This window comes from Rissa tridactyla, chromosome 1 (genome assembly GCF_028500815.1).
Source record: "Rissa tridactyla isolate bRisTri1 chromosome 1, bRisTri1.patW.cur.20221130, whole genome shotgun sequence".
Classification (NCBI taxonomy): Eukaryota; Metazoa; Chordata; class Aves; order Charadriiformes; family Laridae; genus Rissa; species Rissa tridactyla.
This window is the reverse complement of record NC_071466.1, coordinates 47,618,369-48,195,084: the sequence shown is the minus strand read 5'-3', so window position 1 is coordinate 48,195,084 and position 576,716 is coordinate 47,618,369. Positions and strand designations below refer to the sequence as shown.

Sequence of the window (576,716 nt, the reverse complement as noted above, 5' to 3'; positions counted from 1 at the left end):
ACAATGCAGTCCCAGACTTGAAAGGATATAGCATGTATGCTCCATCCTAACCTGACCCAAAATTAGAAGATAAGTCAACTGTGGTACCACAGCTGAAATGTAAGGCATTTTCGCTATTGAAAAAGGCTTAGTATTTGAAAATGAGGGTGCTTGAAAATGACTATTTTTGTTTATTTAACTGCACCTAGTATAAAAAAAAAAGAAAAAAAATAAAGAAAACAAAAATTAAACAAGCTAGGGCTGTGCAGTGACTCCTCAATTGCTACTGGTAGGTCTTCGGAAAGACAGCCCTCAGGCCCTTTTTTCCTGTTGTGAATTAAACTGGTGAACTCGTCTTCAGGATGCAATGGATCTTTTCATAAGATGAAATGGCCAAGAGGTAAGGTTGAGGAATAAAAATCATGACGGTACCATTGGCCATGGAGATAACATTTGTGGCTCATCCATGACGGATGTCGGTATACTGCTGGAGTCTGGGGCAACGTATCAGCGAGAATCACTATGAGTTGCCTGGTTTAGCCTCTGAGATAGACCGCTGTTGGAGACAGAGTATGGGGTCACAAGGACCTTTGATTGTGGCCATTCTTGTGCTCTTGAGGAAGTAATTATTTTGTACAGAATGAGCACCGTACTTGCAAACATGAGCTATTTGTAGATGGTCATCAGCCTGCATAAAGAGAAAAAGAGGAAATGCTATTTGAAATCTTTGACAGATTTGCTCTCCAGTAATGAAACAACGTTTGCCTGGCTGCTAGGCAAACAAGTAAAAGCAATTTCCAGCAAACTGAGTGAGCATCAGAAATGAACTAGGTTGTCACACAGGAAACACAAAGTCAAAGAACTTTGGCTTTTCTTCCACAACGAAGAAAATGTGGGGGTTTTGTCAGAAAGGAATGAGAGAAAATCTGCATGAGTCTACCTCAGAAAAGAAAAGTTATGTTTGACATCTTCAGACTTTAGAAAATAAAATCCTTTGTTAGCAAAAATCCTTCTGTTTATAAAAAACTTTGGATCTACAGCAAATTTACTGTTTTTTATCTAAACCTACATTGTTTTTAAGAAGAGTCTCTATGTGTTTCTGAAGACATAATTAAAGAATTATTTTCATTCCCAAAGGGCACAGTTGAAATTATTCATGAAGAAAAAGAATGATAATTTCAGGTAATTGTAGGAAGAACACCCCATGTTTGACGAGGGAAGGAAATTGAGATATATAATTTAAATAATCAAATTTAAATCAGTGGACATTATAAAAATCATTGCACACTTACTTAAAATGTGAACCCTACGTACAACAGACTAATAGAGAACAGAAGGCTAACAGAAAGATTGAAATTAATCCCAAGAAAATTATCCAAAGTAACGTTTCACAGAAAGCTGAAAAATGTCAGTCAAATAGAACTGAATATAATTTTCATTAAATTGGAGAGACAATCAAGTTCACCACACTTGGAGTTAATAATAAGCAACATGAGGAGGTTTTATTGTAGTTAGTGATGGTTATACAAGAAAAGAATGACACTGATAAAGAAATAAGTGAAGAAATTAGTTTCCTGACATCGATAAGAAAGAATTACTTCCAATAAAGCAAAATATGCAATCAATCAACTCAAGCAAGGACATTCTCATGGGAAAGATGGAAAGACCATAGCAGGAGTTATACTATAGTTAATGACCTAGAGCAAAGTGTAGGTCACAGGATAAATATTTAAACAAACTTTATGAGAACTCAGCGTCTACTGGTGAAGGAACAATGGTTCAACAGAATAAAGCGCCACTGTTTAGGACATGCCATTCAGGCCTTGCAAATGGCACGATGGAGCATAGGTGGAGGAGACGTGCCATCCTAAAAGTTTGCTTTTCAAAAAAAAAAAAAAGAAATCATGCCTGAGTGCATAAATGTAAGTCTTCAGTAGTGATTTTACAGGGAGATTTTATAGCAGTTGAAGATCAGGCTGACTAGCTTCAAGTTAATTTTCTTTCAGCAGGGAGGGATACACAGATTGATGCAGCCTCTTTTTTTTTTTTATTATTGTCTTGAAGCTATTTTATCCCGTCATAAAATAGGCTGAATTAAAATGAAATAAGGAATGTCTGTAGCTTGCCACAAAAAATTTAATAGCCAAAACCCTTATGCGGTTTCAAACTTTTCCCCTAACCCCTAAATCCACTGCTTTTTTAAAAAAGAACAGAAAGCTTGGAGGTTCTCCTGTCAGTGAAATGGGGTCATTTTGGACAATAATTTACAGATAAGATGGACAATAATGGTCCACATTATGGAGGTAGTAGTTGCAACCTTCACCTCATCTCTGATGTTTACATCAGGTGAAAGCACCCATAGCGGAACCAAGAGGCTCCTTGGTGGATGCAGAGTGTGCCTGGCCCCGCGCAGTGAGAATGTTGTGCCGAAGCGGAGTCATTTCCCCGGTGTGCAGACACCAATATACAGACAGAGTAGAGGTATTATGTATTTATTTCATTTCTGCAGAGGTGGGTGCTCAGTGGTAATCCACAGAGCTAGCATGCCAGCCTAAAAACTCTGAGGAATATTTATACTGTTCAAAACACAGAAATGCACACCTGTAATTATAATTATTGGTTAGTACCTTACCTTAATAACTTCTATTGGTTATTACAGTATCTCGCTTTCATTTAAAGTTACAAGGTCCTTTAATTGATGTGCGCATGCTCCAGCACCATGGCAGGGGGGGTAGTCCAATTCAGTCTCCAGTCGAGTTGGTGGTCCTGATCTCCCACTGCCACCTTTACCTTTCCCCAGTTACGGCAAATTTTTGTTGACTTTATGCTTTATTCAGCAGCTGTCTGGTTTTCAGATGGTTTTGGCACCTTCTGTGGTGGGATGTTCCTTGTTATCAGTTTTCTGTTCTTCTTCAAGGGTATATTCATTAGCAAAGCATTTGTTGTTTATACCAAGTGTCTGGTTTCACAGGGCCTTGTGGCCTTTTTACAGCTCTTTGTTCTTACTTAGTGAGAGATTCTACCTTCTAAAATATATTTTACCTTTTTAAAAGTACATTCTACCTTAAACTACATCAAGAACGGTAGCCCTCCTGCACACTGCTGCAACACCCTGCCCCAGCCCTTAGGGTTTCTAGCCAGGGTCATTAGGTAGTCTACACAACTGAGGCGATTCACATATTTATACAGGGTGTGCAGTCTTTCCACCTATATTTATTAGATACCACAGATATATAAACTGGCAATATTTTCGGGTAGTTCTTACCAAAACAAGAATAATCAAAAAGTAGCAGCATCTTCATGGGCTGTTTCTTCAAAACAACTGATGTCCATCAAAAATCCCTACTGCACCGTAACCTGCATCTTTTGCTTTCTCTCCTTGTAGCCCAGTTGAGAGTCTGTGTCACTGGGCCATTATCCTGCTCGGGTGGATATTGCACAAATGGTGATTTTTCCCCCTCTACCTCAAATGTTCTTCGAGATTCATCTTGTTTAGGCAATTAGTAGCGTTAAGCAATTGCTGTTATACACTCCACATTTTTCTACTTTCCAGTGAAGATTGTAATGCTAATAATTCCTATAATGTGAAATGTTTTGGAATCATAAGGATAAGAGATGATATTAGGTAAGAAAGAGTGGTGATGGTAACAATGGTGGAATTACTTTTCCAGATTCTGCATTCTAGCCTCCTTAAACCTTTCTTCTTTTCACGGTTCTTCCCAGAACGTTTACACAAGAGGAGAAGCACAAAATACTATGACCACTGAGACAGAAACTAATGAACTGGTTCATGTATCAGAGACTGACACAATGGTATAAGCACTGCAAGATAGGTAACAAAGTGTTATGTATATTTTTGAGTATGTTTGTATGTTTTCCATATAATTGGTATCGATATTATATGTCTGAATATGTATATACACATATATAAATGCATTGTCATATATGCTGAATTCAGCATCAGACAGCTCTCTTATACTTTAGGACTTGAAGACATTTTAGTCCAGATAAAGACCATGGGTATTCATAACAAAGTCCTAGGATTAAAAGATATTTTATTGGATTGAGTTTTTGCTATTATTTACTGGAGCATTTTATGGTTTCTACTAAGAGCTGGGGATTTCAATTTAACCAGTTAGATATGAGCATAAAATTTCATAAAATTAATCAAAGGCAGCTAGGACAATTCCAAGTGTGTAACAATCAGGAATTTTGATAAGACGTACCAGCATAATAAAAAAGTTATAACCAAGGACTCTTCTGTCTCTGCTTTTAAGTTTGTTACAAGCAAAGCTTTGATTATACGTGTCCATCCTCTCTTATTACATTATATTTTACACCAAAATTAAGACAGAACCTCACCTGGAGTAATTTCTGCTTAAGCCATATCTGTGAAAGAGTATTCATGCATGTCAGCTGAAGATTTCATCTCCCTACTTCTCCCCTCTCCCTGTCCAATGTCCATACTTTACTAGAGGTTTGTTCTTGATTAATATTTTAAGTATCTGAAAAGATCAAACAGTTTTATTACTTTACATTTTTAAAGGCCCTCCAATTTGGCAAGAAGCTCATGATCTCAGTGGAAGCTTAATGCAAAGAGAATGAATTATCTTTGAAAGCAAAATATTAAAAATGCCATTTTCACGTTTGTAGCCTTCGGACCTGCTGTGTCTTAAAATGAAGCACTGATTATTTGACGTGAAAAGATATTCCTTGTAGCAGATGGGTTTTTGTTGTTGGTCCAAGTAATCAATGTTGCAACATCATTTCTCTGAAGAGGTGGTAGAGTGCTATGCATAGTTAAAAATATTTAATAGCCAGAGGGTTTTGCCCTTCAACTATATCTCCTGGCTGCATAAAATGACCATACGAGAGAAAGTTATGCTTCAGCAGCGCGTGTGAGTAACTCTGCTTCTTTATACCTGAGTAGTTCTTTAAAATGGTCGGTCTCCAGACAGATGGAGAAAAAAAAAAGCTGAAGACAAATGATTACCTCAAGCAGTCTGAGCTAGTCATCCATAGGTGGAAACATTTACCTTCCTAAATACAACCCTTATGATCCAAATGAGGTAGAGGACTTAGGGGAGTCACAGCAATGCACAAATTATGTCATGAAACACAGAATCACCACTACATCATGGGAGATGGGAAAAATTATTGAATGTTAGTAGCTTTTCCATTTGAAAGGATAATTTTACTTTTTGGTTGTCAAAAATAAGTACTACCATGAAATATATTAATTAATACTATATTCTAGCCGTGTAGCAATTTTAATTTCCTTTTTCTTCAAATTCTTGGCAGTTTAAGGACCAGTGGTGGGTACGACACGTAGGTTTCAGTGAGAATGGGTATTTGGATAAAAGGACTTGAGTCTTGTGATCAAAGAAAAAATATTACAATAAAAAACATATTTTTAATTCCATGACAACTTTTAAGTGCATTCAATTGGTCACAGAGCAGCCGTATTCTTATTTTATCTGCTTAGATGTTAACTGGTAAAAAACCTCATAAAGTCATTGGCGTTACTTCAGTGTAAAATTGTTGTTAAGGAGATAGATCAGGTTCATAATTTTATCTAAATTGTTTTTATTTGTAATGGAACCATGTGACCCACAGAAATATGCGCACTTATCGTGGATCATTTAACACAGCCATGTCTACCTTTCTTAAGAATGAAACTTTCATTACAGTGTGACTTTTGTTCAGGATATCAATCTGGTTATTATGCCTTGGCTTAATTCACTCTCACAATAAAATCGTACTTGCACTTGGCAGATGAAATAAGGAATAATGAGGTCCTTACAGAAATTAGATTTCTACATTATAACATAATCAGATTTTAATGAAACAAGTAATATATACCATTCATACCATTTTGATTTGTGATAAACCTCACTGGATTAACACAAGATTTGTTTGGTCACCAGGAAGAACTGAAAAGATTTATTCTTTGAGGTAAAATGTTGCCTTATCTGCGTAAAATCTATTCTGGCATTATATACGGCCTTTATTATTTCTCTCCTATTGGATAATTGGAGGTCTACAGTATTATTTAAAGTGATGAAGTAGCAACCTTAGCTCATTTTACACTTTTCAATTTCATGCTTGTCTTCTGTAAAATCTTTTCCATAAATTAAAGTTCAACAGAACATGGATGCGGCACAAAGTATAAAACTTAAATATGTATTGATTAAAATTGTATCCAGAGTCAATGAAACTTCTGGTGAATGGGTGTTACCAATCAGTGTAAACTTTGCTTATGAAGCACGTATTCTAACAACTGTGAACTTAATCAAGCCAATTTAGAAATAGGAAAGCCAGCAATATCAAGATAAGTAGCAGAATGTTTACAATAGTGACTGTGAGTTTACTTGTCATGATTAAGTCTATGTTACCTTCAAAACACCCTTGACCTACATCCTCTTTTCTTTCACAGAAATATAACAAAGAAAAGAAGTTAACACGAACACTCAAGTCTTAATGTGAGGTTTTGCTGAAGAACTTCAGGAACTTAACTGCATCCTACATCTAAAGGTGAGCCGTTGTAGCCTATCCTGTAATTAATGCTCTGAAACACATCTCCAGAGGGAAAATCAGATCTTAGATGTGTTTCCTAGAGGTGCCATCTCTCTTTAATGATTTAATCCTATGAATAAGCCCGTGACTCAGGTACTGCAGAAAAATGCATTATATTACCACAACGAAAATGACCCCAAGTGTCTGTAGTTCAAACATTTTCCCAGTATAGATGTATACAACAAAGTACGGACCTGGAAGAGAAAAAAGCTTAGAAAGTCTCTATAGAAGCAGGCACTTTTCTCACCAAGACAGAGAACTGTTAGCCATATAAATGGAAAGGCCAATTACTGGGCTTAAGAGCAAACGAATTTTTGGAAGCTGCAAAAATCACTTAACATCTGATGCTCCCTCCCAGATTTATAGTCTTCTACTCTCCTAGTCCTTTTTTGTTATTATAGCCTGGTGATTTGAAGGATCCGTGCCTCCTTACCTAAGTGGATATTTTTGTTACACTCTTTACAGGAACCGATATTGATTCTAAGTTGTTCAAATTGTTATTCTTATTGTTACTGATTTAAGCAGTACTTCATATTCCGCCAAACTTCAGTTAAACTACTACCGCTGTCCTTTTAGTAACCTTCCCAGTGGAGCTGTATATTTGCAGCTTGGATGGGGTGAAAATATCATTTTAGAGAGACAACATATTTTCTTTATATTTCTCATTTTCTTATGCTCTGGCAGAGTTACATGGGAAGATTCTTCATTTGGCTTCTTTTGCATTATAAATATAACTTATTTTCTGAGTACTTCAGTGTTTCTTTCACACTTAGGCCCAAGGGTCACTTGCAGATTTAAGTCCACAAGAAGTGGCTTTGTCATCCTAACATCTGTAAACCAGTACTTTGTATAAATTCTAGGTGAAGGTTAATTGACTTATGAGTCAGTACTCATAAAATCACAGCTAGTAATGATACATTTTAAAATTTAATTTTACATTTTGCATAAGCATGCAGAAGGATGTACACTGTCAAGTATTTGGAACAAAGATTTTTGAAAAGCACATGGAAAATTCCCAAACGTGACTAGGGGCTCACTAAACGCCCTGTCAGGGAGTAAGTGGCATACTGTGTAGAGTATCACAAAAAAAAAACCTCTACAGGAGACTTGTTTATGGTGTATAAGTACTATAAAAAGTAGACCCCCTTCCCCCCTCCACCAAAACCCAGTTACTTTGCAAACAATTAATGTCTCTGAGGGAAAAATAATGAGAGTCAAAGACTGCAGATCAAAACCACACAAATATATAATGGAAACAGATTTTACAGTAAAAATAATTAACCTGCGGAAATCTGAAGGGAAGAAATGGTTTCCACTGGTGACATCACTGGTGATCAAGTGTGTAAATGTCCATTAATGCCACTTTGCTGCTGTATTTTGCCCGTCTTTTTATAGCTCGGCCCTCTAACTTCCCTATTTAAGCAAAACTAGTGAATACAGGAAGACAACACTAAGCGAATTCACTGACAGCTGCTTTTAAAATTATTTTATATCAGGTTTGGTTAAACTGATTTTTTTTTTAATTTGTGCAAATCAATTCTTCAATTACTTACAGGAAAATATCTTATCTATCTTTTTTTTTTTTTCCCTAGCAGCCCACACTGACATTTTTCTTCTTTTGTATAAAAGAAGACTTCTCTCTCTTTTCAGTCTTACCACAAATAATTCCCACATTAACATTTTACTTTGAAACATTCCCTCCTGGTTTCTTTATTCTGTCTATTAAGCTATGTCTATTTGCATTGAACTTTGTCTGCCAATTATAAATCTAAATTGACAAACCTAAATTATGTGACTCTTTTGTAATAATGAGTCCATTTTTTAATATCAAGCTTTAATCTCTGCTTTACTTGAATTTAAATAAATCATCAAGTCAAGCCATTAAATAAGTCATTGCAGAAACAGTCATTATACGTTTCAATATTTATTGGCAGTGTTGTTCAAAGGATTTTTTTTTTAAGGTACACCTGTATATCATTAAAGGGGGAAAGGACAGAGAAAGGAAATGGAAGAATAAAAAAACTGTGTAAGAAATCATATTTAGAGGTGTCCAATTTAATATCTTCATTTCTGCCCTGTTTTCATATTAACAGAACAGGAAAAGTAACTGAACACAAGGAAACACTTTTTCACTGTGAGGGTGACCAAGCCCTGGCACAGGTTGCCCAGAGAGGCTGTGCAGTCTCCCTCCTTGGAGATATTCAAAAGCCCTCTGGACATGGTCCTGGGCAACTGGCCCTCGGTGGCCTTGCTTGAGCAGGGGGCTTGGACCAGATGACCTCCAGAGGTCCCTTCCAACCTCAGCCATTTTGTGACTCTATGACTTTATGCCATTGTTTTACAGCTCAACTGAAGCAACACGGCAATTTGCGGTTTTTCTTAGTGAGTACACTGGAGAACATATAGCAAAAGAAAATATTTTGTGGCTTGGGCTGGGCTGGCCCCTAAACGAATGACAGATGCTCTCTTTAATCTCTCCCCCTTCAGAGGGAGAGAGAATAAGAGAGACAGACTTATGGGTTGAAATGAGAACTAAAACTACTTTAAGGAAAAATTAATAATAAAAAGGAAAGATACAAGTATCGATAAGAAAATGATGAAATATGTACAATATACACAAAATCATATCTAGCTCCCAGGATGACGATCACGTCACCATCAGGCACTGTGAAAGTCCCAGACTGGACTCAGTGACAGATGGGAGCTGGATTCCTGATCTGGAGTCAGGAACGCACAGATTGGGACCACAGACAGAAGAACAGACAGAGTCCTTCTCAGGCACTGGCCACTGAAGAAAGAGGCTGAGCCCTTTGATCCCTCAGCTTTTGTACTGAGCATGATGCAGGTGGGATGGAATACCCTGTTGGTTGGATTTGGGTCACCTGTCCTGTCCGCTCCTCCCCACATGTGCATCCCCGCAAAGGTCAGGGGTAGTGTTCAAAGAACTCTGTGAGCCAGAGCAGATGAGACAGGCAGAAAAAGCTGTAGTCAAGTCAACACAATCTGCTATTGCAGAAACTTCCTTAACAGTGACAAAAGAGATCAGTAATGATCCCTGCAGCCCATGTGTCAAATGTAGCTTCAGTTAATGCAGTATGTTTTGCAGCTGTTTACATTGGTTGGGGTTTGGGAGACAGGCTACATATGCTACTCATTCTAAGGCTTCCCACAAAAGAGCATCTGAGAAGGTGAATAGCTTCATTCATCTCCCCTGTGTTTAGCTTTTGCCAACAAGGACGACCCCTGCAGCTGTAAAACAAGCTCTGATACTGGATAAAATGAGAGCAGGTTGTGACAGCAACTATACAAATGCAAGGTATTACTGACGTGCATGAATGAGAGACAATAAGTTTGAAATCAAACAGCGTTACAAAGCAAAATATGTAGTGTAGCTACTTTTTGACAAGTGGCATAAAGCTGTAGCTAAAGTAACACAACAGTGGAAAGGTGATGATTTGGGTTGGTGCCACTGGAGATGAAAGTACCCAAGCACGCATATTATTAGAAACTACATTGCTTCAGCCTCCTTTAAAGACTGCCACAAGATCAGCTTTCTCAGTTCTTAGTCGACTCACAAATGTTAACTGCTGCTGAAGGATCCAGCTAGGATTGAAGGATTGGGATAGGAAATTCATGGGTTTTTGTCACAAGTGTTGCAGTATACACAAATTGAGGATAAGATTACCTATGAAAGACCTGGCCATGGAATTGAACCAGTCAACACATCAGCTAGTCAGCACAATGCTCCACTGCGTTAAGATTTGGCCTTCGACATAATTTCAACGACACGTGCTAGGGCAGTGGTATTGCATTTTTTGCCAAACTAGTCCATGGGGATACACCACCACGAGATACAAGGATGCCCTAAGCTTCCTCATGGTCAGTCTTCTGGGTATGTCTTGTAAATTCCAGGCTTCTTTGACAGTTACGTGGCACTCTAGCAGTTGATCTTTATAAAGCATATCAGAAATTTAAGCTGCTTTAGTGAATTATTTTTTTTAGCAGAGCTTGTAAGATAAAGCCTACCTTGAATTCTGTGCGTTTCAGAACAGAGGTTCATAGAGTATATTTAAAAAGTTAATGTTATGTTAGGAATACTGGCCTGTGATTTGTCAATGACCTTGGTTTTCATTAAATACCAAGTTACATTATAGACAGGCCATACACCACAATGGAGAAATTGCAAGGCTCGACCAGACCAGAGCAGAACAACGAGCTTTCCATATTCAATATATATTCTGTACTTTATATGCCATATGACTCAGAGTAAGGTGCAACTAAAAAGGCAGATGTTGACTAGAAAATTTCTTTCTAACCCCTATAAATACAGATTTATTTATGTTCTGAAAAATGGAAATTTAGATTCCTTTCAAAATCTTGCCTTTCTACATATTTTTATTAGTCACACAGTTGTTATTATGAAAGTATTTGACACTTTTTATGACAACAACATGTTTTGGCTACATTGTCTTGTAAGGGACTAAGTTTCCTGGTCCAACTGTGTGTTCTAAATAGCCCATTTTCCCTTTGGGTTTCATATGAGATGATTATTTCTCAGCTTCTCATTATTCTCACCCTCATCTTTGAGCCCCATCTCTTTCTCTATTATCCTCTCAGAGCTGAAATGAAATCTACTGAATAAAATATGCCAGTGCAGGGCATGCTTTTGACTTTATATGATTGTTTTAAAATATTGTAATATTGTTCTTTATGATTATACTGTTTTTTTAGTTGATCAGCACATACTGAGCAGAGGTCTTCAATGTGTTGTTCACAACAGAATGCAGTTTTAGTTTCCAGATCCTGGTATCTCTCTGCTATCGAGTTACTAAAACTGCTATTGAAACAGTTTTCTATTATTTCCTCTATATACTTTAGTGTACAGAGCATTATTCAGATTCATTTTCTTCCATGCCAAAGTGTTTCTGATCTACTTGTTAACAGTTCCAATGTTATCTGTGTTTTCTAATTCTTTGTCTATTCCTTGTCTATTATGCCTCTGATTTTGATCCCTAGTTTAAGTAAATCTCCACCTCCATTCCTTAAATGAATCCAAAGTGTTTATTTAATGTCTAATGCTATTCTTTTTAATCCATTGCCTCCAATTTCCCACTATCATGCTTAAGAGGATAAACTGTTTCTTCCTCCTCTGCCTATTGCTTAGTCTCTTCAGGAAACTGCTATTATTCTCCCTTGGTCCACTAATTATTTTTTTACTTGCTACAGTGCTTGCTTTCTTCAATCCATTGAATTTTCTACTGTTCACACTCTTTAATTATCGTAAATGTGTTGCATTTACCCTTGCTGCTGTTCTCTTTACATCTTTATTTTAACTGCATTAGTTTCTGCCACTTCTGGATATTAAGATTTAGTAAAGCACTTCTGTGAGTAAACAGAGAGTATTTGTATTTTACAGTGAAGGGAATTTTCTGGATTTTGGTGTACAGAACAGATTAATATTGCACTTCTGAAGATATAACACGTTGCCAGGTACTTACATTACATGGCAGATAAACGATGATGATACCAGTTTTCCACTTTTCTGGTTGTACTATTGATCTTGTTTATCAGCGCTACCATAAAATACCTAGCTATTCTGTATGTTATCTCCCCCAATTAGGTGAATCTCATTAATCCCATCTTGTATGTTATCTGTCTCTGAACTTGTAATATTTGGATTCCGTCTTGGAAAATTTTTCACAGCGATTGAACAAGATAGTGAAACAGTGAAAACAAGCTAGTATTCTCTGTTTCAAAATCTTATGTAGAATCTTCTTTTTTCCTTTCTCCTAGAGGCAACTGTTGGCTTTGTAGCATTCCTAGCACTGTTATCATTGCCACGGCAAGAAACCAAAGGAAACTCTACCTTTCTTTCTAAGATTAAGTATGACTAATTTCCTTTTTTTCCGAACCCAGCAGAACTGCTCTTTCTCTATCCAGATACAAATGAACCTCCCTTAACATTTCAGGGAGGGACATGTATTCATATTTGAATCTATTTCTCATCCATAATTGAATATTCTCAAGAATGTGATTTCTGAAATAATTAGAGCCAACCTGTAATCAGGGAATCTGAGGAAAAGGAACAAGACCCCCTCCCATTAAACAATGTTTAACAGTGCTGAACGCTGGTCTGCTGTGTTTCAAATCCAAGAGACTGTGTTTTGCCTGTGTCATTCCTAATATTCCTCATGTAGAAAGTCAGTTATCTACAAACAATCAATTTGACAATGCTAATTATTTGAAAAGAAACTAAATTCCTTCCTCTCTAGTCATGATTTCTGCATCCTATTTGTGTTTTTAGTGTGGACTGGGTGCGTGACTTAAAGCTAAACCCTCTCTGTGCCTCAATTTATTCCTCACAAAAAGAGGATTAATGGGGCATAATGAGGAGAGAGTACACTGCAATGGGTGCCTGTAACAGATGTTATGGAAGTGCAAGACTTTTGTGATTACTAAAGAAATATAAGAACTTGACTCTTGTGCTGCCAACATGTCACTAAAAGTTTTGCTTATCTGATTCAACAGCCCTTGAGGGCACACAGGGCCGGAATGGTGTGTGAAGACCCCCTTCCCAGCAGAGGCTGCTCCAGAGGTGGATTAAACGGACACAAAATCCCATCTCCTCCGTCATCTTCTCCTGGAGACTGGGAAGCATTACTTGCTCTCTTCCCTAAGAACACCACAATTTTTCTTGATCCTAACAGGGGATTCCTCAGAAGAACAGGGAGGGCTCAGCCAATCTGTCTGCTCATGCATCAGACCAAACTGAGCTCCTGAATTCTTATGGAATATGTTGCTTTTCCATGCAAGATGCAACATCCATTACAGTTATATCTTTTCTCCTCCCCTTGATTTTTAATGCAAAATTTAAAAGGAAAATAAGGAAAATAGCCACTTAACAGTTCATTTTGCACATGGATGGTTTTCGTTGGACAGAGATGAAGCTTAGCATTTTTAATTAGTTTCATTAAGGATTTCATTGCAATTAGCACAACTTCTATTTCAAATAAAGTTGGAATTTACTGCACAGTGAAAGAGTTTTGAATGATGTGACACTATATTTCTGTATTTTTTATCAAAACATTTAACTGCACGTTAAAAATGCATTACATTTGAAAGACACAAAATAAACTCTGGAGAAGAAACATGCAATTTGTATTATGTATCTTAAAGAAACGTAGAGCATGACTCCGAAACATTTGTTTCATCTTGTGAAGGGATGGGGAAACTTACTTTAGTTTCGCAGCTGCCTCTATAGAATAATATTGTGATGATTTTGGTGGGTGTGAGGGGTGGCATTCAGGCTGCCTTCTCCTGTTGTGGGGATCCCACATAGCCGAGGGTTTAAAGCCCCCTCTGGCACTTGAAATACTTGTCTCTGAGTGTAAGGCTATGTCTGTGCTGTTAACTAAAACAGGGCGAGGGAACATTTTTGTGTCCTGAGGACAAGGAGCACTGCCTGGCTGCTGGCCAGTCTTTGCGGCGCTGGGCCATGGGTCTCCCCTAGGCCCCATGTGGTATACATCTGGACCCAGCACATAATTATTTGTTTTTATGTATATTTTTCAGTTCAAATAATATAAGAGGCTACAGTAATATAAGGGCTATGTTGTGGCTCGTTAGAACAACATTTAAATATCATGAAATTGAGGACATGTGTTGCATATCCTGTGATGTGATGTGAAGGTACCAAGGGAGACTTGAGGATGTACAATCTTCTGGAATAGCTTGGGAAAACTAGCTGAGAAGGAGGGAACCAAACCTGGTTTGGTCCTCTCCTGACACAGAGAATGGCCCTGGCATGTTGCACCCTTATTTGGTACCAAAACCATGCCAAGAAGCATGCAACAGTTCAGCCCTGTGGATAGTCAGCAACACAGTGCTTACTCCAAGGTCCAATTTTGTTAAGCAGGCATAAAGAAAGTCAGCTTAATATAGATTTTGGTCTTCTTCCCTGAAGTGTTCTTACTTCTGTTATATAGACATGCCCATTTGGGTTCAGTAATAGTACTATAAAATGGCTCAATATCGGCGGAGATAGTCTTGTACACCAAGGGGAAAAGATACACTGATCTAACCGTGTCCATATTACGGGCACAGTTCTGCTTTAACTGCTTTATCAGCATATTTTAAGAGACATAACAATGTTGCCACTAAGGCTTGTAGCAAGGTAACTTTAATGGCAAAAAAGTCAAATGTTTACTAGATAATAGTCAGTAGAACTTTGCTGGTGCTGTGCACGCTTGCTGCTTGTGAAGTCTTGTGTGCTAAGTTAGTCCCTGGTGCAGCAACAGACTTTGGCCTATTAGGTCTGGCCTCTTTGGTCTATCAGCCTTCTCTCCGGTGGACAAAAACTTATCTGGAGCTATGGAACCACCTGGTTTCCACAGTGGCCTCCTGACACAGAAAAGAGGTGCTTCATCTTACTTGAGGGGATAGTGGCACAAAATATTTATCTTCAAATTTGCTGAAGCCAAATGTATGTCTCAACTTCCCACAGAGTGGAGTCTCTACTATAGGCCTGTGAATCTTTTCTCCTCGATCTCAGGGCTTCTGCATGTTTCCACCATAGAAAAAAGCATATATTCACAAACTCAAGCAACACGGCACATTATGCTACTTTCATTTATGTCCCTAGCAAAAGTTGAAGCACGTACCAGAGCAAACCTACTTTTCAGACCCCTCTCCCTTCCCTTAAAGAAAGTTTTAATGGTCAACATTAATACATTACACTGTTTTAAATAACTGTAAATAGACTTCAGTAAGATTTTTTACATGTGAGAATCTGTGAAACAATGCATTGATTTTAAAAATATTTTCTGACCTCAGAGGAAACCCCCTCAGACCGTTACAGAGTCTCTTCTCAGTCAGATGCTGGGAGTTAGCCCAGGCTTTAAACAATTTTAAGGTGTGTGTTTCATGCAAACATGCTCTCAAAAGTGACACCTAATGCTTCTCCTTTTTGTCAACAAAAAATTGCAGATGCCTGAAAGAAATCAGAGCTCTAAACAAGATTTTATCCTGTCAAAAACAGTCACCCCAGATATAAAATGACAAATTTTTATTGCTTTTTATGAAAAGAATCTTTTCTCTGAGACTAGTGGGTGCTCCATGAAGCAGCAGGAGCTTCAAGGGAGAATGACAGGTACTTTGATTTGAACAAGAAAAATGAAAGATCTTAATGACTTCAGACACGGTAGGGTCCTTACCTCATAAATATGTCTGATTCATATTCATTGCTTTCAGCAGAGCTGAATCGTTTCAAGCAAAATTATAGCAGGAAAAAAACCCCTGTTTTTTCTCTTGACTGTTGAGTGGCATCACTCATTCTTGAAATCACTTTTGTGTGAGTAAAAAAATTTTCCAGGAGACCTGTGGCGTTGTGGGCGTGGTTCTCCAAATCATTCACTGATGACGCAAGGGCTCTGCACATGGACTGTATTGCAGAATTGAGATCTGAGGAGTTTTAGTAAATCCTTAATTTCCACTAATGTCATTGAAAGCATATCATTTCCTGGGGAAGGATTTGTCGGGTCCAGTATAAACCCTGCTTACCAGACATTGTCCTGAGATTTTCAGAAGACTTTTTTCCTCTGTCCATTTATTCCAGCTCTGTGGAATCATCCACAATACTTACTTTAAAAGTTATTTTAATGGATATAGTTATTCTAATATTCTAATATAGTTATTCTAATATTCTTTGGATGTACATTGGATGCACATTCTTGCCTAGTTTGTAAAAAAAATCAAATTTTTTAGAGGAAAATGCTTATTTAATTCAGAATTTTATGGCTGAAAATTGCATTGAGGCTCACATCTTTGATCGGGAAGATCCTCATAACACTTTGTCTCTCTGACAACAATTCTGGGGGCTTTTTGTCTTTTATCATTGAATCAGAAAGTCTTAGAAATGCTGTTTTCCAAGAAGATCCAGAATTTGGGGATGCTTAGTTGTTTTTAAATCATAGTATTTAATTGCTTTGTGTGAGGTCCTTATTAAGCAATACTTCTCAATTTTTCTCATCATTTGAACATTAAAAGGGTCAAAGTGGACCCTTTAGGGTTGATGAGCCTCCCTTTACTAACAATTCCAAAGCATGAGAAGTTAATAGCTAGTATAATAAAATCCGTTATCTAGGTCTCTTTTGTGCCAGATCTTTGACATACCACTTTTCCTTCCTTCATGTTTGGAGATTTTTTAGGGAGATCCATATTACTTGAGCAGAAATAAATATTTAATATGTATTATTGTACTTAAGGTTGCTTTTCTCAAACATTATTGATCCCGCAGTAGAATCCATTACAGCTTAAGGCAATAATTCATATATCCACACTTAAAGCTCTGGGCCTGCTTAAAACCCATGTGGCCTTACTGGACTGCATTTTATTCGTAATTATATCCAAGCTAAATTAGAGCAACTCTGTTTAAGTCAAATGAGAATAGAATCTGGATTTCTGTCACCTGTATTCAGGAATTTTCCTCATTAATTTTTGTCCTTTTCCTTAATGTCAGAGTTCCTTCCTCCTCCCCCAATATATTTAAGAAATGTTCACTTATCTTTCTCTGGATTATTCATTGGAACAAAGTTTATCAAAGTGTCACATTGCAACTTGGATTACTATTCATCTGTTGCCAATTCTGTAATTTTTTTTTATTGCTGAGTGTAACATTTCCTAATAATTAAGGAGAATGTTGCTGCCAGACAGAAGTGTAAGGACCCTTCTTTGGCCATAACAGATCTTTTCCCATTCCATTCAGAAAAGATCATTTTTCCAGGTGACTAGTAAGGTCATACCGTTTCCTGCCTTCATGGCTTCCTAGTTTATACTGCAGCAAAAATAAAATAATTTGTCTCTCCTTTAAAGAGCCCACATGACCTAACTTCATCCACCTTGCCACTTCTATCTCCTTCACACTATTGTGAGATAATCTACCCCTGCTAATCAGCCAAGTTTGCTAGACTTCATCATTTGGTTGTTCTCTTTTTCTGAAATACCCTAAGAAAACCCTCAGTGCTAAGACTGCTATCTTGTTAAGAAGATGATTGGTAAAACTACCCAGATTTGTCTCTTTGGTTCCTTAAACTCCCTTTGTACGTTGTTGTTTTCTCTCCTCGACGCTTAGATGATAAGCCATTTGAAATGGGGATGTTGCTGAAGCAAAGACTCTGGTCCCTGGCTAGATCAATCATTTACTAACTCCAGCAGAAGGAGAAGTTGAGCAATATAGTATAGATAATACGTTGTAAAAGCTACACATTTTATTTAAAAATAGGTCCTTTTTAGTGTATTCTTTTGATTTCTCTATTAACAATTGTAGAGGAAAATAACTGAAGTCTCTGTTTTCCTAAGCAATTTTTTCATACTGGCTGATTACCACTGTGCTTCATGCTGACCATTTATATAATGTATCCTCAAGAACAGTTGCTCACATCACTACATCATTTGTAATTGCTTAGCCTTGCATTTAGTTTGAGCAAAGCTTCCAAGAGACTGCAGAGCAGCGGTGCCAAGGAATTTCAGAAGAGCCAGGCTGAAATGCATCAGGATCTGATCTGGCTAATCTGAGCACCAAACTGAACGGACAAATAATTTAACAAGGGGTGAAGGATGTGTAGGTCAAGGTGGAATCAGTCCAGTAAGAAATGAAGTCCAGCAGATCCAAACAAAAGATGAAAGACTTCCTAAAGGCAACAAAGCTCAAATGGATGAAGCCAAAAACAATACGCAGATCTTCAAATAAGAGATGATGGAGCTACCTCACAAAGTCTGGCAAGAAGGGAATTGCATGATTCTTTTGAAGAAGTGAAAAGTGCCCATGATAAGTAGAGCAGAAGGGAAGAGAGTCAGCAGAGGTCCTGTGTTCATAATGAACTACTGTAGCAGGCAGCTGTACTTGAAACTGTGTGGGGAATCATCAACAATGATATTGGGATGAGAAATGATAATTACAACTGAACAGCCTCCTGGTTTGGCAGAAATCCCAGGACAAAGCGGTGGCACTTGGGCTGCAGATGCAATATTTTATACAACCCCTGCTGTTAAAAATGCTATAGTTTCCTCATTTTCATATATTGGTTACAGAGGAAGTGAAAACAGATTTTGTTTCTTTCAGATAGAATCTCGTGTTTTTATAGTGATTACAGTAGCAGGCTGGTGGTCAAAAGTGTGTTTTCTGTCTTCTCTGGAGCTTAGAAAATTTAGCTGCTATTAAACACCAAGTGTACTACCAAGGTGAAAGTCAATTCAGTGATTATCATACTGGGACCATGGTAGATACAAATGTCTTCACTAATTTATTGGAGAAAATTTATTACTGTACAGAATTTGTAAGTAGCTTCTAAAGGCAATTATGCCCTGAGCAAGAAAGTTACAGATCAGTAGACGTGAGACACAGAGCCATGTCTGTGCCTGAGGAGTACACTCAGAGTTCCCACGGAGGCTTGATGACTTGCAAACGGGACAGGCTGCCACCATGGTTTCAGTGGCACAATGTATTGCTCCATGACTTACTTCACATTTTGTAAAGGGCACACTGGAACACTTTCCTTGCGGAATGTGAACGTATTTGGCAAAGTGCCAGTAGAAACATCAGCTGGGTGGGAAGTACCTATCCTCTGTGAAGTTCATCAAGATTTTAAAAACTTTCAGGTTCCCCATCAGGATTTAGCAAGACTTTGAGAATCAAGGAGGCATGTTTTCTAGAACTGTCTAGAGTCCTTGGGAACTGCATATTCACAATGGCGACTTTGGCGAATTTAAAACACAGAAGTTTTATTTGATTGTTTGGTTGGTTTGTTTGTTGGTTTTGGTTTTGGTTTTGGTTTTTTTTCAGTGTAGACCTGTGTTCCCTCTCTTATCAAGGGAGCATACCCTAACTCATTCTCAAGCTCTACCTCATTTTCTCAGTAGTATGTTCCATTTGTAAAGATAAAAGCTCCTTAAAGAGGTTGGTGATGAAATCAAGAACTTGCTGCAGTATGTGATATGGAGCTATGCAGTTAATAATTAGTGTTAGCAGTTTGGGTCAGACTTAAGTTTCTCTCTCCTCATGTCTTAGAAAGGCTTTCCTTCAGTATTACATTAACCTACCTGCTTTATCATTAAAATTTCATTGTACTGAAAAACTTGTCTTCAAATTTCTCCTAAATAATCATCAAGGAATGCAACACCGTTAGAGCTATTCCACTCTCTATAGAATTAAATTAAACATTTATTAATGTGGAAGACAGACTGATGACCTTAACTGAATGGCTGGGCAATCACCTTGCTGGGGGAGACCAGGTTCAAATGACTTCATAATTTATTAATGTGGGCATCACTCAATGTATTGGAACAATATCAATTGAAGCACTGAGGTAACTAAAACTCTAAGAACATAATTTTTTATGTCACTAAAGCTCTGTGCCAACAGATCTGAAGAGAGACAAATACTTCCAGGATTAGAAAAGGACACCTCAGTTGAACGAGGTTGCCCCATAACTTCATCTTTTCCAAAACCTATACTAGAATAAATGTACCAGAATAGAAATGTAGCACAACAGTAAGAAAACAGAGGTTTTAAGAAAAGTAGTGGAAGATAGCAAAAGGAAAGAATGTATTATAGGAAAACGAAAAAGTACTCAATAGCGCCAAGATTTGAGTTAGTAATTTATTTGCCTGTGCAGTTAATTTAAATTGAATAATGTCATCAGTATTTCATTAACTATGGAAGTGAGCGTGATATTTTAACTGTCCACATTTGTTATGAATTTTGTATTTTGCAGAATTCTTCATTCACTTTTAGGAAGTAATTTCCTGCTCTTCAAGTGCTGTTCCCTAACTGATTCCCTTATGTTTCTCTTTCCCGTCCTTCATATTAACTTTTCTATGCCAACAACCATGATCAAGCAAACAATGCCATAGCAAAGGCAAAAAAAAAAACCCTCTCTGAGGCAAATAATGTAGAGTCTTTTTGGTCTGTGAAACGGCATTACAGCCAGTTCTCAGATCATTCCCAGATTACCAGCTGGCTGACTGGCACAGAGCAACTGGGAAGGGCTCAGCTGTTGCAGAGCTTGCCAGTAAATTTGTTGCTGTATTAGTGGAGTTGCTGGCTAGGGTTTAAAAGGTGGAGGACAATAAAAAGGCAAGAATGAGGTGGGGAACAATCAATATCAGCCAGGTGGTTGTAACGGTGCTAGCCAGGAATAACAGTTCATGAACACTGGTTGATACTAGTTATTATATTGCTCTTGCTCCTCTAAATTACTTTACAGTGGATACCTCTCAGTCATGGGCCTTGATTTACAGTGTAAGTGCCTAATGTGGAATATGAATAACTGTCCTTGACAGTAAGAACCATTAGAGAACCTAAGCAGAAAGGTTTGTCACATTAGGAGCCATGGATGAAAGATAGCTGTGAAGATTTGCGTGTACATGATTTTTGTCTTATGTAAACTTTATACAGTTTCTATGGTATTTTTCTACTCAAACATTACAGAGTAATAGAAGTCAGCTTATAAAAACTGAGAAAGTTTTGTATAAACACATGAAGTACATTTGAATGATGTGATCAGAATCATCATGCTGATGCCATTTGCAGCTGGAGCAATTAAGGGTTATTTTTAGAGGGCTTAAGAGAGAGTGTGGTGGGAGATACTAACATATTTTTGGTATTGTGGTTATTTGAGCATAAGTTTTGTACATTGACTTAGCTAAAAAAATTGTCTGTTTGCTACCTTCTGTGGCAAATTAACTGACGCCTGTGAGGATGACCCTTAGACATGCTGATCAGGACAGTTTGCTTCTTGACCTATTCCAGGCCGTGGGGAGAGCACACATAGCCATAAGATTGAATCTAAGTTATCTGATGTCACATTATGCTTAATTTTAGTCATTAGTCTCAACAGCTTTAAAAGCACCAGTCTCTTTTCATTGTTTCTGTGCAGGAGCTGTAGGCACTTGCTTAATGACATCTTATTCACTAAGTCACTCTCAAGTTGGATGAAAATTAGTTACCGAAGTTAGATGCAATGCGACCTTATGTCATTCCGTACCATACTAAGTATCACATCTACTACAGATAGTTCTTCAATGATATAAAAGCACAAGTGGGCATTTACAACATGAAGATTATGTTCTGATTTTTGCCTTGTGTTAAAACGTCAATCAGATTGGAACTACTTCATTTTAAACAAGATTGAGATTATAAAATAAGTGTGATTGATAGAAGTTAGATGAAACTGTGGATTCTGGGACAAGCCTATCATTCACAATGGTTTAAGATGAGGCATAAAAGATATATTTCCTTTTACCCGAAACAACAGGATCCCTACCCAAAAACACAGACCAAGTGGAAGACTAAAGGGGGAATGGGTACTAGAAATCTACTGGGTATCATTTGATGGAAGTGTGTTTCAGGAACATCCGAAAAAATCTTCAAAAACAGAGAAAAAGAAGCAGCCGAAAGACAACAAGCAGAAATAAGAATCATACATTTAGGAGGTGGGAGAATTCTATGTAGAATGCACCTTGAAACTTTGGGCAAAGAAATAGCCTTTCATTGTTTAACTGTTATGGTGTCTAAGGAAATAGAATTTTGTGTGCATTCTTTGTAAATAAATAGGACTGTATCAAAGAAATATCTGACTACATCACCAAACTCCTCCTTGGTGTTGAAATATTTTGGAAGACCCATGTACTGGCTAACTGCAAATGTCAAAAGAACTTAAGATGTCATGATTGTTCTATCCCACTTGTTAAATAGCTCATTTTTAACAAGAAAAAACAAATAACAAAACACACAAAAACATTCAGATACCTTGACAAGGTATCACTTCAGAGCTTGAGTTCAGTTTCTTGGACTACCTTGTATTCCCAAGGAAATACCTAGAATTTGTTTCTACTTGACATGCAATTAAGATTAATTGAAAACAAATATATCTCTTTAACCCTGGCTTTGAACTAAGCCACAATTCCACTTTAAATCTCTTAGCCTTTGTTTTATTTCAGGCACTTTGGGTAAGAGAACATGCTTCGGGACAAGATGTGCTGAAACGTGGACTGTTTCTGGGATAGACGTGATACCTTAGAAACAGATGAACGGTAATTGGGATGAATGCTACTGAGGACCTTTTGAAAACTTAATAGCTAAATTAAGAGAAAAGATGGATAAATTGTAATATTTGTGTTCTAAATTTTGAACAAGGTGATTCTATGAATGGCTACACAGCTGTCCATATTGAGAGACACAAAGAGTGACTTTGTAATTAAAAACGAAGCAGTTAGTGCTGTTGCTGGGGATGCTCTGGAGCTGTGATAAAACTAATTCATGTGAGTGACAAACTCACACGTGTGTGAGGCAATTTCTTCTGACACCTTTATCAGCACCAGAGCAGCCACTGAATAAAGAAACAAAGCTGTCAGAGACGGACAGATTGCAGGATCGTTTGGTGCTCCAATATCACCCACCAAACCACATATGTAATGTTTTGAGGAAGAAATTTGAGTCACATATACTATACAAAGTGTACTGTTAACCCGGTCAACAAAAACGAGGACTGGTGTCACCTAGCCTAAAAATCAGTGAAGAGAGACCATTTAGTTTATGAATAGGGTCTTAGTAAAGTTTTGTATTGCTAGAATAGTAAGTTCAGCTATGATCTTGACCACATTCTGAAGATCTCTGTTGCTGCATGGAATAGAGAGGAAACATAAAAAAATGACTAGGTTACTAAAAATTTAAACATGTATAGTTAAATTAGCTAGTTAAGGCCTTGGCACCAGGAGAAAGGAGACAAGTGTACCTATCTGAAAGGAGAGAGGGTCTATCTGTCAGCCTGGGGAAGAAAAGAGGCTGAAGAGACGGAATCAAAATTGTATTAATTTTCCACCCTTGCAAAATACAAGGGAAAAGGGTGCATACTTTCATAATTCAGTGAGAACTGGTGAAAAAGTCTCTCTGGCCCAAAACGGAGGGCAAATGAAAAGGGTACTCAGCATCATTCTAGACAAGAGAGGAAAAGCCACAGTGCAGAAGAGAGTTTGGGAATACTGTGAAAAGCCTGTGTTACAAAATATAGGAAATCGCTCTAGAAGTATCCAAAGTATCACAAAGCTACATTCAGACTATTCTGAGGTGAAAATTGCTTTACCAAGTTTTCAGCATCAGAATACAAGCAGACTTGGCTGTCATTGCAGTGCAGCCGTGCTTTTACTATTTTTTAAAATAACTTTAATACAAAGCTGTAAGATTTCAACCTGTTGAGTGGCACTTCAAATCAAGCTGTCTTTCTTTCCCAAGATACAAATATTTTCTTCACAGAGACAAGGTAATACAGGACTTCTACATTTCCCTGGACTCAGGGCTTTAAGAAACATACACTTCACTGCCATGTCTGAACAGCATAGGTGCCAGACACTGTCAGACGTTCAGCAAGGGTGCAGAGATGGTTAGCGGGGAAGTAACACAACAGGTTATTTTTCAAAACCTCTTCTAGTAATCTGGCTCAGAACACTGTAAGGGTTTTCAATTATTAATGGCCAGAATGCCTGGAAGAAAGTTCCATTTATTGCTTTTCTCCCCAGTGCTATGGTTGTTTTTTCATCTTTCTCAGAAATTGACAATAGAATCTCCACTCCAACCAGCAGCATTCAGAAAGGGATTTTATTACAAAATTGCTGTACATAAAAGATCTATATTAATTGCATAATACTATAAGCTGAAACAAGATGTTATGTGCATAAAACTAATGATCAGAGATATTCTGTAACTTTCCCAGTCTAACATAACTTTAATATTCCTTAGGGAAAATATTTGGTTTTTAAATACATATTATTAATCTGATGGGCACGACAGATTTTTTTCTCTGAAGCAGTATGTGTAAAAGATGACTTCCACAGGGAAAGGTCTGTTTGCAATTTAGAGACAGCGCAGCACAGTCTTTGTGCGCAGCATTGGCGTTCAGCGAACTTGCATTGTATTCCCAAGGCTGGTGTCTCATCACTGATTGGTCTTTGAACACAATTTTTTACAAAGAAAATGATCACTATGCAGTAATTACATATTAAAATGTATGCACTTGGTTTTGCTATCAATGTTTACGTTTTGAATCATGTTAATCCAATCAAATACCATAACCCGTCATTATGTGGTTAAGCAACATTTGAGATCAAACCATAGGGTTTTTTACAATATTTAGAACACGTTCTTATTAGGGACTGTATTACTCTCATCAGTTAAATGGGGAAGATGTTGGTACATAAATTTGTAAAGTGCTCTGAGTTCTATGCAGAGATCACTACTAGCGATTACTATAAATCCAGCTCTGATAAGTATAGCATTAGGAAAGTATCTTCCTCTGTTCACAGTGACTTCTCACTACAATAACTACAGATGCATGTACTAAACATACCAGATAGCTAGTTCTTATTTCTTGTCCTCTACAGAAACATAGAAAGCCTTAGAATACTGTATTATCATTACATCTATTGCAAACTCAAGATTTAGAGTACCACAAGGAATAAAGGAGAAATGCAGTGACTCACACTGGCTTAAAATTAATCTTTATGATGTACTGCATTAGTGTACAGGCTTTAAAATATGCAGCCTTAATATTTTATGCTGTGTTTAGCATTATTTTCAAGCAACAGCCTCTGCCTACCCCTTTAAATAAAACCTGACATGTGCTATAGTTGGTAGAGTTGGAGTATTTCCTAAATTACTTAATTTTAGTTAATTTCTGCATGACACTTAGATATAAAATGCTATAAAATTATATAATTAATGATTAGGTATTTTATTAACTTGCTTAGTAACCAAACCCTGAATTGAGAAACAGAACCATTTGAAAAACTCTTGCCTTTGATTCAGCGCAATGCCAAGTCTCCCCATTCACAGCTTTGTTCATATTCTACTGTGGCGTAGTAATAATGATGTCTGAACCTGATCATTGTGTTTCCCTTGCAAGTTAAATGCAGCCCTCTGTTTCAGCTATTCTATTGTGACCAAAATCCCTCACCTGGGAAGGGTGATGATGAGATGCCTGACAAAAGTACACGTTACAGGGATACTTTTTCATTGAAAGCCGAGTGCATAGCTGATTCAGAGTCCTATTACTCTCACCACTGTGAGCATTGTATAACTAGGCACATGGGATGCTCACTGATAATTTGGTGCAGCAAATGGAAAAATGGCAGTATTTCAATGGCAAGCTGAAAATAAGCTGGAAGACCAGACTCTTCTGAAAAATACCCCTTTAGAAATGTTGTTTGAAGTGTTATCCGGTTTAACCACTTTATATCACTACCAAGTTATGTAAATCCAATTACTCACTCATAAAAAAACCATTCCTTTAAAGAAGTGAATGTCTTTTATGTGAAGAAGAACATAAAAGTTGCAGGCCTTTGTCCAGAGCCAACACATTTTTAATCGTATGGATTTCAGGCCCCTTTAACTTACTCAGAAGCTGTGTTTATACTGCCTCATAGTTACTGGAGTGAATAAGGTTTGGAGAACATGCATTTAATGAATGCTGTTATTTAGGAAAATGTTTTAGGTAGAGACTATTAAAATAGGCAACTATTTTAGTCCACCAGGTTGCACATCTATAAAATAACATGCTGCAGATGCACAAAGGCACATAAATCCAAACATAAAATCTCAAAAGCAACTACTTTAGCAGTCATTGAGTCCTGCAAGCTCCCCTGCCTGGCCCAAAATTTCTCGTGCCAACAGGTCTGGAAAGCTCATCTCTCCCTTGCACCTAACCAACAGAGGAACAAAAGCGGTAGTAATGTTTCCAAAGTGACATGCTCAGATATGAGTTCAAACATACCTACCAACCTGAGAGGCTTTGTGCCTTGACATAGTGCAGTTGGAAGTGCTTTTTCCCTCTAAAAAGGCATTAGAAAAGCGTTGATTTGTCTTTTATACGGCAACTTTACGCAGAGCTACTGTCCTGAATGTGGGAGATTCCCCAATTCAAAGGCATCCAAACTTATCTCTGGAAAGCAACATTATTACAAGGCTGAAGGGTATTTTTCAGAGTTGTCTCTCCTGTTCCTTAAGCTGGGTCACTGGACTGGTAGTTTCCGGGATCAGAAGAAGAGCTAAAAGGAAAGATAGAGATGGTATAACTTGGTGATGAGAACACTCACTGGAGCTGGCTATGACAATACACTGAACCAGAGTATGGATCTGGTGCTTGTCAAATTTGGTTGAGACTGGATTCAGTCTCAGTTCAACGTTAGTGGAGTCTACTGACAAACATAAAGATCGTATATCCCTTGTTTCTCTAGAAATCAAGCTAAACTCAACAAGATCAATTGCACATATAATCAATTTGGAGCTTTTTTTTTAAGATGGTGTTTTTAAGATTCTCAATTAGACATTGGCATTTGATGCTGTTTGAGAAGCAAGACTGAGAAAAAAATCTTTCCTGCACTGGAGTGTCAAATTTGAATAGTTTATCATATGCTAATATATTCTGCACATTGTTTATAATCCTTTTATCAACATTTTATCTGCTATTATATTCTTTCCTTAGAATTTATCTTTTATGGTGATTGCTGAATTCTAGTTTACCTAAATGATGCAAAATTCCTTCTGTTGTTAACAATGGTTTTTGTTCTTACAGGTGTCAGCTTGTTTATTTCTTCAGTTTTGACATCTTATTCCCATAGATATCTTAAATTATTTATGTTTGTTCCTTGTCATACAAAGTGGGTTTTCATTCAAAATCTAAGGCTTACTGGCATCTTCAACGTATAACTGAATAGATATTAAGACATTGAACACTCGTTAAAAAAATATAGACCAATATAACATCCATAAGAAAAGGGTCAACAGATTACACAAAGCTGGTGGGAAGGGGAATGTAATGCCCACTGTCATTACCAGTCCCAGTGGAAAGAAAAATTTCTTGGTATATATAATGGACAACGGAAAGGGACTGCAGTTGTGAAGTCATACAATACATAAAGAACATGGAAATCTTGGAAACATACTTTCAAAGATGTAAATATTTTTACCAAAAGTTTGTAAGATACTGGCTATGAAATAAAAATATCTACAATTGGATGTCTCAATTATCTTGATATATAGAACAATAATTGAGAAACACTCTCAAAAGAAAGACTTATTGCTGCACCTCCTGCATTATAAAAAAAGGAACTGATTTATCTAGACACTTTATCTGAAATAAGACCAACCTTCAACCCCAAACATGCTTGATCAACCTCACAATCTCCTACAATTAAATTATTTGCTTTGAGGAAAGAGCAGTGGATATTGCCTAACTAGACTTCATCAAGACTTTTGACACTGTCTCCAATAAGATCCTCGTAGAAAAACCGATAAAGCACGGGCTGGATGAGCAGACAGTGAGGTGAAAACTGGCTAAACTCTGGGCCCAGAGTGTGGTGATCAGCAGTGCAAAGTCTAGTTGGAGGCCACAAACCATTGGTCAGTACGGGGTCCAATCCTATTCAACATCTTCATTAATGGTGTGGAAGATGGAGCAGAGTGCACCCCCAGCAAGTTTGCTGATGACACCAAACTGGGAGGAGTGGTTGGTACATCAGAGCTGTGCTGCCACCCAGAGAGACCTTGACAGGTTGGAGAAATGGGCTGACAGGAATCTCATGAAGTTCAACAAGGGGAATTACAAAGTCCTGCACCTGGGGGGAAACAATCCTATGCACCAGTATATACTGGGGGCTGACCAGCTGGAAAGCAGTTTTGCAGAAAAGGACCTGGAGGTCCACATGAGCCAGCAGTGTACCCTTGCCGCAAAGAAAGGTAATGGTATTATGGGCTCCACTAAGCAAAGTATTGCCAGCAGGCGTAGGGAGGTGATCCTTCCCCTCTACTCAGCACTGGTGAGGCCATACTGTGAGTGCTGTGTCCAGTTCTGGTGTTCTTAGTGCAAGAGAGACATGGGCATCCTGGAGAGACTCCAACAAAGGGCCACTTGGATGATGAAGGGACTGGAGCATCTCTCCTATGAGGAAAGGCTGAGAGACCTGGGACTGTTTAGCCTCAAGAAGAGAAGGCTCGGGGGGATCTGATCAATGTATATAAATACCTGAAGGGAGGGTGCAAAGAGGATGGAGCCAGATTCTTTTCACTGGTGTCCAGTGACCAGACAATAGGCACAAACTGAAACACAGGAGGTTCCGTCTGAACATCAGGAAACTTTTTTACTGTGAGGGTGACTGAGAACTAGCACAGATTGCCTAGAGAGGTGCCCAGATATTTTTTAAATTAAAATTGAATATCAGGAGGGTCAGTTCCTATAGGAAAAAGGAAAGAAGGCAAATGATACTTTAAACCCAATGGTATGTATGATCTTAGCCCACAAATCCAGACAGGTTTAAAACTCAGGATATTGGTTCTTTGTAGTCTCATCTGTAGGCTGGGTGCTATAGTATCAGAGGGAATAAAAAGCCTTTTGGTTTATTTGTATAGATCAATTAATAGAGCCTGTTCACAGTCCTTCGCTAGTAAATTGGTTTGTATTTAACTAGAAACCACAATATGATTTTCATGAAAATTGACTTGAAAAATGCAGCAGCCCTTCTGATGATTTCAAGTAATAGCAAAAGCATTCCTCACACCTGAACCTGGTATATTCATAAGTAATTGTAAAGATGCCAAATCTCCAGCCGACTGATTGTTGCTTATTTGTTAGCCTGGCGTTTTTTGTGTGGATCAGAAGCCCAGCCAATGCCAGGAATAAACAAAATGGGCAGCTGCACAGAGTGAGTGGAAAGACAGGTATCAAGTAGTCTCCTTTTCTTTCCATTGTTTCCTTTTGTGCTGTTGCCCCACAACGAGAAGCTGGGAGGTGTACCCATCCCAACATGTGTACCATGTGTACCCACCTTGCACTGTAGAGGTGGGTTGTTAGTCCAGTCTGGTGGGAAGAGAAAGTCTAGCACTACAGGGAGCTCTTTTGCCTGGCCTTAGTATCTGCAGCAACCTCTTCTTTATTTTCTCAGCAGGGTGGTAGGCAAGGAGGTTTCACTGGGGCACTATAGGAGAGGTAAATATTTATCTAAAGGGCGTGTTTGGAGATAACTATCCATGGAGAAGGGAAAAGGGCCGGAAGCTGTGGTACCTAGATGAATGTGGGGAAAGGAGGGAATGTCAGTTAATGGGCTATAGGAGAGAAACAAAGTCACGAAGCCCTCACTGAGCTTTGCCATTTTTCTCCTGCCCCAGTACTCCCATTACGGGAACTTTCTCACCCTTTTTCTTTTGTCAATTCACCTCTGGATACCACCCTGCCATGACTACCACAGTATTTTGTAATCTGAAGAAGACGTCTAATGTCTACATTGATTTTTTTTTTTCCCATTCTCCTGAGAAATCTAAATCTGTCTGTCATCAGTTCTGGCATAGAGAAATTTAAATTGCTAGTAATGGCTTTGGCTAGATCTAACCATACTTTTTTTTTTTTAGCTCTTGAGGTCAAATTGCACTATGCAGAATATATGCTGAAAAGCCTGTATGTATTATACATACATCTGATGAGATTATTAGCAATCTACAAGGTGTCCAGTTTTCTAGGCTCACTTTAACAACTAGAAAAATATATACCTCCACAGTTTGATTCAGCCAGTTGGTGTGACAAGCAGAAGAAAAATCATCACACTGTACTGCTCATCCCTTCTCTCAAGGCCAAGCCATGCTCATTTGGTCATTGTAACTTTGCCCTGAGGATAGGAAGGGTCTTCTGGCTCGGTTCTCTGTTGCCTGTTATCTTGGCCGAATGTCTGTAATCTGATTCAGATTTTTTTGCCTTGATCACCGAAGCTGTAAGTCATTGTACAAAAGTAAAAAAAAAAACAACAGGCAAGGGAGTCCTAGGAATGGGCAAAGGACCAATTGTTTATTACTTAACATCTGTGGAGAATAACTGGCAAATGCATTTTGATTTGTTTGCATTTTCCACCCTTTGTGCTGAAAGGATCAAGGTCTGCAATTACCTATTCATGTGTTCAGCTTTAAGAGTACAAACATTATGATGCTTTAGCAGGGGAGTTGGACTAGATGATCTCTAGAGGTCCCTTCCAACTCTGAAGATTCTGTGATTCTGTGATGGGGTATCTCAGAGTATGTTTACTGCTTTCTTAGTACACTTTGGTGTACTTGGGAGGAAAAACCAAAACCACCAAACATGGACACAGCTTGATAAATGAATCACAACTCAGGAAGCAATTATTAAGCAATTGTTAGCATATATGAAGACAAAAGTCATTGTACCATAGCTTATTCTGCACCTACTCCAATGATCTCAGATGTAAAGTAGAGCAAAATCTGATTCAATGTTGCCCAGTAACATTTTCATCCTTATTAAAGAACTTCCTTATTATTCTCCCAGTAATAGATTAAAATAGCTCATCATGGCATACCCAGAAAGAACGCAGGTTTCAGCTGGTCCATGTTAAGTGCCTTTATATTTAAAAAGCACAGAAAGGGGATTTTTCAGACCTCACAACCCACTGGTCTCATTTGCTTTCACTGTCATTTGCAGGAGAGAGGACTAAGTCTGCTGGGACTAAACAAGCGTGTCAGCAAAAGTCGCCTCAAACCCATGGTTCAGAAGAACATAAAACAATACCTTAAGTGAAGTGGATTATCCAGTGCAGCTTGCAGGGTCTGCTTGTCCATTTTCAATGTTCTTCAATGTTGACATAATATTTACTGCATATGGTTGCGAAGGAAGACCAATAACCTTGCATTTTTCTCGAGTTTTAAAGTGGCGCCTCATTCGTACTAGCATAGCCAAGAGTCACACTGTTGTAATTGCAACCAGCCCTTTTTATTACTCCCTGACACTACACTCATGTCGATCCAGCTTTTTAACTTACTATGCAGAGATGTAAAATATGTCTCCACGAGTCAATGGTGGCATCATAAATAGTCTATTATGGGATATTAATGAAAGGGACTGCCAAGGTACCCATCATACTAGCATAGCAGAGGGCCCATAAAAAGCCAATAAATCAAATAATCTTAACAGCCCATCTACAATAAGCAACATATAAAAATGTGGTCTTTGTCAGATATATTGCTCTGGGTTCTCTTAGTCCTGGAGTTTGCTGACACATATAACAAAAATAGCCAGTATAATGACCTTATCAAGTGTTACCAACCTCTGTTTATATACTACAGGTCCCTGCATGCACAGTACATTGTAGGCATCATAAAGGCACATCTGTTAGCTGAGTAATGCCACCTACCATATGCTCCGTGAAAAGATATATAGAGGGAGAAGTTAGCAGTGGGGGTTGCTAAAACAGACTGGAGAAACTGCAAGTCCCTGGAAACCTGAAGAAACATGCTGCAGAAACACCAACCTCCAGCAGCTCAAGGACTGCTTACATGTATTTCCAAGTATGAGCCATGGTTTCTAAACATAGCAGCCACTTGTAATGTCTTTTATAATAAAGACGATTTTCTGGGGCAATTATTTATTTTTGTACATGCAGATCCAGACAGTGGATGTTGACCATACCAAGCACAGAGAATCTGTCTCTCATACTGCAAAAATTCTTATTCTATGAGAAGTAGGTTTGTTCAGACCACCAAAAACTCTTTGAGAGTGTGTAACTTCAGAAAAGTTGAATATGGCTTTTAACATGGCATAATTTTATAGTATAGCTGTGACAACTGCGTGAAATGTAGAAGATAATTGCATTGCATAAAACTGAAACTACATTGATAACATGATGTAATCTTCAGAGAACAGGAGGGGTCTTCTTGGTTCATTTAATTTCAAAATCTAGAATATTTTATTTAAAATAGAAATCCCTATCTATCCAGAATCTAATGAGGTGAATTTTCCTACTAATTGTATACACAGATTCCTTAGCTATATGTTCCTCGTGTCTTAGACTTGGACTAAGATGTTCTGCTATGTAAGAAAAAGACCTCTCCTGTTTTTTCTTAATCTTGAGATAAACTCTATCCTTTACGACAGAGGAATATATTTTGACTTTCATCGCAACTATTTACTGGACTGAAAATGAAACGGAAAAGAGGAGCAATACTGACTGATATGTTAAAACATTGCAAGGCTGAACAACTTACATTTTCTAATTCATCAAAACGCAGACTAGAATAAACATCCACATTTAGGAGATGGGAAAAGACGTCTTTATCTTTCAGGAAAAATACAATCTTTGGAAAGTAACCCTACTACTTTCTAGAAAGAACATAGGCTAAAATACCACTTTTGTGCTTCTCTATATTCAATCTTTTAAGCTGGTTCTGCTATTATTAAAAATGGCCCAACTTTCCCAAAATACAAGCCATGTTGCTTCTGAAGTTTAAAAAAGATGCTCTGGAACATTTATATTTATTCCAGTTGCTCTACTTTCAAGATTTCAATTTTTAATTTCTGTTTTACATTTTTTCTTGAATTTAAAATGTTTCCTAATTTAAAGGAGTGGAAACACCTAAAACTTAGACTTTTTGTGCTTTCTGCATTTTTTAGTTGCAATGAGGAAAAAACACCAATCCTTTTAAGCAATAACGATTCCCTCTATCTATTTTTTTGATTAAGACATCAAATCTATTGGTTAATAAATGAGTAAGATGTGGATATATTCTAATTGAAGTTCACTTCATAGATTGAGAATGTCTATATTTTTATTGGGAAAGATTGTGCTCATATATGCATGATGTGGCATGGAGGTTCAACTCGTGGCAAAGACTGGGGGCTAACGCAGCATCATTGCCAAGGACGCAAGAGAATTAAGCTTGCCAGATATTGTTAATGCAAAGCACAGATTGGTTTTCATGCAGTATTTATGGTGTGCTCATATCTAATACATATATCTCTAAGAAGAAAGGAAAGTAACGAATGAATAATCAACTTGCTCCACCTGAATAAAGACAAAAAATTCAGACAGAGTTACTCTCCAGTTTTGAGGATTAAGGGTAATTTAATTTTTTCTTACATTTACTATCTTTACCGTAGACACTAAGATCCTGCTTCTGCTCTCATTTACATGTTGGGTTGACTAAAGGATGTCAGTATCTGAAGCTGATCAGAACAATACAAGTAGTACCAAATTTAGGGTTTCAAGGTCAGTTATGCTCTTATGACTAGTTGCTATAACGTCAAAACCAATTCTTATCAGCATTAGCATCTGCATTAATTTAACTGCAGACATTTCAAGAGTTCCGCAGATAACTAAAAGTCATGTGAAAAACTGCCTTGTTTTGTTTGCCTTGAATTTGTTACCTCCTATTTTCAATTAGTGCTCCTACAGTTGGTAGAAAACAACAGCTAACAGTCAAGATTTAGTCACCTTTTCTATGTTATGTATGATAATGAAGACCTGCAGTATTTCCTCCCTTAGTTATCTTTTTTCTATGATGAAGACTCCTAGGTACACAGACTCTTTTGACTCTTCCTTTCTTAGTAATTCAAATGCTTTTTTGAAAATATCAAGGACTGTTTGAGCTGGAACTGGTGGGTTTCTGCCTTTTGACCACTGCTAAAGACTGAATGGAGGCTTTAATTGAATAATCTATTATAACCCCAGGGTCTCAATCCTAAATATTAAAGAATCTATTACTATATATGCAAAGCTCAGATAAAGGTTTTTTTCCTGCCTGTGTATGTTGTTTTACATTTATCTACATTGATTTTCATCCTTTTAACATTCATTTGCTAAGCGTCATGGAATATGTTTCTGCAGGTTTTCAGTGGAATTGTTCTCCCTTTATTTCTTTAAATAATTTAGCATGGTCAGCAAACTCATCTCCTCACTATTCACCCTAGCTTCAAGACACTTCAACACTTATGAGTGTGTCGAACGAGGTGGTCCCAGCACAGATCTCTGAAAAACTCCTCTGTTGATTTTCCTCCACTGCGACAGCTGTTATTTGCTCCCGTCCTCTGGTTTCTACTCTCCAACAGTTTTGAGGCATGATTTAGCTTCACAAAATCCATGCTGATTCTCCCTCTATCTCTTGTATGTACCCACTACCTTGACAATACAGGACCTTTCACACTGAAAAAGCTTTTCAGGTTCTGTCTCTGAGGGGGGGTCTCTGACTTTGTAACGTGCCGGCCAAAACAGGAGAAAGTGACTCTCCTTGGTTGCCATGTTTTATTAGCCAAACCATGTCTTCCCTTTGGCCATCCTTGAGCTGCCCATGGAAGAATGGGTCTTTCAGGTTCACTGCTATGAAGGGGATGCACAAGCCCAGTCAGAAGCTGGATGGATAGCTTTATGCTGCCACAGGGAGTCTTTCCTCAGAGGCTATCATCAGTTTTTACCTTGACAGAGCTTTTAAGGGAAGGAGGAGAAGTACACATAGTATATGAAGGTACAAAAATGTGTGACATCAAGTACAGACATTTTATTCTTTTTCAGCTACACTCAACTGTTTTGTAATGTTTATATATGTTATAAATGTTATATAGGCCATATGCTAGAATTACCTAGTAATTTTTCATCCTTCTCTAAAATTGTATTTAGTGTGTTCAACTTAAGGCAGTCACTTCTCCTCTTACCTTCATTTCACCCATGGAAAATAGTAAGGAAGGAAAAAAATGAATTGAGACATCCCTGAATGTCAAGAAAATCCCAAATGTTACTACTTTGCACTGCAAGCAGAATTTTTCAGTCTCGGAAATACGTCAAGTGCAGACCTTTGGTGCACAGGTGAACATCAACGTGTAAAAGGTCCCCAAAGGGTTAACTGTTTAATTATTGTTCTCACTATCTGAGGTTTCCTGAACACACTAACTTTGTCAGGTGTCTTCTGTGACTAAATAAATTGTCCTTAAAGAAGGCAGCTAGCTCTTCTCTGCGCATGCCTGGAAAACAAACAGGGATGAATGAGGATAATCTAAGCACGTTTACAGTACATTTAAGATTATAGGATTACATCCTTCAGGCTGTGTATTTTGTCACAGTTCTGCGGTATGTCTCCATAGCTTAGCTATTAGTAACAAAAAAATAGTAAGCATTGTAGCTTTTTTACTGTGAAGATTTATTTGCTACTTAGTATTTGGTGTTCTTGGTCTCCTAAATCTTAGAAGTTTGAGAACAGCACTGTTATTTATGAAAGTGCTGGCATTTGGTGCAATGTTGGTTCTTTAAATTCAGGCTCTGATGGGTTGTTTTTTTCTGCACACCTGAAAAAAATCCCAAACCCAAAACATTACCACCATTCTTGATAAATCCAGAAAACTAGTAATGCAAGTCGTTTGAGACCTTTCACATCCCCACATCCTTTCACATACATTTCTCATTAGGGGAAAAAAATGCAAGCCATTCACTTATTCTTCTTTATTTTGCATAGTAAGCGTTTTCGCAAATTTGAGAGCAAAGCAGCATTTCTCTTGCATCTCTGTTTCTGGATAGGTTAGTAGCTACAAAAGTTCAATGTCCTCTGCTGGGTGTTCAGCCTTTTAGAGTGACCAAGCAGGTCGCTTGTAACATATAACATAGCTCATAACTGTTGCTTACATGAAGCTTATAGCATCATCTGCAATCATTATTTGAAGGCTCTATTCAGAGGCATGCAGGCAGATACCCAGCACATGTTTTTATTCCAAAAGGGAACATGCATATGTAGCAGTGTTAGCAGGAAAAATAACTAATGAATCAAGTTTGCCGTGGCAAATGCTCATTTGGTTCCAACTTTTGTGTTGCTAAAATCATACGCAGGAATCATGGTGGAATTACAAGAAAAGTAAGCCACAGCCCGCCACACTTCTTAAATTTCAAATAAAAAGTTGTATTAAGGAGGACAGAACTAGCAATCAAATAAAAATACTCTTTGCCCAGGACGAAAAGGACTGGAAAGAGGAGTAATGGAGCAATTTACTTATAGAATGATTTGAACAAGAAAGCTTACTTTACAGCCGTGGGAAGACCAAAGGTGAAACAGCTGAAACCTGAGCTCCTGTACACTGAGAACAAGATTTTGTTTAAGCAGGGCCTGACAAATGGTAGGTAACGAGTGTAATGCCAGGGTGATCTCTAGAGAAATCTTGTTTGCTAACGACAGGACCGCTGTGACCTGAAACAAAAATTACCCCCGCAATATCTTCTTTGTGTTACAAGGGAAGTTACATTTAGCAAAGTAGAAATATTCAAAAATATTCCTTTCGCTCCCTCCTCCTGCCCAGCGAGGTGCGGATGGGGAAAAGACAGAGCAGGAAGGAGCCACAGTAGTCCCCTTGCTGGTGAAGGCTGTCCTAGCACTTGTGAACACTTTCACCCAACTGATTTCCTGGGTCATTTCTATTACACTCATGATTTAAGCCTCTAGGCTACGTCAAGGCCAATACGCCCCATCCCAAAGCCTGCCAGAAGACCTAGTTACAAGAGCTTGTAATCTTTTTGAGAGCAAGTCTGTGCCAGGCCTGCACGCCTGTAAAATCAAATACAAGGTTCTCACATACCCAGAATTGCTCTTTCAGGCAGGGTTTATTGGAAGCAAAATTCCCTCTTTTGCTTCTAGTGATGCATTTGTGAGGCTTGAGCACTCGTTCCCTCCTCCTCCTTCTTTTCACCCTCCTCCTCCTTCTTTTCACCCTCCTCCTCCTCCTCCTCCTCCTCCGGGCAGGCCACCCCACCAGCCAGCCTCCCTGCAGCTTTCTCCTCCACCTCTCTTTCTCTCCTCACCACCCACCCCCAGAGCTGCCTTGTGGCTTTCCAGGCACCCTGTGGGGGCCCAGGTGGGCATTGCCCAGCCAGCAGCGCCAGCTCCCCAACCAAGGTCGGCAATGCCGGGGCCATTTGTCTGAGCGGCTCTGGCCGCCGGCCTCCTGCAGCAGGGTGAGGGGACGGCGGTGCCCCAAACAGGGAGGCTACACTGCAGCCCTGGCCCTGGCGAGGCTGCTGAGCAGGACCTGCCATGGCAGTGGGGAGACGGGGAGGTCTGAGGACCAGGAGAGACTGGCTTCCCAATGGCCTGGCCCTGTGGTGATCGAAACTGTCAGGGTGCCATTTGCAGAGTTCACAACGGGGTGAGAGACCTGGACAGGGAGCCCCCGGGATGTGGGGACAAAGCTTCCTTGTCTGGCCAGTGGGTGGGTTTCTGGGAGCCACCGCCTGTGTGTGGATTTGGGGGCTATCAGGCAGGTTTATCCCCCTGCTGGCTGATGTGGGGCTGGGGAAGGGGGGAACAGCTCCCAGCTGGGAACTCCCCTGGCCACGGACATGGCTGTCTGGACAGCTCTGGGCCCAAGTGTCATATTCCTTCCAAAATCTTTCAGCAGCAGTTCAGGAGGTGGACGTGGCCAGGAGCCATCCCTTGTCAAGAGGGTCACTACCTTCTGGAGGACGAGAGAGCTCAGTAATACAGATGTGCCCCACTCCACAGCATGTGTCAGAGACAGGGTACGTTTGTTTTTATTAATAAAAAGGCAGCTTTTCTCTTGGTGGGAGTGGTGAAGGTGCTGTGCTGGCCTCTGGCCTTTGCTGATGTCTTCAGTAGTTGTCTGAGTGATGATGAAGGGAAATGCTTGCTCCTGTCCATAGTTACTTCCCTGGGGTTTCTCACCTCCAGCTACTGCTCCAGGAAGATGCTAGACACCTTCTTTTAAGAAGCAGAACCCATCCCTTAAGGACAAGCCTAAGAATTGCTTTAAAATGGTCTGCCCATTTGAATAGTCACTTGAAAAATATTAATGAGCAGTATTTGCTCATTCAGTAACAGCAGCAAAATCTAACCAAGTACCTCTTTTGTTTTAGTTTGGCTCAACTAAAAAAAGCAAATAAGCTTTCTGTCACACAAACCCGACACTTCACTGTCATAATCATTTCAGTCCAGAAGAGACAAAACAGATATCAGAGATTCCTTTTCAGGAAATCAATTTAAATTCTTAAGCACGCTTTTTATCAGTAAGGTCTTTAATTTATATCTGTATTCATAAACTGTACTCATTAATTATATATGTTACATCATGCTAGGTATACTGGGTGCATTGTTTGATTAGATCACTCACAGCTCTGTTCTAGTACAACTAGTTATGCAACATTTTCCTACGTTAACTCCACAAACATGTAAAATACAGTTGGGTTAATTAACATCTAAAGATGGTTGGGGCAAAACTGCCCTTATTGCTTGGACTGCAAACATTTAAGTAGAACATATAAATTTACTACATGGCTAATTGCTCTTATTATTCCTTTTATGGAACCATGTAACCTTTTCATATTAAGGTAAGCTATTTTATACTTATTTTACTTTTATGTCAAATGTTCAAACACAATTATGTCTATTAAAGACACGAACAAGCATCTAGTGTCTTTCCAAAGCCTTAATTGATTTTTATTTGCATATACATTGCTGCAAAAATAACACATAGCTTTGTACAGTCAACATTTCTTTTTATTTGAATGAGCTACTGGTACTCCAGTGTATTCTGTATTACTTCCTGATGGTGATAATCACGGCTAGCTTGCACACAAATGTACACAGAGACACCTTGTGCTGGCAAGGGGAGAATTCCTGGAGATGGGTATGGACATCCATATGTCAGAAGATGATCACCCCCTCCTCTTCCTCGGCATGCTGCGACATTGATTATGTTTCTCTACAGTAAAGTTGCAAAAGATATACCACAGACAGAGGGAACCCAAACAATCAAGGACATTTCTAGAATGCAGAAATCTCTGGGCAATTTAATGATCACTAGTCATTTCGAAGGGGCCAGAGAGAAGAAAGTTTTATAGCCTTATTCTGACAAACTTTGCACTAAACTGATACATGACTTCTACTATACTTGGGCTAGGCCTAATCTCATCTGGTTGATGCTAGTCCAGGTGTTTCTATGATGTACAGTGTTACGCTGTGTAGATGTACTGCTACCACTTACTGCTTTTCAATGCAACCATCAGAAGTTATATTTACATAAGCTGTAGTTATGTAGGTGAGTAGCAGTATTACCTCTCTTGTTTAGATGGGAAAACAGAGGGGAAGAGAGATACAAAGAAGCACACAACAAGTCAGAAGTTGTGTCTGGGTACCCTCTCAACCATTTCATTTTCAGTCTCCAGTCATCACAAAATGTAATAATAGCTGCGTGCTAAAATAACAGCGTAATCAGGATAGTCAGATTGAATGTAACAGAGCTGCATTTAAGTGGAAAAGTTTCAATTAGTTTTTAAAAATCCTCTCCCTTTTGAAATTATATAAAAAGTCCCACCATGGATAACATTTTCTTTCCCACAAGCATTCTTATCCTTTAAATGTTTTGTGTTATTTTAGCATCAAGCATGGTGAAGCAGATGAAGAACTTGAATATAACATTCAGTCTACCTCTAATGATTCTGTGTCAGCTAACCTCTAACTAAAAGTGAATTGCACCTTTAATAAAGATCATGTTAAAAGAATAGAAAAAAAGGATGTGTGAGAAAGAATAGTACAGTGAGAGTTAAATCACTGAAGTCTGTGGGAATTTCCCAACACTCTGCTTGCCTGCCTTGTTTTTGACCCTCAGCTTTTCCTAGACATCATTTAGGGATTTTCATCTCAACTCTAACCGCAAATAAGTTTCATCTAATGTCTGTCAGTGGTACCAACACTTTAGATAAGAGCGCAGGAAACCCATCTGTAGGCACGGGTGGGATAATCTGTTTCTCTAATAGTTAGAGATGGGTGTAGGCTCTGCAGCTATAGATGTAATATCCTTTCCGTAATTTTTGTCCTCATTAAATAAGATTCCTCTGAATATCATTGATAGCAGAGAAATACAAATCCTTTTTGCATCCTTTTCATTTCAGAAACTTATGTCAGCAACAGCTTCTACATTTCAAAGACAAATTTTGTGGAAAAAAACCAAGAAACTTGCAGTTACTTGTAAGTAAAATAAGAAAAAGTATAAAAACATTTAAATGCAGATTTTTCTTATATCAATGAATGGGTTTTGATTTTAGCTATTCCAGAATACTCCTTTTACCTGAAAAAAGCCTTACATTAGGTTCTAATAATATTGGTATATGTGGGAAGATGATCCTCACTAAAGATGATTGTGCTGTTAAGGAAGCATATGGTGTGCAACATATTAGAAACATCTTGATGATGGAGGTACATAAATTGTGAAAAATACACGAAACTGTAAAATATGTATGTCCTACATTCAGTAAATATTTTTTAACTTCTAGATTTGGAATCTGAGGTAGCCTTTTAAAAAAGTAATCAGACAAATAAGAACATTTAGACCTGTGGCCACTTCAAACACAGTCAGCTTCATGTTTCTCTTCAGGCAGGTCCTTTAGCTGCAGATACCTGGTGCACTAGAAGAGAAACCTGTGATAGATCCATATGAGTCCAAGAGAACCTATTAACCCAGCTCCTGCAACACAGGAACGTGGTATTTACTGCTTGCAGTACCAAATAATCTGTAAGCTGTTTAACTGGTTTTTGGTTGGGGTTTTTGTGTGCTACAGACCAAGCACATGGCCTCTGCTGCACAAATCGTGGGTCTCTTTACAACATTCCCAGAACAGGACCACCTGGATGCACAGTCCAGAAATGTGAGAACTACTCACAGCCCATTTGGGCCTAATACACCTCTGCCAGAGAAGATGAGTTTCCATGAATGAAGAGTCAGGTGTTTCTGTATGTTACCCAGGTTCTAGGAGATCTTATGGAGTCATGGACACATGAACACTCACAGTAAAATTTTTTCCTTGAAACTGGTGCAACAACAGTTCTGACAGTTGGCTGTCAGAACAGTTTTGGCTCTCTGTGGAGTTAGCTTGATAGGAACTGCAGTAAGCTATTAATAAACTTAGCTGAATCGAAGGCAATTACAGATACAGACACTATAGAGTACAACACTGCTCAAGTTGTACATAGTCTCTTTCAGGCATGTTTCTTTATTAGTCATTTTGACTGTATTTTTTTTTTTTTTAATGGTACAAAAGGGATGTGGCTTTCATGACGTACCATTGAAGTATAACCAAAGGACTGCCAAAGAAAGGAAGTATGGCTACATAATAGAAGAAACCATGAGAAGGAAGAAAAACTCTGTATTACTTTTAGGACTCTAGCTTAAAAGTTGCTTAAAAACAGTAAGCAAACAGATTATGATAAATAAAAATGCTTGGGTTTACAGCCTGTAACAACATGTGTAATAATTTCTAATCCTGTATCTGAAAAAGTGAACTGTAAGCCCGTAAACCAAGGTGGAAGTCACTTAATAGACATGCTTAAGATGATGAGTCTGCTTCCATCACCGGCTCTTGTCTCCTTGCTGAGCTGAGCACTGGGTTGGAGGCTTTGAAGGCTAAACATGAATTGAAAGCCTGGAAGTCCTCACCCCCGTTTTTTAGGCAACTGTGTCTTCTACCCAGTCTTTACTCAAGCTTGGACTACTCTCTGTGCTTGAGTGGTAGAAGTAATCTTGGCTAGATAATGGGCCCATGCCTAAGTTTAGGACCAAGATGCTTGGCCACAGTCCTCAATATGCTAGCCAAAGGTGAATACACCCTTCCATCATGCCCTGGGGATGGAATCCAGAAGCCACTAGATTTTTTCTCTCTTCAAGATGTGACAGGCCTTGTGTTAGACTGGGAAGAGACTTTAGACACAGTAAGAAGAAACCCCGTGTTTTCTGGGGAGAGTAAGTACCAAAAAGGTGACTCATACTGCTGGATTAACCCCTACACAGATATAGCAGGACAGCTAGGATGTGAAAGAAATAGTAGTAGAAAAATTATTTAGGTCAGAAAATGTGCCAGGAAATGGGTTGGAAAGACCCAGATGAGAACTGAGAAGGCAACAAAGTTGCTGCGAATATGGTGGGATAAACTTGCACTCGGTCAGTTCCTTCCTTCTGGTGCTTCTCCCTCACTCTGTTTGTGACAGAATGACAATGAAGGAACAAGTTTTGTCTGCAACACTGTATGCAGTTTGGTTTTTGTTCAGCTCAAGACTCGTTTCACAAAAGCAATGGTAGTTTAAGACCACGTTCTCAATCAAAATGTGACAGACTTTTAAGAATCAAATACAAAGATTCTGTATCCATATTCATTGCAAATGATTGGCATGCCTTACTACATTGCTAAACTTTTTTTTTAAACAGTGTTGCAGCGTTAGGACTAAATAGTGTATAGTTTTGAGATTCAGGAAAATGAATCTCAATGACGTATCTCCCAGAGTATTCCTATGACAAATAATTGAAACCAGCTTGATTATAAACACCTTAAATTGAAGAAAAGTCTGGGTGATGGTAGACAAAGGTCAGTGACAAACAGAAATTCATTACATAGAAGGGGCTGTCCAGCATGACCTCTGGGGATTAGTGATTCATCTGGCCCCTACTAAGATCTCCATTAGTGCTGCAAAAGAGAGAACAATGAAGATGTTAATGATGTTTGCGTATGGTATTTCCTATATAGAACAATGTATTTCAGATATATAGTGAAGTGAAAGACTAATGGAAGATCTAGAGAGGTGATAGGTAAGGCATTAATAAGATCAGGAAGAAAAAGTAAAATCCTTTCACATATTGCCCGAGGAATTAGCTAGCATGATAGAAAATGGAATTCCTTTGTAACCAAAGCTCAGCTTTCGGTGGAAGGGTAGGAATCTAAATAAAATAATCCACAAAGACAATTTGTCTTTTGCAGGGATTATTGGGTAGCAAAGATAGGAAAAAGGGAAGTATCACACTAATTTCACATTTGCTCTTAATAACTTTTCCTTGCTTCCCCTAAAGAAATGGATTTGTTCAGAGCTTAAGATTTGATAAACATTGACTATTGGGTAATCAGAAATTTGGCCTGATAGATGCATTTTTTGTATTGAACAAAATTAGTTAAAGATTCTATGTAGTAATATTGTTACGATTGCAAAAGGAAAGTGGGAATATTGTTATGACAACATAACTACAAGATAACAAAGATGAGAGTACAAAGTCACATTGAACAAGTGCGATATAACCCTTGAATAGATTGCCACTACTGCTATTGCTATATTTACATGTTCACAAGTAGTAATCACATATCAGGGCCAAGTGCACTAGTGAAAGCACGGGCTTTAGATGATGTGTGAAACAAGATCTTTACAATAGCATCAGATGCTGCCTTATTTAAGCTAGTGCTTTCATTATTATTGCCACCAGTAAGGCTGAAATGTTGGTGGCAACAGCTGGAGCAAAAGTTCCAAGTAGAGGGAAAAAACTCCACTCACGGTGTTCTTAGATAAGCCACCTGAACTTTCTGTCCTTTACTTAGTCAACCCAGCTGCAGTGCAAGCACAAGAAATCAAGTACAAAAACATAGCATGCATAGATCAGTGGGTATGTTGGTACACAAAACCACAGCAAATAAATTCATGTTATTTCTATTTACACCAATGTAGACCATCCCTTGAAATGAACCGTCACAGTCATTCTTGATGAGGATGTCATGCATGAAATGCAAATTATAAACTAGTTACAAACAGCAAAAACGTAAACCCACGCATCGCAATAGAAGGAAATAGTATTATTGAAATTTCTCTCATTGAGAGCAATTCTAACATTTTCCATCTAATGGTGCAAATTAGTCAAGCAACTTATATTTAATTTAATTTTATGGTTGTTTTCTTTTTGAAATCAGTACTGAATAAGATAACTCTTGACTAAGTTTCTTATTCATAGATGCGTATTTGAATGCTCCCATAAGCAAACAGCTTATGAATGTGAAGGAAAATATTTGTGTACTCTATGTCAATATTTTAGCAGTAGCAGATTTTTTCTTTGGGTGAATGGTACATAAAATACTCTGGAAGTCTGTTCAGTTCCAGTAAAGGATTGCAGGGCTTTTTTTTCTGTGTTCTTTAATAATGTTTAAAATGTGTGATTAAAAAACAACTTTTTGTTAACTTTGCATTGTTTACACGGTAATGGAGTTATGGTATAAAATTCTCCACAATAATGTAATCACTTCATTATTAGTTATGCCAGATCAACAATACGTGCCATAAAGAACAGGAAAACTGAAGGAAATTGTGTAACACTGCAGCAGTTATTTGGGAGTCCAGAGAGATGCTATTGACAGAGTAAAATAAGTAGGTTCAGTATTATCTCATCTTGGTTCAAAATCAGCAGCTTTAATCTGAAATGTTATCATTTCCCCTCTTTTCCCGAACAGTAATTCCCTCATCAAGTTTTAAAAGGAAGTAATAATAAGCTACCAGAAAGAGACGCTGGAATTCCTGGAGGTGGCTAGCACGTGGGCACGGGGAAAGGGGCTGGGAATCCCAGGCTGGTGTTTCTCTATGAATCATTCTCATACAAACTCTCCTTTCCTCACTCCAATATTTGCTGTAAGGTAAACAGAGACAGAATACTGTGGAGAAATATTAAATCATTTTGTGTTGAGAGTGGTAATGTGCCACAGGGTTTGTGTATTTCTACTGATAGTCTCAGGTTTGCTCTGTGTAGTCATTTTTCACTTTATTTATTGATCTGACAGCTGGACTAAGACAAATCAAGACACTTATACATGCCTATTATGTCAATTCTACATTGCCATGACCTCTGCTCCTGATTAATGTAGCAATAGAGGGGCTTCCCTTCCCTGTATTTTCTGAGGAGAGGGGGAGACACAGGAATATCCGTGCCCACCTGTACTAGATAGCTCGTCCTGGCTCCCTTTGTTTCTCCTTTTTTTTCAGCAGCTCATTTGGCGATACTGTGAAGATGTAGTGAGCTACTTTAAACCTTCTCCCTGCACAGTACAATGGGACGAGTAGTCAGGAGCTGGTAATTTCACCATGCAATGTCAGCCTCAGACATCAGGACAAAATCACAACTTAATTTCTTGCACATCTTCCCAGAACCTTTGGGTTTAGAGGAGCTGTAGAAACATACTCTGAAGTCTATTCCCTACACAACAGCAGTGAAGCTGCTGAACATCAGCAATATGAAGAAGCACCCTATGTAGAAGGATCTGCATCCAGAGCAGTAAGATTTCGTCAACTTCTTGTAGTTCAGAATGTTTAAAGAAGTCTCAGTAGCAAACTACACTTTACCCAAGGTTCAAGGGAACACTTAAACCAGCAGGAAGTTCTCTGTGCACTCTTCAGTCAAATATATAGTACACAAAGCAGGGGGTGTTATTTATGGGCCGTCTCTCCAGAGAAGGGAGAGATTGGTTGCCTCCCTCACGTTACCTTTTGGTTGTGTTTGGTAGCCCTCTTTCATGCAGCAGTCCAGTGTGCAGGCTTTAGAGGAGAAGTCACTTGCTCTCACTGGTTCTGACATCTCTCCTTACTTCTGGCTGGCAAAGACAGCTAAAGACAGGCTTTAAAGGAGGGAGGTGATCTCAGGGATCCAGATGCAAAACAGCAAAGCAAACCCTTGGAGGGGATGCCTTCTTTGTGTTTTGCCTGGGAATAAAACTTTCCTTTCTTCACACCAATTTCCTAACAGAGCATTGGGAGCTCACTACATTTCAGAGGGCAACAACTAACATCCCAGGCATTGGCTTGGAGGTGCTGACCATCATGTTCCGGTTATGGGATGTGGGGTTATTCCCAGCACGGCGTGTCAAAGTTAGCATTTTGCACTGGGAAGTTCTACACTGCTTTGGTTATTCCAGACCTGAAGGACAGGAAGACCATGCCTGTTGGTGTCAGTGTCTTTCCTCAAGAGTAGGGCACAGAAGTAGAGAGCGCTGGCCTCAGGCAGCAGGGTTGCTCTGTGATTTTCATTTTTAGAGAACCTTAAAAATGTCCCAATATCTAAATGAAAATGTAACAACCTCCTGAAGTTCTACTTCCATATTGGCATTATAAACAGTTTCATTTTGAATAAAAAAAAAAAAAAAGTGCTATGGTGTTGTATAAAAACATGTGGTATTTTACAAAAGCAAAACAAAGTACTGGTATTCAGCCAACTGTTCCAATAATGTTATCTTTAGCAAAATATGTAGCATCTTCCTTTGATTTTACACTTAGTTGCCACTTGAATAAAATTAATTAATTGGCTCTTCTAATTGCCAATGAAAAGAATGTATCTTTTGTTGTAAAGGATAGGGAGAAAATAATCCTTTCCAAAATTCTGAGAAAAAGGTCTTATGTTGGATTTATGAAAAATTCCAGCTGTGAGAGGTTGAGACTATATAGCCCAAAGCCAATGCCTGTCATTTTATGATATGTGAGCACAACAAAGACTCCAGCTGGCTGCTATCAGGGCTAATAGAGGCATTTTGTCTCATCTACCTGGTAGAGCATTTGTCAGGATGTCACTTGTCTGTCCTTACCTTGAAGCCTGTTTGGTTCTTTTATTTTTCAATGTTTTCATTTTGTTATACTGAATTAGACCAAATGTCTATCCAAATTGAATGCCCTAAAATCAACAGGATGCCTGTTAAAATCTATGAAGAGTTAAGTTGGGGGTAACAGAAGGGGCAGCATTTTTCTCCCTCCTACATGCATTCTCCCAACGCCTGGGGGCTATTAAGATTCAGAAGTACAAGACATTATAAGATTTTTATTAGCTGGTGGCAGTGAAATGGAAACTTGATGTTAGTGGGTGTACAGCATGTCTCTGCTGACTCACTAATGTTCTAAACTATTATGTCAGCTTTCAGATTAAGTTTGAGAACATTTCTGCTAAGAAGAGCACTCCATCTTAAAATGCTTTAAAAAAATCTATTTTTAAACATATTCATAGCTACAACATGTATCATTGTATAGTTTTGTTAGGTAAATAAATATTTATATTTCTTTTCCTGAGACATAGTCATAAACGTAATCAGATTTACAGTTATGACACCAACAGATTAACATTAGCTGTCAGGATCTTTATAATGTCATGAAGATCATTGACAAGTACTTATTTCTCTGCTATGTGTTCATGTGTGATTGAGCTGTACCAGTTCGAAAGCAGTGATATTAGCACAATCTGTGCTTGAAATTGAGATGCTCTGCCACCTTTAAACTTCCTTGATTGTGATGATGAGATGGCATCACAACTGACTTAAAGCATTCCAGGAGTTATTCTAACTACAGATGATTAAAGCATTGCACACGTGACTGAGTGTGTCCTCTTGCCCTACTCTACCTACCTTGTGAATGCCAGAAGAGGATCACTTAATTAAAGAAAAAAGCCAAATAATTTCATTAGACCATTTATCCATATCTTTTCAGCGCTACCATGAGTGGGGCCAAAGCTAGGAACAGAATCTATGCTGTCTATATTTTAAGTACAATCAGCTTTAAATTCTGCTGTTAATAGACCTTGTACCACAGCTTCTTACCTAGGACATAAACCAAACAGACATTTGCAAAGGAAATCGGATGATCCCACTTTGGATATGGTGAGGGAAGACCAAAATAAAATACAAAGGGAATCTGATATGAATAGATGAATGAATGAACGAATGAGTAGGAGTGACATGTAAGAACGGGATAACACAAGAGCTGTCTTCTTAATGAGAACAGCTCCCAAGAACAGCCTATTCTTCTCTCAACTTTCTCAATTACTTTCCGAATAACTATCTTCTTGCAAATAGATAATTGCAGGGATCAATATTGCATGTTTATACTCTTCCTTTTTTTTTAAGTAACTGCAGTTGTACATGTGACATTGGCCTGAAGATCTTCATTTTATAGCAGTAAGTGGGGAATCACCGAATGAATCAGTCGTTTTTCCTAGGGTAGAAAAGCTGAGCTATCCCTCACAGATTGCTAAATGCTTGCAAATTAGAGAATAGAATTCAGCTAATTATCTGTCATCAAGGAAATCCAATGGAGCAAGAAAGTGAGGTCTTGAAGGTACCGAAAGAAGAGGATTGCTATCAGAATAATTACCCAAGAAACCAAGACAGTCCAGTGTGAAAGTGACACAGTTCTAACTATTATCTAAGCATACAGTTCTCTCTAGAAACCTACATCATCACGGGCAGAAAGGGGTCATATGCTCAGATACCTCAATGATAATTTTGTGTGGAAACATTAGGTGCTGTAACCCGAATACATTTGCCCCACTGTGCTAAGCCTCCACTGAGGCTATAAAGGAAACTTCCTGACTATAAAGGAAACCAAGAGAACTGTCTCAGATACAGACCCCTAGGCTGTGGTCCTCCAAAGTTAGGTGAGATGAGTCCCACAGTCCTGAATTTGTAAAAGGGTAAAGGGTATTAAGGGATAATAGCAATGAGGAAGGTGTTAAAGGAAGCATGATTCCCAGGCGATGTGCTTAAGACACCAGCTCATAGATTTTTCACCTTTCAGTTCTAGAACTATCAAAATACTTGAGGCGAGGCGAAGAGCAGTTTAACAGCTGATTTCATCAAAAGGCAGATTTTAAAATGGAAGGGCAGTAAGAAAAGGAAAGAGGCTGTGTAAATAGTAAATGATTTGTTTCTTGAATGAAAAGATGGTGTCACCTATAACAATGCTGTACAGCTGTACAGCTGAAATAATCGTTAGAGGAGTTGTGTTGGAGAACTTCAGTATCATCGGTGTTTATAGGTTTCCATTGATAAATCCTGTAAAAAAAGTATCTCTCATGTCTTACATCACATCTGAACAATAAACAAGCGGTTGTTATCCTGAATCCCTCAATTTAATTAAATGTTGATTCTATAAATCTTAACGTGCTTGTGCTAGGTAACTTTAAGGAAATGGAACAACTTCATTTAGACATAGTGATATAGATAAGATTACTTAAGAGAAATGTATCATTATAGGAAAGCTAAGGATAAGTCATGGTGATACATGAAAACTGATAACACGCTTATCACAGCAGGAGAGGTTTTTTGTCATGCTTCACTGAAGGGGCGGATGCATTGTGGTTGTCTTTTGCAGACGACAAAGCACGTGTTTGGAACGACCTGTCCTTTTAGGTCAAATAAAAAGACAGCAAAGCAAAATGGTCTAATCTATGGCTTTTGTCTCCAAGTACCTTTAAGAGACCAAAGGGAAGCTACAAAATATTTTAACACCTTTTCTCCTATTTCGGAAGGCATGACATTTAGGGCCAAGCTTTCTGAACTCTCAGTGTGTCCTGCAGGAATGTGAATGCTTTCTTGGGCACTTTTGTTGTGATAGCACATGACTTCTTTGTAAACTAAATTCCTGAACTCTGCTATAGCACTTTGATAACAGAAATTCATAGCTAATAGAATCACAGTCCTCATATTCCTGTTGAAAATCAGAGCTGAGAGATCTACAGAGAAATGAAGTCCAACATCAGGGTGTTCTCACACATGGTTCCCCAAAGTACTCCTGGAGAGCATGAGGCTTAGATTTGGATGAATATCCAACTCTAATGGCACCATTCTGTAGAATATTACAACAAAAGCTCAAAAGCTGCCTGTAGAAAACAGGTGAGAGGTGAGGCACTGAATAAAGCAGTACTGTGAATTGAGTCAATTTAACCTGCAGTCCCTCTGAATATGTATTACATGAGTTTTCAAGATGAGGTGCTTTGTCAGTTAAGTCTTTTCCACAGCCAAAATGGGAAAGCTATTTTTGGCTAAAAATTTTCAGCTAATTGCAGGAGGATTAGTAGAAGCTAAGGGAAATTTCACGTTGCTGTTTGTTTATTTCTAGGCCAATGAAACATAACAATGACCTGCATTGTTTATTTAAGAAGGGTTTCCTGGCCACATGATTGTCTCTGGTCTGAACCAGGGGAATGCTTTCCTCTCTCCTCTAACCCAACACCCTCACATGCCTCCTTGGTTTTGTACTTAAATCCTAAATCTCTTCTTTGATTAGACGCAGAACCATGACAATTCTGCAGAATACTGCAGGGGTCATGTAAGTAACATGTAACTATTTTTAACAGCATAGAAATCTGAAGTGTTCAACCTGGCGGCTGCGTTGACAGCTTTTTTAGTGTTGGCTCAGGCTTTATATTCCATTGTTACTTTGCACAAGAGTCAGCTATGATGTGATTTCTATTGATTTTCTAGGACTCTAAATTAATCCTGCAAGAAAACTTCGATCAAATTAATATCAATATTTTTTTAACACACAGTTCAGTTAGCAGTAAAGCAATTTGTACTAAAGAGGGAAGAAAAGTGTACGTGTTTTGGGCAGTTTTTAAAGGCCTTATTAAAAATAATGTCTAAGATTCTGTGCGATCCCCTCACCTGAAAAGCAAATAACTGTTTTGTGAAACATTGAGAGAGGTAAAAAGACAAATGATTGATTGTTGTGTAGCTTTGTTGAGTTCAACAAAAAAGCCAGTGCATATGGACTAAATATAAAACGTAACTGGAGATGCATATGGTTCTAGTATATAAGGGAGAGATTTCTTTTCAAAACTTGCCAGTTCGGCAAGCACTGAACCTAGAGAGTAGGTTTTGCTGACTCACTTTGGCTAGCGTTGGCTTTATTTGTTTGGAGGGCAGATTTTTCAGAGACAGCCAAGGTCTGAAATGCTTATGAGCTTGGCTTGGCAAACACCGTGGAACAAGCAATGCTACAGCAGAAACTTAAGCTCCTGGGTGCTGGTGGTAGCGTTTCAAATATATCAGTTACACAGATACACATCTATGATGGAACTCCATCTGTCTGCACTTTTGTTTTGTCCTTATTTAAAATTATTAAAAGAATATCACATTTGGCATCTCAGGTAGTGCTGCCTACAAGGAAGACACTTTAGCAGACTAAACGCGCCTAATGCATGCTGGAATATCCTGTCTCTGTCTGTTTTAGCAGTTGAAATCCTCTCTTGGCATAGCAACCACATGAAACCACTGCACCTCTTAAATCACCCAAAGACCTCCAAGGCAGAAATAGCTTCAGCGCAAATGTGGGAACAGGTCTCTGCAGCTGTGTGGCTGCACCTGCTTTACGTGATGTGACCTGCAGAGGATGCACTGAATTTGCTAGTGCTAAGGACTGCTCCTCCAGGTTCCTTCCATGCTGGCATCCATCTGTTCTGTAGCCCTTTCCTCTGGCCAATTCGCACCTCGCAGAATAAAACAAAAACTCACTAAAATGCATGTAAGCCCGTGTGCTTTGATTGTGTTTCCAAATATAAGCTGTGTTAACAGTCATCACAACCTAACTAGCTCTTTATTAAGAGCAGTATAAGACTAATCAGTAGTATTTACAAAGTCTCCCGTTGCCAAGCCACATTAATGTCTAAAGACAAAGCATTATTTTTCCAGATGCTGTAAATGGGAGTAATTTCTCAGTGTTTTAGTAGAGATGTATCGATTTACACTGATTATGGATCTGGCTCAACATATCTACCTGTTACCGTTTTAACAATATTTCTGAATAAAAACATTGGCTGGCAGCAGATGATGAAATCCACAGGATTCATATTGGACTCTTCTCTTTCAAAATGAATTGCAGAAGCTAAATTTCTTGTGATTCACATCCCAATCCTCCGAGTTCTCTGTGTCATTACAAGGCTTTCAGTGCATAACATTTTGTGAAGCAAGTGCTTTTCACAGGGAAAAGTCTACCTTTTCTCTATAATTTTCTCTTAAAATATTAAACTCGCTTTTCATCTCTGCAGCACAAAGACAAAAATTCAAGGCTGTTAAACAGCCTTTGTTGCACCAGTCTCTGCAGCTCCGTCTAAATTCGCCTGGATTTGAAAGAATGTCTGGGAACAAAGACCTTCATGTTGGCTTTGGTAACGCTCTTGTACAAGCAGCTTGCTTTGGACACATGTCAGAAAATGAAACCCTATAGCAGCAACTTTAACACTGACTGTGGCTGCTCTTTTAGGAGCTGTTGGGAAGAATTCTAGGCTCTGAGGGTTTAATCCTGCAATGTTATGAGTATCTCTCCATGTGGCTGAGTGCCATCCTTTCACATAGCATCCAGTGAGAACAGAGGGTGTTGGTACTTCCAAGAGATGTAAATACCTTGGAGGATTGGGCTCTAATCCTTAGTCAAGACAAATCACCAATGGAATTTAATGTGAGTTTGGCCTGAGCAAATCCATGGGGTGGGGTAGGGACGTATTAATCTAGCTGCTAGATTTAATAAAATAAACCAAACCAGATTTTTCTGGTTTATTCTTCTTTGTGCTTCTCAAGCACTACAGAGCAGATTTTAAAATCAGTGACCAATTTGCAGCTCTCCTAAATTTCCTACTCTATGGTATTGTGCAAAGACTCATGTTTGGAAAAATACCTTGTACCACTCACTTTGCCGAGAGCACTAGGCAGCTAATAATGGGCTTGTCAGTGAGAACACTTTGGTGCAGAATGATGTCTGAGTGTCAAGAGTATACCACAATTATTTTGTGAGAATGAGAGGAGGAGATGGGGACGTTTTTGAAAACTTTGAAGTAGGTAAAATGTTCATCTACCTGACTTGCAGCAGAAAAGACTGGGATGTGGCCAAGTCACGAGCAGCATAGTCTGGTAGTTACACTGGGTTTCAGGGTTGAAGAGTGGATGACATATGAATTTTATTTACTTTGAAACATATGTAGAATAAAAGCTGAGGATGTTATTTTCGACTTGTTTTCTCTCTGCCTTGTGGGCTGGCACTGCATTGCAGACCTAAACATCTGGTGTTTGCTTCGTGGCATGTATGGGAGAAAAAAAGAAAGCAGAGACAGAGTTTTAGTGTAATCCAGGGCTGTCGTTCAGAGAGCTGGAAGATGTTTCCCAGTCCTTTCTCTCCAATCACTGCAGAAGTATCTATCATCACCAGACCAGGACAGATCTCAACAGCCATGAGCAGCAGTATCCAGACATAAAAGAAGCCTTTGCAGAGGTATGTAAATCACAGACTGCAATTTCGCATAATCCTCCCTAATTCACAATGAATAGCAAATCCCTCAAAAAGCATCAGGAATGAGGTTTTCGTGTCTTAGTGGTTGCATAAGAACCAGTATGCCCCTAAAAAGATGACAGGAAATGTATGTGCAATGGATAACGCAGACTTCAGTTCACAATGTGACCCAGAAGCCAAAGGCTGGTCTTTTTTCAAGGCAGTAAGACACTTCAGAAGGCCCAACAGCCGGGGCTGCCAAGCGTGCAGGGAGAGAGTGCTGGTGCAGTCTGAGGTCAAGCACACCAGAGCAGAACAGCCTGTTGTGATGTTTCCGACTGCGTGGTCGCATAGTTCACCCATACCTTCTCTGAGCAATTCTGTGTTCCCTGCACAGTGTGTAACTGGCCTCACACACTGCACATGCAACACAGGGCTGTTGTGGGCCATTTCTCTGACCAGGAAGGTACAGCCCTCCCAAGGAGCTCTGTGTTCCAGCCCTCCAAATTCTTAAGACGGCCTAGCATCTTGCCTTATATGGAAATACAAGAGGGACAGTTTCCTAATTTCATTTTCCCTTCCAAATCTCACTGGATTTCTTTATTTATGCCTCTGATTCTTCTCAAAACTCAAAAAAAAAAAAAGGCGCATGTATGTCGAGAGATTAAAATATGTCTTAATAAGCATTATGAAAATTACCTTGGTTGAGAATTTGATCAATAACAATTACTACAGAAATACAAACAAAAAATTGACTTAATACAGTGTCAATATCCTGAAGCAGTTTGGGAGCCCTCTGCCCCCAAACAGTCATTTTCTTCGCACAGCCCTTCTGATTCAGCCATCTCACTGGTGTCCTTATGTACACAGTGGGCTACCAAAACAACTAAAGGTTGCTTAGGAGAGATGAATTATTGGCACAAAACAATTTCTTGGCTGAAAAGATTACAAATTCCTGGGAATCACTTGTCCAGAAGAAATTGGCAGTTGGTAAATGACAATCTGTGATTTTTGGCTTTTATAATTTTATATTTATAAGAGTGTACAAAAATGTTTTCCATATTATCAACTCTTATTTTCAATTTAAAGAACAGGATACTTTTCAAATTACAAATGTTTGAGCAATAAGATCTTGCTAAAGAACACATCTCTTCCATCATTTTTAAATTATAAGTTTCTTAAATTTTAGATTTTAATCAAAAACAAAAAAGGGAATGTTTAGACAGACATTTCTTTCATCTTCTTTCAGCCTGGAACAAAATCGTGACTGAATCATAGATCCATGAAAGTACAAATTTACAATGAAAAGACTGAAACCATTTGCATACAGTTGCTATAAAAGACTAGGTTGAGTGTAGATGTTGAACAAGGGTCATCAAGATGAAGATTCAAGAAATGTAACTTTAGACGTGTAAAAGTTCACCATGTAGGACTCAATTCAGTTGCACACCCATAGACATCTATTGCCATCTGAGTTGTCCTAGGACATCCAGACACGTGGATTGGCTGGCAGATATGGCACAGGACCTAAAATAGACATTGTATGTGGCAGCTGGAGAATAGGTAGGATACTTTTGTTGAGGACATCTTGAAGGGCATTAGATACCCATGTATGGCCAAGTGAATTGAGCCCTTGCAAAGTTACACTTTAGTACCAGTTTCTAAAATGTGGACTAAAGAACTGTAATAGGGGAGAGGACTGGAGCAATTAATTTTCTTAGCCACTATTGCTACTGATTTTCTTGTTGATGGTTACCAATTCACTGCAGCTACCCAAGGTACACAAATTGTACATGGGATTCATCTCCTGAGCTGCCTAAATAAAAGTGATAATGCATGAAATAAATGTCTAAGTCAAGACCTCAGAGTCAATGGAGAGGTATTCAGTTGCCTAAGTGTAGACATCAGGTTTCATTTTGGATTCCATAGGGTATCTTGTCTAGCCTGCAGGTGACCTAGGATTGCCAAGATATCTGCATGAGGCTAGTAAGTTTGATACATTACTGCCAACTGACCTACGCCTTTCTGAAGTAGCATATGAAAATTTGGCAGGGTACTCTGAGGTGCCTAAAGTGACTTTTGATGTTCTGTTTAGTCACCCATATCTCAACTACCAAATCTGGCTTCCAGCTGCTCCTTCAGAAAGACAGAAAGTCTTCACTGTCATATCTGCCAGCCTTGTGAGTTTGTCTTGAACGCTAATGTTGCACCAGATGGCTATGTTTGAGCAACTGAAACAAACTACAGATATTTGCTGACTCTAACGGGAACTTAAACAACTAAATCATGTGTAAACACCTACACCGAGATGCCTAAATGGAGCTGAATGCAGTCTGCAGCTGACTCCCAGTCTGTACCTTCAGTGAGTTGCCCACGCATGGATATCTAGACCTATTTGACAAGTCTTAAGGTATCTGAGACTCTGCACAGAATTAGAAGGTAAGACACAGGGCTCATGGAAGAGCCATCTCCTTCTGCAGAGGCAGCTGGGGGACAGGACACTAAGGCATCAACTATTGTATTGGGTTGAATTCACTCTGTGTGAGTGTACTCTCTGTGAGTAAACAACAGATAAGTTACCAGTACAGTGAACAACTTTACCTGGCATTTTGCTCTTTGTAGCTGATCTGGCAACAGCATTGCAACTGTTAATGTGCCTGCATCACCTCAGAAAGCTAAAAAGGCAGAGTAAACAGAAGTCCTGGACTCCCCCAAAGAAATCTGCTGGAGTACTAGGAAAGAGAGAGCCCTCAGGCACAGATTTGTTTATGTCTGAAGCGCACCAGATGTTGTGGTTATGTCTTTTCATTAGAGCTGTCCATTTATCCCATTTAGTCAAATCAAGACCTTTCTTATATTGAGTAAGAGCACGTTTGTTAGGAGAGGAGTTAAAACACCGCCATACAGCTTCTTTTCATATGTAGAGAATCAGAGTCAATACTAAAGAGCAGGTCATTCAGAACTGCATCAGTAAGTGACTGAAGCCATTTTGTGTTCTGGGAAAAGGTAAGTGAAAGAAAGTGTCAGAGAATCTTGGTGTTGCATAAAGGAAGGTGACTCTATGTTACCACACTTTGGTTCATGAGACGTAGTGGTGACAAATCTACACATTTGTATAAGTGAGAAATATGGGTTTAGTCTTTTTTTTCTGTCCTGGATTCGACATTAACGACAGAAAACAAAAAATAGCCAGGTTCTGAGCAATCAGCATGTTGAGTTGGCAGAAATGTTCATCATGCAGAAAATGCCTTAAAGAGGCCATAGGCAGAGTGCTGATTGGGAGGCATGGCAGTCCTGGACAGATAAAAGCTCACCTACACAGTTCTGCACATGTGCAAAAAATGACCTTACATCAATGTTTGTTGAGTCTTGCTTTGTATGTGGGGCACAAAATCAGACTATGTAGGCACAGTCAGCTGGGCATGTCAGGATTAGTGGCCATGGCAGATCAATGGCATAACACATGCACCATAAACATGACATCTGTGACACCTCCTGCAGTGCTCCTATTGCATGTGTGCAATTCATCAGCACCCATTTAGGGACTATTTTTTTCCCAGCGGTCCAAGGATCCTGGGGAAGCAGCTGGCAGCTGCAAAAATATGGTAAAAGAAGAGTCCCACATATTTTTCTTCTGCCTTATTGTATAGGAATGGTTCATGAATGGGACATGAACTCAACAACCTTACCTATTTATGAACAAGGAATATTTTATCTGTTTACCTACTACATGCATCTTAGGATATCTGTAGCATATAAAAAAGTGAGTGAAAGCTAGATACGTTCCATGTAGTGCATCATGAGCTCTTCCTCAAAATTAGGCTTGTTAGGTATAAATATATGCGCAGCAAGTCATAGACAGATACAGATGTTGTCTTTAAAAAATATGAAGTCTTTTGTATCAAAATAGTAATGTTATTTAATATAAGAGTTATGTAATTTAGCTCAATGTCTAAGCTGATATGAATTAGTAGGAACAGAAAGTCTATTTTGATTAACTACAACTAACAGTAGAACAGTTCAGCTTCTTTGTGGTAGAATTCAACATGAACCCTAGCATAGTCAGGTGTAATATCCTGTCATTTTGTATTTATCATTGGCAAAAATTTTAGTCTTCTATTAATTTGTAATAGTTTCTACTCCTCCATGTCCATGTAAAAATCTGTATTTTCCTATTCTTTTTAAACCCTACACAATAATATTTGAGCGCACTGCATGTTGTTTGCCTTTGGTATTGTACCAAAATCTATCCCTCTCTGCAGTGTTTTGCATCTATAGCAGTTACACCTGTCTGCAGTGTTCCAGATCCATCAGATTGATATGAGCCAGAGCAAAAAGGCCCTTGGATACATTGACTAGGCAGCAGTAGCAGCAAACCACAAACAGGCTGGCTTTCACTCTCCCTAACTGTTTCTAGTTCTTCTTTGTAACCTAACAGCTGTGTATAGCATGGCAAATTTGAATAGGACACGATGTATATAGAACAAAACTGTTCTAATAGAAGTGAAGCGCTCTTGCAGCTTGAAATCAAATCCAGGGTCCCAGCCTGTATGACCTAGGTAATTAACTTGAATCCGTCTTAGAACAAGAGGGAATGGGTTCAAGCTGCAGCAGGGTAGGTTTAGGCTGGACATTAGGAAAAAATTCTTCACAGAAAGAGTGGTCAGACGCTGGAATAGACTGCCCAGGGAGGTGGTGGAGTCACCATCTCTGAATGTGTTTAAGACTCGTTTAGATGTGGTGTTAAGGGATATGGTGTAAGGGAGAACTTTGTAGAGTGGGGTTGATGGTTGGACTTGGTGATCCCAAGGGCCTTTTCCAACCTAAATGATTCTATGATTCTATATATCAGGTCTCACATGAAATGATCCTGCTTAAAGTAGGGTGTTATTCCATCTAAACATTATCCAAACCACACTAACTGACTAGATTCCTTCTATTCTCCAAGCATGAAGGGAAGTGGTAAGGAAAGACAAAACCTATCTAACTTGAATCTGCTGAGGGACCTTAAGGGCAAAAAGTCAGGAAAAGGAAGCGTAGGGAAAATGTGGGACTGCTGCTGAATGGGGCAGGGTATCTGGTGACAAAGGACATGTAAAAGGCTGAGGCAAGAATGTCTTATTCACCTCAGTCTTTACTGTTAACACTGACCTTCAGGAATCCCTGGCCTCTGAGACAAGATCCACAGCCTGGAGCAAGGAAGACTTTCCCTCAGTGGAGAAACATGAGGTGAGGGAACACAGAAATTAATTAGGCATACACAAGTGACTTCCTGGGAGGCACCCACGAGTGCAAAGGGAGCTGATTGATGTCACCCTGAGGCCAGTCTCTATTATTTTGGAAAGGCCATGGTGATTAGGAGGACTTCTTGAGGACTGGAAGAAAGCAGTCACTCCTATTCCTTGCCCTAGAAGGGCAAGGAGTAGAATCCTGGGAATTACAGGCTGACTAGCCTCACCTTGATTACTGGAAAAGTGATGAAGTAACAAATCCTGGAAACCATTTCCAGGCACATGAAGGACAGGAAGGTGATTGGGAGTAGTCAGCATGGATTTATGAAGGGGAAATCATGCTTGACCAAGATGGTTGCTTTCTATGATGAGATGACTGGCTTGGAGGCTGAGGGGTGAGCAGTTGGTATTGTTTGTCTTGACTTAGTAAGCCTTTCAAGACCACCCTTCATAACATCCTCATAGACAAACTGACAAAGTCAGGCTAGATAAATGGACAGGGATGTTGACCGAAAACTAGCTGCACTGCTGGGTGCAAAGGGTTGTGATCAGCAGCACAAATTCCAGCCGGAGGCCAATCACTAGCGGAATACCCTGGGTTAGTACTGGGTCCAGTACTATTTAATACCTTCATTAATGACTGAGGTGATAGGACCGAGGTGATCAGGAATTTTACAGACACTGAGAGACTGGGAGGAGCAGCTGATACGCCAGGTTGTTGCACTGTCATTCAGAGGGACTTTGACAGGCTGGAGAAAGGGGCTGACAGAAATCCCATGCAGTTGAAGACAGGGAAGAGTGAAGTCCTACATCTGGGGAAGAATGACCCCATGAACCAGTACATGCCGGGGGACTGACCAGTTGGAAGGCAGCTTTGCAGTAAAAGATCTGTGGTTCTGCTACTAAATACGTTGGACACAAGCCAGCCATGGGCCTTCATGGCAGAGGGACAGCAGTATCTTGGATGACATTAGAAAGAGCATCATCAGCAGTTCAAGGCAGATGATCCTTCCCCTTTACTCAGCCGTAGTAAGACCACATCTGGACTGATGGATCCAGTTTTGGCCACCCCAGTACAAGAGAGACATGGAGATACTGGAGCAAGGTCAGCAAAGGGTCACAAAGATGATTAAGGGATTGGAGCATTTGACATGTGAGGAGAGGCTGAAAGGGCTGGCATCATTTGGCCTAGAAAAGAGAAGGCTCAGGCTAAATCTTATCAATGTATATAAGTATCTGAAGGAGGGTTTTAGAGAAGATGGAGCCAGACTCTTCTCAGTGGTATCTAGTGATAGGACAGGATGTAATGGGCAAAAGTTGAAATACAAGATTTTATGTTTAAACTCGAGAAAAACCTTTTGTGCTATAAAGATGATCGAACACTGGAATAAATTGCCCAGAGAACTGTGAGTCTCCATCCTTGGAGATATTCAAAACCCGACTAGACATGATCCTGGGAAACTTGCTGCAGCTGACCCTGCTCTGAGCATGGGGGTTGGACTAGGGGATCTCCTGAGGCACCTTCCAAGCTCAGCTATTCTGTGAATCTGTAATTCTATAGTAAGTGTGAAGTGACACCTCCAAAAAAGTATACACCCCAGCCTACAAGGCAGGATGAATTGCCCTTTGGAGGTGCTTGTCCTTCTCCAAAGGCTATAGCAAACTCCAAAGCTATAGCTATAGTTTAAATAAGAGGCAGGATTTATTTTCAGAATTCAGACATTGGAATTCAGTAGTCTACAACATAAGTATTAATGTGTGAACTAAGTATCTGGGCTTAAAGAGTTTTAAAAGCCTCCTCCTCTAGCTAATCTGTCCCTTAGAGAGCAAGAAATCATAGTGAAAGATGAAAGCTGAGGAGACATTGAGCTCTGTGTTCAGACAACTAACTTTATATGACTACAATATGGTTTTAGCTCCCAGTATAGTGAGTGAAGGCATAGCACTCAATTTGTTTGATTTACCTGCTCTAGGTGAACCTGCTCTGGCAGGGGGGTTGGACTAGATGATCTCCAGAGGTCTCTTCCAACCCCTGCCATTCTGTGATTCTGTGATTCTGTGAAACAGAAACCATTTGATTCTCTAAGGTATCTCTCCTAATCTATAGTGGCCACTTGAGAAAGGCAAGGGTTGCTTGTAAGCCAGCCCCATGAGGATGAGGATGTCTGAGGTAGCCTGGGGCACCTCAGACAGCAGTAGATACTTGTCTAGTTGCCCGAATCAAACCTTAGATCTCCACTGATTACTATAGAGCTTAGACATCTACATCACATGAAAGGAGTGATTCAGTCACCTAAACACGACCACCTAGTGCCATTTGCAATACTGTAAGATCTGTCAGTGGCCTGGTTTCTAACTGCTGTTCCAAAAGGGTGCAGATTTCCCACAGGTCATGTGTCTCATCTGCCATGTCCATGCAGTTGTCCTGATTAGGCTAAGCCATCTCAAATAGCAGTAGCTACTGAACTCTGGAGCTGAATCCAACTTTTAAAGTCCTGTAGATGGTTACGGTCTTTAGATAGTTAAACTTAGGATGGATACATCCAGATTTAAATGCATTTATTCACTGCTTATTTAATAGAGATAGACAAGTAACTAGAGGCTTCTAAGGACCTGAAGTGCTTTCTGCCTAAATGTAGGTTTCTAAGGCACCTAGTTCTCTCCAGTGACTATACTGTGAATGTAGGCATCAGTTTTAGGTAGGGGCTTCAATTAAATAACTACCTTAAAGTTCACTGGATTCTTCTCCTAGTTACGCACATATAGGCATGTAGGAGCAATCGAGATGCTCCAGGGTATGCCATCTGGCATCCAGGTCTCATTCCAGAATGGCACTTCTGTATCTGTTGTTGTGGCTGCCAGCCCCATCTGAACGCCCCAGGTATCCTAGAGCACTTCAAATGGCACTAAGTGGCATTTAGGCAACTGAATTGACTTCCTACTGTTCTTTTGGTGTTTAATCACAGAGAGATTAAAAAACTACCATTTAATAGGAGGCTTATGAACAAAATAAAAGGCACTTTAATGTATATAAGTGAATATAACAAAATATTACCTTGTAGAAACACAGCAATTGAAGCCATAAGGTGGTTGCTGGAACTGTATAATGTGATGCTGATGTCCTCTTCTCACTAGATTTTTAGCACGTATATATGATAATGCCATAGATGCATACATACTTCTAAGTATACATAAGGTTGGCATGAATCCCCCCCTTTTTTTTATCAATCCAAAAATAACAGTGAAGTCTCGTTTCAACATGAAGACTGAGAAAGCAGACAGGCAAATGACTCCCACTGTTGTAATGAGCTATAATTGTGTGCACATTTAAAGTATTTCCCAGTACGGCATACTGAAAATGTTCCTCCAGGGGGTCTATCTCTGAACTGAAATATGCTGAGAAATTAAAAGCCAAAGGTAAGACAGCTCTCAATCCTGCCTGACTATTACAAGAATCTCTAAGTGTTACAACTTTTTATGTAACTTGCTGCAAATGAGGCAATATCTTAACGTAGCAAAGGCAGAAAGATGGAAAAGGTGGAAAAGGGTAGAGTTGTAGCCCTCAATCATAATTTTTGTCCTTTTGTTGGACCTACTAGAACATTGCGGTTGGGACAGGGTAGTAGCTTAAAATGTTAGATCCCATAAAGCAGTGTCATTTTGAAATGAAATTGTATTAATACCTAGATATTTCAAAGTCTGCAATGTTTAATGAGGCTATCAATGACCTATAAGTAGTGTCATAGAAAGTTATATTTTTAAGGACAGAGCTGGGAAAAGAAGCAACGGACATTTGTCGAGGTATTCTGGTAAAACACTATAAAGCAGAGTTCCCTCACATGACAATGCATATGTCTCTCTTTAAACAGTCTTCTAATTTCACAAATTTCACAAATTCCCCAATAGTTATTGACTTTACCCAAAATTTTGGAACACTAATTTAATGTAGGTAGTTTGGACAGTTGCAAAGCACCTGAAGTGTAAATAAAACCTAAAAATCAACCAAACACATAAGCAACTAAACAACCAAACAAAAAAAAACCCAGTTCTGATCTCTACAGCAAGTAGCTGAAGAGAAGTTCTAAATAAACTCATACATACTGTTTAATCTATCTATTGCATCCCAATGTCCTTTGCTGAGCCTGCATCTCCTAGGGCAACATAGTCTGTTTGAGGGACTACTGCTGTGCAACTGGAATAATCCCATAGAATTCAATATGGAAGAGACAAAAATATATATAACCCTCTGGGGAAGCTCTTCTTTAGTTTCTGGATTAGGGACAAAAGGCCTTTGCAGTCCTCAGTGACCAGAAAAGTTTGAAATCTCAATCAACCTCTTTTCTGCTCACTGCCTCTCACTGTGGCAACATTTCCCCCCCCTTTTTGGATGATCCCTATTTCAGGTCTGTAAGTTGCAGCAGTTTCCAGCTGCTGGCTCTTGCCCAACTGACTAGCAATCATGAAACAACCTGTTCACTTTCTTGCAGTTTGGGGAGATCTCTGAGGAGTGAGACACAGACATTTTTCCTGCTAGTTTGATTAGCCATCTCCAGGGAAGAAAGCCAGCCTCATTAGCAAAGGTAATTCCAAGAAGAAAATCTACATTTTTCCAGTGTTTAGTGGGTCCCAGAATCCTTGTGGAACTTCTCCAGGCTAGAAATTACAGTGCCTGGCTCTACCGAATACATCTGAAACTGTTTAATGGAGATTTAAGGCAGGATATTTTAGAACTCCATCAGTTTGAAGAGAAACTGATCCAATTAATTCTCAACTGTTCTTCCACTGGTGAAAATACAGGGAATAATGTTAGTTCCACTTCATTTATAATTTAAATGATTATTTGACTGTTTAAATAAAGCTTTATTTTATTTTTGAAAGGGCTTTATTGTCAAGTTAATTGACACTTTAGAATCTGCTGCAAATCCTGGGAAAAATGCTATAAAATAAATGGTTTATTAAAATTTAAATAAACCCTACTTCATAGGAAATTCAACCACACCATATACGTCAGGGGAAAAATTCAAATCTGAGTGGTTTCAGGCATGAAATAGGGATGGGGCTCTTTAGCCCAGCCACAAGGGTTGGCAGGTCTAGAAAGACTGTTCACAGAAATCTAGGAACCTACAGAAATCTATTGCTGAAACATAGCTATTTGCAGCCTTTCAGGCACCTAGAAAACTTGTGAGGTTTATGGCCAGACCTTAGTATCAAAGTTTTCTCTTAACAGGAACACAGACATATTGAGTGTAGACCACAGCTTAGGTCAACAGACAGCAAGTGATGGCAAACTTTGTAGCTTGCCTCTGTTCTAGTTGGAACAGCTCATCCCAACATCCTGTCTACACAGCCTTTGCCTCTTGTTCTTTCTATTACAGTATAAAAAGACATAGGAATGAGAGATGGGATACTCCAGTTGAAGCAGGAGCAACAAGCTTTGCTGTCTGCAGTTTTTTCTGGCTTTTCTCATCCTTTAGCCTGGAACAAGATTAGGAATGCATGGACTAGGGAGAGGGGTCATAAATGGAAGTAGGGGATCTAGCCTGAAGATTTCAAGGAGGTTTCAAGAAAGAAGAAGTTTGAGGGACTGGCAGGGAAATGATCCTAGGGAATGAAAGGAAAGTAGGCTAGAAGAAAAGAAAGAGAAAAGGGTGCCACTGCAGCAAATGTAAGTCACAAACTATATCCTGAGATGCTTATGACTTTACCATTAGCGTGGCTCCCCACTCAGTATCCACTTGAGGCTCTCACAACAACTATTACATACTCATATCATTTAACAGAAAGGTTTGGTCCCTACTTTGTTCACACAGAAGGTGAAACACACCAAGATGTTCACACTGACTCCGATGATCATGCTTACAATATTGTGATATCTTACACACTCATGTAGAGGAAGCTGCAAAATACAAGAACAACAGTCTTAAAGCTGTAAGGCATATGGATTTCCTGTTTACATGCCCCAAAATTGAGAAAGGCAATTCCTGCCAGGCCAGGGAAGCTCTGCCTCACCAGGTCTTGTGAGAGTTCTTCAGTAATTCACAGGGAGACTCTCCTTTTACAAATTTAACCTCATGTTCCAGCTTATTCTGTTCCAGTATTGAAAAATACCATTTCTATACTTTTCACCTTTTTTCCCCCCTTTTGGTTAGTGAGTTAATTAGTCACCACTATCTGTCCTACATAAATACTAGAAGGGACCTCACCTGGTTCAAAATTTCTCTCCCCTAAGGCACCTATATAAAGAAAGGCACACTCCTGTACACCTTGGATATTAAAAGAAAGGTTGCTAATGATTGTGTAGTTCTTGGGCATAACTCCCCAAGAAGTAACTGGGAACTCAGAACAGAGACTGCAGCTTGTGGGCTTTAGTTCCTTTAATTTATCTTCGCAAGTGATATTTTCATTTTAGCTGCCCTTCTTTAAACCTGCCTATCTTTTCAGTATCTAAATGTAGTGTGAAGTGCAGGTGCAAGGGAACTGTTATTGCTGATTAAGTGACTGATAGGTCTGAGGAGTAGGAAAGATGCAGAGAAAAATTATCTACAGCCTTCATTTCCCATGGTTCTTGCTTAGACAATGGTCAGGGATGTCTTTTCCTAGATGCTGAGAACTATATTCTGTGTTGCTCTAGATTAAAGCATGGCCCTGCTATCCTACGAAGGAAGTAAAGACTTTTGACTAAGTCACTAGAAAGCAGTTCAGTTGGTATTTTCTTAAAAAGCTCAAGATACACAGACATTAGGATTATGTGGCTAAAGGATTCTTGGGTATTACCACACTGCAATTAAACTTTTGATTTCTATGTGTTAGTATGATCTGAGAATGAAAACATCTGTTTTCAGAAATGGATACTGTTTTGTTTTATGAAGTTGTAGTAACAACCCAGTATAACTCCAATATCTGAAAGCTCAAGACATAACCTCTGAGAGATAATAAAGGAAAGGTGTTATTAATTTCTTTTAATGAATTATCACTTGTAAAAAAATCATTTTATTCCTGAAAACCTTGACATAAAAGTTTACTCCTTGCCTTCCCCTTTTAAACTGAAATAGCTTTTTTCTGATCTACCTGAAAAGATTTTTCTGTCAAGAAAAAATCAAACTGCCTCAAATTTACATACTTCAGCAGATATATCTTGTGCTCAGCACATGAAAAATAAGAAGTAGACTTCAGGAACAACCTAGTGATGCAAACATTTGGAGACATATAGAAATTGTTTTGTAAAGCCTAGAAAAAGGAATAATCACTCTACATCTAGCTATACATGACTACATCCAGGATTTTCAAAAGTTCCTGGTGGTTTGGAGAAAGATCATTTATTAAGTGGCAGACCAGACATACTTTTAAAAGACTTGATTTTCAATAAAGCATTGAGCAACCATCCTTTTATAAACAAGTCTTATAAGGGAATTTGAAGTTAGATTGCCAAGAACTATTTTTTTTTATTTCCTTTAGACAGTAGAGGAGATTAATTACACCTTTTCAAAGCAGTAATTTAATCCAGTGATATTATGATTTTGATGAGACCTACATGTGGCTCACCAAAACCATTTGGCTATTGAATGCAGACTGCAACTCCCAGACAATTCATTGGACCAAAACTTGTTCCTTGTCCACTCCTCAATTGTTCTGAGAGAGAAGGCATATGTAGTAGATCACATGCACTCACATAGTTGGACATAAAGACACCTTTTCACAGAATCACAGAATGGTTGAGGTTGGAAGGTCACCTGGAGGTCACCTGGTCCAACCTCCCCTGCTCAAGCTGGGGTTTTGCCACTTTCTTTCTCATGAGGACTTCGCTGATACTTACTTTCCACACAAATACTCTGGAGTTCACAGACGGTAAACCAAAAGGCTACTAGGCAGGCACTGTTAGGCATATTGTGGATGTGATACTTTGCATAGTCGTTCACCTGTATGGGCACACTTGCTCCAGTCATGCATCAGCCAAGGGAAACATAGCACAGCCTCTGGTACCCCTAGAAGGAACTATGGTCATTTCTTCATTCAGCTGGTAAGGGTGTGCACTTGGGTTTAGTCCATTAAATTTAAGGGCTGAAGTAAGATTGTGGTGCCTCGTGTTTGTTTACTGCTTATCTTTAAGATAGCTTTGCGCTGTGTACCAGTGTGAGGTATATTCACTTACAATAGTCAGAAAAGTTGACAATTAAGGCATCAGTTTATCTAAGTAGAATACATGATTTTCTTGCTTTCCCTTACAGTAAGATAAAAGTCACCCTCCTCTAGCTCAATCCAGCCAAGACTCTGTTCCACTTACTCCCCAGTCCTTCACATCCATTGTTTGAGAAACCAAGCCACTTCCTTGTCATCCATCTGTTTAACACATTTGACTCACTCTGGCTAAATTCCTTGAGGCAGTCTTGTGGTGCTCCACAGAGAGAAGAAATAAGTTTTTATGTTAGACAATACGCCACAAATAAGTGAAATTGAGGGGAAAAAAGTAAAAGGATCCTATGAGACATGAAATCACTGGAATTTTAATCTTCAAATAAAAGGACTCTGTTTTGGTGTTTTCTTTTACTCTCAGGGCAGGCACTAGTAATAATGAAAAATCTTGTAACCCTTCCATCTCTTTAAATCAGATGGTCTTTTTCAGAGCTATGGAATTGAGGTAACCATTTTTCTACAACTTGTGGAACTATTCTCTGTTATGTATTCCCAGTTTATTTCTTTAGCTTCACTTTTTTTTCATTTACACCAATAATATACCAGGAGTAAATATGCCAAAAGCCAAACCCACAATTGAGGTGGGACCTCAGCTGTCTGTATATTTAAAGTACATGTGATTACAATTGGATAAACTCTACCATGAAACAAGGACGATGGGGTTAACAGCAAGCAGCTAGCTCCCCAGCTGCGGCTCGGTGACTGACTCACAACTGTTGGGATAAAAGGTTGCAGACCAGGCAAAGTGGGGTGATTGCCAGAGTGGTTAGGACTTACCTTAAGGAGACTGTCTAGCTGCAGTTTTGTAGATAAATGCTTTGGGGAAAAAAAGCCTTAGGTTAGCTGGCTGAAGAGCATCAGTCTTTTAAAGCTTTTGTTGTGAGTCACTGGAGGATATCTGATGTGGTCATCATGCCAGGAAGCTAGGGTTTCTGCAGGCTGAATATCCTTCCTTACTTCTGGAGTAGGCTTGGGGATATTGAACTATTTGGGTACTGCCTATGTTCTTCTGGGCCTTCTTGTAAAAGAAAATAGTGCTTAAAAAGGAAAGTACCAGACAGAGGAAGGATTTCAAGTAACGCTAACAAACTACATAGGGTACCATATCATTGGAAAGTAGCAAGTGAAGGGTCTGTATTCAAAGAAAGTGAAATGATCTGGGCATCTGTGGGCTTATGAGCCTGATCCAAATAGGAAGGAATAAGAAGGGACATCTAAGCAGACAGATAAATGCTAAGCATGCATTCACCTAAGGTGGATGTGGCAACTTGAGCTGACTTGGAAAAAGAGAATGGATTTTTATAGACAGAAGAAATGCAGAGCATCTGCATGACTCCAGCAAAGCAGTTGATATCAAGACTGATGAAAAAATTACACGGTGGATCAAGTGTGCTTCAAGAAGAAACCAAAATAACCTGTACTGACAGGAAATTATTAGTGTTCTGTGAGGTTCATCGTGTTTACTACAGTCATTTACTGGTCTTGGCACACAAAATGTGTATGCGGTAGAAGGGTAGGAGACAACAATAACATGAAAGAGTATTGTGCAAGAAGAATTAGAATGGAGTATCAGAAATGGAATGTTTTTCTATACATTCCAAGTGCAAGGATATAGCTGAGTGGAATCTGTGCTGCTGAGGGAACTGGAAGAGAAACTAGTGGGAGCTCACCACCAGGAGACTGGGGAATGGAGAGGGTTGGTTGTTTAACGTCTAAGTGTTGTCAAAGGGTGGCTGAGATACACTTGTGAAAAAGGTATACAATTCTGGTGAGATCTTCTTAGTAAAAAGCATGGAAATATTACCGATGTATAAAAGACATTAATTAGACCTCATCTTGAATACTGTCTACAGTACTGATTGCCCAGCTTCAAGAGAAATTAAACCAGTAAAGGGATTACTAGAATGGCTGTGGAAATGGAAAGCAATCTTATGAGAGGAGACTAAAAAAGATGTGTTTAGTCTAGCAAAGCAAGACTGAATTGAGAAGGGATGTGATTGCTCTCTATAAATACATCAGGGAGGTTAAAGAACTATTTAAGATGAAGTGCAGTGCTGGCACAAGAGCAAACGGGTATAAAGTAGCCTTGAATAAATTCAGGTTGGAATTAAACAGGAGTTTAAACCATCAGAGATAAGAGCTTCTGAAACTGAATTTCTATAGGAGAATTGGGAGTTAAATTTAATTGATTTTAAAATGAAACTGGTTCGTTTCAAGAAGATGTCATACCACATAATGCTTATGATTGCTTGGGGCTGCGTTCCCTTGATAACCAAGAAGATGCCTTGCAGCATCACAAGGTTCCTAAGAATCCCTGGTGTTTGAATGCATTCCCACATTGTGACTCTGCCATACCAATAATTTGGGGGTGGGGGAGAGGAAGGAGTGGGGAGAAATACTGATCACCATAATTGGCCTGTGTACTGATTTAATGCTACTTTTTCTAATTCTGCAAATGTAACTTAACTATTCACAACTATAAAGAACTGTAGCTCTAACAATCAGCTATAACTTCCACTGCGAATAGCAGTTTAGGAAAAGCAGTATTTTCAGGGCACAGAAAACTAGAAAACTAAAGGCGGAGTTTGTTTTTGTGCTATTTGTAGTCCAGCTTATGCTCTGAAGAGTCCACTCTGTTATCCACCCACCCACCCACCCATCCATCCATCCAACTGTCCGTCAGCCACTTTCAAACTGCTTTGCTCCAGAGAAGCCTGTTTCCACTTTGTATTTGGTTTACTTTCAAATTTAACTTCTTTGACTGTTGATAAAGCAACAAAATGCACTGATTTATGGTTCTTATAAGCCCTTTGAAATAAGCACAGCTACAGCACTTGTAAATCAAGAAAGCACTTAGCCATCTTGCCCATTGTGGTACATGTGAATTTCTTGTACCCTGCTTGATGAACGTCTGGAATACATAATATGCCTTATTTCTGACAGAAGAGTGTGATTGCTCATGCTTCCCATGCTGTTTGCAGTACTTAGCAATGGCCAGGACTGTATGTATTACGGTGTAACTGCAGACAAAAGAGAAAATTGTGCTACGACCACTTGCTCCCACATATTTTGTGGAAAATAAGGGTTCAAACTGCTGTGTAGCACAGCCCTACCCTACCAGAAAAAGGTGCTTCTGGTATTGCAAGTAGGGTAGCTGAGGCAGACCCTTCCTGAAGGGCTGTCCTCCTGCCCCAATTGTCTCAGGGACTGGGACCAAGGTCTTGTAAAACTACACTATATATATGTTATCCTGAAGACTTCAGTATGGTGTAAACTAAGAAAACTGGCATGACATTACTGGGTAAGTAGTCTCCCTATAGTGTCTGGGGATAGCATGATTACTGTACAATTAATACTCGCCTTTGTGGTTTGTCTTCCTGATAAATCACACACTTAGTTTTTTTCTTAGCTATTTCTTCCTCCTCATAACGCACTTCCTTCTGAACTCTTTGGGATCATTAACAATGTAGATTGATGCAGACAGCCTGCACTGCAAATGGAAAAGGCTGATTAAGTTATCATGCGATGCTTCTGTTAAGCAAGGATTATCCTCTTGAGCTATTCTAGAGCACTTTGTAATAACATAGTTTTAAATAGATATGGGCCCAAGTGACAAAATTCAGATGAGGATGATACAAAGCTTTTCTTCCTGCAGTTTGCAGCATTCAGAGCCAGGTTTTCTTCAGGGTCACAGTAAGGCAACCAAGGACATTCATCGCACCAGGTCACAAGGGCCTCACTCTGACTCTTTTTACACAATGGTGACTTTAGCCCTGCTTGAAAGAAAGGGCTGAAAAGGATCCCTTCTCTGTTGTTAGGGACAAAACGTAGGAGCATGATGATGGGAGGCAGAAAACACCTCAGGAGGAAATACTGAGTCCACTTCCCAGCGGTGGTGCCCAAAGCAATTTCCAGCATTTAGTTTCAAAATATAAATGTTATTTTTAAACCATATATGAATTTATATCGTTACATATTCCACATGACTTTTTGTGTATTTACTTTGTTTTATTTGGGACACTACTCAGGCTGTTCTCACTCATTAATTCTAATCACTCCCAGCCTGAACTTCTCAAACTAGTCTAAAAACCCATAAAGGTACTTAAAAATAAAAATGTACTGTCATAACAAAAATTCTTATTTGCATAAGAAAAATGTATCCCTTCCATAAGTAATATTGCTATGGAAGGAACAAATTATAGAGTATTAACAGACTAAAGAGACGTGCTAAACAGTATTGTTAATTAGTTTGCTTAGTCATACTTGTGTATCTTTAGCAATAGTTAACCACATTACATTACTGTAAAACTGTAGTAGTATTTGTAATGTCATTATAGATTTTTATTTCAGAAGGGAGCTTCATGTCTTCCAATTGCCTAATGTAAAATAATTCCTAATTAATAATTCCTTTGGAGTAATTATAATTAGCAATATGAATGTGGGGAAACCAATGAATTAGCAAGAAAACTTACATTTTTGTGTTTGGATCTGTATGCTAGAATGATTTACAGGTTTTTTTGCTTACTCTGGTAAAGGCCATAATTTAATTATGACAGCTTCAAGGAATGCTCCCTTTCCATCTCACTGAATCTATTTTTCCTGCAGCTGTCATTGCATTTACTCGTAGAGATTGAGTTACGAAAAAAGAAAGCTGCAAGAGGTTATGAGAGAAAGGCAGTTAGTTGTTTCACCTTCTGCAACGGAGCCTATACTGAAGAGCTAACTTCAGTGGAGCGGTCTCTGCAAGATACACCGTGAACTGCTCATAATGAACTTTGCCTCCGCTGCCCCTCCTTCCTACAATGTTTTAGTGTGCTGATCTGTACAGTAATTCATTCATTGGACTGTATTTCCCAAAAAGACCTGAAGGACAGACAGAGGAGCTCATCATCCGTTTCAAGGGTCTGGTTCTCAGCATTGGAAAACGGACAACAAGCTCTTCTTCAAAGCCACTATCCTGGGACACCTTTGCCTCACCCAGCCATTATTTCCCATGCCCTCAGGTGTGTCTTAAAAATGCCTTCACTGGAATAGGATAACATGACCCTGAAGACTTTGTACCTTTCTTTGAAGACATATAAACTTTTGCTTTGAATTTTATTAAAATTGTTGTTGTAGAATGATGGTCATACCTATGCAATGGCTTGGCTAGAAACTGGATACCAAAAGTGTCTTAATTTAGGTAAATCCACACATTTAAAAAAAAAAAAATTTAGTCAGTCCTGGAGATCTATTTCAGGGAATACACAGGCACTGCTCAAAACTGGTACTCTCTAAACAGCAACAGAAAGAATAGTCAGGTTGTGAATCCTGGGCAGATCGCCTGATCACACTTTGTTTCTGTGAAAGGCAGACAGGTTGATAGCTGCTACCATGCCGCTTTTGGAGCCAGTGCTTGAAAATACTAAAATTTCACATTACCTCAATGCACGTCCTGCTAAATGCTGAATTTTTAATTTTTTTTTAATTTTTTTTTTTTGCAAATGGTCTCTGATTTTTTAATAATGTGTGTGTACGTGATCTCTTCTACTTTGAAAAGTCTCCAGTTTACTGTGGAGATAGAAGAGCTAATGAAAGTGGCTGTTGTCACTATACTACCACCTGTGATCTGGACAGACCAAATACAGAGTAAGATGTAAGGTTTGGATGCCAGTTTTGCTGTGCTTGGTCCTAGAGTTAGTACTGAAAGGCATCTGTGCAGAAATAGTTACTGATGTCATCCAGGTGACATGTGACACTCATTAGGAGTACAAACAGCATCTAAACACATTATGCTCTCTTCTTAGAGAAGAAATACACTACAAAGCCTCGGGAAACCAGTAACTCAATCCTTTTAAAGAACTGAATTACTCCTATGCGACAGTGACCACTCAGCTACCATATCAGCTGCTCTTAACTGATTTTTTTTATTTTAGCCAAGATGTTGTCTGAGTGGTGCTCAGCACAGGACAGCAGAAGATGTAGGACAGGGCAAGGGGAAGCCAAGTGGACTCGGTGTGATTATGTTTGCCATCTTGTTCCTGGGGCTGCAAGTTGATTTGATCCTTCAGGCTGCCTCAGAGTTGCTCAGTGTGGCACTTAGATTCCCATGTCTGCAAGGAGTCTTCCAGCACACCGCCAGATCATCTTAAAAGGGACAGAGTAGTTGCCAGGATCCCTGAATTTAAAATGAGTTTAAAGATCACTAGCACTTTTCATAGCATATTGGAGAATGCCTACTGTATTTTACTTTCTGACTGCTGAAATATCCTATGTTGGCATTGATGAACTTCAAAAAATTTGTCTTGTCGTTTGTTTTACAGTTTTTAAAACAGTGTTTCCTTTCAGCACGGCTATTCTCATCTTTAAATGTATTATTTCTGCTGAGACATCAGTTTTGATTAGAGTTGGCTTCCTAGCCAAAGGCTCTGAAAAAGCAGTCTGGACTTCCATCGAGGCTGTGATCAGATGTTGTTCTGTCCTACTAGCTACCTTACAGTGTGTCTTTTTGTATTTATCATCAGCTTCTAAATCTCAAAGAACATGTTTTTCATATATATCTCCTCAGTAAATAGACGAATAACATAAGCCTAAAGTGTATTCACTTTGGTCATCCTGTTATGTTTCCAAATGACTATTAGAACAGAAAACAGTAGTAATCCTGAATTGATGGAGTATTATTCATTTGCCTTCTCTCCTCCATGACCCTCACCTATCTAACCTGACTGACACTAGATAGAAAATTAAACACTTTTTTAATCCCTGGGGATTCCACATTTCGTCCCCTTTTTAAAATCAGAGTAATACCTGCTACTTTATTGTCAGCATGGGAAGTTTCTTCTCCAGTTCTTACAGTAGGACTGGTGGACATTCACCTGGGAATATCTGGGAGGCAGTATGGAGCCTAACTGGCAGGTCTGGAGAGGCAGAAGCTGCAGGGTGCCCTGTTTGGAGGAGGCTATGAGTCGTCCTGTGATGGTTACAGCTGGGTCCAGCCAGCTCCAACACCAACCAGAGAGTGCATCTCATCATGACTGAAAGCTGCAGCCAGGCAAGGGAGCCCCCAGTGCGAAACAGAAGGAATGTGTGGAAGGGGAAATGTGATGGCACAGCTACAGATGCACTCTTGGAAGAAGGTGACTCACCTCAGAGACTACAGGCCATAGAGGAAGCCCAAGCAAAGGAAACCAATTAAGAAGCAAGAAGAAACAGATGGAAAATATACTCACACAACCCCAACTTCTTGCACCTCCCATCACCTCACCAAATGAATTGGGAGGGATGAGTGTATTGAACAGCAAAACCAAGGTCAATCAAGGCTAGGAAGTGGGGAGAAGAGGTATTTGACTCAAATGGAGACTGTTTTGCTTTTGATGGAAGCAAGACTTTTCACCAATCTTATTGGGAAGGAAAAAAAGGTTCGTTTCTCTTAGCACTACTTTTATTTTCACTTATTCCCAAAGCCTTTGTCCACTAATAAGGATCCCGCAAGGGCAAAAACTAAATTGCATTCTTTGCATTCTTACCAAGGAATCCCATCAGAGATACTGGTAAAGGTGACACACTTTTGGTTAAGGAATCTAGTTCATGGAACAGAAGAGGGTAACAAGGCACAAAAATCTTGTGGATTTTGGGAAAAGTCTTATTTCATTAGAAAAATCCTATGCATTTTTTTTCTGCTGTGTGAAAACCAGATAAGTAATTTCAATAAAAGATTAGATTTTCACAATTTATTCATTTCCAAGTGGGAAACAGTCAATCAGTCATGCTTGGAAGTCTCACTCCAGACGGTTTATAGAGAATACTAATTAGAGACCCTCCCCAAAGAAGCTCTATGGGAAACCAGACAAGGTTCTCTTAGGAATAAAGATGCGGTGGTAAGGAAGGAGAATTAAGTAGTCTATGATAGACTCCCTCCCTCCCCTCCAGATGGAAGGATGGAAGGTACAGAGGGCTGAGAAAACCACTTTCATAGGTGGGCTGATTCTGTATTTACTCAAAGCAAGATGAGAGTTTGGATAAAAGGCTAAGATATTATTATATCTCAGCACGGACAGTATTTGATACCAGTTTGGACTGAATAAAATAAGTCTTTCGTAAGCAAGGGGAATCACTCCGGACACCGCTTGGTTTTTGTACTCTTCCGTGTGGTTTAGGTGGGACACCCTTAAGATAATGTTCTGAAAAAAAGGAGGTCAATAGAAAAAATAATGTACCATATATTAGACATGCAAGAATAGTTTCTCGCTACAGTGGCTTAATTTCTATTACTTCTCTCAGAACTCTGAGTTTATAAGCATAGTAGTCACAGAGAACACATTCAATTTCTAGTCCAGATTCTCAAGAGGACTTGCAGAAAGACTACCCTTTCAGGAAAGCGTCCAGATCTTAAAAATTACTTGGGATCCAGTAGCATATGTTAAGCTGCACAGGAGCATCTCAGAGCTGAGTGTTTTCCACTTCAAAATTCACCTATGTGGGAGCTTTTGAAAATTTAGTCATTATTTAAGGGAATGAACAGGCCAATCTAGTTGTTACAATTCTGAGAACCTGGCTTTTCTGCTAGGACTTTTTAAGCTCTCAAACTCCATGTGTTTTGGTAGTAGTATAATCTGAAAATGAAATGAAACGTCTGAGTAGACATTTCTTCAGACTCTTTCCAATATATTATGCCTCAGATACATTATAACTAAGTGTGCCATATCTCATAATGTTTCACAGTAATTCAATAACCGCAAAATTAAGTTCATGACTGAAGTACTTAAAGCCCCTCTGGTCTCATTGTATTTTCAGAACCTAAAAATACTGTCACAAGTGAAGTTTACATTGTAATTTGAGGTCTTCTTTTTGAAATCTGCCTGTTATAAATACGTCCCTAATTGGGATGGTTTTTTCTTCTCCCTGAAGATTTGGTAATAGATCCAGGTATTTTTAGAAGCAAAGAGTATTCAAATATATTTTAGTCTCCTGTTACAAAGCACAAGTACTACTCACATGATTATGCACCTTCGGCAATGTCAACTTTCTTTTTCTTGGCAGCTTCAACATATTGCCATGAAATAGAAATTTATAAATAGCTGTTTAAAACTCCCCCCTCCTTGATTTCTTCTGGGTTTTTCTCTCTCAATTCTTCTTGACGGACAGTTTAAACTCAGATTTTAAGATACCCGTGGGAGCAGATTTGTGCTGACCAGTGAGAATTTTAGGTACTTGTCTAAGAAAGGGAACTTTATAAAAAGTCTGTTATGGCTTGAGGAACCCACAACAATTTATTGTCATTTAGAAAATTATTCTGTTGCCTGGTAACCCCTCCTTACCCAGGAACTGGAACCAGGAAAAAACAAGGAAACCCAAGGGTTGAAATATAAACAGATTTAATAGAATAAGACTAGATAATTAGCATTACTAACACTAAAGAACCAATATTGATACTAATACCAATATAAGATACACAAATATCATACTCAGCCAATTCTATCAGGAGGAAGCTGTGCATTCCTAGCAGTGAACAGTAAATGTCGGACACTGGAGTGCTATGGCTTCGGGAGGAAGGGAAGGGCTCAGGGGTCCAGCACTGGGGCAAGAAGTTCTCACGATTACAGCCATGAGGGGAGAGAGAACTCCTCAGCGAACTTTCTAATTTATTTTGAATGTGACGTTCATGGTATGAAATAATCCTGCTAGCTAGCTTGGGTCAAGTGCCTGGGTCTCACTCCTCCTCGTCCCTGCACCTGGCTAGCGCAAAACTATTGAGACCTTAAAACCTGCATACCATAGCTGGCTATAAAGTAAATATTTTCACAAATTCAGACACTGGAGTCTTCTAAAAGTGCAGTTTTCCCAAGCATTAGAAGACATCTTACTGAAAAGTAAAATTACTGAAAGAGAAATTAATCCTGTGTCACTCAAACCAGGACGAAGTCATACAAATAGCAATCAAAAAAAGCAGCTGGCATCCATTTCTGTGCTTTCCTAATGTCCTCAAGAGGTGACATAAAAATATGAGTGAAGTAGAATGCATTTTAAAACGATGCCTAACTAACCAAAGGAGCTTACTGCTGTTGAATGTTGTTAAGGTTAAAAGACTTAGTACGAACTCTCAAAGGCATTAGCTACTTATTGGACTAAACAGGCTTCTCAGGCTCAGTCTGAGAAGAGCGAAGTGCCCAGCTGCCGTGACAGCGTTGGGTGGGCACCTTTGGTCAGTGCATTGGCTGGGGCTTTGGGGGCGTCCCTTTTTGCACGGGGGCATCGTTAACACTTTAAACAGAAGCTAGGACTGAAACTTGTATTTGTTTGTCTGAGTAAGCAAATAAGACAGTTGTAAATAAGTAACGGTGGCAGTAAGAGGTGGAACAGTATGAGATAAGCTTCTACTTAACAAATAGAGCGGTACTCTTTATGGGCAGTGACGAGCATATGTCCTCCTTCCACTGTGATAAAGGGGTTTAATTTAATTATTGTTTTTTCGAAGACACTGTACAGGGTGTGGGTGCCCAGGGGCTGGCAGTGGGTGGGCCACAGGGCGGTCTCTGTGAGGAGAGGCCGGGGCTGCCCCGAGCTGGATGCAGCCAGTTCCGGCCGGCTCCAACCGACCCACCGCAGGGCAACGGCCCAGCCCCGCAGCCAAAACGGCGGCGCCTCAGGGAAAGCGTATTTAGGAAGGGACAAAAATGCTGCATGGCAGTGAGGAGTGAGGGAAAAAAGTGTGAGGAACATCCCTGCAGATACCAAGGTGAGGGAAGAAGGAGGTGTTCCAGGTGCCGGAGCAGAGATTCCCTTGCAGCCCATGGAGAAGACCACACTGCAGCAGGTATTTCCCTGCAGCCCATGGAGAGGGCCAAGCCGGAGCAGATATCCACATTACAGACCATGGAGGACCTCACGCTGTTGCCTAGCTTTACTTGCCATGAGTAGCTAGATTTGCTGAAGCCTTTAGTCCTCAGTGGAGTTAGTTTTCTTAGTAATTTTCTAGCTGCTGGTACAGCACTGTGTTTAGCCTTTTAGTATGAGGAAAATTTTGATAACACACTGATGTTTAGTAGTGTTTTCAGTTCCCCATGTTCTGACAGGGAGCACAGGTACACAGGAAGTGTAAACCAGAAGATAAGGAGGTTGCAACCATCAGCAGAGACTGCAAATCAACAAGATAAGAGCGGTCAGTGGCCTGCCTGCTTAGACACACAGAGAGAATCCAATAAGGTATTAGAAGACCCCAGACCAAAAATCACTATTGAACTGAAAGATGTGTGAACAGCAATTGAAGAACGCATGAGGAGCGGGTGTATAGATCACAAGGGTATAACAGCCCAGGGATTTCTTTGTTTGACATCCCACTCTGGAGGCACCCAGCTAGCTGACCCTGCTGCTGTACCTTTCAAATATATTATTTAATTGAACTGAGACTCTGCAGCAGGAAACCTAGCTGTATCGAGCCTGAAGGTCTTGAGCCTGAAGGAGGAGGAAGCAAGCCCAAGACTAAATGTGTGTATGGAGTTGCCTGCTGCAAAGAGACTCTGGTCCAAGCAGTTAAAGACTTGGGTGGTGTGTGTGAGACTTCTTGAATGGTGTGTGAATGATCAGGCAGCAGCCTCTTCTTTAACAGCCCTGAAGGACCTGCAACCCATAGAGAGGACCCATGCCAGAGCAGGGAATAAGTGTGTGGAGGAAGGAGCAGCAAAAAGGACGTGTTATGGATTGACCATGGCCCCCATCTCCATGTACTGCTCAGAGGGAGGAAGAGGAGTCTGGAGTGAAGAAATGAAGTTGAATCTGGGAAAGCAGAGAGGACAGGTGTTGTATTAATTTGTCTTTGCTTCTCGCTACCCAAATCTATTTTAACTGACAATAAATTAAATTAATTTTCCCCAAGTCCAGTCCATTTTTCCTGTAACAGTAGTTGGTAAGTGATCTCCATCTTTACCTTGACCCATGAGCTTTTTCATCTTATTTTCTCCCCCTGTCCTGCTAAGGAGCAGCTGGGTGGACATCTGGCAGCCAGCCAAGGTCAATCTACTCACGCATGTAACAAATTGCTTAGTAGATTAACTGCCGTGGTGGAATTTTAAAAAGTTTACATACCACAGTCCAGGCTTACAAGATGTCAGTATTTGGTTGTGATGTTATACCTGAACTCCTTAAGAAGAAATGCTCAAATTTTCGCTGAGAAGGGATACATAGTAGCTTGGATTGGCTTTCCCACTGCTGTAGAAGCTTATTGTTTTAATATATGAGGCCAAGTTCAGAGTCAGTGTAGGGAGATGATGATGCCAACTTGGCCTATTAAAATTCTCTTTAAAAGGTTTTGGCATGTCTTTGAAACAATAATAAGCCTGATGATCTAATACAACAGCCTACAATAAAAGTGCTGGAAGACTGTCTTAGGGAAATATTACTTCAGCATTTGCAATATTTTCTGGTCTTCTGTAATGTATATTTCCCACGAAGTGGTGAGTAATACTACTTAATACAAGTCAATTAGCCTAATGGTCTGTATTTCATATTTTTTTAATTTATTTCCCATCAGGGATACAATTTGCTTATCTTCATTATTTCTCATTCTGTACATTTGATTTCTACAGAATTTTAACTTTCTATTACCTCTGTTACCTTAGGCAGTGAGCTGAAGTCTGCATTGGGGGAAACGTGCACAGGAACAATTCTGATTTTAGCAAGACCTGAAAAATTAACCTTCCACTCAAAAAACGTAGGGAAATATGAGTTCTGCATTCACAGTCTTCATGAAAGAAAATTATTGAGCTGTTCCTCCAGTCACAGCCTATAACTGGAGCCATAGAGAGGAAGAGACGTCAGTTAAGAACATGATGGTTCAGGAACTGTAGCCAAATCTCTCATGCATTTGACTTCTGTGGGACTTATGCTTAAATTAAAAATATTCTTAATTGCTTATGTTAACATTTTCTTTAGTCAAAACCTACGGAACAGGGCAGAAAAATAAGACAGTGTCAGGGTGAGTTACTACATTTCTAGCCTATGTGTTTGCCCTAGGAAGGGTGGATTATCAATCCAAAAGCTAATTCAGAGAGTGAAGGGGCAAAATGGGTGAAGAAAGCGGGGCAAAGCTATAAGAGACTCTTTACAGGAAAGCAAGGTGGATGACAGCAAAGACTGACGGTGACAAAGGGAAATGGCTTCTGTTCACAGACCAGCTAATCATGCTGGAGGACCTCTTGATAGCTCACAAAGACCTATCATTTGCTTGGTGCTTTTTAAATTAATCCAGTGGTAAACTAGTACTGCACAATGAATTAGCTGCCATCAGGCATTTTGCTACAGGCACAACATGTTGCTTTCAGCATGTTAATTTACCAGACATTATCTGTGAAACTCACTCTGGTATTAAAGGAGAGACAGAGTAACAGGTGGAGCTGTGTATTTACTGTTTGATAACTAATTTTAAAATGTATCTTTACTTCAGCAGATGTCTTGTATTATTTAGGAATGTCATATAGTAATATAAATTCTTAAATAACAAGTGTTTATTAGCAATTAACAAACACATTAACAATTAGCAATTAACACACACACATCCTTTTTTAAAATGTCAAAAACTTGTTTAAATAAGTACTTCACATTGTTTTTCTTGAAGCTTGCAGAATTGGGATGGTTAGAACAAAAAACAGAAAAAAAAAGAGAGTCCTTTAGCCTCAATATTTGTTCTGAACTGCACAAGCTACAAAAAATGTATGGAGAATCCACCCACTAGGTCTCATCTCTGAGGATACAAGACATAAACCTCCTTGGTAGATGAGGGAACTAAAACTAGGGTGGGTTTTGTCTCAATCTAACTTCTGCATCTATATTCGGACTAGATGTCCACACAGCCGTTACAGTGGGTAGAAACGAAATGCTTGATGCAGTAGCCTACCCCTGGGCATCAACTGGGTATGATCTGACATTCTATAGGTACATCCTCTGGCCTCCAGCTGTCACCTCAGAATGGCAGGACTGTTCATAGATCCTCTGTCATATCTGCTGGGCTCTAGGTGCTAGTTACATTAGGGCATCATAAATGGTATTAAGGTGGTTGTGTGTAGGGAATACAGTCAGTTAAGTCTAAAGGTGTGCTAAAGATGTCTACCTTAGGACAGCATGAATGACTTTTTACTCCATTAACTATAATGGTATCTTAGCTAATTTTTAATATAAATGACTGCAATTTAGCAGGAGCTAAAGCACGGCCGGGGCATCTTCTGTTTTATCTGTTTTCTGCCTTTGCTGACTTCCTTCCTTCCTTCCTTCCTTCCTTCCTTCCTTCCTTCCTTCCTTCCTTCCTTCCTTCCTTCCTCCCTCCCTCCCTCCCTCCCTCCCTTCCCCCTTTCCTCCCCCCCTCCCTCCTTCCTTATTTCCTTCCTTCTTTCCTTCCCTCTGTCCCTCCTTCCCTCCCTCTCTTCCTTCCTTCCTTCTTCCTATCCCTGCCTCCCTCCCTCCCTCCCTCCCTTCCCCCTCCCCAAACTGCACACAACAGCACAGAAGCTTTTTAGCTTCTCCTGACATAGCTTCATACCTTTGGAGCCAAAGAGATAACAAGGCTGGCTCGAGCAGGTGGGAGGACTGCTTTCTTCCCTCTGCCCACCGGGCAGGACGTGTCTGCGAGTCCCTGGGCTCCACTCTTGTGCTCTGCTCTGCTTCTTGGAGCTTTCCCTCCATGTTTTAGAGGCTGGGGTCTACAAGAGAGTGCCAGCTACCAGCTTTTACCCAGACATTTTGGGAAGAGCAAAGTTGGTGTCAATGTTGGAGTTAGGGAAAAAAGACAAAGGCGGAGTTCACTCCCTCTCTGGACTCTGGCGCCAGGGTGCATCCTCTTCCTCCCTGCCCCATAACAAGAGGCAGCCTTTCCACCTGGACCCCTGCTTTGACTGGAGGAAACATGCCCTTCTCACCCTCACGGCAGTGGCGCAGCCAGACCTGCAGCAAGAGGGTAGGATGGACTGCGGATGGCAGCGGTATGGGCACAAAGCCTCCCGGAGACAGATGCACACATACTTGTGACCAAAACCAGCTTGGCAAAGCTGAAAACTTGAAAGAAGGTTGTAGAGAAGTGGGTGTCGACCTCTTCTCCCAGGAAACAAGCCACAGGACAAGAGGAAATGGGCTCAAGTTACGCCAGGAGAGATTTAGATCGGATCTTTGGGAAAACTTCTTCACCAAAAGGGGTATCAAACATTGGAACTGGCTGCCTAGGGAAGTGGTGGAATCACCATGGCTGGAGGTATTTAAAAGATGGGTAGGCGTGGTGCTTAGGGACACGGTTTAGCAGTGGTTTGGGCAGTGCTAGGTTGATCATAGAATCATAGAATCATAGAATCATAGGGTTGGAAGGGACCTCTGGAGATCATCTAGTCCAACCCCCCTGCCAGAGCAGGGTCATCCAGAGCAGGTTACACAGGAACACGTCCAGGTGGGTTTTGAATGTCTCCAGAGTTGGAGACTCCACCACCTCTCTGGGCAGCCTGTTCCAGTGCTCTGCCACCCTCAGGGTAAAGAAGTTCCTCCTCACGTTTAGGTGGAACTTCCTATGCTCAAGTTTGTGCCCATTGCCTCTTGTCCTGTCCCCGGGCACCACTGAAAAGAGCCTGGCCCCATCCTCCTGACACCCACCCTTTAAGTATTTATAAGTGTTGATAAGGTCACCCCTCAGACGTCTTTTTTCCAGACTGAAGAGACCCAAATCCCTCAGCCTTTCCTCATAAGAGAGGTGTTCCAGTCCCCTAATCATCTTTGTAGCTCTCTGCTGCACCCTCTCCAGCAGTTCCCTGTCCCTCTTGAACCGGGGAGCCCAGAACTGGACACAGTACTCCAGGTGCGGCCTCACCAAGGCAGAGTAGAGGGGAAGGATGACCTCCCTCAACCTGCTGGCCACACTCTTCTTGATGCACCCCAGGATGCCATTGGCCTTCTTGGCCACAAGGGCACATTGCTGACTCATGGTCATCCTGTTGTCCACCAGGACTCCCAGGTCTCTTTCCACAGAGCTGCTCTCCAGCAGGTCAGCACCCAACCTGTACTGGTGCATGGGGTTGTTCCTCCCCAGGTGCAGCACCCTACACTTGCCCTTGTTGAACTTCATAAGGTTTCTCTCTGCCCAGCTCTCCAGCCTGTCCAGGTCTCTCTGTATGGTGGCACAGCCTTCCGGTGTGTCAGCCACCCCACCCAGCTTGGTGTCATCAGCAAACTTCCTGAGGGTGCACTCTATCCCCTCATCCAGGTCATTGATGAATATATTGAAGAGGACTGGACCCAGTACTGACCCCTGGGGAACACCACTCGTCACTGGTCTCCAACTAGACTCTTTGCCCCTAATCACAACCCTCTGAGCTCTATCTTTCAACCAGTTTTCTATCCACCCCACTGTCCATTCATCTAACCCACACTTCCTAAGCTTCCCTATGAGGATGCTGTGGGAGACCGTGTCAAACGCCTTGCTTAAGTCAAGGTAGACCACATCTACCGCCCTCCCCTCATCTATCCATCTAGTCATGCCATCGTAGAAGGCTATCAGATTAGTCAGACATGATTTCCCCTTGGTGAATCCATGCTGAGTACTTCTGATAGCTTTCCTTTCCTCCACGTGCCTTGAGATGACACCCAGAACGAGCTGTTCCATCATCTTTCCAGGGATGGAGGTGACGCTGACCGGCCTGTAGTTCCCCGGCTCTTCCTTTTTGCCTTTCTTGAAGACTGGAGTGACATTGGCTTTCCTCCAGTCCCCAGGCACCTCGCCTGTTCTCCAGGACTTTTCAAAGATGATGGAGAGCGGCCCAGCAATGATTTCTGCCAGCTCCCTCAGCACTCTCGGGTGCATCCCATCAAGGCCCATGGACTTGTGAATATCTAGATGATCTAATTGGTCCCTCACTCGCTCCTCCTCAACCCAAGGGAAGTCGTCTTCTTTCCCTGTTACTTTATTCAATGCCTGGGACTCCTGAGGGCTGGGCCGAGCAGAAAAGACCGAAGCAAAGAAGGCATTCAGTAACTCTGCCTTCTCCACATCCTCTGTCACCATGACTCCTGCCTCATTCAGCAGTGGGCCTGCAACTTCTCTGGTCTTCCTTTTGCTTCCAATATACTTGTAGAAGCTCTTTTTGTTGTGCTTGATGTCCCTAGCCAGGTCTAATTCCAAGGCGGCCTTGGCTTTCCTTGTTTCATCCCTGCACGCTCTGGTGGCATTCTTGTAATCCTCCCAAGGGGTCAGTCCCTTCTTCCACTTATTATAAACTTCCTTCTTCCACTTGAGCTTTTTCTGAAGCTCCCTGCTCAACCATGCAGGTCTCCTGCGTCCCTTGGCTGATTTCTTTCTCTTAGGGATGCACCGATCCTGAGCTTGGAGGAAGTGGTCTTTGAATATCAACCAGCTTTCTTGAGCCCCTTTGCCTTCCAGAGCCCTAGCCCACGGGATCTCTCCAAGCAGTTTCTTGAAGAGGTCAAAGTTAGCCCTCCTGAAATCCAAGGTTGTAATTTTACTTCTTGTTGGTTGGACTCGATGATCTTAAAGGTCCCGTCCAACCTAGACGATTGCATGAGCCTATGATTCTGTAAAGGTGCTGGAAAGCAGCGTGGCAGAGAAGGTCCCAGGGGCCCTGGTGGACACCAAAAGTTGAGCAGCAGCCAGCAAGGCGTCCCTGCCCAAAGGCAGTGGCGAGTGGTACCCTGGGCTGCACTGGGCAGAGCCTTGCCAGCAACTGGAGGGAGGGGAGCCTTCCCCTCTGCTCAGCGCTGGCCAGGCCGTGCCTGCAGTGCTGTGCCCGGATCTGGGCTCCCCAGGACTGGGGAGAAGTGGGCATCCTGGGGAGAGCCCCCCGCTGCCCCTCCCCAACCACCCCCCGCTCTTCTGCCATTGATGCCATCACAATGGTGGACCCAGCGCCTGCAGTGCCGTTGCTGTGCCAGCACAGAGCGGCACTGGGGAGAGTCCAGTCCAGTTCTCGCCCAGTGTACTTGTGAGAGTGCTTGTCGGCACCAGGAAGCCCCTTGGAAGCCTCGTGTGGGCCAGCTGGGCACTCTTGTGATCACCACAGCTGTGTCCCACGTGAGGATCCTCCTGAAGTCATTGAGATGGGACAGGTGAACTGCTGCCACGGCTGCAGGTGAGCTCCTGCCATGGCTCGGGGACACGCCGGCACAGCCGGGCCCCGCAGCAGCTGCCTTGCTCATCATGCCCAATGCCGTCTGCTCCGCAGGGACGACCCGGAGCCCGTGCAGCAGGGCCTGCCTGCCGGAGCAGCACCCGAGCCGCTGCAGCGGCAGCGCGTGCGGGTGACCCAGGGCTGGCGCACAAGGACCAGGGACCTCCTCCTCTTCTGGGACTCACTGACCATCGCCAAGGCCAAGTAAGTCTGGCAGAGCCCAGCTGCCTTTCCTCCCAAGCCCTGGCCCTGGCCACAGAGCAGGGACACCCAAGCAGCAGCCCCGGGCCCCCAGTGCCCTGCTGCTGGATGCACCCATGGCCGCAGGCGCAGGCTCCAGGGGAGCCACCGGGCTCGGCCACCTCCAGCTCACTCCAGCTCCTCTCTGCAGACGTGGCAGCACCCCGCGCCCGCAGCTCTGCCTGGCCCTGGCCACGCTGCAGGTGCTCAGCAGCGGGAAGGGGGCAGCTGGCGATGTCGCCCAGGAGGAGGAAGGCAAGGACACCAAGTCCCTTGTCCTGCTCTGGCCCTGCGGCTCCTGCGTGGTCACTTTCCAGTGAGTGTCGGTGCCAAGGCTCTGCGCCTCTCTCCTGCCCCACGGGCTCTCTCCTGCCTCTGTGGCCGTCCCCACGGGGCAGGGCTGTGCCGCAGCCCGCAGCTCTGCCCGCAGCCTGGCGAGCAGCGGGCACTCAGGCTCCTTCTCCTCTCTTGCTGCAGCTCCCGGCTGGTGAAGGAGCTCTGGCTCAGCGCCCTGCTTGGGTAAGCCCTGCCTGGCCGTGCCGCCTGGGGAACCCGGGCTCACAGCACGGGGGGATGCTCCAGGCGCAGCCGGACCGTGCCGAAACACCGCTGCCCAGCTGGGGAGAGGTGCCCCCACGGCTGCGGGCACCTCTCCAGCGGGCACAGCTGGCGCAGCTGCTTCGCCCAGCTGTGTCCAGCCAACGCCTGCCCAGCCCCGGCCTCACCACTGCCCCTGCTCTCCGCTCCACCGCCGCACGCTCCCCGGCTGCTTCGGGGCAGCTTGGGAGTGCTCCCCGGGCGGGCAGGAGAGGGACAAGGCGGCTTGGGTCTCACACAGCTCTTTCTCTGCCCTTTCCCCGCGCACAGGCCACCAGAAGGAGTGGAGGGAGCCCGCGTCACCCTGCTGCCCTCCCTCAAGCTCCTGCTGAAGGAGCTGAGACGCCGCAATCCTGTGAGTGTCCCTCCCGTTCCCGCTCTGCCCCCACAGCCTGCTCCAGCCCAGCAGCAGCTGCATGGCTTCTCACCTTCCGCTCTTTGCCCCTTGCCCAGGCGACGACAGTCCGTGCCAGCAGCCTGGAGAGGCTGGTCCAGGGCCAGGCAGAGGTGAGGATCGCCCGGGCTGCAGTCTCGGCCGTCTCCACCTCTCACACACGTCCAGGGCTGATGCAGCTCGCCGGGGGCCCTGTCTGCTGTGGGGCTGCCCGCTGAGTGCAGCGCATCTCTTGCAGGCTGGTCCCAAGCAGCAGCCACCTCCCGTCCCCTCTGGCCACCAAGGTGGACTTGGCCACGCAGCTGGTGAGTTTGGAGAAGCCAGCGACAGGACGGCCCTTCTCCTCTCGCAGGCGGCCACTCGTGCTGCACCGGGGCTGCTGCTGCTTTGCCGCCGGGCACGTCCATCCCCATGGCTCTGTGGCAGGAGAGAGCTGAGCCCTCAGGGCCCCTCCTTCCCAAAAGATGCCTCTCCCTTGATTTTGGCAGTCGGGGGACAGCATTGAGAGGGTGCGGGACCGCTTGCCTGGCACATCTCCTCCATGTCTCTTTGCTCTCTTTTCCTTGACAGCAGGTGGGACCCGCGGGAGGTGGAGGATGCGTCTGCCGTGGCCCTTTGCCCAGAGAGGGACCTCGGCGGCTGCAGAGGAGCCCAAGCCATCGGGCTCTGGCGGCAGCGGGGCTCTCTTTGGCCGGCCCCTGGCAGCTCTCTGCAGCCAGGACGGCACCCTGCCCCAGCCCATCCAGGTAAGCATGCCTGGCCAAAGGGTGCCCATCCCTCTGGCTCCTCCACAGAGGCACTGGCCCAAGCAGAGGGAGCCCAAGTGGGACTCGGGGACAAAGCCAGTTCCTCCCCATGTCCCCATGGTTCCTTTCCCAATGAGAGCTGCAGAGCTGCCCACGCTTGCTCCAGCCCCTAGGGTAGGTTCACCTGCCCCGGGGCCTGTCTCCAGCCAAGCAACTCTCCTCCTCTGTGCCCCACAGGACCTGCTGGCTCTTCTGCGTAAGCACGGGCCATCCACAGAGGGCATCTTCCGGCTGGCGGCCAGCGAGTGTGCCTCCCGGGAGCTCAGGGAGGCCCTCGACAGCGGGGCGGAGGTCCATCTTGAAAGCCAGCCCGCGGAACTGCTGGCCGTCATCTTGAAGATAAACCCTGCTGACCTGGGGCTCGGCACCTCCCGGCTCTCTCGCTGCCCATGGGCACCTGCGAGAGCAGCAGACAAAACACGGCTGCCTGCTCGTGAGCCAGAGTGCCGGGGATGCTGCCTGTGCTCCCCGCGGGAGTGCTCAAAGCCTCACCCACAGCCCTTGCCATTGCAGGACTTCCTCCGGAAGATGCCCTCCAAGCTCCCGGAGGCACAGCTCTACGAGCAGTGGATGAGCGCCCTGCAGATGACCAGCAGGCAGGAGAAGCTGGCGGCACTGAAAGAGTAAGTGGCCGGCAGCCTGCCTGCTGCGCAGGGACTGGCAGAGGCCGGCACTTGCCTGCAAAGCAATGGCCTCCTTGAAAAGGCCGTGTTCTGTGCCAGCCACCCCTGGCTGCTGTGGGGTCGGGTTTTGGGGGAAAGTGGCACAGCAAAGCCTTTCTCTCCTTGGAGCACTTTGGGCAGGCATTGGGGGTTGCTCCATGGAGGGACTCTAGCCAGGAGGGCAGGGAGGGAGGGACGGAGGTGGCCGTACCTCAGGGAAGGCAGTCCTTCTGCTGTAGACCAGGCATTGCCAGGGAGCCTTCCCTTGGCTGGGCTTGGGGGAGATCAGCCTGGGCTACCTGTGTTGACAACATCTCCTTTATGACCGTTGTGTTCCTCTTCCCTCAGGGTGGCCAGCAAGTTGCCCCAAGCCAACCTCCTCCTCCTCAAACACCTGCTGTCCCTGCTGCAAGACATCAGCAGGAACGAGGCCACCAGCAAGATGACGGCCCACAACCTGGCCATCTGCATGGGCACAAACCTCCTCAGCCCACCCGAGGAGCACACGCTGCCCCTGGACAGGCTGGTCCAGGTGACGCAGAAGGTATGCTCTGGTTACCAGCTGCCCACAGCCTTCCGGACCCACCCGAGCTTTGCTGCTCACAGGGACCTGGCTGCCTCCTCTCTTGGGCAAACGCTGGTGGACGGGAAGAGGTGCCGGGAAGAGCAGCGCTGCGCACAGCTGCAGTTTTGTGCGCAGAAGCAAGGGTCTGCAGTGGGGGAGGCTGTTTGACCCCTTTTCAGGCACCTAGGTGGAAACCAATGGTTTGCTGTGTGCAGGTGACGCAGCTGGTGGAGTTCCTCATCAACCACCATGGGGAACTCTTTGAGGAGGAGGAGGCTGGCCTTGCCGGGGCATCAGGGGAGGAGTCGCCAGCACAACGGGCGGAAGCAGAAACAGCAGAGGTATGTCAGGGCCACAAACAGCATGACAACAAATGCCTCCCCCCTCAGAAGGTGGGACTGCTGCCACCGCAGGGACAAGCAAGGTCATGCAGCAGCCTGCAGCGCTGCAAAAGCGCGGAGGAAGGCTGATGTGGGTTGGCCATGGTGCTTTGTGCAGTGATCCCAACAGAACCGCCTCAGCTGAGCTGCGCAAACCCATGCGAGGGATCTGCCTTTCCGAGCTGAGGGAGCAATGGGGCAGGTAGGTCCTTGCCACCGCTTAACTGCCACATTTCCATGGCAGGTGCCTCCAGTCACGCCAGAAAGCGAACGCCTGCAGAGCTCGTCCCAGGAGAGCAGGTAACATGAGATAGCTTTGGTTAAGAGCAGAATTGGTTCAAGTTTGTCATGGCTTTACCTGCCTAACAATACTCTTGAATGGAAAGGTTGCCCGGCTCCTCACAAGAAAACAGAAAGAGAAAAGCATCACAGGAAGAGGGGAGCGATGGGCAACGCGAGAGAAAGAGGAGAAAGTGTGAGTGAGCTCTCAGGGACGGGCAACTGAGCACATCCAAGCAGGCGAGAACGAGGAGCCCAGGTGCATAGCAGACTCTGCTGTCCGTCTTTCAAAGCTCTGAACGCCGCTCTGAGCAGGGGAAATACTCCCGAGGTGCAGAGAGGTGGCCTCAGAGAGGAAGCATGCACCTGCCCTTGGGAGAACATGCACGTCAGGAGAAACACGCCACTCCAGCCTCGGCAGTTCTCGCTTGTCACTCATTGAAGCTTTGTTTGTGTGAGGCTGAGCAGATCCCCCAGCCAGGTCACAAGACTTTGACCCGCTACCTACAGAAAGAGGCCAAGTCCCACTTTTCCATTCATGTCAGCTGGCAATCTTAGCACAGGCTGCTGGTGTCTGAATCCCAAAGACACAGCAAAGAGTTGTGCCAGGCAGCTGTGGATGCTGAGGTACTGGCACTTCTTAAAAAGCTCCCATTTCACCCGAGATAACCAAAGGAAGAAAAAAACAAACAAACAATCCCAAAGAAGCGTGTGTTGCCTTCAGACCTGGCTTTCTAGCAAGGGACAGGGAGGGATGCTGCTGCTCACGTTTTGGAAAGGGCCACACCACAGCTCCTCGCGGGCTCCCTGCCCTGCCCTACTGCCCGGCAAAGGGGCACCACGCATCTCTGCCAACTTGCCGTGCCCTCAGGGTGTCGCACGTGTTGAGAAGGGGCCAAAGCATCACCGTAGGCGCCACCAGTAAGGGCCCTCTCTCCTGTGCCAGGAACTACCCCTTTTGCATGGGACTTCCCAAAGAACGGGAGACAAAGCCATGCTTGTTCCCCCTCCATGGTTTCATCAGCGCTTCTGACTCTGTCCTTGCAGGTGCCGATTTAGTTTGGCTGCTTGGATTCCCTGGATGAGCTCTGATGCCTGGCCTTCAGCACCACCTCGGCGGGCGCGAGGAGAGAGGCACCCGTGCCCTTCTGCTCTGGCCGGCACATCTCGCTTATGTACCACTGTCGCGGTTTGGGCTGGGCTGGCCACTAAACCAAACAACAGATGTCGTCTTTAACCTCTCTCCCCTTCCAAGAAGGAGGGAGAGAAGAGAAAGAAAGAGAGATTCAGGAGTTGTAAAGAAACTCAACAACTTTAATGACATATTAATAAAAAAATGATAGAAAGAAAAGATAATAGTTTTGATAATGATATATATACAACATACACGACCCATCTCAACCTCCCAGGGTGACGATCACGTCACCGTCAGGCACTGGGAAAGTCCCAGACTGGACTTAGTGATGGACGGGAACTGGATTCCGGATCTGGAGTCAGGAACGCACAGATCGGGATCAAAGGCAGACGAACAGACAAGAGTCCTCCTCTTTGGACACCGGCCCTTAAAGAAAGGCCGAGCCCTTTGATCCCTCAGCTTTTAGACCCAGCACGATCGATGCAGGTGGGATGGAACACCCTGTTGGCCAGGTTTGGGTCACCTGTCCTGTCCGCTCCTCCCCACACGTGCAACCCTGCTACGCTCTTCCGCTTCCGACCCCCCAGCTCCGTGCAGAACAAAGTGAGCCGGCCTGGGTTGTTCTAGCAAGAAGGATAAGCCGAAGCCTCGCTGCAGACTGTTCCTTGGTATTCACTGGAAACGGCAGACCTTATCTGCTAGAAGCACACACTGTCTGAAAAATATGCCCTTAATTTCAGAGAGGGAATGAGTCCGAAGAGGCTTAGCTGCAGAGTAAAACTATTGAAGAGAAAACGGGTTCTGTTTTACCTCAGAGCAGGACAACCACCAAGTGGGAGCAGCTCTGTAGCCTGTCTCCAGCTCTCTCTGGACTGATGCAAATGCACCCCTTTCTGCCTGTTATAACAGAGTTTTGAAACCGGCTTTTCCCAAAGCTCCAAACACTTCCACAGCCTCTACAGTTCTTTGAGGTCTGTATGATGTCTAATGGGGTCGAGGTCCTCTCAGAAGGGAAAACACAAGTGTCAGCCGCAACAGGGGAAAGAAATTGCCCGGCTGAGCTGCAGGTCTTGCAATGATTGTGCCTGAGTCAGCAGAGCGTGGCAAGGCAGGTGCAACTCTCCTAGCTGGCATCTGAAGCGTTGCAGGGACAATGCTGTCTTTTCTTCATGGGCAAGGCCTCCTTTGATACCCTCAGTAATCGCTGCCTTAAGTAATTACACTCCCAACTTCCAGGAGCTCTACACTATGGCAGAACTGAAGGATTTTAGAAAAAAAATAAAATCCCTAAATCATTTTGCAAAAATAAAATAAAATTAAAAAAAAAAAATCCCTGTGCACTCAAAAGGAAGAAACATCAGATCTCTGGGTGTTTCTTACTGTTTCCCTGCCATTCCTTTCCCTGCCTCTGTGGTTGATTGAGAACTGCAGACCAACATTTGCTCCGGAATTACTCATTGGAGTCGATGCTGCTGTTGTACATTCAGTTTTCTGAGGCGAGAATGTAAATTTAGCAATCTTTTGTTAAGAGTAGAATTGATTCATGTTTATCATGGCTTTACCTGTCTAACAATGGAAAGGGTGAATGGAAAGGTTGACAGGCTAGTCACAGGAAAAAGAGAAACAATGCACCAGAAAGAGAAAACTAAGCTGTGAAGAGGAGAGTGATGGCCAGCCAGGGAATAGTAAGTGAAAGCTGAAAACAGGGATCACGGGAATGGGTAACTAAGAAAACCCAGGGAGGGCGAGAAGAATGAGGAGCCCAGGTGTGTAACAGACCTTGCTGTTTATCTTTCAGATTTTAATGCTACTCTGTGTAGCGGAAATATTTCCGATGTGTACTGAGATGGCCCCAGAGAGGAAGCATGCACCTGCCCTTGGGAGAACGTGTATGTCAGGAGAAGAACACCACTCTGGCTTTGGCAGTTTGCTTTTTGCATTTGTTAGTGGATATCTCTCTCAATCATCTACCAAAGCTCTTGAGAATCCGGAGAGTTCCCCACTGACTGGAAGCTTACCAGCATTGCTCCTATTTACAGGAAGGGTTTTAGGGAAGGCCCAGGGAGATACAGACATATTAGTCTGACCTCAGTACCTGGAAAAATTAATATCATACTGGTTACTATTGAAAGGCATATAGCATGAAATTTAACTAAAACTAATGCCAGATTCTGCACTTGGGAACACGTAATTTTGAACAAAAGTACACATAGGAAGAGGAGTGGCTGGAGAGCAGCCCGGCAGAAAGGGATCTGGGGGTGCTGGTTGACAGCAGGCTCAATAGGAGTCAGCAGTGTGCCCTGGCAGCCAAGTGGGCAAACCACATCCAGGTGTGCATCACAGTATAACCAGCCAGTCAAAAGAGGTGATTATCCTGCTGCATTTAGCATTGCATCCTCAACTTGAGTGCTGCATGCAGTCCTGGGCCTCACAGTGTAAAGGTACCTGAGTGCATCCAGAGGAGGGGAACAAAGCTGGTGAAAGGACTGGAAGGAATGTCCTACAAGGAGCGGCTAAGGACTGTGGGTTTGTCTAGTTTGGAAAGAACGAGTCTGAGGGGCAACCTCGTTGCTTTCTACAGCTTCCTGAGGAGGCGAAGTGGAGAGGGAGGTGCTGAGCTCTGCTTCCTGGGATCCAGTGAGGGAACAGTTCAACACTGCATCAGAAGATGTTCAGACTAGATATTAGGAACCATTTATTTACTGAGAGGGTGATCAAACAAGAACAGGCTTCCTAGAGAGGTGGTCAATGCCCCATGCCTGTTAGTGTTTAAGGGGCATTTGGACAATGCCCTTGATATGCTTTAACTTTTGGTCAGCTCTGAAGTGGTCAGGCAGTTGGACTAGATGATCATTGTAGGTCGCTTTCAGCTGAAATATTCTCTTTCTTCTCTTCTCTTCTCTTCTCTTCTCTTCTCTTCTCTTCTCTTCTCTTTTCTCTTCTCTTTTCTCTTCTCTTTTCTCTTCTCTTTTCTCTTCTCTTTTCTCTTCTCTTTTCTCTTCTCTCTTCTCTTTTCTTTTCTCTTCTCTTCTCTTCTCTTCTCTTCTCTTCTCTTCTCTTCTCTTCTCTTCTCTTCTCTTCTCTTCTCTTCTCTTCTCTTCTCTTCTCTTCTCTTCTCTTCTCTTCTCTTCTCTTCTCTCTGGATTCACAGAGGCTATCACTGCCACACTAGACCACAGTGACACAATATCTCCAGTAATACATGGACAGTGGAGGAGGCAGTAATGAAAGCAATTACAGTAGATGCAGTTAGATTTGAGAATGGCTTTATCTTTAACTGTATTTTGAATCAAACATTTTGTAGAAAGACAGAGGGAACAAAATCTTGTGTAGCAATTGCTGTAAGAGTGACTATTTATTAAGGGGAAGAAACCCCATTGCTTTGAGGAGTAAAGGTCCTAATGATGGAAAAGAATATTGCAAGTGAATCAAAAATGTGAGGTTAGCCAGAAGATTCATTTCGGGTCATCTTTCAGTTCTTTTTAGCCCAAAGTGTATACAGCTCTTTCTATATTTTTTACTGTTTTTTCACATGCCAATAAAGCCAAAGTTCTTGTCAAAATGATTTGAATTTGTAATAAATAAATATATGCATTTTGCTATTCCATCAGAATTTACAGTGAGAGAACTTATTCACAGGAGCTATTTAGTGCAGAATTGCTCCTATGGAAAGGTGAATATGTAAAGTGATGAAGGCAAATTTTCTATATATCAGTTTAAATAAGGAGTTTCTTGTGAAGATAGTACCGATGTGTTAGGCTGAGATTAGAATTAGCCCTATTAGAATGAATCAAACAGGACACTTTGGATACGCTGCCTGAGCAATCAATTGTGCTGACTACATTGAAGAAGAGTTGGAGAGTTCTTTAATCTTCTCAAATGGAAAAATCCAAACTGTCCAGATTTGTTAATAGAGTCTTTATAATTGAAAAAGGAAGTATGATAGCAGTTGCCACAAGATGTCACAAAAATACCAATTTTTTCTATCCTGCAGACATCTTTGGTACCGCTGGTTACCAGTATGAGTTGGGCATTGTGTCAGTCTGGTCTGGGAAGGAAGGAAAACAAAATTTCTGACTTGTTTTTCTCACTGTTAGTGCCACTACAAATATATTAGATGTCCTCTGAATATATTTCACTATTTTATTTCATTCCAAAGGCAGCACTTCAGGATAAATCCTTCTCGGTGAAGGATGCTGTTGTCACATCTTTTGGGAAAAGTCCACACTAGATGCCAAATCTCTTCTTTTTAGAGAGTCTGTAATCTAGAGATTTGAGCATAAAGAACAATTTTTTATCACCTTTATTTGTGTGAACGGTTCCCTATTTTCAATCTTGTTTGGCATCAATGGGAGAAAACCATCTAGTCCACATGCTTTGTTTTGCTTCTTTTCTTCCAGAGTAAGTAAAAAAGATTTTCCAAGTATGTCATTAACATTTATATAATTTTGCAAAGAAGAAAACAGACCAGGGGATAAGCAACTTGTTCAAGGTTATAGAGAATGTAGGGGGAAACTGTGGAGTTAGACCCAGACTTCCTGATTCTCTTTCTCACTCCCTATTAGAAACCCTGTAGACATATGTGTGGCTTCCTGTTTTCCTCATGGTTCCCTGCTGGAGTTTTGTCTCTGATAATGGCAGACTGCTAACTTTCAAGGTTTGTGAATAAAATTTGAACACAGGAAACATCACAGGAAGAGAAAATACATCTCTTCCCAACCCGCTTGCCCTGCCTAGGTTTCTCTTAACCCTGCCTTTCTTTTTACCAGCATTCCCATGCTGCCCCGTATTTTGAAACTTATTTCAGTGTAAATTTTGGCATAGGGTTGAAGAACCTTTGACACTATTATATGTGCTAATAGGGAGGATTGCTGTTGTTTACCTCCTGTATCCAATGCATTCCCGGGACAATTTTTTTCTCTACAAGCAGGATACTATTGCTTTTCTTGCATTTTTGCAATTTTTGCTATGAGAGAATTTTTGATGGTTTTAATTTTGTGATAAAACCATGTGCAAGCCATACCCTTCTTTCAATGAACCAATGAACCAGACAACAGAGAAAGGAACATTTAATTATGAGACACTCTAAAGGTATTAGGGATGAAAGAAAGCAATAGGAATAATATTCTGTATGTGGAGTCTGTCCACGTGCACATTGTATACAGCCTGGGTGACTATACATCTACCCTGAATTCTTTCGCACTGTGCTTCCAAAAAGAGAATTGATAGATTCTATAGGTTAAATTAAACAAATGACCAGTTGGTCCTCTGTATAATGACCTACAGAATAATCCTACTGGTATGAACCAGTTCGTCCTTTCCTTACAGCTTTCGTTTAGGTAATAAAATGTCATAGTTTCACTAATTTTGTGAGCACAAATATATGTAACAAATTCTGTTGGTATGCAGGAAAGAAAAACAAACAATAGGGGTACTGGAAACTACATTCAGCCTTGAACCTCTGTTCTAGATACACCAAAAAACAGTAATCGCTGTCTCATCCACAATAAATGACTAATTCTTTTTTTCTGTTTGTGAACTCTGTAAGCAGCAGATAGTGTCTTCATACTCGTTCATCCACTGCAGTTCTTGTCTTAACAGTGTGGTTTAGTGACTTGTGCTTGGACTGGTAATCTTGGGGATGAGAGGGAGATGTTCACTGCCAATATTTGGAATGTGAGTGGAGGTATTTGAACCAGGCTGTTCATTTTTTACTGTAAGTGCTGTGTGTTTCTGATCTTTGTTCATTTTCTACATTTAGAAATTTCCTTCTTTGATATATTACCCAAACTTACTGTTCAAATGGATGTCCTTGTAATGAAATAATATTTGCTAGAATACTCAGAGAAATGGTGATGATAGGGGAACAAAAGCAACTGCAGCGAATTTTGGTCCCCACAATATATGTCTAGCCAAGTGCATTATTTTTGTTTAATATGCCCATTTCAGAAGGCATAACACGGAAAATTAAAACGACTACTACCTGAACACACAGAGAAACACCTAGAAGGAGGTGTACATACACAGGAAACAATGACAAATGATTATTTGGGCCCCTGTTCTCATTCTGTCATAGCTACCGTTGATTTTAACATGAGCAAGATTTGACTGTGAATTTTGGCTTGGCAGAATAAATCATTCCCTAGGAGTCCAAACCAAGCCATTCAGCCATGTTAGGGTGCTCTCACGCTCACTCTGCCTCTCTGCAGCTGCCACTGAAGGATAAAGAAGGATTTTGAATGCAGAAATAGTTTTGTGGTCAGATTTTGGTGTGGGAATGTCTCTTAACATTAAGGAAATCTTTGGCATATTGTAAAAACTTCACCATTTTCAGTAAGAAGTTGTTTCTGTGGTTTGTAGGCACTTGTTGATTTCTATTGTTAGGCTTTTCTTTGCTTTACTCATGTTCAGTTTTACCCTCCATTCTTACTGCAGCTGTATCCAGGCCTGGCCCTTTAAGCATAGACTGTAGACAGCAGTTGAGTCAAAAGCCCTTGTGTTCACTGAAGCCTCCCCAAACTTCCACAATCTGAAGATTTGAAGAGATTACTGAAGAAATGTCTCATATTGGACCTGATTCTTGTATGCCTTAATGGCTCATCAGACTACTCTTCCGAGGAAAGAAACGTTCTGTCAACTGAAAACCTACCGCATCCTCGTGTTGTCACCCTTTTTACTCAGCTGGATGGTCTAGAGGAGCTTCAGAGAAACGAGATCACAACTCATTATTTTTCCAGAACATTCACCAGCACAATATGAAGTCCAATGAATAATACATGCTATAACTGTCAAAATAACTGAACAAAGGACACTTGAGGGGTTTTAATGCATTTTTTTCACATACCAATTTGCAACTTTCAAAAATCTACAATGGGTTTTTCAGCCAATAGGGACAATTAGTGAGTTTCTACTGTAAGTAACTATGTACTGAATAGAGGAGGTCAATATGATGTAATGTGCTGTCACTCACAAACTAGTTGAAGTATAATCTAACCATTCATGACATCAGTGGGACTTCGGAGGAGTGATATCCTTGAATTAACTAACTCACTCATTTTCTTCTAGGGTGTGGTAGGACTGCTGTGGTGTTTTCTTCAAAAGGTTCTCAGAATTTGCATCATCAGGGGCATTTTGATTGTAGCAGATGGACGTTGTGCTGTCAGTTAGAGACTGAACAGAAGCTGCGTTTCTCCAAGATGTTTCCCTTTTCCTTTTAAACAGTATGTAAACACACAATCTGTAGGAAGCTGAGACACTTTCCCCCAAAAGCTTAGAATCATTTTTAATGTTAACAAGTTACTGTATTGACAAGTATTGGTAGAGATGACCTAAGATATCTTGTGTACATCCTTTCAAAAGCAGTCATTATATATTCTGGCTATCTTTGAATACCCTTTTCTCATTTGACATGAAAAATACTCTAGAGCCACGTATCACTTTCGAGCTGCAGATCGAGTGACTTGTGATCCAGCAAGCTGGAAGTAGCGGTGCCTCTGTATTTATGCTCGCTGTCATTGGCAAGAATTATGCCAACCGCATTATGTGACACTCTGCAAACACACCTTTTCCCAAGCTGTCAGCCAGCTGCAACTGGTTTATTCCAAACCCTGGTGTGCTGTCACTACCAAGAGCCTAACATTGATTAAAAAGGCTCCTGTCACTGCACTTTTACTGTTACCCAGTAAACACAGGCTGTAAAGGCACGTATTTATTTGCAAGGATTTCCTGTAAATACATAGGTAGTAAAATGGACTGCATTGATCTGAAGCTATTTTCTCCACATTGGAGAAAACTGATAGCAAACACTGAGATGATTTCCATGCTGCATTAACATACAAGCATATGGATGGGGTCATACATCACTATTGAAAAGCTGAGCCTTTGTGCCTATCCTACTACAGTAGAAAGAATGCGTATATGTAGCTTGATCACACAGGCAAGCCGTGAGGTTTTCCCTGTTTTACCAGATAGGTATTCTGGAATGATGATACACCTATTACGTGTTAACTATATTGCAATATCACTCCTCAGACCGACAGTGCTCAAAAGCAATTCGCTTTGAGCCCTACAAAAAAAAAAAAAAAAAAACCAAACTCAAACAAACAACAAAACCAACAACAGCAATAAAAATCATAAAATCTGAAGTCCTGAAGAGCCTCCAAGGTAAACTCATACAGGTTTTAATGGAAGATAAGAACAAGGAAATGAAGGCAGTGAACAGTCTGTAACGCAGTTTACATAAATATGACAGTTACACAGAAAAACCTTGTATTACATTGGTGGTTTTCATGTAAAAACAGGTATGTAATATAGAGAAACATGCTTTATCATAGCATGAAAATATTTAATATAAAAGGTTGTTTATGTGAAAAAGTGAGATTCATCACATTAAACTGTGTCGCTTTCTACGTTCAAGGTGTCAGAGTAACTGGAGGAAATTCGTGTTTTGCCTTCTAGTATCTTGGAGCACAGTCATTCAGGCTTCTACAGGGAAAGCTACAGAAGTTATAGGCAGGCCTTCTGATTTAAAAGGCGTCAGCAGAGGATTACAAAGCGTTGTTTTGCTACTAGAGGCACCTCCAGGAGTTTGTTACAGACATCCTAAAAGTTCTGAATGCAGACTCAGTGACCAGTGACTCTCCCTTGCTGCATAAGTTCACTCATTCAAAAGGAAGTAAACCTTCCTTGCTGGCTGGCTGTCTTGCCTTCTGTCTCTTTCTCTGTCTCTCTCTTTTAAAATAATCATGTATTAGGGAGTGTTATAATAGGACACAGGGTAACAGCCTCAAGTTGAGAGAGGGGAGATTTAGACTGGATATCAGGAAGAAATTCTTTACTGTGAGAGTGGTGAGGCACTGGCACAGGCTGCCCAGAGAAGTTGTGGATGCCCCATCCCTGGAAGTGTTCAAGGCCAGGCTGGATGGGGCTTTGAGCAGCCTGGTCTAGTGGGAGGTGTCCCTGCCCATGGCAGGGGGGTTGGAACTGGATGATCTTTAAGGTCCCTTCCAACCCAAACCATTCTGTGATTCTGTGATTCTATGATTCTGTGATTCTGTGATTCTGTGATGTATAGATCAACAGAGGTAACACTCTCCTTAAGCAAGGCTGAGATTTTAGCTGATAAGTAACGCTTATTGTTAAGCGACAAGAACTAATTGTCCACATGGTCCCCAACATGAGACATAATCCAGTGCTGTTTCCCCCTGTGTCGTAGAACAGCATTCATATCATCTGACCTTCACTACCAACAAATTAATTGTTCACATGTAAGACAGTCGTCCAAACTCTCTTTATGATCAATGATGAAAGACAGTCACACCGAGGGCAATCCAGCTTTCCTATACTGCTAGGATGAGATGAAACACCCTTTGACGGTACCAGTCTTTCTTCAGTGCCTATACAGAGAGTGTTTATATGGCTCTGTATTCAAGTAAGATTTAAAATGGTTAAAGATAAGTGATATAGAACAACACTCTTAGTCATTCTACTACCAGATCACACAAATGAATACTACCACACAATAGTGTTTATGGAAGCTAGTTTTATTACAACATTTTCAATACATGTTCTGAAAGGCGAGCTTGTAATTTTTAAGGGAAACCATCTGATAAAAATTAAACAATCCCACTATTAGAACAATGCAGATGCCTTTAATTTAATTTATAAAACCAGTATACTTCTTAGTCTCTTAGGATTGAAACTGTTTAAAAGTGACGTATTTAGTTACATTTTAAACTGGAATGAAGACGACCATAACCCAAAATGTCAGAAGAGTAGAAAGTTAACATTTGGAGGAAGATATACTCTGTATTGTATTATGGGTGTGTATTTCTCAATACATTCAACTGCAGGATATAGCAAGGCAGTGACGCATCCACGCTGCGGGAGGTTTTGAGTACACGTATTCTTTTATGCTTTTATTATAGGTAAGGATGGTTAGTTATGCAACTTCGTTATTCTTTACTGCATTGTCAGCCCTTTATGTCTAATAAAGCCCAATACTAGTTAAAGAAGGTAAGCAGCCAGCCTACTAACCATGTCCCCCAGCTGAGCAGGGCTCTCAGCCGGCCTTGTCCTTCTAACCTGCTGCTCTTAGGGAGGTTGGAGGACACAATTCTTATGTATGGGGGTCTCTGAGACTCCATGTGAGTATTTTGAAAAAAACTCACTGTCTGCTTCTTCAGTCGGTTGGTTCCTGCTTTGACTTACCTCCTAAAGGGAAAAAAAAGCTTTAATTGACTACAGGATAGCCTGGTGGTCCTAAACTAAACTTAGCTATTGCAAGTGCTCTCCTGTACATGTCCTCTTCTGGTGCAAGGAATACGCTTACCCAGGGGAAGCTGTGGGTAGAACCTCATTCTGAGTAAGTGCAGATGTGTGCCGCAAGAAGAGGCAAACTGAAATAATTGAGGTTTAAAACCAGCATCTTATGGCCACTGCTGTGAAGTAATTCCATTTCTGGCACAGTCTAATGCTTTAATCTGTGTTAGTGTTGGTCTTTCTTCAGTGTAATATATACAGTATGGACTAGGGAGCATAAATGCCAGAAGTATCGGGAGTGTGACATAGGCTAATTTTAAATTAGTAAGCACCTATTTTCATATTGGAGTATCTATGCACAAGCACTCAGAGTGAAACCCAAAGGAATGCAGGGCAAAGATAACCATTTTTGTCTCACGCAAACTGGGAATGTATTTATTAATATATGTTATAAGCATTTCCATTTTAAACATCTCCTTGTACTGGTGAACGTTGCAACCTTTTTGGAGGTAAACAATGAAAAGTAGAAGTGTGTAACAAGTGGAATTGCTTTTACATTATTCATCCCAAGCTATTTGCACATCTGCAGAGTAACTGAAAGGAGGGAGTACACATAGATTGTCCTTTGGCCCTTTAGAACCCAGAGTACATTATCCCACAGGAGTCCTTCACTCCATGAAAGAAAAGTGGAGGAAAACAGAAAGGATCAGAGGAAGGAAGGGCTCACTGAGGTCTTGCTGAAGATCAGAATCAATAAATCTTTAGTACAAACCTGAAGAACCTTGTAGAAACTTCAAAGCTAAGGGAGCATTGCTTTACTTTATGTTCACGCACAACCTTTTGCTAGTATGATTCAGTCAATACGCCAATTACTGACATAAACTTGGGTGGCTTTCATGTAACACTAGCTGTTGTTGTTTGTGTTCCATGATTGTTCCACCTGATTTGTGTTGCATCGGTACATCGTGCCTTTTTCATACAGCAGACTTTACTCTTTCTGGCATGCATGCCCTTGGTCTGTCCCAAGGGGCTGGTTGTATGCTTCTGATACCATAAAAACTGAGGTGAGGCATCAGACATGCAAGATGGGCAGTGTTAGAGATTGAAGCTGGTCCTTACCTGGCATACTTTGAAATAGGCATTATTTCACCAAAACCAGCTGCCAGTTACTAGCTCTGCTCCCCACATAGTGCTCTGCCACAGTGGGAAACTTATTTCCTTGACTTCTGTATTTCACCATGTTCTGCCAGTGGAGGGTTTGGATTTCCTTGAAAAGGTGTATCTCTTCTAGTTAACCCCTTGCAACTGATCACATTTCATGATTCTTGTTTCCCTTTGATTTCTCTTTTTTTTTTCTCTGACTGAATCAAGTCCAGAGGAATGGGATACAGAGCTGAAATCGTGTTATTCTCCTGAAATCTCAGCTAGGCAGAGGGTAAAATCAAGCTACATAGGGAGGCCAAGCCCTTCCCTTTCATGACTCAAGTATAATTTCTAAATGAGAAATAAAAACTCTTGGCTCTTGCCTGACATGTCAGATCCTGCTTCTCTTTACTATCTCGTGCAGTGGAAGCACGTGTTGGCATGGGTATTCTCAGCAGCTGCCATTTATTACCATAACCTTCTGACAGTAGACACAGGACGCTTGTGGTCTTCAAACTCCGAGTTTCTCAACAGGCCAGCAGCTTCAGGGAGAACTGGGATGTGAAAGCATCAGTAAGAAGGCTGCAAAGTTCAGAGCAGTGGAGGTTCTGTGGGCGACAGAATGACGAGTACAAGCAAGTGCAGGGGAAGGATGCAGGGCAGGAATTCTGCCTTCCTCAGTTTGACTGGAACACGGGCTAAACTCCCAGGTCCAAGAGACACGGGAGTACATCTGGATCTCACCCTGGTTGTTCAAAAAAACCCCGTTTTGTTTCTTGCGGCCATTGGGGAATGCTTTGAAAATGGGACTTAAGTTTGATCAGTGCTAACCATAGTCCACAAAATCATAGTTCTGATAGATAACATTATCTCTGTTCTTTTTAACTCTGCTTAATGTTCATCTAAGGAAACTCAGGATTGCCACCTCAGGCTGCAGTCTGGTCTGTTACTCCCACATCATTAAAGCTTCACTAAAGTTGTAGTGTTTAACAGATGCTGCTCTCTTAATTTCTGGCCAGGTTTCTGAAGAGAGTTTCCTTTCCTTAGAAACTCCCACACAGAGTCAAGGAAAGCATATTGAGAGGGAGAAACATTTCTTCTTCCAAAAGTAAAAAAAAAAAAAAAAGATCCTACAGTCAGCATAGCAGAAAGCTGTTACATGTAATGAATGCTCACTTCCCTGTCACCTCAAGGATGGAGAGCCCCACGGTTTGCTTAGTGCCCCACATATATTAATCTAAATCTGGCTTTTTTTCATGACATATGTTGAGACTTTTTGCTGCAGTAGAGTTTGGGAAGTTTTGAGTTGTACCCTGAACCACAAACACTGCACTTTGAGCTTTCAAAAATGAAGTGGCAATACCTATGAGTATTTTTGTACCCATTTAATGAGGATCAAAAGCCTCACTTGTTGTTAGTGGCGCTTTATGAGTAGTACACTGACCTCAGTCTCTCTTGGTGGACCATTCAGTTTAATAGCACTTCTCAAGCTGACCTAGTTTGAAGATGAGCCCCTGGGGGTGGGACCCATTGGACTTAATTTGAGAAGTCTAGCGGTTCAGCATCAAAGTCTGAACTAGTCACCCTAAGCTTCCTAGCAGAGAAATAGGTACCTCCAGAGGATGATTCATCTGGCCTATTTTAGGACGAAATGAATCACTACCTAGCAGTACCTGTTTTTCTCTTTTATATTATAAAGGAAGCCCACGATGACAAGCTTTAGACCTAAATGTCAGACTTCTAAATGCTTAAAATAGGAATTTACACCTTGTCTTGGATATCATCATGATCAGTGAAATAGAGAAGCTTAGAGAGAATGGAAGTAATAAAGTAGAAGTAAATGGATAAACTCTTTTTTTTTTACTAACAAATAATGGAAACACTTTATGTTTAAAAACCCTTTAAGGTAAACTTGATCCCTTTTTAAAGACAACTGATTTTCAGTGGCTTTGCCTTGTTAATGAAAGTTACCAATCTCTGCTCCAACAGGGCCATTTTTTTTTTGGTCACTTTTTTACCAATTTTTTTTTGCACAAAGGTGATTAAGTTTCTTAAAAATTTTAAAGAGTTTCTGGCGCTTACCTAAGTACATCCAGCCATAAATTTCTGCTCAGGCAATTAAAGTGAATTTGACTTTCTGCAAAACTGAGGTGGCAGAAACTTCCAGATATGAGTAATCAAAACATTTATGTGGAGCTGATGTTAGAGGAAACAGATCAGTCACTGATACATGAAAAAGTTTTTATTAATCAAAGGTGGTTTTAGATCCTTTGCTCTCTGCTGGATGTTTCTATGCACTTAACTGCTCTAAATGCTAATAAACTGTTCACTTCATCAAGCTTCACGGCCTAAAATTTTCTTGTGGATAGAGGGAGAGAGAGGGATGATCAGTTCTTTACAGGTTTCCTTTTCAGACTGATTTTTTCTCTGTACTAACCCGACAAAATCAACAACACAAGGCTTTGAATGTCCAACTCCAGCCTATAAAGGTTAAAATGTCTTCTCATTTCCTGGGTTTATCAAATAGCTGTCAGGGATCAGGTACTGAAAAGCAGGATGGTGTATCGGTTCAGCTTTCAGGAATATTTGGATCCTGAGTGAAAACTCACTGAAATCAATGGAAAAAGATCCAGCAACGGCAATGGGCTATCTATTACAGCATTTAACCCGCGTTCTGTATCCCCATTCTGTAAAGAAAGAACTAGAGTTTAATAAACACTACCAGGATTTGCTTTTATTTATTTTGATCATTTGCTGCATTGCTTCCGAACAAGGTGTTATATATGAAGCAAATCAGTTGAGCATCTCTTAAGCTCCCCATTTCTCCAATTAAAATCATTTGAGGCACCTCATTTGTTTTCCACGCTGTTAATACCCTGTTAGTGACTGACGAGAAAGAGGTAAAGCTAACAGCTAGCAGCCTGCTGCCCATACGCGATCAGCTAATGATTCATACATGGTGTTTTAAGAAATTCTCTTTTATACAGATGTAGTTTCCAAAGTTTATGTTCAGATTGTGAGGAATTACACTTTTGCTGAAGGATGCCCGCTTTTTTGTGCTATTCCCTCTCACCCCATGACTCCATTCAGCTAGGATCATTAAGAAAGATAGCAGAGCACTAGAAAGAATTTTGTTGCAGTATTTTCGTATGCACTCTGATTCTTTTTTCAGTGCCTTACAGTACATTATTAAACTACCTTTCAGTGCCTTATAGTACAATAGTAAAGAAGGAATAAAGGAGTAAAATACTTTAATGCCACCTTCCACATACGTAGTCATTTTCTAGCCCTTTAGGAGAGAACTAAATAATCAATAAAGTGGATTAATTAATGTTTGCGCAGCATTTTGAAGAGTCAAAAGACCCTTTCAAGGAAGAGGTATTGCTAACAAAAGATATGAATATTTGCAATATTATGGTGATCCGCTGAGTTAAATCCAATGCAGAAAATGACATGACCTCTCAGACAAAAACCTAGACCTGAATATGAAAACATTGGAAGGTCCTCAGGCAGGGCAGGTATTTTGCTATTCACAGTGCTGCAGGCTGAGCACACATGCTGCTTGGGGTTTTTTTGAGGGTTTTTTTTATAAGAATTAAACTACACTAAGTAGTTGATTGCAGTTATAACCAGTTAAGCTTTTCCTCTAGTCCCAGAATGATATCTGATTGTCTGCGATGGACAAACACAAATAATTTAATGTTTTTGTCCCCTCATTCCCTAGAGAAATGTTTGCCATTGGGCTGGTTGATTACCGCTTGCGGGTTTTTTGCACTTACATGACTCTGGATCTTGGTAACAGTGCCTCACACCTGCACTGTTGAATCCCAGCTTACAGGGAGCTACAAACACACCAGCTTGACACAATCCTTAAGTAACCACACTTTCAGGCTCTCAGAAAAGCAGAAATATAGCTTAGTCATAGAATAAAACTGTGCCAGTGGACTACATTTCTACAGGACATGCAAGCCTGAAGGATGGTCTTGTTACACTTTCTCTGTGATCCATCCCTGTACAGGGGGCATGTTTATGAATCTTCAGAATTCATCCTGGCCATCATGAAATAATTGATTGTCTCTGTAGAAAGGTGGTAAGAACACTTTTTTTTTTTTTTTTTAACAAGCTTAATGTGATTTTAACAAAATGTCTTCAATTTACTTGTGGATAGAAAGCATTTGTAATTATTTTTTTGTTTGTTTTTTTGAGATTTTTGCAGCGGGAATCCAGAGACATCTGTATTCCTAGAAGGGTGATTTATTGTGTGACATAATCTGGGAAAAATAATTCGGTGGAAATTAAAGTATGAAATAGTTGTCCACTAGTCCCTTCCTTGACCAAAGATTCCCATGGAATTTAATAGATGATACCTTCCTAGTGATCGTATTTTGTTTAATAATTTTTATCAGCAAATTCTGATAATATTTCAAGAGAAAAAACATGGACAATACACAACTCTCCGTTGCATTTATAAGTGGTGAATGGTCGTTCCTACACATCTTTTTCTAGTTTCTAGTACTCCACTAGTTTCAACTGTCTAACATACACCTGGTTGAACTCTTCCATAAGGGCTGCCTGATCAGTCCCAAAGATGACATAAAAAAGAAGGAGGAGCAGTCTTCCAAGCCTTCAAGACGAGCCACAGGGACAACAAGCTCAATGTAGTGGGTTCCCAAGGGACGTAGCCATTCTCCAACCCATAATATGTCTTTTCTAAGCGCTTTCCCAGCTCGCTGGTACGTCGACAGTGTCTGAAATGTATTTGCACCTCTCTCTTCCCCACAAAGCACCACCACTGCCTACCAGCAGTCAGGTGGCTACCAGTATATAATACTTTGTGCTAGGCACGGTGTAAGCAAATCCTTAAAAAAGCTTCCTAAAGCAGCCACGCTCCCCTTCATCTAGTTTGGCTTCCTCACCCCTCCTTAGAGGGTAAGGATGGTGGTAGGGTGGCTGTGGGGGTGCAGAAGAGGATGGTGGGTTTCCTAAGCAGCCTTTTAGCTCTGATTACCGTGGGCTGCTCTTTCAGCTACAGAGAGGAAGCAAAGGCCGGGCTGCATCGTCTACCACCGTCAGAGACTTTTATTCGATAGCTGTGGTGGCGGAGGATGTAAGTAGCTATTTTTGTCTTAGAATTGATCCAGCTGCAGTATCCGTGCTGTGCCACAGCGACGCCGCATCTACTGCCCTACCCCTCCTCTCCTCATTTAGGCACCAAAGGGTTCGTTACAGCTATCAGCTATATCTTTCTCTTTTCCCCTTTCCCCCGCCACCTCCCTTTGACTCCGTAGGCAGCTCAGCCGAGCTTCATCCTCCACAGTGTCACCTGCCGCACACCGATAGTGACAGGAGCAGATACCACCGCAGGCAGTGACATCCCTCTGTGTCAGGCGGAATCTCCTAATCAGTGCACACAGCCCTGTGCAGTGCAGCCGCCTAATTGTTTACCTTCCAATTTTTCCTGCCCTGGGGAGACAATGCTCTGAAGAACAGCCCATCCGTTGAAGCCCTCAAGACCTGGAAACTTGCTGTATGCATCCGACCTGACTGCTGGTCCAGGGGCTGAGGCACAGCTGCTGAGAGAAGCAGCTGCTGAGCTCTTAATCTCTCTTCCCTTTGTTTGCTGGTTTGTGGTTATTCTTTGACATTGCCCTCCTAAAGTGCAGCGCTGGAACAGCTGATGTTAAGAACAGCAACAACAATACTTTGCAGTAATCCTTTGCATTTCTAGAGCCTTTTCCATCTATGAAGTTCAAATGCCTTCAGAAAGATTGTTAATGTCAGTATCGTCATTGTACAGGTCAGAGCGCTGCAAAACAGACTAGAGAATAGCTTCTCATCTCCCTTCAGTTCATTTAAGTCGTTTTAAAAGCAAGAAAGCACAGAAGAAAGAGTGTGTGTGTGAGAGAGAGAGAGAGAGAGGAAGGAAGGAAGGAAGGAAGGAAGGAAGGAAGGGAGGAAGGAAGGGAGGGAGGAAGGGAGGGAGGGAGGGAGGAAGGAAGGAAGGAAGGAAGGAAGGAAGGAAGGAAGGAAGGAAGGGAGGAAGGAAGGAAGGGAGGAAGGAAGGAAGGGAGGAAGGAAGGGAGGAAGGAAGGGAGGAAGGGAGGGAGGAAGGGAGGGAGGAAGGAAGGGAGGGAGGGAGGAAGGGAGGAAGGAAGGAAGGAAGGAAGGAAGGAAGGAAGGGAGGAAGGAAGGGAGGGAGGGAGGGAGGAAGGGAGGAAGGGAGGAAGGAAGGGAGGAAGGGAGGAAGGAAGGGAGGGAGGAGGGAGGGCAGGAAGAAGGGCAGGAAGAGAGGGAGGGAAGGTGACAAGAGGAGGGAAAACAAGAAACGGGGGAAAGAAGAAAGACGGATGAAGCTCAGCCCTGTCATTAGGGCTTCAGTACCAGGGAAAAGTAATGGAATGATATCAAGCCCAGGAAATCAAGTTTTAAAAGACAGTAATGCAATTAATGTTGATCCACATAGATTGATGGTAAGGAATTGTTGTCAACTAACCTGATACATACTTTTTTTTATGAAGTTAGAACTTTGGCTGATAAAGGTAATTATATTTGCATTGGCTTCTCTGGGGCATTTGATTTGATGGTGTACAACCTTATTACTAAAAATTAAAACAACAGAAAATCAGGACAATGGATGTTAAATGAACCAAATGCTAGGAAATTGATCTTTCAAAATATGCAAGTGAGAAGTCATCACTAAGCAAGTGTCACACAAAAGGTCCTGAGTGTATCTGTTCTTGGGCTTTACAGTACTTTTTATCAGTACAGCAATTTTATCAGTGTTCTGAAATGAAAATTAGCCCCTACTGATTACACCTGTAGATGATCTGAAGATTATTGAAGCAGCTAATAATGAAAGTGATGGATAGGTGAGATTGGGCTGTCTTAACGTACTGGCAAATTAGGCGCAAGTAAAAACATTCTGTTCTTAATAGAAGTGATTGTGATAACATGCATATAGGAAGACAGAAAGTAGACTGCAATTACCAGATTGTACACGGACCGTGTGTAGCTGCCCTGTGGGGAGATGGAGGTGAAGATTAACTTGAGTTGAAGGTTAACTCGGGATGGACTGCCCAGTGGCCTGAAGGAATAAGCGTGGGGAAAGGGACTTGAGTAAGAATACAGTCCAAGGCTCAGTGCTGGTTCCCAGAAAATCTGAAGATGATCTGCAGCTATTTCACAAGCATATTTAAAAACTTAAACACACACATTCCCAAACACAGATGGAAATGAGAAAATCAGCAAAATGAGGAAATGAAGAAAAAGCCAGTGACAAACACACATTCAAAGCTTAGTTTAATTTCTAGTTTTTGTGAACTCACAGAATTCCTGAAGATTTTTTTTCCCCCAGAAATCTTTGGCAATTACTCAGTTGAGAAGGGCTGAGATACTCAAGTTAATATCTCTTTTGTTCTTTTATCACTGTTGTTTGAATACTGAGCCCAGTTCATTTGTAAACTCCTCGGGAAGACTGTTGAGAAATCAAAAAAGACCCGGGAGAATAATATAAGGGTTTGAAAATATGCCTTATAATGAGAGACTCAAGGGCCTTAGTCAATTTAACATCCTGAAGATGGGTAAGTTATGATTTGATCAGTCTATAAGTCACCCATTGAAATTCTGATCAACGAGGGCTGTCAATACAGCTGTCTACAATCCAGTAATGGGACATTTGGCTTATATAAATCCAGGCTAGACAAGAGATAAAAATAGTTAATGGTGCAGGGCAAATGATGCCTGGAGCACATTCCCAAGGGTTATGGGTACATTTCCCAACTATGGAGATTTTTCAATCTGTATATGATGGTTTTCTAAAACACATACTCCCTACTTCATCTTTGGCTGCTAGATCTGAAATGGGAGTTAGTTTGATGGAAATCCTAGGAACGGAATATTAAAGGAATACCTTGTGTGACATCATTTAAAAACCATGATAGCTGACTAGGCCTCTGTTGAGCAAGTGACTTCTCAACCTGAGTGAACATAAGTGAAGGTGGGTGGCCCCAAGGGGCTCATCCAAGCCCACAACAGGACAGGCAGAGCTGGAACTTCGGTATCCAGAACTGCAGTGGCTTATCCTTGGGCCACTGTATCTCAGCTATACCGTTACTGTCAGTGTTTCCTTACCTAAGGACCTAAAGCAGCCCCATTTCAAATATCATTGCCAACTGCTGCAGTGGGAACTGAGCTGGGTATTGAAGCAACAAGAAGCAACTCCCATTTCTGCCACATTTCTTCTTTTCTAATAAATGTTGTGTCTCTTTATTACACCTAGAATTTCAAACACCTGTCTCTCTGAGCATTCTTAAGGCTCTACCAAAATAAGTTTAAAAATAATAACCTCATAAAGCAAACACAAGATGAAGAAGTAGTAAAGAATTACAAAAATGAATGTTATAAAAAGTTAAACCAATCCCCCGAGCACGAGAGGACTTCATTTTTCAAAAGTATGTCTGACTACACTAAAGAATTTGCAGTTTTAAATCCCTTCATGGCAGTCACTTTGCCAACAGACAATAAAACTGCAGTTTAAACCTGCATTCATCTTCTGCAAAAGGCAGCAGAGAGCTTTCAGTGTGTTTTTAACACTATTCTTTTTCTTGTAGTACCAACTACTCCATGGGGGGTGGGGAAAATGCCGTTAAAACTTTCAGTTATCAGGATGTGGCCAATAAACCTTTTTTTTCCATCCTACCCCATCACTTCTTGTTTTTTCTTCTGGTCTCTAAGGGTATACCTGCATATTTGTTCACCCTTCTCTTGTTGCTTCAGCTATAGTAATGCACCTAGATGTCTTCCAGACCCAAGATAGCTCTCCACAGCCATGTCCCAGCCTGAGCAGAGGGATGCCTGTCTGTCCATGTAATAGATGTATCTCAGTTCAGTTTGTTTATGCCTTGTCTTTTTAGATGCTAAAGTCTCTAAAGAAAGGACTTATCTTGCTTTTGTGTATGAGCAAAAAGCTCCTTGTATCTCACATCATATGTCCTATCAGAAACTTACGAATGTCCTGAATGTTACAGTAGGGAGTTGTTTAAAAAGAAGTTTAAAAAAAAAAAAAAAAAAGAAAAAAAAAAGAAAAAATAAAGAGTAGTAGACCAGGAAAGTATTGGAGGGGAAATACCCAAGATAGGAAAAAAGATCTTTGATTAGGTGCCGTTAAGGTTAAGAAACATACATGTTCCTCCTTGTGCTGTCCTACATGTGATTGAGGTGTGGGATTGTCACACTTGGATGAAATTAGTCATTTAAGGATTAAGAAGTCTATCTATCTATATTCTATAGTTGTTGTTATCGCAGCTGCTCAGTGCCTTACAGACCGTAATGTATTTATCCTCAGAATAACTCTGTGAGTTACGTAGATCTTCTGCCACTTTTTTTTTTTTCACAGCCAAGTTTAATCTCTCATAGAGTTAAAAAAATAGTTTGACAATAAAGAGGAGATCGTTTGACCTTTCAGTAATTAACTTTTTGGTACTTTCTCCCAGTTACTCACTCTACTTTCCGTCATTTTCAATAGCCCCTTGATCAGAAGCACAAAGAAGAGGCCGTCTTGCCTGGGGCAGGAAAAATCCTGCTTCACTGAGCAGAATATTAGGATTGGATAAAAAAAACCAACCAAGGTGATTCATCACAGCTCAAGATGTCTGATTCTCTTAATCCTCCTGGAGGTGGTGTACAGGCAAGGCAGCATTACTAGAGCCTTAATGACAAGCCTCTCAAAGGTGTGATTTTTAATTTTGCTGGAAAAGAAGCAAGAGCAACAAATGCATTGTTTTCCTAATGTAATTATTATCTGACGATACTCAAGCCTGTTTTCCTCCATGCATCGCTGGTTTCCCCTTGTGTAGGCACCGAGGACATGCAAAGTAACAGCCAGTTGGAAAACTACAGAACAGAAAAACCCCTGTGCACTTAGGGTTTCTGCCTGATATTAGAAGATTGTTGCATAGTGATGCATCTCAGTAAAGGCAAGCAAAAGGCATGGACACCTGTTAAATATTCAGTATCATGATTAAGTTCCTGGAAAACAAACAACCCAAATTCCTAAGTGGCCCATTTTTTTCAGAGTATGAGTGCCCAGCCATTTCTGAGGAACAGCATCTTCGGAGAGATCTCACTTGGTAGTCGCTAAAATATGCTAAGTCTTTAGTTTATTGCGAAAACGCAGGCAACAATGGTAACCATGTTTCCTTCGGGTGTTTATAGTAAATTAGACAAGTAATGACAACATGTGGAATCTTATAGACGGCAAAAAGGATAAAAAGACAATTTCTATTATTTTGGTTGTCAAGCCATGAAGGGGATACACCTGTGCCTGTTTCTTGGCAGGAAGGAAGATGTACTGGTTCTTTAGTTAAGGAGACTTTTGCATTTTCTTTATGTTAGTGCATTTGGTCCTTCAAAGGTAATTCAATAAAGTAATTTTGATCCTTTTCCGTGCATAAGGAAAAAAAATCTTAGAGTTTACAGATTTTCCTCTTCAGCATGATCCACCTTCTTACTGTTAAACTTTACTGGTAGACGGAAGGCTTGGGGGCTCATCTATACAGCTTACACAAACAGACCTGAACTTCCATTTGTGCTAATTGCAAAAGCAAGATTGTGGGAACAGTTATGACAGACAGCATCTACAGTGCTTTGTTATGAATTCACATGAATGTACTCATGGACCAATGAGCCCTGCAGAGACATGGAGCTAAGCAATTGGGATGATCTGGGCCAGGCAATCAAACTAAATTTCATCCAGAGGAGAGCTTAAAGGTGGTGTGACACTATCTGGATGGGATATTTTCTGGATGAACATCTTCACAATGTACATAGTTTGGTATTATAAACTTCTACATCCAGTGCAGTCACAAAAGCCTAGGATCTGAAAAGTGGAAACGGACATAGTGGGATGGCATGGCCTGTTTTCAATCAGACTGTTTAAACCCCTTGTATATATATTCATTTTACTAACAATTTAATTTAAATATAACACAGGCATTCAGAAGGAAATACATGATTCATACATCGCCGTTCTTGGGTTTTTTTCATTCTGTTCATCAGAGAAGATAACACATGGGTATCTCAATAGCTGTCTAAAGCCAAAAGGAGCCTGAAAGTCCTTATGAGGAAAGTAAAGTAGTCAGAAATAAAACTTCTTTTTTCAACTCTAATAAACAGCTTCTGTCCTACATAGAATCATAGAATGGCCTAGGTTGGAAGGGACCTTTCAGGTCATCCAGTCCAACCATCAACCTAACACTGACAAAAATCATCTCTAAGCACTATGTCTACCCGTCTATAAAATACCTCCAGGGATGGTGCCCCAACCACTTCCCTGGTCAGCCTGTTCCAATGCTTAGTAACCCTTGCACTTGCTAGATATAGTCAGACAAAATACACTTCCTGGCACTATACGTGACAGGAACTTAGCAAACAGCTAAGCTGAACTTCTGGGAGCCAGTAGATTGCAGCTAAAATTGTACCAAGGTGAGGTGGATTTGCTTTTCAGCTCACAGAGGTTCTGTTCATTGTCGCCTTCCATATCCAAATAAATTTGGAAAATCAAAATAAAGCTGCCAAGTTTTGCCTGGTTTCCAGTCAAAACAGTAAATGCCTGAATTTTTCTTGAAATCTTATGTTAGATTGACATAGAAAGCTTATGAACTAGAGCTCTATCTCAAGCTTGCAAAGTAGCCACAGAGGGGACATGAATGACGTCTGATAAAGATTTCCATTAAAACTCATTAACATGCTTCTAGTTACATCATGTGCTAGAAAACTGGTGAGAAAGGCTGAACACACAGCAATAGTGGACAAGTATCCAAATTTCTACACACGCAATACTTGCCAAGAAAATCAAAAGTCTCCTAAATAAAGCATATGTGTATGTTTTACTGCAACCTTATACAGCAATCCTATGTTGTTCTTAATAGGTAGAAACATTCTGGAGAATAACTAAGATCCTTGCTTGAGTGTTAATAATTTAATATCAGAAGACCACGGTTGTGATTCCTGAGGCTGAAAAAGCTCAAAGCTTTCTCAGTTTTAGCAGGCAAGTTGGCCACTACAGCGAAATACTGCCATTCCCCCAGAACAGCCTCTGAGCGAGGCTCTAAATGACCCAGTAACACGGTTTATCTTTGCTTTAGTATTTATATAGCTTCATCATACTCCTATCTGAACAGCTGATTGATCTTTACAACTCTCTCTGAGCTGGGAAAATAGCATTTCTTCAGATACATACATGGAGATGAGACACAGATGCACTACAGATCCAAAAAAGAACTTTGCTGTCACGCTCCCATGTACTACACGGTCTGTAATATTGGTGCCTGGGAGTGCCGAATGCCTGGCGTTACACTGAGGGGTCTGGGGAGAACTACAGACACCAGACAGGATAACCAAAACATCCTTCCTGCATCCACCAGACATGAGGACATACAGACACTAAAGCTGGCCCCTAGGAAAATGCTGAGGAGAAAGGTGTGCTATAAACCCCACAACTACCCAGGATTTTAAAATTACAGTTACACCTGTGGGGACATCACTTGTATTTTTTTTTAGATTGGTGTAATCCTCCTCTAATTCAAAATATCCTGATGCTGGAATCTGAGTTGGGTTCATCTCCCTGTGTGAATGTTTGGCTTACCAAGCTTCAGACTGTGCAGAGAACTTAAGAAAATAAGGATAATTAAGGGTAATGAGGGTAAAAATTAGAGAGTAATACATAACTAAGAGTTTGGAGAAAACAGCTTGCCACGGTGCAGTTCTAAGCCTTATTCAAAGAGTACTTACTTTATCCAAAGATTACTCTATTAGAGTAGGCAGAAAAATCCAATTCTGTGGACATTCGTCTGAAAACATTTCTGCACAAAGGATGAAAGAGAAATACAACCCCCGGTCTTGTGGAAGTTTGCAGAACTGCAGTGCTGCACAAACCCATGGAACTCTTCGTCCCAGTGACGCTCATAGGGTCATGAAAATCGAGATCAAAATAGGAACTTAAGCCATGCCTCCAAAAATTGTGGCTAGCACCATAATGATGACCATATATTACAGTTTTTCAGCTTAATCCTGCGTGTGCCTATCCACATGTTTGGCCCTACCCATCGTCTCGGTTGCATGTCATCTTATTTACACATCATTCCAGTCTCACTCAGTTGATGATTTTGGAATACGTTTAGGAACAAGGCTATTAATATGTGTAAGTATTAACGGGATTGGGCTGAGAACTGTCCACGTAAAAGCCCAACTAATAGTCTAAAACGGACAGATGGATATGATATGCTTTTGGCAGGCTTTTGCATTTCCCCCCTCAAACAGGTCAAAACTGCTTATAAAACAGGGTTTTACTGCAGCATTCGCTTATATGATTTATTTTTCCTATGCTTAGAGTTTATAACTCATTTGCTCCATTTCCTGTCAGTATTTTCTTCCCTCTATTTATCCCCAATTTGTTTATATGTGTACATATATTCCTTTGCATAAATAAATACAAAAATTCTCTCCCAGATACTTATGTTTTCCTGTGAACAGTTTATGTTCTTTTTCTTGTATCAAACTATTTAGATAAAAATTAATAAGTTATTAAATTTTAGGTGATCTGATTGCATTCTGTCATGGAGATTGCATTCTGTCTTATTACACTATGCTGAATATTGTGAGCAAAGAATGATGACAGCAGGTAAAGTCAGAATGTGTAATATTTATTACATACTTACATTACAAATTTGGGAAGAAATATTAGACAGAGGAGATAAAAACAGGTCAGAGACAGATTTGTTCTTGTTCCAAAATATTTTTTTTATTTTATATAGAGAAGGATCATGGCACGGGGCCTTTTCTTGAATATGACCGCCTGGTTCTGATTATGGATCTGAGGAGATCCCACGTAACTCAGGGAACCCCCTCTGCCACTCACACTATACCAGTGTGAGAACTGGTGCAGTAGCGAAGCTCTGTGCCAATGCAAAGTTAGAAATCATTTGGATCTCATCTTCTCTCCTTCAGCTCACCTGAATAAATCCTACAGAATTTGCAGGAAATTAGCACGATTTTGTTGAACCATCCAGCTGTAAGTCATTATTCTTTTTGCAACAGCTCCACTGATTTTCTACAGCAACTAATGGTTGCACCATTCTAACTTTGGGAGTCCTCTTCTACGAATAGATGGGCATTATCAGCCATGATTTTGTCTCAGGTGATCAGCGGTAGCAGAACAACTCAATCCTTTAAGGAAGGATTTTAAAAACATGTTTTAGTAGAGCAGGTTTGAGTACAGAATTGTGAGCCAGGTATCTTTATTGCTAAAGTCAATAAAGGGCCTCCCATTAATCTCACTGGGAAGCGGATCAGGCCTTACATGCACTCCTGTGCTCTTGGAAAGGCTGTTTCCTGCACAGTGATTCCCACCTTTAAGATGAGACGGAACAGAGGGAAGGGATGTCAAGGCATTTTCCCCCACTTAGGAATTTGCAGTACGCCAAGCCCTTGCAAGTTCTGCTTCAATGCAAAAGCTTTTCTGTAGGCCTAATGTCTTGATGAAAACACCCATGCAAGCAGCCTTACTTCATGCCATTAATACTGAATGTTAGCTTTTAAAAAATTGCCTGGAAAAATTCCTACCACCTGCATCTGGTTCTGCATTAAAGTAAAGAAAATGAGACTGGCCCATGGAAGCGGTTGTAGTGTTTGACAGCATTGTTTTTCATAAAATAACAGTTCCACATCCCTTCAATACTCTAAGGCACCAGATGGCTTAGTTTCTTGCCTCTCTTCTTAAAGACATATCTATATATTCAAAATACCCAAGTATACTCAAAAAGATCCCTTTTCTCCAATACATGAGAATTCATTCAAATTGCTGCAGAAATCTGCTTCTGTTTGTCCATGTGGCAGAATAACACCTCTGTAAAAGGTGTCAAGGCAAGTTTTGGTTGCTCCAAGTGGCTGCTTAATAGATTAAAAAATAAACTTTCCTTGCAGCTTGCATCAAACTGGAGACTATTAGTAGCTTTTCTGAAATGAATTCAGTAGACCCAGGACAGTAAAGTATAAATCGCACAGAAAATAGCAACAGCAGCATAAGTGGAATTAGCTAACAGGCTTGTTTCTCTTCAAAGAGCTCTGCGGGTATAGAGGTGTGCTGGTGACCCGTTTCCTTTGTATTGGTGACCCCAGACAAACGACAGGATGCTGCGGGGAAACTTGCATTGCCATATTCTACCTCTTCTGAGGACAAACAGCATCAGTTTTCAAGACTGTCTTTATGACACAGCAAAAGCAGAACAATAGATGAAGTACTAACCGCACAGTACTGCTACGTGAGTAACCAATTTTTCAATTTTCTGGCAGTGCTGAATTTGTTCTAAGTTGACCTATAAAGTAATCTGTCATACGGAGTATTCAGCTAGCTAAAAGCAAAAGGAAAAACAATTCCAGCACTGAATGATGCATTTCTTCAAAACAGTTGGTGTTTCTTTGCATAGCTTAAATAAATTTTTAAATGAAATTTGAATTTTTCAAAAAGTTTTATTTTTGGAAAATTTTAAAGCAGAATTTTTTTGTTTTTTTCAGACGTTTAAAGATTTTTGAAACAATTGGGTTTAAGCATGTTCGTCCATCAAAATGTAGAAAAAATAATGAGATTCTACTGGGAAAAAAATTATTATTATATCATCCACAGCGTCATCAAGCAGTTTTAGTTAGAGGACCGTATCTTCATCAGAACTGATCACATTAGTGTCACCTTCAAAGCAGCTGTGACTGCATGGTTTGCAACATATCCAGTGTCCTTTCAATGCCCCATTTGCTCAGCGTCCCTGTAGTAACTACAAGAATTGCTAACATCAGAAGAGACCGGGTCCCCAGTGCAGGTTGCCATTATACATCTGGGATCTTCTTATCTGTCTGAATGAATGAATGGAAAGAAGAAGGAACCAGCATCGAGTGATCTTCCAGCTTTGCATGATATTCCCACTGCAAACGGCTCAAAGGCTGTATATAGGGAATTGTGCTATTTCCAGCTTTGTAGTGTTAAACACAGAAAAGTAGCTTTCCGGTTCAGCTTATTTGGTAATCCTTTCTTAATTATGGGAATATATATGAATCTAAAATGAAAGCCTATGCTCTTTCAACTTCCCATTTTTCTGAGCACACGTTCCTCTTTAGCCAAAGCAACACCAAGAGCGGGATACATCTCACCTGATCTCACAAGAGTGAAAAATAGGAACCTAATTCAAAGCGAGTCTCCATAGGCTTCCTTTATAATTAATAGAACGACATAGGTACCTTTACAGAAGGATTCATTTCAGATGAATTGTTCTGATGCCTACATTAGGACGAGATGAATAGCCTTCTGAAGGTGCCTATCTTTTTCCATTGATTTAAAAGGGACCCTAGTGTGACTTAGATGCCTGAGGTAAGTGAGATTAATTCCTACCTTGGACCTAAAGGGACAGTACGGTTTGGTTTCTGTAAATGTACATGGACTTCAAGAAGACGGAGGAAATTTCCATTACAGATCAATAATTTCCTATACTACCTATTTTCTGAAGAACATGTTTATAAACATTTGCTTAAGGTATTTCTTAGTGGCTATCATATATGAGAAAATAAAAGAACAGGACCTTCCTCTTTCCCACCCTGTCCTCAACAGGATGCTTTTGAGTATCTGCATTTACATTTTGCTTGACTGACTGAGCCAGTTACTGGTATGCAGAAAAGCAGTGCTGAACTTCAAGGCGGGGGGGTAGGATCATCCAAAAAGAATGTCACTAGTTCCTATAAAAGGAAAAATGACGACTTTATTAATACACTTCTGTAGCCAGACTAGGATGCCAGGGTGAACGAATGAATGCCACTTTTGAAAGTCTGCGCGTGTATCCTGACCCGGGAAGTGTCTAACAATAGGTGCAATTATCTTTTCCATGATGGCATTAACATTAGTTTTCACTTTAATTGTCACACCCGTCACTTGACAAAGATTTATTTGATGTCTAATACTACAAGCCAAGCTCTGGAAACACTTGTGAATCAGAAAGAATTTTACCTTTTCAGGGACAAGGACTGCTGGATCTCTATGCCAAGGTTTAATTACACACAGATTTACAGTATATTGCTACTTCTGAGAGATTGTGAAGTAGCTAAACGTGAATTTCTGAGTGGGAATGGCAAACAAAGAACAAATCCCTGAGCTGTCTTTTTTCAAAGATAGTGGGAGAGGGGAAACGATGTCTAAGTACTGCCAGAAAACCTAAAATAAATGCAAACTGATAATTATACTGTACACAGATTGACTTTTTTTTTTTTTATAGTCAGGATGTTTGTACTAGCAAAATGTAAATGCAGCGGTGTCGATGCAGTCAAGCTCTTCCTCATTGTTCCAACTTCTCCCAGCAGCTGGGGTCAGCAGTAAGGACATGGAGCCCATGAAGTATGGTTGGCCACAGCAAGACCCAGATGCTAAGCTGGAGATGATATCTTTTCAGTAGCTGCATCTGGCTCGTTGGCAGGCTCCACAGGCGGATCTGCTGGCAGGCCTTGGATTTGCCTCTGGGTCTGTCATCTGTCATGCTATTACGCTGTTGATGGGCTGTCTCTCCTGCCTTGCCCTCCCCAGAACCGCGTCTGCCTTGCAACCACTTCTGCTGCTGAGGATTACGCTGCTGTTCCAGCCTTTAAGGGCAAGGGGATGGCAGTACACCGCCAAGACGTGTAGTTCAGAGTGTAAGATCAGGACGGCATTCTCAGAGTCAGAAATATGCTTGGCACACGCTCGTTAGTGCATGTGTTAAAAAAAAAAACAACCAAATCAGCCCTGCAGATCTGGAATTCGCTTGCAGCCTATTTGTTATGCTTTGCTGCTAGTTAGTAATTCAGGGCTCCGATGACTCATGCACCTTTGTTTTTAATTATGACACTTTCATTTCAGCATATACCTGATGATGACATATACAATTGTTGATTAGCAAAGCAGAAGCCTTAATGAGCACGGGGTAGCTTAGTGAGCTGGCTGTAAAATAAATATGAAATGTACCACAGATTTCTCCATTCTCTGCTGCATGGCACATAATAACTTGAAGAAAACAGTTAAAATAAAATATTAACGGGCTAGCAGAGCTGGGAAAACATCTCACTGTTAACATGCCCAGTAGTAAGAGAAAATTACAGGTTTCATTGTGTATGCTGCACCATCTGCCTACACAGAGAGCCTAAGCCGTAGGCTCTCCCGAGGGAAATAGCTGTGGATAAGTTATTCAATTAGAACAGCATTATTGGCCAGCTACCTTGGAGAATTGGGTTGATGATGTTGTGATTATCCTGCTCTACATTCCTTCATGTCCCAGGCAGGCTGCATTGCTTTGCAACTTCCTTAAGTGTTCACTCAACTGTACAGTAGGTGAGCAATTGAAACCGGGAATATCAGGGATGGCTGAGAGAAAATCAATTTTGAATGAACTTTCTCTGTTTAGCCTCAGCCTACATATTCTGAGTCATATTGTATTTTTGTGGAGTTCAGTGGAGTAAATGACAGAACCAGCAGTGGGAGGAAAGAGAATTTCATTTTGTGCATTTAACCTGTGGCTGGGCACCAGACTTCATATGGTAGGTTACAAAACAGTACAAGGCTCCTTCAGGTGTGACAGTCTTATTAGTGACACAGAAGCTTTCAAAGACTACAGCAAGACATGTTTCGAAAAACTGCTTTGGCTCTTTGTCACCAAAGTTCCAAAATGTTTTTTCTCTTCTTTGAAACATTTTTTTTTTTCCAAAACAGAACAAATTAGGGTTGGATCCCAATCTTGCAAACCCATTTTTTTGCTGACCTGCTGCTGAAGTCAATGACATCTACGAAGCACCATCACATTCCCAAAATAGAACTCAGTCTCACTGTGCTACCTGCATAGGAACACGGAGAAACCTGCTTTTTTATTTTTTTTTTAAATAAGCAATGCTGCACCTTAAATTTTTGATTTAATTTTAAAAAATAAAATTATAAATCACCACCCTTTTATGTCCCCTAGTCTTGCTTTAGATGTCTTGTATCACACAGGCTGTAGAATTTTTAATACCATTAAATGAATTGATGCTCCTTTTAACTAAGCAGCAAAGGTTTATGGTTTTCCCATCAACACTGAAAAAAATCATTTTTTTAATTGTTTCTATGCACAAAATTGTAGTCATATTTCCTTCCTGGTGTGTCACGCACCGATCTTGTCTGGAAAAATCTAACAGGGAATATTACAAGGGGAATTCTTAGGAAAGGCACATTTTTTAACTGTGCTTTAATCAGAGCTGAGCTCTCCTGGAAAGGTGACTTATGCCTGCTCTGGGTTCACATCACTATCAGTAATCTTTTCCTCCTTCTTCAAAGCTGGATGTCTTGTTAAACAAAGATGTACATCATCCACAAGGTCCACAGGAGGGAGGCATTTGCGAAGTGACAAATGAGGTCATTGGCTTTGCAGCTGAAGAGCCCTCAGATGAGTTCAGAAAGGTCCAATCTCTGAAAACAGCAGTGATGCCGCATGACTGATAACACCGGGTCGGTTCATTTCTTTGCTATTTATTTTTCGTTGTGTATCATGGGGTGCAGGTGGGCAGCAGGGAGAGAGCCTGCCTGTTCATCTTGTCCTTGCTGCAGTGCTTTTCTCGGGGAAAGAGGAAACACAATCCGCCATCCCAAATGCCCGGAGCAGGGAAGGCCCCGAAGGAAGGAGAGGAAGGACTCTGAGGCTGTGGGAACTCTTGTGCTTCAGGAAAATTTGGATCCCAATAGCGACTTCTCGTGTAAAGTGCCTTGAAGGGACAGGCTAAAAAACAATGTCAAGGGATGAAGTAATACTATTCATTAATGTCTGCTTGCATCAACTGTTTTGAATCCTTTTCTGCAAATCCTCTTCACGCTGCATTTTACGTGACTTATCTCCCAAATACCATCCTCCCTTTTGTCTGAACAGCTGATGCCTCCAGAGGGCATCTGCTGACCAGGGTGACTTGCACTACCACATCTGTGTGACTTTTAGATGGTGGGGCGGTGGCTTTAAACTTTATGCTCGCAGGGCACCAGCACACAAAGCATGAATATTGATGAAGTGCTGCTGTGCCACGTGTGCTCATGCTGCTAATGATAAATATGATAATAATGGGAGTCCCTGCTCCTAGCAAGAAAATCCAGTTCCCTCTATGCGCAGCCTCACTGAGTGCCTCCGGAAAGGACAGAATTCGTCTGTCAGATCCTTGTAGGGCCATAAAATATATTGACTTTTAAACTTCTTACACTCCATGGAACCACTTTTTTTGCATGCAGACTATGACACGGAGATTCATATGGGTCTCCTGGGATATGCACACCACTGACTGAAGGGAGTGCCATTTTCCTTTTATACTACCACTGGAGAAAATAGTGCCAGCTGGACCCATCTGCTCACCTACTGATGAATGTGAGGCTCCTGGCTGGGTCTTCATTCAGAGCTTTCCTGTCCATTTTTTTTGGTATTGCTATTTGGCACTGTAATTTGAAACTGAGATACCTGTAATAGTATATGGTATTAGATATCCTACTTGCAAGACTGTGTTATAATCTTTAAAGTAATGATGTTTTGTATGAAAATTGAAAGCCTTCTTTTGGAAGAAAGGTTCCAAAAAATGCGTGTTTCCTTAAAAAGTTTTTATCAGGTAGGTACATTTCCACATTGTTGATGCCTAACAGAACAAGAATTATACCTGTTGCATAACTTGAGCGAAGTGCTGGCTGGGTGTTGGGAGTTTTGCCTTGGGGGTTTGTCATGTGAGTTTTGTCCCTGAGCTCAGCAAGGCCATGCTTGTCCATCACGTCTTCATTCCTCATGAGGTTTATTCTCTTTCCCCTCTTTCCCTAAATATGCACTTACAATTTAACAAACTCATTAAATGACATTTAAAAAATATTTATTGAAATAAATATAGGGTAATACTACATAGATAGATAAAGCTACTATGCCTCTAAATAATAGCAGTGAGAGAACCAGGTACTGTGCCTTTATATCTACATTAGCAAGAGCTGCAGCAATGATACAGTAAGGAGTGAGGCAGCTACAGCAGTGGCATTCGACTTGTCTTTGCATGCACTTCAAGAAGCCCACAATTAAACACAGTTCATAAGTCATCAACTTTTACTTGTCATTCATTGTTAGCATTGCTGCAGGTACGGCTGATATATTTTAAAGTTGTATTGCTCTACGTTTTTAACTTTGTTCTTCCTTGTAGAAGAGACAAAACCGTGGTCCTGCTTCTACACCATGTTCTGCTGCTCACAGTTTCCAAAATCACAGGAGAAGCCCATGCTCTGTTTCGGTGGAGCATGCGTGAACTGCCCTTAAGACGTGGCTCACCACCTGAGCAGAGAAACCTGGAAGAGCAGCCCTGGATTTGGCCAGAGGCTGCGGCTGGAGCACAAGGCTGGAGCTCTGCACACCATTCCTGTTTTCATAATGTGTTTTAGTGTGATACTACACCATTTGGACGCAGCTGGACCTTCCTGGACAAGCTGTCCATGGTTACGGGTGTTTCCACAGGCCGCCTGGGAAACCCGTGAGATGAGTGAACACACAAGCACCCTGCTCCGCCTGCGCCGCCACTTGCTCCCGAGGCCGTGCCTGGGAGGGATGCAGCTCAGTCACAAGCAGTCAGCCACTGAAGTGACACAAAACACAACCTGGCCCTAAGAGATGGAGCTTGCATCTTTAAAGCCAATGGAAATTTTTCAGCTGACTTGAGTGGGGACAGGATTAAACCTTCTGGAAGTGTCACCAGACTGTGCTGCCTCCTGCGGATGGCCTCCAAGAAGTTTGGGACCTTCCTCAGCTCAGAAATAGGAAAGATGAGTTGGGTCAGAGAGACACCTCATTGAAAGCTGTGGTTTTTAATTTCAGTTTGCTCAATATTTGTTTAAGTTTCAAGTACTGAGTGTGAGAATTGATTATCTTTATTGTCTAAAGAAGAGCTCAGGGACTCAGCAAGTGATCATGATGAGGGCACAAAAAATAAATGAAGCCTGAAGTATGAATCTTGGGTCCAGTGAAGTAAAGAAAGGGAAAAAATGCTTGGTTAGACAGATGTCTAATTGTTCTGTTTTGCTCTGGCTTCCCTCATCCAGGCATGAAAAACTGAACTTTTCCATTAGCCTGGATACATGGACTTCCTGAAGAGACCTGACCCTAGGAGGACTTACAGAAGGAAAACCATATTCCTAGTAAAGACACCCTGCATAGCAGTGACAAAGAGCTGGTTGTACTGACGGCAGAATTTTTCCATGGCAGAGTCAGGCAAATCAAGCTAATCTGCTTGCATGGTCCTGACCTCGCCAGTGCTGGAGTGAGCTGTGTCAAAAAGTTGGGCCTATGTCTGAGAAAAAGGTAAGGCTGGAAAGTCCTGAAAAGGTCAGTGGCTGAGCTCCTCTTCTTGAGCAACTCCAGTTTTATTATAAATGAGGGTGCAGGTGGGTAACGTTCAGGCTGCCACTTGTCAGTTCCATATATCAAATCCTCCTGGGGGCTATCACAAGTCAAATTAGGCACGTGACTGGGAAAAGCCAGCACAGATTCACCAAGGGCAAATCGAGATTGACAAACTGATTGCCTTCTACAACAAAGTAACCTGCCTGGTTGATGTGGGGCAAGCGGTGGACATTGTCTACCTGGATTTCTCCAATGCTTTTGATACGGTTCCCCACAGCCTCCTCCTGGAGAAACTGACGTGTTATGGTCTAGACTAGTGGTGTGTGTGGTGGGCGGGGGACTGTCTGACAGAGAGTGGTGGTAAATAGCTCTTTTTCAAACTCGCAACCTGTCACAAGTGGGGTCCCCCAGGGATCGATACTGGGCGCAGCACTGTTTAATATCTTCATAAGTGATCTGGATGATGGGATCAAGTGTACCCTGACAAAGTTTGCCAATGATACCAAACTGAGTGAGGAAGCGGACATTTCATAAGGGAGAGCCACCCTGCAGGAAAGCCTGGATAGGCTGGAAGAGTAGGCTAACAAGAACCTTATGAAGTTCAACAAGGGCAAGTGTAAGGTCTTGCACCTGGGAAAACATAATCCAGCAGCATAGACTGGGACCTACCTATGTGGGGAGCAGACCTGTGGAAAGAGACCTATGGGTCCTGGTGGACAACAAGCTCAATATGAGTGAACAGTGTGCTGCTGCAGCAAAGAAAGCCAACAGGATGCTGGGTTGCATCAACAAGGGCATCACCAGCAGAGATAAAGAAGTCACTATCCCACTCTACTCAGCGCTTGTCAGGCCACACCTGGAATACTGTGTTCAGTTCTGGTCCTTTTTTTTACAATAAAGATGTGGACAGTCTGGAGAGGATCCAGAGAAGAGCCACAAAGATCAAAGGACTGGGAAGCCTGCCATATGAGGAAAGGCTGAGAGAATCGGGTTTGCTCAGTCTTGAGAAAAGAAGGCTAAGGGAAGACTTTATCACCATGTTCCAATATTTAAAGGGTGGCTACAAAGAAGATGGAGGCTCCCTTTTTACAAGGAGTCAATGGAAAAGATTAAGGGTAATGGGTACAAGTTACTCCTGGAGAGATTCCGGTTGGACACAAGAGGAAAATTTTCACAATGGGAACAATCAGCCATTGGAATAGTCTCCCCAGGGAAGTGGTGGATTCCCCAACATTGGACACTTTTAAGATTCAGTTGGACAGGGTGCTGGGCCATCTTGTCCTAGACCACGTTTTTGCCAAGAAAGATTGGACCAGGTGACCCTTGAGGTCCCTTCCAACCTGGTATTCTATGGTTTGTTCAAACTGACAAGAAGGATGACCAAGCTCTCAAAACCTAAATTATTAAGTCTCCATTTGAATACATATGCCAATTTTTTTTGACCAGATTCTTTGCTGTGGTCATTTCCAGAGTAGGATATTTCTTTTCTTTTTTTTTTTTTTTAATTCCAAAATAAACTTGACAGATTTGGGGGTGTTTTTGTAGATTCACTTCCTGAAGGATTGCTTTGCACCTGAGGTTCAGATAAAAAAACCCTACAGCCAGTTTAAAAGGAGCACAGTTTGACAAAGGACATGCTGCTACTTGGGTCACTGCAACTGATTGTTAATGTCATAGTCAAAAAGACATCTCCAATGTTACTGAAACAATCCTTTACAGACTATGGGAGGAAGCTAGATGTCCTTAGTGGACAAAATCTTTGGCAGTCTGTCATCTGGGATGTGTATTTATTATTCTAACAGGAGCAGGCAAAGGCGTATGGAGTGCAAAGAAAATGGTACCTCTCCAAAGTATTTCTTCTAATTTAATTGCTTTAAAATTCTATTTTAAAACATTCTCTTCACATAACTGTTGTGCTTGGAGAGATTCCAGGGCTGTCTAATGTTACTAGAGAACAAGGAGATTTTTTTGTACACATCTGCCTTCGAGAATTTTACCATAATGGATATTTGTGTTTTTTCATTTTTGTACATGCTTTCCCCTCAGGGAGAGTTCTGTATCTGGAAGCACATGTTAATTTAACCCTTGAGTAGAGCTGCAGCAAAAATGGCTTGCCCCTGTGGGAAACTGGTGGTGATGGTGAAGAAGCAAGCTGTCAAAGATTGAGAGTGTGCAGTTGTTTCTGTCACCTACTTATTTGTGGTGTGAGCATCAGTGCATATATATATTTACAGGCAGGAGCAGGTCTTAACATATAAGTAAAAAACCCCATTGCTATTGTGCAAGTGAGATAAGCAGGATATTGGAGAGACTGGTGTCAACATTGCCACAGAAATGTGAATTAATCTTGTCACAAATGTCAGTAGTGTTCAGTTTTTTTAAGATCCTCCATTATGGCAGCCTCTAAGACTGCCATAAAAGGAAGAAAAAGAGAGAATGCCAGAAAACTGATGAGAAACTAAATTGGTTTTCCAAGAAAAAGTACTGAAGAGGCTACTTTAAAGGGAGGAAAAAAAAAAAAGAATCAGAACACATACACTTCCTTAATTTTTAATGCAGGTTTACTTAGCGTAGGAGAGAAAGGATAAGGTTTGCCTGATGAAAAAACTATTCTCTCAACTCTTCCTATTAGCTAAATGTCTTCCTATTAGTTGTTACGAATACAACTAATTGTGCCAGCAATGGGAACCTACATTTAAAGGATAAGCCCTTAATCTTTAAATGCTAGCAAGATGAATAGGGAGAGAGAGAACTAATGGTAGCTACTCTTTCATGGTTGTTTTGCTGTAACGTTTGTGGTGTGAGCGATAGTTTACAAAGCAATAAAAAGGAAGGTATCTGCCAGCCTCAAGCCCAGTTCATAGTTCTTGCTGATGTCCAGCTGACTCCACAGAAGCAAAGCACTGCCCCAGGTGATGCTCCCTCAGGGTTAAGGACAGACTAATCCCTGAAAGAGAGATGCCTGTTCTTGGACAAGATCTTGAAAGAAAGACTATTCAGAGACCTGTAAAACATTCTTATAACTCAGGCATCGTTTTTGGCATTGAAGACGATGTAATTTGTGCTGTCGAGCTGGATAGATGATGGTGGGGAAGTCGTTAAAATGCATCCAGTTACCAGCTGCAAAGAGGAATGTATGCAGGACGTGTACTTTCATTTGAAAGCCTGGGTTCACTGAGCCTTTGCTTTTCAAAAATTCCCCCCTACCCCAGTCTACCACATTCCTTACGGTCAGAAAAGGACAATCTGAAGATGCATCAAATACAGCACGTTCAGTGTCCAACTTTGCTCTGGCTTCTACCTCAAACAGACATGACCCAAGCGGGTATGCTGTGCAGTAACACCATTTGATCAAAACATTGGTAATGTGGTAAGTGTAACCAGATCTGGCATGCACAACTATCTGAAAACCTCAAGATAGTATCTCCAAAAACAATCCACACACAGCAGGAGGTAATTTCTTTGCACACATTTCCAAGCCCATTTCAGCTGACAATTCCAAAACCGTTCTCTCTCCCTTTCTTAACATGGTCAAGGTACCAGTACTTACATGTCTCTGCATCCTTGCTACCTGAGCGTTTTTCTGTGCAAAGCTTTTCTACTAAAGTGTTCACATTCCCAAACAGCTCTCCATGCTCCTTTCTTAGGTGATGAGACAAGCCAGTGTTTAGCCTACTCCTTAGGCTTCCCATGTAACTTTTAATACTTAGAAAATAACTTCTATAGAGGAAAGAGATGGGTTACCAAAACCAACCAACACCAGCTCTGAGTTTTGAACTTTTTCTTAACCAGCCATTCTACAAGCTACCAATGTAAACAAAATGGTTTGCAATGAACATGAGACACTGCGAGCAGAAAGCAGGACTGTGTCTCTATATGATGAACACATTTCACACCTGGGCAGAAAGAGTGAATGACAATTAATGGATGGCAGTTGTTTTTCACACCATAGGTCATTTGTTCTGCTTGTAAATGAGAAATAATTATTGCCTGTATCTGACAAATGGGACTGTTCCCATTCTGAGCCACCCCAAAAGTTTACTCTTGTTGTTCCAAGAATTTAGTGTCAGTATGAAGATATAGCATATCTATCTTAAATATTCAAGTAACATTTTCTTTTAGTATGCCAAGACAAACAAGGAAAAGAGGGTGATACTCAGCATCTGGATCTGAGTGTGTAGCAGTGACAAGAAATATATTTTCATTCCCACACTACTCAATTCATCTAGGCTAATTTAGAAGGAGATTATAGGACCTGCAATTGCTAGGATCATATTTTCTTAATCAACCATGCAGTTTTCTGTCATACAAGCTTCATCATTTTCACCATAAAATTTACTGTAGCAGTTTTTGCGGTGGTCACTTAGAATAAAAACCATAAGGGGTGCTTAGGGAGTGGGAAAATATATGTGATTCCCAGTTTTCAAAGTTGGCAAACAGAAGTTAAGTTTGCACTGAGTTGGTGGATTTATTGTTTTAAGAGCAAAAGCTTACCTATGGACGACAACCTGTGATTAACTGCATACTAATAAAACACTTTCTAGAATATTTAGATGTTATTTTGGTGCTATTTGAAACCACATCTTGTTTTCAATTTCAGTGCCTACTGATTCACCTTAATGCCTACAGCAGAACTGTTCAAATCACCCTTCAAAAGGACCGAACTGAAAGGCTGGACTTATTAACATCTATGGGAAAAGCCCCACAGACTTCAATAGGACCAGCACGTCATCTTTATGGATTCCCTCACTGATATTGGCCTTGGCTGATTTCTGGTCCTTTCTAACCAAAGGTGTGCTCCCCCTGCTACATGCAGGGCTTCTGCATGTGACGGAGCACTACGTGTACACTCAGAAAGAGAAAAAAAATTAAATTATTTGGGGAAATTAGTTCAAATGGTACCTACACATATGGAATCCCTAAGGTCAAGAGTAGCAAGCTTGCAGGCTGAGGTCCAAATTCCCAATGAAACAGACACGCACAAATAATGATATTCATAAATTTAGAGTCTTAGATTTGACAGAAAATAAAATTCACAAACTTTGAGTATACAAGCACACATATTTTGTTATAAGGTTCCTTAAAAATAGCTGCTGGTAAATAGGATTTCTACTACAAACAAAGAATCATATCTATAGTCAGTCTTCTGTTCATTTAGTAAATCTTGGTTCCATCAAAGAGAGGCTATATCCCCAGGAGTTCTCACAAAGAAGTCCCCCAGAATCCAGAAGTTGATCCAATTACAGTTTAAAGAAACTTACATCAAGGATGACTGACTGCAGATAGAAGTCTCTGAGAGTTTTAGGGGGCGGGGTGTGCAGGGTTACTTTCTCATACGGGTAAAGTGAGGACAATTACACCTGCCTTTAAGTTTTGTGGTGAGTGGAGTCAAGGTCCCTGGTGTCAGGCATGGACCTGCTTTCTTTTCTTTATTATTTTCTTCTACATTTCCCTCTCTCTTTTGTTATGTGTAGACCCCATATTTATATGAAAAAAACCTTACACTTGTTCTTTTTAGATTTACACGTTAACAAAAAGGGGCTCTTAACTTTAAAGCTCTGTTTGAGGCAGTACCAGCAGACATTGAAACATTGCTGTCAGAGGAGTAGTAGATGGCTTCTTCTGCTGGAAAGAAAAGGGAGATTACAGGGAGCCTTTACCTTGGAAATTCTACCCAGAGCAAGATCGTCAAGAGATAACAGCTCTTCCTAGGTCTCTCGATGTACTGGGAGTTTTCAACCAAGAGACTGTATTATCATGCCATGACCATGCCTGGAAGGAGAACTGCATGACGGTGCATTCCCATCCCATGCCTGTCACAGGTGTTGGGATCCCTGAGCTGTCACGGGAGTGTCCAATTGATGAGGAAGTATTTCAGGTCAACTGACTGCTGACCAAGCTTATGTACTCTAATTTATTGCTAACTGGTCTCGCCCAACTCTCTTTAGGCACGGTTGGGCAAATCTTAACCCTTGCAGCTTCAGATCTTCAGCTCTTCGTCTTCAGCCAGCACGGCTGTGAGTCATTGGATTGCCTGGACACAAGCTGGGAGCTCTGCACTACAGCCCTCATGGAGTAAGAATTTCTGGTCTGAGCAGCTGGACAAAACTTGAGGTGTTGTAACTTTTTCCATAAAAGAAAGATATCGATGATGGAGTTAAGATTTCCTTGATGAAACTATAAGTCTATAAAGCATATACCAAGTCTTGTTTCCTTGACTACAAGAGGAATCAACAAGAAATTATTTCTTCACTCCCAATTCCAAACCTATTTCAGCCAAACACACAACTGAAAAGTATTTTTTCTTGCTTTTCATTCTGCATTTTCTCTGTCAAGCTACCATTACATCTGATGATTTCTTTTTGCCTTCATGGTGTTTTTCTGTAGTATTTCCTGTGCTAAGCTCTTCTATGAATGCCTTTCACACTCCTGAGAAATTTTAGTGTTGTATGTACCAGTCTTTGCAGCAGAAGACCCAGTTGTTTAAGCTGCATGGAACCATAAGGAATTTCTTACAACCACTCTTAAAGAATGATGACAGTTATATGCTCCTGTTTTAATAAGACTTAATACATCCCATAGTAGTATATTTGCATAGGTCTAACGGTTTGCATACATTTATTGTGGCAGGTGTCTCACCAATGGAGAAAGAACCAATAAAGCAGAAGTCTGGTTATACTTCTGTTTCCTCTCTTCTCTCTTTTTTTTTTGTATAATAATGGTATTTAAAAAAAGCAATGAAGCAGCACTTAGTAATGCTGCTTAGAAAAGCCTTAGCTAGCTCTTCTGTCCCATACGATGTTAATTTAAAGAATTTCATCCGAGTACTTCCCTATGATCCTGTTTTCCATACAGAGAGAACCATCACTGCTATAGATGGTGGGATGGTAATAGATGGTGCTCCAACAGGTCCATGTCCTTCTTGTACTGAGGGCTGCAAAGCTGGACACACTGTTCTACTTCAGTACACCGACTAGGTTGGCCAAAATTTCAGCTTGGTTTGCTTTCTTACCACACAGCTGGCAAGGCAAATGGCTTTGCTGCTAAAGGTGGCTTGTACATAATTGAGGTACTTACAATTGGACACAGTTTAAAAACTTTCTGCACCATCATGGGGAAGTTCTTCACCCTGATGATTTTTTGCATCTGTGCCGGCATGATCATAATCTTTGGCCCTCATCATTCAAAGCAGAAAGTTCCTTCTAATGGAGTTTGAGATAATATTAAAACAAACTTGCTTGAGACTGTTACAGTAAATGGTTAATAACAAGGTTGGAAGTTTCGGTTTGTAAAGGCAAAGGAAGGAAAGGCATAGTTCCCTTGGTTATGTGTTTCAGGCAGACCAGGATCATGGCAAATAAACATAAATTAATTGATTTACAAAGAGGAAGAGAGCTCTGGAACCAGAAGAGCTCAAAACCTTCTTCCTAAAGACTAGAGGTTATCACTTCACCAAGAATCACTCTGAACACAAGAATACAAGATTTTGAAAGATCTGATACTCCTTTTGCTGTGGATGAAGGTAGATGCTTTGTGGCCTGTGGTTGAAAACAGCACAATTTTCTTTGAAGCAATGTGTTCTCCTGTTGTGCCTCAGCTAGGATCCCTGACTTCATTTCAAAACAATCACAGAGCTGGGCGTACTTTAATAATATGAGCATAAAAAATAAGTACTAGAATATTCCTATACTTGTGAACATATTGTGTTTTCAGCTTAGACCATCACGCAGCAGCGAGAAATGGTGGCAGGCCTGTCCAATTGCCTCATTCCAGAAAACTGTGACTCAGTAACATTTCCGTTAATCTCCAGAGATTTCATTGACATACTGTAAACAGAATCTGTCACAGAGCCTGACTTGCTAAATATCATCAAGCTCCACTCTGAGGATCCTGTTACCCTAATTGAAAACTGTGAAAGCTGCATGCTGATCTTGATTACACCAGCACAGGTCTGTAGCCAATTTCATGGACCATCCTGAGAATCAGACTTTTTAGCCTTTTTGTCTACTGGGCAACAACAGTGGTTCTACTTACATTCTTTTTTCTTTTTTTTTTTTTTTAAGCTATCAATGCAACTGCAACTACTGCAATTGCACTGACGGCAGTGAGCTGAGTATAGTGCAATAGCCACTTATAATGAGAAGCTTAAAAAGTCAAGAATAATTCTCTGGACTTGACTCAGCTTGCGTGCTAGTAACAATTATTGACTTTGACCACTTTTATGAAACATGGCATAAATTCAGGATATCATTTTCTTTGTTTTAATTTGTCTCCTGTTCTTCAATTAAGAGGAGTTAATCTTGCTATTGAGAGACATGATTGCTGCAGCTGCACATTCCATCTCTGCAGGAATCCAAACAAACACAAATATCACAGAATTAGGAAAATACACATCTGGAAACTTACACTGGATCTCTTGCACTACTACTGTTACTTAGATGGGGGTGAAAAAAATGCTGGATCTTCTCATTTCATAATACTGTAGCCAGGCAAGAACTGAAGGATTCCCTAAAATGAGATGCTGTTTTAGTTCCACTGTTGACAACTTGACATACTAAAGAAGGCTAAAAGAGCAGGTTCTTCCTGTTGAATTCACACTAGTGCAGGTGCCATCTCATAGACAGAGATCCCTACAGTGCCCAACATGTAGGGGTTCCTGGGATAACGAATGAAAGCTAAGTATTCCCATCATCCTACTAGGAACAGGGTAGGGTTCATCTGACCAAAGAGGTATCTGCAATGTAGATACCTACATTTGAACTCCCAAACCCAGTGAAGAAAGGGTACTTCAAGGGCACAATTCATCTCACTCTGAAACAGAGATGACATAGATGACATTAACTGAGTTTTAAAAGTGCTTATTTATTTCCATTGAAGTGGGTTGTTAGGATAACAATTTCAGATGTAGGCTCTCAAAATTAGAGGAGAGGTTTCCCATCCCTGGCACTGAGTCTTTGATATCCCTAATGTCCATCCAATGGGACATGGAAAAGTAGTAATGAGACTTAAGTTGCAGTAAGGTAGATTTAGCTGAGACATTATAATACCTGCCAGTAGGCATTTCTGTAATTTGTTTGAAGACATAGAACCTCCATCAGTGGAAGATCTTAAGAACATACTACCAAATGCAACTGACCCTGTCTTGGGGCAATAAAATAGTTCTCAAGGTCTCAAGGTGAGCTCTCAAGGTCCTTCCAGCCTTCTTGGTCATTATACCTAGAATGAGGAGAAGAAGTACAATTAAATTCTCTAAATAATGCTGCAAAATGATAAGGTTCAAGGCACTTCTGTATAGATACCTGCTCATTGTTAGGTAACATGGAAACCTTGGTCATATGCATATTGCCACACTAAGCTTCTCCCATTATGGTCCCTATGTCCCATTGCTCAATGAGTCTCAGCCCTAGATTCCTTTGCAGTCTCCAGAATAGTCTTTTTTAGCAGACTTTCATTTTCATAATGGCACTCTGCCTTGTATTTAATATCAATTGTAAGAGCTTTGGCAACTTTATGCTCAATGCCCTTCTATAATCTCTCACAAACCTAAAAAAAGACCTAGAGAAAATAAGCATTTTCAAATGCATGTAAGATGTGTCCCTCATTTCCCAAAGTTTATTCATGATGTTTATGCAAGTTTTACCAAATGTGCAAAGTAGTTTACAATGCAACACATGTGTTTAAACTGGCAAATCAATAACAAATCAGGGAAGGAGGGTGGGGTGGGGGACCTGCATTCTTCTCCACTCAAAATGTGGCAAAGCAAATGTGTACCTGTTGGTGAGGTAGGAAAACAACCTTAATGCTTCATTTCCTCACTGATTTCTGCCCTTTTTTTATTTTTTCCAAGTCCTTGTCAGAGGACCAGGGAAGCCAGAGCAGCCTCTTGATGAGGTCACAGAGCTATTCTATGTTGGAAGTGCTGACCAAACAACCCTCAGGTGCATAGCTACGGTTGGGGAAATCGTGATTATTGTTCTGAGGACTTGCCATGGGGAAGCTAACCACGGATTCTTAATGTGTACCAGATGGGACGGACCACGGCTCTTACTTTTTGCTGGGAAGTATTTAGAAGCACTCTGAGAATAAGTGTGATAGCCTGCAGATTAGTGCTAGCATTAATTTTATGCGAATTAAAACTATTTACCACTTCCAGGGAGAACACAAATGGAAATGCAATGAGTTTTTAGAACCATGACCAACAGTTTTTTAAAATGTTCTGTAAAATGTGAATTTAACCTTGTGAGGTTTTTTTCTGTAATATATTGCTTATGTAAAGACCGAGGATAGTGGTTCAGGCACTGAGGGCAGGAATAAGGGATTCATCTCAGCTGCCCTTACATTCTGTCTACAACCAAGATGCTTGCTTTCAGTCCTCTCATCTCGCTCTACAGTCAGTGGAGAGAAGCAGGCATTTACAAGAATCATAATGGTTCATTGGATGCTCCTCTGAAGTACTCTGAGGTGAATCGGTCTCTACATGTCTCTATTTCTCTCCATTGTCCATGAGGAGAGCCCAGACAGCTAAGCAGACATAAACGGCAAAATCTGGAGAAAAGCCTCACCCTATAGTCCTCTCTTTGCTGTCCCATGTGGAGCTGAAAGGATGTGTTTAACTGCGAGATCCTCCTTCAGTTTCTCTGCTGAGGGTGTTGATGGAGTTTACGACAGTGGTGCTGGGCAAACAGGCTCCAGAAATAGTATGAACGGTGTTAATTTTCTTAAATCAGGGCACTACCAACAAGCAGCAATCATTCCTGACCAAAAGTCATGGAGGTAGGCACCAAACCAACACAGCACTTAAGCACATGCTTAACTTTAAATATGCAATTAGCAGTACTGACAAGTTAAGCGCTTGCTTAAGTGCACTGCTGGATCTAAGCCCGCTTTTTTAACCAACATCCACCTTCTTGCCAATGGAGCTCTGATGGCATTGAATTACTCGGTTGCGATGTTCTACAAAGGAAAAGCACGTCTTCTGTGACTGAAACAAAGCTACCCTTTGGATTTTAATGAGAAACCTTATTCTTAAAATAATAGGAGGGAAAAAAGAGCAGGGAAAATTTTCCCTTTCAGCTCTGTTCTGTAAAGCCATGAGTCAATATTTTTATTAAAACAAGCCATGCTTCTTTTGTTCCACACACACCCCCCCCCATTAACTTGTAAAATACAAAGTAGTTTTAGAAGGAAAATCTACAATTCTACTTGGCATGCAGAATGTTAGAGAAAAGTGCTAAATTGGCAATGAAGGGAAATATTTGTACTTGTCAACTTCACCGATTGAATAATAGAATTTAGAGTAAAAAGTCATAAAAATTGTTCTGATAAAGAAATCACCTGGCAAAAAGGTTTTGCTTAAAAGAAAACTGATTTCTGAAGGACACAAGCCACACAAAACTTTTACATATATATATATAATTTTTCTTGCTAGATATTTAATAATATTTCTTTCTCTGCTTCTATTTTTAGTTATACACATTCCATTTGATCTAAGGTTGCAGCAAGCAGTGTTCAGATTGATGTTTTACATGCACAAATTCAGGAAATCCATATTTAATGTTCCTACACTAACTGAAACTCATATTGGAGATCTGTCTCCAAACTCTGAACTCAGTTTTTAAATTATTATTTCCCTCAATCTGTTGAAAGTGAAAAGATCAATTGCTTGCTGAAGACGCTCGTGGCTTAATCTAAAATACTAATGATATCAAAGCACTCCTATTGCAATTCTAAAATTTCTACATCTAAAGCTACCCGCGCTTGCAATTGCCCCTGTCCCCCATAAAACAGCAAAAAAATTGGTGGAAAATAAAGTTTTGCAACATGCGTATAGGTTAACTCAGGCAATTCTAAACAGGGAAGGACATCAAGGAGGCTGTGTGCAATTTCCAAAATTAGAGGAACGTTGTGCAAAATACTCCTTGAGTAGCCATTTTTCTTTTTGCATCGTAGAGGGTTCCGTTTCAGCACAATTGCCAACTACAGCTGTATCACGGCATAAGATAACATCCTCATGCATGTAAAAAAACAAGTTACTGCTGGTATGAGAACTTTAAGAGAACTTCCTGACTCTTGTACAGCAAAAAACTCTCATCCACCACCGTGCAAAGTCAGTGTTTCATAGACAGGAAAAGTACGTAGTGTTGAAATTATTAGCAGAACACACATTAAGGAATTCATTGCCTGCCCCAATAACTATCGGCAGCTGCAGCTTTTGCAGAAACAGCTTTCTGTATGGGCCTCGCTGTGATATGTTGGGTTTGATTCCCACAGCTGTATGGAGCTCTGGCAACTTTGCAGGGAGCCCAGACTTCCACTTGGGTTCAGGATACCAAAGGACTCAGTTCTTAGAGGTAAATGCATTGTATTTATTTCTATAGAGGACACTGTCCAACCCCACCTACTCCTTAAATTTATATCCCTCTATAGCATTCACCCATTTCAGCGAGATTTTATAAAAATACATTGAAACTAGCCGACAGAGTCTCCTTCTGTTGACCCACTTCTGCTAGGGCAGCTACCATTGCTTTTGTTGACTCTTTCCTCCTGAGGAATTTGCGAAATAAGATCCAGGTGTTAAGTTCTTAAGTCTTCTTTCTTCTCTTTATAGAATAAGACTCTGGTTCTAAGGGTTCTTCATCTGTGGTCACCTCCATAGTACTGCCTCCCTTATCATTTCTTTTCATTCAAATTCATGTTGTTCTCAGGGTGTGCCCAAGTCATATTAAAATACCATCTTTATTTCATTGTCTCAAAATGTTTCAACATGATTCGGAGGACACCTAATCTTTCTCAAAGTAATTGGGAAGAACCAGGGACTATTTGCTTTGTCTTCTCCCTACTGCTCCCGAACACCATTTAAACGTCAGCTTGAGCACATAACAAAATAATAAGTAAATTTCTTTTTTTAAAAAAAATAGTCATCTTAATACTTTGTCACTGAATGAGGCATTATCTTCAAGTTCAAAATGAGGTAGCTGTCAGAATCTACTGTTAAATAAATAGCAGGTTTAAAATACACATTTAAAAGGTGTTCATTATTGACCACATTTTGAAAAGCTGTTACTTGGGTTTTTTAGGTACCTCCCTTTTTTGGGAAACTACTTTTTGGACCCTACCAAGTGCACTCGTGTCCATTCCTTTAAGAGGAATTTGAACATGCAGTGCCAACACCTACTCTGTCTAGGGGGGCTGTATTCAAAGGGGCAAGCTTCGGAGCGTCCTGGAAGTAGGATTTTTGGTCTGCTAAGAGAAGGCCTTAGAAGGTAGAGATTTTCCCACAGCATTGACACAACAAAAATACTTATTCCCTACAAGGCACTGGATTGTGTAATAGGATGGAGTGGGAATAAATCGAGAACTTAAAGCATCTTGCAGATGCTTTTGGAAAAAAATGTAGCACAATCATTAATATCTGAATATACTATATTTTTGACAAAAGTTATATTCATTATCACTTGAAACTTGTGGATGATTTCATCTTTTTGCTGATGAAAATTTGGAAAAAAGCTAATCATTATCTGATGTTGAAGGAAAAAAGTTACCATCTACCACTTTAAATGGTGTGGCTTATCTGGTGAAATTTATTCTTCATATTTCCAAGGTACTTCAATAATCAATCAGTGCTGTGTAAATTAGTATCACACATCTGCCTCAGAATGACCTTCCGTTTGTTTATGACGATGTCTGAAATCTTTTGATCTGTGTTATTAACCTAGCTACGTTTGTTTCCTTGTATATAAAGAAATACAGTCCTTGGGCCTCTCTTGGAATTTGAACAAACATTAACTTCTAATTTAGAGAATTATTCATTAAAATTCATAAATTCCACTCCAGAATTACTATTCCTATTGTTCAAAGGAACTATAGGTATAACTATATATGCCAGAAGGAACAAGCAGCATAGAGTAGTGCTGATAATTGCTGTAATGTTATTTTCCGTAATCTAAGTTACTGTTGTCCTTCTACTCTTTATCTTGTCCCCCATGTGATAGAAAAGAGACTTTTCTCACGTTATACAAGAGCTAGCAAAGATGATGGGCCTTGTACACTCTTAGCTTCTCCTATTGCAAAGTTTCAATTCCACGGCACTGTACCAAGGTCTCTGGAAAGGGACCTGGCTGCTCAGGATCCCCATGGTTCCTGAATGACGGGAGCATACAGTATCCCTGAAAAAACCTCTACGAAGAACAGCCAAGACAATTATCAGGCCCATGTGTTTATCCTGTGACAACTTTTTGTAGCTGTCTCAAAGGGTAGTGTTGTAGAACCCCCTGTCAGGAGACCAAGTTTGGGGGCTACAGATTGCAACAAATATTTATTACAACATCTTTTACCATTCAATTTGTTATTATTAATAGAATCAGGAATGAGATATATGACCCGTTGTTGATGCCAGTGGGTGCTGCTGGCCCCGGGCAGATGTTGCAGGCTCTTGGTGTCCTGAGTTCCTCAGTTCTTGTGGATTCAACAGGAAGATCAGTCTCTGTAGCTTCAGTTTTTGGGACACATTCTACCTCTCAGCACATGATTTTTTTCCACCCTTCAGTCTGCTGTTTTCTGGGAACTCTTTCTCTATCCACACCAGTAGTTGCCTTTACAGCCCATTCACACAAACTCACACCAAAGGAGCTTTTACCACTAGCTCACCTGGTAAGCGAAGGTAGCAATGTGAGTTGAATCTTACAGCATAAGAAATGAGAAATTAATAAGAAATGAGCATATTTTTTTTCTATTTGCTCTTAGATTGACAAAAAAATCTCATTGCAAAATTATTTTGTCTTCATCATCTGGCCTACGGTGTCTGCTATCCTCATTTCTCTTGTTAAATTTATGCTTAAAATCTATGTATTGTTTGTGGGTTGGTTCTGCATAGCTTACTTGGCAATGTCAGAGGAGATACTTGCCTATGTGATAATTGTTCATCTGAACAGAATTTACAGGATTGGGCACTATGTCTTGAAACACACACTATGAAATACACAAAATAGGCACATTAATATACAATTATGTTGTAACTGTGCAACCTTAACACCGTGATAATATAGGTTTCTTACATTTAGTGTGCGATAAGTTTGAGAAAACATATGGCACATAATCCTTTCCAAATGGTTTTAGAAATGAAAAGGTGTCCTCTATGAGCCTCTGCCACTGGGGAGGGGAATGTTTTCTCGTTTCTCTGGATGCTGGAACCCCATGATGAGCAGATTTGCATAACAATTAACCTCTAAAAATAATTTATAACCTCCCAGATGAGAAATCAGCTTCAGGGTGGTTAAAAGGGGAGACATTCTTTATTAATGTGACTGTTTGTATAAAGGAGGCATCCAGGCAGCGTAGGCAGTCCCTCAGAATGGGACATAATACTTCTTATGCACTATAGAGAGTGCAAAGTGGTGTTTTACTTCCATTTTCTCTGCAGAAGCATTAATATCTCTCTCAAAAAAAAAGCGGGGGGGGAAATAGGAGAAAGAGAGAAACTCTCATCTAACTCAATAAAGTGTTTAAAAGATTAAACACACCATTGTTTTTGTGTTCATGCAAAAGTGCAAGAATCATCTTATTCCTTACAGCCCTTCTGCCATGCTGATGGAGATGTTCTGTTTTCACTTACTCTCTCCCTGGCTCTGAGGTGTCGACAAAGGAAAAGGCAAAGGCAGGGAGAAGCCATGAATAGGAGGATTTGTAATTCACATGTGCTTGTGGTTTCACACGACCAGGGCTAGTCCTAGGATAACACACTGCATCTGAAATTAAAAATGTCTCTCCCACAGAAGGAAACTAGTTTTTTCAGTGAAATTTGTTCCATCTTGTACTCTGCCGTCGGGCTTTCCCTCACACTTTTCTCTTTGTTACTCAGAAGGCAAGATTTCAGCTGTATTGGAGTATGTTCTCACTTATTTGTTGTGATGGATCTTGATAGAGTTCACACTGCTTTGCAAAGCACACCCCAAACATCTCATACACTAATGAAACTGTTCTATACAAAGATACTCCTACTTCCCTTTCCCTCTGGTGTGACCATCTATCTCTGTTATCCAGCTTGGTGTGAGAAGACATAGCTCTGTTTTCAGTATCTTGATGTTGTCTCCTGTCAAACAGCTTCCCAGAGAATCCTCCAAGTAGAAGCAGCAAATGAAGCTTCTTCTGAGGTAAAATGCACATCACAAAGCAACAAATGTTGTCTTTATTTTCTGTTTTCTGAACATTGCAAAAATTTTGGCATCGGCAGTAGAGAGGTTAAGTAACAATAGTAGATGATAATAATAAAAAATATTGGCAAATCAGTTGCCCATTATTTTTGGCCTCAATATTAGGAAATACTGGAAATTTCACAAGAAAGCCTGCCATGAGGTTTCATTCCCCAATTTTGCAATCCCAAGCCGTTCAGATAAGCTTTGACCAATCACCCAACGTGTGGCTTACTTAGCTAGGTTAAAACATTCATGATGTTGAGGTTTATCCATTAAGCAGGATGTGAGTAATGGGAAGGGGTCCATCTAGCACTCTGACTGCTCATCCAGTCTGCATGCTGCTCTCAGGAAAGGCCTTACTGGAGTCCCCAGGTGCTTCCTGTTGCTCTGAAGTGTTTTGTAGTAATTTGAGAACGTCTTCAGTTTGGTGTTTATGCCCTTACCAAGTTGTGCTAGCCTTCATATATTGTGTATATATATTATGTATACATAAATATGCATAAATCGGGTCTTCTTTTTGGAAGCGTGGCCATTCTTAGTGCCAGTTAATGGTTTTGGTGGTAGCTCAAAACATAGAATCATAGAATCATATAGAATGGTTTGGGTTGGGAGGGATCTTAAAAATCACCTAGTTCCAACCCCCCTGCCATGGGCAGCAATCTCTTTCACTAGACCAGGTCACTCAAAGCCCCATCCAGCCTGGCCTTGAACACTTCCAGGGATGGGACATCCACAACTTCTCTGGGCAACCTGTTCCAGTGTCTCACCACCCTTATCTCTTCTTCCTTATGTCCAACCTAAATCTATCCTCTTTTCATTTAAAACTGTTGCTCCTTGTACTGTCACTACGGGCTTAGATAAAAGGTCTCTCTCTGTGTTTCTTAAAAACCCCTTTTATATATTGAAAGGCCACAATAAGGTCTCCCCGGAGCCTTCTCCTCTCCAGGCTGAACAAACCCAGTTCCCTGGGACTGTTCATTGGATTTCAACATCTGAAATCCAGTGCCATAATCTATAAAGATATCTTTATTACTCTTCTTACTGGGGAGATATTTGACAAAATCAGAAAACTTTTTAGCTAGAGAAAATTAGTTCTGATTCAAATGAAAACCAAATCAGTTATTCATGACATCCTTGTCTTAGTCTTATAATACAGCTATGTTCACCTATCTCAGTATTTCAACTGCTGTAGAACAAGAAAGAATAAGACAACACACAGATATTTTACAGATCATGTTTCATTTTTATCTTTTGAGTCAACCTTGTAAATTGGGGTAAGTCATATTTTATTTAGGTGAATAACATCGCAGTCCCAAGACAGCTCCCTCCTGTCACAGGACAAGAAAAGCCCTGTCCATTACATTCTAATTCACCACTCTATTTCCTGCTGATTTGATTGCTTTCTTGAAATTCCTTCTGGACTTACTTTTGTTTTGGGAGAGGAAGAAATAAATCCCTCACTGTTTCAAACATCACCATAACGCTGTCCTCATTGTTATGCAGCTTTATCACCGAAGGACACCACACTAACCCAAGGCCTGTATCAGGACACCTTTCTCCTATCAAGGAGACTGAAAGAAACTCTTTTTGGCCATCAGTTCCATCTTTACCCTCTCATTACCTACTGCAATACTTAAACTGAATGTCAGTAAGTTTTGCTATGTGGGAGAAATTTGGGTGGCAAAGGCCTGGAGAAAGGCTGTCTATCTCTGTTCCATGGCAGCGTCTCGGTCAATGTAGCTTAAGACTTGACATTGGTTCTGGATGAGGAAGGGATCTTGCGCCAGCTTGGGACCATGGCAGTGTTTGTAGCCTAGGCATGGTTAGCCATAAGGTTTATCCAGGTATACTTTAGCTCATCTGTTCTTTACATTTCAAAGGCCTAGGATGTTAGTGGTGACCTAGTCTCTATACCTGGTACATACCTGAAGATCCTCAGAAGACTGAAGTATGACCTAAAACTCTAATGGGTTTTTTCCATGAAATCTGGCTGGGCCTTGATACAGTTCAGCATGGAAGAGATTGTAAAAATCAACCTTGTGATCTCCATTAACCCTCCTTTGTAAGACATGTATGAGACAAGCATTCTTGCTTTCCTCTCGTTCCTTTCAACAATTTTGCTGAAGCAACGATCACTATATTTAAAAAAAAATAACCTCTGCCCCACATTCTGAAAGTCTGTTTAAAGCGTGAAACTGTGTTTCATTATGAAGGGATTGAATAATGCCAGGTATAATTTGAAAGATTCATAACTTCAGGCTGATCACAGAAGGGCACTCTCTAGTCCTTTTAATCTTTTTCTCCTGATGTGTCTAATTAATTTAAAAGATTAAGTCCTTTCTTTACACGGCCTCAGTTATTTAAGAAAATTGTTGTTTCTACAACCCTACCATTTATTCTTCCCTCTCCCCACTTCCCCAATGCCCATTAGGTCTTACTGGACTCTCCATGCAAGAAGGGGAGAAAAACGATTAATTAAAATAAAGAAAGATAATGAAAATTAATTCAAGGCTGGTAATCCAATAACACCTCTCTTATCACAATACCTATTAAAATCTAGTTTAGGATATCAGTACTATAATTTTTAATCACAGCATACTTGGGTTGCAGATAACTTCAGATTTGGCATGCAGAGCGATGCTTTGCTTAATCCAGGAAGAAGTGCGGAATATATAAAAAGAAACAGGCTGAGGACAAACTGGAGACTTTTCTAGTGGGAAGAAAGCACTTTTTTAGAGAATGTCTTATAAAACCTAACAAAAAAATGATTGAGTTGTGCCAACCTGATGGCTTCTTAGCATTGAAAAACTGACTGTACTGTCTACTTAAAACATTGTATGGATTTATGCTTGATGCACATGACCAGCAATTTAAACAATTGTCAGACTTCCTGGCCACAGGATTAGACATGTCTGCCAAAACAAATAATACCAGAAAAGAGGGACTGGGAAGTTTTGTATATATTCTTACTAATTGGAATACATTTAGATTCTCAGGAATCATGATTTTAGCAACTCTCTTGCTAGCAAGAGCATCCATCCAGTGCAGAACAACTGTGGTTGTTTGTCCTACAAACAGTGGTCTACCTTGTGACACAGTAAAACACAGACCCGATGTGAATTTGAGCTTTAATTTTTAGGTCAGCATAGGCTGTGAGCAGTGCAGACAAGATTAATTCCTCTCTGTATACTATGTGCCATTGTAATCATAGAATCATAGAATCATAGAATGGTTTGGGTTGGAAGGGACCTTAAAGATCACCTAGTTCCAACCCCCCTGACACGGGCAGGGACACCTCCTGCTAGACCAGGCTGCTCAAAGCCCCATCCAGCCTGGCCTTGAACACTTCCAGGGATGGGGCTTCCACCACCTCTCTGGGCAACCTGTTCCAGTGATAGCACTATAAAATGAAATATCAATTCTAAGCCAGCTGTATGTTATCACATTAAACACACAACAGTCTAGAAAGCGCTATAATAAAGTTTGCATCTCGGTTTCTGTTGCTATACTGATTGTGATTGTTAATAGCAATGTGAAATTGATTTCAAGAACATTTCTATGCTTCTCCTCAAGAGTGTTGTTAGAGAGAGGTTTCGGGTCAGCCACCCTGAAAGGGGAATCATAAACTTTGCTCAAGCACTTGAAATGAAATGTTTGTGTTAACTCAGATAATAAACAGCTGAAGTGAGAGTCTTTAAACCAGTCTTCCTTTTGAGCGTGTATGGAAGGAAGAATAACGACACACACTTGAAGAAATGTAGCTCAGGAGACTTGAAATCATGTACGTTTAGTGCTGATGATCTCGTTTGGATCACTGGGCAGCTGTTACGCTCGCTGGATATCGTCAGTTCAGGGCCTCTTGAAGTGATGGGCAGGCTGTCACCAAAACCAGACTCAAAAGCCTGAGTACGCTGTAGGAAACTCTCAACAGGCAGAAGGGACTGGAGGAGCATTTTGGAAAGCATGAAGTGGCCCCTGCATATGAGTGCAACCTTCTCTGCAGCAGGAAAGGCGAAGATGCTCAGGTGAGAAGAGACGCCTGAGGGTGAGGCAGAATTGTTGCCTCGGGTCTTCGTAGCTGGAGAAAGCAGGGTGCTCCCCTCTTTGCCTTGCCATGAGATGGGTGCCAGGGCTGACGCATGTCTGCTGGCATACACAGAAACGCAGTGCATGGCTCTCCAACCATACTACTCCAAGATCATGGTCGGACTTCCTCCGGCCTCCCACAGAGCTGGATGTGTGCAGCTGCACTAGAAAGCTTTTGACAGCTGCTAGAGAAAACCAGTCCCCTCCCCTCCGTCCCTTCCCAGAACCCCTGGATAAACAGCAAGATCTGGCCCTGGATAGCACGGGCTGCCTCGTTTGCTGGATCAAACTGGAGAGTAGGAAATGAGAATTTGGGCAAACTGTGAGCTTGTAAGTAGCAATAACTCCCTTCCCCATCACATGCTTCCATGGGGATTTCAAAGGTAAGCATGTATAATACCGGCCCATGCAGCAGTACTGTCATCACACACAGCTGAAGTACTGAGCCAAAGGAAAAATTGCACACGGTTATTCAATCTTTATAGGAAGATTTACACATGTCAAGCAGCTAGGTGGCAGCTGTTGAGATGGGCTTGGGAAAATGTGCCCTAGTTTGAATTTGGATCCTTGGTTTAATACCCTGCAGCTATGCAGTAGACCTGCCAGACCTCATCTTCTCCCACACAATGGACAAAATATCTACCCAAATTCCACATTATTTATTATTTTTTAGTAGAGGAGATCAGCTATCTGCTAGTGAAAAGAAGAAATCCCAGTTCTTCAGTAGCTTCTGCAGGGGTCTTGAAATCTTTGAGAGATTTTCAGGGCTTTACTCCTCATACCCTTTCACGCAGGGCAGAGGAGCAAGAGCAAGCTAATTCTCCTGAGCTCAGCCAGTCAGATACTGAAAAGAAAGTTAGCGAGCACCTGGCTGCAGCTGGACTGTAGTTTTCTGAAGACGAAACTCAGCCAACCCTATTTGGAATCAGATGCTGCCCCAGAAAAAGCTGTCCTACCAGTGCTACTGGCATGAAATACACAGTGCTGTGTTTAATGTCAGGGATATGTTGAAGAATGTCACACATTTTACTGCTGAAAACATCGCATTTTTGGAAGCTACATAAAAACATAAGGATTAAGGAGAATGCTTTACATTTCACAAAGCTCTGCTCTGTTGAAAAATCTAGACTGCTAAGTGGGATTTGTTTTACTAACCTCCTTTTTATGTGGCAGAGTATGTGCGTGTTTCACCTGGTGCAGAGGTATTTGATGTATTGTTCTGCAGAATGGTATGGAAATGAAAATCCTTTAGCATAAAAGGTATTTAGTATTCTTAGTATTCAGGGTTTCCTGTTCTTCCACTGCTTGAAGATAAAATGCTACTGGGTGAGAAAGAGGAAGCTGAATATTCATGAGAGTGCAGAAGAAATTTTTCTGCCACCCCACTTATCTGACAGACCATATTTCCCACTACTGGTGAAGTAAGGCAACTCTGATTGCCTTAGGTCCTAAAGCTGTTGTAGTTACCTTACAGTCAAGACAGGATAAGGCCTCAAGCAGCTAAGGAGTCCATCCTCATGAAAACAGGCAGTCTGCACTAGATTCTTATCAGGCAAAAAAACTCTGACTTCAAAATCAGTAAGTCCATTTACACTATGAATAATTTTGATCTTGTACGGCCTAATGAGTAGCAAGCCCTTCTTCACTGTGGGAATCACAGAATCATATACAATGGTTTGGGTTGGAAGGGACCTTAAAGATCATCTATTTCCAACCCCCCTGCCATGGCCAGGGACACCTCCCACTAGACCAGGCTGCTCAAAGCCCCGTCCAGCCTGGCCTTGAACACTTCCAGGGATGGGGCATCTGCAGCTTCCCTGGGCAACCTGTTCCAGTGCCTCACCACCCTCACAGTAAAGAATTTCTTCCTGATATCTGATCTAAATCTCCCCTTTTTCCGTTTAAAACCATTACCCTTTGTCCGATCACTCCAGTCCCTGATAAAGAGTCCCTCCCTCCTGTAGGACCCCTTTAGGTACTGGAAAGCTGCTATAAGGTCTCCCTGAAAACTACCACAGTTTTACTTCAGGTGCAAATTCCTACCATGACCACAATAAAATAAGATTTGAAGTACTACAGCTTCAGAAGCAATGGAGTCCGTACTGACTATGGCAAAGACGCAAGTCTGAACTACTGATATGATGGTGAGAATTTTTCACAAATTTGGGCCCACAGAAACACTGTGTAAGTAAAGCAGCCCTGAACAGAGTAAAAGGGGATTTTAAGCTGACATTAACTAATTATCTTTTGGAACATACATTTGGAAAGGATTTTTTTACATGTTTTGTTGATTGATTATACCACAACAAATTCAACGATCTGATTTTTAATTAAATTAACAATTTAATCCCAAATTGTTGCAGCAGCCCTGTAATAAAGGTGTAGGCTTAAAACAGTAACATAGCAGTAGTTGGACGCTCTACGTGCCATTTAATTGCATGAAGCATCCTTATTTCTCAACCTCTTTTGAAAGATTTCAACCTCTCTTTCTGTTTCCTGCCCGTATTGTACTGTCTTCCAGAGCACAGTTTAAAATTTAATGCATTAATAAAAGCCATCAATAAAAACATCCTGATAATTCACATTAGGTACCATGAATAATTATAAAATCAATCATCAAAATGATCTTCCCTAAAATTATGCATTTTTCCTTTTCATTGCATCATTAATTTGAGGCCTAATCCTGTATACTTTGGCCTTCCAATGCTCCTGCTGATGTCAAGCAGAGCCTCATTAAATTCAGATGTTCCACCCTGCTGGTTCGAATTCCAGCTTCAGAGCCTAATTTTTCAGTTCCTCAGACTTCCTCTCTGTTTCTTAAGAAAGTCTGAGGGAATCTAGTTTACCTAACACACACACACAAAAATGATCTTGCAGACTTTTTATCAGCAGAAAACTCACTGGTCTCAGCTAAAGTTGCTGATTCTGGAAAATGTCTCTTCATGAACAGTTTTGGGACAACAGGGAGCAGATGTGGCTTTTTTCAGCAATACTGCATTCTGCTATTAGTAAGGGTACATGGTGAAACGACGGCCTTCTGCGCAGAAGCAAATGCTTTGAAAAAGCTGAATATTTTTCAGGCCCTTCCTTGCTATATTGATGCAGACGCGTGAGTCTTTGTTCAGAATCTTCACATTCAGCAAGGTTCAACACAGCACATGTCACGTGGGAATTCTGAATTCCCAATAACCTCCTCATTTAAAATGACTAGCTTCTCAGGGGAGAGGGAGGGGAATAGATGAAGAAACTCTTTCATTTTATGCAGTGCATTCCCCCTCCCTGATAGAGTGGAAAGTTGATACCGTCCCAGGTTTCTCCTGGCAGTTGCAGCAAATAGACCTATGGGCCCCATTGACCACTAGATGATTAAAGGATCTTCTACGGTTCTTGCTCGCTGATTAACTATTTTCCCTGCCCCTAAATTGCTCTCCAGGTAGCATCAAACCACCCATTACTTTAAAGCTGAAAGAAGAGGTGCTGGCAAGTCAAACAAAGACATGCCACAAAAGTTCATTATTTAGGTAGATGGGTGTTTTGTTTATTTTTGTCAACAAGAACTTCCTAAGAATTCTTCTGAATTATTGTAACAACGGATTGGGGGGCTTTAATCCTTCATCACAATTCAGTGCTTATACTGCTCTCACCCACCCTGCCTCTGAAGCTCTATTAGCAGTGTTACCCTTCCTTACAAATAACTCTTGTAATGTTTTGTTCACCACTCCACAGGGAAACAGCAGCAGCTTTTTGGACTTGCTTTATATTACAGATGACTTCATCTGACTCGAGAGCTGCACTGAAGTCTTCACACATGAGCATCCGTGCCAGAAAACCAAGAGAGTCTCTTGAAGAAATGCAGGGAAAAAAAAAAAAAAAGCATGCAACTCCCTGCACTGTTATACTGAATACCTGTGCGACTTCATGACATTTGCATTATCATAGACATCCTCACTCCTAATGATAAAATTTATTCTGGCCAACAATGGTGAATTACAATGTAAGCCTATACAAGCATAACTGTGTTGCTTTTTACACTGAAAGAATCCAACAAAAAAAATCCATTCTGCATTTGCTTATGGGTGGGACTCATAAATAATGTGAGTTTAGTCATTGATTTAAGAGAGAAGTATTTCTCCCCATTAATATAAAAATGTCATTTTCCAGGTTTTGATATATGATGGTTGGTATAATCCAGCAAGAAAGATTGAGGCCATATTTCTTTAGTGGTTTTCTAGCTATGATTTCAATGATTTAACTGAGTTTGAGTCCCCATTTCTGGCACATATGCTAGTTTTTTGGACTTCTCAGGGTGGTTCTGCACCTGTATGTCTCAAGAATAAGGCTGACTGTAATAAAATTGATATCTTCCAGAATGCATGAAATATGCATTTTTTTATTATGTTGATATCATCATAAAAACCAGTTTCTAGTCACCCTTGTCCTGCGTTATAGAAGTATTAATCCTTCAGTACTGAGGCTGATTTTACCAGCTTACTATGCCACATTAAGTGTTCTGCTCTTCCTTGCTCACCCTGTCGTGTAGCTGGCCAGATTCACTGCTTTTACCTGCCCTTCCATCTGTCTGGGCATTTATAAATGTTAATCATGACAGGCCTGTGCTCTGTCTAAACGGAGAAATGTACCTGGCAGAGCTGTCAGACTGCCACACTCACGCATATATTCTATGAAAAATTACACCATAAAATAGACTTCCATTTTTTTTAATCTTTCTAGGACACCACACAGGTAGTCAGACATCTTCATGACTGTGGCCAGTGTGAGATCCTTTATGGATATATTCCTCATTTTAATTATCTTCTCTAATTTTCTTCAGCTGCTTCTCTTGTAATTACAATAAAACGAACACCAGTATGTTTTCCTTCTTTATTTCTCTTTAGTAATGCTTGGATTTGTTTCATTAAATAGTTCTCTCGATACCTTAAAAAGATACTCTGCAAAATCCAAGGTCCCCCTCCCCACATATATATCATCAACACAATATATTGTCCAGAAGTTATGTTGTTTTACGCTTGATCTTTTTACAACTGATGCACGCTTTCTTCTACATTCAGAGGGTAAACACCTTTTGTTGTAACCTACTATTTTCAAAAACCAATAATTTAAAATCATGCTGTACTGAAGATAATCCCTTTTCCAGCGTTTCCTATCCATGTTATTGTCTGCATTCTCCTGCTAATGCTCAATCATAAAAGAACCAGTTTCAAAGAGGCACCAGGCAACATCCCTGGTAGAAATTTCTCTGTCAAGATGATGTCAGGCTGATGTTTTCATCACTACAACTCAAGTCCTTCTATTTTGGGCCAAACTAATAAGACTAATAAACCAACAAATTGTTGTATGACAGGTAGGAATTTCCACACTACAGAATATTTCTGTTCCTCCCCCCCTCACGCACCCTGGAAATAACAAAAATGAGAGTCTACTCTTGATTCCTTGTACCTAATGTTTTTGATGGATGAAGAATTGTTATCTTTCCATTTTGGTCCATTTCTCACTCATGGGAATAGGACAGGAAATGAAGAACATTGCACAAGGGTTATGATTCCTGGCTTTGTCTATTGGCAGTCTGTTGGCAGTGCTTTCTTGACAGTCGTCATATATGTCAGAGTCTGATCCCATAGTATAGTCCCAGTGGGATGGGGACCACGGGATGGTACCAGTTGAAAGAAGTCCCGCTTGTAGGTTTGGGAAACATCAGATACAGGCTGCCCTTGAAGCAACGAAGACACCAGGTCTCTGAAGCAACTTAAAAATAAGGTTACATTTTCACGGTGTACATTTTTAAAGGTGTATATAGACAAAAAGGTAATGAAAGTACACCAGCTGCCTCTCTGCAAAATCCCAGGGGAAAGAGAGGCTTCTAGTTGCCATTACAGAGTAATGAGCTATGGGAAGGCTCATAGCATTGACCTCAGCTAGACCTGGCATGTGAAAGGTTTCTGAGCCTTGCCTGAGCTGATGTTTTGCATGACTGTATCCAGATTGTTAGCTGCCGCATTAAAAACCTCTGGAAGTAGGAAAAACACTCTAAAAATCTGTCAAAAGATACTTTCTATCCCTGCAAAAGCCAGGTTTCTGCAGAGTATTGTACCACTGCGTGTGGCTGCATTTCTTTTATAACATGTTCATAGTCCTTTCTTCTTTTATTAATACTGGTCTTTTCTCCCCCTGGACTTTGGTCGGGTATCCATCCAACTGACATACACAATATTTGTCTTTATCCTATACCTGTTATCTGTATAACGTCTCCTTCCCCTACTCTGAAGGGACTTTTCTGGGAGGAAAAATGGCACGGCAGGGAAATTATATTCATATTTAACTCATGGAAAGATAGCTTCATGTATTGTGCCTCAAAACTTCATAAAAACCAAGGAAAGAGCAACCTAAGTAACCAGCTTTTCCAACAGAATTATATATCTTCATCTTCATCTTTTGTTGTGGACAACCTTTTTTCTGTGTGTGTATGTGTACGCATAAGTATGTGTATCCCTATACACATGGATATCTGGTATTTTAGACTACTTTTGAGGGGACCAGGATGAGTTTCTAAAGGAGACCCCACAACTGCTCTCCTCAGCAAGATGAAGGTTTCCTTATTTCAGTGTGCTACAACGTGCACTACACAGCCATGCTTGGAATTCACTACTGATCTGTTCTTGAAGGTATTTCTATTGCGTAGAGACACCTGTAGTTCAAAAGCTCTTCAGGGATCGTTCTTGAACCTCAAATTCAGAAAAGACAAGCTCTTAGCAGCTTCTCTTCTCATGTAATTCATACGATTCATATAGCATGGGAGATATGATACCCAGCTGTGTGCTTCTGTGTTTTCAAGTAGGTGCTTAACCCTATGAAAAATCACATCCTGCTCTTTTTCCTGCTTTGCGAATTTTTTCTGACATTCCTTAAGGACTATTTTTCCAAAACAAAGAAAAAAAATGGGTAAACAATAAGCTCTCCCTGTGTTATAACTCACCCCACCCAGCTCCTCTTTTGGCAAAACAAGGACTTGAAAAGACTGCTCCATTCTTTATTAACATGAAACAAACCCACCAAATAAATATTTTAAGGCACTTCAGTTAATTTTGTTGGCAAACTCCAAATTCTGCACATATTTTTACCAAGCTTTCCTCCTGAGATGACAGCCTGAACTCGTTTTCTCTCCCTCCTTCCCTTGACTCCCCACGTTACCTCCCCTGGAGAGACTGAATGCCGCTGATTGTGCAAATTCAAGCCCATCAGCACTTGTCATCTCTCATGGAATTTACCCTTTGACATTCGGCTTCCACTTCGCACTTGGAGGCAGAAGTTTCATCTTTGCAAAGCACAGAAGTTGTTTCCTTGGAAAAAGCAAGAAACATCATCTCCTGTGGGGAAAAAAGACTCACTTCACCATGGAGACCTCAGGGAGAAAATCCCAATGTTATATTTAATTCATGCATTTTTTTTGATGTGGAATCTTTTTCTCTTTTTTTTTTTTTTTTATTTTTCTGATAAACTGAACGGCCAAAGTCAGTATTTTCTCCAGTTTTCCTTGCCCCAGATTCCAAGCGTTCAAGTCTTAAATAGTGACCTTGTCTGTTAATCCCAAATTACATCCTTTACAAAAAGATCATTCCTTGTTTAGTATTTATTGTGACGATATTATCTCACAATAGTAGCCTCTCTCCCACCTGTAATAACAGCCAGTCCTGTACATATATACTTTAAAAAAATTACTAAGAGAAAAAGATAAGAAAGTTGCAAAGACTTTTCGTCTTCTTTTATCAGACACTACGAACTTTCAGGTAGGGGCAAGTCTGTCCTCATTTACACCTGTTAAACCTCATTGAAATCGGTAGGGTTGAGCTAATGTAGCTGATTACACAGCTTGGCTCATAACCTGTCTCCTGTTAGCTCACAACACTACCTCCCGCAGGTAGAACAAGATGAGATCTGCTGTCTGCGGTGCTCCATTTATAGGAATAGTAGCATACCCATTACTTCTCTGCAGATCATAGCATTGGCTGCTTTTCCTGACAAGGAACATATACCTCAAGATACCAAAATTAGCAGAAATCTTCTTCCTCCTTGTAAATTGTTTAGTGATATTGTGTGTTAATGGATTTGGGTAAATGAATTTTGGACCTCATTTGCAATTTTTATTTTGCTCAGCAAACAGCAAGGGTACAATTATACTATAAATCTGTGTTAGCAGGTTAGCTTTGTTGCACTTCGTTTTCTGTATTGGATGAAATTATTTTGCCTCCTAATCTATAGTTTCTTCACAGAGCTTATTATTATGAGGGGTTAATGCTTCAGGAGTACACTTGGGTCATACTGTTAACATTACACATTCATTCATGAACGCACAACAGGGCTTGTTTCAGTGTACACTTACAGCTAGGCACTTCCTGAATTGTCACACAACCTGGACAAAATCTTATTTCCGATCCTGATACAAAAAGTCAAGTATCTCCTCCACATCCAGACAAAAATGCTAAATTCTCAGCATCTCTCTTTCTTGTCGCTATGTTGGAGAGCAGAAGTATGAAGCCGAAAGCAGACAGCTAACATGAGATAGTTTGTTTTTCTGATGCCAGTCTGGGTAAAGGATACCAGCATTAGGCTCATGTTGTGCCACTGTAGTCTTAAAACCTTAACTGCTGCTACCTCTAGAGGCTAGCAGAGAGGCTCAAAGTAGGCCCAGCTTTGTGTCACCTTCAGCTTCGATATCCTTCCTATTTTAGCATTACTAAAGATTACTTAGCACATTGAATTCAAACAATGGGGTATAACCGATGCTTAGACCTTTGTAGCCAGGTTTTCTAATAAAATAAGGCTTCCACATTCTATAGAGATACCATATATCTTCCTGATTCTTGAACCTGTGAGATACCTCCATGTGTTGTCGTTATGGTGAGCTGGGCAAGGGAGAGAGACCCATTTTGTTCTCTGGCTGCTGCATGAACTCAGTCCTCATCCCCTCAGCCTCATTTGGGTCTTGTGCACACTGGAGAAGGCACCTGTGAGGTACAAAGCCACAGCAGACCAGACCTCATTAGTTCTACTGTCACTAAACTACCTGTGATTTGCGGCATACCCAATGGACTGGATAAACAAACCTTTCCAGAGTTTAGAATCATTTAAGTTGGAGAAGACCTTTTAGATCATTGAGTCCAGCTGTAAACCTAACACTGCCAAGTCCATCACTAAACCATGTCCCTAAGTGCCACATCTGCATGTCTTTTAAATACCTCCAGGGATGGTAACTCCACCACTTCCCCGAGCAGTCTGTTCCAATCTTTGACAACCCGTTTGGTGAAGAAACTTTTCCTGATATCCACTCTAAACCTCCCCTGACGTAACTTGAGGCCATTTCCTTTCATCCTATCACTTGTTACTTGGGAAAAGAGACTGACCCCCACCTCGCTACAACCTCCTTTCAGATAGTTGTAGAGAGTGATACGGTCTCCCCTCAGCCTCCTTTTCTCCAGACTAAACAACCCCAGCTCCCTCAGCCGCTCCTCATAAGACTTGTTTTCCAGTCCCCTCACCAGCTTCATTGCCCTTCTCTGGACCCGCTCCAGGACCTCAATGTCTTTCCTGTAGTGAGGGGCCTAAAACTGGACACAGTATTCAAGGTGGGGCCTCACCAGTGCTGAGTACAGGGGGATTATTGCTTCCTAAATCCTGCTGGCCACACTGTGCCTGATACAGGCCAGGATGCTTTTGGCCTTCTTGGCCACCTGGGCACACTGCTGGCTCATATTCAGCCGTCTGGCAGCCAAGAGCCCCAGGTCCTTCTCTGTTGGGCAGCTCTCCAGCCACTCTTCCCCAAGCCTGTAGTGCTGCATGCGGTTGTTGTGACCCAAGTGCAGGACCCAGCTCTTGGCCTTGTTGAATCTCATACCATGGTCTTCGGCCCATCAATCCAGTCTGTCCAGGTCCCTCTGTAGAGCCATCCTACCCTCAAGCAGATCAACACTCCCATCCAACTTGGCGTTGTCTGCAAACTTAGTGAGGGTGCACTCAATCCCCTCATCCAAATTGTTGATAAAGATATTAAACAGAACTGGCTCCAATACTGAGCCCTAAGGAACACTACTTGCAATTGGCCACCAACTGGATTTAACTCCATTCACCACCACTCTTTGGGCCTGGTCTTCGAGCCAGCTTTTTTAGCCAGTGAAGAATACACCCATCCAAGCCACAAGCAGCCAGTTTTAATGCTGTGTTTAGTTACCCCTTCAGTCTTTTCCACATTACCTGTGGCTGTCTGGCACAATTATGCAGGGGAGTTCAGTGGAGGCAAGCCGTAGGATTGTCATGTTCTCTCCTAGAGGCTTTTTCCCAAATTTATTTCCTGAGTTTAATTCAGTCATACTGATTATTTGAACTGCCTTGCAGTTTTTCTTGGAAAATCACAACCGTAATTGCCATGCTGTGCACACCTTTTTGATCACTGTGTTCTTGAGCACAATTTGAAAGATAGATTATAGAGAGACTAAACATTTTTTATGCTTACAACTCAAAGTGGCACTAATAAATAACTGTAACATAGTAATCTCGCATCTATAATTTTTCACGGCAGATCCTTCTGAAATCATTATGTAATTAATTTCTTTATCTGCCATGTGAAAGTCCAGGTAGGGAAACTGGATGATGAAATATAAGACTAGCTAAGACTGTAACCAACCAAATATTTAGAGACACATGCATACTTCTTTTTACTCCCACAGCTTCCATGCTGTTCTGCCATTACAGATGAGTTCTCCAAATGTGAAAGTAGGCCCAAAAATCATGATGTTGATCTTGAAGCACTGCAGAAGCTCTGTGGCAGAGTACGTTAGCAAGCAGGAAGACGTATAACAAAAAAAGTTTCTCATTTAAAAACTACAAACATTCATAAAGAATTATATTTTTCTTCATTCGCTGTGTTTCTATCCATCTTGCACAAAACTGCATCAGTACTATCAGGCATCAAAACTAGGATTTACTGAACTTAATTTCAGCCATATAAATCCCAGCTATCCAGCCAAAGCACACTGTCCAGGCTTCACCCTCTAGTAAATAGAAAAAGAAGGTAAATCAAAGGATAAACATCATACCCTGAAGAGCAGAACTCTGGTGCCATCTCTCTCTTCCCCACTGACTGTCGAAGGAACACGGACATTTGCATTACAGTGCCCAGAATGCATACACCAGTGGGCATAATAACTATGCATAAAGGAACAGGACACATAGTGATATGTTTGTTTTTTTCAAATATGCATTTAAGTATAGCTAGATAGATACATATCAAATACCTTAAGTTTGGCCCAGGTATTACCTGGATCAGTTTTTTTCATTTTTTTTTGGTCTCCCTAAAATTAGAAGCACCATGAATCCTGAAAGAGAATTGTTTTGGTATGTTCTCTGTAGAACACACACATTTATTTAGAGGTATAAATTTCACTGGGGAAGAACATACAAGACAATAAAATATCGTGCATGATTAAAAGCTCATGCCATCTTTTAATAACATTTTCTTCTCCTTTTTTTTTTGCTTTAGGCAGCTTTGAAAGTTCCTTAGTTTCCAGTAGAATTACTTTGATAAAAATAATCTGAACAAATATTTTGCTTCTTAATCTGACCCTGAACTATCTAGATAGATAAAGAAAAATAAGGCCTGCTGTGGAGCGGCTTGGACTTAACTTGAACCGTGATTTGGAGTAAGCAGAACAACAAGGCAAAAGATATGCAGACATAGGGACAACTTTCATCAGAAAGAGCACGGTCTTCAGGCTTTTCCACAGGATGAGCCCCACTGTAATACCAATGCTTCTTTATGGACTACTGTCTTTACTCTACATAGTTGTGCAGGCAACTTCCCCCACCCATTTGCAACTGTGTAATAATGCAATGCCATACGCAATGCCAGCAATAGGCAAGTAAAATTACTTACTGTAGATTCAGCTTGAGCATAGCCTAGCAAGAGGTGGAGCCTCTTAACCCAGATCTCTGGAGGTACACAGAAAGTGCTGCGTGATCAGTTAAAGGACCATAAATCAGTGCGGAAACCTCAAGAGCTAGACCAACAGGAATTGCTCATCTTCTCTTTCTGTCATTTCTAAACACTGATTCGTAACAGACTAACAAAAGGTATTTTTATGGCCATTTATGGCCATTTGCCATTATGTTTACTGAAATCAACTAAAGGCAGAATAGGGCCTCTAGGTATGTCCTGGTTTGAAATCTGTGTCAGCCGGAAATGATATCTTCACCATTCTTTTGAGGATCCAGCGGTCCTTGCCGTTCTCAGATTTCGGAATTACCCTGCTGGCATCCCCAATGCTTTACCTGGCTCTTCCATCTCTTTTCCCAGATGTTACAGCCATCATTGACATTTGTGTCCCTTTTCCCCCAGCATTGCACTAGCCTGTTCTCATGTCAGTGGTAATATTTCTCCATTATTCATACAATATTGAGGTTAGAATTTTTCTCCTCTCTTTCTTTCACTCTTTTGTAACGTGCAGTTCACCTTCCAGTGCCACCTTTGCTTATACCTTGCTATTGATGCATGACCTAGCTGGCTACAAGAGTCATTTTTCTGCTGATACTCTAATTCAAATCTACCCATGGGTGGTGGATAATTTTAATTGCTACCAGCAGGAAGCTGGGCGTATTCCGACCCAGACACCTCTGTCAAGAAATGAGTGGTCATTTGTGACATACTGGAAAATAAAAGTAGCCGAGGGCATTATCTGACTTGAACTGAGCTGACAGATTTTTACAGCGTTATGTCTGGACTACAACAACCTATGTTTAGAAAAATACACAGAATATTATGGGTGAGAAGGGAAAAGGCAAGGAAACTCACTGTACAGAATAAAACGTACCACATGACCTCCAAATCTCAGGTGCAAAGGGGACATGAAACCTACATTGTGCCTATGTTTTAGACATGTATGGTATTTTTAACCCTGAGTAACACCTTTCTTGCATTTACACGTTACTGCATAAACTTTTGTAGGCTTGTAATAAGTGACTTGGGAAGTGAACTTCATTGTCTTTCATAATAACACTTAGCTTTCTTAAAATGCCTATTTCCAACATAAATGAGCATGTCCTATCAGCCTTTTGGAGTACTATAATCAATGGACCATTCAAATTTAGAGGCTAATTAGGATGAGTAAAGATTATGGAATCTAGCCATAACTAACTCTTTACACACATTTCTAATTGGTGTATACACACAAGTTAATAATAGTAAGTGCTTTCACTTCTAAAGAGCTCTTCATTGAATCTCGGGAGTCTAAAAGTGGTGGGGGGAGAAACTCGTCAATGGAGGATCTGGCGATTTGCCTAAGGTCAGGCAGAAAAGTGGTGTCAAAGGAAGGATAACAGATAAACCTCACGGTTTGACATGGTTTGACATGCGAGCAAGTCAAACTCTCGTGTGCAGTAAGCTTGTTTGAAGTACTTGCTGTAAAACATACACACCGCTATGCTACTGTTGTTACAGGGAAGTGTTAAGGAAAGACGAAGGGACCTACAGAAGACTATCCCAGATAGACCAACGTGCCGTGAATAGGCTTATCATCTTACTGGTGCAGCGTACGCGGAAATAAGCAGCAGGCTAAGCCTTGAGGTGTTATTAAAAAGCCAGTCTGGCAGGTGTAAACTACAGAAATGAACCCAGGATGGCTCTATGCGCTTGCTGGTAAATTATTGTCACAACGATCCCTGATGCAGTGGTATTAGTTTAGTAAAACAGTATAACCGCATGAATACAGTGGTATATCCAAGCAAATTAGGTCTGCTTCTCATCAGGGCTTTTTAGCTTGGGTCCACCTCTAGTCTGAACAAGTGCTACAGGGGCCCCCAGTGCTCAGTATTTGCTACTTTCACATTTCCCCAGCAAAGGCACAATTTTTCCTGGGCTATCAAGACAGGCTTAGCAGCTTTGTCAACAGGTTGCACAAGCCAGCTATCCTCCCTCTGAAATATCCTGCTTGACTATATGGGTGTTATCATACCCTGAACCTGGCTCCCCTGACCATTTTGGATGCTGACAGTTTCATAAAATCTTCCCTCCAACCAACGGTGGTGTAAAACAATAATAAAAACAAATCCAAACCCTGACTGCATTACAGCCTAGAGTAACATTGCAGCAGGACCATACCTTCTACACTTAATAAAAACATCCTTTCAATACACTTTTGTACATCTTAAATGGATAGCACCCAGAAGTATACAGAGTGTGATATGTGTCAAAATCCTCACTGGATGATATTTCCCCTTGTCAGAATGGCAAGAACATCAATGCTGAGAAACCTTTAGAGCCAAGTGGGGCACTCCTTGCTCAGCTACAAACCCACTTTCATCTCTCATAAGCGCTCAATGCAAAATATTCTATTGACATATCAAAGTTTATACGGGTTGCCAAAGGAAAATAAGGGTAGGAAGCTAGGGTGCTTGTCAGAGATAGGTAGAAGGAGATCAAGATACTCTGCCAGTAGCTGACAAGGCAAAAGATTGTAGGTCAGTGCTAATAGTAGGTGATTTAGCTCTAAGAAGCCACTTGTCATATAGCTGCAGTCTGAACATTGTCTCTTAACATCTCGTTCTTTGCAACAGGCCCACTTTAGCCATGGTGATTTGAGCGGATGCTCGTGCATCAGGTCCGTTAGCTGAACTACCAACAGAGCCCCTAACCTCTCACCAGTAAATCATCCCGGTAGCTGAAACAGAATCAGGTTGCTCTTAACAGGGTTTCATTTTCCATTTTGTTATTTACTAGTGCAGCTGGGGGGGATTTTTTCATGCCGTGAAGTTGCAATCTTTGCTAAAGTTAGCCGAGTTGTTTTGGCAGAGGCGACGGTTGCCATTGCTTGCCCTGCTAGACCCTTACATGGACATACAACCCTCTCCCTGCTTAGCTGACCTAATATAACAATGCTGTATCTAGTCCCCCAGGGAACGATTTGTCAGCCGCTATTCCCACATACACATACTGTGAACTCCTAAATGCAAATGAGGAGGGGGTTTTATGCTGCCTGATCGATTACTAATTTCTTTTTTGTTCTCAGCATGTCCCATCATTCATGAAGTAGGCATGTGTTTGTAGAAACTTTCTAAAAAGATATGAATGGATTACTTAATTTTCTTTTCCTGGCATCTTTCCAGTGCTCTCTGCCTTGTTTTAATCAAAATGGGTGGAACACATATTGCACTTGCTCGCACCGCACTAAATCACTTTAATAAACTCACTGCAGAATTCAGTCAAATGTTGCAAAACTTGGTACTGACAATCTGTCAACACTCTAAGGCATTTTGCTCAACAGGATGTGTTACTACGTGCTCTGCCCATTCAGTTTCGTTTCTGAATTCCTGAAGAAAAAAAAAAAAATTAAACTCCCCTTGTTGTTCTCCTGAGAATCCTCACATATGTCAGTCTAATTAAAAAAAAAGTTGTAGCGTTATCAAGTGTATGTTATCCACGTTTTCTCAAGGGTCAGTAGAGTCGCAAATGCTTTCTTCTCATTTACAGCGCCACTTTTTCCTTAGAACAAAGGTCTACCGTTCAGCCAAGGAAGGAGAAGTTATCCTCTGAAATAAAAATGTGTTAAATGGGAAAGGTATTTCAGAGCAGGGCAGCTCTCTTCCTCAAGCACTAAATAAAAATCCTTGTTGTCAGCTAAAAGGTTCTTGACAGAAGCTGTGTGGCTGCAATAGGAAGAATTTCTGTGAACGCACACGCAGCGATTGCGGTGAGTTCCCTCTGTCACGCTGACGTCACCTTTGGGTTCATTTTCAATGCCAGCTTATTCTAACACGTTCACTGCCATCCGTGCTTTTAAAACAGTCAAAGTTTTTCCCATGAGTGCTCGCTGCAAGATTAGTGTCCCCTTTTGTTTTAACTACAGCTCAATAAACTGGGAAGAGAACTGCTGGGATCTGGATGTGAGCCTCGGGGAGCAACAATTATATAGCGGTAGTCTCTCATCTTGCTGTACACAATTGTTCAACACAACTCCGATCATGTCTGCTGAGCTGCTGAGCAGAGTACGACACAACCCGAGAAATCACAATCTTAGGTGAGCAGAAAAAGTTGTCTAATTTGCCAGATAAACTGCAAGGTGTGAAATATTCAATCAGCTTAACTTAACTTAATACGTATACACCATATATAAACTATTGCTGTCATTCGAGCTGCAAGCGGATCCTGGCACCCAGGCAGACCCCCACAGAAGTGAATGGGACTATACATGGGGATATAACTTGTCGGATAAGATTTTTTTTGTTGGATATTTTCTAGCATCCTCAATAGCAGGATGGTGACTAGCAAGATATTAGAATAATAAATGACCTGAAGAAAACCTTGTTCTAAATTATCACAGCAGTCTTAAAATGTTAAGTCTGTTCACATGCCTGCTCTTTCAGAAGTCTACTGAAATGGATATTATTGCTCATTTCTCCAAACCAGGAATATTCATTTCCTCATGACCTCCTCTAAGAACAATAGCCTACCCTGCAAATTACCTCAAATAATTTTTTCTTAGGAGGCTACTCAGTGCAAACACCCCAGAAGCTGGTGTTTCTTCTTGATGTAGACTTGCACAGTTCAGCAACTCTTACAAATTAGAGGATCTAATTACGCTCATTAAAACTACCTGAGGGCCTAATAAGGGGGCACCGACTAATCCTCCGCGGCTACACCTGTTGTTGCAAAAGGCCAGGGTCCACTTTACATTCATTCACATCTCACAGCCCTGTTTCTGGAAAATCACCTGTCTCTGTAAGAGATATATGCCTCAAGGAGGCCACCAGCCTGTCTCGTGAAATGGCTGTGGAAAATGCACTGTTTGCAGAAAACAAAACAAGGTCCATTTATTTCTCTTTTAGAATCAGTGGGAGTCTTGAATCTGAAACCTCCAGCAGTGTGGAAAATGTGACTTGCATAGAGACAGTTGCCGTATGGTTACTTCTACGTTTACCTGAGGCTGCAGGATGCTGTGGCTGTCCTCTCAGCTGTGCATCTGAGCTTCTTGCCCACGGATGTGAGGGCAAGGGCTGAGGCCACCCTAGGTATCACATTCACGTGTGGCTACAGGACACAGCTGGTACTGCTCAAACCACGGCTGCATCTTCAACATTCATCATTATGTTTGTGGGCCTTCCCCTCTAGTCAGGTCCCTGCGCTTTCTGCTCCACACCGCAGTGGTGGCAGGATGGACACCAACCTCCAGCCCGGGATGTGGTACTGCTGGCTGGCTTCACCCCCAGCTCAACCCACCCCGCAGGACGCTCAAAGGAACACGGTCTCTCTCAGACCCCAGTCACACCTCGCGGCTTTAGAGGCTAGCACAAAACTGACAGCTTCTCCTTTCAGTGTTCCCTGGATGCTAAAGGAATCAGCCAGGATACCATGCTTGGCTATTCAGACCCTCCTGGCCAATTTTTTCAGTGGCAGATGCACAAACTTCTTGCAGGTTGAGCTGGGTTTTGCCGCTTCTTAAACACACAGGCATTATGCACACATGCCCCTACCCACAATTTCTTAGTGGCCTTCCTCCCATTGCACTGGAGTGGTCTTTGGGGTCTCTGGTTCCCGGGGTCTCTGGCTCCCAGGGTCTTTTTCCTGATGCTCAGGACTTCTCTTTAAAATTGCAAAACTTCTGAGGTCAGCTATTTAGTCTAACTTTACTTCACCCTAAACGTAAATCCAAGCTTCAGATTTCCTTGTGAAAGCATACCCACCTAATTCTTTCTCCACCTCAGAGCTGACTCGGTGTCTTTCCAGGTTTATATTTCACCTAACTCACACATGGCTTCATTTTGCTGTGTCTGGGAATTTGCCGCTCCCAAGCCACCACACCCTGCAAAAAGGCTTTTCATGAAAAATTTTTGTAGGCTTCAGCGTGCCTGATCTGTTTTTCTTCAGTCATTAAAGTTCTACAATTGATTTTTAACCAATATGTTGTCAAAGAATGGTGAATTTGTACCCATTAAGAAAGTTCGTTATATTTTTTTTGGAATTGTTTTGTAGTATCAGCTGAATCCCTAGGTTATACATGGACAGATATGCCAAATCATCACACAAGTACAACTGGGAATCATGTCAGGCATTTGGGGCTTTCTTAAGAACCAGATTCTAATTTTTTGTGGTATTAAGAAGACCTAAGAAAGGTCAGAGCAAGGGAGGTGCCCTCCTCAATTCTGATGGGGCATGTGAGGCATTTGGCTACAGGCTATCCACTACTCTCACAAGCAAGTTTAAAAGGCAGCTTAAGCAATGAATCAATGTTTTGGGCTCTCACATAATTTTCTGCCTCATTATCAGTGTCTGTTCTCTGCTAAAGACAACACTGTTCAGAGGTTTTCACTTATGTGTAACGAATTACATTATATTAAACAAAACGATGATTTATGCAATGACAAAGGCTTTAAAAACTAATCACAAGAGAGCTGTTCACTTAAGTTAAATTTGCTCATGTTTTGGGTTTGCTTTGTTTTCCAACAGCATGTATAGCATGGCTCAGATACAAGACCCTGAGCTCCATTTTGGATCTGCCTTTCAGACTCTGTTAGACATAAAGGGAACTAATTACAGTAGAGGACATCGCAGAGACTAGAAAAAGGATCAATACATCTATTCCCCTAAGAGTGTTCAGCCATTAACCAAAGCAGGAATTTCCCGAGAGCTAATAAAGGCTTTCTGGTTTTACCCAAGAATTCTTCTAATTTTCCTGTGTTTCCTCCCTGCTCTCTGGCACAAAGCTTTTTCATCATCATGTTCTGAACTCGTAATATTAAAAACACAATTTGGCTTCCCTTTTGTTATATTCAAGGTATTGCTTCTATGTCTGACAGACCCTGGCTTTTTCCAAACAGAGATTTTCTTATTTTTTTAGTGGTCTAACGTGCAAACACAACTTATTAATCATAGTACGATGCACAGACTCAGTAGCTAAAACTGCTTTAAAGTCTAAATACCTAAATATAGAGCTTGACTCCTGAGTAGCCTCACTATTCCTAGCAAAGGCTAGCAACTAATTTCTCCAATGAAATCTGGAGTTCCTGGTGACTTGCCATGCTTTGGAAATACGCAGACCTCAGGCAAAGAGTTAGGTACAAAATCAGCAATTCTAGAGCAACAATTCTTTAACAGATTTCTTTGGTTTTATATACAAAAAAAGGCCATGTCTGAGTCAGGCTATCAAACATAAACATGGTTCCTCCCCAACTTTTTGGATGCTTAATCTGGATGTCTCTATCATGCTATACATGCCAAATAAAGTCCCCTAAAATATTTAGTTCAAATCCAGACATTTCTGTTGTGGCTGCCAGCCCAATTGTGCTAGCATTAGGTTTAGCATGATTAGACACTGATTTACACATTCTAATGCCTTCTTTTTACAATAGCATCATGAACCAAGTGACTTGGGAGGAGTTTTCAGAGGGGAAATTGCACTGGGAATATCAGTTATTACTGAAAATGTAATGAGGGAGTCTAGCAAGAATGCACTCTCCCAGCTCTGAGGCTACAACAGGCTCATTAAAACTAAAAAATAACTTAGTATTTAATGACGTTTTGAAACCGTTACATTTAATCTTTAGTAGAAACATGGTCATGGAAATAGTAATGTATTTCTGTCAGGCAGTCTACTGAACACTGCCTGCATACTGCTGTTTCCCTAGTTTGGGTAGGAAACCTTTTCCAATATTGCTCTATTTTTGATGAGTTGTGTTCATGGAAAATTTATGTCTCCGGCATTCTTTACCCCTGGCACACTTTTCTTGTTTATACCAATGTTATTTATTCTATCAAATCAAATGATGATTAAAGCAATACATTTTGGAAGAAATACTCCCCTTTGTATACTAAAAGTTTTATTTCTTAATAGCTCTGTAGGTACCTAGGGGCATAGTAGTTCAAGCAACTTGCTCCATATCCAGAAAGTGTAAGTCTGAGGTTTGGATTGAATGTTGATGGTTGCTTACAGTCAACCCAGATGAAGAGAGGTTATTTGGGCATTTGGACTGGAAAGCTGTTAAGTGGCCAAACGTAGTGCCATACATACCATTTAGTGATGTCCCAGATGACCTGGACTTTTGGCTTTAAAAAGGCCATATTAAATCAGTGAAGGTCATGCAAAGAAGGCTAAACCCATTGGGCTCACACCGTCCAAGGTGCTCTAGCAGCCCTGGGGTCCTGCCAGCCACTGCAGGAGGCTGCTCCCTCTGGACCAGGCATTCCCACTTCTGTAGAGACAAGGACCTGAGACTGGTGATCCTGGTCCCAAGGGTAGAGATCTGGCTGAGGCATGTGCCTGCAGATGTAGTCTCAGGACACCAGGAAATGAGAGGAAGACGCTGAGTAAGAGCAAATGGCTTTAAAAACCCCAGCATGTCTCTGTAAAAAAAAATAAACAGAAGAACAGGGACCAGCTATGGGTCTTGCAGTACTTTGGGTTAAGTTTCCATTTCTCAACTAACCTGTGTCTTTATCCACAGCTGAAGAGACAGAAGTGACAAAGGGAAATCAAGATGGGATTCAGTTGCAAATTCAGAGACCTAAGCAGGAATCTAAAACTTACAAGTGTCTACCTTATCCTAGTATCTAAGCTCTTATAATCAAAGGAGATCTGGTCAAAAGACCCAGCTGAGGTTTGTTCAGCTGACCAGACACGAGTGTCTGCTGCAGCATGCAGTGAACAGCTCTCCATAGTCCACTGGTTGTATTGACTAGATCTTCATTGCTTCTAACAGCGTTGGACCCTGACTTACAATCAGGTCAATGAGTCTAGAACTGACACCCTCTAGGCTCAGACTACCAGAAGCAACTTGGAAAATCTTGACCAAAGCGGAGTCAATACTCTTGAGGAGAATAAAATATTTGTTCATGCAGAAATGAGGGTGGTGAGACACTGGAACAGGTTGCCCAGAGAACTTGTGGATGCCCCTTCCCTGGAAGTGCTCAAGGTCTAGTGGGAGGTGTCCCTGCCCATGGCAGGGGGGTTGGAACAAGATGATCTTTAGGGTCCTTTCCAACCCAAACCATTCTATGACGCTATGATTCTATGAACTTGTTCAAATGTTAGATGTTTAGGAAGTGTCGCTGCTGGGCTGGGCAGACCAAGCTATCAGCTTGCTAGAAATAATTTAAAGGATGAGTTGAGAGAAGATGGCTTAGGGTTGCACCCTGCTGGAAGCAGTCATCCCAAAAAATTCAGCACTGCAGCTTGTTTTTTTAGAAGTTGAGTACTGTTTTATCTAATAATAAATCACGTGTGCTACGATAAAAGTAATGAAATCTCATGTTCCACAATACCAACTTTTTGCTGCTGAGATCAAGACCAGATTTTTTTAAAATCATAAGATAGATCTGTATATTTGTTCAAATTAATTATAGATGATTTTATCTTTCTTTAGACTGCAGTCACACACACAGAGGCAGGTTATAAGGTTTGACAGCCCCTAGTAGTAAAGAACCTTCTTGGATGGGGATATGTGTATGCTGGCACGTGAATAAAGTAGTGAGGCAGTTAAATCAAAATCATAATTTTTCCACAAGACCCTCAAAGTGTGTGTTTGCTGTCCAATTTTAAATTATTTGATTTCTATCAGTCACAGATTGATTGGTATGAATAAGAGTAATAATATATTTTTAGCATGGATGGTGTGCAGAAGAGTATGTGATAAGATCACGGGAATGATGAGTGTCTTAAGACAATGTTTAAGCATTTTTTTTAAATATTAAAGTGCATACTGGTATTCCCTGTTATTTAACTCCCATTGAAGTGCAATGCAAGTGAGCTGACAATGTCAAATTTTCTAACATACATAGATTTTTTTCTTCAAGAGCAACTTTGTTAAAAATCTATGAATATGATATGAGATTCTAGTTTCTTTTATACCGAGGACACTAAGTAGCCTTAAGAGTGAAATGCAAAGATCTATCATGGGCTGGAAATGTAAAAAGAAATAAACAAAGAATAGGAAAAAACTAACTGAGCTTATTTTAAAACTCCATCAAAACAGGATTGTCTGTGAGACAAAGAGAAATTTTAAAACGAATAAATCTAAACATTTTTAAATTGTACATTTATAAAATACACATTCAAGTAAAGTTTCAAGCATTAGTTTAATATATGAATAATAATGCAAAATTTCAAACTAGTGTATTTTTTAAACCAAAAACATCTCCAGAAAGTTGCTTAAAGTAAAAGCTTAAGTGTTGGTGAAACATTTTCTTTTTAAAACTGAAACTTTGGTGGGGAGGAAGTGGAGAGGACAGAACCCTTAAGAATTTAGGAGGCTTTGGATTAGGCTTAAGGGGCAGCAAAGGTTTTTTTTAATTTTTATTTTTTCGAAAAGAGTGAAATAAGAGATAGGAATGGGAACGAGCAAGGTCATGAATCAGTAGCATGTTCTCATCTTGAACACTGCATTTGGCTCTGGTCAACCCACACCTAAAAGTATTCAGCAGAAACTCAGGGGCTCAGAGATGGGTGACGAGTGTGACCAAAGACACATGCTCTGGAAAAAGATATCTCTTTCAATAAAAAAATCCAAAGATTGGGACCGTTACTTCAGAGGAAAGACAAATAGTCAGGGAAAAGACAACCTTAGAGAAGGTGACACATATAAATGGCACAGAGACTACACTACGGTATTCAGCAGAACACAGTACAATGCTTCTACAAGACTACAAGGATAAGGGGAATGCCAATAAAATCAAAAGACGGCAACACTTAGTGGACATACTTTAAGCTAAATATTGTTTTCCCAGCTGCGAGGAGCCAATTAGCACAACATGCATTCGAATCCAAAGCACAGAGTGTGCTCTTAGGGATAATTAAAACACGCTGAGCTCTAAGTTCAAAATTTTAGGTATGATATCAGTCCTTCACACATTGAGGAACATGCAGGTATCAAAGTGGCGAGAGAAAACAATTTAGCCTCCGGGCAGATAGTTAAATAACTGCTTGTTGACTGTTGTTTGAAAATACGCTTGTAAAATCCAGTAGTGGTAGGTGGAAGAGCGCACCCTGCGCTTGCTGGGTTACTGGCCCGATCTGGTAGGGCAGTTTCCACAACCTTCTGCATTGCAAGGGCACAAGAGCTGCTGGAGCAGCCGCACTGCAGCCGGGGGCCTGGGCAGCCTCCACCATTTAAAAACTGCTGAAAATGTGATCAAGAGCTAAATTCAAAGTACAGGGAATTAGGTCGCCTTAATCTACTTGTTTTATTGGCCATAATGAATCATTTAAAACATGAAAGAAATTTTTAGAATGAACATAATTGCCAACATATCCTTACACGAAATGTGAACAACAACCCCTAAGATCCTATTCAAAAGTGAAACCCTAGTACGCTTGTTCAATTAAAAATAAATATTGCAGTACCATTGGCAAATCCTTGCTTCATTCTTTGTATGTAGTGGCTTAAATGTTCTTGGTCTACATTTTACCCAGGGTAGTCAATAGAGCATATTCTGCCTACGGAGCAACTTCTTCCCACAATATGGTCAGCAAATTATTAACAAATGATGTGACTACTCATGCATACATGAGCGGTTGTAAGTATTTAACATTTTCCACTGACATAGTGAATCATTTCAATGGACCCCATTCTCATCTACTGTAAATTGGTATAGTCACACACAAAAAATCATGATGTAAGTGTATAAGGAGATGTGAAAAAAACAATTTTGTATGCAGAGATAGGGAAATGCACTTTATATTGCAGAAATGTACGTGCCCAGGAAAAAATAAGCAGCATCAAACATGCAGAGAAACATACAGTTGTTTAATTTGTGAACTGAGGCTTTAATAACAAACAGTGTATTTTTGTCATAATTCAAGTTTTATTGCAACTCTTTTGAACTCCAGACAGCTGTAATTTCCTTTTGTCTATCAGCCAAAAGGAGTTTTACCTCAGTTTGGTATTTTGCAAGGAGTAAAAGAAAGAATGACTCAGATAATTGTATTTGAAGCTGCTGGGTAAGGCTATTTTCACTCCCTAGAGGTAATGTTCTTATGCCAAGCTTGAAGTTTTGAGCTACAAAATAAAAAGTGTGCTAAATACTGATTTTATTAGCCCTTTAAGCATTTCACTTTGAAATAATGGGAGGAAAGATCATAATACTTTTATACATGCAATAAATCAGTTCTAGAAAGGGAGATGCAACTCAATGCAATTATTTAATAGTAGTTCTCTTGGCCTTCTTGGAACTGGTGTCTATGGGAATAGTTTGTGTTGCTGCCATCCTATGTACTGGCAGATCGCAAAAGTTTGTATCACCCCCCTCAACACAGTTTTACGAAAGTCAGAAGACTGCAGAGGCAGAGCCAAGGAACTGAGAGTCTCTTTCAGTGATCTTTGTATCAGAAACGGATTCCCACCTTATGATAAATGTTCTGTATTCCATGAACAAGAACAGACTACTCATCTGCACACCCCAACGGGAGCGGCACAAAGAAGGGGTAACGAAAAAGAAGATAAGAGCTCCCTAAATCTTTTTTTAAACCCAAAAGATTTTGCCCTGGTGTCTAAAGACGCGCAAGGCTTCTGGCCAGTTCTTACTTAACTGAGCTAGTTTGTCCATGCCTATTACGTGCTGAAGATTAGGAAGAGCCCTTTCAGTTCACAGAGTTACAGAATAAAATAGGCTGCCAAGGGCAGCAATTGCAGCAACAAGCATCAGAGCCTGGAACTGATGAGCACCTAGGGACTCTTACAACGCTGGTTATGTCTCCTGAAAGGGAAGGGATGAACCAGATGGATAGCTCTCACCATACAAAAATTCCATGCTCCTCACCTCTCGGCCTGCATGGCATCTTTCCTAAACTACTCTCCTTCCTACTCACTTCCACAAGCTCTTTTAAAGCCCGACAGTCTCAACCAATAGGGCTAATTATCCCAGTGAAGCAAAACACCTGCACACTGTGTCAATTCAGTGTGTCTTTACAGTGAGGAACACTAAATTCTTCAGCTGGAGATGGTTACGCAGAAAATATACACATTGTGCAATAGATAAGCTTATACCTGTGTGTTAGCTCACATATGTGCATCCACGGACACCTGCACACAAGTTATTTCTACCAAAGTCGCTTCTAACCCTTCTGTTGACTGTATTTGTATTGACTGTGTCTCTGCTAATGCGATTCTTGCAAAGCACCTGCGACTGCATTTTTCTGGGGGTAGTTTACGTGACAGGGTGGCTTCAAAATGAAATTCTAGCAATGCTGCGACTACTCAGCCCCCCACAACCTTTGCAGGTGCAGAGGTAATCGTGGCTCCTTTGGCCCACCTCAAGCAGCCTTTTTGTTCTCACTTACTAAGGAGTGGCACGTCTCCCTTCAAAAGGTCTGCTTGGCACTTGTCTTCCCCATAGTGTTAGCTCAAGTTATCTACATGCAGATTAACTCCTTGAATCAAATCAGCCAAGTTGTAAAGCGCCACTCGAAGAACACAGAACAACACGGTGCTGCTGGAACCTGACTGCACGCTGGCATAACTTCGCCTTGCACTCATAGCCCCTGACCAGCCGGCCAAGTTCAGACTAGACTGCGAACAACGTACCTGGGAGGAGAGTAGGGAAGATCTCAGGGAAACGTAAGAATAGTGCAAGGGCCACCACTGCAAGAATATGGTTGCATTTAGTATTTGATCCAACACAGCAACAAGGTTTAAGAATACATCTAATTAAATGTGGGGGTTTTTCCCTCCATTGTGGAGATAAGAGTTTTTAAAGGAGTTCAGGAGTAGAATGAAATGGTCATATTCTTTCACATACCTCTAACCTTCCTAGTCCTTGTCTGCCCCTTGGACGAACAGCAGCTTCTGGTATTCTGTCTTTGACCCAGTGTCCCAGACCTGAAAGATTTTAGCCTAATTTGCCTCCTACCATTAGTTGTTTTTTTTTTCTTGTGCTTTAAAAAAGTAGCTTATAGGGAATTTCTTGCTGCTAAAACTGCTGAAGTAATAATATTAATAAAATGTAAGACAGCCAAATAACGCATCAGAGACTCATGAAGCTTTCCTCTAAAAATACGGGAATATAATATGTGGAAAGTATTATATATCAAATTGATTTTTCATAGAAAAGCTTAGTGAATCAATTCCCTACTCATAAATAAGATGGGATAAAAGAGCTGGAACTGCCCCTAGAAAGTCCAGAATTTTTCTTGAGCAGGTAATTGGTGCTGCTTCCTATTATGCATTTGTTGGGTAGAGTCAAATGTAGCTGTCAAAAAATGCATGCTAAGACGACCATGCAGGAACCATTCATTGGTAATGGTCTGTTATGTCTATCCTTCCCAAGAACGCTTCAGCCTCCCAAATTGATCTGGAGGTCACAACTCCAGAAAAGTTTAATGTATCCTATACTTTCTTGATGATACCAGATAGTTGAAGGGAAACATCAAGAAGAGAATGCCATGGAGAGGAAAGAGACTAATAATTAAATTCCACAGCTTAAAGCCTCAGACAGAAGGGGCTTAACTAACCATGTAAGTTGAATAAATGCACACTGATTTTAACATTCATTTTCGCTTGTTACTCAGTATAGACATTGCTAATTTTAAACAATCATTTGTTTTAAGAAGATTACATGAAGTCGTATTTACTACTGGTTTCAGCTGCAGAAGAACCCACCTGGACACACTTTGCAATGTGTCCAGCACTTTTCCAGTACAGTGGACTGGAAGCCCAAAGTCCAGGCTGAAGTAGAACAATCAGCTATTCAACCCCAGTGCATTAAAAACTTTGGCCATATGAGATCCCACACAATTAAAGAAAGACTGTAACAGTCTAACCTATCGTGCAATACCGACAATGGTTTTAGGAGAATCTTCTCAGCAGTAGAAATTATTTGAAAAGGCCTCTGAATCAAGTCATTGATGTAACTCTAAGAGAAGACTCCAAGCTGGAGTATCCTTCTATCAAGAAACAAAAGGGACAGATGCAAAGGTAGATAAGGGGGGTAAAACTAGATTTTATTTTTTCTTAGTTCAGGTGGGATTAAGATTTTATCTTGTAATTCATTGGCTGTTAGGACTCACCATTCTATAATTCACTTCTTTCTTTTATAAATTTTTCATGCACGTGTCCAATGCAGGAGATTGCATGTTTCAATCAGTTCCAATTGTTCGCTCTTCTGGGGAGATGCCATAAACTCATCTGAAACACTGACTTCTTTGAGCTTAAGTACTTTATATGAGTTTCAGGCCCCTAGTGTTAACTAATCCTTGAAGTTCCTATTTGATATTTGCTTGTTCTCATAAGCTTACAAAGTCTGTACTGCGGAAAGCACTTCTGAGAAAACATGTGACAATACCTACAGTAAGGAAGAAAAAACAAATCCAGACTGGTAGAACTAAAATCTTTCACTATTTATAAATCTTTGTGTAGAAAAGCTTCCATGGGGTCTGATACCAGTATGCCTTCTAATGTTTATCAGGGAAAGTATATATGATGATGCTGAGAGCAGATAAACAGCCAATAAAGGGTTCTAATATTTAACCATTGTTAACAACTGTTGGGAAAATTTCAAAGGTTTTTGTAGTGTAAAAAAATGCTGTTTATACTCTAAACATGTTAATCACTGCAGGTGATCTCGTCATCCATGAAAATTTGCCCCATGCTTAGCAGTTATGCTGCTACGCTGCTTTTGTAGGAGAGTTCTGCCCACCGTGCTCCCTTCACCCCCTGCTTCTCTCCCCTTGCATCCAGCCTACGTTACAGGCGGCTCAGGGATCAATGCAGATATGCCCCAGGTTTGCAGAGCCTTTTTTCCAGCATACAGCTAAGGGAACGACTGGCAAAGCTGCCAATAACTGTACCTTCAGAAAGAGAAGATTTCATGCAATTAGAAGAACTCGCAGCTCCTTAGGTGTATTTGCTCAATTCCTTTTGACTTCTTTAATTTGCTTTCCTAAACCAGGTTTACTAGTATTGATTGCACTACAGCATGATGGTATGAAAGATTATCTGCCAGTAGACTCACAATTTAAGAGGCTAAATGAATGGTGTACTTATTTTTGCATTTTACTTTCCGAGGCCTCCATTTTGTTCCATTTTTATTGGGAAGTATTAAAATACTAGCTCCATAAGTCCCTCTTTGAGAAACACTCTAAAAATTTAAACTGGTAACTAGAGATCAGCTTGAACTATCAAGCAGCTAAAAACGTGACAGTAAAATTGTTCTGGTAACTAATGCAAATAAACCAAACAGGAGAACTTGTGTACCACCCGAGCATGGCCTGGTTGACCAAAGCTTTAAAGCTCTGAATCTTCAAATTTCTTGAAAGCATAGTGTAATACCCTCCTTTTGGCCCTTATGGAAAGTACCCCAGTATCTTACTGCACGTTAGAGAGACTCCAGTATCATCTCTAGTCACGAGAAGAGACTTCCACCTCCCTGTATTGTTGTGATGCCAGATCTGCGCGTTCCCATAGAGCTCAGATAGCTCTGCTACCCTCTGGGTAGAGTAGAAGATGTACTGGGAGGCAGAGCTCTTATTAAAGTGTCCCAACACTTTGGTGTATAGATATGCTCCACCTAAGAGAAGGAATGCTTTGATGTTATGTCCTTCAGTGCTTATGGCCATAAGTCAGCTTTAAACCAGACTAAGGTAGAATGCAAATACTACCTTTATTCTTTTCATTCAAAATAGCACAGTTACAAATGTCTATAAAACATGTAGGTGAATAAATGAAAGAAAAAATATGCTTTACTCACTTAGCTGAGGTTACTTCTAAAAAAATGTCTGTAGCTCTTCCTTATTCAGCTGACTTGCTCTCTCTCTTCTGAAATGCTTAGTCTGGATTTTAAGTTTTGCCCATCCTTTTTTGTTGAGTGCAGCAGCCTTTTGCTGGGGGAAAGCACTCCCCAAAAAACCGCTCTCAGATATATTCGGTTTTCACATGACCCCTCTCTCCTGATTCTCCCTAGATGGCCTGTATACCATAGCCCATAGGCCAATGTCCTGTTGAAATCTTCTGGAAGAAGGGGTTTAAGCTTTTCTCTGGAAACTCTTACTTCCTCCTTAACTGGCCACTCTCTCAATTCAGATAAATATTGTTTCCCTTCTTTGTGCACGCAAATATCTCTTTAATAGATTCAAAGGCATCTCCTGCACTTAATTACAACTCTTCCTACAAGAGAACAAACTCTTCCACCCACCCCCCTTCTTGGTATTTATTTGGCACATTTCAGTGAGGAATCTGCCTCACTGTACCCACAATCTGTATCAATCCGTACATTAAAAATATACATGAAACAAACATGCAAAGCAGGAGCACAGAAATTTGGGATGGGTGAAACGAAACTCTGGAGGTCTAGCCCAATACTGCCTTCAATGCTGCATCAGGTCAGCCATAGATAATTTTGCCTTGCACACTGAGGGCTCTTGACTTTTTGTCCGACATTTATCAGACAACTTTAAATAAATAACAACAATTTGAGGGAAAGTGACCCACAACACTTTCCTCTTAGGCTTATCATAGCTTGAAGTTTTGGATTTCACAAGCATCGAGCGCCAAAAGCTTTGATGGAAATAAGTGGGCTGTATACAATCACAGAGTATTTGAAAGTTCTTTTTTTCCAGGGAGACTTTTTTACTTAGAAGTGTATGATGCATTACAGTGTTATTGATAAAATGACATTCTAGCCTTGTTGTATGAATGTGTAGGCACAAATTGAAAAGAGATGGAGAAGACCACCGCATTTCCTATTGTCTGACTTTCAATAGCCAGTGGGAGTGATCTCTAGGAAAACAAATAACCACAAAATCGGTCTTTGAAATGGGTGTAAATAGTATTTCCTTTGAAAAGCATCAAAATGTTTATTGCTCAGCAGCAGCAGATTAGGTACGAGATGCCCGAGGTTTAGTACAACTTCTTTTGTTTGTACCTGGAAAGATCCAGTTTTTTCTGAAGGGTATTACCAGATTACTTCATATTCCTGAGTTCAGTATGAGTCACAGGAAGACTTTAGGTATATCGTGACTTATAGCTATGGAATTTAAAGCCATTGGTTTCATTAGGATTATTTCTCAGACTGTGTTTGCATCTCCCTTGGAGGCTGCAAAGTATCGGAAAAAGCAATGTGTATCAAAACCCCTTTACTTTTTCGTAAGGGTTGGGTGGGCACGGAGAAGCTGCTGTAGCTACAGGATGAATCAGGATAGCTGCTAACTGCCTGCAATTGCCGGTCGATGTTACCTTCACAGCGGGAACAATTGTTGGCACCTCCAACAAGATCTTGGTCGCCATTCCTAAAGGGGAGTTGGGCTGCTGCAGTCTACAAGGATTGCAAAGATGAGTTAGGATAAAGACACTTTCAAAACAGGTCAGGGAATAAGTACAGAGCCTTACAAAACACTGGCAGGACACAATGATTTCTGAATTTAGCTCGAATTTTATTTACATTTCCTTTGTATTTTTGAAATCAATCCTCTTCTATTAGAAGTGTGAAGCGATGAAAAATGTACCATGTTCCAAATCTGAAAGCTCCTACATGAATCAGTGGCTTCTGGTAGGACAACCTTTGGCATATGACGGCTAAGATAAGCTTTTGGAATATATCTTCAATGCAACTATAACTTAATGTGCTCCGCAACAAATTGTTTATATATGGGCGATGGAAATGGTATTCTTTGGTATCTCATCACTAGTATACTTCTTAAACTCCATTGATGCTTTATACTTACTGTGAATAAACTTAAAAACTCATGGCAAATGAAAGTGAAGTCTATGTATTACCATTATTTATTCATTAGTCTTCTATGGATTTAACACCCAGAAACAGTAGATACTTTACACAGTAAGACAAATGCCTGTCAGAAGGCCTTAGCATCTAAATAAGTAGCAAACAGAGAGAAAGGCAATAGTATTATATTCCTGCTTCCTACTTCATACTATGCATAATAGGTTTGTATATTTTATTGCAAACCTAAAGCATAATAGGTTGGTACATGACACCAGGGTGCTAAAATGAAAATACAGCTTAATTATATATAAGGTTTCAAACAATTTGTTAAGGTGGAGTAGCACGGGCTAACACAGCAGTCACAGTAGCTCTGCAGTAGTGTTATACTGTCAACAAGGGCTAACAATTTATTCCAGCGTCTCTGTGCTATTCTGTGCATTTCTGAAGGTTCTGCCATCAGTCTCTTTATAACTTCTATCGTTTCTATCATATACTGTTTACAGGTAAACACGTCACATCTTCAGAAAATATCTCTTGCAGTCCCTCGTGAACCTTTAAATCCAGATAACCCTTTTCTAACACAATAATTCAAAGTCTTTTTAAACAAAGGTTTTAAAGTATGATATAATGTATACAACATGTGACGAAGTTGGGGGGTTTTGTCTGCTTAGGATGGAGGCTGGGTCTTAACTTAGTTCTAAAATGTTGGGTTTGCTTCCAAAAACTGCTGTTTTTTTCCGGCAGTGAGGCTACAATGATAGAAGTACCAGCTTCAAAGTGTTGGTGTGCACGTACGGAGTGCCCTGAGTTAGTCCTGCCAGCGGACAAGGAAGTCACAGAAACCTGTGCCCTGTGCTCTGTCTTGATTTGTTCCTTGTCTGCTTTTTCAGGAGACAGACGTTTGGCTATGAAACCTGCCTACCTACATCTAGCAGTTAGAGGTGCATAGCAGAATTACACTTTTAAACCCTAAACCTCATAAATGTATGCACTTTATAAAGAATTGTCGGGCTGGAAAATGAGTCAGTCCTTAGTTAAATTACCTGGAGAGGGAGGGGGAATGACTCTTTTTCTCTGCTTCAAGTTAATGCTGGAAGAATCCATTTCCTTTGAGAAGAGTGGCTACCTAACTTTTTCTGCTTAGGAGAGATTTCTAAAGTGAATATTTAGCACTTAATGTGCAGAAATATTTCCAGTCCTTTAAGTGCTCTGTTAAAAGGTCTTTAGATAAACTTCCTGAAGAATTTTAGTAAAAGTTCAACAATTGACTTCCATAACGATTACTCTAAAAAGCTGAAGAGTATAAAGTGTGATTTCCTTTCTGTGGGAAGAACACTCAATGGTATAAAATACCTTACGGAGGATGCACTAATATAATCCCACAAAATGTTATACAAAAAAATGCAGCAAAATTCTACTTTCCCATTATATCTTACAGGCCTTCCGTTTCCAGAACAGCTATATTTTATAATGTTAGCTTCAAACACGGTGGAAAGCCTGTAGCATGGGAAAGTGATTTGCTTAGGCTGAAGGAAAGAAAACATTTCTAGATCAGTTGGTAGCATCTGCCACTAATAGAGAATTAGGGAGCTAATTTCCTCAAGGACAGATTACTTCCTAATTGTCCATTTTAAAGGTTCTTCTTTATGGTTGGCATTTATGCTGTGGTAGTTCCTGCAGATCGAACTAGTACTGCATGCTGAGCAGACACACAAGAAAGGACTAGTGGCAAAAATAACAAATAATCAAAATAACAGGGTACTGGACGACAAAGAAAAAAGTTCAGATCTACGGTATAATTTCCATCACAATTATTTTTGCTGTAAAGTACGAACGGAGCCAGCTAAATGACTGTTAGTAAACACTGGCATTCTCCACAGCTTTTCATTAATTGCTATAGGGGAGCCTCGGTCACATGAGTTTATCAGAGCTTCCAGCTTTCCTCAGTGCCTCAAATAGTGTGTGAATCATTTTGGAATAAAATATCGCTTTCTCCTTTTTAAGTCAAAATTTCCAAGAAAGAGGGGAAATATCCACTCTCCATCAGATGAAGAATATTTCATGCTTAAATCTCATATCAGAATTTATTTTCTCCTAACGCACCTTCTTTACAAAAAAACTATCAGAGGGAGAATTTTGAGTCGCTCTCTACGGAAACAAATGCCTCTTTTCCTTCCCTGTTATTTATGGTCTTGTTCTGATCCAGGAGCAAATGGTGGAACAAACATAATAAACTAGGTCAGCTAATTACATAATCACACAAATAACTATAAAAAGTAACAAACAAGAAGCATAAGGGTAAAGGGTTATGTACACATTGGTGCATTAGGCCATAAAAGGTATTTTCCACTATGCCAGCCAGCAATACTGCAAGCGTCTCTTCAGAACGATCATATTAAACTGAAGCTAATACGTAAAGCGAGAGAGGAACAGAAGAGTTTCTCTACACAGCCTACAACTGGGGAGCGTTAAGAACTACAAATATAAAGTTAAACCCACGAAATGTTGTGCAAGTGTATTAAGGACGGACAGTTTACGTAAAAGGGAACGATCAAAAGAGAGCGCGGCCTGCTTATTTTTCTGCAGAGGGGTAAGAACAGCCTCTGTGAAACGAGAACAGCTCATTGTTGCTGCTACTAAATTTCCTGGGTAACTTTTACTTTGCCTCGTGAAACATCTCTGTAGCTCTGGGCTTTTTCTTTTTAGTGGCTGTGCTATTTTGAATGCCTGATCTTGTTCTTTTTCGTGGGGCCGCCTTCTCTGCTCGCAGGAGTTTTATTATAAAGGGAGATGCACAGGGAAGATTCAAAAAGGGAAATACTGACATTCCCCGGAAGAGTGGTGAGTACGCGCCACAGAAACATCATTTCCCCAGCGGATCATACATCACGTCCTCGCTCATTTACAACAGTGTGCTATGATGCCCAGTGGTTAGGCTGACTTGCAATGGCTTTGTCACTCCTGCACAGCTCTGTTTGAGTACTCAGGTTTCCATTCAGTATCTTTGTTCAACCTATCTTTAAGCCTGTGTTTTACTTTGCCTGTACTAAGAAAAAGGCTTCAGTGTGTGTCAGTATTGTGCTGAATCAATACTTCGGTGCACGCCTAAAAGTGGGTTTTTTTCCTTTTTTGAATTAGGGCAGCCTCAGACTTCCTGCAAATGACACAGGTTCTTATTTCAGTTACCTCAAGGTATGGCAAGACTTTTTGTTCCTTTTTTTTTTTTTCCATACATCATACTAACTTTAAATAATCACTGTTATACTTTGATCCAGAGCCTGCCAAGCTTCTCATGGGGGCGCAGAAAGGAGAGCAAGCAAACTTCCTTCACATCCTTCAAAGTCTACATAAAGACAAGGGAATGCAAGATCCGATACTGTCTCCCACCTTTGCTTCTGTCGCTGTTTTAGTCAACATTGCAGTGAAAGTATTTTATAACTGCCCTGGGAATATTATGCTATTTACTCCTGGCCACTGAGCATGGCATAAAAGTAGTATTTTAAGACTTTTGGTTCAATACGCTGTATTTTACTGAGATTACTTCAAAGTGCTGGGGCATGGTACTCACCTTCTGTTGAGCTCGTAATAAAAATACTCCTTTGACTAGCTCATTTCTCCAGGTTTTACTGCCAGGGATTGAGCCTTGTTTCTAGCGTATGTTCTTCCTTCCCACTGAGATCAGTGTTATCCACCAAATCAGAAGAGTCCCTGCCAGAATTTCTTTGTGTCTCTTCTCATGCCAACATTTTCTTTCCAGTTCTCACCTTCACTAGTTTCACACAGTTTTTCAGTCTTCAAAAATGATGGGCAACGGGTGTGGCTTGAAACTTTAGCTGAACTGGAAAGGATGGTCAACAGATCTGTTCCCTTTTTTCTCCCATGGATTCTGACAGTTGTACGCGTTTTGTTCGTTTTTTCTTTTTTCTTTCTGATCTTCTGACTCAATTGCTCATAATATAGTATTCAGAGATCTTCACAGTGCAGGTTAGGTACTTTTCAGAAGCTCCTGCACAGCCTACTTGATTGCTCATTTTTCATGACCTCTGTCCTCTCCTTTTGGGGGTTTTGTTTTGTTTTGTTTTTTAAAAAGGCTTTAACACCTTCTGAGAATTTGCTTTCCGATATTAAGTTTTCATTGTCCAAGCTCAGCTGTCAGGCTGGCACATAAAAGCTTTCCAACAGTTCTTTTCTTCCTTTCTTCAGATAGCTTAATTTCAATTATATAATTCTCCCTAACTGCATATAGGTGTAATACATTAGAATATTGCCGTAGAATCTGACTTTTCATTCATTCCATTTTACTGGCTGCTTACAATCAGGGCACTCAAAATTCTTTTAACGTACTTATTCTGTATGCAAAACTGCATGTGGTGAACAAATTGCAGTCATTGTATCACACGTTTCAGGAAGGACTATGCAAAATCGCTTCTTTCCCCAGATATCTGAAAGGATTTGATTTCCACTCAGACAATGTAACCTTCCTAAGCCATGTCTGCATGTTTTACATAATTATTATAATTCTGTAATGTTATTTTTGTGTAGACATTATACACACCACATGTTCTAATAAAACACACTGTCTGTAGCTGAGTATCTGCACCACTTAAATTTTCTGCTCTTGTAGGAACAATGCTTGTACTGTTTTACTACACTTTTTTGTGTGTGTTATGGTTGAATGTCTCTGACATGAAACATGTATTGCTGTTATTTTCCATTAGAAGCTTTTTGTCCCCCATTTCTTTTTCCATTGGCTATTTCTTCAATCCTCTTATCCTTTATTATTCAGGGTTAAATACAGCCAAAAAAAAAAAAAAAATCAGTAAGTTGAAAGTGGAAGAGTGTAAACTAGCCTTTCTGGGGGGCAAATGCTTTTCCCCACACCTATCATAAGCCTATTGGTTTACGTAGCTAAAAAAGCTCTGTTGCCAGGTAAGAACTTTCCTCCTTGTGAGAGTGGAAACATCCTTTGATGACTCAGGACAACCTAGAGAGACATTGTGCCCTCCCTGACACAGAAGGGTGGCTCAGGGAAATGGAGGGGCACAGATTTCCTCGTCAACAGCCATCCCCTTTCCCACTGTGGGCTGATCTTCTACCACCAAGTACTTCTCCGTAGCAGCCGCCTTCTGCCATAGCTGTGTCTGGGTGCTGATGGCACGTTCAGATTCCATGCGCTTTCAGTAGGTCAACACTGTGAAACGAGGAGGTGATGGGAGAAGTTTCTAGCCCTTAGGAGAAGTGGCACAACCATCTCTGTCCACAGCATCTATTACAGCAGGTTTGTCTTGGGATGAGCTGGTCTGCAGCACCACCTGGGAATGGGCTCCCCATGAGGATCAGGGTTCAGCGCTTAAGCTCCAGGTCCTCCTCCAGCTCCACTCCTCCACGGAGTGCAAATACTTCCATCTGAAACAGAGACAAAATGGGGACTGTGTTGTACACCCTGGAGCTAGAGAGGCTGGGAGGCATCATCTCCTTTTCCTCATATGTAAAGTCCATGTTGTAATGGTATCTGCCCAACTTATAAGGAGATGACAGAGAAACTACAGGGATAATTTTTATTTTCCAGTGAAAAATTGGAGGTTCAACATTTGCAGTCACACCCCAGAAAATGTACAGATTTCACCCAGAACTTGTCGTGATTTGATGGAAAGATAACATTTCCTGGCAACAGTTCAGCTTTATGAAATTTAACTGTCCAAATTTTCACTGAAACTTTACTGAAATTTTGCAGATAGTGTTTGTTTTTAGACCTACAGCTCTATTCAGGGTGAATGAAACAGACCTTCTGAAGAAAACTCTGCATAAGTTGCTTTTTTTTTTAAATATTACTTGGGTTTACCTAAAAGGAGATAACATCTTTATAAAGTAATTCTCTGTGACTGGATGCTATTTAAACATTTGAATTTAAATTTGGGAGCTTACTGCAGTTCAGTTGCTCAGCCCTTGGCAAGTCAGTGGAAGAAAAGCTTTGTTTCATCCAGCTTAACTTCTTATTCCTTTAGAGGTGAAAAGAGACTGGATTCTCTCAGTCTAGCACCTGTGACACCAGGCGAAAAAGATTCTGGAGCTGGGAAATTAAACTCTTTGCATCAGTAAAAAAAGCCTGAGGAAAAAGTGTGTCCATTTTCTAATAGGAAGGGTGCCAAAGAGTTTCGCAGTATTTTTTTAAAAAGCAAATACTGGTTTGGAGAAGACATAAATGAATTAACTGTCAGCTTCTGGAATAGGTAGATTAACAGGCTGCAGCTCCTACAGAGAAGTCAACATAAGTGTACCTGCTTCACAGGTCCCAACTCCTAAGACAATATTTGCAAGCTAAAATTTTAGCTGGTATAACCCTATGGTTCATTTTTTGTGTAACATAAGGCGAACTTTTCAGAAGAGGAATAATGCTGGGGGAGAGAAGGGAGAAAGGGAAGTGTCTTCGCTGTCATGTATCTCTTTGGACATCAGCAAACAGAGGTGAGGACAGGAAAAAGACAGGAGCATCGATCATGCTGTTCAGCTGAAGAATAAATCACAGATTCTGATGAACGCTCGAGACCAGCTAAGGAAGCTACGCCTTTTAGCTCCAATGTGTTTCTAGATCTTCGTGGTCCTGCCCTGACATATGTTTGTCAAAGGATACTTAAAGCCAAAGTATCTTGGGTAACATAATTCTATATCCTCCTCTATTTCCATGACGCTAAAAACCACCAACCTTTTGTTTGTGCAAATTATTTCCGAAATCCAGAATCACACAGCGAGACTTATAAAAATATCCTGTGACTTACTTAATGGAAAAACAATTGAATCTAAATAATTTCTTTGGCCTACAGTTCAGAAAATGAGTGTATCCTGTATACATCCAGGAGTCACTGTAACAACTATGTCCACCTTTGGAACTATAGAAACAAATGGCAACTTAACAATACCACTGACACATTTTTAATCAGAAATTATTTGGCTGAGGGTTATTTTCTTGGATTTGGATTTTTATGGTTTTGTTTTGGTTTTGGTTTTTGGTTTTGTTTTGGTTTTTTTTGCTTTAGGCCTTTCTTTTTCATTTAACTCTTGCAAATCATACTGCATTCTCTTTTATTTCAGGCCTCATTTCACATCTTTATGCACAAGGTCAAAGAGTGTAAGTGTAGTAAGTATAGTAGTGGTTCGCCTTGTGAATACGCAATACGTGCACTTGTGTTCTTGTCTTCCACCCCTCAGCTTGCTTTCCAAATGGCACCCGAGAGATTAATAACCATTTGAGTTAATGCTTAAGTTAAAACTCCAGTTCTGGCTTCTGTACAATAGAATTGTGTGCGATACCATGGAAGCTGATAGTCCGAGCATTAAAGCCTTTTTATTAGCTTTCACACATGGATTGTTTGCTATACGGGGTTCTTAAAAGATTCGTTTTATTTTCTTACCCAATCTTGATAAAATAGCATAAAATATTTCATAGCTCAGAACAAATCAGCAAATAGCTTTGAGTGATTATATTCTGCACAGTAACTACACGCAAAGAACAACACAGTTAAAACCTAAAGAATTTCATGATAAATTTTAAAAATGCCAAAGGTAAGATGAGAAAAAAAATCTTTTCTTTGCTCACTTTAAATATTACATGATTATATACTACTGTGCCGATTATCTATCTGGTACAGCACACATATGCTTTTCAGGACTCCGGGCTAAATGCCTGTGGGGGCAGTGTCTCTACTTAATGTCATGCAGAAGATGACAGGACACGAAGAGGAAAGGATGTAGTGATGTTAAGCTATCTCATCTCTTTATGATCCTGGGCTACCTATGGAAGCAAACATATTTTTGAAACCCTTGGCTGAAGTCTCCATCGCTGGGGGATCTGTGGGAAGCCTTAAGGTAACAGAGAATTTCACCAGTGGCATATGCTGCACCCCCAGTCTCACGTAGCCTTCAAATGCCCACTCCTACATTCAGTTACCGCAGTTATTCTTTATAAACAAACAAAAAAAATATATTTACAATAACTCAGTTTGGTGGTTACAAAAGAGTAATGTTTATTACCTCACCTCGAGAACAGAAGTAGGAGAGCTCTGCAAAACAAAAAAGGAAAGAGACTATTTTTTTCCCCAAAACAGTGTATGAAATATGATCGAAAAGGGATCCAAATTTTTAAAAAAAACAAAGAGAAATTTGGGGTTGGAACAGCTCCTCCAATAACATAAATGGAAGGTTTTCCCTCAGGTGGAGGAGGTACCTAGAGACATTGACCCCTGTAAGTAGGCCAGAAGAAAGAACAGGCATATGAAGCTGAGCTTAGTTTAGGGAGGGAGAGAGAAGTTCTGGAGGGAAATGAAGGCTGAAGTAGACAAGTAGAAAGAGAAACTTGATTTCTAGAGACTTGGCACTAAACGTAAAAGATTTTTTACGTGCATATATTTAACTGCTAGGCATATGAATGCTAAAAAAAAGTAACTATGCAAGGTATCTTAGAGGAGTCCTTACATTTATCCTTATTAAAAGCATAGCATAGATGCGAATGATTTTTATGCACTTTGAGGGAGGGGACTGGTTTTGTTTGCAACATTCAGTGATGACCATTAGTGGCCTAATGGTTGCTTCCCCAAGTTGTCCTCCCTTCCCATTAAGCTTATGCTAATACTGCTTTATCTGCGTTAGAAACTCCAGTAGAAGTTGGCCAGTAAAACCAGTTCGTGGGCTAGCACTGTACAGTGGGCCAGGTATTAGCTTATGGCAAGAAAAGAACTTCTTCCTTTCCCTTCCTGAGGGACAAAGAATCTCCCTGTGGCCATCCTGGGTGCTCTGGGGTATGGTTAGTAAGATGGTTTTCAAAGAAACTTTTTTTCACCTTTAGGTGCCAATTCATGGAAACCTCTACGTTCACAGTAAAGAATTGGTTTCAAGAAATTTCCCACTTTATAAAAATGCTGGAAAAAAAGATCAGAATTCTCAAAATGGGATGTATTAACAACTGCAAAACAAAAGGTTCTTTTCAACCCAAGCCAAATTTTTGCTTTCAAGTGTAAACTAATTTAGAGGAATAAACACATTAAAGCTCAGACAGGAACAAAGATGTCAAATTATTGAGCTAAAATTTTTCAGATTACTAGATTTTTATTTGAAAATTGTTATTTTCATTAATTTTCACTCCAATTCAAGACTGGATCTGCTTTTCTAACTAATCGAAGAAAAAAAAATCTCGTTTCTTCTCTAGCTATATTATCTAAATCACCTTTTTTTAATGGATCTTTGTAATTAGGCATCACAGAAATCAATTATTTTCTGGCATTGCTTCTTTTTCAAAGTAGCTTTTAGTTTTGATATTCAGTATGAACTCTATCTCCATTGGGTCATGGGATATTTTAGCTTTTACCTAAAAGCACATCCTGTGTGTCCTTGCTCTTACTAACAAAGTGTCACTGTACTTTGTAAGTGAACATTATAATCACTGAAGACAATACAAGTCAACAAACAACCCGCAACTAACAGAATTTTACAAACAGTATACAGGCCATGCTGCATACTATATTTGCACGGTAACGTTCAAATGAAACCCCCCACCTTTTCCTCCTCTGCCAGTATTATATTGTGCAGTGGAACCATGACTCCAATTATTGTGAGAGGAAACCTAGGTATTCACCTCTCAAAAAAGATTAATTTGTTAATAACTTTTATTGTTTTACTCGTACTTTATTTTTATCTCATTTTTCAGTAGAGCCAGGTATGTGGATCAAAAGTTTTACAGCTGCCTGCTTTGCTTAATGCCCTGCAACGAATACCCCGCTTGCTGTTATCAATTTACTGCACATTGTACAATATGTCTCTTTTTTAAAATAATTAAGCAAAAAAAAAAGAAAGAAATGTCCCCAATTGAACATGCTAAAATGCCTCCTATTGAGTTTATCTTCAAGCAGCTTGCATAATTACTGTCATTCAAGTTCTTAGAGTACGTCAGAATGGAATGGTTCATTTGAAATATGTGTCTATCAATGAGTCTTGAACTTCCAAGATGCACCAGGTGGGAGAAGAGACTACTTAGCACCTCACTGAATAAGGCTGCACTAATGAAGCTGAGTTATTCAAACAGCTCATTTTCACTCAGCCACATATTCTTGATATTATTATTACTGTTATGCATTTATTATTGCATTATCGGTTACTAAGAGGGGAACTGAATGGACCTTATTTCTATTTCCCTGCCACTGGGTATAAGTGTGCTTCTAATCCCACAGCTACCTGAAGTAGCTGATGTTTCCTCTGTATAGACTCCCCTGCTTCTTTTTTTGAGGGTGGGACTTTTGGTTTTGTTCTCTCTCCCTGATGACTTATCGCTGGTTTACAGCCAGCGTATGGGGGAGTCTGTGACATTGACATGAACTGTGAATAAAGCGGTGCCGTACCCCGTATCGATGTGTAGTAGAAATCTCATCTTCATCACCTAATGTTAAAACTTTCTGAAGATAAAGTAAATTAAAGCAGATGTCTGGATTTCACTAACTTACTATTAGCAGCATTTTGGTTATTTTTGCTGCAATAGATGAAGGACGCCCCCTCGTTGATAGCCCAGTGATACTAGCTGCTCTAAAACCTTAGAGTGAGGGACTGAGCAGTTCTAAGTACACCATAATCTCCAAAGATAAGAAAAGTAAATGTGCATTTAGCCCCTATGGATTGGTGATTTGGGCATCCTGTTGAGAAATCTGATTATCTGCACTGGTGCTCTCCACGCAACTATTTCTCTCCTCTAGGAAACCATACTGATGGCTAAATAATACACTAGAACACGAGACTTATAGATAGTGCACCATCTGCATCTCTTTTTTGTGGACCATTCTGTAACTCATCAAAAGTCAGAGAAGACTCTGTAAAAAAAAGTCAAGATTTAACCTCAGCCTCCTAAATACCAGTTCACTGTCCTACCAAATAAAGGCTTCCATGTCTACAAGAAAAATAGCTAATATATTAGGTTTCAATACTACCAAATGTTTATTGAAACTGCGAAGAGCTGTGCCATGTGATATAAATCTCAAGTGTAGGTACAAAGAGCATTAAAAATAGCTAGGTGAATTTTTATGTACAGAATCTGCCATGGCCCTATGAAAGGCTGACCTGGGAGCAGCTACAAGTGTGTAATTAATGATGGCATATGTAAAAATTTACCTGTACTTCAAGTGAGTCAGTTATAAGTACACCATAAAGGCAGTAACAATGACTAAATCTTCCTTTTGAGACTTTAGTTTAACTAAAGAGGTCTCTGTGTTACAACCACACTCTAGTTTGGTACTTTAGCAGCATGAATCCATTTTTGAAGGTGAGAATAACACAATATGGTCCAAATGTATCTCATTTTCGCTGACATAACAATACCTCTTTCCTTCACTGTATAAGAAAGTGAGTAGAAATGTGAGGTGAAAGGTGACTATGGATCCACAGCCCACAGTTTTTCAGTAACATGTTCACAGAAAATGTGAAGAGTCCCTGCAGACAGACAATCAGAAAACAACCACAGGGCAGCAGTGCTTAAACTCAAGACATCTGAATCTTGGTCTGATCTTCCTTAACACTAATATGACGAGCGATAGTGTGAAGAGAAGATGCAGTTCTGAAAATTAAAAAATGTTTTCCTTTTGTTGCTTACTGAAAGAAATTTCCTTAAGCAGCTTTTTGAATGGAGGTGGATGTATTGGGTTTGTGTGACAAGGTTTTGGTAGCAGGAGGCCTACAGGGGTGGCTTCACAGAAGCTGATAGAAGCTTCCCCCATGTCTGATAGAGCCAGCCGGCTCCAAGACAGACCTGCCACTGGCCATCAGCAATGGTGGTAGCACCTCTGGGATATAATATTTAAGAACTGGAAAAAACATATTTAAGAAGGGGGAAAAAAAACTATGGCACAAGAGCAGCTGGAGAGAGGAGAGAGGATATGTGAAAGAAACAACTCTGCTGACACAAAGATCAGTGAAGAAGGAGAGAGAGGACGTGCTCCAGATGCCAGAACAGAGATTCCCCTGCAGCCCATGGTAAAGATCACAGTGAGGCAGGCTGTCCCCCTGCAGCCCATGGAGGCTAATGGTGGAGCAGACATCCACCTGCAGCGCATGGAGGACCCTACGCTGGAGCAAGTGGATGCCCAAAGGAGGCTGTGACCCCACGGGAATGCCATGCTGGAGCAGGCTCCTGGCAGGACCTGTGGACCCATGGAGAGAGGAGCTCACGCTGGAGCAGGCTTGTGACCCTGTGGGGGACCCACACTGGAGCAGTCTGTTCCTGAAGGACTAGCACCCCTTGGAAGGACTCACGTTGCAGTAGTTCATGGAAGAACTCTAGCCCATGGGAAAGACTCGCGTTAGAGAAGTTCATGGAGGACTTTCTCTTGTGGGAGGGACCCCACACTGGAGCAGGGGAAGAGTGTGAGGAGTCATCCCCCTGAGGAGGAAGGAGTGGCAGAAACAACATGTGATGAACTGACCACAACCCCCCATTCCATGTCCCCCTGTACCACTGCGGGGCAGGAGGTAGAGAAATTGGGAGTGAAGTTGAGCCTGGGAAGAAGAGAGGGGTGGGAGGAAGGTGTTTTAAGATTTAGTTTTTATCTTCTCATTACCCTACTCTGATTTTGATTTGCAATAAATTACATTAAATTTCCCTGAGTCAAGTCTGTTGTGCCTGTGATAGTAATTGGTGATCTCTCCCTGTCCTTATCTTGACCCACAAGCCTTTCATTATATCTTCTCTTCCCTGTCCAGCTGAGGAGAGGGAGTGATAGGGCACCTTTGGTGGGCACCTGGCATCCAGCCAGGGTCAAACCACCACAGTAGAGTATGTGCCCAGATCACAAGACTCCTCCACACACTCTGGATGAAAAGCTGTTATGAGTTTTCAGTTCACCTTCCTTCATATGCCATTCCCAAGAATGGGACACCTTGGACACCTTGTATGTATGAAATAACTCAAAATGAGATTAATTCAATGTAATTTTGGATATCTACAACATAGAAAGCTGGATATGAACTAGTTACTTTAGGATCCTGTAGAGACAACAGAGAAATAAACACTCCAGCATGATTCCTTTAATGAAAATGTCTAGTTTAGGATGAAATAAGCAGCACGCCCTAAAGGGCTTGTATCTCTTCAACGACTCTATGGGGGGTCACCAATGACAAGCTCAGATGCAAACATCAACTTCTGAGCAAATGAATTCCAACCCTGCATAGGTTCAAGGAGAAAATCTTACTTTACCCAGTTAAAAATTAAAATGTGCTCTTGCAGTAATTGAAAGTATTATTAATAGATGAAACAATTATCAGAATCTTCCTTTATTTCCTCAGGTTGCGAGGTTGCCTAACCTACAAGCTGCCTCAGAGTTGGCATATTCTGAAAAGCTCTTAAGAAACAACTTTATCCTGTTACTGAAAACAGCAACTCCACGGTCTGGAGCTGAGGTTCTGAGTATTTTTTGCTTTTCTAGTTAAACTGCAAACCCCCTCTCACAGATTAATAGTGTCTCTCCTGTTGATCATTTAAAATGCCTGGCCTCTTTCCCCAATTTAACGTTACTCATAATCTATAAAATGTGTATAGCAATATTCACCCTAGTCTTACTGTGAATATTAAGAAGAAAATCTTAATATGCAGACACGCTAATTCTTAGCACATCTACATTCTCAAAGAAGTGCTTGAACATACGTGAACGAAATAGTCAGGGAGGAGAGTTAGTGGATCCACTGCTCAGAGCCGTCATTTATTAGACTCCTGCAGAGACAGGATTTCCTAGTCTGGAGCAGGCTGTCTTTAAGGCATAGATATCTTATTTTGAGCCTATCTAACTAAATGCACCCTTAAATTTTCTTCCACCTAAAACCATTATCATTTGTCTTTCTTAATCTCTAATATGCTGTGTAACTGTCAAATCTCTAATACGCTGTGTAACCTTCACATGATATCGACCAAATACACTCCCTTCAATCTCTCTCCCCTTTGCTGCCAGCTCTTCCAGCTGGAATTTCTTGTTGCATGTTCACCCTGGATCCCTTCTGCAAAGGTCAAAATCATCATCTGACTTCACAAAGTCAACGCAGATTAGTATAAAAATCTCAGGTACCTTTCACAATCAGTTACTTTCCACACCGTCATACGTTTTTATTTCTTTAAAAAGAAAACATCCCTAGCACGTCATGATGCCTCTCCAGCAGAGTACTGTAAGAGTCTGCAGCGTACAAACCCACTCTCTCCAGACTGATGAGGGGCAGCGTGTTCCCCTTCATTCATTAGCCTCCTCTGCTCAGTGCACTAATTCCGCCTGCGAAATGTGCTACCGCGCACTCTCTGCTGCACACCAGAGAGAGCAGGAGGCCGTGCTCAGGCGCCATGCGCACAGTACTATCAAATTCTTCAGTACATCTTCTCCGTCAGCTTTCATTTCTGCAGCTTTAAATGGGGGTAATAGCGTCAGTAAGCTTTGTCATGTTTTGTCATTTCTAACATTTTCTCAGTTATTTACGGATGGATATTTACGGAGACTATGAAAGAGATCCTTCCTTCTGACCTCCCACACTAAGAAACTGGAAGAAGTGAAAACTGGAAATTTATTTCAACTTTCAACTTCTAATCTTTCAACCATTATTTATCTATCAGAGGATCGTCATCACCCTATATCTCCTTTAAATGCCTTTGGTGAGGGCATTTAACAAAAGCCTTTTTGGAAATCCCGCTATATCTACGCAAGCTCCCGTAAGTTTGTGATTCCTTTAGAAAACTGATAGATTTCCAACACCTGACCACATCTTCCACCTCTGCTCTTTATGAGAGCCTCCACCAGCCTGCCCAGCACAGACACCAGATGTTGTTCTCTGCAGTTCCACAGATCTTGCCTAGACTTCTTCTCTCACATTTGCACATTCCTCTGGCAGTTTTGAACAATTAATGGTTAAATATTTCATCCTTGAATTCTTTTAGGGATCTAAGGTGAATACAGTAATGCCTTGCTTATCTGTCAACAGCAGTTCATTTGTTGTTCTGTTCAAAATTTCTTCTACAGATGTTTAGATATGACATGGATTTTTGAACCATCTCCCATAAGGACAGTTTCTTTTGTGCGAAACAAACTTTTTTGGCTCTTCCATGGCAAACACAAATATCAAAAGTTCATTCATTTGTTTGGTTTTCTCCAGGAGAAGTGGTCTACACATTTTGGCCATCTATTAGCCTCACAGCCACCAGCTTCTTGGAAGCTTCCTGTACATGATGTGTTTCCAAAGGATTTATTTATTAAATTGCATTACTTTATTAATTCTCAAGAAAGTCATTACTTAAAAATCTTTCTTTTTTTTTTGAGATGACTGCATTTCTTATATTTTATATTCTTCTATAGTTCTGCTGTTTTGGAGAGGACCTCATCCAGTCTTTGAATGATGAATGATTCATTCTTTGTATGAGAATATATCACTCCTGGAACGATATGCAGTTATTTTGAAGAGTCTTTTTACCATTTAAGTCACTCCTTACTCACAGTGGCTTGGATTTTATTGTGTTTTCTTTTTTCTTCATTGCTTTAACAGGATATTTTTTAAGGTATTATGTGCATTTCCTCTGAGATTCCAAGACGATATTTTTAAACAAAGTGTATCTGTACATATATATCCTTTTGCTGCCCCTTTTAATTTCTTTTAAGCAAGATTCCATTTTTTTTTTTTTTATTTGCTAGTTTTGGAAATGAAAACACTATGATGGTGTTTGAGGGGTTTTGTTGTATTTTCTTTTGGTTTTGTTGTGCTTACTTTTGTTGCTCCTGCAGTGATGTGCCTTATAGTCACTGGTACAAAGTAGCTCTTGGACAACGCTCCTTTGAACCAGGACCCGCATGCAGATCGGGATGACCAGTTGTGCATTTCCTCACTAGCTGCCATTTTGACATCATGGATAAAAATTCAGTCTCAGCATCGCACTCCAAAGAAAGATTTATCCATACCATACGGAGGAAATTAGCATCTGTCATTATTACTGTGTTCCTGTCCTGAGAGACCCTCTGATCTCCTAAAACATGCCACAGTCAGGGTTGAGAGGTACGGGGATCAGTGAAACAGTTCAAATGCAAGAGTTTTCCCAGTTTCACCTTGGAGCTTCAATCTGTGCAGATTCTGTGCTATTTTTTGAAAGTTGGAAGTTAGCATAAATTATGCAGTCTTTCAGACAGTTGGCTACAATGAGCTGCCTCTATTAATTCTTCATTCATCTTGTCATATGTACGATTTTTTTTTTGCTAATTCAACCTTCTCCTATTTACACTACTGATATTAAGCCTGTTCAAAAATCATACGGCATCATGGCATAAAATCTTTAACAAATTCTTCTTTTTCAAGGGTATCTGAGAACTCTTGGATCATTAATGGATCCGGCTTCCCACATTGCATGATAATTGCAGAGACCAAAGATACTCCAATTAAATCAATATAAGGCTGTCACCATTTTTGTTAAAAGAAATTTCCCACCTTCTATATGCCATCTTGAGATCAGCGACTGTGTTAACAACTAACATCAACATGACTTTGCTCGTGACAAAAATGTGGCAGACAGAGAATTTGCTTAGCACAGGGAAACAGGAGCGAGCTGTCTCTATTTTCAGGGACAGCTATTTGATTCATCCAAGGACAGGCCACACAAACCATCCGGCTTTTCCAAAATATCGCGTGCAGATATCCATGTAGATTTAATCAATGCTTGATGCTCAGTGTCAAAGTAGTAGAGAATAAGCAATTCAATAACAACTGTGGAAGAGTCCTCCCATTTTACACATTAATCCAAAGCTAGTAGAAAACAATTTCTAAGAGGTACTTTTGCTGCAAAAAGATTAATTTTAATGTCAGGAAAAAACTTAATCACTCCTAAATCTATTCTAGTTACCAGTATAAAAAGCTGTCAGAAATAGCTAAATATAAGTAATAATAAGAAGAAAAAATTAACAACAAACCAAACCAAACCTCAACCAATGTAAAACACAAAAAGAAGATTCTATGAAACCACTTTATGAAAAGATATGGCCACCGTTTGGTGAATAATGCACGAAATATTCATATAGGACTCCTCAAATGCATTGTTTTGAGACCATTACTGCTGCACACAGCTTTAATTGAACTATTTTAACTTTCTCTTCTACAATGCCTCGTATAAGCAACATACAAATTGGCCTCCTGCATCATGTTGTGCTTTGCAATTACACATACACATGCACGTAATAAATATACAAAGCTATACTGCTTTTCCTGCCTTGTCACACACAGAGACTTTTGTCTTTTTATGGATCTGCTTTTGCTGAATTTATTGTAAAATTAGATTTTATAAAGATCATTACATTTAAAATAATAACACTTCTCAATATATTCACTTAAATCCTCCTTAAGTATAGAAATGAATGAGAGACATCTGGTTCCAACTGAGACAGGAAATGTCTTTGCTGATATGGGATCATATTTATTTCAAAGAAGTCCAAGGACGATCTTGGGAACTACAGATTAATATATTTAATACAGTATCAGCCAAACTGGTAAAAAGCTACAATAAACAACAGAAGAGTAGGAAAACAAATAAATATGGTATATTGGGGAATAATTCTCTTGCTTGTTTTTTTCCCCATACATCTCCGGTTGTACAATTGATGGACTACGTGCCTAAATTGATGGACTACGTGCTGTTCCAACAGCAGCAGAGCTAGAAAAGCCTGGTTTCCTACGGATTTGTGTCTCCTGTCTCCATATTCTCCTCTACGCATTTCCTAATCTCCTCCCTCACACCACGTATCCTAGCTGCTTTCTGTGACTTAAACCACCAGAGCTCTGCAGCTGAAGCCACAGGGTATGTCGCTGCTGACTGCCCACTCAGCAGGTGAAATAGAGCAGTTCACTGCTGAGTTTGAATGGAAGCACTTTGTTGGGGCTGTCCTTCAGCAGTCTTTCTGAACAGCATCAGGTGGCCCTGACACTAGAAGAAGCAGGACCTTCTTCCTTGCTACTGCCCTCTTCACATGTGCCCATGTAAGCGCTCATGTATTTTTGTCCAATTTTTTGTCCTTTTTTTTTTTTAGTTGGCTTGGTTCCCCAGTCTAGTTCGCTGCAAGTTCAAGCGCAGGGAGGGAAGGAAAGCTTTCAGTGATATTGTTAGCTAATGTCAGCCTGTCAAAGTAGAGGCTCAGTTTAACCAAAAGTCAACCACCAGTAGTAGTGCAATGTATAACTTCTCTAAGATCACTACCCCTGTGTCTGATTTGGTAGTGCTTGATCAATTTAAACATTTAAAAGTTATCAAGAAGAAACTAACAAGCGGATTAACTAGAAATTACAGTACATAAGCCCAGTTCTTTAGGAAAGTACGCTATAAATTATGTATATATATGTGTATATGTATATATATGCACACAAACATGAAGACACATCTATCTCTACTCCGCTCTGGTGAGACCCCACCCTGGAGTACTGCGTCCAGCTCCAGAGCGCTCAGCACAAGAAGGACATGGACCTGTTGGAATGGGTCCAGAGGAGGGCCATGAAGATGATCCGAGGGCTGGAGCACCTCTCCTATGAGGACAGGCTGAGAGAGTTGGGGTTGTTCAGCCTGGAGAAGAGAAGGCTTCAGGGAGACCTTATAATGGCATTCCAGTACCTGAAGGGGGCCTACAGCAGAGATGGGGAGGGACTCTTTATCAGGGAGTGTAGTGGTAGGATGAGGGGTAATGGTTTTAAACTGAAAGAGGGGAGATTTAGATCAGATATTAAGAAGAAATTATTTACTGTGAGGGTGATGAGACGCTGGAACCGGTTGCCCAGGGAAGTTGTGGATGCCCCTTCCCTCGAAGTTCTCAAGGCCAGGCTGGATGGGGCTCTGAGCAACCTGGTCTAGTGGGAGGTGTCCCTGCCCATGGCAGAGGGGTTGGAACTAGGTGATCTTTAAGGTCCCTTCCAACCCAAACCATTCTGTGATTCTACGATTCTATGATACATATGTCTCTACATACCCTTAATGACATGCTGGAAGGCTGTGGCTAGATGGTGAGTATGCTTCATGGCACACCATGTAATCATGGTACCCAGCCTGTCCTAAGTTAGAGTTTGGCTGGAGTACCCTCCTGGCACCCCATGTCTACCTGGGTCATGTCTGGGAGAAGGAACACAGGACCAGGGCATACACTGGGCCCAGTGACTGACTAGGAACCTTCTGATTCCTTGGCATAGATATAACCTGAAGATTTTTTCATTCCTAATATTGGAACAATTTTGGACGGCTGACTAAAAATATCAGCACGGTACCAAATAACACCGGGATATATACATTCCAGGTACAGCTGTCTCTTGAACAGTACATGAAACTCTAAATCCCTTCCTCAGTAAGGATACAGCAGAATGTGAAAAGTGTAGATAAAGCTAACAAGAATGATTGGGGGCAGGAGAAAGCTTATTTGTGGAGTAGGACTGATAAAGATTAGGACTCTCCATCTTCAAAAAGAGCCATATGAAGGTGATGATACACAGCAAAGGGCCTTATTTACAGTGCTGGAAAATGTTTTTCTGGCTGTGGTGTGTGGGGACACATCAGACTGAGTTCCCATGCTCCCCAGTGTACTACAACACTCTTGCAATCACCTCCAATAGCAGGATGCTCAACACAAATGCCAACCAGCTGGTTTCTTCCAGCCTTAAGTTCTACCTAATGAGGCAACAAGCTCCAAGCAAAGAAAAGGGTGCCCTTTCTCATACAACACATTGTGGAATTTGCTCCCTCAAGAAGGTTGGATGTTAAAGCTATGACAGATTCCAAAGAGCATCAGACATATTCATGCTTCCACTGGTGACGATTAGATGCAAAGGGCTTGACACATAGCCTGCTTCAGGATATCCCTAAAACACTGGTGAGACAGCACACTCAAGACAGTTCACTCCTTAATTTTTAAAAATTATTACCTTAAACCTAAAACCTAAATACCTAAAACCCCTGTAAGAAGCAGTATACGGGGTGAAATGTACCCAAGGTCTGACTTTGGTATGACCACTGTTATTTTCATACAGTTGTGTTGAGGAGCGAGAAACAATCAGGGTTGTCTCTGTTGCACACTGTTGAATGTCATGAAGGAGACAGATATAAATGGTCTACAGTATCACTCTCCAGTGCTGGCTACATAAGAGAAATGCACTGCCACTTTGATCCTAGGAAAGAGCAAGAACCCCACTGTGGTTTTCGGAATTACTCAATTACAGGATTTGAGACTCTGGTTCCTTTATCTCTCTGCTTCCATAATGAATAATACACACAAAGGGCTTTAACAGCCTACACTAGACATCCTTTCTGCTGTCTCAGATAGAATCACCATTTGCTGAGAGTCTGGAAAAGACCTTAGCCTTCCCCTTTTTCCCTGTAGCCCTTGTAGCATTGGGACTCAGCTGCACTGAACAAGGCGGTGGAAAGAGGAGGCTTCCCTTCTGCATACATGGAAGGGTAGGCAGATGACTCAAAATTTAATCACAGATATAAATATATACATATACATGTATGTATAAATATATATATACACTTTATGCAGAAGATCTATATTAAAATAATGTTAAGGTTATGAAGAAAAGCTCTTAAAAGTTAAAAAATTCCATCATTAATTCTGAACAATATTTACATTGTTCAATCCTTCACAGGAATTAAAGATAGGGTCACGGGTTTTTTTCCACAGGATCTTGCCCCATTAAAGCAGATGGTTGCTTTAAAATTAATAAGCAGTTATTTGTTCAATACTTAAGAGTTCAGTCACTTGCCCTGGGCTTTATTTATGGCACACTACACAAGCACTGCCCTGAAAATTTATTAACTTCCTTCTGGGCAGAAGCAGTTGAAAATCTTCCAATAAAAAAATACCCTTTTGTCAAAACAAAAACTTTCTATGGCAGACTTTCAGCATAAAGAAATTTCATTCTGAAAAAAGAAAGAAAGAAAGACAAAAGGACAGAAGGAAAGATGGGATGAAAGGAAAAGAAAGAAAGGAAAAAAGAAGGGAGGGAGGGAGGGAGGGAGGGAGGGAGGAAGGAAGGAAGGAAGGAAGGAAGGAAGGAAGGAAGGAAGGAAGGAAGGAAGCCCTATTTTAAAAGCATTTTGATTATGTTTTTTTTATATATTTTCAAAATGGAATATATTGCTTGTCTTTTGTCACTAAAGACAAAATGTAGTCTTGTATATATTTATAAATTAAATCCATCTCCAAAGATTTGACTTTTATGACAGAAAGAACACTTTAAGTTTCAGATTTTTTTTCCAAAAATCTATTTCACCAAAAGATCAAAATCATTTTATTTTTTTCTAAATTGCAATGGTGTGAAGCTAACTCCCAATTTTTACTTTTTTTTCCTCATGAACGAGTAATTTCCATAGAACTTTATTTCTTGGTTTTATGATGCTCATTGCCATAGATCATGAGTGTTTCACACTAGTAATTTATTTCCACAGTGCTTCTATAGAGAGACAGGGATTTTTTGAAGCTTATTTTATAAAAAGTGAAGTAAATGAAGGCGAGAAGGGATTCAGACACAACCTGAGTGTGTAGGATGAAAGAGAAGCTTGTAAATGTGAAGACTACTTAAAATTACCTCATAATAATCAACATGAACATTTTCCTAACTGTAAACACTTTTCACGTACTGGCTTCAATGAAAGCCAGCGAAGCCAGCACCAGCTGGAAAGAGAACTTATTATTCCCCCCGACCTCCCTCCATGGACTATGCCATCATTAGGAGAAGAAATAGTGGAGTTAAATGTGAGGCAGCATTTCTGCATTAGGTCACCGCAGAACAGTGATGGTCATCCCGCAAAACCAAACCGATAGCACTTTGGTATTTGTATTCAGTAAATCCAGTTTGAAGAACAAATGGAAATATAAACCGGAATAAGCTCTGTGATTGGCCTTATTTTGCTGTGAAACAAACTCCCAGCTTTTCATGCAGTTTGCTGCAGTGTTTGGCAGTGGATTGTGAACTGCATTTGGAGAGAAGTGACATCACTGTTAACGTCTGCTGAAAAGCTTCATCAAACATAGAGCTTTCCCCTTCTCTACTCTGTCTGCAGCGCTACACACCTTTAAGCTGCACAGCTAGTTTCTTCAAGTAGCTTTTCAACAGCACTTTTGCAACAGAAATACGTAAACGTTCACATAACACTGAGTTTCATTTGAACACTGTAGTTAAAGGGGTATGCAAAATGGGCATTTGATTCCATCAATTTGACATAATGACAATACAACACGGACAAACACGTTAACATGGAAGTTGCGGCACTAGTGAAGCAGGGGCAAACTGCTTGCAAATGGATTTATTATGAAACAGTGGCACTGACTGCTTCATAGATTACTCTGCATAGCTGCGTTTTACTTCGGATAAGCACTACTCTCTGGAAAAGTGATTAGGAATTGCTGGATTTGAAACTGTTAATCTATCAACAGGAGACACGTCCGTTTATAATACCATGCATTCAAAATGCCAAAAAGTCTATGGGATCAGGCAAAGAAGCTGAGGGCAAAATATTGTCCTACTCGCAATCAGTGGAGGAAGAGAAGCCTTGTTAGATGTTGTAGCAGAGGTTAGAAAACAGTTTCCTTGTCTGGGAAACGTGCTTTGCAGTGGTGACCTGTTACAGTGAACACTGCAGTAGATGAAGCAGACAAAACTGCAGATGTATTAAAATTTCTTTTCCAGCTACAAAAGAAAATTCCACAGCAAATCTGGTAAAAGTTTCCACAGGATGGTGGCAGATGTTTAGTCTCCAAGAGTCGCGAAGGTGCTGGGAAGCCACCTCGTCACTATGATTAGTGACTCCAAATCCATTGTGACCGACAGGCACAAAGAGGATGGACACCAATGAAGCAAGAAGTTTATGTGGTTTCCTGAAGAAGTCAGGGGCAGGGGGGAAATTGTTTCCCGTCATTTCGCATAGATTACCTTTCAGCCAATGGGAGATCATCCAAATCTTTCCAGTCAAACAGTCTTTATGTAACCTGGATCATCACCAAACCAAAAGCAGAAAGCAATTACAGACAGAGAGATGTGAAGGCCAAATCAAAGGAAATGTAACACACAATGCTCGGACTATATGGTGTTGCTGCTTCCTTGCTCTTGCTGAAGTTGTCGATATAAAACATTCCCTCTGCGGCATCCGTGGCTGAAGACAAATTTTTCCAGATGATGTTGTCTGACCAGAGGACTGTTATCAAGTTACGTATGATTCCTGGTATAGCACAGAGAACTTGTTTTGATACACTGCTATCATGGAGAAAAACGTAAGATATGCCAGGAACAATTTCCAGCTGATTCCTCACATGCCCACTGCCTTGATATTTTTTATGAGTCCCTGAAGCGTTAGAAATGTCAACCTCCACCTTCCCACCAGGAATAAAACCGGGAACGTATGAGTTTACGTAGGCCAGTTTATTGCGCTAAAGGACACAAAACACCCTGTTTCTGTGGTGACTGCAATCCTTTGCAGTGTGTTCTCTCACTGGTTCTTGGAATTTGCCTTCTCAAAACAGGAGAACAGCATAATGGTAAAAAGGTGAGCATCACACCATATCTATGTTGTAATAGTAAGGTGACACAAGGAAGGAGATGGTAATTCAAACATGTTAGAAAGAAAGATTTCTAGGTAATATCACATAAAAAAAAAATAGCAGGGGCAATAAAAATAACAGTTGTTTATCACTGTGGATGAATGCTATTCCTAGCCCAAAGGCAGTCTACATTTTTCATTAAGTTGTTTAAGGCATTAAAAAAATCCAAGATTTTCAAGCAGATACAGATGTAATTTCAGTATGAAGGAAATTACTAATTCCAATGCTTTTCCCACTCTTAATGAGGGAGCTTGCTTTACAACTTCCTAGAACTCAATGAACTTTGTAAGAGCCTGAAAGACTTCTATTAATAGCTAAGATGTCTTCAGGTCCATGGTCACGATATTCCTATCTGCACCCAAAGCTTGTGGGAAAAATTCACCCAGGGGTATGTGCTTGGGTACATATAAACTGTGGGCACAATGTTTGATCAGCCAAGTGAGTCGTGAGATTACAGCAGAACTCAATTACGAGCAATTGATTCCCGTCCCCGCAATTCCCCTGGCCTCCTGAACATACCTCGCCATCTAGTAGGAAAGTGGCCTGGAATTCAGCAGGGCCCGGGAACGGTGCCAGAAACCACAGGCTACCCATCCATATGGTAATGTGCAGCCACCAATGCAGCACAGAGCGGTATAGATGCCTGGCATAAATCACAGGTAACATCTAACAGTGCAGGCACAACAGTGGGAGCAGGCAAAGCAGAGATACATCGGTACAGATACACTGATGTAATTATTATTCCAGAGGGGATTCTGAATGTAAGCAAGCCATTAGATGTGATGACAGCTCCTTTGTTTTTTCTTACAGAATTTCACCATAATATACAGGCTAAATTTGATTGGAAATGGCAGGATATTTTTTCTGACGATCCCAGGCATTAAATCATCGTCCTCTCCGTGTGTGTGTGTGTGTATGTGTGTGTGTGGTTTCTTCTACATCATTTTTCTGGGTACGAAAGAAAGAGATGGATAAATTCTGAGTTAAAATGTAGGAATGTATTTCTTTTTTCTTCTTCATCAGATTTATTTTTTTTTTTACAGAAGAATAAACTGTAAGTTACGTTTGATTTTTGTGGAAATTTCTATGTATGTTTATGATAGTATGATTTAGCAAATGTCCTTTCTTGTTTAAAATACTAACTTTCCATTTTGTATTAAAGTTTTAGGGTCTTTTCAACAATTTTCTACAGCTTTCGTGAGTATGAAATTATATGAATTATATGAAATGATATGAAATTATATGAATATACCTTGGGATCAATTCAGCCTCTTAAACAAAGGCATCTAGTGCCTTTTGAGATGTCCTGGAGTACCTGAGGCATTCTCGCAAGGCTGGCAAGTATGGCACAGGACCTATAGGAGAAGACCCACATACTTCTGGAAAAGATATTGGAGACCAGACAGGTCATCTCAAATAGCTGTAAATGCCTATGTTTAGGTGACTGAAGCAAAGAATAGTTCACACGAAGACATACCGTTCTAGTATCTGTGATTCCAATTTACCATCTAGAATGAGATTCATTCATTTCTTCACTTCACGTAGAGCATCGTATCTGAGCTAATCACCTACATTTCTTTCTGCTAAAAAGAAACCAGTGCTTTTTGTACCTCTATTTTCTCATCCACAGGTGAGAAAATAAATGAGGTGAATCATGTCATAGAATTATTTTCACCTTGCCACTGGCTCTGATGAGAGCCCAGATGACAAGCTCAGAAGCTGAGTTATAAAGTAGTTCATGGAAGAAAAATCCATTGAGGTCCATTAAGTATTGAGACAAAACTGGTTCAGGAATTCCCTGTTCTGAAATATGCTAGACATTAACAAAGTATTATTTAAAGATTTCTACTGTGTGTTTGCCATCTCTTTTACTTTCCCCGAGACATCTGGTACTGACCACTGCTGGAGACAAGATATTGGACAATTCAGGTTTCTGGTCTAATCCAGCACAACATTTGTATGTTCTTACATTACCTGTTATCTCTGTAAATGTGATCATTTCCACCCCTGAAACACTGTCGTCTCTAATCCTTCTGGAAGCCTGCTCTAATTCCTATGACTTCTGCCATGAGTATTGCATCCCTTTCCCATTGCAAGCAATGGCTTTCTACAGAACAAGAAATGGAACAGTCCCGTCCTCAAAGAGGCAATGTATATTGGTTGTAAAGAGTAAGGGTAGGCATAGTTCTTGAGAATCCTTTACTCTGCAAGACAAATAAATACACACTTTCATGGTTTGCTTTACAATACTGCAAAAAGTGGTTATGAACTGGAAAAGGCTAGCAACATCAATTCCAGCAACACATTATTTTTTTTCTTAGTTAAGGAGACAGTTTTATGAAAATAGGACACAGCTCACAATGCAAGAAGTATCTGCACTTGGATTAAGAACTTTAGCAACCTGATCTCTGCACGATGGAACCAGTTAATTACAGCAAACATTTAAAGTAATCCAAGGTATCTTAGTAACTATGTAATTACTTAAGCACTTAAAATACCACAACGAGTGCTGTGGTGGGTTAAATGGTTGAGGTGACCTTTGTTGTGGACCCTTCGCACGCTGACATCTAAAAAATTACTGCCCTAATTTTCAGGCATGCTGAGATACCATGCTATGAACTGAAAACCATGAGAACTGCCAATTCTCAACAGCTCTAAATAACATCCCCAGGTGAGACAACTTGGAAATCTCTCTATATATAGCATTAAGAATGGTATGTCAGAATACAAATTATTTGAATGTGGATTGTGCTAAAATCTCCCCCTATCTTTTGCCCTGCTGCTGATTTAAAACCCAGAGAGCGGGACAAGAGACATTCTCACACAAGGCTAACAGTCAACAGCTGCTAAACTGTGATTATCTTATCAGCACAGAAAAAGTTCGCTGTCATTCAGGCAAACACCAGTTTTTCCAGTCTGAACTCGAAGAGACTGGCAATTTACGAACAGCTGATAGACTTCAATCACCTGTAAAGAAAATGTTATGGCTGGTCATTTGACAAAGAGAATTAGTGCCTATAAGAAAAAGGATAACAGGTAATTTTAATGAGTGAAATGAATGAACATAGTGCATGAACAGTAAAGGACCCAAATTACCAGTAGATGTATGGAGTTACTCTATGATGCAGGTAGGTAGGCATCTCACGAAAGGAAATTTAGCACACGCTGGAGGATGTTGATCAAATCCTCCAAAGAATGCCCAAGAGTGGTGACAAAATTAAGTTAAAATGGCATACATGAATCTTATTGTTTTGTCTGAGTCCATATATCCCTTGTGCTTTCTAATTAAGGGCAAATAGGCTCTCAATGTTTTTAAAAATTGTTTTATGTACTTAACTTTTCCCTGGAGAAGTAAATTATGCCCACCAGATTAAAGTTCAGAGAAAGGATGTGATTAAATGCTTGAGGCACTATAAAGTGTCAGTACTGGTGCTAATGCCAGGGAAAGATAGATCATAAGTATCCACTTTAATGATGGAATAACATAGAGTTTGAATCCCGCAAATGCACCAAAAGGGACAAAGGAAAAAGTCAGTGTTGAAGTCTATTCAGATTCAGGAAGTTGAAAAGCACACGTGAGTTGAGATTAAAGTAACCCCTTTTAAAAATCCACAGTAACTGCATAATTAAAAAATAAACACTTTGGGCTCACATTAAACTTTTTGATTGACCCTGAGTTATTACTATAATTACAGGCGTTTCTGAAAAAAGGAAGTGTGATATCCTCAAGAGCTTGCATTCATATGACAGAGCTTTAGCTATCTGGACACATAACGTTAGAAACCAATTTCAGCTGCACTTCCTCTACAGCTGGTGGAGCAGCTCAGCAAGAATTTGACCCACCAAGAAAAGATGAGCAGAATGATCCTGACTGAGATTGTACACGTTATTTACAAAATTCGTAAAAGTAACGACACCCTTATACTTGCATACCTTGTCTACGAGCTATAGATACAAACTTTAACACGTTTTATGCCTGGTTCAGAGAAGCCATCTGAACCTGGGAAATATCCTGACTGGTCTGCTTGATGGTATTCTGGCTTAGACTTTCTAGTTCTCTCTGTTGAACGTTTTACTTTGCATAAATTCAGCATTTATGGGCGTGTTGGCACTCAAAAGGACTATGAGGGTCCTCAGATGAGAGACCTTTGGTTTGTTTTACAAACCTTACAGCACATTTTAGCTCCATGGTTATAAACACTTAAATGGTTCCATTTTAAATTATAAAAGCAACGAGGTACAACTGAGGTGCACTCCTTCTTGATTTTGTGAATAGTAGGCATTTAATTTTTTTGATCTAGTTTGAAAAGACAATATGTATAGAAAAGGTACTCTTTTCATGTGTTTGCCATTTTTAACATGAATTCACAAACAGTTGAGGACATCCCATTGTTGTCTTTCCTTTGAAGGATAAAGAAACAAGCCTTCAGCAGGGCTATTTTATAAGGGTCGTAATGAGTCGTTGGTTTCAAAAGAAGCCCGTCACACTAAAAAGTGGTATGGTGTGAGGGACGTACAGGCTGTATACACAAATCTAAGCACAACAGGGACTCTCAGAAACTTTCAACATTGTTCAGTCCAGCTACTACAAAACAAATACTGAGATCATGAAATAGAGGATTTGAGAAAACACCGAATGAATCCACTGTGCTATTTGCAGCATCAGGTTTGAAAGCTGCTCACCTCTAGATCTCTAAACTGTGTATCTATTGTGTCAGACAGGAGTAGAACAGACTATGCAGTAAAGGGAGTGGTCATACAGACACAGTATGTGCTTCGCACTTACTAGGCCTGTTCACTACACTCCTCCTGTCTGAACACAATAGTATAAAAAATATTTATGGGGCGGCAAGTCATTTTTGTGGATTTTTCCCATTCCACATAGCTCAGAATACTCTGAATCAGCTCCAGGAAAACAGGAGCTTGCCAAAACATTAGTTCAAGCAGGTGGTTCCAATTCATAAGACCTTTACCTTCCCTATGCTTCAGAGGTTCTTGGAACAACAAAAAACCTCACATGCCTACATTGGCAAGCTTAAGATTTGAAAGGCAGATGTTATTCTCACATCCACCCATTGGAATCCTTTTGCCAGATTAGCTAGTATCAGAACTATTACTTAGCTTTTGAACTGGCCACATGGGAGGGATGCTATAACGGGGCAGCTACAAGCCATGTGCTGCCACTTACCTTTGTGCCTCTAACTGGGAAAGAAAAAAAAAAGAAGGGGGAAAAAAAAGAAAGGAGCCTGAAGAATGGTAATTTCTTACCTGCTAATTTGTTTCTCCACATGCTCTAATATGCAAACCCAAACACTAGCTAAAACTCCTCCTGTCAGCAGATGGACACGGGGAAAACATAAAGCCCATGGGGTGTCGGATTTGAAATGCAGAGGGATGATCTGTCTGGCTAAGTTCAGATTCAAATTTCTAGAACAATAACGGGGAAAATGCCATTTCAGGATGTGCAGTAGACAATTTTCAGAAAGATAAATTCTTCAGAGAGAGAAAACAACGGTTAACCAGTTCAGAAGATACTACTATTTTGCAGGTAATTAATAATTCCAAAAGCAGTATCGGCTAAAGAGATTACTTAGGTAAACAGTGGACAATCGATGAATATTTTTCTTCTGTTTTCTGTCTCTCTGCAAACATTTTGATTACAAGGTTGGTCTGTGCCCCTCCCAATGTTCTACCTCCAGCTTGGACTGATATAGGGCTAAGAGTGAAGGATTATTATACCTTGATAATTTCTTATTCAGATGGCTGCACATGACACGCCCAGCCCACCCAAGCAGGACCGGTAACCAAACAGCTGACCACCTTGTAATACAATTAAAGTTTACCAGAAAGTCACATGGCAATGAAAGATGATTGGACATCTATGAAAAGATCAACCTTGATCAGAGCAATACCTTCTCTTATTGATTCGAAGGAAAGAAGTATGTGCTGGAAGAGGAAAAACTAGGGCATAATTTCTAACAAAAACAGATTAAGAGAGAACGGATACAATGGGGTTTGGACACTTCATACTTATCTACAGCATGTCCATGCTTTTGCCCTCAAAACCTATGTTAAGCAGCTACTCCCCAGGCAGGAATCCTTAGGAACCTCTCAACAATGATATCAAAGAGCTGGCACACTGAGTGAGGCACCACCGAGAGCCAGGGAGTAACAAATACTGACAACATAAGCCTACCTTACATCCATCCCTATGTAGAACTTAGATTAGTCAGGACTATAAAAAAGTTCCTCTGTCTTTCTTGAAGAAACATAAAAGAACTCATGCTGCTTTGTTGTTGTTGTTTTTGTTAAAATGCAACCAGAAGTGGTGCCAACATCCTCTTTTAACATAAGGTGTGGTGTCCACACCTCAACTGGAAGGTTCAGGTTCCATGTCCTCCCAGCAAATTATTCAGCTCACATCTCCCACCTGACAAATAAGCGTCCTAATAACCAGTCACATAACTAACTAGGATGGGTGGACTTTCTGTCCCTCTGTACAGCAAAAAGGGGAAGAAGATTGATAGATCATGACATTGTAATCCATGGGCTACAGTGATCATCAAGAAAGTATCATTTTTAGGCTTCGGTCCTGGCTTCTACCAGAACTCTAGTTTAAATGTGTGAAAGATTCAATGTCCATTGACTTTTTCAGGCTGAGTGTTACATTCCCCATTTCTGGGGGTGAGAGTGCCCTGAACATTTGGTGCTGTATCTGGTGTGCATGTGGGCATGTATGTGTATTTGGCATGGAAGCACTACTGCCTCCTCTTCAGCTGTGTTTCAGAGGAAAGCATCCATCACATTTTTGTGAGGCCCAATCCATTAGACACGCTCCGAAAATATCTAACAGACTGGGTCCTTCAAGCATTTGTATATGGAGCATAGCCTGCTTTCCCAACCTTCCCCTTAGTTTAGACAGAAGAAAGGTATTGAGTTCCTTAATTTGGCTGTAAGTGTCTCAAGAATTTCACAGTCCTACAGGAAGGCATCTAATCAAGCTAGGCAGCAGATGAACAGCTGGCTTTTGGATCACCAGTCCGGGCTCAGGCAATGCAATTCCACTGAAGTCGTGCTGTAGATGCTTTAACTCTTTTATTGGCTTCAGCCCCATGATGGTATCTATGGCAGCTGTGACTTCAAGCTGATATTGATGTGAAAAGGTGAAAAGGTTGGAGGGTGTTCAAGTGGCTGGCTTAAACATTTCACCAGGAAAAGTGCATTCTCTCTTGGCACAAGAGCATAAGGTTGGGTTGCTTCTCTCTCAGTCCTAAAACTTAAAGAATCTCTAAAGCCTGCCAAGCTTCTCATAAAATATTGAAAAGAATAAAAAGATGACCTGACTTTCTGTCACATAAAAAAGCCCTCTGAAGGCAAAGGAAGTCTTTTCATTTTCGGAGGAAAAAAAGATGGAAGAATAAGAGAAATTCTGGAGCTAACTGTGAGAATGTTTCTCTGGGGGAACAGAAATAAAGAAATGTCATAAAGGAAAGAAGTGGTAGAGGATCGTGCAACTAGGGATGGGTCTTCTCCCACCCTTCTATTCAAATGAATGTTAAGCTCAATAGTGAATAATCTCTGAGAGATGTGTCCAATGTGTATCAGACTTTCTTCCTCTGCGTTGCCTTCTTAGAAAAGCGTGTTTGCTTGTTATTTTTCCTGGACTTCTTCCCGATGTTTGTATACTTGTTTGGTTTTGCTGTTACTCTCCAATGTATTACACTGTTTTTCCTTTACCCCTCCTCACTTCCAGTCCTTTCCTGAATTAAACCGCTCGAGTTTCATGCTTTCAGCCCCTCTGTCTTCTAAAGGTTTTGAGCAACCTTTAACTTCACAGAACAGCAAGTTTTCAGCCACTCACAATTTCCAGTTTCTTAAATGGCATCCAGGTTCCCTTCCCTACCCTTTTTTTACCATTTAACAAGGATCTGCTTTCTATAGCAATAAAGACTCTGGAAAAGAAAGGTCTTGTTTTATTTCATTCATACTTAGGCTTAGACAGCTCTGAATTTCTAGAAAAGATTAAGGCTGTATATAAAACTTCTCTGTGGGTGGAAAAAAGGAAACTTAAAAAGAGAGGTATTTTCTCAGAAAATGTTTGAAGAATTGAGTTTTCAGAGGTGAGTTTTCACAGAAAGAGAGCTTCAGACAAGCTGAATGCATGGACTGGCTCCACTCCAAAAGATGTGGGTCTTCCTTAGGTCCTATGTGATAACTGACAGTGCTGTACAGCTGTCTCAAACAATGCTGGTCACCAGCGTTAAGTAAATTAAGCCTGGGGGGGTAGGATTCAACATCTTAATTGAGGATCTTAAGCACAGACACCTTGCTGTGAGCTAGGTGTTTAAGTCACTATCACAGTCGTTACAGGTCTGGTGAGTGCAGCCAGTGGAGTACGCAGGCTTATGCATCTGACCAAATGGAAGTATCTATTTTAGGGTGCAACCTCCTTTGAGTGTATTGGGTTAACTTCTGTAACCTAAATATGGCATCTTGTACCATTTGAATTGTCCTGGTTAATCCTGTCTGGACTCCAGTTGTCTGTCCAGAAGTCGTGAATGCCTCTGAGACCCACATTGTGCGGTATCCGAAGGCCCCCTTTCAACGTATGAAAGCAGAAGATTCCTCCTGTGGAGGAACCTAAACCCCACCCCCACTGTCTGCAATGGAAAGTTAAGGTACCTCGCACACATTCTCATAGCTAAATTTCTGTGCTTGAAGCCAAAGCTGAACTTCACTCTAGGGGACTGCTTTTGAAACGCAGTGTACAGAGAAAAGAACTAACCCCCTTTTAGAGTGGAAACATTAAAGACACTCTCAAATACCTTGGGAACCACAGAGTACAGATAATTCATTTTTGTACTTATTTCTGAGACTTAAAACCCCATTTTGAAATATTGGGGATAAGCAGTAGGTCTCTGCTAAGGCTTCTAGACTTCCTCACTTCTGTTTCTCTTACGATCCCATCAGCATCCTGACAGGACCTTCTCCGAGTTTCTCAAACTTCTTCTCCAGACAGTGTTCCCCTCTCCCCACCACATGCACACATATTCCTATTACCTTCTATGGTAATAACCCCTTTTTACAAAGTGTCACAGAAGAAAATTACAGGCATGACATGTCATTACTTGCTTGACAAAAAGAAGGGCTTTTAACAAATACCTGTTCTCACAAAGGAAGACTACCCCAGCTTCACAAACTGAGTACTTACTTGGTGTTTTTTTCAAATGTGCTTAGCTCTTAGGTGGATACTCCAAGCTACACTTCAGATAATGTTGTTTACCAAGAAAAGTAGTAACAACAACTGCATTTATTCAAACATCAAAGATCATTTTGTTTTACAGATGACTTACTAAAGCAGCGTGCCTTACTAAATGCTGGCTCCACCTGCACCACTTGGTTCATCTACAGCAGTTGCTCAAGCTGTTGGAGAGAATACAGTGAAAGAGAGAAATGGCAGTGGAGAACTGGAAGTCTTTTAAAAATTCCCAGTGCTCTTCTTCAATCTTTGCCTTTTGTCATCTTTCATTCATTTTTCTATGATAGCAACCTTGCTAAGTACAATAGGGATACATTGCTAAGTACAACCAGAAAGCCAATTGAGAGTAGTTTTTTTGAATACAAATGATCCCTAAAATCATTTACTTAGGAAATCAGACTGTGAGGATTAGCTAGTATCACCCTCTGTAAATGCCTGGGATCACATATTTAAATAAACAGAAATCTCTTAAGAGAATTAGTATTTTGGGATCTTTACGTATTACGTAATGCAAATGACATGATGCACTAATTCACAAAATACAATAAAAGCACACAGGAAAGCAGTGCCACTCTTCTAGTGCCAGGACTTCACCTAAATTTTTGACAGCACATATATGACACGATTCTTTCAAAGGGTTCATAGCCCACTCTTAGACTAAACTGCTTATTGATTTTATAGTAGCACAATTCCTGAAGAAATTAATTTATGCTGTTTAGCTTAAGTCTTATTTTTATTTACTTTTAGATTTAAAAAAAAAGTACTGTTTAATCTCTTACTGTCTTGTATTTTTCTCTCCAGTTTCATGTTAAATAGCTTACCAAAACACAGCCTGTCCCACAAATGATCTCATGAGAGTGGAGAATCCAGTTCACAAGTTCAATTCAGCCCAGATATTTTTCTGCTCCCTTCTGCTTTATTTTTGGTCTGTCATGACAAATCTTAAAGGGGAAAAAAAAGGAAAAACCAACACACAAGCCCCGGCAAATATTATATAACTGTGTAAAGCTGGCAATTTAACTCTTCCCAGCAGAAAATTCTCTTTCTAAATGCACTGTGTCTGGAGCTGTAAAAAAACTTTGGTACGGATATCCAGCTCAAGGACTTCTCCATTAGCAGATGCCCCCACGCAGGGTTAGTCATGGGCAAGGCCTCAACCTGGGAACGCCAGCACCCAAGCACAGCCGCCCATGATTTTCAACTAAAGGAGGGACTCTGCCCCCTGTCCCTTTCTCAGCTAACCCAAGTAAGACCATCGAGATGGCGCAAAAAACCTCTGCAGATGGGATTTTTGTGTCAGTCCTCCAGCTGCACATTAGCGAAGAGGCCTTTAGCAGCAGTCAGCTGGGGCGAGCAACGTTCCCATCGCTTTCACCCAGAGGGGGGTACAGGAATGGAAGCAGTCAGAGGGCGGCCTGCTGCCAGGTTCCCCCCCCAGGGCTGGGCCGCAGCCTCAGGGCCGGCGGGGGAGGGGGGGGGCATCGCCTGAGCCTTCCCCCATTTCAGAGGAGCTCAGCAAACACCCCGCAGATGCCGGGGCAGCAGGTTCTCCACAGGCAAACCGGAGAACGGCCCTGAGCTCCATTAATTTCATTGCGGGGGGGGCGGGGAGGTGGAAAGCCGCTCCCAGGGTTTTCTTTCCCTTCGCCCAGGCAGGGCAGGGCGGCCACCGCCCCACAGGCCCTGCCGTTGCCACGGCAACCGGCGGGCGGGCCGCCTCAGGCCCAACGGCTGCCGGGGGTCTCCGGGCGGGCCTGAGGGAGGAGGCGTAGCGGGTTGGGGGGGGATCGTTGATATGCGCGGCGCCTCGCCACCGCCTCGGGGGTGCGAGGGCGGACAAAGGCGGGTTTCAGCTGGCCGCGGAGACAAGCCGCTGTTGTGCCGGGCTGCAGATGTTCGGAGGGGTGAGGCCGAGGGGTCGCGCCTACCGGCGAGCGGCCGGGAGGGGAAGGCGGGGAAGCGGCCGCCATCCCACCAGCCAGGAGAGCGAAGCGAAGGGAAAAGGGAGCGCCGCGGACCCAGCGCGGTTCGCTGCAGTCACCTCCCCCGCGCCAGTCCGCTGAGGGGCGGGCCGTTCTCTCACACCATGCCGCCCCTTCCCTTCTCGGGCACGCCGAGGCCCAGCGGTGCCCCGAGCCTTGGGCTGGCCTGGGAAGGCGGCTCTCCCCCGGGAGGGAGGAAGGGAAGTGGGGAGAAGCGAGGTCCCGCTTGGGTTCGGAGCTGTGGCGGGAAAGGCTGCTGCCCCTCAGCCGCAGGTGTCGGGGGGGTGCCTGGGTGCCTCCTCCTCCTGAGGTTGGGGGCCGATTTAAAAAAAAAAAAAACAGAAAAGCTAAAATAAGAGTATTAGCTGTAATATTAGTAACACTAGTATTAGACATACTTTAGAAGCAAGATGAGGTGGTTTGGTCATTTTTTTAATTTTTTTTTTTTTTTTTTCCCCTCACAGTGGCCAGAAGCCAGAACTCTCCTAGTGGACGCCTCTCGCTGAATGGGAAGAGCTGTCTTGTTTAATTAACGTTGGTCCCTTTCCCCAAGAAGAAAAGGAAAAATATTCCCATTATTTTAGCTCTGGGCCTCAGCTCCTTAAAGAGCCACGGAAGACGTACTAAGCCCAACCCTCTTTTCTCTCCCCCTGTCATTACTACCACATGTAGAGGCACACACATATATACAAAAGGAAAAGGGAGAGCAAAAAAACGTTTCTGAGCAATTACCTGCCTGAGAAACTGGGTACACTGCTATATAGGGCAGCATGGGTATACCTATACTCTGAGGAATTCAAATCGCAGAAGTAACCTTTGCAATAACCTCTGTCTGAACCACACCTTGGTTAGTACACTAACCCACCCAACGCTGAAACACGTTTGTCCGGAACATGCACAGAGAACAGTTTTGGTAGCATTTGTAACATGGTGGAATCCAGTATTCAGAAAATCACATGATTGTGCATAAAGATGTTGGAGTAACGTAGATTATATATAATTCCCTCCAAATGCTCAAAAATAGCAACAGCTATAAACCAGGCAGTAGGTCACCCCCCTTTTCAGATGTCTGCTTTCCTGTTTCCTGTTACTACACTATTTTAAAAATAATAGTTTGATGTAAGGAAGAATACACAAATGTCAGTTACGTTGATGTAAACATAACAACATTCCCACCGATGTTTGGAAGCACAGCGAATGTGTTTGTACTAATTGTAATCATGAAAGCATTATGATGAATAATATGTACTCATTTAGATGTTTTCAGGCATTGCATTTTTTGTTCACTACTATGGTACGAGTTCCCTCTTTTCCTTTAAAAAATACTCAGTTTTGATGGTAGCCTTGCTTCATTGCAGATGTGTTGTGTAACTGAGAGTCTGTTTTTCAAAGGGTTATTTTTCATGTCTGGGAAAAAGTCTGCTGCAAGTTTTAAAAATACCTTCCACTTCTTTTTTTGACCTTAGTTCCATTTCCACCTTTTCTTTCTGTGCACAGGTCCTGTGGTTGTAATCTATTATTCTGATCAAGTTTGTCTTAGTTTTTATGATGAAGCTAGACGTGTTTAGAAAATGTCCTAGCAACGTATTAACACGGAGATGTGGTTCCAAGTAGTAGGAACACAGTGATCAGAAGCAATACCGGGCGAAGGAAATTACTGTATTGAGAAAACAACAATATTGAGACCCGGACCATGTCTTAGTTTCACAGTCCCTGCTTAAGTGTTAGGAATTTTCAGGCTGAATTACTTAATGAACTAGCAGGTCTGAAGATGAAGTCAGAATTTGTAAGGCAGGATGCACTGTTCGCGGCACAGCACTTTTATTTAACGCTTAATTACGAAGCTCTGCACAGAGGAGCTTTTGAGATTGTTGCCATTAGAAACTGAGCCCTCGTCGCCGGGGTTATGGTCAGGCTGCCATCTCCGCTCCCCGCCTTCCTCCCCTGCCCTCCTCCTCCTCCGCTGGCTGACCTTGCCACGCTTGGCTGAGCTGAACCTTGAGGTGCTGCGGTGTTTTACATTGCTGGGCCGTGAGGTTGGAGGTGCAAGCATGCAAGGGGTGGTGCCACCCCCAGCGACAAGAGTATTTTCCCTTGCAGAAAACCTGCCAGCTGTCGTTTAATATCACTGAGTATCGTGTAACAAATATAAAAGCTACATGACAGTGAGAATGTCTCTTTTCCTACCGATCTAGGCTGGAACACAGCAAAGTTTCCGTTTACTTCTAGTTATTATGGAAAGAAAGCTCTATTGACCTATTTTGTCACTCAGCCGGGGAGGTGACTGCATCAGTCAGAAGCTGACGATTTTTGTTTCCAAACTCACACACCAGAATTCTAATACTATGCTTTGTTTGAACCGAAAGGCTGTCATTTCAGTGCTTTTACTCACCATTGATTTCAGCGTTATGTGTTTTACATGGTATTTTGGAGACATACTATTAGCCATCATTATAATATTCTCTGTGTAAAATTATTGTGTGTGAAAGCCTGAAGAAAATTTCCGGTGAATTTTCACGTTACACAGCGGCACGGAATGATCTTTCATGCAAAGGTGTCACAGGTTTGCTCGTTTGCCTCCCGTGCTTCCCAGGGAGAGTCCGATCCTTCACCGCACAAGGCATTTGAAGTTCTGCGGCTGATTTTTGCAAGACCAGGAGCAGGACTTGAGGTCTCCTAATTCTGCCTGTCACTGAGCATCTCCCGTGTTGGGAGCCAAGGGCATGCAGGACATGGCGGGATCAGAGCCTGAATTATTTCTCCTGGGAGTCATTGATCCTGAGAACGATTTCCACAGGCACGGCTTCCGAAGGTGTCGAGTGCTGATACACTCAATTGCGGCACAATACCGGCTTTGCAGGCCAGCAGAGGAGTGGACACTCTAAGCAACAAAGCATAGGAAAATGGTTTTTGGAGAGCAATGCATTAGCAGGACATTATAGCCCTTAATCTGGATTGATGACAGGTCGAACTGGATCATTGCTGTCACACTAAGGAACTGCCCGAGTTTTCTGTGCATAGTTTTGGCCAGACAGGATTCCTTTGGTTCGACCTAGCAGCATTCTGGCTATTGTTGTGAAAAGAGAGATTTGAGCCAGGTTGTCGACAATGTTGTGACAGCAGGGGATTTTTTTCCCCCTAAGATATAAACATCAATTAGGCACTAAAGCTCCACTCCCTATTAATCATTTGAAAATCCCCCTCTGCGTGATGCTGCCCGGCCTCAGGGCTAGAGCAGCAGGGGGGCACCGCCTTGTGCTTTGGTGGGACTGTGGTCCCTTAGCCCAGAACCCCCCACTGAAGTTCTCTTGTGAGGGAAGGAGCTCTTTAAGCCTTCCATTCATCACCCTTTTTGAGGACCGTACTGCATCCAGTTTGAATATGTAATTAAGTCTTGGATTAGAGAACAGGCGTATACTTTGCACATGGAGGCTTTTTTGAACATAAGTGAATGTCTCAGCTGGGCTGGGTAGCAGAACCTATAGTCTCTACCTTCAGTACCTAGAAAAACACTATTTGTGGCTAATGCAGGTGTATGTTTAGCAAAGTAAGAAAAATATTATTTATTTTTAAGTTGAATCAGTTACCGAGCCGTGTGATATGATGGTAATTATTTTTAACATTACTTAAAAACCTGTATTTTAAAGAAAATGTAGGAGTTCAAATATGTTTGACATTTGTGAAAGTCAGAAGAAGTACTGCTGATTGACAAAACCAGCAGTTTTACAAAATAATCTTAGAGTATCTAGAAAAATGCTGTGATTGTCTGAAATAAATCTAAGCAGAGGAATATAAAGTTAAAAGCGGAAGAGAACTTTCATGGAGATGTGGTGAACATATCCACTGATGTAACTTGTGTTGAGATAAAAGATGGTCAAGAGAATAAGAAAATGCTTACAAATTCAGATATCTCTTTTTCTGTAGAAAACTCACTGTTTGTATGTTTCCATTCACTTTCATGGTCAGAACCAGTATTTTTTCAAAAGAACATCTTTTCACTGCAAATGCTACATACAATGTCTCCCTCACATTAACTGTAGCTGTTTGCGATGTGATTTTAAACAAGTAAAACTTTGCCAGTGCTGTGATGGTTTGGCAGACTGTGAAGGCCCGTGGTTATATCCCTCCCTTTATCTGAAGAAACTTTGGTTGGTAACAGAGAAGTTAAAGGGCAAGCAAAGAACACTGGATGCATGTCCATCTTCTGCATAAGCTTTGTCCTTGGCTATTTAATATACAGTAACCAGTATGTTGGAGCTATTTCATATACATTATGGAAATCAACAGTATTATCAGAGTGGGGTTCACAACACTAGAAATGCTTGGAACCCAATCTGTTAATTTTTTTTCAGAGAGATGGCAAGCACGTTCTTATCACTTCAGATCGCCCCATGGTACTTTTAAGTGTAACTCTTTAACATGACTGACAGTTCAGCTTGCTAAGCTCCTTGGATGTCACTGCCTGTTTAGTTCAAACAATAATCATGAACATACCTCATTTCAAGAGAATGTTTTTACTTCACGAACAAAAACTTTTCTGGTGGAGAGAAATTCATATTTTTCCTGGAAGTCCTTGGGGCACTTGGACTGCTGGCAATTGGCACTTTCTTTCCTTTCTTGTGAAACCAGGCCTTCTCATAGAATCAAAACCTTCTTCTTAGAAGGTCTGTCAGGCTGTTCACGGAGGCAACTGAACGTCTCGCTCTCTTCAGGCTCGCATTCAATCTGCATTTGAAGAACCAGAGAGCTTTTCTTTGAAGAAAAGATTTGCAAGGTGCAAAATTGCTTGTTCAGTGCCGGTTTGTTGAGGTACCTATTTAGACATTTAACATAGAACTACTCTTCCTTAGCTTATGTATTCTCCAAACACGATTTCTTGCTTTAAACTCTGTTAGAAGCCTTTCTGGAGCAGTTTACCTGCGTATTGTGACAGAAGTGAAGACAAAGGAAACCATATTTCTCCCTGTGAGCCAGCAAGGATGGACAGCTACAAAAGGAGAGCTCCATCACCATTTTGTAGCATATATCAGCATGTGCCCACTCAGTATTCATGACAACGTTCTTCCAGGGCTCTGGCTAGAGTGATTCAAAGCCCATTGCAGTTTTGTGTCTCTCAAATACAACTAAGCCTTCAGAAATCTGATTATGACAGTAACTGGGAAGTTGACAGGAAAGTAATGGAGCTTACAAAGGTTAATTTGGATGAAAAAAACTTGTCATGAATCCATGGTACAGAGCAATATTTTCTAATCCGCGAGACTCTCGTATAGTGGGCATGTGGTGGGAGGAAGGAAGCTAAGAAAGGATGTCTTTCAAGCTGACAGTTTTGATCATGAAAAATCTTTAGCTCCGAGATTGGGTTTTGTTTAAAGTAAATATCTTCCTGGCGAGGCAGGCTTCACAAATGAGGAAGTCATTTTCAGACCCTACACTAATGTCATTTTCTGACACTCATGAATCTGCGTCTCTAATGCATACATACTGCTCCAGTTCTCCTTTACAATATTCAAGGCTAGGGGAAGCCCACTGAAATGAGTGAAATTATTACAATTTTGCTGGAATACATGAAAACAGAACTTGGTCAACTGAATTAACTGTACCTCCAGCAGTTAGTATATGCACTATATATTTTCTGTTGCTGGGGTAAAGAACCACTGTAATAGCCTCATACCTTTTGTTACAGATGTTCTGAAAGTGCTTGCAAGACATGCCGGAAATTTCTCCATACAGTCCTAAGTTTCACGTTATAGGAGCTTGTCTTTGATTCTGTGAGAAGGATGCACTGAAAGCCTGCAATAAATTATTAACCATGTCGGTGAGCCAGGTTTTGGAGAGCTTAATTTATATCGAGTACACCTCTATCCAGAAGTGGCACCATTGAAATAAATGGGGCTTGCTCTTCTGTAAGGAGACACAGAGGTTTGAGTAAAACTATCAGGAGCAGTTCCAGGCTGTGTGATTTTTGGAGAGAGATACTATAGAAAGCACGAGATGTATTCGTGACACAAGATGAGCTAATCAGGAGTCAAGCTGATTGGTTTTGTTGTCTTTTTTTTTTTTAATAGGAAGCAGTGTTGAATATTAGCTTACACATTTACATAATAAGCTACAAACATATAAAATAATTTTTTTAAAAATCCCCAAACTGAGGGTTAGCTGAAGTGAAAGCTGCAGCTTCTGTGAACTATGGCAAGGTAAGATTTGAGCCAGTTACCTACAACTGTGAGGGTTAGCCGGGCTCTTCCTGGATGTCAGTCATATAGAAATGCAAAAGTACTGTTTCTCTTTATAGCAGTTGAGAAATTAGAATCGTCTTTCCCCAGATCTTTTACGTTACTTTTGGGAGGAAGGGGAGTGATTTGGCTGAATTAACATGGACATGCCCTTCTGACACCCTTCTTGTCAAAGAGAATCTGAAACACCAAGACAAGAAATTAAACTGAGGTTCAGCAGATTAAACACCCACAACAAGTGAGAAAAATGTGATTCAATTAGGTTTTTTGTGATTTAAGTTAGCTGCCAGATTGTACTTGACAGTCTACACTCATTCCTAATGTCAGGCTGATCTTACTGTTGTGTTTTTATCATGAGTTCTTGTTGACAACATAAACCACCTGCACAGTAAAACCCTGTTATTATCCACAATCACAAAGGGTGATTTTAGAATACATGCAGTAGATTGAATGTCATTTGATACTAGTATGGGCTTTTGTGAAAGAGATTCATATTTTACAGTTGCTTGTACTAACTGTCATATATTGGATCATGAAATTTTGCAAAAGTGTATTTCAGAAATAATATTACTGTGGATTCCAGTGGAGAAGGAACATGCTAGCTTTTGTGATAATCAAGCATGAGAATAATTTCTATTATTATAACAGATATAGCAACGTACTTGAAAATGTACTTCCTTTTACATATATGCCTGCCTTTGTTTTAAAGGGATTACTTCCGTGCACATATACGTGTGCCCTGTGTTGGCTGGAGAAATTATGGATCCATATCCGGACTTCCAAAATAGCTGAACAGTCAGAATTTTAAATTGAAAGAGTGAGGACTGGGAGCAGCCAGCACCATCAAAGCGCCAAGTCCTGAATAATCAAGGAAAAGGATGGGAAAAGGTCTGAATTCAGCCAGGCTGCCAGAAGGTGAGAACAAGACCAGCAGGTTTGTAGGAATGCCCGGGAGTAGTTGTTCTCAATAGCGACATATAGACAGAGTGAGAAGCATTTATCACCCTTGATAAGCTGAGGGTAGGTTTCATGGGGTTAGCGAAATAATCTTAGGAGAAAGCAGCTGGCTTGCCTGTTGCAGCAAACAGCAAGCAGAAATAAAGGCCAAGGAGCTGGGCAGGTAATTGGAGATTGACCAAGCATCGTAAGAGTTAAAGAAGAGAGCCCACATAAGCAACTACAAACAATGAAGAAGCAGAGAGACTAAAACAGAGATAGATAACAAGAAACACCAGCTTTGCCAAATTCCTTTTCCTGCCGTATGTAACAAGGAGGTGTCTGAAGCAGAAGAAAAAACAAATACACATAGGTTTGGAGCAGAAGTAAAAAAAAACCAATATTGAGAAATTCATACCTGACCCACAAAATCTTGACTGACTCCTGGAAGAGAAAAAAATGTATTGTATTTAGGCTTGTGCTGCTTACCTGAAAGAGAATTATTGCCTGAAAGCTTAATAAATTCTTGTTTAACATTCTGGAGAATGTAAATAATTCTAAAAGAAAGTTTAAAACGTGGGAATTCATTTGTCTTGCAACAAAAGATAGTGCAGCATGGCAATACGTATATTGTCTTGCAGTATTGTACCTGTAGGTATAAATACTACTGAGCTTCAGGAGAAAAACTTGGATCTATATCCATTATTGCTAGTAAAAGCCTTTTTTGCTATTAGATTTTAAATCTCTCTGCAATGGTCTATGTATAGACTCAAATCATCTTGAATGGCTCCAGTTATGTTGCTATAGCAGTGTGTGTGGTATCAAAGCAGCTCTATCCTTGGCGGGGCTTGGATAGCCCCCAGCTCAGTACAAGCTCTCCCCTTTCTAGAGGTACCCACCTCTCATGGGACATTTTTCCAGCAAGCCACTCTGTAGCTGCTTCTTAGGGATTCTCAAACACTTACTGCTCTACAGTGAGCATTTTATTGTCTTCCAGCTGTAGGGGTCTTTTCCTTTTCTCACTGATGAAAGGCAGCCCATCTCCACAGCTGCCTTACCTAGAAGTAAGGAGCACCAAGCTGCAGATAAGACCCTTCTTCCTACCTTGATATTAGACACTGGCCCCACAGATATAACCACACACTTAAATTTAGATGTCATAATCTGGAGCTGAGTCCCACCAGTGCTAATTTCACTGTTACTCTTTAGTTTTCCATCTCAATTGGCTCCAGCATCACTCAATGGTAACGTGCTGCAAATGCTGACAGCTTCTCAATGAAGTGCTCTGGCACACGATACTACACTACTGGCCTATCATTTCCCCCCCAGTACCACAGGAGCTCCCAGACCTGCTGAACTCTACGTCTTTGCAACAGTAAGGATCAGGGGATGGACTTGCACAGTCAATGTTGTAGTAGATATTCCCACAGATAACTTGATCAAGAAGAGAAAGTAGGTGAATCCTTCTTTAGGTATCTGGAGAAAGACTCAAAGTCACAGACCCTGGTGATCAGAGATGACTGACCATTCCAGTATCTGCTGGAAGGGCAATATGGCACAAACAATCCATGAGGTTTCTGTACCGTATTGAAGACTGTTTCTTGATGCAGGTGATCAGTGAACCAATCAGGAGATGCTGGACCTGCTACTAAAAAAACAAGGAAGAACTGATTGAAGATTTGAAGGTCGAGGGCAGCTTTGGCTGCAGCATCCGTGAGACTGTGGAGTTTTAAGATACTGAGTGAAGTGAGCAAGATAAACAGTAGAATTATAGCCCTGGACTTCAGAAGAGCAGATTTAGGTCTGTTCAGGAAAGGCTTTCATAGGAAACTGTGCTGCAGGGCAAAAGGCCCCAGGAGAGCTGGCTGATCTTCAAGGACAGCCTTCTCAGAGCACAAGAACAGCGCACAATGTTCAGAAAGTTGAGTAAGCGTGGCAGAAGGCCAGTATGGATGAACATGGAGCTCCTGCCGGAACTCAAACACAACCAGTACACAGAAGGTGGAAGCAGGGACAGACTACTTAGGAGGAATGAACAGACGCTGTTCAAGCATGTAGGAATACAGTTGGGAAAAACCAAGTGCAACTCGAGTTGAAAGTAGAAAGGGAGGCAAAGGGCAAAAAGAAAGGTTTCTATAAGTACAGCAGTAGCAGAAAGAAGACTAATGAGAGTGTGGGCTCATTGCTCAGAGGGGCAGGGAATATTGTGACAAGGGACATGGAAAAGCTCAGGTACTCAATGCAGTTTTTTCCTCAGTTTTTATCAGCAAGGTCTGCCCTCTGCCCTCCCAGGTCCCTGAGCCTCCTCACAGTCTGCAGGTGTGAAGCAGTACCCACAGTAGGAGAAGAATCAGGGAGCACTTAACCCACTTAGACATTTACATGGGACCAGATGGGATGCACCCGAGGGTGCTGGAGGAGCTGGCTAATGTCATTGCGATGCTGCTAACACTTTTGAAAGGTCGTGGCAGTTTCAAAGCGGGGAGGCTCCTGGTGATTACAAAAAGGCAAACCTTGCACCCATCCTCAGGAAGGGCAAGAAGGAGCATTTAGGTGGTTACAGACTGGTTAACCTCACCTCGGTCCCTGAGACAGTTAGGGACCAAATCCTCCTGGAAGCCATTTCTAAACATACGAAGGACAAGAAGGTGATTGCAAGCAACTAGCATGTGTTTATCAAGGGCAAACCATGCCTGACTAACCTTGTTTTTTCGTTTCTCTTCTGTGATGATGTTGTGCACAAGGGGAGGACAGTGTGTATTGTATACTTTGACTTTAGCAAGCATTTGACACAATCTCCCGTAGTCTTCTTATCACCAAACTGTTGAGATATGGGCTAGATAAATGGATGATAAGGTGAGTGGAAAATTTGCTCTACTGTTGGGCTCAACAGGTTGTGATCAGTGACGCAAAGTAACTTGTCTGGTGGCCAGTAACTAGTGGTGTCCCTCAGGGATCAGTTCTGGGACCAGCAGTGTTTAATCTCTTCATTGATGACCTGGCTGAAGACCTTGCAGATGACACCGAACTGAGGGGGGAGCAGTCAACACACTGAAGAGCAGGGCTGCTATTCAGAGGGACTTTGACAGGCTGGAGAAATGGGCTGTCAGGAATTTCATGAAGTTCAACAAAGACAAGTATGAAGTCTTGCATCTGGGATGCATTAAATGCATGCAACAATGCCGGCTGAGGGTCGGCTGCTGGGGAAACAGGTTATCTGAGAAGGACCTGGAGATCCTGGAGGATGAGAAGTTGAACATGAGCTAGCAACATGACCTTGTGGCCAGGAAAGCCAACAGCATCCTGGGCCATCTTAGCAAGACAGCAGCCAGCAGGTCCAGGGGGGTGATCCTCCTCCTCTGTTTGGCACTTGTGAGACTGCATCTGGAATAGTGTGTCCAGTTTGGGTAGATGAAGGGTAGATGAAGATATATTTACAACGGCAACATCACGTGGCATCTAGAAGTCAGCATAGGTACTTAGGCAGGGTCACAAACTATAGTACTATAGAAACAGATCCCAGGTAGTGGTAGGGGGAGTTCGTACCACGTCGTGTAAGTCATTGTCCTGCAATTTTTAAGGTTGTGTCCATTGCTGGAATTGTTCCAGCAAGCACCTGTGCCAAATTACAGATCCTATTTTTACCTGAGTGTCTGGAGGTTCTGAATCCAGTTTCCGCCTTTGAAAATGATTGATATTGAGCCAAAGAACAGGGATAGCCAACCTGTATATGGCAAATAACGCTTATTAATAATGGAACATGAAACTGAACTAAACTGATAACCATAACGATATGCCTGGTCAGTCAAGAAATGCAGAAATTTTCATGCCATCAGCAACGTTTCAGCCAAAGTATGTAAGAGCAAAACAAAAAAGGGAAGCGTGTCCCAAAACTGGGACATTCCTCACATGAGTATAACCCATCTGAAAAGAAATATCAACAATAAAATACTGGGAGAGCCCGAAAACTCATAACTCTGTACACAGTGTAGATGATGCATGCTAATTCAATCCTCTGTGAACTGGCATTTCTAGCGAGGCTGTTCCAAAATGTTATTAAGGGCACTGCAGCATATTGCAGAATGTGTTGGCAATGCCAGAAACAGAGGGAAATCAGGAACATAGCAAAAACACAAGGCAGCTGCCAAACATTGGTTTTCTTTAAAGGTGGGAAGCAAAGATACTGGGGTTTTTTTTTTAAGAGTGAGGAAAAAATGTCGGGAGTGTTTTTTGCATGTCTGTTCACAAGGGCTGAGGAGGCTCAACGTAGCGGTTGAAACGGGTTTAACGTGTTCGCGTTCTGTGCGTAATTACACTTGGGGGAACACATTTGACAAGAAACCAATAGCAATATATCAGTGCCTGCCTAGGAGCGTCTCAGTTGTTACTGTGCAGAAACTCATGAGCCCTTGGGTCTCCACAGTGACTGCCAACTTATACTCCTACCCTCCAAAAGCTTAAATCCCTGCCTCCTGAAATTAATTAAAAAAATAAATAAAAAAAAAAAAGCTCCATGAACTGCAACACATCAAAGGTAATTCGGAAAAGCGGCGAGTCAAATCCTAGTTTCATTTTTACTGTTGCAACGTGGTAGTTTTCAGAAAGTTGATCAATGAATGCAGATGCTGGGAAGTGAAAAATGTGGGAACTGTATTTTGAAAGGTTCTTACACGTGATCCAGGTGGGTCACTTGTCACAGAAACTGCGCAGCGGATCGTGGCAAGTACCGAACAGTTAAAATTGAGATGCTGAATGAAGCAGAATTCTGGCAAAGTACTTGGTGCTGAGTAACCACTGAATCACACATGGTATCAGCAATAAAATGAACTAACTAAAAATTTCCCGTAGGGAGAAATGGACCAGCCAGCAAAAAGTCCCACTGGAGTTAAAGCTCTATGAATGTGGAAGACAACTAGAAAAGATTTAAGTAGCACTCCTCCATTGACAAATCGTGCCTGGAAGAAAGAAGAGTCAGAAATTAACTTTACTGCTGGCTCAGAATCATTTAATGTTTTTAATTCTTTTCAGTTAACTGCAGTAGGGGAGGCTGACCATGAAAGCACTGTAGAAATCTGAGGAAAATATTACTCCATATAAAAATGAAAAATATGAGTGATACGTTTTTAAACTCAGAATAAAATCGCAAAATGAAAGTATAAGCACTTGTGACTGATTTAAGGGCTTGCATCCAGCTTCGCTTAGCAAACGGTTCAGGTGCTTGAAGATGTTACTGCTTCCCAGCTGTTTGTTGCGGTCTCTTTGTAACTGGTTATCGCCCTTTCGCAGAACTGACAGGAGGAAATGTATGCCCCTGCACAGGCGACTTCAATACGGGAACGGTACCTTCTTCAAGCCCACCTTGGCTGGTGATTGAAGGCTGGCTGTCAGCGTCTGCGTTTAGCACAGCAGAGGCACAAGCAGACGTTCCCTTGTGCCAGCCCCTGCACTGGGGACGGTAAAGGAGCTGTGAGAAAACTTGCCGACAACTGCAGGAAGTTTTGCTGGGTTTTATCTGTCAAAGTCTTAAACCCACCAAGACCGTCTTGCACTTTTAGAGGGCTTTTTTTCTTCTTCTATGTGGGAAGGGAAGTTGAGGGTCTGAGTTACAGGGATGAGGGGCTAAACGAAGGGGTAGCTGTTAAACGAGCAACATAAGATCATAGAATCATAGAATAGTTTGGGTTGGAAGGGACCTTTAAAGGTCATCTAGTCCAAACCCTCTGCAGTGAGCAGGGACATCAACTAGATAGATTTGCTCAGAGCCCCATCCAACCTGACTTTGAATGTTTCCAGGGGTGGGGCATCTACCACCTCACTGGGCGACCTGTGCCAGTGTTTCACCACCCTCAATCGTAAAAAATTATTTCCTTATATCTGGTCTAAATCTACACTCTTTTCGTTTAAAGCTGTTACCCCTTGTCCTATTGGAACAAGCCCTGCTAAAGTTTGTCCCCAGCTTTCCTGTAGGCCCCCTTTAGGTACTGAAAGGCTGCAATAAGGTGTCCCCGGAGCCTTCTCTTCTCCAGGCTGAACAACCCCAACTCTCTCAGACTGTCCTCATAGGAGAGGTGCTCCAGCCCTCTGATTATTTTTGTGGCCCTCCTCTGGACCTGCTCCAACGGGTCCATGTCCTTTCTGTGCTGTGGGACTTAACATTCATACAGATACTAGGTTGGAAAGAAAAGGACAGACGCATTGGAGTAGATCTTCCAAGGACTTTCGAAGATCTCAGTGGGTTTCAGAACACAGATGACCACATTGCCTTGCTTTTGCCACTGTCCTACGCCCTCAGGTTCAAATTCCTGGGAAAACACCGTACTGAAACAAAAAAGTGCTTTGGAACAGGACAGTTACTGCTCTGCAGGAGGAAAGCAAGCGGAACAGCATGTACCATGGGTGCAACTTCCTGGCCAGAGCAGGAAGCACAGTGGAAAAAAGGGTGGAATCTTTCATTCCTCTATAGGTATGAAATAACGAAACCTGTAAAGTGGGAACATTTTCCACCACAGACTAGGGTATACGTTTCTGTAGAGAAACATTTGAGATATTTTTCTGCCCTTGATGTAAAAAACCCAATGTATTCTTTTGGCCATTTTCCTCCCCATTGGGAAATGTTGTTTTTGAGGATCACCGTCTGAGTTCTTTTTAACAGATGTTTCACATGAAAATACACCTTTCTGACAGTCTAGAGGTTGTTAAGGTATACATAGATGAAATTTTGATGTGAGAAAAAGAGTAGGCTGACAAGTGACTCCTAGCAGCTTTGAAAAGAGTTAGAGCTCCTGGAATAAAGCAAAAAGAAACAAAAAAAATTGTAAATTTCCTACGGTGGAAATAGCGTACCTCATTAAGAAGCTAACCCAACAATATATACAGGGAAATGGAAGTGCAGCTGAGGCCGTCACCTACCTGCCTTAACAAGTCGGGAGGTACTTTCTTTATTTTTTTTTAATGTTTCTCAGAACTGTGTTGTCAAAACTAGAGATCACTGCCTCAGAGAGGCTGACAAATGCAGACTGGTGATGAGAGCAAATGGAGAGGCACTCCTTGGCTCTAGTAATTAGGTGTAGGAAGTTTTGTCTTTATTAGTGAGAATGTTATTTATGAGGTGTTGGGTGGAAGCTCACCATAAACCACTTCTTGCCATTGCCAAAAGCACCTCACAAACACCCTTTCTACACCTTGGAGAACAGATACTCCCTTTTTTCAGCTCTGGGTATATGATTTCAGACTGAATTCACATCCGGGGAAAAATGCGATCGTGGGTATATTCCCAACAGCAGAGCTCTGCAACCGACAATTTAATCTGGTCCAAAAAGTGTTTTTAACATTTCTGAAATGCATTTATGCATTACCAGTTGTTTAGTCCTGTGAGCTGCTACTGCATCCGTAAGACATAGGAGAGTAGTGTGAGAGGTTTCCAGAACAGGTATCCAGCCCTGATGCAAAAGGTCAGACATCCCTGGCATGAAGGTTTGGCACAAGTCTGAAGACGGATTATGAGTCTGTTGATCTGATAAAGGAAAAATATCAAGGTGTCTGATCTCAGATGCAATTGGGATTACTGGTGGGGGTGAGATACTAAGGAAAGAAATAATACTACTGTTGTATTACGACATCTAAAATAAAAATGGAAAGTAATGATGATATAAGCATAGCGTATTCCCAGCTATTGCTATTGATTTATGGATGATCCTCACAATACTAGATGAGATTTTCTCTAAATACGCTAGAATAATGTTTCCAAGATGTTGCACAAAAGCTATTTCAAAAGCTACAAAGAGGGAACTTAGGCATTGGAAATATAAGAAATGGAAAGGAAGTATTTCTAAGTTTGTTGCGTATGCCAAAAATAGAGGCCAAGTCAAATGAAAGAGCTCCTATTGGCACCACAGAAATTGTTGGACCCCTGGAGCAAGGTAGGCATAGATTTGTTTATGCTGGCTCAAGAAGATTAATATTTGTCCTAGCTTGCTATTTTCACTTTCTGATGATAGCTTTACTAGAAAGTATTGCAACTGAGTGGGCAATTAGGCATAACAAATTATTTTCTGGTGTAGAAAGAACGAAACTTAAGCCACAAAAATTAGGAGATAGCTTAAAGAATTTTGTGGGGAGTGGAGCCATGTAACTGCCAATCCTTGTTATCTCAAATCTAAAGTGTTGTTAGAAAACAATACCAAAATAATAAAGTACTGTAAAATAACCTGCAGAACTAGACTGATCTGTATTTAGATTAAATTACAGAAGGGCAATGATTAAATTTAGGTTGTCATCCATTGACGTTTTACCTGACAAGATGCTGAAAACTACTGAAACCCAATGGCTGCTGTATGAAGAAAGGAGTACAGCAGGATAAAAAGCCTGCTATGATCTCATGACCCAAGAGCTGCCATCACTTCATAAACTGACACTATGCATCACGGAATAATGGTCTTAGATGACAATGTCAGGCTTGTACAAGAACATCACCCTTCATATCCACTGTGAAAGGATGGGTGACCCCTTTTCACAAATGGTAGTAGGAGATACAGCAATCTTGCCAAAAAATGCCGTCATGCCAAGGACATCTGTCCCGAGAAGGTCTCTGAAATAAACCAAAACAAGTGTTAATTGCTGAGCCTTACGAGGCTGCCATCCAGGCCCCAAAGGGCCTTCCTGGCTTTGACCAGCCTTGCCTGGGGCCTCCCCCCACACCCTGCCCATGGCCCAGGGGCCCCATTTCAGCTCAGCCCCAGGCACCCAGCCCTGCCCTAAGAAACACTGGAGGTGTCCCTCTGTCCTGATTGTTGCTTGGGCATCCTGGATTGACCTCACACCTAGCCAGTGGCCTCGCATATGTCTGATGGTCACTGGACTGCCATCTCAACCTGACACTGCTGTCTAACACAAAGAAAACCCTTTGTGTGTCAGGCTCGTTTCTCCACTGGAGACTTGGTGTACGTGACAAGTATATTTCAGCATTTTATGTTTCAAGGCCTCACTCTCATTTCGGTTTCTTTGAATGATCTGACTTCAAAAGTTCCTATAAATTAATCCATTTCAGTGTCCAGCTGAGATGCTCTAACTCTGCTTCTGTAAGAAGTGCCTGAGTTCCAATGTAATAACCTGCTTTTCCCTTTTGCGGTTGAAAGAACCGTGTCCTTCTCACTAGTCAGCTACCTCATGCATGAAAATCATCAGTCGTCATAAGGGATGGGAGCCTTTTCTTGAAGACTCCAAAACTGATGAAATTTCAATCCTATCACTTCTAATTCTGACCGTGTCTCTGCTACTCCAGTGGAACAGAAAACCTTGCCCTTTTGAAATCTGCGAAAACAGCCCTTTTGAGCCTTTAGAATGTCACACCTTTATTTGTGAGATCCCAGAGCCCGTTATTACTGAATTCCTGTTCTCCAGGTAGGTACTTAAGAAATTTTTCACCTGTCTTCAATGCCTTAAGTAGTTTATTCCATGAGTTCCATGAGGAAGAGTTTCCATTTTAATCATCCGTGAGGACCTTGTCTGAAATGTCTTTGATTTTTCAAAATCTTTATCAAATTGTAAACACCAGAGCTGGGCTTATTAGTCCAGCAGGATGACATGCAGCACTATGTAACCTTCCTACGCTTTCTGAGTATAAATTCCTGGGTTACGTGTAAGCATTGCATTACCACGGAAGAGCCTGTTCACCTCATTTATTTCTCACAAGCTTCTTCAGATTCATTTCTTCCCCCATTATTTGTAGAGGAGCGAGTTTTCCTGTCACCATGTTGTTTTATTAAACCTTGTGAGTTTTATTAAACTATTTACCAAGCAGTACAGAGTTCTCCATGATACTGACCGGTCACTCCCCTAATATTTTAGTCTTCTACAGACTTTAGGGGCAATATTTTTGTCTCTTCTTTAGAGGTCTGTGATAACAATTTCAAGAGCGTAGGGGCCCAAACCATCTAGGAGTATACCTATTCGGTGAAGAATACTGTCTTACTGTTTTGGTCCCATGAAGTAACCACATTTCATATTGATTTTGAGTTGGTTTGGTTCTTTGTCAATATTGTGTCTTGAAATGACTTTAACTGTATTATTAGGCCAAAAAAAATCTGCCTCAAAACACAGTAATTAAAGCTTCAGTCAGCAAAGGTGAATTTATGTGACTACAAATAATCCCAGCTTTACCAGCGACAATTAAGTTTAATGGGAATGTTTTGCAGAGCCATGCAAGGTTCCTGGAGCTGATTTTCAGGTCTTATCTCTTGCCCGTTCAGGCAGAAAGAAAAAAAAAAAATAAAAAAAAAGAGTGCATCGTACTTTGCTCCCAAGGTAGAAATTTTTCCCATCATTCAGAGAATGTTTATGACAAACAGCTGAACGCAGCACTGTTGGTCATCTGCCACCGCGGTGATGCCATGCAGTCCGTCTCACGTGGTGGAAGAAGAGGAGGGAAGAAGAGGGAAGAACTGGAAGGCACAGAAGAATGCAGAACATTTTCCAGGCCCTATCTCGCTTCAGCTCCTTAAAACCTTTGCGTTAAAATGCATTCCGCAGCATCAGGAAAACAAAGTCCAATTTTGGGGAAAGAAAACGAGATTGTTTTTTTGGTGCCTGTTTAGCGGCAGCCATGAAAGCTGGCCCTTCCAGAACAGCCAGCCACTGATCCAGAAGAAAAATCTTCAAATAAGAGAATGGTTAATCTCAGCGTGAGGCATCCCACAATGATTTGATTTGAGACCCTATATTGTGAGGCACATCTGAGAAATACTTAGTGGCTTAACTGTCCCCGAGGAAGCCCGAGAAATGAGTCACTGAAACTAGAGCACCTGTTATTTATGCACTCCATTCGTAGCCCAGCTGCAGGTAGAATAAAAAAGCTCAATTCCAGTTGCAGACGCAAAGTATTTAAACATCTACTTACATGTGCATTAAGTAGATCATACGCAGTAATCAAATCGATTTATTTCTTTTTCAAAACATTTGGATACATTTAAAATTATGATTAATTATTCTCCTACAGTACTGTCACACAGCACTACTTACAAATAAGTCTGAACCGAAAAGTATTAACACTATAATGTTAATATTAATAAGCAGATCCCTGGAAAAGGTTGATACATTTTTAAAAGTAATTAAAGTGGGAGAATCTATGGATAACATTTTAAAAGCCTATAGAATTTATTAAAAAATACATGGCCATAGAGTTTGAAACTAGTTTGTAGAATATAATAGCAAGTTTTCTCTTTGGCAATGCTTGCTGTTTGGAGTAGAGACCACGTACCTTTCTTTGTGTTGGCATTGCATCTATCATGCTGTGGAATGCTAAAAGAAAATAAAAAAATGGTGCAACTGCAGTCTCGAGTAGTCAAAAGAGCTGTTTTCACTGATTTCAAAAGGGCAAAGTTTTCTGTTCTGTTTTTCTAATTCTATAGAAGTGTTATACTCAAATGCTAAATGAGTTTTCCAGAAGACCTATTTTAATATCGTAAAAGCAGATCCAAAATTCTACCAGTACGTTTATGACAGAAATAAGTATGGGTAGGAAGCAGTTAAAAAAATGGGCCAGCCAACTCAGAAAAGCCTAAACCGTGGACTCCATTCTATGAATAATCTAAGTTTCAAATACCTCTTACTTGCGTACCCCTTTCTCCTTAACGAAAAGGATAAATTTAAACTACAGAGCTGGGCTGTATTCCATTTCCCCTCTACTGTTTTAAATAAGATATCCAAATTCTTTCCACTTGTCATGGAGCATTAAGGGCATATTTTCATCGTGGATTATATAGTATCAATTGGTAATGTGCCACGTTGTGATGGACCACAAAACGTCATATAACCTGGAGCAAATCTCAGATGTATGGAAGAAATTCTAGTTGAACAACAAACCATGAAAATCTAGGGGAAGCTGGGCCTCTTTGACTACAATTAAAGCATGCAGCAGATTTGTTCCACCGACAGGTTTTCCTGTGTTCTGTGATTGACAAGGTTTGTTCAACTTCTGCCGCACTGCGCGTACTAAAGTTTGTGCATGAAATTATTACCATGTATGGATTATACTGATGTTCTACAAACCGAGAATACAAAAGCGATTAAGCAGACGAGGCAAACCCCAAGGATACAGTTCACATCCCTTTATGTTTATAGTTGTATTCCTCTCTTTAGCAGGAGACAGTACTTTTTTTTTTTACTTCCAAATCAATATTTTATTGAATGGATGTGGTATTAGTCCCTTTGATAAGTCTGAGAGAAGAGTCTTCCATTGACAGGAGATGCACCTTCTTATAGTGCCCTGCCACCAGCAGCACCACACGGTGTCCCTAACTTTTCCCCGGCTTGATGCCAGTGGCCAGTTTCTTCTTCTAGATACTCAGTTCCTTCGCCTTTTCTGAGGATCCAGAAGAGTCCTAGGGACAGCTGTGGTTTTGTAACGAAGACTTTGATCCTTAGGGTTTTCACTAGAATGGCTGACTTATTTCAAATCTGCAATTAAATGAGAATCATTTTCTTGGTCAGATTGACTCAGGCCAGACTTTGAATCAGTAGTCTCCATAAGAAAGGTGACATGTTGTTACCAGCTCACGGGCAGTGGGGTTTCAGACCATCCTAGGTATTGCTAAGTCGCTTGCTCGTGGTGCCGTGTGTAATGACACAGGAGATGTAGGAAGATCCACTTTTAGTTGGTTTCTGAATATTTTGTTGCAACCATGCGTTTCTCTTAGCAAGTTTTACGTAGGTGTAATACCCTCACAAAGCCCTGTCTGATGATTTGTATACATCAGTGTTGCAGTAGTTGGGGGCCGGGGGGGAAATAACTACAGGCCAGGTTTCACGGCCAGATTAATTTTTACTGCAGCCTTGGATTTTTACCACACTTTGATGATGGAGGACCATAATAATCTGTCGCAAGTATCTTCAGATGTCTGTATCACTGTATGTAGAGTGCTGGATTGAATTTGGTACAGTGGCTATTATTGTTACCATGAAACAAGCTTACTGCTTCGTTATTAAGAAGCAAGGAAAGAGCAGTGTGTGCCTGACCTTTGAATAGCATAGGTGATTTGAAAAGACACATTCCTTTTCAGATTTTCTTTAAGCTTGTCCCTTCATCCAGAGTTCCTATTGCTGGCTATTTTTAGACAATTTTTTGCTATAGGGATAAATACAGCATAGGGTAAACGTGTAAATTGGTGCTCAACTGAAGTAAAAGATCACTTTCCTGTGCTACACTTACTATTTCTTCACTGAATTTGGGCATAAAGGCTGGCATCTACTCAGGAAATACAGTGATTTGAGGACATTTGATCCAGAGAAATGATGAAGAGTGACCCAGTCAAAACCAATGGGTAGCAGTGCTTCTGAAATTCAGCCCAATATTTCTATAGCTGACACATTCAGCATGTAATTAGCCCCACACATTTCACCTGTTTCTTCCTCCTTTTTATTATGTACATAGGCTACACCTTTATCTTAGGAGTGGTACAACAGATAACTGGTTCTGAGAGGAAATATAATCACTATAATCGTGTCTATCAGCTTGTTTTTTCCTGATTCTTGCTGTCGTTTTAGTCCTGGGTTCTGTATTTCCGTAACTCGGGAAAACAACAGTAACAATAACCAACTCAGTCCATTTCTATACCTTGAAAGTTCTATCGGTAGCATGCAGCCACCAACATTGCTGCGAACAGTGTGCACGCTGCCTGCGCCCACGACATGCATCTTCGCAAAAAGTCCAGGACATTATGGACAAGTATCACCGTTCACTTCCTCTCCGTGCCCCTTCTGAGGCATTTTTGTAGCGAGCTGTGAAATACCAGTAGTGCACTGAGAGAATTATGGGAACTCAGAGCCAAGTTTGCACAGGTACTTTTATTTTGTCTTTAATTTTAGGGGTTTTTTTAAGACTTTTTAGTCTTTAAGTCTGTAAGACTGCACTGTTCCTCATTCCTTCTAGCATCTCACACGCAGCTCCTCAGCAGACCAGCAGAATGTAGGCTCTACAGAGAGACTTGGATAGATTGGACTGATGGGCCAATGCTAACGGTATGAGCTTCAACAAGGCCAAGTGCCGGGTCCTGCACTTGGGCCACAACAACCCCAAGCAGCACTACAGGCTGGGGGAAGAGTGGCTGGAGAGCTGCCTGGCAGAAAAGGACCTGGGGGTTCTAATTGACACGCGGCTGAACATGAGCCAGCAGTGTGCCCAGGTGGCCAAGAGGGCCAATGGCATCCTGGCTTGTATTAGAAATAGTGTGACCAGCGGAAGGAGGGAGGTGATTGTCCCCCTGTACTCAGCACTGGTGAGGCCACACCTTGAGTATTGTGTCCAGTTCTGGGCACCTCAATATGAGAGAGATGTCGAGGTGCTGGAGCGAGTGCAGAGGAGGGCAACGAAGCTGGTGAAGGGCCCGGAGAATAAATCTTATGAGGAGCGATTGAAGGAGCTGGCACTGTTTAGTTTGAGGAAGAGGAGGCTGAGGGGAGACCTCATCGCTCTCTACAACTACTTGAAAGGCCATTGTAGAGAGGTTGGTGCTGGTCTCTTCTCACAGGTAATTAGTGATAGAACAAGAGGGAATGGCTTCAGGCTGCAGCAGGGTAGGTTTAGGCTGGACATTAGGAAAAAATTCTTCACAGAAAGAGTGGTCAGACACTGGAATAGGCTGCCCAGGGAGGTGGTGGAGTCACCATCCCTGAATGTGTTTAAGAGTCGTTTAGATGTGGTGTTAAGGGATATGGTGTAAGGGAGAACTTTGTAGAGTGGAGATGATGGTTGGACTCGATGATCCCAAGGGTCTTTTCCAACCTAAATGATTCTATGATTCTATGAATTCTTTTGAGACATAGCAGCTAAGTGGGATATTCCAGCAATAATTTAGTAACTACAGCAGCTGTTCGAATAGTGATCAGAAAAGGGCAATCTTCTAAGTAGATGATGTAGGTAAATCATGAAAACCACCAGGTCTTGTAGGTACGTATTGACCGGAAGGACTACCATGCTAGGTGTGACTCAGCAATGAATAAATAAAGTTGTGGAATAAGCATTGCAAAAAAGGTATTATTTATGATAGGGATATGCCCTGACCTCTATCTTTGAGTCTGCAAATACCTCTTGAGTACTGTTACGGAGTTTTATGAGCATTAATGGATCATTGAGGTTGTGTCATTAACGTCAACACTGACTGCTCAGAAGAAGTAAGTAAAGCCCGTATCTTTAGAGAGACAGAACTTAAGAAAAAAAGTTATGTTTGGGCTTTTTTCTTTTTCTTTTTCTTTTTTTTTTTTTTTGGCAGATTAACACAGTAGCAGTTATTGTTGAGGGGCAAGACTACATTTTGCTTCCTGGCCTCATAAATCCCTATTCCGGATATCAGGACTACTGCTAGGAAAGATCTGTTTGCTATCAAAGCAAGTACAGGATGCTTTTCTTATGATAAAAGACAAGAAGAGTGATGGGGTGCATCACGACAAAGTTGGCTTTCAGTAAAGAAAATATTACCTTCTTTTTTCTCCCTTGTATGTTAAATATGGCATAATATATGTGTGAAGCAAAGAGGGAAATACGATTATCAAGGTAAAGAGTGAGGTTAAACACTTGATTTTGAACAGCCTGTCAAGATGCTATATAGCTGAAAGCTTCTTTATGGTTTGTCACAATATAGCAATATGTCTTGTACATACTTCTCCCTCTATTTGACTTGCAGAGGAATTTGAAATGACTTCTCAAATGCATGTTCTGAATTCAGTAGGAGTTTGCTGGCTTGCCGTCTGATATTTCTGATTTTTGAACATAGATGCATAAATCATTACCCTTTAAAGCCTCTTCTAAAATTTATTGGATTATAATTAACAAGGACCAATTTAATAAAAGAGGGAACACTTTTTAAAACACATTAAATCTAACCAAAATTATTATGACATTTAAGAGCAAAGAGCAAGGTGCTTAGTGTTCCAACATTAATCACGTGCCAGTATGGATGGGATTCAGTTCACCTCACTATAGCCATCTAAAAATAAGTCATCACACCTCATCTACTCACCTAAATTCCTATTAAATCAATGGATAGAGACAGGAATCCCCAGGGGCCACACCAGCCCATTCTCCGATAGGTGAGATAAATAGAGACCTATTTCCTACCAGGAAATATAGACAGAGCTAGATGATGTGAGATAGGAGCTTAATTTATTTGTCCACAGATAAGGATCTAGTGCTGTTTGAGATCACTTATGGTATCCAAGATACCCATCCGCGTGGGGATGGCAGATGTGACCCAGGACCGACCCACAGAAGACTCTTCCACAGTGGCAGCTGGAGGCTAGACAGGTAGGCAGAACTATGGGTACCTTGCAGTGCCTAAAAATGCACTAAACACGTGACTCTTGCCCCTGAATCATGTCCAGTGACTATAAATGATGCTCAGGCACATCCAAGTACCAACACTTACCTGACAGTATGTACCACTGCCACACCGTCTAAAACCAGTAGGTTTGCAGAAAGAAGGAAAACTCAAAACAGACTGAAAGTTTCTCCATAAAGATACTCAGAAAAGTAAGCAGGTTGGCATCGGGAGAAGATGGTGCAGAGCCTCTCTTCATCCCCTCTGACTGCTCTGGGACACGTAATGTTGAGCTGAAGATCTACAACCACCAGCTAAAATTATTCCTAGGGAATGAGTGCAAGAATGCTGCAGGGGAGATTGAAAAAACATATTATAATCAGTGGATATCACCGTTGGTATAGGTTGATGAAGGCAAATTAGCAAAGTAGCTTGAAATCACCCTGGCTTGCATGATACCAGCAACGGCATTAACAGAGAGCACCACAAAGTAGTTTTGGAAGAACAGCATCCTGCTGCTTCAGTTGGCTTCCATTCCTAGTCCAGGAAAGGGTCAAAGACTGTCTTCCTGAACACAAAAATGGGATTGTTAGAAGACAAAGGAGACATTCATGCTTAGAGCAACAGAAAGTCTACAAGCAAAGAATGATTGTGGCTTCCTAGCTTCCCAGGCCAAAGCAAAGTGAACACTATCAACCACCCACACTGCCTTTACCACGTCCCTCTGCCTCAGTCCAAGTAGTGCAGGAAAGTAAATTGTTCTTGACTTTAGCAATGGGACTTGAAAACCATACCTCGGGTTTCTGCAGTCTTCAATTTACATGCATATCTTACAAGCTTACCCTTAATGTGGGCTGACTTGCCGCTGGATTGTTTGCAATGATAACTTTAATTTTTTTTTTATGCTCATTTGTATTTATTCTCAGGTATGAGTTGCACAAAAGGTTCTCTTTATACTTATGCCCCCCTGCCTCCCACCACCCTTGCCCTACTCATTGAGTACACTTTTTCTAGCCGTGGCTGAGATTCCTTCCTCCTGGCCACTGATGGCTCACCATGATGTTTAGGACCACTCCATTGACACAGAAAATGGCATTCATCACAAGCGTGGTCCTGGACTTTCTCCTGTCTTCTCATGTATTCTGGTAGAATGGGTCATATTTCTGTCACTTGATATTGTCAGCAATCTGTGTTGTAACCCAGCTTTATGAGTCCTCTGATCATCCAAATGAACTTTCATGGTCCCTGCTAGGAGGCTGAGGACTGCTGCCAGACACTGTCCTCAAGTTCAGCCCGAATATTCTCTCTCCCAGCTGTGCACGTTTGTTTGCAGAGCTGGCAACTGTTGTCACAAGAGTGGACTAGCAGGAAGTAAAGCCCGTTTCTACATCGTGACAGCCATTTGAAAGCTGTTCCAGGAGTTTCAGGGACAATGACAGCCTGGGCAACAGGAGTTAAACTTGTGACAAGGATAATCACTGTAGCATACGCGCAGGGGATGGTGGATTGTTGCTGAAGAGACATTTTGGGCAACAGATGCAAGTCAACGTTTAACGAAAGGTTGAGCATGCCTACATGTTGACCCAGCTCACAAGTGGACTTCCCTGTCTCTTTGTGAACCCAGTAAGATAACCTTTCTAGCACACCTACAACAGGAGCAGGAAGAATAGGAAGCTCCCACAACCTCAGTGATTTCACGCTACACATCAAGAACGAATTACTCTTGAGGAATTAATTTTTTTCCCATAGGCAATACTACTGAGGATTTTGCAGTCATCCCGTTGAGGTATTCCCAAAGGTTGTTTTCGAGTGCAGCGCCCACCCAGCAATGGGCGCAAATAACACTGAGGGTTCTGGTTTTCAGATAAGGGTAAAGACAGACTTCTAAATAACCAGATTGTAACCTCAAAGGCTTTTTTTTCAAGAAAAAATAATATTCGCTTAGTTGCCCTCTCATCCTTCATATTTAGATTCTCCAAGTCTGGCTTCCTCTTAATTTCAGTATCTTAATAGGCATCTAGATATTAAATGTGCTTTTGTTTTTTGCTTTAACAGAGCTGTAAGTGGGAAAAAGTGATTCCTGTCCATGTCCAAACCTCAAATAATGTTTATTAAGCACATGCTGTGTCCCAGTCTGGAGAAAGCTGCACTTCCCTGAGAGGTCAAGTGACAACTGTATGTCCGATTTAAGTACACTTGGGATGACAAGTTCTGTATATATACTGTACTGCTGTTACAAAATGTTAGTTTATACTTGGTGCTTTTTTCATACTGTAGACTCATATATCAGTATTAGAAGTTGTAAAGGCAGTTCAGCATATATAAGAAGAGAAATACATCGCCAGCATTACCTCCCTCTCTGGTATTTGATTGTTGAAACAAAGAGGTCTAGAGGAATGTTTGGCTCTTAAAATTATGCAGCTATGTCCCGCAGAAGCTTAGCGGTTATGGCAGGGCAGTAATTGTATTTTGCCTGGGAGTTTTTTTAAATTATCCGGGCACTAAAAGAAATAATGAAATTTTTTAAGTGGGGGATTCAGTTGGGGCTACGCAGGTATGAGCAGTCTCTCTTTGTTAGCATTTATATCGTGGCAGTGCCGAGGGACATCAGCGGCGAGCAGGGCCTGATTGCGCTTGGCACTGTACAAACAAGGTAGAGTTTGCCCCAGAGAGGTTATAACCTAAATACACAAGTATGGGGAGGTGAGGAGAGCGGCCCCGCATCGCGCGGGAGGTCTGGGGCTGAGGCGAGAGCCCCCTTCTCCCAAAGCTGGACCCCTCTCAACCAGATTGCGTCTCTCCTGAAGCTCTCTTCTTCATGTCGCAGGTGCCTTTCTAGCCAGCTTGGGGTTTGTGTTTGGTTTTGTCTTTTTTTCTGCAAAAGCTTTAATGTTCTGCCTGCCAGGTAGACGATATTGATTTAAAAAACAAAACCAGAAAAAGAGCAAGAAGGGTCTGCTTAGAGTTGTCAAGGTTAAACTTCGAAATGATTAGTCACTCTCCATTGCAGCCAGTGCAAACTACCAGCATTTCTTAAACATTTCTTTTAGCAGTCACTTACTTGAATAATTAACTCCCGCGACCCTGCCTTGTCATTTGCTGGTTAACGTGGTCAAGTGCCATCGTTAACTTTCAGCATTAGATGTGCTTTCTCATACTTTCCACCCGCTGATGCAAATGCCCGGGCTGGAAGCTCACATTTCTAAATGTAGACGTGGGCGAACTCTTCCGAGGCCTCCTCCTGTGCAGGCGGTTGGCTCCAGTGCCGCCGTCCCCGTGTTTTCCTTGTCTTCTCGGGTCCCTTGTTTCTGGGCAGCCGCAGAGGAAACGTGTCGGGGAGAGAGCAGAGGTTTACCTCGCAGTGGCCCTTCTTTATCAGCAAAGCCAGGAAGCTGCACAAATCCCTGGCACGCATCCACCTTCGGCTTTCTGAGAAGCAGATAGCGTGTTCCAGCCTGTGCTTCATTTAAAGAGGCAGACTGGTTGGGGTGAATAGTTAAGAGTACGGAGCACCGGGGCATCGTATTTGCACGTTTGTGTTTGTTTTGTTTTTTTCTTATCCAAGGAAAAATGCGACCAAAGCAATGGAGGGGACTTTGCAGCTGATGGTGGGTAACAAAGTGCTAAGGGCTCCTCAGGATGTTACGGAGGACTCATGAGTTCTTCCCTACGGGACTAAATTTTGCAGGTCTTAATCTGATGGGAAATTTTGTCCTGGAGACAAATACAGGATTTGATCATAGAATCATTGAATCATAGAATCATAGAATAGTTTGGATTGGAAGGGACCTTAAAGATCGTCTAGTTCCAACCCCCCTGCCATGGGCAGGGACACCTCCCACTCGACCAGGCTGCTCAAAGCCCCATCCAATGCAGCCTTGAACACTTCCAGGAATGGGGCATCCACAACTTCTCTGGGCAACCTGTTCCAGTGCCTCACCACTCTCACAGTAAAGAATTTCTTCCTAATATCTAATCTAAATCCCCCCTCTTTCAGTTTGAAACTGTTACCCCTCGTCCTATCACTCCACTCCCTGATAAAGAGTCCCTCCCCATCTCTCTTGTAGGCCCCCTTCAGGTACTGCAAGACTGCTGTAAGGTCTCCCCAGAGCCTTCTCTTCTCCAGGCTGAAATGTAAATCCAAATGTAAAGTTTTCATTTTGCGCTTCCGACTAGGAGTAGGGTGAGAAATTGCTGCAGAGCAAGCTCCCTCCATCCTCTTGACGCACAGGCAACGAGCAAAATGCCATCAATCTCAAAGAAAGATTTATGTTCTTGTCCTTTTAAATCGCTACCTTGCACTACACCCTTATCACAATACATAAGGTAATGGCAGAAGTTGAACGAGTCATGGGAGACTTTCACTTAGATTTAATCCAAACTTTCAAAGCTGCCTACTCTGCATTGCCACAGCGTGGCATGTTTTTAAGCTACAGGAAATACGCTGCACTCAGCAACATCGCATAATGTTAATTGCAGAATAATCTACCCCGTGGTCCTCAGTGTCAGCGCTGCAGGTGATAGGCAGGGTTAAAAACCGAAACTCTGATTATTAATTTTGCCTGTCGCTAGCAAAGATAATTCTTTGATTATGGAGGTTATTACGGAGCTTGATTCAGGGACACACACAAAAAAAATTACTTTTAAACTCATCGTAGTGGAAAATCTTTAAACTGCTCTTTGGTACATTTAAGGATTCCTGTGCTCCCTCTGGGAACAAAATCTAAAACAAAATCTAACATGAAGGGAACAGGTTTGCTCCGATGCCAAAAGTGCTCTAATTAATGTATCTGGTTTTCATGGTGATAAATGGGGTCTGTCAGAGGGTAATAATTAATCCTTAATAACGTGAACTTCTCAAGGTCATTTTGCCCTTAGGTTTTTGAAGAGTTCTCCATAACCAAAACCAAGACTGTAAATAAACACACCTTGGTTTGCTACACGTGTGTACAGGAAGGTGTCTGCATTAGTGAGCTCGGCACCCCGCAGAAGCAGGCGTTTCGTTTTTGATGCTCTGGCTGCTGCCCTCCCACCCTTTGTTTGCCTTTACTTATTGGTCATGCAAATAGCCGTGTGGACTCGCACCGTCACTGCAAAGCTAGCCAGCCTCTTTGTAGCCAGGGCTGATCCACGGTCTGGGTTTGATGCCAGCAGCCATGGTGCGGGTGAAAAAGCGCCCGTTCCTCTGCTTTAATAGTCTCACCTCTAAAATTAGGGTCTACTTTACTGCTGGAAGGCCCGTGCCAACCAAAAGGACATGAAACGTTAAAATGAGGGGGCGTTTTTTAAAAGCAATCCTAACACCCAGGGTGAAAAAAGAAAGAAAGAAAAGAAAGAAAAGAAAGAAAAGAAAGAAAGAAAAGAAAGAAAAGAAAGAAAAGAAAGAAAAGAAAGAAAGAAAAGAAAGAAAGAAAGAAAGAAAGAAAGAAAGAAAGAAAGAAAGAAAGAAAGAAAGAAAGAAAGAAAGAAAGAAAGAAAGAAAGAAAGAAAGAAAGAAGGAAGGAAAGAAGGAAGGAAGGAAGGAAGGAAGGAAAGAAAGAAAGAAAGAAAGAAAGAAAGAAAGAAAGAAAGAAAGAAAGAAAGAAAGAAAGAAAGAAAGAAAGAAAGAAAGAAAGAAGGAAAGAAAGAAGGAAAGAAAGAAGGAAAGAAAGAGAAAGAAAAACCAATATGTTTTTTTCTTAAAACACTAATCTCTGTTCTGCATCTGTCTACTCATTTACCCTCTGGTAACGCTGTCAGCTCCCCCTTTCCCAACAGTTCTCTCTCTCTCTCATGGAAAAACTGGGCAGGAAGAGGTCATTGAAAACATTCTTGGGGATTGAGGCTACCGGGGCTTGCTGCTGCACAATTACGCAAGCAGATCCTTTTGAAAACAACTTTTAAGAAGGAAATAGGGAGCTTATAGTGACCAAGTGAGAACAGTACTTATTGTAACTGCGTGCCCAGTACTGACTTTCCGGCCTTATACTGTAAATTGGGCTGCGCTAAGGCATAGCTGAAGGGCATGAAATTGAAGATAGAGGAAAAAAAATCAGACAGCTATCATTTTAGCCTTTTTTCTGTAATTTAAACTCTTAGTAGAGAAAGCTTGGAATCCTGTGAAATTTGATTTTAGTAATAAAGAAAATGTAGCAGCGTGAGCATAGGTGGCAACCCCCAAATTTCCACTTGCCGTTACACAAGTCATTTTCCTGTGAACAGTTTGGGCTATTTTGACTTGTTTTTTATTCTTAACATGGGCTTCTTTCGAGGGTTTTGGAATGGTGAACTCAGAGCTGAGCTAGGTAAACGCAGTTATGGATCCTGAGTAATCTTTCATTGCCAATCAAAGTAATGACTTTCTTTCGCTTGCCCTTTTTCTTTCTCTCTCTCACTTTGATTTATACCCTGGAGTTTTGCTCAGTGATTTTTCAGAAGCTTCAGAGAAGTTAAAATAAACATGTTCAGCACTGAACAGATTCATCGTCTCTTCATATTTTCCCTCCAGTTCTTTGCCACGTTCGCAGAGCTGCCGTGCAGAATCGCTGCCTCTGGATGACAGCCCCCGCCGTCCTCTGAAACCACGTCTGTCCCAAGCGGAGATGTCCTCCTGGGGCAAGTTTCTCCTATGGAGGGGCGGCAGTACTGTGCCCTTAAAATTGTCTGCCCTCTGGGTTAGGAATCGTGTTTTATCTGGGTCACTGGTCAAGTTTATCACATCTGCATGCGCAACCATCTAGGCTTGTCTGAAAGTCTGCTGGAGCCAGTGGGAGGCTGCGCAGGGACAGGGTCCAGCTGCAAGGTCAGGGGCCGAGTTTGGGAAATACCTCCGCTAGTGACTCTGCACGTCACAGATGCACTTCGGGGGAAAATGACAGGATAGGAAAGGACAGGAAAATTTCGGACAGGAAAATGACAGAAGCTGATAGCTTCTGGCTCTAGCACTTATTTATTAAATTCTCCTCTCCTCTCCTCTTCTTTCCCCTCCCTCTCCTCTCTCCTTTCTCCTTTTTCCAGATATGTTTTTTTGGTTTCCTATTTTACCTGTCTAAAACAAATTCACCAAGCCAGCTGAAAATAATCTTACACATGCTGGATCTTTCACACTCTTCAAATACATGTATGGGAACACTGAAATTTTCATTTTAATAAGAACTAGATCATGTTTTCTGCTGATTGCTACAAGTGCAACTCACCTTACTGTAATAAACCTATTTAAGTCAGAAGGGCTACTTAGCATAAAAGAGGGCAGAATTTTAAGATAAAAGATGAAAATTATCACACTTCTTTTTAAATGCTGTTGAAAATTCAGGGCTAATATTTAATAGAGGGTGCAGGCCACAAGAGTGGAGCCATTATTATACTGTGTTTATACATTTCCCTGTAAACTGATTTTACTTTATTTTTACACTGCTGCCACTATGGAAAGCAGGACTTGGAAAAAAAAAAACCACAAAAACAAACCAAACCAAAACCCCTCAGCTACTCACAGCTGTGCAGATGTCCCTAACCAGAGCTGCTTTTACGCTAATGATTTTAGATGCTCATATCAGGGAAATCTCCAGTAACTGGGTAGCTGCCACACTCCCACTTCTGTGGATGCCTCTCTCCTCCTTTTGCTTTTTCTGGTTGGTGGCTCCTTCGCATTGTTGCTCTTTATCATTAACGGACCAGTGGCATATTGCACTCGCAGCTGGTACTGGGCTTTCCTGCCTGTATGCCTTCATGTATAAAAACCCACTGAATCGATGCCTTGCCAACATGTCTAAAGGTTGAAAAAATAACTTAAAAAATGCTGACATGTGTTTGTTTTCTCAAAACAAACCTTGTGCCTGGAATGTCAGAAGCTCTAATTGCCTGGGGAATTTCTTCCTCTGACTGTGTGAAAGTTGACAATAAAAAGAAATTTTCTTACAGGGAAGTCTTTTCTTTTTTTTTCTTTTTACCAAATTGTTTCACTGTGAATCAACGTTACGACTAGAATTATGAAGCAGCAAAGGGAGACGGGGCTTTCACTCAGACCTTGTTTTGCCCTGAGTTCTCAGGACCAGGCCCACCTCTGTGTTTCGGGATGTTCCCACAGCTGCGGAGGCGGTGACAGCTCTGCCTCCGGACAGGACGAATCCCCAGGGCGCAGGGATGACAAGGGTAGGACGGGAGTAGCTGCTGCAGGGGTAGGACAAGGCTGCTGGGGTTAGAGGTGCCCAGAAGGGTTTGGGGAAGATGCCTCTTTCCTTTTCCATGGGTGCAAAGCAGATGCTGGGGCTTGATGCCAAGCAGGTATCGCTGCAATAGGAGAGAGGGGAAAAAAAAAGGTAAATTAAAAAAAGGCATAATCTAATCCTCCTGCATCAAATAACCCTGCATTGGAAAGAAATATTTTCAACTTGTTTTAATCTAGAAGAAAAAAAACAGTGGATCTCAGAATGATTTAACTTTCTGGGTAGCATCAGAGGAAAGATTGAGACTGACTGTGTGTCAGCATTACATATGCCAATATGTATATAGTGAAATATATACAGAGGTGGGCCCATGCCAACCTCATGAAGTTCAACAAGACCAAGTGCAAGGTCCTCCATCTGGGTCGGGGCAATCCCAAGCACCGATATAGGCTGGGCAGTGACTGGCTTGAGAGCAGCCCTGAAGAAAAGGACTTGGGGGTGCTGGTGGACGAGAGACTCAACATGAGCCATCAGTGTGCACTAACAGCCCAGAAAGCCAACCGTATGCTGGGCTGCATCAGGAGAACCGTGGCCAGCAGGTCGAGGGAGGTGATTCTCCCCCTCTACTCCACTCTCGTGAGACCCCACCTGGAGTACTGCGTCCAGTTCTGGAGCCCCTACTACAGAGAGATATGGACGTGCTGGAACGTGTCCAGAGAAGGGCCACGAGGATGATCAGAGGGCTGGAGCACCTCTCCTGTGAGGACAGACTGAGAGAGTTGGGGTTGTTCAGTCTGGAGAAAAGAAGGCTCCGAGGAGACCTTATAGTGGCCTACCAGTATCTTAAGGGGGCCTACAAGAAAGATGGTGAGGGACTTTTTAGGATGTCGGGTAACGGTAGGACTGGAGGGAATGGATTAAAACTAGAGATGGGACAATTCAGACTGGATGTTAGGAAGAAGTTCTTCACCATGAGGGTGGTGAGACACTGGAACAGGTTGCCCAGAGAGGTGGTGGAAGCCCCGTCCCTGGAAGCTTTTAAGGCCGGGCTGGACGGGGCTCTGAGCAACCTGATCTAATGGGAGGTGTCCCTGCCCATGGCAGGGGGGTTGGAACTAGATGATCTTTAAGGTCCCTTCCAACCCTAACAATTCTATGATTCTATGGTTCAATAAATATAGGCTGAAGCTTGAAAACTGGGCACTCGGGTCCTCTCCCAGCAGTGTGACTGCGCAGGGGGGGCTGCCCTGAGGTACCACCCTGTTCGTAGGCCAGGTCCAGGTGCTGCTGGGAGCATCAGGGCTTGGCAGCAGCCACACGGGCAGTGCTGCCACCCTGGGATCACCCCAGCCAGAGAACCAAAGCCAGCATCGAAAATGTCCTGCAGGCTTTGGGGAGCCACTCCTCTGGCGCGTACACAGCGTCCCTCCCTTCCGCAGGGCATTGCATCTGTACCAGGGCTGGCCGGGCAGCACAGGGTGCCACAGAGAGCAGGGGCTCAGTCTCGGCTGCTAGGTCTCAAGCCAAAAGTTACTGATATTTTATGTAAAGTTCATGTGACTTCTGGTGATTTCATCTGAACTCTTGCCACGCAAGGCCCGAGGTGGAAGCTTCTGTTATTGCTGGTACTTTTCCCATAGGGTCTGCCATAAATCAGGAACTGAAAATGAGGTGGGATACCCGAGGCTCCTGACTCGCTTTGCAAAAACAGGGTGTAATGTGCTGAAGGGGGAGTGTCAGGCTTTGGCTTTCTTAAATTTCCTGGCTATTGTTGATTTATATCAGATCCTTAAAGCTATTTAAACACAGTGTTTTGTTGGTATTTCCTTAGTGTAAATGAGTGAAAGGGATGACATATTTCATGGAAGCCTACATATGTATTCTTCTCAGAAAGACCCAAAGGGTTCGTTTGGCATCAGCACATCCATTAGACAATTGTTTAACATGTACCAGGTAGACTTTGTGGCTCCTAGAGGTTTGCCATGCTTTCTTCCTTCAAACAGATACCTATAGTATTTTGTGTATGGCATGTATACAAAATTAGATGTATTTATACTATATACCAAACCACGCTCCTTAAAACTCTCTGGTCTCTCTTATAAAACATTGGCTTGGGATATATGCCATGTTGTGGGAAAATACTGTACCAAATTAGATTTTACAAGTTTTCATGCATGCTCATTTAGATAATTTATCCACCTCACTATCAGGATCCTTTAAGAAAAAAAGATCTTTCAAAGTTACCAAAAGGCAGCATATGCCATATTAATACTGCCAGTGCTTACTTTTAATTAAAACTGCCCTGAAATAAAACAACAATAAAAAACATATGAAAATAAGTATCTTCAGAGTAATTACGTTAATTCCTGTGTTTTTTCATTCTTACTAGAGGCCAGTGACAATTCTGTGAACAATTCACAAGGACATCCCTTTTTATCAGTTCACACTTGGTCTAAACGAATGGTCTTTTCCCTTTTTTTTCCGATGCGGTGATAAAAGACCAGGGGTGTGCAGGTGAGAGCTGAGTTCAAAGCTCTGCCTCAGTGGCTGGAGACAGCAGAAGCTGGGCAGCAGCTCGGGGCCATGGGGAGTCCCCCCCGCCACCACCAGTGACGGTGACACTCCTCGGACAACACTGATTTGGCCAGGAGCTCAGCCCAACAGAAGGGTCTCAAAAGCCAGGAGGGCAAACCACAGAGCAAGCAGCTTGGACGGACAGAAAATAGTCCACAGCAAGGCTTCTCTTGACCTCTGTCTTGCTCACCTGCAAAAACATCTTTTCCGGAAAATTCCCCAGGAAAGCGCTGCATTGGCATCATCCTTTGAATTCCTCGCCAGCAAATTCTCCCTCTGAAGAGCGCCAGCTTTCAGCTCATCTTCTTGCCTGTGTAGCTTAAAAATGTCCCCATCAAATTCCAGGTGGCATTTACAAGGATGACAACACGTTGATGCTGTGCAGAGCGTCCTCCCTGGCTGCCTCCAAAGCTTGCAACGAAGACTATAAATTCTGGGAGCATTTCTGATTTAAAGAGTGCAGCAACCAGGTTTCTAAACCCAGATCATGCCTTTACCGCTTGCTGGTACCATCATCAAATCACTAAGCCCGCGTTACGCTGCGTTTCTCAGACCCAAGCCATGTGCAATGGCAAGTTAAAAAAAAAAAAATCCAGAAACTGCCCAGTCCCACTGAAAATGTGGGAAAAGGCTCTATATTTCAGACATCTTTGTTCTTATGCTATTTTTTCTTCTTCATAATACTAAAAATGCAATTTTTCTCACCAATTAATTCTGGTTTTGTTCAGGACCTGCAATTAAATTACTGGAAATATTATAATAGTAATTTCTCACAATCTAAAAGAAGTAAAAACCAAACCATTACAGAATACATCCAGCAGCTACAAAGAAGATGCTCTTTTGACTTGAAGGTGCGACAAAAATATGTTTTTCCTACTGAAAGATAATGGCAAAGGCTAACCAAGACCAGCTGGGAAAAAAAAATAATTAAAAATTACTTGAATTATAGGGAAATATTGCTCTCTTATTTTAAAACACATGCACAAACACCCAGGAGTGGGGAAGTAGGGTGTACCCTTTTTGTAAATGTGGAAGATTTACCTTTTCCCAAATTAAACAGTATGAATCCCCAATCATGTCTCATAGCCTAAATCTCAAATAAAAGTTGCACGGGTTAAATTGGTAAGTTATTACAAGTTAAATAACCAGAGGAGAATATTAGTCAAAAGCTTGCTCCCACCAAAGATTTGATATATAGTTTCTGAGAAAAAAAGAGACTGCTCAGTTCTGAAATGGGCCCTGGAGACATTCAGATATTATTTAATAGGAAGAGGGTTTATCCTGGAACAGACCACGGTGCGTGAGAGTGACTGAGCAGGATGAAAGACTCCAGCAGCAGAAGCACAAGGTGGTATCTATCACTCCAACCTTTTCATTTCCCAGCCAGACATATGGCTGAATCTTGTAATTTAAATGCAGATTATCTGTCCCAGCAGGAGTGCCTGAACATCCTGGAACCAGTGTCACGTTTCAGTAGGGGTGGCAGTGACTGTTTCGTGTTGCATCATTACAAAATATTTTGTTCTCTGCCAAATTTAAATGTTTTTTATGCCTTTAAAGGACGGGTCTTCCTTCTACAGATGCTTTTTCCTCTTTTAAGGGGAAAAGCATTAATTTCTGGGTTTCTGTGCTACCTGAAAGCTAGTTTGTCTCCTATTTGCACAGGAGAAATGAGTGTTCCCATTTAAAGTACCCGAATGGCTGAACTTCAGAGTGTTCGGCACCTCGGCCTGGGACGGAGTTGCAGTGTTCGATGCACCATGGTGAGCTGCATGCCAAGGGCCTTTTGATGCAGACGCATCATTTAGTTGTGTAAATATAGGCATTTCATTGAAAATCAAAGCCTGTAGGTATATGGGTATAGGTATATAAGTATTAGCACACACCATTTTTTACCAGATTTTTTTGAGGAGCAGGCATTGGTACCAACACATACACCTTTGAAAATTATATTAGGACTTGGACAAAATCCGCATGCCTAAATCCCAGTGATCCAGACTGCCTGCTCTCCAACACTGTCTAACTAGACATTTACCCTCCAGAAACATCCTGGTCTGCTGTCAAATCCCTCAAAGAAAAGATTTTAAGCTGGCTCAGATGCAGTGCGGTGTCAGGGAACACCCCGGGTCTTTCACCTAAGATCTGTCATGCTCCAGACTGACCAGACAAGATGCCCAACCTCTTCTAAAATTCCCAGAGGGGCCTTGACCTATTGGACTCTTGAGTTCAGCTTTCAGGGTCTTCAGTGTTAGCCATCTCACCTTGGAAATGGGGCAGTTTTTGAACTGCCAGGGTTTTAGGCTGCAGCTCCTCAATACCACAAGAATGCTTAAATCACAGTACTGGGGAAATTTGTAGAGGGGAGTAAGCCCACAAGTTAAGCCACTGTGTGGGTGGCACAGGAAAGGTCACGTGGGCAGGAGAGCAGGGAAGAAAAAACCTGGCTACCTCAGCAGCTGCAACAGAAGGGTGGAAGAGGGGAATAAGACGGACAATGTGAACATGGCGCAATGATTGCTCTCAGGGGAGGTACAGATGCTACGGGTGGCACAAAGTGCTGTGAAGCTCATGTAGAAAGACACGGGCATCCCCAAAGGCACGGTAATGTTACGGCCCAACAGGCACTTGTTCTCAAGTCACACCGGTGCCGGTAACTTGGGCACAGGTCCAAACACTAGCATGTGATTAGCCACATAGCTAAATCAGTAGTGTGGTCTTCTGGGGTTGTATTGGCAATTGTCACCAGGGGTAAGGCCACATCGTATCTAGGACTGATGTGAAAAGTTCAGTTGTGGCTATGGCAAGGACTAGAAAGTCACTACTACTAGGACTCATCTTCCAAGTGAAAGAGAAATGCCTTAAAAAGGCTATTTTTTAGACTGGAAGTGGGCAGCAAATTGCAACGCAGGACCCAGAAGTGACTGGATAAGTGACACATAGCAGAGTGACAGAACAGGATTCAACCTGAGCGCTGTAGAGGAAGCCACACTACACAGCTGATCCTAATAATCTTCAAATTATGAAATGGTGGACAAAGGAGATAGATAGAAACACGTTCTGAGCGTACCTTGATGGAATACCATTACCGTGTATGTCCAAACAGTGCAACTTTTGTTTTAGGTCATGGGCAATTAATTTAGATAGAACTGAATCAAACGGGACATATCCCAGCATAAGAAACATTCGAGCTACAGTAAATTTATGTGCAGGGTAAAAGATACATCCCTCAGGGTAGGTTGTTACTACATTTATTGTCTAGACTAGTATGTGTGATGCTGTGGAGGGCAATTACATGTGTAAAAAATTTACATCCCTAAGAGGCACACAGAAAAGAAATGACAACACTGGAAAGCTCATCAAAACTTATTTCAAAAAGTTTTTGTGATGACTGTGTAAAGGTTCTTTGATTCTTCTTCCATTGCATGCTAGAAGAGCTAAATCCTTCCTAAAAACTTGCATGCAGGCTGATTAGTGAGCAAAACTGGAGACAGAAGTGAGAAAGGACAAGGTAGGCATTATTTTTTTTTGGCATTACTGTTCTTCCTACTGAATCTCCAAATGTCTCTTTAGTAAAATGCATTCGATAGGTTAGGAATCAAGGAGTGTTTCCACATTTTTTGATGCTCATTAGCAATTGGTAGGAGAGAGAGCGGATCAACATTTGACAGCCTTCTTTCACAAGCATAATCTTAAAATCTCTGTGTTTTAGAGAGAGATTTTGACATGCTCATTCTCCACATCCCTGGCTTTTAGGTTTGTCTTTGCGTGGTTCAGTTTAAAATCCCAGCCAAGAAAATCATGACTTTCTATGCCTTGTAGGCTTTGATCGTTTGAAAATCTGATCTAATGAATTCTGCCTTATGCCTCTCACCTAGATAAACAGTCTTTAAAAAAAACAACTAATGCCATCAACAACACTAACAAATGTCCTGTCTCTGAACACAATTAGTAAGAAAATAGCCTTAGTGGTATTTAGCCTGCAGCCACCGGTGGAACTCCACAACCATAGATTCTAATTAAGGGATTGACTTTTCAAGAAAGATTAAAATAACGAAATGCATTTAGCTTTGCTAAACGATGACAGGGAGGGAATAGGAGAACCCCCAGCAACAATAAGAAGATTGTTAACACCAACAATGGACAAGAGCTGTTTAAAGGAAGAGAAAGAACACTTTCTTAGGCACCAAGAATTATAAGGAATAATGGATGTGTAAATAGAATAAATGAGTTCAGTGTTGATTATTGGTATTCTTATTATATTACAACTTTTGAATGAACACAGGGATGTTACTTGTCAAGGATAGATTTATTCATAAGCAAGGAAAATGGAAGGGCTCTGATTACCTTATTACCACTGCATAACATCACAATGTGTGCACAACAATACATTACAGGTAACATCTACTTTCATGTGACCAGGGAGAGGCTGTACCACTGTATATCCCCTCATCACGGAAACGTTTGCATCAGGTCTGCTTTCTAGGCAGCCTTTGTAGAAATGTTCCCCAGAACTGACATTTACAGAACTGCAAACCCACTTCATCCTTGAAAGGAGCAGTGGTGGAGCCACCACCTCGCTAGTGCAGAGAGAGGGGAGGAGCGATCAGGAAGGTGGCGGAGGCCGTACGGTGTGGCCCTGGTTTTGACACTGCATCCAGGGGCAGGAGGTATTCTGTTTCTAGCATGAACTTGAGTAGATCCTTGGCTCCACCATCAGGATTGCTTGGTCAGGTGTCTAACCACCAGCTTGGTAGAAAAGACATAACTAAAGCTGAAGTCCTTATAGTTTGACACAGAATCACAGAATGGTTCAGGTTGGAAGGGACCTTAGAGATCATAGAATCAATCATAGAATCTTCATGGTTGGAAAGGACTATTGAGATCATCGAGTCCAACCATACACACACAAAAAAACCCCCCAAACCCCTACAATCTGTGCCACCAGAGCATGCCCTGAAGTGCCAAATCTAGACATTTCTTAAATACATCTAGGGATGGTGACTCAGACACCTCCCTGGGCAGGCCGTTCCAGTGCCTCACCACTCTTTCAGTAAAGTAATTCTTCCTAATATCTAATCTAAACCTCCCCTGCCACAGCTTCAGACCATTTCCTCTGCTCCTGTCATTATTCACCTGGGAGAAGAGGCCAACACCCACCTCTCCAACCTCCTCTCAGGTAGTTGTAGAGGGCAATGAGGTCTCCCCTCAGCCTCCTCTTCTCCAAGCTAAACATGCCCAGCTCCCTCAGCCTCTCCTCGTATGACCTGGTCTCCAGACCCCTCACCAGCCTGGTAGCTCTCCTCTGGACACGCTCCAGCACCTTAATGTCCCTCTTGTACAGAGGGGCCCAGAACTGAACACAGCACTCGAGGTGAGGCCTCACCAGTGCCGAGTACAGAGTCACGATCACTTCCCTGCTCCTGCTGGCCACGCTGTTCCTGATACAAGCCAGAATGCTGTTGGCCTTCTTGGCCACCTGGGTACACTGCTGGCTCATGTTAAGCTGGCCGCCCACCAGCACCCCCAGGTCCTTTTCTGCTGGGCAGCTTTTCAGCCACTCTTCCCCAAGCCTGTAGCGTTGCTTGGGGTTGTTGTGACTGAAATGCAGGACCCGGCCCTTGGCACTTGGTCACCACTGGTGACCGACTGTCAAGAGGATTTCACCCCATTAATCACAACTCTCTGGGCATGGCCACCCAGCCAGTTTTTAACCCAGAGAAGAGTACACTTGTCTATGCCATGATTCGCCAGCTTCTCCAGGAGAATGCTGTGGGGGACGGTGTCAAAGGCCTTACCAAAGTCCAGATAGACAACGTCCACAGCCTTCCCCACATCCAGAAGGTGGGTCACACGGTCATAGAAAGAGATCAGGTTGGTTAAGCAGGACCTCCCTTTCCTAAACCCATGCTGGCTGGCCCTGATCCCTTGGCTGCCCTGCACTTGCCATGAGAGCTCACTCAAGATGATCCTCTCCATGATCTTTCCTGGTACTGAGGTCAGGCTGACAGGCTTGTAGTTCCCCAGATCCTCCTTCCGAACCTTCTTGTAGATGGACGTCACATTAGCCACTCTCCAGTCATCTGGTACCTCCCCTGTTGACCAAGATTGTTGATAAATGATGGAGAGAGGCTAGTTCCATCCCCGCCACCTCCCACTAGACCAGGCTGCTCAAAGCCCCATCCAGCCTGGCCTTGAACACTTCCAGGGATGGGGCATCCACAATTTCCCTGGGCAACCTGTTCCAGCGCCTCACCACCCTTACAGTAAAGAACTTCTTCCTGATATCCAATCTAAATCTACCCTCTTTTAGTTTGAGGCCATTACCCCGTGTCCTATCATTACACTCCCTGATAAACTTTCTTGGGAGAAAGACACGTTTTGGGGTTAGAATAGCTCCAAAGCCTCTAAGAAAACACATCTTCTAACTCATATTTAAAAAGCCATTCTCAACATTGTTATGCATTTCTGGGCTATTGAGATTCAGGCTCAGGCAGAAGTCTATTTGCAGTAAATGCTAATGCTAAAAACTCTCATTAGAAACACTGTGGTGTAACCCATCGTGTTTTCTGTGTCTTGCTAGTGGAAGTGTGTGCTGTTATTGCTGAGAGAAGTAGGGTCTTTGAATTAACCTGGACTGTGTCCATTAAAGCTCTTGTAGAAAAGTCTCAGAATCCGGAGATGGATATGGAGCCAATACACAGTTCTGGGTGTCCAGAGTCAGAGATGAATCCAGCAAGGCTCCAAGATTGCCTTCTTCCTAGATCACCTGGGGACAGTTTGTAATGGTCCCTCAGAGTGTTTCTTCTTAAACAGAAAAATAATCACCTTTGTTCCTCCCTACTAACATTAAATGTCCTGCTCTTCCTCCAGCACATGGGCTCGCCAGGTGAGCACCTTCCTTCCGTTCAACAATGTGGACAGAGCTGGGGACATGTACTATTTTATGTCATTCTAATGTGATGTTTTTATTAACACTTCCCAGCAGTTATTCAAATAGAAAGATAACTGGGGATTACTTTTTTTGTTCCACTGTAGAGGATGCACCCGAGTGTAGCATTACAGCGCCTACCATGCAATTGTGATGGCAATGTTTCCAAATAGTCTATCCCACAACAAACGGTCAGCAAGTAACCACTCAGACAGACACAATGACAGACTTCCTTTCTACCTGACATGCAATCTTCCCAGAAAATGAAGGCAGAAATTACCGAGTACATTTGTAAAACATAGAATGAGAGGTGTGTGTACAAAACCAATTAAGGAAAGAATTGCTTTTTGCTGCTTTTTTCCTGGTGCACTCTTTTGGAAATTTACTTTCATATACTAATTAACCTCTGGGTGACTTTATGTAAATTAGATGGCATTCTTTGCAGTATTGCTGTGGTAGTGTAAGTGATTTAAAGTGATATAAAGTGCTTTAAAGGTAGCCAACAAAGTTTCTTTTTAATATATTGCATTATAAAGATGTTGGAATGATCAGGCTCTCTTGGAATGAGAGACAGATGAGGAGAAGGAGGAGAAAAGGTGAAAAGTGATGTGAAAGATACCAGCAAGATACACAGAGTTCACAGGCCACATCCCCAGCTTGATAAACACACCCAGGACCGCTAACTCAATGTAGATGTTCAAATTGACATAATCTCAGGACCTGGTCTCCTACATTGAAAATACATATTACAGATGTTAAGTGGAGTCCTAGAGCCCTTGGGGATCTTGGAGAGGTAATTTCAGTAGATCAGTATCACTTAGGAAGCCAGGTGATTGGCTTCCCTTATGATGGCTTGCTGTGCAATTAGTTTTCCTGTGTGTCTGAGGCATCAGGGACAAATAGCCTTGTGACGAAATTTAACTAAGAAAACAGCGGCCAGATTTATAAAGATCTGTTGTTATGCCTAAAAGATATCACAGCAGAATTAGTCGAGGTGACCTGGTGTTACCCGCTAACATTTAAAGCGCTTGGCACAGCAAAGACATGAGGAGCAACCAAATCAGTGTCAAAAGAGCTGGAGTCCGTGCTGAAGCCAAGTGTGCTCATGATGCCCACTGAAGCGTATAGCACAACAAAAGATGTCTGGCAATGCCCATAAAATTTAGAAACCGATTTTAGGATGAGATAAGTCAGACCCTAAAGGTGAGTATCTTTCTCCATTAGAGAGGGTGCAAAGGTGGTTGATCCTGATGTAAATGCCTAAAGTCCACATTTAGTCAGAAATATCCCAGTCCCTCAGGCAAGCACAGCTAATATAAGCAGTGGTGCTGGGAGATGAGAGAGGTAGGAGACACATCACCTAGGTGCCTGCTGTGTAGTATTATTATTATTATTATTATTCATAACATATATATTAAAACATTATACATTTAAATGTACTTGTTACATATTGTTTTCCACGGCATATACCTATTATTGTCAAGGTACCGATGCATTGTTCGAAAAAAAAAAGTAAGCTGATCCAGCCCCTGGAAAAGATGGTGCTCAGCTTGAGCAGAGAATACCAGGGTGTGACTCCCAACACCATAAAGCTACCTTTATGGTGCAGCCCACACTTAGGCTTCTTAGGTGCTGAGAGGGGGGAAATTCTACTACATAACTGGTTTCAGTCGTTCTTCTTGGTTAGTTTAAGAGGGTCCCGGCTCAGTACTCTGGCTGTGGTGAATCCGAGGCACCTGATTCTCCCCGTGACATATACAGAATGGGCATTGCACACTTCACGGTATGAATTTGGTACTGGGAGACTACAAGGGATGTGCAGCGAAATTCAGTACTGTCCTGTTGTCTGTGGATGTAAAGCCAGGTGTCTAGAAGTTAAGCACGGTAGCAGCTAGCCTGTAGGCTTGCAAATTTTGCCAGATTTAGCCTGTCATCTGTGAAATGCTCAAACACTTGGAACACCGCCAAACAGCTACCTGGTTCACTGTCTGCATCGAACAGTGGATAGTCAGGCTGAGAGATTTACTTCCAGGCAGTCTGGGGAAGGAAAAAAAAAAAAAAGGAAAATTTCAGAGAAATATTAAGGGAAAATTGTACCATCAATTATATCATAATGGCATTAGGCAACTTTGCATGCTGCTATTAGATGGGGGAGTAAGTTTTCAGTATGACAGAGAGGCAGGTGCGATAATAGCCATGATGATGAGGGATTTCCTCCTTGGGGCATCCTGACCATCAGACTCTCCCTAGTTACTCTACTGGGAGAGCAACCTACTTAACACCCTCCACCCACCCTTTTCCCAATAAACCTGTTCCTGGGCGAAGTGGGGGTACGTAAAATTCTGAAAGACGTCAAGGAAATTTCTAAGATGCTGTTTCCCTTTGCTATCTCCTTTTTGCTGAAAAGAGACGTTGAGTCTGCAGCACCTTTGGCACAGCAGCACTGAGGCTGCTGGCAGGGCACTCTCTGCAAGAGCCCCTCACTCCCCACACTTTGAAAGCAACGCGCTTTCAAACCTTCACCCACCGTAGCCGGCATCTATTTGTGTCTCGGTTGCAGAGGCAGGTTCCCCTCCTGGCTCCAGCGTGTAAAATTGAGTAAAAAAGTGCCGGGGTCGTGAGATGGTGACGCCTTGCAATCACCCCCAGGTTTTCTAGTTTCAGCATAACTTTGCATTGCTGCAAGAGACATACCAAAGACATGGTGGCATAGGAGGGGCGTTCCTAAAAGTGCTTTAAAAATGAAAAAGAAAGCTTGTTCAGAGAAAAAACGCGGCAGACTGAGGAAAAAGACGGAGCTGCCTTTTCTCTCTACCCCACGACTGGCCTCATGCTCCCGTGTGTTTCCATGGAGGCTGTTGCTGTCACTGCATGGCTCACACTAGAGTGTCACATTGGATGGGAGCCAGCTCAACAAGAAAAATAAAGTGAGTTTTTAGGAGGTAATGTGGTAAATGTTCTTCTCAGTCTGGCTACCAATATGTGCTGTCTAGCCTGAGGCGCGCAGCACATATGGGTGAATCTACTGAAGTTTGGTACTTTTAACTTCTCGAGTCACTTTTTACAAAACGAGAGGAGACACATTAGACTAATTGAGAAGAAAAAGAAAAAAAAGATAGGTAAGCAAAGGCAAGGCCGAGCGATTTGATCTCAAGAGACTGCCACCACCGATTTCTTAATTCTTATTCTGGGGCTTACAGGCTTTTCCACATACCGGGGGATTTTCCCTGCTGCTTAGGCACCAGCAGAGCGGGCAGCTGTTCGCAGCAGCAGACGGCTGGGGTAGCAAAGCGCCCCGGCCATGCTGATGGTGCCCAGGCAGGTGACAGTGTCCAGGGCAGTGGCAGATGCTGGCATTTGTGCCACCTGCTTGGGGCAGCTGTAATGGTAGCCCTGCCCTCCCGCTCTCCCAGCAGCTGCTGGAGTAGGAAGCCTGGCTCCAGCTCCTCCTTCCTTTGTGGAAATTCAATTTTACCTCCACTGCTGAGGCTCGAATGAGCTCTGGTGCTAGCTGTTCCGCAAGGAATTTGGTCAGCCCATTTGTGGGGGCTGTGCTAGAAAGGGCAACTTTTAAAGCAAAATGTAGGTGGTGTCTGCTCTTTGGAAATCAGCTCCTCTCTCACTTACGGTCTTTCAAGACACTTCAGCAGTCATTTTGCGGTGTGCCCCTGGGCTTCTGGGAGAGCATCACCACCTCCTCCTCTTTTCCCCATCTGTCAGCTCAGCAGCGACAATAGGGCAGGCTGGAGTTTCTTTCAGCTCATTCGATTTCTATGGTTAGCATTTGCCAAGTGCTCAACCATTTGTAAAAATCATGTCATCAGTTGTCATTAGAAAGAGAATTGATAACTGGTATTTTCTGAGCTTTGCAGTCACTCAAATGAATTCGTTCTCTTAGACTAAAAAACAAAAACCACACAAGGAAGCCCAGACATTAAGTAAGCAATTGCTACAATACGATGCTTAGGTTTTTCAGCTGTTAGATTGATACCCAGTGGCACAACTATGTTTAATAACCTGTGAAATTCCCCATTTAAAAAAAATATAACTAATTAAAGAAAAAAATAGTTTACTCATCTGAAATGTGATATGTACAACTGAGTCCAGATGAAGCCTCTTAATGCATGTGAGGCATTAACTTTTGATCCAGAAAGCATACGATCCAGAAATCACCACGACCATGGATATGGCCATGATGCCCAGATGCAAACCCAGGCATTTCAAGCCAACCTAAGGAAAATAACAGAAGTGTTGAAAAGAACCATTTTCAATGTGTCCCATTTTCCAATCTGATTCTGAATCTTTTCAATTGTCGAGGCTGGCTAAATATCTCCCAAATCCAAGAGATTCTGGTACTGGAAAAGACAAGTTGTGTGGCCTTGAAATCAAAACAAAAGTTATCAACATGAATGCCTTAGTAACACAGGAAAGCCTCTGTAAGGCAGGTTGGAAGACGGGAAAAGAGGAATGCTGTCTGAGTAAAGAAAAAGCATCTAAGTGCTTATTTGTTTGGAGATTTATTCTGTTGTAATTTATTTAACACCTCCATGGAGAACAAAGAACTTTGCTGAATTAAAAACAACTGGGAAAAATCAGAATTTCTTAAAAATATTTGTTATACCTAAAAACTGTCAAGAAAAGCATGAAAGATTGCTGTGATAGTATCTGTGAAGAAGACAGCCCAGATGTTTTTGGCTGCCGACTAGGTACGAAATCAGATCCATGCCCTGCTGAATGTGTTCCTTTGCTAACCTGACTGCAGAATGCTTCTCAGTCCCGGGTACAAAACCCAGCCGTTTCTGAAACATTTCTTCTGCCTTTGAAACTGCTCCTGCTCCTCCAGGTCTTTCATGTGCAGAACTTCTGTAGCCTATGAAACCCAAGCACAGGGAACAAATTAGATATCACTAATTTTACAGAGGCACAGTGGAGAGCAAAATAACCAGGAGCCACAGAGAACACAACACAGTGGGAGTCACAGGGAAAATTTGGAAAGGCTGTCCCATACCGTATCTCTATCTTACCAAAAGAGATGTAGTAGCTTTAATGTTCATAAGAGAATACAGTACGCTTCTCTTTACAAAGCACTGTTTAAGAGATCCCCTTTTTTTGTCTCCTAAACAACATAGTATTCAATATGAGGAGCTAAGATAATGGAATTGAACATGGAGCTTAAAATGGTGTAAGAAATTTTCTCAGGGTGATGTTTAGGTCCATAAATTCAGCTACAGAGTTTTGAAATGAAAATCCACAGCAACCCGTTCTGTTCCTGGGCGTCAAACTGACACAGTGTTCAGAGCCAGGAAGTGCTTGTCTCCATATTTTTTTCTTACAAAAACATTAGCCAAACATTGGAGATACGCAAAACCCAAAACTTCCTTCTTTCCCAGAACATGTTCCTTGGTGATTTCCTACTCCCTATTAACTTTTGCCAGTGCCAAATTATACTAACTAAGGAACTGTCCCTCCTGTTCTTCTGCCTCTTAAGTAAGGTTATAACCCTTCAAGGGCTCTTGCTGAAAGAAGACAAGTTTAAAATTTAAAAAAAAAAAAATAGTGCATGATCTCAATCCAAGGTTACAGAAAGGGCACAGAGCTTTCAGGTCAAGGGAGTGAAGCATTAATACAGTGTGGCCCTGCTTTCCTAGAATATGTGTCTTGGCACCATTGCTAGTCTAAATCTGGCAAATTGAATGTTTCGATCTTTGTCCCTGGAAAAAAAACCATGTACCTTTAATATCAGATTATAACTTTTCCTCTTTTGTGTAGTTTAACTGAACTATTCTCCACTATATACTTTATTGTATCAGAAGTTGCATTGCATACACTAATGCTGCCATTTATGCACTGAGCTAGGTTGGTTTTGTTGGTTTTTTTTAAGGAGAGTGGGCTGAAGGGAAGAAGAGTTCCTGATAGTCTGTCTAAGAAAGAGAAATTGGTTTATACAAAGTACAGAAAAAAAAAAACCAAATGTGATGTACAAAATCTCTGATGTTCACACACAAGGAATATTACTGCTGATGTTTGAGTGGGTCACATGCAATACGATAGCGCTACTCGTCCGTTGTACTTCCACGTTTTAGATTGACCGTTTTGGTTAATGGCCACCTAGAAGTGGTGGCCTAGCATTTGATGGCAGAGTGCTGTGGACGTTGAAACAATTCAGAAGTAGATTCAAAGAAACAGAAGCTGATGCCCTTTCCCGAAAAGGTCCGCAACCTCATGCTTGATGGCAGCTGTCAGATAAAGGGACAAGACCCACATATTCATGTTGAGCGTAACACCAGTTTGAGTAGAGAAGGCGTGGAGGAAGCACTTGGCAGATGATCACAGGCTGGATTGCAAGACAGCAACCATACCTGAAAGGCTGTATCTGCTGATGTCGTCCATTCCTTGTCAAAGAAAACCCGTTTATTTGCCTGTATCCAAAAGGGAAGGCTTGCGAAAGGAATTAGTAACACAGTCCCTCAACTGCAGGTATTTGAATTGATTATCTGTCAACCCAAAGGTTTCCCTAAGTTCAGCAAATGAACACAATCTGTCTTCTAAAATATATCATGTAATTTGTTAAAGCTTTTGTCTAACCATGCATCCCAAACAAGAATGCATTTAGGTTTTGGTTTGGGTAGTAAGTTTGAGTTTTATTTTTTTTTTTCAGTTCGAGTTAGAAAACTGAATACAAGCTGAAATGGAATAAACGATAGATAATTTAAGAGTGATTTTTTTATAACTGGTGTTAATTTAAATGACAAAATCTCTGAATATTCAGCACATTACTGATTTATTTCAGATGTATCTTTATGTGTTTCAGGCTTGCATTGTTAAAATATGCTATTGATTTTCTGTTTTCTTTTGTTCTGAGGTTCCAGTGTGCTCTCTGCTGGTGATGCCATTCCCCATTTTGAAAAATGATTGATTCATTATGATTAAACTAAAAAAAAAACACAACACAACAAAAAACCCCAAGACTTAAAACGTGTTTAAGTTAAAGGTAGAAGTTGCTAAATTGCTTTCAAGAGTACTAGTTATTTGCACATTTGCTGGATTAGGATCTAAGACGAAATGCAAATAGGACAATAGATATTGGGGAATAATGGTGAAGAAAATTCTGTATCAGTGGAGAACAAATACAAAAATGACAGGCTGAGGAACATTATGGGGAGATTTTATAGGACCTTCTTTTTTGTAAGCTTTAGGAAACTCCATTAGGTGAAGAACAGCTACAAGAAGACTGGAAAGAGCCATCTGGGATTGCGAGTCATGGGACTCAATAAAAGTGAATTGGTAGTACTGGTTTGTAGGCAATATGGCAGAAGTGGAGAAGGATTACGGAAAAAGTCTAAAATACACATGTAAACATGCTTGTCGGGCTTATGAACAAGTAAGTAACCAAAAAATGTTCCGTGGGCCCATTTGTTCCTCTGGCTTCCAAAAGTATGTTTTTCTATTTTTAGAATTGTATATGGAAATGCACTGTTAAGGTTCCTGTTTCAAAATTTAAGAGTCTTGTTTCTGAAAAAATGCCATGCTGAAAAGTCCCCCTGATTAATATAATTAAAGTTCCCTCTTTCAAGAAAAAAAAATGAAGGGGAAAAAAAAAAAGAGAACTTCCTAAATCTTTAGAAATACTAAATGTCTTCAAAGTATTTCTGTGTTAAAATATAAGCCAGAACATTTTCAAATAGACGATGTATGCCCAGCTTTGTTAAGCTAGATGAGAATGGAAACAGAAGGGTCAGGTATATGGAGTGAGCCAAGACGGTGATTTAATAGGACAGGTTTTCCATAAAAGCGTGTGATTGAGAACTACATTTCTCTATAAATCTGTGATATATATCAAATACTAATGTGTAATATCCCTACTTCTGTATCAATCTATTGATATACAATCATGTAATACATTTCTCTTGCGAATGTAGCTACATATTTTTCGCTTTAGATACTGCCCTGCAAATTCATGCATATGGGTAATAGTTCTTAGTAGCAGGCAATAGACCATGTAAACAGCCAACATAGCACATAATGAAGCTCACGGAGAACAAATTTTATCACCAAGTGTCAGTCAGCCAGCCCCTCTTCTAGATGATTTCCTGAGATATATTGGATAAATGAGTAAAAAAAAAATTCTAAGTATGACAAAATAAATATTGATGTTTTAAAATATTTTATCTGAAATTCAATGGAAACGAGCTTCACCTGCTTCTCAGGGCACAGCAACGTGTGTAACATGATGTTTCTCTGTTACGCACCTTATCACACTGTCTACATGCAATCTTCTTCCCGCTATCACTATTCATTTTTCATGTGCCAAGTATTCATTAATCCTTTCACCTCAGGAGGTGGAAACCAGTTTTTCTCTGCAGCCCTCTCAGGGCTGGGAAATCGTTGCTGCCCGTTCCAAGTGGTTAAGAAGGATGAATGTTAATACTCATGTTTTTTATTGATAAAACTGAATATAAGCTATGCATCTATCCAGGGAATGTTTCCAGCGGTGTTCTATAGTAGCCTGCTTCCTATGGGATTGCATATTTTATCTTTTAAAACATTGTGTTACAACGTTAACTTTTGACTTGGGTAAAATCTTCTGAAACCTAATGAATCACATATGTAACTTCTGGTGAATTGTTGGAACTGATTCTGTATCTGAAGTAATAATATAAGCAAATACCTTGCTCAGGTCATTAGACTGTATTTAACTCTATGCTCACTTTTCTCCAAAGGAAACGATTACACTAGAGGCAAAACTACAACAGCAAATCACACCTAATCCCCTTTATATGTTGCAGAGACATATATATAGGCTGCAAGGTAGACTTCTGTTTATATCCATTTTAACATTTCCAATTTACTATTTTTTTCTTTTTTTTTTTTTTTTTAACCTTGTGGAAATAGAGGTAAGATGCAGGGACAAATAGTGAGGGGGGTTACATTACCTAGACCATTTATGCCAAAAAGGCAGCAGAGGACCAGTTACAGGGACAACACACGAAGTGATGCAGATGTATTTCACGCAGTTGGCATGAAATCTCTAAGGGAACAAACACTGGTTCTGGTTCTTCTGGCTTCCTTGGTAAATATTGTGTAGAGAAGCAAACATTAGTTTGTATTTACTGAAAGTAATAGCGTTTTAGCAGTAATTATTTACCTGAGCTCAGCCTGGCTTTCTGTGTAAACAGACACACTATAGAGGCTTTTACAACACACTCACATGATGGGCCAACCTACTAGGCAAGGGATCATCTTTTTGCATTTTATTTACCAAATTATTGCTACTAGTGGGATCCTCTGGAGCTGTTGAGCTGAGGTTGAATTTGAGGCAGATGAGGGGTGGAGACTCATAAAGTGCTTGCCATTTTCTACCTGGCCTGACCATGGCTTTTGCCAGTGTCCAGCACGGCCCCCTGATTGTTCACAAGGCTATTAAGTTTAATTATAATAAATCCCCTCCGAACATTGCCCAGAAACCATCTTAGCAACCAGGGCTGGTCAAAGCTCACCTGCATTCTGGCCACGCCACGTTTACTCCATGCAACAGGAACCATAGGGGAGGAGGCAGAAAACAGCCACATCAGCTTTACATTAACAAAAGGCTCTCCAAGGCAAGGGAATCCCTAGGTAACCTGTCAGGCCAGCTTGATAGCTTTGACACTCCTCAGACATGAGCCAGGATCTCTCCACCAAAATATTTCACTGAAATAGAGATTTGCTTCTTAAAGTTTAACACTGACTCTCAAGATTTATATTTCTGTTTCCTAAGGTTTTCAAAGTACTCCTTTTAAAAGAGACACGTAACAAAAAGTTTATGTTTTAAACAAACGTTAAGATTTCGGAATCTGTTTCTTACGTGTGAAAAACCTTCCCATAAAGGAAGTTCTCAGCTGGCAGAGGCACGACTCGCCCACCTCCACGCAAAAAAACCCGCCACCTCACATACTTCTGACAAGCTGCAGTGTGTCTATGTTTAAAAAAATAATAATAAAATAATAGTACGGGCTTGCAGCGCTCAGCCCCTGCCAGCCCGCCAGGTAACTGCGGGGCCCCGCGGTGCCCGGCACGGCCAGCGGGAAGGAAGGGAGGCGGCGAAGGCCGCCCGCGCGGCCCGGCCTCCCGCCGGCAGCTCGGCCCGGCGACGGCGCCGCCCGCTCCCCGCCTCAACCCCCCGCCCGGGCCCGGGCCCCGCCCGCCGCCCCCGCCCCGGGGCTCCCCGCAGCGCCCCGTTCCCTGCTCCCGGGGCTCCCTTCAGTGAAGCGACCGCCATGTCCCCCCTCCGGGCCCGCCTCAGCGCCGCCACCGCTCTGTGTCGTATCTCGTTCCCCCCCGGGGATCCCCTCAGCGCTCCCGTTCCTTGCTCCGAGAGCCTCCCCGCCCCGGGGCTCCCCTCAGCGTCCCCATCGCCCTGGGCGTCGTCCCCCCTCCCCGGGACGCCCCCTCAGTGAAGCTACCACCATGTCCCCCCACGCCGGGCTCCCCTCAGCGCCCCCATCGCCTTGTCCCCTCAGCACACCCATCACCTTGTCCCCCCGGGGCTCTCCTCAGCGCCCCCATCGCCTCGTTTCCCCTGGAGCTCCTCCCAGCGCCCCCTTCGCCTTGTCGCCCCCGGGGCGTCCCTCAGCGCCTCGCCCCCCCGGGGCTCCCCTCAGCGCCCCCATCACCGTGTCCCCCCGGGGCTCCCCTCAGCGCCCCCATCGCCTCGTCTCCCCTGGAGCTCCTCCCAGCGTCCCCCTCGCCTTGTCGCCCCCGGGGCGCCCCTCAGCGCCTCGTCCACCCGGGGCTCCCCTCAGCGACCCCTCTCGCCTTGTTCCCCCGGGGCTCCCCTCAGCGCCGCCATCGTCTTGCTCGCCAGGGCTCTCCTCAGCGCCCCCAAAAGCCTGACCCCTCTGGGGCTCCTCTCAGCACCTCCATCGCCTTGTCCCCCCCGGGGCTCCCCTCAGCGCCTCCATTGCCCCGTACCCCTCCCCCCGCCGCCCCGCACCCCGCCGAGCCTCCCCCGTTGCCCCGTTAACCTGTCCCCGCCCCGCCTGCCCTCAGCGCTCCCCCGCCCCGGGCCTCCCCTCGGCGCCACCGCGCCCCCGCTGCCGGCCCCGCCCTGCCCCTCCCCGCGGCGCCCCCGGAGGCCCCGCCGCCCTGCAACCCCGCGGCCGGGCGGGCCGGGGCTGAGGCCGAGGCCGGGGCCGGTCGCGGGGGAAGCGCCGGGGGGGGGGGGGCGCGGCCGGGCGTTCCCGTCCCCACCCCTCCGGGGCGGGCGTCGCACCGGGGCGGCCGAGGGGCGGGGGCGCGGCCCCTCCTTCCCTCCCTCCCTCCGCCCGGCTGCCGGTGGGGGCGGGGACGCTCCGCATGCCAGCGACGCCACCGGCGCCCGCCGCGGCCGGAGCAAGGGAGGGGGGACACCGGGTCCGGACCGGGCCCTTTGTCTGAGCGGCCGGTGGGGTGTCCGTGAGGAGAGGGAGGGCGAGGCGAGGCGGCGCCGGGGAGCCTCCACACACACACCCCCCACCCACCGACCCCCCCTGCCGCCGGTCCCCGGTTCATCATGTGACGCGGGTAAGTCGGCGGCGAGCGGCGCCGTTCCCCGGGTTGCCCCCATTCATTCCCCGGGGGTGGGCGGCCGGCCCGGTCGCCGGGGCCGTGTGGTAGCCGGTGACACGGCCCAGGGGTAGCGGGCGGAGGGAGAGAGCGGGGACCCTGTGTCAGGGGGAGGAAACAGTTTCTCTTCTGCTCAGGTCTGTGCCCATTCCCTTTCTTGTACGCGGATAACATAGGTATTTATTTTATTTTTTTTTTTGCTGCTGTCACAGTCAGCTTGGTTTTTGTTTTTTTTTTCTTTTTTTTTCAAGAAAAAAAATCATCGGTCCGATACAAGTTACAGAATTTTAAAGAAAAGCCAGGGCACGGTGCACCCCCCCCCCCTCCTTCTCCTTCCCCCCAGCGCCGCCGGGGCGAGCCGGGGGTTAACGGCGGTGCCCTCCCCTCCTTCCATCCCTCCCCTCCTTCCATCCCTCCCTCCATCACCTCCATCCCTCCCTCTTTCCTTCCATCCCTCCCTCCATCGCTCCCGGTGTGTGTGTGCCCGGGGCCGCCCCCGCCGCCGGCCCGAACTTTTCCCTCAACTTTCCCGCTGAGGCTTTAAGGAAGACGGAAGGGGGGGCGGGGAGGGATGGGACACGGTGAAAAAAACCGGGGGGGAAATAATTAAAAAGGCGATTATCGACGAGGAGTGATGAGGAGCGAGCTGGGAGCGCCCCAGCCCTTTGTGCAGCCGGTCCCCTGGTTTCGGGGCGGGGGGGGGGGGCGGCCGCGGTGCCCCTGCGCCTTTGGGGGGGGGGGGGGCGGGTGGGGAAAAATATTAATACACAAAAAACAAATAGAAAGAAAAAAATAAAATCGGAGTGTAATGCTGTATGGGGGGAAAATAAAAAGCAGAGTATAACGCTACATGGGGAGGGGGAATAAAAATCAGAGCGTAACGCTATATTACCTTCTACAAAAATAATTATCCTCTATAAAATAAATACTTGCTTCTCCAGAAGTCTGCTTGGGGAGCAAACCGCTGGTATTTACATTAAAAGCGTGTGCCCAGAGGCATCGGCGTCACCCTGTGAAACCCACCGAAAGCTTTCGGGTAAATGAGCGCTGGGATGAAATTTGGGCTCCTGTCCGCCTCCCCACCCCCCCCCCCCCCCCCGAAATCCCGCACCACCCGTCAGGGCGGTGCGGGATTTCGGGGGGGGGGGGGGGGAGGCGGACAGGAGCAGCTGGCTGGTTTATTTTATATTTCGCCCCCCCCCCCCCCTCCCCTCCATGGGTCGCAGGGATGCGATGCTGCTCTCCAGACAGCGGGTTTTTTTGGATCTCGGCAGGGCTTGCGTGGAAAATAAGACGTTTTACGGGCTTAGGGAGCAGGTACGAGCAGTTTGGTAGGAGGCACCGAAGAGAAGTTGACTTGCATCGGGGTTTATGTCGAGCTTGTAAAATCCTGCTAGCTTTTGGCAGTCCCCCTGAATGAGTAAGTAAACCAATTTTTATTGTTATGTTTTTTAATTATCCATCATGAAATAAAAGGTATTCGTCTCCCCCCATTTATTTTTTTTTTTTTGGTTGCTTTTCCCTTTTTTCTGTCTCGCCACGGCAGGTAGATATTCGCGGCAACTTTGCGAGGCTGCTTTATATAGCGCTGGCGTATGGGCTCCATTTTCTGCTTTCTGGTTGGTCTCCAACTCCGAAATGTACAGGAACAGCAAAGTGGTCTTAGCGTGGGATTAGTAACTGTGCTGAATAGGTCACAGATGGGGCGATAGGAGCATTTTATTAATGACGTAAGGCTGCATAAACCGAGTCTGCTTTTTTTTTTTTTTTTTTAGTATGTTCTTCGTGCTGGGGGAGGGGGAATATCTTTCTAATGGGACGTAATCAACTTGAAACCGCTGTCTGCAAGCTGGCGTGTCACCTCATGTCACAAACCCACCACGCGTAGCGAGGAAACATTACATGCGGATTTTTTTAATGTGTTTTTTTTTTATTATTATCATTATTTTTTTTTTTCCCCTTTCCCGTGCTGCCGGAGGCTTTGGCAGCCGGTCGGAGCTGAGCTGCTGGCGGGTGCCCGGGCTAGAGCCTGGTAGGATGACATCACCCCCATCAGCGGCCGGGGAGCAGCACCCATCCGCACCCCTTTCCCAAGCCAGCACCCCCCCCATTCCCGCCCCCCCCCCCCCCCCCCCCGCATCCAGAACAACAGTGGTGGTATTTTCCTTTTTTTTTTTTTTTTTCCCCCTTTTATTATTTTTACCCCCACCTTTTCTTTTCCTGCGTCTGGTACCTGGAACTGGGGGGGGGCACCTTTCTTTATGCAAATCTTTCCATTAGGATACTGGCAGCTTTACAAGGTGGCTTGATCTTCCCCCCTCCATCCACCCCCCCCCTTTTTTTTCACCTTTTTTTTTTTTTTTTTTTTTTTTTACCCAGTTCATGGAGTAGTCAAGAGCATTTGAAGAGGGCTGCAAAAATTCGTATTTTCCTCTTCTGTCCCCCAAAAAGGGTCTTTTTGAGGGGGAGGTATGCTGTGGGGCATTTGATGAGTGATTGCACGTGCTCTGGAGGGGGCTGGGAAGCAGTTCAGGATGTGGGAGATGCTCTTTGGTTTCTGCTTCTGATATTGAGGCAATATCAGATGTGTGAAGAAGTGGGGGGATGGGAAATGAGGTATTTTTAATTATTTTTTTTCCCCAGCAATACTTAGAGGTAATATTTCCAGGCTTTCCGGCGCTCTCTTGTAGAAAAAACCTTTTGCTGGAACAACCCCTGAGAGCCCAAAAAGACTGTGTGTAACAACTTTTAAAAATAAACTTTAAGATTCCAGGACAGGCTAATTGCGGAGCTCTCTGCCAGCTGTTTCTATCGGGATGAGCCAGACCTGAACGTGCTTGAGCAGAGTTTTACTTTGGAGGAGAGGAGGCTGAAACGTGGCGAGGGCTGGACCAGCCCTTCTTCCCCCAGGAGGTGGTGGAGTGGGGTCAGCTAAGGGCTTGGGCTGCAAAGCCCCGTGGTCGTGACCATCCTCCTCTTCACCCAGACCAAGGTGGTGCGTAACGGTATCCACCATAATATAAATAGAAATACAGACACTGTTCTTGAGGAAAGTGGGTGATGCCTCTCATGGGTGCTTGGGGAGCTCTGCCACACTGCAGGTTTGTAGAAGGTCTGCGTAATTCCATGCAGGTTTCAGCGCTAGAAGAGCATCCTGTTGTTTAGGTTTTGGGTAGTTTATGAAATAAAAGGAAGGTGTGTGCCTTTTCTTATCACTGGGTGGATGATGCCCGCTTACGTTAGCCTTTCTAAAGTTGTTGGGCGGTAGCCTCCGTGCTTCAGGGTCACCTCTGTGAACCTTGCATGGCCACTGGTGACACTTTTCAGGATGGCCAGCCTCCTCACTGGTTCCTTCAGTGAGTGTCATTTGCATTGTGTAACAGGTTTTGTCAGCGCAAGGTTGGTTTTGACCAAGTCAACCAAGTCTTTGTTCGAATCAAGTGTGAATGAGGTGTTTGTATATTAATAAAGCTGGGGGAATACTTATTTTGACTGAAGTGTTTTGCTTGTGGTTTTTGAAGTATTGTATCTTGATTTGTTTTGTTGGAGGATGGTTGTGGTTTACTTTTCCTTGATGCGACTACCGAATGAAACAAAAAAAAATGAATTTCTTGAAATGGAAATTTCATATTTAGAAAAGCTGAAATGGATGCAGCACCCAGACTTTGACCTTCTCAGCTCCTGACTAGTGGTTGTTTACTACAGCTGCAGCTGTGCGCCTCTGAAAGAGGAGGAGCTGCAAACACAAGCATGCTCGCTTTCCCCAGCTAAGGGGAAAACATATAATGAACAGACTGTTTCAAAGTGAGATGTAAAGAGAAGTATTGAGCAGTCAGGTTGTGGCTTTTCCTTTCCCTTTGTGCAAGGTGGGCTGTGCTGTATCTGCAAGACAAGCTTTGAGCCTCGGAAGTGCAACTGTGAAAGCAGGAGATGACTACGCTTCTTATGCAGTGAAAAAGAAATTAAATTTTGTTTTTTTAATTAAATGCATGCTTGCGCTTGAAAAGAGAAATGCTTTTTGCACTGTAGTACTAAGAACACTTTCAACATTGTTCGTCAGTGGAAAAAGGCTCCATGTAACCTTACCCTGTGTTCAACGACTGAACTTTAGACGGTCCTCTTGCTTCAACTGAATGATTATTTTTTTTATTTTTTTTTAAGTCAGTGCTAAATGCAAAACAAAAAGGCAACAAGAGTTATATTTGAGGATTCAGTGTCAAAATAATTGTTTTAGTTTATAGCTAGGCCTAGAGCTATGTTGACAAACTTGACTGGAGTGTTGACTAGACCTAATATGCGTATGTGGCACTGTTGCAAAAGTGGATAAAATTGGACCAACGTGAGGATAGTTGTGCAGTCTCTTCTAGTTTATATATATAAAAAACCCCCACAACTGTGCTAGTGGTGCTGTGTTTGTGTTTGGAGGCTCTTTTCTATGCAGAAGGTCTGCTTAGACGTTGTGCCCCAAAATCTGTGAACTTTCTCATACTTCTGCAAAGTTTGGTGTGACTTGTAGGTCTGGAGTTTATTCAGAGTTTGTGCTCTTGTGTTTGCTCCCAAGCAATAACTATAATACAGAAATGGTAGAGTATTCTTTAATTAGTTTTATTTACCTTTTGGCAGCAGACAATTTTTAAAATAATACTGAGAGACAGAAGGAAGAGGAAAAATGAACGTGGCTTTGCCAAAAAGTCAGTATATCTACACTGGATGTAACGGTGAGCTTATGTCGACTTTCCTTTCTTGAGTTCAGTGTAAAATCTCGTGATATTAATCAGAAAGCATGATCTAGACTTTGGTCTGAACCAAAATCAAATTATAATATACAAATATTTTTTTGCATTTCTGTCTACTGCAGAATGATGTGTTTTGATTTGGAGAGGACAACTTTAAATTATGGTGTGCCTTGGTCCTATAACTATTTCTGTCATTTCCTGCATTTTTGGGAAGGGATGGTGGCGTGAGCCATCCCAGTGTTTCTCAACTGAAATATATGGTAAAATTTGGGAGTGAATATGTGAAGTCACGTGAAATATATTGAGGGACAGTATGCTTCATACTGACTGTGTTTCTTCATGCACTCCACATCCGTGCACATCAGCTCTTGTGTCAGAGGAGCCCTTTCAGCTGCAGGTACAAGGGTAGGACTTGTCTAGGTGTTGGCTTGCTGATTATTCCTTGTAATTTTTTTTTTTAATTTTTTTAAAAGTTCAATAAAATCACAAGAACTGAAAAGCTAATGTATATGACAACTAAAATGGTATGTGTTAGGGTCAAGAGAGATCCCATGATTAAAGACTTTTAATAGTATGCTCAGCAATACTGAATAAAGTTTGCCAAGAGTGGTGCACACTGACATTTCCTACCCTCTGAATACAATCCTAACAATGTCTGTGGTTTTTTATAATCTCCTGGTTTGTTTATTTGTTCATAGTTTTTTTTATTATTTTTTTTATTTTTTATTTTTTTTTCTAAACAAGTGCCCTCGTGCAATGGTGTGTTATCCTTTTGTGGGTCGCTGGTATTGCTGGCGTTGACAGGCTTTGGAGTGGCAGCTCGGACCAGCAGCACTTGAGTTAAGGAATGTCTGGTTAGCAGTAGCAAGCTTTTGTCCGCTCTGTGAACCAGCCTCCAGGAGGGGAATGAAGCATGCTCTTTGCTAATGGCTGGCATGGTATTTGCTACGTAGCAGAGTAATGATGGGACTCAAAAATCCTGAGCTTTGTTCCTGGCTGTGGGGCGACCGTGTTCTTGTCATTTAAACGTAGAACAATCAAATGCATGACCTTGGACATCGGTGCCACAAAGGGGATAATTAATCAGATGATGTATCGTGTCTGGAGGCCCGAGTTCTGGTCTTGGTTTTGTCAGATGTCACCTAGGACAACCACTTCGTTACCCTCTCTGTAGGGTGGGAAGCAGCGACCCTAATTCCTAATTAGCGTGGGGTGTCGTCCGGTGGTCAGAGCTGCGAAGAGCAGCACAAGGTGGTGCATGCTAATGCTGATCCTCCTGCTGACTACCTAAATAGTTTCTTTTTCTCTGCCTGGGCCGAGAAGGGCTTTGCTGGTGGTGGTGTTGCATTTCTTTTCTGGAGCCCTGTGGAGCCCTGTAGGTCCTTGACAGCAATGAAAGCACAGTGATGCTGGCTGGCCTGGTCGGTGCAGGTGATGTGCAGAGATCTCAGGCCAGCTGGAAATAAGTTCAGGTCCATTAGTGGAGTTGGAGATGCTACCAGTGAGCTCTGGAAGCCTTCCTGAGCAAGGGCAAAATGCTATTCCTGGATATTTTGTTCAAGTCTCAACAGACTGGCATTGACGTGGGTAAAGGCAACTATCTGACCCCAGCAGTTTCTGACTTTTTCTGTGGATTCCCAAGGGAGAATCTTTCCAAACAAAATATTCTGAATTACTTTTTAGCTTTTTTTCCCACTACCAAAATTGTCAGAAGTGACTGAAATCTTTCAAAATCTTTCAAATCAAACTTTGCAGAAGCAGTCACTGAGAATTTCAGCCGAAATGACTGAAGTTCATTAAATGGAATAATGCAATATTAGAAATTTGTAACATGAATTTCAAAGAACAACTGTGTCTGTTGTCATTTACCATGGATGTTATTCCTTTTTTTCCATGGGACCAGTGTTTTCACGTGGCCTGCTAAAATTGAGGACACCTTTTGTAGCAGATGTGATAACATGTTGTCATCTAAGGTAGCCACTGAGATATTTAAGATTAATGGTATTGGTTGCCAGTTCTTCCTAGGAAAAAAAGAAAAATACCCTCTGTGAGTATCATGTAGTAACATCTGACATGAATCTGAGCAGGAGTTGGCTTAAAATCAGAATAATATAGATTTTTTTTGTTGTTGTATCTGTCTTTATTTTGAGTGTGCAGTGCTGGCATAAACCAGTTTTGAGTTAGTGTTCAAGTATAGGTTGGCAGTGCTCTAGAAGAGCACGTAAAGAGCTGGGATTGATGACACTTTAAAGTCTTTTTAAGTGTTGGACGGTAGTTGGAGCTTTTCCAGTTGCTTTTTCAGAGAATCTTTCAGTTGCATGAAAATTTGGTTTAAGTGGAAATGAGATTTCTCTAAAAAAAAAAAAAAAAAAAAAAAAAAAAAAAGGTGGGGAAAAACATTCCATTTTCTGTAAATTGGTAGCAGTTACAAGGTGACTTAATTTTTCACTGTTTTCATCTAACCGAGGAAGTCTTTTGTTTAGACAGTGCCCTACAAAATTTTGAAAGGAAAAAATGAGCAAAGTGGGTTATTTTCCCTCTTTTGAAAGGGAGAGCATGCAAACTCAGTCTAGTGAGCGGGCAGATTTGGAGGCTGCTATTTTGGAAAGCATTGCCACTTTCACTTTTACTTTCCAGATCTATATTACAATCTACTTTGTAATTTTTAGGATAACGTTTACAATAGTCACATTGAACAATTAAATATCAACATAGCACAAATTGAAAAATATAATGAGGTTTAGTACACTTCTTCTTCTTTGCATCCCAGCTAGTATCCAAGATGGATTTATTTTTTGCTTGCCCGAGATGTGCTCTGCTTTAGGTTTCACGTGTTGCTGGATTTAGGAAGACGATATTTCTTTTTCATTGCGATGCTAAAGAAGCACGTGGGCTAGGCAGGGATGAGAGGCTTGAGTCTGTGCATAGCAATCACAGGCACTTGTCTATGTCAGTTCTGGAAGATAGCTTGAATAAAATACATTCCTTTCCCAAAAGAAAGGATATGTTCCTTGCCTCAGAGGTGTGTACTAAAATCACGGCACCAGAATCATTCTCCTGGCCAAAAGACCATCAGAAAACCTCTCTGTTGGCTGACAGCAGAGGAAATCTCAGATGTTGAGTGCACGCATGGGTGCATGCACTGTGCTTGTTTAAACATAGGTGAGAGGAGACCTTCTCTCCTGAAATCCTGGGAGGGATGGTGGTGAGGAAGGAGTAGCAGTTTCTGTGGGCTGTTCTCATTGCTTTTGTTATTTGGTGTTTAACTCACCCCATGTGTCGCGAGAGCAGGCACCCCTAGCCAGAACGTGGTTTTCTACAATAGGCACAGCACTGGGAGCTTAGCGATTTGGTACCCAAGTCCTCTTGTGGGCATAGCCTGAAGTCCATCAGCAGAAATGAAAAATACTTGTACCTTCAGATCCCTGCCAAATACTATTGAAGTTCCATGTATGTGTGGCTTTCATTGATGTGTCTTTTTCCTTGCTTTAAAAAGAAAACCAATGAAAAAACAAATCAAACCAAAAACAGGAAAAAAAAGAGGAATTAAAGTAAAAGGAGAAAGTTTCTTCTTGTGATGAATTCTGACCGCAGTCCATCCATGTTGCACATTCCCATCCATCAGTTCTCATCCCTGTGTGTTTAGCTGCTGCGCTGTCTTCTGCCCCTTGCCAGCAGCGCTGCCCGGCCCCTCTTTGGGTGAGGAGTGCTCTTCTCCCCCATCCACTTCCTCTTGCTGTAGCCCTTCTGCTGATGACCTGAATGGAGCAGTGTCTTGCCATTAAAAAGCTTCTCTAATTGTTATTTCCAGCCGTACTTCCTGGATCCTGGATTATTTTAAAACTGCCTTAATTTTTGGAAAAGTGTAGGACCTTTAACTACTCTTCCCTCCCCACCTCTGCTTTTTCTTAAAAACGTTTCTACTTGTAATGTTCTGCTTTCACCCATTTGACCCAAGAAGCCAATGGCCTTTAATACTATTTGTAGCATATATAAATATACATATATGCTTAAAATTGCTACTGTCTCTGCATAAGGGATATTTTTTCAAGTTGTTCAGCACCTAACTGTCAAGCCCTCTGAGCAGGGCTGGCTTCCCAAAAGCGTGGCTCTCTGTGGTGGCTTCTGCCTGGCCAGAGAGCAGGGCAGGGGGGGTGAGGATGTTCCCTGGCCTTTGGCCTTGGATGCTGGAGTGTCTTTCAGCAGACCCAAAGCGAGCCAGGCTCAGTCCCGCATCCAGGCTGGCTCCTTGGATGTTACTGTGATATCGTAAATGGAAACGTGAGGGTAGCATGAAAAGTTGTCTTCTCTTATCGGTTAATTATTAGAAATATGAAAATAGTCAGTGTAAATATTCTCCTAGTGTTATACAGTGTTAAAACTAATTCACCAAACTGGAAAATTTTTATCTATATCAAAGAATCTGTAAAAGTAAATTCTATAGGAGGGAGCAGAAATGAGACACATGCTATGGCAATCATTTGATATGATATAAAACAGTAACTCCAGTCAGCGTTCGTCAGACATTACAGCGTTTTCAGTTTAAAAGCTGAACGACTAGAGCACAGCTTTTATGAAGCCTGAGGATTGGCAACTGTGTCAAGTACAGGAATTGTGTCCTAAAAGCATCTTGACTGTGCTGCAAAGTGCCATAGAAGAAGTGAAGCCACGAAGCCACATCTAAGCAATGTATAAGACTCTTAAGGTTTTCTGCCTGCATGAACGAGTTCGAGTTTAGCCACAGATGCCAAATAAAATTTGTTCCCCCAGTTTGTAATATGAACCTTGGTTTTGGAGACCCGTCTAGCGGCTGGTTCTGTTGAAAGTCTTTAGTTGGTGGTGGACATGTTGGCATTTAAGCAGACAGCAGAAGGAAAGTACTGTAAAGGCAAATGAAGTTACACGTATGGGGGGCAGGACTTAGTGAAGTGAGAAGAAATAAGAGATCTCAGCATGGGTTCAAATTGTAGATTCATTGATTTGAAGGTCGGAAAATACTGTTATGATCATCTAATTCAATTTAAATAGTGCCATCAGTAGAGTATGACCTTGGCCTGTGCGAAGCACGCATGGTCTCTTGGTGCTGGAACGTTTTGTGAATACACAGTTGTAACATAAAAAACTTCATACGGTGGGGAATCAACTGTTTGGGGTAAGGCGTTCCAGTGGTTATAATTAGTCTAATCTCTGTGTGTTACTTGTACCCTGAATTTATCCATATATTTGGCTTCCAGCCACTTAACCTTGTTCCACCTCTGTCTCTTAAGTGAGTGGTCAACCAGTCTCCTGTCAATTCCTTCTCCATCTTCATTTTCAGAGTTTGCATAATTGAACAGCATTTTAATTTGCGGCTGTTGAAGAGGGTGAATTGATTTAAATCATTTTGACTTTAAAGTAGAGGGCAGGAAAACTTGATTTAAACAATCAGTTTAAATCTTGTTTGGTTTCTGCAGTTCTCACTGATTTTCTGTTCCCAGTGATGTCTGTTGGGTAAGTGACGTTTAGCGTGCTGATACGCAGCAGACAAAGTAGTCTTTATTCGGAGTGTACTCAAATTTTTAGCCAAGCAAATGCATTGTACGCATACGTATATATTTTAAAAGTTTGTGGAGTTAATGTTCATTTAGTGAGTTTTGTATTACAGTATGTATTTCTTATTTACTAGATGGTTTAATTTTACAATTGACTTTGTCAGCTATACTTGCATAGAAATTGGAACTCCTATAAACTGTAGAAAAGATCATTGAAATAATTTTTATTAATATTTTGTTTTCTTTTTAATGTGCCAGGTTACTTTAAAGATCTTATTAAAAAGCATTTGTGTTTAAAACTAACTTTTATATTAAATAAAGGAAAAATAATACTTGGTTATTAAGAGAAACTCATGGTTTCTGTTTAAAATATCCATGAGAGTTTTAGAACTAGTAGGTATCACCCTTCAGCATATTGTTAATATTAGAAGACTGCAAGAGAACACCACATTTATCTTGTTTCTTTTGCTCCTGGTAGATTTTTCAACTTCTGAATGAGCTAGTTATTGGTCTGTGGTTGTTGAATAAGCTGTGAGAAAGAAGGTGTTCTATTATGCACCTGCTTATTGATTAGTTTACTACATTTCAGTTCTGTGTAATCTGTGATTTTTATCGGGTTAGTAGTTTCAAAGAAACTGCAACAGCAAATGAGTACTGCTTGAGCATTGATGGAAGAAAGAATGTAAATCGGTTTCATCATTTCAAATGTAATTTTGTTGAATAATTTAAATAAGAGTCAGAATTTTTCATTAGAACATACAATAATGTTACAGAAAAAAGCCATTTCTTTACCAGACAGGTTTTGGAGTGCTCCTGGTTATCCTGCTTCTTCTAGAATTACTAAACATCGTCAAGAGTTAGGAGTAGCCATCTATTCTCATTTTGTGAAGCTGCCTACGAAAATAACTTTTTCAAATATTTCCCTTATTCTCGGCTGATGAGGCCAACACCCCATTTCTCAGGTGCCTTTTTGGACATGTCTATTGAGTATATTATATCTAAAGTATGAAATAGGGTGCTCGTAGGCTGGAGGTACCCACTGAGCAGAATGGCCCAGGCTCAGCGTTTGGTGTGCTTACCTTGTGCTGTGCTTCTTGGACCTTTCTGTCTCTTGCTCACTCTGTTTTTTCTTCCTATGTTTTTCCAGGATCATTTCAAATTTAATAACTATGTTATTTGGATATTCCGTTTTTCTCCCCCCATAACTGTCATTCGTTAATCATACCATTTTTAAAAGAGTGAGTAAGAATACCAGTTGATTTTGCTGAGCTCTGCTCAAACTGGGGAGGTTGTCCTCTTTCACAGTGATCTTATCATTGAAGGCCTACTGGTACTTGAACAAACTGGAGCTCTTCCCTGTAATTGTTTCATCCTTTTTGGAGACTTTTTTCCATGCTTATGTATATACTGCTCTATTTCCTCAGTCTTCGCAAAGAGATATAATTACATGTGTGGCCAGCAGGTCGAGGGAGGTCATCCTCCCCCTCTACTCTGCCTTGGTGAGGCCGCACCTGGAGTACTGTGTCCAGTTCTGGGCTCCCTGGTTCTAGAAGGACAGGGAACTGCTGGAGAGGGTACAGCAAAGGGCTACAAAGATGATTAGGGGACTGGAATGCCTCTTTTATGAAGAAAGGCTGAGGGATTTGGGTCTTTTTAGTCTGGAAAAAAGACGGCTGAAGGGGGACCTTATCAACGCTTATAAATACTTAAAGGGTGGGTGTCAGGAGGATGGGGCCAGGATCTTTTCAGTGGTGCCTGGGGACAGGACAAGAGGTAATGGGCACAAACTTGAGCATAGGAAGTTCCACCTAAACATGAGGAGGAACTTCTTTCCTTTGAGGGTGGCAGAGCACTGGAACAGGCTGCCCAGAGAGGTGGTGGAGTCTCCGTCTCTGGAGACATTCAAAATCCGCCTGGACGCCTTCCTGTGCAACCTGCTCTAGGTGACCCTGCTGTGGCAGGGGGTTTGGACTAGATGATCTCCAGAGGTCCCTTCCAACCCTGTAGTTCTATGATTCTGTGGTTCTATGTAAATAATGCTTAACTTCTACATATACTGATTTTTAAACTGTGGTCATAGGTAACCTTAATTTATAAGGAAACCAAACTAAAGATAGGCCTTTCTCCTTTTTTTTTCCTCTCTGTGTTCTCCCTCACTCCTTGAAATGGCAACCGAAGGCCAAAGCAAGATTTTTTTTTTTTTTTTTTTTGCCAGCTTTGTCATTATATAGTTGTGTTCGGTGTTGTAACTCCATTTCTACTTGTATTTCTCGTGGAGCCGGGCAAAAAGATGTAGGATGGAGAGCTATCAAAAAAGATAGTACAATTAGAAATGTAATTCCCTTCCTCCTCCTCAAAGAGGGAAAAGGAACCTTGTTGGCTGTGTCACTTTCTTCTTGCAAGTTGACGTAACTGGTGCAGATCCTGTGAGAAGGATCAGGGTTGGGAACAAGGACCATTGTGCGGTGTAGCCCTGTGCAGCAAGTCAGTGAACTGCAAAGTGGCGGTCAGAAGAAAGGTTTTATTAATGCTTCAAGCTGCCCGAGAGGAAAGTGAGCCAGGTAAAGCGTGCTAGAAATATATTCAGGCACGATGGAGGCTCTCTGCCAAAGGAGTATCTCCTTATGCTCTTGAGAGGAGTCCAAATGGGTGTTTTCTTATCTGTGTTTTAAAAAAGGAAAGTGAAATACACTGTAAAGCTAATTTTACCCACATCTCATATACCACTGCTGCAAAACTAATTGGTCTGTGGGGAAACATCACCTTTCCGAAAGCCAGTTGACCTCCAGTCGCTTGTTACAGTCCCAGCATTTGCTCTAGTTCCTCCTCCTGGCAAACTCTTCTCCAGCATGCACTGCAGTGTCTTGGTTTAGGCTTCCAGTGGGGTGCCTGAAGTAGGCTTGTGCTTTCCTCCATTGGGCTTACTGCTATTCATGATTTTTATGTTCTGTGTGAACCACCAGTTTATTAAGAAATAGCCCCTTACAGTCCGGCAGTGGTGTGTGAGGCTCATGAACAACTCTCCACGGAGCTTTTGAACTTTGTCTTCTGAGTACAGCTCTTTGCACAGCAAAGAAGAAAAGTGAGCCTAAAGCGTTTGCAGTCATTAGCTTAAAATCCTTTCTCTGCAAAGGCTAATAATGATTTCATTTTTCACTAGAGTGGAGTTTTTAGATATTTTTGTTGTCCTTCACCAGTAATGTTGCTGTTGTTTCTCCACACAATGTCTATTAGCCTTTCAATCTTATTTTTACTTTCCAGTTGTGTGTTGTGATGTGTTTTTTTTAATGCAAATTAGTTTCCATTGCATACAATTCTAAATGTAAGAAGCAATGTAAAAAACAGCCATCCCTTAATTTATATTTTCATGTTATAGATGACATAGTGTGTTCTAGGTCCCCGGAGCCCTGAATTTCTGCAAAAGATTTATTGAGGCAGTTCCTGAAAACACTGCGGTGAAGCAGTAACCCCTTGGTTTCTGGGTCGGTGCAGCAGACAGCTGGAGCTGCATGTGGTGTCTTGGCGCTGGTGACTTACGTTACTTTTGGGAAAACTTGTGGTACCTTACAAGTTGCCACATGGAAAGTGACTCCATTTCTTCCCTTTAGGTCAAGCTGTCAAGTGCCATTTGTTTCCTGCTTTTCTGTACCTGGGACACCTGAGGTTTGAGGTGACCGTGACTTCACTTGAGTTGAGCAGGAGGGTCCCTTGGGCCTTTCCTCTCCTTGCTGTTGGGGTGAGGGCTGCCTTTGGTACTTGTCCTCCTGTCTGTTCTGGCTCCAGGATCTTGGTAGAGTATTTCTGCTCTTTCCTGTCTGTTTCCCAGTTGTGCTGTTGAACTCCTTGTGAGTCACCCTTCTCTGGGATGAAGGCAGGTTGCAGGGGAGAGAAACTACTAAATTAAGGGGTGGGGGGAGGACGCGAATTGTACAAGAAAAGTCAACGTGTATGTGTGTTTCATTTGTAAATGGTGGCAGAAAGCAAGCCTGTTGTTGCTCAGTGATGACTTAAGATCTTTTGAAAACTATTTGCTGCTGAATAAACATTCATGCAATGTGGATTTCTCTCATTGCCACACTAGCTATTATCCACTGAAGGTTTTGTCCATTACTAATATCTCAGCCATCAGCTCTGGAATGACATTTCTTATATTGCAGACAACCTTGAGACGTTTCTTGAGACAGAAATTGGTTTTTACTGCTCACCACAGAAGTTTACGTAGCTGATGTGATGCCTGGTATGTTGTATAAAGTGATTCTGTTGCGATGGGTTCATTTTTGTTGTTTGAGCAACCCTCTGTTGCAGTGTCAGTAGAGTCTCCCAGCTGCTCCTGCTAGGCTTGTTGAGGAGCTGCAGGTGTATTTTGTGTGGTGTTCTTGAATGTGGACCTTTGTAGGTTGCAGACTGGTGCTGGATGCAGTAAATCTTGTTACAGCCCAACTCCCTGGGTTCGGCTCAATGCCTGCTACGTCAGGAGGAGGTTGAGGTGCTTTCTCAAAGGGCTGATGTTTCTGTTGTTGCCCTGAGCCACCAAAGAGCATCCGTGTCTTATCCAGCATTGAGTTTCTCTGAGCAAACAAAGTGCAACATCCCAATGAACTTTGTATATGCTTTTTGTGTATTAAACAGTTGTCGAGGGCATCTTGTAGGTAGATGTGAGCAGATGTGAGAGTGCGAAGTGTGTTTTTCTAGTCTGGATTCTTCTGGTGAAACTTCAGAGTCTTTGTTTTTCAGCGAGGATGTTTGGACATGTAATGCTCTTTAAGTATATTGTTTAAAAGCACATTACCTGTCTTTTTGGGAACTGAAGTCTTGCAGAACTTCTACCAGACAGGAAAATGGATTTCTTTGTTGCTTTGATCTGTCTTCACTGTGCAAGAGCACAAAAGTACTGTTACAGGTGCTTTGTTTTAAAGTTTTAAGTCTTCACGTTAATCAAAGTGGAATTCGTAGATTTGTTGTTTCTGCTTAATGTCAGGCTTTACTTCTTCCTCATCTCCTCTTCAGAGAGAGATATTATGTCATTGCTGCTTCGCTGATAATCTTGCTTTTTCCAAAGATCCCATCAACAAAATTACTTCAGGTATATTTTGTGCTCCTCACCATTTATTTTATGTCTGCAGGATGCAGTAAGCTAGTCATGCCTTAAATTGATTTAAATATCTGTCAAATAAGAAAAATAATAGAAAAAAAAATCAAGTAAGCAGCATTCTATTACAACATGCTACTCTATTGCTGGATTTGTTCTCTGTCTTCATTAACATTTGAACTTTACTATGAGGTGCATAATACGTTTTTAGAGAGGGTGGCGAGATATCGTCAGACCTCCATAGGTGGTGTACTGGCTGATAATTTGGAAGTCATTTTAGAAATGCCTTGTTTTTGCATGTGCAAAATGAATGTAATCCTGTTTACCCTGGATACTTTTAGATCTACCATTGGGGAAAATAGGTAGAAAAGCCGAGTAATACAAGAGTTATTAGACGTGTGCTCCAAATGGCAAAGTCCACAGGGATTTCTGTAGATGCTATGTACTTGCTTCAGTTGTTTCTGCAGGCTGATGTTTTTTCGGAAGATATAAGGAAAAGTGTAACTTCTTTGCTTTGTCAGACTGAGAATAACTTCTATGAGCCCTGTAGCCGTGAAAAGTATATTCAAGGAGGCTGTTTGCAAGAGGTATTATCCACTTGGTTTCCTTGGAAACATGAAACATGATTTACAAATATTGACTTGAGAAAGCTGCAGCTTAGAGGAAATCCTAAACTGTTGGTTCAGGCTTTTAAATTAATATCTCTGAAGAGTTTAGGCCGTATTTAAAGTTACTGCATGTCCATGAAATGATATTCATAATAATTCTGTGTTTCTATGTTTCTTGAAGTAATAGCTAATTTTTGGATGCTGGAGGACTGGAGACAATCCGTGAGAGTTTTGCTGGATAAGGAGCACTGAACTGGGATCCCTGGCTCCAGTTTCACCTGTGTTAAACAACACAACTCCCACTGGAGTTAAACTAATGCTCCTAAAAATCAGGTTGTTAGTGCCTTACTCACAACTGATGGACTGCAACCTGGAATGTTTTCTTCTTGGTGGAGTTAGACACTGTAAATCATCATTCATGCCTTGTAAATGTTTCTAAATTCCATGGAGGGTGGTTTGACTGCTCTTTGTTATATTTATGCACAAGATTGTGTGATAACCCCAGGCAAATTACATTTACTGGATAATTTATTTTTATTGTATAGGAATTTTCATATCCACTTATTTTTAAAGGCTGCTGATCACAATTTGGTCTTGCTGGGCTTGTTAAGTTTTTCAAAATGAAGCTCCTTTATCCGTGGAGCATGGTGTTAGATTATCCTGAGGCTGGTGGTAAATTCATGCTGGAGGGGGTGGAAAGGGGCATCTGTATGGGAGAAAAAGCATACAGCAGAGTGTTGCGTGCTTGTTAGGAGTGATGAGTTGTATACAGAGTGGATAGAGGTTGCTTCAGTGCGCTCATTAGTGAGGAACAGGTCTTGGCTCAGTCAATCTAACTGAGGTGCTGCTGGCTGTGGTTTTATTTGTGCTTCTCTTAGTGCCAGTGCTGGCTTATGAGAGTTGTCACCCCTCTCCTGTGGTGCCTGTCCCTCTGTCACTCATCCCGCTTCCTCTGCCAGCAGACTGGATTAGGTCAAGAAACTGCCCTAACTTCTTGGCGTTCACTGATTTATTCTTAACTCCGGTTATTTTCCCAGTTCATCCCCCAAAACAGCTATGGCTGTGCAGGAACAGACCAGGTGGTTGGAGTTCACCAGTGCAGGAAAGCACCTCTAGCCGTTCCCAAAATTAGGAGTGTGACAGCCTTGCATCCCCAGTGTTTTTAATCCAGAAGAATGCCTCCAGAACGGAGGTGAGATCTTGGATTTCCCTGGGGAAAAGCCTATCCCACGTGTGTTTGCCTCGCTGTAGTGATGGTGGTTTCGTGGCCATGAGAAGATGGCAAGGCATGGCTTTTAAGGAGGTATGATGTATTATGATGAACAAATGATGTACTTGGAAAGAACATGAGCAAGCAAGCCAGTGCTTGTGTTTTACACCTGGGTAAGACTTTGTGTGTCTCAAACCATTGAATTTTCCCTCAAAAATGTGTGACATGTTTTATGCAAAATATTATTACTTCTTAGGAACTGAACCTTACTTGGTGATTATACAGGTGTTTATGCTGAGTGGCATTTATGGTAAGTAGCCTAAAGTAGCCTTATGTGGCTACGTTAATTAAGGCAGGATGAATCTAGGTCTGCCTACATCGTGGGGCTGCAGGAGGATTTTACACTGGAAGTAGGAGGTGAGATGCAGGCAGGCGGCTGCACAGGTGCTTGTAGGGATCAGGTCCTAAATGTCCAGAGGCATTGGTAGTGTAGGCAAGCAAGGACTGCTGAAACCTGTCTGTCTGTGTGTCACAGGTGAGACATTTATATCTATGGGCTATATGTCTTGTGGAACTTAAGAGCAAATAGGGGACCATAGAAGCCCTCCATGCATGAATCAAGTGATGCTGCTTTTCTCATCAAGCCAGTTTAACTGAGGAGAAAGGCTTTGTTTAATGTTTCTGTAAATAATGCTTAACATCCTGAAGGTTACAAGGATGTTTGATGTGGGTGCTAAGGAAGGATTCAGCTGTCTTGTTTTTCAGCGTCTGGTTCTAGGAACTGAAGGCAGCTTGCTCTTGATTTGCCACCTGCAACGACTATGGATTACAGTGGCAGAGGACGTGAGATGGCAGAAAGATTAATGAATGGGAGGAGGGAGTCGGGGACATATGGAAAGGGAGAGAAGTGCATATGTAGAAAAGACATAGTGGAAAATGGCAGTGATGCAGAATCCCGTGGAGACTCCTGCTGTTGGCATCTTGTGTACAGCAGCGTTAAGCTGAAGGGGATGTCAGTAAATCAGGAAAAAAGGTTTGTCAGTTGGTGTCTGCAGACAGAAGACTGAGAGAGGGAGGTGTTTGGTGAGTCTTAGGGTGGGGTGGGTTTTTGTTTGCTTACTTGTTTTGAAGTCCGCAGATAATCAAAGCAGGAGGTAGAGTTTTGTGTGGGTGAAGGCACCACAGCAGGTATACTGAGTCATCCATTAAGGATCATGAACGCGCATCAAAAAAAGTGAGTATGGCAGTTTAAGATGCCAAACTAACAGAAAAGGAAGATAGTTTTGTCAAATGAACTGTGGTTCTTTGTGTAACCAAACAAACTACATGGATTACTGCCAATTTAGTCAAAATGGGAACAAGGATTTGCAGCGTAAGAATTTGGCTAAAATTATGATTGTTTTTATGTGAAGCTCTTGTGCCAATACAAACTGAATTTCATACTGCAGGATTGATTGTAAGATAAACGCCTCTAGGTGACAGCTGGAGAGAAGTAACTGCTCTTCACTTAAAAGGAAGAAGGGATAACTTCTCCCGGTGAAGGTGTATAGAGAATTCTCAGAATAGGAAAATAAAAGATGGAAATGTATGAGATGTCAGTGTGATATTGCTTTTATTTGAAGAGAGAGGATTATTCTGGGTTCTTTCATTTTATAATATGATGAGTGTCTTATGAGTATCACTCATGTTAAGTCATTAGAATAGTAGCCATATGAGTAAGGTATGCAGCCTCTAAGGCAGCAGTCAGGGGAAAAAAATATACCCTTACACCTATTGCACTTTTCCAATTTCCTCTGATTTTCTAGGATATCACCAGTAAATTGGTAGTTGCAAAAACTCAGTCCTGTAGAAATACTGGGGAGCTTTATATGTTCGGTGTTTTTCTGGCAGAATATTGATAATATTTTCAGCTTTAGACTCCTTGTTGTTTCTAGCAAGTATAGGTAGATTTTAGAAATAGTTACGTGATATTTATTTAACTGTTGCTTGTGTAATACTGGAGGCTCAGAGCATCTCTCAGCTTTGTGGTGGCTCCAAAGCAGCTCCAACGCAGCATCAGCATCAGTCCTCAGATACGTTGGCTCTTACCCTAGGTTGTATTGACTTCTGGGAGTAAGGTGATGAAAGAAGTGAGAGATGACATTAGTTGCAGATTAAGTGAAATATCAGTTCAAGAGAAAGTAAATATCTCTTTCTTACTTACCTTCAGCCTGTAATGGTGTGAATCTCTGACTATCAGCCAGTTCTCTGACTGGGCATGACAGCTACAAGGTGTTAAAGCTTTCTGGACAGAGCACTTGAATTCTGTGTAGCCTGATGTGATGAAAGAGTGAGTGAGCTATTTCTGCTAGAGGGAAGATGTAGACTTCTGTTTTCAGCTCCATGATAAGACGCTCTTCAAATTGATGTTGAAATCACCATTGGAAGTGTTCAAGGTCAGGTTGGATGGATCTTTGAGCAACCTGATCTAGTGGAAGATGTCCTTCCGTGGCAGGGGGGTTGGACTAGATGGTCTTCAAAGGTCCTTTCCAACCCAACCCATTCCGTGGTTCTGAATGAGAGAAGTTAGTATGGATGTAAGTTGCAGATGTCATCTCCTTTGAATTGGAATCGTCTCTTTCATGTCTTCCAGTGTGCGCTTGTCACAGAGCTGTCATTGCTGCAGGCTGCCTGGGGAGGTTAGAGCCAGTGGGCCAATGGCTTCCTCTAAAAAGAGGACAGGGTGAGGAAGAAAACTGATGGCGGAATTGGCAAGGCCCATGGAGTCCTCTTCATTGACTGAAAGGAACTAATTATTCTGGACTTTTGTGTCAGGTGTACTTGGTCTGCCTTCAAATCTGCACCCTGTACGACTTGAAGATAAATTCACCGAACAGCAATATAATGGACTAGGCATATGTAAACAGTGAAGTTAGTGAAAGAATAGGAAATACTGGGTTTAAGAGGGAAAGACTCATGTGGCAAATGGAGTCTTGTGCAAAAAGCCCGGTTTTAGTGTACTCCAAAAAAAAAAAAAAAAAAAATCTGAGATACTGGCAGGCATCCTCTTCAGTTAGCAAACTGCAGAAGCGTGTCTGTGCAAAATGAGAAATGTGTTTGCTTGGCCAGCTTTTCTGTACTCAAGCATTAAAGGTGTTGTGAAATACTGTAGAATGTACAAATGAGCATGTTGTCAAGAAAAATCACTTTGCAACATGTGAAGTTGTACATAGAATGCAGCTGGGGTGGCCATATAAAAACAAGAGCGAAGCTGGTTAAGAGCAGTTGGCCCTGTTTCTAAAAAAGATGACTTTTCTATATACATAATAACTTATGCCATTCTCCAGGCTTGCTAGAGGCAGTTTATACACCACAGTTCACCTCATTTTGTTGTAGTGACAGTCCCAAACCTACGAATGTTGAGATTTTGGGGACAAGATTTAGGAATGGGGACAAGACTTAGGAATCCGGTCTTAATTGTATCATTTTAAGTATTCCTCTGTGTCTGATGGGGTGAGATGGAGGTGGGAATGGAGAGGAAGGAGGGGGAGCATCTGCTTCTTACTGAGATAAAGGTGTGTTTTTTGGTTTTTGTTTTTTTTTCTGAACTGAATCAGTCATTGAACTAAAGGAGGGAAAGAGCAAGTCCTTGGAAAGAGATGAGCAAGCAAGAAGGGAAAGCTGCAGGAACCGATGGAGGACTGAAGGAGTGGCTTTTGGTGTGGGGCTAATGGGAGGTAGAGTGGGCCACGGCATCTGGAGGCTTCGTAGTGAATATGAGAACTGGTTGGGTTCCCACTTGCCAACAGGCTATTAGGGAGAATAATACGTAATAACAGAGAACGCCCAAGGACAGCAAGACCCAAGTGCACTCACATAATACTAGGGAAGGAGGGAATAGTTGCGATTCTCAGAAGAGTTGAACTATTGCAGGTGCTGTGGTGGCAGTGCAATACTGAAGATACACATTGGTGGGTTTCATAATTCACATCTGAAGAGCCTGTGCCTCTGCAGGGGTGTGGCCATGTTGTTTGGGTGGGTGTAAGAGCAGCTCTTTGCCCAGAGCTGTGCATCCGTGCATGCAGTGTCTGGCCCTTTTCTCCTGGCTCCATCTCCCTTCCTGCTCAGTAGCAGAAGTAGCTCCATCCTTGTGGAGATCTGGAGAGCATGGCTCGCTGAACTGGAGGTTCTCGGGTGCTGGAGTGGAGATGCCATACAAATAGACAAAAAAATTGTTCCATGGGGGAAAAAAAAGAAGTCCGTTAATCTTGGATTTACGGGAAGTTTAAACAGTGAAGCTCTCACTGTTTACACAGTAGATAGAGGAGTATCTATTAAAGGAAATAAACCATTGCACATCAAAATCTAAAACAGCCACTGAGGGATTTTTTTGAAACACCTGTGCTTTAAAAAAGTCAGGTCCTTTAATTTGCAAGCAGCAGGGACATGGCATAGTGGAGTTTTGCTCTTGATGCAAGTGGAGATCCACTTCTGTCCCTACCGGCTTTTTGTGGGGGAGAGTGTTACTTCAGTCAGTGTGTCCTGAATGTCACTGTAGCTAAATAGAAGTTATTCCTTCATAGTTTCATCATATTGTTTGGATTTATAATAGTGGAAAATCCTGTAGTTTGTGTACACTCTGGGGGCCTTCTTTGCTGACTTCTTTTCTTAGATACATGAAACTAACTTTTCTTCGGGTTTTTAAAGACTTGGTGCTCAGTTAAGTGTGATATAGATGGCTGTACACATACAAATTGTTGATTTTCATGGTTTATCATTGTGTCTGGGCTTCAAGTTAAAAATATTTGATTTTTTTTTTCCTTTGACATGTTTGAAAATTTGAGCTGAGATTGCGTCCTCATCAGTAATAAAAGTGTAGAATGTCAATAGAGGCCTCCATTGACCTATGTAACTGCGTTGTCTTAAAAAATGCAGGTGAAACCCAAGTAATGAAATACTGACTATGGTGTGCTGTCTGCTTTCATTTCACTGTGTAAGAGAATAGGTAACTTAAATGGGAAGAAAAAAAATCCTACAAAACTGGGAAGATCCAGGAACTCAGCATTGTTCATCTTGCCCAAGTATAATGTGTAGAAGAAACTATTGATTCAAGCTTACACTTGCATTCTTTATAACACTTAGAAGTTCCTTCTGTCTTGTTGCCAGCTCTTTTCTCTTAATTAGTTCTCTGTGTGTATAATTTCTTTCTCCTTTTTTTGTCGCCTTGTTACACTGTCCTTGTCTTGTTTGGGATTTGAAATCTAAGCAGGTAATTGGGCAACAGGCTTCTCCAAATTCACTTAACAGTGACTGACTTCTCCTCTAGCCCCTATTTCCCATCTCTGATATAAATTAACGATGCAATAGCATGCAAAGGAAGATAAAGACTGCGGAGCGTGGGAGTCTATGTGGGTGCTTTCCCTTTCCATCTCTGGTACAGATTGTCTGTATGAATCTGGGAAATGGTCCTAGTGTTCATTCTTCTCGTATTCAAATATCGGTGATAATACTTGAGGGAGATTGGCATTCCTGTAAAGGTACTAAAACTAGAGGTTATATTAGATGGGCTTGAGAAAGTCAGGGTGTGATCTAGAGGTGCAGAGTTATTTCATCTCATTTAGTGAAATAGTAAAGTTAGATGGAAAATTTAGCCACGGGGTATCTGAAGGTAGGTACTGAAAACGTGTGTCTGCTTTTGAAACAGTTCAGCTACCGGTATTAGTTGTCATATGGAGACATTGAAAAATGGTGTGCATACATTTGTAAATAAACGTAGGATAGTTATGAGAGGCATTCTTTATAGATGGCTATCCTTAAAAGTTCTTGCATAAGTAAGTAACTGGGGACAGTTACTACCCTTCCACACCTGGGAGTGAACTGAGAAGCAACCAAAGAAATTACTAGCTTTGCATCCTTTGCCTTTTTGCTCACAGGCATAAAGCTTGGTTTAATTCAATGCCAAGGAGATAATAGTTACCCTTTTTCAAAAAGTGCTCCCTTCATTATCATTTGTACAAACTGTGAGTGGTATGAGATGCACCTCACATCATGTCACTTTAAAGAATTATGAATTCTACCCGGATAATGGTTTCAAACAGATTAAAAGTGCGTTTCAGGTTTTAACTCTTGCAAACTGTAGCACAGCAGTGACAAGGAGCTCAAATCTCGGAGAGGCTGACTTTGGGCAGTATGTGATTTGTCAGTGATTCTACTAGAATGAAGTGAGGAAGAACAATTTTGATCTTTCGATCCAGGTACCAAATACATGAACACTTACCATATTTCTGTTTAGCGCGTCGGTACTCTGTTAAACTGAAATTAGAAAAGTGAAGTTTTAAAACTATTTTTTCTGTGTTTGTGCTGAATTATATCGGAGTTACACTGCATCCAGATGGATTACTGCTGTTCAGTAAGTCTTTTAGAAAGTATATGAATACTATGATCAACCTGTTCGCCGAGATCTTTCATACAAGTTTGTTATAATTAAATCAGTACCCAAAGCACACTTCAGTTTTGCTAACCAGTAATGCCTGATCAGAAGGCCATGGAGAACAACACAGAGTACATGGGTGGTCCCTTCGAAGAGAGGCTGATCTCCTCATTTGGGTCTATCCAAAGACTCGGCGACTGTAAATTGTTTAATCTGTTTGGAGAGCACAAAAGCTATTCAATTATGTTAATCAGTGGTTCTGCATCATCATAGAGTCGAGCTGTGCTTTTCTTTTCTGTTGGAAAATATTGTCCATAAATCCATCATAAATGTTTCATTTTCAAATAATTTGTTTTATTTGTACAAGCCCTAGTCATAGATCAGGATCCTCTTACGATAGGTGGTCCCCAAACAAACTCCCGAGAGTCTTAACAGTAAGACAGCTGGCAGTAGATGGACACAAGCAGACTAACCGGGGACCACACGGGAGAGCAATGAGGGGAATACTTGCCACCAAGAAAAAAAGCCCCCAAAACTCCAACAAGTCAAACAACTGGAAAAACAACCCAGGTCTCAGCACATCAGCATTGTGGAAAAGAAAGTTTGAAGGTGGACAAATCCCTCTTGTAAATGACTACAAAATGCGCTATATTGTGTGTGTATTTATATATAAAAAACCCAGTCTTTTCTGTATGTTTCACCCATCCTTCATTTGATTGTTGCTGTGCTGTAGAAGAACTACCTTGGTCTTTCCTGGGTGTTTATGTCACTTCAGTACAACTGGTGCTTGCACAGCAAATGACCCCATAGCAGTGATGGTTCACTGCTCTTGTTGGCTCTTTGCTCTTCTTGACCTACTCTTGTTTCTCCTGTCTACTCAGAAAGCAGCTCCTTGCATCAAATCTACCTGAGATGCATCAAGATAACTTTCCCCTTACCTTTTAAAACCCTTTACGGTTGGTGGTTTTGGTGTTGTTTTTTTTCCCCCCCCTCGTTCTTGTTCGTTGTGGCCATTCATTTTCCTCCTGTTTCGCCTTACTGGTTGGTATCCAGCCCAAAGGATACATGCATGCAAATCTGTCGTCTTTGCTCAAACTCTTATTTTTCAAGGAGATAACCTCTTTCCTTGTTGTGTGGTGAGTATCTTCTGGTGTCTGTGTCTCTCCACTGTGCCTGTCTTTGTAGACTTTGAGTCCTCCTTAATCTGGAGTTGGACTTAATGATGGGTGCTCAAAAAAAACCTCACCCAGCAAACCAGCCCGTCAGTAAAAGTTGAAAATGATTTAAGATTGCCAGCGGCTGGGCAAGAAGGGGAGAGGTAAGGGCACTAAGGTAAGGACTTCTCTCCCCAGGTCCACTGAAAGTGGGAGAGCACATCACCTACATCAGTGGCAGCCGCTCTGCTTTTGGCAAACTTCTCGTGCTGGTGCTGTAGCCTGCTCTGTAGACTGGGGGGATGCTTGGAAGCAGGATTGGTCCTGCTGGGTTTGCAGCCGTGGGCAGGAGGGGAGGTTTTTGGGTGGCTGTGTCAGCTGTGTCACGTGGAGGAGAGGGCAGTGCAGCAGCAGCGAGAGCAGGAAAGGGAAAATTCGATGCCGTCTGGTCGGCAAACAGATTAAAAAAAAAAAAAAAAAAGGCGGAAAAAGACAGTGTTAACAGTTTAATGGCAGCTGAGAGGTTTTTGCAGAAGTCTGGAAAGTTTATGACGTTGTTGATAATAGCATGCAAATCCTCATGCTTAACAAAGCTTTAGTAGGCTATCAAGTGACATTAGCTACTGACACGGTGCTTAACTCTTATGCCATATAACACGTATAGCTGAACAAGAAATGTGAAAAGTAGTCTTCTCCAAGTCACATGTTTGGCTGAAAATGTCATCAAAGAGGTTAAATACTTGCCTTTTTTTTTTTTTTTTTTTTTTTTTGCTGTGCATTACTGCATGTGTAAGGGTATCTGCAGGCAAGACTGACTTGCCCAGGACTGGTTCCATGGCCAAGGCGTTTTCTGTGATGTGCTGTAGTGATCTGGTCCCTGTGGTTCTGTGGTGCTGGAGCTCCCGGCAACCTGCGAGGCAGCCTCTGCATGGCCGCGCTTCAAAGCTTGCTCCATCCCCTTGGATTCACACAGCAGCTGGGGCACTGAAATTGAATCCCACTATGTTGGAAGTAAAAAAATTCGGTTGTGGACTGTTTTTAGAGAAAACATCATGGACAAAGAATTTCCTCAAGGAGCCCTGGGCAGGATTTGGTACTTACTTCTGTGCGTCTTTGAGGGAGGGAGTGGGCAGGAGAGGGGACGCAGCATCGGGCGTGCAAGGGCCAGCGTGTATTTCAGGGATCACTTATGTTTTCACTGATGGTAACGGACAGCTTTGTTTTTCAGATGCATGATTTGAAAACGGGGCAAAAAATTCCTAAAATTATTCAGATATTTTCAGAGGTAAAACTTGTTCTGGGGTAGATGGTGGCTCTGCTGCATTTTACCTCCATTTTTCTGTGCCGTTCAGTTGTCTTATGTGTGTGTGTAATTTCAGGGGGAATTAGAAACTTGGAAAAGTTCAAAGTCGAACTTTTCCAGAACATGACCTCCACCGTCTCAGTCATGAGCAGGCTCTGGCAGATAGATATCTTATTTGGCAATTACTTCTGCTCAGCAGTAACAAACGTAGCAAGGTACTAAAGAGCTTTTAATGCTCACTTTGAATAAGTTGATAAAATGTGATGGAAAGAAGCCAGAGGAAATGAATCAAGTGCAGTTTTTAAAGGTACTGCAGCAAATCATGGTAGTTTGAGGGTTGCCCATCAGCCTTGTTCTCCTCTCTTCTACTCAAAAGTACCCCTGCCACACTGCAGAGAAGTGGAAATACTTCATGGTACGTATTCTCTATGTAGTCTCCACCAGTCTTCATCTTCCTGTTACGTTGAGTTTTTGCCAGCATTCTCTGAAGGCTTCATGTTGTCAGTGAGGATCAGTCGGAGCCAAGTGCCCTGGTCACTCCTGTGCAGACTGCAGGGAGGTGTGTTGATGGTAGCAGATGTCCCTCACAGTGCTCTGTGCTTGTATGCATCAGAAAAGATGTTAAGTGTCAAGCATGCTTCGCCAAGAAACTATCGAACCTCTTCGCTTTTTACTTAATTTTGACTTGAAGGACAGGCCTTAGATGTAAATATTAAAGATCCTTCCACTAGCAGTCTTTGAGTTGTGTCTGCATCCCCCTCTTTGTCCCCCAAGGAATTGAAATCCTAAGTGTTTTGTGCAAATCATGTTTTCTCTAGGTTGTTCTCTTCCAAGTGCCAAGTAGTTCTGTCGCCTTGCAGACTGTGAGGGTGAGAGTCGTTTCCCCTAAGTTCAGTCACTGCCGTTAGGCATCTGGTTTAGCTTGATTGCCTAGATGTCTTCTATCAGTGGTGGTAGACAGAGAGATCTCCAAAGGGTGTCTCCTCCCACCAGTCACAGAAATGGATCTTAAAAGAGAGATTGCTGTCTGGAGGTGGTTGTCTTTTTCCTTGACTACAGAGGGAGCCTTGGACCGTTAGCTTTAGTTAAAAGTGTTAGGGTGGCTTAACGTTAGGAGAGCTGAATTCCAGCCTTAGTTTATAGCACAAGTTGAGTAGTTGAGGTAGGCTTTTTTTCTGCATTATCCTCCTCTTGGTTGAAGAAGATAATGCAGAAAATGTTGAATAAAAAAAAAAAAACAAAAACAAAACGAGGGAGTGCTGTAGTTGTGGTGTTTGATGTATCCCCGCAACAAGGCCTGAGTAAAGGATGAAAGTTTCTTGAAAATTCAATTTGCATAATATGCAAGGGATGGTTATTAAATCAGTCAGGTACTGAGGCAGTAGCGTGTGAACATGCATGTGTCTTCCCTTTAGTCAATCTTTTCTTTCCTTTTGCTCTGAATTCCCGTCCTCCTGTTCCATGATTTAGTGGAGTTACTCAACAAAATACTTACTTTTTTTCCTTCTTTTTTCTCTGAATTTCTTCCCCGCTCCTTCTGATCCATCTCTTTCTAAATTAGGTTTATTCCCTCACGTTTTCTCTTCACCCACCTGTAAGTGTATTCAGTCTTGACTGGGAAAGGGACATGAAATAGTCTTCCTCTCCTCCCGCTGAAAAGTTTATCTGGCAAGTTCATGAATTTCCTTTATTCCCAAGAGCAGCTCATAAAGGATAGATTTCTTCTCCCATGTGCAGTGAATGTGTGGTGATTGCCAGATCATTGTTCTTCTAAATAGCTTATTTTTCTCTGTGGATGGACCCTCCCCCTGTCAACTATTTTTAGATCACTGATTAAGTGATAAATTAAGTTTGTGTTCAGGCTTCCATGAAGTACCCAGTAAGGTAATCTAGTACCAGTTGGTCAGTGGGTTTGTTATTCTGGGCAGAGCACCAGCAAACTCATGCCCTGAAGCTCAGATGAAAAATGTAACTGAGTTTTTCTCCGGAGTCTGGGGGAAAACCCTAGCCCATCCCTTCCTCCGTGCAATGTCTCCAGCTGGGCTGTTTGAGGTGGCGAGGAGGAGATAGATCACTATGCTGCAGTGATTGGATCAGTATACGTGATCCAGTTTTCACCATTTTTCAGTGGTGCCCAGTGACAGGACAAGAGGTAATGGGCACAAACTTGAACACAGGAAGTTCCATCTAAACATGAGGAGGAACTTCTTTACTTTGAGGGTGGCAGAGCACTGGAACAGGCTGCCCAGAGAGGTGGTGGAGTCTCCGTCTCTGGAGACATTCAAAACCCACGTGGACACGTTACTGTGCAACCTGCTCTAGGTGACCCTGCTCTGGCAGCGGGGTTGGACTAGATGATCTCCAGAGGTCCCTTCCAACCCCTGCCATTCTGTGATACATGGTTCACGTGTCCAGAAGCAGGGCTGTTTTGGTGCAGGGGTTTTGGGGGATCTAAGCGCGCAGCTGTAGGAGGAAGCAAGCCAACAGGCTCCGCTGAGCCTGACATTGCTGGATCCTCTCGCACAGAGCTCTGTGTCCAACAGTGGAGAAATGAGACCTCTGGAGATCCGTTATCATCTCCCCCAAGCTCCTTCAAGGCATGAGGTACGTGTTTGGTGCTTCTCAAAGCACATGTAGATTTTGGTATGTAGCCTTGGCCAGGCTGGCCAGCCTGACTTGCTGCCTCCCCGAGGAGCTCCCTTCTCCTGAGCACTCTCGCTCGTTGCAGCTGTGTTGCCTCCCAGCTGCTGCTTCTGCATCTTTCTTCCCTCCTGTGAAAGGCTTGTAAACCTTGCCGCTGATTTCTCTCCTTTCCTAGGAGGTTGATGTATCTCCAGTGGAGTCTCTGTGCCCTTGGAAGAAGTGTTACTTGCTAGAAGTGGCTTCCAGGTGTTACCTGGAAGAAGTGGCTACTAGCTCTGCATTCAGTGGTCCAGTTGCAATGTCAGGCTGGGATTGTATCACCGGCATCATTTACACCACTGAGCCCTTTCAGCAGGCTATGGGTATGACTGGTGTGAAATGACTCCTTAGTGGGCAGTCCCCAGCACCTTTGCAGTATTGAATTGCTGGTATCCCCATGTGTGCCTTCCTTTAGTAATAGCTTCTAGGTGATGGACAAAGCTTGCTTCACCTTAGTCTTGTAGTGATCCGGCGCTGCTCTGACAGCTCACGTGGCCAGTGACACCCGAGCAGTTCTGTTGCATTCTGGGCTGTGGTCATCCTGGCTCTGGGTAGCGCACGTCTGCAAATAACCTACCAAATGAACTGCTTCTGAAATTTCCACCTACACTGGTGTGGGCTGTCAGCTTGGGATTAGTTTCATTTTTTTGGAAGTATCCACAGAAAAGGTAAAACCTGTGGAAGTGTTCGCAGGAGTCAGTTAGCAGCTACGCAGCAGACTGCTCTCACAGGGTAGTCCTAAAGCATGAGGGTAAGTAATGGCTCTTCTGTTAAAAGTAGAAATATCTCCTTAGGAGCCCCTTCTTGCAAAGGTTTATACCTGTAAGCACAAGTTGAGGTTGTTGCTCTGTGCAGTTGGGTTTCTCTCTCTGCTGTGTGCATGGCAGACACTTTAAAATACTACAAAAGGATTTCTTCCCACAAGTTCTTCCAGGTATGTTGGGGATGTACTGAGTCTAAGGGCTCCGTCTGCTTTTCATTCATGCATTGGGCTACCTCTCTACACTTTGCAGTTCTGCACTTGAGGATCTTCCTATTGCTTTTCTGGTGACCTGTCTACTGAGTTTTCCTTGTCATGTGGCAACCTATCTGCTTTATATGGTTTATTTTTGTCGGGGATCTGCAAATGGTTCATCTGGGGTAGAAAAGACCCCTTTGTTGTGGCCTTCACCAGACAACAGCAGCAGATATGGAACATGGCCCAGGTCCCAGCTGGTCAGGCCCTGATGTGGTCAGCTTCCATGTATGTGGCACTCCACTAGTCTTCTGCAGACCGATGGCTTCCACCACAGTTCCAGCTCAGCAATGACCCAGACTCTTATCCGTGTCTTACGATGGTTACTAGCTCTGTCACGATCACATGTAGTCCTTCAGTATGAGACAGGATGTCAGAAACAATTTTTGCTAGTGTGGGGGCAAGGACCTCTGGGCTGCTTGTGGTCAAGTTGTTATTGGTTGATATGCCCAGTCTGTATGGAAGAAGAAAGTGACATCCACAGTCGTCTTAGTCCTGCTTGTTTTTTAAGATGAAAATAATTTAGGGTCCTTTTTGGTAGGAAGGAGTATGCAGCCATGAGATAGGTGACCAAGACACCCTGCCATACTGCTGTGATGATGACTTTCTGGCATAAACGTCACAGCTGCTTTTCAGTCTAGTTCCACAGCCAGTTCCTTCCTACTTCCTGGTTTCTCCTGATGGATCTAGGATTCTCTTGGCTTCTTGGTCTTTCTTTCAGTGGTGCATTCCTCAGCCCATCACCCTGAGGAGCTCCTGCATTCTCTTATAGTCCTCTCCCAAATGCCTTGATTCCCTCTAAAAGGAGGTTTTTGAAGGCTAAATGATTAAAAACTTGGAATACTGTTACCACTTATGGGACACAGGCAGAAAGCTCCTACCCAGATGAGTTATATTCCCTCTCAGTGGCGGCAGGAAAGCTTCAGAGAGTAAGCACCTAAAGATGAAACAGGAGATGGGAATTAGTGATGGGATTGGTCTCCAGACCTGTCCAAGTCCAATAAATATGTTCCGCTTCTTCTGTGTAGTAAAATTGCTACCTTTGTGTGATGTATGCTGGATTTTGGTCTGCCTTCTGTATGTAACAAATAACTCTATCTTAAAAATGAACAAAGCAGAAACCCTAGGAAAAAGTATTTGGAGCTGATGCTGTTTTCTCTCCCTCTCTCTCTCTCTCTCTTTCTCTCTCTCTCTCTCTCTCCATCACCATTCCTCATTTCAGTGTCATTCCCCCCTTTTCTTCACAAGACTTCCTTTGCAACTGCAGACCGTCAATGGCAGAAAAGTACTCTATGCTCCTGCATCGTGACAGCCCACAGACACTCAGTTCTGTCTGCTGAGGGGATGTGCTGGGAGCATGCTACCCTTGAGATGCTGCTGGTAGACGTCCCTTTTGGGGGAAGCAGGTTGGTCCTCTTAGGACCTTCCAGAAGTGCCTTTCAGAAGTGACCTCTTGTGTACAGCCTCCATGCTAAGTATTTATGTGCTGTTGTACCAACAGTTTTAGGAGGGACATCATAAATAAGCAGATTTGTCTATTGAAACCACCCATGTCTCTATTTCTGGATATAAATTATGAGTTAAAATTTCTGAAAGCCTCTTAGTAATTTTTTACTTTGACTTTGAATGAGAAATAGGCTCCAAAACCTAGCAGCTTTAGCAACAGTTCCGAAGCATCTGAACTGGAGAGCTGATATGGGAAATGACCTGTGTGGTACTAAGATGGTTAATTTAGGTTTTTCACCTAAATTCAGTTCAAACCTTTTTGTCTTATGAAGCCTCCTCTTGTATTGTCAGCAATGACCGCTGCCAGAGCAGCGATGTTGTCCATCTGCATTGCGACCACACCTGTGCCCCAGCTGAAATCTTACACGGGTGACTCGCGTCCTTGGTAATCTGATCCTGAAAAGGTGTGGAGTGGTCATAGGCCAAAAAAGCATGTTGACTGTGCCACTTGATCCATAAACACAATTCTAGGTCACAGAATGGTAGGGGTTGGAAGGGACCTTCGGAGATCATCTCATCCAACACCCTTGCCAAAGCAGGTTGGACAGGAACGCATCCGGTGGGTTTTGAGTATCTCCAGACAAGGAGAGTCCACAGCCTCTCTGGGCAGCCTGTTCCAGTGCTCTGCCACCCTCAAAGTAAAGAAGATTTTCCTCATGTTGAGATGGAATTTCCTGTGTTCCAGTTTGTGCCTGTTGCCCCTTGTCCTGTTGCTGGGCACCACTGAAAAGAGCCTGGCCCCATCCTCTTGACACCTGCGCTTTTGTTATTTATAAACATTCATGAGATCCCCTCTCAGTGTCTTGTCCAGGCTAAACAGACCCAGGTCTCTCAGCCTTTCTTCATGAGAGGTGCTCCAGTCCCTTGATCATCTTCGTAGCCCTCCAAGGGACTCTTTCCAGCAGTTCCTTGTCTTTCTTGAATTGGGGAGCCCAGAACTGGACACAGTACTCCAGATGCTGCCTCACCAGGGCAGAGTAGAGGGGGAGGATGACCTCCCTTGACCTGATAGCCACACTTTTGTTAATGTGCCCCAGGAGACCATTGGCCTTCTTGGCCACAAGGGCACATTGCTGCCTCGTGGTCAACTTGTCCACCGTGACTCCCAGATGCCTCTCTGCAGAGCTGCTTTCCAGCAGGTCAGCCTCTAACCTGCATTGGTGCATGGGGTTATTCCTCCCTAGGTTGTTCCTCTCTGGCTCAGTGTGCACAAGTGAGGTGCTGCAGTCCCCCCAAAATGCAGCTCTGCCAGCTGGGGCAATTGGGGCAGGGATGCAGCCGTAGCAGCGTTGCACTTCAGGCTTTGTCCAGAGGCAGGGCTGTGAAGTTGTGATGCATCACAGGCGCTTGCAGTCTGCGCCGATTTGTGCATTGAGATGTAAAGCATCAATTGTAAAATATCCCCCAGTGATTTGTGGTCTTGTTGGGGCAAAGCTTACCGACGCAGATGTTCTTACGAAGAACTTACTGGTATGCATTTAAGTTTATTTAAGAAAGTTTATTTAACTTAAGTCATCTTCTTGAGTATTTTGTACTGTTTAGCAGGCTGAATGTCCATCTCCTCCAACTCCTGGGTGCATCACAGGTGCTTCGGGTGCTTCCACTCTTGCAGGCTTTTCTTAACTGCCCCATTGGATTTTGGTGTGCCCCATAGCTCTTTACATCTCTCTTGCTAGTCTGCCTCTACAGAGTCTCCATGCGTTGCGGCAGAATAGCAGCAGTGGGGAATTTAGGCTTGCTTGTCAGTTTTGGGGTTGGCCTCAGGTTTTCTGGAGAGGAAGGCTTTTGCTCTGAAGCAGCGTAGCGAGGTACGACAGCAGCACTGGGAGCGTTCCGGTAGCTCATTGCCTCACTATACGCTTGCTTGTGTTTGGAAGGTTATCTCTGTAGTCATAACTTTGAGGTTTTCTTTTTTGACATAGGGAAGACTGGGTTCTGCAGAACCAGACGATACTTGTGAAGGTATCCTACTTCCCAGGCGTGGGCAGATGTGTGGATTTTTTTCTTTTTTTCGTTCCCCCCCCCCCCCCCCCCCCCCAGTGTAGTCAAAATGAAAGTGAACATTTGGACTTGAGGGGGAGGAAATAATGAACCCACCCGTTTCTACCCGGGAGCAGACTGGTGCTTCTGCCAACTGTCCTCTTGGAGAGAGCCAGCGCAGTCGTCAAGCCCGTCTATTTTCATCCGCTGACACAGTGCACCCAGGCAGCTGGAGGTGCAGGCACACAGCAAGCAAGCGAGGGAGGGAGGGCGGGTTTCATTTTTTCTTCCTTTGCTGCCCCGGCAGCAGAAATTTTTTTTTTTTTCTTGCTGATTTGCCAGCATCACCGTTTGAACCCTGTTGTGGTTTTTTGGTAGATGGAGTAATCATAGAATCATAAAATGGTTTGGGTTGGAAGGACCTTAGAGATCATCTAGTTCCAACCTCCCACTACACCAGGCTGCTCAAAGCCCCATCCAGCCTGGCCTCGAACACTTCAGAGTGATCTGAAGGGACTGGAAACATCTTAGCCAGAAGTGTTGAAGTGGCACCTCATTGTTTGTTGTCCAAAGAAGCTGGTCTCAGCCTCACGTGTGCATAGCTTGGTGTCAAGCTGCCGTGATGCCGTTGTTGAACTGACCAGGTCATCATGGGTAGGTGATATGGTGACCGTCGGGGGCTGCAGGCAGGATCCTTGATTTAAACAACACAGTGGATATTTTTTTGACTGAGTAAAGGTCAGAAATGCCAAGGCTGCTATTAGCTGACTCAGTCCTGCAGGAGATGATCAGAAAAGTGGTACTACCAGAAGTAGGACACACATCATTTATAATTTATCAGTATATGGGAAAACACATTTAATGTCCCGCTGTGCAATAAATATATCCGCTACAGGATCACCAAAGAGTGATAAGATGCTCTGCTTGTTTTTTAATTCACCTCTTTTCACCTAGTTAAAAAAAAAAAAAGAAAGTCACTTTGTTCTTTATTGTTCACTTAATCAAGAGCTTTATCTTGTGTGCTTGTATCTGCAGGGTTAGAAGAGTGAATGATACATAGGATCCTGCCTTGAGGATTACATACTTGCCACCCCAGCATATTTAAAGTTGTACCGTGAACTTCATGTTGCAGGCAATTAGTGAAAACCGTTATTTCTGAAACATGAAAATATCAACTATTAGCGGTGCGCAGCCTGAAGGACCGCGCTGGCAGCCTCTCAGCTGGCTTAGGGGAGAGGCAGAGGCTGTTCTGGAGGTAGGCACAGAAGCGCTATCTCACTGCGGCGTGTAGTTAATGGAACTAGACAGAGTTGTGGCGCGACTACGTTCGGGGGTCATGACGGTGAAGGATGCCATGATTCAACCCGATGTAGCCGGGGAGCCTTGGCAGGAAGCCGCCCATGTTTATAAGAAGCCGGGTAACCACAACTGCCAGCAGCCCTGAAAGATTCCACTGTGGCTTTCATTATGAATAGCAGGCACGGCTGATGAAAACTCAGGTTAAAAAAAACATTTGAATACCGGCGGGAGTCACTGTGTGAGGGAGACATGAGTTCTCTCTCCCAATAACAATAAAAATTTCTGGTTCCGCATCTGTCACGGTGGTTGTAAGACAGAAAAGGATCAAAGAGCAAATAATGTGAAAACACCGATAGTTTATTTATTTTTTTCAATATGAAATTGATGTTGGGGAGAAGCGGGGAAAGGGGAAGGCCACCGTACTTTTGGTTTGTTTCAGTAGAAATGGAGAGGACGGGCTCCTTGCATTCTGTTGCTCACTTCATGGAGTTAAAAGACCTCTCCTATCAGTGGTTTTGTTCTGTTGCAGAAATCGAGTGGGATTTTTTTTTTGTTTTAAAATGGTTACTGAAAATGATAGGCTGCATTAGCCCGACTGTTGAAATAATGTCTCATCTTAATCATTTGAATGCCACATAAATACATCTCACTTGCAGCCTGACCTGGAATTTAGATTGAAACTCGTAAAGAAGCTCCAAGTTTTGCAGTAATTTTTATTTTGTACATGGTATGTGTTTTTCTGTCTCAAGTGAAGAGAAATCCCTGGAACTTATATACCTCAGGCAAGGTTGAATCTATCCCACTGTGTTTTCCAATGTAGGTAGATTATATTTATGTATAAAGCATCAGAAGTGAAGTTCCCAGTCTTTGGCTATGATAACAAAATGAGGCATATGAGCCAGGATTTTTGGCTGACATGTTATTGTGAAATGGTTTAAATTGCCAAAGATAAATTAAGAATTTTTGTCCAAGCTTTTCCACTGCAAATCTGTTTCTCTACCGTGATGGAGGGGTGGATTTCACTTTTAACCTGCTGTATTATTCCACATAAGAAGTGGTGTTAATCATCTTTGAGAAGAAGTTTTGGGTTTTTTTGTTGGCCGCCTATTTTTCATTCTGCCGCCTATTAATCTCTTTGCTGTTCTTGGTTGTCTTTTTCTGGTGCGTTACTGTGAATGCTTAAAAGGATGCCGAACCTTTGTGGTACCGGGCTCGGTCCTGCCTATTGTTTCTTCCATGTAAGTACCAACTTTTAGGAGATCTCTGCCATTTTATAGGGTAGACCAGTGCCCTACGCTGCTTCTGCTCTGCCTGTGGCATTGCTCCTTGCTCTGCTCGCCCCTGCCGGGGAGTCAGGAGAAAGGGCAGCCTATCCCCACTGCCCTTTGCTAACCTGCCACAAGCTCGGCTGATGAATTGCAGAAGGGCCGTGCATGAAATCAGTGCAGGAAAGAAAGCACGGGGGTCAAGGGGGGAGCACGTGTTTATAGTTTGGTTCTGACTTGGTGCTTCTTGGCATCCTGCGTCGGAGGGAAATTTGACAGAACTTAGCAGACAGTTAATTTCTGAACTTGACTGATGTTATCTTGCTTCCTCCGAGGTCAGGAAAGTGCAGACTCGAGCACGTTTTGGTCACCGCTGGGGTTGAATTACAAGCGTGACATGTGGGTTGGGCGGGTGATGAACTCTCCAGCTGGGGTGGGAGGAACAAAGAGCTCGGATCTGGCTGGTCTGCACCTTGTTTTGTAGCTGAGTAACTAGGTTAGCTCTGTCTTGTATCGTACCTCGCTCTCGCGCAGCATTTGCACGTAAGGTGCAGTTATGGGTGGTATGGATTGATGTTGACTTGGCTAAATGCAGTGGTCGCTTTCATAAAGTGTCTTGATGGGTTGAGGAGGTGATGACGGCAGTCCCTTGTCTTGTGATGTCTTTGTAGAGAACGTGGAATTCCCTTACATACGTCGTCTTATGTGGCTTTGTTTAAAAAATCTCTTGGGATCGGCATGTTTAAGAACCCCGTCCTCTTCCTCTTGGATGCCTCTGCTGTTGTGATGAGAGAAATTACTCGAGCTCACGTTAAAAGACAATTACTAGCAACACATTTTCCTTGGGGAGCTTTGGACTTTGGACTTTGTGAGTTTGCCCAGACCTCTGTTTACTGTAGCACAGCACAAACCCCTGGTGCCTAGCTGTCCTTATGAACAGAGAGGATCACTGAGCACTGTAATTTGTGTGTTAAGAAGTGAATTTTGCAGCTGGATTGGTTTTTGTCTTTTGGGGAGTTTCTGGCTGCCTTCTTGTGTTTGTAAATTTACCAGACGGGAAGGGCCTAAAACCGTGTTGGTTTTTTTTCCCTTTTTTTTTTTTTTCTTTTTTCTCCCTCCCCTGTGATGCAGATCTGAAGCTGCTGGGTTGGAAAACTTTGATATTGCAGAGCAATGCAAATATGCAGGGGGCTGTGATACCATTAAATCTATTACAACAAATTAGTCTTGTAATGGAAGAATTAAAGTTCAGAGTACCGTTTTGCATTGACACCCACGCCTCCTGAAAGCCACAGGAGTCTTTTAGGTTTCTTGATTATGTGCTCCCCAGCCTTAAAGACGAGCTTTAAGAAAGCAATAGCACACGTAAAACCTAACCGCTGTAAGATACCTCGAGTTGGATGCTTAACTTCTGAGAAGCTCAGACTCCTCTGAAAATCCTGTCTGACAGCACAGGTTTTGTTTTATTTTTAATGTGTGGTTTTTTTTTTTTTTGTCTATAGACTCCAGCAGCTGACAAAGTTGAGCTCAGAGGATTCGCAGCAGCCCGGGAGAGCCCTGTGAGGGAGGTAGGGGTGCAGGGCCTTTCTCCTCCATGCCTATGTCTGTCCAACCCCCAGCACCAGGAGCTTGGTGGAGCGTCTTGTCTGGGTGAAGAAACCTGGGTTTGTTTTCTTGTTGCTGTGGCACAAGTCAAGCAATGTGCGGTTGAATTTAAAGACCTGGTGGTGTTCGTTTGGATTGGGGGAGGTGAGAAATCGGCAGTCCTGGAGGACAGATCCGTTTGAGAGACAGCGGGGTGTGAGTGGGTGTGGGAAATAGATGGTGGGGAGGGACGGGCATGCCATGTGGCACAAGGGTCTCCTGCCCTGTCACGTCTCTAGACGTTCTCCGCTGAGAAGGAAGAGGTTTGCAGTCCCCGCGTGCTGCTGGTCCAACCAGGGCAGGTGACAGCTGCCTGTGAGAGCACAAGCCAGTGGTTTTTAGAAGTCGCGGATACCCACGAGAGGTTTTTCTTTTCTCCTAAGCAAAATTTGTCAGGTCCTCTGATAAACTTCTCTTTTGTCTGCTCCCACCTACCTGTCCAGAGCTTTCTGCTTTGATACTTAGCTTCAAAAGGCATTTGAGGGCTGTTTGGGTTAGGGCTCAGAGATCTAGAACTTAAAAACAGGTTGATAGACCAGAAGAGGACTTGATTTTTGGAAGGCCAAAGTGATTTTTCCTACCTGCTCTGAAGTCTGAGGGCAGAAATTTGCTGCATCTTAAAGAGTCTGCGCACAGACAAGAAAGGTACAATCCATTTGCCAAATCAAAGAGCAGGTGGCGGGAAGACAGAAATACCAGTAAGGAAAGCTCTGGGATGTGAGTGTCGTGATGTGAGAGAGTTCACGTGAAATGGGATTTTTAAGGTGGGGGGCGGGAACCAAACAATCTTTGAGGGCGTTTTGGTGCTGATAGTGACAGCCATACTGGAAAAGAGGAATTCGGTTCTGGACACTGAGTTACCTTTTGCCTCTTCCTATGCTTCAAAATTGGGCAGAAAGCTGTAATCTTTGTTTTAAGCATGGAAAATCTGGTGCTGAATGGTAGGAGCTTCCTTCTGGAAATGACCGCGAGAGAATTAGTGTGGCAGTGCTTGTATGACCCTGCGGTTAAGACTGTCCGATTTAACACCCTCTCATGAACCATATTTCCCACTTTCCTTTTTGTCTTCTGTTCTGAAGACAGGGAGATTAAACTTAATATTACTTGGTGACCGTAAACATCTCCTCTCTAAGTGTTTTGATCTGTGGTAGGATAGCCAATTAACATTTGTGTTACTTTTAAGTTACCCGCATTGCCTGAAAGATGAAATGAAGCCTAAGTGACCCCCGAAGACGGTGCTGGTGGTTGTTATCAAATGTGTTGCAGTTGTGTCTTCCTGTTTGGGGCTGTTTCTCACGTTTGAACGTGGCGGGGTTGCAGCAAGAGACTTCTCCAACTTTTTTGTTGGTTCACAGATCCTGAAGAGTGGGAATTTTGGGCTATTTTGGGAATGGCAAGAACACGGGAGGGAGGCAGAGCATTCCTTGTGCAGTAAGTGGAAAACAGTTTAGAAGCTCTGAGCTATGTTTCCAGATACTTGAGTTGTGATTGCCTTAAAAATACTACTGAAAAAATAAGGGGAACTGCTTTTCTGGTGAGAGATGGTAGAAATGAAAGGAGTGTGTTAGGAGACTGTACCATACAACCTTTGAAAAAGCTGGATATCCCTGAATACATTAATTTTTCCTGGCCTTTTAGAAAACTGAAGATGCGTATAGTCTGTGTTAATTTTTATACAGCAAGACATCTTGAGCTTGTATTGAGCTTGTAATGAGCTGTATTTCTCCTCTTTTCTTCTCCGTTTTGACTTTTCTCGGTTTCTTGACACAGACCATCTATTTCCTTAATGATGCTCAGACTCTTCTAGATCTTGCTGCTCCATCCCTCTTCCCTGAGGTCATTCTCAAATCATCCATGTTCTCATGACTAAGGATAAACAAATGTGCAGATGCATGTGGGGGACAAAAAGAAGAATGAAATAACTCCAAATCCCCCAAGCACTGTGGTGCGCATGTGTTTTTTTCCCAGGAAAGATTTGAGAGAGACTAAGCGTAAGATGACAGATGTTAGTTATGTTTCTTTATGTCCTTTTGGAAGATGCTCAGATACTACGGAGCAAAGGACCTGAATTAATTCCATTTGTTTAAATATCCTCATACCTTCTACATTTTGTTTTCTTTATGGTTGGCGGATTTGAGATTGTTTTATAATTGCGTGGTCTTTTTTCCTGCTTGGGGCAAGCAGTTTAAATATACAAATAATTCACGTAACCCTTCCTGGGATTCACATGTTTTTCTTATCTAGGAACATACATGCAAAAAAAAAAAGCATCAGAGGGTTATAAGAGAGAGGCTTTCCTCTTAGTACATTGGTCTCTGCAGTTGTGAAACTCTTTACAAAATAATCACCTAAAATTTCTGTGGCAAAGATCTGGCTTCTTAATGCCAAAGGATTTACTGAATTTAGTTGTTGCCTAGTCTTTGTCAAGATGGTGGCGTTTGTTTTGATTTCAAAGCAGCTCAGTTTTCAGCTGGAAGAAGTCTGAAGGTGTATTTTTGGTTCAGGACAAGAAGCTGGAAGGCTAGTGATGGATTCTTCCTTCTGCGGCAGGCTTCCTGTAGGAAGCTACTGAACTGCTCAGCTCTTTTACATCTCACTGTGTGCTTTAGTTGTTGGAAATGTTAATGCTCTGGAAATGATTGTTTTGGAAATTAATTCAATTTTGAGATTGTTGCATGAAGGTGGTCTCATGCAGACTTCATACTTTTTTATTTACATATATATATAAAAATATATAATATAATGTATATTTATATGATATATAAAACCCAATATATATATTACTATTTCAGCAATGGAGGGTACTATCCAGAAGAGAAGGATTTTTAATTTTTAAAATGAAAAAACAACCTTATGAGAACAGCTTACAACTCGCTCTTGATACTTGTTATGCCTTGGCTTTTGGAATTCAACATACATTAGTTGTGGTTCTTTTTATTCTTGGTCATTATTGAGGGCTTCATGGTTCAGGGCAGGGAGGTGATGAATAAGAGCCGGTGAGGCAGGAGCAAGTCTGAAGTCTTGTTTTTTAAAGCTTCTCGTGGATTATAAGTAATTTTGGTCAGGACGTTCCAAATACTCCATTTTGTTCTGCCTAATGGACAAAATAAAATGAGTTAAAGCAAAGAGCATCTTCAGACTATCAAGGTATAAGCTTCTGTAGTTAAATTCACAAAATAATAACCCTTCATGGTGGTATTTGATGCTTGTGCAAGGGCTACCTACCTGCAGTGACCTGACCCAAACTTTTCCTTTTGGGGCTAGTCCTTTTACCAGCCACACCTGGAAGAGTGTTATGAGATTTGTGCTCAGCTCTAGACACCTCTCTTCCCCCTCCTTTGACAGTCAGAGAAGCCTTGGGTGATGGCTTCAGATGGGCTGCTGCCCAAAGCTACCACTGATCAGATGCCTGCGTTTTTCATCAGAGGATGTCCATGAAGTCTAGCAGTGTCCTCCACACATGTTCCCAGGACACCTACTGTTACTTCCCAGGTGCAAAGCTGGCAAATTCTTCAGCTTCAGTACTTCAGTCTTTTGAGGCCCTTTCCCATGATTTTGTAATTATTTGTAAACATACTTAAGTGTTCAGCCTGCATGGAAAAGAGGGGAAGGTGGTTCAAAGAAGCAGCAGGAGCCAAGGAGAGTAAAGGGAACCATAAAATATCTAACAAGTACTGATTTGGTAACACGAGCAAAACATATGTCTCATGCAGCATGATCTTATTTTAAAATGCATTCGAAGCAGTCGCAGAATCTTGAAACTACCAGGTATAGACTTGTCTCACCTAACTATGTGTCGAAGGCTACGTCTACATGAGCAGGTGATCTGGAGCAGCAGAAGTACGTGGAAAGGGTGACAGCAGTTGTTATTGCGGACCCTTACAGCCCCATTGGAGGTTGGGGTGCGTTTTGGGTGCAGCTGGAGAGGGGTTTCTGGTTTAGCTTCCTCCAAAAGCAACCTAGTTTGTGGGTACCATGTCTCCCCTGGGGACCAGGAGGAGCTGATAGCCCAAGCCAATGTGCTGGTACAGAGGTGGCTTCCATGTTGCAAGGTCTCTCCAGAGAGGGACACATTGGCAGTGGCAGTTCAGCTCTTCTGTCTCTCTTCATTTGACTATATTTGAAACTTAGGGCCAACAAACTCCTAATTAGGGTAGTTTGGCATTTAGAGCTTTATGTGGAGTAAAGCTCAACCTAACTGCCTGAAAAGCAGCTCATAACAGAAGGAACAACTTCTTTACCTTGAGGGTGGCAGAGCACTGGAACAGGCTGCCCAGAGAGGTGGTGGAGTCTTCTTCTCTGGAGACATTCAGAACCCGCCTGGATGCATTCCTGTGCAACCTGCTCTGGGTGACCCTGCTCTGGCAGGGGGTTGGACTAGATGATCTCTGAAGGTCCCTTTCAACCCCTGCCATTCTGTGGTTCTGTGAAGGGTAGTAGAAAATTGCTCTTTTTGCCACAGAGTTTGTGGTCCTGTGTTATAATTCTCTGTTCTCAGTTACTGCTTCAATGAAAGTTTTGTTGCACACCAAATTTTCTGAAGTTTAGAGGAGACCCAAATTCACAGAAAAATGCTCCCCCCGCTTTTCAGGAAGGGAAGAGGTCTCATTTATTTACTTGCTCTGCACTTGTTTTGTGGAGTGGTTGTCTCTTTATCTGGCATTCTCATTCGGCCTGGTTATTCCTCAGGGCACAACGATGAATCATTCATCTCTGCAAGGGGTGAGACACTTTTTTTTTTTAATGAATAATATTGTGGTAGAACTTGCGCTTTTATTTTTATTTTTCCTTGGGAATTGCTGCTGCTTAGAAAATCAACCAAATAGGACACAGCTACGTAAAAGACGAATCGCCCCTCGCCATGTACTGGAGGATGTCGCTGTGGGAGTCGCCGTGCAATGTGCCGCACGGATGCTGTCCATTTAGGATGTAACCGTGTAGAGGACCATTGCCTCAGGTCCCCTCGCTTGGAGGGTTTGTCCCTTTGACACCGGGAGGGTCACTTAATTTCCTCTCTTAATTTTCCCGTAGCCTATAAGCAAGATATGTTACTTTATAGTGAATCACAAATAGATAATTAGGGTTTTAGATGTGTTTTATAATTTGTATATCTGTTGATTGCGTCACGATTACTCGGTCTCCTTTTTTTTGCCAGTCTGATAAATGAACCGTGGAATTGTATAATTGTGGGTTTACACCATAATTCGTGTGTTATTTGTGCCTCTGGACCAAAGGGCCAGGGAAAGACAATAACAACAGTTTATGAAGGGCTTGAAATAATTTGACTTAAGTCAAACTTCAAACAGTTAACACTGAAAGGATACTGGAATAGGAATATATTCTAGTTTTTTAGTTGCATAAGCTTGCAACATAGCTAGTTGCCTTAAAATTCAGTTGCCTGATAAATGCAAATTACTATTTTTCTGTGCTACATGCGTGTTTGGGTTTGTTTTTTTTTTTTAGTGTGAAAGCGATTGACTGCCAAAGTGGACTAATGGCTTTGACATCTGCAAGTCTTAGTTCAGATCAAAAGTGAAATAAGCCATACGTGTTCAGAGCGGACATGTGCACACATCATAAATACTGCCGCACAGGCTGGCCTGGTTTGAGAATTAAGAGATCTTTTTTTTTTTGGTAGGAGGGATTCAGTGCTAAAATATTAGTATTTCATAAGCACCGCAGATTTAGCCTTGTTCTTTTTTTTTTTTTTTTTTTTTTAATTATTATTTGGATTAATCCCCAAATCATTCTCACTGGAAAACTTCCAGTCAAACTTTTTTTTTTTTTTTAAGATTTTAAACGTATGTTACAACTTTAAAGTTTTATAGCCGCGGGATTTGAAGGACTGGAGTTGTCTGGCGTTTTTCCAGCTAGTCCAGCTGTCTTCAGAGGAACTGAGTAGGTCGGCAAAGTGTAGTGTGGGCTCCTTTGTGAAATCCATCACTGAGAGAGTGAGAGAAACGGGCAGTAGCCGTGGTGAGGGCTTTATTGTGTGAGTACTTTCTGCCTTTTCATCTCGACCTCCCAAAAGTATCTCTTCTTCCAGGCTTTTCTTTTTTTTTTTTTTTTTTTTTTTTTTTTTGTGCCAGGTTTTTTGGTGCTGCTCTGAGATGGCCTTTGGCAAAAATGCATGACACGGGCTTCGTCCTGAGGGTCTCCGGCTACCGGAGGGGCTTCTGAGCATCCTCTGGGAAGGCAGGAGCGGCCTCCTCATCTTTTGGTAATAACGTGGGAGGGATAGGATTTCTGAGACTTGGCAAGATGACTGGTGAGTGTGGGACAGGAGCTCACACATGCTTATTTGACATGGCTTACTTGGAGGTATGGATGAACAAATGCAAAGATTAAAGCAAGCCGTGAGCTGCAGGTGTGGACACTCCAGCAAACAGAGGCGAGAAAAATCAATTTTTCACAAATGAAAGAGGAGAAAAAAAATCAATAGGGAAAGGACTGTTATTTCCAATTTAAAGCCAGAGGAGCTGGGGTTTGATTTCTGGGTTCATGCTTTCCTGTTCTCATTCACATGTTGTACGGCTCTGTTATTGGAGAACTGTAGACTGTGTCGTATTGAGATCATTAAATATAAATGACTGAAAGAATGTGAAATGCTCCCCATCCTTATTTATTTATTTACTTGTCTGCTTGCAGATACTTATCCCTCTGTAGTTAACTCCTGTGGATGCTAGTTCCCTGTACGGGAGTATTGGAGTGCATCGAGCTTTCACTGTGAAGTCCACCAGCCTTTTCCTCCTGCATGTTTTGACAATATTTAAAGCACGCGAATACAGACTGTAGTTATTGATCTGTGTTTGTTTCTTTTCAACAGACTGTGATTCCATCTGGCTACCTGATGGTGAGAGTGCCCCGCAAAAAACATGACCAATATTTTAAGTAGAAATACAGAATTTGGTTTTGCAGTACTGTCTGCACGAGGTCTAGTAAATATGATGTGAGGGGACCCAGGTGGGGTGCAGAGGACCCTCTTGTCTCCTCTCGATGCAGCCTTCTGTAATGACAGGGCAGAGTGCCAGTTTGTTATGTTAAAAACAAAACAGTGTTTTTGGCTGATTCCTATAGCTAGATTCACATTGCCAAGCACGTGTCTACTAGCGTTAACTGTGTGAGAGCTGCGCTACCACGCAAATCTATTTGCGTGGAGACTTAGCCTGGTAGTTAGTAGGCAAGACAGTGTACCGATGCAAAGACTCTTTCCTCATTAAAGCTTCGCAAAAGTGGAGGGCTCATTTGCAAACAGGCACTTGGTAGATCTTGGCTCCATTGGCATCTCAGAAGAGCAAGCAGAAGTGATCATCAGGAAGGGACTGCCAAGTTCGTGAGTGATCTGCAAGACTACACATCTTTGTTGCTGTCTTCAATCTATAGTAACTATTTTTTCTAGTGTATATTTTTTTAACTTAATGGGATTAATTTCTCTGCTGTGTATGATTCGAGCTATGCCAGTTCAAAAGTGTGTTGGGGGATGCACCCACACCCACTAAAGGCTTAGAGGTTCTGTAAAAGTGGATGGGAGAAATAACAGTCTGTCCTGACTTGGATCATAGAACCATAGAATTGTTAGGGTTGGAAGGGACCTTAAAGATCACCTAGTTCCAACCCCCCTGCCATGGGCAGGGACACCTCCCATTAGATCAGGTTGCTCAGAGCCCCATCCAGCCTGACCTTAAAAGCTTCCAGGGACAGGGCTTCCACCACCTCTGTGGGCAGCCTGTTCCAGTGTCTCACCACCCTCATGGTGAAGAACCTCTTCCTGACGTCCAGTCTGAATCGTCCCATCTCTAGTTTTAATCCATTCCCTCTAGTCCTACCGTTACCCGACATCCTAAAAAGTCCCTCAGCAGCTTTCTTGTAGGCCCCCTTAAGATACTGGTAGGCCACTCTAAGGTCTCCTCGGAGCCTTCTTTTCTCCAGACTGAGCAACCCCAGCTCTCTCAGTCTGTCCTCACAGGAGAGGTGCTCCAGCCCTCTGATCATCCTCATGGCCTTTCTCTGGACACGTTCCAGCATGTCCATATCTCTCTTGTAGTAGGGGCTCCAGAACGGGACGCAGTACTCCAGGTGGGGTCTCACGAGAGTGGAGTAGAGGGGGAGAATCACCTCCCTCGACCTGCTGGCCACGCTTCTGCTGATGCAGCCCAGCATACGGTTGGCTTTCTGGGCTGTTAGTGCACACTGACGGCTCATGTTGAGCCTCTCGTCCACCAGCACCCCCAAGTCCTTTTCTTCAGGGCTGCTCTCAAGCCAGTCACTGCCCAGCCTATATCGGTGCTTGGGATTGCCCTGACCCAGATCAGTTAATTTCTTTGCAAGAGCAGCTTACTGCTTGAGTGCAAGTTGTGCTGAGGAATGCTTAAGTGCAAGTATTTATATATTCATGTCTGTATGTACATATATATATGTATTTGTATGTATTTATACATGAATATGTATACGTGTGTATATATGGATATGAAATACAACAAACAATTTCATTTAACTTTAGCACCTGATGGAGGCACTGTACCTTGGGTAAAGGTGTAGTAGTCATCTTAATGCTCCTGCTATGGTCAAGGGAGAGGTAAAAAGCCCTTCTAGATCTCAGGTGGGCTGTGGTGACCTCCAGAGACGCCCGTCCCTGTGTAAACAGTCTGTAGGGAGAGCCTAGGACACCTCGGATCCCCGTCTGGGTACTTTGATTAGATGCCAAACATTAGGGGGAGGCGGACATAGACCACAACGGCAAAAGATAATGTAAAAGGTAGGATGTTCAAATTGTCTGAATGACTGAGACAGCTAAATGTGATTCTGGCTCTCAATGGGATGTGTCTGAATGGCTGAGATGCTCTCGAAAATGCCTCTCAAGCTATTGAACTAAACCTGTAAGAGGCGTACAAGTTCCAAACCAATTACCACGTGAGACTGTGTTGCCATGTTCTAGGAGCTCCGTAATAGGACTGCGCAAGCCAGGCAAGGCAACTTTGAGTTTCACCACGCGTTCTCTTTCAGCTCCTTCCCCAAAAACCTGCTACCCCAACCTTACCCTATCATAGGTTGCTATCTGCATATTTGAGTGTGTTATCGTTCCCTGCTGGGGAATATCAGGTCTGAAGGGAGGGTAGCCACTGGGTGGGGCAGTTTCAGCAGCAGTGGGACGCATCTTCTTCAGTGGTGGTGGTTGGAGGAGGAGATGTTCTCAAACCCTCAATCGTTTACATGTGGTATTGCTGCGTGGAGAGTGGTTGGAAATAGCAGTTGAGTCTCGTGTTTCTCTCCCCTCCTTGGCAGTTTCTTGAATCTGTGCAACTCTTCTGTCCCTGCAGCTTCAGATGTGAAGTGAAGCTGTTGCATCTAATGAGGGGAGGGTTGTTGCAGGAACAATCCTTGCCATGCAGTTTGAGGAAGGGTTGCATTATCATTCTGTAACTTTTTGGCCAGAAATGCAGGAAGATAAGAGAGACAAACAGGGGAAAAAAAGAATTCTTCATGGATACTCAGACTAACGTTTGTAGGGGATTCTTTTATTATATATGTATGCGTCTGGGTGGGAAAACAGCCAAAGGAGCTGGGAAAAGCCAAGATGTTTGCGAGCTGGAGAGCAGAAAAAATAGGAGTGTGCTGGACCCAGAGCACTGCTCCAGTTCTAGGGGAGGTAAATATCGGAGAAAATAAAACTAACCCAAGGCTTTAAAAGCAATCCCCAGGTTTATTTGGCTGTAGTCAGGAAGGCACTGGAGAAAGCAAGAAAATCTCTAGGGTGGTAACGGATCTCTCTTGCTGTGGACTATGACTCCTTCCTCTGAGGTTGCTGTAGTTCCCAACAACTGAAAATGCTTTCAAGAAATTGTTCAAGTAAAGCAGAAACCTGCATGGTGGGAGGGGTGCCATGCTTCTGCAGAGCTGGAGCACAGGTGCAGTAGATACTAGTTCTTCCTTCTGTCTTGCTACTGGTTTTCTGAAATTCACAATAGCCAGAAATACTAATATAATGAAAGTATTCCTGCCAGTCCTATCACCATTTTATTTTCCTCATAAATACAGGCTGTGCCCAGATATGTATATTGTAAAAGTAAAGAAAGCACAAGCATTACAGCTGAGTAGTTTTAAATGTGCATTTTTCTATTTTTCCATCCTCTGGCTTCTGTGAACGCATTTTTTGTCTGTTTCCGTATCTGACTCATCTTTGTACTAGTGTCTCATTCACATTTCTCTGATGTCTTGTTTATGGCTCACTCACCTTTTTGTGTCTCTTTCCATTCTGGTTTTTTGCTCGTGACTATGCATATGCAAGATGCTCTTGTGATTTAAAAACATTTAAAATCAATAGACAGAGCCTGTCTCGATGACTTCACTTCCTGATAGTGGTCAGTTCACTCAGCTTTCTGATCCAACGCTTTCTGTAAAAACAGAGAAGCAGGGAAAAAAAAAAAAACAAAAAAAACCCCAAAAAACAAACCACTACACCCAACCAAACAACATCAGCAAAAAAAGACATTGTTCCCTCAGAGGATTATTCTGAAACTTCTTAAAGGATTTAAAATTTTCATACTGAAAGAGCTGTAGAAGTTTACACCATTTCTTTTGTATTTCCTCTCTCTCCATCACTTATTCCGTTCTTCCTCCTTTTGCCCACTTTTTTTTATTTTGCATATTCTGTTCTCTTCCTCATGTTCATTCTTCTAGTGCTATTTTTTCTTCCTCTGTCCATCCTTTTCCTTTCCTGGGAGGAGGTTATACTGCTGCTGTTCCTCCTGTCCCTAAAGGTAACTGCTGCCACTTGCCATGTCCCTCTCTTTGCTTCCCTCTGTTAGTGGAAGAATTGGAGGAGATTCCTCTGCTCTTGTGCCGCTGTGTTCCTCATTGCGTGGCTGATGTGCTTGGTCTGTTCATCTTCTTCCTTCAGGGAGAAAGTTTGGGAGTGCCTAAATCATACTGAAAAACAGTGTATTCTCACATACTACTGAAATTATTGCCCCACTGGCTGTTTTTGGAGCTCCAGAGAAGGATCTGCTCTAATCGCAGAGAAAGGCAAGGTCACCTGGTGTCTGCAAGTGATGGTCATAGAAGGCATGCATGGGGCTGGACCCGAACGAGGGACTTCAGTGACTTTCTTCAGGGAGTATCCAAACGCATGAAACAGCACTGAGAAGGTGGGACTGCCTTGGATGCTGGAGCAGTTGTGCTGTCCGTTGCTTCTAGGTACCTTCTGGAAGAGCAGATCTCTTGTTCCTGGCTGGGACAAGAGTGAAACTTTGTCAGCTCTTCTCAAGTGAATAATGTTTGTTCTTTGGATGCGGGAACCATGGTTCTGGTACCTTATGCAGAGGATTTGGGTTCAAGATCAGCCTTTTTTTGGCACATTAGCAGCTTGCTAATTCTGGTCATCTCTTAAAAGTGTGGGTGAAGGCTTTGATCCTGCTGTGAAGTGCCTCTCTCTTCCCAGGCGCAACGTCCCCATCGTGGGTTTCTGTATGCCGGAGCTTCAGGACCAGGTTGCTGCGAGCTCAGAGCTGCAGCGGGGGATCTGTGGACACTGCTGGGTGCTGGATGTGACCTCAGGTCTGTTTGTAGGTGCCAGGTAATGCTCAGCTTCCACATACTGAGTAGCTGCCCCATTTAAACATCACAGTTTATGGTACCTGTTTGTTTGTGGTTCTGATATCAGAAGATAGTTGGGATTACGAATAGCTGGTGGTGAAAAATCACTGGGACAAAGTAAAAATCCAGCAGTTTGATCTGTAGTTTGAAGGGTCCTTCATTGCAAGAAGTCTAAAAAAAAAAAAAAGCACTTTTAAAACGAAAGCTGAGATAAGCACTATCAGTGAAAGGACCTTAAAAAGGTTGCAGCCAGCAGTCATAAAGATAGGACATGTATGGAAGTGATTGTAGATAATGTTTTACCTTGAACTGTCCATTTCTTTTTATATTCTTACAGTAAAGGTTTTTTATAATATTAAGTAGCTGAAAACCCGTATTTCTTTTACCATCTCTAGTTAAATATGTTCATGCTTCCACTGGAAATCTGTATCTTCAGGGGCTGATAATTCTCAGCTGTAAAAATGTGTTCTGAGTGGAAACTTAGCATAGGGTATCTCAATAAAAATAAAATCAAAGTCACTTCAGGTATAAATTATCGGCTGCCAGTAGAAAAAAAGTTAACCGGACTGACTGGAGAAGTTGTACATTGTACAGTACTGCAAAGAAGTTTCTATATAATAGAAATGGCATGATGTCCAGAAAAGGAAGCTAATGGTCTGTATATGACTGGAGTTGCCCAGTAATAGCGGTAGCCTTGAATTACCGTGGAGGATCAGTTTCTTAAATATAAGTCGTCTGTAGAGACTATGCTGAAGTATTCCTAGATGAAGGTAGGAATGTGTGCTCTGTTGGCTCAGCAACTGGGTTCAAGATGTTTCTCCCTTTTGCTGGAACTACAAGCAAATCTTGGAGCGTTCATTGTAATTTTATTTTCTTTTGCCTCTCTAAACAAACGTGTAATTTAAATATGCCTTTTGTCCTGCATGCTGTGAGACACTGTTCAGGTAAAGATTTGAACGTGTTCATTTGTATGGAAGCAAAGTACTGAAAGTCATCACAGCGTATCCTACCTCTTGTCTCTGCTTGTCTGGTCTTTGTTAAAGTGCCCATTGGCATCATATCTAACAGTTAAATAGCACTCATGGGTTAATTTCATTTTCTTTTGAAGCATGTCTGTAGCGTAAAGCAAAAGAGCGTTGAGAAATAAAAATACTCCTGTGGACTCTTCATTGCCTTTTTATGGAGGCTTCTCTTTATGTTTCGCTCACTACTTCGGGACTGCAATTACATTAAGGATTGATCCCACTGAAGTTTAAGTGAGAAAATGTATAGCTCTGTCAACAGCAGACGAGTCCGGAGACAATTCCAAAATTACAGGAAAAATGAAATGATTATGGGGCCACAGAACATGATCCTACCAGCTCTTGCTGATGAATTCCTGACATCTCTCTGTCTTGATACACCAGTCAAAATCACAGAATGGTAGGGTTGGAAGGGGCCTTTGGAGATCATCTAGTCCAACCCCCCTGCCAGAGCAAGGTCACCTAGAGCAAGTTGCACAGGAACGTGTCCAGGCGGGTTTTTAATATCTCTGGAGAAGGAGACTCCACCACCTCTCTGGGCAGCCTGTTCCAGTGCTCTGCCACCCTCAAAGGAAAGGGTATGAGTATTGTCTTATGTTATTTAAAAATTCTCTGCAAAATTCATGCCGTTATTGAAGAATGTAAGAATTCTGGAAAGCGTTTCAGTTCTGCAGTAGCAGTCAGCAGTTGGCATGTTGTCCCATTTGTCCACCAGAGGTGTTTTTGGTAAGACAGACTTAGCAAACCCTGCACCTCGCTGTGCCAGAAGCAGTGGTCTCCATCTCCCCTTCTCCGTCCATTTGTACTCCCTTCCTTGTGCTGGCTCTAGTAGTGATTTGGCCTCTGGGCAAGCAGATTCAGTTCACTAATCTGTCTGAAAATTAATTATTTTTAAAAGTCAAATGTCATTTTACACGTTTGGTGACCTTAGTTCTCCGGACTATTCAGGTGAACATCAGAGGTGGTAAACCTCTCATGAACTCTCATGAATGAGAGTCAATGAGGTAAATCCAGAGTGGGGAGAGGGGAGGAAAGGGCTCGTGGCACCATGCTTTCAGATGGATTCATCTGTTTTGATTAACTGTGCCCTCCACCAGGAAACGTGACTGCCTTCTCCTGGTAGAGTGGCTGTTCTGCTTTATGGCTGAGAAAGCTGTGGCTGGAGTGCACAAAAGGTTTCCTAGATGGAAAACAGGACTAAAGTTGGGGACTATTTGCACTGGGTCTGGATTGTTCCTGAGAAGGACGTTGCACTCCTTGATGTCCCAGTTGACTGGCGTCTAGCAAATGTGACACCCATCCACAAGAAGGGCCGGAAGGAGGATCCGGGGAATTGCAGGCCTGACCTTGGTGCCTGGGGAGGTCATGGAACAGATCATCCTGAGCGCCATTATGTGGCATATGAAGGACAACCAGGCGATCAGGCCCAGTCAGCACGGCTTCACAGGGGAGGTTTAGATTGCATCTTAGGAAAAATTTTCACACTGAAAGGTTTATTAAGCATTGGAACAGGCTGCCCAGGGAAGTGGTAGAGGCACCATCCCTGGAGGTATTTAAAAGACGGGTAGACATAGTGCTTAGAGATGTGGTTTAGTGATGGTTTTTGTCAGGTTGATGGTTCGACTAGGTGATCTGAAAGGTCCCTTCCAACCTAGGCCATTCTATGATTCCATGTGCTTTGATTTTTAACTTGATTAAAAGAAATAGGGTATTAAATTAAGTATGAAATAAGGAATGCAAGAAGTAAAATAAATAATTAAACCATAGTCATTTTTCTAAAGTACAGCTTTCATCTATTAGATACATCTTAGTCTATGTCATGAGCTAGAAAGTGCTACTGCCACAGTCAAAACCTGTTTCTGGGTAAATGGCATGATAGCAGTGATTTTTAACAAGGGACCTGATGCTTGGAGGCTGTGAATAAACCTCTGCTGGGCTGTGAAACACCCCATGCTCCCGACGTAAATGGGTGTCCCAGGCACCTCACACAGTCGGGTCACGTATTTGTGTACAGGAAAAGGAAACACTAGGTCTACAGCATTACTAATACATTATCTTGAAGGATTAGCTAAAAATTCATGATATTAAAAATTCGAGCTAGACCAATGTGAGGTTTTTTCCCTGCCTCAGGCTATATTTATACAGTGTAGTCATAATCAAAAGTGTCGTAAATCTGTGGGGTTTTTATCTTATTTTCTGTGAAAGCTAATATGTAAAACTGTTCTTCCCATACTTCTCTTAAGACTTTTATGACTTGCCAGTATAATAATTAACTTAAATCCCTTGTGTTTCACACTTCAAAATCCATGAGGGTGAAACTGGCTTTGTATTTTACAAACAACATTGTAACAGTGAATCTGGTTTGTTAAGCCTTCTTAGGCAACATGTATTTATCCTCCCTCCTTCCATCCCTTCCCTGGAGAATGTGGGTTAAAAGTTAAAACATCCAAGTCTTATGACTATGTTTTGAGACAGAGGATGCTTTGCTTTCGTGGTTGGGTTTTTTCTTGTGTTTTTTTTTTTTTTTTATTGTCCTCGTTGGTGTGGGTTTTTTGTGTTCGATTCTCCCCCTCCGTCCCCGAGCTGTATATTCTCTTTAGCACGTGACTTGATAATTTAAAAAATAATATGGTGTTTCTCTTTGAAATTACAGTTACAGTGCAAGGATGGTTATGGGACAGAGAGCTAGATATTTGGTGTGAACTGTTGGGTTGTTGTTTTTTTTTTTTTTTTCTTATTATTCATGGAGTACCACTGCCAGTTGCTCGACGGCTGCACAAAAGTGTTGGATGCTGAGTATCCCTGGTGTGATGCAACACAGGGCGGAAGGTACCATTGCTCGCCCTTGGGCTTTTGTTGTGGGCACCTGATGGTGTAGTTCTCATGGTGGCGAGCATCCATTGCTGAAGGCAGTGGGGGCTCTGGAGAGATGCCCGGAGGTGCCGTGCTTGTAGTGAGACAAACCAAGGCAGAGCTCCCTCGCTCTCTTCCAGATATTTCCCAAGGATAGATACGTCCCACGACCCAAAACCAAGCATGACCTTCATGATTTACAGTTGAAAAGCAGGCAGAATTTTCCACAGTGTGTTTTGTGTTCCTTCTCTCTGCTTTTATGTGAAATCAGTTACATCATTGCGAAAAAAATTATTACAGATGTTGCTGAAAACCACTGGTTTAGTGTGGCATTATTAAATATTTTGGAACTGAGTCGCAACCTGGACACCGTGTTATTTTTCTAGAGGCAGAAATAATATCATCTGAGGTTGCACCAGTTTTAAAGGGAAAAGGGAACTGAACATGTCCTCTGAGCCCTCAGTACTGAGCACAGTCTAACTTTAGCATCAAAGTATAATAATAATTTTGGATTCCATATGTAATTCTGCTGATGCAATCTGTGGAGTCCTGGGTGATTAATATCATGTATGCGTCCTGGTGCTTCGTTCACAGATGATAGGAAACTACAGAAATCTGTTCCTCCTTCTGTTTCATCATGTGATTCGTATTCTTAGTTTGTACATAAAAACCTGAAACTTGAAATTTCCTTTTGGAAGATATTTTAAATCTCAGATGGATTATAACATGCTTACATAAACATACCATGTGTGCATAGAAGAAGAGGAAAAAAAACCCAACAACTGGTGGAATAATTATTTCTTTGCTTTTCATGTCTTGAAAGTTTACAGAGTCTTTCTCAGAGCAGTTGATCCGAGCTACTGAAGTCCCCTAGATGTAGCCGATTATGTGCTGGTGATGGCACGTGATTTGGCATTCAAATAGTGTGGGTCCTTCTCATCTGAAAGCGTATGTCTGCGTAAGCCGTGGCCATAGCTGTTGTTATGTTAGTGGGCATCACATGGGAAGAACAGGAAACCCACGACACAGGAACTGTGTTTTAAAATAACAGTTTGTATTGTGAGAAAGCTGGAATATCCCTAAACAGTGAGGATTAACTATGTGAACAGTATTTCTGTTGTATAGTAATTAAATACGAAGTTGCTGGGTTTTTTTTTTACCTCTTCAGAATGCCACGCGCAAATCAGAGGTTTCAAGATAAGTTAGCAAATACATATAAATACACAATATATATTTTTACATACACACATATGTGCATATTCATGATTAGAAGTTATACGTAGTAATATTTCTCTCTTGTAAATCTTTGAGATTTTTTTAGATATAGTTAGAGGAATGATTTCATTCTGGCACCCTCTGGTTCCCTCCGTCTTAAGGGTTTTATTTCAGTCACTCTGCTTCTGTCAACCATCTGCAAGGTGCTTGTTCAGCTCATATTTTCATAACTCCCCACAGACCTTCCTCCCCTGTATTTCACATACAGAAAACTTGCACGTGGGATATTTAGGGAGGCAGTCCTGGCTTTTGAAGGTCGTGGTATTTTTCCTTCCTTTTCCTGGTGCTTTGTCCTGTCCTCCTCTTGTTCCAGGGTGTGCCTAGACTACTCCTTCTCTGCCATTATCTCCTCTTTGCTTTACTCTAGAGAGCAAATTTAACCCTTTCTCTTCCAGACCTCATATCTATTGTCCTATTTTTCTGGTTTTCTCTTTAAATATAAATTAATACGAAGAATGTATGTCTTCGTCCTGCTACTACCTTGCACCTCTCCCTGCTGCACCGTTTGCAGCTTTGGTGGCAGGGCTTCCTGTCAGCCTGTGAAAGAAAACCCGATGCTCGAGCTTGTCTACAGAGGAAGGAATCGCTAAAAATGGCAAAGTTGGAGCGTGGAGTGTGAGCAAGCAGGCAAAAACTCACAAATACACCTGTCTGAAAGTCAATCGGAGTGCGCAGTCACAAAATAGCAGTCAGTTGCTGGAGTCACCTGCTACTTCCCTGAAAAGAATCTCCTTAAAAACTACTAGGCTTACATAGAGAAATGCGCAGAGCAAAATAAATGTACAGGATAGTTTTCCATTTGCTGTGTTTTACAGAGTCGTTTAGTCTTTTTGAAGAGATGCTGTGTATAACCCTAGTTTTACACTCTAGGGCTTGATGATTTCTTCCGTGGTGGCAGTAGGCTAGATGGTCTTCGCTATCATTAATACTCCTCCGTTTCCATTTCTGAGAAGCAGAGAAAATGCAAATGCAGTAGGGCGGGTTGCAGTAAACATGTATTCATTTCCCTCTGCTACTTTTCAGTGGCATTTGAGTCTTTTTTGATTCTGGTTCCCTTCCTGCTATTTCCTTTCCATTCCTGTTAGCCTGCCCTTGCCTTTCACAAGTGAGTGTTGATGTTTGTTTACTCCTTTTAGCAGCATTTTTTTCTTCTGTGACTGTAGCATATAAGGGAAGATAATTATAAGTTACCTAATTGCTCCATATAGATGAATGCTTATGATAATGGATTTGTTAATCTATTTTTCAGACAGTGCATCTCCATGGAGCAGTACAAGAGTGAAGCATTCTGTCTGACCGTTACCAATTAGAGTGTATATATATATATAATGACAAGGATCCTTACAGCTAAAATGATATTAACATTGTATGATCAAATTCTAATATATATATAAAAAAAAAGAAAAGCTGTTTGCAAGGTTTTGTGTATGCAATAGGAAAAAATCCTAGTATTATTTATGATGATTCGCTGGGTGTGACTAATCGGATGTAACCAAATTCCAAGAGATCAGAGGTATTTAGAAGTGTCTGTACGAAGTAATAACACTTTCTGTGCATGGTTACCTTGAGGGTGTCTACATTTCCATGTGTCCTTTTACTGTACTGAAAAGATTTTTATTTTAGTGGGGAGAATAGTGTTGAGTGCATTCACTACTGCTCTTTGTTAACATATTAGCCCATTTGGTGGTACAGATTTATACTTCATCTTTGCATACCTTGAGTTGAGATGCTTTGAAATAAAAAAATAAAGTCAAATACACAGACCAAATACTGACTTTTGTAGTTCACTAAGGATCACAGCCAATTAGATCATCAGCTCCAAGGACCTTTGTAATGACCTAGATGTGCCAGTATTACAGAGTTCAGCGGTATCCGGAAACTTCATCTGACTAGGGTTAGCAACAGCCTCGCCTCTTTCAGAAAGTAGATGTAGCCAGGGGATCATGGAATTCTGCATAAAGGAACTGACTTTGGCCACTACTGTTGTTGTCTTGGGGGGTCACAGATCATAAAGCTTGTCTACCGAATCAGTTTTTAAGAAATTGGAGGACTGATTGCTGTTGTGTACGGGTTGGGTTTTTTTCCACTTAAAAAACTACTGTATGATTTCATATCATGCTGAGGAATGAAAACGTATTTTTCCTACGTTCTCTTTTGTTCTTGACAGCTAAAACTTTGTGATAATAATTCATACTGCTTTTCATCTTTAAAACATTTTGCAGCCATCATCTGTGATAGTTGATCTGCAAAACATCCTTAAAAGGCATAGAATTTATTGGAATTAGTCATATTTTGTGGGGGGCTTAATCCTAATTTTCCATTGAAAAATGCTTACTTTATAGATGCCTATAGGAACAATTGGAGTAAATATCAGAGCTCTTGGCGTACTCTCAGACTGCATACACCGACTATTTTTGTTCTATTTGTGGTCCTGATGGTAAGTTAAAGCAGATGTTTTGTCTTCAGAGTGAATCAGGATGAATCTCGATGCTACAGGCAGTTTTGCTTTGCAGTGATTCTATTCTTGAAGCTTGTCTATAATAGATATAATGAAGATGTAATGATTTTTGAGGTAATCACAGTGGTGTGAATTGCTATGGAGAGACTAGATGATCTCTTGAGGTTTCCTCCATCCTAGTTTTTACAATTTGTGTGAATTCTCCATTGATGGCTCTTCAGGTGGCGACAGAGAAAATGAAGCCGTGAAAGCAGGGGAGGGCCAGGTGATAAGGACCCTGGTCTGGCACACTCCCGGCAGGAGTGGAGGAGGGGGAGGACTGATGCTATCTTAGCTATAACCTCCCATGTGCGCTAATTTCTTTCAGTTTGGGAACAGCTCCGAAGACGCTATGGTCTGCTGCACCTTGCCTCCAGGGTGGTCATAGCTTAACCTCAAGCTAATGTTGATCAGCTGCTTGACGTTTAACATAGTATTAGCTTAACTTAGTGTTAATGCCTCCCGCTTCTATGGAGGAGGTCTTTTGTCTTGGTCTAGCTTGGAGGACTGGAGAGGATGAAGTGGGCAGGCAGCTGAGCCCAGGAGAGGCAGCACGGTGGTGGTCATCTACTGCGGTCCATAGCAAGCCACCTCCAACTCAGGGCCCTGTCTTGCTTTCCGATGCCTATAAGAGGCTTTTATGATTGCTTGTGTAAAGGTTTGTGTTGCTCCATCCTTCTTACCACCTACTGCACCAACCCCTGCTACTTCTTGTCTTCATCGCCCTTCTCAAAAGGAGGGGAAGGCACGTTGCGACTGTCTGTCAGTCTTTTATCTTGAAAATTTATTCTCTTTTTCTTCTCTGAACCCAGAAACAGTGCTTGTCTGAGAGCACTGGGTGCAAAGCATTAAAAAGCTCAGAAGACAAAGCTGGTACCACTGTTGCCATTGCTGGCGTGCTGGTCTTCAAGAAACTTCTCAAGAGCAGCTTCTGTGAAACTTGTGCATCCCTGGATACAGCCTAGCGATATTTGTGTATCTTGGAGGTATTTACAGGATAGTAACAAGATATTTGTGAATGTCATCCCTGAATATTAGTACAAATGTCCTTCTCTATTTAGATAATACGTTCCTTCTGAACTCATTCAATGTAATGTTTCCTTGTGGGCTCTTTTCAAACCCTGATAAGGAAAACAACGCCGGGTGAAAAAAGACTTTATTTCTTTCAGTGTGTGTTTAAAAGAGCATACTTTGTATTTGCTGACGTACTGCAGGTTGAGATGTTTCCAGTTAAGCTTGTGGCTTTTTAGTGAATTCGCTTGTTAGGAAGCCAGACCTCGCTGCTTTTTCATTTTGAAATGGTGCTGGCTTGCTCTAATCCTTCTCCGCGTGTCAAAGCCCTTTAAACCGCTGGCCCCCATCCATGAGATTTTTCCATACAAGGGGATGACTTACCGTATTTGATACCCTAAAGATTAGGGGCCTGTCGAGATTTCCTGACTGCTTGACACTTGTATTCTAGCGTGCCTGCTGTGAGCAGCGGGACGTGAAAGCGGACGGGAGGATGAATCACCAGACCGATCTCACGTTATTGTCACTCGGTCAGTTGATAAGGGACAGAGAGATGAGAAAAGCAGGCTTCCTCCGTACATTAGATTGGAAAGTGCAGCTGGAAAAGCGAAATAATTTGCCCGTAATGCATCAGCGGGACTAAGAATAGAAGTGATGCAGCTGGTAAAAATGGCCCTTAAACGCAAGAAGCCTTCCCCTGTTTGCCCTCCCCAGCTGTAAGCCTTCAGTTGGGTACCAGAACTACTGGGCCAGGGAGGAGCGGTAATAGGGCTGTGCTGAATATAGCCCTGGTGGCAGCAGGTTGGATTTTAACCCTTTGATACACATTCCCTGTGTGGGTTTGTACATATGTGTCCACATGCAATATTTATTTATTTATTTATTTAGGAAACTAACCCTTGAAGGGTCTAGAAGAGCCTGATGCAATATGTAGACATTGTTTTCACTTCCGTATTTTCTCCGGCATTAATTTCAGGGCCGTAACACTGATTTTTTTTGTTTGGTTGGCTTAGTTTGGTTTTTTAACTGTAAGCGTACACTTCTGGGAGTTTTATTTTCAGTGGTTTACTTTTTATTATCTATAAAACTTGGTCTATGTAACCAAACTTTGTGAATTTTATTTTTATTGACTTACGTTACTTTCTCCCATGTATATTGAAATAGGTTTGATTTCCCCCAAAGACTAATATTTATTTTGTTTTCTAATCCTTAATTCATTGTCTTATAAAAATCAGCAAGTTATAACCTGCTTTGTATTGTAAGAGTGAATTACAGTTAATAAAAAATAGATATTTGTAATGGGCATTCTAACAGAATCTCAATTGTGATAACACGATGCAACTCTGTAGGGGTTATCATTAAGACGATGACATTTGCAACTTGTGGGAGTGCTGGTTGTTTGCAATTTTTCTTATGTTTGTTACAAAGACCATTGCATCTACCTCTGCTTTCAATAAAACCATTCTCAGAACGTCTTAATATTGCAACATACAGCGGTATTTGTTGTTCGCCTCTGGACCGCTGTCAGTGCTTTGAATGAGTGTGATGGTGTTATTAACTGAAGTTTGCTCCTGTAGTGATGCTTTTATAATTGCTTCGTCTTTGGTAACAAAACCTTTTCAATAGGACGAGAGCATCATGTGAGACAGGTTCTGTTTCGGTGGCGTCTTGGGGTAGGTAGCACCAGTCACGTGTGCTGCTAGCAGTGAATGCAGAATATTGCAAGCTCAAAATGCGGAGAGCAGAGAATCATAGAATCATGAGGACATTTGTATCTTGTGAATAATCGGGAGCACAACGTAGGATATAGGAGAAATAATTATTTTTGTATAAGAGAAGCAACCTTGGAATCTTTCATCGTTAGTGGTGGATTAAACGTCAGGATGGAGTCAGAATTTGTCTTTTTAATGGGAATAAAGCCAGTGAAACTGTGAGAAAGTTGTTGGAATAGTGCTGGTGGATGAGTGGTCCACAAAGGAAGGAAGCTCAGGGAAGAGGATGAAGCGAGAGCTGTGGGAAGAGGAGTGATGAGGGTAGGTGGGACGAGTCACAGAGGAGTGTTGGGTTCACCAATTCTTCATCGCCTTGTTTCAGATTGCAATTTTAAACTATTTTGAAGCCACTGAATGTAAGGCCGTGGGGCATGAGACTGCTCACTCCGTGGGGTGAGAAGAGGATGGTCTGGTTAACAGCCCCACAGCCCTGAAGTTTGTGGTTGGAGGTGCCAGTTGTGGCACTGATGTCCAGGTGTCCACATGGGACAACAGAGGGGCTGCTGCCTTGCAGTGCTGACTCGTGTACTAGAAGCCCTCCCTGGCAGCAAAGGAGATGCAAAGGGATATCCAGTGGTCAAGACGGGAGGATTTCTCTGCTGGGTCAAGTGTTGATGGGAGCAGGGTCTGGTGGTGGATGTGTCCCAAGGGTGGCTGTAGAGATTGTGAACCTGAGAGAGATGGGAGGACACTTGAAGCTTGAGATCTGGACAACTGCAGCATTTCTGTGTTGGGTAACATGGAAAGAAGAACTGGTGTAACCAGAGGGAGTAGTGGGGAGAAAAGGGCTTGTGGAACTCTGTGACACTGATGGTAGATGAGGGGCAACCACTTGAAATCAGTATTGTAACAGCAAAAGCTGTGCTCGCTGTCTCTTACTTAATCAAATGACAGGAATATTTTTCAATAGTTAATGTATTTTAGGAGCTTTCTTATAATTTCAAAATACCAGGTAGGTCTATTCCTGGCATGAAACTGAGGATGGGTGTAGCCACCAGTGCATCTTCATCTAAAGCGTATCTGCTACTGCCAGTTAGTTAAACTGCTTTGTGAAGCATTTTAAGTCGTGTACCGTGTCAAGTGTTACCCGCAAATCGAAAAAGTAATCAAAGGGAATTGATAGAGAAACAAAAGCTTTGATTGTTGGGGGGGTTGCTGAATTTGATCCTCAGGGAAGTGGTGAGTGTAGTTGTTCATGTTGTTCTTGTCCTTCTGAGTCAGGATAGTTTGTAGGGGTTACGGATTGTGGTGGTTAGCCAGCAATAGTTTCGGGTGTCTTGGGTAGAAGTCTTCGAGCCTTGCCAGAGGCATGCTTCATTCAAAACAGCATCCATACTGTCGTGTCTGCATTGTTTTTTCTGTTACACCTGGAATATTGCACAAAAATTTACAGTTCTCCTGAGTGGTAATCTCCTCTGGTATTCATGCTTTCTATTGTTCTTAAATTATTTATTAATGCAGTTTATGAATTTATTTGTTGCACCCTCTTCCCTGAAAGACAATTAAAAATGATGGGTAGACTTGCTGGCTTGTAATGGGAATGGCGGAAGTGTAAATTTGGGATTGATTGGTTTCACTGGAGTGACACAGAATGTGGGAGTAGCCAGCCTGGCCAAGCTCCGGGGACTCTAGGGTGAAAATCCTTGTGTTTTAAAATTGTGTTTTCCTCCATGCAATACAGGATTGTTTCTTTGGAGTGCGTTGCTCTCTAGTTTAATAAACCAAGCCATGTGACTTCCTTACCATCCTTAGTTTCTCATTTTTGTAATATTTTTTTTGTGGTGGTGTCCATGTAACTGATGAGCAATGTACTTGTATTAACTTCTGTGTATCACCTCGGCATGCAGGAAGCTTAGCATGGGCAGTGTTGCCAATTCCTGCTTGACGGTAGCATTTAACTATCTCAAGTGAGTGATTTTTTTTTTTCTTTTCCTTTTTTTCTCCAAGCCCTTTTAAAAATGGGATGCCTTTTCAAGTCTGCCTTGCTCCATTGAAAATGTTGACTTTTAAAGTCTTAAAAATTGGAGGTTTTGGTCGGGAGAACAAAGGAAGCCAAGGGTTGTTTAGAAAAACCAAAGCTCTTGAAACTCGTAGTATCCTTCACTCTGCAGACAACTAAGTGCCATTTTATTTAAAATACTTTTTGGTCAGGAGCCTGGTGACTCAGGTCCTTGCTCTGCCTCTTTCTCTCCTTTAACCACAGAGCCATGAAGGGCAGCTAGCGCAGGCGTAGGTGTCTTCAGGTAGGTGAGACGAACCCGCCAACTGGCAAGAACTTTATCCGCTGAAGTTATTCTTCAGGTTATAGTTTCTGGGCTGTGAATGCGCGTAATTGCTGGACCACGGTTAAGGGAGTTGTGTGCCCACGTTGGTCTGCAGAATGAAATGGCACTGGCTTACTGCGTGCAGATGGCGAGTCCTGCAGGCTGCTGCGGTGATCCCAGTAGGAGACTGGAAAGTACAAATTACCTTTGGAAATCAGGCTATTTCTGGTTTTTGCACGTAAATACATAGTCAGATTTGCAGGTGAGTCCCCCGCTGGAATACTGAATGAAATAGTACATTGAATTACACCCCAACGTCCCCCTCCCCCTCAGGAAAGTCTAAGTAAGTGATGGGGGAGCTATCAGATAGGGGAGAAGCAAATACATTTCTATTTAAGTGAGGACAGGATAATAACCAAAGGAACTGTGTCTCCTGTGAAAAATACAAGGGCTATTAGAACAAGGAGAGAAAAAATGAGGGCTAGGGAGGTTGGTGGAATATGACTAGGTCAGTATCAGGTAGATCTCCGAACGGACGCACCTTTTCCTAAGGTTAATCGTGTCTTCCAGTGAGCTTTACAGTGTGGTGGGAAGTTTGAAATGCTAGGATGGAGAGTTTACAGTGGAAATTCTCCAGGAACGGTACTGGGGTCAGTTTTACCTTCTTGCTCATCCCAAAGACATCAAGAGCATGAGTGTGCTTCAGTAACTTTCTCTGGATTTCAAGTTATTATTAAAAGATTTGTTGATACTGAATCTGGTAGTGGAGCTGTTTTGAGCTGGTCAATGCCTGATGGGAACATTGTATGCTTAGACATGGGATTTTTCCCTTTCCTGAGTTTTCTACCTGCAATATGCTGCGGGATAATTATTAGTAATAATGCTAGTCTGCACTTTCAAGAAAGGGCAGGCTAGGAGAAAAGACATTAAAAATGATTAATGGAAACACTCGTGGTCAATTGATCAATTTTAGAGAGTGTACCTTCCTATTAAAACAGGCACTCATCAGCCACGTTTGTAGGATGCCAGCCAAATAGACTCCTTAAACTGATTAATAGCATCACTGCCGTCGCATAGTGCCCCCAGTTTAGAGCCTGACTACGTACCCACACCTTCATGTACACAGATACCATGCTGTTTTCTTGAAACAGCATTTTATTAGTGTATTTCTAACAGAAAGCAAAAGAAGGGGCCCAAATGCAGGCTGACGGAATTTATTGTGGGATGAGCGAAGGCTGAGCTGAACGTAACTACCTGCTATGTAGAGCAGGGTGCATCCGGCTATTGGCTTTCTTTTTTCTTACAAGCGTAACTTTGAGCCTGGAAATGAGGATGGTTGAGTTTCTTTGGTGTACATCACAATTTGGAACAGCGTTTACGTGGTTTACTTTGCTCATTTCTCCCAACTTTGGGATAAATTGTGAGAGCCTGTCCTCTCTTAGCTGCTGTGGCTGTGCTAGCTGGAGAGGTGCCTCATGCTTATTGCCACTTCTGTTTTGGAGGAGCACAATAGGTTTGTTTGAGCAGTTTGATGGTTTTTTTGCTAACTTATCTTGCACTGATTGACACGGTGAGGTGGGACTTGCACACGTAGCTCCTCACTTCTGAGGAGGTGACCATCTCCAGGCTGGGGCTTGGTGCACCAAGGTGTTGACTCTTGCTCCCTGTGCCAGCCGCGGGGGCATCAACGCCGATTTTACAACCACCTTCTGGTGATGTATAAACTCACAGCTTGTGTAGCTTTTCTCTGCCGCTTGTGGGAATGATTTTGTCCCCTCTTTTAAGACAAGTTTAATGGGCACAACCTTATTCTAAGTTTTTGCTTATTCTTTAAGTGGTTTTGCTGTGAAAATTGTCACAGAGCGCTTGGCACTGTGGTAAGGGGAGAGCTGCAGGGTATTTTGTCTGCAGTGGGATGATGGTTGGTGCTGTTCTCTGACTTCTTTGCAACATCTTGCACAGTGTAAAAGGAAAAGAGATTCCAGGGTTTATATAAGCTACTACATGTAAACAGTGTTAAATTTTTTTTCTTTGTGGTCTGATTTTTCCTTTGGCCTGGTATTCCCTCTGAAGACAACTATGAGGAGACTATGAAATTTTGAACCACAGAAGGGTTGTATTTGCCATCTGAGGCAGGATTCATCTGTTTCAGACACTCGTGTTTCAGACTTTATTGCAGGTTAAATCTTTCATACCTGTGCTCCGTTACCAAATCAGGGGATGGTCGCTACAGCTGCGTTGACAGAGAGCAGGTTTTGGCACAAATCTGCAGGAAATTTGGTCTCGTCCATTTGGACTTGTAGCCAGGGGCCTTAGATGTTCAGCCACCCTCACTTAGATTAGGTAGTTGGGAGGGTTGCCATCACCACAAGAAACATCAGATGTGCAGTTCACACAGAAACCGATGCTCTACCAAGTGTCCTAAGGAAACCGGTGACCTTGTCTTTAAGCTCCAGCTATTTCATTTACAACTGCATACAAGCGCAACGACTCTGTTCTTCCGATGGTCTCTGGGATTCAGCAACCTCTTAACAGGAAATAAAGAAAATCTTTTTTTTTTTTTTTTTGAATGGTTTTTATTTTTTAATATAAATGAAGGTTATCTTGCAACTTTGAGAACAGAGCGTAAGTACTGCAATTAGAACTGGCTCAATTCTGGACTCAGCATAAACCCAGTTTGAGTAAAGGTATTAAGCCAGAAGAAGGGGAGTGGGTGGTAGCATTTGGTGACGCTAATCCTTATTGGCAGGGCAAAATAAGAGTATGAAAACTATACGGTTAAGTCTTTTTCTGTGCAACCTCTACGGTCAGCCTAGTTTCTTGATGAAAGATCTGCTGGAGATGTTGGTGTTTATCCCTTTCCCCACCGTGATGATACGGAAGAATCACTGGCCAGTCTCTTCCCTCTTGTCGTACTTGAAGGGCAAGCAGTTTTCCTGTGAAATACCTTCCATTTGGATTTCACATTTGGACTTCATTTTTAGTACACTTAATCACATTTGTCTTATCCGAAGTGCAAACAAAATGTGGAAACACAACATACACAATTCCAAATTGGGAATAAGCAGTTTTTAAATAACACTGTTTTATAATTTCTTTCAAACTCTCATAAGCCCTTATGAGTCTTGGATAGTCATTATGTGGAGAGTAATATGTACTGCTTTGCTGAAGGAAGTCTGAAAATAGGGGGGAAAATAAAGTCTGAAGAGAAGGGGAAAAGATCACTTTTTTTAAAAATCCCTGTTGTTTATGGGTTCAGAAACATAGTTACATTTTGCAGCTTGACTGAAAATCCCGTGTTGTTTTGATAATATTTTAGAAAGTAAGCTTTTGTCAGATTCTTTAACACAGTTATTTACAAAAATAATTCAATCAATTCACCAAAACTTTGTGGCTGTATGTGTGCGTGTTTTTATATTCATATACCTGTGTACCTCTGTGCATGTGTGTGTATAAATATATATATATATGCATAAAGCTGTTTTTCTTGCAGTAAGAAAAGTCCTTTGACTTTGTGCACAGGCTGGTAGACAACATTTTAACTCTAATGTGGAGTTTGAACAGCGTGTGAGGATAAGGTGGTGAACTAAGAGACCCTGCGCCGAGTGTGTGCGCTGTGACACGAACGTTTCCTTAGGGCAGAGAAGCTGTCCAAAGTGATGTCTGACTGTGTTTATCAAAATTTTATTTTATTTAGATCTGACGGAAACCAACGTCATTCTGTTTAAACTAGAGTTGTGAAGGGAGTATCAGGGTTTCCGAGCTAGCCACTCAAACCACTGAGAGTGTCAAAGATAACAGTTACTTTTAGAATAAAAATTCAACAGGGATGTCGTATTTTGGTGAGTTTTTCTCTGCTCCCTGAAATTTATTGCACTCTTCTGGATCGACCACTGATTATTACCTAAATCCAGGCATTTGAGGACTTTGTTACTTCTCCAGATTTTAACTAATTTTTTTTTTACCTTTACAATATAACAGCGTGTACGTACACTTTATAATTTCATTTGTGTACACTGATACAGTTGCAGGGTTTTCTAAATATTGCTGAAAGACATCATCTTTCCCAGAGCAATAATTCTCTGAGATTATGAAATGTACCATATTGTTGTATAATTATTTTTGTCAAACCAGACCCTGTAAGTTCTAGGGAGGATCAGAGTTCTTTAAATTCATCTTTATGTCGCAGAAGGTCTGGGACTTATCTTTGAAGCTGTTCAATTCAAAATAATTCATTAATGTCAAATAGAAGGCCTTGTAAAGAATAATGTTTATTCCTTTAAGTCTCTACGGAGAGACTGTGTAAGCACTCCTTGAAAGTTTAATCACTGAATAAACCTTTTAAAGGGAGGAGCATGGCACAAAGGTTGTGTGTTCAGTTAATGCATTGTTCGTCCACATCTGGCCAGCTGCATGCTTTCTACCTTGGAAATCTGTTATCGGAGTATAATGATTTGGGGAAGAAACCCCAAACAACAGACAGCCAACACAGCTATACTGTCAGGAAGCAAAGGATGCATTCTGTTGCGCTGTCAAGAGCCCAGTGGCATTGAGATCATTCTGGCTGGGCATAGAAGCGTTGGAGGCATCTCCCCATGAGGCTCAGCTGAAGTCAGGGTAGATGTTCGGGAGGAGCTGCATCACCCACCCACCCCCCATTCCCAGAGCGCAGCCTCCTCTGCTGAGGTACCCCAGGGACCGCGCTGGTGGCAGAGCTGCTGCTGCTTACCTTGAATCACGATGTACTTCAATAAGTGCGTGCGTCTCTTCTTTCTCTGTGCTAGATGTCATTCTTCGTGGGAGTCTGGATAAATATTTCAGTCTGTAGGAGTTCAGGAGAGCTAGGTATCGCCTAGCAACAAGCATCCCACTCTCTGCCTCCTGCTTCTCTTCACTTTTTATTAAAATACCAGTGGAAACCAGAAGTTGAAGCATTAAGTTAATTTTCAGAAATATTTTGAGCAGCTTAAGATATTTTCGTTATGGCGCAACGTCACAGCAACAAAGATGTTGGCGGGCGACTGGCATCTTTAAGCAAGTAACTCTGCTTGCCTTGTTTGAACAGAAATCGCAGTCAAAGACTAGCAAAAACTTAGCTGAGGACAGAATAAGCCTACGATTGCAACTGATTAGTGAGTAACAGAATGTCTAGCAAGCGCTCCTTTGATGTGAGATCTATAAAATATATAGCAGTTACACTTAACCTAAACGGAATGCATTTTAGAGCTGTATTACATGGTTCATCTTGCACCTTGTGATGGCTGCTGGTGGGACACTGGTTTATATTGGAATTTAAGGGTTTTTAACATTTTTGCAGACAACTCTGTGGCAAAGCGTTTTGCCTAGTTTCAATTACAATGGTACAGAACTCAGTTCACGTAGATTGTTGGGGCTAGACCCAAGGCAAGAAGTATAGGCACTCAAAGCACAGTTCAGGTAGATTTTTTTGGGTATGCTGATGAAGTGGAGGGTGGCTAATGTGACACCCATCTACAAGAAGGGTCGGAAGGAGGGTCCGGGGAATTACAGGCCTGTCAGCATGACCTCAGTACCAGGAAAGATCATGGAGAGGATCATCTTGAGTGAGCTCTCACGGCAAGTGCAGGGCAGCCAAGGGATCAGGGCCAGCCAGCATGGGTTTAGGAAAGGGAGGTCCTGCTTAACCAACCCGATATCTTTCTATGACCGTGTGACCCACCTTCTGGATGTGGGGAAGGCTGTGGACGTTGTCTATCTGGACTTTGGTAAGGCCTTTGACACCGTCCCCCACAGCATTCTCCTGGAGAAGCTGGTGAATCATGGCATAGACAAGTGTACTCTTCTCTGGGTTAAAAACTGTCTGGATGGCCATGCCCAGAGAGTTGTGATTAATGGGGTGAAATCCTTTTGGCGGCCGGTCACCAGTGGTGTCCCTCAGGGCTCAGTTTTTGGAACGGTTTTGTTTAATGTCTTTATCAATGATCTGGATGAGGGGATTGAGTGCACCGTCAGTAAGTTTGCAGACGACACCAAACTAGGTGGGAGTGTTGATCTGCTTGAGGGTAAGAAGGCTCTACAGAGGGACCTGGACAGGCTGGATCGATGGGCCAAGGGCAACTGTATGAGGTTTAATAAGGCCAGTGCTGGGTCCTGCATTTCGGTCACAACAACCCCAAGCAACGCTACAGGCTTGGGGAAGAGTGGCTGGAGGGCTGCCCAGCAGAAAAGGACCTGGGGGTGCTGGTGGGCGGCCAGCTTAACATGAGCCAGCAGTGTACCCAGGTGGCCAAGAAGGCCAACAGCATTCTGACTTGTATCAGGAACAGCATGGCCAGCAGGAGCAGGGAAGTGATCATGCCTCTGTACTCGGCACTGGTGAGGCCTCACCTCGAGTGCTGTGTTCAGTTCTGGGCCCCTCTGTACAAGAGGGACATTGAGGTGCTGGAGCGTGTCCAGAGGAGAGCTACCAGGCTGGGGAGGGGTCTGGAGACCAGGTCATACGAGGAGAGGCTGAGGGAGCTGGGCATGTTTAGCTTGGAGAAGAGGAGGCTGAGGGGAGACCTCATTGCCCTCTACAACTACCTGAAGGGAGGTTGGAGAGAGGTGGGGGTTGGCCTCTTCTCCCAGGTGAATAATGACAGGACCAGAGGAAATGGTCTGAAGTTGCGGCAGGGGAGGTTTAGGTTAGATATTAGGACGAATTACTTTACTGAAAGAGTGGTGAGGCACTGGAACGGCCTGCCCAGGGAGGTGGCTGAGTCACCATCCCTAGAGGTGTTTAAGAAACGTCTAGATGTGGCACTTCAGGGCATGCTCTAGTGGCAGAGATTGTAGGTTGTTTGGTTGGACTCGATGATCTCAAAGGTCCTTTCCAACCATGAAGATTCTATGATTCTAAGTGCAACGCTGCACTGAACTTCAGCCTCTCCTGTCCCTTATCAATTCTAAATGTTGAGGACTGTTGTGAATCTGTAGCTTGTGTTTGATGTATATTCTGCCTGTCGCTTCTGCAAAATGTCTGCTTTATAGAGTTTACGAATTTCCCTGCAGGAGTCAGGAACACAGGAAAAGAGGGCAAGTATGTGGCAACTGTTTATGTAAAGGTAGCCATCCTCAGCACTGGGTTGAGGATAACCCGTGTTCCTTCATCTCTGAACGCTGCTGAAACTGTGCTTTCAGGGATCCTGCCTTACCTGATGTTCAGGGTGGCCTTTGTGAGTTTGGGAGAAGCCACATCTCTTCTTCAGGGAAGTTTGGTGTGACTCAGGGCCTTTGAAAGGGATTGCAGAGGTGTAAGTGCAGATTTAAGGGCTTTCAAGAAGAAAAGTGCATACTTTTAAAATAAAATAAATGATTCAAGAAGGTGATTCAGAAATGCAGTTATGCCCAAATATGGGGTTTGCTTTGTAGAGGAAAAAGTTAATAAATCCTGATTCAGCAAATGAGTTAACTTTGTGAATGAGTTGGTCTTTTTCAAATGTATGTTCCTGCATCTATCCAAATTAGAAAAGGGGAAAAATAGCACAGGGCGTTATTTGTAGCTGTATTAATGGGGATTTCAAAGTTACCACTGTGTAAAAGAGAAGTGTAATATGAACTTGTTTTTTAATGAATTAATGTGGGTTTATATGTTCAAAAATGTTCTATTTTTGGGTACCTCTACGCACGTAGTGGCCTCTGTTTGTCTAGAAATACTCTCAGCATGACTGCCCTGAAACCCTTCCATGTTCCTTAACTCTGGTCCATAAGTCCTGCTTCCATCTGCTGGTGGGTGGGGATGCCGACCAGGGCATTTGTTCTGATCTAGATGGAGGTGTTTCTAAAATGGAGTAGATGTTGTGAAGTCTGTTGGGTTTTCTCTTGCCAGAGGAGAGAGAATCTAACATTTGGTGGCATTCATAAGCTTTATAAACTCCTAGAGTCTGAAAATACAATTAAGATGATGGTTAGCTTTTGGCTGGAAGTGGACGTAATTCAGTGTTTGCTGGTTTCTTTCTTTTGCTTCAGACTGGTGGTTTGTCATGTGCTTTGCTCTACGATTACTTAAAGAGCCCTTTTGACATACAGGTTTCAAATCAGGAATATTGCGCAGTTGTCTTGTCGGTCGTCTTCTGGTATAAAAAAGCATTTGATAGAAATGGAAGATGCTTCTATCTGAGCTGTCATGTCCTTTTTCATACTTCTGATAGTAGAAACTGAGATTTCATAGTAAGCTGCTGAAAACCGAAGTCCAGAGCAGGTTTCACAGCAGTGACATATGTGACAGAATGGATGCACTAGATTGGTAAGGACGGACGGTCCTTTTTTCTTAGGCATTACAAAGTCATTTCTTCTGAAGCTGTGGCTTTTCAGCTCTTCTAAAAATCAGGCAACAGATTTATGGAGTTACTAGTTAAATGCTGGTTTGCTCTTCATCTTCTGCCCCAAAGCAGCCTAGAATAGTCATGATGAAGAGGTGTGTGGCCTGTATGGGTGGCATTTGTATGTTGGCCATCAAAATGGATGCTCTTGGTCACCCTTGCTGGCAGTCAGTGCTAGGGGATAACCCCTGTCCTACCCCTAAACTGCGTCTATGATGGTGGAGCTGCCTTGTGAGATGGTGGCACTGCCAGAGCTTGTGTTGTGCCCCGCTTGTGCTTGGCGAAGAGGAGGACAAGCAGAAACCCTTCCATGGAGGAGAGCACCCCAGTGATGCAGAGATGTGGGTGATTCAGTGCTTGATAAATTGTGCAGACCTGAAGAGAATTAATGAGACCCAATTGTTTAGCATTGCTAACGAAGTAGCTTTTTCATGAGGAGGGCCACTGTGCGTGATTTAATAATGCAAAGCCAGCTGCGGCTATGGCTAGTTGGGTAGCGGCATCTTAGCAGTTTTGAAACACATACTCATGTTTGCTGTATCACCATAGCCACGGAAACCTAATAGGACCTCGGTGTTCGTGTGTAACTTGAAGCTAAGTTGGGCTGTAGGAGTGTGTGTCTGTGGGCATGTAGGGAGGAGTGGTGATGAGAAAACCTGGAGAGCTGGAAACAATTACAGGTCAAACCCTGTCTTCCTCTAACAGAGACCCCGTGAAGCTTTTTGAATACATTACATTTAATTTTATAGAACTTGATTACTAAATAATTTCCTGCTCAGGTTAGATAACCACATCATGTAAGTCCAGGATACGGAAAACCTGGTCCACTTGTCCCTTTTTTGGACGTTAGCACAGAGAAGGAGTTGCTAGAAACTCAAAGGTGGTTCTTCCGGTGTGCAGTTTAAAAAAAAGAAAATCTGCTTCATGAAATGGAAATTTTGAATTATCCAAATAATGCCGAGGGATATCAAACAACAAAAAGGAAAGAGAGTCTACAAGATGCATGGGAGATGGGGCAAATGGTCTACAATAGTTAGCATGCTCTGTGCCTACAGTATTTCATTACAATTAATTAGGTCAGTGTTTGTGATGATTTTGCAGCCTTTTATGATTCATATGAATATTTGGAACTTAATATTTTCTTAGAAATAAAATTAAGGTTAATAATAATAAAAAAAAGGGTACGTTCATGGTATTTAGCCAGTAAAATAGTAGTATGGTATATGCATATTTATTAATTTTACATGCTTAAGGGAGCTTCTTGTCTTGTTTTCAGTGTAAAAGTTGCATAGCGTTTGGAAACCTGTTAGGCGTGTTGTTGTATGTGCAGCAGTAAAGAAATACTGGATTGTGGTTTGAAAGCAGGCAGGTGATGCTCCACTGCTATTTGAAGGATGACCTTATTTTGAATGATATAAAAATAGCAGCAGATTGTTTATAACAACTCTGACAGCAGATTTAGATTCTTGACTTCACACCATTTCCATTATTAAAAGAGGCATATGTAAGTAGCATTTGCTTCCAGATATATGCACGTGTTCTGGCAAGAGGTTTAAAACATACTGTCTACTGTTTAAATTCTGGACATCTGAAGCTTTTTTGTCCCCCAAGGCTTTAAAAAAGTTAGATTACTGGATTTGTGTATTTTTCTTAAACCTGAAGGAGCCTCCCAAAAGTACAATACAGTGTTTAAATCACTAGATACCTTTTTCTCATAGATTCACAAACATAACTAAAAGAATCATGTATCCGTAGGAAAACTCTAAAGAAATATGTATTCAAATTCTCTAACGGTCTTGCACTGTTATTTCATGTGGCTGGAGTATTGACCGAGTTCACTAATAAATGTATTTTGGCTTTTAATGCATTGTTGTCCAGATCTCACATAGTATTTCTGTAAAACATGTTTTGAAGTACCAGTAAAGAATATTCGCACTCGAAACTGCTGGAAAGTTTACCTGTACAGACGCAGGGTACTGATATATAATGGGCCCCGAAGACTAATTAAAGCAGCTGGGATTTAGTATGCTCAAGTAGCAGCTTAGGAATTAAAGACACTGAGAGCACTGACTAAAATCATTAGTTAAGAGGAACCATAAGGCTTTCTCCAATATACTTTTTGTCGAATTCATGCAGTTTTATCTAAAATGCTTATAAACTTATTGTTCTTCTGACCTCTGTTTTACTATGGAACAGACATCTGTAGTTAGGTTTTTTATTTACGTATACAATAATATTTGAGAAATTAATGAACTCTAAGAAAATACATCAACTGAATTATTTCATCTTTTCCTTTTCAGGATTGAAGTGGATCTAGGGACGAACGGATGACTGAATATTCATATGAAGAGGAAAGCCATAAAAGTTGGTTGACGTTTTTACAGCCATATGCATTATACATATTACTGCTATTATCAAAAATTTATATTGTGTTACAAAACATAATAGATGAAATAACCGGTCTGAGCTTCATATGCCGTATTGTCTTTCAGGCAGGGGAATACTATAGCTTAACACAGCTGTAGTAGCTTAATGCAACGGTTTCTGACCAAACCTGAATGTTCAAAGGAAAACCTAGTAGTGTGTTAAGGAAATAGGTAATTCCTTTGAAGCCAGGTGCTTGAATGGGCTGATGCATGGTGGGGTTCATTGTTCTTATGGGCCAGGATGAAGGGAGAATGAGAGAGGCATTGTCTTCCGTTACAGCTACTGACTATGAAGCTTAATACATTGATGAGTGGCGCTCAGATGCCACGTGGACAAGTGCTGCTTAAGAAGTCAAATGGGATATGATACCTTCAAAAGTACCTTGGTGCTTTGTTTTCTTATCATAGAGAGATGGCTGTCTTACAGCATGCATTTTCTGCACTAGTTAAAAAGGAAGAAGCTGTTAGTGGACCTCTGTGCTTTACTGACTTCGTCGTATGATTTTTATAAGCTTTATAAGATGACAAAATTCAGTAGGCCCTTCACATCTGTCAATCTGACTTGTTGGTAACTCAGCTATAGGCTTTGGCCGGGATGCTGCATTAACCAGTTCCTGCCCAGGATGTTTAAACAAAGCTGAGTGTGCCTGTGGGTTTGCACTGCAGCAAATGAATTCTAATGGCAGATGCAGTGCGTGGTCCGGCAGGATGCAGTGCGTGGTTCAGCGGGATGCCATGCAGCAGCTCAGAAAAAGGCACTCTGGAAACTCTGCTGGTCAAGGAGGGCTATGTTATGGTGGAAAACCTCTTTCCTGGAGAGCTTTCTTCAGCCCCTGAATCCCAGTCAGGGGTAGGAACAATCAAAGAAACATCAAACCCTAGCAGGTTTTCCAAAACCACAGTGTCAGCTGAATACCAGAAACTGGACTCTATAGCTCTGGTCATGTGAGCAAAGTGGTTTACTAGGGTAAAGATTCTTATTGATCTCAGTGATAATTTGGTTATATCAATATTTTAATGGTTCAGAAATTCCCCAGTTTATTAGCAGCTGATTTAGATACAGGCGAGTTTACTTTCATTCCATCTTGGATTAGGCTTGTTTAGTGTTTGCAGAAGGTAGTGAACACGCTGATCCCAGCTACCTCTGGATTCACAAGCAGCGTAAGACTTGAGGGGAGCATCTGTGTCCTTGAATCCGATCACCTGAAATCAGCCAGGGAAATAGTATTTAGTTCAGAAGCATCCATAGAACATCTACTTTATATACCGCAGGTCCCAGCAAACACCTTCAGCCTCCAGGAGCCAAATTTAAACCCTAATAGAGACAGCAAATGGTATTAGTAGCTCTGCGGGAATGTACACAATTGCTCAATGGGATCAGGGACCCGTATGCCCAGAGACAGGAACCAGCAGTTGTTGCCTGCTAAAACCAGCGCACAAAGTCTTAAGGAATTTCTCTTTGGTTTGATTGCTGACATGTCGGCGGCTGTTGTCCATACCGATGTCTGATAGCTGGGGACGGGCTCGCATCACAGGGGAGGAAATACTTCCCTGCTCGGACCTCCTGACTATGCATAGCACAGTGAAAAACCGATACCATCCAAACCTTGCTTGCATCTTCCAGAACTGCAGTGATAAAATCCTGTAGGTACGAACTCTTTACTGGTAGAAAGTGTGAGAGGGTGCAAAAGGCAACCTAATTATCTGCAAGGTATTTCTGGATATCATTATGTTACAGTGGACTCCTCATAGTATCCAGAAGAGAGCACAGAGCACTACTAGCGTAGCGTGGTAATGTTTTGCACCGAATTGAGGAGAAACTGGGCCCGACTAGAGGACCATCTTAGGTATTTGTCTTGGGACATGACACCAGGGCAGAAAATGTTAAGGATTTGTCAGATCCTTAAGAGGGGCTGTTGTAACTAGAGTCTGCGCAGAGGAGGGAGGGCTTCCAGATCAGGCAAATGCAGAAGACTCTTGGACTCACGTGGCCTTTTGCTAAGTTTCTTGGGAAAGACTGTAGTTGCATTAGAGATGCGGCACTGCTCACTCTGTGTCTCTGTTCCTCTCTCTGCTTTTGCCTTTCTGTTTCAACGTAGAGTGATGGCAGAAGGAAGGAAGAACAGGAGAACAGGGTGACCTCTTTCTTGTCAAGCCATAGTTCCACTCTCTCATGCCCTTCTGGTGACATCCCGCAGTAATCATAGGGAAGCTGCACAAAATATGTGCAGATAAGGAAGGGGATACTGAGTTACTTCATTACACATTTTCTGTTTGGCAGTCTTTGCAAGAGTAGGACTCTGAATCCAGCCGTTAATCTTTTATATTAGGAAAGTACCACGATTAAATCATATCGCTGAACAAGAAAAAAATGTGGTTATGTGGAGGAATTCAAAGTCCGAGGCTAAAAATTCCTTTTCTGGGAAGACCGATTCCAGAAAACTTAAGCAATAGAGGTGGAGAGGGCTCCTCTGTGATCACTGTTAAGATCGGTTGATAAAGTTCTGGCTCCAGGAGGAAAGAGATTGGATTTCACCCAGCACCCTGCCTCAGCCTTTCCCTTTATTGCTGCTTTGCTAACCAAGTTTTGAAAGACTTCCGTTGCTAACATGACTATGTTGGTATATCATTACGGGTGTAAATAACTGGAGTTACATCATCTCTATGTTATATTGGTATATTTTAGGTCTCTGTCGGTCTGCCTCGGACCATATCATAATATGTGTAAATGTGGTTTTATACAAATAACTGACATCTAAGTGTATATGCAACTACTGGAGGAAATATAATTTTTTCTGTCTCATAAAATGAGGTCAGATGAATCTTTCCCAGAAAAATGAGAAATAGACAAAATAAACCTGTTGGCATACATGCATATTGAATGCATGCAGCTTACAGTGCTTCTACATTTTCCATAATAATGGTGACTAAATCCAGAGGTTCATTTCTCTGTTGAATCTGACATTTAAAGTTTATGTTTTTCAGTCTACAGTGATTGAATTGCGAATGTGTGGAGACGAGAGACCGGTATAGGAGCGGGTAAGGAAATGGGTAGCTGACAGGGAGGAACTATGTCTCAAAAAGTCCTGTGCAAAATAAAGGTCAAGACTTTAAAACACGAAGAAGCGGGCAGGACTGAAAGAGGGACAGAGAGCAAAATTAAAGGGAAGAAGAGATTGCACAGATTGAAAAGGCAGGTCTGCGTTGTACTTAACGAGTGGCCTTGGGTACAGTCTCCCGCTCACACTGTGGTTTCACAGACAGCCTGCAGAAATACCACCGTTTGATCAGGCTTAGTGATGTTCTAAGTTATTTAACGCTCAAAAAAGGATAAACAACACAGAGTTGTATTGAATTCAGTGACGTTAGGAGATGACCGCTTATTTTCTAAAGAGGATGACTGCTTATTTTCTAAAGAGGTCTGTGTGATAAGCCCAAGAAGTACTGCTGTCTCACGAATGTAACCTGTGCGTCCTCTCATTTTTTAAAAAAAAACCACCAAAAACCAAACAAGAGCAAACTTTGACTTGGCTATTTAGAGGGAGGGACTCAATATGAGGGGGTGTTTCCTGAGCTCTCCAGAGCTCATCCCATCTCAGGAGTCTCCCAACCTCCGACGTACCTTTGCCTCGCCTCTCCTGACTCCCGTGTGGAGCAGGGCGTAGGAGGGTGCAGGTCCTCTGAGCTGCCGGCGACGTGCATGGTGGTACGCAGCTGGCGCGGTGAGAGCAGGGCTGGCATCCAGGGTGACCTGGGCAGGCTGGAGAAATGGGCTGGCAGGGACCTCATCAAGTTCAGCAGAGGGGAAAGTCCTGCACATGGGGAGGAACAGCCCCGTGCTCCAGTGCAGGCTGGACAAGCTCCTGAGCCATCCAACCTTGGAGCTGCCCTGGCTTCGGATGGAGTTCGGGCTCATTGGACTTTCAGTCTTTACTTTTTTCATGATTTTAAAGTGATAAAAATAATTTTATTTTTTTTTAAATACGTTTGAGGGTGTTTCCAGAAAGTCTTATGTTTTTATTTGCGTAGTCAGAATATTAGTAGCGGTGTGGTGATACGTTCGGTTTTTGACATCAGCTGTCTCCTCCGTATCTATTACAAACAAACGCCGTTTTCCTCGAAAGAAAATGACTGCTCTTAAGTGGTCTTTCACATCTAACATCATTCAGCGTATTCTTGGAGTATAATTATGACTGGAAACATCAACAGGATAAAATATGTTAATCTCAAGGGAGTTATTTTGCATTGGCCATCAATCTATCCTTTCTGTCATGTGCTTTTCAGTTTAGATTACTCTCAGGCAAAGAGGCTGTACTTTGATGTTTTGTCTCAATTCATTATGATTATAAATATCTTGGATAAAACAATGTAACAAACGACCACTTAAAAATGACTGATGGCCCCATTCAGCAAGGCAGGGAGACTGGGAAGTTCTTTTGGTTTTGTGTCTTCTCTAGCATTTATCAAGATGGGTCGCTCGGAGTCAATTGGTGGTTGATATTTAATGAATATTTCACAGTGTAAATAGATAGCAGGCAGTTTGTTGTCTGGAGCCCAGTCATATTCATAGGACAGATCTGCTTTTACTTAGCTGTCACTTAAAAATGTAAAACTTAACGCTGAAACTCCAGAGAGGGAGGAGAACTTTTTCCCAAACCTTATATTCAGGAAAGGGAGGAGCAGCAAAGATTTTCTTTCTTTTTCTGTTTCTGCTGCATATTGTGCTGTCTCTTGCTCCCATCCTTTCCCGTCAGATGCCGGTGTGGCTGCTGGGCTGCTGGAGGACCGCGCATGGGGAGCGGTGTAGCCTCTGGGCTCGCTGGCCACTGGCTGAGCCCAGCTGGGAGTGGGGTGAGGTGGAGTTGGAACTGATCCCCATGGCTGAAAAACTGCTGGGGGCATTTCCAACACTGCTCTTTTCCAAGGAGAAAAAGGCATTTAAGATGCCTGCAGTGAACCCCTTTGGCTTGACGTGTTTGCATTGCATATGAGCTCATTCCTCTTCCCTTTGCCTTTGTAAAGTTAATGAATGATTTCTGGGAAGACCTCAGCGTTCCTATTAGGCTTTCCTTACGAACAGCAGTACAAAATTTGTTCTACACCACTTCTTTCTTCATTTCTGCTGGGCAGTTGCTTTCGTAGCCTAAATGGTTTCTTCTGTGTGGGTCCCGGGTCTTGGCTTCATTCCATTAATTTCCCAACTATTTTGGTGTGTTTACATAGTGCTGTTCAGCAGCCGGCTTGGGGCGGGTATCCAAAGCGTGCGCGCGCACACGCGCGCACACACACACGCACACACACACACATGCACACACACACACACACAAACATATACACACAAAATCAGTTCATCGGAGTTAGGGCCACATCATATTTAGTGCTTGGCTTGTGATCCGACCTCGTTTAAATCAAGTTGGATTATGATTTTGGGGGCTTTGTCCTTCTCTTTTGTTCCTCCAGTGTGGGTCCAGGGGGCAGACATCTACGGAGGTTCGTAATCGTTGTTTTTAAGTTTCATGTATCGAAAATACAATATATTTTAGAAGTGTTATTTTAGTGGCTGAAGATAGCTGTGGTCTTTCTGCACCCTTGAACTTCAGAAAGGCAATGGAAGCAGGCACAGGGGTGGGTTGGACTTTCCCTCTCAAAGTCTGGTCTACTGCAAAAGCCTCAAGCTTTGCTTTAAAATCAATAAATAAAGAGGTCTTTATATATAATAAATAAGGTTGTATTTTCAAGTAGTCAGCACAGAGCTGCCCAGGAGGCTTTGCTAAGAATCAGGAGAAATGTCTCTGGCCCAGCAGCTGCTCAGCCGCGATGGGCAGGGTTTGCATCCTGGTGGCTCCATGGATTTCTGCTCTGCTTGGAGCTGCTGTGAGGTGTTTCGGAGTCATTGACGGCGTGGTAGTTCTTGAATTAAAACCGTATTTATTAAGCGTTTTTTTGAAGCAGGAAGAATGGAGAATCGCACAAAAAAAGCATGGCAGCAGCCTTCATGTGAGATGATGTGTGGGGGAGGAAGGAGGCACACATTGTCTCTCTTGTGGGAGAGTAATTAGCCTAGAATAGACAAAATGTGACCAAAATGTGCAATATTTCTAATACCAGAGTTCCTTTAACAGGGCATATTTTTAAAATTACTGAATGTTGTCTTAAAGCAAAGCTAGGTCTTCTGGTGTTGCCTAGATCTCTCTTCCACGAAGTGATAGGTGGTGATGATGAGTCTGTGATTAGTAAATTGTGGGTGTACATGAAAGCTGTGTTTAAGGGTCTTCTTCAGTACCTATTGACATAACTCAGTGTAGTAGAGTGCCTGTTGAGCTACTTCTCAAAGTTAATAAATATCTCCTTACAATTTTATTTAGTAAATGTGTTGGCATCTCTCATTTGTATACCTTACTGTTGTTGATTGTAAGGCTTGGTGTGTGATTGCTTAACTTTTTTTGATTAATTTAAGTCATACAGAGCTCAAAGTCTTCCTGTGATGAATGTCCACCTGTAACTGTTGCTTTGTCTTTTAAAATCTGGGGTTTGGGGTTTGGTTTTGGTTGTTTGGTTTTTTTGTGGGGTGGTGGTGGTGGTGTGGTGTCTTTGGGGTTTTTGTTTGGTTTTAAATTCATTTTGGGAGTGAAACCCAAAAAACTTCCCCTTGAAAATCTTAGCTAGAGCTGAGAACAGAGATAGCAAAAACTATCCTGTGAGTATAAAATAACAAATTGCTTTATAAAGCAGGCACAGACATCCTTAGTTCCCATTTCTGGTGTTTGAAATGCGTGGTGTGTCAGTGTTCCCATGGTGGGAAGGAGAGGAGATGTGCTACAAGCAGAGTTCCTGCTTCTCGAAGTGTTCAGGTCCAGGTTGGATTGGACTTTGAGCAGCCTGGTCTAGTGGGAGGTGTCCCTGCCCATGACAGGGGGGTTGGAACTGGATGATCTTTGAGGTCCCTTCCAACCCAAACTATTCTATGATTCTGTGATTCTCAGGAAGAACAGAAGTGGATGCTGCTACCTCTTATAGTCTCCAAAAATGCAGGTTGTAGACTGTATGAAATAAAACAATGGAAGCAGCCGGAAGATCTAGGTGAGAAATTTTGACGTGAGCATTTCCTCAGTTCTGGCTGCAGCTGCGCTTAATACCTCAGGACTGCCAAAGCCTAAATGTAGGACCTGCCGTGTCTGCCTTGCTGAGTGCCTCCACTTCAGGGAGCAGACTGTGGCCATGGTGCGCGCTATGCCAGGTCCCTGCATGCCCACCGGGCAGGGTTAGCTCCCTCCATTACTGCCTTTGGGAGTTTGGGTGTCTTGCCGTACCTTGCGGTGCTCCTCTTGCTCATTATTGTCATTACTGGAGATAACTGGAGGCCTGTCAGCGTGGTGTTTATGCGGCATGAAAATATCAGTTGCAGGTTGTGGGCTCTGATGTGAGGCTGTGTGCTGGGGTCTGACGAGGAAGGCTTGGAGGGCTTGGTAGGACCAGTCAAAGTGGTAGATGTTTGTCCACACTGTTACTAGAAAAGCCTGGAATGATCAGTCCCCCAGACCACAGGCCAGTTTTAGTTTTGGAGGAAGCTGGCTGGAGCAGTCCAGACCAGAGCTGGGAAGTGAGCCAAGTCTATTACTGGTTTAGCTTAGACCAGGAAATGCTTCCATGAATGTCCCAGCCCGGCGTGCTTCGGTTCACCTTGTAGCGTGGCCTTGGGCTGCGCAAGCCAGCTTAGGCTTTTGGAAGAAGCCAAACCAGGAGGTGTGCTTCAAAAACTTACGTAGCATGTTTTGATTTCTCATGGGCTGTAGAAAGACGTAGGCTGTGGACATCTTCAGCAAAACTGAGAAGATCCCCTCCTGTTGCATAGTGCTGCTTGCTGAGGGAGAATCAGACTCACGGTTCTGATGGGTAAATGCTCAGGGACCTCACAGTTGAGACAGTGCCCCATCCCTCTTTGTTTAGTGGAGGTTTTGTACCAGCTTCTTCAATTCCTCTTTCAGCCTTGATACCTGCGGTGAGGATTAGTTGTCAGTGACAGGGCAGAGTCCCTAGGGAGCTAGATATCATAGAATCATAGAGTGGTTTGGGTTGGAAGGGACCTTACAGATCACCTAGTTCCAACCCCCCTGCCATGGGCAGGGACATCTCCCACTAGACCAGGCTGCTCAAAGCCCCATCCAGCCTGGTCTTGAACACTTCCAGGGATGGGGCATCCACAACTTCCCTGGGTAACCTGTGCCAGTGTCTCACCACCTTCACAGTAAAGAAAGTCTTTCTAATACCTAATCTAAATCTCCCCTCTTTCACTTCAAAACTGTTACCCCTTGTCCTGTTGCTACACTCCCTGATAAAGAGTCCCTCCCCATCTCTCCTGTAGGCCCCCTTTAGGTACTGTAAGGCTGCTGTAAGGTCTCCCCAGAGACCTCATCAAAGACCTGTATCCATTGCTTTCAACTTCAGTCATTTCAGGCTTCCGTCTTCCACAAATCAACAGACAGCAGTAGGCATCTCCAGAGGGCAGTTCTTCCCATGGGATTTCTGTATCCTCCCTGTAAGAACCGCCATCCCCTCTGCCTGCGAGCTATGATGGCGCAGACAAGGTGAGCACACCAGGCTCCACTTTGCTGGGCTCGTTCTCCAGCCCTTGGGTTTTCACAGCATCCCTCGAGCATCCCTGCTCTTGCAGCCTGACTTCTCTGCTACGGCATGTTCTTATGGGAATGAAAGAGCAGTCACCAAGCTCATTTCACCTTTTATTCCTAGAGCACTTAGAGAACAATTATACTAATTCTAATAATGACTAAATTTATACTACTCCAGAGAGGGAAGCACAAGGCATTTAATTTCAAAGCTGTGTGACAAGACCATTTTGATGTGTGTATTTTCAGAAGTATGACACAAGTTTCCAAAGTGCCTAATGGGGAGAAAAATGCTTAAATTAATACTCTCAGGTTTTTGGTTTCCAAAAAGCTGAATACTGTTCAGTTCTGTTGAGCATGATCCATCAAATAGAACAAGTTTAAACCAGAGATTTACAGGACTTACTACTTCTGTTTGTTTCTTAGTGACCTGTTTCTGGTCATTAGTTATCAGAATGTAAGTATTTGCATGGGAAAGAAGAATACTTCTGTTGTGGGAGGCATTAATTCTCAGTATCATGAAGCAGCACAGCTAACTACATTTTAGAATTAATCTTTACTTCTCAATGAGAAGGGAAGAACCCATGGTTCTTGGTCTGCACAGTGGTGCTGATTAAGATACATTGAACCAGAAATTGAAATACTACATACACTTTCCTGCTTTCCCTTTCCTACATATCTGACAGTAAACATTTAGTGCTAGAAATAAATGCATTTGGATTTTCATATTTTTGACATGCCGTGGAGAGAATGATGTCAAACAATGGCAATTTGTCACTTCTTATATGAAGGCGTAGAAGAAAGTGTTAGAACTCAGTAGCTAGCGCGTAAGGAGAAGGCAGTTATTTTAGCACTGATATCCACTGAATAATGATTCTGCTGGATACGGTATTTCAGATATCCAAGGACATGTGTCTAAAAGAGGAAAATAAGCTCCTGGTATTAATCTAAATCTTGACCCGCTCTTACGCTTCCCACGCGGTGCTTTGTGTGTGCTCCTGGTGATACATTCAGTCTTCCTTGTGCAGTGGTTCGGTGATGAGTCAGGAAAGGGCAAGTTTTCTCCTTTGAGGCTGCCACCTTGTTTTGAACTTTGCTATTTACTTAGGGTTTTTTGTTGTCGTTTCAGTTCAGTTTGATAGCAGTCCGCTACGGCTGTGATTGCTACAGTCAGCTGGGATGGACATGTGGGCATAGCTCAAGCGAAAACAAAAGCCTTGGCTTTCAAATGTTATAGGTAAATATGTTCTGGGTTTCTGCCTAAATTCCCAAGTAACATAGATATCTTTCAGTATTCATATTAGCAAAAAAAAAAAAAAGAACCCAACAAAAAAAGATGTCCTAGAAAGAGTGAGATTCAAAACATTATTTTTTGCTTGGCTTTATTTTCCTGTCTTTAGATGAGATGGTGCAAGCCCCAAAACCCAAACATTTGGAGTTAAGTCTGAATTTCATTTAAAGCTATATGAACTCGGGCTTTGGTTGTTATGAAGAGAGATGACAGTGAGAATCTCTCTTGCAGATTAAGAAGTAAGGAGTTCCTGTTGGTCTTAGGAAGACGAAAATTAACTTAGATGTGTAGGTCGTCTTATTAAGTGCAGTGGAACTGAGATGATGTTTGCTGAACTACTCTTTGGAGATTTACATAATGGATGAGATACGGGAGCTCCAGGCAGCATGACAGTGGAGTTTATTTCATCGCAGAATGTAAAACAAGTGAATTGCCTTAATAATCTCCTCAGAAAGCAAGGATAATCTTTTTTTATATGCAGAAAGAGAGCCAGAGAGTTCATAATATCCTGGCTATTCATGTACAAGGAGCCAAACCTTTCTTTTGAATAATCTGGATCCCTTTAACTATCACACTGTCTTATTTAGGACTTCTGAAGCTCTTCAGGAGCGGCAAGTGACGTGCATCTCTGTGAAAATATGGCTTTTATGCAGTAAAAATATACTAGCTGCTGATAATTCATGGCTTGATAAAAGAGGCTCGTAAGAGGCTGGGTAATTACCCTAACTGCTATGTATTTAAATATATGGAAAGCATTTATAAACCAAGCTCACCTACTATTTATTTCTATAGTGGTAATAATAGTAATTTCAAAAGTTTTAGAACCTTCATAATTTCAAAGTGGATATATGATGGAAATAAGTTTTAATAGTAAGATTAAGAGGTTTCAGGCTTTAATTTACTCGAACCAGTTCACCCACTTTGGTTGGTGTGGGTGGTTTTTTCTACCTCAGCTGATGATATCTTTTCAGCATAGAAAATGGATGAAAAACCACTGGAAAAGTAGAATAGTTAAGTGTAGATGGTAAAAACAACACCCAACTCCTGTTGTGTGCTTCTCCAACCGTGTATTTGGCTTCAAGCGAGAGTTTGGCTATTACTTTACTCTGAATATAAATGTGCCATTATTCTTTGATCTGTAGCAACAGTTTGTTATGATCAAGGCTACTTACCACTTTTGCCTCAAGGAAAAGATTTACTGTTGGGCATAGCAGGTTTCCAAAAGAGTGCCCTTAGTTTCTGGTTTCTGTGAGCTATATGCAGCTTAAGAATCCTTTTGTATTAACCTGATGTCAGTTGCCACTTCTTTGAGAAAAGGCTGGGCAAGTAATTCATCCTACAGCGTGGCAAAGAAACAAAGGCATTTATTTGCCTAATATGAAACCAGGTTATTGGAAAAAAGGGATAATGTCGTGAATATAGCATTCCATGAGCAGGGTTAGTTTCTGCTTTTGTTCATGAAAGAAACTTTAAATATTTACAGTGATTTCAGTAGCGATGGACAATACCTCGTCTGTCTACTAAATATGCTGTGCTCCACTCTTAGTTCCAGGATGCAGGCTGGGGTTAGTTCTTCCAAATTTGCTCTGGATAGGAATTATTATTTACCAGTTGATGTACAAAGTCAGATTTTTCTTTTCACCGTTTTTTTTTTCTGGCTGGGTTTCTAGTAAACCAGTTGTTTTTGTCTATTCATAAGTCTATATCCGTCACAGTTACTGCATATGCAAAGGAGGGCATCAAAGTAATAACCCGCTTGCTTATATTTGCTGGGGTCTGTCCTCATCGCGGCCTGGTGGGACCAGAGACCAAGGAATGTTTTATAAGGACAAACAGCGTTGTTTTCATCAGAAAGTGTTTAAAACATTGAAATTCTTTTACCGCGGTTGTCGCAACTCTCCCACGTGGGGATCTTTAGAGTAAATAAATAAAAGATCACACCAGGCAAATGTGATTTAAAATGTCTGTAACTGTTCCCCGAACAGCGCTAAAATCCTAAATAAGATATGAGCAAGGCAAGCGGGGGAAAAGTTCACTTCGACCTCCAGACTTCCCAATACACTACGCAGCCACGTAGCACCGGATCCTAAGAACACAGAAGAGGATCCTGAAGAGTTGTGGTGTCCAAAGGAACCCCCTGGTTAGGACAGCTTCCGCATGCCCTGCTTCTCCACAGCTTACCCTACTTTGGGCTGTGTGTACGTTCATCTCAGAAGTCGCTCATTTGTAATCCAAACATAAGTGACCTAAAAGCCTTTGCCTACCTGCGTATCTAGTAAGTCAGAAAAACAGGGTTTTTCCATGTGTGGCTGAGATAACGTTCCATTTGTAAAGGAACCTAAGTGCTAGCTAGCATGGTTGTGGTTTTTTAAATTGATGTTTGTTTTGTTAAAAATCCTGAAGCTTTCAGGTTGGAAAATCTTACAAGTTATAAAAATTTTGATGGGAGAAGAGCAGTAAGCGTCTACTGCTTGTTGTGTTGTCATAGCATGGAAGTGTCTGACTTCTTCCTGAGGCAGCAGCTCAAGAATGCTCATTACACTTCAAGTGATGAACCCATAGTCCTTGCTAGTGAGGACTCAAGCTGGGCACTTCCATCCCGCATCAGCTTGGACAGCTTTGAACCCTGTGGGATGTTCCGGGTAGCCAGTCGAGCTTTCCCCCTGCATGATCACTTGTTACTAACCTCTTTGTAGGCTGTTCAACACGGTGAGCATGTGAAGTACTTAACTAGTATCTGCCTTGCAAAATTTTGACAAAAATTACCCAATCCAGGTATAAACTTTTACATCTGACCCTAGAGCCAGTTGTATGGCAGCTGATAATGGTAAAAATGTGAAGGATTATTTAGTAACCTATTTTAAAAGGCTTGCTTTGCCTGAGTAGGGTTCTACAGGGCTTGATAATTAGATATAGTCATAACAGTATTAATGATGTCTTGGATTAGTCTAGTAGTTCCTCACAGTTGGTCAGCGCTATGAGTTCTTTTTTGCCGTCCCAGTTTTAGTGTATTCGGGTTAATAATTAATTTTGTGTTTTAGAATAAAGAATGTAATCCATTGATCTTGTGGGTATTCTTCAGGTTGAAAATAAATTCAGAGTTCTGCTGTTTTTCAGGTAAATGGCCACTCACAGAGAGTTTTCATTACTTTAAAACAAACAAACAAACGAAATGGAAAAAAACCAACCAAACAAGAAAAAACAACCCCAAACCCCACACCTGAATGTTTCAGGGACTATTTTAAAATTAAGAATAAATGATGATGGACTTTCACAATTTTCACTTAAGAGTGGATAATTTATTATTCCTGGCACCGAACAGGTGATAGAGTTACCATGCTTTTTTTCTATAATTCTTGAAATGCAGAATTTATTAATGTCTTCAAACAATAATAAAGTATACCTCCACATACATAAGGCATACACACGCACACAGAAGTTGGATGGAGCCAGTGGATGGATGTGTTGGATGGATGAGTTGGATGGATGTGTTGACTGCGCTGAGCCAGGGCATGGACATCTGTAGAAACAGCACCAACAATGACATAGCTTTGGTGCTTTTCATCACAAAAAATGAGCTGAGTGCCTGACACAGATTCTTTAAGCTGAAGTCCTGTGAGGAGGGATTTTTTTTAAAAAAGGTATATTTTCCTGAAAGAATTTTTAGAATTCTTTTTTTACATTACATGTAAACTGGTAACTTGGCATGAGCTTTCAATGTGAAGAACATTCTTGTGGATCATCTACGTTGATTGAGGAAATTACTCCCCAGGCTTTGGTCCAGCATCGTTCAGTGTCTGATAAAACACCGCTCTTGAAACCAGTGTGGCTGTGATTTTAGTGGTTAGAATATTTTAGTAATCTTTATTGAATTTCAGCATCCAGAATGACGATGGAGGCAGTTTGTCACGTTATTAATGTTAGTGGTCCAGATCTCTTCAGAAAGATGCAGTACACATAGCACCCTATGCCTGTGCAGAAGTCACTGCTTAAAAATATGAGCAGCTTAACCCATCTGGTTCTTGTGGTGCAAAGTAAATCTAATAAAAGCATTTTATTCTATGTGAGACATAGCTAGTGTGGACAGGAGATCGTTTTCATCATTTTACACAGTGTAACTAAGCCACGTGTTGGAAATAAATACGTGATTTATACAGGCACAATTTCTTATTATGTCTTAATGAGAAATGTTAAATATATTACTATGACTCAGGGCTTGACACGTGCTATAAAGGCTATGTATGGTGCCAAGCAACCAATTATCTCAGTGCATTATTTCTTGAAAGCCTTGACATGGGTAAGGTCACTATACATTTTTAATGGTAGTGTGATGCTAGGTTATAAAAAGACAATACAAATAACAATACTTTGTTAGATCTTCCTGCTGTGTGATGTATAATGAGGTGCACTGACTTAAAGAACACTAATGAGGATTTAAAGACCCAGCAGGGGCACGTTTAGCAGTCACACACAGTTCTGCCAAATGCTTTTGCATAGGGCACCTCTGATGCAAGGTGGAGTTCAACAGTAGGTAGGAATGTGTGGTTTTATTGTACAGTTTGGTGTAAAACTTCTAGGTATTTCAGTGATAATAACAATAACTTGCAATGTTCTCGCCCTTTGCCAGGCATTGTTGTTTGGCTGTGATTTTTACCATTCATGGAATCAGCCATGAATGGTGCTACGCATGGACAGACTCGATTGCCGCATTTTTCAGCCATCAAGTAGTGACTGAAGGAAACAAAGTAAGAGGGCTCTGAAGGCATCATTTGAAGTCCATGCTAAGCTGTAGATGCCGTGTGCTGACCATCTCATTTACCTCTGGTGTAAAGGGAGGTTTAGACTGGATATTAGGAAAAATTATTATGCTGGAAGGGTTATTAAGCATTGGAACAGGCTGCCCAGGGCAGTGGTTGAGTCACCATCCCTGGAGGTATTTAAAAGATGGGTAGGCACAGTGCTTAGTGATATGGTTTACTGGTGGTTTTTGTCAGAGTTACGTTGATGTTTGGACTAGATGATCTGAAAGGTCCCTTCCAGCCTAGGCAGTTCTATGATTCTAACTGCTGCAGAAGAATAGACAGTGGCCCACCTAGCTTAAAGTCCCTTTTTGGCTGTGATCCATACCAGGTACTTGCCAGAAGAATGTCAGTTCATTCTTGAGTGTGAGTCTTGAGATTGGAATCCTGTGGTTTAACTTTTCTTGGTTTTGGCATGTATTATACTTACAAGAAAAGACATAGGAATATAAACGTGGCTGTTTTCTGTCAGAGCAAAGGACCGTCTACCTTCCTCTAACAACAGTCAGTGACAGATGGATGCTTAGGGAAAGGAGGTAGCAAGGTTGTGTGTGAGTGATGGTGTTGCCCTAGTACAACTTCCAAGTTTGCAAAATATCTAGGGCAAAAATACATCCATAGCCAGAGGTTGTATCTGTATTTTTGTGCTTGATAGCTCTTGATAAACAACTGTAGAAAAGTCCAGTTGTTTTTTTGAACCAATTTCCAGCTCATCAGACAAGCAGACTTGTCAGGAGACCAACTTCTCCAAGTGGGGAAGTCATGGCTTCCAGTGCAGAACCCATGGATTCCAGTGCATAAGGGCAGCATGTAGCAGGAGGTGGAAGGAGGGACAGGCTACAAAGGATGAACACAGAAATACTGTGCAGGCAAGTAGGGATGGTGTCAAGAAAGCCAAAGCTCAGCTGGGGTTCAGACTTACAGGAAATACCAAAGACAAGAACAAGAGCTTCCATCACTACATCAGCAGTAAAACGCTGACAAGAAAATTGTGGCTCGGTGGCTGAATGAGGTGGGTGAATTATTGGCAGCAAACACCGGTAAGGCCGAGGTACTCCATTGCCTTCTCTGCCTCAACCTTCACCTGCGTGGCCTTCTTACAGATCTCTGTGCTTACAGACAAGGTTCAAGGAAGAGAACCACCAGTCATGAACGAAGACCAAGTCCCAGGGATTACCTGAGAAGACACAAGCCCGTAGGACTCACCTGGCTGCATCCACGAGTGCTGAGAGAGCTCGCCAATGTCCTTGTGGCACCCTTCTTTACCATGCTTGAAAGGTGCTGGAGACCATGGCAGTTCCTTGATGACTAGAAGGAAGCAAATAGATCACTCCTCTTCGGAGAAGTCCAGAAGGGTGATCTGGAGCACTACTGGCCAGTCAGCCTCTCTTTAGTCCATGGAAAAGTCAGCGTGAGTCCTCTGGGAACAGACTTATGGGCACCGTGAAGGAGGAGAAGGTGGCTGGGAACACAGTCAGCATGGATTCACCCAGGACGAAGCATGCTTGACCCACCTGATTGCCATCTTCAGTGTAAAGTGACTGGAATAGAGTTTGAGGGGAGAGAAGTGAACGCTGTTCACCTCAGCTTCTGCAAGGCTTTCAGCAGTGTCTCCGACAATGTTCTTGTGTCTGAGTTACAGTTACTACAGCCTGGATGGGCAAAGGCTGGCAGGATGTGTGGGCTCAGGGGGCCTCGGTCAGTTCATAGCCACGCGTGGTGGGAGAATGAGAGACAATGTATTGAAAACAAGAGAGGCTCAGGCTGGGTTGCATGGAAAACTGGGGTTTTTTTCCCCCATGGGGGCTGTCTCCCAACTGAGCAGGTGGCCCAGAGATTTTGTACCATTTCCATCCTTCAAGGTTTTTAAGACCTGACTGAACATAACCCTGAGCCAACCCCGTCTGACCTGTGAGCTGCACCTGCTTTGAGCAGGAGGTTGGACTGGAGACCTCCTGAAGCACCTTCCAATCTGAATTATCCTGGGATCCTAAGAAAAAAAACATTGGCTGTAGCATTCATTGTTCCCCAGATATTTCTGGGGTTACATGGTGTCTCATGCTGTAAAATGACACGTTATAAATTAATTATTAATTTATCTTGTCTTTCCCCTAGACGTGCACTCAGGTATTCTGTTTATAGCCTTAAATTTAATATATAAGCCCAGTTTGACTGGCGGTATATAGCAAATTTGGTATCTCTGAAACGTAAAGATGCTATAATGAAAGTTCAAAGCATCTGTTAATGTAGTGCTATATGTGCTACTCATATGTCTCTTTTTCTGATGTTTTTCTGTCATTTTTATGGCTATAACCATGGTTACTTAAAATACTCTTTAATCTTGATGTTAGGCAGTTATTTTAATTATTGGCAGTAATTTTGTTCATGTGCGGTACACTTTTTTTTTTTTTTTCCTATGTGTTCAAGGAATCACCGCTACCCTGAGAATCTGGGGGAAATACGTGTTGGCGACATTTGAAACTTGTTAATTAGAAATTCTTAACACTTAATTAGAATTGCCTTTAAAGTGGACCCTAGTTCCAAGGTAATTTATCGCCTGTTGAATCTAATTTGACAGGTTTGTACGTAAGCATTTTGGTCATCCTGTCGTGGGTAAGAGAACACCTCATGTGAGCATTTGGGTATCAGCTTCTGTCTAGAAGTTGGTACGAGCGTTCTGAGAGTGCCGCGTTATTTTAGACATTTATTTTTTTTTTTCACGTGTTTGGTGGATACTTACAAATTCTCCTTCATGAATTGAGGTGGTTTATGTATAATTCATTCACTAAGTGAACAAAAGTCAGAGTTTGCCCTTTATTTTTTTTTTGGAAACGTACCAAGTGTCTACTCGCCAGCTTCAACATTAATATTTTCCCAGGAGTTTGCACTGGAGCCTGCGGGGAGCGGGAAACCTCAAACGGATGTTAAAAAGAACAGCGATCGGGTTGCGACAGGCTGTTAAACATTTGCAGTTTTGGAGTTTCATCAGTGCGCGCAGCCTTTCTTTTGAAACGCCAGAACAAGCAGTTTGTTTGCTCCACGGCGAGAAGCGTATAAACCCAATTACCCTTCCCCCGCGCGCACGTAAGGTGCCGCACAAAAGTTGTGGGGAAAGGTGATGGAGTAACACTTGGCTTCTGGCAAATAGTCTGGCTGTTTCATCTGAGCGTGCAATCATTCAGCTTTGATTTAATTATTGCTTTGTCATTTTGGCCTGTGGGTTTTTTCGGGGGGGTTTTGGTTTTTTTGGGGTTGTTTTTGTTTTTTTTCAAACACGGGCACTCAGGCTGTGCTTCTGCCCCGGTGGACCTGCCGGGGCAAAGGTTGCACTTCCAGCTCTACCAAGCAGCTGGAATTGGGCCATTGAAAGAACATTTTTGGTTCCATCGCTTATTGCCTGTCATATCTATGACTTTGTGGGTGAACCGCGGCAGATGGTTTCTGAGGTGCTGTGAGAACCGGCTGTGCTCCTCGCAAGTGCGGCCAGTGATACCTAGCATTGGAGGGTGCAGCTGCACAGAAGCGTGTCCTCTTCCTCCTCCTCCTCCTCCTCAAGGCTGCAGTGAATTTGCTACTGCCTGTAGCTGGCAGTGCAACAAGCTGAGCTGGAAACCAGCAACTGACTTCTGGGAACAAGGGGTTCTCTTATGAGTGCCAGAATATTATATTGTTCTCTCTATAATAATAAAAAAAGGAAAGAAAAAAAAGTTTTTATAAACTGCTTGCGAACAAAGTAAATCTGAAATAACAATAAGGCTTAACTGAATTTCCTAGATTTTAGCGGTTACATCTTTAACCCAAAGGGGGAAAGCCGTCTTATCCTGGTTTCCTTTGGGTTCTGCCTTATATGTTGGAGCTCTTGGATAAGCAAGAAACACTTCTGCTGGCTAAGAGTAATATCAGCTGCTTAACGTTTCTGTGGCCCAGCTGCTAACAGGCAGCTAGGCATATTTAGTGACAGCATTACCTTACATTTATCTTATTCAGAGGATATAGCTTGTAACGTCCATGATTTATAAGAAGTCAGCTTTTGCCACTGACAATCAATTTATCTCTATATTTTATCTTAGGGGAGAGCACAGGGCACTTGGAGGAGCAACAGTTTTCTCCCTGAGCTGAAGGGTTGGGGAAGATCCGCCAGCCAGTTGTGCTCCAGCGGGGCACACAGTATTGTTGGTAGCGTGTTTGCTTCCTTTGAAACCCGTGATGGAAAGGGCCAGCATAATTTATGGAGGAAGTGATGATGTCCAGGCCTGTGAAACCTCCCATGCGACTGTTTCACCGCTCCCTCTGGGGCTTTGCAGTCGCGGAGCTGAAGACGGTGTCGCTTTGAGGAGATGACGGTCCCTTTGGGCTGCAGGGAGTGATGGAACCAAGCAGACCATGTAGACGGCATCTTGTCTCCTTGGCATAGAGCAGCTATGTTTGGCCATTTGGCCTGCCACACGACATCTCGGACAAAAATTTTGGACTAAACCGTGGCTACTGTTAACTTGCTAAACGCTCCCTTTATTCTCCAGCGTGCAGGGCCCATGTTGTATCCGTCTTCGTGGAAGCAGACTTTGCAGGTTGGCAGGTGGGGGGAAAGTGTGCCAACCAGCTCCCCATGCTTTCAGCAGCTCGTTTTCCTATCAGAGCAGGTAAGGGCAGAATTCGGAGTAAAATTTCAGTCACTGTGTATTTGCTTGTAAGCTCCTGGGCAATGCCATTCAATGCTCGTTTGCTCGGCAAATACAAAACAGTCGCAATTTAGACAATTAACAGGTAGAGGAGAATTTTGTCAGATGGCAGAATTATTCCCCTGACACTCTACTGATGTCACATACTCCTTCCAGCACCAGCAGTTAATTAAAAACATGTTGTGGCCTGAGACTTTTTGATTAGCTAAACTTTGATTTTAGTTTTCAGTAAAGGCAAAAGACAGGGGACCTCTTGAATGAAAACCTGACCTGAAACGGTTCTCACCAGCCGTGAGATGTACATTTTTTTCCCAAGTTTAATAATTGAGGCAACAACCCACCTGATAGTAAAGGTAACCTTTAAGTAGTATATGTTTTAGCAAATTTGATCAATATAATATTTGTAGGATGATGAAAATTCTTTTATATTTCCCATTACAATTTGGGGGTGGTGTATGTTTTTAATTTTAAGCCTCTTATTCTTCAAATTCTCCTCCAAACTTGAGGACAGCTGACCTAAGATAGCGCAAAACTCCTTTGGAAGTTGAGTTTTTTAAAACTGCTTGACTTGTGACTGTGTCAAGGAAAAGTGGCGATCTAGGTCAGTTACTAGTTCTTTAGGTTTTTTTGTGAAAAAGTAATGAATTTCCACTTGATAGCAGTCTTTGCTACTTGTCTTTGTGCTTTATGCTTATGCTTACGCTTTAAAAACCCAAAGAAAACTATCAGGAGTTTATTTTACTATTATTCGTCATGAAGTGTTATGAAAAGTTGGTTGGGTTTTTTTTAAGTTAATTCTAGTGTAAAGATAAGTGCCATGCATGCTTTTTCCAAACTTGCGTTTCGTAAGTATATGTCTCTCTTAATTGATGGCTCTTTTTTGGCTTTCTCTTTTTCTGTTGTCTTTTTCGGGTGGGTGGGATTTTTTTTGTTAAGCTGGACTTTTAAGCGTAAGATAAGGAAAATCCGCAAATACTTAATGAATCCATTGGTATTCACAAAAATCTTATCAAATATCCTGTGACTGTTGTATTAGAAGGAAAACAAGGAAGCCATTAATGTTGATAAAAGTTAAATGTGTGGGCCTGGTGTAATTACTGTTACTTGTAACGTTTTGTGTCTGAATTAAATACTGTAGGAATGATCAGTAATTCTTTGCAGAGGCAGCTAAAAGTGGCAGGGGAGCAGAGCTGATGTAAAGGGATTTTAAGCAGTCTTAAGCTGACAGGGTTGCCTGCTGAGTCTGGGAAATAGCAGATTGGCCTCTAGTTGCGAATGCATTGGATGCTTCTATGTCACCAGGAAGGTGACCACATCTCCTCAGTTCTATTTATATTTGGTAAAACTGATTTAAACCCAAACAAACCAAAAAAGACTTTAGAAGCAAAACGTGAGATCTTGGTTCTCTTCACTGGATGTCATCTGGACTTGAACATTTTTTCCTCAGAGACAGATTTGTGAAAATACATAGCAAATTAAAACATAGCTACATCCATAGGGATTTGGCTACTCAGCAACTTTTGGAAACCCGCTGTCTGCAAAATGAGTTGTTTTGTTTTGTTTTTCTAAGGGATCTAGGCACCGGAATAGAAACTCAAAGAAGCTTGTGTTGCATGGGTATGTTTTTGTACTGGTAGCAGCAGCAGCATACAGCTGGACACGGTCTGGTACATCGGATGAGGGTCTTGGCAGGACAGCATGAGCTGAAGGCCAACCATTGCATGTGCTTCTCGGGCATTGACAGCATCAAGTCACAGCTGCTGTTGGGGTCTGGGCTCTACCTGGCATGTGCCGTTGTAATAAGAGACCGCACTCAGAGGCCTTCCTGGAAAGCCTAGAGCTATGATGCCTTCGCGATCACTGGATGCCATGCAGATGCATGTCCGTCATATATATACCTATACCTAGACTGGCCTCCTCCCACGGCCTCCTATGGTGCGAGGTGATGTATGGAATTTCATGCGCTGCATTTGGGTCCACCCTGAGCTCTGTTCAGGGCTAGCAAGCAGACCAGAGAGAAATATATAGATCAGTGAGAAATAACCTTGTTGTTAGCGTTCGTTAATTATTTTTCACACTTACGTGCCGAGCTGCTGTCCTAGCATATTTCTGGAAGTCTGTTGCTGTAGTGTTTTAAGCTTTTGTTTTTTAGGTAAAACATAAACCACAGCATGTATCTCCATATTATTCGCCCAGGCTTCTGCAGACTCCGCATTTTTTTCTCACTAAAGGAATTTCATTTTGAATTGGAACGAACTCAAATGAACCCCACCCAATTTCACATGAAAACAGCATGAAGTTTAAGGCTTCACTCTCCTTTTTCTTTCTTAAGAAATTGTTTTGATTTTCCTTGAAGCATCAATAAATGCAAATGATCCTTTTCTTTTCTGGGGAATTTGACTGGAAATTCACGTTGGGAGTAAAATGCAGAACTACCAGAATCTCTGCTTTCATTATGAACATTTCACACAGCTATAGACATAATTACGTATGATGAAGATCTTATGGCAAGACATGGGCTGTTAACCCCGATTCCCTGGCAGAATTCCCAGTTGAGTGATAATCTTCTAGCTACATAAATTTACTTTTATTTTCTATCGGATAGTTGTTTCCTTCACTTCTTGGAATGAACTGCTCTTATACATACTGTGGCAATGCTAACTGGTATGTTTCACCCTAGAGATAACTACACTTAAGTGACTAACAAACCTCATTGTACTGCATATAAAGGACTTCTTTGGAAATGAAAGGTCTTCAGGAGTTTGAGGTAGTAGACAACTGAGTGATTCTTTCTTTGTGAGAATTCGGAAAGAAGACATTCTCCTTGGCTTCCTCTCCCTGTGGAGATAGTTATATTTGAAGAGAGACGGTAATCTTTCATTCTTCTATTATCCCTTGAAACAAAGAGAAAAAACAATTTCAAACTTTGGAAATCTTATCTAGTCATATCCTTAAAAGGATCTGTCATATCTTCAAAAGCTTTGCCTTGAGTGGATCACTTTGGTTTTTTTGCCCTGAGGCGTTATGCTGTCTGTTGCTTCGACTGATGGATAACTTCAGTATAGTAATGTAAGTAATAAGAATAATACGAATTTAGGTATTCATGTTCAGAAAAATCAACAAGTTAATCTTATTGCTAGGGCATATAAGTGACGTAGGCTGCTTCGCAGTTAGTGATATCTCTAAGATATCTATATAAAAAAGGAAAACTTAATTAGTGTTTCTGAGCTATCACGAACACTGTTTTCACAAAAATAACTCAAAATTTTGGAACCATAAAATGAGAATATAATGATGAACTAAGAAATTACTGCATGTGCAGAAAATTTGTGTAAAAATAACTAGGAGATGAGGCAGGGAATGTTACAAGTCATAGCTCTGAGACGGAAAGACTGCTTGAGGGCTGTTCTCGGCTCTCAGCTATTCAAACGTGCTCCCCTTAAACTTGAAACTTTTTACTGTAGCTTGGATGTTGAATTTGAGACTACTCTTCCCCCAACTGACACATCACGTCTCAAAAATGAAAGTGTGTCATGTTAGGAATTAAGTTTGTACAGAAAAGTAAAGGAAGAGTTTGAATGAAGGAATGGAGTTGAGCCTGGGAAGAAGGGAGGAGTAGGGGGAGGTGTTTTAGTTATTTGTCTTTGTTTCTCACCATCCAGCTCTATTTTAATTAGCAGTAAGTTAAATCAACTCTGTTTTGCCCATGATGGTACCTCATAAGTGATCTTCCTGTCTTTATCTTGACCCATGAGCTTTTCCGTTCTGTTTTTCCCCCCTTGTCCTGTTGGGGAGAAGGAGTGTGAGAGCAGCTGGGTGGGTGTCTGGCAGCCAGCTAAGGCCAACCCACCAGAGTTATGAAGCATTGAATTGTCAGCTGGACATTTTTGGTGTCTCATGGGAAAGTTCACAACCATGGTTTTGTCTTGCCAGTCAGTGAGCAGCTCTTCAGCGTGACTAAGCAAGCCAGTTACCTTCATTAGTGCCAGCAGTAACTAACATCATCCACCTTGCTTCTGTATATCTCTTGCGTTCATGAGATGAAGCAAGAGGAGGAGACTGTCTTGCACAGGAACTTATGTGTTTGTCGATCCATGCAGGAAATGTGAGATCTGGGTTCTGGGTGCTCCTAAGCCTGAGCTCACTGCTTTCTTCCTGGGGTTTCATGGGGTTGTCCCCGTCACAGTCTATCCAGGTCTGGGAGAGCATCGTTTCATTTCTGATGCTTCAGTGCTTAGCAGCTAGATGTGAAAATCTTGAAGAGCGGGAAAGACAACAACTGCGGTGTGGGATGGGGTTGTGCAGTTACTGTTATCTTGTGCTTAGAAGAAATTATGGAGGGGCCTTAGGGGTGTCTTTGGTGGTGTCCCAGGACAGGAGGTTGGTTGTGGCACCAGCTCCCCTGTTGTTGTTAAAAGTTTGCAGTGTGATTCTCAAACGTGTGGCTTGGCCAAACTGAAAACTTGGCTACAAAACCACAGCCCTTCGCATGGATGGAGCCAAATTTCATAATAGTGTAATTCATTATTAAATAAGCACTGCAGGATGCTGGGGAGTTTTGTACCAGGACAAGATATGAGTTTCTGTTTTGTTTTCTCTTCGTCTAAATTAGCCGAAGATAATTTGATTAAAACTTGCAACAGAAAGTCGTCCAGATGAAGAAAATGCCAGTTGTAGTTGCAGCGGTGCTGTACTGAAAAGTGTAGGCCTTTTAGGAGGGGGGAGAGTCTTGTTATTAGACTGATTGCCGTAGCTTCTCAGACGAAGAGCTTGTAAGCCCGAAAGCATATCCGTCTTCTGTAACAACTGCTCTAACCGCAGTTGCCCATACGGACCTGGGTATGATTTGTGTTTTTAATTAATCTTTCAAGGGAATAAATGTCCAAAAGTGATTAGTGAAAGCCTCCAACGGATGGCACCGAGAAACAGAGGCTGATCGCTTTTAGGATGAGTTGGTTTATTGATCCAAGAGAACAGATGTTTTGGTAAGGTCATGCAGTGTTTGGCTTGATTATATGCCCGGTTTAGGACAGATATCTGCATGTGTTATTACTTAGGAGGGTGACTGGAGTCCACCAGGTGGGTTGGGGTGGGAGGTAGGAGAATCGAGAAGGAAGGGCCGTCATGAATTCAGGTCACCTTCACCTGGGCAATGTTGGGAGCTGTAAGTTAGCTGACACAGTTGATGAAAAGAGTTGAGTGAGCCAGGAGGGGACCGCGGCCTGAAAAATGCATTTACTCCATACATCATATGGGCAGTCTCTGCTGGTGGGTCTCCTGGGTGTCGTCAATTAACGTGGGGCGCCGGAGCAGCCTGGCCTCACTCAGGTGTGGATGCTCCATCTGCCTGGTCGACCGGAGGGGCTCCCGGGGGAACTCAGTCCACACCTCCAGTCCCCGTGGGGATGAGTCCAAGCCCCTTTGCCTTAGATGACTGCCCACCGTATGCAAATCTCGGCAGTTGCATCCTATTTGCTGAATGGCTGTGAACACACTGTGGTGCGAACGCTGGTTAAGGCAGGAGAACACAGTTTGGAAAGATCAACTCTCTGGGCGACTGTTGGGCTACACATGTCATCCATATGTATAACACCCAGGCTGGATCTTCTTGGCTATTACCAGGCAGTGCCCACCCCCCCACCCCCAGGATGTGTCACACAACGTCCTTCTAGTTATAAATGCAGAAGGGATCAAATAGTTTGGAAAGAATCTACTTCTGTGATCATTGCTGCTCTGAATTATAAATGACCCAAAAGCCCGAGCTATTCGCTGCGTTCACTCTTTAGACCGAAGCGCTGCTTTTAAGAAATATGATTTTAGAGAACAAAAGGGGAAGTGAGCGCTGTGAAAATTTAGTTAAATGTAAATGTGTTAAATGGTACATGAACTAGTCAGGTTTTCATGATTTATCAGTTTTAAACTTCAAAGGCTCTGGTTAGCTTGCATTTTTAAAACTAATGAGTTTATCACAGCCGGTGGGGAAAAATGGTTCAAGTATATCAGCTGTAAATTGGTACAAAGCACTAAAAGGGACATTAGCCTCTAATCAGATTCGAACAGTTCATTAAACCTGCCTTTCCTCGGTGGCGCTTTGTCTTCCCCCCTCCTCCTGCCCGCGCAAGCCGGCCTCGTCCCTTCGCTCAGGCGGGTAAGACCTCCTCAGGGACGCGAAGCAATATCAGCTCATCCTTCTTTGTCTACCAGCTAAACAGCCTAAGGGATGCTTGATGATGGTATATTCCTGATCTTGCTGTAAAACTCAACTGTGCCGCCCATAAATCAAGGAGGGAGAGGGACCTCGCCGCTTGCGGAATAGGCTCTGGGAGGCGGGGGGAGCCAGGAATGCCAGGCTGGCTCCTGCTCTCGCTCCACCCCGAACCACATCCAAACCACTGGAGCTCGGTGACACCCGGCATCTGCTTCTGATAAGTAAACAGTGCACCGCCCTTGCTGGGAAGAGGGATGTAAAGCCTGGAAGCCTTTCCGCCAGCTGTTTCATGGCATCGGAGTCCCTCCTGCTCTTTCCCCACCTTGCGCCTCTTACACTGGCTATAGATCAAGGTGCACAAAATAAGTTGCTGAGAAGACATAGGAAGAGCATTTTTATTTTTTTTTATCTTCTTCCTGTTGCGTCAAGCTTAAAATACGGTAGATACACAGCGGTAGCATGGCATGGACCAGGACATCCCAACACCTTGACTCATCTTCATTCACACGTTTGAATGCAGAGGTGTTCTGCTGAAAATCACTTGTTTGATCTGAAATTTTCTAACTTGGGCATTTAGAGCTTTTTGTGAACTAGCTAAAACAACTTTTTAAGGGGGAAAAAAAAACAACAACCAAACAGAGATTGCATTTGGTGTTGCCTTTGCTTATCTGCTTTACCATCGAGTTCCTGCCTGCCCTGTGGTATCAGACCGCAGCTCTGTGCGCTGTAACACATGGGGTTCAAAGGGAGGGCGGCGGGGATTTTAAGCAGGTCATTTGCTCTGCCTGTGGCACCATGTTGGAGCATGGGCGTATTGGTTTCCCTGCTTTTTAGCACGTTATTTAAATTACAGTAAAGTAAAGGGAGTATACAAAAAAACCCCAACAGTTGCTGCAATACTTAGAACCCTGAAAATTAAGATCCTGGGATGGGGTGCATTAATTGGGGGGGGGGGGAAGTCTAAAGTAATTTAAGTTTTTAAAATGCATTTTGGAAGCTCCATTAGGATAGACCATTTTTCTTAAAATTCCCCTGAAGGAGCCATGATAAGAAAAAGGGCTATGAACATACACCTTATGAATAACGGCGCTGTGCAGCACTGAACAGGTCTGCTGCCCGTGAAACACGGGGAGAGCGTTTTGTCCATTACAGTGCGGTTATTGAGGACCACGAGGTAACGGTTAAAGTGGAGGTGAGTTTCGAGTCTCGAGCGCTGCCTTCCAGACGGGGCTGCAGATAAGTAAGTGACTGTGAATGAGTCACTGAGAAGCGGTACATGCTGTAGTTTCGCTATTTGAAGAATAGCTGTGACGTCTTCCAGTTTCTATACCGCTGACCAAGTTGTCTGGATTTGTAAGGTCAGATTCTAGCTCGGGGGATAAAATGTCTTTTATTCTTTCCATGTTGTCCAAACTAAATGGCAGCTGAAGGGGCTAGCTTTCAAACACCAGCCTTGAGCCTTGGCAGGAATAGAAAATTGACTCGGGCTGAAGTAGCGTCTGAAATGAAGGCACAAGAGGTTGTTTTTGCATCTCTTCCATCAGCTGCTCTGGCAGCAGTGGGATGAGACACTCAGAGCAGGGATGTTGATTCAGGGAAGCACAGCTCTGCAAACCTCACTTCAGATCACAGCTCTCGGTGTATATGGCCCATTACCACAAGGACAACATATGTTTTTAACATGCTTTTCAAATTTCCTTTGTGTCAGAGGTGAGTGCGTGGAGATTTTCATTGACAAACCACACAGAATCACCGAATGACTGAGTTGGAAGGGACCTCCAGAGGTCACCTTGTCCAACCCCCCTACTCGAGCAGGGTCACCTAGAGCACGCTGGACCATGTCCAGACAGTTTTTGAGTATCTCCAAGGATGGAGAGTTCACAACCCCTCTGGGCAACCTGTTAATCCAAAGTTTCATATAGGTAACCACTTTCAACTGAAAACAAACGCTGATAGCTTTACAAGATAATGAATGATACAAAATCCTAGGAGTTGTTGATGTGTGTAGATTTATAGTGTGTGTGCGTGTACAGACCTTCGCTATAACTCCTCTGAATTCAAGTGTGTGCTTTCTCTAGGAAATACAGAAGTACCAATGTTTTGATTGAAATCAAATATATCTTAAGTATGCTGCCAAAAACCTGAAGCTGTTTGACATCAATGCTCTTCTTTCCAGTTCCAAAGCAAGGAATTCATATACGTGCATCTGCGTGATTAATTTCAAATTAAAAAATCGTAATTGGAGACAGTTTTCCCGTGTTGCTTAAAAAGACTTAGTTCTCTTTTAAGGATAAGTGAAAGTATAACTTACTGTTTTAACAGAAGTAGTAACTTGGTAGCTACTCCTTGAAATTAATAATACATCTTTGCTAACTGTTATTTCCACTAAAAGAAACTTACTTGTTTCTACAATATCGTAGAACTAAACCAGTGAATTAAGCCAAGTGTTTTTCGTCACTTTTTTGATTAACCTTTTCCTTTATTTGCCTTAGGACATCAGCGCCTTTGAGAACAGAATGTTAATGCTTGATGGGATGCCGGCAGTCAGAGTCAAAACAGAGCTGCTGGAATCCGAGCAAGGGGTAAGCAGAGGTTTTTATGCAACTTCACTCTGCAGCGCGATGGTGACCCTTCCAGAACTTCTCTGTGATTAGCTGTCCCTCTCATCGGAGTGTTGGTTTCTTCTCTATGTTTTTCTTCCATTTTTTACCGTTTTGGAGCTCATTGTCTTGGGAGACATAGCAGTGAGCATCTAGTCTCATCTGCTTGGGAGCACAAAACAAAACTCTGCAGAAGACTTACTGAAATTGTATGGGACAGATGAGATGCTGTTGGTGTAATTTTACGGTTATAAAAAAAGGTGCAGTTTAAAAAAAAAAACCAGGAAACACTAATGGATTATGGTATAGCATCGTATGCCTGAGAAGCCCGTGCGTATGTTTGCTATTTTGCTGTCCCGGGATATTTGCCTCACTGTGGTAGTTTCGTCCTTTATATGCTTGTCCTACTCCGTTTTCTCTTTGGGCAAACCTTCTCCATTTGTTGTGGAATATGCTTATTTGTCATGATGGTAAGACAGTTAGAAACTTCAGATGGTTAACGCTGGTCTCACGTCAGCTGGTGAATACAGGACAGGGATCATGAAGAGGATTTTGAATTTTTTGCAGAATGAGTGTTTGGCATCGCAGTGGTAGTTTTTAGGAAAACAGAAGATTGTGGTTTTGGACATATTAAGGGTATTTTCTTGCTTATGTGGTAATAATTACATCAGGGATTGTAGATTACTATGAGGGGGTTTGTGTTTAATGGATTCTGTGTTATCATGAATCTTTATTTCCTTGTGTGCCTCTTCCGTTATCCCAAAGAATCCAAGCCACCTTACTGCTCTGGAGACAGATGCGTTCAACAAGCAGAGAGCCTAATAGAAGCAGCAATGCTTTTCCCTCCTTCTGGTAGTTGACTTTTTTCCTTCCTGCTATTTTCTCAATTATTTAACTGAGAATTTAAATGATATGGAAGAGAGGGAATTAACTTTCAAGATGACTTAATTTGAAAGACTTACAAGGAGATATCAGTTATTCAGGATGTTTTTGAGGCTTTAAATTTGAGAGGAAAAAAAACCACCTTGCAGTTTAATGGAGTTCTTGCTCATCTCTGCCTTCTTGAGAGCAAGTAGCCTCTGAAAATACTCCAATACAGCGTAGTTTGAGGGAAGATAAAAGTTGGACTATTGTACGAGCCATGATGTCGAAAAGACAGATCCATTAGAGGTAAACTTTAATACTTTCTGGATGCTTTGCATTATGCCTTTGTTTGTAACAAAACTTTATATTGTTCACAAGACAAATGTTTTATTGGTATTTGCCTTTGTCTAGTTTAAAATAAATTCCATGCATGATGCATATTGCTGGGTCCTTTATGAAGAATACTTCCTTTAGCAAAGTGTGATTTGATTCTGGAAGACATATTTGGTGTCTTAGGAACTGGAAGGAAATGAACAATTTATATAGCTTTTTAATTTCCTTAGGGTTTTTTTAATAAAATTTTAGGGACTTCTGTGTAAGCAGAAGATGATGTCATCTTTTTCTTTTCCAGTGACTGAGCTGTTGAACAAAGAGCTTGGTTTGATTTGGGATTTTATGCACTTTGGTACTAATTAAGTAGTGTCTGGTCAAGAGTCTCTGGCACCTTTATGACTCTTCATTAGGGAACAATCAATAAATACAAAATGAATTCTCCAGTTCACTAACAGAGGAGCTAGCCGTTAGGATGGCAATTTTCCAGCAAACGGCTTAAACTCCAAAGAGAAAGGTGGTTGAAACAGATGTTTAGCATGTGCTTCAGAGACTGTTTTGAATATGTAGATGTTGGTAGACATAACAGGGACAAGTGTTTGAAGGATGTGATTACCGAAAACAGCACATTGAGCTGTTTGGAAAGATGAATATCATAACTGGGAAATACAGAGTGGGAACTAAAGTGTGATCCAAGTAGTATGAATTTGAAATTGTGGTGTCTGTTTGTGCTATTATAGTGCCCGAAGTCCCTGGAGTTGCACCTCCATATGTGTATGCGTATACAGGGAGACATGATTTCTACTTTGAAAGTTTGCAAACTAAGACGGCCTTTCGAGTCTTCTGAAGGTAGTGGCCAAAGCTTCATCACCTAGGATGTACAACGCTAGACAAGACTAGGCGAACTTTTCCAAAACCTGTAGGAAGGGAGCTGGGGTTTTTGCTGTTCCTGCTTGGTATCTGCTATTGGCTTTAGCTTTGCTGCAAGGGCGAAAGTGAGACATGGTTCGAGGGTTATGAAAAGAAAGTTTCATCTGTGGTTAGGGCTGTCCTGAAGGTTGTGTCACTTGTGGAGGAGTGAAACCAACAGAGTCTGGAGCACCAGTGGCCCTTCACCGTGGTGGTGAGCGCTGAGCGATCAGACCAGAGTGCACTGGGTTGCCATACTTCACTAATGAGGCTTTGTAGGAGCTGAGATGGTATCATCTGATCTTTTGCCTGAGAAGGGTTATGGGACCACTTTGAGTTGTCTCCTGTTAAGTCTGAGCCCAGTTTTCCCATCTTCTTGCTTTTAAAACCGATCATGGTGAAGAACCTCCCACAGCTACGCTAGTCGTTACCCGTTCTTGTTGTGAAAGCATGCACCTAATTTTTAATCTGAATTTATCTAGCATCAGCACTCAGCCCTTTCCAGTGACAACAGAAAAATTCCCTTGTGGTGCTGTGTGATGATCTCGCTTAGCCCTTTTGGGGCCAGGCTGTACAATGTGTGCTGAAGCAAGGGGTGTTGCTCCTCAGGTTGCTGTTGCAGTGTGGGAGACTGTCACATGTGGTAGCTAAGCAGCCCAGTCTTAGTGGGTCTTCTGTGTTAATGGTGATGGGTTTTCACAAGGCAATTGCTGCAAAACTTTATTGAAATCAAGATTAAATTAATTGTGGGTTCCAAGGATATGTGCCTACTTCTTGTACGGATGTTGAACACTTTCCTGCAGGGCATGTGAATGTGTCAGCCAGAAAGGGTGTCTTCTCAGTAGTTGTGCCTTGATTAGTGGTCCTTTGTGGTTCATGACTTCCAAGGTGGGATGCACAGAAAGGACCTTGCTGGGGGAATGTGGATATTGTTTGGCCATGCATGCATGCAGTACTGTGTAGGACATCCATCCCACCATCTTCCCCGCTGTCCTGGCTCCTGCATTTTGGCCTGATGAGACAGCAGCCAGTAGAGTCTGGGTAGTGTCTGGTAGTCTGGGTTTGCACCCTGGGCAGTTGTTGGTGGAGGCAAGCGTGTTTGCTGGGGGGGGTGGCAGGCTGATGCTGGGTCAAAGCCCGCTCCGGGTGTCCATGCGCCTCGTCGCCTTCGAGTTCCTATGGTGTCCTGTGCTTTACTGCTGGAGGTGAGGCAAAGGTGCGGAGATTTTCTCAGGAGTCAGTCGCTTGGTGCCAGTGCTGAATTACTGGCAAAGAGCGGGGGCCAGAAGGAACCTCCATGATTCCGAGTTTGGCGCCAAGACCACAAGGAGGTGAGAGAAATGCCTACATCCCTGCTTTAGGTGGGAATTGTCATAATGATGTTATGTGTACGATGCTGGCTTGGTGGATTAGTTCAGCAGATGACATGATCACCGCATTTGAGTCCATTTTTACTGCGAGGTTTCAATTTATTTCATAATTTGATGAGTTTAATGATTAAACAATATGTGTTTATCCTAGGACCTTATTAAAAGCCTTTTTTTGAAATCACATGTCTCCTTATAGTTTGTGAACTACTAACCCACCAACCTATTGACTTGAGCAGCAGAAAATACCACCACTTAGCAACCTTGGTAAAGTGAATGATGGTCATTGCAGTAACTTGACAACATAGAAATAAAAAGCTCAGAAAGAAGTAACATTCCCCTTCTTTTTACACCTACTCCACCAAAATGGAAGCACAATAGGAGGAAAAAGAAGATTTTATACAAACGATACCAGCTTTTAACCTTAAGTTGGTTCTTCACTTACCTTTTGTGGCATTTGGCTACAGTGAAATAGGCATCGTCTGGCCGTGTACATTTCATCAGGAATTCATCTTCCCTGAGCTGCCGTGGGTAGCCTGGTCTTCACCACGTGTTATCTCTTGACTACATGTGGTGGTGGTGGTAGTAGAAGTCACCCACGATGTAGATGAGAACCAGGACAAAGCAAATCATTGAGCCAAGACTAGCATTTTCTGCTGTATTTGGATACCAAGCCAAGCGGTCAGTCCATTATATTCCCATGTTGCATTTGGTTTTCCTATTGGAGTCTCGGTCTTTTTGCAGGAGAGGTTAAGTATAATGTAAGGTTCTTCTCTACCATCTGTGTTTGACCTCCAGGATCTTTAACTTTCTTGTTAGGAGATGTTTTGTTTTGTTTTGTTTCACGATTCGTCTGTGTCTTGCGCTGTGTTTGGGTGCTCTGTGTCCAAACCTGGGCTGACACCTCTGAAAAGTTTTTAAGAAGTATTCTTAAATAGCATCTCAGTCCTTACTCTGCAGAAGTGTTACGTATCTAGAGCAAGCAAAGGTGGATTTAAGATGCAATACAGCAGAAGAAGTAAGAGAACGAAGACAGTGTAGTCCAGCTGAAACTTTAGCGTAGCCACGGGAGAATGAAGCTATGTGAGCCTACTCCCACTGCAAACCAGCCCAACCTCTGGCTGAGGCCGAAAGGAAATTGGGGCTGATGCCTGTGCCCCACACACCGGCTCCTTTGAGCCTGTGACTAGTGGGGAGGTGGGCAGGACTCAGGAGCTACAGCCTGCGTTGATGCAGTGAAGGAAAACCTTTACCAGCCTGGGTCTAAAAGGCACTGAGTTCAAGCTAGGTGACTGCGGGAGAACGGGATTTAGGCAGCCCGTAAGGGAGATGTGCCTTATGAGTTATAGGTTACTGGGCAAATTTGGAACAAAGAAATATTTACAAGGAAAATGGATTTTCTCTTTGCTTTGGAAAAAGTTAAAACAGTTCCGCTTTGTTTTATCATCGCCCATTTGGAATAGTTTAATGATTTCTAGAAGGCCATCAGCGTTAGCAAGAACAGATGCTTATTTTTCCAGTGAACTACTGTCCTTAATTTTGCACAGGAGATTTAATGCAGACTATTGTTTGAGGCTTCAAGAAGACACAGTGCTGCTTTAATGACTTTATCACAAATGAAAAAAAGGCATTACATAAAAGATATCGCATTGCCCTTTAACAAGGCTTCATTATTATCTCCCCTACTGTGGAACAGGAGCTAGCATTGCTAATAAATTGGTAGAATTACTTTAGAAACGTGAATTTGCTTATCATTTAATATCCTCCAGTGACCTACAGCTTTAGATCTTTTTTGTCTGCAGTAAAATCTTTGTATGTCAGTAACCAGCTTCAGAGAAGGACGTGAAGAAGGTGGTCCCTCCCCATGTAGGTGAAGGTGGGGTACTTCAGCAGGAAAAAATCTTCATTCCTTGGCTGTGCCAAAAACTATTTTGAAAAGTAATGCTCCTCATTCTAAAACTGTACAGAGGATGGATTAATTTAAATGGTAATACAGACTGGGCAGTGAATTTGTTTCTAGAACCTGGTAAATGTGTCTGACTTAGACATATGAAGTTACACTTCCTCAAGTATTTGTGGAGTCGGGCCATAAGCTTTTGTTAAAAGGAGCTATGAATGTGGGACTTATGTCCCACAGTTGATCTTCAAATACAGAGAATAATGGACCTATAATTTTCATCAGCCTTTTTGTTTCCAAATCTGCAATCTCACCGATTCCTGTGCCTGCGTTTTGTCCCCTTAAATCATTATTTGAAGGTTATATATCTTATTCTGAATTCACCTCCTAATTCTGCTTGATACATCTCCATTCCCATGCCTTATTATGGTTGAATTGTGAAAAGAATGACCAAAATGACAAAACCCTTTAACAAGCCAATATTGTTCTCGGTGTCTTTTGTCTCCAGTCACATTATCTTGTCGTCTCATGTCTGAAGAATGCCATCCGTGCTTATGTTATTATATACATAAACATGTTCTACCTCAGCCTGGGTAATAGTGACAGAAATCTGTTTTATTTTCAAAGATTTCCAAAAATACCTCTTGAAATTCAGTTGAGAATAGTCTCAATAGCAAAGCTTACTCCTTGACTATATGGGGAACTGTTTTATGTTGATCCGTTCAGCTTATTGTGCGTTCTTTGTATTATGAAAAGAAAGAGCACTTCTAGTATTTGCTGTTGTAATTTATGAATCTCTGCTTCATGCAAATAATTCAATTGGGTTTTGTTTTCTGCATTACTTAATGTTTAGCATGACTGATTTGGGGAAAAAATTGGCATATGGACAGTGCACTTGTATCGATCTCTTCTGCAAAGAAACTAGCCCTTCTTACTTTCTGTTGGTTTTCTTCGTCTTGAAATAGATGATACTTGAGGAATGTTAGAAACATAACTTGAGGTATTAGAAACACAGCTGATTTGATTCATTAATTGCTTTACGGTGTCATAAGTACATCACATTCTTCAGAAGAAGATCAAGATCTGATCCCAAAGACCACTAAGGACATAACCTACAAGGCGTGATGCAAAGCCATGTGGGACGTACCTGAAGAGATACATCTCTATTCCCCGAGTTCTGCTGAAGGACATGCTTGCAACCCAGAAGGGTGCAAGACATCCCAGAAGGGTGTACTACAGCTACAGCAGTTGGATTCACTAAGCCAAATGAAGCACCACAAGCTGATAAATACTGTGGGTGCTGTTTCATGTTAAATGGAAGCTTGCATAAGGAATAAAAGGTAGACAACTTCTACAACTTTGCTTTCAACCAGGCATTCCTGCTGTATCCATTGCCAGTGACTGAATGACATCGGGGAGATCTGGGTCAACCGATCACTGATCCAAGAAAACCCAACCCAACAGGAGAAAGGGAATGGCTGTATACATCCTGCAGTCACACCATTAGGAAATCATGGATATCTTCTATCCTATGGAGAGGGGAAGGCTGGGAAAAAGACTGTGGGTGCTGCTATTGTCAAAGGCCTGTAGTGAGAACTTGAGATGACTTGAGACATCTGGGACCCAAACTACCTACTTTGGGTATGTCTCCTTGGCAAATACTGAGTATTTACAGTGTTGCACATGTTCCTTACTCCTTTTGAAGTCAGCCCTTATATAGAATAGAGAGCTAAGGGGCTTTTGCACCATGGTTGTATGTGCGGTTTATTTATTGGGATTTTTTTCCCCAGGGATCACATACAGAAGTGCAACAGAAAGGTAATAGATTTAAGACTAATAAGAAATGATAGCTTAAACAGCTCAGTCAGCACACTCACTGTCACACTTGCCAGGCAGCCTTTTTGCCAAGTTAACAGAATTTACAGATCGAAAATGCAGGTGGGGTTGTAAGACGTATGAAGCTGTCTGAAATTCTCACGAAGAGAAGGATCCCGCATCCTCTGAGATGTAATTTAGTGACCGTTGTCTGTCATTGCTTTCCTTTCCTAGGCAGTTAAGTTGGTTGTTAGAGAGCTCTTTAGGGACTGTAATCCTTATTCTCTCTGGTATCATTTGTTATAAGTATGGTAGGAACGGGGAGATTTTCGGTTGTGGGTGAGGACTTCATTGCACTAGGCACTATACAAATAAAGTGCGGTCCCTGGATATCTTGGTTTAATTAGTCAGAAGTTGTGTTTAGACGCTGCTTTAATGGGCATCTTTGGATAATAATGATCATGTGTATTAGGAATGTAGTAGCAAGTCTAAAAGGAGTGAAGCCAAGAAGGGTCTCTGCTCCATACAGCTCGTGTTTAGCTAACAGTGCCATGCCAGAAAGGGGTTTCCCGTATCTATAATGATAGAAGGGCAGGAAGAAGATGATTTCACTTACTGAAGAATTAGATTTTCTGAGGATGTAGATATTTTATCTGCAAGACTGGGAAGAGTTTCAAAGAGAATATGTGATACTAGCATAACTTAATATTGTTACAGTTCCATAGAAAAACAATAGTTACACAATATATTGTATGTTAAATACATAAATTGATAGCAGTTTTTTGTGCTTATATGGACTGAAAAAATAATGTTGGCTTTGGGAGAAGGAAAGTCAACCCTTCGATTTGAGCATAGTGCTGAAGTGCATCGTGAGATTATAGTTTGGTTGCCTTCTCTCCCCAGTCAATTATTTCGTGAGCTCACCTTGAAGCTAGTCTGCTTCTTTGATGATGTATGACCTCTCAGCTTGCTCTGCTACCAGAGCTTATGATGGGAATCTCATGGAAGATTTATTCAGCTGAGAAACTCTAGCCATAAAGAAAAACAAGCATGGTACACACCAGCTGTATATCTGTTGGTTACTGTGAATTTCTAAATCCACATCTTGGGTTGAAAATTGTTTGAGATGTGAAAGGTTAACATTTCCTTTACTGTATTAAAAAATTGTTGAAAAAGTAAAAAAAAGAGTAAGAAAAATTTTCAACCATCCAAATATCTGCACTTACATCATTCCGCCTGATAACCCCAGTTCTGATGACTGGTATGTGTGCTCCAAGTTCTTTTTCTTTTGGGAATCCAATATCCACAGCTTAACTGTAATTTTGATCTAGTTTGCAATCCTAATTGAGGAAGCAGCGAGGCATGGATTTTTGCTCTTTGTATCCTGACATAAAGGTATTAACGCTATAGTCACGGGAGCGCAGAGCGTGCCACGTATTGGCTGGTATACAGCACTGGAGCCTAAAATCACAGAATCATAGAATGGTTTGAGTTGGAAGGGACCTTAAAGATCATCTAGTTCCAACCACCCTGCCATGGGCAGGGACACCTCCCACTAGACCAGGCTGCTCAAAGCCCCATCCAGCCTGGTCTTGAACACTTCCAGGGATGGGGAATCCACAACTTCTCTGGGCAGCCTGTGCCAGTGTCTCACCACCCTCACAGTAAAGAATTTCTTCCTAATGTCTAATCTAAATCTCCCCTCTTTCAGTTTAAAACTGTTACCCCTTGTCCTATCACTACACTCCCTCATAGAGTCCCTTTATATACTGGAAGGCTGCTACAAGGTCTCCCCGGAGCCTTCTCTTCTCCAGGCTGAACAGCCCCAACTCTCTCAGCCTGTCTTCATAGGAGAGGTGCACCAGCCCTCGGATCACCTTCGTGGCCCTCCTCTGGACCCATTCCAACAGGTCCATGTCCTCCTCGTGTTGGGGACTCCAAAGCTGGACACAGTACTCCAGGTGGGGTCTCACGAGAGCGGAGTAAAATCCTCTTGCACTTCTGGATTGAAACTCAACACGGGTCTCTGTTTTTCCATATCACAATGTAGTGCAATTCTAAGATACAGTAGTGTGAGTTTTAGACTTCATGCAAAACGATTATTGGCATCTAAAAAGCAGTTACGCTTCTGCTCTGGTGACTTACCTGGTAGGGCATCTGAAGTTTAATTCAGGTTGCAACTGCAGTGAAATTCAATAGGTTCCAAGTGAACGTAGTCCTTCTGTTCCTATGGAGAAACCGGTGAAGGTGAGCTAGGTAATCCGTCTTTTATTAATAAGAAAGCTACCTTGAATTACCTCACGTTTACCTCCGCGTGTGATTATGTATATAGGTGGGTAGTGCAGACCTGCTGATGCACGGTAACTCCTTCATGGTTCAGAGTTCCTTATTTAAAATGTTTTCCATTGAAAAGTCTCAGTGAAATAATTGTGAACCGCAAAATCTTTAAATCATTTCACTAGGAGAAAAGTTAATCATTATATTTCATCTTCTTTTGCTTACCTGTGAATTTAATTGATTTTATTTTTTTTTTTAATGCTCATTAGAGTAATCACTTTGTTATGGTGGTGTGTGTTTTGATCAACAGGGCACACTGCTATGAGAGAAATGGAAATGTCTGAGCTCTCGTCCTTTCCCTTTGTTTTGGCTCAGGGTGAAGTGAAATCTTTCTGTATTCCTGGTTCTCACTTGGATAATTGCTATACTTTATTTCTTTAAGGACACTGAGATACTTGAAATGAGAAGTATTGTGTAAGTGTGTGTTGTTACTATATTTTTATTATATACTGGCTAGCTTAAGAAAAAAATAAGCATAAGCCAATATAACTCAATAATTTAAAGTATCACAGAACATTTCAGCAGCATGAGACAAAAGCCACTGTGTTATGATAGTACCAAAATTATTTTAATCTTTGTTGTTTGTTATGAGAAGGATTTACTTCTGGTTTTCACTTGTTTGCTGGTGTTCTCTTAGCTCTTCTATTTGAGGTTGACTTATAAACAGTCTTCTTAATGTATATTTTACTCTTGTTCTGTATCCTGCTGAGAAGTACTGAAAGAGCTGTATATTTTTTAGCATTATTGGCTTTTTTTCCTTATTTCTCCCTGTGGAGATGAACCCTTACATAAATTACTTTAAGGATCCTGTTTTCTTTATTTTATTTTTTTTTTAATTCTCTTTCTTCACCCCCCTCACCCCCTTTGTTTCACGCTGGGAGGCTGAGTATTTAATAAACTGTTATTTAGGGGCATCTGCTTTCACAGACATCCTTTTACAAATGTTGTTATTGCTTGGTTGCATCGCTTAATCACACCAGAAAATCATAGGAACCATGGGCAGAAAAAGCCAACAGCAACGAAAGGTGGTGTTCGTCCTCCCCTGCCTGCGCAGGTCGCTGCCTGTGCTTGCCATTGCCCGAGCACAGAGCTCAGGCAGATGAGGATGGTGAAGCCCATGGCAGCTCCATGCTGGCCACCCCTGCAATGGAGTCCCAGCTCTTTGGGGTAGGCAGGGAGGAGGAGGAGAGGCGCCGGAGACACAACGGAGGGAGGACGGGCAGGTCTTCCCAAGTGAGACTCGTTCACGGAAAGGCTCTCCAGCCCTGCCTTCTCCCAAATGCCTCCACTCCCCTTGTTCCTTGAGGGAACACCAGCCACGTGAGTGCCACCCATGTCCCACCTCCGTAGGCTGCTGCAGCAGTGTTTGTGGCCTGTTTCCTACTTTCATAATTCACAGTAGAGATCAATATTAACACCAAGGCACTGACTTAGGATTTGATCTTGATCTACGATGCTGCGTGTGGACCTTACGTCATTGCTGTAGGTGAGTTACTGGAAATTCCATAGCAGTCATGTCAGTTTGTCCTTGGAAGACAGCAGCATCACCCCCTCCTATCTGGATTACAGATATGCTGGGTTATGTTTTTAATTCTGCACGTGCCTTTCCACATAATTTACCACTTTCTTTGATAGTTTTCTGCCAGATAGACGTTTTGGATACAGCCTGGTTGTATTCTGACTGGTGGTATTCTGATAGCTCTCTAGTGCTGGGTGCTTGGTGGCCGTAAATGTTTCCTTGTCCCCTTTTCTGGATTTCTCTGGTGGTTTTGCTCTTCTAATAGAATCATAGAATGGTTTGAGTTGGAAGGGACCTTAAAGATCACCTAGTCCCCACCCCCCAGCCATGGGCAGGGACACCTCCCACTAGACTAGGTTGGTCAAAGGCCCATCCAGCCTGGCCTTGAACACTTCCAGGTGTGGGGCATCCACAACTTCCCTGGGCAACCTGTTCCAGTGCCTCACCACCCTCATAGTGCAAAACTTCTTCCTGATGTCTAATTTGAATCTACCCTCTTCCAGTTTGAAGCCATTACCTCTTGTCCTATCACTACATGCCCTTGTAAAAAGTCCGTCTCCAGCTTTCTTGTAGACCCGCTTTAAGTACTGGAAGGCTGCTCTAAGGTCTCCCCTGAAGCCTTCTCTTCTCCAGGCTGAACAACCCCAACTCTCTCAGCCTGTCTTCATAGAAGAGATGCTCCAGCCCTTGGATCATCTTCGTGGCCCTCCTCTGGACTTGCTTCAACAGGTCCATGTCCTTGTGCTGAGGGCTCCAAAGCTGGATAATAATACTGAGTAGCTGTTTGTGAACAGGGAGGTGTAAACTGATAAAAGATTAATCATGAACTCCTGTTTTGCACTGTGGAACAGGGAATTCTTGGTGAGGAGCGACAGCTGTTGACTGAGGAAGTAAAGGTAGGATTGGGCACCATTAGCGATATCAAATGCTTCACCATGGGCGAAATCCATGCTGACTCTTCCCAGGCACCTTCTCCTCCTTCACAGCACCCAGAAGTCTGTTCCCAGAGGACTCGCTCCGTGACTTTTCCATGGACTGTGACTGATCTATAGTGCCCCAGATCGCCCTTTTGGACTTCTCTGAATAGGAGAATTTGCTTTCTTCTAGCTATCAGGGATCTCCCGTGGTTTCAAGAACCTTGCAAGCATGGTAGAGAAGGGTGCTACAAAGACATTACTAGCTCTCTCAGCAGCTGTGGATGCAGCCAGATGGATCCCATGGGCTTGTGTAGGTTGAATCCTCTCAGGTAATCCGTGGGACTTGGTCCTCATTCATGTCTGGTGGTTCTGCTCCTTGAACCCTGTCTCTAAGCATGAAGGCCGTGCTGGTGAAGGCTGATGCAGAGAAGACAATGGAGTACCTTGGCCTTATCAGTGTTTGCTGTCAGTAACTTACCCGCCCCATTTAGTCACGGACCCACATTTGCCTTGTCCAGCCTTTTACTTCTAACATACTGCTAGAAGCTTTTGTTGTTGCCTTTGATCTTCCCTGCAAATCTGAACTCCATCTGAGCTTTGGCTTTCCTGACACCATCCTTGCACGATATTTCGGTGTTCATACTTCATATGCTGTCCATGCTTGCTCCTCCTGCTGTACTTCCTTTTTGCACTGGAGCTCCATCACATGTTCCACATCTGCCAAACTGGTCTCTTGATACTTCTTGCTTTTCTGAGTAGCGGGGTGCAGTAGCCTTGCACTTTGTCCTTCAAGATCTTCCAGTTTTCCTGTGCTCTTTGGCCCTTTTAGAGCTACCTCCCATGGGATCCCACTTAGTTCCCTGAAAACTTCTGCTCTTTTATAGTCGAGGGTCTGGATCAATCTGACTAGGTCTCTGTCACTGTCTGTCTTTCCTCACTCTCCTCAGGGTTTCAACCTCCATTACTTAAAGGTCATTGCAGCAAAGCTACCACTGATTACCACGGCTCCACCCTGTTCTTCCTGCCACACAAACTGATCATTTCAGTTTTGTCCATATGGGACTGTATGAGAACACCAGAGCGACCACAGTGGATGAGATGAAAGGTCCTTCTTAGCTATACAATGGCAACTCATGGCACGTGCCTACAGAAAGCAGACAGAAAAAGAATAGAAACTGAAACTGTTCCAGTTGACTTCTGAATAGTATTTTACAGAATAAACTAACGAAATCCAGAGTGGAAAGGTAGGTGTTACTTACCTCTGCTCTTGGAAAACAGTTCATTGTTTGGGTCATTGAAGCTTGAGTTTGTTTCCTTTGTTGCTATACATGTTAGTTTTCATGAGTGGATTTAGGCTGAAAGACTTGTTTGGAACGTGAAATACACTTAATTTTTTTCCTGAATAACCATTCAGAGTATAGATGGGATAAAGTGGCAATTTAAGACAGCTGTTAGCATAAAATAAATACGCATGTTGTTAGTATTGAATACACAAGCATAAATTTATTCCTGTTTTAAAATTCCATAAAAGCTTCTAGCCTACCCAAGAGTCCTCCTTGAGTTTCCTCCCAATTTAAAAGTCTAGATGGGGACCTTACTGTTGTCAGAAAAGGATCAAATATTTATCAAAGGCTGAACAATAAAATAGCTGGCTTATCTATAAATTTGATAGTTTTACGTGGATTATGGAGAAACACTTGCAGCTTCCCATAAATTGATATTTGCAAGCTCCTGTCTGCAAACCCCAAGTTAAAAAGAAACAAACGGTGCTCAAAATAAAGTAAATCCAAGTCACATATGCCAGAGTATGAAATACCTGGTCCAGAGTGGAAAGCGTGCTGTGGGCTTGTTCTTGAAAGGTACTGAATATTCAGCATCCAGCAGAGAATATAAATACCGGCTTAGTTTTTAAGAACAGAAAGAGTTCTGTTACTTACTCATGGCACCGAACTGGGGCGAGGGTAGCATGCAGGAATCCTGAATCTATAAAAACTGCTACTATAATCCTTAGAAACATTGAGGGGCATAGAAGTCCTTAAAATAATTGGAAGAAATCAACTAGATGATAAAATTTCCTGGCTTTTTAAGGCAGGGTAATGTATTACGTGTCAGGCGCGATGCTTGTTCTTAATTTTATTTTAACTCTACTATTAAACTAATCCCTTTCTAATCCATCCTACAACAAGAGAATTTTTTTTTTATGAAGAATTGAATTTTAAATATTCTTCACGGACTAATTTTATTCTTATCAAATGGAAGGATGTTCTGAAATGTGTATGAGACAGGGTGAATTGTTGGTTGAGTACCCTGATTTTTTTAGTATGTTCCTTGATTCCATTCGAATGATTTGTAGAACTATATAATCTCTAAAAAGATAACATGTTTTTTCTTGTTAGCCAGTAGTTAATGTTGAGTGCAGACTACATGAGCAAATGTGCTTTGGGCGCGTGCTATGCTAGAATAACTTGCTGTTGAAAATTTTGCGTGTAGTATCAGTAGACGGATTTGCCTTATTTCGAAAGGGCAAAATCTTTTTTCTCCTGAAAAGTAATTTTTTTTTTTCATGTGAAAGATGCACGACATAGGTCGGTAACTGAGCCCTGACTGCTTCCCCTGTACGTTTAGGAGTTGCTCTTTACGTTGAGCGTGTGTTCCTGAACCGCAGCTCAGTCCTGCAGAAGGCCTTCGCCAGAGAACAAGATGCCTGGGCGGGACTATGGATGCCAGACGCAATTTAATTAAAAGCCTGTGTGAAGGAGGAGGGTATGGATGGTAATGGCGGGAAAGGGTGAAGAGGGACGGGTGATGCTCGCAGTCCTTGGGAGCTGAAAGGAGGCTCAGGGATAGAAACTCAGGGTGGGAATATGTTGCCATGCCAACCAAGTAATTTCTCTAGCAGGAGGAGACTGGTAATGAATAACTACTGAGTGGGGATTTTAAGAGAAAAAAACACCCTGTGAAAAAGGAAAAGGTTGTATTTTTGATAATTGACCTTCGCCGTCCCCATGTGAAATCCTGCACAGGGAATCTCTCCGTGGGAGCATCCGGCTGCCCCGTACCAGACCCTGCTGTGCCCATCTGCTGACCTGGGAAGCGCTCGCCCGCGGTGTGGTGATGGGTGCCAGTGCCCACCCCGCAGCCACAGCCCGACCAGAGCCCTGCAGAGGTTGTTCCTTGAGCAGCTGCGAAAGACAAATGAGGATTTCACAAATCTGTCTTCCCCAGTAACTGCTTTGAGTCTTCTCTTTAAATCACTGACTGGCACATTCACGTTTTGTCTTCCGCGCCTCTTCTAACACATGTGAAAACACTGAGGAGAAGAACTTTTAATGCTGGCATTTCTTACAAACACTTATTTCTAAACCCTTATTAGGCACGTGTCCTGGAAGTTGAATGTGTGCTATTTGCGTTTGGTCTGTAGCTCTGTAAAACCTTCTGACTTTAAAAATGGACGGAAAAAAGGAAGGAAGTCAGTGAAGACTTGTGCTGAGGGCTCCAGAGCTGGACACAGTATTCCAGGTGGGGTCTCACCAGAGCAGAGGAGCAGAATCACCTCCCTCGATTTGCTGGCCACGCTTCTTTGATGCAGCCCAGGATACACTTGGCTTTCTGGGCTGTGAGCGCACATTGTTGGCTCATGTCCAGCTTTTCACCCACCAGTACCCCCCAGTCCTTCTCCTCAGGGCTGCTCTCAATCCCTTCATTGATACCAGGGGTTGCTCTGACCCAGGTGCAGGACCCTGCCTGTGGCCCTGTTGAACCTCATGAAGTTCATGTGAGCTCACATCTCGAGCCTGTCCACATCCCTCTGGATGGCATTCTGTCCCTCAGGCGTGTCAACCGCACCACTCAGCTTGGTGTCATCCTCTGCTTGTGCTCCTCTGTTGCCTTGTTTCAACTTCCCTGCTCCTTCTGTTGTTTCTCTTGCAGACACGCATACCTCAGGGCAGCAGCTAACAAGATTCTTCCACCTGTCTGTGCTGATGTTTTAAATGATGACCTCTGCTTTTTCTGGCGTTGCTTTAGCAAACTGGCTGAACATAAGAGTGTGGTGGCTTCTCTAGACTTGCGCTACCAGAAAGGCAGGATGAGTGCTCACCAGGCTTAACAAGATTTAATATTCCTTGCGGTAATGATCTTACCATTAGTTGTAGTGGAGGCTAGGTCAGGCATTGTGAGGGGTTGTCCCATTCTTTTGCTTTTCTCACCCCCTCCTTTCCCCGACTCCTCAACCGCGATCCCTGAGCTGATGCTGGTACCTGTGGGATCACTCTGTGAGCCAGTTCAGTTTGCCAGTCTGCCATAAAAGTAACCTGGAGAAAAAAAAAATGGCGTTAATTTTGGCTTTCTGAGGGGTCAAGCAAATACCAAAGCAGACTGGAAGCAGAAGGGGCGTGCAGGGAAGGGGAAGAGTGGCAATAAATGCTTGGATATGTGCTACCTTAACTCGTAAGTCATGCTTTTAGTCATGCCCCGTGGATGGAACGTGCGGTTTAGGCTTCGCTGTGGAGTTTGCACGTGCTAAACAACTGAATAAGGCAGGCATCTTGGCTGCAGCCAAGGAGGGCTAAGTGACGTTACATGAAGTAACCGATACAGAGATTTCCCTGCAACCCTGTTTTTTCCTGATGGAATCTGTTGTTGAGGGGTGGTTTTTTTGTTGTTCTGTTTTTAAAGCTGTTTTCTGAGTATGAGGGATCGCGGACACAAAAGAATGGCGGTTTTCGAACACCAGGGAGAGCTATGGCTGAGGCTCAGCCTTTATCACGCCCCTGCGTAGCCTGCGCTGGGTCAGGTAATGGAGCACATCAACCTTTTGAGCCACGCAAGGACTTGCAGAATCAAGGCCTTTCTTTACGAGGGCGATGTATCTGCATGCTAAAATCTTGGGAGCACATCATGCAAGGGGGGAAAAAAAAAAAAAAAAAAAAGAAAAAAAAAAAAAGGTGCAGCGACACGGATCTGTTAAGATTTATTGCATCATTATCTCACATGAAACAGTAAGATCGTCCTGGCATGACTGAGTAAAAACAATGGTGTGAGGGTATCATCATTTATTTTGACGCCCTGCTGATCACCCCGAGACATTTCTGGGAGCCAAGGCATCCTCAGCAGCGAGGTCTGTTGTTTCACATAGTTTCAAAGATAGTAATTTCAAGGAGGGAAGCTTGGTAGGCACGATGTTTCCTTCTTCAGTATATTCTATAGATGGGATGTGTTCGTCCATGAGCTAGTGAAACTCTGTAAGTGGGAGCAGCTTCTCCTCCGGGCTTCTGTTTGCTCCTATAAAACCTGACAGAAAAGCCCCCGAGCAGGTGATTTGCAAGTTTACACTGAAGAAACATAAAGACCAACCCCTTTCCTTACAGACCTGGAGGGAAAAAGAAACTCCACGCTATATATTCCTTCTCTTCTGAGTGTAACAAACCAGCAGTTACCGCTGTCTGCGGGAGCAACAGGAGACTGCACAGCTCAAGCTCAGAATACATCCTATGACATAATTCTGTTTGGTTATAGGTTTATTCTTTTTATATGTAGGATTATTTTTATTATATGTATTGTTATATTTTTATATTATTATAATATTGTTAGGGGTTATTATAATAGGATTATTTTAATTATATTTTTATTATATGCACAGTCATAGGATTATTTTTTTGGCATTATTAATGATTAATAATAGAGTGTTAATGTGTTCTTAACATGTATCCTAAGAAAGGAACTTGATGACGCTCCTCATTTTTGTATGAGGAGCTTCATAACCTGGAAGTGATGCATCAGACATGAAATTGTGATGTTTTAACTTGGGTACAGCCTAGTGCCAGTGGAGTGGCTTAAATAGGAAGGTCATTAGCTGATAGCAGGAGGTAGTTGATTGGATCAGCTTTTAAAAATTAGTGGTCAATGCAGATAATACTGTTATTGGTTGGACATTGTTCCTGTTTCATACAACATAAAGATTTTAAAGCATTTGCAGCATCCAGGGTTTTCAGTGTGAGCTTCAGTGTGCATAAGACTGCTCCCATTATACATTTCTTGTTCCCAATATTTCATCTGTAGCATGTTGGTGTGTTTCTACAGACATTTCTTAAAATCCACTTATCAATTTACTCTAGGCGAAAAGAGCCTAAACTGAAGCTTTCCAAAAAAAACCCTCTTCGTATGAGATACAGATAAATGTATTCATTATGGTCCAGCTTCGGTTAAAGGCTCAGTCTAATTTTGAATTCAGAGCGTGTCTCCTCCCAAGTAAATCATTTAATTCACTGCTACCCACCACTTCAAGCCTGACCTTGAGGAAGTAAAAGAACTTCTCATCATTCTCATAAGCTCAGAGGGGAAAGAAAAAATAAGGTTGGGCTCTTCTGGGCCAAGGAAAGCACTCTTGTCACAAATGCCCTGAACATCTTAATCTGGTCAGTTTTTGGCTGGAGAACCTTATCTGAGTTGAGTTGTCAGGGAAGAATGTATGGAGGAGAGTTTATCTGGGCTAACCAGCCTGTAAGTCAGTAAAGAATTCATAGTTCGAAAACAACTGTTTCCGCTGTGCCCTGATAAGAACAAGAACCTGTGCCTTTTGCAAAATACAGGTATTTGTTTTGTTGCTCTTTTTGGGGGGGTGAGCTGAGCGCTGCAGTAGATGACGTTCAAATGAACTTTGTGTCACTAATAGAAAAATTAGCTTTACATCTAATTTGTACAGTCTCATCTTCACCGTGTTGTACTGACCCCTGTGTCATGTCTCCTCAGCCTGAAAATAAAAACGCGCTCAAAATGGAGCCATCAGCCCTGTGGATTTCACTACGGTTCTTAAATCCAAGTACAGTTCTTGTCTCTTAACACTTCAGCCCCAGAATAAATGCTCTGCAGATCTGTTACCCTTGGTTGGCGCCTTGGGTGACTTCAACGGCAGGGTATTGGATGGCCTTATTGGAAAGTAGTGGGACAGATGGTGAGCCTGAGGGTGTACCTTGGTCTCCAAAGTTGCTGTTGCTGTGTGATAACGGCCGAATCCTCAGCCCCTGGAAAAGCCTCACCTTCAGCCTGTGGAAGCTGAGAGGTGTGAGCCCTGCCCTCGCGCTGCTGGAAGCTCAGGGTAACTGGGGAAAAATACAAACCTGTATGGAAGGACATTCATCTCATGATGTTCCTTCGTCTCATACTTGTGTTTATCAAACTGTCTCTTTCACGGTTTTGTTATTGGGAACACGACAAAGTAGATGCTTCACAACCTTTTGGCTAGGTTTGTATCCAAATGGCATCCGACGGAGTACGCGGCGTGACATTGTGAGTGGTAATATCCACAAAGGAGCTAAGTTGGCACTTAACAAAAAAACCCAACCCAAAACCTTCGTTATGTGGTCATGTGGTGAAACATACTGTGCATTAAAGCAGTTCATGGTCGAAGTCTGGTTGCGTGGAGTGAGGTGGTAGCCGTAGCAGGCTGATTTATTCAGAACCACCGTAACAACCACAGCAAGTGAAGCCGAAGGTCCATTCGGCCACGTGCGCCAGCAGGGTCTCTGACAGGTGAGGGTAACAGGGAAGATGAAAAAAGTCCGTGTCGTGTGATCCTTCCTTGGACGTAACTTTGATCAGTCAGCAATTTTTAGGTGATTTTAAGCCTGTTGCTATACTTGGACCATTGTGTTTAATAGCCACTAATGAACTCTTCCCAGTGGAACTTTTTAACCCATCTTTTAATTCATTTATGCTTCTGGTCTCCAGAATACCTGTAGCAATGGGGTGGTAATTGTAGTTGTTAGGTGAAAAACTACTTATTTTCAGTTATAACTGTTGTCTGCCAATTGCGCTTTTTCTTACGTTGTGAGGAACAGTTTCCATGTCAATCGGGATTTTGGTATTTATCATAGGACTTCAGTCATCATTTTCCAAAAGCAAAGTGTATTATCTGCTTTATCCTTGAATGTTTATTTCTCAGATCATCCTTATAGCCTTTTTTGTACTTTTTTTTCAGTGCTAACGTACCTTTTTAAATAACAGATGCAGGATTCTTCCGCAGTAAGTTAGGTATTTAAATGTTAAACAGCAGTGTCTGTGCTCATCATCCTGCGCCTCTCAGACAGGCATGACAAATTGTCCCCCGGCCCCCAGATTTTTCTCTACTGGGTAGAATGGGTGCATGGGTGACCAGCACAGATTAAGGTGTCAAATAAGCGTCTGAAGCCTGGAGGAGGTGAGTCCCACGGGGGGGAACCAGAGCTACGTGGTGCATGTTGGAGTCGTTCGGTTGTGCGGAGGCATTTTCTGTCTTGCTCCCTCCCTGCATAATCCTCGCGTGTGATAACTTGCCCGAACACGGTTGAGCTGATGTTCTCAGACAAGTGTTCGCAGTAGCTTCAAGGTCTCTTGAGACATTTGTGTTGTCACTCATTATACATGTAAGATACAGATTTACAATGAGCTTTCATGCTTTCGTTTGCTGTTGGCTTAAAGCAAAAACGTTACCTAAGCCTCCCCTCAGCCCCTGCCCAAAACAGGAAGGCGATTTCATCAAAGTCCTCAATGTAAGTGAAGTTCATTTATTGAAAGATAGGAGGTCTTTACCACTTTGCCCATGTCTATCTTCTTGTAGCATTTAAAGGAATGTGTTACACATCTTACTCCATAACCTTCTTTAAGGAAATGTCTTGTTTCCCCACGAGAGCTACTGTAATACAACCCATTACCACCAGAACAGCTACATTTACATTGCAGCCAGTTTACAGGTCATCATTGTGTATGCGCACAGTAAAGGTTAGTTTTCCCACATGCATTACGTGTTATTGCCTTGTCACTCAGTATTGCAAGTTCGTTCTGCAAGTCTTCGTAGATGGAGATCTGATATATCGAATGTAAGAAAAGTCTCTCAAACGTGACTTAAAAAATGGAAGTGCCATATGTTAAGTGTTCTGTAAAGGCCCAAGAATACCACATATTAAATAACATGACCTTTGTGGCAGTCTCTTGATTTAATTAGCATTGGTCTTCTCACTTATGCAACTGCTGTATGTCAAGTGGCAAGTTCTTTCTCAGCACTGCGCTGCTCTGCGAAGCCTTCTTGCTTTCTTTGGCGCTTTCTTTGTGCACATCGTGCTTCGGCCGCTACCTAGTTCCACTTTTTTCATTGATTCGGGGTTTGATTAGATGGAAAGTATATTTAAAAAAAAAACAAAAACAAAAACATTTTCAATGTTTACTTTGAAATGTAAAAAAAAAAAAAAATCTCAGAAATCGCAGGATTATATGTTTTGTATATGGAAAGTGCTAATGGAATTATCGGTTAATTCTTTAAATAGGTGCGTGGTTCTTCGCAGATACGTTGTTTGCGAAGCCAGTGACGCTACCAGAGATCGTATGCTGGACAGCTAAATGCTGCTAGATTGTTTGTCGTTATCTCATTGTTCTTAATTGGAACTGTATTGAACTTAGGATCTGCAGAGATCTTCGTTTTTCTCTTTTAATTAAAAAATAATACTACTTGTTCTGACCTGCTTGTTGTGCCTGCTGTTCATCAGGGATCCTTTGTATTTAATGCAGCTTAAACTAAGCCTAGTGATTGACTTTCCACTGTCATTTGGCTGTTTGTCTTTAACTTCTTCAGCTTCTGAAGTGTAGAGGGGGAGGATGCTCAGTGCCTGTCTCCATCATCCTCCTTTTCTTCCACCTGCAGTTTGTCATTGGCGTTATTGCCCCATCTGCTTTGGGTACCTTTAGTTTGGTGGGCGTGTTTTTAACATCCATGGAGCCTCACCCCTGTGGGACTTTCATGTCAGGATGGGGGGGGATTTCTAGAGAGGAAGGTTGGCAGGACAAGTAGCGCAGTTCTTCTGTGCCCTGCTGGGAACAGAAGTGGAGCTCACGAAGTCAGAGTCCTCCAACACCGTAGGGTCTCAGCGTCACACAGGGTTGGGGCCTGGCTGGTGGGTCTGTACAGCAGTGGGGAATTCCGTAAACCTTGAACTCAGATTGTGTCTTCTACGACATGATTGAGAAAGTTTTAATATTACTTAAAGTGGCTGAGTGGTGCCTTCCAAATGAAGCAGAGCATCAAGCAGTCATTGGTGACAGTGGAATAACAAGTACGACCCGATGCCTCATTCACTGGTGGCCATCATGAGCGCTGAACAAATGGAGAGCTTTGTACAGGTGGTAGTGTGCGATCACGTAAATTAAACACCCAGGAAAACACTTCAGGGACAGTGGCACAACAAGTCTTCCATGCGTGATCCTGCTGATCCCAGTGGGATTACTGATGGAAGGTGCCACCACTGAATGTGTCACCACTGAATGTGAGTTGATTATACAGGGCTCCAACCGTCCAGACAGATGTCACTGTCCTTACCTTTTTGCATTGCCCTCAGGCCCCCGCTTCATTTCATTGTCACTGTCCCAAGCCAGTACTGCTGCCGGCACGCAGCATCTTCCTTCCTTGTCTTCTTGCCTGCACGTGGTTGACCCCAAGCTCCTTCCCATCACCAAGAGAAGTGTTTCTAGTGCATCAAACTGAGGAACTTATACGCAATAAAAATTAATCCTTTTGCAGGGGGGAAGAGGTTATTTTCAACCTGCTGCTTCCTTGGTGCCACTGTGCGAATCCCTACGGCAGCGTGAGGGAGGCGGCGAGTTGGGGACAGGAAGAAAGTGGGATTGCTGCTTCTCCTAACATCAGGGTTTGATGTCCAATTACACTGACCGTGGGGGGGTGGTGTAGAGCAAATGCTGCTCTAGAAAGACCAAGGTGACAAGTCAGTTCCTTAGCTGTGGTGCTGCCTGCTCGGTACTGACGCTCGCTGGGCCACTTGTTATTATGTGGAGTTTGTCCACTGTGCAGCCCTGTTCTCAGGTATTTCTGATTTTGCCATTTGCTTCAAAACACATCCCTATGCTTATGAAAACAGTAATTTTTAGTTTATTTGTTGGAGGGAATAAGATCAAGCAGAGACAAAACAGAGATTGAAAGAAAGTTGTGAGGAGGAACGCGGAAAGATCAACTTCAGGTGTTTTAAATTGTTGACTGAACTTAACGTTACTTCTGAGCAATAATTAGAGGTTTTCTGGGCACCCTGGGAGGATTTCTGTGGACTTTTGTTTGAGGCAGCAGTGCAGAAATAGATCCTAAATCAATGTTCACGCTCTGGACTGTCTGATAAAAATCTTTTTTTCCTGTTTTTTTTTTCTTTGTTCATTTTGCAGTTATAAGGTATTAGAAAAATACGGAAAATACTTTTATAGAAAATAATTCTGTTATGATTTTCTTTATCTGAGCACCTCCACTAACAGCCTTTTCACTAGCAGATGCAATTCATCCCAGGTAAGCACCAGCAGCCTTAGTTTTATGTTTCCTGGCATTCTCTTAATTTCTATTTTTTGTGCATTTCAAATTATGTATCGGATTCCTGCTTAAGACATTGCCTGTACTTCTTTGGACAGCAATCTTAATGATCATCTTCAAAAGTCTGTCACCAAATACTTGTTGAAAATATTTAGCGTCACAGTTCAGGCCAGTAGGGAAAACTCTTCTGATTGATTTTCTGTTTAAAAGTTATTGACAGTATGAAATATTGTCAGAGTGAGGAACATTTTCAATTATGTCCTATTTAATTCTAGAGAAGCAGTCAAAATGTCATAGTTAATTATGAAAAATCTAATTTTCAACCTTGGATCCCTTACCCTTCTTGCGACCAATGGTTCACATCTTAGCAGAGGTTAATTTCTTTCTTCATTTATATGAAATGAGTAAATTGAATGCCATGCACTTGGCTGTGTGGGTGTGTTTTGGATGAGATCTTAAAAACTGAGATCCTGTTTATTCTGTGTGGGTGTTAAAGATCTCACTGTTACGCTATACGCTGTTTGCAAGTTGCTTAATACCTTCTACCCTTTGAGAGGACTGCATTTCAGCAGCGTTGTGTGTACATAGCTGCAAAATGTTTTGGGGTCCTCCAAAGCAAAAGGTCCTCCATGTGAGAGTGTCTGTTGCACGCATTTATTGTGCCTATCGCTGTAGCCTTTTACATCGTTTGTTACTGTTGTTTATTGCGTTCATGATTATGGCTGCATTGATCAGTCTCAAAAAGTAGTCATCTGTTTAATATTTTGAGCTGGCACGGCACGACTTAAGTTTCATCCAGGCTTTTAGTCGTGACCTACTCAATGGCCTTCAGAAAGTGCAGCGGTGGTTGTGGAGCTCAGTTTCTTGCTGGGAGCACTGACTTACCCCAGTTACTGGTGGAAGCTGAAAATGTTCAGGACCTCGTGGAATAAAATCCATGCAACGTCAGGGAAGTATTCAGTTTGGCTGGAAGTCCAGGAATTTGCCCTTGTCTGTAGCATTTGTGATTCCTTGTTCTTTGGAATCCCTCAAAGTCAGATGTAATATCATTTATAATAATGTGATTGGGGTGAGTTAGTACATAATTTGTACTAATACCCAAAGAAAAGCATAATAATAGGTTAATATGGAGGTAATGTGTGGAGCTAAAGACAGCTTGGCCTGAAGATATTTCCATGGCAACCGAAGGGTCCCTACAGATGTCTTCCTTCTAAACTTGATGCTGTTTATTAAAGGCTGTCTGTCGTACAATCTGTAATTATCATTAGGTAAAGAAAGGTTGTGGACGTGGGTGGACTGCTTGGCTGATGCTCTCTGACTGATTTGTTTAGCACAGCTTTGAAATAGAGTTACAAAAGAATATTAAAAACCTGAGATCATTTAGCTGTTTCTCTCTGCAGGTGAGCTGAGACTGTTGGCTAATAAGAGTGAAGTGTCTGAACCACAGTATGGGGGGCGTAGGGAGAAATGTTTTCAAACTGGTTCGGCACAATGACTATTAAAGATAAAAGAACATCAAAACCATGCTGGACAAATTCAAAAATGCAGAGCTACAGATAGTAAGGGAGGTAATGCACGATAAAGTTTTGTAAATAGCAAAAAGCTTCTGTAAGTAGAGGGAGACAAAGGAAATTACAAGCCTTATCTAAAGGAGAAGATGAGAAAATAATGGATGACAGAAGAAGTTGGAATACGGATCGACCTTTCTTGCTTCTGTCTGTACAAAGAAGGTTAATTGGGATCAGCTGCTTAGCATGGTTGAAGCTAACCACAAGGTGGTAGAAGCACAGGGCAGAAAAAGGGAAGAAGAGGTTAAAAGAACGCTTTTATGAGTTAGATGTGTTCACGTTTGTAAGCTTAGGGTGGAGTTTATTCCGATCTACCCAAGCAGCTAATTGAAGCAGTTCCAAATCCACGGGCAATTCCCGTGTAAAAACCATAAAGGACAGGTGAGATCCCATAAGAGGGCACATAGAGAGTATGCTCTTAAAACAGAGAAACAAGGAAGATCTTGGAATTGCAAACTGGTCAGCCAAATTTGGTACCATGAAAGATGCTCAAACACAACTCTTCAAAAGCAAGCGGCCATGACTAAGTGTAAGCTGGAAGTTTTAAGACAGTTTTGTAATAGAGCACATAGATTTTAAGTCTCCTAGTTACAGCACTGAGGATAAAAACAAATGGAATGATGGAATACAGTGAGCTTGTGAAATGAGTTTTATGAAATGATTGCTTGAGATAAAATGATTTGATGACACTGAAGCTCAGCTGGGATGGATGAGCAGTCCCATGTGTTCCTCCTCGATTTCAGTAAGGCTTTGGTTGGAGTCATATATGACATCTCAGAAACAATCTGGAGATTTACAGTGTATATAAGATGATTGCTATGTGGATGACCGCAAACACACAGAGTAAATGGTGATGATAACCTGTCTGGCAGAAGGATATATCTAGTGGGGTTATCAACTTGTGGATGGCAGGACGTGGTTGAACAGAACCACAGGATCGCAGAGTGACTGGGGCAGGCGAGCGCTTCTGGAGATCATCTGGTCCAACCCCCCTGGTCTAGCAGGACCACCCAGAGCAGGTTGCTCACGGCTGTATCCAGTCCATGTTTGTGTATCTCCAAGGGTGGAGGCTCCACAGCCTCTCTGGGCAACTTGTTCCAGTGTTTGACCATCCCCACACTACAGAAGTTTGTGTCTTATGTTTAAATGGAAATTTTCTGTATTTCAGTTTGTGCCGTTGCTTCGTGTCCGTTCACTGGGGCACCACTGAGAAAGGGTTTGACTACATCTTCTATACTGCCTCGCATCAGGTATTTATTATAAACATTGTTAAGTCCCCTTGAGCCCTCTCTTCTTGTGGCTAAACAAAGCCTATAAACTTCAAGCTGGACTGCGAGCACTACAGAAGACCAGATTAAAATCAATAAATTGGAGGTGAGATCCAGAATCATTAAGAGAAAGATCAATACAGAAAAATGACAAATGATTTTAGAATGGAAAAATCAAGTTAATAAATGCATAGCATGAAATCACTGGCTAGACGAAGCGTTGATGGATAAACATTTGTTTAGTCTAGAAAGGAGAAAAAAGGATAGCGTTCAAAGTTTTGAAAAGGTTGTTTATAGACAGCACAGTAAACATTTGTTCTTTGTATTCTCTGAGACTATGATGAGAAGGTTTAGTTTTCCCAGGAAGAACCGCGTAACTTTAATGGTAGCTAAGCACTCCAACAGGCTGCCTCCTGAGGTTGTAAAACCCTAGTTCTTAAAGTTTTAACAATAAATTGAACAAACCTTTCTAAATATATATGTATAGTTCAATTTTTAGGACGACAGCATTAATTAGTTTCTGCCTTTAATATCATGTGCAGCCTTACTTTTCTGTGCCGCTGTGATCTCCTACGAAGGGAGTTTTCTTTGTTCCGGGGGAAGGGGTATCCTTTGAATACATTTTAGGATGTTGTCTGTCGTCATTACCGTAGAGTATGTTGCTTTAGTGTTTTGCCTGGTTTTCAGTTAAGAACCGAAGCGAATGTGAAAACCTGAGTCAGCTGGTAGAATTAGGGTGATCCTGTAACTCCCCGTAGTGTGTGCATGTCTGATGAGGGGCCAGCTCTGTCATTACCAGAGGAAAAAAATTAGCAGCAGTCCATTTTACGGTTTTAATAAATTATGCCCTCGTGAGTTTTGCTCACTTGTTTGCCTGGAACTGACATTTTAAATTGTAGCTCAGTCAGAAGATGTTGATATTCGTGGTAAGGTTCACGTCTGCATTTGAAGCGTAGTGATTTCGGCAGCTAAGTAAACAGCGAGTAAGAAGGGAGGAGAAATGTAGCAAACAGATTTGTGAAATAATTTTTTGATAGTATCTTGCATGAATAATATGGTACAGTGCCCTTCTGTTCATATTGGCAGTGAGGCATTTTGCATGTTACTGCCTGGTACATGATCACAGCTGAGACGGGAACAAGAATACACTGGCCCAATGATAGAAAATCTGCTAAAAACAGAGGGATGTCTCTGCATACCTCAAGACAAGAGCAAATCAACCTTTGATTTATTGCTAGCCTGTCTCTGCACAACTTTGCCAATCCCTAATCAATGTCTGAAACTTGACAAAAAAGAAAAAGCGGTGTTGACTACTTCTACAGCATTTTATGTAAATCAAAACGACGTAGAAGACAGACAGAAGGTACATACAGTTGAGCAAATACTTTTGCTTTCCTGTTTTTGGTCATCATTTCAGCATCTCCTGGACAAGGCCTTTTTATTGTATATAAAGTTAATCCTTAATTACATCTGGGTTAGTGTCTGTGGGGAGACGAGAAAGGCAGTGGCCTTGCAAACAGTTGGGGCTGTTCCTCCAGCTGTGGGAACCTGAGCATTTTCTTCCACTGATTTTGTCGGAGCCTTACAACTATTTGGTGCTTACCTGAAGTTTGCCATAACTACAGGAAGATTCTGTGGGGTGGTGTCTAATTTTATTTGAATTAGACATGCAGTGATGGTTGCTCAGTTCTAGAAGGGAGAAAAGAGAGATCCTGAAGTACTTGTTCGGGGCTATGGTCAGTCTCCAAGTTGAATGATGAGCTGAGGTACTTACTTTTTCACCATGTCTCATGCTGAATACACATTTTTAATGCTGTAAGGGCTGAGTCATCTGCTAGTTTTTCATATGAAAAAAAAAGCGCACTTTTTTTTCATGTATATGAAGCTTTTCTTTATAAACTAGATGGAGAAGGAAGGAGGCATCTGCCTCAGTCGCTATGCTTTATGCAAGCGTAGAGTAAATGACTGATGCTGCTCTAATCTCTGGCATCTCTAGGTGAGGTGGGTAACCGCATGCACCCGCACAGTCCTTCCTCCTTTAGCTGTGTTCGCGATGGGAGTTTAGGTTTGTATTGCATTGGGATGTAGAAGATTCTGTAGCGGGACAGGGGACCCTTCTTGTAAGAGCTGGTCCTGTTTCCAGCCCACCCCAAAAAAGCCCGAGTCATTTCTCCCGTAGACTGTGGGGTTTTTTTTGTGTTCTTCAGCAGAAGAATGGCTGAATCCATATTTATTAAAGCTCTCCATACCTCCCTACCATCAGGCAGAGAAGGGTGCAGGAGAGCTTTTCTGAAGGATTTTGATGTCTAGAAGTTGTGCATGACCCAAAGCCAAGGCATTTGAACTTAACGCTCCATGTTGTTTACTTGCTTGTACTTCATGGGTGTTAGAGAAATACACTTGTTTTTCATGCCCTGGTGGTATGTCCCAGTCATAATTGTCATCAAAAAAAGAGGCAGTGATATATTTGGTGTGCTTGTTAATGTCAACGTGGAGCTTGCATTGTCAGCTCCCATGGAGTTCTGCCCGTGTAGCAGTGTTCCCGTTGGAGGAGTGCTGGTGTAAACTGGGGAGCCTGGGACATGTCTGCGGACACTTGTCTTTTCTTAAATAGTCTTTGAAAACAACAAAAAATGCTGTGACAGGCATCCTGTTTCGCCAAACTCTGATCTGCTATTGTGTTTTAGATGCTCAAAGCAATGTGGCCACTGCTTGCAACTCAACTAAAAAAAAAAAAAGGCGTTTTTTCTTTCAAGTGCTGTGTCCTGCCCTTGCTGGTTTGCAGTCTCCCTGCGCTGGCTGTGCATGCCCAGAGCTCAGAGAGATGCTGCTTGGCATTTTCCTCTTCACTGGGTCACTTAAGGTAACTGCTGGGCTTCAAGTGTTGCAAAGAAAATGAGCTTCGTACACTCCCATTTAAAAGCTCAGATAGTTTCAAAGTCTGTTGGAGGCTAGCCTGATTTTAAGATATTTTCCTGTAGCAGTCATTGTAATAGGGTTCTGGACAGAGCGTCAAGCTGCAAGACAGCTGTTACCTGAAAGAACTGTGTTTATTACTGCTGGAAAGCAGGAGCGAAAAGGACTTTGAAAGGAAAATACAGACTTTAGTCTGCAAAGGATCAGAGTTGAAAGTGCCTGAATGGTGACCGGTGCTGTGGAAAAAAATGCAATTTTTAAAGAGATACAGGGAGATAACACATCAGCGGGTTTTGCCGTTACCGTGTGAGTCTGAGTTCACAATCTGTTTTTTTTACAAGGATGCCAGCTTTACAAAGAATGGGGTCCAAGTGTCAAACTCCGATATATCTGTTTGTAGTTCTGTAGCTATGCTACAGTGAACATTTAGTTTGACAGTAGTAAAAAAACCCAAACATTGCCTAATGGAGGGTATTAGAAAAACACTGAACAAGTGTCTTTCACTTACGAGGACCCCGTATAAGCTTGCTATGCTATGTCAGGGAGGAAAAAAAAGGAGGGGGACCCCTAAAAGAAGGAATCCGAGGAGCGCGTGTCGTGATATGGATTTCTTTTTGAAAGAAATTCTGCTTGCTGCTGTGTACAGAAACGATGTCTGGGTATCTTTATTTTTTTTTTTTTTCATTTTTATTTTGCTTGCTTGCGTTTTTCAAACTTTTCTACATTCTTGAACATACCGTTACAGGAACACTTTCTCTCCTTTTTCTATACGGCACCTTTGACATAGAAAAGTTGTGAGAAACTTAACAACAAACATAGTCCATGGAAGTCTTTTGGGTTTGGATTGCCTTTGCAGACAAGCTTTTGGATTCTTGGTGCATAGACTTAGTTGTGTCCACTCATCAGGGCTCAGAGCACATCTGAAGACGTTTGATGTTGACTCTTCAATGTTTACATTGTATGCTTCCTGACTTAAACATAGAAATTTGTAATCTTCATCCCCTGACCATCACGGTGGACAAGAACATGTGATTACGCATGAAAAAAATCAATCGAGAATGTCGTCCAGTTTTTGTAAAGTTTTCAGTTTCAGACTAATAGCTCTTTTTCCCCGCTGTGACTGTGACAGAGATCAGAATAAACCCCTGTTGACCACAGAGTGTTGGTAGTGATTAAAAACAGCTCCTAATGTAAAAAATTGGCTTCTCCTTGGCGGAGACATTCTGGTATCAAATTTAATCTCCCTCCTGCTGTTCCAGTGGTCGGACTAGCATGTCTGGGAAGAAAGTCAAAGTAAGTTTTGGAAGAGGTTGCATAACAACATAAATCAATAATTCTGGAAGAGAAGGTAGTTTCTGGGGGTGGGGAGCTGCCGAGAAGAAGATGCTTTTATTACGGTTTTCTTAAGTATGGAGTGCAGAAGTAGAGCGTGGAAAGGCTGTGCCCCGTGATCTCTGTGGGTGGCTGGAGATAATGTTTAGTGCGTGGGAATGGCCTTTAGGGACATTGTCTTTTATCAGGCTATCTGGTTTAAAACTAAAAATAAGACTAGATGCAGCCCTCTAAGATATCTTGTAAGGCCGTGCCCTCAAGTCTACTGTAAGAGCCACATGATAGTGTTTGATAGAACAGGGTTTAGCTGCTGTTGTAACTGGTAATGCTGTGCTTGTTGTTTGTTCTCTTTCTTCTTTGATCATTGTGTCCCTAAATGTCTTTCTGTGGCGTCTCCGGTGAGTACAGGTCCTGTCCCTCTGTAACTGCAAACCAGAAGGAAACGGCTGTAGTTCCCACTATTTCTACCTGATTCTAGTGGGAAGAGAGTGGTGATGTTCTCTCCAGAAACTTTGTTAACATTTCCTCAAAACAAATGAAGTATTTCAGTTCTGCCACTTCTTCACATAGCTATTAATACCAAGTTGGGTAGTGTAAAGGAAATACGAAGCCAGTAAAAATCGTCTGTGTCAGGAAAGGAGATATTTAGATCAGATCGAGTTCTGTATGAACAACAAAAAATGAAGACCGTGCTTCTTTCCGCAGGACCTCTAGACAATTACATTAAAGCGACTGATGGTTCACTGTAGAGAACTAATGGTGGTCCCAGTGCTCCTCAGGCCTCTGCTGAGGGACGTATCGTGTTGGACAAAAACACGTACGTGGGCTGACTCCTAGGAAGAAACGTATGAACCTGCATTAATTACTGACGCGTTCTCTTTGAAGAATACTGGAATACCCAAAGGAGCAAACTGATGTAAAATTCATGCTGGCATTTTCTTAAAATGGATTCTTTCCTAATAAGACTTTAAATTCAGTGAATTATGAATGTCCTGCACAGGGGAGGCGCATGCATGTGGCACAGAGGGAATATAGCCAAGGTGAGGGGGCGTCCATATCTCTTACAAGCCTTTTTGGGCAATAGCACAGAGGAAGCACCGCAGGGGTAGTTAACTCATGGTCAAGATTGCCTTAGGATATCTTTGTTAGTGCAGTGATTTTTAGGAAATGCTTAGATTTGTCTTGAACTTGCACATTGTAGAAGGAATGATTAAGGAAATTTGCAAGTATAAAAAGCTTTTGCAAACCAAGATGGTTTATTTTTGAGAGCTCTTTACCTCTTTTGCTGCAGTGATTTCAATATCTGCCTGGAGATTAAACTTCTTTACTTTATCTGGGAAATAAATCAATGACAGGATGAAAACACTCAAGAGTGGGATCAGGAACTGTTCGACCTGTCTTAAAGATTGGGACTGAACAAAGCTTCTTAGATTTCTTCTGTTTGTATACAAATTTCCCATTATTTTTTGTGTACCTTTTAATTCTGTGTTTTTTTCCCTGTTACCAGAAATTCTTGTGCCTTGAGTGCAAGTTAGCTCTACAACTTGGGAACCCAGATGCGTCCTATAAACCTAAGAATTTTCCCTGGAAATGCAAGCAATTGGTAACCTTGGAAGATTTGTCTAAGGTGGACCTCACTTGAACACAGAAGCTTTGCAAAAATAGGTTGTGTTTTGTTGTCAGGTCTTTCAAGCCTTTGAAGAGTCTTGGCAGTGCTGTGCCTCAGAGGTTAGCTGGGTCTGAGATGAGATCATATTTGGGGAAATCTGAAGAATGAGAAGTGGGTTTGGTTTGGGCTGTTTGGTTTGGACGGGCTGTTTCAGCTGGCTACAATTCTCCTGATTTTTAAATGAGCAGTGAATTCGCCCTGGGTTGTACCTGTAGGTTCTGGTGAAGGCTGTTTTGCCCAAGTCGGTTCGCTCACCCCCAGCGCAAAACACATGCAAAAGGTTTCCTGGGAAGTATGTGCCTCCGACTATTTCCCCCTCCGGTAATTTATGCTGCAGCAGTTGGGAGGCTGGAGCAGAATAACCTTCCCTGGTTAACTGACGGAGAAGAAAGAAATGGAAGGAACCATTATTTTCCTGTCAAGATTTCCCTGAAACAAAGAGGTGCAGAATTATGCATGCTGAGGGGTGTCTTTGGTCCTTTGATTAACAGCGGAGGCCCAATTTGGCCATCAAAAGCGCTCTTAATTATAAGCCCGGTTGAAAAGGCTGCCTTGAACGCTGTAGAAATGATATTACAGGAGCACGTCTGTCTCTGCTTAGGTGATCTGCAGGCATTTTGTGGCATCGTTTTATTAAAATCATCTGAAATACGCTGAGGACACAAAAGGAAACTGGAAATATCTGTTATTTGTTTCCGTTTAGTCGCAGGAGAAGGCGTTGCATCAGTGAGGAACTCAAATGGCTGGTTGCAGCTTGAGTGTGAGAAAGCCTCCCACTTTGCTACCTTAGCAAAGCCCGATATTCTCCCTGTGCAGCTGGTGACATAATGTGTATGGCAAGGTCTTCCTCAAATAAAAGACATCCGTCTTGGTTATTTTATGAGTCTGCTGATTAAAGAGATTTTATTGTAATTACTATGACTAAAAGGCTACGGCAGAAGATGGAAATGTTAATTTACAATCTGCTTGCTGACCAAGTGTCATGTGATAATGTATTGGGACAGACTGTGGTTAGCAAATGGACCTGAATTTTCGGAGCCGCTAATTCGAAGTGGCAGATAAAGTACCAGCATGTACGTTTCAAAAAGGGACGCGTTTGATTAACCAGCTACGGTTACGGCAGCGGTTGTGTGACGGGTTGGTTGAGAAATGATCACCTTTGGTTTTACACCGGTGGCGGCGATGTACGTGGTAGAGGAGGAGAGGGGAGCAGCAGAAAGACAGATGGGCAGAGCTTGAAGGTAAATCTCTGCTTTGTAGTAAGCAGACTGTCCTCCAGACCCACACCGGCACTTATGTTCCCGATTTCCAATTAAACAAAGGGGATTTAGGTACCTAACTAGATATGTAGATCAGGTCTTTAATTCTGTCAGTCTCTTAAAGATGCGTATACAGGTACAGATGCAGCTAATTCATTTTAAAACAAACAAACAAACAAAAGTATTTTTCCAGCCGTAGCATTGGCCCTGCTCTTTTTTCAGAGGCTTTATAGCTCAGGACGCAAGGTGTCAGACGCCCTCGCTCTGATATGGTGCCAAAGGATTTGAAGGAGTTTCATAGATGTGGGCTCAGGTGTTTCAAACAATACTGGTGACAGTAGCCTGATAGCATTTCAAAAGGGTTTTAATGTTTCTATGGAAATTTTGAAATAGAATATTCTGTAGCGGAGGGATAATCCTTTCTGAAATCCCCCATCTTGGTCCGCGTGTTCTATTAAAAAGATTATCCTAATGTGTAAACTTACAAAACAATTTCTGCAAATTTCGGTTCTTTGTGTATGCTGCTGAAATCTCCCGTATAGGTAAATTTATCTACAGCACTGCTGAGTCTTGTTACGGGCTCTTAATAGATAGCTGTACTGAAACTTTAATTGTAACCATCTTGAACTAACAATAAACTGAGAGAATATTGATTGTTTAAGTTCTTATGTTGGAAAGTGGTATTCTGTTACTGGAAGAATAGTTTGCAGTGCGGAACACCTGACTGTGTTTGTATTGTGGCTATGAAGTAAAGATTTTTTGTTAGTCACGGCAAAAACATTGCTGTATCCCATAGCATCATGCGGAACTTAGTTTTTTGAAAAACCTACTGCTGTTGTGTATGATAACTGAAAAATAAGACTGGAGTTTAAATGTGGATTCATTAGAATTGACAAACAGGTTTTTAGGTAGCCGTCATTGCTTTACAGAGTGATACATGACACATTGCTGTGATATCCTTTAAATTCTACATCATTGCTTTACAGAGTGATACATGACACATTGCTGTGATATCCTTTAAATTCTACATGAATTGCAAACGACTGATAACAATTGTGCTCCAGAGGTGACAGTGGAAATGAGAAGTAGAAATAGCCTTGTGGCTTTAGGTCTGGTTTACACACTGAAGGATTGCAAGTTGGGAGCAACAAGTGTGTGTGTGTGCAGTGTATATTAGAGATCTGTTTCTGGGCAATGGTCACCACAATATGTTGTATATACACTACAGAAATATTCATTGCTGAATGTCGTGAGTGGCTACTGAATTTCTGAAGAAGATACAAAAAATAAGAAGCCAGAGCTGAAAGAGGCATTTCAGTGATTGGCCCCCAAGGAGCAGATTCATAAGCACAGCTTGAAATCTAATGGAATTAGAGCTGGTTTTATTAGGATTCACTCTCTTCTCCTTTGATCTTTGATGGGACGATACTAGGGTTGTGCTGGTGTAAAACCAACTGTCAAAAGCAGAAATGAGCTGGAAATTCTCAAACTAAAATCTTCATTAGGATATTGAGGGGAATAATAATAAAAACTAACTGGCTAAAAGGAAGAACTGGCGTTCATTGTTTTTTTCTGAAGAGTTTGCAAAGGGGAAAAAACAGAGAAAAAGAGATACTCAAGGGATGTCAAGGTCTTACGCTGATTTTTCAGCTATTCTGCAGGTCAGTGAGTAGAAGCTCAGTGGTGCAAAGAGTAGCCCTGCTCTCCAAAAAAATGAATGTCTTTATAATATATGTCTTTATATTTATGTCTTTATATGGATAGGTAAATAAATTATTATATAATATGAATATATACACAAACATATATAACTGTATGGATATAGAATATAGATATAGAATTATGTATTTAAATATTTTCATTTATGTTTTATACTTTTGGGGGGTATATCTGTGTATAAATAATTATTATTATGTTCTTGATGGATCCCAAAATTCGGGGTGGATATTAATATACACAGATGCATTCTCAGGCCTGAGCTTACATAAAAGCCTTGGCACTTGTCGGTGTCAATTTAAAGGCAGAATGAAAAGGACGGAATAACTTGGTACTGTGGGCAATGCTAAGGCAGGTGCTCGAATTATGAGGTGCCTGTTTTGGGGTGGCAGAAGGAAATCTTCCGCCGAGTTTGTTGGGGATTCTGGATTCCACCAGAGTTCCACTGGTCTGACCCGTTCGCTACCCTGAAGTGTGCGTGATGCGTTCCTTGACTTTTCCACATCTCTTAATGTTGAGACAAAATGTCAGTGGATCTGCTATCGTTTTATTGGGATGTCATTTGCGATAGAGCTGATATGCCATAGAAAGTAGTTGCTGACCTATATATAACTATACTGTGACCATGAGTGCTGCTGTGGGGGAAATCTGTGTTCAAGAGACCATGGAGGCAGTACCAAAAGCTGGGTCAGACCTTGAACTAGTTCCAAATTCTGAATGAGAGGCAAGGGGAGGAGGGCAAATAAATCTTGACAGCCTACAGCACCGCTAAGGAGCACTTGCACTGTAGTGCCAAATAAAGCTGCTTCACCTCGCTGTCATCTCGGTGGGCTTTGAAGGTGGCTGGAGTGAAATTTCTAGCCCATGACGACATCGGGTAGGTCTCCTGGCCCTGGTCCCGGGCAGCCTGTGGTGAGGCTGCCAAGGGCTTTGTGGAGAGCAAGTTTTTGGAGACGTGCTTCAACTGAGTATATCACAATGTTGTTTAGTCAGTTTTTTTCTGTTTTTCCAATTTTTACAAGCTCCTTCATTGATAGGACGACAGGTAATGGTTTTAAACTGAAAGAGGGTAGATTTAAATTAGATATTAGGAAGAAATTTTATACTCTGAGAGTGGTAAGACACTGGAACAAGTTGCCCAGAGAAGTTGTGGATGACCCATCCCTGGAAGTGTTCAAGGCCACGTTGGATGGGGCTTTGAGCAGCCTGGTCTAGTGGGAGGTGTCCCTGCCCATGGCAGAGGGGTTGGAACTAGATGATCTGTAAGGTCCCTTCCAACCCAAACCATTCTATGGTTCTATGATTCAGGATCTTGACAGAGCTTGAAGTATTGTTGCGGTGTGACATCACTTTAGCGCAAGTGGGCTACAAGGGAGTGGATCCAGCTTTCACCCTGGGTGCCGTTGCTGACACCTTGCATGACTTCATTGCATTCTCAATCTTGTTTTCACTGTCTGCGAAAGAAAAGTTGATCCTTATTGACTGTAAACAAACTTTGGGAGATCTCCACACAAGTAGTGCCGTATTCCCGGAGCTCGGTGGGTGGCTGGCGAACGACAGTGAGCAGTATTGCACACAGCCACCTTCGACCGTGAGATCTCCTGGTTTGTCCAGAGCAGCCTCTTGCCATGGCTCTACCAAGAGCGGTGTTCATTGCCCTGCCACCAGCCCCATCCAAAAAAGAGCTTTTCTGTGCAGTGAATGTACAAGCTCCATGTGGCTGGGACAAAAGTGGTGGGTGATTCATCACCCAAAAATAAGTGCTGTGCTGATTGTAGCTGCCAAATACTCAGTCATCAGTTTCCTCCCCGTTAAGCATTTACCACCTCTCTGACTGTGCTGTAAGCAGATGGTGGGCGGACAGAGTTAACCATTGATGAAGTTAGTCATTGTGGGAGCGCAGTGGTGGTCTTGTAGCTGCCCAAGGCTGTAGGGACACGTGAGGTGTGCAGTCCTCACATTAACGTCCATTCTTATATTAGTAATAATCTTGGCAGTTCAAGCAAGCAAAAAGCTATAGCTCGTAGTTCCTGGAGATCAGTTGAATTTAGTCGCTATGAATGGAAAATAAAATCTAGTTTTCATGTTTGCAGTCTACTTTATCAGAAATTGTTATTCAATAAGGTGAACTGATTCAGTACGTCAAACTCAGCTGCAAACTGAACTTGGATCACAGGTACCCGTGTCATTTAGTAACCACACAAGTGCTGTGATTATTATCTTTCCATTTGTTTTATATGTGTAGTAATGGCACCTAAACCACAAATTGTATCAGGTTACATTGTGACTTCTGTAATACAGGCTCAGATTAAATATCTTAATTTTCCATAGTTTTATGATGCACTGTAAAACAGAAAAGACGGCAGTTCACATCTGCCCTACTCATTCGTTCTATTCTCCAATGTATTGTTAATTCTCCATGTTCAAAAATGTCTCTGTCATGAACGCAAACAATGAATCTTACTCCATTTTATCAAAGATATTCATTAGTGTATAGGTATTTTCATTGTGTTGGTCACTTCAGTGTGTTCTGTTGAGAATAAATTGAACTACTTCACCAGAATAAATAATAAATAATAAATTGAAGTACTTACCCAGTCCCCTGAGCTGGAAGACAGGGATGGGGAGCAGAATGAAGCCCCCATAATCCAAGAGGGAATGTTAGCAACCCGCTACACTACTTAGACACACACAAGTCTATGGGGCAGATGGGATCCACCCGAGGGTACTGAGGGAGCTGTTGGAAGTGCTCACTGAGCCAATTTCCATCATTTGCCAGCAGTTCTGGCTACCCGGGGAGCTCCCAGTAGACTGAAGGTTAGAAACTGTGAAGCCCATCTTCAGGAAAGGCTGGAAGGAGGATTGGGGGAACTACAGCCCTGTCTGTCTGACCTCAGTGCTGGGGAAGGTTGTGGAGCAGATCATCTTGAGTGCCGTCACACAGCACGTACAGGACAACGAGGCTGTCAGCCGCAGTCAGCATGGGTCCTGCTTGACTAACCTGATTGGTCTCTTCTCCTAAGTAACAAGTGATAGGACAAGAGGAAATGGCCTCAAGTTGCACCAGGGGAGGTTTAGCTTGGATATGAGGAAAATTTGTTTTCACCGAAAGGGTTATCAAGCGTTGGAACAGGCTGCCCGGGGAAGTGGTTGAGTCACCATCTCTGGAGGTATTTAAAAGACGGGTAGCCGTGGTGCTTAGCAACATGGTTTAGTGATGGACTTGGCAGCCCTAGGTTAACGGTTGGACTCGATGGTCTTAAAGGTCTTTCCCAGTGTAAACTACTCTATGATTGAATGGTTTCTGGTAATAAATATTCTTAATAACTGTGATTCCCTTGGTTGCCCTAAAGGTATTAATAGCCTTCCTGGGAAAACCAGCTGAAGTTAAAACGCAGTATTCTGGACATCCTCTAAGTCTAGTGCCTTCTAACAGTTTGTAAATGGTGCCTTATTTGAAGAAGAAGGAAAAAAAAACATTTCTGGAGCATCCTATAGTTAGCTCTGTTTTAGTTTGGATGAGTAATGTCATCCTATTTCTGCTTCCTGCTGTGCTTTTTATTTTTTTTTTTGCTTCAGCCATATTCTGACCATGCGTACCTTTGGCCAAAGGTGAATACGGACAAAACAAAGGGGGTATAGGTAGATCGAGGAAATCAGAACTTCTGAACAAGACTATCCCTATTATTGAGATACTTAGCTTCCTTTTTTTGTTACTTACCTAGTTTTCGGCTTGGGGGCTGCTGTTAGAAAGAGCTGAGCATGCAACTTCCAACCTGAGATCTTGATTATTCCTTTGTACGTAGTAATTATGGCAAGGGTGGCCATAGCAGAAAAATCTCTCAGCCATGCGTTTCGTCACCTCAGCTTTAGCTCATGTCAGTGCGCGCGTACGTAGGGTGGTGGTTGGACTTGGTTAATACGGGGAAGCTCTCTCTCTGGAAGCCCAGAGGGCTCATGTCGTCCTCGAGGAGACAGCAGCTCTGCTCAGCCCAGGAACTCTCTGGCCTCTCTTGGCTCTGCTGACTATAGCCAGAGATGAAATTCCTGTAGTTCCCATGCCAACATTTACAGTGTAGACATCCAAATGCAGGAGCAGGGAATATTATCCCTACCTGCAGCCTGTTTGTGGCACACCTTTAGGATGGCATGCAATAAACATTGTGGGTTTTACAATATTCAAAGTACACTCTCTTGAAGTATTCATAGAGGCTACTTAAGTCTAACGCACATTTTGTTGTTATATTGTCATTATAAAAACATCTTGACAGTTATGCTCCTTTCTCCATCAGTAAAGGTCCTGGATTTCATTCTGTGTCATGTATGTTGCTTCATTGGCTTCAGCTATAGTGTTTTATTGAGTTTATTTTGGTGGTTAGGTTAACTTAAAGTGAACTAAAAACCAGCTCTCAAGACTCACAGCAAGATTTCAAGAGGCATGTTGCCCCATGGGTACCGTAAGTAGAATAATATTTGATAACAAAGTGCCTCTCAAATTTCATAAGCTACTTATCTGTTAAGGAAGGGGTTTTGTCCAGATCAATTCATCAATAGCAGTAACATATCAGAAATACCATGTTATGATATTTTAAACAGATAAAATATTCCGGGTTTTAATCCACTCTGTTCTGGTTCTAGGAGAGTTTTTATTGCCTTATGTCCTTTAGTTTGAGGAAAGAAAGCTCAGCGCTGGCTGTGGTTTTGAGATCATCTTGCCCAGCGATGTTCTCCCTCTTTCTCTGTGTACACAGGTGTACAGGAGAAATGCAGGACTCTGGGAATTTAAAGGAGAGGGCTTGCTTTGCCTAATTTTATTTCTTAGATCCTCCAGTAATAACTTCGATGAACTAAAGCAGTTAATCTATTCAAGTTTCTCTCTGTTTCGTACCATTTTTTGGATTAATTTTTTTTTTCTTCCGTAATTTTTACAGTTGTGTCATTACCAGAAATGCATGTGGAGGGAAAATGAGTGGCATACTTCTTTCTATTTATATACCAAGGATTTGGCCTTTCTGCCAGGTCTGAAAGATTGAAGGCGAGACTCAAGGGTGTCTTTTCCCTAGGAGGATTTGACTGCTTGTTTGAGACTAGCCGGCCCGGTTCTTGAACTGGACAAAGCTAATCTGTAAGGGGAATACTGGAAAAATTGTCTCGCATCATTCACAACCTTCTAAGCAGGAGAGGCTTATTGAACTCAACGTGAACTTAATGATACCTTTACAAGAACAACCAGTTACAGTATTTGTCGTACACAATTGCCATTGCAAGTGCTGCATTATTGTCATAAGACAGATTTCTGTATATTGAAAGAGTTACAGAGTAAACTAATTTTCCAGAGATAACTGGCTTAGCCTTGCAATGATAAATGTAACCCTCTGTGGTAGTATTCTGTTACTGCAGGATGTAAGGAAGATGCAGTTTGAAATGTCATGAGTTTGGTGTGTAATAAATATTTCTAAGATGAACTACACCGTATGGGTTAATACTGTTCTGTACATGGAGATGGTTCTGTCTTTGGAGATGGGTAGGATGAAGGCAAAGCATGAATTACATTTTACTTGACAAATTTCTCCTTTTTCCTAGATTTATATCTTATAGAATACTATGAAAAGTTTGTTAGTTTTGTCTTATTAAGGTTCCTTAATCTTTCACATTTAGGTACATCAAGGCCAGCATTTTGAAACAGCAGCGATGCCTGAAGCAGGGCACAATCTGCAAATTCTGGCCTAAACAAATGTTCTTTCTCTTTTGAGATGCTGAGTATGAATAAATAACCTGAGATTTCCCTCGGTAGATTCTCACATTCAGTCATTTTTTTGGCAGCCAGACAGCCCTACTATTTTAACTATCATCAGCCCTGTTGGGACGTGTTTTTAATAGTCAGAGTGGAGTCAACTGGTAAGGTGGCTTATTTGGCCATTTGGAAAGCTGTTCCCTCAGAAGAGGAGTCATGACTTGGATCCACAACAGCACTGGTCACTCCAAGCAATGCCTGCATCCCACGGGAGGGACCGGTGTCTGGCTTGGTCCACTGTCCAATGTTATGCTGAACACATAATACATCATAAAACAAAACAAACAAATTTTAGAGGATGATAAATCCACATACGAAACAAAATTAGAATTTGGCAAGCAAAATCTGCTTCCTTAAATCTACAGGTGTATCGGCACTGACTTTATTGTCTTCCTGCACGTGGCACAGCCACTGTAGTTAGTCTTTAGGCTAATACAGCTGGCTTGGTAAAGTCCAAGTGATGACCTTTCACTATGATTGTTAACTTACTTTAAATATAATAAAATTGCGATATCTGTGACAGACAGGAAAATATAACTGTTATTTTTCTTCCATATAAGAACTCCTCAGCTTTTAAAAGGGAAGGAAGAGAAAAAAATAATGATAAAGCTTGTCATTACATGCCAAGATACTAAAGCAATAAAGCTATCAATTGTATCCGACGCAGGCGCTGGATTAGTTAGTAGTTGAATATAAATTGCCGTCTAAACTGTAGAGTCATTCGGTTTGAAGTTAAACAGATTCCTCAGAAATGCTTAGTGCACTTGAGGAATGAGCCCTTGGATATCAAAGTTCTTGTTTCCGTGTAATATGATGAAGGACCTCATCTGCCTGTGAAGACCACCTGGGTTTATATTAACCATGAGTCATTCTGTTAAAATCTTGGAATGGGATTATAAACAGTCTTTTCACAGCACTGTTGTCGTGTTAAATGACACCCATGTCAGCTAGTCACTTGGACACCAAGTCATATGCAGGTGTGAATCTGACTTTCCTTTTCTCCTGATTATCTACACAGCAAAATAAAGGGGCGTTTAGCCTGATCTATCCCAGAAGTAGAACATCAGTAGGGATTTCGGTGCCAGAATTCAAAACTGAAATCCTTAAATCTTCCGTGTGACCACAAAAAATTAAAGGAATATAATATATTTTTTTTAAAGAATAATATATTACATTTCTTGGGGCCTAAAATCTTGTTTATGTGTATGTGGTCCTTTTAAAAGGGGGGCCAGCTCAGTGACGTGGGCATCTAATCAGCGGTAGGAGGAGAGGTGATCTATATATCTCCCTTTGAGGATATCTGACCTGGTGTTTGAGATGTTAAAATTTTTACTGCTCTGACTCAGATTCTGCTTTAGATGCCGGAAACCTTGTATTTCAAAATACAGAAATAGCAGGTAATGTTCCTGCCCTTTTTTTACCTAGAGGCTTGGATCACTTAACCACTAATGATGTGGAAGACCTGGGTTCAGTTTGCGCTGGTGCCTGAAGCGATTCAAATCCATCTCCCACACTTGTAAGAGGAGCTCTGTTTATGAGGCTTTTTATGGTTTACAAGGTGCAGTTATGAGGCTGTTCTGAGATGGGATCCTTCTGATGCATCCCATTCAAACTGGTCTGCTTTACGGGTTTTTAAGATTTACAGGACAGGAGAGAGAGCGGGAGAGAACGTTTTGATCGTAGTTTACTTGCTAGGCAAATTTTCAAGAGCGTTGTTCTCAACGAGAGCTTTCTCTTAACTAGGTGGATATTACCAGACAGGTAATTCATGATGTCTCAATTCTGTGAGAAATGGATGATTTTAGCACCTAATTCCTGCTGCGTGCTATTCACAATCTACCCACATGCCACCTTTTGGCACATAGGCCAGAGACTGCTGACAGCTGTACTAGAGGAAGGTGGGCTCACACCATCTCACACGTTGCTTACAAAATACCCTTCATTGATTTCATCCAGTGATTATCTAAAGTAACATGGGACCAGACCTCAAGAATCCCACCTCAGTGTCTCCTCAATGAGGAATAGTCATTATTTTCCCCTCAAATGGAAACAAAGTTCAGGGTGGGGACTTGGGTCTCCCAACTACATCCTCTTTGTTCTCAAGAGGGACTTCAGGCTTGCAGTCTGGTGGCAGGTGGTGAGGTTGCTGGGGGGCTTGACTCAGCACCAGCAGGACAGGCAATGGGATGTCCTGCTGCTCTGTGAGACAGCTTCTGTGCTGGCTGAGTTAGGTGCATTTCTGTTCAGTATGATGGGGTTTATTTGTTGGCATTTGTTTTTTTTTTTTTCTTAGAAAGTTAATCCAAAGTCCAAAGTGCTTAAATCTTTCTAGTCTGTAGTTAATGAGGGCATAAGAAACCTTCCTTGGCATAAGAATTTTCCATACCTGCTCGTTTTCATAGCTATTTCAACCTTTCTTTGGAGAACTGTCCTGTTCACAGTTGTAGTGGCAAGTGGTAGACCTGTTGTTCTTTGCTGGTGCGGTGGTTACTGTGAAGTTTGTTGCTTGGGAAGGACACACGAGCTCTTTGCCAGGGCCAGCACAGGCCATGCAGGGATCAACCCTTGCACCTTAAACCGTGGTGCTCCTTGAACAGTAAGGAAGAGTATTTGGCTTTGAATCCTTCACGTGAACTTTGGCTGTTGGCTAAGGCGAGTCCATGTGTCTGTGTGTGCATCTAAAAATGCAACGCTAAATTCTCAGAGGCAATAGACACACAGTTAAGGGCTTTCTTTCTTTGACCATAACAATAATTTTGACTCAAGTATGGGAATTGATTTCAATGATGTGTCAAAACTTCATCTCTGTAGCCAATACCAGGTGTCGTGTCCTGTTGCATCTAACATGGGTATGTGTGACAGCGCTTACCCTAATGTCACTGTTGTGTTGTGATGTTACACAACATCGTGCAGCGGGCAGTCTGTTTATTTCTGTATTAAAAATGAAATAAAGCATTACAGAACGTTTTTACCAGCAGGAAGCAAAGCGTGAACCTTTACTACTGCCTCCCGTGCTTGAAGGAGGTGCTTGTGTGCATGTTCTGCAGGGTTTTTCCAGGTTAGCAAATTACACGGCTGCCAAATCATCACCTTGTGCGTGCTGGTCCCTGCCAGCGCCACCCCGTGAGGGTGCTGGAGCCCGTCCCCCAGCTCCATGCCATCTTCTGTCCTCCAGGAGGTCTCAGATGGCACCATGTGCCTATGCCTGAGCATCCAAGTTGAGCCCAAATCATTTGGCTTAATGGAAGAGCCGAGAGTAAACTTTGTACAAAATGTTGTTTTGTTAACAAAGGAAAGGGGTGGGGATGAGGCAGGGAAAGGGGATTTAGGTCAACCACAAACTTTTGGGAACTGATTTCAAATCCACTAGCTTGTTATAATCAGTAAAGAAATAACAAAAAGATAAGAAAATAACTGACATGCATTCTTTGCCTAAATAATAAATGGGCCAGTGTGCATCTTCAACGATGGTTCATTTCAGCATTTATTGCTTTTTCTTTTTCTTGCTCTCTTTTTTTTTCCCCAAAAAAACTTCTAGAGTTGAAAATAGTTGAAACTTCCAAAAATTAAAGAAAACTTCAATCTATTGAGAAAGAATTCAGGGTCCAGAACAAAAGGGTTCTTTTCTCCTTTTCCATTTCTTCCACTTTTTCTCTGGACAAGCGGGAGAAATGGTTTGTGCCTTGTTGCCCCTGTCACCATGGGGAGCATATAAGAAGTTTCAATTAAATTAAAATATGTATCTTTTAAGGGGACTCAAAAGAATTGTTTCACCTACAGTTTTGCTTCAGGTATCTAATCAGGTATTTTATATGTATTACTTGTCAAAAACCAACAATTTTGTCTCTAACAGAATTTAATTTTAGGGACTGTCGTATATTCTGAAATTGATATAAGTTTAGGAAATGAAAAGTTATTGAGCTGCTGTTACAAACACCTTCTTTGAAAATTGATGTTTCCTCTGTTTAAAAACAATTAGTCCTCTGGAACAAACTTAGGGTGATGTCATCTATGACTAATAACATGGTGATCGTATTAGTTTTGTATTACTCTGTTCTGAGAAAAACAAGTAAATACCCAGTTTCATCTCCTGTGTAATGAAAATCACTATGATATTGTCAGCTATTACAAAAATAATACGTTTGATTTCATTGTAGTTCAATTGCTGAGGAATATGTTGTTGTTAAGATTAAAGGTATAAAAAAATAAGGATATGAGTATGTACAGTTGTCTCAGTTTTCAAAAACTATATTTTTAAATAATGGGAGTTGTTACAGATACACACTGGAGGCTTTACTTTAAAGAATGAAAATTATTGTGAATAATCACAGATTTTGTTCTATGCTGTTTATATTCAGTACCCTTAAAATCAGAAAGAATAACATGAACAGGGTTTCGTGGTTAGAATGCATTTAATTTTTTATTGGGTATTATAATCTTTTAGCTCTAATGGCGTAACCCTGAACTTTGATATTGTAGTACTGGAAAAAACTCTTGAGATTCTCCACCTACATTTTCCCTCCTGTAAAGCGGAAGTAGTCTGTATTACCCCCACCTAAAGGAGAATTCTGAAGACTAATTAGTTTGCAATTACCAGTAAGTGGTTATTATTGCCGTAGGATAAGAACGGAAACAAGGAAGTCTTTACAGTCAGCTCCAGAGTGCTGCGTTAAATGGTCTGTACCGGAGTGTTTGTCTGCTCTTCCATGTGTGGTGTCAATAGGTTGTCCACCTCATAATCCGTATCCTATCGTGTTTAGCCTTTAACTGTAATTTTTTATAATATCTGTAAAGACTCAGAAAAGATGCACAGAGAGGGTTAGGGTTGTATTCTTGGTCTTTTCTTCTGTAAGTACTGTGACATACCAGGTCAGTGAGTTGAATCAAAATCCATTCCAGAGGCATTAAAAACTAATTTTCCAAATACACATATTCATAGTTTATATAAGAGCACATTCACTTTTGGGGGAAAAAGTCAAAAATAGCCATCGCAGTCCTCTTTTCCCAAGAGCTGTGTGAAAAGAACATTAGTAAGCCTGAACGATGAAGCAATCTGCCTTTGGGCAGCGTTAGGAGGAGGGCTGTCTGCGCTGACTTTGATCAGACTCTGTAACGGGCAATTACTGCAATACGTGCGTCTTGTCCTCATTTTTTGTGGACGGGTGTTGTGGAGGGACGGGAAGTTTCACCAGTGGGTTTCAGGGATATCTGCTGACAGCAGAGGAATGGTGAACCTCAGCGGCTTTGGGTCCCGTGCCAGGCGCTGGCAGGGCATTTTGCTTTACTTGGCCCAAACCCTTTTGTCGGGTCACTCCGAGTTTGACCCGTCTCCTTTCCTCCAGGATGAGACACTCTTCCTCACATCCAGCCCCATGGCCTTCCTGGCCAACCCCACCACCCAGGGGTATGGGCACCATTTCCTTCCCACCCTCATCTTCATCTCATGGTCCTCCCAGTAGCATCTGACATTATGTGACCTAATGGCTTGCTTAGGCTTTTAAATGCCTGATTTCATTAATTCACAGACTCACCTTGCATGACCCCTTGGAGCCCTGGTCTCTTTGCTGATGGTATCCCAGCCCTCCCAGCCAGGTCTCACTGTCAGTTTCCTTTCTCAGACAGCATCAGACCCAATCTCTGCATTTTATCTGCCTCTGTAGGGCTTTTTTTCCAGCCAGTGTTACTCTTCTCTTCCCAGATTTGGCTCTCTTTCCTTCTTCGAGGTCAGCTGATGTCCTCCTTGGTGCTGCCCGGTCCCAGAGGAAGGGCGGCAGTGGGAAGTAGGAGGAGAAGTTCAGGGGGTTCAGTTTAACGAGCCTTAGGTAGAGCCACCCATGCTTGGAGGATGAGAGGTTTTGCCTGTACAAATTCAGGCCATGGGCTCTCCCTGCCAGCAGACGTTACCGGGCACGTTTGTTTTACTAGGCCCAACAGCCAGTTCTGGGGTAGGTGGTCCTGGAAATCTGTTTGAGGAACAGACACTGGAAAGTGCTAGTGTTAGTAAAACCTTACTTAAACTTTTTCTCTCTGAAGTAAACAGGGTTCTTTTCTCCCCCCAAATCACCGAAAGGCTTAATTTCAGTCAGACTTAACTATAGTTAGTTCTACTCAATGTATTTGTTTTAGTAAAGTGTGTCGAAACTGAAATGCGATCTCAATTGAGAGGTCAGAAGAACAAAATGAATTTAAACTTCAGCTTGAAGGACAGTGAATGGAAGAAGGAGGTTCATTTGGGAAAATGAATCCTTTGGTGGAAATTAAGATGAAGAAGGACAAACAGAGAAACCGAAAGAAACCCAGTGGCAGCGTATGGATAACATATTAGATGGGAGTTTTGGGCATGGCACCTCCACCACCACCACTCCTGATGTATTTATCAGATAGCTGTGGAATTGTTGAAGTAGTTCATGGGTATCTTCATAGCTCAGAGGACATGCTGGCAAGAACAAGTAATGAGTAATAGTTGAAAAGAATTAACTGCCCAGTCTTTTATACCTTTTTCACGTCAGCTGTATTTATTGGGTGCACAGAGTCCTCTTGCGGTATCTGGCATTGCTTGCCCAAGGAGGAATGACTTGGAAGTGGAAGACCAGTTTGGGAATGCTGAGGTCCAAGGCCGGTGGGAACATGGCTGAGCTTTGCCTGGAGCTGGGCAACAGCTTGCAGTTGGTTAAAGGGTATAAATAATAATTTTGTGCATTATTTGTCATAGTCCTTTTTTGCTAATAGATTTATGAATATTTTGTGATGGTGTGCAGAGTGTGAAAACATTTACTAAATCTTTGCATCAAAATTTTAACTTGTGGATCTTCATCAAATTGTTGACTACAAATTTTTATTCAGGCTTGTATCAGGAATAGCGTGGCCAGCAGGAGCAGGGAAGTGATGGTGCCTCTGTACTCGGCACTGGTGAGGCCTCACCTTGAGTGCTGTGTTCAGTTCTGGGCCCCTCTGTACAAGAGGGACATTGAGGTGCTGGAGCGTGTCCAGAGGAGAGCTACCAGGCTGGTGAGGGGTCTGGAGACCAGGTCATACGAGGAGAGGCTGAGGGAGCTGGCCATGTTTAGCTTGGAGAAGAGGAGGCTGAGGGGAGACCTCATTGCCCTCTACAACTACCTGAGAGGAGGTTGGAGAGAGGTGGGTGTTGGCCTCTTCTCCCAGGTGAATAATGACAGGAGCAGAGGAAATGGTCTGAAGCTGTGGCAGGGGAGGTTTAGATTAGATGTTAGGAAGAATTACTTTACTGAAAGAGTGGTGAGGCACTGGAACGGCCTGCCCAGGGAGGGGGTCGAGTCACCATCCCTAGAGGTGTTTAAGAAACGTCTAGATTTGGCACTTCAGGAGTTGCCCAGAGAGGTGGTGGAAGCCCCATCCCTGGAAGCTTTTAAGGCCAGGCTGGATGGGGCTTTGAGCAGCCTGGTGTAGTGGGAGGTGTCCCTGCCCATGGCAGGGGGGTTGGAACTAGATGATCTTTAAGGTCCCTTCCAACCCTAACAATTCTATGATTCTGTGATTTGCTGCTTTTCAAAAAAAATCATGGCAGGCCCACATAGTGTTTGAGATACTGAGAATTTGGCCTCATGTTCAAGAAGTGTATCGTTTTTACATTTAATGTACCAGATGGTACAGGGACTGATTAGTTTATTGGGCTGTAGAAGTCTAATTGCTTGTTCTCCTTTTGTGCCATTGGAGAAACCTTTTGTTAAACCTGTCAGTTTTGGGACAGGAGAGTTAAATGCCAAGTAACCTTAATGCTTACTCTGTCTTTGCAAGTGTATTATTTTAAAATCAATTATTTCACACTAGATGTATTTGTGATCGTCGTTAAACATGTTTAAAAATTAATACTGTTTGCATAGGGATCTCCTTTCATTTTGAAGCACATTTCCCTAGTCCTAGTTTGAGCTGTTACTAAAGGTTGCAGGACGCGGTACTTTTTTATTGTTGAAGTAGTTTTGGAATAACACCGTAGTCTGGCTGTTCAGGAGAAGTTAAAAGATAACTTTTACAGCCTTGGAGCTTGAATTTTGTTTGCCTGTTTATGAATGGTTTGTTTGAATTTGGACTCCCTACCTCTTCTCTTTTATTTTGGGGCATCTTCTGTAGGTTCTGCACATTTAGCAACACTCTGCTAACAAAGGCCACCTGCGCCTCATAGTGTGTGCTGAGTTTCTTTTGCCTCTTCAGATTCACAAAGAGAATAGAAATTTTATTTTTAGGCCTTAAGGGTTGGAAGCATCCACTTTGAAATCAAACATCCAAGTGTTATGCAGAGATAATGATACATTAAGTGAGTCATGAGTACTTTAAAGTGGGTATCTCTCGGTCTCTCCTGTTGAATCGATTCCAATTTGTTTAAATGCATTTTCATTGTAGCTAATGTAGCTAATGATAGCTACATCTCAAAGTGAGCATAGTTGGGTCTCGGATGTCTCTTCTTTTTTGAGGGATAAAACACCTCCAGTGTTTTATTTCCTGGACTCTATCCTCTGTCTTTCTCGGTGCCAACTGGTGCCTTTTAGAAAAAGCTTTGATGGGAATTGTTGTAAGAGAGTCTTACTCAACCTTACTTGGGAGGGCCGTCTCTTGAGGATCTCTCTTCTTCCTTGGAACACAAATTTAACCTTGACCCCGAGCAACCATTTCTTGACAACTGATAGTAAGCCACTTCTTAATTTATGCTTTCAGAAAAAAAAAAAAGAAAGGAGAAAGATGCAGCTGCCTTGCATTTTGCTTTCTGCTTCAGCATGACCTCGCGCTCTTGTCCAACGCATCCGAGCTGAGCAGTTGTGTCAGGCTGGGAAAGCCTGCGGCAGCCTCGAGCAAAAAGGCACAAATGCCTGTTCTCTTGGCGGTTTTGCATTGAGAAACAAATTTTTAAGTATTTTGCCCAGTTTTATTTCTCGGCTATCCACACGTTCGCCCTTCTGATTTTGTATAGCCATCTGTTACCGCTGTACTAGCGTTCCCCTCATGTACAGATTAATAATGATAGGTACATCTCAAAGTGAGCAGAGTTGGGTCTCGGATCTCTCTTCTTTTTGGGGGGATAAAACACCTCTAGTGTTTCAACTAAAGGTTGTTTAGTTCATTTTTTTTGCAAGTTGTATTACTTCTCCCTTTGAGTATTTTGTTTGTTTTGTTTGAAGTGGTGATTTTTGGGTGGAAGCGTGGGAGTGTTGTGAATGTAATTTCTCATGACGGGAAGGTGTTTTTCAAAAACATCTCTTCCCTTGACTTTAAAGAGAGTTCACTCCTGGATTAGCAAGATAAACCAAAAAAGTCTCTGAGTAAAGGGCTTGGTACTTGGACCGTAACTTACAGGGCTCTTTGAAGTGCCCAGCTGCTACTTACCCAAGCTAGCTCTGTGACAGCTGTTCGTAGTCTACATCTGGGCGTAACAGGACAAAACCCGATACAGGCAGATGTGCTTCATGGCAAGCACCTGCAGAATTGCAGTTTCAAGAGGATGAGTTTGCTACCCTTTTCTGCAGGACAGATTCGGAAAATATTCCGTTTTAATTATACAAACCAAATTGTATACCAAAGATGAACACACCATATCCTAAACCCAATCCACCCGCACGCCTGTCTAATGGCATTAGAGTTGTAACAAGCACATCTGCGTGCTATGCAGAAGCAAAATTACTTCTGCTAGAGCAAGTGCTTTTTGTCATTTCGAACCTAGCATGTGTTTCTTTTACTCTGACGTCTTAGAAAAATCTCTAACCTGCAGGATATTCCCGGTTATTTAGATTTCATCCTCTAAGCACAATGATCAGAGCTGAAAGCTGCTCCGGCTGGACACAGTTCTGCACTGCCGAGCCTCGGTGTTTTGGTTACGGCAGTGGCGACGACATGGTTAAAATTGTGGGGAGGTTTTTGAAAGGAGTATGATTTTTCTCATCTCACCCTCCTTTAACTCTGACAAAACAAAATCATCCTGCCTGAAATTTCTCCTGCCAGAGCAGAACGAGGTGGGGCAGCACGATGACAACCAAGAAGGGGGTTTGTGCGATTTGACTGAAGAGTTAAACGTTTAGCAATTTATTTTTTAACTTCCTGTCCTCAAAGCCAGCTTATTTTATAAATGCTAAATTTAGTCTGTTCGGTTTCCGTCATCAAGGACAGCTTTTTTGGTATGCTTTCTTACAAATTGTTTGAGCAATGGGAGATTGCTGCCAGAAAGGAAGAACACTTTACAAGCTGACAACTGATTGTTGGAGGTTTGTAAACTCTGTTGTGCGGGAGCAATAAAACTCCACAAAGGCATAAAGACTCATCGAAGCTTAGTAGCCTGTGAAGTTGATGAACTGCAAGGCAGCAGGATGAGTTGCTGAAAACAAAATGATCTTTGCTTTTTCACTGGTTTTAACCTCAGCTGTGTGGAAACTGAGCTCTTCATGGCATGGTCACGGGTGAGAGGTGATGCTGGTACAGAGAGAAGATTGCCATGAGTAGGATAAGAGAGTGGAAAGGAGCTGTTGCAAAATTTACCCCAAAGTAAGTTAAGAGGAGGTGGAGTTCAGGGGGCTAGAAAGGAGATGAAGTAGAACTGTGCAGGAAAGGATGGCCGTCCAGCAGGTAAGATCAAGCCATAACGTCACCATGCTTCACTCAGGGGTTTGTGGCTGGTTGTGTGGCTGGCTGGTTGTTTTTCCAGAATGGTGGGGGAAACGGGCAGTAAGGAATGCTTTTTTACACAGCCAAAAAAAGCTTTGTGAATAGGGAAATCACGTGTCATGTTCCTGGCGGTGTTTATTAATGGCAAGCTAACGAACTAGAGCACTGCAGAGAATACTGGTGTACAGCTTTAAAGGGCAGGCACAAAAAGCATGAGCCAAGAGCACTGACTAGTAGAGGCTGCGGCTTTATTAAAAAAGCCTTTTCTAGCAGGGAGACATCCTAACCTGCCTTCCAGTTCTGATTCAGCCTGGGTTTGGGTGGATGGTGAACAGCATTAAGGATGTGATGGCAGTGTTGCAGAGAGAGGCATTGCTGAGATTTACCTCCGAGTCCCAAGGGCTGATGCTGTCCGTCTCCTTTGTACCAGCGGGCAGGAGCAGTGAGATGGGGGAAGCCACGTGGAGCTGTACCCTTTCATGTTGTATTTCCATGGTCTGGGCTGGCATCCAGGACAGCCCACTGGGTTACAGGGACCTCAGGCTGAACCCTTTCTAACCCACCAAATTCTCTGGAAGCTGCTAAACTCTCGAAAACAGAGTTTAGACCCCTAAAAACAAAGCAAAGTTTGCAAAACCAACACAGACACTTTTGGGAGCCCGATGGGGAAAACCTATTTCAGACGCCCAACCTAGCAATCAGCTGATCCCACACCACCACAAGAAGCCCAGTTCACTAGATGAGGATGGAAACGCAGGAATAAAGAGACAGAAGAAAAAACATGCAACCATTTGTTTTTCATCCAATTGACTTTATGAGCTGACAGAATGGCTGAAGCTATACCTCTGAATATCCCAGCCGTAGCGTTGTGATCGTCTCAATTAGAAAATATGTGATTCTGTTAAATAAAACTAATGGCAACACTCATCGTCTAGGGAAATGAACAGTTAATTCTCAGTTAATAATGTTCCAGGGAGATGCTAAGCAATGGTGTGCTGAGAATTCAGCCATCCCTTTTGGCTCCTCTTTTCGTCATGTAGTTCCTAATTCTGGAATAGTCATCATCAATTGGGAAAGTTTGCTAATACCATCCCTTTTCAGAAAGTAATGATGATTTAATGTTCAAAGTTTTGATTCAAATACAGTTTAAATAGATCTTTGGCAGCTTAGATAAAATCTGAGATCTTGGAGAAACATCTATGCCACTCATAGGTCACTGTAAGGGAACGTGAGTTGTTGGGGTAGATCTCTTTGTTCACTGCACCAGAACAAAATGTAACACTTTTTTATAATTTTTATCTTGAGTATGGGATGTACAAGCCTGTTTTGGTAAGGATTCTGCTGTGGTTTGTAATGTCGACTGACATCAGTCACAGCCTGAATTTACCAAAGAAAGGGCATTCTTAGTCTTAGAGTTTTGGCAGGGAAAGGAGGTCATTGAAGGGCATACCAGTTTTCATCCTCTTTAGAGAAATTAATGAAGGGATTGTAAAGGTTTCAAGTTTAGTCCACTACTGAAGACTGAAATAATAATATCAACTGTATTACTGTAGTACGTAGAGATTACATGGCCCCTCCAGCAGCTCTGGAAAAGAAGAGGGTACCTACTGAAAGGCAGATGCAATATAAGGAATATACAGTACAAAAGCAAACGCAGACGGGCTATTAAAAGAGAAAGTGATTTGTATGGTAGACTGCAGTTACATGATCTATTTTCCTGCGGTTCTTTTTAATCCCCCAAAGACTAGGTGTAATTACTGTAGTAAAACAAAGGCCTGTTCTTTGCACAACGTAGAAGAATCTGTAAGTCATGACCTGTGCTTTGTCTCAAAGACGGTTGACTCTATCCATGGAACAAGTACTTTGTGTGACGTCAGATACATGGGGGTTTGGGATCTTTCCTTACCCTTCCTGTAAGGGGCCTGATGCTGCAAAGACAGGTGGGGCTTTGGGGCAGACCGCACTCAGTTTGGTGATGGACTGCTTTCGAAGTCCGTGTGGATCTCTTGTATCCAGTCTCAGAAATATCCCGGAAATCAGAAGACTCCTGGGAGCAGTCTGACGTGCATATGCTGGGTACATCAAGACCCTGGTGCCCTGAGAGCACTTCAGTGTTCTCTGAAGAGCAACGGAGGTCCATCCTTCAGCTCACCAAGTAACAGGTTGTGCTGCTGAGGCAGGCAGCATTAGGTCAACCTGAAATCTGCCTCTGGCACCCAGGAGAAGCCTGAAAATACATCAACGTGTAGGATTTCCTCCATGTCACATTCATCTGCCTTGTGGATGGAGCTGGCAATTCATATTGCTTCTAGATGCCCCTTGGCCAGCCATGTACACAAGGGGATCCCTCATCTCCCTTGTACATGAGTTGATCCCGTTTATTCCCCTTCTCTCAAACGTTTAAGATACAAGATGATGCCTTTGACCTCTGAAGATTTGGGTATAGCCTGTGCAGGTGTCCCTCTCCACCTTGCCTTCACTCTCTCACCAATCTGTTTAGTCCAGCAGAACCAGGCTGTTTCTGCATTGCATCTATAAGACTTGTGAAGATTTGACAAATGAACTACTTGCGCCGTGTATGTTTATGGTTTTGTCTTTATCCCGGCATGTATGGTGTGCCTAATGCGGAATCTCATTCCTGACGGTAGCCTGGATGAGGTGTTTTGGGGGAAGATACTGGGAATCATCACTGGGGAATTACAGGCGGGTTTGCCTTCTTGAGGAAGAAATTTCATAACCTTGTCACTTGTCACTGGTTATACGCTTTGAAATGTGACCTGTTCTTCACTCCGTGTTCTTTTTTAGCAGAAGAACTTCCTATTGTCTTTATAAAGGGATTTTTTTGCTTTTGTTATTTGTATTACAGCGGAACAGCAGGGTCCAGAGGCCGGATGAATTGGGGTCCCTTTGTTTTAAGTTGATTTGTGTATGAATAGAGGAAGAGACTCGCTGTTCCAGAGATGTTCTTGCTTTCAAATGGAGGGAAATTTCAGATCCAAAAACCAGTCTAAATCAGCTGAATAGATGGGATCTACCAGAACATCTCATCTTTCAGCATGCCAGGGATAATATCTACTTAGTTTGTTATTATTACAATTTTTAATATTAGAGTTTCTATTTTCCTTTTGCAATAAAACTCCCTTCTGTGATGAAATTTGGCTCTGACTCAAAACCAGGAGGGTTCTCCATGAAAATATTTAACATAGTTGATTATAAAAATCCCCAAGTGAATTCATAGCTTGCTTGATAGACAAACTGCAATATTTGTGGCTTAACTATTTCTGACTTAACATTTTAGATACCTAGTAAATACTGTAATTTAGAGATCGAGAGAATGCATTTAGAGCTGCTTAGGTACCATAAAAAGATGGCTTGTTAGATGTGTATATGGAATAATTGCTTTGGGTCAAGTGAGGTTTGAAGTAGCTTGGCAAGCGTTTATTTATCGAGGTTGGTTTTCCGTACTACAGCACATAACGGCACGTGCGTGCCTGTGGAGAAGCTCTGCTGCAGTGCAGTGCCATGGAGGTACTCAGCTGCGGAGCTGAGAGCTGTGCTTTGTCTTACTACCAGGTTATCGATGGGCATTCCCTTCCTAGCTCTTCCTATTGAAAATTACTTGAAAAAACATTTTTAAAGAGTAGTTATTAATGATGCACTGTCAAAAAGAGAAGATATAGCAAAATGAGCTTCTCCAGGGATCTATCTTTGGCCTAGCGTTATTCAAAAATTCTATTAACCTCTTTGATGGTGAAAATAAGGAATAAAACTGTAAAAATAGCAGATTGCAGCAGTCTAGAATAAATTTAGACCAACCAGCTTTGAAAGAGTTGGTCTAAAGCACATAATTATTTTGTGAAGTCAGGAAAATTGTTCTTAATTAGTATGGAAAAATGAAAAAAAAATTAAAATCGTAACAATGGGAAAGGCTATCCAGTGTGCTAAATCAGAATAATGAATTGCTGTAGCCGTTGCTGCCTGTACCAGGACAGCCATACGAACGCGGGGCTCTGTTCTGACCTGTAAGGTCATTATGTGTGACCATGCAGAATGCAAGAAGTCAAACACTGAACTGAAGGGACTGTGTTTAGCGTAAGGCAGTGCCTTGTGAAAAGCGATGTGGACAAAACTACAAAGATCGCTGCGAAGAGCAAATGAGTGCTAAGGCTTGTTCTTTTAAAGGTGAGTTATGACAGAAAGAAGCAGCAAGGTCTGCCTACTCCAGAAGAAGGTAGGCAAGGAGGGGGAAATTAAAGTCTTTGAGCATGCAGAAAGGGGTTTGAAAAATGGTAGTGACCAGTTTTTCTTCATGTCCATTGGAGATGACACAAGAGAGTAACTCTGTAGCTTAAAGTTAGACGTTGGAAAGAAATGTCCTGTGAATATGAATAGTGGCTACCTGTGGAGATCTTAAAATTTTTGTCACTGATGCCTTTGCATAGTGCAAAGGAACAGGGTGATTTTGTACAGTTAATCCTGCCACCTTCTAAGAAATGAGTTTAGAACTTACTTTTTTTTAATATTCTGTTCAAACTGAATAATCTGTGCTTTCTATCATGATTTGTCCTTTAAAATTATGAGCTGACACAAAGGAAATAAATCCTGTGGGTCTCATGACCAAGTTGTGTGATACCTGTTAGCAATTGGGCGTGCAAATCATCTTTAGCCACATATGTAACTATGTCCTTTTGTCCTTCCTCAACAGTCTCCAAACGTCCACAACTACCCAGATATGGAGGCTGTACCCTTGTTACTAAACAACATGAAGGCAGACCCCGTGGAGGATTCATTATCTACAGACCATTTCCAAACACAGACTGAACCAGTGGACTTGTCAATAAACAAAGCCAGGTCATCCCCTACAGCAGCTTCATCTTCACCAGTTTCCATGACAGCATCAGCCTCCTCCCCTTCTTCTACTTCTACTTCTTCTTCTTCTAGTCGACCAGCTTCATCACCCACAGTAATAACATCAGTATCCTCAGCAGCGTCTGTACCGTCAGTATTAACTCCAGGTCCTCTTGTGGCCTCTGCGTCTGGTGTTGGAGGCCAGCAGTTTTTGCACATTATCCATCCAGTACCACCTTCAAGCCCCATGAACTTGCAGTCCAACAAAATGAGTCACGTGCACCGTATCCCTGTGGTGGTACAGTCGGTACCTGTTGTCTATACAGCGGTGAGATCACCTGGGAATATGAACAACACTATAGTAGTACCACTGTTGGAGGATGGGAGAAGCCACGTCAAAGGTAAGGTGGAACCAGTTTTGTGCATCTGTGGCAGATCTAAAGCTGTTCTTTTGTGAGGAAAAACATAGCAATGCTGTGACGGTGGCTCGTTTACAAACTTACAGGGTCGTTTGCTGAAGAGATATTTAACTTACATTGTTGGGAGGAACCTTTAAAAGTCTTATTCCAGATGTTCTTTAAAATAAATAAATATTCTTATAAAGATGGAGGTCAGAAGTGGTGTTAGATGCTCAGACAACTCATGGCAAGTTTTTGTCCTGAGAGGAATAAATCCTCCCCAGAAGTGGAAGAAATTGGTCAGTGAAATAATGACAATGTGTAAAACATCATAGACGAACATAAAAAGCTCACCAGGTGATACAGATTTGGGAAGAGAAGGGAAGTCAGAGAGGCTGTTTCTATACAAAGAGAAAGCAATTGATGGGCTGTAGGAACGTGCAAAGGAAAGGCTTTTGGACCAAGGAGCGGTAGCAGATGCAGAGAGGTAGGTTTTATTAAGCTCAAGGAGTGGCAGTGGAATACTTTGAATTAGGTTTCTTCATCCAGATTAAACAGCAGAAGGGAAGGAAGCCACACGGAGTGTATATGTTGGGAATGAACTTTGCAGACACAGGACCTGAGAGGCACATGGAGGTGTGAAGGGAGGAAGAAAGCACACGCCAGAAGGACAGATACACTCTTGGAGAGGTGTCCAAAGAACACAGAAAGGGGAGCTGGAGAGCAAGAAAAAACAAGAACGTAACAGTTACCGAGGGAGCAAAGACTTGTTAGAGATGGTGACATGATGGGTGGAGGAAGTAAAGAGAAAACAGATGTGCGCAGATACTTGGAAGGCATAGCTCTATAAAGAAGGCATTAGCAACAGAGATGGGAACATGAGGAAAGGAATGAGAGAGACTCATTTCAAGGTTCATCACATGTGAGTGAATAAAATATGGCTAATTCTCCCCTGAAATGAGGTATTGCGTGAGGCGGAAAGGGAGGGTACTGACAGGTAATCTTATTTTAGGGCTTATGAGACTACAAGGCATTTAGTAATACATCTTATAACATCTCTTACGTACCTAATTGCATAATGAACGGGTCTCTACACCTAAAAGACTTTTTTCTTCAACTCTCCTGTCTGGTTTTGATATACTGGCGACTGTGTATAATTACAGTCAGTGTAATTGTGATGGGTCATTCTGATGTTTAGTAGCATCCTGTTGTCCATAAATCTTTGGTTCTCCTCCTGTTCCCTCAGTACCCGAGTGTGGACTGTGTGCCCTCTCCTCAGGCTTGGACATAGGAAGTGAGCTCACAGCTGATCTGGGTTTTGTTTTAAGCCTCAAAATGACAGTTTAAGAAGTTTTATTGCACTTCATACAGTGACGTGATTTCAGGACTTAGCGCTGTTATGTCAAAAAATGATGAATGAAAGCAGAGCTTTTTGCCATGTTGTCTGGGAAAAATTAAAAAAGGGAAGTTTTAGTCTGTGTTTTGGTTTTGGAGCATTGAGCTGCACCTGACCTTCAGCTCATCCAGAATTTTTCCCGTTTGTTTTCTTTTCAGAGGTGCTAGTTGGCTCTGGTAGTAGTCTCCTCTATAGGAAGCACCTCCTGATCTTGTAAAACTGGAACTTTATTACCCCAGTTTTGTCAACAAAATTCCAGAATTTAACGTGCCATAGGGATTTCAGCCCACGAGCTCCAGGCCTCCTGAGCTGCCCTGACAGTATCGCCTCTGTGCTGTTATTGGCAGAGATCATTAACCAGTCCTGCAGCACTTTACTAATGTACAGCTGAAGAAAAAGAAGAGATCAAACGTTCTTTAATTTTTTTTCTCATCAGTTGTACCCATTTTGCTATCGCTAATTCTTTTGATGTTCAGGTTAATTTGAGTAAATACGATAGAAGAATAATGGGCAACAGTCCACTCTAGGCAGTCATCTTTTGTCAGCTTTCACTGGAGTGTGTTATTCTTTCTTTAATGTAAAACAATATAAATAGTAAAATTCAATGATGTTGCATAAATTTAATGATTAAATAAATTTCATATATGCATAGACTGTCTTCCCTTCGGTGGTCAGCTTTTGTGCTGAAAACAAGAAATAAATGTACACAGATGCCAACAGGACATTGCTGTCAGGTTGAATTGGTTGCCAATCCTCTACCAGCTGAAGGAGAAATGCACTTTCAGAATCATCCAGAGTCACTACTTTCAACTTTAACATGAACATTGATTATTCTCGGAAACGAAAATATACTCCTGCTGAAACAAAGTCGATCCACAGATAGCATCGGCAGCATTTGTCTCATAATCCCTGTGTTGTTGCTGCTTTGGGAGCTAAATCAGAGACCACGTTGATGATCCAGAGGTGTGGTTGGGAAGCACTTAAAGTTATATTTTATATTAGCCTGTATCCAAGTCCTCTTCACTCTAATGAAATTTAGACACTTTCCTGAACAGAGGTCCTTTCAATGCCAAAATTAATGAAAATTACATTAGACTTAAGTTCAGACCTCTCCTCTTTTTCTAGACACAGGTACTTAGGGGCAAAATGCAGGAAACAGCATATAGAGAAAGGTTTTTTCCTTGTTATTCCCAGTTCTATTTTACTCATGCTAAATTTTCCTCTTCCTTCCAGGTTTGACTAGGACCATTTCATTGTTAATTTTAATGCAAAACCTTCTCAGACCACCACCATCCCTCTAATCCTGCCTCCAGACATTTTGCTCGGGTGGCTTTCTGCTTCTCCTGATGCTTCCCAGTCCACCTTCCTCTCTCGGACAAAATTCTCATCCTGGCAGCTGCTTTTCTGAGCAAATACTTCTTTCTTCATGTTCTGTTTGAATTCTCTCTTTCCTCCAGCACAAGAAATCGCTACCTCCTTTTCTGTTTCCCCCTATTTTTCTATTTTTCCATTTTTTTCTACTCCTTGCCATCTTGCTGACTGTTCTTTGAGTGCCAGTTTCAGCAGCCCTGCTTCATCTCTCCCTCTTTATCTGTTAATATTTCTAACCCCTACTGTCATCTCTTCCTCTGCCACTGTGCATCCTTCTTGGTGGCATCATTCATCCTGGCGTTCTTCGTCACACCTTCCTTCAGCCGAGCCTCAGTTCTCCTTTTCTGCCTCCCAATGTGCTGCTCGTTTCTGCTCTCTGTCCTGCCTCCTCTCTCCTATTTTTCACTTGCAAGGTTTCCCGTTAAATCAAACCCGTTCTGCAGCACTGAAAACCAGACGGGTTTGCAGAGAATTAACTCTTGTGTATATGAGCTGTTGGCAGCATTCCGTCAGGTCCTGTGCCATGCGCTACACCCTGAGGGGGGCAACAGAATCTGAGAGTATCACGAGGGAGGTGATCCTGCCCCTCTACTTCTGCTCTGGTGAGACCCCACCTGGATTACCGCATCCAGCTCTGGAGTCCTCACCACAAGAAGGACATGGACTTGTTGGAACAGGTCCAGCGGAGGGCCATGAAGATGATCAGAGGGCTGGAGCACCTCTCCTATGAGGACAGGCTGAGAGAGTTGGGGTTGTTCAGCCTGGAGAAGAGAAGGCTCCGGGGAGACCTTACAGCAGCCTTCCAGTACCTGAAGGGGGCCTACAGGAGAGATGGGGAGGGACTCTTTATCAGGGAGTGTAATGATAGGACAAGGGGTAACAGTTTCAAACCGAAGGAGGGTAGATTTAGATTGGGTATTAGAAAGAAATTCTTTACAATGAGGGTGGTGAGGCACTGGAACAGGCTGCCCGGGGAGGCTGTGGATGCCCCATCCCTGGAAGTGTTCAAGGCCAGGCTGGGTGAGGCTTTGAGCAGCCTGGTCCAGTGGGAGGTGTCCCTGCCCAGGGCAGGGGGATTGGAACTAGATGATCTTTAAGGTCCCTTCCAGCCCAAACCATTCTGTGATTCTATAACTTTATAATTCTATGCTACAAAAGCACCCTTCTGTCAGATTGATGCTTTTGCAGGGTAAAAACCTCTCAGCTCACCCTCTGGGGAGGAGGCACCCCAGGTAGACCCCCAAAGTGGAGGGTCTCTGTGTGCTGCCCCCGTACCACCAGCCCAGTTGTGCAAGTTGCCCCCTACAACCTTATTTGAAATGTGCAAACCGTAGTAATGCATTGGGGCAGGGAGGGGACAGAAGCCAGGCACAAGTTCCTTTGCCACCCCCTACAACATGGCGAAGAGACGAAGTTCACTTCCTTCAGTGGGCACCACTGTTGTCCTCTCATCCAAAGCCTTACGAAGCGCTTGGAGACTTTTTTCTGCGTTGGAGTAGGTGGTGACCACTAGACATTATTACACGTTAAAGTATTCCAGAGCACTAAAATACCATTAAAAACTCTCCCCTCGCCTTTTTTCTCCCTGTTGGGCAATGGTGAGGGTTGCTAAAAGGTATAATTAGAGGCACAGCAGGTAGCAGCACCTATAGATAAGGTTGCCTGATGATTTCCGTTAAAACCCTGTCTTCAGTTGCTCAGTCTGTCTATATGTTAACCATTTAGACTAACATTTTCCATGTCGCATGTATGCCTCAGGCTATTTCTTTTTTCTCTTTTTCTTTATTTTGAGGAGAGTTTCAGGGAAAAAACTATTCCACTCTTCCTGAGAGTGAGTGTAGAGGAAAAAAAAAATGTAGCATTTTCCATGTTGAAAAATTTATTCCAGCTTTTTTTGGTGAAAAACTCTAGAACCTCTCTGTGCCATGAACCTCAAGTTTGGTTTGGACCATTGTCCTTTTTTTTGGTCTTCTTAAGCACTTGCGGAAACCAAATGAAATTTGGAGATCTGAAAAAATATATGAGTCCCCTTAAAGGGCAAAGCAAAAAAATTTGTGGCTGAGAAGAGGCAAGGAGGAGGTTGGAAGGGGCTGGGCAGTAGGGAGAGGGGCAGAATGGAAGGGTGTGGGGTAGAAAAGGAGAGGTGGTGAGATGGCTACGGATGTGTGAATATGTTCAGGAGGAAAAGTGGGAAAAGATTGGAGACTGAGGAAGGGGAAGAAGCAAAAGGAGGGTAGAAAAGAGATCTGGGCAGGGTGAAGGGGAACAAGGAGAGGCTAGGACAGACAGGAGTGAAAAGGCCCGCCATGGGAGGAACATGTTAACCCTACAAACTCTGGTCCCATTAGCCTTCAACTGCTTCACTTTCAGAAGACATCCATGAATACTACTGGCAAACCATGTCCTTCTAGCAGCAGATTTTGTCAAAGATAATACCCCTAAAAATTGTTTTCTGTAGTTCAGCAGAGTTAACTCCATTCATTGAAGGGCCTTTTAGAAGCTCCCTCCTGATGTGGGTGCACCAAGGACCTGTGCAACTTTGATATTTCTGGGTTTTTGTGTTCCAAGTTTCTGGGTTCTCTCTCTTATTGGTTTTAAAATTTTCAAAAGATACAACCAGTTGCAATATCCAGTGTTAAGAACATTATAAATTTAAATTTTCCAACTGAACTTCATCCATTTCCCATGTAGTAAACATCCATAGTGACATAGGTGTGGATGGTTTTTATGTTACTCTGTCTGTGTATAGACCTAGCAGACATAGTTTTCACCATTTACACCTGCCATATTCCTCACTGTGGATACATTAATAAGTAGTAAAAATGCAGTACCTTTTGCTACAGATTTTTCTGCGACTCAAAACAGGTCATACCACTAGATTACATTATCCACTGCCCTTGGGTTTTCTTTAAGTACAGCTGTTATTTCTGCCTCCTGTAAAGTTTATTCCACAAAAGTAAACGCAATTTGTAGTACGAAGTTAGAAATTTAGAGAACCGTTCCGTATGTTTAAAGGTCAGATTATATGGTCTGTTTGTATAAATTCTGCTATGGAAGAGACTCTTAATTAAAACCAGAAGTGTTGCCTTTTTTATTTCATGTGAAGTGATTATCCTTTCTACATTTTAGTAGATGGTTATTTTGGATTTGAATTGCATTGAGGTGCAGAGTTTCTACTTTAGCTGTAATTTTTTTGTTGTTACACACAAAAAACGTTTGCACCTGTACGTATTCCAACCTGTCCGCCTCCACCCTCCTGCTTCGCAAAATGTTGAATCTCTTTCCCCCTCTTTGCTTGGTTTTTCTGGAAGAAATAGTAGTAGTTCTTGGGAAGGAGAAGCAGGTTGGCAATGGCTATCTGGGAAGAGAAGCAGGCAGAGGAGAGGCTTGCGTTCAGGGCGGGACCTGCGTTACTGGAGATGGTGCATATATTTAAGAACTAGAGTAAATAGTAATTCTTGCCAGAATAAGAGTTAAAACACAGGTTACAAGATATGCTGTGGTATTTCAAATTGAGAAGGAGGATTGCTTGAAGACAAAGTAGCTTGGGTTGACTACGGGGAATCCCATAAACAGTCTTCTGCTTAAATGTCCAGAAAAGTCATATTTCTGGTGACTCATTAGTAACAAGCTTAGGTTTTTTCACTACAGAAGCATATGTTCTTCTAAGATTTACCAACAGTGGATTTAACACCATGTATGTTTCTAACTACAAGCAGGTTTGGGGAAGGGAGTGAGGTAGATGTGTATTCCAACTTCATTTGTGAAGCCCAGCATAAGGAGGATGAAGTCCATTTGCTCATATCCTGAGTCCCGGCACCTTTTGGAAGCTGTTAATTCCTTCTCTTCCATGCAAAGAAGGCCTCTGGTCCTTCAGCTCTGTCCTCTCACCAGGGCTGAGCTTTGATCTGGTTGTTGTTATCCTGCAAATTTGGATCCAGCAGAAACATGTGCATAAAACTCCTCATTTATTCTATCCCTGCCTTGGGTTTTATTGTGCCTTGGACCAACCTGCTGGAAACTTTCTGGTGTCTAAAATATCTCTAGACTGTTGCAGTGTGTAAGTTGCAGTCTGCTACCGTTTTGTAGTGGCTTTGTAATATTTTACTTAATATTAAATATCTTCTGTCCTTATTGTTTTCCCTGCATACTTTTGGTGATAGAGTATTTGTATATTGGATGCTCAGTGAGATATAAATCTCAGTAGTCTCAGTAGTTTGGTTTTTTGTGTGTAGATGAGGTCTCGTGTTACTCACATAGCTTAGAAAGAGGAAAGTCCTTTGCTTAAAAAAAATGGTGTTGTATGTTTATGTATACAACCGAGTGACAGAAATGCTTAAATATGTGCATATATTACATCCGTGCAATCACTCTCACCTCTGTATTTCTCCACACAGCTATTCTTTTACAGGTTTATGGCAAATTATTTGACTGGTGAAATGATTTTAAATATTGCCTTTGATTGGATCATAGCAATTAATATTCTCTGGTAGATTAGTTACACTGTGCATTCAGTGCCAATTCCCATTCTCTGTGAACCATAGCTGTGCGGGGTGCAGTTAACTGCTCTAGCCATATAGTCCCATAAAATCTCAATAAAATCTGAAAACTGTGGAGTATGGGTAATCTTGCTATAAATTGTAATAAAAATTACCCCTGTAGACTCTATATTCTGACCATTAAGTTCATGGATACTGCTGCCTTGTACATAAAGTTTTATGAAATAAATTGACCAATTCTGTTGCCCCTACCAGACACCAGGTTGTTTTGATTGAAAATCTGATAGGTGCGCTCAGAGCGTTTTCCAGTGCATAAAGCACTTGTAATGAACTTTAAATAGGAAGAAAAATGCCCTATATGTGCATCATGTAGTATGGACCATCTTAGGAGGAGAAAATAATGAATACCATCATTCCTGTGCATTTGTTAGGTCCGTAAAGCCACGATTTGGTTTCCTAAAACTCATTAAGTAAACCTGACTATAACACTTCATCTCTGAGGGCATCATTTCAAATAGCTCCTGTACATCTGCATCTGGAAGTGTTGCCTCCATTGGTAAAAACATACAGCAGTGTGTGTGACATTCTCCTTTGATCTTGTCCTCCTGGGGAAATCCGTGTTGGGCTCGTGTTATCTAAAAAAACTGCCAAGAAGTGGGATGTTCAGTTGCTTCAGACATCAGGCTATGGTGTGAGGCTGGGCCTGCAGGGTGGTAAAACCCATTTTCCAAGAGTTAGCTGAGAAGGATAGAGATGAGTCAGTCCCTCTGCTTGGCATTTGATCCACCCAGATGCACATTTTTATCAGAGGTATTTGAAACAGTGGCAGTTCAAGAAACAGCAAAAGAAGTCACTGTTGGCCAGCAGTTTCCTTCTTGCAATATTTCAGGTACCAAACTGTGCCGTATGTCAAATGTAGAGATTGAAGTTATGGTTTAGACGTTACAGTATTTATAACTGTTGGCAGATTTTTGGTTTTAATGGTGATTACTGTCTCCCCCTGTGAATTACTCCTCTTCCAGATTTGACCACTGGGGCTATGCGGCCAAATAGCATTTTCTTCAGCGTTGCTGCAAGGGTCCAAGATGCCTCTATGGCATTAAGCCAACAGTGGCAAGCAGGGAGAGAGTGGGAGCAAGCAAGGCCATGCAATGCTGTTGCTGTTGTCCCATCTTTGGGCACTTACTGAGATCCCCCAGACGCTTTTGTTCCTTTCCCAGAAAACCAAGGAATGACAGAGTCACTTGGCAAAGGCTCCTCTCCACCTCTTCCCAGCAAGGAGTGGGTCCACAGTGGCTCAAAGGGGCACCAAGCCACTTTCCTCTGCCAGGGCTGGTGCCCCAGCATCTGGCAAGAGGAAGGAGGGTGGCTCACACTGCTGAATTCCCCATGTGGTCCACTGAGGTTGGTGGGCTCAGCACCCCTGAAGACACCCATCTGCCTCTGCTGGCTGTATGGGAGGGTTGGGGCGGTTCTATTTGCGGTAGAACGTGCCTGAGGACAGGAGGTGAGAGGGTCTTCCCTCCTCTCCCAGCGTCATCCAGCTCCTGATGTCCGGGGCTCTGAGAGAGGACAGGGTAAGAGAGGACAGGGCATGATGGAAATGTACTGTTAGGTGCTGCTGGGTCATGGGGTCATTGCGAGTGGCAGATTATTATTAGGTTCAAACTACTTCTTTCGCAGTGTTTCTGATGCTGGCAGATCAACAGCGTGTTGTGCTAAAGCATGAGGGGCATATAATTTTCTTAACCATATTTTCCAATACTTCTGAGTCCAAGACTTCTGGGAGTCTGGCAGCAAATGTCGCTTTGTTACTTCAGTCCTTCGTGCTCTGCAAACACACGGGCACACATGTGTGTAACAGCAGTACTAATGAGTGTTAACAGCAGTACTAATGAGATTCTTGTAAATGTTAATTCTGGGGTGTGGGGTAGCATTTGGCTTTCCATTCCTCATGGTGGTTAGTGCAAAGCAACCATTGCTTCCAGCTAGAGATAATCTTCTTCTACCTGCCGTATGCCAGCATGCACTGGAAGTAACTGGAGAGCAGTTTCTAAGGCAGACATTTGGCAATAGCAGGCATAACTCTTTCTGGCTTATTTGAGGTACCTCAGAACTATTCATTTATGCATCATTTAAACTTCCATTGCAATAAAAATCTGCGCCTATGTTTGCGAGAGCAAATACGTCATCGTAGCATGGATCAGAGCTAGCAAGACCAGAGGGGACTCCCCACCATCAAGGCTGACATCTCACCTAACACAGAGGCCTTGGCATTACACTTGAGGGGTCCCACGTCAGATGTCTCCCTGCTGCAGACCTGTGTCACCCTGCAAGTGGCCATCCGGTCTTGTGGGCGGATGTCAGGGCTGCTTGGAAATCTGTCATGAGCAATCACTTTGATTAGCAGGTTGTGTATTAGGCATCCTTTAGAGAAAGCACGGTGGTGAGTTTAATACGTGAAACAAAAGCAAGCAGACTCTGAATTTGGAAATCCTTTCAAAAAGCAGAAATAGATTTTTAATTATTTCAAGAAAGCAGCTAAGCATAATTCAGTTTTTATTATGTTCTGGTGTATCAGCAGGCCTACATGTATCTATGTTTACAAAGTTATTAGCCGAGAAGTTAATTTAATGCAGAAAACTGAGGTATTAAGATAAAATGAGCCAGAGGCTTCAATATTTCAGGGTGCTGGAATTTTTTCTCTCTATTTTCACACCAACAAGCATCATCTCATAATGAGTCATTTCAGCATTAGTTAATACTATGTGGCTTAGCTATAAAGAGGGGCGAAAATCCTGATGGTTACTTAGTTTTCTTCTGCTTTTAAATATTTCATTCATCTTTAACCCAAGGGGCTCATATTTGCCTTTAAATCAAAGATAGTGTATAGACGTGAAATTACTTCTAGTGGGTCGTCGTGAGCCTACTGATGGGATGAATTTTCATCCCTTTCACTCGCAGGAAATTTGACGGGAGGAAATAAATCAGGCTGCGGTAACGGAAAACTGCCAGCGGTGATAGCAGTGTGTTAGTGTATGGGCCTTTTCATGCCAAGAAGGGCACAGATTTAGGCCGCTTACATGCATCCAACTGCAGGATTTTTGGCAGTGCTTGGCCTTGGTTGACCACATCAGAGCACTTGAGCTGCGTATCCCTAAATAATCGCTGGGAAGAAGCAAAGCGATAAGGACATACTTGAGTTGGGACCCAAATATGACAGACAAAGAGATAGCATTTACCCAATAGCCTAGTAACACCAGCACGGGTGTGAGAAGTGAGAGGTGGTGTGCTGGGCTCTGGTCAGCCTGGAGAGATTGAAATCTGCAGTCCCCACTTCCCATGAGATGCCCCGATGTGGGCATGAGCACCAGTTTAGAGAGTGGAGAAGGAGAAAAATGCCCTGATGGCATGGTCCTGTGCTCAGGTTATTCCCCTGGGAAGGTGGAGGCTGTGTCCTGTTCCGAGGGGTTCATCTGCCCTTAGCAGCCGGCAGGCTGCATCCTTCTTGGAGATTCTGCTTCCATGACATGGCGAATCCTGTACCATGTCAAGGCTGACAGAGCCATATCTGCCAGAAAACACAAATTCAATCAGTGCTCGTTAGAAAGTTGCTGTGCATGTTTAAATCTGTTCCAGCATTGTAGAAGGGGCAGTTTTGTCCTGAGAAGTAGGATCAGGTAATGTTTTGCCCCCACCGCCATCATAAATTTTAAAGCCAAAAACTGTTCAGTTCAATAGAAATAGAAGCAAGCTTATGTCTGATCCAGATCAGATTTCTTCCTGCTGGCAACTGACAGTTGGCAGATACAATATTAATGATGGTAGACCAAGTTCTGGAGTATTTACAGGCTGATATGTGCCTTATGTGAGACCCATTTGCACATCTTGCCTTAAAACTAGTGCAGGGAGTGAATTCGCTCATCCCGCCCAAAGGGAAACTCCGTTTTGGTACAGTTTGGCAAAGGGGCCATTGAGAAGTGATTGCATATATGTACACGCATCAAGAGCAATTCTCTGTACTTTCTTTAGCAAAAAGGATCATTGTTACTTGAGGCTAACAAGGATGGAAAGCAACGTGGCCGCTTGCAGCCTTCAGCACTTGCAGACGTTCTTAAATAACTCCCCTGGCTCACCAGTCTTTTCAGCATGGAGTGCTAACAGCTTGCTTCTGTAGCTCCTGTGCACTCTTTCAATGACACCTTTGTCCCACGAAAGCAGTCTCTGACTCGTTTCTTTTTGCTTGCCTCGCCTTAGCCTCATTCACACTTCACAAAACCACCGGATAACTCTGTCGGACAAATCTCGCCTTTCAAGAGCAGTAGCAAGGGCAAGAAAACCAGCTTATTTTTAAGGCTTGAGCTTTATTAATGAAATGTGTCTGCCTGTGATAGGAGGGACTTAATTCAGTGACCCAGCTGGGTCCCTTCTGAACCCGTGGTCCTAAGTTCAAGGAAAAGCTTGGTCATCAGAGGAAGGTACAGCACAAAGGGAGGTTGAAATGCGCTGGCATGTTTTGTGGGCTCTCCTCCACCTTGCTTGCCAATTGCATTCCATTACTCACTTGTCCTCCACCTTTTTCATCTCATTTGCTAAATTATCTCTTGCCTGCATCTCTTCATTCTTCCCCCGTTTGATGTTCGTTAGGCCCGTAATTACTCTTAATTCAGTGTTTATGAACTGCGGCTGGTATTTATAAACCTTGGTGCCAGCAGTTCGACAGTTGTTCTTAGATGTCCAAGAGAAAGTCAAAGCTGTTGACATAAGTAGGAGTTGTGAACTCTGAATGTACAAAAATCCTGTACTGCAGTTTGCGCGCTGTAGTGAGCGGTGAGGAGGAGATATCTGTTAGGCTTTTGTCCACTTGGTTATTCACATGGCTCATTTTGCGGAGGAGAATAGCTTTAAAGGCTGTTTTTCCCTGCAGCAGCTGCAGCTGTGCTGATGAGAAAACAGGGCAGTTTACACCAGCCGGCAGCAGTGAAGTTCAGCCTCCTGGTTAGTCACCTCGGCTCCCCAGTGCGTCGGCCACCCAAGTCCGCCAGCTGAGAAGAGGTCACAAATGGAGAAGGAGACAAAAAACAATGTGTATGCAGGCCAACATTAAAATATAAGGGAATAATCCCTAGATCGTTCTATAATTTAATTACCATCTTTAGTTAGGTTAACTGCAAAAATACTACAGAAAATGTCCTTGAATTGCCCACCTTTGAATTTGCCCACTGATAAGGTTCCATTCCTCGCCTTTTGTTCTCGCCATGCTCAAGTGTCGCGGCACCTCCTGATGTGCTCAAATGTTGGCAACTGGTGGGGCACACCGTGCCCAGTGGGCCAAATTATCCCTAGGAGGAAAAGCACAACCCCATTGGCAACTTTGTGGCTACGTTAGGAGTATACAGAGTAGGATTTACCTTGCTGAGCAGAAACTGAGAGAAGGTAGTGTCTTTATGTAATTGAGAGTTTTCATCCTAGCAAATTCCTCTGGTAATCTCAAACCAACATCAAATATCATAGGAGTGTCAATAATATCATAAGAGCTGACAGTCAGCAATAATAATGAAACAGCATGTTTTAAAAGCAACAAAAGTATGTAAGCTTTTTCATATCCATTTATAATGTCTCGTTTTATGTACATGTATTCGCACCTAAGTGATCAAAATTCATGTATAATTGTATTACAGACTAAATTATGTAACAACTTCAGTGATTTCAAGTTAGGCTGAGGTTTAAATGTTAAGAAAGTTTCTGAGCTAGCTACTTAAAACTTTTGCTGTAGTCTAAATCAGATTAAGCCATCATTAATAAAGTATCACATACATAGGTTTTTGTTATAGTTTTAATTTTATTTACAAACATTAGCTTTCACAAAAGCATCATGTATAGCAACATTTAAATATTGGGCAGATACAAACATGCAATTTGTTGTAATGAGATTCACTTTAAGAAAAACTGAAGAAGTAATGAAATAAGTACATACTTAGCTCATACTTAAAGTTGCTTTTAAGAAGGAACAATAGGGAACGAGACATCCTCAGAAATGGTTCAGTTGCTCCTAAATCAAATACTAGATTATCCCTATGCTCAGATACTCATTGAGTACTATCATGTGTAAGCCGTGATTTTAAGAAACACAGTCAGAATGGTGCCCTTTCTGTCTAAAACAATTAAATGTTTTGAACAATTTCTAAGTGGCTGAACGTTTGTCTCATGCAGATCGTTGTTCATTGTCAACAGTCTTTGCTTTGATAAACAAAAGGTGTTTTCTTTTCCACACAGGAAGAAATAATAAGCAGTCCAAATCTAGCCAGTATTACTGAGGCTCCTAAACTCTGCTAGTAGAAGGCTCATAGGAGTCACACTGTGCATCTGTAAATACACTGTGCTTCCAGAAGGGGTTGTTGCATCAGCTTGCTGAACGTATTTTAATAGGGTTTTCTTTATGAAGTTCTTTAACATTAAAAAAATGCAGCTGAAGGGTAGTTATAATCACTCACTGTTCTTTTACTCAGAGGTGGTTCACAGTTAAGACATAAATTAAAATTTAAGACCAACTTTCCCTTGAGTCATCACTCATTTGGAGAGGGCTTTCTTTTCGAGAGCCCAGCTATCCATCAGTGCTACTTTTATGGCTGCACAGCTCCTGGAGTGTCCACAGCCCTCCCATTCTTCAGTGTAACTCAGTCCCTTTTCTAGAGTCAGCGAACACGGTAACATAAGAAACACGCCAAAATGGTAAATTTAACTGTGACTTTTGGAGCTGCTGTCTGTCCGTAGGCTCACTGATCTCTAACAGGAGCCTGTGATACCTGTTGTCCAGGGCTGTGGTTAGCCAGAGCTGAGTAGGAATGACAGCTACCTTTCTGGAAAAGCGTGTTGCAAGACCCAGAAAGTGTCCTGTCTCTGACACTGCAGTACAGGAGAGCACAAACTCAACAGTTAGCTTTTTAAAGAAATAATCTTGGATTCCTCTTATTTCACCTGGCCAAACAAAACAAACATGTATTTAAACAAATCTCTTTGCCTGTCTTCCCCTTCCATCTTCTCCCTTGCAGGGTCAGGCATCTCTCCAGTTTTGCTCTCTACTCCAGCTGCTTTCGGTGTCTCTCAGCACTTAGTAAATCCTATGCGGTATTTCATGGGTGAGGGGAAATGTCTGTTTCTTTACATCACCTCCAGGTTTGTCCCTGGGTCTGTCCCCTGACACAAGCAACCCCACCTTTCTCTAAGGACTATCCCAGGTCACACGTTTGCCCCACAGCGCCCTTCAAACCTGTCTCTTGGTTTCCTCCCCTTGCCTGTATGTGAGTTGGGCTTGCTTCCCTTTGGAGGGCAGCAGCCAGGATAAGAAGGAAGGCAGGTAGCCTACCTTTCTGCTTTCCTCTTCTTTCCCATCTCTTTTTGGCACAACACTTAACTCTTGGTGGGTTGATCTTGGCTGATGCCAGGCGCCCACCCAGCCGCTCTCACACTCTCTCTCCTCAATGAGACAGGGAGGAAAAATAAGGTGGAAGTACTCATGGGAGAAGATAAAGACAGGGAGGTCACCCACCAATTACTGTCACGGACAAAACAGACTTGACTTAGGGAAAAGTAATTCAATTTCTTGCCTATTAAAAATAGATTAGGATGGTAAGAACCAGCCCCCTCCCCCCTTTTTCCTGGGCTCAGCTTCACTCCTTCATTCATGGGGATGGGGAATGGGAGCTATGGGGAACGGGAGCTGTAGTGAGTCCACAGCAGTTCCTCTCTGCTGTTCCTTCCTCCCCTGCTCCACCATGGTCTCTTCAGGTGAAGGGGAATCCCTGCTCCACCATGGAGAAGCACCTCCTCCCCTCCTTCCCCTCTCACCTCGGTGTCTGCAGGGCTGTTTCTTACACTTTCTTCCTCACTCTGCCTGCATGGCATTTTTTTTTTTGCCCTTTTTTAAACCTGCTTTCCCTCAGGTGACGCCATTTTGGCTGCGGGGCTGGTTGGTTGAAGTTAACTGTTAATTGGAGTTAACTGGAGGGACATGAGTCCCAACCTCGTATCTCATGATGGACAGTCGAAATCAAAGACGGCTACTGAAATTTTGCTGTAAAATTTACTCTCGAGTGTGCTGTGTTGTACAAAGCAGACACAGCCCTTTCTTTCTGCTTTCTGAAGACAGCCAGACTCTTTATCATGGAGTGTAGCGATAGGACAAGGGGTAATGGTTTTAAACTGCAAGAGGGTACATTTAGACTAGATATTAGGAAGAAATTCTTTACTGTGAGGGTGGTGAGACACTGGAACAGGTTTCCTAGGGAAGTTGTGGATGCCCCATCCCTGGAAGTGTTCAAGGCCAGGCTGGATGGGGCTTTGAGCAGCCTGGTCTAGTGGGAGGTGTCCCTGCCCATGGCAGAGGGGTTGGAACTAGATGATCTTTTAGGTTCCTTCCAACTCTAACCACTCTATGATTCTATGAATAAGTAACCTGAGGGTAAACTGGGTTTTTTGATTAATATTATGTGTGCAGTTCTATTTCAGGTCGGATGGATGGGTTGGTGCAGCCTGCATGCCGCGGGAAATGCTTGGGCCTGGCTGTAGGCGTCCTCGGCGAATCCATCACCGGGTTCGGGACGCTCGGCACAAGCCGTGCCATCCGGCCCGAGCGAGTGGATGTGTTGTTCTGGGACAAGATTAATTTCAGCACGCTCATATTAATCCATTATATGTCTCTTTCCAGCACAAATGGACCCCCGAGGCCTATCTCCCAGACAAATTAAAAGTGACAGTGATGATGACGACCTGCCAAATGTGACCTTAGATAGCGTTAATGAAACTGGATCTACAGCGCTCTCCATAGCCAGAGCAGTACAAGAGTAAGTATCACATTCCCAGAGTGAGATGAGTGTGACCGAGGTGCTCCCGGGCCGATGGAGGCACTTTCCCTCGGTGGCGGCGCGGGGGTGTCCCCCCCGGCTGTGGGCCGACATGCCTGCCAGCATCTCTGCTGCGTAGCTTCCTTCCCTGTGGGAAGAGATGGCTGTATCTCTCCTCTCCCTCCGATTCTCTTTTCCTTTCTTTCTCTCTGCTCTCATTATTAGGTAAAGTTTCAAATTGAAATTGGGTTTTTTCCCCCCCTTTATTTACTTGCAAAGCTTGCGGTGTTTTTATATCCTCTCCAAAGGGAGACCAGGTTAGACTTTCACTCAAAAAACATTGATTTTTTTTCTTAACTGAAAGCAGCACCAAGAAGTTTCTTCTAGTTGCTGTCAGATAGGAGCTACCTACATTTCTCCTGAAGGACAGTGTCATTGAAAGGAAATTAGCGAGGGGCTTTGAACAATTTTTCCGTTGCTGTTATTTTTCTGTGTACTTTTACTCACTGGATGGACAGGTGATCTCTTAATTTAATGTCTGTATTGCTTGTTTAAAAAAAAGAAAAAGTTTATAATAAGCATTAGCAATTCTGTAGATGCATGAGCTTGCTCAGTCACTGTAGCAGCTGGAAGGGAACCAACTGTGAGGTAAATAAGTATTAATATCCCCATTTTATAGGTGAGGAAAATGAGGTTATGCGTAAAGGTCACCCTGTAGGTCTGAAGCAGAGCTGGAAATAGAACTAGAGCCTCCAGGCACTGAAGCCTGTGCTAGACCCACAGAACATACTACTTTATCTGAGAGGTTCAAAATATAGGCGTTCTGTATGTTTTTAAGTGGGAAGGGATATAATAAAGGCCATTAGACTGTTATTATGTAATTTATTATAGATGCATTTTAAATATCTTCTCTAAAATTATTTAGTTTTGCTTTGTTTTCCTGGCCATCGGTAGCCAAAAGCGCTAATGTTTCCAAAGCAATGTCCTATTTGCTTAGAGGAAACTAAGCCGTGTTTGAGGAGGAACTACTTTTTTGGGAGTTTCACCAGACATCCACTAACTGATTTTCTAGTCAAGCGGAGTAACCTCAAACCTATATTCCTCTTAAGAAAAGAGGAAGGGCAAGGCAAGGTGTTGACTCTCACTGTAATTAGCAAGCTCCCCTCCTGGCCGTGATAAAAGAAGGGAAGGCTTCTTCAGCAGTGACACTATTGCTTCATAGACAGGCCTCACGCATATTTTGAATTCACTAGTTACAACACAGGGCCCTGAAGCGCTAAGTATTTTTCTCTCAGTTTATAGCACACATAATAATCCAGAAAAAATAAAGCAACCTGTCATGATTTTGCACTAAATAGTTCTGTCTAATTAATGAAAAGAGGAAGCAGGGGGTGCTAGCAAATACTTCTAACATACGACTGGCAGGCACATACAGTTCTTTGTGATTGATATTGCTGGAACACTTAGCGATTTGGTCAAACCATGAACGGCTTATTTAGCTTTTCCACAATGCATTCCACAGTTTGTAAAGGTAAATGTGTTGAATATTACTTGGCTGGCTCTGGAGCTTAAGAATTAAATTAAGAAATTTAATAATATAACATCAACTCATCCTTGTTACAGGTTTTATTTAAACAATCATCTGTTAGTTTATTTCAAAAGCCCCATTAGGAAAATCTAATTTGACTGTGATCTGCAATTTGTCTTCTTCATTCTCAGTCACAGACATTACACATACAGCTGTTGAGCTGAAAAGAGATGTTAGCACATTGTACCGACTCCACTCAATCCATTTCTTTCTTGGTCTGTAATAAGCACCTTACAGGCAGGCTCTATTCTTAATTTAGGCATCTAACATGTACCTTAGTATTAAATGTTTAGCAAAGCAGTCCACCGAAAATAAAAGCCCGCATTCTACGTACCCTCGTTGCAGAGAGGAAAGTGCCTTTGAAGCCTTCCAAAGGGAGATCCTGTGTGCTCAATTTCAATGTCTAAACTTAGCAGACAGGAATTTCCTCTGAGGACGTGGAAAGGCACCTACTGTTCTGCTGAATAACCGGACAGTGTAGGGGCACGCATAGAAAGACTGCTTCTGTGGGCAGTAAAGCGTAGGTCTAAGCTAAGTGCCTAACTGAGGTAGGCTGGACCTCAGAGTCTAGAAGACTGTCCCACAGAGTGTGTTCTTAAGTGAGCTTGTGAGCTCTTTCTTGTGAACAGTTATGCAGTTAAGAACAAAAAATAACTTCTTGCTGAGAGAGTCTTCACTTCTTGTGGGATACTGGCTGGGAAGTACAGCATGGCACCTCCAACGGGATGGCAGCATCCATTCCTTCAATACCAGATTGCTGTTGTGCAGTCTTGTCTTTGTTAACCAAAATACCAAGCCTAGTTTGTAGATACTGGTGGCAGGTGCGAGACAACAGTTGACCTTTTCCTTATTGGTTTTCAGACATGTTTTAAATTATCCTGCGTAAGGATTATAAATATATATATATATATATGTATGTATATATATATTTGCCTATTGCTTTTTATTCTCCAGGAGCAGAAGGGGATTTCAAATACCCTTTGGGGGGTATTTGCTTTGGGTTGGTCGTGTGCAGCCCCTCATGCAATGAGCGGGACTGGGGGGGATTGCCTTGGTGAGCCTCCTGACTTTCCCTGTCTGTTGTCCATGGGGTTCGAGATTCATCTTGCCTTGTTAGACATCTGCAATGTAGGTATCTGCATCTGAGCCAGTTAGCTCACCTCCCTGCATACGGACCAGATACCAGTTGGCGTGTGCAGGTGGTAATTCTTTTGACCTATTCTAGCTGTCTGGGACACGTGTCCGCACTGCAGATCTCCGGTGCGAGGTGAGGGAATGGCAATCCACAGCGCCTGACTTGGGGAGTCAGCGTGCCAGAAGCTGGGAGTGACAGGACGATACTGAATGCTCCAGCATCTTCTCTTGGATCTAAATCTGCCAGGTGGGGTTAGCAATGCCAAGGTTTTAACCACGAGCTGAAGGAAACCAACTAGTCAGTGTTTGGGGAGGAACTGTTGTTTTAATATAGCCCATTTTTAAGCTTGTTGTCTTGGAAATTACCCTTATGTGGCTGGGTCACAGGACAGTTTGGAATGCCTATATGAAAGCTTTGCTTTTCACGTCCTCTAAAACTGGAAGGCATCTACCTGTGTTGTTGCTTTGTTTCAGGTCCACTATAGTCTTACAAGAAAAAAATTCTTACCAGTAAAAATTGTGACAATCAGACACTAAGAGCCACATGTTTGGCTTTAGTTCTTGTTTACTTAAACGGAATGTAATTTGCTTGCATATTTGTAAAATAACCAAGTATGACTCTTTTTTCTCAGGGAAATTGCCTTCTTGCTGCTAGCTTTATATTGGCTGAGTGTCCAGATTTCTCAGTAGTTCTTTCGGAATGACTTCATAGTCCTTCTTCAGTTCAGCAAACCCAATCAATAATGTTAAGTTATAGATAAACAAAGTCATTATTTCAAGCAGGGTACTTTGGTGAAATTTCTTTATGTGACAGGGCTACTTTATGGCGGTTGCTATGCCTTACCATAGTATGTACTAAGAATAATTTATTAATCTCAGATAATATGCTCTGGCTGATAATAAATATTGCAGCAATATGTAGATTTCAGTGGGCTTTGCATTGTAGGCAGCATTTCATCCTTTTTGTAGCGTGTTTTACAAACTCATTTTGACATGTAGCTCTCTAACAAAGAGCAGATTTGCTTCTGTACGCCTGACACCACTGATGCTTATTACACAGCAAGAATAGCATCATATATTCAGGGTCAAATCTCAGATATGCTCTAGAAATCTTTATGAAGCCAAGGGAAGAGAAGGCATTAGTCAAGCCCTGGAAGACCAGTAAAACTTTTTAAGGGCCCCCATTGGAGGCCACGTGCTGTTCCCTCAGCCTGGCAGCCCTTCCATCCCTAGGTAACCCTGATGGAGCGGGGCTCAGGAGGCAGCTCTGTGCTATAGTCATGCAAACCCTGAACAGGGCATTCATCTCCTTTCCCTGCACATCTGCGCAGTAAAATACATTATTTTACAGCATGCAGCTCTCTCTCCCTGAACACACACTACATAAGATCTCCTACTTGCAGGGGCTGAGGATAGAAGTGGGAGAGGCAGAGGGTGGTTTTTGCGTGGACTTTTGATGAGTGTATCAGTAAAAATCCAAAGATCTAGAAATTCCTCTTTCTCTAGACTTCTTTCTCCTTAGGGGTTGTAGGCGGTGAACCCCTTTAACAAAACCATTTTATTTCTTTCAAATAATGTCAAGGAGAAGATGGACTGTGCATATAAACTGATGATGCTTAAGGTAGCTTCTTGTTTTTCTGGGTTGATGGAGAGACAGGAAATTCAGAGAGGAAACCCTGAATACTTGTAGTTACAGCTGCAGATAATTCATAGAAATGTCATTTGTCACTTGGATGCGACCGTGGTGACCTTTGGTGTGAACTCTTCCTTGCGCTGAGCTGGGTGCTGCCGAGTGCTTGGATGAAATTGAGATCAGGGGCTTTAACCCTACCCCCTGTTCTCTTTGGCTATGTTATGTGATTGATACATTGATACTAATATGATCATCTTACTTTATTTTTAAATTCTGCTGGCTTTTACTATTGCAATACAGTGGAAGATAGTTTTGGATACTGCACTAGCGAAAAAGAAATTCCACAGCAGACAGACAGCATAACCACAGTACCGATGTACTCTCTTAAATTGGTATGTATTTTTCAAGTCTGAATTTGTCTGCCTAGATCTCTTTTTTCTCCCTCCTCCTCTTCAATGTAAATCAGCTTCTGTGGTTGATCTTTATCTCTTTTGAGGTTTATAACTGTGTTCCCATCAGCCATTCATTTTCTACACTGATATTGTCTGTTTTCCTGCTTCAGCTGCAGTCATTACTACTATTGTGCTATTCATTATAGGGAACTTTCACCTCAGTTTTTTCTTCTAGTTACAGACAAAATACTTTGTCCTGAGTCTCCAAGAAACATAAGTGAGGGTGTTTTGGCACTACTTGTGTGAACTTTGCTTCTCTCTCTTCTGCTACATCCGCCCTCCGTGAACAAATGCTCATTTTAAAACTGGCACGCAATTGGATGGTGATTTTACAGATGGAGAACTGACTAGTGCTGGTCCAGAATTTCTCAATAAAGCTTTTTTTTTTTCACTGGAGAATGTTAATTGTCTAAAGCAAAATTGTGGGAATACATCGGTTTCAATTTTACTTTTTTTGCAATTTTGCCCAAGTTTGGAATGCGTTTTTCTGTTGCGGTAAGGCTTGAGAGCAGAGGGTCTCATGGTTGCTGCAACACTCCTGGGGAGAAGTTGGACCCCACACTCAGAAAGCAGAACTGCCTGTGGGCCTCCCACCTCCCCACAGGCTGTTATGTGTTGGGGTTTCTCCTCAGCCTCCTTGAGAGTCACTCTATAAACTGAACTGACTAATAAATAGAGAGAGAGGTGTGTGTTCAGATTCTTAAGTGAAAGACACTGGTGACATAGAGCCCTGTAAGGCAGGCAGTCATCTGTATTATGGTTGCTGCCCCTGTTGTGTCATTATTTCAGGGATGTTTCTCTTCTAGTTTTGTTTTATTTCTTGTCAGCAGTCTCAGGTATGTATCCTGTGGCAGAAAAGGTTTCTGCAGTGAAAAGTATTGCTGGGGCGGAAGGTGGCTAATGGCCCAAGGGCACCATTGAGCTGGCAGATGTGTGCTGTGTCTCAGCTAGCTTAGGGAACCTCTGGTCAGTACTGGACTGTCCAGTTTGAGCCTTGCAGCAAGGTTCATCTCTCACAATGCACTTTGTCTAAAAGTTAGGCTCAAGTATTTTGGATTTCCTCAGTGGAGAGGTGTGCATACTTCTAGGTCAAATCATCTCATCAGTTGTGATCTTCTATCTTTTGGAGGTGCCTGCCTTCCCCAATGTTTATAGAGGAGCCTGGACAAATGGCTTAGGGAGAGTGATAAACCTTTCATGTTGTTGAAGTTATATATGAGGAATCCATGTCTACGTGATTTTCTAAGGCCATGCCGGAAGTCTGTGACTGAAGAAGAAACTAAACCAGTACATCGAAATGTTGGGCCTATGCAACTATACTATAGTTGTGATTTCTCCTAACTACATGCGGTTCAGATGACTCTCTAAAGAAGTACTGACTTCTACAGTGTAAATACACTGGCACTTTCCAAACTTTCTTCTAGTAGAATTTCAATTCTCAAAATCCTCTGTTTTTATATCAAAAGGAATGTGTGCCTAAAGCTGTGCTAAGAACTTCTACTGCAAGAGCCTGAAAACTTACATACCTTTGGGGATTCTGTTTAGGCACAAACTATGAGCCTTTGGTTTCAGTAATCCAAATGGACCTACACTGTTCTAAAAAGGTTCTTTTTCTATTTTTTTCCTTTTTTTTTCATACGCAATTTTTTTTTTAAAAAAAGAAAGTTTAATAACTTGACAGTTGGGCAGTAAAATCAAAGGATACCATTCTGTGTGTGCACAGAGCTTCTAGGGTTTTTGGTGTGGAAATTTCTCAGTATATGTCCCAGAGCCTTTTGCCAGGGTAACAGATTTCCCATCAGCCAGCGATCATTAGGAACAAGTGCCAGGTGGACAGCAACTGTAAATCAAAAGCAGCTTCTACAAAGAAATTTACATCACTGCCTGCTTTGAAAGGCCGGTATTGCTTAAATGACAGTGTATTAGGAGATAGGGGTATTGTCAAATTGTTCCCTGAAGAGAGCTAATTTGAAAATAAAAGTGCTTTTAGCTTGGTTTACACAAAATTATGTTTTCCTGTCTCCCCTGTAACAGTAAGTTACCATGACTGTTGAGTAGATGAATCTAGAGCAAGGAAACATTTCCATTAGCATGTCTGTTCTCTTCTTTTGAATCACTTTGAGGTGCTAGACATTGCTCTTCACTACATATTTTACCATACCATTGCTAGGAGTAATATTTTCCTTTTAAGAGAAATTTTTAAATTAAGTGCATAATAAACTGAAAGAACCAAGGAACTCTGTTTGTGTTAAAGTCCAGACGAGTTTTACCATTAACTTCATTAGGTCTTACGATTAACGATGAAACTGTACTGAAGTCTGGATGCTAAAAAGAAAAAAAGTAACTCAATACTTGGGCTATTTTAGGAACCGGGATGGTGCAGCAAGAGGGGGATTTGTAACATGTATGGCTTCATAGATACCTTTCTGTATGTCTTTTTCATTACCTTTATCCATCATGAGCAAATGTTCAAAGATCTTGTTTCCCAGGTTCAGTTCAATGTCTATATTGAATCGTCTCATATAATTGTCTTTTCAAAAATAGATTAAATTTGTTAATGAATTTAAATTTTAGTCTAAGAAGTGCCAATCATTTCAAGGCAGTTATCAAACTTTGCCATTGATGGGATTTTACAATGCTATACACATTTGCACAAATGTGCTTTGGAATAAAATGCCCCAAAACAATAGAGTATGTTTATAATTCATATAGCACTTTTTATCTTTGGAGTGCTTTGCAAACATTAACTAATTAAATTGTACAGGTCCCCTGTGTGTTCCAATATTATAATTATCCACAGGTTAGTGACTTGCTCAAGGCCATGCAGCAAAGCAGAGGATGAGCTGGGATCAGGAACGTCTACCTTCTAGTCCCAGGCTTAATCCACTACAGTGTGTTCCCCCAGAGTGAAGCTTGAGTCATTAGTGGTTGGATATGTGAAATGCATTTTATTGGTAGGGAGGCAGGCATTGTGTAATAGCTTGAAGAGCATGACACCGAAGAATGAATTATAAATAACATTATGCATTGCTGCTACTCAGTTAGCAGTTTGTACACCTATTTGGCATCTGTTTCCCCTGTGATTCGTTATTCAGCTTTTTTTTTTCTTTTTTTTTTTTTTTTTTCTTTCTAAGTCAGCACAGAAAGCAGAGGCAGAGCTGTGTGCATTAAGAAATCCAAAGCTGTGGCGAATACTCATCAGTGCAGATTAGATAGCAGAACACTGCCAGAAAAAGCCACAATAAAACTACCTCAGTGAACTGCTACCTTGAGTTACTGATAAGGAAAAGAAAGACCATTGTCCTCTGCTGTCACTTGAGCCAAATTTACTTCTTTTTTCATTATCTAGATCAGATAAGTTTTTATCTTTCCTCTTCCATAAGGCAGTTCCTGTGATTTTGTGACAGACAAACATGCAGCACAATTAAATCTTAATAGCAGTGCTTATACTGACTTATGGAAAAATGTTTCCTGAGGGTTTAGATCAATGCATGCAAAATCACAAAAAGAAGTTGTGTAGGTCACAGGCATGTAAGCTGCGTGCAAAGGGGGACACTGTTAAGAGGGAAACACTGTTTAGCAACGTGTAATTGAGTGAGCATGCCTGTGATCTTAAAAATAAACCTGACACATTTTTTCAGCCATTTTCCTTTTTCCTGCACAATGGGAAAAGATTGTGCTAGGTTTTCCCCTTTATTAGTTCAATCCTCTTTCACTGGTACTGACTCCACTGCAACCTCATTTCTCACAGCAAGTTCTTTTTCGGCTGGAGATAAAGAGGAGTGAAAGGAAGTTCCTGGATGATGGATATGGAAGAGTTTTTTGCACTGAGCCTGTGTGCCGAGGAGGTGTCGTTCTCCGTGTGTATGTGACTGAGGACATGACCGTTGCTATTTTGGACACATCAGGAAAAGGATAATTGGAGCTTAAAGCCACCACACGTATGAAGTTACTCTAGCCAAAACGAAAGGAATTGAAGGCTGAAACAAGGAGTAGAGCAGCTCAGTGGCTGAGATAATAGCATCTAATCCTGAGGTGTGTCAGAAGTACTGATAGTCACAGGTTTCAGAGTCCAACCTGAGCACCTTCATTGTTACAGCCACGACAAACAAAAGATGTGTCAAGAATGAAGTTTTGGGTCACGTTTTAAGTTTATTTACCTTTCTGGGACGTACTGAGTTGCTACAGGATACAGCGGTGCAAGGAAAAATGAAAACTGAGGCAGGCAGAAAAGAAGGAAGAGACCAGGGCGCCTCAGAGGAGGCAGCAACAGCCAAACCACTCACCTACCATGTGTCACTAAGCTCAGGCAGCATGGAGCAGGCTGGCAGGTACTGAGGTCAAGGGCTGCCCTAAAAAATACTTATCCTGAGGCCTGTCTACAGTATCTGCTGCTGGCGGAAATCTGCAGCGCTGCAAACAGAACCTGAAAAATGAAATAACCTGGAAATAACCAGAAGCTGCTGGCAGGCATGAAAAGAAATACTTGTGTTTATGTACTCGTTAAAAGTCAGCAGGAGTCTCAGCCTTGTCAAAATATCTCCCTCAGTTATTTGCATTAAAAATACAATATTTAGCAGAGGGCTGGGATACTGCGTAATAAATCAGGGACATACAATGCTGTCAGAGAGGGAGCTTCACATAGAGGTCACCATGATGTTTCTTTTAAGAACTGATGGCCACTGCTTTTTCTGTGATCAGTTGCTTATCAGGGCCAAAGAGTCAAACCATTTATAAATAAGTTCACAGGAGGAACTGGAATAATGACTGAAATCTCAGTCATGAAAGTTTCAAAAGCAGAATAACAGGATAATGTTGTATAATAAATTCCTTGCTGAAAATTATTTACTCAGATGAACAGGTTGATTCCCTTTGCACTCAATATTTCCACTTCTGAACTCCTTGCTGTCTCTATCACCACATCATTTCTGAGATTCTTAGCCACTACTAAGGCACAGTCAAAATAAAGTGGTTTTCCTCTTGCTTGAGAGGAGCTACCAAGTACTTGCAGTTCTGTAACAGGTACATCCTTGTCAATATACTGTATGGCACAGAGGAACCGCTATCCCCATGTGCTGGCAACATGCGTGAAATACTGCAGGTACCCAGAACCAAGGAGAACCATAACAGCACAGGCACTTGAGACAAGGTGCGGATTGCTTTGGGGGTGTCTGGTGGAGGTGGTGTGAGGTTTTAAAACGGGTGATGGGCTCCAGCAGTGTTTCAGAGCACCTACACAAGGCATCAACGCCCCCATTACATAGTCAGCACAGAGGTAAATGCTCTGAAGTTCAACGGGCAGAGGAACCAGCTTCTTAGAGCTGGCTGCTTACCTGCTAGGTACATGGCTATGAGTCATCTCTGCTCTCTTTTGATCTTGGGCTTCTGACCTGTAGTTGTTCATTAAAATACAGTCTGGGGACAAAAAAAAAAAAAAAAAAAAGAAAAAAAGCCTACGTTCCCAACTTCTCATTGTGGAAAATAAGAGATCAAGTACTTTGTTCTGAGCTTACCTATTCCTCCCTGTTTTAAATCCCAGAGCATGTTATTCTCTTCCTACCAGCCTTCACTCTGTTTAAAAAGGTGACGCCCAGCAGCAGCAGTGGTGCAGCCACCCATGTCTGGCATAAAAACCTAGTGGTTAGAGCACTGACTCAGGAAGCCATATACCTACATTTGCCAATTCTGGAACACAAGGATAGGATGCAGAAGATACCCAGGAATGGTCCTACAACATCCTTTTCTTTTTCCTCCTTCACTTTGTATTTTGGATTGGGAAGTGACAATTACGGATTACAGTTCTTTTTTGTGCTGAATCCATGTTGTCAGGTGTGATTTAGCCATTTTCATAGCACAGGTAAGGTTCAAGCCCCAGAGGCAAGGGTTGGGCAATTCTCCCCACGGTTTCTGGATCAGAGCAGAGGCTGAGTGTGAGGCCACAGCCATTTGGCTTTCAGGTGAAACGTAGGAGAACAAACTAAGTTTTAGGTGTCTGTGAGATTGGTTAGGGGATGCCTGGCTGTCTTTTTGCTTCAGTGCCTGGATACTGTAGGTTCTAACCAGAGTTTTAGTTGTCTGCTACATTTCCCACTGACAAAAATTCAGCATGCAACCACTTATCATCCTCACCAATTGTATTTTTGCCTGCCCTATTTCTTAGTTGTTAAAAAGGGACCTTTATGAATAGAAGTGTACAAAACATAGAGTCATAACTTCTTGGTAATGTATTGCTGTTTGTGTCAGCTTTAGGAATAAATATTTTTCCAATAAGACACAGATGATTATAATTTAATTGACATGGGAGAGAATGTTCAATGTTACGGTTTCCAGTTGCCATTTTTCCAGTGCATATTGATTTCACTTGAGGGCTAATGAGGTAGGGGAGATTTTGTCCCAGTGCCCTTTGATTAGGTACTGACACAACTGTGAAATAAAATCTGTACCTAGTGATAGCACGGGACAGGTACCTGAGATATGTTTCTGAAGAAGGAAGAGACTCTACGTGGAGAGTGGAAACAGATTGTGGGAAAAAGCAGTATCTGGTTGTGACACAGCTAATAACTTAGATTTTGAAAATTCTTTACATCATTTTGTCATCTTGATAGCAGATTTCTGTCTATCAGAAATTCAACATTTAACAAACGGCAAAATCAAGGAAACAGTAAAGACAACCAATATTTACTGTACACTTGAAGCAAGGAACTGTGAGAGTTTCGAAAGATGCAGTGCAAAATCTTGGGAGAAAATACATTATTTGTAGGTTTCCGAGGGCCGATGGAAAGTGCAATTATATAAATGAAGAGAAGTTGCTTTGAAATTTTCCTTTTCACTTTCAACAATAACTATGCCAGCCTGGCCATTTTAATTGAGCATTATAAAGGATCCAAAATGTTTCCAGTGCAAATGCACTCAACGGCTGGTGTGCTAGAACATTTTTATGATTCATGTTATTATTCTAATATTTTTGCTAGTTTCTTGGGCGTTGGCCTCAGATTAATTTCATGGTACATTTGAGGTCTAAACCACAGAGAGAAAGACTGAAGGGGGTTATTCATGCACTTGGCTTTCTACAGGTTTTTCTTTTTTATTTTTTTCCTAACATGGTGGGACTGTTTCCAAAAGCCAGCTGTATGATGCTTCTTGTTTGAGCACATGCAGTAGATCAGAATTTGTCAGTGAAAAGGAGCATTCCACGTAGTCCAAATCCCAACATAGGAGCTTATACCGCTATGATGTCGTATATTTGTGTTATTCAATATTCCAAGTAATATTCCTAGCAGATTAGCTATTTTCCCTGGAGTCTCAGTTTAAGTAAAAAGCATTAAAGGGTAGGTTTTTCAGTGATGTGTTGGGAATAATATTACTTAAGCAGCAGAATTCTGGGAGCAGACATTTCTTCCAGCCTCTCTTTCCTCTTTGTGCAATGTCTGCCTACTCTAGATTCTCATTAATGGTTTCCTTTTGGTCACTGATTATTTTTTAATAAGAAAATATGATCCACCATCATCCAGAATTACCACTAAGTGACACCTGGTCCCTTAAGCTTTGATTCTGCTCCCATGCAAATTAATGGCAGAGCTCCTAATCACTTGCTTAGCATTAGTCGGGACCTCTACAGAGCAATTTCAGTTTAAGAAGGAGTTTTAAGCAAATGGGAAAATCCTAAAGTCCCTTCCACACTGAGGCTATGTGCTTACTTTGCAGTAAGTGTTCCTCAAGCTTGTCTAAGTCCCCTGCAATTGTTTGGGGTAACTTAAAATTCCTAATTGTCTGTGTTCAATTTCCAGAGAGAGCATGTGGGGCTGTGCCAGGTCAGCTGTTAACCCTTTTCGTTTTTTCAACTCCAGGTATGAAGCATTTTATTGTGTATTATATAATGTTCTGTTTTATTGACAAAGTCTAGTAGCAGTGCTTTTCAGCTTTCTTTCCCTCTTTATGTCATGGCTGGGGGATATGCGGGGCTGGGCAAGGTCCAGAATTGATTTTTGCTATTGTTTTTTATATTTTGGGGCTGGGAGGGTGGTGGTGTGCATCATGGCAAAACTGCAATAATTTTTTTTTTTTCCCAATCCCAATGACTAAAATACAAGAACAGAAAAAAAATATCCTGTGTGATGTTTGATAATGCAGCTTAAAATGTTCAAAATAGTCTACTGAAATTGAGTAACAAAATTAATGTGAATCAACATAGCTCATGTTATAATGGGTCATTGCCAGTTGCCATGAAACAGTCAACAAGCTAAGCTGTAAAATGTCAGAAGAGGTCTTTGCAAACGCCTCCTTACTTTTTTTTTCAAGGAGGCTAAAATTGTAAAACCTTACTGTGTAATGCACCCAGTAGATGCCCTGCTTTAGAGTGCAGAGTTTACATACAAATTCAGTGGGGGGAGCGACTGGGAGGTTTCAGCGAGCATTGTGGTGCCATAAGGTGCCTTGGGTTCACCTCACTTGCTCAGTGATGTTGTATGACAGAAAGGATGTACCAATGATGATAGGGTCCCTGGTTTTGTTGGATTCGTTGCTGTTGTTTTATTGTGTTTTAAAATAGTGTGCAATGAAATGTCCACTCTCAGTGTGCTTTCTTGCTTGTTTGTCCTCCCCCCGCTTCTTTTGTTTGTTTTGTGGGCCCCTAAAAAGGTTCCTTTGGAGTCATGTTCATTGTGTGACAAGTGTAAACCCATCAACTCACTGCTTTATCGGCTCTTAGTAATCCTTGGGCCCTCCATCTGTGGAGTACAGAAGGAAAAACAACTTCACACATTCAGTATAAACAAATAAGTTGAAGAATAAATCTAATTCTTCACATTTATAAGTAGAGCTAAGCTTCATAATAAAATTAAGAAGACAGCATGTTTAAGAGCAATTACACTTTCAAATTGCTAATGAGTAGTCAAATACAGAAATCATTCCTCAAATCTACTCCTGTCTCCAATTTGCAGTTAATTGCATTACAACTGTTGTATTTATATTAAAAATTTGCAGGATCTTATTACTCAAACATTTTCGAAGTAGCAATAGCAGAAGCAACTTCTCTGTTAAAGCCAATACAAATCTTTTAAGGTTTCCTTGGTTACGAAATTGTGATGATAATGTTTGGTTTTTTTAAATCCTTAGAATTTTCTTTGATCTGATCAAAATTATCACTGCAACTTCAGAAATTATTCTGAAGAGCCTACTAGTCTCCCAAAATGCTGTGTTTCTGAAATAAATTTATATTTCAGATACACTTTGGAATGCAGGGTCCTTTAGCCAAAATTAGCACTAACATTCTATATAATCACTAACTATATTAGCTTATGTTCTACAGGAAACATTTTCAAGGAGGCGGCTTATGTTGTCAATTTTTTGCTTTTCTTTTAATGTTGTCAATATTTTGCTCAAAGAATGGCTCATGAATTTACATGTAGAGTTTATGCATACCGTAACAATAAATATGAGATACTACTAATGAGGCCCCCTGAACAACATGCGTGGTTAGATGCAGATGACGGTGGCATAAATCATCTGATGTACCAATTCTAAACCACTGCAAGTTTGTTAGCTCTGACTGGAATGAGAGGAGGCTGAAATGTAATGTTTTGGTGAGGCAAATAGCTGCTAATAAAAACAGAAACGTGGAAGAGAGATATAGGGTCTTCTATGTCTTTTTAAAATAAAAGACCAAATTGTTCAAGAAAGTCACATCTGTCAAACCTCGTTTAGGCCACGTGGACCTGTCTGGAGAGTGAAAGGTGGAAATTAGGCCGATGAGATGAATATTTAAGTCAGTGTATCATTTGAAAGTATGAATTCTTATGCTGCACTTAAAACTGCTTACACTGCTAGGGGTGTTCATCACAGCTGGTCTTGCTTCTGGGAGTACGGTGCTATTGCAATTTTAGGAACAGTAACTGCTTGTCAAAAGTGAAGTCTACTACTATTAAATACTGCTATGTGAGTGTATATATTTCATTTGAATGAAATTTCATGGACGCCCAGTTGTTTGATTATGTTTTTAAATTCTTTATTACTAAAGTTATCTTCTTCCACCAAACTTCAAGAAAGTTACTCTTCCATAAAATTGCACTCAAAGTTACAGTATTTTAGTTACGAAACTACAGAAAAATTCTTAGATATTTGATTTTTTTTGTGGTGGTAGGGGAAGAAACACTTTTTGTAGGCTTCTTTCCCCCTTTTTTTTAATTGGCCTCATGAAATCGCCTGAAGGCTGTAAGTTTTACTCAAAACCGATCCCATACAAATGTTCTGCACCTGCTGACCTCCATGGATGGCCACAGGCTGGGACTGTTGCTACAGTTCATACATGTCTAACTGTTCTTTTCCTGTAAAAAGCTGAGCATTTTGTCCATACTGCCTCCCCTGATCCAGAAGTGGCCCAATCCACCATTTCACCGGTGACAAAGTGATGCTGTGCGGGTTTCAGATGTTGGTGGGCACAATGTGCGTCTTCGTCCTTGCTGTCTCGCAAACAGTGCTGCTTTTGCTCTTGTATAATTTACCCCTGTTCTTCTTTTTAACACCTCATTCCACAGGCTCAGCCAGATGGGAGATGTTTGGCAGCTGGAGGACCCAGATGCCAAATACTGGAATATAGCTTTCCTGCATTGGCATGTGGGTTCATGGCTGGCTTCTTGGCTTGCACCTCTGCTAGCTTCTTGGCTAGCTGTCTAGCTGGCAGCTGTAGCACTGCCTCTGGGGCGATGTTAGGGTCAAGCTGCTATGGAGTTGGATGACTTTCCTGATCTGAATTACCCTGCCGGCCACCATTTTCACCTTAGTTTGCTTTGACTCTTTAGTGTTCAAAGACGAACGTTTGCATTGTTCTGTTTTATTCCTGCCGTTTGTAAGACTAACTCGAAGCAGTAGTTCTCATTTGTCACCAGTTCAAAAAGAAAATAAGCATTGCAGAGTACACTGTTTCACTTGTTAGGATTCCCATTCAGTCAGTAGGAATGTAAGGCCCAAGTCTGTGTTTGCAATTCATCTCCAGAACTAAATTGTAACTACAGAGCACAGGCTTTAAAAAAATATATATTTCTTATGTCTACACTTTGATTGCTTTCAGCCGTGAGTGAATCTAGCTTCTGTTAAACAGGAAGAAAATACACATTTAGGAGACAGTCTGGATCATTTTAAAGAAAAAGGATAAACAATAATGAAGATGATAATAAATAGGACATTACTGGTAATAATTAAGAGTGCTGCCAGAAGAAAATGCTTGATCTTCTCTTTGCCTGATTTGGAATGTCCTCATTACATACTTTAGTTTTACCTCAGGTTTTTGTTTGTTTGGTTGTTTTTTTTATAAATGAGGTAATGAAAAATTAATGCATCTAGGATAGCCAAAGCATTTGAAGTTATTCCCAAATCTACGCCTTTTCCTCTGTGCAGCTCAGTGCATAAACATTACTTTCAGTGGGAAAAACTGCAAAATCAGGAGGTCACTAAGACTCCAAATACTTCCAGTAAAGTAGAGATTAGTCATACCTGCTATGAAATTTTCATTTCCTCACTCAGCTGTAGCGAGAGTATGTTGCGCTACACTGGAGGCAGTGATATCTCTATTACATACTTGCAAAACTTTTTTAACACTTGAGCAAATAGCACTTGTACCTCACTTGGACACAAAACTGTATGTTAAACCTGTATGGTAACCTGCATGTTAAGGTTAAGCTTTGGTGGGTGATCGGACCTCTGAGGAAAAGCACCTGAATTCCACCTGAATCACTGGAGAGAGTTGCATGTCTTGGGAGCACGCAAAAAGGAGACCCTGCCCGTCTAGTTTAGGTGTTGTATACCCCCCTTCGCTGACTGCCTAGGGAACATAAGTGCTTCCATAGGAATACAGCCCGGTTACGTTAGATAAGTTGTTACGGACTATATAGGGAACCAGTAGGAACTAAAAGCATCTGTTTCACTCCGAGGTAGTCTGCGTAGCCCTTTCTGGATGATAATGGAGCAGGGATGATTCTTTTGAAACACAAGCTGGCAGCAGCAACAGCAATATTCCTACCTTTTGCAGGAGAGCTTTGTTAACCAGCTTGTCACTGAAGTAGGAGACCTGAGTTTTAGGTTGTCAGGACAAGGATCGCAGAGGTGTTTCAGTCATTAGGATCCTTGGCACAGGCCTAATTACATGAGATGCCTGGGGAGCAGTGGAGTCTCTCATCTTCCTTCTTGCTGAATATGGGCCATTGTATAGAAAGGAGCATAGAAGTCACAGGATGGGAAGAAGAGTGGGTATGAAGAGCCTGAATACTACTGAGCATGGACAGGACTGGGACTGTAGGCTCCATTCCCTAGAGCAACATTAGGCCGCAAGCAGCTATGGATACTGAAATAGAGCTTTCACTATTCCCCTCTTGGAGCCGCGCGTCCAGATTTCTAGTATGGAGCCAGGATCCCTTTTTCTACCCAGTCTTTCAGCCTCATGATTCTCGCATTCCTGGTGTCAGGGTAGCCTTGCTTCCGTGGATGCCCATGCAGGAGACCCCAAGTCCTTATAGCTGGTTTATTCCTGGGATGGGGGAGATGCTGAATCAACCCTTCTGTCTAAGAAGGACCTACAACCAAAGTCCCTCCTTCCCTGGGCAAATTACTTAACCATAAGGCTGCAATACAACAAGTTGCCAGTGACACCACTGTCAAAACTCTGCCTGCCTTTTGTGAGCTTCTTCACAAGACAGAATATTCACAAGACAGAAGCTTGTGAGCTTCACAAGGCAGGCAAAGTTCAGGACATTGCTCTGCCCATAGGTGGAAAATGGGCACCTGCCAGAAAGAGCATCTGTGAATGTATTCCCTGTGGTGGTAGGTGTCCAAAGAAGCTCCAGCATAACAGTGAAGGACCTCGTGAATTCAGGGACATGCTGGGTAAGACTGTTCATGGAACAGTGGGTGGGAATTCAGTCATGGACCTAGGAAGGTTTTCGGGCGCCTGCCTCCCAAATTAGGGTTTCAGCATGCCAGTTTCCACGCGTCTTCGCATATTCACTTTCCAAACTGTATTTTCTCTGTTTAAATGAGCAAGCTTTGAGTGCTTTTTAATGTAGTAGAATTAAAGATGTTATTCCATTATCTACAGTATTCCTTTTCCCTATTTACCTGTTTCTGCCCTTTCTGCCCTTTTGCCTATCAAAGGATGGATCTGGCTGTCCTTAGGTTTTGCATCTCAGCCATAATTTCTGCCCCATTGAAGAGGTTCTTGTCACTTTCTGAATCGCAATGGCTTTGGAAATCATATAGAAGGAAGAGCATATTATCTTCTTTTTTAAAAAAAGAAAAAAAAAAGCAGCTATGATTGTTGTCCCTTATGCATTCTTTTCAAGCAGAGAAAAAATGTGTGCTGTTAAAAAAGAAAAACAAACAACTGCAAAGATGTTTTTCCCTTCCCTTGCACCTCCAGTACATTCTGTAACCCAGTTACTGTAATTGTTTTTAATTTTTTTTTAAACATGCATACTGTCAAGAGGTTGTGGTAAAACAAGTGTAAGTATTTCTCCTAAGTCCAATGTGACCGCAAGGGATGAAAAAAGATGACAGAGCAAACAGAAAATCCCGTGTTTTGTTTATCAACATCTTTTTTTTTCTGCCTAATGGCAGATACTTGGAGAGAGAATCTGTTTACTTCAATGAAAGACTAGTTTAGGGTTTGCTGATTCCCAAGGCAAAAAGAAGGCATAGTTTCCAACTTGCAAGCTATTCAGTGTGTGTGATAAGCTAAAGTCATTTGTGGATTTGTATGTTGCATTTTGACGTGATTAAATGTTTTAAGTCTATTGATTTCATGCTGGGGATTAATGATGCCGAATGAAAGAGCATCAAAGAATACAACGTGTTTACATGGCTGATTAAAATACCTTAAAAAAGATCCAGAGTACCTGTTATTGGATGGGAATGAGATAAAAGCAGCATAGGACCAATCATGCGTTCTGCATTGAAAGGAAAATGAATTAACTTCTTTAGGCACAGAAAGAAGAAGAGTGAAGATTTGATAAGGATTGACTGTACCTTTCTGAATGCTTAACACTTGTGTTTGACTTGTTATTTTGGAAGAGGGGATTAAAGAGGTTTCATTATCAATTGCTGCAGATCTGTTTTACTGAATCAATCAAAGCATGATGCTTAGCTGCTTGGGATTAATGAGACGATCTTTTAACTGGGGAACTTGTTGGTGATGGCATGTTAATAAAGGACAAGACCCAGAGATAGTCAGTACAACTGTGGACGTGAGATACACTAAAGATGGTGTTTGCTGCTTTGAATTTGCATAATACTTTTAGATCTGTTTGTCATAGCATATTAACTCAAAAAAAAAAATTCATTATCTTAAAATTTTCATAGTACTAATTGGTTTGTATCTGCTCTCTGCAAATGTTCCTCATGGCTGCCTAGATTCATGGGTCATATCTAGATTTGCAGTTAGGTGTCACATTCTGTTTACCTAGATGATAGTAGATGAAGATGGAAAAGACCTATTTGCTCATTAAATCCATCCTGTTGTAAGCATGATACGGGCTCTTCCAATAGTATTAAACTGTTAGTACCCCCGACGTTAGCCGGAATGCCAGGGAGAGAATTTATTTGTGCTGTATCTGTGGAGAAGGATGCCTTAATGATCAAGTTAGCATGTGAAATACTTGGTGCACATGAAACACTCCCTGCTGCGCTAGGGAGAAGTTTAAATGTGGATTCTAATACAGCTGAGTAAATATCTGACGAGACCAGCCTGTGCACACATTCATTTTTTTCTCGGCTGACGCTCTGATCTGGATTAGCATATGTGAGATGAATTCAGCAGTCTGATACAAACTACAACTCGTTAGTCTCAGAACGGGTTGAATGATATATCCTGGGTTTTTTTTTTTTTTTGGGGGGGGGGGGGGGGGGGGGTGTTTGACAATGTGAGGTTATTTTTTTTTTCCCCCACTTCCACTGCTTGATACAAGACCTGAAGCCCTTAGTTACAGAGCAAAGTGCCTGAGCAGTAACCAAGCTTGTGCAAACCCAAGAGAAGAGTAATGACTGTTCCTCGCAAGCTTCCTGCCTCGGTGCAGGTGCAGGAATCAGAAGTGCCTGAATAATTCATAAGGTGCAAATTAGCCCCAGCTTGCTCCCACTGCTCGAATTTTGCTTCTGCTTACCTACCTAGTTGCTGGAAAGAACAGAAATAAAGGAAGCTTGGGAAACTAGGGAGGGCAAGGCAAAAAGTGTTGCAGTTTAAAGGCCAGAGTCACAGAGACTGCCGAATGCCGGGTGTGTTTGAAGGCTTGGTGCTTATTGAGGAATTGGACTGTACATTGATTATTCATGAAGTGTTTTCTCAGGAAGAAGTAAGCTCTGGGGACCCATTCCATTGCTCTTGGAGAGGGAAAAAAACTTCCTTTTAAGAATTAGGTCTTTCCCGCTTTTATTGTTATTGTTTCTAAAAATTATTAGTTAAAAAAAACCTCTCTCAAAAGCTCATTTAAAGCTTGTTAACCTACTTGAGAGAGTATGCATTTGCGGTGTTGCTGAACTCACGGGTCCAGAGGAATTTGATGAGAAATTTTGGATGTTAAGATGGTTACTGCTTGAAATAAATGTGGATTCCAAGAGCTTGTATGAAACTAGTTATATCTGGAAATGCAGTCTGCAATTAGCTTTTATTTTTATCATTTAAAAGGCAGCGTTCCTATGTTTTAAATACTCTTAGTGATGGTTACCTTTTCTGTTGGGGTACGAAGCTGCGTTTCTGCCCAGAAGAATGAAATGAGAGGTGAGTGGTGCTTAATCCTTCTGCTGCGCAACGTCGCGGCTCACCCAAATATCAAGCAAAAAGGTTTTGTGGAGCACGGTTGTTATGGGAGAGGGGAATTCCCGACACGGATCTTTGAATGGTTCGCGTGTCACCGTGCAGTAGAGAGAGGAGCCGGTCTGGAAAAGGCAGCTTGTTTCTGCCACCCACCTGAATATCATTTTGACATCTCTCACGTGGGAGATGGAAACATCCGACATCCCCAGCAGGAGCAGGAACAAGGTAGTTAGTTCTCCCTGTCGGCAGGTGTTCATATGGAGAAAAACTCTCCTAATATTTTTGCTGTGCTGAATATGAAAAGAGAAGAATGGCAAGAAAAAAAGCTTCTCTTTTAGTGATTTGGGGGGTTTTTTGTTGTTGTTTTGCGGGGGGGGGGGTTGACGTATACCCCTTCTTTCTCCATTCCCTTCCACCCGACCCCCTCTTGGCCCTGGCGCGCAGCGGCGCGGTCACGTTGCCATCATCTGTTTTTGTATTTCCCTCATTTGGGTGGCTGGAATAGGAGCTGGCTCTCATTTCTAGCTGATTCTGTCATTTCCGCTAGGCCCCAGCTTGGGCAGGCGCCAAGACCAACAGGTGATCCTTGGAGCTGCAAAACAGCAGGAAGGAGGCTCTGCATGTAGGAGACAGTGCACCAGAGGGGCTGCCTGGCCCCGCTCCATCTTTCTGTATAATTAACGTCCCCCACCCCAACCCGCCCCCCTCCTCCCCCCCATACCGAGCAGAAAATCTGTGCAGAACAGCTCAGCTGCAGCAGCCGTCGGTAGGGAAAATGTGAATAAAGAGTCCAGGAAGAATATCAGCTGTACGAGCGCGGGGGTGCGCTCTGTCTTAGAGAGAAACCATGGTTGGTCCTTCGTAGGAACAGGGGCAAAATTGTATTAGCTGCTGAAAAGCAATATGCGCTCTGTCAGCCGTTGGGGGAAAATAAGCATTTCAATAAATTTCAGTGCTATGCTACAGGCTTTATTTGTATAGGAACTAGTGTGGAATGAGGTGATAATTCAGTTAAGCTTTTCTCTACAAGAAGTAACTCGCAAAGGCACATGGAAATTATTTGGGCTCTGGTCAGGAAGGGCCACCTCGAGCTGTAGAGCTGGGGGCAGCCGGTGCAGGAGCCGTGCAGGCTCTGCAACCTCTGGGTGTCTCCGCCACGGAGGCAGGACTGTGCGAGGCTTCGCAGGGGTAATTTTTAGAACACATGAAAAATTTCCAGGAATCCTCAAGACAGCCGCAAAGAATTTTTTTTTTTCAGAGGAAACTCCTTAAGGTTTGGTTTTGGGTTTTTTTTAAATGAAAACAAAGTTATATTTAGGAGATGACAGTGGCTTAACAAAACCAGTTTCAAGACATATCTCCAAGGCTTAGGTTAACCCCGTGGCATGTACCATAACGTGACATAATGTGTCCCTGGAAACCCTAACTACATGTTTGTATTTGTGAGGCAGGCTGATGTTTTGAGATAGTCACTTGGTAGCCTTAATCCTCTGCAAAGTAGATGATATCTCAAATTCTTTCTGCTCGGTATACATGGAAGCCAAATTGCTTCTCCTACCTGTGGAGTCAGTGCTAGTAGTTGGAAAGCTGAAGGTTGTATATAGACAAAGTATTAATTGGCTGTATGCACTTCTGTAGGGAGCGGGGCTTTCTCTCGATGCACCACAGCACATCTCCGCAGCAAGGCTAGGCTGCTGGGAGAAATGAATTGGGAAGCCTTGATCAGCTCCGCTGGTCGAAATGAGATATTGCAGCAGAGCTGCACAACAGCCAGCAGTCGCCCTGCCTGACCGTTCCTGCTATACGCAAACCAGAAACACAAACGGTAATGAGAGTAAACTCAGTTATGAAACAGCAACATATTTAGTAATGCTTCTAGCAGCTAGCCGTCTGCAATCCTTTTAACTAAGCCGACAATCGAGGATTTCATTTCTCTGTGCGTTGTTCTGCAGTTTGTCAGCCCTCTGAAGGGGGAGGAAGCACCCTGGCAGGGACACATGGCATCGCAAGGGTACATCATGTGTGTGGAAACCTAAAGGCAATCCAAGACCTGAACTGCAGCAGATTGTTGTGAATACACACTTTACTTCCCTTGGACGTGTCACCCCATGCTAAATGGTGCACCGATGGACACTAGCATCTCCATTTTTTTTCCCTTGTCCCCTTTCCTTTCTGCTGGTTTACTGCCTTTGCCCCCTTCCAAAACCTCTGGGATATGAGGCTATTAGCAGGGACTGAGGTGTGTTTCCATCAAAACATTCTGAATTTTTCTCTTCTGTCCTCTTTATCTTGTGAGACCATACTAATCCCTTGCAGTGGGTCCTGGACAAACCTGAATAGTCCCTCTGGCAGGCTGTGCTGTCCGTCTTGCTCCCCCTTGGGTTACGGGGCTAGTGGCAATGATTTCTTTCTCAGATGCTCGCCACTAGTTCCAGGACCTCTATAAGCCCCTGCCCAGGCATGGCAGGATGAAGCGTAAGCCTTTATCTGTAGGGTTGTTCAGGGTGAGCCCAGTGACTCCGTTTCATCCGGAGGCAGCAGTACCAGTTGGGGAGGCTGGAGAGCAAGCAGGAATACTTCCCACCTGTGTGGGCTCAGTGCAGCCCAGTCTGGGCAAAAACCCTCCGAAGAGCACTGCAGGCAGGAGAAAAGCATCCTTCGGCGGCCCCCGGAAAGTCAAGTTTTCCAGTGTATTTGGCAGGCAGCCTGGAGCAGATCCATTCCTTATGCCAGCCCTGTGGAGCACCACCCCTCACGGTTCTCCCTCCTGCCGCACCACATACCTTACTATTATTAATAGTCCGGAGGCGCCAACAGCGTGCTTTGTTCTGGACGGTAGGCAGTTGCCCAATGAGCAGGGAACTGTGTGGCAATTGTTTTTGTGCTGGTAGATAGGTTTGTTAATGAGCACTCTAGTTTTTCCTGGTCTGGTTTTTTTTTAATGCACCTTCCTCTCTTCTGCCTCCCCCCTCGGCTGTCCCCAATGCACTCAGCAGGTAAAGGATGCTGTAATCATAGAGTGGTTTGGGTTGGAAGGGACCTTATGGATCATTTAGTTCCAGCCCCCCTGCCATGGGCAGGGACACCTCCCACTAGACCAGGTTGCTCAAAGCCCCATCCAACATGGCCTTGAACACTTCCAGGGATGGGGCATCCACAACTTTCCTGGGCAACCTGTTCCAGTGCCTCACCACCCTCACAGTAAAGATTTTCTTCTTAATATCTAGTCTAAATCCCCCCTCTTTCAGTTTAAAGCCGTTATCCCTTGTCCTGTCACTCCACTCCCTGATAAAGAGTCCCTCCCCATCCTTCCTGTAGGCCCCCTTTAGGTACTGGAAGGCTGCTATAAGGTCTCCCCGGAGCCTCCTCTTCTCCATCCCTCCGGCAGAGGAGAGGAAAATGCTGTCAAGACGCGGAGGTGTGTGGGAGCAGCAGGCTCACACGGCATCGTAACACCAAGTGGGCTGCGTGGTTCCCCGAACACTGAGCCCTAAAAATCTAATGAAGAGTGAGCAAGAGAAACAAGTCGGTTGCGAGTTCCTCTGTCTTGCACTGCGAGTGTGCAGAGTCCCATGGTATGGTTTGTTGGTGCATGAGGTAGCGTGTAGGAAAGTGAGCTGCTCCTGTGCATTTGGCCTGGGGCATCTTGGCCCGAAGTCACGGACTTTATCATGCCATCACTGTGAAATCAGTGAAAGCTTCAAAAGCTTTGGCTGCTGTTTGTTGAACCGTAAATCCTTAATAGTCATATTTACTTTGGAACCGACAACACTTTCAAATAGATCTGCTTTCCGGCTGCAAAACCTAAGTGAAAAAAGATGCAGATTAGCATGTGAGCAAATGGCACTTCTAGAAAAAACAGTGGATTTGGAAAGCGTGCTAACAAAATGTCCAGTCACGGGGATTCCTCTGAACTCAGTGTGCAATAAGAAGAATAGGCAGCATGCACTGAACCTCATGTCCCCCAGATTAGTAACTGTTTAATGTTATTCCTGTAACCCATATACTTCCTCTTGTTACACCACCCTCCTCCTGTTTTTCCACCCTGTGTAGTTCTACTGTTTCACTGAGTATTAGCTCACTGCGGCGCATAGTTTGTCTTTTTAACTACTTTGTGAAGTACCTAGTGCTCTTTTGGGTGTTGTAGAAGTAATAATAATAATAATAATTCGCCAGGTGTACTGTGTCAAGTTGTTCTTGTATTGTTTGTTACGCAAACACCAAGTCAGAATGACTGCTGAATGCTGATAACTCACCTGTAAGGTAAACCTCTAACACAGGAAGGGAAATGCTATGGTTTATTTATGAATACACTCAGAAACAATGTCTGCCTTCCAGTATACCGGTGCTTTTTTAGGATAGCGCATTTTACTTGGATGCAGCATCGCCAAAGGTCAATAATAATCAGGGCTAAATTGCTTACAACGCAAAGGTAATGAAACGCTCTCATTATACTGGTCATCATTTTCATTGTTAATTCAATGTTGTTTAACTTTTCACGGGTTTCTCTGGTACGAGTGTGGCAGTGAGACAGCCAGGCTGAGCCATCTGCTGCTGGTGCCTGAAAGGTACAAAAAGGCACCGCAAAGAAAATTGATGGACTGCAGTTGACCGTATTAGGGAGAGACCTTACTTGAACCAACAGTAACTGGAGGGAAGTGTAAACTGGCTTTAATTCTCTAGAAGACCTCTGAATATTAAGGATGTACGCAGCAGTTGGGAGGGTGCATTCAGAGTCCGGTCGTGTTCGGGATAACATCCCCTCTGCTTTCTCGTTGTCATTGTGGTTGTTTGCAGCCGAGGGGAATTCTCTGGCTTTTGGACTTAATGTTCGATATGTAATTGGGTGGAGAATTAATGTAAACTTAAAATAATTCAGTTTCACAGTCATTATACTCCTTAGCTTTAAATTATTTAGCTTTGTGTCTACAGTATCTCCCAAAAGCCTTGCCATTACCGATCATCTGACTCTCTTTATTAGCTTATATTTTTCCCTAAAAGCAAGGCCTCATGTACAGTGTAATTATCCAGCAGCGCCGATTAACTGCATAATTCTCTTTTCTGTAAAACTGCTGTGTAAATTACTTTTCATTTCACAAAAATGACTCGTCAGGCAATTTTGTGGAGGGGTTTTTGTTGTTTTGGGTTTTTTTAGGTTTCCCTTTCCCAGCCACACTCTCCATCACTGTGTCATGGTAATATCGTTAAATACTGTTGTGTATGATCTTGGTGCAAGCACTAAACCCTACAATGATTTCAATGGAGAAAATTAAAGTGGTTTCCATGGTATTGTTACTTCTGCCACCAGACATGATGAGCAAAAGTTGCTAAGATATCCTGCTCTTAGAGTAGGGATGTTTTTAGAGAAAATTGTCTCAACAATGAGATCGAGGAAACTTGTTCGGTTGAGCAAGCTGATGAAATCTGCGCCACTTCTCAACCTTTCAGACTGCCAGTTGCTGCTTCCAGTATGATTCAGTCACCTCTGCAGCGTATGTGTCCTATTCTTTTTTGCTGTTGTCCCCTCCCCATTTACCTTGGCAATGGCTCCTCACCCTTCCTCCACTGAGACCAAGAAGCCCGCCCACCACCTTCCCGTGCCCTTAGCTATTTCTTCGTGCTCCCTACACCTGCTTCCTGGGCTAGATGATACTGAGAAGATGGCATGTCCTTGTGGGACTATAAAATACTCTTGAATAGGAAATGGAACTGTGCTCATCAGCTTGTCATCTGGATTCGGCCTGTACAAAACAACGGACAATGTACAGAGAAGAGCCCTGCTTTGCTGGACTGGCAGATAGCCTGGATGTTGCAAGCTGAACCTTTCTGTTCTGATGAGCATGACTCCTTGGGTCTGCCATTTTTAAAGCTGTCATTTGTTGCACGTCATGTATTGTTAAAGGCCCCAAGCAAAGTGGAGTTTGGAGGTCATCCTAGTCCCATATGGGAGTCCTTCACTAAAGCTGGCGTTTGGTTTCAAAAGGGCATGTTTCAGTAATGTGTGCGTAGAAACAACTGACCAAAGTCTAAAATCCTTCCTACTGGGTCAGTCCAAGTGGACCCAGTAACCTGGCTAGTGTTTACCAAAAGAGCCGAAAAACGGGGTTGCTATGTAGTGATTCTTCCTCTGGAATACCTACGTCCCCTCCCTCTGTCCATCTTCTGCTTTATAGCTTCAATAAATCAGTAGTTTATACACCTTCAGCCTCTGAGGCTATTTCTTGCCCTTGATGTTTAATATCCATATATGGCCCTGCTCTTTGTGAACTTGTCTAACCCTCCTTTGAGCCCATTTGTTCTCCTGGCCTCTGCAGCATGCAGTGGTAATGAGTTCCAAGTATGTGTTATGTGAAAAAAAAAAAAAAGTTCTTTTCTCTGTTCAGTTTAAGCCTCCAGTTCTTAGAAAAAAATAGTGAATAATCACTTCCTATCGTTACATTCTTGGCTGTGCAGAGCTCTGCTATCTCCCCTCTGTTATCTCACAAATTTGGCATTCCCAGGGTAACGTGGTTGTGGGGCAAGTGTCAAAGATGTGGCTGAAATAATTTTCACGGGGAGTGTTTTCACACTGCTTTCTTCTTGAGACCAGATTAATCCTAGATCTGCCATCGTTTGAGTCTGTTACTAAGAGTAGGATAAATTAAAGAAACATCCTTCCTGTGAACTGGTGTATCACTCTTTACATTCAGAACATCACTACAAATCATTTCTTGTGGCACAGATAGTTGCAAAGTGTAAAACTGCTGAAATGCCAGTCATTTAGCTGCTCTCACCATTTGCTTCTAGTGAGTTGGTAGCTTGTTCAACCCTCTGTTTTTTTAAGTATGACAAAATGACGCTTGTTGCTCTTCTGCTTCTTGAGCTATTGGCATATCCCCGAAGAGCTCCTTATTTCTGCAGTGCCAGGAAGAGCTAGGATTACTGTACCAATTGTTCTAATTATGTCCAAATTTCTCTCTCTAGCTTGTATTTCTGGAACTAATTTGTTGTCTTTTCACATTGTGTTATGTCTTTTTTGTGTTTAATCCCATGCACCTGCACTTTTAGACTATATGTCCTTTCACTAATGTTCTGCGTGCTGCTGTGAGTTACAGCAATGAGCAGATGGAGTCAGACAAATAAGTATCTTTCACAATTAAAAAAAGTTGATTTAATGTGTCTAAAAAGGCAAATGTGTATTTTGTATTATGTATTTTCCTGAGTTTCAGACTTTAACCACTTGTGTTAAAAATGATCCTGATACAGCTCTTTCCCTGGTAGTTCTAGTCTCAGTGACCTTATCGATGCGTATTTTTGTTGACACATGGCTTGGCAAATAAAGGCTGGAATAGTAAATGGACTATCCTCTTTGATGTGTTTCATAACTGTTTTCCATCAGGCATTTGCAATACTGTTTTAAATGTTTAATTATACTCAAAGTCATTAGAAATCATATTATTAATCATAAAATTACATATGTCTGACTTTGAAGGGAGAGAAGTAACAACTTCAATACACTCCTCCCCCTGTCCCCAATTCCACTGCAACATTGTGACTGATAATATTTTCTCCTATTAATTAGTTTTATTATCATGGCGTAGAGATCACTGCCTTCAAATCTCCATAGGCCTTCGACTAGAGTGGTTGTCGATACTGAGGACAGAGTTTTGTGGGACATTAGAGGACACTGTTGTTCAGAGCACCATAAACCCTGTGTTTTCCCCTACCGCGTTTCAGTATACCTCTGTACTGCAGAAGGGATTTGCATCACTATGTGTACTAAAGAGTTGCTCTACATTAGCAGTCCCTTCCTTATAATTGGGAGAAAAAGACACAAACGCGTTACTTTGCAGCAAGGATCTGCGTAATTGTAACAGAGGTAGGGCTGTAAACCACGCTAAGTCATAAAGGTCACAGCTTCTGTGAAAAGTTTCTCTATTAATAGTCTGTAAGTATTTTGTTTCTGCCAAGCTACTGCATAGAACCAAATTAGTCCCTCATAACAAGTCTGATACATTAAAGTCAAGGGTGTATCAGCATGCCCTGTGTTGCCTCCAGACACCCTCCGTGATCCCTCACTCAGACTGCATTTTCATAAATGTAAGTCTGTGGCAAATATGAGTAGACAAATGACTAAGGAATTTGTTGGGCAGTCAAACAATTTGTAAAACAAATGGGTATTTTTTTCTTTCCTTTTTCTCTGCTCTTAAGTACCTTTCGCAAACTACCACCTTATTTTGTCAGCTGCATGGAAATAGTTGCCTTGATTTCTCAGTGTCACCTGTTGCCTTCAGTGTAACAGCTAAAGCTATTGCCATGGATAAAAAAAAAATTCAGTGTTTCTCTTGGTATGACTCCTTTCATCAGTAAAGTGAAGAGTAGATACGTGGACTTTGTTCTGCATTTAATGGAGAGAGGTGGTCGTCTCCATCCCATTTTAAAGCATATACGTTTAAGATACATGAGGTGAATTATCCCAAGAATCGCCAGTTTCTCCCTATGTCTGTCTTTCCTTTGCCATCAAAGGGGTCTAAGCAAACCACTTAACTAAGTTAGAAGAGAGAAAGAGGAGAAGTTTTGAAGAGGACATAAAAAATGTAGAGGAGATGTAAGGTAAAAATACCATCCTGGAGAAAAAAATCCTTCTTTGAAAATTAGTATGTGAGTTTGAATCCTAAATGCCGTAAAACGAGCACCCAGTGAAAGCCAGAAAGTGGAGTTTGAAGGACGAGTTATCTGGAATCACATACAGCTTTGTGTTCAGTAGATATATGGGACCGTGACTCAGGATTTCCTATCTACCGTATGCACCGCCTGTTATCTTAGATTTCTTATGCCCTGACTTTTAAGGATGCCCCAATCACCTATATTTTCCATTCTAGATAATACCTATTGTAAAAAAAGGGGGAAAAAAAGGGCAGTTAATTACTCTGTACATCATTTCTTTGTCTGAAAAAATGGTGGTAACATTGTCCCTTAGCCTCACTTGGGTATTGAGAGAATAAATTCATAAATCTGAACTCTGTTCAGATATTATGTTGATTCTCGTAGTAAAACCTATGAATTATAGATAAACCTGATAATAATTGACAAGAGAGGGAAGGAAGAAGGTTTACTGCTTTGTTTGCTCCCTTTCTGCTCCCTCTAGTAGCATGAAAATGAATTGTTCATTAGTGTAGTCCTAAGAGTGAGACCACTGGTGACTTTTGATGCTCTCATAAATTGAGTTGGGCCCTCGAGATACAGTTTTTAAAGTGGCCATGGTTCACGTGTCATTTCTGAATCATAATTGTGTTAGACCCAAAAGTAAAGATTTTAATCCCAGTGGTGCAAGTGCACTAGTGCAAGCAACCTTTGCACCTTCAGGGAACATCGTTAACTTCCGTGGAGTCCCACATGGACACAGGTTCAGACATCTGGATCCAATTGCTGGCTTTAATGTTCAGATCCACCAATTTAATTTTTTTTTACCCTAAGGCACACCACAAAACACAGAATTACATATGTCAGTGTTGGGTAGTCCGAGCTTTCTCCTTAAAAAGCATTGGGATAGCGTTAGTGTGGTCTTCTAGAAGACGCTATGTCTGGGATGCTTCAGTTGAGATGTGACAAGGAAGCAAAGTTCCAGAGTGTATGTGGGTGGAGGTCTTTATTTGTTGACTTAGTGTTTGAGTCCTTTAGCAATGTCGTGACTTGGTGATATTAGTTACTTTTCCAAAAGTAGTAGGGATAACTTGATTGCACAGAGGAATGGGCAGAGTCCAGTCCTCATTCCTCGCCATGGATTTTGGACGGTCTTCTTGTGTGGGTACCAAAGTTCAGCCGAGTGCTGGTGAATCATGCTGGGGAGGGCAGTGGCACATGTTAGTTCCCTAATCTGCTTCTCCATAGGGTTGGAGGTACCTATGGCTTGGGATGGAGGGGAAAGAAAGCAAAGGAGCTGCCTTTATTAGATACCTGGGTTGCATCACTTCAGGTGTCTGGTAAAACTGCCTTGTGAGAAATGTCGTGCAATGATCATGTAATTAGTAATGGTGGTCAAGTAAAGTCTAGTAACAGGCCTGCTCTGTATTCAGACTTCTTAAAATTGTCTGATCTTGCAGCAGAGTGAGTCAGAGACGATTTCAGAAGCTAAACTTGCTATTTTTTTCTTACGTGTTGATATGTTTCGTATGTTACTTTATGTCAGTCTGCTAGTCTTAAATCCTTGTTTCTCAGAATCCTTGTTTCTGTGCTTCTCATAGAAAAGTGTATTTCCCGACTGCAAGTGGGGAAAGGTGAGGATGAAGATATCTACTGGAGTTTTCAGTATTTTTATAGCCTTTATCATTCCACAAGACCACGCGTGTGCCTCACAGGAGGGCAGCTAGGTCCGTGCTTCTTAACTTCAGCTTCACCAGCCTTAGGATATTTGGGGCCTCAAAATGGCGTGTAGGGGACTGAACTGTGCAGTTCTTATACAGAAAAAAGAAGTCCATGAGTTGTGAAAATAGCACAAACATAACCCTTCTATACACCCTTAACATGTTGATGTGCTAGAGCACTGCATCGAGTACCCCTCAGCAGAGACTATTTTGAAAGGCAGTTTCCTGAGTGGTCTCCGATGTGGCTGTGTGTCCTTACCAGTAGAAATATGGCCATGACAACATGTGTGTGTGGGCTAAACCCCAAAATGCTGACAGTAAATGTGAACTTAAAGTCTAATAGCTTGGTTTTGAAAACACATTTATGGGAAACTTCACAGAGGGGACTGATCCACCTGAACCGGAATTGTTTGCCCAAGTAAAATTGTTTGTCTGCTTGAGGGCTCACAGAATCAGCCTCTAATTGCAACAGTTTACAGATGTTAAGGAATTACGTACGCGTAGACTTTTAGAAATCTCTGTTTAAGATATTTCTGTATTTCCATTTGATTTAAGTGAATGCCAGAGATGTGATCACGTCAAAGAGTGTGTGAGAAATGCTGGAGTTGGAGGAGGTACGGTACCCTACCTAGTACCCATTATGGGGGAAAACACTAGCAATAGGGTGGGGGAAGCACATACGTAGGAAAATACAGAGACTTGCCAAGACTGGTGGCTGAGTGGCAAAACTAAATGCAAATATTAGGAGAAGGGAAAAAGGAAAGGAGTTCAGACAAGGTGTTTTAGCTTGAGCAATGGCTTTCCTTATGTGTTAAGTTTTATGACACATAAAGTAGCCTCGACTCATCTAATAAACTCCACCAGCAGTGTCAGTACACTGAGCCCAAAGACAGAGATTTGTAAAATTGTTCAGTGCTTTAAAGACCATGTTCTTTAGGTAGACTTTTTTCCCGGTTCAAAGTCATTATGAAATGGCCCCTTTTTGTTCTGTTTCCTCTGTGTCTTTTTCTTTTCTCTGTCCTTTGCCCCCTCCCTTTCTATCTGAGGGGCTGTCGTTAGACAAAAAGAAGCACTATTTTTCTAACATTTCTCCAGGTGATGACTGATAGGGGAAGGGGGAGGGGAAAAAATCTTCCTTTCTTTTTTTCCCACTTCAGGCCTCAATTATTCTGTACGCTTTGAAGAGCCTTGTAGCTTAGCTGCAGGAGTGGCCTGATTTCTTCTAGTGAAAATGCCTTACAGTCATCTTCCCCAAACTGTGCAGCTTGGAGCACTGAAATTGTTATTTTGGGGGAAGAGAAGGGAGTATAGAATTATTTGGAGGGTTAAGGAACAAAGACCAAGAAACTAAGGAAGGAGAAAACTAAAAACTGAAGGAGGCTGCTGCCATCTACAGTCGAGACTTAACACTGATTGCATTTTTAGGGGTGGCATTCAATTAATGCGTATGTGAAAACGGTGGTAGAGGAAAACCCCTCAGAGCAATAGAATTGCTTTCTTTGCTTTTCATTTCAGTGGGAATAATGGGAACTTCTAAAAGTATTTTGTATTTTTACTAAGCACTTTTTTGTGTACAGATTATCTAGGTATATTCATTCTGATTAAAATTTTCTGATTACATATAAAAATTGAGAAATAACATAGACAGTGCTAAAAGGAGGACAACAATTTACAGGTAAGTACACGTTTAGAGGAGACAACAGAAAGTTGCAGCGAAGTTGGGCACAAATAACTGAGTCTGAAAGCATTCCCTTCAATGTGGTGCTCAATATGATGCAATTTTCAGTCATATCTATGATATCGTTAGGATATGCTGTAATATTAAGCATCAAGATGTAATTTTTACTTTTTTCCACCTTTTAAAAAAAATTTAATTTTATAATATAATGTTGTTAAATCCCAAACTTCACCTGACAGTCAAGCTGTAGAGGGGTTTTGATCTTTCTTTAAAATACTAATTTGGAGCACAAACTGTGTGATGTGAATCGTAGAATCATAGAACGGTTAGGGTTGGAAGGGACCTTAAAGATCATCTAGTTCCAACCCCCCTGCCATGGGCCAGGATGTCTCCCACTAGATCAGGCTGCTCAGAGCCCCGTCCAGCCTGGCCTTAAAAACTTCCAGGGATGGGGCTTCCACCACCTCTCTGGGCAACCTGTTCCAGTGTCTCACCACCCTCATGGTGAAGAACTTCTTCCTAACATCCAGTCTGAATTGTCCCATCTCTAGTTTTAATCCATTCCCTCCAGTCCTACCGTTACCCGACATCCTAAAAAGTCCCTCAGCAGCTTTCTTGTAGGCCCCCTTAAGGTACTGGTAGGCCACTCTAAGGTCTCCTCGGAGCCTTCTTTTCTCCAGACTGAACAACCCCAGCTCTCTCAGTCTGTTCTCATAGGAGAGGTGCTCCAGCCTTCTGATCATCCTCGTGGCCCTTCTCTGGACACGTTCCAGCACGTCCATATCTCTCTTGTAGTAGAGGCTCCAGAACTGGACGCAGTACTCCAGGTGGGGTCTCATGAAAGTGGAGTAGAGGGGGAGAATCACCTCCCTTGACCTGCTGGCCACGCTTCTCCTGATGCAGCCCAGGATACGGTTGGCTTTCTGGGCTGTTAGTGCACACTGATGGCTCATGTTGAGCCTCTCGTCCACCAGCACCCCCAAGTCCTTTTCTTCAGGACTGCTCTCAAGCCAGTCACTGCCCAGCCTATATCGGTGCTTGGGATTGCCCCAACCCAGATGGAGGACCTTCCACTTGGTCTTTTTGAACTTCACGAGGTTGACATGGGCCCACCTCTCCAGCCTGTCAAGGTCCCTCTGGATGGCATCCCTTCCCTCCAGCGTGTCAGCCGCCCCACACAGCTTGGTATCGTCGGCAAACTTGCTGAGGGTGCACTCAATCCCACTGTCCATGTCGCTGACAATGATGTTAAACAAGACCGGTCCCGGTACTGATCCTTGAGGGGCTCCACTTGTCACTGGCCTCCACTTGGACATGGACCCATTGACAGCCACTCTTTGGGTGCGGCCATCAAGCCAGTTCTTTATCCACTGAATTGTCAGTCCATCAAACCCATATTTTATCAGCTTGGAGACCAGGATGTCATGCGGGACAGTGTCAAAGGCTTTGCTCAGGTCCAGGTGAAGATCAACCTGAAAAACTTTGTGTGTAGAAGGTAACCAAGCTGCTTAGAAGCTAAGCTTTCTCTGCAGAGAGAACGACAGAAAACAGATTACTCGGTTTTCATGAGTTCAAACCCTGGAGAGATTTAGAAGGACAACAAATTACTTATTGAATAAAAATATGTTTCCTTTTTTAAATTCTCCATTTTTATAGCATAAGCAAGTACCTTTTTAAGATAGCTTCCAAACATGAACAAGTGACTCTGGCATCCTGCTTTGTTTTCAGACTTTAAAAATTAATTATATTTTTGGAGTGACATGGCCTCTCCTTAACTTTCCGACCAACTTGACCTGAATTTTAAACCCTTTTCTGCCATTTCCTGGCTGTATTCCTGCAAGTAGTTGCACTGAAAACAAACTGGATTTAGAAGAGTACATGCAAAGATGCTATCAAAATTGCAATCTGTATTAGGACTTGTTAACTGACAAGCATCTTTTTGTTTGTTTTTGCTTGATTTAAAAAGTCAGCTCAATATTTTCCAAGTTGATTGCATTCTTCTTTGCAAGGGCTTGCAGAGTATCCTGGGAATATAGATAGAAAAGCAACCTGGGTGTAGAAGGGCAGTTGCAGAGGAGCTATTCCCACTGCGGTGTCGCAGGGTGTCTCATCTCCCATGTCTTCTTTCCCTCAGACGTTTCTCCACCTCCAGCCTGTCGGTCCCTTGTGTAACACCATACTGGGAAGTTAGCACTCAGACCAGGTAGCATGCTGGGAGCAGAGCAGGCAGAAGAAGGAGATCCAGTGGAGAGTTGATTGGAGTAAGGCTGTGACTTTGGACTTAGAAATCACAAATAAGAACTGTTTGCTTGTTTATCTGTTTTACACTTTTCCCCTTTTCTAATTACAATTAGAAATTAGAATTCATGACCTTAGTCTGGATGACTTGAAGGCTTGTAGTAACTTAAACTGGGACAGCGTTAGACACCTGTAGTCCTGTGTCACATTTGGTACCCTCACTTGTCTGGGCCTCCTTTGCTGCTCTTTCTGCCCCTGATTGCCCATTTTCGCAGTCCCACAGGAAGAACCGGCAACGGGTCCTTCTGGGAGGAAAACCTCTCTTGTGCAAGGCCAGTCTCCTCTCTCCCAGCAAGGCAGCACCCCACCAAAGTCTGAGTTTTCAGGAACACGCAAACACTGTTGGTGAGACCAGGTACCTCTGATCTCCTATTCTGGGGCAAGCAGCAGCTCCCACTCTCATATCTTCGTTAGGACCGTGAAGCAGGCTGCCTCACAGCACAGCCTCTGCATAGAGCAGCTCGTCCCGTCCAGTCCGAAGGCGTTAGAAATCCCATTGCATGCTTGAAGGAGCAGAAGTATGGTGTTTGATGCAGAAAGGGTAACAGACTGCATCAGCTTGAATCTGCGTGAGCGTCCCGACCCTGATGCATGGCTTGCAGGGTGGTGGAATGGCCTCATTCCCCTTGGTGGGTTGCAGATGGGGGCAGGGGAAGGAGGATGACCATCAGGTGGAGCGGAGCCGGGCTGGGCTCAGCGTGGCATACACAAGCGCAAAATATTGTGCCTTAATATTTGGTGCTAGATGTGCTTTCGGAATAGATACCTATTGCCATTACAGCATCCTTATGTCTTTTCATCACTGGTGCATCCTACTTCCAGAGCCTTGATATAACTGTTAATTAGCAAAAACATTTTAAGTAAGTTTAAGTATTTCCATTTTCTATACAAAAGACTATGTTTCAATTAGCCGCCTCCTCACTTTTGTCATTTGATACTATTTTAATTTTCAGCTATTCAGATTTTGATGTCTTGGTTTTAGTCAATTAAATGCGTAAACACACTTTGTGTTTGGGAACAGCCTTTTAGCTACACGTGTAGAGACGTTTGTGTCTATACATGCAGCACCCCCTAATTTAAAATTGGAAAATGCTCTTTGTCCTTCTCCTTGGCTCCGGCAGCGTTTCTCTGACCTCCCAACAGAAAGGAATATGATTCTGTTTTCATGGAAGTTCAGCTTAGGATCAAACATTTCACACACTTTGATAAATCTGCTCAGCCACTTTTTAAGAAGGAGGCTGTCAAAAAGCGCTTTATAGTTTTACTCTTCCTTTTTTGTTCTCAGTTCTTTGAATTATCCTATTCCAAGTCTTGAAAATAATTTCACATTTGTTAGTAGTTTTGCCTTTTTCCATTTTCCCCCAGTATGCTCTTGTCTTGTTATTGCAGCCTAGACACAACTGTTAAGAAGTTGTTAAATTCACAAAGTCCGCAAACTCTTTTTTCCTCCATCTTCTTTGAACTATTTTATCTCTGTATTTAATTCTGAGGTCTGAAATGAAACCCTGGCACCGGTATCTTTCTCTCTACCTTGCTCAGTTCTCCACAGCTCTGAATGGAGAATGAGACTTACGAGAGATTACTCATACTATTTTTCTTTGTAGTTACTGCAATTAAGAAGATTCACCACAAACTTTTTGAGGGTTTTGGGGGGGATTAAAATTCTCTGCTTGGTGGTCTAACATGATTACCTCCTGCAATCTCCTTTTCCCTCTTCTGATTTAATAGAGCTTTAAACTAACACAATATTTCTGTTTACTTTCTTATTTGGGCGTAAGCATCTCAGAATTCATGAGCAGGATCTGGGTTTCAAAAAAAAGGTAGATCAATTTGCTTGTATTCTCTGACAGATTGGGCATTTAGTCATTAATGAATTCATTGCGTTCTTTGAAGTAGAGTTTTATGTGGAAGAAAATGTGGAGTGGAAGAATATTCTGCACAGCAGGTATTTACCTGTTTTTTAGATTTTTGCATGCTTGCTTTGTTCTTTATGCTGGCAGTTCCACCCACCCTCATTTACAATGGCTTTACGTATATGGCATCCACACGGCGTAACGTCATTAGATTGCACGTTCAGCACATGGGTCTCATCCTGCAAATGCTCTTGTCGTGCTTCTTTGCTGAGAACACAGCATTATTTCAGGGAACTGTGCTGCATTCGGTACATTTACAAATCTGAACAAGACCTGAAAGGAGCAGCGAACGGCTTAGATTGCTGGCGGGAATAGCTAAGAGAACAGAGTATGAGAGTTAAATACGTATGGCTTGACTAAACAGGAGTTCAGGGGAGTGTAGCATCATGACTTGGAAATGTAGAGAAGAGAAGGTGGAATAAGAAAGAATTAAAACTGTAGCTGAAAGTATTAGGTAAAACCAGCGGCAGTAGATTAATTTAATCTATGTAACCCTCAGTTTAAAATCTTTCTGCCAGCACCTTTCCTTTGCCTGACAACATATGATGGAAAAAAACCTTCAAAATATTTAAATAAAGCAAAAAAAGCCCAAGGATCCTTTATGAGTGGGAACCAGAAGACAGTATGACAGTGGGCTCTCAATTTGTTGGGTGTTAAATTTGGGGGAATCTCCCAGTCCTGCTATAAGGTGTAGTTTGTGTGGCTGCTGCTTCTTCTTGGAATGGCTTATACTACCTCCCCCTTTCTCCTGTCAACACATCCCATAGGACCTTTGTTATTACTGGTGATGTCCCCATGCAGTTGCCTCCAGGAGAAAGGATGAGGTGTCAGGTGAAGCATACGTAATTCAAAATTCTGCTGCATTGCAATTTGTCTTGTCTGTGCAGGGGAAAAGAGCGTGACTCATGCTGTGTGCTGTCGTGTTAATCCATATTTCTGTATTAGTTGTCATGCTGATAGTCTGGGCAGTGTTAGTTGTAGGCCTGAACCCAGGCAGGGCTGCAGAGGGAGTAGGGAGGGATGGGTGGAATTATGGCTCCATGGAAATCAGTAGGAGGTTGTTAGCCAGTGTGACCGGAATTTCCCCCCGAGATAGTGGCGTGTTAGTAGAGTTACTTTCTTGTAAATTGGCTCTTCTGCATTTCATAATTTGAGCCATTAGAGATTTTACTCTTTTCAAATAATTCTTTTTTTCCCCAAATATTTGCTGAACAGCTCTTCACCAAGATGCCCTGTTAGATTTTGGTTAGCTCAAGTAAAAGAAATATTTGTATTGCTGTGTCTCCATTTAAATGGGCACTACTGTCCTTGAAATGTCGAATATAATATGACATGTCAATTATTGTATGTCAAGCACATGATATATTTTCAGCCCCTGTTGATTTAGATGGGTTTTGACGTGTGCTTGACATATTCTAATGGTGCTTCTTCAGTTTAGTGAATGTCTTGAAAACAACATTGAATGGCACATAAATCACAGCACCACCTTTCGCAGGGACGTTTGCCAGAACATGAAGTGGAAGCTTCGTGTTCCTGCGAGCATTTGGCCGATAATGGTTCTCTTGTCGCAGAGCTGGGAGCCTGCAGTTTCTGGCAGGTTTGCCAGCAGGGCAGAAGCAGTCTGATCACAAACCTGTTTTACTCCAGGATTTTTTAATCAGTACTTCAGAAAAAGAAAACCTAACATTTTCTCTAAGAGATCTTTTATAAATCTTCTACCAGTATTTGGCTCGCATTGTGCCTGGCGATGTGTGTGTGATGTGGAAGTATGCAGTAGGACCATAGGCATGATCACCGTATAGCATCAGTAAGGATTTCTTCCTAACCATATTCACCTAGAATAAGGATGAAACACTCTCTCTGAACATCATAGCAAACAGTAAGGGGCATTTACTGACTGCTAGCAGAGTGAGAAATGAGGAGAGATTATGTTTTGATCTTTAATACTATGTACTTTCAGAATTTGTTAGTTCCGTTCAGTGCTACCATTTACTTTTCTGCCTGAAAAGCGTGGGTGGAGTTGGAGCGCCCTTGCTGCTGTATTCATGTAGGCGTGCGATTCAGCCGCTTCCCCAAAAGATGATGGACCTAACTAAGGTGGTGGGAGGAAGAGGGAGAGGAGGAGGAAGGGTCGTATCCCCAAACTTTTCAAGTTGGGAACTAAATGACAAAAAGAGCAAGGGATGGGACTAAGGATACCCTGGAAATCACTTGCTGCCCTCTGGAGCCCCGAGCCATGTTACCCTCCTTTCCTGATCTTCACTAACTGTTTGAACATAGCACATTGCTTTAATGAGAAGCTGTGCATTTAATTTAGGTATATTTTCAAATGGTATTATTGAGTAAGATGGACTCTAAAATAGTGTGAGACTTCGTAATAGTGTCATCCTTCAAAATGGCTTTTAAATCCAGTGCTCTCGGATGGGAAGAGTTAGGCTTCAGCCCTTCAGAAAAAGAAGCTCACCCATGGCATGAGTGTGTAAACTCCGTCTCTGCTCTTTGAACTCCACAGACTGAAATGAAAGCAGCTTGTCACAAAAATAGACGAATACAGGGCCATTTTTTGTTGTTGCTCAATTTTTTGTCACAGCAATGAGATGGTAGGATTTAACATCCCAATGTTAAATAGAGAGCAGTGCAGTATGTGCTGCCACTTTGACTGATAGTCTGTAATTTTACATACTGTCTCTCTGCCTGCCTTGCCTTCTGCAGAAGAGGTTTATCGGACTCTTAGTAAGAGAAGATGCTAGAGGTCCGCCTGCCAGGCCGCCAGCTGCTGAAAAGGTTAAAGATGTTTTGAAAACGACTATCATTTACTGAACACAAAACACATTGAAATTCCGACATCTCATTTTTGTAGGAAAGACCGTAACAAGAGCAAGAAATAACTGGCCGGCGAATGCCTTTTAATGCTGCCTGAAACAAATGCATTGTCAGAAGCACTACAGCTTTATTCTGTGTCAGCTGCGGGGTGAGCAGCGGGGTGGGTATCCCTGCTGCGGGGGTGAGCAGTGGGGTGGGTATACCCACATTGTCGTGGTTTGGGCTGGACTGGCCGCTGAAAGGAACGTCAGATGCTCTCTACCTACCTCCTGTATGCCAGGAGAGGGACTTGATCATGCCACAGGATGCTTCTACGTCACATTTAATTAACGTTCTCACTGTTAAAAATCCATTATATCAGTATTCTACCTCCATTTTTGAAAAATGGGGCCGGTTCTCTTTAATATCTTTATCAATGATCTGGATGAAGAGATCGAATGCACCCTCAGTAAGTTCGCAGAGGACACTAAACTGGGCGGGCGTGTTGATCTGCTTGAGGGTAGGTTGGCTCTGCAGAGGGATCTGGACAGGCTGGACCAATGGGCTGAGACCAATGGTATGAGGTTCAACAAGGCCAAGTGCCGGGTCCTGCACTTGGGTCACAACAACCCCATGCAGCGCTACAGGATTGGGGCAGAGTGGCTCGAAAGCAGCCCGACAGAAAAGGACTTGGGGCTGTTTGTTGATAGCCGGCTGAATATGAGCCAGCAGTGTGCCCAGGTGGCCAAGAAGGCCAACAGCATCCTAGCCTGTATCAGGAATAGTGTGGTGAGCCGGACTAGGGAAGTGATCATCCCCCTGTACTCGGCACTGGTGAGGCCCCACCTCGAGTACTGCGTTCAGTTTTGGGCCCCTCGCTACAAGAGGGACATTGAGGTGTTGGAGCATGTCCAGAGAAGGGCTACAAAGCTGGTGAGGGGTCTGGAGGACAAACCTTATGAAGAACGACTGAGGGAGCTGGGGTTGTTTAGCCTGGAGAAGAGGAGGCTGAGGGGAGACCTCATCACCCTCTACAACTACCTGAAAGGAGGTTGTAGAGAGATGGGGGCTGACCTCTTCTCCCTGGTGACAAGTGACAGGACGAGAGGAAACGGGTTCAAGTTACGTCAGGGGAGGTTTAGATTGGATATTAGGAAACATTTTTTCACTGAAAGGGTTATTAAACATTGGAATAGGCTGCCCAGGGAGGTGGTGGATTCACCATCCCTGGAGGTGTTTAAAAAAAGGGTAGATGGAGCACTTAGGGACATGGTTTAGAAGTGGCTTTTGTCAGGGTAGGTTAAAGGTTGGACTCGATGATCTTAAAGGTCCCTTCCAACCTCAGCAATTCTATGATTCTATGATTCTATGAAAAAACTGGGTTGCATTTGGGTGGCCAAATGTGAGACTTAAATGAGAAGTGGATTTTGTGGCTGCTGTTACAACTAATATGAAACTCAGAACGGACCTCCAGTTATCTAGGCAGATGGGGAAGAGGTAGACTTGGAAATGGGAGTTTCCAAAGAGAATTCAGGGGTGTAATTGAAGTGAACGGGTTTCCCTACAGCAATATTTCTGGAAAAAATGGAGACGGGCACATCAAGTTGGGTTTTATGCGTCCAACTTGTGATCTTGTGTTAAACTCAATTTCAGTCTGCGATGACAGTCTTTCACCCTCCATCCCTCCCATATGGGGTAAAGGAATGTAAGAGGGCAAAGAAATGAGAACTGCGGCGGGAGGGAAGAGCCCTGCTCTCTCTTTCTCCCCGCCTCCCCCTGCCTCCCCAAATGTGTTTCCTCACCTCTGGGTGGGTGTCATGAGGTGCCTTGAGCTCCTCCCGCACCTCCCGGACGGTGTCGGCCGGGATGCCTCCCCAAAGGGACAGGCGGCTCCGTGGTGCACGTGGGGCACGGGACCCCATTTGCAAGGTGGGATGTTGAGCTTGTCTTATTCAGGCAGTTGCTTGTGATGGTCACGGTTGTCTTGTCTGACCTTGTGCCGAATGCCGCTCTGATGTCTCCTTGCACCTGCCTAACACTTCTTCTTACTTGCTGTAGTTACAGCAATATCATTCTGTCGTGCCGGGAGTTTTGGATTTGGATTTGGGTTTTTTTTCTGTGCCTCTTCCAAATGAACAATTGTGACAGCAAAATGCTTTGATAATTATCCCTTTTTACTACATGTGAAGGCTCCAAATGTTTTACGAAATTATGGGGTTTTTTTGATCTTTAAAGTTCTGGTATGTTCCATCCCATTTACAAAACAAAACAAAACAACATATGTGCAGGGTTGAGTTTTGCTAGATTTTAACAGACTGATTTCTCCAGTCAAAGCTTGAGCGTAAGCACGCCAGTTGTTCTTCATTACTATATTGGCAGTACTAGTTGGTGCTTTATTTGGTGACTGATACTGTTTCTAAGATCTCAGATAGTAAACAAGCAGAGATTTTAACAGATTAGGGAGAGGAACATATCCAGAAGTAGGTGGGGGGGATTTGTTTTTGTTTTTATTTTCCAAAAAGGAAATTTTAAAAGTACATCTAAAGAAGTCCTGATGTGGATTTATGTTATTTGGGAGCCTGGTGCTTTCAGGGAAGCAGTAGAAATTCCAGATACAAATTAACTGGATCCTGGGTGAGCACAATTGGCTTTGGGCTAATATATGCAGGAAACCTGTGGCAAAGCAAGGGACAACTGGATCCTAGACCGGTGCTCCTGACCACACATTTAAGATGCTTGAAATTCAGAGCACTCTCTTCTAGCCACTCAGATCTGTTGACCTACCTTCGGGACTTAAAAACTACGCTTGGCAGAGCGCTAATGAGCAACGCGCATAAATTAGCAAGGTGAACGGAGTGGCCCATTATTACCATCCCTTGATTCTCAGCGTTGTAGGAGACGCAGTCGGGAGGGATGCAGCAGGTTCAGAGAGAGCAGCTAGACAGATCCACTTCGCTTCTTTGCAAGGTTTCCTTTGTAATGTGAATGTGGTTCCAAGTGTGAAAGTAAATCTTTGTGGAGGTAGTGTAAAAAATAAATATGGCAAGTAATAACCAGGCCATAGAAATATTCTTTAGCACTAAATCGGACAAGGAGTATCAGGCAGATGAAGCAGGTCTGATATGTGTTTCTAAGGCATCTGCAAGAAATCCCACTGGTGACTGGGTGATGTTTCTCTGTGGATGGAAACAGAGTTCCTTCCCTCCTCCCTGAGACATTTTTGAGTGAAAGGGATAGTGTGCTAATCTGATAATGGTGGCTATTTAACCACCTGGGAAAAAGTGTTCATTTAACTACAATACTATATGACTGTGGACTCTTTCTTTCATTAGGCACCATTGTTTTTAAGTATTTATCTAAATAATTCTTGTGGGAGGAACGTAAATAAAATTTATTTCATAAAGCCTGCAAAACATGCAGTTTTACCTGTTGCTAGTGTTTAGGGAAGGGCTGGGTCAAAAATCTGACAGTTGCAAAGCTTGTTCAACTTTGTACGTTTTTATCCTTTTCTGAACAAAACATTCAATGTCTGTTGGAAATAGCAGAATAATTTCCCTCAAATAATTGAATACTTGACATCCCATAGGGAGACATACGCCCTTTAGCCAGTGGGAAAACATTTTTTATCAGGAGAACACATTGTGGTACATTTCAAAAAACCTGAAGAGGCTACTTAATTTAAATCTTACCCAATTTAAATCCTTGCATGAGAACTTTCCTGTAAATTCACATACAAAGTGATAGTTAATACAGCCAGCCAAGTCCTCAGTCTGATTTTACCTTAGTGGGGCTGGAGCACAGATAGGGTGAAATCTTGACCCTTTATTTTGACAGCAAAAAGCCCTCAGAATTTTGTTCTTGCCTTTCTAAAGAAGAATATTGCCATCCTAAAGGTGTCTGGACTTTTTCCTGACCAGGAAATAGGGCCACCTGGTTGTTGAAGTGGAGGAGCATGAGAGCAAGCCCATCCAGCCAACTCAACCCAGTGGAGCCCAGACGAGTGGAGCTGCTTAGCCACCAGCCTAACCAATGCTCTTGAAAAAGTTATGGGGTATTTATGCTGAAGAATAGGAATAGGAGCAATGGAAACAATGCAACAATTTCTAATGTGAGAAACAGATCTGTTAAAGATGTTTATCCTTAGATTTCTTAGTACAAAACTGCCTTATGGCTATATGAAGTCTGCCTACAGAAGAAATTCTTCTCTTAAACCTTGCCCTGCCCATGAGCACTTGAGATCACAAACGCAGTGCTGCCTTGGTAAGGGGGCCAATTCATGAAAACCACAATACTCCGATTTCCTCTTTCTATTAGGTGAGTGTATGTTTGACTCGACTTGTTTGACTCTAAATGGCAGCTTTGCTAGACTTCTCCAGGGCCCACGTCCAAGCTGGGTATCTTTCTGACTGCTGAACTGGTGTAATGATAAACAAGGAATTGTTGAAAATTGCCTTATTGGTATGTGTGAAAAGTAGATAAGTGCTCTGTTGCCTAATTAATTACAAGTGGAAGGACCCGCAGTTACTCAAGAGTGTGCAGACTGAGTATTCACTGGGTAGAAATCGGATTGATTTCAATGATAGAGAGAAGAAGAGGAATGGTTGCCCACATGGTCCAACCGATCTGTGCAAGGCCAGTAAAAAGATTGAGTAACTCTTCCAGCTCATAGATGGTAGTCATAGGTTCCTCTTTTTCAGAAATTGTATGGCCGAGTGATTTCCTGAACTTTCAGGGACGCCCTCTATGCCAACGTGCAGATGAAATCACTAGAAATCTTTCAGATACTAGCAAACACAGTGAAACTGCAACTACGTACGTTTCTGCCTGTGTGAATATCTAACTTGGTGACAAAAACTGTCCCTGTGATTCTCTAGAGGGGCAGTTCCCAGATGGGGAGGTGGCAGCAGGTCTGGGGAAAGAGGGAAGGAAAATAAAGGGCAGGAAGAGAAAAGAAATGGCAGTCCCCAGGAAAGGAGGCTGAGTACTGGACGCAGTGAAGCCCAGAACATTGCTGGGTTTTCAGGGGATGCTATAATATAAATAGGTGTGGAAAACCACACATGCAAGCAGAGGTAGTGGGGTTTCTTTGTATTGCAGTAGTGTATTAGTACTCTGTTCATGGATTTGGACCTCAATGTACTTATTTTGCTTTGCAAACACAAACCAGCAAAAAAGGTGTAGCAAGGATCTTGCAATCTAAAGGGAGAGATGCTTCATCGACATGCATGGCGATGATTGGATGGCAATGGCATTGATGGTTGGACTCAATGGTCCCAAGGGTCTTTTCCAACCTAAATGATTCTATGATTCTATGAGTCTGTGATTCTATGGCTGTAAAGACAGGTACAAGTTAGCATATTGAATAGAAAAGCTTCTTGTATAACATAAATACATCAGGATTCCTCATTGTTAACAAAACTGCATGGTAACACAATCTGTATGGCCTCTGGGGTGTAGTAACAATTTTGATTTATGGAATATTTTCTTATCTTCTTTTATAAAAAATTCTTTTTGATAGGAGAGGGTGCTCTGGAAGGAAAAAAAAACCCACATAAATCTCAAACTTTATCAATTAGAAAGTACTTTTAGAAAAAGAAACCTAGATCCCTGATATTGTGCTCAGTAACATTTTTGTCCCCAAATGAATTAAATTATTTAGTCCCTTTTCTCCTAGAGGTATGACACTTGTTATATCTCTGCAATAGATGAATTCTCATCTATATATTCTCAGTGGCAGGAGCCTGTAGAGGGCTGTGTGGCATACAAAATTGTTTTTTTGAGATGACATTCTGTTGGGGGTGGCAGGTTATCTTTAGATATGTGAGCACCAGTGTGTACACTTCAAATGGAGTCAACTATTTAGTAGTTACAAAATCTGCTTGATGGCACAGAGCATGACAGATGACCACCCATAATTTCATTATACACAGGTATCCAGGGTGATGAGATGTTTAACATATCGATAATAAGTGTTATGAACAGGAAGGAAGAAAAGGTCATACCATGAGCTTCAGTCCCAGTAGACGCAATGTCCTCATTTAATGTCACTGACCTGGCAAGACCTTACCTGACAATTTTGTCAGCTGAGGATACACAAGAGAGAATTTTTAGTCACCAGCGTGGTGATCAGTTCCACATTTGTTAGTCTGACCAACAAGAGGAGGTGGATGCACAGGTGAGAGTCGTCATTGTACAGATGTTGGGACTGACTACTGTGCTGCACAGGTGTGAGAAATCGGGATTAGAGCTATGAGAAGAAAGTGAAATCTGGAGAGCAAGGTACAGCGTGCAGGGAGTCCTACACTGGAAAGTGGAGCATCTACGCTGTTTCTGCAAGTAACCGGAACAAAGGTGAAAACTCATCTAATTTCCCTGCTGGAAATTTCAGCTCAGCCCATGTCTCCCAACAGAGTAGTCTTTATTTCACTTTTTTTTTAATTTCCTCTGCTGAGAATACCGGTATTGCTGTAGGTTGTTTGCCCTATGTGTTGCCAGGAAAACATGAAGGAAAAGTATGAATCAGAAGGGAACTTGAAAGGTAAAAGCAGGGCCCTGTGCTCTCAAATCTGAGTTGGAGGTGCTCGGTTACCCAGTTTTCTGCTCTGTTTAGAAGGGGACAAAAAAGAAAGAACAGACTCGGCATTGATGCAGCCTCCGTCTGGAAGGAGTGTTAGGACGGCTGGTGCGTTAGAGATCCTGTGAATGATCACTGCTGTTCAGCCAGCTCTGAAAGGAGGGGACGAAATAAGATACTCTTTTCTCTACTAGACCAGGTTCAGCTCCCAGGCCTGAACTAGCATGCATTAAACACGTTCGGCACACAGGATTTCAGGAGCTATTCCTGCTTTCGGGAAGATGTACAATGCTTTGTCTTCAGATCCAAAGAACAGACCTTTGCTCACGCACTTTATTGCACCTGCAAGTTCATTGTGAAGATACATTTTCCCCACTGCTTGAGGTTTTGTGGTTTTTCACTTCAGCTTGGAAGAACACTGGGCTAAAGCAAAGCAAGCTATATTTTTTTCTAAAAAAGAAATAAATTCAGGCTTGCATTAGCTCATGAGTCAAAAGACTCAGTTGTCTTTTATGTAGATATGTGTATTTATAAATATAAACATTTACATAGGAACTAGTTAGAAAAAGCAAGCATTCATTGGAAACTCCCTTTAGAACATGAGCGTGGCTGAGCACTGGAACATGTTGCCCAGAGACATGCGGTTTTTTTCCATCTTTGAACATTTTCAGACTTCAACAGGACAAGGCCATGGGCAATGTGATCTAGCTCTGAAGTTAACCCTGCTGAGCAGCAGATTGGAGCAGATGACCTTCACAGCTCCCTCCCCAGTTGAGTCTTTCTATTGCTCTCCATTCCATGGTAGTGTGATGTGTTACCAAAGGAGTTGTTAGCATGGACTTCAGCATCCAGAGCAGTCTTCGCACCATGTTCAGCTCTCCCAAAGAGCTGGAATTGTTGATCATGTGGCTGTGCATCTTTTGGATGTTGCATGTGTTAGAAAAAAATATCTCCTAAACAGATTTAAATGACTGCTGTCATTTGTCACCTCAAAATCGATGGCAAAACCTAAGGCCAAGCGTGCAAACCAAGGGGAAGACAGAGAGCAATGAAGTGGAATTTTATTTAAAACTACTGGAACTATTTTGTCTATGTGTAAAACATCATCGCCTTACTGTCAAACGTTTCTAAAACTTTTACAGGTAGAAACAAACTTTGTATGTCCTGCCATGTTAGGAGAAACGTGAAATTCATCTTTGTTAAGCAGCAGCCCAGTAGTTGGTAGGGGTAGGGGTGTCACTGGTCCAGGAGCTGCTGTTGCCTAAGCTTGGCTACGGCTGGATGTAGTCATGCAGGAATAAGTTTGTCTCTGCTGAGAGGCTGGCCCAGTTTCTCGTTCTTAGGGCAGGATCTGCAGGTGGTGCACGTTGTCATACGGCCGGGAACTTTCCTAAAACCAGGAATAAACATTTTAATTATGTAGGCAATGATAGTTAACATGTAATTCCTTTGTGCTTTTACACAGTAAGTCTCTAAGATAAAATTTTCATAGTTAATGATAAGGGTAAAATAGATGGAAAGTTTTGGTGTGGGTTTTTTTAGTGGCATTTCAGAGTTGTTTGAGCAAGCTGGTCTAGTGGGAGTTGTACCTGCCCATGGCAGGGGGGCTGGAACTAGATGATCTTTAAGGTCCCTTCCAACCTAAACCATTTGATGATTCTATCATTCTGTGATTCATCATAGGCTTAATCGATAGGTTTTCTCTATCAGCAGTGTGCTTTGCAGTCCCAGTCATCCGGTAATCAGATCTGGGGGACATGCTGGAGCATGTCGTAGATACTTTCTGGCCCAGCTTCCTTTCCTCAGAAATCCAGCACACAGGAACAGCATGAAAGAGGAGAACGTGGTGTGTGCTCGGGCCTCAGCCCAGAGCGGAGCTGGAATACACCCCAGGACAGCACTGCCCTAGGAGCTGGAAAGTGCTCCCAGATCCCACAGCATGAACACGGCTCAGGAGGATCAGGGAATTGTCTCATTCTCATGTCTCAGGTTAACCCAGCTGATAACAGAGGTGATGGATAATTTTGGTAAGGCATGCCATGGTTCACATTGGTGCTTTTCCTAGTAGACCCCAAAGCTCTTTCCCACTGCCAGAAGTTTGTTTCATGTATAGTCACGCTATTGGTTCCACCACAGCTGGAGAGATGTTGTAACACACTCGGGTATTGCGAGGCAGCTCAACAGTTCAACTTTAACTGTTCTCAGTGGGAATAAATGCTGCAGATAAAATCGTGGTCAGAGATGTGCAGGGTATTTTGTTTTCTGACTGCCTGGGATAGGGATGTAAGAGCCCAGGAATGGCCGTACGGAGCCAGAGCTGAGGATCCTCTTGCCTGGGCTCTGCCTCCAACAGGAGCCAGAAGCAGACATCTAGGACAGATCCTAACAGGGAAAACTTAGTGTGCTCGTACTCCTCTCTGCTCCCGGAGCGATTTCCCACCATCTTCAGCTCAGGCACTTTCTGAACCAAACGTATTCAAATCATCTCTTATCTGTGTCTTGTTTACCCATGTGATTTTCCTATTTAATATGTGTACTGTTTGTATATGCTGCCAAATTCCTCCTTTCTTTCTTGACAAAAAGTGTAATTTCCAGTATAACATCACCTTAGAGTACACTGATTGAAGTAACTAATGCTAATAAAAGAGTAGTACATATTTTCCTTTTATGATCGCCTCAAGTACTGCTTGATATGTTTTAATGTCTTACATTCCTAAGGCAGATGTTTGCCTTTCATGAAACATTAATTAGAATCTAAGAATCAAAGAGGAGTAAAAAATATGTATGTATATATGCATGTGCATCTGGTTATCTGTGAAGGGGAGACAGTAGAAACTTCGTATTAAAAAAAAAGCAATAAGTAAATATTTGAGGGGAAGACTTTATCAGGAGATTACACTGATCTTTATTAAGCATATTAAAGCGACAAAACTACTGTGTTTTTATGTAGTAGGATTTTGGCATCTCACTGCTATACTAGGTGAAGTTTTATAAACTGTAATGAAAAATAATCTGTATCTTATTTCTTCACAGTTTAATATGTTGTGTTTGTAAGGATACTTTCACCAATATCCTGAGTGGGGAGGTAACATTATACACGCTATCAGAAAATAAAATTAGGTTATGTGAAAAGCTACTACAAAAGAAAGTAATTGAGAGCTGGAAACCAGGAAATGTGGTTCAGTTTCCCTTTTCAAAAGCACACAGAGCCCCCATATCATGCCTGTTAGCATCTGAAACTTGAAGGTTTTAACAGAGAGAGGATACTTTATCTTAAGTGAGATTAGCTCCCTGAATGGGCACCGTGCTGCCGTGCACATGTTCACTTGACTCAGAAATGTGCCAGTGGAGCCAAGCAAAGGCGTTGGGACCGTGGTCCTCTCTGCTTGCGACTGTCTTTGTCGGGGAGCTGTGCCGTGAGCCTTCAGCAGTGCTACTGCCCCATTTTGCCCGAAGGAGGACCCACAGCTGCCGTGGGTTTGCGTGAGATCGACTGACATGCTCGGGGGGTGACGTCCCACCACTGGATCCTTTGGGCCGGCCAAGATTTTAAAAAGCCCATATATATTCACCTAAAAGCTCTAGTTGTTAAGTGGCCAAAATCCATGATGTTTCCGCAGCCTGGGTTCCCTTTGAATGCCAAGCGAATGCTAGAGATCCAAGGATTTTCTTCCACTGCTGTTACCGTCTGGATGCAGACATGTTATATTCTAGTCTTCTGCTTTTATATCCTTTGCCTGCACTTCTAGTTACTACAACTGAAAGGCTGGCTCAGAAGCTTTGCATGTCTTATAATGATTCACATTGCTAAATTTATACGCTATTTGTGTATTTGAATATTGTATATTTATATCTTTTTTCTCTTTAAAAACAAAGTAAAACAGTAAATATCTGGATGTCCAAAATTGGCTTAAAGGTGAGACATGAATGTTTGCCTATTGGTTCTATCCCATATTGCCAAGGCACATTGTCACTTCCTAAGTATTTAATGTCTCCCTGGTTTTGTTTTCAGCCTTTTGTTTTCATTTTATCTTTGGGTGTGTTATTTCTGCATACCCAAGAATCACAAAAAGAAGCTTTGTTTTGGAGCAAAAGTTGGATTTTCCAGTTTTTCCTTGCGTTGATTGCTTACGTCCATATTCTCGATTTCTTCATACAAAATCTGAATTTCCATTGAAGTTTTGACATTGGTGGTGTCACACCTAGTTGCCACTGAAAGGGCTACTGACACTCCCCTCACCCTTGGCCGCAGGTTCCCGTCCTCTCCCATGTGTCAGTGCAGGTACTCGGCAGACTCCGCTGTTGAGGGAGCTAAACCAGCAAAAAAAAACCAAGCAAGCTGCTCAAGTCGTTTTTTGCACAATTGGCTTTTTGTCATTGTGGGTCCCTGGACTGGCTCACTGCAGGATCAGACAAGTGCTGGTGCTGACACAAGGGAAAATAAGTGGAGCAAGACTGTCCTGGTATGCCAGCTTAGCCAGATCACATCCTTCGATAGTCCACAGCCTGAGAGACACAAGAGGACCATGGCTGTCATTATGCCCACCTTGTGGGGCATGCTCTGGCCTGCTGAGCCCCTCATCCAAGCTGAACAGATGTTGCACGGGGCCGAGCCCAGTCTGGTTCTCCTTCTTGTGGTAGCCAGAGTGGAGGGGACACAGCTGATACATGCCTGGGTCTCACCCCAGAGTGAAGTTAACATCTGTTTTTATCAGCTGTGGACTATTGTCAAGGTACTAAAAACAGATGTTAACTTCACTTTGAGCTATAGGGCTCTCATTTAACTACAGGGCCAGCTAGGGAGGAAGGTAGTACAGTCTGAAAGCTGTAAAGGAGAGATGGATGGTAAGGTGTGGGGGACTTTGGGCACAAGCCTGTACCTGTTGGCCCTGGATTAGTGTGTTTTGCATGAGGCAGGCAGGAGATGTAGCCAAAGAGCCTGAGCTCACAGCAGAGGGGCCGAGGGAGAGTAAAGGTGTCAATCACAGGGACGAAAACGCAACACTGGGACACTGTTTGGGTTGGTATGGCAAAGACCAAAGCGTCGGCTAGCTGCACATCACCGGCTCCGCGCTCGCTGTGTCAGCCAGCTCTTGCCTGGCTTGCTTGGGAGGCTGGCAGCACCAGGAACATCGTACTTTGGTGGCTGAAGGTAACCTTGCATGTTTGACAGGGGGTGAGGGCATGTGAGCAGGCTGTTTGTGGGGAGCAGCCACCGAGCAGCTACTCCTCACTACGTGGCACATTGTTGGTGTGTCGTAGCGCTGAACACAGTTGAAAGCTTTAGTGAACACACCGTGCTCCCCAGGCAGCTCTGCTCGGCATATCAGAGGGCTGGAGCACCTCTGCTATGAGAACAGGTTGAGAGAGTTGGGGTTGTTCAGCCTGGAGAAGAGAAGGCTCCAAAGAGACCTTATAGCAACCTTCCAGTACCTAAAGGGGGCCTACAGGAAGGATGGGGAGGGACTGTTTATCAGGGAGTGTAGTGACAGGACGCGGGGTAACGGCTTCAAACTGAAAGAGGGTAAATTTAGATTGGATATCAGGAAGAAATTCTTTACTGTAAGGGTGGTGAGGCACTGGAACAGGTTGCCCAGGGAAGTTGTGGATGCCCCATCCCTGGAAGTGTTCAAGGCCAGGCTGGATGGGACTTTGAGCAACCTGGTCTAGTGGGAGGTCCCCCATGGCAGGGGGGTTGGGACTAGGTGATCTTTAAGGTCCCTTCCAACCTGAACCATTCTGTGAGTCTGTGATCACTCACAAAACACAGGATTGGTATAAAAAGACCTGCTACATGTGTTTTTAATGGTGTTACTGCATATGCCAAGGGCCTTTTGTAGGTTGCATGTATAATGAAGGCAAAACACCTAGGAGGTCATGGGCAGCATTTACAGAAAGGAAAAATAATCCCGTATTACCAGGGCTGTTATAATCCCTGTCGCATGCAGCTCAGATCACGTTCAGGAGAACTTGATGGCCATCTACTGGCGAAGCCCCAGTCTTTGTTTTATTTTGCAGACTTTTTTTGCATCAGAGAGACAAGCACTTGGCCCTGTGTGAGTTGCAGAGATTCATGTTTTCACTTCTATCTGGAAATCACACAGCTGAAGTTTTGGAAATCACCCTAAATGCTCACACTGTTTCATTCATTTCGCCCTATGAGCACTACTGACTACAGGTGTTGCAGCTGCTTATGGAGGCAGCCAGCAGCCTCCCAGGATTTCTGTTAGTGTAACAGTTTCTACACTAATAGAGAAATTACAGTGTTTTTAGAAATAACTAACTGCAAATAAATGAACGTCAAGCTGACAGGTCAGAACTCAGTTTTCTTCTTTGTTTATTTATCCTTCAGACTTGATGTATCAGCAGTAATTTGACGCATCCTGCAGTTCCGCTGGGATGTTACGTATGGTGTCAGTGCAGTTGCTAAACCCCAACTTGAGCCTCAAAGGCTCTCTGAGATCTTGGCTGTTAACAGGAGAACTGCCAGCTCCTCCTCTGGGCACCCTGGCAGCTCTCAGCTACTGACGTGCTTCCAGGTCTTCACTCTGGGCAGTCCGCGAGGGCCACTTAACAGTCAAGAAAGGCTGCTACGATATGTTTATATATATATATGTGTGTGTGTGTATTTCTAAATTTCATTTACATGATTTTAAAACACACTGTAAACAAAAAGAAAAAAAAAAGTCACTAAAAAAGTAAGCACCTGTGAGTTCCAGGTCATTTTCATTCTCAAAGTCTTTGTTCACCATGGTGCCATCAAGCAGTAGTTTCCATAGCCCTGCGCTGAGCAGAGCCACCTGGCAGAACGCCCATAGCTTTTAAAAGGCACAAAACACAGTTTTGAGGAGTTGTTTTCTAGGGTTTTTTTTAATATTTCTCCAGGTAGTCTGTACAGGTGTTTTGTAGAAATTGCTTGAGAAAGTGAAGGGTGTCCCTTTACTGCGAAGAGCCAAGGGAAAGAACATCAGCAAATCAACTGAAAGTTCCTGTGGGAGGGCCTAACCTCAGGAAGCTCAAAAAAGCATCTCTGTGCTCCTTTTAAGGCTTCCTGTGATGTCTCCAGGTAAAAAATCAAGACCGTTTGTGCACAGCTTAAACAAAGCTGGTGATATCAGTTATGATCTGGCTCCTTTTCCACCAGTGAGCGTGTCTGCACCACTGAGACCCCCGGAGCCACGAGGGTTAGAGTGGCAGAGGAAGACCACCTTGGAGGTGGGCTCCTACCTTGCCATGAGTCCCTTCTGCTGGCCAGTTTGTCATTTAGCCTGCGCTGCTGCGAAGGCAAGGCATGAGGTTATTACGTTTGCTGGTTCCAGCTGACGGTAACGGTTCTCTTCAGCGTGCTGAGCAAGCGATGGCAGTGAAGCTCATGAGGGGACAGTGGCAATGCGTGGCACCTTCTGTGACTTATTCTCTTATTTTCTCTGGCGCAGGGTAGGTGGGATGCTTCGCCTTTTGGAAAGAGGGAACAATCCGGTTAAGAAGCAGCAAACATTAATCGTGTGCCACTTTCGCGGCACTGCTTTATGCCACCGTCTCCTGTGTAAATACCTGGGAACGCACAGCACAGTTCCCAGCGTTGAGGTCACTTTCTTGTACGTGACAAATAGCTTTTTACAAGGTGCTGACTCTGCTCAAGGTTCATGTCTTGGGGCTGGAAATTGCAGCAGCATTATAAGCTTGATCCTCCTCCCATTTAAACGAGCTGTACTATCAGGGATCTGAACACCTTGTTGCAAAATAGGCTTTTAAGACGGCTCGTGAATCACATGCAGCAAAAATGGTGCACAAATATTTATTTTTAAAGATAAAGATTTTCTGGTCTCGAGCACTGGGTTTTGTACCTTCAGTATTGAGCTTTAAGATTTGATTTACATGTCTGCTTTTTATTTTAGTTGGTGGGATGTTTGAAAAAAAAAAACACCTGGAGTAGCGAGATCGTTCTCAGTGAATGATCTAACCCAAGACTTTTATTTGCCCTGAGATGCAGATGCTTAAATGCAATTCCTAGGCCATTTCTGTGACAGCTAAACATATCTGTATTCTTGTCACATAGTGGAAGTACTGATGTATCTTACTCTCTTGGGGACTACTTTTTGCTAGTTAATATCAACGTTATGGTCCTCTGTCCATTTCTTCCTCCATTTCAGAAATTCCCTTCATGCCCGTTTACGTACATTGTATTATAGGCAAAAATAATTAATCTGGAAAATCTCTTTGCCTGAAGGTGAAATATGAATATAACGTGTTAAGAGGAAAAGAAAGGTGTCAGAAAGAGAGTACCCAATTTTTTTAAATAGTGTAGGAGCTTCTCAGCAGATGCATCAACGTCGGTGCTTCTTTCAAATGCCTTTTTTAGTATCTTATCTTCCCCAAACGTTCATGCTTACTTCTTTTCATGATAAGATTCACTTTCTTTTCCTCCAATTCATTGTCATTTGACAGTCACAAATTCTTTCAGGAGAACCGGGAACTTGCATTTTAAGAGTTTAAAAGAGCTGGCTGGTGAATCTCTAGATCATCTACCTTGAATGTCAATAAACATAGGAATGTGGAGGAAGCCCCAGAAACTTCCAGTACTTTAAGTAGCTAAACAGGCTAGCGTAACCGTAGGTGAATATGTCTGCTGTGCAGTATAACCATAATGGGGTATATAAGGAGATCAATTAATAATGATTTATACGTGGGTAGTATAATTAATGAGAGTTGATGAGGGTTTGGATCTTGGCATAGTTTATGACACAAGTTTATCTAACCATTGTTGTGGCAGGCTTTGCTCAAGTGTTAGACTTTATTAATAAAGTCTAATAAAATAAAGCAACGTGATTCCGCATTACTTTTTTATTTGCTTAAAATTGGGATAACTGATAGTCCTTAGGATGTTGCTGTAAAGGGAATATCTTTCACTGAGCATAGGCGTTTCTGTGGGGATTGTTCACTGGCCACGTGCTAATAAACTTTTTTAGTTATCAGTGGTCTGAAAGGAAATAAAACTCATTGACTTGCAGGTGATAGACTGAGAACTGTTAAATAAGTAAATGGAAAAAATCGCTGCTGCAGGGCAATATGAATCTCTTAGCAATCTGTGGGCAAGCAAACAACAGTTGTTTGGCCAAATGCGAGGATCCATAGTCCAGATCTGGGTGCTGGAAACACTTTTTCATAAAAGGTTTCAGGATTTTTATCCATTTAAACTTGTCAAAGACAAATTATGGAGGCTATATATAAAGTTGTTTAGAAAGCAGGGTTCAGTAAGCTTGGACCTGGACATGTGTAAAGTAGAAATAAAGCTCAGATAAAGTCAGCCTGTTTCATTATTGGAGCGGTATTTCAAGGATCGTTGCATTTTCTCTGGCAATAAGCTCTTATAAATCAAGACTTATATTATTTCATACTGCAAAATACACTCTAATTCAAGCAGAAATTGTTTCAAATATGTGGTGTGGACTACATTGCAGAAAAGGAAATATTTAATTAATTGTTAAGGCCACTTTTGGCATAGCGATACATTACTGCTGATCTTTTGGGGCCCAGGATATACCCCATGTTCTTGCTTAATTTTTTGCTTCTGTTCCATTTTTCAGTTCAATTTCACCGTTCAGTATTGAGAGCACAAGGCGTCAGAGAAGGTCTGAGTCTCCAGACTCCAGGAAGCGGCGCATCCATCGGTGTGATTTTGAGGGATGCAACAAAGTGTACACAAAAAGTTCCCACCTGAAGGCTCACCGGAGGACACACACAGGTAAGACTTTGCTGGTGCTGTGTACCACAGTTAAGACAACAGGTTCCTTTCTGCCTAATTTAGGAGGTACTGAACTCATCAACCTACACTAAGAGCCAAAGGCCTGTACCTGAATAACAGAGATGTCCACGAGTGCATCAGCATTGGCATTCTGGTGCAGATCAAGAGCGTGCTTTTGAAGTGAGCTTCCCTGTCATCCCCACTTGGCAGCACAAGAGCGGTGTCAGCGCAAACCAGACTCCTTTCAGATGAAACTAAACAGAAAAGTGGCCTCCAGGAACACACCTACTGTACTTCAGCAAGCAAGTGCTTGGGAAACCCTCAAGAAGAGCGTATAGTGTGGACATGGGTCTTCAGCACCATTTTTTTCACTCTACAGTCCTGCTCTTATTGAGCCACTACTTGCTTTTGCAGATCTAGCCTTTGAATGCTAGGTGCCACCAAATGCCTTCAGTTCAGTTCAAGTCTTAACTCAAGAGCTCTATAATTCTTTCTGGAGGCTTTCAGAGTCACCTACCACACACCCCTTTACAGAGGGTAGTCGGTCACTTTATGATAATAGGTAGCTCTAAGTCCCTACAAGAGTGCAAGAGAGTTGCTTAGATGAGCTGGGTCCCATTCAGTGATGATAATACTGAACACTTAATCAATACGTGCTGTCCTGATGAACTTTATGGGCTGTTACTGGTCTACATGACAGGCATATAAGGGTAGCTGAAGCAGTGATGTGTGACTGCGGTAATTTTATTGTGGATAAACTCAGGAGCAGCACTTTGAAGTCATCAAGACCAATTTAAAAGGGGATCGCTTGGGTGGCTAGAAAGGCAGTGGACAGAATGCTCTGAGTTTCAATGCTGTTCCTTTCTCTGCTGCTGATTTGCTGAAATTAAATTTATTGATCTCTCTACTTGTAATGTACTTAAGCATTCTTGTAACTCTTGGAGAAAAGCTGGTGTTTATCCAGCATGTAGCAAAATGTTCTTTGCTGAGAATCTGCTGGTGCTTTGTGTGCTGTGATGTACTCTAAAGAGTATGAGATACAAAAAAAAAAAAAAAGCGATGGCTTCTCCAATTCAAATGAGGCCACATCTCTGTCACTCTTTCCAATATGTCTTTTGGTTGGTAGGACTTTCGTTGAGAGGAATACTGAACAAGGCTCCGTCCTAATACCCCCTACTAAACCAATTTCTTTAAGGCAAGAGTCCCTTCCTTGAACAGCGGAAATGTTCTGGTAATCTGGGAATTTCATTACGTTTCCCACCAGGCCAGTTATTCTAGTTTCTTCATATCTTCCCATTAATGCTTGTGTCTTCTCCTCTCTCTTAATTTATCATGTCTTGTCTTAATTCTTTTTTCCTTTTCCCTGTTCTTTCCCATCTTCAATGTGGTCTTTTATCCCTACCCTTCCGATATGTTCTGTATACCCTTCCCCTTTCACCTTGTTCTCTATCATTCTTGTTTTATTTCTTTTATCCCAATCTAACCCTATTCTGTCCCTTTCCTTCTTGCCCTGCTTTCTAAGTTGTTTCCCTATTCTTGCCTGTTTCACCCTTTGAGCATTATATGGCTGTAGCAGATTAGAAGGCAGAGAGCCCAGCAGAGGTGTGAAACTGGTAGACTTTTTGGTTTGAACCAAAAATACCACTTACGTGTTTATACCACAGGGAGGTCACTTTTCTAACCTGCAAGAGTGGTGACCAGCGCAGGAGTGTAAGCAAGCTCCGTGTAAGGAGCTCAGTTACAAAACCAGATGTGAACAACCTCAGCAACGTCACACCCAAGCTAGCCCAGAAACGCAGGAGGCTCTTCTCTGCCGTGACGTTTTAAATCACCAAGAATCACATTTGTGATGAGTCTATAATTCATTAGCGATCTCATGGCAGACCAGTGCTTGTGGGTAACACACCGCTGCATAGTCTGCACCACCGAATCTCAGGCTGTGCACTTTGGGTGCTCAAAACTAGACACTGAAGACTGAAATGGTGTTGGTATTTAGAGCTTTTGCAGCTGTACCTCTCCAGCAGCATGAAGGGAGTTTCTGTACCTGCCGTAATCATAGGATCCATCTCGCCAGCCTTGGTTCCCTGGCAGCTGGGTGTCTAGGCTGTGCTATCTGTCTGGGATCTCTGGGTAGTCGGTGAAGAGGGATTGGCACCTCTGGGGCACGTTATTCCCTCTTCGGGTAGACCCAGGGATTGGCTTGCGAAGGTGCTTCTCTTTCACTGCTGAATACAGAGGAAGGCCAGATAGCTAGCTACCTGTTAGCGGGCTGAAATGAATCCCCACCCCAAAAGGCAGCTGCCTGAAATATGTTGCAGTCATGTTGGATGCTGGTTTATTCCTTCAGGGGGAAAAAAGAAAAAAAAAATCAAATTAAACCCCTTCATGAAATGGTCAGCTGTTTACTGCTTTATATTGTCATGTCTTCACGCCTGCTGCAGTGTAAGTGTAGTCTAGAAAGGAGGTGAGCACTGATTTAGCCAACAGATCCAGTGAGAAATTCTGTATCATGCTGTTAAAACTAAATGCTTTTTACAGAACACTTCTTAGGTCTTGGTAAGAAGTTGGTATATTCTGACTTTACATGTAGCACAGACCATGAACATACTCTATGTATTCATCTCATCTTACATTTTTTATCTTGGCCTTTACTTTTGCTTCAGGGGAGAGAAGTTAATTATACACGTATGACCCACAGTAATTAGTGTGCAGTTTTGGATAAGTATAAATGAAGTATGACAGCTATGCACGCAAGGGTGAGCAAGTTTCAGTAGGAAACTTTCTGAGAAAAGATCACAGAAACTCAGCATTGAGTAATCTGGACTATTTTTTTTTTTTTTTTAGGCAGGCTGATCTTGCTGACCGTTGTTTACCTCAGCAGGATGTGTTTGAGAACTATTTTTTTTGTTTTCACTTACTATATATGCATAGCCACTGAAACATTTGTAGTCATTTGGATGCAGGAGGAAAAACAATGCAGTATTTTGTCAGGATTAACAACTTTATTGGTTGGAAGGTATACTTCTTTCAATCTTAATTAAAAATGGAAACAAAATATTATAGACGGTAACAGCTGCATTTCATTCTCTTTGAGTAACTCCTAGTTTTTTTAAGTATGCTATCGTCTAGCTCCCCAATACTTCTCACCAGTGTCCTCAAAACATAGTGTACTGGTGCAGGCATGGAGGCCACTGGGGGGCGAGCTTGAATTACGTATTATCTCTCCAACTAGAAAAACTGCAAGTGAAACCTGTAATAGACCGTTTTGTAAATCACGAGCACTGGTATTGAATTTCTCTTTCTAGTATCAGCTTCTTGTTGTTGTTTTGTCAAATCGTCAAATAAAGGTATCAGGAGGTATCGGGTGTGATGGAGAGCCTTAGGGGCTCGCCAGCAATCTCGCAGCTCAGGTTTATCAACTCTTTCCGCAAGGAGAAACTGTGAGAAATTGGCTCACCGGAGTTGTGTTGAGTTAGTTTCTGCTTCAGTGGACGCAAAGAAAATTACTAATGTGCGTGACTCTACAAGTGAGTAATCTTTAAAAATGGGAAAACCGGCAGGCCTGGGTTGGGTTGCCGGTCTGCGTATGTCTGCGTTGTGCTCAGCGTAGGTTCTGCTGTCGGCCCCAGGAACGGGGAGAGCTGTAACTCCTCTTCCCAGTGAGGTCTGCGCCCGTACAGCCCCGGTGGGGCTCACCTTCTTTAGTTTGCTCCTTTCACTTTGAAGATGGAGAGGAAAACAACCATAGCATTACAGCTATTTCAGGCCTTTTAGGTGGTGCTGAAGTTGCCTTTGACGCTTCCAGTAGGACGGCTGAGCATTGCAGACTAAGTAATACTGCTTCCTTCCACTGTGGTTTTTTTTTTCTCCCATCAAAATTTCATTCTAAAAGTATTTAAATTTATCTTAATGAATTGACGTTTCCTTTTCTACTAGCCCTGGTTTGTGAAAGATCTACAGAATGTTCCCTCTGAAGAGAGATGATGGAAATCTGATAAGTTTTATGTAAATCAAAGAGACAAATCATGCCTTCTGTTGAGAGGCTGATATAGGTTATAAAAACTAGACTTTAATAGCTGTTCTGTGAAGTCGGTGAAACTGGAAATCATGGGTCTGTGAAAGCTGTAAAATGCATTAAATAACTTAATTATTTTGGCAAAAAGCAGGCAGATATTTTCATGCCATAAAATTGAGGACATATATCTTGACCTGCTCTCCAATTGGCTGAATGTTTCTGAAATGTTAATGGAAAGCTGCAAAGTAGTCAAAAATGTTTGCCATTTCGCTGCAAAATTTCCCTTGACTTGTCATTATTTTTTCAGTCATCTGTAACTATAATGAAAATAGGTTCATAAGCTAGATACGGTGAAGGCGGCAGGATAAAGCCTTAGGGTCATGCCATCTACCAGGTCAAATGCAAGGCAGTAAAGTCTCTGGTGAAATAATACCTTTCATTGTAGCCTCAATCAGCATATTAGTTGAGGATAGGGGGTGTGTATGGAAGGGTGAGACGACAGGGGAGTCTGTTTTAGGGAGAGAGGAGAGGGAAAACAAGAACAAACATCCAGAAGAATCGTTTGGGCTGGTTGCTGTAACAGCGCAAAGGAGACATGAGCAAGTGAAAACACCTTGTGGATAGATGAAGCGATCATACGAAAAGCACACAAACCCTCTTTTATTCGTACTGATTTCAGTTGCCTTGTTAATGCATTAAATAGTGAAAAGTATGATTATCCAAAGATGGCAGGTTCTGGCTGCCAACAGAGACCCTGCAGGGCAGCAGCTGCTGGCTGTGAGTGATGTCCCTTGGTCATGCATGTGGTGGTGCACCCGGTCATGGACAAACTGTCCCACTGGCCAACCACGTGGATAAAAGCTACTTTCAATTCTCATCCACAGGCTACTTAGTCTGCAAATCCTAGTGTGCAATATTCTGGTTTAGCCTGAATCGCGGCTGTATTGGTACCAAAGCATAACCTTTGCATATCGTGATCCAGTTTTCATAGACATCATCTGTCTCGTCTTAAATAGGGAGAGCGTGTAAATTTGAGGCGTATCATGTAAATTGAAGAAACAAATTATGCTGTTTGTTAGGGGAGCTGGTAAAGAACATAGAGACTTGAAAGATGTATAATGGATAGTGCATGTGGAGGACATTTAAAGCTCTTCTCTTTTTTCTAAGTATGCAGAGTACACTGGGTGGTGTGAATGTATCCCAAAGTGGTGCCCAGCATGGGGACTGTGACCTGAGAAATCTAACTAACTATACAGTCATTTAAAGGGAAATTTGATTTGTCTTGCATCTCACATCTAAAGACGCTCACAGCTAAATCCAGTTGTAGCTCATTGTGGTTACCCTCTTACTGTATGGAAAAGCCCAAGGAATTTAAAACATTGTGTGAATCATGCTGAAGAAGAAAATAAAGACAGATGATGCCTGCTTTAAGGTTATGTGGGACATAATTTTACATCATCTGATACAGAAGAGATTGCTCCTCGTCTCTCACCTCCATATGATTTTCTTTTATTGTATTGGCATTCTTTTATGTATCGGCATTATGTATTTCTGTGCAACCTCATTTCAGTTAGCAGTTACTCATTTCTGGAGGAACATGGCAGAGTGGCTTTCTGGGGTCAATGGCAGCAAAAGCCTGAGATTTTCCAGTTGGCATGAAGCGGGAACGGATTTAGTCTGTGAGCACAGGGCATCGTATCACCACAGCCGTGGCTTTGCCTCCAAGGGGTGGAGGAAGCCAAGGGCTGTAACCAGAGCACCTTCTGTGGGGCTCAGATACTGGACCACAACTGCTGCTTTCCATCCGTGAGCCCCAACCAACACCGGGTCCGAATCACCCATCTCAGTGCCGCTGCTCCAGAAGGTGCGGCTGCTTCGTTAGGCCCTTACAGAGGCAGGCTGAAAATAGCCCCCGGGCCAGATGAATTTTTTAGTGTTTGGTGCTTTGTCCTTGATCAACGCCTATATCATTCCTGAGAGATGAGAGCAAATACCTTTGCCACAGATGTAATGAAGCCTATTTGTCAGTGTCAGGGGGTCTTCAGCGGCGTTACATGGAGACGGTAAGCATCTCAGAAATGTGGTTTTGTACCTGAGAAAATGACAGCATTTCCTCCCCGAGATGTTCCTTTATAGCTGGGTTGAGACACCACCCTAGAAGAGAGAGAGGGCTAGTGAGTACATGGGTGTTTTATTTAGTCTGTGCTTTTTCAAACATTGCATTCCTCTCACTCACTGTTGCTCCATATATTATTTTAATATGAAAGGGCCCCTGTCATTAGTCTTTGTTCACATTTTCCTTTGAGCAATTTCAGAGCAGACTTAAGAGGTCGGAGGCACCAAAAAAGTTATTTTTGCTCTGTAGGTATTAAAACTCCATTCATTACCTGTTGTTTTCTTAAGGTCTGTTTAATGCCTTTTGCTAGCTGTAAGTTCCAGAGATATATTTACAGGTTTGTAATCCCTTCTTTAGACAAATATTGGGAGGAAGCAACATTTTTAAAATAATCCCTCTGGATTTGACTTGAACTGTGTAGATTTTTGGCCTACTTTAAAATTAACACCTCTTTGTCACCTACCCTCCATACTCACTCTTCAAAAGCCCAGCTTTTATTCCTCGTGTCCTACATGCTCCCTAAGTCCTTATCCCGGAGTTCTCCCTCCTCCACGTAAATCTGTCGGGTGAAAAAAGCTGCAACAGCAGGTTCACATGCTGTTCCAGAAAATGGGAATTTAAATAAACAAAACCAATTTAAAAATTAATATGCTTTAAGTAAAATAGGAGGTTCTATTTGTATTGGGTGATGCTTTTATTTTTTAAGAAATACTTTCTTTTAATGTTTAAAATTTACTGCCAGTTTCAATAAACAGTAGAGCTTTCCAATGTGGAAATCAGTAAATTTCATGGAAGTTTTCAGTTCTAGCTTTTCTGCTCTTTTTTTCATGCAGTTTCTATTTAGAAGATAAACAGATTATTCAATAAACGGGGCTGCTGAAGCCTCAGCCTATTCCCATTGATGTGACAGGGTTCACATTTCAGGACAGAAATACATTTAAAAGCAGATGTCTACTGGTGCGATATGTACCAGGCTATAAAGGCAGGCTCACCAATGCCACCACAGCCTAGTAAGGTGATGTTCAGAAACGGGAACCTCTGGATGTAGGGAGATGGTTGTCTGAGTCCAGCTACGTACGGGCAGGTGTCCATACCACAAGGAGCTTGTACATCCAGTTCTCTTCCAATAGCCGCTTTGTGGAAAGTTAAATGATTTCATTTCTGGCGCATTTTGCAAGCTCTGAATTCACCTTACACACGGGGAGTCATTCCTCTGCATTGTAGGTCTGATGCCGTGCCGATATGGAAGAGTGCCCACGTGGTTATTCCAAGTCACTTTGATGGGAAAGCAAGTCTAATTGCTTTCAGTCTCTAGGTTATGAAAAATATTTGCAACAGTGCCCCTTGACTTTGTAAATATGGGGTGCATATGTGTTTTGTCTGTGTGTGGCACGAGGGAATAATGATGATTTCATTATGCAGAATAAAATTTTCTCTAAGCAAACCATTTAGTACTTAATATTCTACCTCCAAAGAACTGCAGTTCATCTAAGGTCCCAGGCATGATTGTGGTCTACCATGTGTAGCTCTGCAGTGGCATGAAGGCGAGAAAGACCTCTCTACTCCCATTCCCCTCCAAAATGCTTTCCCAGATGTTGCACCCAGACCTGGGGGAGTAAATACACAGTACAGGATTTACGAGGATGTTAACTCATGCAGCCTGCTCAGTCCCCGACAGACAGAACGGGATAGCAACATGCTACTGAAATGCCCATTACAGGTGAATACCCTGTGTCTTTTGGGAAGCGTGTCTGGAGTTGCTCCTGCCCGCCCTGTCCTTTTCAGGGCTGCCTTCGATCAGAATCACGATCTTTGAGAGTGACCCATGCTCAAAACTGCAAGTAAGCTTCACAAAAGCCTCTGTTTTAATGTTTTATTCAGGTTTTCTGCTTTCTTTTTTTCAATGGCTAAAAGGAAACAAGGGGTAGAGCCTGAAAGCTAACGTTTTCAATCTTCACTTTTTGCAATTCAGTAGGTAGAAAACGGGAAATTTTTACAAAAACTTCCTGTTTCATGGGAAAGGAAAAAGATCAGATGAAACCTGTGTAGGACAAGGGTTTATTTTCTACACTTGAGTGTTTTCTCCACATAGGATATGAAATGTAGTGGTATGTTGATCGCGTTAACTGATGATCTTTTCCCTTGTCATATGTATTTTGTCAGTTAATATTTAGTGTCATATGCATTTATTCTGCTTTTTACGGTGATAAGAATTGGTATCTCTTCATTTGGGAAGTTTAATTCCATTCACAACTCATTCGCTTAAATGGGAGGTGGGTATTTTAATGCTCTTTTTCTGCAGACAAGCACAAGGGTCCTGGCCTCTGCTTCAGCCTGACTTCTAGCACAGTGCAAACAACAAATAATTGGTTGTCCAAAACTGAGTGAGACAAAGCTCATCCCTTGGAGCCTTTTTGTTGTTTTTTGTTCGTTTGTGTATTTCTTTGGGGGTTTGTTTGGTGTTTTGCTTTTTACAGGTAGTGGAAGGTTTAACTTTTATACTGAGAAGCGTCAGTATTGCTTTTGATGAACATGGTGGAGCAACCCCTGGAGCATCCAGGAGGAGTGACGGTAGCAGAATCAGAGGCAGATGGAAAGGGAACTGTCACTTGTTTGGCATCTCCCTTGCAGTTATGGACCACAGCGAAGGGAAGGTGTCTTATTCGGGGGGGCCAGACTAAAACACAGGCCTGCAGCACCCCAGTTAAAGGGACTTAGTGTGCAGGTCTGCTGGCACCCTCCATGCAGGTGGCTGCTGATGGAAGTATGGATCTGCTGTGTCGCCTTTCCCAAATACCTTTGTAAGTGAAGGCTGCCGTAAAAGGAAAAATCTCAGCCTTCCCCATGACACTGGAAATTTGATAGTGTCGTATATTTGCTGTGGCTGGAGGGAAGGAGAAAACTTCGTGCCATCTTCCACTACATATATATCTATATATATGTTAATTGTGTGTATATACATGCACTTAACATATACTTAAATATTTATATACGTACCACATCCTGCAGGAAAAAATTATCAGGAAGGGTAATAAAATGCTAGCTGTCATCTACTGTTGGGATTTGATCTGGTTCCTGGATTCAGGTGCACAGGAAGAGGCCTTTTGCATTTCCAGAACTTCCATTTTTCCTGTTTTTTACAGGAATTAAAATTTATCATTTTATGTCAGCTATACCCTTGGCAATGTACGTAACTAAACCTTGTTCCAGAGCATTAATTCATTTGTATCTCACATAGTACTAGGTATGTCCCATTGTGGGGCAAAGTCTCTGTGCAGAAGCCCAAAAAGAAAATGTGGAAGAGAAGTTTCTTAGATTCCACCATTTCGTTTCTCTCTGGTGCGTGCGGTGGCAGAACAGGGCTGAGACCGATGTAATGAATTTGCCGTCTTAAATTACGGAGAATTTAATTTTGTAAGTCTGGTCACAAAGACTTTTTTGCTGTGATTTGTATTAAAGCAGCGGCAAAGTGAGGCAGATATTATTCCTAGAGGGACATGTGGGACAATAGCAGGAGAAGGAAGGAGATAAGGTTGCTGAACTAGCACTGGTTTTGCAGAGGGAGTAAGAAGAAGGGCCAGGATGACGAACAGGATGCAAGCTCAGCAGTGCAGTGAAATGAAAAGATAGTTGTGTATTGTGATGTGGGAAAAGGACTTACGCCTGAATTATCTGAAGTGGAGCTTGTAAATAATCGGTTCAAGAGCTCCCAAAAGTGTCTCTTGTTCTAGAGTGGAGGTTGTCACTGTACTTTTGAATTGAAGAAATTGTTTTGTTCTCAGGTTTTCACATGAAGAAACCACGTCCCTGTGCTTTGCCTAAGTCAGACTGAGAACAAGGAATAAAAAACCTGAATTTCAAGACGTGTTACAGGCAGCACAGTATGTTCCTGTTCTCCTTGTAGAAATTGTTTTCCCAGACTTGCTCAACTGCTACGAAACTTTAATTTCTTCCCAGAAAGATATTTCATTTGCATATTTTGACAATACTGAAACACAAAAGTCAAATTCACTATGTTCACCAAGGAGATATAGTGAATCGGTAACTTGGAAACAGAGATCCCAAATGACCTTTAGAAAGACATCTAAATAATTGAATAGGACTTTTGCATGAAAACGATTGAAAATATTTCAAACTTTTAAAGGGATGAAGCTGCGATCTAGCAGTTTCATGTCAGAAAGTAAGGTGTTCCTAGTACGTGAGTCATAGCGTTGCTGTTGACTTTCTCTGCAGTTTTGGGAAGGTTGCTGGTGCTCGCTGTGTTGGTTTTCCTACCTGCAGAATGCACACGATATTTGTTACACAGTGCTATTACAAAGACAGACTTTTATGAGGGATTACATTTTTAAAAAAGCTTTGTAAGGCACTTTGAAGTTGGAGAGTGCTTTATAAGTGCTCTGATGTTTTTTCATTAAAAAATTATACTAACAAAAATATCACACAAAACGTAAGAGTTGTCATTTTTCCCTTTCCCCTGTGTCTAAAAGCTAAGCTGCCCTCTTCCTCTGGGAGTGCCTGAGGATGCTCATTATCAGATAGTGTTTTTGCTGTAAAAAGATTGTTTTCTGCCTGAAATTGCTTATGTTTAGTAGAAATGCAAAATCTAATTAGGTGTCATTTGTGGTTTTCAATTTATGATTCCACTTCCAGAGTCCTATCAGTATGGGTGCAATGTGACTGTCCCATATGTTTCAGAATGATCCTGGTGTTTACGTGGGAGCTGAAACCAGCTGACGTAAATACTACACCTTATATATATATTGCATAATATGCTGTAGCAGAAATCAAACCAGGAATCATCAGGAGATGTCTTCAACCCTACAAAGCTGCAGATCTGTTGACTTTGATTAGAAAATTTAACATCATCAAACGTAGGCAGAGGCATGCTTGATGAATTATTTATTTTCTTTCCACTTGTTATGGGCTAAATCCTTAAGACCTCACTCCGTTTTTATGTGGGGAACACTCCTCCAAGAGTAGTGTCAGTAGAAACTGAGCGTATAAAGATGTGGCTGTAGACAGCAGGCCTGGGCAGGTGCCACCTATTAAACTGTGCAAGTTTTTCTCAAATCCATTGTATTTTGCGAGTGGAATCAGGGACGGCATCTCCCCTATGCTCCCACCCTCCCAGTCCAGAAATACGATGTAAACCTCTAAACCAAGTTTCATTTCCAGGTGCTTTTCTAACTTTGTCCTTCTCAAAAGCAGAATTTCAGCATGTGGCTCTTTCACAGTGTGAGGAAAGCTTAAATACAGAAAAATCTGACTAGATGGCTAAGACCCTTGAAAACAGTCCCTTATGTTTATTTTCTAGTTGACTCTTACTTGGAATAAAAATGTTATCAGTGTTTCAAAATGCTGAGTACCATTGCAGGAAGGGGCTACAGAGAAGTGATGTAATAACTCAGAGTCATGGTGACAATTCCATGTGCAGAAAAATTGGATGGATGGAAATGTCTGAAGAGGACACAAATAAGAAGGGACATGGCACTCACCTGCAATACCAGAGAGAGAGGTGAGTTTATGCCAGAGAAAGAAAATGAGTTTAGAACTTTATCACTGGGGTTTTTTCTGACGTGGTAGTAGGCGGTGTTACCTCATCATTACTTAATGACATGGTTGCCAAGAGCCTGCTAAACAGATGAATAAATGAAGCTTAAATAATACACAAGTACCTAGGGCATCTTCAATTGCAGTAAACAAAGTTCCTTGCCTTGGCAACTTCAGGCCAGTTCTGTTTCCTAGAGCTCCAGAGCAGTTTCTCTGCTGGCAGAACAACCCGTAACTATTTACATGGTGGTTTTGTGGTGCCTGTCTTTGAAGCATCTGGCATCAAATACCATGATACCAGCTAGTTGATGGGCAGAGGATAACTGCCGAGGAACGTACCGCATAGGAAGTTCTGCCCAGGGTAGAACAGATCCTGATCCCTTCATCTGTTATATGGCATGGTCTCGTCCTGGTACCCACATTGGGCTTTTTTTTTTAAGGAATACATGAATGTCATCAGGTTGTAAGGAATACATGAATGTCATAGGCTTAAGAGAGATTTATTTCCTTGGGTGAATGATCTTCTGGACGTTAGAGTACACAAATAAGGATATGGGAAGACAGATGGTGGGCTGTGAGGAGGGTGGAAAATTTTGGAAGGATTGGCTGAACAGTGGTCATTATTCAGCATTATTAATTCATTATTTACTTGAGTTTAGGGAGATTTAATGAGTAACCGTTGTAACTATGTTCTTAAGCGCTTAAGTGAGAGGAGTCATGGTAAGGTAGGAAAAATAATATGATAAAAGTAATTAAACTAATTTGGATCGTGGCATCTGGACTACAAAAGGCAAAGTTTTGGCGGGCTCTTAGAAATAGATGTTTTGTTAATAGAAGATTAAAAAAATGACTAGTTCCATTTGGAGCACTGAGTCATACCTTTAAAACTTCATAATTAACTTCCCCAAACAATAGAAAATACTAATTTTCTACAGGGAACTGTCTGGAAGAACTTTTTCGTGCTCCAGGGTCCTACTTGAACTGTGTAAATGCCTGTTGTGGCATACTGTTCACTGTCCATGTATTGCAAGACAAAGCAGTGGAATAGCATCAGGATACAATTCCTCTGCGTTTTGGGATCTTTTTGTCAGGTTTTGGGACAAAACAATAGAGCTCTCAAAGACAGCTGTGAAAGTAGAGGGTCAGCTCCCGTAAAAATGTTCACAGCTTCAGGCATTTATTATTAAATGGGTAGCTTAATTTAAAGATTTAAAGAATCTAAAAGTTTACGGATGCAGAAGATCGAACTAACTAACAGGGTTTTATCATTTTCAAGTTTTCTTTTTCTCCTCATGTTAATTGCCGCAGGTTCTTAGTCTCTTTCTGCGGCTCTTTTCTACCATTTTCCAAAAACTGTCTACTGTTTTGTCTTCTTCGTTCCCATGTTTCAGTACCCCGGGCAAGACTCACACTGCCTGCATTTGCTCCTTAGAGCTGAATGAGAATTTGAGTGTCTGGGTGCATGACAGTAACTCTGAACCCTTGCTCCCGTGGCTGACGAGCCATCGAAGGAGCCGAAACATGCCCACACTTTGAACCCAAGAGTTTCTTACCCACTTAAGCTCAAGTGCTCGCACAGAAGCAGAAGTGTCTGAGTCAAAACGGTTGAGTATTTGACTTCAGCTTCAACTCCACTGCAATCCAGTCTTGAAATGGAGATAGAATATAGAGATATATAAGCACTGGGGCTAGCTTCTTCCAGTTAACAAACTAGTTTTGTCCACCTCCTCACTCACCGTATTCTGGGTTGCTCTGCTGAGGTCCAGCTTCTCTCTGTTGATTGTACTGGGAATTTCAGCTATGAGTGCTCATCGGCCCAGGCTGGTGTGTGATACCTGACACCAGCTTTCCATCCTCTACCAATTCCGCTCCTGCTCATCCTTTCTCCATCATTTGAACCCTGGATCTTCTGTTTTTAACAAATTCAGTCATCAGTCTTCATATCTGGGATGCTGCCAAACAACAGGTTAAGAGTTAGTATTGTATTGCCTATGAAGAACATTTTTTTCTAGCGCCTGTCCATCCACAGATAATGTGGGTGTTTAACAGAAAAGTAATATTGTTGCTCTTCCCCTAAAAATTAGGTTTGCCTAAAATGTTGATTAATCTTAATGAAAAATCGTATCTTTCACAGTTTTCTTTACAGCGTTTTTTTTAAGGTGCATGTGAGTGAATGTCTTCAGAGTAATGCTACTTTGCCTGTTTTTTTCCTTCTTACCCTATACGCATATATTTAATTGAAAATAATGAAAGGTCTTCTTAGGTTGAGCTTGTAAGGGTGATTTTCCTTCAGTGGTGTAAATAGCTTGAGAGGAATGTGGTTAGTCCTGTCTCTTTCACATAACTCTCTAGGGGCTGGCTAAGCAGGACTCATTGAGGAGGGAGGCTGGAAGCAACACCTGGAAACTCCAGCTGAGTGACCCACACTCATGTCCTCCCATCAGGTGACTTTCGTTTCTTACCCAAAGTGATACTGTTTTAAGGGACGGATGAACTGTTTCTGCTATTTCTCTTTCACCAGCCACTGCTTCCTGCATCAGGTTCTCACAAGAACCTTGGTCTTCTATCAAGGGAAAGAAGATCTGGGATTTTGTGTACCAAAGGAGTATTGCAGGAGAAGGATCTCATGGTAGGAGAGACTTAGAATTTCAGAAGCTTTTAAATAAGAATCCAAAGCTTAAGAAATATCCCCACACTTTGCTCTGGAAGTCTCTGTGATCAAAGAAACCAACCGGGGCAGTATCCATAGTCTAATCGAAAAGAGAGTTTGAAAGTACGTTGAGGATGGGCAGGGCAAGTGCTCCACTTGGAAACTATTGATGCAGTGTGATGAGGCCGGTGGGATAGACCTGCCAAGTTGGACGGGGGTACTACTATATTTGTACGGTGCTCCGCACCAACTGTTCGTGGCAAGGGTATGTACGTAAGACAGTTCGGTGGTGAATCTGAGCATGTTTTGTAGCTCTTTGTCATTGGCAAGAGCGTACAACCCACCATCTGCTGTGTAGGTCGTGCCGATCCAGCTTGTGGCAGCTGCCGGATTCCAGGCGCCCAGTGCTAGGGCAATGAACGCTATTTGGTGCTTTGTGCTTGGCCGAGGACTGTAAAATTATCTAGGCTGAGTTGCTGCTGTTGCAGCTATGGGCTGCGGTCACCTCAGAGCCTGGATTGCTGGGTTCTCCTCACAGCAACTGTTTCCCACCCCCGTCTGACATCAAAACTGCAGCACAGCCCAGATGGTGCACAGAAGGTACCAACCCAAGGAGCTCAAATGTTGCTGACAGCCCTGCTGACATGCCTGTACAGCATCCAGTTTCCTTACGGAGTGCACCCGTGGCCGTTTCAGCTGGACTTTTCAGGGCTGTTTGAACTTTGTGATGATATTCTTACTCGGGAATTTTCTTTTGAAACCGAGGGCTCTCAGCAAAGCATTTATTGACTTTTGAAGACGCATGGAGGGATGTGCTGCCGACGACAAAGCGAGTGTTGCGTCACTGGTTCATGTAATCGAAATAGTTTCTTGCAAGCTGCTCGTGATTCATAGGAGATAATAAATAACTGAGGAATGATTGTGCCTGACGAAGGAAACAGTTGTTGCAGAGATGCTCTTTTGTTGTCCTGGTTGTGCTTAGCTGGTTTTGGAAGGGGAGGTAAAAAATCATTTTTGACACACCAAAGGAAGATACGTACGGACCTCACGCGGTTTCCTTTCTTCAATTTTGGTGCGTGCTTGACTGTGGGATCAAGGTAACTGCCGAGAGCACTTAACATGTAGACATTGAGGGCTGGTGATAGAAATCACAAATAAGTATAACCTACATACATGACAAAAATGGAATTTTATAAGAGTTTGCTTTATGAAAGCACAAAATCCAGCTTTGCTGTATTAATCTTCTCCTCTGACATGATATGACACAGAACATGGGGTGCGCATTGTGCTTACCTTTAAATAAAAAGCAGAGGGTGGGATTTTCCAAAAATCTACACTTAGCCCAAGTCTGATCTCATTGAAGTAAATGGGTATTTATCAACAGTGTTGTGCAAGTCCCATGGCTGAGTATATTTAAAAATTGTACACCGTTCCTGGTAGCATCTTAAACGCAAAATTAATTTTACTGAAAGCAAGTGCAATAAATAAAGAGGACATTTTGCAGATTGAATTTTTATGTTTAATTGGGAAATCGTAGTTCATTTTTGCCAGCTCGCTAAGAAGTGTCCTGCAGCGATGTACACAAATAATTAGAAACCTTCATAAACTTCATAAAAATAATTGGAGGTCTGTGGCAGCCTGTGATAAATTGCTGAAATAACGGGTAATCTGTCCATTTTGGGAGAAAGTGTAGCCTGACGAGATGAAGGTAGCAAACTTGTACGGTAATCGTGAGAATAATTACACAGCCCTTTGTCCTGCTGTTAATCCCTGCATCACCCCTGCAAGGTAGGATCTATATTGTTGCCTTAATCCTGTTGATTTTCTTAGTCGTGTGAATGCCACAGGAATGATAAATCTCAAGGCCCTTTCCTTATATTCAGCAGATTCGGTACCTCGTAATTGTGTAATTTGGCCTAAAGCAACCCCTAGGCAGTGGGTGTTCATGGGAAGCGTGCAGAGGGGGTTGCGGGGATTAAGAGCAACAAGGGGAAAGTCACCACCTGTTTTTCCCCCCCCACACACACACCCTCCCCTCTTTCTTTTGTCTCTCCCAGGAGAAAAACCCTACAAATGTACCTGGGAAGGCTGCACCTGGAAGTTTGCTCGCTCCGACGAACTGACGAGGCATTACCGCAAGCACACGGGAGTGAAGCCATTCAAGTGTGCAGACTGTGACCGCAGCTTTTCCCGCTCAGATCACTTGGCGCTCCACCGCCGCAGGCACATGCTGGTTTGAGAAACGCTACCCGTTCCAGCCGAGTTTAAGAGCTGGGTCTCTTAACTACCGTGAGTGAATTCAGCAGGGCTGAATCCCCTTCTACAGTGTTAACAGACAGGGCTTTCCCTGATGTCCGTAACAAAAAAATAATAACAGAAATTAAAAAAAAAAAAAAAAAGCAGGAAAAGAAGTGCCACTCTTCTCCTCGCCATCTGAAGTTAACCCTGTCTGCCCCTCAGCATGGCTACCCCCTGAAAGTGTCATCACAATCACCTGGAAAATAGCAGCTGAAATGCTACAGGAATGGGCATTATTTTACATGCTGCGTCCTTTGACAACAAATGTTTATAGCTTGTATGTTTTCTCAGCTGTCGGACATTTTGTTCCTGAAAAATCACTGCTGATTGGAGGATTAGATACCACGAACCGATGATGATGATGATGAGAGCAAGACCGCTTTATTATCCCATCTTTTCCCCATGTTTTGAATACCAACTGGCCGGTGTCAGCATTACGCCCGAGCTGTGCTACAGACGAGCTGCGTGTGAGTAGGAAAAGAAGATTCTGCTGGAGAGGTCCTGCTGTCGGAGCTGAAGGGTCGCTTGAGCAGACTTTTGCAATAACGATGGTGGCATTTTAATATTGTACCACAATTTGTCATTATGCCCTAGAGGACACCAGCCATTTAACCTTTTTCTTTTATCTTTTTTTTTTTTCCTTTCTTTTCTTTTGTTGTTGTTGTTGTTGAAGTCTGTAAAATAAACAAGGGGCAGCAGCATTTCTGCTGAAAGTACAATATTAAGTATCTGTATTTCACCATGGACTTATTTAGAACCGTTTTGGGATTTGTATAGAAAGAGCCCATCTAAAAACTACTACCCCATTCTCAAAGTGCAGTTTTCTTTCATGCACGCATCCTCTTCCCCACGACCAGTATTTGAACACAAGGAAATAGTCAGACCTTATACTCACTGGTACCAAGGTTAGTGCTGTAGCGATTCATGAAATGGAGCTGAATGTACCAACAAAACAAAACAGAGAAGAAACGGCTGCATCTCTTGCAGAGAAAAAGCAATAATGAGTAAAATGGCTCTTGAGACAATAATTTACTCCACACCAACAGAAGGGGGGGATATGCAGAAATTCTGATGTACCCGCTAGGTGCCACAATTCAGTACTTTCATTTCCGTCAACGTAACACTTGGGTCTGGAAAGCAAGAAAGATAAAGGAAAGAGCTGATTGTTGAGGAGTCGGGATGAACCGCACGTAGGAAGGAGAAATGGTTCTGCAGTGGTGCTCTGCAAGACATTAGGTTTCTCCCCGGGAGTTAGGGAATAACAAGATTTTGCCAGCTGTCTAGTATGATATAAATGGCCCTTTATATGGGTACCAGTGGCTGCTCTGCTGGGATTTTCAATCCAAGCCTTTTCAGATTAAATAAAAGGAAATTCCTGATCATTCCCATACAGCCCTATAATTGTGAACCAATTTGTATTAATTGAATCGTGAAGGAAAGAGAGAAACTCTTAGTCATCAGTTGTTCATGCAAAGGGAGTAGTGTTTTTCTGTTTTCTTTCCTCACAAGGATCTGCCTATTCAGCTAAATTTGACAAAGAGCAGGCTTGGCAAGATTTTGTAACTGTTGAGATTTTTATGGCTTAGAGATGAAAGATGTATACATAAAGGTCTTCTGCAATGCATTTAATTATGAATATTTGGTTCCAGGAATTGCACAGATTAAACTTGTGGTGCCACTTGTTCATTTTTAAATGTTTGACCAGTCTGAATTAATTTGTGATTCCTGAAGTGACAGTAGTAACGTTAGGGGGATTCTGAAATCGAGGTAATCTTCAAGAAAAGAACACCACAGGGTACCCGTACAAATACTGGAAGCAATTGCAGTTAACTGAGGATTAATATGACTGGGATAATACTGTATAACAGCACTCACAGGCCCCAGAATTTGATTGTCTTTAAATAAATTCTTAATATTCCATGGTACTGGATAGTTTATCAGCTGTCTGAAAGAAGAACTTCAATATTGTTGAAGCTCAGGCTCCCCTCTGCCGAGTGGTCAGCAGAGAAACCCCTGACAAGTTATTGGCAGCCATTGTGGGAAAAAACGCCTCTGTCAATTCCCATTGACTGTGCTGGTAATCAACTTGTGCAAAATTAGTCAACATTTTAGTATCTGTCTCCAAATCAGGAATGAAGCAGAGGCACTAAGTGTCCGTGCAAAGCGTGTGAAAAGGCTGCGATGGATCAGGGCTCCTGGATAGGCCACGAGGCATTGCGGGGCAGCAGAACTGGCTCTTTACCAGCAGTAACACTGCTATTGGTTTAAAAAAGCTCGTTGTCAGTGTTGTACATGAGATGGTTCATGGATTACATCTGAGGTCTGTCTTTTATATACTTCAATATCGTCCCCTTAAATGGATCTGTCATTCTCAGCATTTAGGGAAAGAGTCAGGTCGGGTAGAAGTCAATTGATAAAATTGTTTTCCTGCCCAAGCACATTTTAATGACTAATTTCTTGAATAGCAGTAATTCAGTTGAAGAACTGATGGCATACAGAATTCCTTTCATAATCTGTGATTTTTTTCTCCCATAGGAAATTAAGTTTATTTGACCAGAAACTCTTACAGCCATTCTGTTAGCGTACAAGAGGAGCAGTGAGGGAGATTGTCGCTGATGTTATTCACAAAGGCAGGGTGTAACTGGGAGAGACCAGTGTCCTCTTTAGGCTTCCCCTGTAGCCAATGAAGAGAGAAAAATTCCTCTGGGAGAAAACTGAGAGGCCTTAAATTTCGATATTCAGCTCTGAGCTGCCTCAAGGAGGAGCGTATGTATCACAGACCCCGGGAGGCTCATCTCCTGAGGCCGAGGTTGATCTGTGTAAATCCCTTGTCTTTCAGGTGGTTGGCCGCTACTTTATGCATAGGAAACACTGCAACAGAAAGAGGGTCTGGTTTTATCCAAGAAACCCCGAAATGATACAGGGTTAAAGCAGCACTTGCACCAAGGGACACAGGCACAGAATGCGTAAATGGTAACAGAATGAAGCCAAAAGGTAAAGGAGTGTACGCTAAATTTTCTTATTTCACAGGCAGGAAGTATATCATCAGCTTTTCCAGCACATGTATAGAGGCTTTTTGTGCTCCTGTTACCTCTAGACAACTTACACAACCAGCAGTAGTCCACCACTAGGTTTTAAGTATCCAGTCTGGTTTTTGGCAAGTTTCTTATTTGTACCAGCACCCTCGGGCTTTGACCCCAAATACTCTGTAGTGAGGTTGTTGTCTGGTTGGTTTTTCCCCTTCAGAAGTATTGTAAGGGAAATAACTCTGTGGGAGGAGGATGTTCGCATGTGGAGCTGATGTCCTCATTCTCAGGGTATCCTTCCATCAGTGGCTGCGGTTCAGACCCACCAAACTTCTGTGCTCATGCAAAGACCGAGGGTGATTGCTCCAGGGTAGTTTCCTCAAAAATCCTGGTGCTCCAGGGTATTTTCCTCAAAAATCCTGGTATCCCACCACAGGTCCGTGACATTTCATAACCATGGTGAAAGCCTACATCATATGTAGCATGCAGAAATACCAGATCTTGTCTTGACACAACACAGTAGGACCATCTTAATTGAGCAACTGGTGAAGACAAATATAGAGTGTCACTTTCTTTTAGAAAGACAGAGATTTATGCTTTTAAGTGTGAGTAAAAGATGGGTAATATCCATCGTGCCCATTACAGCTTACAAGGGAAACTATGCCACAAAGTGTCAGATTTCAGTATTTCAGTTGTTTCCAGAAGGATCCAATGGATTTGTCAGGAAATCTCAGCAGCCAGCATTACAGGAAAATGTAACGAGCAAGCAGCTTTGATACAAAACTTTTTAAATTTTAAATTGTCGTTATTTTTTGAGCCCCTGTTTTATTCAGCACTGTAAAATTGGCTCATTGCAACAGCAGTTTATACTTGGGGATGAAGATGCAGTATTCCTTATTCTCTATCATGCTTACACAATTAATTAAATAGATTTAGACTGACTTGTATATATGATTATTCGCTGGAGTAATGTATAACAAAATTAACAGTGTTAAAAATGACATCAGTGATGTTGATGTTTGGGGTAAGCTCACAGTGCAGAGCATGGACAAATAGCTGGACAACCTTTCTCCCCTTTAATAATGGGAATAACAGTGATGATAGGTCGTTTTCCATTAGCCACATTGAAAATGTATTCTAGTCGCCATTTATAAATTTATCTTCTGATAATAAATGCTGTTTAATGGAAAAAATCTCTTTCTTCTTTATTGAAGGTGGGTACCTCGAAATCGGAGTAAGTTTCACCAGTAATATCCCGCTTATTTTTGCTTTCAACTTCGATTTGGAAAAGGTCAGTGTGTGAAACTGCATCTTCCACAGCAGATGAGTCTAAAGATCGTTCAGTAAATCTGCCCTATTCCCGCACGCTCATCCATATGCCCGTGCATATAAACCCCAACACTTCCTCCACCCATGTGCAGGTAATAAACAAGTTTATATAAAAAAAAAAAAAAAATCACAAAAGGAAGACCTGGAAATAAACACTGTAAAAGAAAATACTACCTTCTTAAGAAGCCAGCTCGTATTATTGTACTGTGCCTTTGCCTGTGATTTGTAACTGGAGAAGCGCACAAAGAAATTTAAAGATTGTTATATTTTCACGGTTCCGTTCTAGAGTAACAGTTGCTGTGTAATGTATGCTTATGAAGACAAGCCCCTTGGTACCTTAAAAATGCTTAAATTCTGATCAATTTCCACAGTAAATCAGGTTTTAGTACACAAACGTAGCTATAAGGATACTGCATCTTTAGAAATCAAAATACCTTGAAAGTATTTTGCTATAGTTGTAACAGTTTGAATATTCTGTAATATATGTGATAGTGAAAAGTATTTTCAAACTCACAATTTCACGTGGGGTGTAAATAGGTTAAATGAAGAACATTTTTAAAAATCCTTTAGTTTTCATCAGGAGAAATGGTAAGATAATGCCTTGCAAAGCTTAAACACAAAACGTGAGAAGTAAATTATTCTGTTTTGTCAGAGCATGTTTTCTCTGCAAAATGGAGTGGCCACTTCTTCGCTGTTTCACAGATGGTGTGCAATATAGAGAAGTCATACTGAGTCCTTCAATGTCGAGTAAGTCAACACTCAGAATGTCTTTGACTGAATAAAGGAAAAAAACACTTAATCAAAATGAGAACCATATGAAAGGTTTTGGGGGTTTTGTGTTGTTGGTTGTTTTTTTTTTTTTTTCCCTTCTGGCATTTTACAGTGAACTGCAGATACAGTAACAGCAAACTCATTTGATTCTTTTGAAATGGATTCTTCTCCTTTGATTTGATTCTTTCTTCTTGTATTTCCCTGACTACAGTGCATCTTGAATAAAGGTGGCAGAGCTGAAACAGGCAGCTGATTCCAGGGGAGTTTAGTCTTCGAGGTGGAGTAGCATGTCAACGAAATCAATTGTAGCAGGACAGTTGTGACATTTAAAATGCACATACACTTCAGCAAGATAGCCTAAAATCTATTTTAAAAGTTGAAACAGAAACTGAAAGTGCCTGTTATTAGAACTGATGGGATGTTCCTATACTTTTACACAGCAATAACTTACGGGATTCTGTTAACGATAAGGTGAAAATGAAATTTTACTCGGAGAACAATAATGCAGCACAGAAACAAACACAAAGTGCCATTTGTATTTTCACACGTTGAGATATTGTGTTAGAGATTTTAGTTGTTTTCTCGGATAACATCTGTCATATACTTGTAAGAAGAAAATGAATCTTAGTTTACAAATGTCTCGTATCCATATCAATTCTCAGTAGGTGTGAATGGAGGTCATTGTCAAGCAGTGTTTTAGGGGGTTTCTTCCTGATTTATGTCTGATGTGCCCATCTATCCAGGGTATTCTCTAGTGAAATAATCCAAAAACCAGCAATAAGCCCAACAGAGCTTTTTTAGCTTATATGGTAGAACGGGGATTCTCTCGCAAAATCCTCTGCATCGAACTCTGGAAACACAGGAGTTCACCTTCCGTCTCCTTTCTATTTGTCATCTAATGCTCGTAATATTTAATAATCATCTTAGAACGGGTTGACTTCAGGAGTGGACAAAATATATCACTTTTCTTTCTTTTGGGGACAAATGAGTGAAAAATTGGGGACTTGTCAGTCTAGAGACTATTTGAATAGCAAACAAGAAGTCGATATTCCTAAAATGGAGTGAGGAGATTTTTATATTGAATGGCCTGAACATTTGCATCAAAAGACTAATTGATCTTAAAAGAAAAAGGCCAGCTGTGATTCTTCCACTCTTTTTTTTTTTTTGTCTTTTTTTTTTTTTTTAATCCGGTAGGTTTCTGTAAAAAAAATAAAAAAATTAACTGCTGCTAATGGATTCTTAAAATAGCAGTGTAATGCCGTCCCTCATACTTTTTCTGTTTCTAAAAATGAATTTATTGGAGATGAAAATGTAACTGGTTGTCCTAATACCTTTGCCAAGGAAGATGGCTTTCCATCCTCTAAATTTCTACCTGTCGTTTATCCAGGCAGTATTTTGTAGTTGAAAAATTCCAGATTTCGCCTAGACTTTTGCTGACACCGGTGGGTTGCTGCTGGAGTGGGAGGATGGGTGTTCGTTTCTTATTCCCTGAGGCAGGATGGGGTGTGCACGAAGATGCTCATATACAGAAGAAAGTGCAGGTGCGGAAAAAAAAAAAAGCACATGGACTCGCATGTAAAAACTAGACGTTTATGACGCGCATGCACGTTGGTTAATCGTGTGACTGGACCACTAGTTTAGTAACAACTTATTTTTAAATGTTAGCCCATCAGAACATGCGTGTACTTATTCTGTCATCCTGAGCTTAATCTCTGGGTATTAAGCGCATAAAAGAAGACAATTCATGCTGGGGATTTTAGGAGGGCACCAGGGGATGTATCATCAGAAGGACAAAGGAAATGCGAGTTTCTCACCTCGTACCTGAGCTGTGGTTGTAGGGGAAGGTTTGGTTCTTTGTTCCGAAGCAGCAACAAGGAGGAACCCTGAGAGACTTGCAGTGGTGGGAGGTTTGGCTGACGCCAGCCCTGCGTGTGTCAGTTCTGGCGTAGGAAAGGTCACCTTGTCTTCACCATCCCAAAATGAGCCATTTCAATCTAAAAAACAAATACAGAATTGGGTTTTTCCTCAATTTTATTGATTTGCCAGCATACCTCTATAGCAGCTTGTGCTTACTGACTTTAAGTTATGAAATAATCTGAGTTGCCCTGCAGTAATTTTTAAATTATTCAGTACATAGTTGTTCAGTCCTCCAGACAAGCAAAACGGGGCATGTGAATTTTAGCTATTGTGAAAATAAGAACAGAAAAGAACTTGTGAGGTCCTGTTGTCCGTATGTGTGACCAGCAACATCTTCCCCAGTTCAGTCTCAAAAGTTTCAGTGAGCAAAGATGCTGCCAGTTATGAAAGAGGAAGTAAATGGTGGTTCACACATTGACTCGCTAAACCTTGCTCCATGCTGGGACCTCCGCACTTAAAAAACAATAGTTCAGTGTTTGGTAGGGGACCACAGGTGATGGCTTTGATGCATCGTCATAAGCATGAACCATGAAATACAGAAATAGGTTCAGATACTGCTTTTCGCCCCGTCCTTGCCTTTCTAGGCGTAAAAGAGCTTCTTTGGAAAGACAGTTTGGTCCATAATATTCACAGCTGAACTAATCTTTTTCACAATTCAGAGTTCATGTTTGTCATTTCTGGTTTTGAACTATTTCTCACTGCTACATTTGTATCTTATTTTTCATTAAAAAAACCCGTGCTTTATTTCTTTCTTTATCGTCCTATACATTGCTTCCTTGGTAGTGTGAGTTCTTCGCTGAACACCTACGCAGTATGCTCTCTTGACCTTCTGTCTGTCCCTAAAAAGTGATGTCCCCCATTTGCACTTGCAATAGAATATACACCGAGATAGTAATGAATTACTTAAGTTTCATGCACCATCAGCCTTAAGACCTTCAACCCACACACACAGACACATGCATTCATTCACTTCAGTGAAAGAGAGATTTGGACACTGCTATCAACATGTGGGGTCAAAAATACCATTAAATAGGAAAGTTCTTTCAGCTGTGTTTAGGAAGAAACAGCAGTAATGAAAAATATCATTCTTGGCCAAGTCACTTATGGAAGAAGCAAATTCCCTCATGGCATTAATGGAACAAAATCCCGAGGATGGGGTTGCATTTGGCCCCAAATTGTTCCTTCTAATCAGGTCGTTATTGTTGTACGTACCAATGAGTGCTCATTTGATCCTCCTGTGTAAAAATACAAAAACATCCCTTAGTTTACAAAGTGATTAATTTGGAACTGAAGCTTCACAGCGATGGAATTAGTGTGTGTGACACCTCTATCTTTCCTAGGTAAGATGCAAAAGGGAGGGTCATTTTCGGTAACCCCATAGAGATAATAGTGTCAATAGAGGTCCTACACTTAAAAGGACTAAAAATACCAGAGCTGGCAAGAAAACATATTAGTTTCTTAAGTCTTTTCTTTTGCCTTCTTTTCAAAAGCTTTTAAATGCAAAAATTACTTTTCTTCAAAAATGAAAGTAATCGTCTGAAGATCTAATTTCCCAATTGTTTCCTCTGCATTTATATACTATGTAGTGTTTAGGCAACACCTATGTTATAAGTTTATTAATATTATGTAAGTGTTGTTCTTGTATTTATGTATAGTGTATGTATTGTAAATATACTCAGAGCTTTTTTTCCTTTTACTGTAAAATGGTGATTTTTTTGCCCTATGATAATGTAAAGGGAGTCCCCGAATGAAATTCTGTCAGAGGATGATTATTCCAGTCTATTCTCAAAGATTTAAATGAACAAGTGTTATCGTTTTTAATGGTGTCTCAGACATATTTTGTTGGTGCATTGCTTTTCTGTATTCAACTTTCCTATGAATTGAGCTGTGAATTGAAATAGAGTTTAAACCTTTAAATGTATGCATTTGTATAATTATCTGAATGGAGGCATGAAGGTTAAATAAAGCATTTTGTATGGAACAAACCCCCTAATTATTACTGTGGATGACTCAAACCTTCTGGAATACCCAGTTATTAACTTTTTTAAATTAAACCTTTGTTAAAAAAAAATCTTTTCTATAAACATATAGTGATTTTTGTAATGGAATGTTTGCTTAAGAAATGGATTTGACTTGCTTTTCTGATTTTTTTTTTTTTTAAAGCCATCATATAGAGTAGACATTCTTTCTCCTTTCACAGTGTTTGTGCATCTGTGGCAAAGCTGGAACAAATAAAATAGCACTCAGCAGTATAAACAAAAATGTCCTGGGATGATATAAAAATATTTTGCACTACTATATAATCTGAGTTCCCCAAAGTACTTTAAAATGGAGTTGTACGTGTGTGTGTCTCTCTCGGCTTCTTTCCTTCTCCTTTCCCTGTGTGTAGGGAAGCTTGAGTTTCCCCTGCAGCCCAGAGGGGATGCCTTCACTGTGTGCCCGGGAAGTAAAGAAACAGCTACTGAAGGAGGGCAACGGCACGCTGGAAATGTCGTCTTCGTACTTAGCTGAAGAGGGTTGGTGTTTGTGACTGCTCCTAGGGATGGTTCAAGGCCCGTGGGCTTCTCCCTCATATCTGACCGTTCCTTTACGTTTGAGCCAGTCTAGGACAACTGTGGATATCAAGTCAGAGGCTTGGAGCTGCACTTTACTCGTGAAATTTCTCCTTAAATGTGAATTTTGCCTTTCCCTTGCATTTCCATCCGCTTTGCTTTTAACTGATATGATCGTTTGTCTAATAAAAACCATAGTGTTACATGGTTACAGGCAGAGAAACAAGTAAACAAAGTGATTTGGAGACCTCTGAGCCTTATCAAGAGATGTGTCTGAACCAAAGCCGTGCGAGAACAGGTCTTGAATCTCTCAAACCGCTGATGAATTGAAAAATCAGATAGTCCTACTGGCCCTTCCAAAGCACTTTTGCTTTCCACACAATAAGTTGTTTGTTCTTCCTCAGTGTCCTGCGTGTGTTTAATATCATTTTTTTCTCCCAACAGTGCCATAAGTATAATACGCATCACTGCCTGTTTAGTCTGACTTCTCCAGCGAACGCCCACATCGTCCACTGGCCTGACCCGTGGCCTGTTCCTGAAAAGTTATTTCTTCCACTTGCACAAACAACAGCTCAATTGTCATCTAATCCCTCTCTTCCCCCCGTGTCCCCCCTGCCTTTTATTTTTCCTTTGTTATTGAATGGTCTGTTTGGAGTGAAAAGTCAGCGCACAGTGTTTCGTACACCCTACGGGGCACGCCTGGCTCTCTGCGAGCGTGACGAGGAGCAGCCGCTGGTAGCCACCTTCAAATTTGCACATTGAGTTGCTGGATCAGATAAGCACGGGTCCCCTCTCTACGTGCAGAAACAATTGCGTTGGCATCGCCCTTGAACCTGGGGAGACTGCCCGCCTCCTGGACGGAGATCTGGCAGTGCTAACTTTCACCCATGGCTTTACGATGCTATTCCTCCTCGCCGGCCTGCAATAGGGAAGCACACCCGTGCGGGAGGTTTGGCTGAAAGACCTGCTGGCTGAACTCCGGCATGCTGCACTGTGACCCGGTGCTATGGGGTTTTGGTTGGGAGTTGAAAGGACAAGGCTAAGGGGGACCAAATTTTGGTGGTCGCTGAGTATTTGTTCTTTCCGAAGAGGAGCCAGCTCTACGGGACAGACTGCTCCTGGATGTAATCGGTCTCTTCAGCAATGCCTGTGGTGCACGCTGTGGAAACGTGTCCCTTATCAGCACTCCCATCCTTGCAAATCAGGCAAAGTTGCACCCTTTTGATAAGCAAAGAACCAAAGGTAATTGACTAAAGCTGGAGTGACTCAGTAGTTGAGCAAGAAATGACAGAATCACAGAATGGTTGAGGTTGGAAGGGACCTCTGGAGATCATAGAATCATAGAATCATAGAATGTGTTGGGTTGGAAGGGACCTTTAAAGGCCATCTAGTCCAACCCCCCTGCAGTAAGCAGGGACATCTTCAACTAGATCAGGTTGCTCAGAGCCTCATCAAGCCTGGCCTTGAATGTCTCCAGGGATGGGATCTCCACCACCTCTCTGGGCAACCTGTTCCAGTGTCTCACCACCCTCATTGTAAAGAACTTCTTCCTAATGTCTAATCTAAACCTACCCTGCTCTGGTTTAAAACCATTGCCCCTCATCCTATCGCTACATGCCCCTCCCCATCCTTCCTGTAGGCCCCCTTCAGGTACTGGAAGGCTGCTGTAAGGTCTCCCTAGAGCCTTCTCTTCTCCAGGCTGAACAACCCCAACTCTCTCAGCCTGTCCTCATAGGAACCTATGGGGTCCAACAGATCATCTGGTCCAAGCCCCCTCCTCAAGCAGGGACACCTAGGGGCAGTTGCCAGGACCATGTCCAGAGGGCTTCTGAACACCTCCAAGGAGGGAGACCGCACAGCCTCTCTGGGCAACCTGTGCCAGGGCTTGGTCACCCTCACAGTAAAGAGTGTTTCCTGACGTTCAGAATAGCACCTAACTGTTTCAGGTCCCTCCTCTCTCATTTCAGCCATTAGGCAGAATGATCTCCCTCCTTAAGGTTTCGACCCAGTCCGTAACTGGCCACGTTTTTTTTACCCATGAGTATTTTCCCTGAGGGGCCCTGAATAGCAGCAGTAGCCACGGCCCTTCCTGTTGAAGCATACTAACGAAGGCATTTACTGCCTCACGTATTTGTCTTAGCAAAAATATATAGCCCATAATAACTAGGACTGCCACTTACAGAGGAATGAATAACCAGATTTAGCCAGTAAGCTCAAACATGTCAATATATTTTATCCTTCTTTTTTTTTTTTTTGTTTGTATTTTTGCACAACCTCGCTCACAGGTGTACCGTGCCCTTTCCTGGTTATCTTTCTCATTCGCTGGGGATATTGATCTATAAAATCTCCTTGTAAAATATTTCAAATAATTTTTTTTTTCTGGGGTGACTTCTCTACGCCTGTATTTTTGGGCCTGTACGGAATATTAACAGATAGAAACTGACAATAAAATCCAGAAACGACTACAAAAGCAAACAGCGAAACCAAGACACTTGCAAAGCTCTATAAATCTGTGCTGAGCTCGGGTTGCTGTTTAATCTTTATATACAGGTACGTCTCAAGGTTATCTGCTCCTGAGGGGTTCACTGGAGGCTTTTGTGATTTGTCATCTGCTCAGCTTCTTATCAGTCAAAGGTATTTCCCCTTGTAACATTTATTATGGGCTCCCCTCCATGTTTCTTACTAACGCGATGCCGTGAAGAGGCTCTGGTATGCAGTCTGTAAGGAGTTATTAAATTTCCCTCTCCTGTGTTCAACGGGATCGTAAAAATGTGACACACGTGGGGTAGGGTGCACAGCACCACTGATGGCTGAACCCCGTCGCTGGGTACGGAATGAAAACAAGGAAGCCTGCAGCTCTGGGAAGGAGTTTTCTGTCTCCGTCCAGCAGTCTCTGGCTGGAAAAGAAGTACAGTTAAATACACTCACACTGAAACTTAACACATATATAAAGAAACTACTGCAAATAGCATAAATAAAACAGCCGCTGTAGCACCTTCGCTAACACGCCGGGTCTCGTTTTCAGGTGGAAAAATCCCAACCCTTTCCACCAGCGCGAGCGTGGCCATCCCACCGTGTGCTTTCATTTCAGCAGAGGTGAGTCTGGCCCAGGCTGATGCAACCGATGCATCGCCATGTCCGAGGAACCGGCAGACTTGGGAGAGGAGCAGGCCGAAATTGCTTCATTGCCGGGATGGCGCGGAGCCCATCTGCGTGTGGCGGAGGTCGGGACAGCAGGGGATTTCCTGGGAAACAGCTTCTTCTCCTGCCTCCGCAGCCTGGTGGAAACGTGTCGGAGCCACTGAAAGAGAGGGCTTGTCTGCTGCGGGTGGTGGGATGCAACTGTTCCCCAGCTATTGCTTTATCCAGCAGAAAAAGCCACTCTAATTCCTCATTTATTCTTAAATAGGGGCTATGTCTACATTGATGTCAGATGCCTGACTGGTAGCATGTATAGGCATGCAAGTATATATACATTTACATATATATATATATGCTTTGTACAGATATGTACAGATATTTTTTGTATATGTATACACGCACACATGTGCATGCATTGTATGTATATATGCATGTATGTACTGATCAGCTGCTTCTAAAGGTAGTTGGGGTGCCTGTGGGCACCAGGAGCATTACTGGGAATATCTCAGGAGACAGGTATCCATGTCTCCTGGATATGCAAAACTATGCAACTATGCAAAAGCTGCATAGCAGTTTTCATAGAATCATAGAACAGTTTGGGTCGGAAAGGGAGCTTTAAAGGTCATCTACTCCAACCTCCCCTGCAATGAGCAGGGACATCTTCCACTAGATCAGGTTGCTCAGAGCCCCATCCAACCTGACCTGGAATGTTTCCAGGGATGGGAAACCATCTACCCATCTACCACCTCTCCGGGCAACCTGTGCCAGTTTTAAGATGTTAGAACTGAAAGGCCAATGGGAGGAAACAACCGCTCAGACTCCTTCTATGCCTGTCCCCCACGCCTAAGCTGGGGCTCCAAGGGGTGCCCCAAAGCCCCAGATGCCCCCCAGGCCTGACCTGTTCTCATCTGCCCCACTGATCTCAAGCTCAGCACGAGTCCAGACTACAAAGTACATCTGGTAGGGGACAACGTGGCCCTCCCCAGATAGGGACATCAGGTCACCCAGACAGCCCAGGGTCATGCATGCAGCACCACCACCACGGCACCCAGGTGTGGATGGAGGAAGACGAGGAAGATGCCAAGCCCCAGAGGACAGCAGGGACACAAAGCAGAGGGTTTAGCCCCAACCATACTAGGGTCTTCATCTCACATTCAGGCTGGTGGAGGGGTTCACAGGTAGGTGATGTGAGGGGGAAACCAGGGGCTGCTCCTCGGGTGCCTCCTCTCTCCTCCGGCAGGCAGAGGTCTGGCACGTCCCTGCTTCCAGGGGGAGTCACAGCGTGGAGGAAGGAGCTTCACGGTACTCAAAAATGAGTAAATAAAAATGAAATTGGTCTCCATACGCGCAAATTGGTAACACGGCTGTTTCAGTTGGCTGGTGAAGTATGCAATCTGTTCCTGAGGCGTTTTATGAAAAATTAGAAAAGGCTGGTAGAGGGTTTCTGCGGAGCTTTTTGGTTCTGATTATTCATTTATTTACAAACGATCATTTATACCATCTGGGGCTTTTCAGTGTAACTGAAAGTAAACTCTGAGCTTCGCAGGGCCCTACAAACGTGCCAAGAAGGGAAGACTGCAAAGGCTTTTAGAGCAAATAAAACAAAGGAAGAAAAGCAGTCCGTTGTGACGAGGCGGGGGGGAGGAGAACGCGGGGACGGGGCCCTTTTCCTTCCTCAGCCTTGCTTTGTTTCCCGTTTTGTTTGACATTTGTAATCAAAGCCTCAGCACCTTTGCTTTAGTTATAATAACTGCTGTAGTTATTACATGAGCCTCCGCAGATGTACACACAACCCAAGTTTCTAGCCTCCGGCACTGACCGCTCCCCAGACAAGATGCTTGTTCCTGTACCACGGTACGTGTGATTCTGCAAGTTTCATTTATCACAAAGCAGCAGTACAGACACAAGAAAAGTACAGCGGGAGCCAGGGGCTCAAGACGAGGTTTGGCACACAGCACATCAACAGCAGAAAAAGCTTATTCCTTGAGCTTTCATCCCTAACAACATCTGGGAAGATGAATGTAGCTCAGTCACGGTTACTGCAAATTAAAATAAATTAATAACCTGCCAAGCGTGGGACAGAAGTGCTACACTTATGGGGCTTTTTTTGTGGGAAAACTAATGTGGCCCTTTGGGACTGACAGCATTAGTTTGATTCGCATTGATGACTGCGTGCCCATAAACTTCTTTAAGGAGGTTTTGGGGCTCAAAATATTTTCCTGGACTACCCTAGTGGGGAGATTATGGGGAGGAAGTAGGGATGACATTGCCAGCAATTTCGAGCTTTTTCATTTCAAATTCAGCTCAGAGCAGTAGTCACCCAAAGTTAGTTCACCGGCCATAACCACAGGAGTGGCGGTGATACCCAGTAGCTAGATAGCCACTTACCAAAGACACAGTGGAAGGTGACACCTCGCTGTAGGAGGCAGGAAGGGCTTAATAAATATATTAAACCAAATTGTTTTCCTTTGCTATTTCTGATATGGGCTGCTGCTGGTGGATTGAAAGACTGTCTCTTGCAGCTCAGCGCAGCAGGGCTGGGGTGCAGCCCCGGGTCCCAAAAGCATGGGGTGAAGGCTGGCCCATGCCCACGTCGCTTGATGCCAGACCCTATGGCATGGTTTAACCCCATGCGGCAGCTAGGACCACACAGCCGCTCGCTCACTCCCCCCACTTGGGATGGGGGACAGAATCAGAAGCGTAAATGTGAGGAAAAAGACTTGTGGTTTGAGATCAAGGCAGTTTAAAAGGTAAAGCAAGAGCCATGCATGCAAGCAAACCAAAACAAGGAATTCATTCACTGCTTCCCATCGGCAGGCAGGAAAGGAGGGCTCCATCACATGTAATGGTTACTTGGGAAGACAAACACCATAACTCTGAATGTCACAGAATCACAGAATGATGGGGGTTGGAAGGGACCTCTGGAGGTCATCTAATCCAACCCCCCAGCCAGAGCAGGGTCACCCAGAGCAGGTTGCACAGGAACGCGTCCAGGCGGGTTTTGAACGTCTCCAGAGTTGAAGACTCCACCACTTCTCTGGGCAGCCTGTTCCAGTGCTCTGCCACCCTCAAAGGAAAGAAATTCTTCCTCGTGTTTAGGTGGAACTTGCTATGTTCAAGTTTGAGCCCATTACATCTTGTATGTCCCCTGCTTCCTTCTTCTTCTCCCAGCTTTTTACACTGAGCATGATGTCATGTGGCATGGAATACCCCTTTGGTAAGTTGGGATCAGCTGTCCTGGCTGTGTCTCCTCCCAGCTTCTTGTGCCCCCCCCCAGCCTAATCACTGGCAGGGCCGTGTGAGGAGCAGAAAAGGCCTTGACTGCTTAGCAACAACCAAAACACACTATTCCCATCCCAAATCCATCCATCCCAACTGAAACCATGACATCCTACTAATGGCTGGCCATGTCCATGCTGTGTAACACAAGGAGCTCTTTTGGGCCCTGTGTGCATGTACCTCTGTGCCACAGATTATTTTCTCAGTGTTTCCCCACATTCAGACGTCTGGGGCAGAGGCTGGGCTCCTCTGCAGGCCACCACCGCAGTTCTGGGTTCATAGCTGCAAGGGGAGGAAGGCTATGCACACTCCGAGGTGTGGCAGCAGGGCACAGATCCTGCCGGCATGGCGTGGGAGGGTGGTGGAGGCAGCCAATCTCCATGCCCTGTGGTGCCTCCTCCTCCATGTGAGCAGTACTGGGTGGGAAGGCTCCCTGGAGCCCAGGATGATCCTTTTTCTGGAGGAGTGAAGGATTTGGAGTCCCTCATGTACTCCCACTGGAGAGGGTGATGGGGTTATTACCTGGTTTGGTGCTGAAGGATTGATCATTTAATCTGTTTAGCAGAAATAATCACAGAATCACACAGAATCACAGATTGGTAGGGGTTGGAAGGGACCTTCAGAGATCATCTAGGCCAACAGATGTTGGACTGGTTCCTCGGTTCCTGAGCAGGTTGCACAAGAACGTGTCCAGGTGGGTTTTGAATATCTCCAGAGACGGAGACTCCACGACTTCTCTGGGCAGCCTGTTCCAGTGCTCTTTCATGAGTGGCAGGAGGCAGCACAGACAGAAACTGCAACATTGTGGTGTGCTCTCAAGGTGAATCTCCTCTAGAACATGAATCATTAATTCCTGTTCCTGGACGTCTCCAGGGAGTTCCCTGTCACTTGTGGCAGAAGACTTATCCTTGTCCCAAATCTGCCTCAGAATCTGGTGTTTTTCTTCCAGAGTCCGTTTGTATAAAGTAGCATATTTAGAGACATTTGTCTCACTTCATGCCAAAGCCAAGGGCCATCAAACACATCTTGTTCCCCGTGCATGATGTCTAACACGTGTCTTATCTTTGGAGTACATGCACTACGCTGACTGCAGTGGCATCTGCATGGGGCACTGTAAGCTTAATTAAAATTCACAAAGGACCCAGATGGGAAGTATTTAATAACTCTCATGTAATATATTTAGTTATGATGATAATAATATAATAGCTAGAGTCTGAGCTGGTGCTTTTATATGTGGGAGGAGCACAGGATGCAGAACTTGGGGTTTCTCAGCATCCTTTTGCAACGGCTGCATTACTCACAACCACAAAAAGCACCACCAGATAATAAAAGTCACCAGTTCCTGCCTGGGGAGGCAAGTCTCACACTATCCTTGTTAGCCCAAGTCCCCGGTTTTTCTGGCTTTTGTGCAGGCCTGGCGTTATAGAGATTCAGCTGGGTCTGTCTGGGGTTGTTGTCTTTAATTCCTACCTAGCAGAGGGTGGTGGGGCTGGGGGAAGAAGAAAGAGGTGTTGGCACAAGAAGAGGTGATAAGGCACCTGTAGCGTGAACAAAGGACTAAGACAGAAGTGGGATAAGAAGTCAGGAAAAGGGATGAAAGGACACAGAGCAGTATTAATAACCCTGGGGCTAAGATGAGGGCGAAGTATGATTATACAGTGATCCTAGGGGTCAGAGTTAGGGGGAAAGACCACGGTGGCAGCACTAAGATTTGGAAATAATTAGTCTGTGAAACACTGAATCAGATGGTGCCAAACATAACCGTTTATACCTTCCTTACACCTTTATCTGTACGTCCCACATAAAGGCTTTTAGAAATGTCTTTGCAAGCTTGGTAACAATTATTGACAGTGGTGTGCTTCTCCTTTTTTTAAAATATGGTTCCCTACCCCCAAGATTCAAGCTAATCAAACACAGAAAGACATATTTCAAAAACTTGTACAATCTTATGTGAAGTGTTAATTGTATCAGATTTGTCTCCAGCTTTATTAGAGAAAGACCAAGCATTTTGCATACCCATGTGGAAATCTAGGTCTTCCCATTCTTTTGTAGTGTAAAAACTGCATTTCTAATCCTAGTAGGCAAGACCATGAGCCACAGGCTTAAAGGTTCAAATCAACATCAAGCGAAGCAAATACTGCAAGAGTGACATTTATTTCTTTTTATGACAAGAGTTTTAAGTTTCTTAAGAGATTGAAAGTTAGGCTAACTCTTGAAAAGCCCCTATGAAATGACTTTAGGTCCACAAGGAATGTTTTCTTATTTGAAATTGTGTTCTAGTGCAGTTTTAACTGAAAAGATGAATTTTAGACATTTCAAGTGAACTTTAAGGAAGGCCCATCTGCCTCTGCCTGGAGATATTGAGTTTTTCTTGATTTCCTTGCTAACATAAAATGATGATAGTTGACAAGATTGTGTTGTCACCAAGAAGCTGCTAGGGATTCGTAGCGATAGGATTTCATATGATATCAAAAAACTGATACCCATTAAGGATGTGGGCTCATTAAGTAGTTATTGAAATGTTTTGGCTGGGTAAGTGGAGCTCAGTGAACAAACATATTTTTCAAAAGAAACTCTCTTGTGGAGAAAAACAGTTGATCAATGTTCATCTTAATGCGAATGAGTAGATTATACAGTCCAAGACTGGCAAAAACCCCAGGAATTAGATTCAGCCTCACTGTACAACTTTCTCTTCCACTCCTGGGCATCGTCTCTGCATAAGGGGCAAAGATGCCACAGATAGAACCTACAAGATTGAGAAGTGCATGTATCATAGTTTCATTCTGTGTTTCCATGCAGGGACACGATTTAATTTTTTAAATGTGCACCAACGACAAATCTTGCAACAAAAAAAGAAGCGGTGGCCCCCATACTTGACTGTAGCGTGAGCTTGAACTCTGGTGGACTTGCTTTGTATGCTTAACCACACCACCAGTGACATGTCAGCAGTTTATGGACTGGAAAACAAAGCCATTAAGTTCTTTTGGCATTGTGTTTCTCACAACAAAAGAAGGTCTGAAGAAAGGGAGTTACAAAAATGTGTTTTACACTGGAGGCCCATTAGCTCTATTGGTCGAAGAAACTGCTTTGCAGCCTCCACCTGCAGTATTGTGTGTGAGGGATTTATTTTATGCTCTGTTCATCACAACAAACAGACCTCCCGAGTAGCAATGTGTGTTCTTATATAAAAGATAATTTGGGGGCTCTGAAGACTTGAAACTCAAATTTGGTCATAATTATTAGAAGGTCACCTAGGAATTCTGGAGCAGTTTGTTTATCCTGATTCCAGCCTGCTAGGTCCAAGAAAATACACTTAATTCAATCCAGGTGACTCTCCATTAAATATAATCTTGTCTTAATTGGTGCCACCTTGACCTCTACTTGTGAAGTCTGTTTTGTGGTCTACAAGTCTAGCTTTAAGTGCTCAAACACACATTTTTCCATCTGATTCCCCATGATTTCATTATGACAACAACACACTTCATACCAGGCGCTCCATGTGCATGTGAAATGCAGGGAAGGTCTAGTAACGAGACAGCGTCCATGTGGGATGGTGGTTGATTCCTCAGGCTGCCGGTCATGATGGGCTCCATTTCTCATGCCCAGCTTAGTTATCACAGCCCTTAGGATGTCCAAGATCAAGAGATCAGTGAGTGATTCAGAGGTGCTGCTCTCTGGGGCTGCCAGATCCTGGCTGCTTCTACAGCCCATGGAGAGTAATGCCAAGGTTAATTAGCCCAGCCAGTCCGGCGAGTGCACGTGGTGTAACTATTACACCCTGTTGACAAGCCCAGGTCTGGTAAATAGCAGGAACTGAGCTGACCTGAAAGCCAAAAGCCACTCACTCTTCCCATCATGTAGGTCACAATGTCCAATTTATGTGACCACTGGGTACTCCCCGTGACTTTCAGTTAATGTCCTCGCTGGTGCGCTTTCCTCCTTGAGCTAACCCTCTTAGCCTGGCACCCCTATAGCAGGCTTGAATTTGCCCTAGCGGGGCTGCTTCCAGAAGACCTCAGCCTCTCTTAATGATTTGACTCTTCAGCACTGCTCTAATGAGGTGAGTAACAGGAAGGTTTGAGGTGCTCCTACGAAGTGGTGGACCGAAGAGCATTAAGAACCGCAGTTCAAAGCAGTGCATCAGATGCCCTCCTCTTGGCATCAGGGCTTTTAATCTGATCTGGCATTTCAAGCTGATGAAAAGATTGCACTGAATTTCCACTTCTGACAGTGGCAGAGAACAGAAGCTCCTTTATTTTGCCAAAAGCCGCAGTTTCCATTCTGGGAAGGAATACAGGAGTTAAGTAGCCCATATCACGGGCGATAGCCAAGAGGGAGCTTGTCATGTTTGATCAGTTGCTGGTGGTAGGAGATTTTCTGTGAAATGCGGTTAAAAAAAAAAGTGGACCCAACCACTGACATAAATTAATACACTAATTATATTAAACCTTGGCTCCAATGCTGGCTGCTGCTTCAGAGGGATTGAAAAACTGAAGTTCTGAATTATGTACCAAACCCAGGCCACCGATTCATCTGGCAACATTTACAAATGTCATATCAATGCTTTGCCAGCGAAGAACAAAGTAGAAACACTGACAGGTCCCAGCAAGCTTGGAATAGATAGAAGTTGGATAGAAATTCATGTGGAGTGCTTAAAACATGTACGATCTGGATTGAGCTGTGGGTTGGCGTCTCAGGTACTTTACACAAGCAGGAGATTTGAAAGCTTTCAGGTAAATTATCTGAAAATCAGTACTGTTAATAAAACTGCACCATACAGCATAAGGAAGCCAAGCACTGCTTGATACAATGGACAAACATATTCATTGTCAAGACAATATAAAGTGTATTTTTATATGAAGTGTTTGAATAGCATCTACATTTTGCACAGCAGAGGGCATGTATTTTGGCTTTCTTTTGAAGCCACAGCTGCTGGAGTCACGTGGCATCACGGGACGCAGCCGCCATTTGAGATGGGGGCAGGAAATGGTCATTCTCGGGGCCACGGAGAAAATTTAAAAATTGAAATTGTTTGAGAACATAGAAAGCAACTCTACAGCATTATTGGTTTTGAGCCAAATTCCAAGTTTGAACCCTAACATGAAGATTTTTATAATGATATTGATAATGCTACCTGACACCTTGGACTAACCGGAGTCATTAAGATCCTGATGTACTTTATTATGGAAAAAATTTTCATATTGCTCCCCAAGAGCCACATGCAGTTCTTGAAGTAAAATCTGGGCTTTTCAGCTTCCTGGTGGCATTGTGGGATTCAGCATGTGCCACCTTCAGGCACCTGGGTGGGATTTTGTTACAAGAAAAGACAATCTGAGTGTCAGAGATGAGTGGGGAGAAGTGTGGGACCTGTTAAATCTACCTAAAAAGAGACTGAGATTGCAAGGTCCCGGAACAAAGGTCTCCTGAGCAATGGTGGCCCAGGGAGACAGCACAGGGGACCTTATTTTTTAGAGTATGTTTAAAGGAGTCAGTTTAGAGGCCAACCAGTGTTTTATGAACATGTGCTGTGACTTAAATTTTGGAAAGCTTAGGCAGGATGAAGTGGTGATGGGTAGAGTGAAGGGGTGGCTCAGTACTGCCATACATCATGTTCACAAGACGTTGCCAAACCTCCTCTGTGGCCTCAGGTTGTGCCAGTCTGATATGTTGGTGTACTACACAAATAGATGCTCAGAAACTCATCCGTGCCAACAGATCTCACTGCAAGCCAGGCTTCAGTCCTGCCATGATGGTTGGCTTAGGACTAATAGGTCACCATTTCACCTGTGAGTGCCCCAAAGTTTACCCCCAAAGCCCATGTGGACATGCTGACCTCACTGGGTTGCAGCTGCGAAGTGTGGCCGCGGTACTAAATCAGGATCTGATGTCAGAGGAGGCCAGGCATGACTCCCCGCTGGAGAAAAGGTAGGACAGAAGCTCACACAGGCAACTAGTTCCACAGGGTCTTATTTTGTGCTGGGTCCAATCCAGCCACATGCATATGCTGTGGTGACCCCCAAGGTACTCCAGAACTGCTTTAGCTAAGCTGAAATAATTAACAAACTATTGCAAGATCCCTCAAATACATTTTTTTTCCCTCTCTTTATATTCAGCTGACCATGGTTTTCAAAGCACGTTACGAGCACAGAAAAGCGTCGTTCATTATGTGGGTGTATTGTTCCACGTTTGACAGATGTGTTTCCAAAGAAGTTGAAATTCACCTGGCTGGTGTTTTCTTTCACAGTAGCTTTGGCTTCCATGGTACTGTGCCAAGAAAGACATCTTTATTTGTGCCCTTAACTGTCAGCGGTGTCCAAGAAAGACACCTTTATTTGTGCCCTTAACTATCAGTGGTGTCAGCAAATTACTGGCAACAGCACACATTAGTGTCTTCATCAGAGTGAGGATTTATGATGTCACCACTAAATCCATCAGGGACATTACCTCCTTATAATTCATAGCTGACTCTTGAACACATGAAAGGAATGGCAATGCGCCAGCTAACAAGGAATAATTGTGTTACTTACCTCAGCCATGATAATTTGCTTAAATAATAAAAATACACTGGTGCAACAAGGAAAAATGAACACGCTGATAAACACAAAGGGGAAAAGCAGGGGAGTACTGAGCAATACATTAAATACCCATCTTTTTGGCAGAACCATTTTCAGTTTCTGATATTTTAAGCTGATGGAAGCTTCGATCAATATTTGCACTTCATTCAGTCAAGAGGAACGTGGCAGCATTATTTAAATTTCATTTGATAACCAAAAGGATGGCAGTGCTGTATGGCAAGAAAAAATTGTACGGGCAGCAAGTTGCAATCATTCGGTATTTTTAATGCAAAATTGATTGACTGTGCCTGAGAGAGGATATTTAGTGGGTATTCCAGAAGCCTAATTTCATCTGGGAAGGAAGCTGAACTCACTGATGAAAGGAATTGCTAAAAACAGGCCCCCAGTGTAGATTTCTGGATTCTTCACTGCTCGTGTCAGGCTCACCTTTTCTGTGAACTTTTTCTCAATGAGAAAAGATTCTCAAAGATGGGAATAGTCGAGCTAATCAGAGAATGGGATTTCTTTTCCCACGAAAATATTATTACCACCATTGTTACAATTAACGTTACCATTGCTTTTACAAGGACCATTGCCCAAGCAGAGTTTTGCTTCAGAATTGCAAAATGTTGTCTGGAAAGTACCATTTTCTATACGGAAAAGGTATCAAGGTTCCTTATAGGAACTGTAACCAGAGTGTTTCTATGAGCTGAACACGGTGGAGAGCATCATTCATGCAGCGCTGTTCCTTGCTATATTGCCTCATGGGCCTCCCGGCTACTGCGAATGATGGGAAATGTAGTCCAAACAACACACTTGGAGAGGAGAATTAGGGCACAAACAGATTTCTGCGAGATTCCGTATCGGTCGCCTTGGGGTCTACACAGTGAAGATTTTTAATTTTGAAAATATCCATTATTGAATCAAAACACCTCTGATTTTTAGCACCCAAAAAAAGCCTCTTTCTCTACTCTCCACCCTGAAAACTCTTTTTAAAAAGCCTTTTTATTAAAAGTCAGCCTTAATGGAACACTTTCAGTCAATTAAAATTAATGCGTTTTTGGTAAAACAGACTTTGGTAAAGCAAACTGAAAAGGAGAAGCGTACGGTGAAGACATTTGCCATATTAACCCGTGCCTAATTTATTAAATGCTAGAAAGGACTCTGTAGTCAAATAGTTTTGCTTTTCAAAACATCATACTTGAACTCGGGGAAGGGAGGGAGAAAGGAAGGGGAAGTTTGGTGTAAGAAATCATCTATACAAGCTACAAAGGCTGCCAGACAAAATATTAGTCTTCTGTTAAATTATACAGTGTGATATGGAAACACTTGCATTCCTTTTTCAGTTTCTGAAACGCAAGGAAAGAGAAAAATAGTGACAAAGAAACTGAACCTCAAAAGCCAAAGTCAGGGATGGTATTCTCCACTCTGTGGTAATCCCCAGTTTACACCAGTTTGGTCCCCAGTGCCAAGGGACGGTAAACTCCAGCGATTTCGCCACCACTATCCTGCAGCCCGTGAATCAGAGACATTGTATTACCGCCAGGAAAAAGGAACCTGTTGAAAGAGATGTGCTCTGTAACCATGGCAGTCATCAAGAGGGTTACAAATTTTAACCACATTAGTGAGTAAAGCAAAGCAAAGCAAACTGTCAGCGTAAGCGTGTAAAGGGGAAAAATCCAGAGGGAGGCAAACTACTGCAGTGATGATATTTCCGTGATTATGTGAGACCGGAGAACAGTCCGTACCTTGTTACATGACTTATGAAAGCGGTTATAATTTCTGCTCCTTACAGTTTGGAAGGTGTTTACTGGCATGGATCGTGTCATCAATGGTAAGAAAAGTTGTCCACACTTCCTGCACTAAGGTTAATGCGCAGCCGGCCCAGGCGTTTCTAGTTTCTTATCCAAAACCTGTGAAGTGCAGTTTCTCCTGCAATTTCTATTACCCAGACAGAAATACTAGTGTAATTACTCTACAACATGTCATGGGTTACCTGGAATACCTGAGTCACTTTGTATTCTACATACCTTTAGTTCTTTTAGTGTTCAGTCTGAATGTTATCATGTTAAGATGGGATTTATTGCTATAAATATTTTTCTTATGACTCTTTCCCAGTGCTTGTTTGATAGTGATAAAAACCAAACTGACATATGTCCATTGTGTGGTAATGCCTTTAATCCATGCCTTGTCTCTTGAGTCTTAAAATCTGAAGCCTGCATTGCATAAAGGAACGGCTTTTACGGTACTTCAGTCTTTATAAAGCAAACATTTGTGGATTAAGGGTGCATTTCCCTACTGATACATGTTGGCACACCTACTTCTAATTTCCATTGTATAAGCCAAGAGAGAATTCTGCTTGGTAAGAACATGTAGGTGTATTGATGCAGGTGCACTGCACCTCAAGGGTTATCTGATGCCATCCAAAAGCCAAATCTGCTCTTGACCGTCTGGAAGGCCACAAGATTGATGCAATGGGAGACTTTCCTTTGGAGTGTTTTAGTGCTTTATGTGGTCAGTCATGTCCAGCACATTTGTAAGCTGTCATCATGCCATGAGGTGGTCAGGGTGCGCATGAGGAGGTCATGCCAAGCAGATCTGGATGGACTTTTTGCAGGTGGATGGGAGGTGGGATTGTGTATTCACAGCTGCAGATGCAGCTGTAGCGTGCTTTGGCCAGACAATGCTGAGCACATGTACGTATGGCTAACTCAGGGGGGGAAAGCAAAATCTATGGCACCTTTATTTAAATAAAAATGACTTGTGGAATTGGATCTAAATAACATCTTGCTCCATAAGCACAAACCTACAGACACAGAACACATTCATTCAAGCAGCTGTAGAAAATATCGTACTAAGGAATCACCTCCGCTCAAAGCCAGTGCTTTGGAGTGCTGAGGTATGACATATTCCTCACTTGACCTGTTGTGTCAAAATGTACGTGTTTATGAATAACCCTCCCCAAAAATGTGGCTTGTGTAAACCAATCTGTCTTTAAGATGTTATCGGATTCAAAACTGTCATGATCCTGGGTTTTGGATTTGACTCAGATGTGGTCAGAAATACAAGTGAATTATTTCTATATTTGGAAGCAAAATTTCTAAAGGTCCACGCATCTACACTGCTACATCCAACTGAGCTCCTCCTATTTGTGGGCACATTTTGAATCCTGAAACAAACGCAGCCTACACCTCTCCCATGTTTCAAAGGTAACACGTTCATACCTAAAACACTCTTTTGTTGTGAGACTTGCAAGGAGCCCCGCAATTTTTGTTACGGCATAAAATACATCTATGGTCTTTAACATGTCAGCTTAAGCAACAAATAAAAAAGGCAGCAACTTCCTCGTAACCCACTGTGAGTAAAGAGGGTGGAGTCCATTTAGAAGGTGGAGGTGCTTTTGAGAGCCTTTCAGCAACCTATTCAGGAATCATCCACAGGCAAGATCAAACCTGTTGATTTACAGGCCAAACGGTTCATACCTGTGACACACGCTGCAAGTGGGAGCTTATTGCAGCAGAACAGCTATGATCTCATGATCGCTGGCTACATGTAGATCTCGTCACTCTCATCCTAGTCCTATATGGACAAGATAGGCTGCACACTCTGTATGAGGCTATGAGTCAAGGGGACTGCAAGACTTTTGAGTAAAATAGGATGATGAGAGAATATGACACTTCATCTCTAGATGAGAGAATATGACACTTCATCTCTAGATGAAGTATCATGTGGTGATCACCACATGAGCCAGAAACCAAATGATGAGAACTGTCTTTTCTGTGCCACCAATGCTCTTTCGGCGAGCTGCAGTGACAGGGGTAGAAGGAAGTCTGGGTGTGGTGTTGCAGAAGACAGATAATTGCTACCTTAGGAGTTCTTCCTTCTGTTAGAAACACATCTAAACCTGAGTTTCCCCATGTTCAGCAAAGGACTGAAGACCCACCTCTTTTTTCAGGCTTTTAGCCAGCTTCCCTCTCTGATAAAAATAACTAATAGCGAATACAGAGTTCTTGATGGTTTCGTAGTAAACTGGCAAAAGTTTCTACTTGTTTTTCTTTCAAAGCTGAAGTGCTTCAGGAGTTCATGAGACATTTGTTTCCCAGATCAGGGAATGGCACTTTTTTATAATTGAAGGTTTATGAGTATATCTCAGATACTTGCAATAAAGGAAAAAACAAATGAAAGAAGACTAAGAGTAATGCCACTCCTCGTGTTGAGGAATGCCATTGATGCCCTAGACTGCTTTCACTGCGGTGATGTCTGTCTGCCTGTTGGTGTACCTCTCTTAGCGTAGCTGTACCCCAATCCTGCAGCAAGTCTATGCTGCTCTGAGGGCTTCCCAGAGAACCTGAAGAGCCTCCATGTTAGCCTGGTGCAGCTATTTATTCTTAAATACAGATAAATTAGTTGAGCTATTTTCTTACAAGAACTTGATTATCAGTCAAAACGGTGACATCCATGTCTGTCCAGGACTAACACTTTGCTCAGCAAGAATTGTTATGTGGAGGGAGGGGAGAGGAAGGAACACATTTTTGAGTTTTCTTCATTTTAATGAAACAACAAACTCTGGAGAAAGGTTTATATGTGTGTTCCCACACCTCCACACATGTTTGGTTTATGTAGACAGCATGTTGTAATCAGCATCTCTCCTACTTCTCCTCCCCCATCCTTTCTCTGCAAAGTGACCAGAGGAATAGCTGCATTTCTAATTCTTCAGTATCCGGTTTCATTCACAAAAGCTTCTTTCGTGCAGGGAGGCTGGTTTGAAGATACTTATGCAGCCTGTTTGCGCTGGGCCGGATGTTCAGCACACTGTTAGCTTCAAGTTTGGCAATAAAATCTTACTTTGGATAAGAGTTGCAGCTCATAATGACCAGAACTGCAGTTGTGCTTCGGTAGTAAAAAGCCCTTCTTTCTTCGTGACCTTCCACATAACTGAAAATGAGGTATATCTTTCTTTATAAGAGGGACTCTGTATTGTATGAAAGTAATCTCCTTGAGGTCTTTTCCAATATCTGCTTGATTATAATGTTCTATTTAAACAAACTAGCAAGCCTGTCAGAAATGGTACTTATTGCAGGGCAAGAGGCTTTTGACCTTCTGTGTAATTATTCCCATCTCACCCTTGGAACTCTGCATTACACTGAGCTGAATTTGTGGCATTGTGTGGTGCAAAAAGGAACGGAATTGCATCCATTAGTAAATTTGAACTGGAACGCACGGTAAATGTCAAGACTCTTAATTGCGCTTTCTATAATGGCTTCCAAGCTTACTAAGGAACAATCAAAAGCTATTAGTTATGACTAGGTAAACATTTTAAGGATATTTTTTTGCCAGAAGACTCTTTACTTCTATTTGATGAATCTTTGTACATGACTTAATGTAAAGTTATGAAAGAGTAGATGTGTTTGTGATAAAATTAGTGTGGGGAATTTTATGAGAACACTCAGGCCTAAATACCCATAGTTTAACTGTAAATATTTCTGCATTAGTCTATATTACAGCAAAGTATTTTTTTATGCTAAAGTGTCTGAGATGCATTTTTACCTATCTGTCTACCTTTGGTGCTGGACTTTCTCCTGTTAGATGTTATCTCTTCTCTATAAAGTTGACCATGAAAGTGATCTTCCTTTTTATGTGAAATCAGTGATAGAGAACCTGCTGTTTTCTTTTCTAGAGTAAACTTTTTTTTTCTTCCCCAAAGCTATACAGCAGTCTTGTGAAAGATCTGGTCAAGAACAACATAAGGAAAATTTCTTCCTTTGGAAATGTCTTACCCAACATTTGACTGAAAGCTGGGCAGAGGGCAAAGACTGTAGCTGCTTGCAACAGCTCCTCAAAAGCCAGTGTTATCTGACCGACAGTAACACATCGTTATCCAAGACTAAGAATCTGTTCAAAGACGAAGATAAAGTAGTTGGCTGCTGCAGCAAGATTGGTTAAGATACAATGCTTCTGTAGCCAGCAACACAAAAGGGAACAATGTGTTTAGCATCAGATCTAGGTCAGACCTCAGCTCACGTAACCACACATGCATTTAAGTTGCATAGAGTGGAAGCAGCTTTCACAGGAGAAAGAGCTGAAGTAAGTCCAGAGCAAGACTTGAAACCTTATCAGTGAAGCCCTAGTTCTGCCACCGCTACCCACAACCTCACTTAGATACTCAGAAAAAGTGCATATGGGGCTGTGTCCCATGGCCCTTCGGGTAACTTCTGAGCTCTGATATACAGCAACAAGCAGCAGCAAAAAAAAAACAAACCCTGAAGTAACTCAGGAGGCACCAGTAAGCAAATTTCTGAGTCACTTGCTGACAAGCAGATAAATAACTTGAGAGGCATTGGTCACTGTTACATCTAGACACCAAAGTACAGGGTCAGACGGTGAAAACTTGATCTATAGTCCCTGTGCTTAGTGTGCCCTGTGTCCTTGAAGACAGAGACAACCAAAAGGAGACACAAGGTATAGAAAAGCAGATGGAATCTAAACTGCTTTAGTCTAGGCTCAAGTGCTTTGAAGTCCACCGTCCTAAAAATTTCCTCATAATTTCCTTTTAACAACAGCTGCCTCTTATTAATCATAAAATTAATTTATGCTGATTAACCCTTAGAAAATTATGCAGATTTTAGTAGAAGATAAGTGTAAAATCATTAAGAAATAGTTGCTTGCAACTGGCTTTTTTTTTTCCTCAAATGGAGGCATCTGCTAAAGCTGTACAGTTCATCTACACAGGGACTGCAAAATTAGAGACACTGTTGTCTGCAGTGACTATGTGTGAGAACAAGGATGCCCTTAAGGATGCAGTGAAAGAGAAATTAGAAACTTTCTGGGAAGAAATCCAGAAAGCAAGTTCTTCACAATCAGTTTTCAAAAAGATTATCCAAGATAAAATGTCAAAAGCAGCTGACGGTCAACAAGAAACTTATTTTTTACATCTTGATGTCTGGTCTCAAATAATAGTGTCATAAGAAACTGGAGCGTGTACTCAAGAGGAAGTCATTATAAGAAATACTAGTAAAAAAGATGCCACCGCAGCTCATCATCATACAGTTTCTTCACAAAATTAATTCAGGTTGTGTGTTTATTGATATGAAGAAGTAGACTTTAAGTAGAGAGAAGGAAGGTTGAAAGATAACCACAGTAAAGGAGAAAGGATAACAACGTCTCTGCCACTAGAAAAGTGAGAAGACAGAGATAAACAGAAGCAGTGTGAGATGATGCCAGCGATGACCTATTTCTTTTTCCAAAGAGCAACACTGTCCCATGAATTCTTCTGCCAGTGCCCTATCTACATGCAATCAAACTGTCCCAGTGCTCTGCAACACAGATTGTTCACCTCTCATGGGGAGGTGTTGCACTAGAGTGGGATTCGCCTGCCCTATTTCAGGTAGGTGGGCTGCTTCAGTCACCCAAATGTTCGTCATTGGGCCACCTCATCCCCATGCTACCACCACTCTCCTGGCTTTAACATCCGGTAAGTGACTAAATCCAGGTGCTCAAAAATCCTCACACATCCGTGGCAGCATTTGCAGCACACCCACCCATGACAACATATATCCCTAAGCCATAGTAAAACCTATTACTAACTGGAATTCATTATACTGTTGATGGGCAAACGACATCAAATGGGCAGCCTGAAAACAAAGCAGCAGGACAGCGTGGAAAGCATCAAGGCCACACAGGGTCTCCCTGACCTTTAGGCAGCTGCGGAGGAGTGAGACAGCAGATCTACTGAGAGCGGGGTCCTTTTTGTGGGTCCTTGGGTATCCATGAGCACAGACTAGCCAGGGGCGACTAGTGGGAGGGGAGGGTGCTTTTAGCTTTAGGTCAGTGTCTGGTCTAACACAGGTCTCAAAGCCGTAGTCAGAATGAATGAGATGAGGGACAGGGGCTTTTTGGTAAGTGCATAACACCGGGACCCTACTGCTGTTGGGGTATCTGTCTCACCTGATGCTTGGCTTGATCTCAGCTACTACGATGTGTGCTACGCAATGCCTCAAAACTATCCATTATTTTGAGGGTTTGTGCTTTCTCAACAGAAGCCAATGCCTGTGTTGTTCGTCCCTGATGCCAGACCTGCTTGAAGCACACCTAAACCCATTCTGAGGAGCAATGTGGTTGTTCCCATGGTAATAGACCTGGCCTTTGGTAAATGCCTGACAGTGAGATGACACCACCACCTCTGGACCGGGAGTGCACTTCATTACACACTGGAGAGAGGTGAAATGATGCACAGCTTGCCACTCTAACTCTAGAAGCCATGGCAAAGAGAAGCTGGGGCCGGGGGGGAGATGGTGGGTAAGGAAAGGCTTCGTGGAGGCCTACGGGACCTGAGAAAGGAGAAAAGTTAACACCGGCAGCCTGAAAAGGAAAGCAGGAAGGCTACAGTGCTGAGAGCCTGGAGAGTCCCCGGATACTCTGGCTGTAGCAAACAGGCATATCTTTAACCAACCATGGTAGATCTTCACAGGGAGGATGTGTACCCACACTATGCTGTATTTATGAAAAACCTGTGGGATTTATTAAGATAGAAAATGTAGAAAATGCAACAGAAGGGTGGAGTGAATAGATAGCAAAAAACCCTGGCCTTATGTTGCCTAATGTGTGCCCACTGTTAGACTGAACAGCATGCAGCTTTGAATATACCCCCCCACACACCTGCTCGAGACCCTCATTTGGTTTGGGATACTGTTTTCCCTGAGGAGCAACCAAGGGACTAATCACCTCTCCACGGAAGACAGCAGATACCTGTCCTCCTAGCAAACCCTTGGTGTTTCAGAGGACTGCTGAAAGCTGTTGAGTATCACATCCATGCCTCCTTTTGGTCAAAAGAGTTGACCACCTCACAGTCAGAAACCTGACCATCATCTTTACGGCCAGGCATTGCAGCAGTTCTCTCTTACCTGGGTGGATACCAATTTCCATGAGGCCTGCAGAGCAAGTAGCTATCACCCATCACCCTCACAGCCTTGCCTGAAGCTGCTGAGTAGGTTGGGCACACACTGCTTATAGACAAGGGGCAGATCCTCTGTTCTTGCAGCTTGGTGTCCCAAGCCTTCAGCACCAGGTTCATCCACGTGTTTTTTAAGAACTTTAAACAGTTTGTATTTTAACCCATTATACTGAAATCTAAGGGCCTGCTAAGGGCTTGAAGTCAGTGATTTAGGACATATTAAGACATATATGAAAGGTCTTACATAGCTGTGAAGGGAGACCACAGAGCTGAGACGTTTTCTTTTCTTTTCCTGTGCTCTTTGGAATTGAACTCACTAGCTACTTGTGGTGGGCAGAGCTGGTCACAGCTGTCCACATGCTGGGTGAGGTACAACTTGTCAGCAAGTGGCTGTGGGCATAAGTGGTAAGAAATTCAAGTCTCAATTAGTTTATCTAAATGTGTGTATCTAGTATAATCAGGATGTCCTAGAGCATCATACCTGGCCTCAGCTGCCCCTCCATGAGGACAAGTGTCATGCACAGGCCAGGCTTCATAGCTGCCAGTTCCATGTGGGCCATCTACTTGCCTATGTTGAAAGTAGTGACTTGAATCTTGCAGGAGTCTTTATCTGGAATAGCTGGAAAGTCTGCCATCCTAACTGAGGAAGCCACTGAGAATGTAGAGGCAGTGGAAGCAGGGGCAGGTATCCTGGGAAGAGTATAGGGATGCTGCCCAGTTGTGTAGGGATGGGGTCAGGAAGGCCAAGGCGCTGATGGAGCTGAAGTTGGTGAGGGACGCAAAGAATAATAAGGGCTTCTACAGATATATGAGCCAGAAAAGGAAGGTCAAAGAAAGTGTACCCCCCATATGAACAAGACTGGTAAAATGGTAACAGTGGAGGAGGAGAAGGCTGAGGTAAACAACAGCTTTTTTGCCTCAGTCTTCACTGGTAACCTCTCTTCCCACACCTCTCGAGTGGATGGAACGCAAGACAGGGACTAGGGGAACAAAGTCCATCCCACTGCAAGAGAAGATCAGGTTCATGACCACCCAAGGAACCTGAACATACAGAAGTCTACAGGACCTGATGAGATGGATCCCAGAGTCCTGAGGGAATAGTCTGATGTAGTTGCCAAGTCACTCTCCATGATATTTGAAAAGTCATCACAGTCAGGTGAAGTCCTCAGTGACTGGAAAAAGGTAAACATTGCACCCATCTTTAAAAAGGGTAGAAAGGAGGACCCTGGGAACTACCAATCTGTCAGCCTCACCTCTCTGCCTGGCAAGATTATGGAACAGATCCTCCTTGAAGCTAGAGGACAGGGAGGTGATCCGAGACAGCCAGCATGGCTTCACCAAGGGCAAGTCCTGCCTGACCAACCTAGTGCCCTCCTATGATGGAGTGACTACATCACTGGACAAGGGAAGAGCTACAGATGTCATCTATCTGGACTTCTGTAAGGCCTTTGACACAGTCCCCCACAACATCCTTCTCTCTAAATTGAAGAGATACGGATTTGATGGGTGGACTGTTCGGTGGATGAGGAATTGGTTGGGTGGTCTCATCTAGAGGGTAGCAGTCAATGGCTCAATTTCCAGATGGAGACCAGTGACCCTCAGGGATCCATACTGGGACGAGTACTGTTTAATATCTTCATCAATGACATAGACAGTGGGATCGAGTGCACCCTCAGCAAGTTTGCAGACAACACCAAGCTAAATGGTGCAGTTGACACACCTGAGGGATGGGATGCCATCCAGAGGGACCTGGACAAGCTCAAGAAGTGGGCCTGTGTGAATCTCATGAGGCTGGGGCAACCTCCGGTATCAATATGGGCTAGGGGATAAAGGGATTGAGAGCAGCCTGGCATTCCAGGATATAAAGGGGGCATATAGGAAAGATGGGGACAAAATTTTTAGCAGGACCTGTTATGATGGGACAAGCAGTAATGGCTTTAAACTAAAAGAGGTCAGATTCAGACTAGATATAAGGAAGAAATTTTTTATGATGAGGGTGGTTAAACTTTGGCACAGGTTGCCCAGAGAGGTGGTGGAAGCCCCATCCCTGGAAACATTCCAGGTCAGGTTGGACGGGGCTCTGGGCAACTTGATCTAGTGGAAGATGTCCCTGTTCTTTGCAGGGGGATTGGACTTGATGACCTTTTAAGGTGCCTTCCAACCCAAGCTATTCTATGATTCAGTGATGAAGACCTTGACACCTAGGTGGTTGATAGTGGGCGTATGGAAGGATTGACTGTCTCCTGCAGGCAACTGTTTTGCAGCTAAGCGCAAGCGTCTAACCTGGAAAGATGTCTACCTGTACTTTGGATGCATAGCTTAGGGCAGACAAATTGCAGTGAAGGAGTCTAAATTGCTTTGTCACCAGCATAACCAAAGCAGTAATGTGCTCTTGTTCAGTGGAGGCAATAAAGTTCTGTGGAAACCAGCCAGTACGATTTAGCACTGGCTTTAGAAGGTCCTTAATGTTATTTGCTAATGGTGCAATTGTACTTTTGGAAGGCCTTTACAGGGAAGAGCAATCACACTGTCTTGCAAAGAGGCTGAAAAAGAAACAGATTTATAAATGACTCAGTGAAGAACTCAAAAATGGCCAGACTGAACAGCCCTCATGGCCATCTGCTCTCCCTCCAAGCGGAAGTGTAGGAGGGTAGATCAGACAGACAGCGATACTTCCTTCAGAGTTTAAAATCCTGGGCAAATGCTTCTCACTGTTTTCCCTATATTAGTATCTAAAATTAATTTAGGGGACTCTCACAAAGTCCATATTTAACTTCAAGCACACGGACTCTTCAGCACAGCAGTGGGTTGGTGGCAAGGAACCACAGTGGTGCTTGAGGCAAGGATTTCCTGGGGCAGAGTGCTTGAGCACCCAGAGTCACTGAAATGTTATGGCGAAATTGCTGCGGTCCCTGTGAGAGACTTCGACTAGCTGCTGTGCAGGCGGCCAATGCTCCAGAAGGGGAAACTTTTCCTCCTGTAAAAACTGCCACTCTGGCAATTAACGGTGGCATTTCCAGAAGTCCTCACTAGAGTTCAAACTGCTTTCATTAGAGCCAGCTGGAGTTTTACCACTGACATCTGTAAGATCAGTGTCAGTCCAGCTCTCTCTAAACCAAATTAAAGTAACTGCGTGGTATTATATAGCAAACACAGAAGATCTTCAAATACGTCATGGCTTTTTTCCTGTAAGCAGTTGGAATAGAAACTGACTGATAATTAGTTGAACACTGTGTCATTGGTTTTGAATTCGCTACCTGGGTGAGCTTTTAAATAAGAGAAGAAGCTAGAAAAACAAATAGGTCCTATTCTCGTACACAAGGCAATCCCAGAGGATACGGCTAAATGAAACAGAGAGCTAAATAATTTTAAAAGGTGGATTTTATTTATTGGGGCATAGCAGGATAAACAAGGTAGAGAATATATTGTGCTGATTCTCAAAATTGCATCACAGGAGCAACAATCAGCCTTTTAATTACTTTCCTCTGCAGTCAGCTTAGATCAGTATCAACTCCTCTGTTTGTTTTATTTGAATCTTATTATTTTTCTTTTTGAGGAACAACATTGCGTGACTGTGCAGGTACTGGAACAGAGACGAGATCTGAAGGGTTTGGCAGGTGAAAGCTGAATGCCTGTTGGAAGTGACACGTATGCGCTTTCCCCCCCGTGTTTCTGAAATAAAGGGGAGATTTACAGTGTATATATTTTTGACAGGACAACAAAAAATAAGACTTGAATAAATGAGTCTGTGACTTGTTTCCACCTGCAAAGGGGGCCTCCTCAGACTGAGCAAACTGGAAGTGACTCATAATCACAATCAAGGAATAATAAGGTTCTTATAAGAATTGCCTATCTAATCATCAGGGATCTGGACTTGACAACCCAGGCCTGCGTTCCTAAAATAGGTTTTATAAGCCAATGTCAAGAGTGTGGAAAACAGGAAAAAGAGAAACACCTAAGAGATATTTTAGCATAGCATAGGCCTCCTCTTTGTCCCCATTAGCTAATTCCACCTTGCAATCTCGTGGCAGCGTGCGATAGACGAGAAAATTCTGCCATATGCCTCCTTTTCCTAAGTATTGCGGGCATTTAACTGGAAGACCAGGTTCTCCTCCCAGGGGCACACTTAGTAGCCCAATCACGTAAGTGACTTTGATTCAGCTCCACAAATTAAAAACAAAAGGACAGAGAAGTCTAAGACAAGAGAGGGATGAACTTTAGGTGCATCTGATCCAGAAGCCAAACAAACTGAGATTTGGAGTTTGACAGGGCAGAATGGCCTGACCCAGAAGTTTCAAAGGGCGCTGCCACAGGCAAACCTAAGACGTGTGTTGCTGACAGGAGGCTCTCGTGTTTACACCCCCTCGATGAGCATTTACAAGTCTGGTGGAATGAATCCTAGACCCTGGTACCCACTACTGAAGAGCTACACTTGGAAGAATCGTCTAAGACCTCGGCTGAATCTGCCTCATTATGCCACTATAAATTAATTATAGGAACAGGCATGTAGAAATGTAAATTTTAAGCAGCTGGGACATACTAGTGATTTATTCAGACAGCTGCAAACACATGAAAAAAAAAAAAGTCAAGACTTACTTTCTGCTCTTTTAAAATAAGTTAGCTGTGCTGTATGGAGGTGTCCCATTTTGCAACACTGCATGCAAAATGCTCTTTCTTATACAGGACTTCTGGCTGGAGAACAAGTGCAACAGGAAAAACAGCAATGTAAACAATTCCATTTAACTACATTTATCGGGCAAACACACAGAAAAGTCTGGACAAGCTTTGGCTTTCGGAGAGATTCTCAAGCTGAGGGCCAGAGCGCCAAGATTTCATTACTCTTGTGCTGAAAGAGTTGTTGCTATGCTGGAAAAAAGCTGGAAACCTGCATCCAAATATTGAAGATGAATTTGTACTTAATACTACAGTCCTCCATTGGCAAAGAGAGAATGAACTGGGTGATGTAATAACTATTTTCCATCTCAAAGTTCTACTAGGCTGTATATTTTCTTTCATAATTACTGTGATTTCTTTTAACGGCTTGCAGAGTGCCTCAGGCTTTGGCAGAGAAGTCCCTTTTGTTAATAGCAGTATTATTAATTATAATAATTGCATATTTCAATAAATGGTTTTTGCTATGGTATATTTTGCTGTTCCTCCATGAAATTTCCAGCAGTTCCTATTTTAAACTTGGTGGGAAATTGATCAAGACTATGTCCTTTCCCAATATTCTGTGAAGACCGGAATGGGCAGTAGAACACAAAATGGAAGTCAAATTTTGTTTCAAAGCTTGACATCTTCTCAAAATGCAGGGTGCCTCCTACTCAGGAAGTTCATTTTTTTTGTTTGCTTTCAAAATAGAGTTCTGAATCAGATCTAACTTCAGTTTCAGGTTTTTGGAAATTTCTCACAAAGTGGGAATTCCAGGAGAATAATTAAATAAATACATAATAACTAATTAAATAAATGAAAAAGCTGGCAAGAATTTGGGGGTTTTGCTTACACTGTACTTTTTCTTCCTTGTGGGATAAAGTATGGGCAACTGCAGAAGTCTTGCCATAGCCTCCTCAAACAGGTCAGATGCAGCTTTAGTGACTGAGTCTTGTTACAGTGAGCTGAAGGATGAAAGAATATCAGTCTGAAAACAGCCAAACGATCTTTCTGCGATGACAATTAGGCAAGAGAGCAGGAAGGGCTGTGATAAATACTGTAGTAGATAGGGGATGCCCCATGCCAGCATCCAAAAGCTAGCGGCAGTGCAACTTGCTTTATAGAGCTCTGGTAGTACAGTTTAGAGCTTTTGGTTGTGGATAAATATTCACCAGATGATAAGATTTAAAGGAAGTAAATGAAGTTAATATAAAAACTATTAAAGAGGAAGTACAAATTTAATAACTCCCTTCTTCTGTTTTATCATGTGAAATAGAAGGAAGCAGAGACTGTGCCATGATTCTGCATTATCCTTATGGGTAATCATAAGAAATAGAAATTAACAGAGTGATAATTACTCTGTTTCTCTGCTGAATTGTAATACAGGATTTAACAGAACTTGTGTCTTGCCGGATACGGAGAGATTTGTAACACAACTCAGAAAACCCATGAAAAAGATACCATTTGAAGGGTAAAGTATTCACATCTGAGACAATAGGTTCAAAGACAAGAAAATGCCTTTGAAAAGAGACAATTCGTTTGTGAAAAGATGAATCCCTGTCAGATATGACCATTATATGCAGGTAATGAAGCTGTGACAAATGGATGAAAGAGGTTGGATGTGCTGAACGGCTGTTTTTCTTCTGTATTTGAAGAGAGGCTGGAAGCTGTGTCCATTACACACAATGCCATGGATGGAACGGAGAAGTTACCATCTGTAACACCAGAGGAGGGAAGGCAACATCTGCTGGAGAACTTACATCTTAAAGTCATAAGGAATTTAGCCAAGATCTTTGAAGACCCATTGTAAATCTTTAGCAAAGCTTGGAAAACTGAATGAATTCCTGAGGATTTAAAGACTCTTGGTACCGGTCTGGTGTTTGGAAATGATGAAAGGAAAGACGCAGGTAGCTATCAGATAATTATCCTCACAGTGTTGGTTAGAAAATACAGGGCCATGGGTTTTGGACTGTAGAACAAAGAGTTAGAAGCTGTAAGTATTTTGGTTGGAAGGTAGGTTTTGTCTGTTGTCTTTTGTTCTGAAGCTGGCAGACAATGGTAACTATACTGATGTCACATACTTGGATTTCTCCAAGGCATTTGACTTTCTATCCGTTACATTTTGACTAAGAAACATGAATTATATAAAACTAACGCAGCATAACACATAACAAGCATGTTATAAAGTGGGTCCTGGAGAGATCTCAAGCAGTTGCTACAAAGGCAGAACAGATCTGTTTCCACCGCTGACTCTTAAGCTGGCAATGTTCAGTACCATCATTAGCAACTTCGAGGACCGTACAAAGTGTTTTCAGGCAGGGTTTCTAGGCACCAAAAAGTTTGTTGTGTTAAAAAATATAGAAGGAAACACAATACAGGCAGCACGAATATAATTTCTGGCTTAAAGAGTCACAATCCCATAAAATGCATTTCAGTACAGACATGCATAAGCCAAGGCCTCTAGAAACGAAGACACAAAGAAACAACTCCTTCCACAGGAAGGTGGGCTTAACCCTGGATACCCACTGCCTTGTGTCAGACCCTTAACAGCGCCATGTATTCTGACCAGTGTTTATAAGTCCTTAATTATTTAGCATTTTAGTCTTACACTACCAACTTAGATGCAATCAGGGGCCATAGCTGGGCGGGTATAAAGGTAGATGAGATTTATCTCGACCATGGAAAAAGTGACTATAAGAAAGACTTAATCACTATCTTTGAAAAGTTTGATCTCACAGTAATGCAGTGGCAAAATAGCACCTGTGATCCTGGGATATAAAAAGCAGAATATCCCATAAAGACTGGGAAAGGCCGTGGCTGTCCTCACAGCTTTGACTGGAATACCAAACCTGCTCTGATGTCCACTATTTCAAGAAGAATGAGGAAATACCAGTGTGGCTATAAATGGGACCTAAGGATTGCAAGACAAACCTTTCCTAAGGGTCAACACATACAACTTTTTAAATTCACTGAAGAGGAGAGGTCATTAATCCCATATGCTAGTGTGTATGATGAGACCTGATAGTGGGATGCTTTCCAACCTTGTTGTCAAAGGTTTAACAAGAAGTAACGGCTTGAAGTTCAATTTATACAAATCTGGCCTTGACATTAGTTGCACTTTCCTAGCCATAAGGTTAGTTAAACACTCGAAAAGCTTATCTGGGATGGTAGCAGATTTAGAGTCTCTTAAATATGGTCAGAAATAATATTGCTAAGAATGTGCTTTAATCCAGAAACTGGATTAAAAAGTGAGGGTTTGTCTGGTGACTTCCTGAGGTGCTGCAGTCAGCAGATCTGTGGACTGTGGTTATTTCTCTCTCTCTTTATGACACACGGTGAAAACATGAAACTAGGCATTTATGTCAAAATACTTGTAATTTCCACATTTTGACAAGTGATTTGTTGTGTATCTCATATGTCACATCTTCAGTAGGTTGCTGGGGAGGATTTCCCACTCCTTCTTCATGTTCAACGTCCAGATCTATTCGCATGCTCAGGTACTTTTTCCTCACTCTGATTCATTGCAGATTTGTCCCAGCTGGAGGAAGGGCTGCACATCGATGTTCTCAGGGGGAGGAGATGCAAGCGTGGTCTCTCCTGCTTGCGTGCTTAGGAGTCAACTGATCACCAGACTTGATTCGGTGCAGACCAGTAGGGCTTTCCTATTCTTTACCTGTGGCATTTATAACCCTGCTTGATTCATCCCTAGCACATTTGTTTTTTCCCCTTCCTTTGGGACAGGACATGAGGACTAGGGTATTTAATAAAAACAGCTTGAGCAAAATCACCGACAAATTAATACCATCATTCTATAACCATCTGCCATGTTGTCTGCCAGCTACTTCCAATTAAGAATATTTCATAGTCAACAAATTATGATGAACTACAGTGCACAGCTGCATTCCGAAACTCTTAATACAGGCCTGTTCTGCTACGCTGCTTCAGCCACGCAAAATCGAATAAGGAACCACAGGCGGTGGTGGGGGGGGAATAAGGGAATTCATTCATGTTGTAATTTTGATGGCAAAATCTTCAATCTACTAGCACTGGAGTCCTCTGAATATCACTTCAGTAAACATATAGTGTCATCATGACTGATTTTTGGCTCACCAGTGGTTTGTGAGGTAATGGTCTGCGTAATGGTTACACATGAGCAATCATGATAAAGGGAAACACTTAATACGTCATCTTACATTGCCCATGATCTATAGCTGGGCATGAGCTCATCTCATCCAATTTGATGCACCTGGGACTCTGAATTACTATTTGAATGAGCTTGAGTGAGTATTTTGGAAGGCCCAAAAGATCTGCTCTCTGAACTCATACTTTCCTTTGAATTTCCTCCTGGGCATCCAAATATTGCACTGTCTGAACCTGATACACTTTATTGTCTGAACTGATTCCACTTACTAGCAAGTGGAACAGATCTTAAATTGAGAAGAACATGTGCACAGAGTGAAGATCAAGAGGTTTAATGTAGGTCTGTCCTGGATATCACAAAGCATTTACTTCACTTTTGATAACATCGGTCAAAAGGCTGGCAGCAATGAAAAGGCCAGAAAGGCCAGCTCCACTTGACTCAGTTCCCGAAGTAAGGGATTTTTTTTTTTTTTTTTTGAAATCTGGGCTTGGGATGGGCCCAGCCAGCCTTTCAGAACAGCACAGGACAGGTATTATTTACAGCGAGAGCGATACTTTGGTGGTGTGAAGGAGCGCAGCTCTGCTGAAGTCAGCCGAACTCCTGCAGGCTGCATCAGCGGAGGAGCTGGTCGAAGGACAACAGAGATGGTCCTTCTGAGAGCCACCGGCTGCTGCTCAGGTAACAAGCCCCTCTGCCATGAGGTGCTCTGAGCATGAGCAGCAAAGCAGGGATGGGCTTTGTGCTAGAGCTGGCATGTTCCATACAAATGTAACTTGTTAAGTTTTATTTTTCATAAACTATATCAACTCACTTCAATTGCATCATTTTCCTTTAATTATTTATCAATTGAGTGAGTCACATCCACCTGCTGGACTATTTTGCCTGGTATTGACATCGGGATGACACATTCATAATTATCCAAGTCACTCCAATTACCCTTTTGAAGTGTTGGCAGAATGCTTGGCTGGGTAGGGGAGAGCGTTATTAATTCTGTCGCTGTTAAAATGTGGCAGATGTTTTAGATGCTCCTCAACTTTTTGTTTTAGTACTCTGTTGTTCAAGAGATCTACGTCTGTAAATTAAGAAATGCCATTTGTTAGGTTTCTTAATTACTGGTATGGTAGAAAGCATTTCATCCTCTGAGGGTGGTATGATGATATAATGGAAGAAGAGGATTTAATGACTTCCTCTGTTTTTTGTGCATTATGAATAAGTTAAAGTAAGCTGTTCAGACACTTCTATAAGGTATAGTTGTTCCAAATCTACTGGAAAGCCAGAGATCTTAAAAATTTACTTCTCCCCTATTTTTGTTCTGTATTCTCAGTAGTTATCCAAAGTATGGGGATATCAGCCGTCCAAAAGATAACATGTCAGCAGTAGATGTTGAGTGGAGGATGTGCAAGGAATACTCTGGAGTTCTGGTAGATCATCTTGGGGCATTTTTAGAAAGTGTTAAAATTAATTTATACTTCAACTTCAGTCTTCCAAAATGGCTGGGTTATAGCTACAATACTTAACATCTCTTGCGTATCATTACCAGTCATTAGCAAATGTCACCTCTCATGTTTTCCAGTTCCCGCATTACGACGTGCATTTCTGCTTCTCGATGACTGCGAATTGCCCCTGTTCGATCCTGAACTGTTGAGACAGCTGGCGGGAACATCCAAGATGTCAATTATCTTGTATGTTTGGCAGATGGACAGGACTTTTTCCAGAAGACCTTTCTGACAGACTCTTACTGAAGCTGTCATATTCCCCACCTGACCCCCATCCTTACTACATTTGCTTCTGTCAGAGGACTTTGCTATGTATTTTTGTAATTACTTTCCACAACTTATCATATAACTCACATTCTTAGCGATGAACTGTGAAATGTAACAGATGGGATTGCAAACCCCCAAAATACCAGGAAGTAGACATTTTCCATGGTTGCTATATAATCACGCAGGGATGTTAGTGACATGTGAAACTGCTTGAGACTTGAAAATCTTTCAAGAACACCTGCAAAAGGGGTGCTGATTTTTTGATTAAAAAGTAACATGAATCTCTACAACTGTTAGCCGTATTGGGCTGTAAATTCAATTATTTGATTTTAAAAAATTACCTTAAGGAGAACTGACCATCAGAACTGAGAACTGAGCCATGCAGAGCACAAACTTGAAAAGAGAAAAGTCTAAAATAACAGTCACTGGTTGTTCTGCATTGTTTTTCAAGCCCAACGAGAAGAACCAATCAAGTCCTGACACTTTTGGTTATTAAACCTGTGCTTGCAGAGGTGCCAGTTTTGTACCTTTCCTTTGGGCACGTCCCGGTAATGGTGAGCGTGACTAACGCCACAGAAATGTCACCTTTTTGAAAAGCCTTGAGGTCACCCCAAGCTCTCCTTTGTACCAAATATTATTGCTGCGCCCAGCATCTATCCTGCATTTAACTGCATGTGAAATAGTCTAGGCATCGAGAGAGAGTGCATACACTTGAGACTAATTTTAAAAACTCATTAGAATAATATCCAATTCCTATTTTTAAAAGGAATGTTTACCTGAGGCTCCTGGCCAAATCCCAATCCCACTAATTTTGTTTTACTAGAATAAATTATCACCTGTAGTTTTACTTGGACAGAGTATAATTTTTTGGTTCTTGTTCCATTTGGGTAAGTAGTGTTGCTTTCAGGTGTTACCCATTGCTATGTGTCACTGATAGGTATAAATCAGGGATGATTTTGCAGGGAAATACGGACCAGGATGCTTCAGACTGACCTTACCAGGATGAGATATTCAGGCTGTTTTGCAGGTGAGCAGGTGGAACAGGTCCTCTGAGGACTGACTCTGGCCACAGTGATTGGTGTATTCAGCAGCTTAAGGCCCCAGTCCCAAATCATGTTCTGCTCAGCAGATTCTTGGGTATATATCATTGCTGCTTAGGACCTTGTCCTGATGATAGTTACATGTGGAACCAATTTTATCTACATGCTTTCTCCCGTTAACTACATGGAATTAATCACACGAATGATGTTATGCCTGGGCTTGTGATACAGGCTTCTATGTTTCAAGTGACCTGGGATGCATTTATTGTGCTTCCAGTTTTGGGGTTTTTTTGCATAAATTGTGTAAAAATCATGCTGCTTCGGCAATACTTTAATGCCTCATAGAAGTAGTCCATTCTGATTTTTTTTCATTGCATAAAACAGCTTTTACTTTGATTTCTGAAGACCAGACCTAAACATATATTTAATTTCACTTACAAGTTCCCAAACACTATAAAACTGTAGAAAATTCACTAAGAAAATATTTATTTTCGCATGCTGGCTGTATAACACAAATATTTTGTCACCATTAACATTCCATAGCAGTTTAAAAATGAAAATGCATACAATATATTTATTTCCAAAGTGCAGAATATATTCCTTTTCAAAATATTTTCAAAGACATTATAATTACGAGGATGAGTCACGGAATTTCTTTGCCCTTTGGGTTAGCTAGAACCACTATATTTATTCTCTCTCGCTTATACTGGTAATCGAATTTCTGGCTGTTCTCCAGAAATGTTCACTAGCCTGAAGAGAGAGCAGTGAAGAGGACAGCAGAAAACTGGCATCTCGGGGTATTTCTACATGAGGGGTTGTTAAATACCAGCGTTCAGCTTATGGCCAAATATGACTGTTAGCCAGTCTGGAAGCTCTGCAGGCCTCTCAGCATAGCTCTGGGCATCATTTAATGCAGCCTGCACCAACTACGAACCTGCGCTATGTTAATATGGCTCCTGTAATATGTGAACTTGGAGGCTGTTTCTCACCAGCTTAGAATGGAGTACAGCCATTCTGCCCACACCCACCTGGAGGGAAACGCCTCCAGACCTCCCGTAGCCAAAAGGCAGCTTGTACTCCTGTCTCCCAAAATGTCTCCTTTGCCGTAACTTTCAAATGCAATGATAATATATGAATACTGCCGCCAAAGCAGCTTTAAACTAGAGTTTGGCACATGGTCTGGGTCTCAGGAAATATGGGCTTTGCCACTGTCCTCCTGATGGTCCTTGCCAGTTGTGCCTCAGTTTGTGCCTTGGTTTCTTTGGCTTTGCACTGAGGCTAATTACATTTCATGTTTGTTCCCATCTTGGACATCTTGTCTTCTGTCAGCACTTCATACAGTCTGGCAACGAGTGTGAGTAAGTCCTTGGACAGCCAGCCCATCTCCCACGTTGGTGTCTGTGAAGGAGCTTCTCTCTATGCCATGGCCATGTCTTTGCCCCTTCCAATGAGCTGTGTGTGATTGACATGCACAAGAAGGACATGGACCTGTTGGAGCAGGTCCAGAGGAGAGTCACAAAGATGATCAAAGGGCTGGAGCACCTCTCCTGTGAAGACAGGTTGAGAGAGTTGGGGTTGTTCAGCCTGGAGAAGAGAAGGCTCCAGGGAGACCTTATAGCAGCCTTACAGTACCTGAAGGGGGCCTACAAGAAATCTGGGGAGGGGCTGTTTGCAAGGGCATGTAGCGATAGGACGAGGGGCAATGGTTTTAAACTAGAGCAGGGCAGGGTTAGATTAGACATTAAGATGAAGTTCTTTACAATGAGGGTGGTGAGACACTGGAACAGGTTGCCCAGAGGGGTGGTGCAGGCCCCATCCCTGGAGGCGTTCAAGGCCAGGCTTGATGAGGCTCTGAGCAACCTGATCTAGTTGAAGATGTCCCTGCTTACTGCAGGGGGGTTGGACTAGATGGCCTTTAAAGGTCCCTTCCAACCCAACACATTCTATGGTTCTATGACTATTGACCATAACAAATTCAAACCGCCTGCTAAGGATTGATTATTTTCCATAACCTGCAGACCAACAGTCAGAATCTAGTTACAGTTAGGGGTAGGAGAAAAGCATCCTAAACTCTGTTTAGCTTAGGTCATTATTGCCCAAACCCTGGTTTGATCCAAGATGAAAGTTCAGCTTGCCTGTTTTCCAAAACTGCCTAATACTGCATGTGCTTAAGTTTGCTAGATTCCTCCCTAATTAACCTGAAAGGTCCTCAGGCATTTAGGTTTAGCCACCCACATGTGGTCAGGAGCATCTGTTCCTGGTGAATTACTTTTACCTGTAGGTAAACAGACGCCCGAATGCTGTTGGCATTCCCTGGAAAAGTCTCCAGGCTCACTTATGGTAAAAAAACACAGTCAGTGTCGTTAATAAGGGTCATTCTTGCTGTTTTGTATAAATGTCAGGTAGTTTCACCTCTTTGCAAGGCTTCTTCCTCCTGTTTACAAGGAGGGGGGCAGATTTCAGTTTTACACATAAAAGAGAATTTAGGCTTATTGAGAAGTTCCCGAGGCTTGCAGACCATGAGAAATTCTTGCTGAGCCCAGTATCTGGTTTTCCACTTCTGCACTGAAGCCAGGTCACTGCAAAAATCAGGCATCCCAGAGTCTTGGAGCTGTGAAAGCGGTTATGTCAGAGCCTACTTCTCATCTAGAGAGTCAGTCGCTCAGCTGAAGCTGCTAGGAATTTGTTCTTGAATTTTTAGAAGTTATTGTTCCTTTCCAGGCAAGGAACTTTGTTCTTCATCCAATATTTTATGTGACAAGCACATGCATCCGAGGGACTTGGAGTGGAGGTCCGGCTCTGCAGCACATATGTTGCTTGCAGACATACAGAGAGCCATTCTTACCAGAAGTGTCCGCACAAGCACTCTGAGCAGGGGGGGGGTCAGGGCTACCCACAGGTGATGCCATCACTGCTCAGCTGCTGCCGCTACTGATCATATCATCCTCTTTCTTCCTGGACTTTTAGAAAAAAAATCACTGCAGCAAGAAACTGTCATGATCAACAAAGGCGGCAGAGAAGCTCTGAAGGATACAAGTACAAAGGGTAATAAATTTCAGGAAACTCTCAGTTATCTGCTCATGTTGTATCCAGATTGAGGATTATGTGGGTCGGGACCACAGGGTCATATAAGCTGATTCATGGTTGAGTCTGCCTTAGTAGCTCAGTGTCGCCAGTCCCTGAACACTAATATGCTGCTTCTTAGAGACCGCTCATATTCAGAAGCATCGTAGCCTCTTCAGTGTGTCCTGCAGTCCACACTAGCAAAACCTGCTGAACGTGTACTAATTTGGGGTAGAACCAGCTCAGCTGCCCCTGCTTTGTATCCTTGGGATCCAAACAAGTACAAAATACGACGCGTGCTACACAACCAGCTCAGACCCAGCAGCGTTTATTAGCCTTGCATGACCTCTATATACTCACGTTATTCTGTAGCCAGTTTAAGAACCTCTCCTGGTCCTCAGGGTGCTGGAAAACATGGATATAGAGGCATCAGAGAGTTTCTTCAGCAGCTCTTTTGGGTTGAGTTAGTGCTTTGGCTGGTGCTCGTATATCCTGATGAACTCAAGCCAATTGAGTTTGGCTGGACATTAGTACCCTGTATTCAGTAACTCAGGAACTGGGCTATCCAAGTTCTTCTTTCATCTGCAGTACCCCAGATAATGAGGAGCTGCTGGTGCAATTTTTACTAAATCACGTTTGAGATAATCTTCAGATTGATGTTCCTACGGCTGTTATACATCATGTTAAAAATATAAACTATAACTTAAAGAGCAACTGTTCCCAGGACAGGCTGAGACTTGCAGCTTCGCACCAGAGGGAGCCATTTGTGGAGGGTCTTTGTTTGGAGCATGCCCCAGCTCTGGATTTCTGACAGCAAGAAAGATTACCGGGTCCTCAGAGCCATTTAAAAGCAGACTGAAAAAAAAAAGAATCTTAATTTGCACCGTCTCACAGTTGGAAAGCCCTCAGCTGACTTCTTCAGGGTAATTTTCTTTTTTTTTTCTTCCTTTTTTTTTTTTTTCATGTACGTTTCTTTGAAGTGTTTTGCATGAAAGTGTTATTGCATATTTTGGGAAGTGTTATTGTCCCTGTGTGTTTTCTTCCAATGTAACTATAAATTTCTATCCAAATACGCTCAGAAGCTGTTTGCTGTCAGAACATGAAATTGACTAGTAGATAAGCATACATAAAGGTGGTTATTTCCATAGAGAAATCAAAGGCACAAAACAAATTAACAACATTCTTTCAGTTTTAAACACAGGCAGCTATATGGGTGGCAGGATAGGCGGTTTTGCTTTTTCTAAAGTGTATTTCCTGAAGTATGAGCTTGAGTTTAAATGTCCCTAACACGAATTTGCATCTGGCTATTGATGTTCTTATCAGGTTTTTTTTTATTACAGTTTACTCACGAAACTCCATCTCACATCTCAAACTGTGATAGATCATTAATTTAACTGCCTAAAAGTTAGACAGGTAGTATAAAGTAGGTCATTTACCTACCTTGATCATAGAATCATAGGATGTGTTGGGTTGGAAGGGACCTTTAAAGGTCACCTGATCCAACCCCCCTGCAGAGAGCAGGGACATCTCCCACTAGATCAGGTTGCTCAGAGCCTCATCAAGCCTGGCCTTGAATGTCTCCAGGGATGGGGCCTCCACCACCTCTCTGGGCAACCTGTTCCAGTGTCTCACCACCCTCATTGTAAAGAACTCCTTCCTAATGTCTGATCTAAACCTACCCTGCTCTAGTTTAAACCCGTTGCCCCTCATCCCATCGTTACATACCCTTGCAAACAGATAGCCCATGGAGGAAGAGAAGCAGCTCTCAAAGGTCATCATCCCATACCTTAAATATGTGGTATCCCATATCAGCCTACAAATGGAAAGAATTGAAAGCCCTGACCTGGTGACTACAGCTAGAATGGAGTCCAACTGGCTTGGATGAAGTGCATGACTTTTAGATGGCTAAAAGTATTTGTGTTAAATCCTGTCCAAAAAGCGTAGATGTCTAACTGAGACTAGGTTTACACTAACAAGTAATTCACCACAGTAGGAGCAGATCAGTGCTTCACACCAAAGGTCTTACTACACCGCTTGCTTCAGACTAGGTTGCTCTGGACTGAACGTCCTCACAAATTCTGTGGTTCAAAGCTGTGTGAAGGCTCAGTCATAGGTTTTAACCTTTATGTCCCACCTTGGGGTCAGAGAGCACTGGTGTGCAGCTGTAGCAGAGCTTCTGGTTTAACTTCCTTTGGAAGAAATCTAGTTTCTCTTCTTTCCCCGAAACTGCCTTGCAATTGAACCAGCATACGGGACACTTGGGGAGCCAGGCTACCACTCCAACCCAAGATGCTTGAGTACAGCCTCAGTTTTTTATTAGTGTCTGCTAACAGAGGCTGCTGTTGGTCATTAAATCTCAGTGAAATCAGTGAGACTCAGCAGGGACTGAAAAGTTTCCATGGGCAGATCCCTGTCCCAGTTACAAACCCTTACAAAAATATTGGTAGGAGTTTTATCCCAAACTGGGTCCTTATGCAAGACTGTGATCTAAAGGAGAACTTACAAGCAAATCACAGGGCAAGAAATAAACCAAACAAGTTAAGCAGACAAGGTAAGGACAGGCCAAAATCTTCTTCTCTCTCTTTTAATTCATTTTTCGTTACTCATTTCCTATGTAGTCATTTATATTTAAAAAGCAATTTTCCCAAGCATTTATTGAACCCAGGTATTGACAAACTGCCACTACAATAGTTTTTCTATGCAGCAATTCAAAATATATTTTCTCTTCTTATGCCTTATACTGTTATACCTTTAAACCCTCCACCCCATGATTTCTGTGAGGATTTTTTTTTTTTTTAGAACTGTGGTAAGAAAGAAGACCAGAAGAAATAGTTCACCTCTTTTAAAATAAAAAGGGGAGAAGTTTTGGGGGTGATTCATCTGCCTGAGCTCTGGATTTCCTTTTGGACATGACATGGTTCAATTCAGTATCAGGAGTTTAATGAGCGGTAGTTGTAGTTACCATCTGTTATCAGGTTTTCCTATGCACACCTGGCCCATGTGATAAGTGAGTTTCTTTTTAATTAATGTCTATATTGCATAAATAGAGCCCTGCAGTTACTTTGATTTGGTATACCATTAGTAGGCAGACTGAATAAAAAGGGTAAGCACTACATGAATCAAATACTGAGAAGGCAGAAGAGAAATATTTGCCTCCTGCCAGCAGCAAAAGAATCCAGGTGGGAGGAGCTCAGAGTGCTACAGTAGAGGCAAGACCAATACATACAAGAAAGTCAATAGAAAATTTTATTATGGCAAATTTGCTAGTGGTTTGGAACTGACTACGCTAGTAGAATAGTTGGTGCATGCACATTGAAGAGAATTCAATGAACTGTTGGCTCATGCTCTGTTTTTCAAACTATCCCTGAGCTATTAGAAAATTTAAAGAGACTTTATTTAATCAAAAGTATTTCACGCATGGTTGAGAAGATAACGGTGAGATGTAGGGAAACACTGACCCACGCTAGCTCCAGGCAAAGCTGGTGGGATCTCTGAACGTTTTCTGAACAAAACATACATACCTCACCACATAGTATATGGGTAAAAAAGCCATCGCTTAGTTTCCCTGAGTGATACAGGCAGAATAGATTTCTGGCTGTTGGTTATCTAGCCATAAAAGATTTCTACAATTAATCTGGGATTTCAAAATGCATTTTTGATTACCATTCTAAAACCATACAATTTCAGTGACCTTCCTGCACCGAAACAATTTACTGGTATTTTGTCCCAGGCAGGTGGAACACTTACAAAATTTACACTTCGTTTTGCATGTTAGCAGGCTGTTTTTGCAAAATGTCCCCAGGGCTAATTACCTAATTGTTAAATTATTAAAAGCACGTTTATATAAAGTTGGACAGAACGTACCAGTACGTAATTGAACTGTGGTCAATATTTTGGATGCTGTTCTCAGCTGCTCCGAGGCACGCAGGATACGCAAGCGTATCTCTGTTTATATCAGTGAGCCTGGACCTTTGTATTCTTTAGCAGTTCTGAGTCACCAGGCACAAAACCTTCTTCTGCTCTCTGCAGAACTGCTCTCCAGGCTATCAGATACATCCCGGGCATGGAAATACGTGAAATAAGTGAAACTTCTGTCGAGTGGTTGGTCCGATAAGAGTGAGGAATGTCTTAAGAAGAAAAAGCTCATAGCTGGAATTGCAATCATTGCAGTTACTGTGAGCTGGTCTTAAAGCAGATAGATTGAACTTTAATCAATCAGTATGCTTTTCCAGATGGCCATAAGTATGTGTTTTATAATCTGCGTTTTAAGGAATGTTTGTTTCTTAACTCCTGAGGTAAGAGTAAATTAAGACATAACCCTGAAATCAGTTTAAAGAATACCACAAATGCTAAAGTCTATTTTTCTTTCTGATACATAAATAAGATCTCACTGAGAGACAGTGATAGCCTGCTTTTCTCTGTTTCTCTCACAGGGACATGTACGGGTGCCTGTGAATACCGTGCTGCCAGCACCTTCATTACTTATTCATAAGCAGGAAAGCCACCAGGCTCTCAGGTCTAAAGTTAATCAGCAGTGCTCCAAACTTTTGCCTCTATGTGCTGGATGTTAGACAGGAAAGCAGCAACTATTATCAGAGCACTGGCAGAGGCCTTGGACTCCCGGGGTCTCTGCTGGCCTTCACTCTAACTCTAACACCATTTTCTGTAAATCCTCTCTGTGCCACGGTTGGATTTCTCTGATCTGTATTTCCCACTTGGTCAACCTGGAGAGTTCCTTGAGATCCCACAAAACCTTTCCCCTTGGGAGCAAGCTCGTCTCAAGGCCAGCTGGGCATTTAGCATCACTTGGCACTGGGGCAGAGAACTTCCACATAGTCTTTCGGTCTCTAAATCTTTGGTGACGTTGGGTCGGTCACAGAGCACCTCTGGTAGCCCCAGTCTGCCTTCCTGGTCCTTGCCCAGCAGATTGCTCCAGAGGGTGGGTCTCGGCTGTGAACTTTGGGATCAGGCCCCGGCAGCTGGAGCAGGTGGACGGCAGCCGAGACCCTGCAAAATGGACGTCTCTCCGAGCAACTTCTATCATCCGCCTTTAGGAAGAAGCAGATCTGGAAGGAGCCTCGGTTGTGTAACGCCAGTATTAGCAGCGGGATCAGAAATGCCCTAATTCCTAGAGCAATTTGGGGTTGCGTAATGCAGGGAATGAGCTTTGCTTTAGCGCGTGCTCTGGAGCGGGAAGGAGGCACTTCGGGGAACGTGATGAAATACGCTGCGACTGGGGTGGAGGCAGTGGATTAAGTGGGATTTTAAAACAACACAAGCATTAGTCGTCGTCGCAGCAGCAGAACGTACCAGAAGGCACCACCTCTCCGTCTCTGCGGGAAAAATAAACAGAGCAAAAATCCACCACAAAGGTGCAGGACAGCAGGAAGCTTCAGAGCACCGAGAACATGGCGTTTGAGGGTTACAAATCCTGCAAACTCCCTTTTTAACAAGGTTGAGTCTTTCAGTATTGCTACCACTAAGTGCCTTATCGCCAATGGCTTCCCCACAAAATTATTCTGCTGCTTAACATTTTATTATTCAGTATCTCACTGAGTGGAGCTATTTTCCGTATGCCCCACTCACTGTGGGCAGAAACAAACTCAAAAGGAGAGGAGCAAGGAAAATAATACAAAGGAAAGCTTAAAAAGAAACATTTTTTCCAGTAAGATTTTAGAACATCTAAGAGAGTGCCCTTCAAAAACCTTGTAAGACAAACAAACTGTCAGTAGAAAGAAAAAAATGAAACTAGATTATCCTCTGTGTGCCAGGAGCTCTTCTAGGGACATTTTAGGCGAGAGACATATGCCCCCACTGACCAAGATTCAGACCTTGGTTTGAATCATCTTCTGGAAATTCCTCCCTCTCCACCGGCTCTGCAGAGGGAGTAAGGTTGGTCTGCTCCTAACACTGGCTTTTCTTTAGGGACCTAGAGCAAGGTGGGATGAATCTGCAGGTGGATGATGATGTGTTCGCCCGGGTGAACCCTATGTAATTTGCCTCTGAGGACTATAAAACAAAAAGCAGTGTAGCAGGTCAAGACGCAGCTACAACTATAGCTACAACTCTCCGGGGAGCTCTTTATGTTTCTCTGATTTGGCAATAAACGTGTGGGAACAACTTGCTTGCCTTCTCCTGCTACAGTTTTACCTTTTGATTTTGTTTTCTTCAAAGCCCAGTCAAAAGATGTCCCTTCAGGACAGATCTACACCACAAGCACCACTAGGGGCGGAAAAAGATGATCTGCATGAAATTTAAAATCTGGTTTGAAAACAGCCTACCAGACATATATTTCAAACTCAGCTCACTGAACTCTTGCAAAATATATCCTGTGAGCTTCAAATGCATACACTGAAAGGCTCGGTGTTGGGTTTTTTTAAGATCTTTTAGTGTATAAAACATTAACTCACATTTTGGGCTGACAATACACAAAACCTGCATATAGAGGATGGAAACATCCATGTAACATTCATGCAGTATGACTGGTATTGTTTCCTTTCTGTAAGTCGTTATGGAAAATCTTTGGGAGTGAGCAAATTCTTCCTCAGACCACTGCATTCTGAAACCCAGTATTAGAGAAGTTCAAAGGCCGTGAATGGAAACAAGACTTGTTTGCTGTACTTAATGCCCTGCATCGTGTGGCCACTTGCACGCATTTGTAGAAGAATATTTGTATGCACAGAAATAGCACCACAAGGAATCTTGGCAGTGCTCTTGGAGGTTTTTTTAAACATATATACACATACATATATTTGTTTCTTGCTTCTTTAAATTGCTACGGAGTTGAACTAGGAATGGCTTTTGTTCACTTTCCTTCTTCTCAACTCTTTCTGCGTATATTATTACCTCATCTGGTTTATTATTGTACCTTGTGTTCTTTTCCTTCTTCATTACAGTTCTGTAAAAAGCTTTTGGGCTTATTGTTAATTTTCTCTCTCTCTCTCTCTCTCCTTTTTTTCCCCCCCAGTCTTAATTATATATCTCTGAAAATGTGTTTCTGAGGTTTTTGCTTTGGCTGGGAGCACAGTAGTTATATTTATGGGTCTACCATCAGTTTGCTACAGTTCAAGTGATTTTCTGCTTTTTGCTTGTTATGTTTTTGCCTGGACTTGATATACTTTATGAGTTTTTCTGTGATATTGGCTTGTATATCTGGCATAGATAATATTTTGCCGTTCTGCTAATATCCTATCAGAGACCCAAAGACTAATAATTTTTTCTTCCTGTGTAATGTTGGGAGATTATTTTTTTTAAATGAGCTGGAAAGCTTTATTAGTTTACCAGAAATGAAAGCCTGTAATGAATCCACATGGAATTCTTTAATCATATCTTTGCTATTTTATAACTGTACCTTCAAGTGGAATGTGTTTATATTTGCTGAGGAAAAAAAAAAAGTTCCCTTGTTTAGCATTTCGGCATTATGCAGGAATTTCCAGTGCATGGGGTTGCTCATCATTTTTTTCAAGAGTTCAAAGAGTACTCAGAAGGGAGAGAGGAGAAAGGTGAGAGGTGCTTTTCCACCCTGAGAAAGGTGAAACAGCGGCTCCTCTTTGCCATCAGAGATAAAACTTCTGGCAAATGGACTTGTGCGCTGTCATGTAGAGCTGGGCGGCAGTACTGCGAATGAGACTAACAGCTTGTCATTGTATTGAAGCGTCTGGCAAATAGTTCTGTTTTATTAAACTTTCTCTGCATGATAGCACTCCAAGAGAACTTTTAGGCTAAGGAGGTTTTTACCTCCAAAAATTAGTAGATACCCACACTTTCAGAGGGTGTTTTGATATGCACAGCATTTCAAACAAATGAACATAATAGAAAAACACACTTACCCATGTTTGTTTGTGCCTGAGAGATCTCTCATGGAGATTTTATTAAGTCAAATGTGAACAGAGTCCAGCCATGTCTGGCGCTGGAGCCTCAGACTCATCTGACTGGTGCCCAGGATGCTCTGGGTGGTGTGTACAAGGCCGTAAGGTCTGTTGGATGAATCTGGTCTCTATAGGCTTCCCCGGCTGGGCTGTAGGACCTCTCAGGGCAGGATGCTCATCACCTACTGCCACCCACATCACCTACATGCTCTCCACTGAAGCTTACTGACTGCAGAGTCTTCATTAGAGGCAGGTGTTTGTGGAGACTATGAAGATACCTAATGCAGTATGAAAGAGTAAATGTCTCCTAGCTTTTGTAGCAAAAGCAGTTTAAAGTGGCACAATAACACAGTGAGGAGAAAGGTCCTCTGAGGGGTCCAGGGAATTTCAGTTCTAAATGTTAGACACCATTTTTTAAATTCTGGATCCTAGCTGACGGCAGATCCTGGTTACAGCGATAGGCCTGGAGTTTTTCAGCTGGTAGCTGCCTTTCATAACAAGGCATTAAAGACTTAGCAAAAGATCTAAGGGCTGTCTGGTTAAAAACATCTAGGATAAACAACCTGAATTCTGCCACTTTCCGATGTGCAGAAGAGGTTTTCCCTTCTCCCGCGTTGCTTCCAGCTGCCTTGTAATTGCTTAACACAGGGAATAGAATTACAGCATCACAGCATCATATTGTTATGAATTCCTTACTGTCACAAATAAGATACATTTATTTTGAAAGCCTCATAAGACCATCTTTTAAGAGTCTTACTGATTTCCAGATTACCTGGATTTCTTTCTTAGATTATGGAAAAACAAACCTCTCTGAGATCTTTTAAAAATTGCCATGTCTCCTTTTTACGTCAACTGTTTTTTCCCCCAATTTTTTATAGCACTGTCATCATTGTCTTTCAATTGTTCTGAATTATTTTCTTCCTTCCTAATGCAGTCATATCTACATTGCTTCTTTCTACAATTTAAATGGGATGGTTTTGCTGTCGTTCTCTTTGTTTCTCAAAAACATTTACTAAAAATCATAAATGATGTTAAAAAAAGAAAAAAAGACAGTTAAGGCCAAAGCAGGATCAAATCAGAGAGAGAAAAGAAAGAGCAGCTCCCTGCAAACTCTTATGTATTCCTCTGTTTACTCATTTTTCAGACATCTTGCCAGGAAGGCTCAGTGCAGAGGGCGTGCAAGTGGTAGTAAAGGGAAAGGAGGGAGGGTGGTGTTACACAGAAACAGCGGATACGCTGTGGAGAGCAAGCCAAGTGCCAAGGGCAGCCCTGCACCTGAACGGTGGCCAGAAGATGATGCCTGCTGTTCGCAGAGGTTCTGACATTCTGTGGTTTGCTGCTGGTGGGGAACAATAATGAGCGCTCTGGTGTTTTGTTTTGGTTTGTTTTTTGTTTTTTTTTTGGGGGGGAAGGAAACAACCAATAAGCAAAAGCATCAGAGAGCACCCGCAGAGTGAGTGAGGGCATCTCATGATGGAGTTGTGAGGCTCTGCTCTGAGCGGAGATTTCAAGCCTACAGCCCAGCCAACTGCCGTAAGCCTTTGCAGAGCCTGCCTCGCTCCTTAAGCTCCTGAATATTCACCTCTTCCTACAAGCTATGCAGATACAGCAGGAGGCAACGGCCATGAGAACGTACTTTCGATAAGACTTCTAATAGGGATGTGGTTGATCCGGATTTAAGCTTTCGTCTCCCCAAAAAAGATACAGAAAGCCTTCAATTTGGGTTCTGTCACATTTCCCCATCACCAGGTCAGGGAGAGTCCCTTCTATGTCTACCTGGAGCCTGAGTAATGGTGCTGAAAACAGGGTTTGACAGAGGGAAAATATTTCAACCAGCTCAACTGAGCTCCTAATTTGGTCTAATGCATACCCTGGGGTCTATTCTGTGTGTATTAAATACATATGTAAATGCCTTTGCGTTTTTCTGACTTATATGTCACATTGCACAAGCTGTCTTGAGAAAAAAACGAGAGGTGCAAGTGTTTAGTAGGAGCTGCTGACATGCTTCAGAATTCCAAATAAAGTGTTTCTTCAGAGAAGTGTGACAAGTGCGACTCCTGCCCTCCGCAGTGTCTCAGTGCTCGGTCAGAGACGGTTTTAATGGACCACAATTTTCAGGATGTGCTTTTAGCACCAAGATCTTTTAGGATAGCAACTTGAGCAACCCAAAAGAGTTAAAAATCCCTGTATCTATTTGAAAATTTAAATCAGGGAGGTATTTTTTGATGTTTCCTGATAGTCAAAATGAGCTCTTTATTTCAACTCCTTACAGGAGATTGATGGTGCATTAACATTATATCTAAATCTTGCACGGATTTTTAGACCGACTTCCCCGTGGACATGTTTTTTTTACTCATATTGAAAAATTTCATTTATCATGTCACTTGAGATGCCAAGCTCTTTGCACCCCTCTAGTCAGGGAGAATTGGGTGTCTTAGTCCAAATGGCAGACTATGTCTGAGGTTTTCCCATCTGGGAAAAAAAAAAGTTACATGACACTAGGATAAAATGAAGCTTCACTTTTCAGAGGAAATTTTAAAAAGGATGTAACTTTTAAAAGATATAACTTCTAGTGTTGTTATCACATCTTGAAAGGAGAAAAGAGAGGTCAAGTCATAACACTGTGTGAGAAAGAGTAGGAATTGTCTCGTGACTTTTGGAAGCTCATTCAGACCACGCTAAGAACTTGCTGTTCCCTAGGGTCTCAGCCTTTTCTCTATATATTTTAATACTTGATTCAAAATGAAGAAATGAACATGTGCTGGAGGGATGCAAACACTAGGCTATGAAAAGGAGGGAAAGCCAAGGTGAGACTGACAGATGGCCAGGCATGAGCTCCCATTTTAAGACACATACCATCATATTAAGCTACTGTCCTTCTGGAAATGTAAATGCATTCAGAGAAACAATGATGGTCCTCTGTTAATTTTTCTTCACTCTGTTCATGCAAAGCCTTTTTCTTCCCATTTCCACTTCATTTTTATTTCCATCATAAAATAGGTATTGAAGATAGTTGGACAAACTGTCCTCTGGAGATGCCAATGTATTTCTGTTGTTTCTGACACCCAAATAGCCTAAAAAAATCCTGAAAACTCACTTCTCTGCACGTCAACACAACAGAGAGAAAGAGAAAAGGAAGAGAAGGGTTGTGGCATCAATTTGCTACCAAAGTTAGGTGACACATGACTTTCACATCTAACTTTTCCTTCTTCCTCAACATTCCTGGCTGCATGGCTTCCCTCTCGGTTGTCCTGTTTGTGTGGTCCTAAACTTTTCCCCAGGCTTCCCCTAGGAAGAACCTCCTGACTGGCCATATGTAACCAGTCCTTCAGATGCCGCCTTCTCATCCACTGAACTAGCTTTTTCTACCCGACACATTTCCCAACCCTCTGCCTGGATAGGAGGGAGTAATGCCACACCTTATGAGCTGTGGTCTCAAACTGATCTCCTCTCTCCTCTCATCATTATCCCTCACCCTTGCTATGAGAGGAGGAAAATAGATGGATGTTGTTATCCCTTAAAAACCCATCAGAAAGCCAGAAAGGGATGTCCTTCCTTTGCCTGCAGCCTTGTTTTAGGTGGCATCCACAACACAGAAGCAGCGTCCAAAGGTCTTACTTGGTCCCTTAAAGAGGAGGGTGGGGCAGAAAGTAGCAAGAGTTCCCAAATCTGTCCACAAAGTCCCGTCTCCTTAACAGAAACAGGTATTTGGAGGGCTGCTTCAGGCTTAGCAGTTCATGCTTCAAAAAAAACCAGCAATCTGACTCAAAAGACATTTTCACCATGAGACAAAGTCTGATTTCAGTACATGAGTTTGCTATTATAAGTGGTTACGAGAGTAAGCGTCCACTGTAAGTGTGCAGTTTCCCACTGCTGCTACAAATCTTACCCTACTTTTCATATACGAGCAGTCACTAGCCTGCAGGTATATACGCCTGCAAGGTGCTGTCTCTTCTCTATTCCTTCAGTGAGGCTCAGCACAACTTGGGAACGGAGTACAAGGATGCATATCTGTAGGGCCATGTCTATACTACTAAAGTCTTCAGACCAGACCCTGGCCGTGTGCCACGGCTTGGTTCCTTTGCGTGCTCTTTAGTGCTGGCTCCCCAAATTTTCTTGGGAGGAGCTAGCTAGAGTGCTACGGACCAAACCCAGGGAACAAGCTTCTCTTGTGAGGGGATTGGATCATCAGGAGACCCGTGTTGGAGCTCAGTCCCTGGCATCCTTGTTTTTAGCAGTGCCTACATGCCATAAAAACTCTATCTGGCGCAGAGTCATTTGTGTAAGAGCCGTTTAGCCCAGAGAGGATCACAGTGTATTCCAGACAGCCCAGTACGACATGGTCCCCAAACCGTCTCCCCAGTGATGGGTACTCTGCAGAATCAAATCCCCCACTGCTTTACAATTCTGCAAATGTTTTCAGTCTGGTAATCAACACTTTTTTCACAGATTTCTCTTCAAATGCACCTCTAATGGTTCTGCACATATTTGTTTCTTCGTAATTGTGGGTTTCTATAAAGCTTAATGTCCCCTCTCTAATTTTTGAGCTGAAATATGTGGAGAAGATCTGACATGGGTAGGGCTGGTAATTTTATAAACTCAGCCTCTAATTTTCACACAGGAATCTGTGAGGTAAGCAGTGTCTATTTAGAAAAAAAAAAAAAAAGAAAAAGAAAACTATGAGCATCTACTGTTCTTTTAAAAATTGTTCTGTATCTTTGTAGCTATGACACCACCATCACAAAATTCTCCTTTCACAGTAATTTTAGATAGATTTTGATGGCCAAAGAAGGTGCTTTGTCATTAATAAGTATAAAAGCAAAAAAGTTCATAGATGTTCAAAAGGAATTTAATCTTGGAGTTAACAGCAGAGTTGGTTCAAAGTTTACCTTAGGTTGGATGAATCACAAATTTGTTTGCTTTTTTGCTCTACCTATGAACAACTAGTGAAATGTTTACTGCTAATAATAACTAAGTACAGTCAGCCAAAAAGAGATATTTCTTGGACAGAAGGTCTTCATGCAATGAAAGAAGGTAATTTTCCAATATGTAAAACAATTATTTTCCTTACTTATAATTTTTCTGATTTTCATCGAAATTTCCTCTTACTAGGTGCCCTAAGACATACATTTCCTATTCATAATTATAAAAACTGATTTTCTCTTGCAGTTCTTCTTGAAAGCGCATTTTAATATGATATCTCTCGGATGTGTACGAATATCAACAAACTCTAAAATGGTACTGAGTGATTATACATTAGATAAGAAACCTAAAAATTGTCAAAGCAGAGACTGCATTTAAGAACCTGAATGTATTAGAGAAGCTGTATAGTACAAACACCTCATGCATTTAGGAAGACCAGCAAAATCGAGTCCCTAGGTATGGTATTTGAAACATCTTTCCATACAACAGAGAGCACAGAAAAATAACTGAAAATTCTAGAGAAAACTGCAGGGTTTACAAGGCAGGTGTCAGAAATTCTGAAATATCTAGAGTAAGATGAAGGAAGAAATAATGGAGAGGCTATAACACATACAAGACTGGCTGCAGTAACTCAGAAAATGCAACACTGGTGAAGAACTAAGCACTTCTGACGGACCCCTAAGTGGACCAAATAGATGCTATCTAAAGAGACATTTCTTCAGTGCTAGCAATAGCGAGGGGTGGAGAAAGCCAAAAGTATACTCTGTACTCCAAAAAAAAAAAAAGCTGAAGTGGCACTATTTCTACAGAAAGTAAGAGACCTCGAAAAAATGAGACTGTGGAGGGAATGACTGCTGTCATCTGCCTTCTGCTTAATGGATATGGTGAGAAAGGAGGGGGGAGGCTAAGGTTTAACAGTGCTTTTATCCAAACCCACAGGGCATGCCTAACACAGAGTATAATGAAACTTCAATAACACAGAACACCGATCCAGTAGGTGAAATCTGGGAAGTACTGTTCCTTGTCCCGCCAAAACTGTGCATGTATTTTTTCTGGGCGTAATATAGTGTCAAAATTTGAGGTAACCCGGTAATTTGTAAAATTTACCAGAGGTTCATATGGATTTCTCACACTTACAGCTCATATAGGAAATGATAGCGCAGTACCTTTAACAGCATTTCAGGTTTTCAGGTGCAGGTTCAGACCATGTAAAAGAATATCAGTAGTCCCCGCTTATAGGGCCTGGTTCTGAATAACCAGTCCTCCACTCCCTCTACTGTCTCACTGCTGAAAAGGGACATCTCACACTGCACACCCATTACAATTTTAAGCCCCTGACCACATATTTTAGTAAACATTATAAGAAGCTAGGAAAATTTAGTCTTTCTAACTGAACTTTATTTTCTGCACAGGAGTTAGGAAAGATTCCCCTGAAATCAAGGTGTGAATATACGTCCTGTTTCGCAAACTATAAGTAAATATTAAGCAATCAGCATCTCCTTTTTGTTTCTATAAGCCTTGCATTGAGTAATGCTTAGTACTCTGTTGGATCACATCAGCAGACATGACATGTTGTACTGTACGTGTCAGATGTATTTAATTTTGCCACGCATTCTGTGGGTGGCTGAGGAACAAGCACATTCCAGGACCTTGAAAATCCTTCTTGTTCTGCAGAAAGGGAGGGCGTTTTGATTTTTTCTTTTGCAAAAACGTTTTTGAGTTATCTTATAGTATTCACCCTGAAGGACAAGAAGAATTTTAAAGGGACCAGACAGTAAATCAGCCAAATGCTCAGAAGGCAAGAAAATATACCAGCTCCATCCATTGCTCAAATGATAAGCTCGTCTCATGCGATATATAGAACAGGTTAAAATTTTTTCGGGAAGTAGTTTCATTGGCACAGTAAAGAGGCACATGCATGTTCTAGCCATTACTTTTTTGCTAGCAAAATACCGTATAATACTATAGCTGAAGCTTCACATTCAGCTTAATCCGTAATACCTTTTTTTAGCTACAGAATCAGCTGCCTTGGTCACACAAGGTCAGGACTATAAGTAGCTCCAATGAACTCTGGAATGTATTTTCCAGTAACAACATCTGGCTATTGAAAACTCCACTGACAGCTGCATTGGTGGCTGTGAGAGGCTATCTTCAGGTCAAACTGCTGTAGGGCTGGCTGAGCCCTCCTTTTCACCAACGAGATTTACTTTTTCCATCCCTTTCCCTTTGAATCCGGATGATATCAAGCTTTCAACCTTTCTTTGGACCCATGAAAAACACACTCATCCTGTTAAGCTATGAACTGATGTAAGAATATAGTTGAGCAATAATATAGTTGAGCTTGAACAGTTGAATTTAGTTGAGCTGGCAAAAAATAATTTTTGCAAGCTTTCCCTTGCAAGAATAAGTCCAATAGCCGGACCTATACTATCTTATGAACCAGGTAAAGGGGCTTGCCCTGCTATCCCACCAGCAGATCCTGTAATAATGCGGCCTCTTCTGAGAGTTACAACTCTTTCCTCACTTCTCCCTCTTCCAGGAGGAAATATGCTATCTCATTGCCTTGTGAAGTGAGGTTTGGCCTCCGTATGTGTGCTCCCAGAACACACGGAGGGCTAAGCCACATCTTGTCTGAGCTTGCCACCTTCTTCCTCTAACCCACTACCATTTACTTGTGATAAGACGCCCTGTTTATGTTGCCCTTGCTCTTATCCCCACAGCAGTCACGGCAGGAGAGGACCCAAGTGGAGGCATCAGGCCAGCCTCACTCAAAGGCACAGCTGAAGACAGGATACGACAATGAAGTCTCTGAAGTGTCCTCAAAGAAACCGACTGCTTAATGGTTGGTTTGGTTGGTTGTCTGTTTGGGTTTTTTTTGTCTGCAAACACAGTTGATTTCTACTGATTTCAGCTATACTTTACTTCAGTCGGTTTCTCTAAGCTGGCAGAAACCACTGATTTTTACTAAGCCCAAGCCACATTAGCCATGAAGCTAATGTAAAAGGTGGGAAGCTGCAAGGGTGTGCACGTAGATAGAGCTCATACACTCCAGATAGTCTTTCAAAAGTGGAGATGCTGCTGGGACCCCAGCTGACATGTATGGAGAGTCCAACTAAATCTGAACGAGTTAGTTCTCTGATGTGTTTAAAATGAGAATCCTGATCATTGCCTGGAAAGATACCCGTCCTTTTTGAAGGAATTGATTTCCTTTGACCTTGGTAAAGTCAACCAGGAAAGAGATGTCACATCTTTCTGTTTATTTGGTTGTGTTTATTTCTAAATTTCTGCTTAATTGCTCTGAGGTAATCATCTCATTGGAGATAATTTCCAGAGAATGCAAACCAAACTGGTAGGTACCACAATAAATGCTCTTTCTAATAGGAATTAGGAAAGATTATCGGAAATGTTAGTGGTTGCATTTCTAGGAGAGACTGAAACTTAGACAACTTTTTTCCAGTTGGCTTTAAGGTATGATTAAATTGTTTTGCATAGCTGAGAGCTGCAGGAAGACTTTTGCTTGTGAATACTTTACTAGGAAATTGTTTTAGCTGGAACATTATTTTTGAAAATGTTCATTTGCCATTAATTCTGGAAATGCTCACGCCCAGCCCTCAGTGGGTTTTAGTGTTTGCAAAGGACTCAATCAAACTCCTGCTGAAATTAATGGAAAAATCTGAGTAGTGGAAAAGTCTCTAAATATAATCAAGTGTATCCTTCTCTGCTTGCTCAGAGGACTTAACTGCCATGATTCTTAAGTGAACCACAGACGAGAAGTGCAACAGATAAAATCCTGTCCTATCTAAAATCAATGACAGCTTTGCCTTTGACTATAACAAAAGCAGGCTATCAGCTAAAAGGCAGAAATGACACCAACAATGTCGCCTTTACTTGTTTCCCTTTATTTTTCTCCACTTCTGTCATCCTTCCCAAAACTAACGTGCATTGCAAATTAGATTTTAACTCTGAATAATAACTCAGCATTTGCAAGGCCTAATTATAATCTCACTTTATATTTACTATTGATTTTGTGTAATCTTGATATACAGAGAGATAAGAATTGGATCATTTCAACCCAGTTAGATATCATACTGTTGAAATCTGTGGGAGCAGGAGCTGGCCCTAATCCAAAGCCTATTGAAAGAAACTGGGATCTTTTCATTTGTTTAGACAGGTTTCATTTCAGATTCTCAATGAGGACCAAAGGGAAACTGTTGCTGAAGCACAGAAACTTTTTTACGCCTTTCCCGGTTAACATTAAAACCCTATCTGGGCAAAGGCTTCTTTTAAACTCAACAAAGTTTTTTAAAAACAGAATCGCAGTTTAATATTTCCAATTATAATCCCTTTCATACAAATAAAAATAGTCATGTTGTATAAATGACCTTGGGTTATTAAGGAAAGATGACTGCAAATGGAAAAAAAAAAATTCCATTTGCAATACTGAACGTAGGCAGCATTTGTATCTGGCAAAAACATTTTGTATGCTACTATATTGGCTTTGAACTTATTTCCCATGGGAGTAGATGTTGCTCAAGAAAACAGGTGTTTCAGTATAATACCTGGAGGGCATTATTTAAGTAAGTTTAATATTATTTGTTTAAGGAATCCACTCAAGGTATCTTGCACTTTGTTTTGACACAGTTCAGCAGAAGATATTTATTAGGATTTAAATAGACCGTGGTTCCTAATTGTAAATGCCCATGACTGCTGCATAAATCTGTTGAGACCTGCTAACGATTTAAAACCCTGCCAGGACATCACGTTTTCCAAGCCCTAGTTTTTGTATATCCCATGTCTCAAAACCCTGAAAACAAGGGCTTTAACCCTTTGGAACATCAGATGGAGGTAGCTGCGGTCACATTGGCTGGTGTCCTACTGCTGGTGCCTGGGAGTTGTGCCTACCCTGCGAAAGTTGCTCGCAATCTCGCCCTTGGGGGATCAGATTCCTCTCACCTAACTCAACCGTCTCAACCTTAGATAGAAGTTTAAGGTAATCTCTGCAGCTCCTTTAGTGAATAAAAAAGGAGGACATTTTTCAAAGGGAGGTTCATCACCCGCATTCCAGTGCGATGAATTGCCACTTCAGTTGACCACCCCTTCCACTGCTGACAGAGAGGGCCTCTGCACCCAGTACGCTTTCCACAGCCGGCTTTTACGTGGACAGTGCTAGGGGAGTTAATCCCATGGCTGTGACTAATGATTTAGGGAGCATGCCTGCACAGGTGGGTTCAGACAGCCCTGAGTTCATCCTGTCCGCACTCCTGCTCAGTCAGCTAGCTCTGAGGAAAGGCAAAATGAGCTCAGGTCTGCCTGCACCCGCCTGGGTAAATCATGACCTTGCGAGAAGAGGTGTAAGTGGCCAGCTGCTGCTTTCGGCTGCACTCATGCAGATCTGCTGAGGTCATTCCTGAAAAAAAAACCCAAAAAACAACAACAAAAAAACCCCCACAACAATAGGAAAAGATAACCGAATGATGTCAAAAAACACCCTCTTTCTGACCCTGAGTGTGAAAAGAAGAAATGGAGAAGAAAGGAGCTGTGTCCCAGGAGATATAGTTAATAAATATGTGAGACTAGGATTTCTTTTTAAAGGCCATTAGGCTCTAATTGCTCTGAAAGAAGCCAAGTTCCATAAAATCAGCTTCTGCACAGTAGCAAGTGCTCTTCTTCCCATGCACAGACCGCTCTGCATGTAGAGCAGATTCAAAGGTGTCTAGGACATGAGTTAAAATACTTATTTTTGAAACTCTCTTCATCTTCTCTGAGTGCTGGGAGTTCTATTTTTATGGTGAAAGTAAGCACAGTAACATACAAGTGCTACTTTTTAAATGGCATACTTGGTGTACTTTAACAAATTAAGCATATTGAAAGTGTCTGGTAGTGAAATTTGCAAAGAAAAATACAGAAAATATTTTTTTGTTTGTGCTAAAACATATGGTTTTGAAGCTGACATGTCTGCATTTTAAAATTGTTATGTTTTGCTTCCCAGGATAAATCTTTTCCTCTTTTCCACTGGACATAGGTGAAGATGAATCAGTTCTGGAGGCAGATCTCTTGTTATTAGGCTGTCTACCATTAGACTTTTGTGTGTCCTCACAGAGAAAATAATTCACTAGGTTAAGTAAATCTTGATAACACTATACCTCCTTACAAATTTCCCACCTACTTCTTTCAATGTTGTCACTTAATTGGATGGATAACACTAATGAGGTCTCAGATGATTGAGGTATCTGTTCAATCATCGGTTGTAAAACTATTCAGGAACATAAAAGTTGATTCAGAAGTATCTGTCAATAAATAGGAGTTTATATTTTTACTCCAAATATACCCTCTGAAAGCAATGCATTGTTGGCATAAAGATGTCGGTCGAGAACTACAGTGCAGTGTGATACCTGCAATGGGAGCTCTGAGGAGGAGTGAAATTCCTCCAGGAGAAATGGCCCAGTGTGTGGCCGTTACATACTGCTTGTTTTACAACAACACTCAGCTGAGGCAGACACCCAATTTTAAGCACACAGGTGATAAAGTATAATCACCACGGTCTGTGTGACTTGAGAAAGAAGGTGGTAGACACGGAAATGCTGGCAAGGAAGCATGGAGAAATACTCCAGACTAACACCCGGGTCCCACTGCATCACTTTGCAGACTGCTGTCAAACTTAGGACCACTGGTATCTATGCTGCTATGAGGCACCAACTGGCTTTGAATTGTTGTTTTATTCAGTTAGAGAAGCCATTGTGAGGTCTTATTTGCTTTCTGGAGCCAGAAGACTATTGTTGATACTTTAGTTGTATGCATTCAGGCAGGTAATACAGCAAGACAGTCTCAATGAACAAAAACTCCCACAATGAAAAATTACGTTGATAACTAATTTTGAACTTTTCACCTTGTTCTTTACCTGCAGATTTTTGGAGTGTTTGGACTTTGGTATCACATCTTTCTCGCTCTTTTCTTTGCATGTCTACAGATTTATGTACCTGTGTCTAGGACAGACCTCACTGTTGTACGTAGACAGAAATCAGTATTCTCTTCAGTCACTCTTTTCTTCTACTACATCAATCTTCTTGTGTCATCATCAGACAGAGATGTCAGTGCAAAAGGTAGTCCTGCTTGTCTAGCTTACACATTTAACTTGCTTCTAATTTTAGGTTCTTAGTGAACTTATTCTATAGAAGTAGGTGCTTATAAAGTCAAAGGAAAAATGTAGGTGCTTTCAAAGTCATCCCAAAAGAATTACTGCCCATTAAGTTTTAGGTATCTACATTCCATGTAGTTCCTTGTTATCATGGGCAAACGGATTATAGAGTGCCTTTCATGAACTGACATAAGCCATTTAAAAATGGATAGATTTCTTCCTCCTATTACATTTCTTGTAATACTCAGAACTTCATTTCATAAAATCATAGAATGGTTTGGGTTGGAAGGGACCTTAAAGATCAGCTAGTTCCAACCCCACTGCCATGCCCAGGAACACCTCCCACCAGACCAGGCTGCTCAAAGCCCCATCCAACCTTGAATGCTTCCAGGGAGGGTGCATTTATTTCTTAGAATCCTTCTTTTATTTTTCTGCTCTGAATTGTGCTTGTTACTAATTTTTAATTACCTGCTCTATTCTGAAAGATATTTTAGCTTAAAATAGTTCTTTTGCCTTCTTATGTTTGTCCCCTGAGTTTAAAGAGAGACCAGCCATTTCTCCTCTCAGCCTTCAGTTTGCCTAGTTAAGGAACCAAAGACCAGTTCCACACTGGGGGGACTTAGCACAGTGAGGCCACACAAATTTTTGGTCTTTGGACGCAAGAGTGGAAATCACAATCCCAAGGAATACATTTAAATTCTTTGTCCGAGGATTTGGTACAGCCCGGTGCTTATGAATGGAATTCACTCACAAGAGCCAACATGCTGACACCTAAACTAACCCCATAGGAAATGCCAGAGAGAGGAATGCGTCTGAGATTCTCGCCATGGCCTCTACCATGATATTCATATTGCTGGGGGTTTTTTCCTACTTGAAATACCTGGTCTGATACATCCTAAGAATAACAAGCTAACCTGTTGTCTCCGGAGGTCCAAGTTCCTTGTTTAACACAGAATCCAGCCAGGGTATACTGGAGCATTTGTGCTTTTCGCAGAAGTTCAGACTTGAAATAGCAAATATGGATTGATGTGACTGGTAGAGCTATCCCTGAAACTGTTCACAATGGCTGTCGATTATTTTGAAATATGCTGGGGTATTGGTGTGGTCTAAAATCCACGACTTTAAAACCAACAAAACAAAAAGTGCAAAAATTAGCTGAGATAACACCAACAATGTGCCATTATTTTAATCACATTGTGTTATTGCATTTAGTTGGTTAGGAAAAAGGATTTACAATGTCTTTATTTAAAAAGTAAAAGTAGGGAGAATCATGACCTGCAAAAATTTTATGTTGCAATAGCATCAGAGAGCATTAAGAAAGAAAACCTACAAAAATAAACCAGACCAAGAGTGACATAAAATAAGTAATAAATAGACATTCTGTTACTCGCAAAAGTTTAGTTTCATACAGACAAGGTGTTCTCAAAAAGTTATTTGCTAATCTATTACAACAGTAAATCTTTCGGCTTCTCTTAAATCTTTCTCTTTCAGCCTTCCTCAGTCACATTTCCATAGGCTACTAAGAGAGTATACCTAGCTTTTTGCACAAACTGTGAAGGCTGTTGTCATCCTGATTTTGAAACTCCATGAAATCATAATTGCAATCATAAGAGCAAATATAACCTTGTTATTAAGCAAATAACTAGTTAAAGCCTCCCTGAAACCTTCTCCACCCATCAGTGTAGGATACATCAAGTTTTTCACATTCTTTGTCAGATTTATTTGGTTGTCAGTTCAGTTACTGATGCAATTAAAAGGCTCTATGTAAGTATTACATTTATGACAGAAAAAAAACCTATTCGTGGACTTCACTCATTCATCACTGGTTTTAAGACACTTTTTGGAGTTTGGTTACATAGCAACATTCCATTCAAACATTCCCATCGGCAACCTTGCTATAGTTGCCAGAAACATATCATTCAGCAGGTGATGGTGGCAGTTAGATTGGGTGAGCTAAACGTTCACGCACACACAAATAGAAAATTTAAGACCTTAAATTACCGGCAAATTAGTATAACATGCCTTTATCGGTATGCTTATTTAAAAATTGGGGGGTTTATTAAAAATATTTTTTTTTCTCATTGCAAAGATCCATTTTGTATCTATGGATGACCAAGTAATGTTGGTATGGATCTGTAGAGATTGCATTTCATTGGGTTAAAATAATTGCATAGGAATGTTGAAAGTAGAATGAATCCCTCAATAAGCAGGGTCAATTTATCTCACCTGTCTGCAGGACACCAGCTCAGTATATGGGTCTAGTGACATCTTAGATTCCTTAGGCTAGTCCACCATGCCACCAGCTACCTCCCCAGAAGTATGAGGGATGTTTGGATCTTGTCTAATGTCAGGTCAACACAGACTTCTTAGACCATC

The 576,716-nt window shown here is 42.1% G+C and overlaps 1 protein-coding gene and 1 long non-coding RNA gene across 8 annotated transcripts; one reads left to right on the top strand and one right to left on the bottom strand.

Moving 5' to 3' along the window:
* Positions 1 to 261,844: 261,844 nt before the first annotated feature.
* On the top strand, positions 261,845 to 517,384 carry KLF12 (KLF transcription factor 12). 7 transcript variants are annotated; one of them, XM_054188502.1, is made up of 10 exons: positions 262,970 to 263,219; positions 263,458 to 263,603; positions 299,473 to 299,538; positions 334,540 to 334,603; positions 362,759 to 362,848; positions 419,007 to 419,550; positions 435,521 to 435,656; positions 448,251 to 448,310; positions 491,452 to 491,609; positions 507,998 to 517,384. In XM_054188502.1, exons 4-10 carry the CDS (start codon positions 334,583 to 334,585, stop codon positions 508,177 to 508,179), a joined length of 1,191 nt encoding a protein of 396 aa, XP_054044477.1. In that variant the 5' UTR covers positions 262,970 to 263,219; positions 263,458 to 263,603; positions 299,473 to 299,538; positions 334,540 to 334,582; the 3' UTR covers positions 508,180 to 517,384. The 7 variants fall into 7 exon arrangements, with proteins under 7 accessions (XP_054044481.1, XP_054044478.1, XP_054044475.1 ...); XM_054188500.1 differs by lacking the exons at positions 262,970 to 263,219; positions 263,458 to 263,603 and adding an exon at positions 261,850 to 262,141; XM_054188504.1 differs by lacking the exon at positions 299,473 to 299,538.
* LOC128904345 (uncharacterized) lies at positions 431,722 to 437,628 on the bottom strand. The gene is made up of 3 exons (XR_008464481.1): positions 437,579 to 437,628; positions 432,021 to 432,155; positions 431,722 to 431,858 (listed from the first exon to the last, which is right to left on the bottom strand). It is a non-coding gene; the product is annotated as an uncharacterized LOC128904345 (long non-coding RNA).
* Positions 517,385 to 576,716: the final 59,332 nt, after the last annotated feature.

Coding starts and splice junctions, on each gene's coding strand:
- KLF12 (XM_054188503.1), top strand. CDS start 334,583: ATGAAGAGGAAAGCCATAAAA. Junction 362,849..419,006: donor TGCTGGAATCCGAGCAAGGG/GTAAGCAGAGGT, acceptor CTTCCTCAACAG/TCTCCAAACGTCCACAACTA. Junction 491,610..507,997: donor TCACCGGAGGACACACACAG/GTAAGACTTTGC, acceptor TGTCTCTCCCAG/GAGAAAAACCCTACAAATGT.